Source organism: Pezoporus wallicus, unplaced genomic scaffold (assembly GCF_028554395.1).
Source record: "Pezoporus wallicus isolate ANWC-B61680 ecotype Strahan unplaced genomic scaffold, APGP_CSIRO_Pwel_v1 contig_3486, whole genome shotgun sequence".
NCBI classification, from domain to species: Eukaryota; Metazoa; Chordata; class Aves; order Psittaciformes; family Psittacidae; genus Pezoporus; species Pezoporus wallicus.
In genome coordinates, this window is record NW_026642292.1 from 7,871,940 (window position 1) to 8,448,655 (window position 576,716).

The following is a 576,716-nucleotide window of genomic DNA, read 5'->3' on the forward strand; positions in this document are numbered from 1 at the left end:
ATTTTCTGAAAAATCCCTTTATCCAGGAGGAATATATAAGCTTGCCAATAAGTTCCTTTTCCAGGATAAGGTTATAAAAGGATGCAACAGATGTCTAGCTTTCAGATATATAGCAAGCAATACACAGTAGAGATTTGCTTATATAGAACATGACCATATTCCATTTATATGGGCAGAATTTCAAGTTTAATACAGACATACATGTCTAAAGAGGAACAGAAATGAGTTTTTAAAGTGCATGCTGCTGATATGCATGTCACATGTAGCCCTATCTAATGCTTACTTTTACTTTCACTGTAGATTAGAAATGACATAAAAGCAGATACACTTCAGCCAATAAAAACTGCATACAGGCTAGTCTCACTCCTCCTTCTCCCAGTACTTCAATGACCTAAGGTGACACATTCTTCTGCTTGCTGTTCCAAAGGACAGCTGTGTCTTGCTTGGATGTCTCAGCCCAGACACACGACTTCTCATTTTAGCATGGACTGCTTCACTGGACTGGTCAGTCTTTCCCATGCCTCTAAGCCACACAAAAGCAGAGCTAATCCTCAAGTTTTTGGCAAGTTTTATCTTTCTCACACTCGCTGAATGCAGTTTGGTGCATGTAGTTTTAGTGTGTATCTGAAACAGAGAAAGCTCAGGAAATGAAATTGTGTCTCTGTGTATATATATATATATATATATATATATATATATAACCCTCAAACTTCATTACAGAATCTTTACATAGCACAATATAAGTGACTTTCTATTTCACAGCCTTCTCATAATGCTCTCCTGTAACATCTGAATTTGTCCCTGTAGTTTAGGGAGCTATGTGAACATATTTAATATACTCAGAGGACATCCTGCGTTTCTCATAAATTTGCATATCCCAACTCTCACATATTTGTGACACTGGAAAATACATTGAGCTAAAACCCTATGAGAAGGGAAACCACCCCCCCCCCCCCCCCCCCCCCCCAAAAAAAAAAAACAAACCACAACCCTTTAAAAAAAAAAAATCAAGCCACCAGACTCAGTAATGCAAACAAGACTTGAAAAACCAAGCAAGGACATCACCATCACCTGTACATTACCCAATTAGCTTTGGCAACAGCCTCTATTAAGCAAGGGGTGTGGTACTGTATTTTCAAAGGGGATACAAGGCATTCCCCAATCTCACTGCTTCTTGACTTTCTCAAGCATTAAGCCAAACAGCAAGGCATTTACGTACTCTGCATTTACTTATCCCCATCCTAAAATTCCAGATGGGAAACATACCATCCTATGATAAAATCATAGTCCTCATTTATATCAAACATTTGCTCTTCATGTATAACTATACGTGCTTGTCATGATAGGAAAGCATGAATGCTTTTGTCCCCATACAGATTATCCAATTACCTCTCTGACATCAAAGGGTCTCAAAATAAACCATGTATGTGACCAGCTTGAACCCTAGAACACACACACACAAAGAAGAGCAAAGTACCCCAGCAAAAAATGAGATTCTAACATATGTATGAGCATTAAGGTAGTTATTAAATTTTCTGACAGAAAAATGCTTTTTAAAAAGCTGCTGCATTTCTACAGCCATATTCTTGATCTGTCTGCATGGTCAAAATCCCACTGAAAGTAACCGCAAAACCTGTGTGCTAAATGAGGACCTGCAACAAAGTCATCATTTAGTTAGAACGTAAAATCTACACCACAGTCATCGCAACACATTCAGAGCTTCTTATTTCAAAAACACCTGGGAGCCCACCAGCACATAATGACCTTACCGTAACTTCTTCACAGGTCAATGTTTGTGTTTCACTTATCTATCTTAACAGCACCCATAGCCAGAAAATAATGTCTCTGGCATATTTGTTGCAAGGTATCTACACGTGTAGAAGCAGTATGTATGTATATACATGCATGCACCTTTAAAGCATTATTATAAAGCTTTCTTTCCAGTATGATTAGCAGCTGCTTGCATATGTGCAACTTCTTGTCCAGAGTGACAGCTGTATTTTCGCCTGTTTTGACATTGAGTCTGATCTGGGTGAATAGCTCATATCCATTAAAGTGCTATTACAACACTGAATGACTGCCAAAATACTTCCTGATCAATTTTAAAAGCCAGCTAGCTGTCATCATCTAATCGCAATAGCAGAAAACAAATCTTTGGGGAATAAAACAAGATTTTAAAACATTTTTTTTAAAAGCATGGTGTTAAGTCTAAAACCTCCAAACTATTTAAATAAAATTCACAAGCTACAGAGATATCTAGGTAAAAATCTCTGCTTTTTGAAAACCCATATACTTGGTATTGACAAGCATTCTAACATAGTCTCTAAATCTACCATTTCAAACTCTGGAGTTTGAGCTCCTGCCATTACATAACTTAATAAAGCAGCACTGAAAACAATCACCACAGAGTGTGATTGTGCTCGCCATTAAATTTAGTTCTATTAATTTTAAGACTGAATTCAATCATCTTTGTGTCTTTGGTTGAATGGCTGAAACCCAATGTGCAGTCCAACTCCTTATTTCTGAATAGCTTTAAAATATGCATATTTTTAAGCTGCAGTACAAATACCATTTCAGACTTTCATTTATCAAGCACTCTTGAAAGGCTATATAGTTCACAAAGACAGTTAAGACCACTTGAAGAGAAGACACAGGTGGCACAAGGTTGGCACAGCTTTAAGGGGGCCTACAGCAGTGTTGTATTTATAATATAGCACATTAAAGGAACCAAAAAATGGGCTGTAAGAAATGACATGTGCTGTATGAAAGATGTCAAGCATGCAATGCCCACATAGACACTCAGTGACTAGTCAACATACAGAGGACTTTTTCTCACCCCTGTGCTGTTTTCTCATCAACACTGTGCCGCTCACTGTTTTGTTCAGTGAAACAGAAGACACCAACCACCTGAATGAAATATTGCTACGTCAAAATATATGCATAAAACTAGCTCAAAAAAGTGGACCCACCATCTACTCCACAAACACCCATAATATGGCTCCAAGAAAGTGACATTGTGCTCTCGTCATTGGAAAATACCGTGAATTAAGAGACCTTACACCAGGTAGGACTATCAACATACAGACTTGCATTAAAATAACTGAATACCAACAAAGTCCACTCTTTCAGTTCTAGTTTCTATACAGATGAACTCTATGAAGTTATAAAGCTTAATTAGAAAGACAGTTGCATTACTGCTTGCCAAAAATAATGCCATTTGACAGCTTACAATACAATAATTTAGAAATCTTGAGTGTTACCCTAGCCAGAGCATTCATGATATGATATTTCTCTGTATGAAAAATGATAAAAGAGAGAGGCTTCTGAAAACACAGATACAATATATTTATCGAAGAGTGATAATTCAGATCTGAAAATAAATGTTGAAGAAGCTTGTGTGGAATGCATGCCATAAAACCTTACCAGATTTGCAGCACGTCAAAAAACACAAACTGCAAATGAAGGAACTTTAATGGCGACTACAGGACTTATGAGACAACAAACGCATATTCAGAGAAGCCAGAGTGACAACATGCTTACAATTTAACACAAGGAATTGCCCCACCTCAGGCTTTGGTTTAACCCAGACTAAGTGGACTGAATGTAAGTAAAGAATTTCAATTTCATTAAAATAAAAATATGGATTAAATAAAGAAACCAGCAACTTTATTTTCTACACTGTAAACATTAAATTGTAAAACTAACTTGTGTCTAGGTCTAGAGGGAGGCATTTTGACATGAAAAACTAACTAGCATCATGTCAGCTCCATTAGAATATATAGCTATACTTTCCAGTTATGGTTAGTAAACCAAGTAGGTTTCCTGATTTTGATAATAGCAGTAATATAAACCTGGAGAATAACATTTTTTGATGACAAGTGGCTAGGAATGTCTGTGTTAATGTAAAGAGTATGCTAATATTTTATGTCATTTATAGGTGTATTTTTATTAATACAATGTGCACTTTCAGAGTTCAGCTTAGGAGGATAACATGTTTATTAACTGGTGATAATTCTGGATAATAGCACCAGTGGTAAGTAGTTCCTGCATTAATAACTACAGCGGGAAAGCACTACTGGAAATCTACATGTTTGCAGAAGGATTCTGAACAGCTAATATGTACAGATTGCTACAAAATACTTTGCATGGAAATACACACTGCCTTGTAACTTGGTATCAATAATGTTGCTTATTAAAAAAGAATTTTAACATTTCCATAATTTAAGGGTTCTCAAGATCTTACTCCATTAACCGCAAAAGGTTTCTGCAGTTACCTTCTTACAGTACCAAAATTACCATGGCTTTTCTGTCAGCGTGATTGTACACCAGAAAAAGAAACCAAAAACTGACTAGGAAGCTGACAAAAAAAAAAAAAAAAACAAAACACAAAACAAAAAAAACAACAAACCCACAAAACAACTGATACCCTTGCCTCACTGCAGACCAAGCCACTACCAATTAGGATGGTTCAACTTTATAATAGAAATAAGATCTGGAACTCAGTGTGAACTACCTAAGTCAGCTAGTTAGGAGCTGTCTATTTACTATTTAGGAAGGAAGGCATGGACCACATCACAATGAACATCCTACTCCAAATTGGCAGGTTCTACAAAATGGAGTGGCATATTGCCATTACATTTAATCTCTGCAAGAATACACAATAGGTAGAACAACATTACAAAAGATCAGAACAGGAAGGAGGGACAATAGAACTCTACAAGCCTGCTCTTCTCTGGTACTTGCAGAGGAAGGAGGTCACCAATTAAGAGACACCTAAGTCATACCTGAATGAAAATAAATAAATATAAATAAAAAAACAAACAAAACCAACAAAACAACAATGCACGCAAATGAAAACCACACCAAAATCAAACAAAATAACACATAAACAACAATGAACCTCCACACACATGCACATATCATTCAGCAGATAGGAATGGAGAGTGACATTCAAGTCATGATGCTAAAACCTATTATAATAATATTGGATACAAGCATCAGGTTACTTTTAAACCAATTATAAGAGTCTCATATTGACTACCATCTGCCAGAAGTGATCACAATACTAAAGGTATAAAATAGTTATTGGAAAACTCATCTAAACAACTGGTTTTGCAATTCTATGGTTAGGAAAACTTCACAATGCAACACCCATCTGCTCTCACAGGTATTGATTATGCTCATATTATCTAATACAGCTAGTATACTTTTAATGATGACAGTAGAGAAGACTTTGCTTTACTTGTGTAGTGTTACAGAAGTTGCTCATTACATCAAAACCTGAAGCCAAAAGAAAGGAGCAAAGAAATACACACAATTCTGCAAAAGTCTGACTAATGGTCATTGCAAATACCATGCCAAGTGTCATATCTTCTTTTTTTTTTTTCCCCCTCTCAAAAATAAGCTTGTCACACTGTACCTGAGGGAGATAACTGAGCCTCGGACTGCAAGTAAATCCACCAACACTAAAACCTCTCCCAGATGTGCAGCTGCTTTCTGCAGCACAGAGATATTTCTTAGCCTTTAAGCAATATGAAAATGAACTACCTACTGAAAAGAGTAAGTTGTCATATGATAATTTACTGTGCTGGGGAAAAAAAGTCAGTGGAGATTCAGGGGACTGCACACTCCAGTAGGGATCTTGCAGACTTTGACTTTCCAGCTCACCATGGGGTTACTGTGGAATGGTGACCTACGCATTGCCAAATAGGATCTGTACCAAAATGGGCCAACATCATTCTCCCTGTGAATGCTCTCATTAAAAATGCCTCAGCTGACCTGTCATGCCAAATGCACCTATGTTTATCAGGTCTCACAGAACACTGTTCTAATACATTAGGAAAGAGGATATGATTGTAAACAGCCAGCAACACTAACATCCCCAGCAGCAAAAGGCAGAAAAACATTTTCACTAGCAATCTGAAAAGGTACAGTCAACTAAACCAGACTATAATACTATACATAAGGGGAGGTGGCAGTAGGTGGGGGTGGAGATCAACTAGCACTTTGTACTGAAGGAAACAGATGTGCTCCAAAAGTGATGCCAGAGGCCATCCCTGAATTCAAGTGTAATGCTAACATTGTATCTCAGCTCCACCAAATTGCTTTTTATCTCCTAACATTTCCATCTGAAGTGACTACCGTGGGCAAATCTTTTTCCTGAAACCTCCAGACTGCTTCTTGTCAGTGATGGTATGTCTATAGCTTTGAAGGAGACCAGATCACAGGAGGTTTTGGAGGTTGACAGACCAGCAGCTGAGAGCTCTCCCTGCACTGGCACTCATGCAGACTTCTGGTCAGATCTGACACACAACAGATGGGGAGATATGCAGAAGCAGCAAAATAAAAATTTGGGTTAGGATGTGTATACTTCCATATATGAGCTAATGTCTGTAGCACTAAAGCTGGCATCTTTTAATTGACCTGGTTTTGTTAGAACTGACAACTAACACTCAGATTTGTACCCAAAATTTTCTATACTGGACAGCTATAAGGCATTGCTATATGATCTACCAATCACTCAATATGCTGCCATGTGAATTAACTCATGAATATTGTTAAATACAGTTATATGGATTGTAACATTTCAGTATCACTATAATCATGGAAGCACACTACATGTGGACTTAACATTTAGAGAGATAATCCAATTGCTGGGAATACAAATTTATAGTGATTATGGTACAGTTACCAACTGTTAGCACTGACATCTCATCTATTCCACATATGTTTTTCCTATTAATCTATATATTACATTTAAAATGCTATTTAAGTTTCAAAGACAGTTTATAAAAATCTCAGGTTTGTTAAAATTCTTTGTTCCCTGAAAAATCCTACTATGCAGAATGAAGTACAACTAATAGTATATTAGTTATTTACACATGTATTAAAGTTGCATGTTACCATGGAACAAAACAGGGAACCAGCCTATGCTCTCTCCATACTGAAGGGAAGTTTTGAAACACTTCAGTTGCTGAGAGAGTCTGTAAATGAAACCCAACATTTCTAAATCTGTATAGATGGAGCTAACAACCTCATTTTCTATCTCCAGTCTAACTAGAATTTGTGTGTCTGATCCAACTTCACAACTGTTCACATCCCTCATGCTGGCCATACAGGCTTTCCATCAAACATTTAATTTTCCCTCTGCTCTGAGCATTTAAGGTATTTGTATGGGTACTTCAAGGAGCCTATAAAGTAACATATGTGTTAGTAATTCAGGCCTCAACCCCACTAAAAATCACCTGGTGGAGGAGAAAATTAGTACCAGTTCTACTTTGGCACCAAAAAAAGTCTAAATGTCTCTGTGGACTTCACACAGAGACACAGATATCAAATCAGGTGCAGGTAAACTTGTTCCTTCAATGCCAAAGCTGCCAGCAGAGAGGATTACTCAGAATGTATCAAGAGAGCATGGAGTGGGTGTTGACTCTTAAAAAAGACCTGTAATACTTCAAAAGCACATCATGAAACAATTGGACTATGAAAAGTGCGTGCCCTCACAGCTCCCTTAACGTAACAGCCTAGCAAAGCAAGCACAGAATACAGTCTGCAGCACACTCCAAAGTCCCTGTTCTAAGTAATGAAAACCAGGTTTATGAATTCTATGTGAAGTACCTAAAGTAATCTACTTGACTGTATCCCTTTAGCTACCATGTCCTATATTGCCCAAGTTAGAAATAGTCAAGTTCATTACAAATAAACTGGTTTTATTCAAAAGTAAAAACAAACAGAAAACCCTCATACCAAGCCATGACAAGCATCATGATATGCGATACACAGATCAAGAATATTTGTAGTAATAAGTAAACAAAATTAAGAAAGTGTCACCCCTTTCATAATAAAGGGCATATGTTAACTCTGTGGACTCAGCTTCAGACTGGATTGTCTTCCATGTCTTGTTTGTATCCTCTTAACTAATTCTTAAACCACACCAAAACGTGCACCAGCTTCTTCTAAAGAATCTTCTACAAAACCAAAACTGGAGCTAGACTGATGCTTACCAAGAAATGCAGCTTATTACGTTTGTTGCACTCCAAATAAATATTGATTTCAATCTCAGAAAGCTATGAAAGGGCTTGCATCAATTACACAGTACATCACAGTCGTGATGCAAGTTACCTAATTCCACTGATGCACACAGCAAACCACTCTCATCCACACACCTTGGTGAGCTAGGGCCACCACTACTTACCTTTATCTGAACTTTTAAATACTGCATTCATTTTGGAGTGGCATTATAAAGGAAAAGGTTTACAATGAAAAAAATGTCATCTAATCTGCCAAAAAACTGTAGTAATTATAATTACCTCTATTCATGTAATGTGTTTTAATACATACACAAATGAGTAAAAGAGCCCTTAATGACAACAACATTATGAGGGGAGGTTTCCCTTTTGCATTATCTATTTATTCAACACAAAATTATTAGGCTATTGTGATAAAGCAGCTAGAGTACAATGACTTTCCTTTAATCACTAATTAAAATGCTGATTGCCTGTTGAGTGAGACATGCAGTTATGGTCCAACACCAAGTCCTATTGTGTGATAACAGCTTGGGCTGGCCTTACAACTGGGTGGGGTTGAATCACTGTTAAGTAAACAAATGCTCTATGGCTGGAAAACGCAATCGCTTCAGCTCAATAAAATCCTTAAATAACTTTTAATTTTACAGCCTTAGACAAGCTGATATTGCAGAGCACAAAAGTTCAGAGATAAAGAGACCTACCAGGTGCTGGAATAAACAAGCAATTACACAGATTATAGAAGAGCAGTACCAGGTCTGTATGAATTAATTTATTCTGTGTACAAGCTGAGGTGGAAATTAATTTCATGGGGCCAAATTCAAAGGACCACTGGGACATTATTGGCTTCATCTATTCAACTTCTTAAGTATACTCAAATTACACCTCTGCAATCCCACTGGTAGAAAGCCAGTGCTGTTAGTGGGGTTTCACAGATGCAGTCAGAGGAACCTGCACACTCATATTTCCCTTACATCCTTGATTTATTGCAAAATAAATTACGTAAAATAAGACCTATTTGTCTACAGTCCTGTACTCTGTGGAATCATTTAAGATGGTACCACAAAAAAAAAAAAAAAAAAACTAGAAAACACTACTGTTCACACTGGCCACTATTTAACACGAGATGTTATGTTCCAGGCTTCAACTCTAAAAGAGAAAATAAGCTGCACGTGTACACGCACACACCCACACCCAAAGAGTGGAGGACATGAGAATACCAGCAACACAGTACTTGTCCTTTACAAAAAGGACAGAATCATTTTTCAAAAAGTGGGTAAACTATTTCTAATTACAACCAAAATAATCTAACGACCTATTCTAGTATTACGATTTTAGTTATGTGAACTATTATTGTAGATACCCAAGTAACGCTTCACTTGCCAAAATAAGATGGAGGTAGAGAGGGAAAAGCTCCTTCTAACCACGGCTTGCTGATATTCTAAGAAATCAATTTAACTCTTAACACGGCATCCATGATTAACAGCTCCATCGCTTAAATAAGAGCAAATTTCCTTTCTTACCGTTCAACTGGTTTATTGTCTCAACAGAACAAACAATAATGTGCTGCCTAATAGACTAAACTTTATCACATTCCGAATAATCACATATAAAGTTCTATGTGTTTTGGTTGGGGGGTTTGGGGGGGTTTTCAGGTTTTTCTTCATGCACAGGAGAAGAAATTATCTGGGCATATTATTGTTATAATAATGTGTACACTCACCTATCACTCATAACTAGTAGTCACTATTACAGAGAGTTCAAATTAATGTTTTGAATTTTATTTTTTTTAATTACTTCTACATGCACATGATGCCACAAGGGCAGAAAGAATGATTTTTTTTTTTTTTAGTTTATAGCTGCAAACAATCTGCCTTCCCCCATCTTTTTACTAGTATTACGGGGCAGTTACATTTTTTTTTATATATACAGAGATTCACACCGCAAGAATTACAGTATTTAATTTAAAAAAAAAAAAAAAACCACCACCAAAAACCACACCAAACCAAACCTTGATCACTCCACAACAGCTCTTCACTTGCTGTCTCATTTCTCCAACTTGTAAGAGCACCCATTTCATCTCCCTATAAGTTGTCATCTTCTGCAAGTAAAAACCATCTCTCACCTTTTGAACATCTTCATTGCTTTTCTAGCATTTTTATGTGGAAGACATAATATAAAAAAATAATTCCTGTATGTTTCTGTAGAAACATGCTCAATTCTCTTTTTTTTCCCCTTTCCCTTTTGTTTGAATGCAACTAAATCCAAAATGGTTGTTTGTTTATATGCCACTGCTACTTATATAATAACTCACCTCACAAAAAGAGGAGCCAAAAGTCCATGTTCTGTTTAGTATTTGGGAGTCTCATACAAGGGGCACAGGTGCAGGGAGCTCTCCTTCCCTACTGATGCTGTAGAGGCCAGCAAACATGCTACATCTTGCAGGCTGTCAGCACTAGACAAACACAAGTGAATGTGTCAGACTATCTCCCGTACCCTATGACTATTATTACCAATTGCAACTATCACTGATGGCACTATGCTTCGCATCATTCTTTCCTCTTCAAAAATATACAACTACAGGTTTTCTTTTAAGCTACTGTGCTGCAAGACCAGTGTTACAAAGCTACAATTGATGTAACAGCCAGGATCCAGACCACAGTGGGTAAAATCATCAGTTACTGCAGTCAGTGGCGGACCTAGTGCTCTGCTCTTATTGCTTTACTGCTTCTGCCAAGCCATGTCTTCTCTATCAGTGAATATTCTATGTAACTTAAGATAAAAGGGTAGCACCAGAATGGGCTGTAGGGGAAGTCATCAATATTGTGGTTTCTACCAAAAGTTCACATAAAGTTTTGTTTCTAGATTTGGTGGTCAAGCCACTGAGATAGTTTACAAAAAAAGCACCACTGAAGTAAAGGAATCCTGATAATTTTTAAAGATCCAGCATTTGCTGGATCCCTGCCTATGTTTCTCAGGCTTTGTGGAAGTAGAGAGAGAATTGTAGGGGGCATGTGAGTGCAGGACTAGAATATAGGGGCAGCGGGTGTTTAAGGTTTTTCACTTCATAAGCATTCAGCAGAAATACAAAACCCGTTTTTATTCTACAAATCTCCATTGAGCTACAGCCCAAATTCTTTTAACCCTTCCACTTGACAAATTCAAATAATTTCCAGAGGTATCAGTTTCATAGCCACTAAACAAATACAGACTGGTTGCAGTGATCTATCTTACCAGACAGCACTACTTCAGCTTTCTTTTGATCGCTATTAGCCAGCTGTCCTCAAAAAGCTGTCTCTTACTGCCTATAATACTCAGGTGGCTTGAGAAACAAGTTTTATTTTTAGAGGCACATCGATTATTGGATTATTGAGCACTCCACTAACCAAAAAAAACCACCTTTCTTACATAAAGAAGGAACGGACTTTATTTCCTACACCAACAGCTGTGCCCTGATCAGCCTTCTCAGTGGTTCAAAACTGAATTTGCATCAAAATCTGCCCATATTTTTATAAACTGGCTACATTTGCAGACAGTGACTTCCCTCCAGCTTGGGCATATGCAGGCATACAGTTTTAACCACAAAAATTCTGGCATCCTATCCAATACCATAGAGTGTCCTAAAAAGAGGTATATAAAGACAGGAAGAAAAAACTGTTGCTGAGGTACTCTATCCACCCTATCACCTGTCTGCTCCAGGCACTCACTCTCTAGTGACAAAAAGCTGAAGACCAATTAGCACTCTCACAGCAGTCAGCTTATGAGATGCAATACCACCAGAAGGCTAAGCAAGTATGTATGGATTCCCCACTGATCTACAGGAACACCATCCCACAGTTGCAAAGGACCACTTAAGGTCTAATTACAACTGGAAAACTTGCATCCACTTAACTGGAACTATACAGGACCAATGAGAAATACTAGGATGAGGTTAAAGAATGAATATATGCATCATTGTGAAAATCTTCTTCAAAGCAGAGTATACTAGGCCATAGAACAGTCTCACCATAGATGGCAGAAGCCCACTAGCTTTTGATGTTTTATACTAGAACAAAGCAGAAAGCTAGAAAATGAACTGTAGAGATTCACTGTATATAGGCAGAAAGACTGGATGATTTAACTGATCTTTTCCACATTTGAATTCCATGATTCAGTAGTCCTGAGCTTTATTTAATCTTTTGCAAAAGCCTCAAACAGTAGTAAACCAGAGAACCAATTTATATCTAACTGCAAATATTTGTAATTCACCTCCAAGGATCTTTATAAATATTCAACATTCTCCCAAATCAAAACAGTTCTGTTTGTATCTACTCTAAATAATCTGACTGAGCACAATGTTTCATAAGACAAATATAATACATCCAAACAGAAAACATATTGTAAGACAAATAAGGTATAGCCAAACAGAAGAAGGAGCAGAAGCTCAGATGCACAAGCAGCCTTTAGGATTTCACCATCACAGAAAACAAGGGAAACATGGATAGAAGGATCCTCTAGTCATGTTGTGCCATAATTTGAAGTCTTACAGACTTTTGCTTTGTGAAAAATGAAGTCCAAACTCATGTCAAAACACACCCATCGGATACACTTTCGGTTTACACTTATATGTGACACTGATGCCATAGCATATACATAAAGAGAATGCAATTACTGTATTAGCACTTGTGTTAAACTTCCTTTCTTTGTACTAGTAGTGTTTCAGTCCTTATGAATGTTTCTCTAAAGAACTGTCAACTGCCTTTACATCACCTGGCCAATGCACTTGCTTCCTAGAGAAAGCTACCTACCAATTCTCTGAGTTTAATGAAGTGCACTTTCTTGAAGCCTACTGTCTTTAATCACAGGATATATTACATCTTCTGAAAGCATTGCAAACTCCTATCTGACAGACAAAAAAGCAACAGGAAAACTAATCAGAAACCTGAAAATTAGCCAAATGGTAGCCATGGAAATGCTACATATAGGCAAACAAGGCCAAGCAACTGGAGGAATAACTTGAACAACTATCTATACATTGCATACAGCCTCAAAACCTTGGTCCTAGATTGCAGGAGTGGATTTTTGGACCTGTCAATTACATGGCTTGATGCAAATTAAATTAACTATACCTTAAGAGAGGTCCTATTTCTTTGGCACTAAGCATAAGTAATTACCATTAGTGTCAGTGGAAGTTACATGCACATGTTGAGAGGGGATTAAGCAGTTTATAAACGTTAACTTGTAAGGAAGAAGGACAGAAAAGGGACAAATATGCAGAAGTTCTTGGGAAGGTAACATATCTAGGAAAGTACACAGGATAGATTGTCCTTATCCATAGAGCACTTCACATGCAGCCATTTATTTTTCATACATTTCTGTTCCCAAGCTACAAAAAGTGAAACTGTCCACTTCAGTGGTTTTCCAGCTTCAATTCTGCCATATTCCCATATGTTTGATTTCTACCAGAGCTCTGGCAAACTAACAAAATTGTGCAAAAAACACAGAATTGCTTTGCCTAATGCAGAGTCCATAACCACCAATATTTGGGATAACCAATTTTAAAATCGCATCAATTAAACTGGGGAATAAAAACAATTATGAATTAAATAGAAAAAGCTAAAACTGCACATCCTAACTGTGTCACAAGTAGCACCTCCCAAATCAGCACAAAATAAACTTAAATTTTGATTGAAACGTTAGAATAGCTAATGTGTTTGAGAATATGTTTACAGATAATTCATGACAAGAAAAAGCTGTAATTAATTAGTATTTGTTATTTATTACCAATTAGCAGCAAATAAATTAGCTGGTTCAGAACAACATTGTTTTGTACGTCAGTTGCACACTAGATTAGATGGAGCACCTCACTGTGCAAGCTTCTGAAACGCTTAAAATCCATGTTTGGCAAAAGTTTCCATTTACTGGTGCTCTAAATGTTAACAAATTATATAACCAGTCAATTTTAACAGAATAATATTGATGATGAGACAGGCAGAGAAAGCACAGCAAAGCCTGGTAGGATATATTGCGCATAATAACTGAAACTGAAGCTAAAACCTCTCTACCAGCAGTCCAGGACACAACAGACTTTTGCATCATCTTTATCAGTGGGAAGCCAGCCAGATCGGTTTATCAGTGGATGGAAGGCAGAGCTATTTCATGCCAGTTTTCAGGCCCCTCCACCTCTGTGTTTATTTAGTTTCAACTTAGAGCAAGCTTTGCATCTGGCACACCCCTTCACCATGCCAGAGGGCTCTAAGAGAACCTCACAACTAGGAAAGGTTTAAAGTCAATTTAGACCTTCACCTGCCAGTGCTCCAGGTACTGAATTTTAATAAAAATAATTTTATTAAGATTGAGTATAAGAAATTAAATGTACATTTTGCTTATCTCTTTGTAATATTTCAGTTATAACTAAATATTAATATATCATGATGTTGCATAATTGCTCATTACTAGAAATAAACTTCAAAGTTTAAAAGCATAATACATCCCAATTTACTGAAACATTAGCTTTTCCAACAACTTTGGCTAGTTTCCTCTCCGCAAAACTCACTATGGAAAGAACAAACACTGTCAAGTCTTTTCAGCACAGTGGAAAACCTTTTCTTTAAATCCAGGACACTGTTAACGTGTAAGGCTAGTCAGGCTACTAATTCATATTAGAAATCAAGTATTTGAAGATGCATGCTTCTTTTAGGGAAGAAACACTGAGTTGGAACAACATTCTTATGTGCTAGAAGAAAATACATCTCTAAAACATTTGTTACATTGTAAATGCCACTCTGGGCTACAGAGACAGAAAACATAGCTCTCTGGTAACCAGATTAAAGGCCAAGGCCACAGCTTTATTGAAATACAGTAACTCACACTACAGAATTATCTGACAGTCAATAGTCCTTGCAGCAGTAAATAATGAGAGCCCAAGGCAAAACACCATATACACCGGACCTCAGAGAAATGCAGTCCAGCCCTAATGTCAAACACCTAAGTCTACCAATAGTGATGAGATTTGAACTCTCTTGTTTTGAGGTATTAAAGATGTATATGACAATAAAACTTTGCACTGCAGTAACTCTTCCTTTCCTGTCTTACTGCAGAGAGACCAAAAAATGGTGAAAAAAAGTTGTCACTTTTTTTTGTTGTTCTGAAAATCAGAAAAATCATGAGTATTTGACTATTTTCAAACGAATCTAGCCAGCCAGAACACTGAATTCCCAGCACCTTTTCAAGGGTATTCAAGTAACTATAACATCAGATAAGGGGTAAGTTACCTATTACTTGATTCACTTAATGTGTAAAGTGCATGCATAATTTGCCATTGGAGCCACCTATATGTTTATACATACACTAACATACCTTGCTGAAGAAAATAACCCCACTGCTTGTTCATCTCTAATCTAATGCATCTATTTATTTTCAATACTGCACTCCTGTACTTCAGAGGTTATAGATCCCTTTTGATGAGAATTTAAAAAGGACTCATTCCCCACATCGTTTCCTTCCCAGCTTAATACTTAAAATCAAATCCACCAATACTGCGTTTCCCCCTCGCCCCAAAAGCATCTCTCAGAAAGGAAAGGATTTTCAGCCTTTCTTCAAAAATGTACTTCTTATTCTAATCTTTTTAGTTTTTTCACTGACTCAGAAGCAGAACAAAAACAAACAAACAAAAAAAGGGCAAAAATTAAAGTGTTGCTGGGAAAAGCTGATCTTGGCTGTAATTCATATTAGTTTGAACAAGATATCAACAAAATTTTGCTACCTGTTATGGGTTTTATTTGTCCATAGACAGGTGGACTAAGCAACCCTTCAGTTCAAACATACAAAAAGGGACAGACAAAATTTAAATCCACAAATAGGAGGAACAGTCACTAAACCCTGCTCAAAATCTGCAAGTATAGGGTTTAGTGCAACTGGTACAACCTCCAATTTAACTGGCACCTTCTACAGGCTCATGACTTGCAGGCTTCTACTGCATACCACTGTCTACTAAAATAATAAGGAAATAGAAAGCCGGTCATTCTCAGTCACACATTACATATTAGTAGCAGACCCGCAGTAGCTTTTTTTCCCCCTGTACCTGCAAAATAATGGCTTATGTCAATATACATGTTTTCTCAGTCCCACGGAAAACTTGCATAGCTCTCACTCCTCTTCAGAAAGGTGTACAACCTACTGCAATATTATTAACATTTGAAAAATAAATTACTATAAAGTCCTCCGAAGGTAGTCAGCTGTAATCAGCTGATATAACAAGGTAAGAGGGCTCAGAAGGAAAGCAAGGAGGAAAAAAACAATAAAAAAAAAAAATCACTATTTAGAGTTAAAAAATAAAAAGTCTCTTTCCCATTAACTCTTGCACCAAATCCTGAAGTCTACATGAAAAGCAACAGGTTGCATTAGATTTCAATTTCTTCTCCCTGCTGGGTAAGTGCTACATGTAAATCCATTAAGTCTGAAACCTCTAAATGAATGCTCAGCCAAAAAAGGTGATAGAACAAAGGGCCTACTAATCAACTCAAATCATCCAGGAAGTGAGGCTTCGCTAATGAATTATGGTAATTAGCTCTCGACATTGGTCACTGTGCTAGCAGACTACTGCTTGCTCTGAGCAATAGGAGACAGATTAAATGCACTAACTCACATGCCTAACTCCCTTTTTCTATAGGGTTTGGAGCAGCATCTCGTCTCTCTGGAGCCAGAAATTCTGAGGTAGCATCAAAAGCTAGGTAGGCCCAGGCACTCGAGCCCAGCACTTAGCCAACAGTTTGTCGAGGATAGCATGAGAAGTATACTCATCAATTCCTGTCATCCAACTAAAAAAAGTAGTAATTTGATGTAAACATCTCACTCAGCTGGAGAGGTCAGCAGCATTCTTATATCCCATTATACGTATTTGACTCTAGTTAATTGCTGGAGGCTCTGGAGTAAAAATGAGAAAAGAGCATAGACTCATCCTACAGCCAAGATCACCGTCGATATTTGCAATGCAAAGAGCTAAAAGAATATTATGATCTAAACAGAGTTGAAAAATAGGCAGTGGCACCTCAGCCCCATATCACCTCTAAACAATCCAAGTAGTATACATTAGCTTAATGTTCCCTGCCCAATTTTTACCAGGCATTAAACCAAACTGCCATCTAGCTAGTTTAGATGAACAACAAAAGATTTAAAAAAAAAAAGTAAAAAAAATAATTATCTGATAACAAGTTAAAAACCAAAACACCCAAGAAGTCAGAGAACAGTAAAACAACTGCTCAAGTCCAAATCTCAGGATGCTCCAGGGGGTGGGAAAACACTCCACAGCCAATTAATGCTTGCCTCAGATTATGAAAAGATTATGGTGTTTCCTGTGTCTTACATGCAGGCCACCTTGTAAATATGCTATTTACACTGCAGTGACTCAAGAAGCTGGGTGTTTTGTGGAATGCAAGAAGTCCTAACATCACTTACAGCTGTGTGTGTACACACTAGAGAAGAAATGGTGGTGGAGATCCCAATGAGAGCTGAAGATGAACAGCACACAGTGAAATCTAGGTTTCCAGCCTCTTTTCAAGGAGAAGAGAGGCAACTTAACTCTGAAGCCTCTATTCACTTTGCCACCACCATGGGCTATGACCAAGGCAACTCACATCCTGCCCCTCTACTTGAGGCCCAGCTCTACCAGCTGCAGTTTTGCTCCAAGTTACATGCCAGGCATGGGGCAAGGCTACGCTTGCAGCTGCATCATGTACAGCTGAAGCTGTGCTGCAGATAGTTTATTAAAAACTCCAGCTCTGAGGATGCCAGCACACCTCTGCTCAAAAAAAACAAAATACTCCAAAAGTTCTTAAGCTCATTTGTCTGGCACTTGGGCATCCACACTTTTCCTCTCCCTCCTGGTAGCTTTCCAACTCTTGGAATGTACAAAGCAAGTGGTGGCTTCACCACTGTAAACTGAAGGCACTGCTGTCACTGACAGACCTCATTTAAACTCTGTAGTATGTATTCAGACTCTTTATAAGAGGACGCTGCTGCCTTCTTCAAGCTAGGCATCATAGGGTCATAAAGATCGTTAAAGCCAGACTAGTCACCAGGGTCTATTTCCCCTTCACAGAGATGCAAGCAAGAAGAAAGGAGGTGGTGAGAAACCCAGGGCAAGTGCGTAGTTCCACAGTCTTAGCTTCAGCAACACCTACAGGGTCATAGCACCCCGTTCCCATGCAGGTAGGGATCCTTGGTTTTGGATGCTATGCCTTTAAAACAGGAAGCCCTATGTAACAGAAAATTCCTGCTCCAGTATTTTGCTGTTCCTGGTAAGAGGAATAACCCTTCAATCTTTCTGCAACTGCTATGAAGTTTACACAGAGGAAATCCTACTTGGATTTCTTTTAAACCAGAATAACCTGCCAAAATATTCAAGGGAAAGAGCTCATGATAGTGTTATATTCTTTTCTGAAAGCTTAATTTAGACAACTACCAGCAGATCCCTTCATGGACATAGCAAAATCTTAAACTCTATTTGACTGTGCTTGCCTAAGGCATTAAGTTCAATCCACCATGTCACACCTCAGTAACTTGACACAGACTAGGAAATTCTTACAGTCAGCTTCCCCAAGGGATTTGTTAAGTTTCACATACATTTAGTTGTGCAGTTGGCCTGTTCAAATTGATAAACTTGTTGCTCAGTGCTTTCTGCTGCAGATTTTGTCACTGGGAGAAATAAGTATCAGAGTGGGGAAGGCAGACTACTATCTTTCAGTAATAACCTTTTTTTTTTTTTTTTTTTTTTTGTTGTTGTTGGTTTGGTTTTTTTTTTTAATAATTACACATGCATTACCATTCCTACCTCTTCTTGAGAGGCATTTATTTTACAGAAGAGACAGGCAGATACTCTGGTGATGGGCACATTAAAAACACCATAGACAGACAAGATGAATGTCATTAACATGTGAAAAATGAATAGAGAAGACAGATACAAAAATACTATTCCATCCTATCAAATATAAAGGAATAATTCACCCATGAATATACTGTGCATCCGAGCAACACACGTATACAATATGCAGGTTACTGATGAAGACTTCAGTATGGAAAAGCACTTAAACACTCTATTTTTTAGTAGGTAAGCTGTGCATTGGGGTCAATGGAATTACTCACTAGATTAGAGTTAAAGCATATGTCCAAGTATTTTGTTGGTTGAAGACTAATATGACCCACATGTAACTATTACTTTATAACGCTATATTATAAACATCACTATGACATGTTATTACAGAGTAAAAGCAACTTCCTCCACCTTCAACTGTTGCTTATGGGTGTAAGAATTACTAACCTACGGCACATGGCACAAAGCAAGTCAGCTCAACCCAGTATCTGCAACAGGTTTTGTCAGCATTAGCAGAAGATGAACAGAGCAGAAAGGCAGCAGGAAAGGGAGGCTGAAGAAATAAGAAGCAAGACCAGCCTCCTTTCCATAAGTGTAACTTTAGGGACCTACAGCAAGCAGAAAGCCTACAGTGCTGGCAAAGAAAACCAGCACCAAAGAGAAGCAAGATAGGACTTGGGGGTGTTGGCTGATGAGAAAATGAACATGAGCTGGCTTCAGTGCGCGCTTGCAGCCCAGAAAGCCAACCGTATCCTGGGCTGCATCAAAAGGAGCGTGACAGCAGGTCGAAGGAGGTGATCCTGCCCCTCTACTCTGCTCTTGTGAGACCTCACCTGGAGTACTGTGTGCAGTTCTGGTGTCCTCAACATAAAAAGGACATGGAACTGTTGGAAAAAGTCCAGAGAAGGGCCACGAGGATGATCAAGGGACTGGAGCACCTCCCGTATGAAGACGGGCTGAGGAAGTTGGGGCTGTTCAGCCTGGAGAAGAGAAGGCTGCGTGGAGACCTCATAGCAGCCTTCCAGTATCTGAAGGGGGCCTATAGAGATGCTGGGGAGGGACTCTTCATTAGGGACTGTAGTGACAGGACAAGGGGTAATGGGTTAAAACTTAAACAGGGGAAGTTTAGGTTGGATATAAGAAGGAAATTCTTTCCTGTTAGGGTGGTGAGGCACTGGAATAGGTTGCCCAGGGAGGTCGTGAATGCTCCACCCCTGGCAGTGTTCAAGACCAGGTTGGATGAGGCCTTGGGCGATATGATTTAGCGTGAGGTGTCCCTGCCGATGGCAAGGGGGTTGCAAGTTGATGATCTTAAGGTCCTTTCCAACCCTAACAATTCTATGATTCTATGATGTGTCTTTTCATCAGTCTTTAGCACATAAATTAAAACTTCCTCTGTATCCTGCAGAGCTCCTCTATTACTTGTCATTACTATTGTGCAAGATAGAAAGCATTTAGTCCTCAGTGTGCAGCACAGATAGCACACCAGACTCTTCTTTCAGCTACAGAATCATGTATTTTGATGACAAGCCAAAAAGAAGCAATTACTTTCTCAATCTTTCCTCAGATGCTTTTGTTACAAAACACAAAAAGCCTTATTATCAATCCCTGCACCTAAACTGCACAAGGATTTCCAGTGATGAAATGAATCTACAAAGATGAAGCATTGCAATACCATGGAGAGAACCATACAAACAAGTATCTTAGCTTCCTAGTTGTGCGGCGATCAGTGATCTGCAGTCTGTGCGATACTCTTAAACAGTTACTAGTTACTACAAACACTATGTGGCTGTACTTGTGCCTTATTAGAAGACTGAAGGTTTACAGATTCAGAAATGGGAATCACAGTCTTCTTTAAAGAATTTCAGAATGCCACCATAAGCTTTTTTTTTTAATATAATGTTAAAGTTTGTTTTGCAGTATATAAACTGAATTTCTTTAACAGCTAAAATAATACCTAAATAAATATATACATATATTTTCAGAAAGAAGATATAAATAACACAATTTATAAAGTCTTAATACAGCTAGGAGAAAAATATATACATATATATAACAGATAATTCAGGACATGTATCCTAAAAGGTCAAGTATTTAAAAAATTAAAAAGTAAAAATCAAGATCTAGAAACTATGTACATACAGTCTCATGGCAAGTTCTGAAGAGGAAATTAAAGAGGGGGACATGCAACTTGACACTTGGCTACAGCAGCATGTCTACCTTTAAGACCTGTGCCAATAAACAAAATTAACCTAAGTACAGACTAGAATCAGGCCTATTGCAAAAAAAAAAAAAAAAAAAGCCAAACAAAACCAAAACCCACAAAACCAACCAAAAAAAAAAAAAAAAAAAAAAAAAAAAACCAAAAAAACCCTCAACCCAAAATCACCCCACTACCCATTCTAGGCCAGTGCTCCCCGCTTCTCTTTCTCATAAGGAAGGTGTCTGAGTAAGCAGACCAGGTTATAGATGCTTTCATTCTCATTACCAGCATTGCCCCTGACCTACGAAGAAATAGGACTTCATCTTCAGCTGACTCAGTGATTAGAACTTCACAGGCAATGAATAGCTAAAGTCAGGGCAGCTACACTTTCTTCACACTTGAATATAATGACCTTCTGAAAGAGAATCTATACTAAAGAGAAGGGGAAATTTTCTCTTGCTGAAGTGCAAAAGAGCCAAACAACAGCCCATCTGCAGTAGCCTGCCTGTCTTTTGTAATTACACTACTGTATGTGTTGCAATAAAGCTTTATACCTACTCAATTACATATTTTCCATTGAGGGGGGAAATCACAAAACCACAAGACACAACACCTCCCCCCCTACACACAACTTGCTGTATTTCAAGATGCAAAGCTGTCTTACAGTTATAAATGACTAATAAAAGGAACAAACGTCTAAATACCTTGTTGAAATTACTTAATTGTTCTAATTTCACATTAGAAATAACAGCTTTGCCACGTAACGTGAAACTTCTCTTCAAAACCACGTATAAAATGTTATTTGCACTTTTTTTTTTTTCTTAATGCTTTCTTTTTATGGACACATGGTTCAGTTTCTCTTTCAGATATCTGGATTGACTTACTAAATAATCTGACAGCAACAGCTTAATTAAACATACAGTACACACTTCAGAGATAAAGGGGATCTTCCTCAAAAAAAAGTTTAGTTATTTATGCAATCCATCTCATAAAAAGTTCTCTTAAGGTGGATGCAAGCCACCATTTTTGCAGGTAGAGTGGGCTCTGCAACAAATATACTCGCAGTGATTGTGCAACCATGTAAAATGTACTTCATACATTTGGAAAATCATCTGTGGGAGCTCTCATTTAAGGAATAATACAGCACCTCAATCAACCTATCTATAATTCTCCTTTCAAGCCAACTGTAGTTTATTGCTAAACTAAAGGTTTCTGTACTGCCCTAATAAGAAATAGTTGATTCTCTTGTCTGGAAGTATCACAGGTCTTGGACAACAGTCTATTTGCTATGGTCAGTTCTTCAGTGATTCTTCACCTCTTTCAGAATAAGGCAAGCATTAAACAGAAAAGTAGCATCTATACTACTTCTAAAGAGCTATGATCAAGTACAAGCCTTGACAACCAGGATTTTGAGTAAAGATAAAATTCATTTCATCATAGAAATCCTGAATCACTGGTGGTCAATGAAGGACATGTTAATTGTCAATTCAGGCTGGGCAGGAAAGAGATTCAGAGCAGCAATGCGGAGAAGGACTTGGGGTGCTGACTAATGAGAAACTGCCAGCAGTGCACAGTCAGTCCAAAAAGTCAACCGTATCCTGGACTGCATCAAAAGCAGTGTGACCAGGTCAAAGGAGGTGATCCTACCCCTCTACTCTGCTCTCATGAGGCTGCACTTGGAGTACTGTGTGCAGTTCTGGTGTCCTCAACATAAGAAAGACATGGATCTGTTGGAGCAAGTCCAGAGGACAGCCATGAGGATATGGCAATTTGAGCATCTCCCATACAAAGGCAGGCTAAGAAAGTTGACTCTGTCTGTCCTGGGTTCAGCAGCAGCAGTCTCTGTGTGATACAATGAAGCAAAATTCCACTAAGGAGGAAACTGAGAGAAATAAAGCAAAGTGACTTACCTAAGATCATTTGGAACAAGTTGTAGCAGACTGAAGAATGAACCCAGGAACACCAGTGACCTTAATCCTGAATGCATTTTTTTAGACCAACCATCTCTCTAGAAACATCCTCTAATAGCTCATACTCTAGGAGCCAGCAAACTGGAGGCAAATCTACTTGAAGAATCCAGCTGCTTTGCAACATATGCTCAGTATACAATGGACCTAATAATGACTTAATTGGGTAATCTTGCCTTGACTAGTTAAAGCTGATCCTACTGCACCACATATTCAACTTAGAGCTTGCATGCTGCTGTCTTTGCTGCTTGTTGTACAAGAAAAATAGGGCCAGGCTTAGCCACTTCCTTTGCCACGCTGATATTCGATGTACTTTCTGACTTCTGCAGATGTTTCCAATCTGACTGAAATTAGACCAGACAGCAGATTCTTCAGTGAAGTACAGTGTTACTGATGCAGCAGAGGAGGAAGAGAACAAAAGGAAACTAAAGCCATTTTTATGCATTGGCTCCATCCTCTACCCAATTGAGCTATAACCCATAAATTATGTTTACAGTTAAGCAACGACTTGATGCTGACCTTTTTTTGTACTTAAGTTTTTGTCCACTTGTAAAATGGGGATAATAGTAATGGACTATCTCCACCAGAAAAATAAAAAAGAGGTTTAATTTATTACCATTATTAGCGTTTTACTACAGTTCAGGTAGCATAGTGTTACATGTAAGAATGTATGTATACATATAAATCCACACAGCATGGTCTAAAACCTCAAGATCTCCCTCCCACATATTTTAAGATGAACTAAGAAAACACAGAAATGAAATACCAGAATAAAAGTAAAAGTAGGTGTTATGCAGGAATTACCAATTTTTTTCCCTTTCTTTTCTTTTTTTTAAAGTGTGCAGAGCAGGTGCAGCAAGTATCATTTCCCTCCTGCTGCTTGGCCCACCTGCTGTCTGCCTGATGGTGCTATCCTGACTACTTTAGTATTTATTTCCAAAATGCAAAGTTAAAATTAACAATACAATTTTTTTTTCCTTCCTTTTTTCACCTCAAGTATATTCTAGGTATCTCCCCACATAACCCTATGACTGTATCAAATGTTAACTTCATTATTCAGTACAGTTTACGTTAAGAGAAAAAGATAGCAAAACTCTTCTATCTGAAATATTCTTTTGTGCAGATGTGACTTGCTTCAGAGAGTCCATACAGAGGACAGTATGACCCCTTCCTCTGTTTTGCTTCTCATGCATTGTGATGCTTCTCATGCTGAAAGATGTGAAAATGGGTGGTATCTCCTTTGGTGTAAGGCATTGCACAGATTCATTGAAAAGTCAGGAAATTCATAATCAAAATAATAAAATAGTACCAATAACAATACATTAACACATTTTGAGATAGAAATCTTCTTGGTTCTGAGCCTATAACGTTTTCAGTCTCACTAAAAAAGAGCTAAAAGAAATACACAAGCACAGGATGCTAGAGGATTTCAAGTAAAACATCAAGTCTCATTAACTGATAATTAGATGAGAGTTGGCAATACTGTAGCAACCCTTATCATGCAATTCTTTCTCTCCTGTTTCTCCCTTCTTCTTCCACAAGCTTTATAAAAACACCCATGCTCTTCCCACAAATGTTTACTCTAAGGAACTGGGCACACCTTTATAGAAACTTTCATTTCTGAAAAAAAAATCTGTAATTCCTTGGTTCCCTTCAGTGCTGCAGTTCTGTCATTACTCAGGTTGTTGGACAACTGGGTTCAGCTCTTCCACAGCTCACTAGGGCTCCTACCCAGCAGGTGCTGAGTGAGAAAGGTCCAGAGCAGGGGATGCAAGCACCTTCCTGCAGCCTAGTGCTCTGACAGCCTTGCTTCCTCTCCTTTGAGCTATTTTGGGGATGTGTTCTCACTCTTCTGCTTAGATTACAGAGTGGTTTTAGTTTATTAAATTGAAATCTAAATTTAAGGGGACTCATATAACCAACACTAAAACCTAGATAACGCAGCATATGGCCAGTACCTACTTAACAAAGCTGCACTGCAAGAATGTCCCACTAATGATGGCGACTGGCAGCTTGCCCAGTTTCTACTCTTCCATGCCTCCAGTGAAGGATATGGCTGACATCTGTATGAGTGAAATTCCTCCCAGCACATATTTTCAAGGCCAAGGTTTGGACCTCTATTCTGCCCTACAAATCCATGTAGATTTTCACACCAATGCGCCAATAGTTTGATGTGAAATCATCTACTACCTGATCATGTAAACTTAGATTTTCTTTCTCACCTATGAACTGAACTGCACCTTAAGCCTCCTCTTCTCTGCAACAAGGCAAAAGATCCATTGATCAGTCATGGGTAACTATTCATTAACACTACAAGCAGTAATTAAATAAACATTTTCATGATTCTAAAAAATGAGCCCCCTACATTTATAATTGATATAATTCTTAATTAAAAACCATAACTAGTATCAATACTGTTTATTGTGTATACTTTGTCTAGAAAGTATTTGCTTAAGCTTTACCTGTTTCTTTTCCTACTTTTAAACACTTTCTCCAATTCTTTCTTTGACTACCCCAAATGCCAATGAAAGTTTTAGTATGCCAAGGAATAATGTAAAGGCTAGTGTCCAAGCAATAATGTATTTTGCATGTTTATAATGCACTTTTCTAAATGCATGATGAGAATAATTAGCTTTTCTTATTAATGCTACATGAATAGTTAATTGAAGTCAGACAAAAAAAAAGTAACAACTGACAAAGAAAACACCTGAGACTTTTTACAAAAGCAAATACATTTCCTACAGCTTTTTCCTATGTATAGTAATGTATTACTTTTTCTATGTGCATCTGCTTTTACCTTCTGATTCCAAATATTTCAGTCTACCTGTGGCTACATGCATTCCATCACATGACAAAACAGCAGTTCTCTTTGTTTTATCGTTCTGTTACATACAGCATAATTTTATTATTTTAAAGAAAACATTTCTACAAAATCCAATAAACCAATGTTTCTTAAACATAAAAGTTTGCAAAAACATGATCTGCTCTGTTTTATCTCTTAACTGGCCTTCTGTTCAGCATTAATTTTAAATGTAATGTTATTTCATTCAAGCAATACTTTTAAGCATACTGAATAGTGTGGAACATTTCTTTATTCTGATGTCATGCAGAAAGCATTTTTCTCAGAAGACATCTTTTGTAGTTGTCACCAAAAGGCAAAAGAAACTGGAGACCTCAAAGGGTGGGGGGGGGGGTATGTGGGGGAAATGGCTTAAACTCCTCAATCCTGTCACTTCTAAAATTGTGTCAAAATCACACATATTTTTGGCAGTGACCTCTTAAAATAGTCCCTCATAAGCAAGTACTTCTTAGCAGTTTCCAAGGTATTATACTTTTCTACAGGTTTTGACAAAAAAATTCCTTGCATTATTGTACTGTATCACAGGGAAGTTCACTATAGCTTCATGAAAGACGTTTTCATTTCTGACTGGCATCTTCTCAATAGCAGGGGCCCAGGCATACCGCTCTCTTCCAGGCAAACCTTTCTGCTCTTAAACAGTACAGCATTCATAACTTACTTTCAGCACCGCAGGGCAGCTACACAGAAAAGCTTCTTCAACTTAATAGGTTACATCACAGTGAAGCCCACTATTTGGCCAAGTTGTAAAACATAAATGCACCCCTCATTCATTTCTGCACCTTACAAAAATGAAATCTTATCTACCCCAAAACCCTGCATTTCCACACTACAGCCTGGTTCAGGCTAGAATACTGCACTGTTACCAAATTGTATATATCTTAGTGTGGTTATTATGTATCATCACTCCCAATTAAACACAGAAAAGGGAAAAATCAACTAGAGAAGAAAAGAAACATTAAAAGATCTCAACAGAATAAATTCATGCACTGGCAATAACTTTAATTTCTGCAAATACTCTAAATTCTCAGTGTGTGAAACTACACAGAATATGAATCTATCTTTACTACCCAGGCTATCTCACAGGTGTGGATATAAAGGGAAGGCATAATAAGGTAAAAGCGGTTAAAGTACCATCATCATGATTCAGGAACAAGAACTCCTCTCACAAGAAGCAAAGCTTGGGAGTTATCCCAAGATAATTGAAGAAATTATAATTAATAAAACTTGTATATAATAATATGCTAGACTACTAGAGTATTCCACTAAGCTCTCATATTTTCTACATGAAATTACATTCTGTTAAACAAAAATGATTTTGAAAGCATTAGAAAGTTTAAAAAAAAAACCACAGTGAAAATATATCTTAGGTCATTCCACACATTAAATAAAAAAAAAAGAAGAAACACCTCTAAATTTATCTTTTTATTTTACAATGGTATTAAATATTTTGTGTGTAGCCCTGAAGAGCTTCATGACATTGAACTTTAGAACTGCTCCATCTTTCTTACGTAACACCTATAATTAGCCAAAGGCTTGTTCTTGCCATTTGGATGCCAGAAAATTTTCACTCTAGGAGAGACAAAAAAAGAGGATTGCTATATTTGGGAGAGGAAAAGAAAGTATTTTGCAAGCAAGTAATTTAAAAAATGCTATTTGTTTTAAAGACGGTTATGTACTCAGAATGCTAAATACAGCCTTAACAAAGACATCATTGAACTGGACAAAGCGTTAAATGTTACCAGTATAGAAAGACCCACTATATATGCTCGGTTATATCTACATAGCTTGTCTGAACTACGAGTTCAAGCTGTTGTTGCAATCACATGTAACAACACATAATGTATATAAACATCTGTGTTCTGTACACATAGACATATAGAGACATAGAGACACTTCCAGGTTGGACATGGTATTGGATGTTACTATTGAACTGAATATTGTCATTTGTGTATATATATATATGTATAATCATAGAATCCTAGAATCACAGAATCATAGAATAGTTAGGGTTGGTAAGGACCTTAAGATCACCTAGTTCCAATCCCCCTGCCATCGGCAGGGACACCTCACACTAAACCATCTCACCCAAGGCTCTCTCCAACCTGGCCTCGAACACTGCCAGGGATGGAGCATTCACAACTTCCCTGGGTAACCCATTCCAGTGCCTCACCATCCTCACAGTAAAGAACTTCTCCTTATATCCAATCTAAACTTCCCCTGTTTAAGTTTTAACCCGTCACCCCTTGTCCTATCACTACAGTCCCTAATGAAGATCCCCTCCCCAGCATCCTTACAGGCCCCAAATAATAATAAAATAATACACAGAACATAAGGATGTTACCTTACCACCCATTCTAAACACATGCTGTGGAAAGAAGGTCAACCTGCTCCCAGCAGTATACCAAGGTGTAGCTACTACTTTAATCCACTTCTCCAAATGCACTTACGACAGGAAGAAATGCAACTGTTACCACTACTTAAAAGGGAAAACATTCATATTTTTTTAAAAACATGGTACCACCTTATTACATCTCTGAGAGCAATCATAATTGCTTTAACAGGAAAAAAAAATGATTTTCTACTGTTTACTTTTCTTTTACATAGTCAATACAGCTATGAGAGAATACACTGGATTCTGTTCTGGCTCATGCTTCAGCAGAATTTGTAGCTAAAGTTCCAGCTGTGAGGTCCTCATTGTTGGTGACTCATGAACCAGAAACAACGTAGCTAGACTTTCAAATTCCAGGTTGAGCTTGTGGCCCTGGCAGTCTACAAGTAAAGTACCTTTTCACTTACTTCTCCCCTTTCACTCTACAAAATATATCAAATTATCCCAGGAAAGAAAATCAGCTGCTTTATGATAACACTTTTTTGAAGATAAGTCTTTAAGATAGCAACAGCAGCATACATTGAATGCACAATGTTAGCCAGTTGTCCCTCACAAGTATTGTGTCATATGCTTATTAAAGAGCACTAAAGTATGAAAGAGAAAAAAGTGGGACTGCTTTTGAAGGAAATCATGTTAAAATACTTCAGAGAAGCAGTCCAATGTGAAAATAACCTGATTATCAGAGGTAGGAAGGACTGCTGAACAGATGAAGGCTAGAAAGAGCAGTATTTCTGCATGCTTCTTAACCACTGTTTTCCAATTGCTGTGGAGGGAAAAAAACAACCAACCAAAAAAAACCAGACTGTTCTGTCTTCTAGTTATTCAGCCTTCTTAAAATTATTATTTCTCCTCAAAATTTAAATATATTGTGTAATAGAGACATTGATACTAGATGGGAGTACACAATACCATGAAAGTTAAGCAATAATATTGCGTATTTTTATGCTTTGGTAAGATATACTACATATAATTTTAATAACACACTAGAATGAACTAGCACTATATACAAAAGATAGCAAGTGTGTAAAGGGGGGAAAGACTGTTAGACAAACTTAGACATGCAACTATTAAAAATACTGCCAAACAGCTCTCATACACAGTGGAAAGGCAATGTTGAAAAGGAAGTTCACCTCCCACACACCTTAAAAAAAAGAATGCATAAATTATGAACTATATATTTTTGTTTCATCAAGCCTCTGGCATAAGCTCAGAAACAGCAGTTGTCCCCAGCCTGAATCCTATGTAGTCACTTAAATGAGAACAGCAACACTTGACAGTGCAAGTTTTCTTTTATATTATACAACTAGCCACCCCTAAAGTTTATCATTCTTCATATTTATAACATATCCACCAAAAGCAAAAATTCAATGTCACTCATAATATTTTGAAAGAGATTCAGCTTCACAAATGATATGAACCTTGGGGCATTTCAAATTGAATGCATTTTTTAAAATCACTTTAAATTTCAACTATGGACTGTAGCTAGGCCTGCTAGCCTAAAGGTAATGCTCTGTATTACCATACTATAGATCTGGGTTAAATTTCCAGCCTCACTACAGCTTCCCAAATTGGCACAACCTGGGGTGAGACCAGTACCTCTTGTTATCGTGCAGACACCACTTCAGCCGATTAAGGAGCAGCACTGATAGGCTCTGAAGAGAATCCCATCCTCCTCACCAAGGAGGCTGTGTCTTTGAGCATAGCGAGAGGTTAAAAACAGGGTTGAAAGGAGTATATCCTCAGGGCTCCATCAGGGACATGAAAGACAACCCAAGAAAGTATGTTATATGACAACAAAGACATCAAATACTTTTAGCAGAATAGCTGCCTTCTACCTCTACAAGTTTCCTGAGCACTTCCAGATGCATACCATATCTTTTTCTCCTTCCATCACAATATTTTTGTGCATTGCTCGTACGCACTATGAAACAGCTGCTGTATTTCAATCTAGAATGCCGAATTACAATGGTGGATTAAGTTATTCCCACGTAATGGATCAATTATCAGGACCTTCTGTACCCACTGAAAAACAAAACCTGCTCATAAGATGGCATGTGCAGAAAGCAAGCAGCTGGGTTCAAGTGTTGCTAGTTGGTCCTCACACCTCCAGTCCTAAAACTTCACACAATCTTGTGCACTCATCCATGGAAGAACATTCAAAATTTAATTTACATTTAGGAATGAAGGGTTCTGTTTCACTGTTCCTGGATAAATATTCAAATTATAATTGTTACACTGATAAATAATCTCTGTGGGTAAATGTGTGGTATCTATACAGTGATTCAAAGCCAGTCCAGATGCAGGAAAGAATTCCATATAGTTCTTGCCTGTTTTCTGAAGAGAAGCAAAAAAAAATCCTAAATTTCACCTGCTTGTTGTAAGTCATTTGTGCATCCTTTAGAATGTAAAATAACTTCACATTATATACTACTGTAAAGGCAATATTGTTCCACTCATGGTACAAGCTTTGTATCCGATGACTTTAAATCTTCATAGTGTGACCACTTGGCTTGAAATCAGATTTTCTCCATTAATGCAGTCATATACAAAAGAAAATGAATTTCAGATTAATGCAAGCGGCTGCATAGTGATAGTGGGAGTAAAGCCAGCATCTGTGGTCTTCTGCAAATCAGTGTTAGTTCAAGACTGGACGTTGATAAATAAATGACTGAAAGGCTGCATACTTGCTGGAATATAGAAAAAGGCAAAAAGGCCAATGCTAAAGTGTCTAAAAATTTGAAAGATATATACCGCTAAAAATTAAATTGAAATACATTTTCTAAATACCTTCTGCAGCATAAGTGGCCTGTATCTTCTTTCAAGACAGAGTATCAGTTTATTTCAAATTTAGAGATATTGGCCTTGATTCAAATTCATGGCAGTTATAGAAACCAATGTTCCATGGCTTGATTCAGGTGGCAAGCATTAAATCTTTTTCCTGCTGTCATGCAACAACAACTTTAATACAAATTAGCACTGCCAAACTCAGTTTCCTGAGCTCAGAAGTCCTTGATGCTACTCCCTGAATTTTATTCATACTTTCACACCGATTGTGCTCTGCTGAAATTGTCGTAGCTGACAAGAAACAAAAAACTACAATTTAATGACACTGGATTCAGTGTTGTAATTCATGACGTTGTAGAAAATTTAACATGCAGCTCTTCATTATTTTTTTAACTGAGGTGAAGCTCAATCAAATCCACATGTTTGTTGGGTTGGGTTTTTTTAACCTGTAAATTTGGCTTCTGTTGAGTCAGATCTTCCCTTCAGACCAATTGTTTATGCTGAACCCAATTCCGCCACTCAATAATAACTCACATTTTTCAAGCTACCAATTTAACTTTTACAACAGCCTTCTTGGAGTTCAAGACAAAAACATCCAAGCCTCAGAAAATACAAAACAAACCAAAAGCAAGAGTTTTTTCCAGTTTTCCTACTCACCGGGAATATTCAATGAACTAAATTTGACACTCCAGACAACTCAGAATGAGATCCAGAGGGTAGATCTGAATCAGAGAAAGCATATTTCCATGTAAGAAAGAACCCTCTGTTTCTCCGATCAGCCACTCCAGACTGATGGGCCCTTAATTACAGTGTTCCACAAAAAAGGGTGGGAAATGCCAATGAGTACCTAAGACTCCTGGGTTTCCATGGCCATGCTCAAAAACCCCTGGCAAAAAATTTGCATTTCAAGGAACACCCAGTTCCAATTCCTAGTGACTCCCACAGCAGTAAACCAAAATCCAAACCCACTTCCTAGCAAAATATCTGCCAGTCCAGTCAATTCCCTCTAACTTCAAAATGGAAAACTCATTCTATCTGAATTTAAACCTCAATTTAGAGCCAGTCGTTCATAAGTTTGTTCTCCTTTTTTATTATTATTTTACCAATCATTTATTATCCAGGGTAATCAAGCTCTAGGCTTTAGTGGGTGGGCAATAAGGAGGCATACAATGGTCTGTCCTGGTCAGAGGATTACAATGTGTGAAGAAAAAGGAAGCAAAACAAACTAAAAGAGCATCCCCATTCCTCCCCATAATCCAACAATGATGAGGAGAACCTTGTTAGTTCCATGACTAATGGGATTTTCACTTATCATCTAAATTTAACCTTTTTTTTGAACAACTACAGCCTTTCTAAGTGATTCTTTTCTAAGTGATATTGTCTAAGTGATCCTCTTTCCGAATTAATTTTTTTAACTTCCTCATAAAAAAGGAAACAAACAGTTTCTCAGTTACCTCTTTTTCTGCCTACCTGTAACTAACCCTGGCCAACTGCCTTGCAACTATGCGAAAAGAAACACCACAGTCATGACACATATGCCCCTGTGGTGTTCTGACTGATTCTTCCTACTCGTCCTCTTAGGGAATGCTAGTGCTTTTCTTAAGAAAAGGGGAAACTATATTTATGATCCTCCTGAGACCAAGATAGATAGGACCAGAGTGTTTCTGAAAGTTTTGATGGATCTGTCTTACTCTTCAAAAGCGAAGAGATCAAAAATAGCATTCAGTTAATAGAAAATTAACATATTCCAGCTAATATGAATGATGCTCACCTTATGAAAACACTTGAAGTAAAATATCATTATCTTTACAGTTCAAATGTGCGCATGTGTGTAATACATTGTCTATATATCAAAAGAAGGGTGAGATTACATGGATTTTCTCCAACAGTTTTGGTAAAAAGCAATCCAAAGAGCCCAAAGAAAAACCTCAACACCCCAGAATCTTTTGGAACTACCAAATTTTAAACCACTATCAAATGACATTTTTTAATACCTAATGTCAACAAATAAATATATTTACTCAGGATTTGTAGCTATTTGGCCAACAGTGCTAAGGTAAAGAGAATTTTGTGAAAACTGTGCTCTTAGCTAAAGGCCATGCAGGTAGAAAACAGGCTTTTCAAAGAGCATCACTGGTGTTTACAAAAAATGACCAAGAAAAGTAGGGAAAATAATGGGTAAAAGTTCAAGGCATACTGTGCATTGATACAATAATCTCTGTGTCTTACTACATGCCAAACATTCATTAGATGTGAGGAATAGAAATCCCACGTTTTTTAAGGCTCACGTACCTGTACGTGAATGCATTTAACAGACTTTCAACATCTACAGACAAATGTGCATCACAAAAATGGCAGCATTAACTGGCTTTCACGGAAACCAAAGAACAGTCTCATTGATTTCACCTGTGATAGGTCCCAACTAATGAAAATAACCCTGGATATCCTAAATATAAGTGGCCAGCTTCTAAGACGAGCTGATCATCTTATTGGCACTGATTTATTTTGGTAACTAATACCAAGACATTATATAAAACTTTGCCTCTAGTACCTACACTAAGTGAAGATTTTGCATGTAAGGCATAAAATCTTTTGTACAAATGGAGAGAAAATAATAAAAAAGTAAAAGAGTAAAGCTGGAATTATTTTTGAGCCACAGCACTTAACACTAACTAATAATCTGGCTCAAGACAAAAATAAGCATAAGGTTTCCCACCAAAGACAAAGTGACCCTAATGAATATGATAGTGTTTAGGGAATTCCTGTATCATTTGTGCAAATCAAAAGAAATTATGAAAGAACAGAGAGGGTAATGGCAGAGCAATAATGTCTCATGTAACCTCACTGTTAAGATATTCATAATGAAAATCTTTAGCTGTGTGCATAGTGCCCATGGCAATGTGTGCCCCTGCACTCCACAGAAATAGGTAAAAACTTACTGACAGGGCACTGTAAGCCCAAGACACCAAACTGTAAGAGATACTTATACCTGTGAAGTATGCTGTACAACCTATAAGAAATTCACATGAATTAATGGTGGTATTATGAAACAGGAGAAACATTAGTAAGTAGCGTTCAGCTGGATACTTAAGGATTAGGACAATTCAAATTCCTTTCTTAATGAAAAATAAAAACTTCTTAAAAAAAAAACAACCAAAAATAAAACAACCAAAAAAACACCCTATCAAATCTTTAGCCAGTGAGAGTTAATTTTGCAAAATCTATCCATAATCTTGTGACACTTGAAGAAGATGAGCAAAGTACAACCTGGACAGATTATGCTTTAGAAATTCCTACAAAAATACTTGCTAGCCTATCAGATAATCCACTTTTAATCAGTTTTTCTTATGCCTATGATGTGGAAAGTATCTTGCTGTCCTAACCTGCAGATATTAACTCTCAAGTTCTATGAAGTAATGATTCAATTCATAGGCACTATCTAGTATGTACAGTGATTACCCTGATAATTTATCAGAGAAAAATAAAAGTAAATTCATTGATTTTATTACTCTTCAAGCCTAGTTAATAATATTAAACACATCGAAGCTACCACTGATGGCAAGATTTTTAAGAAAGTTAGATCCAAAATCACTTGAAACCACTGAGAGTCTTTCCATTGATTGACTTCTGTGACCTTAGAAACAGACCCGAATTGGTCAACAATGATGCTCCATAATTTTACAGAGTAAAATTAAATTAAGAATGTATAAATATGCAATTATTTTACCACTATCATAACAGCAGTAAAGCCACCTCTTCAGTAATATTTAGTGTAGCTTCACAAATTGCTGTTAACACTATGTTGTCCATCAGGGATTCTTTATCCCATTTTTTGGTGCACATTAATCTGAAGTACTTAAAGTGATCATGGCATGGCCTGAACCAACAGGGGAATGTCCTCCACTACTAATGCCAGGTGTTCCTGCCAGCAGAGCAATTCCCTGACCCTAGGAACTGGCAGAACAGCACACCTCAATTGGCACAGAGGGTGACCAGATTTTGGGGGAGGTATTCAGTAACTTCCCTAGCCACAAGCAAAAATAAACTTGTGCCATGCACCTAAAGTGATTAAAGAAAAAAAAAAAAAAAAAAGGTGGTGATGTAAAAAATCTGAATGATGAGGATAAAACAGACCACCATTACCAGACAAACAAAATTAAGGAAAATATTTCACACAAAGTTATACTCCAGGCCTGTTTTTTCTACATTTTGTAGCATTGCATTCATTTAATATTTTGTCTAGTTTTGCTTATCTAAATTTTAAAAAAATATTAAATGGGTGCTCTGTTCTTTGGGTAACTTTATGTTCTGGTATACCTTATGTGTGTTGCCACTGAGCCCTCATTCATTAAATATGTAAGTGTTCCTGAAAATCTTTAATTGGGTAAGTTCTGTATATTTAGGTATTAATTTGGAAGCAGAAAGGTAAGTATTTGTAAGACTGGGCCATGTATTCTACAACAGGGACAGAATGTGTATGATCGTATTTGCAGCATCAGCAGACACTTAGCAGAGCACTAGCGCATGTTGAATATTATTTTGTCCAAAAACACAAGTTATACAGAACCAGTTTTAAAATTCAACCTAAAGTATCTCCATATTGCAAATATTTTAAATGTTCACATATGAAATCTTGACACCATTCACTATCTACCACTTGGGATCAGCTTTTCACATCTTCAAATAATTTACCTGTTTCTTTCAAAAGCATCCCCTTCAGGCAAAAATAAAGAACCCAATTCAACTTCTACTAACTAGATGAGGTTCTATGTTACCAACATTTTCTTCTATGAAACACACAACCCAAACAATATTTTATTGCTAGTGGGCAACAATTAAAAAATGTAGTAATGATTACAAAACCAAAGTCACATTCTTCAAAACAGGCCACTAAGCACCTACCCATTTTTGTGCTTTTCAGTGAGATTAAAATTTGTGTAGATAAGTGAAACTTAAGGTCCTGAACCACTTTGTCTGTTTTGAAAATATTACCCTGCAACCTCAAATAATTGCTCAATAGAGAAACTGTTTATTTGCTTGCTTTAAAGTAGCATTTCTCTTAACTTAGCAATTTTAATACTATTTACTAGGACTTACTGAAGATTTTTAACTAAAAACATCTGCAAACCCAAGTTTCAATTTCTTGAGCAACTTTAGCATTTGCTTTGTTTATACTATCAAGTGAAATTGAAAGCAATATATTATCCAGCCTTAAGGGCTTGCTTCTCTTTCTCCTTTCAATTAATCTTGTCTCCAGGGAGTCCAGCATTAAAATAAAATAAAATATCAATACTATTCTTTTTTAATTTCTATGCACTTAATTATAAGCAGCAATTAATCTTTTTTTTTTTTTCATTTCACTACTTCTTCAGGGCATCTCACTGATAAACTGAAAATCAACACCGGTGTATTAATCAAATACTCACAAAACTTTGAGGCAAAAAAGTGTTCCCCCATCAAGACTGTAACCTAAAGCTAAGCAAATCCCATCTTTTTCCTGAATTATTGGTAGAACTAATTTATTTTTCCTAGAAAACACTTTCAGAATATATATTAAAGTTCAATAGGAGAGGGTGGATCCCTCTTTTTCAATTACACTCTGCAACTTCATTAACACCAGTGGAATTGTTTGGATATAACTAATGGCAAAAAATGACCCACAGTTTACACCATTTTTTTTTTTTTTGCCTGAGTACTTTCTATCAGAGAAAAGAGAGCTCAGAATTAATCCACACTTACACTCCCAGTGCGCTCCTAAAACCTGGAAAATACAAATTTCAATAATTTTGACATTTTTGTTACTATTGAATCCACTTTAAAATGAAGAATACCAGACATTGCTGCTCTCTTCAACATTTTAATATCAGTAGATCAAATCAAATCACTCTGGACAGGCTTGGATTTTGATCTATATGCAAGATTAGTTAAGAGTCTTACAGATCTTCCCTCAAACCCTTGGTTTGCAAGAATTCTCAGCATGCCTGACAAGCTGGCCTTCCTATTCCAATTATTTTTGTGAATATATATAAATTCCTTCTATGACACTGTATTTGACCTCATTTATATTAGAATTGTCATTAGACTTTTTTAGGTACTATTACAGATAAGAAATAAAACTATTCCAGGTGTTGATTTTTATTTCCAGTATAGCTGTTATAATAGTAAACCTTTTGTTTGTTTGTTCTATTTATTTAATTATTTCAACCCTTTTAATCAATTTGGATAAATTAACTTACTTAACCACAGCAATCTATTTATTTCTACACAAGAAAACTGCTGCCCATCAACAGACATCCTCAAGTTTCTCTTCTAATCTTTAAAACAGTATTTTCCAGTAAAAATTTTAAAATCTTTAGCATATTTCTGCTGCACAGCTAACTTCTAAAAAACCATATAAGGCTGATTTATATCAATTTACCTATGTAAAACACATCTGCCAAATTATTTTACATCATATAGCAGTAAATTCATCACTACAGCAGTAATATGAATGCCCTTCATAAGAAAAGTGTAAATACTGACAATTCCATTACAGCACATCCTACCACACACCTCTTCCCTACTCCTGGAGTCAAACCCAGTAAGAGAAGTTTTGTGCTTCCTGGGAGAGGAATTATTTGTGATAGACCTACTACTGCTTTTGTTTGCCATTGTTAATAGCTGGGTCTCTTACACAAGTACTGCCTTTATCCATATATGTATCTTTTGTGTGTATAATATATATTTATTTGTCCACCTTATTTAGTCTTAACCAGAAAACCTGAATATATGAAAGCACATATCTGAGTTCCAAATTGTTTGAGAAATTAAAAACATAGCACTAAACACAAAACACTTGACAGGATTTCTTAGAATCATAGAATGGTTTGGGTTGGAAGGGACCTTAGAGAACACCTGGTTCCAACCTCCCTGCCATGGGCAGGGTCAGCTTCCACTAGACCAGGTTGTTCAAAGTCCAGCCAGGTCCTGAACACTTCCAGGAATGGGGCAGCCACAACTTCTCTGAGCAACCTATTCCAATGTCTCACCATCCTCACATGAAGAACTTTTTCCTAGTGCCTAATCCAAACCTACTCTCTGTCAGCTTGAAGCCATTCCCTCTTGTCTTGTCACTACATGCCCTTGTGAAAAGGGCATTTGTTTACATATGTTACAGCCACATTTTCCTAAATGTAGAACTTAAGTCTGCTTCATAAATTTCACCACCTTTACTTTGTAAAGAGGCAGCCAGTGAACTATTTTTTATAGATTCTCTTTTATCAAGAGTGATAATTTTATCTTTTTATCATTACTTTTCTAGCTCAGTTCTACAAAAGTGGTATTATTTTACCAAAAGTTAACTCGCTGTTAGTTTCAGCAGTACATTTTCTTGATTGTTTTGATATCTCTGTGGATGAATAATGATCCATAGCTTAAAAAAAAATCAAATCAATAAAATCAATTCACATCTTACTGTGCCAGTAAAGTAGCTGATCATGCTATCTTAAAAAATCTGATTTGGAGAAATGCACAGTGACAATTACTTTTTTTACTGAATCATACCATAGAGGTAAAAACTCAATTCTAGGCCCCCAAAATTCTGTGGTTTCAAGCTGCTGGCCCTGTGCAAAAATGAGATTTTCTCTTGATTAAATACTCAAATTTCATCTCTTGGAATCCACTACTTTATACTAACAAGGCGTTTCCTAGAAAAAAAAGTTTTAAGAGCTCTCCAGGGGCAACAGATTTCAATTTTGACACAATTTCAAACACTGTTAAAAACCTGTCAACATTTGATCTTAAAACAATCTCATTAAGAGAGGAATATCTCAGGTATTATTACAAGGCATAATTTTTAATATCTTATTAGCACTTTTTTAAGTGGTTTGTGCAGTGTCATTTTAACGATGAATCTATTGTTCCTTTCAGAAAGTTTCCAGCAGCCTGATAGCTTCCACATATTTTAAACACTATAAAGCAGTTTCAGTGTCCTCTAAATGCATACCAAGACTTTTTAAAATACCTATTTTATTGTCAAAGAAGGCCTCAGTTTAACGAGCCCTGTGCCATTGCCTGCAGCTACCATTACATAAGTTTTCCAGAGGAAGTGCAAAGATTAACAACTCCTAGCATATCCCAGTATCAGTAGTAGTACTGGGATTAAGCTGAGCCTACCTCCCCTGTCCAGTATTTAAAATCTGATCCTACTGAGGTCAATGGGAATATTGCCATTGAGTTCACCACCACTAGTATCTGACTAAGAAAATCAATTAAAGATACCTGTTCAGACTAGATATCTACATAGGTGAAGCTGTATTACCATTTTAGTGCACCCTGTTTTGAAATAATTTTACAAATTAAAAAGAAATAGTAGTATACTGCATTCTGTTCTGCACAATACACTTCTGTTTATCAAACAAGGAGATGGGACTGTAATGTCTTCCTGTAAGAGAGTTCAGGTTTCTCACTCCAATTTAGAAGTCATGCAAAGCATAAAAGCATACCAATTTTCTTTTCCTTTTAAAGGTGCTTATTACAGCACCTTTATACTTTTGATTATAGTATATTTTACCTTCCAAAGTGAAAATATCACCTATAAACCACCACGTGCTAGACATCAGTTGGTGTCTGAGTGTTAAAGGTACAGTCTCCTGTTTGTCCTGCCTCCTTGAGTAACTCCTGGTGAGTCACCCCCTTCTTCTATCCAATTGCTTTGATGGAGAAACAGGCAGCACTTCCCAAACCCTGGTTTCCATTATTTTATAAATTAATACTTTTGTGATAAAACATACCAATAGGTCTGATATTGCATCCTGCCTTCACCTTCAGTAATAAAAGAACTTAAGAGTATTTAATATTTGAACAGCAGTCAAGTCCACCAAACCACTGAACTGACCTACAAGCTTATCCCTGTCCGTATCTAGGGTTGCTTAAGAACAGGGAGAGCAATAAGTAGACCCCCACACTGGTCACTTAACATGCCCCATCTTGTCACATAAAAGAGACAGGCACACAGCCTCTGAGCTTCGACCTGAAACACATGTGCACCCTTTGTCATGATACATTTGACATATTTTGCTCATGGGATCAAGAGGAGAAGCAAGAAGTGTCCATACCATATACAGCTGCGAATAATTCTACCCAGAGGCTAAAAAGCTTTCCAGAGAAAATGCTGCCCCCACTGATTAACATTCATTTCTTCCCTTCTGCAGATCAAAACACTTTCCCTTTCTATCCTCAATTCAGCCATCAGGTTACAGGAATAAATTTCAGTACCTCTGATCTGGTCCTTCTAGAAAAAATGGTGCCTGTAATACTTTTACTTGGAAGAAGGTAATTCTTCACCTCAGGGATTCCGTTTGGGATCCTCTGCTCCACAAATGAAATCCAGTCCCTTAGTAAACACTGTCTCTTCTTCATGAAGGCATTTACTTATTCACCAAGGTCAGGCTTCCCTGAGATTTTTTTTTCCTTCCTTTCAGCCCTCTGCCCTCCCGCACACAGGCTCAGTGCTTCAACTGTAAGGACAGAAACAAGCACCAGACATGCAAGCGTTATAACATGTTTTATGCTGAATAGTGAAATCATATGTCTGCAGAGTAAGACTGCCTAATTGTATGAGTAGTGGTCTTTAGTGTTCTGCAGCCAGTGTAATCCTTTATGACTGACTTATGATCGACTTCAAGAACAAAATGCTCCCCTTATAAATGTTTGAGACTCAATGCTGCCCATTTGACCAGTAAGCATTTCTTCAACAGCTTGCTGCTCCCACAGAACAAGGATTTCTTTTCCTGCAATAATACTGTTTCCAGGTTAGTAATGGGCATCAATATGAGCTGCAAGACTGGTTGAAAAAACAAGCTTTGAACTGGATATTTAGAGAAGCTCTTTTTTGATGTCCGGAAGCAGTTGTTAAAAATTATTCATTCACTCCACTTTATTTTGTGCATTTCTATATTGCTAATATGGTACAAAACATTCCTGTACCATGAAGGAAAATTTTAATATTTAATCCTACTTTTTCCATTCTTGACACATCGCATATATCTTAGAGACACATCAGACATAGCCAACCTTACTGTCACTTAACTGTAACTTTCCACAAGTTTTGAAGTTATCTGCATTTTTCTCATGTACCCATTTCTTATGGAAGTAAAACTTCCTACTGTTAACTGTCCATTCCCAGAATCTTCTTTATCAAGATCCACTGTTAGTGGACCTCTGAGAAATTCTCACATGTTAAACTACTTATTGCCTGAAATATAGAATTGACTTCCTTGCTTCCTTCCAGAATACCCCAAAGAATCTGATTCATTCTTTCTGTGCTACATGTTGACTCCCGGTGCTTCACTGCAGGTGAATTTCTGTGCCTTAAACTCAATATACTCAATATCACAATATTCAATATCACACAAAACAAACCGGATCACAGCTGAAGATTGACCATCTGCTGTGGTGTATCATTTAATCAGGGTTTGCTCATCCACCCAAAACCGCAGCTGTTACTGACCCACCCATAACATTTTTCTTGCAAAGTTCATGTTCACATTGACTATATCCACTAACATCCATACAATTGGTGAACTGGTCTACTTTACTGTCCTGGGTTCAGCAGTAGCAGTCATTTTTCTCCTTCTTGGTAGCTGGTGCAGTGCTGTGTTTTGACTTTCGGCCTGGGAACAGAACTGATAGAGATGTTTTGGTTTGGCCAAGGATTTTGTGAGCCTCATGCTCTGCCAGGGAGGAGGGGAAGCCAGGAGAAAGCAGAGACAGGACACCTGACCCAAACTGACCAAAGAGGTATTCCATACCACAGCATGTCATGCCCAGGAGGTAACTGGGAGTTAGCCGGAAGGGCTGGGAAACTGCAGGGTTGGAGGAGGTATCGGTCGGAGCTTGGCCGGGCTTGGGGGGCGAGTTATCGGTCAGCTGGTGCTGAGGTGTTGTATTCTCTTCCCTTGTTATTTCCTTTATCATTATTATCATTGGTGGTAGCAGTAGTGATCTGTGTTATACCTTAGTTACTAAACTGTTCTTATCTCAACCTGTGGGAGTTGCATTATTTTCGATTCTCCTCTCCGTCCCTCCGGGAGTAGGGGGAGGGAAAGAAGGGGGGGGGTGAGTGAACGAGTTACCTGACTGGGTTTAAACCACGACAGTTCTTTTTGGCGCCCAACGTGGGGCACGAAGGGTTGGGATAACGACAGATCTGTCCGGATTGTCACTCGTCACAATGACGATTTATTGGCTCTCAGAGTTGTTTCTCTTGATCTCACAGCTTCAGAATGTTGTAACTTACGTAGAGCCGGTATTTGCTGTGTTAGTGTTTATCAAGTGTGGGGCCTGGGCTAAGGTTCTTGTCTCACTGTGCTTTATGGCAATGGCTTGTAATACGGGCGGGCTCCAGCAGCAGGGCGGGACGGACGTGGCCGTGGACTTGTACCTGGCCGTCCGGCTGCTCTTCACCGTCCTGGCCCTCACCCTACTCTCCATCTTCGTGAGGCTGCGGGGAGCTGAGGTGGAGCGGCCCCGGGAGCCGGCGGCAGCCGAACCGGCCCGGGAGAGCGGCCCCGGGACCAAGCGGCGGCGGCGGGAGCGGGGCCGGAGGCCGCGAGGGGACGGCTGCCGGTGGAGGAGGTCGGGGCGGTCGAGGAGCAGAAGGAAGCGGCTGCCGAGCAGCGGGAGAAGGCGGCGGAGGAGCCGAGCCCCGCGGAGGAGCCGAGCCTCGCGGCCGAGCCCAGCCCCGCGACGGCCGAGCGCATTCCCCGGCAGCCGCCCGCCGAGCCCCAGGAGGATGCAGGAGACCACGCAGCATTTCCCAGCAAGGCAGAGGAGGAAGAGCTGGACTCAGGAAAAGAGAAGCCGGTGGTGGGAGAGCCGGCAAGCACAGCAGCTACACCAGCCCCAGTGACAAGTACAGCAGCATCAACTGAGAGTTCTGAAGGTTTTGAATGGCCTTTGGGTACCCTTGGTACCTGCCTGCTGATTGTGATGGGGATCGGCATGTTGGCACACACACAGACTGTGTTCTACCCACAACCATTTTGTCTGATCTCAAAAGTTAAGCAGAGTCAGGTTTGGGTCTTGTCTGGGGTTAGACGAGGATATAGGGGGACCAAAAGGTTTTCTCCAAGGCTGGACAGTCATGAGTGGCAGGGTGTGTGTGACAATATGGGCAAGTATCTAGTCCACTGGGTCCCTCCAGTGCTTTGGAAGCATCGGAGATGGAAGGCAGCTGTATGGAGTCCCCAGCAACAAGCTGCAGAAACTGCTGAAGGGGACAGTGAATTATTTTGAGCCTGGTGGGCCCATGGCACTTCAGGCCATCAGAGCAGAGATGCAAAAGAGATGGACTCATGATCAAGGGGTGGACTTAGCAATGGACACTATTGCCCAGGTTATTCACAAGTGTGAACACTGCACACAGTCTCTCCTGCTCTGGAAGACTGTTACAAGAGATGGAGCCTGACATGGACCAGATGGACACAGCAGCTTTATAGGGACTGGTCCATGCACTAAGATAAGAGTGCACCGAGATAAGAGTGATGGTATATTGAAAATGTGGGATCTGAGCATGACGTGAATGGTATGGAATAAGGGGTGGATAATGTCCTGGGTTCAGCAGTAGCAGTCATGTTTCTCCTTCTTGGTAGCTGGTGCAGTGCTGTGTTTTGACTTTCGGCCTGGGAACAGAACTGATAGCAATGTTTTGGTTTGGCCAAGGACTTTGTGAGCCTCATGCTCTGCCAGGGAGGAGGGGAAGCCAGGAGGAAGCAGAGACAGGACACCTGACCCAAACTGACCAAAGAGGTATTCCATACCACAGCACGTCATGCCCAGGAGGTAACTGGGAGTTAGCTGGAAGGGCTGGGAGACTGCAGGGTTGGAGGAGGTATCGGTCGGAGCTTGGTTGGGCTTGGGGGGTGAGTTATCGGTCAGCTGGTGCTGAGGTGTTGTATTCTCTTCCCTTGTTATTTCCTTTATCATTATTATCATTGGTGGTAGCAGTAGTGATCTGTGTTATACCTTAGTTACTAAACTGTTCTTATCTCAACCCGTGGGAGTTGCATTCTTTCCGATTCTCCTCTCCGTCCCTCCGGGAGTAGGGGGAGGGAAAGAAGGGGGGGGTGGGGGGGTGAGTGAACGAGTTACCTGACTGGGTTTAAACCACGACATTTACAAGAAATTTCAGATCTCAGGACTCTGGTGGACCTTATTAATGTACAGCCTTGCAGTAAAGAAGGCCAATTTCTTTGTTAATTTAGTCTAGTTACAGCATACTGAGCTATATTAACTGGACTGTATGCAGCACGTACACCCCTCTTTCTGACACCTGTGAGACTGCATCAGGAGTAGTGAGTCCAGTTTGGGGCTCTCCAGTACAAGAAACACAGGAACATACTGGAGCAAGACACTGCAGAAAGCCACCAAAACACAGAGGACTACACTAGATAATGCACCAGGAGAAGCTGAGAGAACTAGGCTAGTTCAGCCATAAGAACAGCAGGTGAAAGAGAGATCTCATTTCTGTCTACAGCTATCGAGTGGAACATTACAAAGAAGATGGAGTCAGACCCTTTGCAGAGGTGTACAGCTGTAGGACAAGAGGCAAAGACACAAGCTGGAATGCAGGAAACTCCAAATAAATATTAGGAAAACTTTTTTTGTCATGAGGTGGTCAAACATTACAAGCTGGTCAGGGACATTATCTCCAACCACAGAGATAATCAAAACCTGGGCACAGTACTGGACAACCTGCTCTAACTGACCCTGCTTCAGAAGAGCAGGTTGGACTAGGTGATCCCCAAAGGTCCCTGCCAACCTCAGCTATTCTGTGATTTGAAGCAAGCCATAGCCTAAGCCTCTCATGACATCACACAGTAAGCCCAGGACCTGCCCAAGACTGATACACATTCAAAACTTAAAATAAATCAGACTGTTTCCTCCTTTTCCATATATACTGTGGAACAAATCAAGCTTCTTTTCACTCTCTTTCCAAAATATTCCTTTAGGCTTCTGAGCTGTATTTAGCTCAATCATGAGTTTACACAGTGAGATTAGGATACAGTGTTTTTCTAGAATACCAACACCATTTTCCCTCTCAAGGTCCTAGGAAATATGGCGATCCAAATTTCAGTTTCCTCTCCTGGAACCCTCCAAATCTCTCCTCCTGATACCAGACCTGATTATCAGATCTCCATTAGGTATAGATACAAACCTTCTGATGAACAGCATTCCACAGTGAATTTCTTTTCCCCCTCCTCTTCCTTAAAAAAATCAACATGATTGACAGAAATTGTTTCAAGCTAGAGGAACTTATGCAGAGAAATCTGTATACCTGCCACTACCTCAATAAATCTGAAGCTTTTCTAATACTGCCAAGTTTACACTGATACAACAGAAAAATGTGACTTCAAATACTTGTGCATCTAATTAATTACATTTACACAAATAAAAGCATTTCTGCTAATATGCAAACTTAGGTATTTATCAAAACCATTATTATGAATTAGTTTTTTTCTCCAAAAATAACATAAATACAGGCATTATAAGAGGACTGACATTACATACCTTTGACTAAAGTTATTAAATCACATTTTGACTATAAAACCTTTATATTAATGTCCATATCACTATTGGTTGGTTTTGTTTACAGTTATAATGTATAAAATAGATTGTATCCCAGTTTAAAAATAGTATAATACACACTGAAGTTTGCACATGTTCACTGCAATGTTCAAGTCATCACTGCAATTAATTTTATGCCACTGGGGTTTCACCAATCAAAATAATATTTTGCTGAATTCAGCCTGTTTAATATCCACTTTGCTTGATGGTAAAAAAAATCACACTTCAAATATGAGTGCAAAATTAACTACTATGTTACAAAAACACTTTCCAACAAATGAATGACAAACAGCAATTAAAATTATGAACTCTTCAAAGCAGGGACTCTTTGTTTTTTTTTCAAGGCATCATATGGTATGATGCCTTGTCCATACAGTCCCAATAAGGTCGTTCTTAGTCATATCAACACGAGAAGAAAATACATTATGAGCAGCGTAATTAAGCTGTGACACATCTCATAACCATTCATGAAATGTGCTGAAAATAACAGTAGCCAAAACTGCTCAGCTGAGGCCATTTTCTCCAACAGTTTTTTAAGAGAGAATCGCCACAGATACTTGCTAAAGCTTCCAGAAATATCCTACACAACAATGCAAGAACAGGCATATTGGATCAAACCAGTGTATCCCACCACCAACAATCCCCAAAAACAGCTACAAGGAACAATGTAACAATACTGACACCATATATGATATGCACCTGCAGCCTCCACTCATTTTCAATACAGCCACTTCCTCAGACAGATATGTGTTTAGCAACATCCAGTGGATTTCTCAGTCATTCATTTGTCCCATCTCCCCTGAATTTTATAACAGCTTTTAACACCTCAAGCCACTTAAAAGACATCTCTTGCTCTTACAGGCACTCAGCATCCCACATCAACCAAGCACACACAAAAGTAAAGACTCGCAATACATAGTATTTTAATTTTTTTTTTATTGACACAAATATTTATATTAGCAAAAGTAAACATAGTACTAAGACATCCACTACGTAACCGAGTGACAAAAGACAAAAACCCTGTGTCCCTAGCCCCCAAAATCACAGAATCACAGAATCATAGAATAGTTAGGGTTGAAAAGGACCTTAAGATAATCAAGTTCCAATCCCCCTGTCATGGGCAGGGACACCTCACACTAAACCATCTCACCCAAGGCTCTCTCCAACCTGGTCTTGAACACTGCCAGGGATGGAGCATTCACAGCTTCACTGGGCAACCCATTCCAGCGTCTCATCACCCTAACATGAAAGAATTTCTTCCTTGTATACAATCTAAACTTCCCCTGTTTAAGTTTTAACTTGTTACCCCTTGTCCTATCACTACAGTCCCTAATGAATAGTCCATCTCCAGCATCTCTATAGCCCCCCTTCAGATACTGGAAGGCTGCTATGAGGTCTCCACGAAGCCTTCTCTTCTCCAGGCTGAACAGCCCCAACTTTCTCAGCCTATCTCCATACGGGAGGTGCTCCAGTCCCCTGATCATCCTCGTGGCCCTTCTCTGGACTTGTTCCAACAGTTCCATGTCATTTTTATGTTGAGGACACCAGAACTGCACACAATACTCCAAGTGAGGTCTCATGAGAGTACAGTAGAGGGGCAGGATCATCTCCTTTGACCTGCTGGTCACGCTCCTTTTGATGCAGTCCAGGATACGGTTGGCTTTCTGGGCTGTGAGCGCACACTGAAGCCTGCTCATGCTGTTTCTCGTTGACCAACACAAGTCCTTCTCTGCAGGGCTGCTCTGAATCTCTTCTCTGCCCAACCTGTAGCTGTGCCTGGGATTGCTCCGACCCACATGTAGGACCTTGTACTTGGCATGGTTAAGCTTCATGAGGTTGGCATCAGCCCACCTCACAAGTGTGTCGAGGTCCCTCTGGATGCCATTCCTTCCCTCCAGGGTATCAACCAAACCACACAGCTTGGTGTCATCGGCAAACTTGCTGAGGGCACACTCAATCCCACTGTCCATGTCACCGACAAAGATGTTAAACAAGACCGGTCCCAACAACAATCCCTGAGGGACACCACTCGTTAGCCATCTCCAGTTGGACATTGAGCCATTGACTACAACTCTTTGTGTGCGGCCATCCAGCCAGTTCTTTATTTACCAAGTGGTCCACCTGTCAAATTGATGTCTCTCCAATTTAGAGACAAGGATGTCATGTGGGACACTGTTGAACGCTTTGCACAAGTTTATGTAGATGACATCAACTGCTCTGCCCCCGTCCATCAGTTCTGTAGCCCCATCATAGAAGGCCACCAAATTGGTCAGGCAGGAATTCCCCTTAGTGAAGCCATGCTGGCTGTCACCAAGCACCTTGTTGATTTTCATGTGCCTTAGCATGCCATCCAGGAGAATTTGCTCCAAGATTTTGCCAGGCACAGAGGTGAGACTGACTGGTCTGTAATTCCCCTGGTCATCCATTTTCCCCTTCTTGAAAATGGGGGTTATATTTCCCTTTTTCCAGTCACCAAGAACTTCACCTGACTGCCATAATTTCTCAAATATGATGGACAGTGGCTTAGCAACTTCATTCACCAGCTCCTTCAGGACCCACGGATGGATTTCATCAGGTCCCATGGACTTGTGCACATTCAGTTTACTAAGATGGTCTCAAATCAGATACTCTCCTACAGTGGGCCCAAGGTCTTCATTCTCACAGTCCCTGTGTCTGCCTTCCAAGACTTGATAGACTGAGAAAGTTGGGGCTGTTCAGCCTGGAGAAGAGAAGGCTGTGTGAAGACCTCATAGCAGCCTTCCAGTATCTGAAGGGGGCCTATAGAGATGCTGGGGAGGGACTCTTCATTAGGGACTATAGTGACAGGACAAGGGGTAATGGGTTCAAACTTAAACAGGGGAAGTTTAGATTGGATATAAGGAGGAAATTCTTTCCTGTTAGAGTGGTGAGGCACTGGAATAGGTTGCCCAGGGAGGTTGTGAATGCTCCATCCCTGGCAGTGTTCAAGACTAGGTTGGACAAGGCCTTGGGTGATATGATTTAGTGTGAGGTGTCCCTGCCGATGGCAGGGGGGTTGGAACTTGATGATCTTAAGGTCCTTTCCAACCCTAACTATTCTATGATTCTATGACTTAGGTGGTACAGTCAGAGCATTTGCCAGTAAAGACCGAGGCAAAGAAGTCATTAAGAACCTCAGCCTTCTTCAAATTCAGGGTAGCCAGTTCTGATAGCTTCCAGAGAGGGCCCACATTGTCCCTAGTCTGTCTTTTATTTGCAATGTACCTATAGAATCCCTTCTTGTTATCTTTAACATCCCTAGCCAAGTTTAATCCTAACTGGGCCTTAGCTTTCCTAACCTGGTCCCTAGCTTCCCAGAAATCTTACAGTGCAAGTATCAGATAAGAGATAGGAAACTATTAAGAAGCTGTAAGGCAACAGCAGATAGCAATATATGAAGTGATATCTTGCTAGAAATAGCTTGATGGTGTCATGCTTTTGTAGGCATTTCAGGTAAGGAACTTCCTCAGAAGAGAGAGATGAACTCAGAAGGTGAGGTTACGAAGGAGTACTATAGTACAGCAAAAGTACCATAAGGTACCAAAGAAATGCATGTTTGTAAATACAGTAAATGGGCAATAGGGCTGGTGTTATAACTTGAAGGAAAACCTTGACAAAGAGAAATTGATAAGATACCATTTGGGTGAAGAAGGGCTTGAAACTTAGGACAAGTTACTGGTATTTCATACAACAGAGAAGGGAGGCCAGTGGGGATATAAAGAGACAGTCTGTCACTCTGAAAATTATTTCTGTAAGAGGATTTCTGACAGATATGACTGGAGAAAGAGTAATCCTCAATGGTAGTGAGGGTAAGCATGTAACTGAAGAGCAGGCAGGAAAACAGGGATGTTAGGCAGAAAAAGCCTGCAAGACTTAATGTAGTCCAAATGCAAAGAACTTAAGAACAAAACAAAACAGTTATACTAGGTCAGTAAAAAAAAAGAAATTAGCAAAGTGTTCCTTTCCATGATATCCCATGTCAGCAACAACCAGTCACCTGTGTAAAATCTTCATGAAGTTGAGTTGCATCATCACCATCACATTTAATAGCTCCTCAGAGACATAACAGAGTAATGCCTTATCCATTTTTGATCCCCTTCATATTTTGACCTCTAAAATATCTATTGTCAAGGAATTCCACTATTCAATCATGTTATACTGAAGACAGGCTGAGAAACTTGGGGCTGTTCATCCTGGAGAACAAAAGGCTGTATGGAGACCTCATAGCAACCCTTCCAGCATCTGAAGGAGGCCTTAAGGTTGCTGGGGAGTGACTCTTCATTAGGGACTGCAGTGATAGGACAAGGGGTAATGGGTTAAAACTTAAACAGAGGAAGTTTAGATTGGATATAAGGAGGAAGTTCTTTACTGTTCTTTACCCTCTGGAATAGGTTGCCCAAGGAAGTTGAGAATGCTCCATCCCTGGCGGTGTTCAAAGCCAGGTTGGACAAAGCCTTGGGTGATATGGTTTAGTGTGATGCCTCCCTGTCCACGGCAGGGAGGTTGGAACTAGATGATCTTAAGGTCCTTTCCAACCCTAACTATTCTATGATTCTGTGATTTTACATTGCACAGAAGAGGGGGAGCACACAAAAAAAAGCCCCAAAACCGACAAAAAAACAACTGCTGCTAAAAGGTTTAAAACTCTTTCCTGAGAATTACACAGGATTTTTCCTTTGTCTCATAACAAAGTTAATGAATAACTGTTCCCTGACTGCCTTCTTGAGGCCTTGCACGATGTTATAGCCAATTCCCCTCAGTCACATCTTTTTCAAGATGAAGTATTTTACTTTATTTAACTTTTCCTCTGACAAAACTCCTTCTGTATATCCCATCAGTCTTCATACCCTTATCTCAAATTACACTATTTTTTTGGAATTGTGATAACAAAAGTACACACAATACATAGACTACACACACTCTGGATTTATGGATTGGCATAATTATATCAATGTTCATGTTTTCTGTTTGTTTTTCTATTTCTTTCCTTCAAATACCAAATACTCTATTTGTCTTTTTAAATACTAAGCTATGAGGGAGAGGTCTGTATCGGTGAGATTGCCAAATTACAGTGCTATCCTGAAAAGTAGATGGAGGGCTTGGAAAGCACTCTACGAGATCTGTTTTGACTAAGGGAGTCTAAGCTAAGCAATAAAGGAGGAGATGACAAAGAAGCAAGACTACAGTTTCATAGAGCTACAAATACTATGAGCCTATGAATCATCTGCAAAAAAATGATACTTAAATTGTGTTTCCACATAAGATTATGCAAAGATGAAGAGCAGAATAAGGGGAAAAAAAAAGGGGGTGGCTGAGAGACAACACGTTGCAGAACTCCCACACAAAGCTGGATAGTGAATGAGAAAGATCCTTCAAAGGATGCACTGAAGAAGTGATCAAAGTATCCAAAGACAGCAAAAAGAGGACATTTGCCAAGAAGTCACAGAGCAAAAGAACAAGAGACATGGCCAACACTTTTCACAGCTGATTGGCAGGTTGAGAGGATGAAACCTTAAGATTTAAATTCACATAATGATACAGAAATCCATATCTTGGCATGGAGAGACTGTCTTAGAAGCAACCCAATGGGATCACCCCACTTAGTCGTATATGCCTTTGCTCTGCCTTTTAACATGCCTTTAGCACTACTGCTCATCACGGCGATGCACTCTGCATTTGTGCTTGCTTCTGTTTTAGAAGCACAGGTCTACAGCATGACACTACAAAGCTCATGTGATTGCAATGCCTAGAGGTTTTTATACAGCAAATTAATTTGCCTTATACAGCCTTCCGAGCAGAAGTTAATGCTGAGCTAGTGTGAATTCCAAGTGGAACTGAGTAATACACCACATAGTGAGACACAGCTCCTGAGTCTACCAGGAACTGGACTACAAGTGGAAGAGTGGCCCCATTGCTATGGATCTGCATCCCCTTTTCCTCAGCCATTCACAGATCAGTTAACCAGGTTAACCACCTTCTGCTAAGCTCCCTCTCACCATGGAAGGAAACTACTGAAAAATTTAATACAGTTTCCTACCATAAATTCCCTTCAAAGTATCTGTCCATGAAGTGGGACAGTCCAGATCAAAATTACTGTTTAAAAATTATTTTGGACCTTCCCGTTCCTCTCTAATTTGCATTCACCTCTCCCATGAAAACCGTTTTGCAGATGGATGTGTTACAGATTGCTTAATAGCCAAAATGAGTAAAACACTCTGTTTTCCAAAGACTACACATGCACACACACATTCTCACACACACTTCTGTATATCAGTGACTTCTGAAAGTACAAATGGAAATGATACAGTAACCTTCCAAACATTCTGGTTTTTTTTTCATTGCACAAAGGGGAAAAAAAAAAAAAAGGTATTCTTAGCTAATATACTTTAGTTATTAAAACTTTCTGCCCCTTAGAAAATAGATTACTTAGAATTAGCTCCCACTTGGACAATTTTGTGTACAGCATTCATAGCAGTGATCTGCTGACAAAAAAAAAAGAAGAAAAAAGAAAGAAAAAAAGAAAAGAAAAGAAAAGAAAAGAAAAGAAAAGAAAAGAAAAGAAAAGAAAAGAAAAGAAAAGAAAAGAAAAGAAAAGAAAAGAAAAGAAAAGAAAAGAAAAGAGGAAAAGATCAACAGATACATATTTTTAAATAAAGGACGTGCATAAAACAAAGTCAGGCACTCAGTTCCTCTTTCATTCCATATGATACACAGCTGCGTCAATCCCATCAGGAAACAGGCAACAGGAAATTCTTAACATTCTGAAGAGAAATCTAAAGATGTGTCTCAGCACCCTTCCTCCTAAAAGTGCTTTTCGATTGTCTAAAAGCCGTTTACACCAGTTCTAAAATTATTAATTACTTTTCTCAGCTTTTAAGCAGCTATAGGCCTCATTAAGTAACTAACAAGAAGTCAAAAGTATATTTATTTGTAAGTTGCCTTCAGTTTTTCATTTCCTCCACCCTGAAATATAAATCATAAGGAAACCTTGACACCTATAGACAAAATCAAAGCCAAGTACCCTAGCTGTTGGAAAATGTTCCTTCATAATGTGCTGCTCCTCTGTTATTTGTGTTTCTAACTACAGCTCTTGCATATATAATTCCATTATACTTTTATAAATCACCATTTTGAAAAATGCTTTTGAACCATTAATATATTTTCCTGGTTAAAATTCTTTGAGATGTTCTTAACAAGAGTCTTAGATAATGAATTTGGGCAAACTCTGGAACAGTCTTTACAGTATTATCATTCTCATTAATTTTCAGAACTACCCACTGTGTTGAGATGATTGTCATGGGCCTAAGACTTCAATTTGGCTAAACATTTTTGCATATATTTCAAAATATAAGTAACTAACAGATGTTTAAAATGTTAAGTTCACATTCTAGAAATAGTTAAATGTTTACTGTAATATCATAATTTGGTTTTGCACTCATTTTTATTTTGCTGCTTCTATCTTTAAACACTCTGTTAGAGTCCTGGTTGGCTGTAGACAAAATGCTTTAAAATGACTTCACAAGGAAACAAAACATTCTCGATTTAGTAAATACAGCTGTGCTTTTAAAGGAAAAAAAAAAAGAACAAAAAAACCCCAACAAACAAAATAAAACACTTAATGGTACCACAAATGAAAAACAAAGAAGAGAAAACATTAATGCTGGAAATGTTACATTTACCTAAGGTCCAGACTTCATGTAAACCATTTAAAATTGTTTGCATAATAAAAGATTTCAAATTCATATTTATATTCTCTTTAGAAACCTAATACATTCTGCTGCCTTACATCATTACTAGAAGACTATATTAGATGGAAAAAAAAAATTACTTTTAAAATGTTAATACACAGCATATACAGTATCTTACTTTAGTCCCGATTATTCTTTTTTTCTTTGCCTTTTTTTTTTTGTTATCTTTGAAGACTGCTTCAGTTTCCATTGTTTCATCCTTAACCATTCACATATCAGAGCAATAAGTATTTCATTACTGGTTTATCTGTCCAGAGGCTTGAGAAGCAGTAACAATTAACCCTCCCTTCACAGTGATTGATACAGGCTTTGCTTTCAATTTGTTCCACTACACAGATCATGAAATTCTGAATGCGATCATCCTTATTGACCTACACTTTCAAACACACGGCTACAATGAGATGAAAGTAATTATTAAAAGGAACACAGGACGACTCAATACTGAAACAGTCTTGAAAAATCTTTTAGATGACTTTCTCATAAAACTAACATCATTTGATGTGAAATAAAATGATGGATTTGTTTCATAATCTGGAAATATTAAACTTAAATCTGATCAAGGTACAATATCATTATTATCATATAAGCCCAGGTCTAGCATCGTATCAGTTCATATCTGACCCAACAGGCAGTGACTTCAACCAGAGTAATCATAGTAGGATCAGGCCCTATATATTTTAAAAGTTCCTCTATCAGTTTTATTTTACACCAGCTCTGTTTGAAATGTTGTGTTAAGAATGACAGGACTGTAATTACTATTCTACTATAGTCTATTTCAAAAAGACACTGTTTCTTTTAAAGATCCTGGACTTCTTAAGGCACCTAATGTAAATAAGTACATAGAAAATTCAGACTGCTAAGGAAAAATGAAACACTCAAGTCAGATTTCCATCATCGGCTGAGATGAACCAAGACCTATATATACACCACTGCTGGAGACCTACTGCAGTGAAAAACATATATTTTTCATAAAACTTACCAAAATATTAATTTCTTGCAATTGATACATTTTTGACAAATGCAAAAGGATTGGTGGGTGAACAGTAATGACAGAAATATTCAAAATACTGGTTGCAGTCAAAGAAAAATCAGGATAGAAAACTGTACAGAAGGATGTTCTTACAGGCCTGAGGCTCTAATCACAAAACAGAGTGATGGAGATGAACCAATACTGCATGGATTAGCAATGAATTATTTTGAACTATAATCATGTGCCAGCACAAAGGGGAGGTAAAAACTAGCCATTACACACAAGCTGATCTGCAGATAAGAAGAAAAAAAGAAAGTAAAAAAGGGGAAAAAATTATATGCTAAACTGAGTCGGGAAAATAATGAAAATCTAAAATGCTGTTACACTTCAAGTAACATTCTACTTAATGTCTTTCATGTACTGTATAATATCAAGTATTTACACAACACAATCTGTAAGATGCTGAGGGTAAAGCAGGGTTAAATCAGACAACTCTTTTGTAAATTAGTACTGCATAATAATTATGTGCTGAAAAATATCATAATAGAAGAGTTAGTTTTAAAATAACACACATGGTTACTAATTTCTCCCACTGTAAAATTGGAGGAAATATATATACACATGCATAGGTAAAGATAGGTACAGATATATGCATATGTGTATATCCACATGCACACTTATGTATACATATGCATATATAATAAGGGATTTAATTTCCATTAGTCCATCTGAAAGCAAAGCACCACCATCTTAAGAGTCAATGTTAGTTTTCCCACTCGGGGAAAAAAAAAAAAAAACCACTACCAAAAACTAATTTTGTGATAAAAGAAAAATCAAAACTGCTATCCACAAAGATTCCTGAGATTCTTATGAACAGACTGTTTAAATGAAGAGCACTTTAATCAGTAGAGGAATCCTCACGTTTCTAATGTCTTGCTGTGCATTCTGCAGGTTATAGTAGCAGCTGGTAGAGGTCATATATCTTTTGTGAGCATCCCAAAAAGGCTCACTGCCAGACTGTTAAATTATGAATAAGCAATGAACAAAAGAATGCAGATACGGTGGTGACAAGATAATCCAAGCAAATTTATCTATGACAAATTTCACAGGATTAACAAATTACATTTACACAGAACAATAAAAATGTGCAAAATAAAAGGATGAGCCTACTTTTCCCTCACAGCATTAGAGGGAAAAAATCACCATTCCAATGCATGCATTTACATTTAACTTTACCTAAAGTAAGACATTTATAGCTTGCTGAAGACAAGCAACTAGCATTTTTTTTCAAGCAAATACATATATTGTGTCTATCTACATATGCCTACATTTGTGGTATACATGTATACAAGTCAGTGGAAAATCTTTTAAAGTTTTCCTCATAATTACAAAAAAACAGAATAAATATAACAGAATTCTAAATTTGGTTTTCAGGTAGAATATTCTGCCATTCTCTCACAGTTAAAACACACTTCCCTCATTTTGGGGTTTGTTCCTATTTGAACTGAACAAATATTATAATATATGATAATTGCCACAAGAAAAAAATAAGTCATGAATAGGACTTAAACTTTTTCTTTTTTTTTTTTTTTTTTTTTTTTTTAGTAGTATCACAAAAACATTAAGAAACAAACAAACAAACAAACAAAATAATGACTCCAAGAAGATTCCTAAATCCAGAATCTAAATACTGGATGTTCCTAAAGATGCACATTCAGAATGTCAAATATTTCTGGGGGGAAGAAGAAGGGATTTACAGTGTTTGCTATATCCTGCAGCCTCCTATTCTGGTCTTGAGAAGCGATACAAAAACAGAAATTGAAAAACAGCCCTCAAAGAGCACAGAATAACAGTTTCCAAATCACAGTTCTTCAGAGAAGCACTTTTCTTCCTATTAACAAAAGAATAAAAGGAAAGACAGCACCACTTAGTTTTCAAATTTGAGTGTAAGCATAGTCATTGATAAAAGGAACAGCAAATATGTTTGAAAGATCTGGAATCTGCTGTATCTTTTCTAACACTTTTCTAACATCTGAAGTCTGTATTTTATGTCACCTCCATTTATTTCTTCTTGTTTGTTAATCTGAAACAACTGTTTAGTAAAAAGAGGTCTTGAATAAAAATAGGCCTTTTGAAATCATATTTATATCATTTATGTATCAAATATATGTTCTTGTTACAGAGCTCTGCCTACAAACAGGAAACCTCACTATTAAAGTGAACATCCAATTAATTAAGATACTTTAGTAAACTACCTGGATCCTTCAAACACTGCTACTTGAGTACCATCTATCTAGCTCATTCAGACGTTGAAAAAAATTACTGTACTTTTCCTTTTCCACAAGAACTGCAAGTTTTGTTGTGAAACTGAACAGCACCTCAGAAAGACTGAATATATAAATCAGCCCAAAGCATTTGTTTCTCTTTTTCTATTCATCTTCATTATTTACCCATAGAAAACAGGTTTGGGTTTTTTTACAAGTTTTTCTTGAGAACCTCCTGTCCATACTGTTAGTAATTTATGCAGAGGTGAAGCAAACATGTCAATCCTACACCTAACTTTAGTCAGACAAACAAAATCAGCTGCTTTATTTCTCTTTTTTTTGCAGCTGTGAAGGTTGAAGGATAAGTACCACTGGCAGCTATCCTCTTTTTTAAGACTTTTTTCCTTTTTTTAATCCTGCTGCCAGCACTGTACAGATTCAGTGACTCAGTTCTTTCTATTGACCTCAACCTTGACCTGTGAAGACTGCCCACTTACTTCTTTTCCCACAAAGGAACAAATTCTGCCTCCCATCATCTCTAAGAAAAAACAGCTTTCTAACAAGCATTCTTCTAAAATTTGGCATGTTATACTTTTGCTAAATTAGTTACAGCTTTGTCAGGAGAGTTTTGAACTACCTAACTCATAGAAGCCTAGGCTGTGGGTAAACTGATCATAAATGTGAGTTTGCACATGACTTTCAAATACGAGACATTAAGCAAGAGGGGAAAAAAATCCTTCCCCATCATAATATATCAATAATGTCCCTAAATTTGAGTAAAACTATAACCCTTCAGGATTTAATCCAAAATGACTGTTTAAAGACTATTCATTACTCAATAAAATTCAGTTTAAAACAATGTAATGTGCAATGAAGCTGGTTCTAAATTCCTGCTGGAGACAAAATTCCCAGGCAAGTATTTTAAAAGGGGCTTATAGGATTTAGGTGCCCACATTTCACTGAAATGCAGTTATGTGTTGGATGCCTAAATCCAATAGGCTCTTTAGAAAATCCAAGCCCCAGAGACATTATTGTAGATTACACACATACATATTATTCAGGCTATATCCTGTAAGTTCATTATATACATATGTAAACCTAACATGCCTGCAGGTAATGGAATAGTACTTCTCCACTTAAATTATTTAACATAAGTGTTGAACTTTTATTATATATGAAGCTAACAGCTAATTTTAAATTGCAATCAAGCCATTTTCTGAAAGCACTTTATTTCAGTGGAGGTGTTGCCTGTAAAAGAAATGTGAATCCCTCTAATGAAGGCAGTGTAATCTTTGAATACACAGTCAAAATGGGGGCTGGAATTTTATTCCTAGTGCTAACATTGACATCTTCTTCCACTTCTGCTAGTTCTCAAGAATCTTTTGTGTGTAACTATCTCATCAGTAAAATGTGTAGAATAGTGTTTACAGAGTTTTTGAAACACACTAAGGTATAAAAAGACACATCTCTACAGAAATACTCAGTATTAATATATAAGTCTTCTCCAGACATTGTACATCAGTGCGAAGTTCCCTAGAACAGACAAATGACAAGATACAACCAAAGACTGAAACTCCAAAATTCAACATATATGAAAGGCTTGGAAAATGGTCTGTTAAGAAATCTTCAATAATCTGCTTTTGGTAACTCATTGCAAATTCTTGCTTACATATCACTTGTTCTTTAACGTGCCCGACTCTTGACGGCATGCAGAGTGCCGGGTAAGGGCTGGCATAACTCTCAGTATCTAGCTGCAGCAGTCTGACAACAAAATTTCCTTAAGGACCGCTCCATTTTCACTCGAGAATCTCAAGACTTTGCTTTCTATAGTAACACGCAGATGCAAAGTTCACTCGTCCTCTCACTAAGTATGTTAAAGTTTGTTATTGCGATCTGAGAACAAATTTGTATCTATTGAATTATACGGTAAAAATACTTTAATCCTCCCTTGAGATTTAATTACATGCATAATTTCATTCGGAACCTTTTAAAAATTAACGTATAACTTGAACTCAGTATTCTCCCAAAGACAGGGTCCAATTCTGCAAGTTACAGATACAAACACTATCCTACCCTTACCATACCTCCTCTGTCCCATGTAATATACCACTATAGCATGCAAAATTAATGAATATTTTTACTACTCAAAGTCCTGTTCAAATCAATGGCACAACGGTCCTATTCATTTGACTAGGACTTTGTGTATAGTGAAACTACTGCTCGAGCTAGTCACAGAACAATGCTCTAGTCATATAAGACATGGCAGCAACCATTATATTCTTACTATAGTACATCTTCTTCTGCAGCAAAATGCAATATTATTACAAATTATCCTTATTATGCAAAGTCCTATTAAACAAAAAGTCACGCACCTCATTCACATTAATGGGACTTTGTATGTTAAAGACAACATGCAGTAGCCTTATAAATACTACATAGAGAGAAATTGCCTCTTCTGAAAAAACTGCAATTATTATGAAATGAATTTTAAAACCATTTCCTCTCATGGCCATAAATCTTTGGCAGCTTCTAAAAAAAAAAAAAAAAAAGAAAAGAGAAAAGATAAAAAAAGAAAGTTAAACATTAAGCATAAGCAAGCAAACAAAACCAACCAAAGAACCAAATGACTGGGATGAAAATGCAAAGCCTTGGCCATGTACCTTAAAAATATCTTCTGTGTAGAATGTAAAAACAAATTTCCAAACTGACATCCTGCAGAACAAGTTTGCTCCATTCATTTTGAAACAATGTGACTAATGCTGAAATCTCACCCCACATGAGGTGCTTTTACACCTGCAAAACCTACTAGTGACAGTAATATAAACTGTATTGGATGGACTGGCTGAATGTAAGGTTTATTCATGTGAGATGACATTTCAAGAAATGGTCTAATATTATTAAATTCTAAAAAAAAACCACCACAATTGCTTAATTGATATCAAATTCTACCATGTCTATAAAACTGCTTCATCTTACTGACCTCAGTGGGAGCAGAATCAATCCCAAAATGTTAATAAAACTAATGTTAATTGTTATTCTTCATGGTCAGGATCAGTTATTCAAAGTACTTCTCTTAAAATAAGTTTTCCAAGAAAGAAGGTATTGTTATAAGGATTGTTTATGAAAATAAACATTTATTTAAACATTGTACTCTTTAGAAAGGATGCTGATGAAACTTATGCCTAGAACATCAATTTGCACCAACTGTTTTACATCACCCTTACGGTAAAATTCCCATCTGGGCTGGCAACTTGTGTGCCAAGTTTCAAACAAATGTGGTTTGAAACTGCCAGTATATTAGACTCCAAAATTCAAGTGAGACACTAATAACGGAGACAGATGTTGACAATATATCCCGATATTCTCTTAAAGATACCTACAGTTCTGGATGCTGTATTAATCTAGTAGTAAAACTCTCTAATTACTTATAACTTATTTATAATATAGCATTAGAATATTAATGCCATTAAACTGGTAGAAAACAAGCTAACTGGATGTAACTTGTAAGAAAAAAAAAACAGTTGTGCTGTGAAGAATGTAGAAACATTGCTGCAGACAAAACCTTGTTATTTGGAATCCCATTAGTTACTGAAAATATGTGATATAACTTTTGTTGATCAATACTCCCGTGTAAGCTCTAAATAATGTATGATTCCAGTGGAGGAAAATGCAGCAAATCAAATATAGTGGGAGAATGTTTCAAATTATGAAGAGTAGTATGACTGCTAATCCATAAATCAGAAATCGGAAAGATTGTTGTAATGTGGGAGGGCTCTATTTAATAAAGGTCATTATAACTCCTGGCTCTAGAGCTATAACATCTAATATCCTCTCTGGTAGCTCTATGATATGCCCATGCATTACTGTTCTTGTTGACAGTCTGTTGCCTTGGAAATATTTCATTATTTCAGTTTTTCCATTTGTAGACCCTTGGCCTTGTGATATGAAGGCCACCCTATTTCATATTTTCGAATATCATTTAAGCAATCTTCTGGAGCTATTTATATAAAAGCAAGTGTTAGACAATGCATATCATCATTTATCACTGCTCTGTTTAAGCTCATGCTCTAGAAAGAAATGCCAAAATAAAGGTGTTTTTTTTTCTCTTTCACTTTAAACCAATAGCACTCCAATATTATTATATGCTTTACAAATCAATGCTGGCATATCACATGCGTGACACTTCTGTCTGTTTCATTTTCTTGGGTATATACAATTGAAAAAAAAAACCTAAACTGCTACTGTAACTGGAAAATTTGCTAAGACTCACAGTTAAAAAGAAAATCAAGCAAATGGATGTAACTTTTCAAATGTTCTTTAGAAAACTTCAACAAGTGAAAAAAAGTTTCAAAACAAATAAAGTACTCGGTTTCATCAGAGACTGCTGCTTTTTACAGTTGTTTTGTAAACACTCACCTTTTGCTGAAAAAATGTAACACCATCTACTCAAATATTGTGAAAGTGAAGATGAAACAAACAACGTACACAAAGTTCACTTCCAGGACTCTTAATCCTGTGAACTAGTTTACCCACGTAGCATTTAAGAAGAGGCTGCAAAACCCCTTAGGTAACTGGACCGCGCCTGTGCTCCAAAAGCTTGGCGCGCACAGCTGGAAGGATGTGTACAGACAGCTTAGATAAACAGTTACATGCAAGACTTCAGGAGCACGTTACATAACTTTCAATAAGATGTACATGAGCGCCTGTTTATTGAAGCACTGATCGATCTTCTCCAAAACTTTTTTTCTTTTTTTTAAGGAATAGATTGCTGTTATTTCTGCTACAAAAAATGTCATCAGCTTCAACATGCAATATTTATACCTGAACTATTCAGAGTGTTGTAAAGAGTGATAACAAAGTGAGCCCTAAGGGCAAAAAAAAAACAACTGTTTGGACACTAGGCCAAGTTTGTGGCTATTAGTGTTCTAGGAATTTAGACTACTTTTTTTCCCTGAAATGATTACTCCTCCCACTCCCTACAGGGAAAAAACTACTCTGATCCAACCTTTAAAATGACAGCATCAGAACTGAACAAGAAGATGCTATTAAAGGGCATTAAATTAAATACAGTATATCCTCCTACAACTTCAATCAGAATTTCAGACCAAGTGTTATTTAGTTCAGCTCTCAAGTGGAGCAGAATAACAAATCGTGCACTTTGATTTACCTTCTCCGAATGCCAAATGGAGACAGGTGATAAAGAAAGCACTCATGCACAGGCTATGAAGTTTCCCCTAGAAATTAATTCTATCTTCAAGATTCCTATCTCAGAGAAATTCCCAAAATGGCACACAAATATGCTTCTGCTGGAGAGATTACTGAAGCTATTCTGGCAAATACACTTAGCACTAATACAGTACCATTCCCAGAAAGAAGACAGCAGAATTGTTTGTTGGGGGGACGACAGGACTTATTGATACAAATTGTTTTTCCAACAAAGAACTCTGCAGGAGAAAAGCCTGCTGCTGTAAGTGTTATTAACACAGTAGAAATGCCTCTGCAGCCACTGAAATGGAGATTAAAAAAAAATAAATATTTATAGTTGAAGATGAAACTCTTTAAGTTAGGTCACTGACTTCTGAGGGTGCACTGTTTTCCCATTATGTACATCTCCAAATTCTGCTACATATCAATATATAGCCTTGTCAAAGTGCAACAGTTAATACTAATGCATCTAACACAGCCGTACTAACACTTCAGTGGCGAATATGAAATGTATGGTTTTCTGATACCGGGCAGCCTGCTTCCTTAGGAAAAATGGCGCAGCTAGATAAAATCTGTTGGGTTTGGAAGTTGTACTAGAAATGCTGATCATACCAAAAACCTGTAAGTTTGAAATGAAGATTAAAATGAGCCTGATTCCCTAGACTTTATTTTTGTTTAAATATTTTTCAGACTTGTGCTGTGAAATATAAACTGAGTAACACATGACCTAGCTACTTTTAAAAGCTGTCTTAATGTTAATTTCCATTTTTACAACGAACCAGGAACCTTCCTCACCCCTTACCTACTTCACGGGTAACGGCTGAAGTGGGAGGGAGGAGGAGGGAAAAAGCCCACTCCAAACCCTCTGGCTGCCCTCCGCCTGGGCATACGTATCCTCCAAGTGTAGCAATGGAGCTATGAGCACTTTGTAAGAATCACAAAGTAACATCACACGAACTTGTACTCTTGTTTCCTACGAGTCACTTCTAGAAAGATTCACTTTACTAGAACAAATCCGCTACGGGCAATTCGTGTCACCAGCAGAGCAGATTAATAGCAAGCACTCTCCCCCAACAAAAGTATATGGGGACAGCCGGCAGGCCGGGAACCAAACGGGGGGTAGCGCGACCCCCCTCCCTCCTCCGGGCCCCCGCCTCCCGCCCGGGCCCCGCGCACCGCCGCACCGCCTCCCGCCCGCCCGCGCATCGGCTCCGCTCTGCCCGCCCCGGGGGGCGCCACCACCCACGGCCCGGCGGCGGGTCGCGGCGGCCGGGCTGGGCAGCCCCGGGGGCGCAACTGGCGGCGCGGCCCCTCCGCTCCGGCCTAGCCGCACTTGAACCGTACTGGTGGGGCCGGCCCCGCCGCCCGGCGAGCCGGGCCTGGCGTCCCAGCGCCTCCGGGGCCGCCGAGCACAGGGGGCCGCCCGGGAGGGCTCCCGCCTCCCCGCACACACACACACATACACACGCCCGCTCGCCAACGCGCTCCGCCAAGCACCGGCTCCGGTAAGCCGCGGCGATGCGGCTGCCGGAGCGGGGCCGCTGCTGCGCGGCTCGCCTTGTGTCTGTGAGCGTCTGCTTGTCTGTGTGTGTGTGCGTGTGTGCGTGTGCGTGTGTGTGTGTGTGTGTGTGTGCGGCTGGCGGTACGCACTAAGACGAACTCCCGGTGCCCGGCTGTGCGAGCAGCGGGTGCCGGCGGCAGGTCCCCCCACCCCGGCATGGCAGCCAGCCCCGGCCCCCGGCGGCGGCGGCCCGGCCCGGCGCTGCTGCGGCTGCTGCTGCTGCTGCAGGTTCAATAAAGAGAAAGTGTTACCGTTCTCGCCTGGAAGGATCCTGCTGAAAGCTTGGCTTGGTGGGCGCCATCTTCCTGGGATTTTTTTTTTTTTTTCTCCTCTCTCCCTTACTTTTCCCCCTCCTGATGTTGGTGTGTGTGGTGTGTCTAGCAGCAGCAGCGGCGGCAGCAATGGCCCTGCTTAGCCAGACAGGCTAAGGAAAAGTACTGAGGCCAAAGCATCGCGGGCTCCCACTCCTCCGCGCAGTCCTGGTGCAGGTTGCTCGCTCTCTCGTTTCCTAGCGCTGCTACTGCCGCCGTCCATAAGCCGAGGAGCGGAGGGAGCCGGGGCCCCGCCGGCCCCAGAGACATGCCCAGCGCAAGCAGCGGCGGCGGCCGGCGGCGGCGGCGGGGAGAGCGAGCGGCGGCACAGCCCCGGCGGGCAGCCCGGCCGCTGGCATCGCCGGCAGGTGCGACACCGTACACAGACACACACACTCACGCGCACACACACGCACACTCACGCGTGCACACACTCTCCCGCACACTCACACGCTCTCACCCCCCGTGCCCGCGGGCCGGGCTCCGAGGGGTGCCAGGCCGTGGGGCCAGCGGGGCGGGGAGGGGAAGGGAGGAGGGGAGGGAGTCAGGGAGCGCCGGGCCTGGCCGCAGTGAAAGTACCGCTGGGCATTTTCCAGCTGCTTCCCCAGCTCCGCTCACCGCTCTGCGTGCAAGGGACGCAGCCTCCGCTGCCGGCGCAACAACGCCACTCAGTTGCAGTTTCGCACACTTTCCTCCTCGGGAGCGCGGGCTCCAGCTGGGAGAGGAGCTGGGGGGTGCCAGGGACCAGGGGCTCCCTCCGCAACTCTGCGGGCGCTGGCGGCTTGTCCCCCGTGGGCCCGGGAGGGGGCCGCCGGCTGGGGAAGGCGAGAACCTCTCGACCCACGGGGCCTTCCCGGGGGGGGGCGGTGTGGGGCCGGGGGATCCCACGCACCCCCCTGGCCCTCTTCGGCAGTGAGTACTCGCTGGTACCGGCGGAATAAAAGGCGTAATGCTGGAAACGTTAACGGAGAGCGGTGACCCGCTTTGTTGGGAAAGGGAGGAGCACTTCACGCTGGTTTACTGGAGATTATGAAGCTATTCATGAAATAAAGGCGCTGGGAAAAGAAACTGCTACCTTAATTGTTCCTTCCAGGACACCGGGAAAACCTGAGCGCTGGAGCTTTTAAAGGAGAAATCACTCCTCCGCGAAAAGCTTTCCATCCCCAAGGTAACTTTTTGGCTGCTCTGCTGCCGCCTTGGAAGTGCAGCTCCTGGGCCTGATCCTGCTCCCAGGGAAAATCCCGCGGGGACACGAGCGGGGGAATTTATTCACGAGAAACGTTTCCACCACATTTCCAAAAGTTTGCGGGGGGGCGGGGAGGGGGGGCGGTGTTTGAGCGCGTATGAGCTGCAGGACAGAGCCGGCGGGGAAGAAGTTACCAAACCACCTGAAGTTTGGCTGCGGGGCATCGTCCGCGCACCAGGAGATTCTCCCCGCAGGAGGCAACCAGGCCAGCGTAACTCTGCTTGGAGCCCCGGGGGAGAGGGCCAGAGCCACCGCCCATCCGCCGGCGTACTGGGGGGCTGCGGGCGGCGGCCGGGTGCAGGCGGAGGTGAAGAGCTATATGGGGGGAGACGCATCTAGGAAGTACCACCTGCCGTTCCCTGCCGGCAAACCTGCCTCCTCCCCCCGGAAAAGGGGAAAACCGGGGGGAAAGTTAACAGGTGTCACCTCGGCTTTGGCAACAGCGTAAGAAGGCTTCGGGATCTGCTGTATTTTATGCATTTCCAGATAGCACGAAGAAAAATCGTTTGATTTTTCACGCTGTCTTGTCGACAATATACAGACAAAATTTGGAAGAAGCGCAAAAATGTTTCCCGGTGTCAGGTCACTGTGCGAGACATCCAGGCTGGTCGGGATTCCTATTAGGCAAAGCGTTTGGCTATCTGCTACTCACTATTTGGATTAGAGGTGTTAGTAGTTTGTCAGAGGAGTACTGCTTTTGTAACTTCGACCTGATTACAGACTGACATAATCAAACCATTAAACACGAAGTACTAAAAAATTGCATGCTGCCTTGTCTATATATTTCTGTTTAACTGAAAGTCTCCAGAGGTCTCTTTCATTTGTCTAAAAGCCAATCTGACATTTCTGACCCCTGACTTCCCCACTTCACAGACTAAACTATTGTGATTGCTGCCTGTACTTCCTCGTTAAAGTGTCCGTCAGTTTCCATTGTAATTTAAATCTCTTATAAGTGACAAAAATCATACAGAAACCATGAAAAGAAATAAACTTTAATCCATTCTTTATAGCTCTCACATTCAAGCTTTTTTTTTAAAAAATTTATATATATATGAAAGATCAGTGTGTTTGCTTGAGCAAAACAAGACTCATGCTTAGTTTCAAATGTTTCTCAGCTACGCAAGTGCTTAGGCATCATCAAGTATTATTTAAGGGGTATCAGCTTCCTATTATTTTTTCATTTATAATTTTATGAAACCTACAAAAGTTATTATCAAACGTTTCCTATCATGGGCACCAAATGGAAAATACATCATGTTTTTTCCAAAATTATAGGAAGCAACTCGAAGTTGCAGAACAACAAAACAGGCAACGGTCGACTAACTAAACCTGGCTCCTAAACCAATTAAGTTTGAAATATTATGCTGAAACTTAAAAAAAAAAAAAAAAAGTTCATAGAGGTATTTAGTTTGGATATTTGCGATTATACCGCATTTTTCTCAGTATTTAATTTAATGCAATAGTGGAAAGCAAAATACTTGGGACAGTGCCCTTTTTGTTGCATTTAGAGAAATGTAAATGTTTTGTTCAGATTTCAGCCTACATCTGTCTGTTGTCATAGACATTTGGGGGGGGGGGGGGTTAGCTTCGGTTCTAAGCTTATGACTGATAGAAGAAACTAACAGATTCAGACTTCGGGTTTGAAACACAAAGAAATAGCAGATAATTAATTAAGCTTCATGTTAGTATCAGCATATATCGATGAATTGTTAGGGGGATAGGAAAGGTCTTTAAACTTCCTTATGACTTACTACCAACTTTCTACGCTTTGCTTCCTAAAGGCGCTCTCTGTGAATTTCCTGCATTTGCATTAGAATGCATTTAAGATGGAAAAGAAAACCCAATCCCACAACCCAGTGCTGAGTATGCTTAGGGGTTCGTACTATATTTCCCTGTAGTAACAGGTGACACGATAATACTGTTAAACTACAATGTGGAATTGCAAGTGTGCAGCCCCAAGTGAAAATTGTTCTCTTTCTTGCTTGAAAGCAAATTATCAATCAGCATACCATGATCAATTATCCCCCTGGCTGCCACACACTGGGATTTGCACAAGGCATTGACATTGAGAAATTCCTCTTAGAAGGAATGAGCGGACGGGATCCCAAACTTTGCAGCAGCCAAGCTAAGCTGCCGGGGTCTCTTATATTTTTCTTTCTTTTTTTTTTTTTTTTTTTTTTTGGGGGGGGGGGGGGGCTATTTTTGTTTTTCTATTGTTTCTTCCCAGCTCATCCGAGACAAAACTAGCAGATTGTGTTTACTTCTCAGTGCATTTTAAAAGATGCTGTATTTAAAAACAAAGAAAACAGAGGAAAAAAAACCCTCCCCTCCAACCAAGCTCCCCCCAACAGCAAGAAGAGATCAAAAAAAAAAATAAAGAAAAGGAAAACAAAGAAGCACAAAAGCACAAAGAAAAAGGAGTGAGGGAGCCTCAGGAAGAGCCGCACACCCCTTTCCCCCTCGGTGCTCACCGTTGTTGGTAGGAGGTGATGCCCTGGACGTTTTGCGGGTTGCCGTTAGCCGCGGCGCCAGTTCGCCCCATGCCCGGCGCCGCCGGCACCCCTCCGGCCGCCCCGCCGGCCGCCGCCGCCGTCACCTGCACGCTGAAATCCGGGAAGATCCTGATCATCCCCGCGGCTCAGCACCCGGCGAGTCTCGGCGAAGCGGTGCAGCAGCAGCAGCGGCTCTCCCTCCGGCGGCTGCAGCAGCGGAGCCAGGCACGCTGCAATCCCATTAGTGAGTGGCGGCCACTGAGAGAGAGTGAGGAAGGGCGCTTTGATGTGCGCTGCTGGTCTGAGATCGAGAGGAGTTGAGGGGGGGCTGGGGGTAAGGGGGGGTGAATTTTACCGAATTGCAAACATGCAACGCGTAAAGATGGGAAGGGGGGGGGGGGGGGAGAGGAGGGAGAGAAGGAATATCAGAGCTACAAAAAAAAAAAAAAAAAAAAAAAAAAAAAAAGGTACGTCTAATACCACTGGAGCTGTAGATGTAAGAGAAAAATCCAAGCTGAGGAGGGACAGGGAGGAGAGAGGGGGGCGCAATTACTTTAGCGGTGCAGTGAAAATGATGAGCAGCAAATGTTGCCTTTTTCCCTCCTCCTTCTCGTCCCTCCACCCCCCACCCTCCACCCAAAATGCAAGTCTTAGAGGATTTCTCTGTCTCAATGAAGTAATAATAAAGGCGGCTGACCACAGTCTGGGCTAGCGCCAACTGTGCGGGGGGGGGGGGGGGGGGGGGGAGGAATATCCCTGCTCCCAGAGTCCTGAGGAGAAGAGTGAAGGATTGTTGCAGCACAAGTTCTTGCTCTTGGTAACTTGCTTTTGCTTTGCTCCCCCCTCACCCCACCCCCCTTTTCTTTCTGTCTGTGAAGGGACGGTTTTCACCAGCGAGGAAATGCGCCGCTTTTCTGCAATGGTAGAGTTTGTTCCCTATTATAGGAGCTGACTCTTCTCCCCTCCTAGTGTGCAGCAATGTTATTGCTAGTCAAACTTGTAAGGTGTGTGGTGCCTGTGCACGCACTGATCCCTGCTGCTGCTTCAACATATCAATTATACCGCCGAAAGCTGTGCAAACCCCCCTTGCAGAGCTTCCCCCGATTGCGGCACGCATCGCTCCGCTCCAGCGGCGGCTCGGAGGGTGGCTCGGCCCCAGTCATCCCCCTGGGATGCGCGGCCGCAGATCCGCTGCTCCTTTGTGCCACCCCGGGGCTGCGCGCAGCCCGCCCCGCCCGCGCTTGTCCTTCTCCCCCTCCGCGGAGCAGTGCGCGGATCTGCCAGCCCGGGGCTGATGCCCCTGAGGCCCCCCAGCTCGCCGGGCTGCGGCGCTGCGCGGGGCGGAGGCAGGGAGGGAAGCGCGGAAAGTTGGGCGGAAAGCGCGGGTGGGCAGCGAGACGCCCCCTTCCCTGCCGGGGCTCCCGGGCCTTGCTGCGGGCGTGGGGCCGCAGCCGCTGCGGGAGGAGGCACTGACAGGCGAGCCCTCCTTGCCGTGGTGCTCGGCGGATGCTCCCGGGGCTGCGCTTCGGTCTCCTGTGCCCGGCAACTGCAGCGAAGGGTGAGGAGCCTGACCCGGAGAGCAGGAGTGGAGAAGAGCGGTGTGTCGAATCCGGGGCAGTAGAGATAAGGAGATAAAGTGTCGTTTCCCCCCCCCCCCCCTTTTTGTAGCAGGGTCCCAACAACTCTTGTAGCAGGGTCCCTGGGGTGACTCGAAACCACAGACCTGGAGCTCCAGGGTGCTGGCTGTGGGAGCTAGAAGTGTCGTGCATGTAGGGGAGAACTAGACTTTGCCAGCCTTTTGAGCTAGAGAAGAAAGTAACACACCATGTTTAGTGCACCTTACGCAAACAGCAGCTGTGAACGCCTTTTGACTCTTCTGAGGAAACCCAGCTCATACCAAGACAAGTTGATGGGACAGAGCACAGGTTGCACTCTAGAGTGTTGGAAAGGCTAAGGCAGAGGGGACAGATGTCCCAGGCTGCCCCATCACTCCAAAGGCATTGTAACCTTTGCTTCCATAAATCAAAGCTGTCACCTGAGCCAGTTTAGTTTCCCCTTTTCCCATGCAACTATGTGCCTCTTGGATTCGTAGCTTGGCTCCTAAACTAACAACATCCTCTTATCTTGACTTCTCTTTCCACTGCTGTTCCAAACCAAATTAAGACACACTAACTTTATGTTAAAACAGAGACTGTGTTCAAATCCTTTGTATTAAATAGCATCTGTGTTTGCATTCTGTTTTAATACAAAATGCTTTGGATTGCAGCTAATACCAGGAGATATGAAACTGGTTAGTCCCCACATGTTGCACATAAAAAGAATTCATAATGAGCATCTGTGGGATGTGGAATGGATCCCATGAGTTAGCTGAAGACCTCATAACGTAAGAGCTGAGAAGCCTAAGTGAATTATGACTCTCTTTTCTCACAAGTAGGATTAATTTTCTATCCCACTTATATTCATTATCTATCCTGTTTATACTATAGGGACATCAATTGTTTGAGTGCTAAATATGAAGACTTTACAGAAACGTGTAGGTTAGATAGCTTGCAGAGAAAAGGGGGGATGTTATTGCCAGGAAAAAACGTTATTCAAACTCCATGTTTAAAGAGCAATGTTAGATAAAGCTACTCACATTTTTAAAGGACTGCAAATTCTGAGCCTTTCTCTTGCAACGTATTTAAAATGTAAGGTTTACAAAGTACCCTCCATCTGCCTGTGGCTCTCCCAGTGATGTCAATAGGAATTTTGCATGCAGATGAAGGCCTGTATATGGCCTTTAGAGAGCAGGTCAATAAATGGCTGGAGGAATAATTAAAGACTTCTGAGCTGCTCCTTTCCTTTTTCTTACAATATAGTACAAGACTGGCATGAATATAGGCTGGGCTACCACTCTAATTGGCTATGGAATAACACTGAAAGGAATTTAAATGTGGGCAGTAGCCATTTTCCAAATGATCACTCCATTACAGTAGTTTTGTCTGTCAATGTATGGCCGGGCAGTAGAGTGGATGTAATCATGTTGAAGTCCCCATCCATTGATTGTCACTCTCCACTACAGTGGCAACTAAGCAGATTTTCATGTTTCAAAGGGACAGCCAGGACAGAGAGCCTGCCTTTAGCCAAGCTTTCTTTGGCTTAGTCCTGAAAGTCACTGCTTTTCATCCACATGGGCAGAACCAGGACCTCTTGATATTTAATAAGACCTTTTATGAGTATTGATTAATATATTAATTTAATTGTTAATGTAACTGAAAAGTCAGTCTTGGTAACTTTGCTTGCTCGAGTAGTCCCACTAAGTCAGTGATACTACTAACAAATGCTTTCGCATGTTATAAGACGAGCAGGATTCAAAGGTAGGTTTGTGAATTTCTATAGAATACAGAAACATTTTCTTTCTCATACCCCTTAAAAGATAGATATAATAAAAAAAACCCAAAACCTCATCTCTGAAGAAAAGTCCATTTTAATTATATTTTTTTCCCCAAAATTAATCATGATGGTAAAATCCAGTAAGAATTTTTGAGACTGATTTTATACACTGATGAAAATATCAGGCTTATACTGTGTGCCATATTAAATAGCATGGACCCAATTTGCCATATATTTCACCAGTGCTACAGCAGACCATGATGGATTTTAATTCAGTGCAACATGTTAGTGTAAATGAGATGAGAATCGAGCCCAATATTTTTAATTTATTTCTCATGTTGCTCAAATTATTGACAGGCTCTGGTATCTACGTGACATAGTTTTTGTCTCAATACCATATACAGTTGTAAGAAAGATATTCTGCAAGTTGCTTTAGTATTGATTAAGCTAAGAAATATTCTAATAGAGTACTGTTGTTTCTAATGATGTACTGTAGACCTTCCTCTCTTAGGCAAAATATAATAAAGATAAAAATTAAAACTACATGACAGTATGCAATATAATAACATGTAATATTTATGCTTTGCATATACTTCTATATCACAATTATATATTATATCTTTATTCGCATTGTCAGTGTACTACTGTTCCTTTCTTTCGCAGGTGAAAAAATATCTCTTCTCTGGAAATTCATTTCCATTTACTTAAAGTTAAATGGTTTGACTTTGAATTTTCATTATCTGCTGTTGGAAGGAGCCTGTGACAGGTATGAGGGAGAATACTACAAAGCTTCATTGTATCATCTAATTTTTGCTTCACTTTAGTCAGATATCATTTAGGTAGAGAGTAAAATACTATACGTAGAAGAGGATAAGATAGAACAAAACAGAACAGAAATAAAATAAAATGAAAATAGCATATATAATGAATTGCCGTAGAAAAATGCCTTTATCTTGAAGAGATTTTTTTTTTTAGTTATACTGATTCCTCACTAGTGAGAAAATTGAACTAATTTTATATAAAAGGAGTATGTCATAACAGGATATGGCATTTATCTTTCTGAGATAGGGGTGACCTCATCATTCACAAGTGGCGTAGCTATGAATGAGTAATCAGCCTCCCCACCCATTAAGTGTAGATAAAGTCTTCTGTCTCGGTATTAAATATTCGATTTATTATTTTACAACCTGCGAGCTCTACAAGTGTCCGCTGACTTGCTTCTATTGGTAGTTGCTGCTACCAACATGTATTGTCAGTGTGAAGCAAAAGAATCTCCTCAAAAGGCGCCTGCATAATTATGAATGGAAGATGAGAAGGGAAATGAAAATAACAGAGGAGAAGAAAATAAGAGAAGATGGGCCTGCAGGAAAAAAATTATGGGCAGAATAGGGAGAAGGAAACTCTTTGACCTATACTTTTGTTGCCTGTAATATTCCAAGAGCTTTATAACATACATGCAGTGAAAATATTTTTCATATTAATATCTCACATATATCAGCTACCTCCTATCTCAAGTTGTATTGCTAAAGTTATTCCCAAATGAATTTATATATGTCTAATGTGAGAGAAATATATAGTTAGGAAAGAACTCCTTTTTACTATTTGCCAGCAGTACACATTCGGGAAGAGCTGCAGTTAAAAAAATACAGTTTCTTTCTAGAACTATATACAATAACATAATTTTCTCCTTCAAGTGATGTCATGTGCTGCATTTTATTTTCATTTCTTTGTAAAAGAAATGAGTGCAGTCTAAAGAAAATATTTGGAGTTTAATTTTAAACCAAAAGAACTGGGTGTTCATCTGTTTGGAACATGAAGTTGGGAAAAAGACCATCAGAACTTAAATGGGAAGTGTTCAAATATCTTCCATCTTCACAATTCCTTGACACATACTCAGGGTTGGAAAAGCAGATGAGGGAAATGTCTTTTCTGAAAGGTTGTGCTGGGAGTGAAGGGCAAGATTAAGGTAGCCCCCTCCCCCCTGTATTCAAAAGAAAAGCAAGCAAAGAGTAAGATAGAAGGAAAGTGCCTGGGGAAAGTAGCATCACTATCGAAATCATAAAAGATGTATAAGGACATCAGTGGAAGAACTAGAAAAACTATTAGAAGAATGCCGTACAAGGCTATCCCAGTGGCTCAGCTGTTAGCTCACTGCACTGCCACCGGGAAAATGCAGCTAAGGTTTGAGGCTAATCTTAGGATCTCACTCATTGGTACTGGCAGCTGAAAGCCTTGCAAGGATGATGAGTCTGCAGTGGAGAAGGACTGATACATTGCTCACAAGCCCACAGGTAAGTACCCAAGCTCTATTTTGACCACTGAAGCTGTCTCAGGAAGGAGAATTGGGTTTTTGCCATCATTCACTAGCCTAATTTTCTCTCTGCATTAAAGTGAAGCAGTGCTTCTGGCCTACTATGTAATGACAAAGGACAGCTAATTCTCCAAGGCTGAAAAATCACTATTAAAGTCAATTTCTCTTGTGTTGCACACTTTGCCCTGGCCCCAAATTTTAGTGAAAGAGTTAGGTGCTGGCGCCAGAGGTTTTCTGCAGTGTTGATCCCCCACAAATCTTCTAGCAGCTCCAGCAGAATATCAAGGGGCAGTCAGTTTTTCCAGAGATTACCTGCTTCTGCAGAGAGTATGTAATCTGTGGTATTCCTCTAGTCAGTTTTAGCACCTGTGTATCTATTTCCCTTGTCTTCAATATCACTGTTACACCTCCAAAGTAGAGTAATCTGCTACTTCGTTGACATCAAATTGGGGTCATGGAGACCACAATTAAGTTGTGATGCTTCTACCCCCACAAAATCCCTATCCATAGCATACAGCCTGATAAGAAGCTTAATTCAGAAAAGTTGAAAAGAAAATCATGCAGGTGCTTTTTATCTGCAGGGCTTCTAAGAGATAACAGATTACCCTGTGTTCTCTCTGCATTCAGATTTTTGGTCCAGTAGTTCTCTTTGGTCCTGCTCATCCATAACATAAGTAAAACTTATAAAGGACATGGGACTAAGTCAACACACTTTTATTTATTTATTTACCTTTATTTATTTATTTACCTTAATTTTTAGCCTCTTCGGTTCCTAAACTAGAATAGTTCACGGAAGCAGCTGTTGGTGTGTCTTGGAAAGACAACATCAATGGGAAGCACAAACTTTTTGAATGTACTTAGTGGAGGATTCCATTTGTTTTCTCAGAAATAGTCATCCCCTTTTAATTTGGAAGAAACAGCAACTAAAAATGCTACCTCCTAATTCTTTTCATATTTTCAAATACCCGTTAATTACAGATGCAGAAAAAAAAAAAAGCGTTGAGCTTTCACTCAGAGCTCTTTCAGGCAAGCCTAGCACAGCCCAAGGTAGCCTTTCTGTTTCGGTAGCTACTGTCAGTGCTCCACTGAGTCATGCAACAGTAAACATGAAACAAGAATATTCACAAGACTACCCATGCCAGTGTTTCCTCCCTTACCATCCAAGCTGGAAGCCCCAGTCAACACCAAAAACAACAGCATGTAAGTAGGAGCTAGGATCTCTCAGCAGCAGAGCATCCAGCTGTAAGCATCCAGCGCAGTTTAAAGCTGTGCTAGGTCTTCAAAGCCATGGTTCTTGGCAGTTGTGGTTTATTTATTTTTTGTTATGTTTTACAACAGCAGCACTATTTTTCCCAGGTCGGCAGCCATGTAAATCTGGGACTCTGTGAACAGTTTCTGAAACTTCAGACATAGATAAGAGTCAGAAATAAATACTTTGAGCTTCAGTCCTAGTGCTTTTACAAAAATAATCAAAACTTACAAGAAAATATGTGTCATAAGACTTAAAGGCAGGCTAGCCTGTCTGAAAATGCATCCTTGTCCTGGCAAAGGAATCTCTAACAGAGTACCCTCCTTATTTACAACTATTTATTATTCTGCAGTTTCAGTTCTCACTGTTGATTGTCCAAATTCTTTCCTTTTTTGCTTAATCAAGAATTTCAAGTGTTCAGTATACTCAGAGGAGGCCTTCAAAGTTTAAATACCTCTCAAATCTTACTCATTCAATTTCAAACTTCTCTTGGGTAAAAAAACCAAACAAACCTTTCTAGTATTTATACATGATCTATCAGAAACCTTAAAGCTTTATTCATTTAAGAGTTAGACCTCCATCCACATTACTTGCATTTCTGTCATTGCTGCCCATATTGTAGTAACAATTGAGAGAACTAACAAATGTGCTGCACTTAAAGGAAGTGTCCTTACATTTCACTCTTCAGAATTCCTTGCTTGGGGAGCTTAATTTTGACAAAACCAGAAGATAAGATGTTTTTAGTCCAGTGCTAGACCTTTATCTTAATTTTCATTTTCACAGATAGGGTAGCTCACAGACTGGCCATAAATTGCACCAAATGCAGAATGTGCTGAACTCCGTGAGTGAATTTCTTTTTTGTCCTTTGGTTGGAAGTCTCACCACTTCAGAGTGTATTTTCATTATCAGAAAGTGGTCTGGACTATAGTTTCTGTCTAAATAAAGTTGAATACTTTGTTCACTGGAAGTTACTCAAAAAGGCTACCTAGCATTCTTCTCTTTTTACTACTGATGGATCACATTATTTAATTTTTATACGCATGAGTGGACAACATAGAAAGTCATTGTGACTTCACCTAAGAAACTTGCTCTGTTAGGTATTGGTCAGATATTGGATCAAGAAATTCTGGACTTTTTAAAGGAAACGCATAATGCAGTTGTTTGGTCATCAGTATATCAGAACTAAATATTATGGAATTTAGCCATTATTCTCTTGATTAAAAATTTGAGGGAACATGTATTTGGCCATAGAGTATGTATAGTTTTCTTAGATGTCTATTGGAAGAAAATTGTAATTTGTCTAGTTCAAAATTCATTAAAGTGGCTTTATCACACCTTTCTTATTTTTGTCCCAAGATGGACACTCATTCATCATTAATAAACTAGTATTGACTGCATTTTACTAGTCCCTTGGTAGGACTGTTTGGTGAAAGTTACTGCTAGCTAAGGGTGTCACCTTTTTCTTCTCCACACATAATGCAGAAGAAAAAGCAAGGGAAATCCTCCAGACAAACTATCATTTCTTTTGACATGGGTCCTTTATTATGGAGAAAACCTCCTACAAAATAGATTTGGCCTTTTCAGTCTGGAACAAGAAGAAATACCAGAGAGCTCATGCAAGTAGATGTTATAACAACAGCAACAACATCTGCACAATGACAGAGGCTATTTTTAGTTGCAACTTGTAATAATCACTATTCGCTGCCTCAGCTTCTAAATTTCTGCAACAGATTTCTGGACAAATGGCTTGCAGACTGTATCATCATTGGAAGTTTCATCATTAAAAAATTAAGAGGAAAAATTATTTCCTTTAACTGGACTAAATCAGTATTTCTCCCTAAAATAATTATACCATATGCAGATAAAAACTATCTTACAGGTACAAGTAATTTTTAATCTTTTGGGGGACATCCAGATCATATAGCAGTAATTATTCCAATATTCAAATGCAGTCACTAAATTCATTACAAAGTTATAATTTTGTCTTGAAGAATGTTATTAACAGTCCATGGTGTTTTTTATGCCATCAGTCAACAACAGCTTTTCTACGTATCCAGTCCTTCACTGTATGCCAACCAAGTACAGCAACTAGATTTAGCTAGACTATACTATAATCTATTAGTATAATAGTATAAAAGTATAATCAGCTTTCTGAAGCTGAACTTGATTCTAATCAGTTTTACTCAGCTGTTGACAGCTTATGGAGCAGTACAAGGGGTGAAGATCTGCATAATAAAGAAGATATATGCAAAAAAAATTGAATTAATAAAATTACTAAATCTAATATATCAAACACCTGAAGTAGAAAAAAACAAGGTTAAGATTTTTCTTGAACTCATTGTACATCTTACACTTTTTATAATATACATTAATAATACTTCAAAGTTTGCATATTTGAAGACAGGAAGAAGAAATTTTCAGTTTAAATAGGAATAATATTCTTAGCTTTCAGAATATTCTTATTATAGGTCCTTGCTACTTCTACTATCATTACTCTTTTGCATTTGCTTTTTAGGTGAAGAGTCCATGAGTGAGAATAATGCAAAATAATTTTACTTTTCGGAGACTGTAAGATCTTCGAACCTATTGTTATAGCAGATGATGTTTGACATTGCAAATCATTCTGTCTTTTTTGCAAGTACTGGTATCTGTAATAGACTGTGTACATATATTCATATGGTGCTGTTTGGTTAGTAGAACACACATGGCTGGACTTAAATTATTTAATTTATCAGGTTTAAAATATCTTCTATCTTCACTGTTAGTTAGCAAGATCTTTAAAAACTGAATGAATATCCGTTAACAATTTTTTTAGGGAAAACAAACATTTGGGAAAAAAAAATGAAATAAAAAAAAGAAACAAACACCATACTCATGCAAAACATGCTAACCCGGATGTATGTTTGTAACTACCAATAGTATTTCTTCAGCTATGGACTGCATTTTGATATTGTTCATTTTATCATACATACATTATTCCGTAATCTTAAAAAATAACATGCAGATGCCTAGAGATTTATTATTAGGCTCAGTTATGATGCTGCAGGAAGATAAAATTACTACTAAATTTTCCAGACAGGTCCAGGGTTGAATCCTCACTATCGTGTAGAGAAACCAGAATTTGACTCTCACATTAACTTTGCTTACAGTTGCAGAACAGTATCTTTGAATGTTAAGCTACTGGTTTTCATACATGAATATTCAGAAATCTAGCTGACCCAAATGGAGACCACTATGTGAGACACAGCCCTTTTTTTGGAAAGCAAAACAGGATTTCCCAAGGTTCATGCCATGGGAAAAGGAGCTGAAGATGAATCAATGTCTTTTTCCAGCCAAAGTATTGAAGTTAATAGGAGGGTGAATCTATATTTCTTTGTTCAGAATTACTGTAAGTGTTCTCTCATGGAGAAATTGCTCGGTCTAAAGATAATTATAGTTACACAGTCATTCAGGTGAATTAGTGAAGGGAAATGAAGGCAGCTCACCTCACCACTAATGGACACAAGCAGTATGCAGTGACTGACTCTAAACACTGGCTGTTCTGAAGTGTCCTAGCCTGGATACTAGCAAAAGGATCTGCTTAGATAGCAGATGTGTATGACCTGCTCAAAGCTAATTATTTCTGCCGAGTGACAGTATGATGGTGATTAAAAATATATATTAATATATATGGTATATTAGACCTATAAATGTATCTTGCCTGATTTATTTGGTCTGAGTTTATCTATAAATTGTCTGGCTTGTGAAGGAAAATGGCAAAATTGTCTTGCATGTAGGGGGATAGATTTCAAGTTAAATCAGTGGTTACAACAAAAAAAATCTACTGCAAACTCTGAAGAGCTCAAACATGGCAAATTGTAATACATAAATATCAGAGGGCTTGTCTTGAACAGAAAACAAACCTGAGATCTGGATGGATAAAAGAAAAAGAAGTTTCAGATTATGCTTTCCCTCTGAGAAACCAAATAGAGTAAAAAGAGCATTTCAAAAAGGTATAGTGGTTAGAACTGCAATACACCTTATTCAACCATGAATCTGAGTACTAAATGAGTTGTAGTCTAATTCAAGCAAGCAAGCATGCTCATCTTCCCCCGTTATCTGCACTGTCATCTTAATTTACAGCAAGAATTCTGTAGCTGTCAAAAAAAACTCAAACCAAACCAAACCAAACCAAAAACCCCCCAACAAACAAACAAACAACAAAAAATCCTAAGGAAACAAAAAATCCACCAAGAGAACCCAACCGAAAACAAACAACCACACACCACACAAAACATCCCCCCCAAAAAAACATATTGAGTATAATAACATACTGGACTTTTCATATGAATTTCAGGAATGATAAGGAGTTCTGGACTATTTGTTTTAGAAAACGGCATCCTGCCTTTTTCATCTTCCCCTCACCCCCTCGATAAAAAAGGCTTAGAAAAGGGTATTAGCAAAAAGTCTGCAAGACGTTTCTTTCTTTCATACGAGGCAATAATATTCAGTCCTGCTTATCAGAAGTCAGCAAACGACAACCACAAGAAACAAGTTTTTTGCTGAAGTATATTGAGCTTTGCTTTTGTCTTTATGAAGGGTTGGAACACTTGGTCTTGAAAGCGTGTTAGCAGAATCAGTGGACTGATGCTATTAAGAATGAGTATTAGAGTGAATTGAGAGTAATTTTTAATAGTGTTTCATTGAAGTCAATGGGCCAACATTATCAGAAGTGAGTCTCATTGAAGTTGTGGAGATTAATTTTTGATTTCAAGCCATTGAAGTTAAAGGGAGCAGGCTACAGAAAGTTATCCCCACACACTGCAATTACATTCAATACACCCTCATCTTGTGGAAAAAAAAAAAAAAAAGACTTTATGAAGGCTGAGATTTGTGTATTATTGCTTTCACACAGTGTATTAAAAAAAACCCAGGAATATCACGGAGGCTGGTGGAGTGACTGTAAACAGATGTTGCAGCTAAGCTTATGGGATAATTGTAAAATACCATTTAACAGCACAGCTCACATAATACTACAGCACGTTTTCAAGAGAGAAATGTTAAGCAAGTTATCACATATCCTATACTCTTTAAACAGTGCGTCAAGCTCTTGCTTTTGCTAAATAGCCCTGAAAATCAGGCCCAAGGAGTCCAATGTCTCATGCAAAGGATAGCAGTGGTCAAAATCACATTCACTGCATTTCTCTCCCAAAATGAAAGAAACAAATCTACTATGAGGGCAAGGGTACCCTCACTTTAGTGAACGCTTACGGGGTTTGCAACATATGACCAATGGAGAATAAATTTATTCAACAGGAAAAGGAACCTTTAACATTAATTACTTCCTAAGACATTTAGAGGAACTCATGTAAAACCAGTAGATGCACAACTAGATTCTACTGTGTTTTATATATGTTGAGTGAGAGACTTTGTTTGCTTTACCATTTCCTTCATGGGGTCATTCCCCAAACACCACTGTGTAATTGCATTACGATAGAAAACAATGTCAGTGGACTAATATTATATGCAAACATGAATTACCTATGTAGAAGTACATAATATAGTGCAAAGTGATTACAGATTGTATAATTGATGTGTCATTTTTGTGCTCACCACCCACTCTAAAATGTTCTCTGTGCTCTGGATCTATTTCTCATTGATTAAAAATGATACTGTAAATATTTTTAACTTGGAAGCATAAATACATTGATTGCAAATTCTATTACTTGATTTTTTTTATAGTCACATGTGTCTTTGCAGTTCAGTATAATTCTGTAACTGTGAAATCTCCAGAGTGAAAGCATTACTTAATGTCCCGTCAACACCAGGACAAAGGAGATAAGCCAACTTAGATGGTGTATATAGGGCAACAAAAGATAAAGTATATGCAACCCAATCAATATAGGACTTAAAAAGTCTAAACCAGCCAATGTAGACTAGTTTAAGTAATCTCAAACCTATCCTCCCAGTAGGCAATGATGAACAAAGCAGTAAAATGCTGAGTGTCTTGTCTCCTTCAAGTATAATAGGAGCAAATCAGGTATCTCAGTACAGAAGACATTTATATAACTTCAAAGGTGCACCAGCACATAATGCGCTTTTCAGGTCAGCTTGGAAATGTTGGCTGCTGACCAGCTACACTAGTACAATGCTCTGTTACATTGCTCACACTGATACTCAGTCTTCAAATGCCAACTTTCAGCAAATGTTGGGCAGGCTATTTTTCTACCCTTGTGTAGCCTTGTGGTGCAGCTTCATAGAAACAGATAGTTGCAAGGAAATGTTACTCTCTCGACTTAGAAATTCACTTAGGTTCTTGTTATTATGAAATCGGTCATTCAAATCTTTCTCCAAGTCTTAAAGAAGAAAAAAAAAAAAAATGTATACCTGGAGATATTCTCAAAAAATTCTCTTCATAGAGTGACATGGAGTCACTGAAAAATACAGTAATTTTAAAAGATTTTGAGACCATCACAGTCAATCCTTGTGCAGGACACTGAAAACTGGCTTACTGGTTTTGGCTGAGATGAGTTTAGCGCGTCAGCAGCTATGCTTGCTTTCTTTCTTGAACAGCCCAAAGGGAGGACAATTCACAGTCCCAATAGTTTCTGAAGGACTAATTTTACTGAAGAATGAAAATTACATTTTGACAGCTTAATAACTTTAAAAAAGAAAATAATTGGAGTAAGTTAGATGCTGGGATTAGTCAAATCAATGTGATTTGAAATGGCAGAGATGATAAACCTTAAAAAGCAAAATTTTTTATGGTTAACTTTACCACAGTGATCATTGTAGAAGGGCATAGATATAATTATGTATGCATGGTAGAACCCCTCTAAAGTAATAACTTTTAATGAACTAACCCTGTTAAAATAATACATTTCTGGGCACCAAACCAAATATGTACAGGAATACAGTGCAAACCTTCTGAATGATAAAGCAGGAAACTAAAAAGAAAATAAAGAAAACTAACAAAAAGAACCTTCTGTAGGAAACTGACCCGATAGGCCTGCTTATAGTAATAGTACATCCTTTCATGAAATCAAAATAAATTTTATAAAAGAGAACCTTTTAAAATTACTATATGACAAAGAAATATTCTTCATTAAAAGTATTTTCCCTAAGAATGTTGCTTTTAATTTCATCTCTTGTACTGATTTCAGGAGAATTATACCAGGAATTAATTTTTTTTTAGAGTATTTTTTTCATGGCAGATGTATGTTTTGCTTTATTAGGGCAACCCTGCACACTGTTTCATAGAGATTCAGTGTCTGATCAGCAAACCTTATTCTACTTGAAAAGCTTGACCTTGTCTCCAGGTCCTCAAATAGTTTCAAGTACCCAACTCTTCTTGAAAATAAAAAGTGATCCTACCCAAGATCCAGATCTTCAGAGATACTTGGTTTTCTGAACTCCAGCAAGTGCTGAGGTCATGAAGTCTCAGGAAGCAGCCAGCATATCAATGCTTCAGACATATGCTGTCATTCTCACATGACATTCAACTTCTTCCCCTGAATTTCAGAGCCAAAACTGGTGATAATATTTAGTGTGAGAGGGATGGGACCAGGGCATATGCATGCTTGCTTAGGTTTACGTAACTAATTGACTCATCAGGGAGGACTATGTCAAACTTCCCTGAGTGTCAGATTACCAATGCAGAGGATCCTCAGGAGCGCAATTAGTTTATTAAGGCTTTCATTAAGATTATTTCTTGCAGCATCCCCTATTCTAACATGAGATCAATTTTTTTCCCGAACTAATTCTAATTTTAAAAGGGGAAAAGACCTTTTAAAAGGGGGAGAGCTGGGGAAGTGACCCACCTGATGAACAAGCTTCCTCTAAGTTGTAAAAAAGCCTCAAAACTGAAGACTGCTCAAAAAAAAACAGGAAATCAATTAACTTAGGAGAATGGAAAGAAATGCAGAGCAGTAACAAATACTATATAATAACATCATAGTGAACTAATTTTCTAAATTATATTTTGAAAAGTTAAGTATTTCTCCCCTGAATAACACTGCTATAAAGGTTTCAGCATCATGTGCCTCATGTATTCATCATTTCACTGTTCACATACTCTCGTATTTCAAAAAATGTGTTTTACCCAGAAACTGTTGAAAACATATTACTGAGAAGTTCTAACAGATTACAAGAGTAAAAATTAGTTTTACAGGGATAATGATGTTCCATATCAAGTTAATTTATTTTAAGTCTCTTTATGGTTCAGTCCAAACCAGGACAACCTCTCTCTTTATGGTGACTTGTTCTGAAGTTACCTGAATTAAAAGGCAGGTGGCAGTGCTTTGTATCCACATTTCTGTGGATGAAATATAGCAGATTAAGTGATTCTAAGCTGCTAACCTCAGCCTCTATCCTTCTAGCTTTTCAGAGCTCTTCTGACTCATTGCCATTCTCCTGAAGTCACAGAGAAAGGACAGACGGTTTTAATTACGGTCACAAAAAAAGTCTATCAGACATATGGAGATAACAGCCCAGAATTTTTACGAGACCTTGGAGAAGTTGGTTTGCCAGAATTTGAAACCCTCGAAGTTGACTTATTTTAGCTTGGGAGAATATTTCCCAAGTCTGACTTTTTGCCAGGAGAATCTGAAAATAAAAATACTAATATGTGACCTTTGCTTAGAAATGGATAAGAAGAGGAAAAGTGCAGATAACAATACCTGAAAAAAAGAACTCATTTCTAAAAAATAATAACAAATTGTTTTGGACTCTATTTTAATGCCTTTCCTCATGAGATTTGCTTGAAATCCTACCATGTTAGTTTAAAGTCAGCGAAATTTCACTGTGCCAGAAAGATTGGATCTGCATTATAATGGCTGTAAAGGATTTGCAGGGTAAACCAGCATTTGCTTACTTGAAGGCTTGTCTTTTTCAAATGAGTATTGGGTGAGATGGGGAGGTGATAGGGCAAATGTTTCCTGATAACTTGTTGAGGGATCAAGAATTTAAAAAAAAATAGATTTAATAAAATTCTTTTGATTTCTTTCTTAATGGAAATATTAATAATGAAAGCATGACTATCCCCAAAAGAAGAGTAAGATTATTCCTATTCTGGTGCTGAATGTCTTAGTTTTTGTGGATTTCCACTAGAACCAGAACTACCTTAATCTGCAAAACATTAAAACAACTCAGATTCTAGCTATGTTTAAGTTCATAAGAATAAACTTTACAAAGAACACCAAATAGGAAAAAATGCAATAACATTTTAATGTCCTGAATTTAGAGCTTCATAATATAGACTTTATTTTCCATTTTATCTGTAAGAGCTATTTTAATGGTATTTGGACAATATATTGGAACAATTTATAATTCTTAAAAACATAGTGAAGGCAAAAGAAACCTGTAATGAAGAGATACCAGGAGCAGAGGATTCAGTTCACAAAATTTATTTCATTCATTAAATTTCATCTAGAGTAAACAATGGGGAGGTGGGCTCACAAAAGGCATCACGCTGAATGAAGTGTATCAGGGAAATAGTTTAAGAAAGTCATTACTCTATCAGACAACAAGTATAGTCCACTTCCTACCTGTTGCTTTTCATGAATAAATGAATGAATGCTGCTGCTTTGGGAGTGTGCTGAGGCTCCATTTGAGTTCAGGGAAAGCTGGGTTAGACTCAAACATAACTAAATTCCCACCAGCACCACAGGTGAACTACCCTTTAAGAACCAAAGATAGATAGATAGTTAGATAGATAGATAGATTTCTCTCCAGAGGGAATTAACCTAGCAATTATTATGCGCAATCATTGACCATTCAGAGTAATAACTGGTTTATTAAGGGAGCTGTTTACAAAGGTACTGCAATTACAGCTTCCTTCTAAGTATATAGATACTGATTTCTTAGGGCCTCCAAAGTCTTTTCTCTTGCAATTTGTATTTCTTTTACTAAGATAGAGGATAAGTCCTGAGGAAAAACAACAGCATGTGGCTTTTACCTGAGTATATTTTCCTTCCCTGTTAAAAAATACAAGAAAGAAAAAATTACCAAAGATTGAAAATAGCTAATACAGTGCTGCTTCCTGGATGTGAATCTAGGAAAAGCAAGGTTAAGAATCCCACCAATTTCAGAAACTATTATTTAGCGCCAAACTCTTGTACTTACAATACCTTTTAACTTAGAATACTGGCTCAGTGAGTGCTTTCTGGAAAAGGGAGTACTGGCTGCCATCTTCAACTCAGCTGAAGTGGCACTGTGAAGATCCAGAGGCAAATTTCAGGTGGAGCAGATGATTACATAGCTCTTTCAACAGCCACGTAGGACTTGGGTAATCAGTGATTCAGCTGGGTTTACAATTTGATTTTGCCTCCCACATGGAAAGTTGCCATTCTGTTCATAAAGCTCAATATGGACTCTGTTCAGAATAGAAAACTCTGTGAAACTTTGTGAACTCACAACTTGTCAATGCATTTTTCTACCTGTGAAGGTTGCCATACAAGGACTCATTTGAGTATTTTCTCACAATTTAAATCAATCCTTACTATATAGTCAAAATTTTACTGAAATCAAACTGTACCAAACAGTGCTCAGCTCATAGGTAGTCCTGCTGAATTAAATTTCAGTTGTATTTCAGTGCAAAACTGATATTACTCTGAAAACCACATTAGTTCACTGTTCTCCCCTAAAGGCATAGAAGTGGCGGTTAAGTACCTCTCAGTGCACATTTTACATCTATTGTACATACTGTCTCTCCAAGCAAGCAGGAGTATAGTGTCTTCTGAGGACAAGAGACCAGTGACCAAATTGCTATTGAATTAGTTGAACTATAAGTACAATGAAGCCTAGAGCTGTAGCCATTTGGCAAAGAGCCTTATGATCTGTTGTACTGTGGCATGGGTTTCCTGCAGAGATTTGGCTTCATCATGAATGCTGGTGGCCATTGCCATCACTGTGTGATTGAGGTGGGGATGGAGTAACAATATGGGAGTAACACTGGGAAATTCAGATTTCCCCACCCCTCTTTTTTCAACTTATTTTTCCACTTCCATGTGTTTTTTATTCTGGTTTTGAGGACAGAAATAATCACGCACTTACCCTGTAATAATGTAGTGATCTGTCATATAAATACCCTGCCATTATATGGTAATTATGGTTTCATTAAATGATCAACAGCTACCATGTTAGCCAAGAATAATTACACATTTGTGCCCTGTATCTTAAAGTGTTCTCTGCTCCTTTTTTTTTTTTTTGATTGAAAAGGGAAAAAATATGTTCCCTTGTGAATAAGACCACAATTTGGCCCAATGTCTGCATTTATTCAGTATGACTTGGAATGCCACAATCTCCTATTTTGACTTTATTCCATGGCATACCAAAGTCTCATTTAAAGGAACTTCACCACAGCTATTATGGCTCCATATTTTCAAAGTTTCCTGAATAAGGGGCCATTCCACATTACGACTTTTTTTCCTTTTCACTTCCAGTGCCAGTTCATTACTTTCCAGAAATTTAATAACACACTAGTGTGTGGATTACAGGTCTCTGTACAACCAGATTTAACATTTGACACTGACCCAAACAATCTGATAACTTGAAAATTTCTGTGATTATCCTTAGTTCTAAGTATCTTCTTATTGTTAGTAAAAAGAGACATTCTCCACTTGCAAAATCTTTAAGTTGAAATTGAAGATATTGGACATAAGGAACACGTATAATATTAATTGAAGCAGCATTAAATTGTACTGAATGGACCAGTGTATGTAGATCTGCTGAATTTTACTATGTAGACATGGTAAAAAAAATTAACATTTTAGCTGTACATTTTCCTACTGGTGACCTTTTAGCACAAATGCATGATTATTCTCTACATAGAGCTTTTGACCATTCATTGAAACTGTAGTTGTCAATAGCTCCAGCATCCTGGATAAACACATGATGAGTGAATTTGGGGTGCAGTTTAGACACTTTATCATGGGCTTGTAGGTCCCTGAATCATCCTGGGGTACCTAAGCCAGTGACATGGAACTGGCAGGTCCTGCAGGAGACCAATGTACTCCTGGAGTGGCAACTATAGCCGAGGTGGGATATGCTTGAGTAGGGAAAGTGACACTAACCAATTACATTTGGGCGCTGAGTTGTCCTAAGTATTTGATCATGGTCAACTCATCTTCCTCTTGTCCAGGCTGGAGTCGAGAAGCTTCAGTTAAAAGTTGTGCCATAGGTCCATTTCACTTAACTGGAGTAAGATTTCTTTCGGAAAGCATATTCACAAACACTGTATAGGGAAGAGGGGAGGACGGACAGAAAGGGAAGGACAGGAGAAAGGGAGTGCAGCTTCTTCAAGTTTCTCCCATTATAGGCATAGCTTTGGCCCATTAATTCCTGCATTTCTCTCCTGCCACCAACCGATTTTTCTTCTACCAAGTGCTTTCTTTTGCCAGAACTTCACACTCTTCGGATACACTCTTCTTCATCAACTTTCCCTTTTCCTGCTCTTAATGAAGAGCCTCTGTTGCAGTTGTTTTGACCAATTTGTCAGCATTTTTCCTTTCCTTTTCGTATGTAATTTAAACTGTCAGTTCCAGAATTTCAGGGAACCTTCTGTTTCCAACATATTCATAGGCTCTGATTCTACATGGTAACTTGAGTCGATGCATAACTTGACACATTCATTAAAAATACACATAAACTGAAATAATTAGACGTGCTTCAGAGAACATTCTCCATAGCATTCCACTTCACTAAAAAGTAAAAAGAGCAGGTTTATAGCGCCACATACTCTGTGCTGTTTCCTTGTGTTTGGAGTAGCTGTAGAAGAATTTCTTTTCCTTTTAGATAAACACATTAAGTTATATGCAAGTAAAATTGTACATGCTGTATGAACAGAGTGGTTGAAGACAGTCTTCCTGAAATGTAGACTTTTACCTAATGGAAAATTATTTCTTTCCCCCATTTCCATATGTTAAACCTTTATTTCTTTCTTTTACAGAAAGGCTCACACTGTGATATAAGTAATTTACCCTACATTAATAAAATAGCTTGGACTTTTTAAAATTCAGGACAGAATCTGGATAGGTTTGACTACTGAAGTCTAATCAGAACATCCTTTAGCCTGTGACAGCACTTGTCCTTTGACTGCATGCCTGAAATCACCACAGCAATCTGTTCTTAGAGCATAACACAAACTGTTGTGTGTGGTTTTGTTGATTTGTACCATGTCACCATTTCAAGTGAGATACAATATACTCAGGCAGAAGCAGGTATCCTAATGTGATCTTTCTGACCATATGGATCCAACAATCTATTATTAGTAGAAACGACAGTGACTAGGTGCTTCTTGTAAATAGTGAATAGAAGTATAAAAAAGGAAAAAGGTGTGCAACACAAGAGAGCAGAGAGTATGCAGATGTAATCCTTAACCTTCGTAAATCATCATAGATGCCATAGGTTATGACGTACAATGAAGTCCAATGCATATTGCTGACTAAATGAAGAAAGATCAAAAACCCCTGAGAATTTCTAGGCCCCATAGAGATATTTTGTCTTCTGCTCTTATATTCCATTCAATCATAAGCCTGATTTGTAGACACTTTCAGGGCATCTAAAAAAGTATTTTCCAAGTAGAATTTATTCTCAATCTCTGTTTCACTCCGCATTGGTAAAGAAAAACCTCTGCAACTATCACAAAAATGCAATCAAGAAATTCAAAGCAAGATTTGTACTCCCCTTCCCCAATTACCACTCAGGAGAGAAAACCTGACTGTTGAGAGGGGAAAAGCAGCTCTATCATGTTTTATTTATATATTTATTTATTTTTAAAAAGCTTTGCTGAGAAAGGGAATAATTTAATACCAGGAAACATACAAAAGATGACCACTGATACTATATGCAAGTACAGAATACTCAGGTAACTTGACCTATATTTTGAAATATATATTTATTCTGTCAGTGGCTGTCAGCACAAAGGGTCTGGTCTTGCAAGTGGAGACTTCTCGCTGAAGTCCCAGGCCTGCTTGGAACCCTTCTGGCAACAGGGTCCACAGATGTTCTCTGGGGTGGGAGGCAAAGTCGCTAAATGAGCAACAATATCTCTATGGGTGGGTTAATTGAACTTTCCAGATCCTTATACACTGACTGTTTAAAAATAGCTGAATAATGCAGCTGCACAAAGCTGGTGTCTTTTATGTATTGGGGGGGGGTATTATTATTTTATTCATGGTTTGCACATTTTAAAAGTGAGCAAATAATTCAGGATTTTATTGATGCAAGAGAAACATCTTTTAGTGATATAACAAAAGTGAGGGCAAAATATAAGAATGAGGTGAACAATGATACAAGCTTTGAACTTAGAAACATTTTGTGTTGTAGCTGAATGCCTTGGCAACGAGCCATATGATATGTGCACACCCACATGGGCAGTTCAAAATGCAAATAGTAAGGATGCAAGGACTCTTTCAGATGCATTTAGTCTGTCATGTAATTTGTTGTGTAAGTATATATTGCAGGGAAAAAAAATGCATTTAAACAGTTCTAAAGTGAAAAATCATATCAGGTAATAAGCCTGTTCAATAAAGGTGAAAAAAACCTCTTCCTACCTAACGTTACCTTTCAGAACTATGCAAAACCATTGTTTTGGGTTTACCTGATTTTTTTGTGGGGTTTTTTTTTTTTTCATTTTTGCTGTGGTTTTGAGAGGTTCTGTCATCTTTTGAAACAGTCTTCTCTTTCAAAGTGGAAAATCCTGTTAGTGAAGAACATCTCATAAGAAAAAAGAATTTGAAGTGCACATGAAAGGCAGTTGAAGTGTGACTACTTTACAGCCTTATAGATCATACCAGGTGACACAAGGCAGTATTTAACAAGGTAAGCAGCAGAACCCTTGTGGGTGGCCTTCCATGGCCCGTGCCAGTCAGGAGAACTGGAAACTTCTTCACAAGTCTATTGCCTTCAGTTTATATAATTGGTGTGTTTTTTCCTTCGAGCGTCCTTGGGTGATTGTTTATTAGAAACAGTGGGAACAGTCATTCCAATTTCCACCTCAGACAAATACCTTATTCTTTCTTTTTTTCCTTATTCTAACTCATGTTAGAATACCAATGACATTTTAGTACTCTCCTTAATCCTTTATGTATACTACTATAACTTTCTTGGGAGAGCCTCAGACTAATGAGTGTTTGATATGCTAACTTCTGCAGTGCTCATTGCAAGACAATGATAAATATACCAGCCCATTAGCAGTCTGAGTAATGGCATCTCGCATAAAAGACTTTTCTTAATACATTAAGTCTGAAAAAATATCAACAAGATAGTATAGAAACTGACTTTAGTTTAAGGAGCATCAATATGCTTGTTTCTCCTGTACAGTAAGCAATCTTGGGTGTCACTACTACTGCTACTATCATTGCTACTACTACCCCCTTTATCATCGAAGATTAAGACTTGCAGTTCTGGTATACAAACCCATGCCGTTGGATACTGCAAAAATGAATGCTGAGGAAACAGTATCAAAGTCAGACGTAGAGTAATACTTTTTCTGGTATACACGATCAGCAGTCAATATTTTTCTCAGTTCTGCTGCCTTACCAAAGTTTATCCAGACTCCCAGAACTTGTTTCCTAGAAGGTGCTGAAGATCCCCATTCTACATATAGGACAGCTAGGGCTTACTGCAGCATGAATATGTTATAAGTCAGTAGCTAGAATCAATAATTTTCATAATGAACTTCTAGATGCCACTGTCACAAGTCTATAAAGAGAATTTGTAAAATATCTGTGAAATCCAGTTTGAAATCAGCTGTTCCTTGCCCTGCATGATGGCTCCTATGGAGCAGAGTTTATCCCTGAAAAAAATATTAACAAGGCCAGCAGGGGAGGGGAAGCAGCAAACCACACAGACCCAAACCCAAGAAAGCTTAATTTTCCTTTCCAAGACCTCTAACCTCTAACATCCTGGGTGTAGCAAAGAAAACAAACCCAGATCTGCTGTTTGTGACCCCGCTAAGATATGCTATAAAATACTTTGTATACTATTGGCCATACTGGTGGGTTCTTTCTGCTGTCACATTTGATAAGGTAAAATGGTGGAAGATGCTGAGAGTAAACTCAGTCAATAGTGGAGACATTGCTGGATTAGATCACAAATTCTGGACTTTTGTTCACATGAATATGACATCTAAACAGGGCCATTATTTGTCCTTTAATGGCTAACAAAAAGTTCATTAGTTTCAAATTGGCTGTTCTTTGTCTTGCTATACATCAAGTTTTTTGAAGGTTACTGGGGACTTTGGCTCTTGAGTCTTGCTTCCCAAAGTGACTTCAGCATTTAAAAGCCACTGGAGGAAAATCAGTGGGATTGAAACACTATTTCTGAGCATAAAACCAACAACTCTACTATTTACAAACATTGTAATGGATTTAGTGTTAAACTCTTACTTTTACATAAGTAAATCTAGATAAAAATGACAACTGCTTTCTTTTTAATTCCATTTCTTTGAATGGTAACAACTAGCTTTTAGATGCAGTGGGCTAGATCTCAGATCGTCTTTGTTCCACAGAATTCTTGAGTAATCATGAAGAAACTGTTTACTTCCTCTTTGACTGTAGTTCTTTGCTGTTTTTGTAAAGGAACTAGTGATGTTAAATTTCACCTTGTGTAAGGTTAAGTCTGTATGGAGTGGTCACACAGCGTGGGGAGTCATACTAGAGAAGTTCATAAACACATTTTCTTGAATTACGTCCCTGAGTGCAAGTGTAGTCTTCCCTGTCTTGTGCACTCAGTATTGTCTTTCCCATAAATGGAAACAGTTGAGTAAAAACTAATTTGCTCAATTGTTAGAAACAGGTAGTTGGATCCCTAGCTGTCTTGAATGGTAAACAGTAAATGACTTAATGCAATGCCACCAAGTAAATTAATTCCTTTCATGTATATTGTCTGCATCTACCCTTTCTTTTCTCATCTTAAAACAGTTCTAATACCCACAGTGTAATACAAACCCATATATCACAATTAATTAATTGCTCTAAATTGCCCTAACTCACAGATGCATGCCTAGGTATGTTCACATTGTGAATCCACAGAAACTGTAAGAAATTATGAAGTTTCAAATGGAAAAGATCACTAGATGAATTACTTTACCCTAAATATTGTAATTGGCCTCTCTTACAAGAACAAATACTTTGGAATTCCAGAGATGATAAATGAAGACCTTCATTTATTTAGGTCTTTACCTTTGAAGGATATGTCTCTCTATACCTGTACAATTTTTCCCCTTCCTCCCCTTCTTTCTGCTCTCTTCTTTTTGGCTCTAGACACACAAAACAGTATCACTGTGATCCAGGATTTATTTGAAGAGATTTCATCTGGAATGGAGTCAAACAGAGCAGTGGCAGGGGAGCTTTTACAGATTATGGCCTGTAATCTGGTTAATACTCTGAAACACAAAGATCCAAATGTTGAGTAATTTTGGACAAGACCACAGCCTATGTGGTTACATGCTCTTCTGATGAGATATCCCAGAGGCCAAGATGAAACCAGCTATCTTAAAAGTTCAATATGAGATAAAATGCTTTTTTATATAACTATTGACACTTAAGTGTAATGTTTTCAACAAGAGCAACACAAACTTTTAATCACAACATCATCTCTTTATCTCTGTCACCTTGCATGATGCTTCTCCTGGCAATAAAATGCTGGACAAGACTTACTGTAATATAATTTCATCCAGTACTACTAAAGACAGTAGGGCCTTAGCCATTAAACCCAAAGCTTTTAATGTCTCTTTTGAAGTTGATCAGACAGCAAACAGGTTCACAGAACCTGGCTCAGGTCCTCAGCTCGTGAGTAAATTTCACACCCTCATGAAAATATAATTATGTAGATAAAAGGTACATTTATCATTTTGTTCTTGAGGATCCAGGACAATGCCTGAAAAAAACCCTGTGACTAGATGAGAAGTTTGCCTTTATTGTCAAATGAAATACCAGCAGTGTTGTTATGGCTTGTAAGTAGCTCCTGAATATGCAGACCACGCTGAAGAAAGCTTTCCTGGGATGGTGTATGTTTTAAATACTGCAGAGGCTCACTTTAAAGACACTTCTGGCATGACTGCTTGAGAGCAGGTGGCAGAGCAACAGTAGTTTTAAGAGATGATCCATCATTACACAGATTCTTCGGTTCTCTCCCTCATCACAGAGAGAAGTAAAAAGGCTATGGAGTACTTCAGCCAATACACTCAAGTTGCTTGATCTTTCTTTTTCAGCACAGAGGTAAGGGATGCCACAGATTTTTCTCTTCCTGACTCATGGTTTACAGTAAGCACTGAAGTAGTAATTTTTGTTTTTTTTTCCTTCAATGTTTGCACTGTAGACTATTCCCTATTTTCATTTTTCTTTAATTTAAAGAAAGGAATGAAATAGCAAAATTTTATTCCATTCAGTGTTTTTCATAATAAAATGACAAGATCAGAACAATCTGTTCTGGCTAACTGGGCTAATGCCTTCATAACAGAGACAATAAATTTTAACTGAGCTAGAAAATAAATTTTAGAAAGACATCCCATCTTGAATCTAGGCTTAATGCACCTTGGTTTAGAGGATAGAAATCTCATGTAAGATGGACATCCCAAAGTCACAGGCACCTAAAGTTGAGTGATGAAGGCCACCTTAAGCAAGCAGTAGACCGCAGAACCAATTGAGTTAAAAGTCTTCACTTTCCCCATTTCTGGGATAACAAGAAAAAGTCCAAGGATTCCACCTTAATTTTAACAAAAATGTAACACTTCCTGATGTAAAGTGTCTTTCTTACTGTCAAAAAAATGCATCTTATTTCCAGTTTGAAGTTTTCTAGTTGTAATTCTCGGTCGATGGCTCATTTTATGCCTTGTCTGTTTGAATAAATAGATCCTTATGATTAGCTACAGACATACTATATAGGTACTCAAATATGATCATTTTGTCAAGTGAAATTAGATAAATATATAAAGAGCAGGAAACAGTTTGTTTTATGAGTCTTTTCAAATATTTCTGATGTCTTTTTTGGTTTCAGGGAAATATGCAGGAATCTTGTCTCTAAAAGTGTCTCCAGAATTAATGATAGCTCTTTTCCTCTTATCTATTTTCTCATTTATATTAGCCCTCTTTGCCATAGCTTTGCTCTCCCAAACAGGTTTACAAAGCAGACTAAAGCTAAAATTTTTTACAGCAACATGATTTTCATAAGTATGTCTATAGAAAAATAATTAAAAATAAAAGCTCTGGACCAGCATGTGCTAATAGTGTTTGCTATTTTTTTTCATGTGCAATTTAAATTTACTTGTGCCAACTTCCCAAAGCTATGAAACATTGTGAATGCATTCGAAGTCAGTGTGAACAGCCTGTGACAAAATCCCGACATCAAACCAGTTGCGTGGTGGCACAGGATAAGTACCTGAAGACTACGACTGTTTTTGAGACTCTTTGGCCTAAATGCATTGAATCATTCAAAACTTTCTGTTATTTTGCTTGGTATAAATGTTTGGTTGAAAGTGTTACTGTGCCTACTTCTTTGAAGGACAGTTGCTCTAGTAGGTCTCCCTTCTTTTCATGATGTGCCATTCAGACCACATCACTGTAGAGATCTGTTCCCAAGTCTATGGTATTCCCGTATGTGTTTTTACACAGCTGTTTAACAATTCCCTTGTCTGCTAGTGGCCTAAACATGCCCACAAGATCAAGATTCAGGAATTTATAATTTTAAAAACACAATATGTATCTGCTGTGGAAGTTCAAAAGACAGAGAGCATTTTGAACTTGCTGTGTCAGTAGCCACATAGCTAAAGCCAGAGTTTATTAGAAGCTAAACCATCTTCTGGTGGCATCCCTGCCCACAGATCAAGAGAAGATGTCTTCTCCATTTCCATTTCTCTAACAGATTTCATTCATAAGCTACATCTTTCAAAACTGGAAAACTGATTGAATTTTTAAAAAACTGGAAAATTTCTTTCCCTCTTCCAGTCTGTGAATAACAACTAGGGGAAAAGAATGAGATTATTCACAAAAACCTTAGACATAGTAGCCAGAAAGAATTAGTTCTACCTTTTGTCTTCAGTAAAAACTGTTTTAAATTAAAATCATACTTATATAGGAAGATATTTAATTGTCAGATAAATTAAAAAAAATAAAAAAGCCTTTAAATTTGAGGGATCACAAAAAATATATATCAACATGTTTTACTGCTCATTTACTGGAAAGAATAAACTTTTCTTTAAAGAAAATAAAGCACAAATGCACAATAAGACAATATTTAATTGTACAAATCCAAGCTTCCTGTGTGCTTATTTAAATCAATCCATCCTGAATTCAGTCTTTCCAGTCCCTATGCTTGTGGTAGTAGAGCTTTCTGGCCTTCTTTCAGTTTCTCAGTGTCTTTGTGGTAATGGTTGTGCCTAAAAAGAGAATGCAATGTTCCAAGTGACTTCACACAGACATGCCTAGGGCCTGATCCAAGCCTATTGACAGGGGCTGGAGTCCTTCCATTTGCTTCAGTGAGCTTTGAATCAGCTATTTTATAAGGACGTTGCCTCCTGGCTTCCTGATGCGGTAGACACGCACAAAGAGGCCATATTTAAAGTGCTTTTTTTTCTGTACTCTATCAAACAGCATCTTCATATTGAGTTTGCTTTCACCGTAACTTACTATCTTATTCAAAGAACTGGTCTAGGTTACTTTCTTAGGTTTAGGGCATTTAGGATTAATGTACTAATTGTGTTACATTTTTATTTTTTTGAATTAAATATGATTTTATTACTTTCTATTCACAAATGCAATTTTTCTAGATTTCCTCTGCTAGTACTTCTGTGTTCCTCACAAGTAATGTCTGATCCTCTTAATTCAATATCATTTATGAAAATTAGGAGCTTTGTTTATTTCCTTTCTGGGTTCATTAATGAAGCTAAAAATGCCCGGTAAAATACAGATTCCTTTGGTAATCTAGGATTCTCTTTCCCATTGACTGTAATGCTGTTTGTCAATACCCTTTCTATACAGTCACCCAGGATCTCCTATTTGTTTCCTTTAACCTTTCATTTCTTTTCCCCTTTTCTTCCCCTTCCCTCTCTCCTCTCCTCTCCTCTCTCTCTCCTCTCCTCTCCTCTCTTTTTCTCAACTCTCCTCTCCTCAACTCACCTCTCCTCTCAACTCTCCTCTCCTCTTCCCTCCTCTCCCCTCCCCTCCTCTCCTCTCCTTTTTCCAGTTCTTGCAGTCCCATATGTCTGTCTTTATCAGGAATTACAACTGATAAATATGCTAGTGGTACAACAAGTTCACAGTTTAACTCATTTGGCACTGTTAGGGTGTCAGGCATCTTAAATAGGCAACTTGCATGTGCTCATGTATTTCAAGTATTCCTTTTTTCAGTATTTCCCAATATAAATTTTACCGAGTCTGCCTGCCTTAATTTTTCATCTTAAGTTTTGACATCTTCTTCTTCTTGCTTATTTTTAAATTGTTTGGTACTATATTTTACACAGGCTTAAGGCATCACTTTAATTTCACTTCTAATTTATGACTAAGCACTTAGGTTGGTCTAGATTCTTCTAGAGCTAATAGGATTGTGAATGGTATATCTGGAAGGCTAAGGTATACTACCAGGCTTACAAGTCTCGCTATGTACTGTGTATGTAGCCCATCTCTGCGCCAGAGTGAGATCAAGCCAGGAATCACTCCACTATTCAACTTGTTTTCCATTTAAAGAGAGCCCAAGAAAGGAGTTGTAACACATCTGAAAATACTTTTGATGAGCACACATGACATAGACCTTACATGTTAGACTGACTTGACTTTTGGTATTACAGAGACAACTTTCTTTTGGTGATCAGTTTGTTAGCATTACATCACTTAGCTGAAATGCATTCTGCCTTCTAACTTTAACTGGGTTTTGGGTTGGGTTTTTTTTGGTTTTGTGCAGTTTCCACAGCAACATGTTGGTTCTTGTTAAAGTCTTATTCCATCATTCATCATGGAGCCACAAGGCTTCCTTCTGAACTTCATGCACTGCTTGTTTTGTTTTCTTTTTTTCTTTCAGTAGCAATTGAGCTAGTATATTTTGATAAAAACATCGTTTTGTCATTGTAGGCTTCTTCTCAACTGGTGAGCTTTAAGTCTTCCCTTGTGTCTTACTCATTAGATCCTACTCATTAGATTCCCCAGCTAAAATTTTCACTGGATTCAAAGAGCACTTTCTCTGAATCAAGACTGTAGTTTCAGCTCTCTTTGGCGGTTTTCCATTACAAAATTTTATCTGAGTGATGAACGTGGGGGCTGTCTTTGCACCATGTTTGCTTTATATCGGAAAAAAGCTGCTTTCAGTTGTGTTTGTTTTGTTTGGTTGGGTTTTTTTTCCTCAGAGTAACTCAATCTTCTCTTATTTTACACACTGAACTCCCACTAATATTAGGAAACCCACCTGCAATTGAGTAGAAATAGACTCTTTTTTTTTTTGTTAAAAAAAAATAAAGAAAAAAGTCACCTAGTATCTTAGCTGAAGGAATAACTGAAATAAACTCAAGAAACTTTGGTGAATAACTTTCAGGGAAAAAAAAAACAAACCAGAAATGGCAAAGACTGATTTTGGATCTGCAAAACAAACAAGAAGGCAAAACCTCAGAGGACTGCAAGCAGTCTGTTTTTACCAGTTTTATTGTAGTGTTAAAAGCTGACTTAAAAACATCAGCCACATCTGCATGGGCAGCCTCAGGAGTGACTGAACTTGAGTTCTGGAATCAGGGATCACAAATAAGTGTCTAAACTTTACCTATGCTGGCAAGCGATCTTGCACCCTGATGTAACTGGTTGGCTAGTCCTCCTACCGTGGCTCTTTCTTTCTTTGTAACATAGGAGACATAAAAAAGTATATATGATGCCTTAAAATAATAAGCCTTTAGGAAAGTAGCGTTAGTCAACAAACTATTGCAGAATGTTAGTTCTCTTCACAAATAATTTAACTTTCAGTCTGTGAGAAAATTGACTGATGTTCTGACAGGCAGTTTGGCTGACTCCCCACCATCAGCACATGCTTTTGCTCAGGACACCATTCCTAGCTGATTTCTTTATGGTCACACACTACTGTGTGGAATAGCAGGACTCTGTTCATGAGTTCTTGTCCCATCAGGAAGCGCTCAAACATTAAACTCATCTCATGAGCCTTATGTATGACTGCCAGGGCAGGTGAATACAACTGTTCCTAGAAATTACAAAGCAGGTTAAGCAGCCTTTGAATACTTTGCCACTGAGACTGATACAGGCTCCTAATTTTTGGCAATGGTCCTGTCAGGAAAAAAGTAAGCATGAAATATGGTAGGGATAATTATCAAATTGAGAAGAGCAAGCTTTTAAACAAGCAGCAGGCATGCTTTTGTGGAAGGAGAGTGTTATTTTTAACTACACCTCATTAGACACAGAGAATCAGCTCTCAAATCAGTGGGGAGACTGGCATTATTTCAGTAAAAGTCAAATCATCCACCAAAGTATCTTACAAATTGGAAGTTTCTTTGCTCTGTTTTGCTCTTTTCTTCTACAAACCTGCTTCTCTTGGCTGCACCACTTTAGCATGTGAACACAGCCTAAGTCAGATCTCAGAGGAGAACAGCTGGTGCCTAGGATCCACCATCCATAACGTACATTTTCCAGTGTATACCCACCTGGAGGGGGGGGAAAAGGTTCTTTCAAACTAGCTTTGTTCTGGCCCTCTACATCAGAAGTGTGCATTAGAACTCCTGTACGTTAGAGCATTGGGCATAATTTTTAAAATGTGTTACCTGAAAACAATCCAGATTGCATGCTTTCACACCACCTGCAATGCGAACCAAAGCCCGGTAAGTGGAAATCATTGTGACCTACTGTTCAAAAGCATGCTTTGAATCCGAATTAAAATGCTAGTATAGGTATAAATAATTTTAAATATAAACGGTCTGCAACAAAGTAGGCTATAAAAGTTGTAGGGGAACCTCTGTAAGAATACGCTCAGCACCTGAGAGAGATACGGCAGCTAATTTTTGACCAGGAAATGTGTAAGTAAAAGCATAGGAAACTGTGTTACTAGTCCCTCACTTGTATCCATAAAGATAAACATAACAAAAGGAAACTCTTTCTTAAGTGATGCAACCATAAAATCATGTCTCTGAAATACTGCTCAGCGTAATAGAAGCACTACTACATGCAGATTTGGTGTCTTTTCAAGTCAATAGAAGTCTGCCATAGGGGAGTGATTATAGAAAATTATTTATGCTATTGCAACCTCCCATTTTACATTCCCTGTATTAGCATTCTTTCCAGTCCCTCCTTTTTGTCTTTGTCATATATTTCTCCTTTTACTTGAAATGTGAAAGTTGATGGTTTTGGTGTAAAATTGGTTAAATTGAGATTCCATTTAGATTCTGTTCTGTAGTACAATGAAATGCCAACTAGTCTAGCACTTTAATTAATTAGAAACCTGTTTAGGACATGGAATGGTAGGTCTCAATTTCTAAATTGCTAATCAAGAGTATTGTATGAAATTTTTGCTGATGTTTTCATGAGGAAGCAGTACTGATTACTGCAATAGAACACCTGTGGATCTGAATTCAGGGAGTAACTCTGAGACCCCAAGGAAATGAAGCCAGAGGAATATGCAAATGTAAAGTCCTAACGTGTATATTACTCCTAACCAGTTGTAACTTTTGTACCTCTTCTTGGTGGTTTTCCCCATGTCTCTCTCTTTCCTCACTTTTCCACCTCTTTTTCTTGAAAGATTTTGCTACCTGTAGAGGACACAAAGATTCCTCTTTGAGCTATGACAGAAACAGGTGAAGAAAGATCTCCATTTACATGATGTTATTTTCAGAATTCCCCTGTTACCCCATATACACCAAAATGGGTTAGATTTTGGAAAGGTGGGAAGTACCAAAAAGGCTGACATAAGCCTACATGTCTATGTAGAGAATTGGTCCAGTAATTTTTGGGACATAATTGCCTTAATACCCATCCATAAAAATTTATTGCAGGAGAGAATGTGCTGCACAGATTCTATTAGTCTCTTGATGTCAAGAGTGCAATATTCTTGCCACAAACAAAAGGGAATCAATAAACATATAATTTTAAATCAGAGTCAGTGTTGTCTTTTTTAACAACAGCTTGCTTTTCCCACAAAACTCTTCAGCAAATAGCATTTGCTAGACTATGCAAAGATAGGCATCTCATGCAAGTTAGTCTAACTCTTGTACAAAGCATCTGAAAACTGACTATTTTTAGTAATTTTAGCATAGGGAAATATTTTCAATAATTGTGGCTGATGTTTACACTGCTACTCTTGAAATTCCAACAGAAATTTAAATTGCCTAGCACCAGAAGAACAATTTTTGAATGATGCAATTTTTTTTAATTTTTCTACATGGAGAAAAGAAAAAGGACTCTAGAATTAATGGTATTACAAAATGAACAAAAGAAACGATGAAACTGAGTAAATCTTATTACACAAAGATGTACATTGCATCTGCTGCAGCAAGATGATGCAAAGTTTGAATATTCTTTTTGGGCCTCCTCTCAGAGAACAGCTTTTCTCCTGTGAAATCAGAGGGCCTCCAACTAAGATTTTCAGAAAGCCTGGAAAGGAAACAAGCAGGGACTTTTTCTAGGCATTTCTGACAGATACTTAAAACCTCTTAAAGAGGGGGGATTTACAGGGAAGTTATTCTTCATCCTGTACACATAATGCGGCATTTTCATTTAGTTTCACTTAATTTTGCTCTAGGAAACATCTTTGATACAGTAAGCTAAGCATAGGAGTTTAATACTTCGGCATTGGAATCTGGTGCGCAGCAACCACTCATTAAAGTTTTCTGTTAAGTTTTAGTTTGACAGTCATGTTTTGAGGGTGCATCGAGACATATGTCATAGTGTAGGAAAGCCAGTGGGTATTCAAGACGTTCAAAAACTTTTGCTTCCTAATTTCTACTGCTTTCCCGCTATCCATGCTTCTCAAAGCAAGGCATGAATCAAATCCTTTGTTCTCATGTTAAAGTAGTAGTTTTGAAAGGTAATTTGGAGGCTGAAATCCTCTCTTGATCTACATAGCAGAATTAGCGGCAATTGTCCGATTTTACCCGTTACTACTTGTCCAATTCACTGATTAGATATTGATTGTTTTAAGAGCAAAACTAGCATTCAGATTGGAGACCTCTGCAACGGTTGTTCTGTCCTTTCTAGTTTTGAATAAAAGCTGTGCAATTAACTCTAAATTCCTCATATATTTATGAAATGAAGATTATTGCTGGAGTTCAAAAATCTTCTTTCCTATGGTATTAGCTCAGTCCACTGATGTTAGTGGCAAGGAGAAGCAAGACACGCCAACCCAATATGGGTGATAAGCAAGCTTCTGCCTTATTCGTGGGGCACATCGCTCATATCCGCGTGGTGTTAGCCACGCCTACTAGTCACAACAGCATTGGTTAGTTCTACACGCCTTCCTTTACATTCTCCTCCCACGTCCGGTTTCCGGTTACCTGTGAGGCCCACACTTTGCTTTCCTTGCGCAAGGCCTCTAAGGATCCATGGCCTTGCTCTTGGAGCCATTCTGCAACACACTGAATGTCTATTGACACAAGACTCAAATACAGTAGCTGTTAACCCGTCTTACCAGATATTTTCTATCGTGACTTTAATTTCCTCAGTCTAAACAAGGGCTCTATTGATTAAGACTACCAGGGAAGATACTAGTTCTTTTCATTTATTTCATTTCGTTTTGTACTATATCAGCTAGGAAGTGGAGCTACACCTATCATTTGTAAATGCACTAGTTTACAGAATCTGTGGAGCCTCCCACCAAATGAGCATAAAGTATTGTTGGCACGCAGTTCTCAGAAGTAACTGTGCCACAAAACTGTTCTGATGTGGGTTATTCTCATTAATGATAAATTAATAGCATGATAAAAAAAATCTGTGAAATAGTGTCAAGATAGTTCAGAAGCAAACATCTTTGTATGACGTAGATTTAAAGGCAGAATGAAGATCCTCAAGTCAATGGACTTCAGGTGTATGTGATAACACAAACAGTTTATATGGATGTGAAAATGACAAATAGGAAGAAACTAATTTGAGCAAATAACGGTAAATTCAGAAGAAATGCATCATGTCTCATTCCACTAATATTTGCTCTGAGGAAATAACTATGCGAGTGGCTAATCCTGTTCTCTACACAGACAAAACTCCCTTCAAGTCAGTGAGAATTTTGCTGGTGGTAGAACTGCCTGATTGGTATCCAAATGTATTTGCATTTACAGTTTGAAATGTCTCATAATCTTTCCAGCAAAAATACAACACTTAGTGGTCCCAGTCTAGAGAAGACATCCACATAGACAGATTCTTATTTACAGCCAGAGTGATTTACAAGAGCAGAGACTAAATCTGCCATTAGGATCATTGACATAGCCTTCCTCAAAAGCAGGCCAAGAAGCATTAACGTAAAACTCTCTTCTTATTACTGAAGGTTGTTTATAGCTGCTCTGTCAGTGCTTACCTCATATAGATTCAGTACAAGTGCTCATGTATTCATTCCCCAATGCCAGTTTTTTTGTGCTTTACTTCCCCTTCATTTAAAGAGTCCTAACTGCAGTGAAGTATATATCATTCTTCTGGTACTGAGAATATGGAATTTATATAGAGATTCCATGAGAAGCTTTCATATCTAGGCAGGCCACCAGCTTAATCAAATTACTAACTTCTGATGGTTTCTTTAAGCTGCAAGATCTTTCCATGCAGAGTGGCTTTTTTGGACACTGTGATACTGTACCATAGCATATGAGCTTGTGCTCTGGATAGGAATTTCAAAACAATCTAAAAATCTTTTATATAGTGTTTCCTCAATATTCCAAACAGATAGATTCCATTCTCTTAGCACTTGCCAGAACAAATAATTAATTTAAAACAGTCACCACCACCACACCAAATCAAACAACCCAAAACAAATCTCACTGCCACTTTACTAGAAAAGGAAACAGTTATTTGTTTTACTTGTCCACCCAAAGTAGTTTATTTCATATGGATACAATATGTAGGTATCAATTTTGGTAAAGTTACAGTGAAAGAATAATCACAGTGACAGGCAACACATTCAGAATTTCGAAGAAAAAGTCAGCAATATATCAACTAATAACCTGGCCACAGAACTGAAGAAATACCTTTCAAATAAAGCCTTCCCAAATTAAGGGAGAGATTTTTATACACTATCCTGCTAATCTGAAGATGCTTTATGATATGCTGGGCAACCACTTTTTTCCCTGAAGACTCAACAACCATTGTGGTGACTGGTCTTTTTTCAAAGAAAATAGCATTCTATCTTCAATATTTTTGTGATAAGAGCATTCCCCAAATATGGGAGACGGTCCAAATTATTCTGCCTTGGGAGATTTCAACCTTAATTTTTAACTGTTTGTCTAGTGCTATAGCCAGAAGTCTGCAAGGCTTTTGGAAAAGAAATCCTTGTTACTCCTGCCTGTTGAATTATTAAATATTCACAAGGACAAAGACTGTGAGCATAGCCTTGCACCAGTTAAGACGCTTACTGAGCTGTATGGGTATGTAGTACAAAAGACCTGGTTTTAAAACCTCAGCCTTTTGCATTAGGAGTGCAATGGAAGTAGACATTTTTGCTGGATTTTAAAGCTGAACTTTCAGCTACTGAATTTGAAACAAAAACACCTTGAGTATTTAAGTTAGCTCTAAGCATGTTTTAACTACAGCATCATCACTCGGTATCAAGTGGTGACTCAGAAATTTGAATGACACCTGTACCTATGAAGACAATGTATATTCTTTCTGTTTTCCTAGCTTTTCCTGTAAGTATAGGCCATATGTAAATGGTTATAATCACAGTTTGATTATGTGTAGTCAGGACATTATATATTGTATCAAAGTCACTTATTATTATTATCTTTCATAATGAGCAGACCTTATTAGTTTCACTCCTAGTACCATATTAAACTTTGATTTCTGTAGAAGTATGTTGTCATAATAGATAGTAACCAGATCATTGATTCTTTGCATGAAGTCTATATTACTTGGGCAAATACTTCAGTTCTAGCCTATTGCATGCCAGTCATTCCATCAGTAGCCCTCCTGGGTGCAGAATGTCCAGTCATATTAAGTTTTGTGGAATGAATTACTTTCTAGAAAGTAATGTAGAATTAAAAGATAATGCAAGTTGTAACCTCTGTATTTGAAAAACTATTGTTGCGCTTCAAAACCCAAACAAAATGGAGTCTATTTCCTTTCTCCAAAGGAAATAATTGAAAGTTAAATCAGACAAGTGTGGTAAGTTATGCAATTAATTATTGGGAGAGCATCTGGATCTTGAAAGATTTAGCAAGCACGAGGAAATAAATGCAGTAGGATCTTCATTAGGTTTGATACATTTCGCATAACTTTTTCTATTACATTAATCATTGTTATTTGTCACTCAACTATTTATGAGGTAATTAGCCTAACACACAGCCTGGCTCTGGTCCATAACATACATTCATAATGCTCAGGTCAATCACTGTGGTATTGTTGTTTCTTTCCGATACATCAAGGCAGAAGCATGTTGTTTCGCACTTGTTCTCCACAGCTCTGCTGAGTTTATGAAAGATGCTAAGCACAATGAGCCAGGTCATGTCTGCTCTATAAAATGTGCTTTGCAGAAGATTAAGAGAGGAGGGACAAAAAAAAAAATAAAAAAAAAGAACTAAGTACAGTATTTTGTGTTCATTGCTGGAAGCACAGTTCGTATCATAACAGTCACTTTATAATACAGTAGTGTTGAGCTACATGTTGAGTTTTGCTTAATATGCCATTGCTAAAATGAAGGATGATATTTGAGTTAAAAAGTGTGGAAAAAGAGAGAGAGCAGGAGAGACAGGGCTACGAACCATTTTTTTCCGTGGAAAGCTATATTTGATATTGCCCTCGATACTAAAAAGTTTTGTGACAGATCTAGAAAGCATTCAGATCATCAGATTTAATGACTTTGGGCACCTAAATTAGGTATTTCAGGCTTACAAGCCCAAATTCAATCTACATGGCCTAATTCGAAAGCTGTGTTTTAAATAGAGACTAATAAGAATTTCCTAAAAACAACTCTCTTGTTTCAGGATTCAGATATGGATTGAGATCCCTAAGTTTTGAGACCTACATTAAATTATTTGCACTAGATCACAATGTTCTTTTTTGCTTTTAGGGCTGCAGTGGGTGGGGAGGGAACCAACAGTGCCTATGGCAGTACTGCAGGGGTATTTTTCTGTGCAGATCTTGGTTTTGTAAGAATGGATTAGTTTGTTATTTTCCTCTTTGTTTCCTCGAAGTGCAATGAAAGAATATATGTAAGGGGCTTTTAAGGCATCTGGGGTGTACTGTGAAAATCTAAAACTTCTGAGAAAATACCTATCTAGGGCAAGGGGGGCAAAAAGTGTGTTCTTTTGTCAGCTTTAGTATCAAATGCCATAGCTTAAGAGCTTTTAATGTGAATTGTAAGTAGTGAAACAAATAGCTGCTGTTGCCAGAAAGAAGTAGGGCATAACTGTTTGAGAGGGCAAGGGTTAATAGAATCAAGGAAATGTGGCACCTACAGGACTGAAGACATTTAACATCCATTTAGTATCTTTGATTAAACTAGACAGAAAAATGTAGTATCTTAGCTATAAAATATTTTATATGTAATAGCTGTCATCAGTGTGTTTTTGATAAAGATTCTTGCTCATAGAAAATAAAATAAATTAGAAGAGAGTTTCCAAAAGCAGCCCAGACATTGGAATAAAGTAGTGACAGTTTTGTCCCATCAAAGATGATGTTTTTTTTTCACTTCAGAAGATCATTACCTGGTATGAAGATGTTCAAGATCAAGATGAAATCTCTTTAAAGGTCTTCACCATTCCTAGGTGTTGTGGTTTAACCCCAACCAACAACTAAGCACCACACACCCACTTGCTCACTTCCCCCCTAGTGGGATGGAGGAGAGAACTGGAAGGGTAAAAGTGAGAAAACTCATAGGTTGAAATAAAGACAGTTTAATAAATAAAGCAAAAGCCACATGCACAAGCAAGTCAAAACAAGAATTAATTCACTACTTCCCATCAGCAGGCATGTGTTCAGCCATCTCCAGGTAGCAGGGCTCCATCACACATAACCTTTACTTGGGAAGATGAACATCATCACTCTGAACATCCCCCCATGCCTCCTTCTCTCCTTCCCCCAGATTTACATGCTGAGCAGGACATCATGTGGTATGGAATATCCCTTTGGTCAGATGGGCTCACCTGTCCTGGCTATATCCCCTCACAACTCTTTGTGCACCCCGAGCCTACTCACTGGCAGGGCTCTGTGAGGAGCAGAAAAGGTCCTGCCCAGCAATAACTAAAATATCCCTGAATTATCAACACTGTTTCCAGCACAAATCCGAAATACAACCTCATAACAGCTACCATGAAGAAGATTAACTCTATCCCAGCCAAAACCAGCACACTGGGTTATCCTTTTAACTAGGGAGTTGCCTGCTTGAGTTTTAGTTACTGAAAAGGTGCTCAATGAGCCCATCCCTCCCACATTAAGGGCTCCTCCCAAACTGAAAAGACAATTTGAATCCATTTACTTTATAAGGCAGGCAAAATTTTCCATTGCTTAAAATTTTGGCTTAAAACTCATTCCAACTGCAAAATTGTGCATTAGCCATGGGAATAAGCATGAGGTATTAATCTGCTTAGATTTCAATAATTTATCCTCTGAGGCACCCAGTGGATAGCAAGTTTAGCCAAGTAGCTTGAAGGAATGTTTAAATAGAACTTTTCCATGTGTTAAACAAACATTGATGACTGACATTAAAACATAAATTAAAGTCATAAGAAAAATAATCACAGAATACATTGCTAGATAGATAGCTTTGCAAAGGTACATGAAGTCCCATTTGAATCTAAACAATGTACCCTGTTACTGCCAGATTTTTCTCTCTTACCCTTATATCCTACTGCCTTACTTTACTTGTAAAAATTTTTGCATAACATTTGAGCTTCCCACTGTGAGGGTGTTTATCAAGTGACATCTGAGTTGTTAATTACTCTGTCAAGGTAGGGATATTCAAAAATGTGATCAATAGCTATTTTTTGGTGGTAACTTAGGGGGTTTTATCCCACAATTTCAGTCACTTGCTTTGAAACATATTTCCAAGCTACCTCTGCATAGAGTTTCTCTTTTCCCCCCTCCTTGATCTTGAAAAATTAGGTCAAACTTGATTTTTAGGTCATAGTAGAGAAGTACAAAAATCAGTAACTACTTCACACTCTGCCTTGTAATAACTCTTTCATTTATCCACCATCCTGATCTCTTATTAAAGAGTTGGGAAGTGATGAGTTTCATATTCACTACTTACAAAAAAAAGGCCCATCATTTTGAGTGACGAATAAATCATCTTATCAATATAGGATAACCTAAAAACTCCAGTGATAGCCAAAAAATTGTTTTTTATTTCAAGTTCAAAACCTCAACATACTAGAGATAGAATAGCTTCTGGAAGTGTTTTGCCTGCTTCTAAGTGAATCAAAGTAGTTTAAAATCAGGTAAGATACTTACATAAATTGCTATACTACCACTGCAGTATCTTCAAAACTTTGAATACCTATTAAGAGTCTCTCTTCGTGCAAGATTTCATATTTGTACCTTGGAGCTGGGCCTGTCAACCAAAGGATGGAATAAGGATTGTTTTGCAATCCACGTGCTCCCTGAAACATTCCAACATCTTGAATGGAATATCAGATAAGTTCATTTCTAGCTATAGCCAGTAAAAAGCAGAGGGATGCTGGAAATGCAAAACAGAAACAGCTCATTCGCTTCCAGTACCTCACAGAGCCATGGCTAAGGGTCTAGGTGCTGCCGCTATACAGATACTAATGACAGAAACAGGGAAGGAGGACAAGAAACAAAAGGTCTAAACAATCACTCAAACTCATTTCTAGGTTCTAGGAAGGGCTATAAAATGTAAAATTATGGGAACTTAAAACTGTCCTTTTAATTTCTTTATTCAATTATCATGCTTTCAGTAGGCTTTTATGAAAGAGAAAGAAAGGCAGAACAGAGTTTAACTGTGGCTGGAAGACTATCAGAGAGAGAGGAGGAAAGCACAGTCCCATTTTCTTTGTAACACCTCTTTCCTATAGAAAACTTACCATTTCTTTTGCAGTCTTGAGAGAGGTCAGAAAAGAAGAACAAATGTGACCCTTAGAAAATAATCTCTTTCATCTCGCTTGCTTTGCTAAGGATACACTTCTTGTCTTGCAAATGGAGCCGTTTGACAATCATTGCTCTCAGTGTCTGGTTAAGCTTCATCTTTGGTGCTAACAGCTAGTGCACTTTTGACCTCCCTGTGCTGCAGTAGACATACAGTGGCAAAAAAGGTCAAGGAACAATTTTTCCACAAAGATTATAGTCTGACAAACCTTTTCCTCTGGGCAATCTCAGAACTTGGATATTGGCCTTATTGGACTTGATTTTAAGAAAAATCAAGGTTGTTTCAGTCTGAGCAAAGACAGTCATTTTTCTGCTGTTGCTGTGGAGCCCCCATACTAGTACCGTTTTTGAGTCACAATTTACGCTTTCTCTGGTGTGTTTATGATCAGCATTCTGTGACTTTAAAAAGGGAGGGGCATAAGAGTTTTCTCTTCTATGCAAAAGTATGGTTTGTCTAGCTATGGTGAGAGCAAAGAGGCCGGTATTGGTTTGGACAGGAAAAGTTAGTGCACTGTTTTTGGAATAACTAAATTATTCTGCTGCCCAGAGATCATATATGAACATTAGAAAGGCAGAGTATTAAACGTATAAAAGCATTAAAGCTTTTGTTTTTACACTAATAAAAACTAAGCCTTATGTAAATACTCTTAACTCATAGATTGTAAAATAAATTAATAGTGCAATACCTATTCCATTTTTGTCTTAAAAATATTAAAAGCTTAGTCTCACAGAAGTGGCCAAGAATTCAAACCCACGCAACATTCCATCATTTAATCTAGGAGACTTACCTGAATGATCCATTTAAAGGTCTTTTCCTGTCATTGCTTACTTTTTTTTCATGTTTATATTCTAGTGCACATGGTATGCTGCAAATAAGCAAGTCTCTGTCATTAGCCAGAGCTAAAGGGCAAGTTGTCATATCCTATGACACTGTGACACTGAGCAGCTTTAATTGTGAAAAGGATATAAGTTCCGCAAGATCTTGTGCTGGCAGCAATAATCACAAACTGCAATGCAATTTTTAAAATATAGCTTGTCAATGTACTGTTAAACTGGTAGAATTTCTTTATAACAGGGGTATTTGTATTTCCATTTAAGTGTGTATTTTGTTATCGAATTCAATACCCAAATTCAAAACAAATATTATTTGCTTTTCCCAAAGATATTTACAACAGTAAAATATAAAGATTTGGTTATGAAATAAATTATGTTTAAAACCTTCTACTTCTGACTGGACCTTGTAACAGATTTCTATACCCAGAATAAGATCATAAAAAAAAAACAGCCCAGTACAGAAGTATTAAGTAATATGCAGTACAATAAGAAATTTGCCATGTTTAAAACGCCAGATTGTTACTTAATCAAAAGTGTGTGTATGTGATGAAATATAGTCTGGATGAAACTGCTATGGCACAAAGAATTCACTATGCCTGTTTGGAGCATACAGTATATAAACATGTTTATGGATTTGGGTTAAGGAAAGGTGTTGTAACTTTTTTCAGTCATTTGTGACACTTCAAACAGGTGCTGAACCTCTGATTCTATAGGCAGATTCATCCCACTTTAATGAGCACTATTAACACTTTAATGAGTTCGTATTAGTTGCTTCTGGTTTCCATCTGTATCACGGAAAATTAACTTGCATAAAGACTGGCTATTTATGGGACCACAGTGGCATTTTTTTACATAACAATATTGCCTTTTTAAGTGACTACTTCCTAGTCTCATCCAGTTTCCCACACTTGTATCACCACTTTTTTATTTAGACACTGCTTTGCCCTAGTGAATACTAGGCAAACTGTCCAACTCCACTACCCAGCACTGCAAAGGAAGAAATACTCAGGGATCTTTTTCTCCTTTTATTCTAATCTCGTCCTCTGTGCTGAGAACAGAATTTCCTGATAAGCAAAATGGACAATGAGAATCTGTAGCCTGTTCTATGGCACAGGCATTACTACTAAATGAAATAGCAAGAGCTCTTTTTTCAAAACCACTATTTATGGATCCTTGTGTAGGAGCAGCTTGGCTTCTGCTCACTAGCATCACAATGAAATTAAGTTTAAGGACTTCAGACCTGGTTTTAAAAGTGGATGGGCATAAATGGAAGAACTATTATATATACTATTACATATATATTATATGTTATTATACAATATACTACTATATATTATGTATACTATGAAATTTTGCTTGTTTTTTAAAATTTGGCTGATGAGATCTGTTTCATGTGTCTATTTGTGAGTAGGAGTAGAGAGGAAGTGGTGGTGGGTTGCTGTTTGTGTTCTTCTTTTAATAACAAACAGATACTCTTCCAAAACCTAATCTAGTGTTACCTTTAGTGCAAGGCAAAAATAACAAAAGAAGCAGCACTGGGGAAAATAACTTAAATGAGATACTCAAACATTTTATTGTGAGGTCCCATTGGTAATGAAACATAAGGGCATTTTTATCCAAACTGATGTTTCTGCAAATAATGTTGTAAAGATGATATATTTACTTGGTACGTTTTAGATTCAAGTCTATAACTGTAGCCATTATGCTAATCCTGTTGGTAGCCCACACCTATGTGGAAAAATGGTTTTCTCAGTTGTGCAAAAGCCTCACCAAATCTTTTTTTCTCCATGTGCTGACTCATATGCATCACTTATCAAATTCTACTTTCCAAGCACCTGATCTGTCTTTTCATTCTTTCTTATTAAAGACTGTCAGCTGCTGTTCACTGGAGTGTCTGCGAAGTTTATCCCACATTCTTAAGCCTTTGTTTTCCAGCTCAACACACATACTCAGTGCTGAAAGTCAAGCTTTTCCCCAGAGGCCCATTTTTCTACAGCACCAGATCTATATGTGTGTGTTGCAGATACTAAATAACCACAGTTCTAATACCTCTAAAAATGTCATATCAAAACTTCTTTTTAGGAGAGCTGGATGAAATCTCAGCCCCAGTTCACAGATGCCAGGGTTCAGCTGCAGACCTTTTTTGATGAAATCTCAGCCCCTGTTCAGAGATACCAGCAGTAGTAGGTGAGACAGGGCAAGCTAAGAACATTGATCTGGTAGTGGCAAGAGTGACTGGAAGGATGTTCCTGAAGCTGCTTTCTTTTATAGCCTTCCACAAACTTCATAAGCATATGATAAAATATTATTTTTAGAATGTACATTTCTAAGATTAACAGGAACTTTCTTCATGTAATCTTTTTAATCTGACTAAGCTTAAGACATACAGTCAGAGATACTTCATTAGTGTGTTTACTGTCATGATAAGGATCAGGAAAGATAAATATTATTCATCACATTGAAAAGTCTAATAAAATAATTTTAATGTATATCATATTCTAAAAGAACCACCTGACTCTTTATATGAGGATATATAAGTTGTCTTGTAATTGAAACTATACAGTTTCTTCTAAGAAAATGCTAAAATTAAGAATTCCAGTTGTATGCAGAATGTGCATATGTCATATGTGCATATGAGGACATATAAATGTCCTCACTTGTTTCAAAGACCCATAAAGTAAAAGTCCTGGTATAAAATTTTCTTGAAGAAAAAAAAAAGCATATGATTGCATAAAACTGTCAAAGTACAATGGAAGTCTAAGAGAAATATAATTATTATTGTTGGTTTATCACCTCAAACATGTTGTTGTAAATGTCATTATATCAGATGAGTTTGAAAACAGGTTTTCCATTTTGCACTTTATTTGACAAGGTGATTCATTGTGTAGAGCAGTTTAAGATGTCAGTCCTTGCGGAAAGAATTGACTTGTGCTGATGTGCTTATCAGCATTCCTCCATCAAAGTATATGATTAAGGAAGGGTTATTCTGAAATATTGTTACCCAACTGGCCTGAAATATGCGTGTTTTCTTTATCAAAATATAATTTATCACAGTTAATTTCTTCTAGGTAACCATGTGTATGTTACATATGGCATATGGAAAGCTGGTTAGTTATCCATAAAATCATATTTAAGATAATTTCTTATGCTGCAGCACAATAGCTTGTCAAGTAGTTGAAATAATTTGTTTCTGACACCACATCTTCATTCTCAACAGGGGAATGAAGAGGAAAGAAAAGAAACAAGGGCATTTTCAATGTTTTCTGTACATGCCTCATGTCTTTCAGTGGCCCATTTTTGATTACCTCAGAGAAAGGCAGAAATCTTCCATTTTGCATTGGCCATTTTTCTTCAGGTTTGGGAAATTTCACCTGTTATTTCAGTGGACAACAGCTTTCACCATGGAGAATGAAGTTTGCTCTCCACTGTCATTAGTTTGAACTAACCTGCTATCTTAGCACAGCTGACTCTTCCATATTTAGACTCCTTTACAATCTCACTAAGCAATTTGATTCAGTAATTTCTTGTAGAAATGAAATTCTACAGATTAATTATATATCATTGAAAGGAGTATGGTATCTCCTTCCACCATGCCTAAATTCACTACAAATCCATTTCCATGAGTGACTTCGTATTATGTGTCTGGGAGAAGAAGACAGATTTGTCTTAACCAAACCATTTGTTATTTTGAGTACTATCATGTCTGTTGTATTACAAAATGCTATCAAATAGTTATAGATATATGCTCTAGGCATAACTCAACTTTCCCTCTCCCCCACCCTGCATTCCTTCCTCCCTTCCCCTTTCCTCTGTTTTCTCCTTTCCCCTTTCCTTTCCTTTCCTTTCCTTTCCTTTCCTTTCCTTTCCTTTCCTTTCCTTTCCTTTTTCCTTTCCTTTTTCCTTTCCTTTCCTTTCCTTTCCTTTCCTTTCCTTTCCTTTCCTTTCCTTTCCTTTCCTTTCCTTTCCTTTCCTTTCCTTTTTCCTTTCCTTTCCTTTCCTTTCCTTTCCTTTCCTTTCCTTTCCTTTTTCCTTTCCTTTCCTTTCCTTTCCTTTCCTTTCCTTTCCTTTCCCCTTTCCTTTCCTTTCCTTTCCTTTCCTTTCCTCTTTCCTTTCTCCTTTCCTTTCCTTTCTCCTTTCCTTTCCTTTCCTTTCCTTTCCTTTCCTTTCCTTTCCTTTCCTTTCCTTTCCTCTTTCCTTTCTCCTTTCCTTTCCTTTTTCCTTTCCTTCTCCCCTCCCCTCCCCTCCCCTCCTCCTCTCCCCTCCTCTCCCCTTTTCCCTTCCTTTTCCCTTACCTTTCCTATTTTATTAATCTTCTTTTTATCCTCTTTTTTTCTTTTTTTCTTCTCCTTTCCTCTTTTTCTCTTCTCTTTTCTCTGTCTCACATATCTTAATTCCACACTTGTCTAATATTGTGATCTTTACATTTCTGGATTTTGTTCTACTTATGAAAGTCCAGTGTGTAGGATATGTGGCTAAGGTGCTGACGCACTTACTGCATTTGTCTTCCCCTTTTACTGTGGCTATAAGAGTGGTGAGTGGCACAGAAATACGTACACACACATTAAAATTTGACTTTACTCACAGTTGATGATAATTATTAAGAACACATCCCTCCCCCTCCAAAGAACTCACACATAGATACCCCTCCCCCTCCAAGAAGAAACCTCCTCTTCAACACCCTATGTTTAATGCAATCAGATGTTAATTAACTGACAATGGTACATCTGATTGATATGCTTGGCATAGTGAAGAGCAGATTCAGAAAAATGAGTATTCATGAATATTATCACTTTACAGTTTGCAATAACAAGTCTAGCAATAGAGATAGATCTGTTTCAATACAGTTTATGTTCCCATCATTCTACAAATATTTTAACCACAGCTAGATCCCATCAACCATCCTTGAAGCTCCACCTCCTCCTCTGCTTCTCTCTTCTTTTTCAGTGATCAGCCAGCATGGCATTTGTAGATCTGAACCTGCTCTCCAGCCGAGCTGGCACAGTGGAGCGTTATGTATCTACCAGCCACCTTTTCTTCACTCCAAGCTCCTACTGTTCCACTTGCCCACCTTTCAAAATGTTACCTGTAGATTGTGTGTTACAAACATAAGTTGCAAGCCCTTCATTTTATTGCTGAACTGCGCAAGAAGAAAAAGTACAAGTGGAGAACTAACTGCAGCTTGGAACACCAGAGGATGAGAGATGAAGGAATATGTAAAATGAAGAGTAACTGGTTTGAGAAACATTTATATTCTCGTGTTTAAAGCAAACTCCCCTTACAGAGGAAGCTTTCTTTAGTAGTCACATTAATAGCACAAAATAGAGGTCTAAATGCATGAAAATATTTTGAAGGGCTTTCCCCCCACAGAATATGGCCAAAAGCATCACTGATGAGCTGGGCTGGCACAGACACCCAGCAACCCAGCAGAGCCATTGGGTTGGGGTGGTTTTCTTTTTCGATTTATGCCACAATTTTTAACCATTGAAAAGGTATTTTCATAAAATTTTCAGCACTTTAAAAAGCCTTATTTAGAGGTAAGGAAAGCAAAAACTATAGAGAGGCATAGTTCTGTCTGGCATCAGTATGTCAGGGTAAATAATGATCAGTCAGTGTAACTCATAATCCCACATAGTTTAGAGTATTCTTGATTAAAATGCTGACAGGTCCCACCAGGGTTTACAGAAAGATTGCTTTTTTGTTTTCTTTTCTTCTTTTTTTTTTTTCCCTACCATTGTATATTATTTAACAATTGCTTGCTACAACTTCATTTTCAAGCTTGTTAGAGGCAAATGTTTCTCATCTCAAACTTGGTCCTGCTCCTTATGAAGAAACAATAAAACCCATGCCCTCTAAAGACAGTTCTGGGACCAGGCTTTGGATTCATGAGCTACAGATCAGAAATTCAGGTATATATGCACATTAGCCCGTATAAGAAACTGCTGTGCCATCTTGCCTGAGGGCATGTAATTTCCTATAGCATTTATCTCCTCCTGAAAAAAAGGGATAGATTTGGGGTAGGGGGTTGATTCTCAGCATCAGTTCTTGCAGAGTCTGAATTTTTCATTCTGTAAATGAAGTGCATCAAGAATGGCTTGTGTTTTTCTACTATTGTTCGAAATCTTGTCAAATATTTTTCCCTTTCCCTGTCACTCTCATAATGTTCCTTTAGAAAATGCTACAACTGGATCCTTGCTGCATTTAAAACATCCTTACAGTAATTACAAGAGAAAAGTCTTTAAAAAATTGCATGTTTTTATAATTATTTTCACTTCCATTTGCAAACCCAGAGAGTCACAGAGACGTGAGCTTAACATAAGGTGAGGTAAAAACATCTACTTGTCCATTCTTTATATACCATATCACTTAATTTTAAGCATTATGTAATTCTGTACTTGTAATTTTTAAGAATTAGTTTGACAAGAACTACAATATCACAGCAATATTTGTACATTACATTACTGAGTTATACAATTCTAACTTCACTTTTAACTTAGTTATTTCCCCGCTTCCCAGAAATAAAGTAATACTACTTGATACTGCTTAGGAAATTCTATTTTTCATAGCACTGAGGCACTTAGAATTCATCCAGTGCACAGAATTATGTGCTGCCAAGTTCATTTATAGTCTAGCCCTTAGAAACATTTCTAAAATCAGTGATGAGCATGTATTTACTGGGAAAGCAATAGTTATATGAAAAATAAAAGTGATTCAGGTTGGTAGAAAAAGTGTAAGAGACAGGTTGAGTCTGAAAAATTAGAAGTACAGCACTGAAGGCGATAGATCAGATGTCATTAGTTGGCCGAAATCCCCCTCAAAGTGATGCTAATATTAGGAATAAGTTTGTAGAAACTTGTCAGTGAAGGAGATTGACTTGGCTAGGAACTTGACAACCCCGTTAATCCTCTTGAGCCACGTATTAGTATGGTCTGTCCTAAACATAAATAACCCTTTTTCTGTGCACTACAGCACAGGAACCTTTACATTGTTCCTGGTCTCTTCAAGTCCCCTCCACCCCTTCCTCAAAGCAGCCGTTTTACCAGGTATGTTTTAGTCAAAACAGGTTGTTTTCCTCAACACAGGGAAAACTGAAATAAAATTCTAAATTATGTGATGTGGGAGGCTATGTCATCTGTGGATCCTGTCACCAAAAGGTTGAGATGCTGTCTAACTGATAGTGATTCTTTCATAGAATCACAGAACAGTATGGATTGGAAGGTATCTTCAAAGGTCATCCAGTACAACCCCCTGCAATGAGCAGGGACATCTTCTAGATCAAGTTGCCCAGAACCATGTCCAGCTTGGCCTTAAATGTCTCCAGGGCTGGTGCATCTACCTCCTCTTTGAGCAACCTGTGGCAGTAATTTACCACCCTCACTGTAAAGATTTTTTGCTCACATCCAGCCTGAATTTCCCCTCTTTTAGTTTAAAACCATATTTATTTGAGTTTATGGTGAAACAAACAGGAGTCTGCATTTCTCTTACTGTAACAAAGGTGCAGAGCCACTGTTCCACTCAGTCTTCAGCTTACCTTGGGAAAAAGACAAACCATTGAGAAATACTGGGGGCATGGTTTACAAGACTATCCATATATAGAATCATAGAATCGTAGAATAGTTAGGGTTGGAAAGGACCTTAAGATCATCTAGTTCCAACCCCCCTGCATGGGCAGGGACACCTCACACTAAACCATATCACCCAAGGCCTCGTCCAACCTGGTCTTGAACACTGCCAGGGATGGAGCATTCACAACCTCCCTGGGCAACCTATTCCAGTGCCTCACCACCCTAACAGGAAAGAATTTCCTCCTTATATCCAATCTAAACTTCCCCTGTTGAAACTTTAACCCGTTACCCCTTGTTCTATCACTACAGTCCCTAAAGAAGAGTCCGTCCCCAGCAACCCTATAGTCCCCCCTTCAGATACTGGAAAGCTGCTATGAGGTCTCCACGCAGCCTTCTCTTCTCTGGGCTGAACAGCCCCAACTTTCTCAGCCTATCTTCACACGGGAGGTGCTCTAGTCCCTTGATCGTCCTCGTGGCCCTCCTCTGGACTTGTTCCAACAGTTCCATGTCCTTTTATGTTGAGGACACCAGAACTGCATACAACTATGCTGATCACAAAACAGCTTTTTAAATCGTAGTCCTAGGCATGTGTTTTACCACCAATATTAGTGTACACTCCCTTCGCTTACAGCTGGAGAGCTCTGGCTTTCTGCGGAAGGAATGTGAAGCAGGCAGGAAAGGGAGATCCACAAGTCAGGGTCATTGCTGTCAAATGGCCACCTCACACATTGCAGATGTTGTTCAAGCATGAGCTAGGGAGTGTGTGGAATAAAATGCAGCCTATGGAACTTTAGGTGTGAATAAATGCTGCAGAAAGTTTGCTGCATGCTTCTATACCACCAGAGAATTTCATCAGCAGGGAACAGGATCTCTGCAGGAATCCATGTATGGGCCAATCTTAGAGTAACATTGGTACATCAATGTTAATTTTATACTTTGCCAATAATTTCCGTTAGGGAGTTAGCACTAGGACTTATTGCAAGTTCTAGGCAAAATTTGGGCATAAGCGTATGACTCACACTAAAACATTAACAAATCCTGTAAGTATATGTCAGAGATTTCCTTTAGAAATCAATTTTTATTGACAATAAACTCCAGTATATTCTAAGAAGAAAAATAGAGGGTAAAGCTACTGACCATGCAAATAAAAAAGGACTAGCTGATAATGATGAGTCTTGCATCACAGTCATGATAACTTTATTTCATGAGACCAAATAATATAGATTTGGGAATACTAGTTAAATTAAAATGTTCAGCATCTCTTAGGAAGGAACCATAGAAATTTGAGTTGTGACCATATATTCCAGATAGTGTATGATGAATATGTGGTTTATTGATTTGACAAGTACTATTATTTTCTCCCAGGAAAAAAAGTGAATTTGTGGCAAATAGCCTAATAGAATGGTACAAGTAATTGATGGACTTCTGCACAGTCTGTTGGGTGAGGTGACAGATCTGCAAAGCCTTTGACTTATTAGTTTTCCTGTCATCATAGTGTAAGGTATGGCTATAGTCAAAGTAAGTTTAAAAAAAAATACAACATAAACCAGAAAAAGCTAGGGGAAAGAAAGAATGATTCTAAATTCAATTCCCACATCAAGACGATTTAAAAAATCATGTTCAAATAATTCATAAATTAGCATAATTTTCACTGTAAATATCTTACTAAAATTAGGATTTATATTCCAAATTATTTTATATATCTTTAAAAATATTTAAGATACATCAAAGTGATCTTTGGCTATATAGTTACACTTTTTATGTAATTACAGGTTACTCTATTAGACATGTACATGATACAAGATATATGAGAGCAGAACTGTATAAATTCAAAAGAGAGAGCAGAACTTTATAGATTCAAAAGACTCTCTTAACAATTTCTGCTTCTTATTTACACTTTTCTTTAAGCTAAGAGTTGTTTCTGCTGCCCTACCCACATCATAGCCTACCCAAGGCTACACAGTGGAAACTTAAATTGAGAGATAATTTGCTTCTTGTAGTAATAAGAGTAGTAAGTAATTAATAACTTGGAAAGCATGAGGCTTTTTTTTTAATACCTGTTCCTTCCATGCTGAATGAATGTATTTTCTGATCAGTATCATTCCTCAAACTGTTGCACATTTTTAAAAGGAAGTAGAATGTTGAGGTTTTTTTTTGTGAAAACATTCATATAATTGTGAAAATAATGATTAAAGGTGGCATGGGAGCGTATTCCTTGCCTTTTAACTTTCCTGACATCCGTTCTTAATAGTATTTTTAGCTGACGAATGCCATGTTTGCAGAGAAAGGTTATAAAGGCATTGGGCTTGTTTGGGCTACCCAATGTAGTTTAAGCAGAAGACAAAAACATTTAAAGTGTACAGTCTCAGTCATTGAAACGACCAACTGTAAAAGTACCTGCATTAATATATATAAAGCTTACTCAATATAATTATGTAAATGTATGAAATTTTAAGAATCAGACAACAAACTCATACTGAAAAAAAACAAGAAAAAATCTGCTATAAAAGTGTGGCACCACTGGAATTGGCAGTGTATTAAACTACTTAATGCTTATGTCTCTTTGGCCCAAAAGACCTGCAGAATCTTTAATGAATAAGTTCTTTACGTATGAGTCAGGTAATACAAATCTTCACCAGCTATGGAATCATATATATCTAGGAAATATTTGCAAACAGAAACATATTCTTCTGTACTTTGATAAAGTATTCTGTTCTTGGTACGCAGGTAAAACAGATCACCAGTTCTTCTTTTTTTTTCCCCAATGAACTATGTTTATTATGCCAATTCTAATTACCATGCAATCTAATGGTTTTAAGGCTTATATTTTCCACATCACTGGACATCACAAACATGAAAGCATTTTATACTGTCATTATACATCAATGTTTGCACTTGGTTATACATATATACAGAAATTATTCACACATCTTAACCTTGCTATTTCCTCCTTTCAAACCAACAAAATTTTACTGTGAAAGCAGCTTTTTAATAAATGGTATAAGAAATACAGCAAGGCACACATTTTTTTAAAAACTTTTTTTCTAATTACCACCTCAAGAAGCATAAAATACCAAAATGTTGTACTTAATTCAGTAGAATGTCAACAGTTCCTAATATACAACACCATGTAGCTGTTTCTTGAAGTGTTGCATAGATTAAATTTTAAAATTAAATAAATAAAATGCCATTTATTTTAATTATCTAATTTTTAGATGCATTGAATCAGGAGGGCTAATGACTTCTTTTTGCTGCAATCCAACAAAATTGTCACTTTAAAAGTAAAATAGTTTCAATAAACTTATGCATTATACACATAAATATTAAATTAGATACATAAAATAGAAGAGTACTGGCAGGTACAACTGTGAAAAGATGAACCAGACTAATCATGAGTTCTGTACATCTTCAGAACTTTAAAGAACAGAATCAGTGATAAGTAGTACAGAGGCAACCAATCTAGGAAGGAGAGGTCATTAGAGGTAGCTTGGGAGAGGAATCCACATGAAAGCAAATGGCCTTGCTACAATACAAAATGATCACTGAAACAGGACTAGCATATGCAGCCTGATCACAAAGCCAACATGGACAAATCACATTTGGAAAGAAAATTTATCTTGGGAGTCAGTGTAATGAAAGGCAGTGATACAATGGAATTGGAGGTCATCCAAGGGTTTACAGGATGAACCTGCACCTGAATTGCAGCCAAGATTCTAAAAGGAAACAAAAAAGTAATAGTAGGTTACAGAAAATGAAGTTTTATTTGCAAAACATAGCTCTTGCAGAACAACCATAGATACTCATTAAATGATCACATGCCAGAGCCTTTAATGCAGAAGCATACAGTAGGCAAACAATGACTTTTAACAGCCTGAGGTACAAGTTACTGTAAAAAACTGTATTGATATAGAAAGCTCATTGACTTTTGTAAAGACTTCATTTCTAAAGAAACAAGAGAATTCATCAAATCTGACCTTTTCCCTGGATGCTGTCCTCATCCTTACCTGCAAACTTACCTTCAGCACACTCAAAAGTGCACTGATCTATGAAAACATAGGAATTTTCAAAAGCCAAGTAACACAAAGATCTACCCATCACTTACTTTAATATTTATGTAAACATACAGAATGAGATTTCAATGGAGAGGAAGGAAGGATTGTCACAGAAGTGTTCCGTGAATAGGATTGTCAGTGTCATGATTGTATTTTAAAACTGTAAATAGCTATTGAAAGACTTGTAGTGCCATCAATGAGTTAAATTTTCATACTGTAGAATTACCCAGCTCAGGGTTTAGGGTTAAACTATTCATCAAAGAGCACAGGCTTATGATGGGGATTAAGAAGAAATAACTGTCAGAATACAGCTCAAAGATTAGTGCAAAGTACATCTCTTAGGCATTTCCTAGGAGGCACTCTAGACATGCAATATCAGCCTTCCAAATTAAGCAGGAATATCTGGATCTATCCAGTTACCTTCTGCTTTGATCTTATTTGCTGAAACTGACCCTGTCCCTCATTTATAGAAGAAATGTACTTACATGAAAATAATGAAAAGCTCAACACTTTGCTTGAAATTAATGAAGAACTGATTAGAGTAAAGGGGAAGATTGTATCAAAAGGTTTCTACAACTCTGGCACGAGTTTCACATATCTATAATAAGAAAAGTCTCACTGATGGATTATGTCAAGTTTTTCAAAAATTATGTAACTCACAGGCAATACAAGATTAGCTGCTTATTCTATTTAATTTTATTTAAAGTCAGCTACTGTAAGGAGCTAAGAAGTCAGACTGTTTTAAACTCTATGAAGGAACATTACAGCACTTATCACCCTATAAAAGCCTCTAGGAAAAGAAAGGGTAAGCAAAGAGATTATTCTTGTAGTTCCAGTTGCTAAAAGTAAACTGTTGTGTAAACCTGTATATTATTTTTTCCTGTAATGAATAATTAACTAACAGTCCTTTGCATTTATGTATCATCTTTTAGCTGTGGATCTCAAAACACTTTTCAGTGAATAAGCCGTGCTTCACAGGTCTCATTGGTCATTATTCTCATTATTCTTTAATAAAGAAACTAAGGAAAGGAAGGAATAAGTCATAAAAAAATCTATTGCTGAGGAGGAAATAACAGTCAGGCTTTCTGAGTACCAGTCCTGTGTTTCTCCTGGTTATAGTAAGTGGCAGGATATTCTGGCTAACATTGCAGCATTGTCAGATGAAACCAATGTAGTTTTCTTATGTCCGATATTTTTTTCCCTAAATTAAGTTATAATTTAAGTTTAAATTATAAATTCTTCACAAAAGGAAGTAGTTTTTGATCTCATTTGTAAGAATTAACATTGCATACAGAATTCTAATGTACCCTCTAGAAAAGTCTTTGGACACATCATATAAAACTTCTTAATGTATTGATATCTATGCACATTGAATATGGGACTAAAAATTCCCATTCCACTGGTGAGTCACAGGTCACAGTGACAGCAGAAAACTGCATGATCTCATCTACAGAGAGACAGTTCTTTCAAGCTGTCCCCTACTTGAGAAATAAAATCAGCATAGAGCTTCTGAGAAGAACTTCTACGAGAACTGTGAGAACTTCTATTGAAGAACTACATGTTGGCTCATATCAGAGACTAGTCAATACTGACAGAGATATTTTTAAGCCTGCTTATAGAATTGTTACTATTTTCCCATGATGGTAATTTTTTGTAGCACACTGCTAAATAAGAGGATTGTAACATTTGCAAAAAATATTTTCTTCCCTATGAAGTTTATTCTTCTGTACAGCCAAGGTAAATATTAAAACTATATAAAAATCAAAGTACATTTGAAACTATGCCTTTTTCAGCTTTGAATTCACAGTATGCTTTTAAGGTACACATATACTATAGATTATTTTTCTCTAAGTATTTCAGCTACACATGGAATTACACATTTAAATGAGCTTACAGCACAGGTGCTACAGGAAAAATAATGGTGTTTGCCATTTATCTTTCAAATTAAATAATGTGTTTTTAAATAGTAACTTTTTTCATAATACACTTATGGGAACAACATTTATCTGTCACATTTTAAAAGATGTATTAGTAATAAATGTAAATTACCTTTGGAAAATCAGTAATTAGCCTCATCAAAAAATAAACAATCTGCCACCAAAAAGATAATCTTTAGCATAGTTAAGTATAATAACTGTTATTTGAATAAGTTAACAAATTAGGATAGATTGCTTCTGTAATTCATTCCCCATAGCATGAGAGATGAAGTTAAAGCACCAAGCTTGTGAATGGGGGAAGGGATCTCAGACTTTAGTAGCAGCTCATATTTTCATTTTTTGATGTGCCAGAGATAAACTATATGTTTCCTAGGGCTTTACTACTTGGGATAATACAGTACATAATTTCCATGGAAGCAATGCTATATGCATCAGTTAAGAACCAGTATATCCTCCTAAATGTGAGAAGTGGGATGTAGTTTGAAGGGCTTTGTTACCTTAAAAATTTTTGTCAGCCCCTGGGCAAAAAAAAAAAACTGGAACACAAACCTACTAAACTGTTACATACAGAGTCTGCATTACATTTTATTGCATTGGGGGGCATTTACTACAATCTTCACCCTCTATGTCCAATCTTAGTCCTTACATCAACTGCATATTGTCATATCCCAGTCTTATGAAAAACCTAGCTGGCTACTTGTAAGAAACTATGAAGTTTTGAAGACTGAGCGAAATTTTATACAGTATTTTGAGATCCTCAGAGCAAAAGTACTAATGAATTGAAAAGATGTTATCTTCATCAATGAAAGAATGAGAACAAGAATAAAATCACAGTCACTATAGTAAGCATTATTCCTCAAATTAATGTTATAAAAATGAGTGGAAAAAATAAGAAAAGTAATAAAACAGTAATTAAAGAAAAACTTATGTTTACATATTGATCACTTATCAACCTCAAACTTTTGTCATCATCTCCATTTCCAAATAGTCTTCCATACACAAATTATCCTTGTAACGTAATTCCAGAATATATAATATCATCTATGAGTTTTGTAATTCCCAATTGATTTCCATGACTACGCCAGTTGTTTGGATGTCTCCAAGTATTAACCTAGTTGGTAATCAACAGGTCATGATAGCCTATTTCAGAGCCATTCAAGAAATATCCTCTTTGCTATGATGGTTCCAAGATAATGAATTATTCAAATAGATACATGTTCAAAGAGATAGTGGCAAGTTGTAGACTATTGCTGTAATAACCTAAAGACTTTGCTAGACATATTTATACAAATGTGAAAGTGTGAATGCTGGGTTAGCCACCAATATGTGCAAAAGAAAAGCATAGTAATATAATATAGTAAATCAGGAAATGCAGAAGAAAGCACTCTATTACATATAAATATGCCCAGATCCTCTGCTACAGCTACATAGTTTGCAATTGGAAAGTACTAGTGGTTTTCACAGGCAGTGATGAATAACAGTCTTTTCTCCTAGCAACATCATGGAATCATAGCAGAAGTTAGGTTAGAAGGAAATTGAACATCATCTGGTCCAACCTTCTACTCAAAGGAAGGCTATTTCAAAGGTACGTCCACTTGAATTTTGAAAAACTCCAAGGATGGAGAATCCAGAACCTCCCAGGGAAACCTGGTTCTGTGCTTAGCCTTGTGTTTTATTGGAAATTTTCTTGCTATAGCTTCTGGCAAGCAGCAGCATTTGGAATTGGAGTGGCATTTGGAGTTGCCATGCTCTCTCTGGTCTACTGGAGGAGTGTTTCCAAAGACTGGCATTCTACACAGCTATGCTGGCTTTTGGGTCACCAAACAACTAGTGAGACTCAAAGCAGCAGTGCTACTTGTTAGGTTCTTATCCAGAAGTTGCTTTGTAGATCTTCTTTTGTTGTTAAATGTGCAGTTATTGTTGGACATTTGTGTGAAGTCAGAAACTCCAGATCTGAACCACTTTCAGACTTTGGAAGAGATTAGATACACTTTTCCACTTTAGGTTGCACCCTCTTACTTATGTTTCAAAATGCTCGTCACAAAATAAAACCAAAGCTTCCAGTACTGCTGTTTGGCTATCAGTTTCTACCTGCTTTAGTATTCAGGTCCTTATTCTACATTACCTTCACATTATAATCTTTAATGTTGTTGCAAGGATTTCTTGTTTTGGTAACCTCCACTTTTGGTCTAACACTGTGTTGTAATAATTTTGTTCTTATTAATGGCTTATTGAGCTTAAGTCATAGTAAACTGATATCAAGTGATTAATTATTATCTCACTACTTATTCTCCAATCTGCTTAGTCATTCCTCATGGCTTGTCTGGAAATATTGTAGAACTCCAACTCACTAGTCACACAAAATTCTTGTAAAACCAGAAGTTCAGTTTCATCAAGTGCTTTTGAGCACCTCATAAGGCCAGCTGACTGTGGAGAAGGGGATCAATGAGTAGGGCTGATTCCACAGCTCAGTTGAGGAGGGAAGACAAGGCTGATACAGAAATACTACTTCTGAAGAATTCCCAAGTTCTGTAAGATAGCAGATTTGTTCCAGAAGAGACCAGTTCCAGTCAGTGCAAAGCCAAAGGGCAAGAAGCAGTTGGTATTTACTGCATTTGTTGACCAGTGGCATGTAAATTTGGATTACAGTACAATCAAAACAAATTATATAGCACTATCATCAAACAGAAGCCCTAGGTGGTGGATGGTGATTCATCTCCTTTCATTTTTACAAAAATGAAAAAAAAAAAAGGAAAATATGTGTAAAAAAAAAAAAAAAGAAGCATGTGCAACTTGTAGAGTACATACCTGGTTTTAGGACAATGTACGTGCCTGGAGAGGGTTACATTCTATCTGTGCATATTTATATGTCTTTCCTTATGAAAATTTAGGAGATTTTCTTCACAAGCAAGAGTTTTACTGTTCTGATGCAAAACATCTTTTTTCTGTGAATGGCCAGGCTTTAACTGAAACTCTATAGCTGAAGCCTTCTCAGAAGCTGCAACACATCCTTTGGAATCTTCAGGTCCATGTGATTTTCCTGTAGTACTCTTTTTAGTGCTAACATCTGGAGGATTCTTTTCCAAACCTTCTGTTTGCCCATCTGAAATCAACAAATCAACATCAGCATTTTTCAAATTATTTGATGTGCTTTGTTTGTAAGGATTAGGGACGTTTATACCATTGTCATCATCACAGAAGAGAGATAAATCCCTACCTTCAGATGAAGTTTTAACTTCTCTTAACGATTCTTGAGTCACTTCACCTACTGACTCTGGAGATGTTTCAGAAATAGTATTAGAAATAGGTTGCTGCTGCTGCTGCTCAGCTCGTGCTTCAGGAGTACCATTAGAAACAGATTGCTGCTGCTCAGCCCGTTCTTCCTCAGGACAGGCTTCAAAAAAGCATTCAATATTTTCTCTCTCATCTGTGAAATCCAATGGCACAGGAGTGCTGCTCTTTTCCTCTATGTATTTGATTACCTCTCCACAGTCACTATCATGAGAAGAAAGTGAAAGATAAGAATAGAAGTCCCCTTTTCTTAGCTGAATGGGTCTGTGAGAGTGTTCTAACACTTTTTCCTTGATCTGTGCTAATGAAGCTGGAGCAGATGACTCGCATTCTGGTTGTGACTTACTTTTCAAAGCTGTTGATGCCATGTCTATGATCTCCCTCACAAAATTGTGTACTGAGCCATCTTCCATGTTTCTTTTATCAAAAGCAGCAGATTCACAATTACAGCATGAAGCAATACCATTGGCAGAGGAGTCACATTCTTTGTCACTGGATTTCAAGGCTGTACAGCAATCAGTAGATTTTTCAGTAAAGCTTATTCTTTGTTGTTGACCATTAGGTAAGGATGTTTGTAAAGTTGTGTCTTCTATGCCTCCACGATTCATTTCTGAGGAAAATTCAAGACAAGGCTTTTTAGCAGGAGAGGAAGCAACAGAATGATGATCAAGCTGAAGATGACTTTGACATTCTTTTAGAGGGTTTCTGGATTCATCTGACAACAATACAGTCTCTTTTCCATCCATATGTGAATCGTCTGAACTGTCTGTAAAAGCTTCACAGACACAACATTCATTTTCAGCTTCTCTGACATCAAGTGATGCATGACTTTTGGGAGTTGCTGATGTTCTAACAAGACTTTCCTTTTGACTGCCAAGAGTATTTTCAATATTGCCATTTTCCATATCATCCACAAGGTGATCCTTCACAACCTGAGAGATATCTTTCATCAGGTGACTCCTTGTCCCTTTTTCATGATCACGTGGCACATTCTTACTGTTACCATTATTTTCTGATATTTTCTGTACTGAACCATTCAATAGTGTTTCAATGCTTAATGTATCTGTGGCTTTTGATGTCTCATTACTAACTTTACTGCGCTGAATTTCATCACTGAGGTTACTTTTTCTCTTCTCCCTTGTCAAAGAAAATTTTGGTCTAATCCAAGTTTGGAGTTCATTTTTTATATAATCAAGTCCTGAAATTAAATTGCATTCTTCATAAATATCCTCATCAGTTGCTATACTAGAGTCATCATCTTCATCTTTGATGCCTAGCTCTTCCTCAGTTAAGGTAAGGGTGGAACTTGAAAGCAAATCACTGTCATCTTCATCATCAGTACAAGCAGAAGTACAGGAGACATTAACAATCATGCTGACATTGACATCGCTCTCATCAGCTACAGATCTATTAAGATGTTTTCTAAATGATGCATTTGAATCTGGGATTTTATTTCTGTGCAGTACAATGTCTTCAGAGCAGAGAGAAAGATCCTCACTGCTGCTGAGTTCAGTCAGAGAAGCTGCCGAGTCTTCATTGATTGAGGATGCAATATCTAGAGACAGCTGTCCAGTAAAAGACATCTTTTGAGAGCCACTTTGGAGTGTTATATCAGATATGCTGCGCTTAATCTTTTGATCTAAAGGACTCTGGATATTCTCTAAGCGATTCAAAAGATCTAGGGTCCTTTTGCTGAGCTCTCCAACAGAGTCACTGCTTGCACTTATGTCACCTGAGCCATGATGACTAAAAAGATCTTCATTGCTTTTATAGGAAGTCAGCCAGCTCTCCAATGAGGTGCTTCGCTGAAGACCGTCTCCACTTTTAAAAATACCTGAGCTGAACAAATCACCTACTACAGACAGAGACTCTAATGAAGAACTACGAGATAAAGTTGAAACTTGTCTTGTATTCTCTGTAACAGTTAATTTTCTTACAGTTTCTCCAGATTTACAGGAATTGGGATCTGATTCTCCAGGGACCCTTGCCAGAGTATGGTCATGAATAAACCCATCTGGTTGAGACTCTCCAGGTTTATGTTCAGATTTACCAGGTATTTTATCAAAACAAAAGCCATGAAACAAACTGTCCTCTGTATTTGTTTTTTCAATTTGTGATTGTTTCATTATCACTGGTAAGTTGAATTTGGAGCCTTGAAGATATGAGTAATCATAAAAAGTAAACACGTCATGCTTTCCTTGCAATTCTTCTAGACAAACATGGTTACACATAGTAATGCTGTCCAAATCTTCATCATTTTCACTTCCACAACATGCAGAAGGTAACAACTGGAAATCATCCGAGAGACTAGCATGGTCTTCACCTTGCTGTATTTTTTGTTTTATCACATCAACTGTATCATCCACTTGAGTTTCTGCATGTCCAATTTCAGGATTACTCTGAGTGCTTTCAATATCATTTAGCAAAAAAATCTCTGAATTATTTGTAGTTTCTGTATCGCATTCACTCACTATCCCACTCTCACTCTCAGAGTGCCTGCTTATGTTTCCACTCTGATACATATAGCTGTATGGTTTTGCCAATATGTTCCCCCCTATTAGCTCAGGCAGGGATTTTGTAGATGAAAATGATGAGTCTTTACTAAGACTTTTATTTAAAATGTTAGACTGTGTTACACTGGAGAGCTTAGATGTTTTTTTCAAAAAGGGCATGTGTTTTTTTTCTGATAATTCAATATTATGAAGACTATAGACCTGATAGATGTTAGGATTTGGAGGGGAAGTAATGCTGGGACAATAAAGAGGACTTCCACAATCACCAATACTTTCATCTTCATTCACATCGTTAAAACCACTTTCTCCTGAAGAAGGTTTTTGTCTTAGCCCATCCTTCTTGAGCTCCTGATCAGGATCACTTAAGTCTTCATGAATACTGATCAGCTTATTGCTTATGTCAGTTTCATCCCATTCTAGTGCATCTTCACTTGAACCATTCAGATCCATCACGCTGGCATCAATAACATTCAGAGGCTCCTGTAAAAAAAAAAATAAAAAAATCAAAGTTAAAATTTAAAAAATATTTACAGCTGCACTTTGAATGTGCTTCCACTGAAATCATATAAGTACATTAATAGGAGTAAAGGGCATTTTTGGAACAATGGTCACTAATAGGCTTTTCATTTTGTTATGTCTTGTATGAAATTGAAATAATAAAACTTATTAAATTTGGCATGATTTCTTAGTCTTCCCAGGTTGTTTGTTTGTTGTTGTTTTTTTAACTTTCTGTCAAAATATGATACAGAAATTTGACTTTTCTTTAATAGACATTAATTATGGTTAGTCACTTCATATGTAACAATTGTTAACCTTTCTGCAGAATCACATGAGTGTGTTAGTAAAAGCCATATAATTAACAGCTTATTATTGAATATATGAGAAACTCTTGTAGCCTGCTTAAGTTTAAAAGAGTTAAGATATAAAGGATTTATTAAAGGATTTTCAAAATGTTTATAATAAACTTTTGTGTTGTGAATCTTAAAACAACAGATGTAACACACTGGAAATCACAAGACTTGATGACTTTTTATTTGAATTTATATTTATTCTTTGCTTGATAATAAAGGCAGTACTAATGACCAGTAAGTAAGACCTAATGAGTGTTAATATCTTCAGCTGTAAGATCAATCAATCTAATAAAATACTAAATGAATTTCAAATACTGTCTGTGCTGACACCTTTATCTGGGGAAGAACTGATAAATAATTGAGCTGAAAGTAGTTTGTTTTTTTTAAGACTTTTTTAACTTTCCAGTAATATTTGCTATTATAATTCATAACATACAGTACCAAGAATTAATCCTTCTAGAAACACGTGGGAGAGGAAGAACACCTTGACAGCTTTACTCACTCAAATGTGATGTGTCAAGTGGCCAAGAGTACTGACTCACCTTAAACTACTCAAAAGCAGTCCCTGATCTTGGGGCTGGTTCTCTGAGCACAAATTAATTTTACTTTATTTTTCTATTTATTGAAAGGCCCCCATTTTAGGGAAGACATTGCTTATACAATAACTCTTGTAATTGAACTGTTAACTAATGTAGAATTGTTTAGTTTAAATAATCTTAACAGCTGAACAATGATCACTGTATCCAGAAAAACAAGAACTTTTTCCAAAAAAACCCATTCAACTATGATCTCTCACTCTCTTGAGCTTTCTTGGAACAAGTTTTGTTTTTCAAATACAGCACTGATCACATGCCAAACAGGAATCTAAATCACAGCAAACTTAAGAAGTTACTGAAATACAAGCAGATAAAATGAGGCTGTAGTCCAAAGAAGGGAAGTTGTACACGGCTTAGCTCCTCACTTAAATTCGTCAAGACCTGGCCAAGGTTAATTGTGCAGGGGCAGGGATATATCTCTGACTCTGAGCTAGGAACTCTCTCTTTGAAGTAGGAACTAAAGCTGATCAGCCCTTTTGTGAGAAATCATGGGATGTTCTCTGTCAGCTCAACAGTTAGAGGACTGATTTTTGGTGTGGGACACTAGGCTCATGACATGAACCAGGTTCTCATTCTCTCAGGAGAAGCCCTACCTACATGCTGTTCTGAAAAGAAGCCTGCATCTCCTGCTTCATTTTGCATAAAACAATTAAATATTAATGGGGTCAGAGATAGACGGGGAGAATTTTATCCTGCAGTGTACTGTTCAGCACATTTGACTGGCAATAGGAACAGATAGGCCCAAATCCCTGCTCCAGTGTCTAATTATGGATATAGGTACCCTGTTTCTGTGCAAAACACAAGGCTATCTCATCCCTTTATGTCCAGCAGAACAATGGCTAAAACACTCATCTGACTTATTTTCTCCAAACTGGGCAGAGTAGCTACCCACCATACAGCGAGGTGATATGATTATTAATATATTTGACAAACCAAGACACTCTCCATGTAAGATAATCTGTGTCCTCATGCTTCATTTGGCTTAGATGTAAGATAGGTCCCTGAGTACTGCAGCTGTGTTCAGATATTTCACATAATCTTGAGCAGATATATGGGTGCCAAAGAATTATTTCTTCCCTTGGGGGTTAGGAGGTTTTTGGGATTTTGAGAATCTGTGAAGTCTAATGTTGAAGGCTAGAGTGTGTTTGTGGATCTACCCACCCCAAAGCTTTATGGAGTAAATTTATTAGCCTTTTGCCTTTTTTTTTTTCACCTGAGGGATATTGACTACTCATAGCTTAAATGTTAATTTCCCATGAAAACACCAGTTTGCTAGACATGTACAGCTACCAGAGCAGTTCTGTTCATTGCAGAGCTCAGAAACCCATACTTAGATTTTCCAGTTTACCATATATTATAATGACTCCCGCTTGGTTCTTAGATAGTACTTAATTCATAGAGCCATAGAATCAACTAGGTTGGAAAAGACCTTCAAGATCAAGTCCAACCATCACCCAGTTACCTACCTGTATCTGACCCTTAACTATCCTACAAGTAAAATGTGAGAGAATGACAATAATTTAATTTAGCTTGAAAACCTGTTAGATGAAACAAGAAATCAGCTACAATTACTTATTTTTTCTGTGGCATGTTTTATGACTCTGTCGCGCTTAGCATTAGGAAGACATAACTGTGAAAAGCTTCCTAAACTGCACGTTTTTATTGTTTTAAGTTGCTGCCAGCTGCAAAAAGAAATTCCTGAAGGCAGGAAATCAGCAGCAGGTTCCAAGGATTTAATGTTCCATAGAATCTGATTTTGTTTCTCAAAACGAAAACATTTGGTCCTTACTGGTCAGGAAGATAACCTTCCCCCTGTAAATCAGCACTTGGCTGCCTTGTTTGTTCTGCAAGTCAGATGGACTAAAACAATAAAACATGTAGAGTTGTGACCTCAGCCCATTCATCTTCACTGAGTGCTCCTCACTTCAAAGCCTGTTTTTTTGTTCTTCAAATGCACATGCTTTTCTGAGGCCTGGAAGATACTCAGAAATTTTGCAGCAAAGCTATGATGGATTTCAGGATTTGATTTTATTATTTTTTTTTTACCCTTGTGATTGTCACAACTATACTTGCAAAGGCTCTTATGTGGATGTGGTCCTTTTACCAGCATAGCTTTCTCTGTCCAAGGAATTGACTGAATTAATATTAGTGAATTGCTATTTTTTATTTTTTTTCTTTATAACCATCATCTCCCTTGAAGTACAACTTCCATGATTATCAGCTACATTGGCAGCTGTTCCTAAGTACAGACCAAGTTTTAACTTTGAAACAAACCACTCAGCTTAAGTCACAAACATTATGTATTTGGCATTTTTAGTACAGGTATATATATTCTCTTATTAGAAAATTCAGCAAGTTGCTCAAACAAGGAAGAGACTTTAGACACTGAGGTAGTTGTCGGAGAGAGCAGCACCATACAGACTCCTGAATAAATCTGTGGAGTCAAAAACGGAAGGCAGCATCACTCCAGCCTGTTTGCACTGACAGCAGTAGCAAGGTAAAAAACAGGAATCTCAGAACTATTTTTACCATGTTAGAGGTCTCCTTACCAGGCTGGCCAACGCATAGGAAGGTTGCTGGAGCATTAGGATTAGCAGGACAGTAATAGATTATTAGGTCTTGACAACATGACATTTCAAAGTCCCCAGAATGATCCTTTACTTGGTGTTATACTGAGGATGAGAGGTATACCATTGTAAGTGTCAGCTGGTGTCAGAACTAAATACTGATTGCTCAGTTTACTGGGGAAAAAAATGCTGTTGTTTCTTCTGTGTGACTTTTTTTTATCCAAAGAACTGTATCGTATTACACAATGAATCATTTACACAAAGCAGACAAATCTTCTATTGCTATTTCCAATTGGGAAAACTTTATTCACATGAAAGCTGCACCACGTTTTTCATCCCCTTTCAGTTAATGATGAATTTGGATTTCTTATAGAGCCTTACACACTGAAAAGGATGTTCTACCTAGCCTGGTTCAAGGTATTGCTTGCTGATCTCCACATTTAAGACGGACTACAACTAAAGAGAAGCTTTGAGTGTGTGTCGTGGTTTAAACCCAGTCAGGTAACTAGTTGTTCTTCAACTTTCAGCAACCCCACAGCAGAGGGATCTTCTGAGAGACCAGGCAAGGTGGACAGCTGCTCAATTTCCTCAGTCTCCAAAGCAGCAATACCAAAAGCAATACCAAAAGCCCACCGGTACCCTTCTCACATGTATATCCGAACCCAGGACAGTGTGCTACAGAGCTTCAGATTTGAATAGAGTGAGCCCTGGATGTTCACTTGTAAGTTCTGGCTTTGCTGAAGTTTGTGACAAAACGTACTGCAAAGGTACCATTCTGTCTGGCAAAAATTCTTTGTATACCAGCTAGTGTAACTGACTGCACTAAATATCCCAGAACTTAAAAACTTCTTTTTTATATGTGCAAAAGTGAGGGTGTATAAACACACACACACATACACACGTGTATGTGTGTGCATACATCATCTTTCTAAAATCGGTATCTTTAAAGTAGGTCAGAGTGACTTTATCATTATAGTCACTAAATGCTGCTACACCTAGAGTAGATCTTGACAGTCACATGGTTCACAGTAAAAGAAGGGAAATACTTTTGACCAAGCAAGTAAAAAAAACAATGAATATGAACAAAAGATGCACAACATTATGTAGAATCCTATTCTTAAAATATTACCACTAGGTAAACAAGACTTAGGAAGCATTTACCATTGCATTAAAACCTTTGAATATAATTAAGCCAAGAAGCAATTAAATTACAGACTCAGAAGAGTGAAAGGTTGAATTAATTCCAAAGTATTTGAAAGTGCTGCTTTAAGGAGTTTGGCTGTTCCTAATTTAAACCTGAACTATTTTGCTCAGGACAGTATTCCTGTTTCATTGGTACAACTAATGTAGCAAAGCTAGGTGTGCACTTAAATGCTTGCAGGCCTGGTGCTAATAGTTAAACAGTCAATCTGCTGAAAATGTTAATGGCAGGAAAGAAGATTGTTAAGCCAAATAAAGACATTTCCTCAAACCCAATGCATCCTCAAAGAAAAGTCTTAAAAATATATTTTTTAATTTGTTTCCTTTACTAAAACAAGGATAGTTTTTCTTTTTCTGCAGCAAATTATATTAAACAATGATTCTCTGTTTCGGCTTCATTTGCATGTGCTACTCCGGTACAGATACTTTGTGTTGGTGAAACAGGCCTGCAATGTAACCCCTACGTACCATTATATTTTTTTAAAGGAATTAACATGAAAAAAAGAGCCATTACAATAATAAATAAAAACTCTGTTCCTCCCTCCTCTGCAACATATCCTTCAGTTGCTGTGGACAAATTATCCAAACTCAAATGCACTTAGGGGCCAGGAGAAAAAGAAAGAAAAAGGAAGAAAACCATCCCCCATCTCCAGGAATGTGTGCACATTCAGGGAAGACAAACATGATTTTGTCTTTTGAAAAATGCAAGCATGCCAAGTACTTCTGCTGAGGGAAATACTCATGTATACTGTACTCATTTCACCCCTGCTTCACTTAAGTTCATCTTCTAAATGGGATTCCCTGTACTGTAGCTAACAAGATGTTCCCATTTCCAAACAGCAGTGTTTTAATATATGTAAGCATATGCATAATATCCCATGTGCATCATATTTGCACATTACAACACAGCCTCAAAATGTATGGAAGCGGTATGCTTTATCACAGATCACTAATGAAACTATCATGAACATACATATTTGAGATAACTGAAGTTAGAAGAAGGCAGCACATGTTTATTTCCTGAGAAAATAAGATCCAAAACTGTGATTCATACTTTCTTTTGCTTTATTTTGCAACTTTTACTGCCTCCCTCAATGAAATAATATTGAAATAGACAAAATATATGACTATATTATAATATATATGAATGACTGCTACTGCTGAACCCAGGACAATGAATATATAGTACATACATATATAATACAAACCATGTATGAATATATTGAAATATATGATATAATATGCTCTATCCTGCTCATGCAGAACTTGTGCTTTTCTGTTAGGCATTACGGATGCCTACATGTATTGCCAGAGTCCTACATAGGTGGTTGTATGTACAGATTTCTGTATTGAAAGAAGGACAGTGACATCATCTCTGCTCTCTGTAGTTACAGACATCACCTGCAAGGGTCTCAATGCAGGCTGGGTCTTACAGGAACAACTGAGGTTTCACGTTGCTCAACCCCCTGTCTTTATGATGATGTTTGAAGTTCTTTCATAATGCTCAGAAATTAAAGTCTAGAGGATAGGAGATTGTCATACCCAGGTTTTAAAACTGATAATTTTCTTTATCATGAGAAACGTCTTGTGGCACATCTAAGCAACAGATGAAATAATTCGAGTGACATTTTAAGAGGAAAACTATTATTCCTTACTACTAGTGAAGTAGAAGTGTTTTAAAAAGTCAGAGAAATTGGCTATTCTCTAACCATTCTTTTGCTATTTAAATACCACTTGATGATGCTAGGTAACACGCTGGGGTCAGTTGTGCCTGCACATGGGTTCTATGAGGGTCTTTAATGTTCTTGGTAAGCTGCCCACAGTATCAAATGACCGAAAGAAAGAGTGAAAGCCTCCAGCCTTTCCACCATTCACCAGCTGGTGCAGACAAGCCAGGCTGGAACAAAAGGTAATCTGTGTTAGAAGAAGGCTTGCAGGAACTAACTTTGGGAACTATCACAGATCATGGCAAAAGCAGGGCTCAAGAAATTTAGCACCTGTGCTGTGCCCACAGAATCACTGCTAACACACTACCCATTATATGTTTTCTAGCCTCTGCTTTCTTGCCACCATATCCTCATATGGCTTTCTAACATCTCTGGTTCTTATTTACTGAGAAGCCCTTTGAACGTTACCAGAGAGCAGAAGAACATCTATAACATTTTTATATCAAATCATATTGTCATCCAAATAGGTTTACAATCCCAGACCTATATTCCAAGTTGTGTGTTTGGTTTGGTTTTGGTGGTTGTTTTTTTCCTTTTTGTGAAGAGAAAACCTGACTACATGGCATATTTTACTGGCCGTTGGTTTTACTGCTTTGCAGTTTTCTTTTATTCTGTCAAGAGGTTACATGACAGGATTTGTTGCCCTTGAATGTCATTTCAATTTTACTTTTACTTCAGAGGAATATACAGTTTTCTTTGTGCAAGAATCCAACACAAGCCCTTTATGAAACTTAGAAAAACATTCCTAGCTTTACCCAAACCCAAATGTTGCCATGAACACCTGGTTCAAAAAAGAGCAAGTCCTGGCACCGTACCTCAGATACATGCCCATGCAAGTTGCTGGGAGTTCATCCATGCTAAATCTCAGAATTTGACTCAAAGATCAGTCTTTATGGTTAAGCCAAAAAAATCCACCAAACCCAGGAAATCTGTGGAACCAAGCATGCTTAAACAGGTTTAACTACTGCTTGTCTACATTGCAGAACTTCAGCACAATTTTTCCCTTGTATGTCCATATTGATGGAAAATCATTTGCATTCTGCATTCAAATGCTGATGAACAAAGTTGCTAGCAAAGCTACAGTGGCAGAATTGTTTTCATATCTTTCCACTATTGTTTTGTCTTTGTACAAGTTAAGAGGTTTGCTTACTGGTTAAGAATACTTTCAATTTAGTATCATTTACATTGGAACTGGTACTCCTTTCATGGTGTATTCTCAGTTAAACCAGAACAACTCAGTGGACACTGTGAATTGACTCAGTAGACACAATAGCCATCTCCAGCCTATAACAGGCACATCAGGACACCTGGAATCACAGAGTTTTTAAGAGTTTTGTTTCAGCAGAAATAAGCGTTTGTGAGAAACAGTAAAGAGTGAGAATCACCACAGAAACAGATAGACATAAGGTACAAAAGAATAGACATCAGGGCTTGGGAGTTTGACCTTAGAAGATACCTAGAAAGTTTTCTCACTGAAATATGGAGGAGAGAGGCTTAAATTTCTAAATAAAAATTCTTCCTGTATACTTGAAAGGGAGACTTTATTATTTATGAAGAACAGGACTGCATGAAAAATATCTGGCTCTATCATCAGTTTCTTCTCATAAAGCAGTTGAGAGACTACCAAATTTAGCTTAATTCATGTTATCAAAAAGAACAGACTCTTTTTTTCTCCCTATTTAAATTTTCAACACAATTTCTTTGTAATCTTAGTTGAGGTGCTTCCTGAAGTCATTGATTCACCATTTGTAAATTAGGGATATTGACTAGGGGGGAGTCAACAAGCAAGTATTGTAAAATCAAAGGCTAGAATAATACTGCATACTTATAGTACTTGCAGAGTCTGCCAATATCTATGGATTTCCAAGTGTGAAGTTAAACACCACAGTTGTCAGTAAGTGGCAGGCAGTTGTCCTAGCAAGGAATCAAAATTACAATGGTAAGCACCTTGATGCTACAACAATACAACTGCTCCTTGCCGTTACACAACCCATATCTAAGAAGAGGTACTTTTCAAATGTGCAAAATAGAAACATCAGCCTTATCTCCAAGTATAAGTCACTAGGCAGAGCTCTTTCACTAGGATCGTCACATCCTTGAACTTCCATATTATTTTCTTGTCCTCATGACTGATAAGTGATGATGTTTGTAGTTTCTCTGTACATAATGCATGCCAACACAGCCCTGGAGCTGTCTTGAAAAAGAGGATTAATCTAGTATATTGAATAGAACCTGCGCAATGTCTCAAGTATTATATGCTCATTTTGGTTTGTTCACTTGGAAAATTACATTCTTTGTAGAAATTCACTTAGAAGTAGATGAAGTAATGGCCAGCTATATCTTTTGGTGAAAGGCTTATATTTGACTACCTTAGTTTGGCTGAGTACAAATGGGGAGTACCTCATTATTAGAAACCCACTAAAGCTATTGTTCAATTTTCTTTTATTACAGGAGAGTTTATTTTAAATGTTGCACAGTTTAAACTTGGCTTAAAACTGGAACATAAACTGAAGAGTTAAGTCTATCCATGACTATTTTCAGTGGTGGTGAGGCACAAACAGTCCAATAAGTATTAAGAGTTTACAAAGTGGCATAATATCTGAGGGGCACAGGGCTACTAGTATTAGCATTATTAGTATAAGTGTAGTTAAGATACAACTTTAAAGTATAAAGCCCAAAGACTTGCATGAAGCAGCACAGGTTAGTACTGAATCTGAATGTTTGACATGCACCTTTTGTGTAACGTGCAGAGATTTTCGAACAGTTTATGGTATTTGGTTTCACAGTGAAGCAATATTCCTCCCCCCTTTTAAAAATAAATAAAAAAAAAAATAAAGCATCATCCTGCATTGTTCAGTAAACCTGCTGGATGAGCTGTACTCCATAAAGTTTAAGAACTCATTTATTACATTGGGAGATCAGACACTGCATTTACTCACACAGTGCATCTGTAAAACCTAGCTTTCATTAGAGCTGTGGGGAGGCCCAGTCTTTCTCCCTTCACTGGAGAAGGTGAAGCTCAAGAAGATAATTAACCATGAAACAATAAGGAAGCTTGCTGGGTAAGCACTTGTGTGAAAACAGTTACTCCTCACAAAAGAGGGGAAATTAGCTGGCTGGATAAAAAAGGAAGTGTCAGACTGGAAGACTGAAAGGACTGCAAGAATAAGTAGATAGCTCTATGAATCATTAATGCAACTTTTTTAACACTTAAACTTCACCGCTTTTCTAAATTTAAATGCATGTAAATGCTATGGGTTAAGGGAGATTAATACGCCATTTTAAAATAATTTCCCTTAAACTTTCCATTTTCACATTTCACCAGTTTTAGTCACCCTTCCCATGTATGAAAAAATCCCTGCCTCTTAATATTGTATTCTTGTTTACAAAGCCAATGTACACAGAGCATTCTAAAAAGATTCAGCTTTCTCCCTGCATTTTACAAGCCCATTATTTTACATTAATACAGATATTTTTATGAACAGAAAGTTTGTTTTGATTTTACTGTTTCACAGAGTAAAGACTTATGATGTGTGTTTCCTTTCAAAACTTCCTTCTACCCAAACAGTGTTCCCTGAAGCAGCCACATTTTTGGCAGAAATTCAGTTATATGCGATGCCAAAAGAAATAGAATAAACAAACACTGCTTAATGCAGCTGGCTAGGTAATTTACATATTACTGCACAGCAAACACGAAGACCTGAATATGGATTAGACCTACAACAATAACATAAATGTCTTACATGTAAAGAGAAATGAAATTCAGATCATCATTGCTAACAATTTATATTTTGTTATTTAATGCATATTATAGTATCTCTGACATAAATGTACGTACATATTTAAAAAAAATAAGTAAATGTATGTATTAAATATTTTTTGGGTATATTTTACAGAAAAAGGTATTAGAAATATCTTGAAAAACTGTTAAGTGGATACATTTTTCAAAGCTTTCTTCTGGTGAGAACAGATTACCTAAATGACCACATCCTGGTCTTTGAAAATGGGAAAAAACCTAACCAAATACAATGAAAACCCTTTAGACATTCCTCAAAACTTCTTGGCTGTACATAAAAATAAAGCATAGGTAGGCCTCCAAATCTGCAAGCTCATGTGCTATCAAAAAGACTCTAACTTTGGGTGATATCAACAGGCCAGTCAGCTGAGTCCATCTCCTGCAGTGGCCAGTAGTGTAGTTAAAAACCCTCAAACACATAGAGTGGCATAGAAGCTGCCATTCCCAATTTGAGAAGTCAGCCTGTGGGGACTTATGAAGTTGGAATTCAATATATATTAACTGATGTCTCCTTTATCAATTTGTCTAATCACTTACTGAACTAATTTGTATTTTTGCTGTCCACAATATCCTGTAGGAACAAGTTTCTTTTTTTTTTTTTATACACTACATGAAAATTATATTCCTTTTTGATTATTTTAAATCTCCTGCCTTATAATTTCATTTGGTACCTTTTACTTCGTGTGTTATGAAAAAGAGTGAATAATTGTACCTTATTTATTTTCATGTATTTTTTAAATAGTTTTTCGCTGTATCCCTGTCTGCTTACAGCGGATGCAGCTCCTTGAACATCCTGTAATATTGAACAATGAAACACTGATTATGCATATACTTACTGAAGATCCTGCAAATACGTTTCCCTAATGGCTGGAGGACTGGGGCCTTATCTTCCAGTATGGAACAGCCATGTAAGATGGAAATAACTGCTGTACAACCTGTCAGAAAATAAGGTTTCTTCCTCTCTTTCTAAAAGCTATTTTGTTTGATAACTCTTGAAACAGAACATCAGAAAATTAGCTTCAATTACACTCACATACCCCTCCTTGCAGAGCTGGGGTCATTAGAGATGCAGTGCAACAGTCATTAAACTAATTAAAAATCACAAGTTTGTGACTTTTGCATTTCCCTTAACTCTAATCTTTTAAACAACACTGACCTTGGTCATGATCTTACGATTAGTGAATATTAGGCACCTAAATTAAACACTGACTTCATCCTGTAATCAGAACACAATGCATGGCAATGAAAGTCAGTATCAGCTAAGCACTTTTAAATATCTGGCCCTATATTTAAGTGCCTAAATAGGAAGTGAGTTCCTTTGAAATAAAACCTCTGTTCTCCAAAATAAAAACCTAGCCATTTTTTTTCTTTTGTATGATTTTTTTTTTCCCCGTATAAATGGCGTTTAACAGTTCTTTCAGCATCAGCATGTATTGGAACTACCAGATTTCCAATTCCTAAATATTAGATATTTTCCTACTATAATCGATTTTTCCTAAGAATCCGCTTGAATATTTTACACACCAGTTTTAATGAATGTTTCAGGCACAGGGAATGTGTTTTTATCAAAGCTTTGGAAAGTGCTTTACCCACACAGTTCCAACCACTATTTATTTTGTAGCATGGAAAAAAAAGATGAATAGATTGAGAGACTGTTGGCAGAAGTTTTGCCACCATCCTATAAAGCCCTAAACCTGTTACTGTGATGTTGACTTTTCCCATTATAAAGTTCTAAAGCTCACATTTACAGATTCCATAGGATTGAATTCTGCTGTCTCAAAACCTGAATTTTTCTAATTACTTTGGGAATACTGTTTTTTTAAAAAAAATTGTTGTAGGTTGATTTACTAACGTTGTAGTTAGCTATAAAGGCAAAGAAATTAACAATGCTAGATACACCACCAGTGAGGGTCAAATGCTATTACCTATGAGAGATATGACGGTGTTTTCATGATTGCATGTTTAATTATAAAGCCATGTGATAAACCGGCACTTTTGAAGGTCTCACTGGCATTTGAAATCTCTTTAGGTTTTGTGAACATCGCCCACTTAAAAAAGGCAGATCGGCAGAGAAGTATTAGCAACTTGCTACCAGCTATGAGATTCTCTTATCCAACTCCAAACCAGCTCCAGTCTGAAACACAGTTGACAGTAGATAGCTGAGGAACAGAAATATCTGTGAGCTGCATGGATAAATGCAGCAGCTTTTTATAACCCTAAATCAAAAGATTTCCAGCTTCTCACTGGGCAGCACCACTGACCAGCCTTGAAAGTTGCTGAGATAGAACAGTTTAAAGTGTTTAAGCAACTTTAGGTAATTTTTCACTCTCTCTGAATTTATACATTTGAACAGATAAAAATCTGAATTAGTCAGAAAAGGAATAGAGAAGAAATCCAAAGAATTTATAATCCTTATAGAATATAAATATATATATGTAGACCTATCTACAAAACCTTGTGGCACTGAGCTAGAAAGTTTATGTAATTCTTCCTCTAATATAGCAGAGCATAATAGAGAAAAAAAATCGAAGTATCTGTGACTTAAAGACTTGCCAGTCACTGAAACAGACTGCTCACAGGATACTACTAAAAACCATTATTACAGATGCGGTATTTTACACCCATTTCAGACACTATGCTTTGAGCTAATTATAACACCAGGAACCCAGGTCTTGTAACATTGTGATCACGATATTTTCTGCCTTGAATATCTGAAGCGGGTTTTTCACTGTAGTAAGACCTGTGGGCATTACTTATACATGATCAAGCAACCATGTTTAGTTTTAAAATAATACTGGGAAACTTCATTTATGCTTAATTTATTTTGCTTTTTTAGCTTTTTTGCTTAAAACCATTATCAGCCATTATGATGCATTCCAAGTCTCATAAAGAAACCTGTCTTCTAAAAAAACATGCGATTTTCAAATGCTGCAAAGAAATGTTGTGTGCTTCATCAACAACAAAAAAAAAATCAAGGGGGGCTTGGAGTAATTAAGTATTGCAGCAATCGATTTTATCATTAAAATGCCTCTTTACTTTTAAAGTAATTTCATTTATCTTCCTGTGTTCATGCCAACAACAAAAAAGTAACTTTTACCCCTCAAGTTACAAAGTTTGCTGGGTACTCTGGAGAAGGCAAAGACACTAAATGTGTCTGCAGAATTAGCAAGGAGTGACAGAAGAGAAATATGCATCTCAAAGAAGTATATGAGTCCAGCTGAGGTTGATGGCGATTGAAACTTGTTATTGTGGGACTGTGGTAGAACAAACTACAAGAAATGTTCTTGTAGGTTTCATTGCCTTCCAAACTAAAATTTTACATGTAATCAGCCCCACCAGCATTATCAGGAAATGTATGTCTAGAAATTTCAATGCAGAGAAAAGGACTGAAAAAGTGAGAAGGCTGAACTACTCTTTCTGCTCTAGGTGGTTCACCCTATGGAGCAAAGCTAAACTGCACTGGAAGAGGCCCTCAGCAAAGCCTGTTCTTAGCATTGTCCACACTGAAACTGTGCTGCACGTGAAGACTTTCTATTCAGTGCTCCTTTCTCATCAACAGAAAATAACAAAGGTCACACAAGCAACAAAGTAGAATTAGTGAGTACATTTGCTCTCCCGACCTAACCAATTCAGCCTACTCCCAAGTCATCTTCTGGGACTCTAGAGTAAAGTCAGGATTAAGTACTTTTACACCCCCTTCATGGGAGGAGTTCAGGCTTCCCATGGTTTAAGAGAGATGATGAAATAATGAAATAGTCTCTGGAGTATGGATTAACCATTAGCCCAATCCAACCAATAACTAAATAGTCCATAACATGATGAAAATCCAACAGTTAAAAGTCTGACTTGGTGGCAGTGAACCCACATGACCACCTCTGAGTGTTTGCTCTCTCAGAGAACTGGAATTCGTTCTGGTTTGGCTGGGGTTATGAGTCCGAATATAAACCTGGGGCTTCCTATCATTTTTTAAAAGTCATGCTAAAACATTACATCTGCCAGAGTGAGTGAAACAGTTGAATAAGTTAGCAGATTGGATACACTGCATGGAGCATTTAACCTTTGGATTGTTATCCTATGCTGTTAGTTAGTTGCAACAGAAAGTTTTGAAGTCTCTCATGATGGAGAAGAGCCCTCTGTATTAAATGTATTATTACCTTTTTCTTTCTATTTACTCTAAAGCCCCACCACTGCAGTGACCACTCAGGAGATATCTTCAGGAATATAACACAACATTTACCTGAATTTTTATTTCATTTTGATGGAACTACAATTGGTCTGCAATTTTTTTTTAAACAAGATATGCACAAGAAGGATTTTATCAGCTTCAGTTTTGCCACATCATTGACACTTCATGCTGACATGGTGGCTGCCATCATAACTATCGCTGGTCCTCCAGAAAATGATGAGAGATACAGAATTTCTTGGAAGAATGTGGGACATGTCTCCTATCTTCAATTAAAGTCCAAAAAATCTAGGCCTATGTTTGCCATTTATGTACCTTCATTTCAAATCCTACAGATAATTATTCCATGTCACAAATCAGGCATGCAGTGAAACTCAGAAGCTCAAAAACATATACACCTCAAAGTAGGAGAATAGTGCATCACATCACAGGCTCGACAATTAAACATCCATTCACTTTAAAATTACGTATTTTAAGGAAGAACCAAAGTGAGCAGTATTCAGTATTGAAATATAAGTAAAACAAGATGACAGGAACAAATGCAAGCAACATTGTACTGTCATATGTTATATGAAGAGGTCTGATACCAAAGCAAAAATTACCTGTGATAGATAATGAAAAAACAGTTTGTAAAGGTTCAAACATGAGTCATATAATAGGTGTTCAGCACTTTACAACATGTAGGGTGCCCTCCTCAGCCAAGTAAGTTAATCATCAGTCAGTACTTTTCTGTGTTATGTACTTCCGATGAACTTCTAAATTTTATGCAAGATTCTTAGCTAGATCTCACCTTACAAAATAATAGTTTATGATAAAATAAAAATACTTTAGAAACTAATGCTTTGCTTAGTGGAGCTATCTAAAAAGTAATGACAACTTCATTTTTTACCTCTAAAGGAAGGGGCTTGTGCTCTTTTTTTTTTATTTAAGCCCAGAACAAGTGTCATTCCATGATGTATTGGGCTTACACTTCAAGGTTTATGTAGCAGGGGAGGCTACCAGGCTGGCTTTTGTGAGAAGCTGCTCAGAAGCCTCTTTTGTATCCGACAGAGGACCTGTAGCCCCATGGAGAAAGGAGCCCACACTGGAGCATGTTTGCTGCAGAAATTGTGACCCCATCAGGACTCACACTGAAGCATGGGAAGGACTCACACTGGAGGACTGTCTCCTGCAGGAGACACGCTGGAGCAGAGGAAGAACATGAAGAGTCCTTTCACTGAGGCGGAAGGAGCAGCAGAGATACAGTATCTGATTAATTGATCACAATCCCCATTCCCCATCCTCCTGTGCCACTGGAGGGGAGAAGGAAGGAAAATTGGGAGGTAACTTTAGCCCGAGAAGAAAGGAGGAGTGGGGAAAAGATGTTTTCAAGAGTTAGTTTTATTTCTCATTACCCTATTCTGATTTGATTGCAATAAATTAAACTGATTTCTCCAAGTCGTGTCTGTTTTGCCTGTGACAGTAATTGCTGATCTTCCTGTCCTTATCTCAAACCATGAGTCTTTCGGTATATTTTTTCTTCCCTGTCCAGCTGAGGAAGGGCAGTGATAGAGCAGCTTTGGTGGGCACTTGGCATCCAGCCAGGGTCAACCCATCACACATGGCTTAAAAAAATATTGCCAGTGAATTAAATATAGAGAAGTGAAGAGGAGACACCATGGCTAGCACTATTAAAAACTGTTTTCTTTTACAGAGAGCATCACAGAAACAGAGAAATTGAGAAAAAGGACAAAGATACCAGATCAGAAGCACAGTATTTTTAAACAACTTGTTTTTCAAAGTGCATTATAAAGAATGAAACACAGAGGAAGCCGGAAAAAATCCTAAACGGAGCTTTAAGCAGGCTCTTCCAGTGCTCAGAAACAAGCTTGTGGAAAAGAGAGAGGTGCCTTTTTTTTTTTTTTTTGAAGTGAGCTGTCTCACCATTGCAGATTTTCCCAAGTCCTTGCAACTCTAATTAAAATGTGGTAATTGGTTATGTTACCTCAATTACCATGATGCATGGACATTGATGCAAAGTGACACCAATTGAATCCCTTGGGTATTATACCCCAAGGCCATCCCATTTATTGTGGCCTTATTATTTTCAATTATGTGACTGGATGTACAGCATACTTTCAAGCTGATACAAACAGGAGTTTTGCTGGACATACAGCACAGTATACACATGGTATGACTCAGGAGAACAAGAGAAATAAAGATACTTCTTTTTCAAAAGCATAGTAATGAAATTACTGATCAGGCAAATGAATATTTCAGATATTTTCAGGACAAAGTGGGAATTACAGCACTTTAGCCCAAATCTCCTTAGCTCAAAATCCCCATTTTAAAAGCATGATTAATACTGTCCCTTCAATAATTAGCCCTCTCTGTTGAATAAGAAAAGAGACTGTCTGCTCCATAAAACAGATATGCTTCTCATTCAATGAATGAGCAGTCTGGAGAAAAAGCAGTTTCACCAGTCACCAAAAAGGCAGGAATATTGAACTGCAACTGAAGACACAAAACCTATTAGAAACCACACTTTTGTCTCTCTCCTAGCCACAGCTGTACAACACTTCTATATACTATGGTATTGGTAAAACGGTCCCAGAATAGTGAATTCCCACAATCACTTCATTGTAGCTTTCTAAAGAGGCATATCTGACTTGGACAGCACATCCCCAAACTGTGAACATCTCTAGCAGCTGGAATAATCCAGTGAGGCTAAACACAGGTTACACTGGTTACACCACTGGCTGAGCAAAAGATTAAAAAAAAAAAAAATTGCATAAAACAATTGAACATATTTGCACTTTAACTGCAGTAAACTTACGGCCATGACCATGACTGAGTCTGACTCAAATCTTTTTTTAACTGTTCAGTTTTCTAAGTAGATTAGACCCTCTAAAGGAAAGTGCACAGTGAGTTAAAACTTCTCCAGCTGTTGAGCAGGAATTTTAGATGGCAATTTTGTATTTAGTTGACTAAGGATTGTTGCTATTGCTTTTGCAATTGCCAGACGGGCTTCTTTTTCTTTTAAAATGATTGCTAGAAGAGTCTTGTTAGGCAAACTATAAGGCATCTGTGTAATTCTGAAGCTAAAATTTAGGTGACATATAACATTACATCAGTAAACTATGGAATGATAAATCTGGGGGGAAAGAATTTACCACAAAAAAAACAGATGGAGGAAATAAAAACCTCTTTTGCTAAAACAGATTAGGACTGCTTCCAGTAAGAAAGTGTCCTACTGTTTTTTTAAAAGTCATTGTTTTTTCCATTGTATGAATATTTAATTCTTTATAGCTAGATTTACCTACTGAATCTAACCACATTTCAGCCTTCTGGAGTGATTCTTATTGATAATTTCACAAGCTAGATATAACTTCTGGTTTATGAGAAGGACATATTTTGCCAGACTTTAGGTGCTTGTACACATTAATATCTTCTTGTTATTCGCAAACTTATGGTGCCCACTATTGCAAAAGTTGAGCAAAATTAAACATTGAAAACCATCAATGAAGACAAACAATTCAAAAGAAACATAAAAGCCTTTTGTGGCTAATTCCAGCATAGCTTTGTAATGTTATAAGTGCCCAGAGAAGTGACTGAATAAAAAAAGGGCAGAAACAGGACAAAGGAAGATCCCAGTACACAAATTAAGAAGACATTAGAAGACGCAAGTGACTCTTGTCTTAATATGAGACAATATAATCATTTGGGCTATCTTATTTGCTGTCAGCAAGTCAGATGCCATGAATGAGTCAGATGCCACCAGGGTATAAAACCATCTCATTTGTTTTCATAAATTACAGTATTCTGTGGACAACTACAAATAAAGACTTGTTACCAAGGGATACTTTTTGTGTGCCAGGACTGGCACACCATCAAATACAAAGAGATAGGGAAGCAGAAGAAACAGTTCTGGTACCTACCCAAGAAATGACTCCACAGGAACTACGTGAAAAGGAGTTTAGGACATGCCAACTCAGGCAAGGGAAGACAAAGAAACCTGAATCCTGCAGTGGCTGGGACATCTTTAAACGTTGAGAATACAGATAGCTTTATCAACATGAAAAACTTGTAGATGCTGATATAGTATAGGATCTTATTATTATAAACAAGCCTAGGCTGAGAGGCTCCAAAACAAAACAGCCCACAGTGAAATTTAGATGAGCATCATGATAGCTCTAAATGGCTGCCATTTCTCAGTAGAATGATACGCCCCTGCCTGTTGAAAGTCAACTAAGCCCGCAAGTAACTCCAGACTACCTTAGGCAAAATGGTAACAAAGCAGCATGCACCTTGTAAAGTTCCAAACATCCACACATCAAGCAAGGTGCCATACCCTGACCATGCCTCAACTCCTGATCAACTGCAGTCCCAAACAGAAACACAAGACTTATTCCTGTTTCAAGAGCAGCATCATGCTCTTTAGTTTATTTAGAGTAACAGCAGGTACAAACAGGAAAGCTTCCACACGGCAGCTGCCCACATGCAAAAGGAGATTACATGCATTCACTACAGTAATTTAGACTTCTGTTCAGCACTGTCTAAGCTATCACAAATACAAGTTGTTTCTGTTCCAAGTTCAGTGGAAGAGATTTATGTACTACAACAAAATGATAAGTTTTGTAAATGAAAAAGGCATTTCATCATCTTTGTGGTACTTTACCTTTCAGAGAAACACAGTAGAAACTCAGTTCAGTCTCTGTTGGGCAGTTATAGATCCAACAGATATTCAGCCTCTAGCAACTAAAATTCAGCATTCTGAGAATTAATTTTTAGTTTGGTTGTTTAATATTGCACACATTTGGTTTTGAAGGTCCAAAACTCAAATGTTTTTATTACTACTGGTCAGCTCATTAAACATTTTGTATATCACCAACCAACAGTTTGCTAGAGCTATTAATGTAATATATTAGTAATGTGAATAAAAATGTTTTTAAGATGGACCTATCACAAAAATATAACCAGCATTTCTCAAAAGAATTAAAAAGCTTTACTGTTATAGTTTCTTTACGATTTTTTTTCTATTGCTCTGTCTCATATTTACTCCATTTCTATGCTTTTCACTAGACATGAACAAGTCTTTTTCCTTACCTGCTTCCATTTCTCCTTTGTAGATGGTTGATAAGATAAATCAGATACCTGCATGCCCAGTGTCTGGACTGAGGCTCAAGTAAACTCCATTGCATCTAATATTGCTCTTCTGCCTGTCTTTTAAACACCTCCTTCTTACAGTCTATTAGCAAGAAATAAATACAGACAAAATGGAACTTTTGCCCTGTCCTCATCATACATCCTCTTTTCTTCATAACTTGTTAGTATGACTATTCTCCTTCTGGTAATCTGCATCAGTTGCGACATCTACAGCTCTCACTACCTCTATGAGAGGAATCACAGAATCATCTGGGTTGGAAAAGACCTTTAAGATCATCAAGTCCAACCTTTACCCCAGCACTGCCATGTCACTAAACCATGTCACTAAGGGCCTCATCTGCATGGTTTTTGAATACTTCCAGGGATGGTGATTCCACCGGCGCCCTGGTCAGCCTGTTCCAATGTCTGATCACCCTCTCAGTGAAGAAATTTTTCCTGACATCCAGTCTAAACCTCCCCTGGCACAGCCTGAGGCCATTACCTCTTGTTCTATCACTTGTTACTTGGGAGAAGAAACCAGCCACCTCCTCTCTCCATCCTCCTTTCGGTAGTTATAGAGAGTGTGCAATGTAATGTCAAGCAGGATTTGGGCTTTCTGCCTTTCTCTACATACTTTGTTGTCTCTTTCATCAAACCCATCCCCAAAGGAGTTTCATTAGCATCATTAAGATTTGACATTTTTCTGCTTGTTGTATAGGAAAAGCTCTTAGCTGGTCTTGGCTGTTTTCAACAGCATTCCTCATTAATCAATATTTCCCTCTCTGCATCTAGATGTATGAGGAAAGGCTGAAAAAAAATCTTTCATCAATAAACCACTCCTATGCTTACAAAACCAACATTGACACTCCATCTGCTTTTGTATGATGTCTTCTTTCTGTGTTACCTCATATGACACCTTGTTTGACCCGTCCTGAAAGCTTGCTCAAACCCATTCTTTCTTCAAGTCCCCTTTCTGTCTCAATACCTGAAGCAAAGCAGCCAATAAAACAAACAGGCAAGGTGCACCCCTACTTTATAACATTTGGTAAAAGTAGGACAGCAACAGATTACTTCTATCTTCAAACAATTCACTCATCCACAGCATTCTTCTCACTAACTCACCATTTCTTGGCCCATTTAGACTAACAGTATTTTCACTTAGGAACTGACAGTATTTCTGAACAATGTCTTGTATATCTTCATACCACACTACTCTAACGGCACTAAAGAAATACAGTTTCTGTTATTTTTGTAAAGAAAGTCTAGCAAAAAGAAGTTAAAAGTAGTGTTTCACTGTTAGAAAATTTTAGGAAGCATATATGTGTCAACCATTATTTTCCTTTTATTTGCTTGATATAAACCTAAAAAGATTATGTTAGCTAAATATGTCACATTCTCAGATTTCATCTAGGTTCTTCAGTATATGAACCACATAGAGTTATAATTGCTGTCAATGTAGCTGCAGTATAGAGGCTTCAGCATTATGATAGTAGCACAACACACGCTGAGCCAATTCATCCATTGCAACCAATGGTTTTACAGGAGGGATTATTTTGTTCTCCCTATGGTTTATTGTTTAAATGTAGATACTGCTTTGTAATGCAGTTTTATGCTGTAGAAAATCTTTCTAATTTATGCCACTTAATGGATGGTTTAAGCAGAGCGCTATTTTGCCTTACAGGAATCATTTCGCTGAGATAAAAGCAAATTAATGCATTTTACTTATATTCAATAACACAGAATTGTATATTAATCACATACCCATGGCATTCTATGTGAAATACACTTCTACTGCTTGGATGCTCATTAAAACCAGTCTTACTTACACAGAAAATGTTTTTTCTGAAATATATTTACAATCGGTGAAATATGTCTCTGGGCCCAGTTCTACTAGGTACTGAGCAACTTGGCAACAGAGAATTATTTTCATTATTTGACAAGATCAGATGTAATAAGATTAAATATCAGGCAAACAGAAAATGCATCGTGAGTTTATCTTAGTAATCAGTCTTGTCCATAGAATACGATGCTTTGTGAAAAACGAAAGCTTCAATTGTTGGCAGTAAAGACTAGGAATAGCACCTTCAGTCAGCAGAAAGCACACTGAAAAAGTTTGTCTTGCGAAGAATGAAACCACATGAGATCTTTTTAAAGCAAGTGTCACTCACCGAGTCTTTTTCCAATCTCTTCTGTAGCCTAGTCTGCCACTGGACAGCTTGCATGACAATGGCTTCCCACCTCCTCTCAAGGTTTACGATTATCAGCTGCATAGACTGGTGATCTGCATTTAGGTTACAGGTCTCCTGCTCATCCAGGAGGTGCTGGCATAATCGCAGCACAGAGGCTACCCCACGACGTCTCTGTTTGATCTCACAGCATAAAGACTGCAGGATAGACAAACAACAGATGTCAGTGTGGAATACTGTGGAGATTAAAACATTTACTATTATCTGATATTTAATGGTGCCCAATCTCTGTTTTACAGTAGCTTTTTTCAGCTCTTCCATAAATTCCCATATTTAGTGGCAAAGCTTAGAGTTTTATCTCCAGACAAACAGTCATAATCTTAATACTACAGGAGTACAGCTACTTTCAGTCTTCTTCAAACAAATGCTATACATATCTAACTGTCTTAATAACATTGAAAGTTTTATGATGTAGACTGGTTTATTCTTCCCTTTTTTTGCATTAAACTTGGACACATCTGAAATGAGTTACACAGACAGTAATCGGATTCAGAAATTCCTTAGGAAAAATCCGGGATGTGTGTATGAAATGTAGTCATGCAATAAGAATATGTGTATTTTTAGAAAAAAACCAATAGAAATTATGGGTCATATGTACCCTTTCAGAGAAGAAGCCTTAAGGAAGGATAAAATTCAGTATAAATTTCTTTACAAAAGTTTTTTATTTTCATAAAGTATTTCCAGGGTAGGTCTATATTCAGTTAAATGTAGAAATACTATGATAACTGTATCTTTCTTAGGGATTATTAATTAACTGCATTTATTTGATCATACTGCTACAAAGAATGCAGTCTGACTTGAACTGCATGATGGGAGACAATCGCTAAGCACTGATACTGCTGGATATTGATGGGAGCCAAGATCTGTTGGTTCTATGCCAGAAACCCAAGTAACTACACTGAGAATCTTATTGAACAGCAGTAAAAATAATGCACCCTACATGAAAAACTAAAGAGAGATCTACCACCTGGAAGCAGTTAATGGCATGGGGTGATTTTGAGCATGGTTTTATCCAGAGTCACACTCTACCACCGTTCAACGTCAAATAGGGATTTTATTAACTCGTAATGTATTTTAATAATAATAATATCTATGAATCAGTGGTACAAACACATGTGAGGATGACTGCTTTGGCCCACCTTCAGAACCCTGTATCTCTGCAGCATTGCATGGTTCAAGATTTTGACTATTATCACAGGCCTGTGCTACTCCTGAATTTAATGCGACTGTGCTCCACACGTGGGAGCTTTCCAGATAATTTAAACTGTAACTTGCCAACATCTGTTTCCCTCTGTGGGATGCTACAGATGAAAGTGCATGACCCCATGAGAAAATCTGAACTATCTTCCGATATTTTTTTTTTTTTAAGACTGTGTATTTGCCTTTAAGCTTCCAGTTAATCATAACAGCAAAAAAAAAAAAAAAAGCCATCGCACCTCTCAAAGCTGCTCACAAGTATTAACTGATAAAAAATCAGGACCTGCCCTCCTGAATGTTATTAGCTAATCAGTAACATTCTATAGAATGTGAATTCAAATTCCAGATTTTAATATCACTTTTTCTTTAGTTTGGTAATTATACTTAGAAATATTGTACCTCAAAGAAGTATTTTGATGTTAGATCTGATTGATCAATAATACTAAGCTGAAAGTCTGAAGCAAAACATCAGTATACACATCTAAACATACATCTTTAATTTTCCTATGGATAGTGTGCAAGCAATTTTTTTTATTCAAAGCCTTCAAGAGAAATGATGATTAAACCCACAAACACAGCTGAATTACTAATTTACTTTCACTGGCACAATTGGGCCATTCTAACAGTTAACAGATTGCTTATTAATCAACAAGGGTAAACAAGACAATGCAATCTCATTTAAAGCAGAAATTTTAATGCCTAAAAGTATTAGTGTTCAAAATGTTAATCCCGACAAGGCTTCATTACAAGATGTCTTAAAATGATTAAGTACATTTCATTGTAAAGTACACTGAGTAGTATATTAGCAGGTGGACATTTCATACAGATGTTCTACTTATTGATATAATGCATTCTATAGCTATTTAAATTACCCTAACTCTGTAATAGCTAGAATTCTATTACTTCTATAATGAGAGAACCCCATACCTTTAATATTTCTGAATTTTAAATAAGGTGAATGACAAATTCCCAAACCAGTATTTATGGCAAAATATGACCAGGAATTTTATTATTCAATTTATACCAGAGCTGCATTTTCACTTATGTTTCCTGAACTTGCCCTTATTTATTTTCCTAGAGTTCATTACTAGCTTCCTTCACAGTTCTTGATGTAACCACCATGTCTGGCACATTTCCTTTCTGATGCTGTTCATTAGACTAATGTCAGAAAAAAACCAAGCCAAACCAAAATATCTACCCAAAGATAAAGCCAGGGTTCTTATTTTACATTTTATAATAGCTAAGCAATTCAGTTTTGTGGAAGTGATGTAAGTCATACACCGATGGCAGTCAAATCTATGTAGATACGCAATAATTCATGGAAGTCAATACAGAATCTGGCCCGCAACATTAACTTACCTTGAACTATCTGATGTTGTCATTTTTTATAAATATTGTTCTTTTTTTTGATGCAATACCATATAATATGATGAGGTAAGGAGTATTTCATTCATAAGCCTTTATAACTGAGGCCTTTACGTTGTGTTACCTTGAAAGCAGAGCTGCAGTATCCAACTCATTTCTAATTTACATCAATATTACACCAGCATAATAACAGTAGCTTTACTGAAGCTATTTCTGATTTACATGGCTGTGACAGTACAGTTAGGCCTATGACACTTCTGTTTCAATTTTATTACATGATATTATGGTTAATATTAAAATGGAGAAGTATGAATTGCTTGTATCTAACTGTGTTGAAAGAGTTGGCTATAGCAACAATACTTTAAAAGCCAGGGAACTTAATCACGTAAAGGTATCTTTAAGCCCTATATAATAGCACTAACAATTATGAATTAAACCAGTATTAGGGTCTGGTATACAGTGTCCTAAAGGAACACCATAACTGCTGTATCCTATGACATGGTATCTCACAGTATTGCATATCCACCCATGTTCTGTTACTGTTAAAATGGCACGCTTGTATAAAAACCTTTCAATATGTCAATTGTACATGCAAACTATGCTTCCAGGACCATGGTTACTTTAATTATTTGCAAGGTGCATTCTACATTGCGAATTAACAGCTATCATTCATGCTAAATTAAAAAAAAAAAAAAAAAGAGAAATGATGAGTATTTATACTGAGGCTTGGGCCTGATGGTCTACATCTGTTATAATAAGCTACTGGATACTTGACAGTTCAGAAAATTAGGATATGATCTAACAGTAGACTGAGGAGCATCACTCAGGCTCGCTTAGTCTCCTGTGCATGAAAAAGATTTGCTGAAGTACAGATTAAGAGATCAGACACTTTCGATTGTGGGTCCTCACAATATCATGTGTCCATTGAGCTGCAGTAACTGTAAATACAATTCAAGCCTTTGCAAACATGAAACACTTTCACTTAAATCATTTACAGTGATACTCAAATTAATACACTTGACATTTTTGCTGCAGGCTAAGAGCATACACAGTAACCGCAGCTGCTGAACTTGACTTTGTGTCAGAGTCCTTTGCTTCACAACAGATACCCTGATAACATTGAGGTGTTATTTGTTATAATGTTATTACAAGTCACTGTTCCCCATGCTGAGAATTCCTGTCCACAGTGCTAGAATCTTGGAAGATTTTTCTTCCCTCTGCCTACTCCTATTTTCAGTGCTTTGAAGCTATCAACTGCATAGCCAAAAAGGGCTAGCTGAAACTACTTTCACAGCTTGTTAATACCATTCCTTAAATCATCTGGAAAAGCTCCTGCTGAGTCGAATGACATCAAACAATCTTTCTGAGCCATGGGCTAATGACACTATCTATAGGCATGGACATAGCTGTGATCTGAACAGAAGGTGCTCTGCATAGCTGTGTGACTCCTAAGTGAATGGCTTATGACCAGAAACACATGTGCAGCTTTAGGCAGACCTAGAGCATATGGGAGGCATAGAAAGATGGGGAGTTGAAGAATTCTAGACCCCTCAAGCCCCAAAACCTCCTCTATCCCTACCTGATACTTCCTGCAGTGTATCAATGCCCGAGCTGTGCTGCACCACCTCCTCTGTAAGACTGAAGAACATGGTTGGGAAGTTGGCTTTCCCAAACAATGCAATGTGTTGGCTACTGAAGCACAGCTCCATTGAGGTTCTTGAACAGGTGCTTAATATTAGCCATTTAAAAGTACTAAGGCTCTCAGCAACTTCAGTAGCACTACTTGTGCTTAAAAATAGTTTAAAAGTCAGTTTAAGATTAGTTTAGTTCATTCAAATCCACATAAACCACACATAATCACTACATGAAATGTTGTGATATGATTTATGCAGCATCATTTATTACGTACTGTTTGGGGAATTAGTTTTTACAGGATCTGAAGGTATTTCAAGCATTTGTCTTTCTTGCTTTCACTTTAGAATTAGGTGTAATAAAGGTACATGGAGAGATGCTTTGAAAATAGATCTTTGAAAATAATTGGAAGATGGAAAATAGTAACTTATACAGATGGATTTTGTTTGTGCTTTCCGGTTCAGAAGAAATGTCAAAGTATACCGAGACAAATGCTATTTCTAGGCTTATTTTGTGTTTCTGTGTATGGGCAATACTGGGTGCTTTTAGAAAAATGAAATAAGATTTTCTTCAGATAACTCTAGAATGAACAGATCTAAAAGGAAGTTTCTGTCTAACCTTGGTCTGTTAAAGGCTTACTTTTTCTCCTTGTTACAGGATGGGGGTATGTGAGGGAGATGTGGGGATGTGAGGGAGGGAATGATACCCTTCCTTCCCTTGCAATAGTTGGTACTTGATGGAAGACAAGTTACTTAGCAGAACAAGCATATGCAGAAATTAAGGCAACAGAAGCTACCCTTATGAGTACAACAATCAAATAGCAACTCTTGAAAAACTGTAATTTGCCTTCTGATTTCTGGCTAGTGAAGCACTTCGGTTTTCTAAAGTGCTAATGAAAAACTTTTAAGTATCATGGCTAACAGCATTAACATATCAATGAAGGGAAAAGAGGAAACAATATTCTCACAAACGTTGGGTAGAATGTAGTTTTCAGTGTTTTGTGTGAAATGGTAATACCTGCTGGAAATTCTCTTGTCTGGGTGATGCATCCCTATATTTCAAATTCCATTCTTACAGGACATTCTTACAGGTGAAAATAAGCATTTCTGCTTCTGAATGACAAAGAAACCCAGTAATTCCTGCAAAAATGTTAGTAAGAAAGTAATTCCTCAAAATAAAAAAGCTAAATGACAAAGATAGGAAATGAATGATGACTTGTCATCTTTTAGAAAAATACTGCCAAACCTGTGTGCTTTTGCTGATTTCAAGGTTAAAAGAAAATGTCACCTAATATGGGAACTCTACTCAGTTGCGTACTGTGGGACTTAATCTATACTGAAACTAAATATTCTATAAGTATGCAGTGAAGTGCAAAAAACAGCAATTGAAAAATGACATGATTAAATGGCACAACATGCAATCATTTGCTCTCAATTATATCAATGTATCTTCTTCATTTCAAGGAGTCAGGCAGAAATATTGTTTTTTAAATGCCTCTATTAAATTGGGCACCAATAATAAAATAGATGAGAGTCCTAATAAGCTCATTTACGTAACATACATCACATACCACAAAACTATTCTCTCCAAACGGGTTTGTTCATAGATTTGTCTCCTGGTTGTCACCAGTTTTGGCTGTATTAAAAAATTTTAAAGGCACAAAGCTTGCAGACCATTCAGTGGAAACCTTTGTACTTAACCCTTGAGACATCTTTAATGTTAATTATGGAAAAAGTATTGATATCATATCTTTGCTGTCACATTTTATTACGATGATGGTCACAACAGAATCTGGGACTGACATTTTAGAAATATCATCTAATTGCAAGGCAGAAATACAGAATGACAGTTTAAAGTAGAATATGACTTCTTTCAAAACAGTGAACTGGTTCTTTTTATTTAAAAGTCCTACTTTCAATAGCATTACAACCACTAAATTGCTAAGTTGATCATCTCTCTGTAACTCATTGCTTAGCAAGGTGTTACAATATCTCTCTTATGCTATATTCCTTGTGAACTGTGTCTGTTTCTACACATACTAAAAATGACAATGAACAAATAGGAAAAAATACTTCATTTTTGCACTGGCTCCAAACATCTATGTAGGCGCTTACATTCTACATATAAACAAGTGCTTACATTAATTCCTTCATTTCACTAGCATTAAAAAAAAGTGGGAATTTGTGTATATTTACAATAAATAATGCAAATATATTTATTAATAAGGTAAATACATTTATTTTAAATTATTTATTTAAAAAAGCATTCTAAAAGTACCCATGTTCTTTTCCATTTTTCTCTAGAAGTACAATGTATGCATTAAAACCAGTAGCAATCCAGAACAGATACTTGTGGGCTCATTCCATAAAAGCTGCTATTATATCTGTACGACATTTTTTAATTCCTTTGTTCTATTTCTTATGCTCGTTTAAGTACTTCAAAATATTTGTTTGGAAGAATATAGTTCAATGGTCTGTTATTTAGCTCATATTCCCATGTAACTAGTAATATGTAATATATTTCTCTTCATAAATTAAAAACACTATTAAAATTCCAGACGTATAAAACAATATGAAGATTAAGTTACTATAAAAGAAAATATAATAGCTTACAGATTGCTTGTATCATTACTAAAGCACTGGTATCTATTACAGTGTCTCCCTGGAATAAAGAATGCGCTTTTGGCAATAATCTGTTAAAAAAGTGCTCATTATTGTTAAGATCCTCCTATCTTAGCTCTAAACTAGTGTGCAATTACAGGAAGGTAACTTTTAAAATAAAAGAAAAACTGTAAATGCATCTTCCTTACTGAAATACAGAATAGCTTTTTCAAGCCTTATTTTTCTTGTGCTTCATACAGAGGATTAATTACATTCATTTTCACACTGAAATATTTTAGAGCTATCTACTACACATTGCAAAGTTGGGGTTAACTTGGTTCCAGGGAATAAGCCAAGTCATTCAGACAGAGGAGCCAGACATGATAGCAGTAGGATTCGTTTTTCTGGTCTGGCACTGTTTGTGTTTAGAAGTGCCTTTGGTTTGTGCCTTCTTCTCATTCAGTTTGAGAAGTTCTCTTTCCACTGAATTAGATCCAGGGGAAAAAAACTGAAAGAAGTGACACAATTTGCTAAGGTTTCTTTTTTGTCCCCAGAAAATGCTAAAATTAAAGTAAGGAATCAGAAAAGTAGGATAAATATTAGTATTGTTGTGCTTTTGTAACAAATCTTGAACCACACTATCCAAAAAACTCATTTGCCTGTAGTGGACATGACACATTTGAACTTTTTGCCAGAACACTGGGCAGAGTTTCGAATGTGTGTGGAAATTCAAGAGATTAAATTAAGGTACAGGTGGAAACTTTATAAAATCAAGTAAGGCGTAAGTTAGGTTCAACTTTACTTCCACATGTTGGGAATTCACTTGGAACTACAGCTTGAAAGAAATAAAAATATTTCTCAACATAACATCACGCACTAGATGGCAAGAAACCCCCTCCAATTGCCTAAGCACTTTAGGTATCAGAATTCCAGCCATCTTAACAAACAGTTAATGTTTAAGAATCTTTAAAGGAAGAACTTCCTTGCATGGAAGTACATCAATACGTGTAACCCTCAGGATGAGGTTCAGATGTTAATACTGTATTTACTCCCTTTCTTAATCTAATTCTCCCACAGATGGTAGACATGCATTTTTGCTGTCCCGGTGCAATGGGCCTGGTATATTCCAAAATGTAGTGAGAGTTTACTCTATTCTGAATTAGAGGAAAAAAGACATCCAGCAGTGCATTAGTATTACCTTTTATGGGAAAGCAGCTAACATAATATAAATTAGACTAATCTTTTAGAGTCTTCAGGAAAGGCAAAGTGATAGGAAAGAGAAAATAAACACATTCCTTTGGCTTTTTTCGTCTGTCACTGAAGCAAATTTAGCCTGGATTCAAAAATGTACAGCTTGAGCTGCTCCAGGCTAAACAGAGGAAAATATATTATGACGCTTTCATGTGTATCTGTATAAGCACAAGGACAAAAAGGAGGCCTTTCTATAAATTGTTTTCCTCATCTTATTTCAAAAACCCAACACATCCTGAGAATGGATATGTCATAAAAACATAAAATCACAATTTTCTTTGTTTTGCCATATCTTAATCATAAATATATACATAGACACACACTTTTTGGTTTCAGCTCAACTAAAAGTCCTCAACAAGGGAAATTACTTGCAGCAGAATCAACCAGAGCCAGGTAGCACTGTGATGAGATAGGTTCACTCATATCTGAAGTAGGCTAGCCTACCTCAGTATCCTACTTGCATAAATAAGTTTTAGGCAAATGTTTGCATAAATGTGTTAAATTTTAAATAAACATTAACTTGCCTCCTGTACAGATTAGGCAGACATGCCTTTGACATGCACAGTTTAGTCCCACGGCTATGAGAAGGCTGGAATTAGAGCGAGGACAGAAGCAGGTGATGTGGTCAAGATGAACTGTGAACAGCAGTCAAAAAGCGAAGGGTTGTCAAAAGCCCAGTGTCTTGCTGAGGTGGCTGTTTGTGTAATGGTCTTAGAGGCTCAGCATTACTCATATTATCACACTTTCAACCATCTTTCTTCCACTGCCTGGATGACAGTATTGGGGTAAGAAGCCTAGGTAGGATGAAACCAAAGACGGTACAAAACAGGCCGTCTTTCCTTCACTAAAGCTTAGACTAACTAATATACTGAGGCTCCTGTAATTGTGCCTAAAACATGAAAATAAGCATCACTGTGATAAAAAGAGAGGTGGTGCATTACAAATGACCTTGCATCATCAGCCACTGGCAAAATGCACAGAAAGCCCACCAGATTAGAGACCAGGCCTTCAGTTTTATTCTGAAGTGAGGAAATTCATCACTCTCCTAACAGACCAGGAAGGGAATCCTCCTGCAAAGGACAGGAATCCACATACGTTGTTTTGGGGGCTTTATTCATTAACTTTCTGCAGTAAGCATAACCTAAGCTGTTCTGCTGTCTCCAGTAATATGTTGCCAGCCTGTAAATCCCATTCCTGACTGACATCTCATACTTGTGATACCTAATATACATGATAAGGATTGCAGTAACACTTCAGAATGTATACTGAAGGCCTGTTACTTTTACACTCATATTCTTCCTCATACTGAATAATACTTTACCCTGCAAATAATTCTACTAAAATCAATGGGTTTCCTGGAAGTATGAAATTACTTTTAGTGTGAGTAAAGGTACTAATACAGTCCATAATATTATTCCCTACTGGGACTATGATCTATTAACTTACTTGCAAAGATGAAACTTGGGAAACCTGTCCAGTACTGAAACCAAAATTAGGCAATGGTCTACTAGGCCATGATCCACCAATTAAAGAAAAACCTTGTCAGTAGGATTTAATGGCTCCAGAGAACACCATTCAATCAATAATCCACTAATACTGGAGAGATTTGAAACTGAAAATGCAATACTATGGCTCCAAAGAGGCAGTTATAGACAATCAAGTAAATCGTACAATCACATGCAGTAGTACAAAGTAGACCTTAATGGAGACAGGACAGTGAATTTTTGTTAAATCTCTTATATTTGCAGTCCACACTGCAGCCTAAAAATAGCTACTAGGCTACTCTCCACCAAAAGATGGTGTACAGTGTACTGCTGCATCTGACCTGTGATGAACAAAAGGCTCATCTGCTTACTACAGTAACCACCATGCCAAACCCCAGCCTTAGCTCAGGAGCCCATTGCCACTGCTGAATCAGGAGTGCATGCAGGTAGTTTATGATACCTCTGTGGAACTCTGCAGCATGTCAGATCTAATCATCCCTGGTGGCTAAATTGTGTGTCTCTTTCTTTCCGTCAGTAAAGGGAGCACTTGGGGGCAAAATGGTTTTAGACAACCAGACAGTGTTTATGATCAATTTTGGAATTTTGATTAATTAAAAACTAAGAATCAAGGTAAAAAAACCCTCAGAGAATTCATAATTCAAGCTTCACAGTCCAAATGGGATGATGGAATGAAAGTTGCAGTCTCAGATGGGATATTTAGTCCTAAATAATAGGGATATTTAATAATAGGGATATTTAGTCTTAAATAATAAAAGTCCAGAGGAGGGCCACAAGGCTGATCCGGGGACTGGATTACCTCCCATATGAAGACAGGCTGAGAAAGTTGGGGCTGTTCAGGGGATGTTTAGATCGAATATAAGGAAGAAATTCTTTACTGTGAGGGTGGTGAGGCACTGGAATGGGTTGCCCAGGGAAGCTGTGAATGCTCCATCCCTGGTGGTGTTCAAGGCCAGGTTGGACAGAGCCTTGGGTGGCATGGTTTAGTGTGAGGTGTCCCTGCCCATGGCAGGGGGGTCGGAACTAGATCATCTTAGGGTCCTTTCCAACCCTAACTATTCTATGATTCTATAAATGAGAACTATAAATTGTATTAGATTAGAACTATAAATTAGAACTATAAATTAGCCCTAAAAAGAGGGAGCTTATTGAAACACAAACTGAACTTTTTTTCAGGAAGCAGTAAGCATATTAAATTAAAATTTGAAATACATTTCAGTATAGTATTTGAGTACTCTTTCTGTGTGTGTAGATGTAGTACTGAGCATTGATATTTGAGTATATTAAAATCAAATTAGAGCTATAAAACCATATATTGTACTAGGGCCAAACCCTCATATTTTTGGGAAAAAAAGTAGGTATCACTGGTAAAGAGATGGCTTCTTATTTAAGCAGTCTACAGAGCTGCTGCTTTAGGTTGGTGGGTCATGTAAATTCAGTCTGTGTTTTCTTCAAACCATTGTAAGTGGCATCAGGCTACATTTGACTTTGCAATCCTAACTCTTTTTTTCATCAGATTTAATACTGTATGCCTTCCTGCTTGTTAAAATTTAATCCAAACAAAAATGAGGGAAACATTTCTTCATCTGTGAAAAAACTTAGGGCTCTCTCTTTTTGAGAAATTTGTTAAAATGATTACTTTTTTTCTGTATAATCCTAGGGGTATAAAAAGGATTAAAACCTGCTTGAGTTCTTTTGGACTTTCTATTGGAAACTGTTTTGGATACTTTTGTTACACGCATATTGACTTTCTGTAATTCTTTGATTGCAGCTCTGCCATGAACATCATTCCAAAAACTGTAAAGGATCCAAAATGCAGTAGTGAAAGCGATTCCTGGCACCTGTAGGAACAGCCAGAACTTTTCTCAAATCTATAAATCTCCAAATCACTACTCAAAATTAACACTTTTCTTTGATTTCAGTTTGGCCATAATCTTATATGCTCCCAAACTGATTTTTTTTTTTTGTTTTATTTGATAGAATTAAATTTAACTGAATTGCTTGCAAGATGTACAGTGCTGACTCTTATGCAAACTTTTCAGTTAAAATAAAGAACATCATAAGAAGCACTGATCAACTGACTGATTATAAATTACCAATGCAACCTATATGGTTTAATCAGAAAATTCAGTTGCTCTGGCTGTTGCAGAAATTAGAGATGAAAAAGACTTTTTTTTTAATGACATTGCATCATCTAGTAGGCTCAGTCACAAATTCAGTGGAAGATGAAAGCACACACTTCTGAGTCTAGTCATTAGAAACAGTTACAAGCATCAGGTAATTTATACTGTTTACAAGGCAAACAAATGGCTACAAATACTACTAGCTATGGAATTCGATAGACCATTGACTTTCAGAAATATTAAATGAGAAAACATTTTCAGCATTTCTTGGTACAAATAAACAGTCTGATTTCTTTAATGAATACACTGACTGAAGTCAATGAGAACCACAGGCTTTTAGTACTGCTGAAATTCAGGTCTCTGTTTTAAAGGCCCATACACAGATTCGGGAAACAGGTATGACAATATATATAACATGTTGCTTATTGCTTCATATAAAAACAGATCAGAAAAAGTATGTGAAATGCCATTTCTTTGTTGCCAAAGAACTCCCTTTACCTCTGCTAAAACCCTACTCTGTACAGGAAAATCCTGTTCACAGTATCACAGAATCACAGTATGCTAGAGATTGGAAGGGACCTCAAAAGATCATCTAGTCCAATCCCCCTGCCGGAGCAGGAACACCTAGATAATGTTACACAGGAATGTGTCCAGGCGAGTTTTGAATGTCTCCAGGGAAGGAGACTCCACAACCTCCCTGGGCAGCCTGTTCCAGTGTTCCGTCACCCTCACTGAGAAGAAGTTTCTTCTCAAGTTTAAGTGGAACCTCTTGTGTTCCAGTTTGTACACATTACCCCTTGTCCTATCATTGTTTGCCACTGAGTAGAGCCTGGCTCCATCCTCATGACACTCTCCCTTTATATATTTATATACACTAATAAGGTCACCCCTCAGTCTCCTCTTCAAACTATAGAGACCCAGCTCCCTCAGTCTTTCCTCATAAGGGAGATGCTCCACTCCCTTAATCATCTTCATTGCCCTGCGCTGGACTCTCTCCATCAGGTCCCTGTCCTTCTTGAACTGAGGGGCCCAGAACTGGACACAATATTCCAGATGCGGTCTCACCAGGGCAGAGTAGAGGGGAAGGAGGACCTCTCTCGACCTACTAACCACCCCCTTCTAATACACCCCAGGATGCCATTGGCCTTCTTAGCCACAAGGGCACAGTGTTGGCTCATGGTCATCCTGTCGTCCACTAGGACCCCCAGGTCCCTCTCCCCTACACTGCTCTCTAACAGGTCGTTCCCCAACCTATACTGGAACCTGGGGTTGTTCCTGCCCAGATGCAGAACTCTACGCTTTCCCTTGTTATATTTCATCAAGTTATTCCCTGACCAACTCTCCAGCCTGTCCAGGTCTCGCTGGATGGCAGCACAGCCTTCTGGCGTGTCAGCCACTCCTCCCAGCTTAGTGTCATCAGCAAACTTGCTGATAGTACACTCAATTCCCTCATCTAAATCGTTGATGAATATATTAAATAATACCGGTCCCAGTACTGACCCTTGAGGCACTCCACTAGTTACAGGCCTCCAACTAGACTCCACCTCACAGACTACACACTCCAAGTTTGAAGGGGAAGGAGAAGAGGATACTTTATAAACCTTGTTACTGAAAGCAACAGAGATGGTCCCACTTCTACACGATTGAGAAGGGATTCTGAGATGAACAGATACTTAAAAGTCTAAACTTATTCTTGAGTAGCTGGTCTGTGAGCCAAAGCCATAACTAACACCTTTTTTGATGCTGTTTGGTCATTTCTCAGTATTGAACACAAAGTCATAAGTTTTATTGCAAGTGATGGAAATATATAACTAATTATTTAGGCTCCCTTGCAGTCTTTTGCAGGGCATTTTCCTGAGAAAAAAGCTTGCTTTTTGAAGTCCCAGGCACATAAAAGCAAATGTGGCAGAACACTTCTACTTACTAGCCAACAGGCGCACAGATTTCTGGCTAAACTTTATTCAACTGAAATTTACTAAAACTTTCATGAAAGAATGTGAATTCTTTTTATTATTGCCCCTTGTTCTTTCCTGCTCCAAATCTCTCCTGACCCACAAAATTGCCATACATCATTAGGTTAGGAAATCAGTTGTGCCTACTATTAGTCCCATGACATCAGGTCCCTCAGCTACTAGAATTACGTGTTTACCTGATAATCTTGTATTTCATTTAAAAAGTATGTTTCTAGTCCTGGTTCTCATTGTTTTTGTGAAAAGCTAGAAAATATGAACTCGAGGGACTCAAAACACAGAACAGAAATAAAAAGGTTGAACACATAAAATAAACTTATGTTTGTAGTTATGAAGATCACATTAAAGTAAGTCTCTTGATTTTCTTAGTCCAGATTCATGTTTTTTTTCTATCTTGCAACAGAAGAAAACAAATCAGGGGTAAGAGACTCACACTGCCCCTTTTACAGCTGAGCAACATGTATTCACACTTTCCCCCTCTAGACAGGCACCCAGGTTAGCCTACACTCGGAAGCTCACTTAATGCTGCTGGGGAATGGCCAGCAAGTGTCACTGCAGACTGGAGCAAACTTTGTGCTTCTCCTTCATAACTAAACATGAAATTTTTTTAGGCAGCCAGGGGTACTAAATACTGATGGAATAAGTAACAAATTGGCTCTGCAGATGAAATGCATGTTGTGTTGCCCAGAGATCACTGGGCTGATCAAAGTATACCACATAGTTTCCACAAAACCAAGAAAAATTGGACCTTACATAAGCTGGGTAATAACCTTAACTAAAAATATTCTAGTAATTCCAATACCTAAGTATGATAATAATAATGGAAAAAACCTCAGCCACACATACTCAGCAGGATTTGAATTTCAAATATAAACAAGAAACAATGGTGAATGCAAGGAAGCAGTCTCTTTTAATCACATATGAAAATAGAATATACAGAGAAGTAGCTTAGATGAAGGAAAGAAGGGCTGCCTTGTGGTTAGTGACAAAGATTAGGGTCACTGTAGCAGGGTTCTATATTAACACATCCATTGACCTTCTGTGAAAACCTAGAAAAGTCACTTAATCTCTGTGCATTTTATTTCCCCCATTTTTAAAAGGATACTAGTACCTACCTTAAAGGTTTAGTGGGGCTTAGTTCCTTAATGTTTGTACAGCATGTACAGCTCATTGACTGGATAGTACTATAGAAATGCTAAGTATTATTATTACACAGCAATATCCCAAAAGAAGGGCAATGCATTAGCATATTCTTTAATAAAAAGAACACTCAAATTAATACAGTATGACTTCTTTTATGAAAGAAAACAAAGAATTCAAAATAATTTCCTACTCGTGAATTTAACAATCCCTCTTCTCACAACATTGTTCTCATCATGGGTCCCAACTGCATGTGAACTATACATTCAATTCATCCTCAAATTGCAAAATGAAAGCAAAGCACCTGAAAAATGGAATAACTGTTTTTCCTAAGGCATAAGTGTAATTTAAAACATAACATTATGGTATGAACATCAATGGCACTATTGAGTTTATTTTATTAAAAAATGTTTCTCTGTGTATGGTGGCTATGTGTATAATTGGGATGGTGCAGCACAATACACTTCCATTAAGAAACAGCAATTCACTTACCACAGTGAAAGCAGTAATAAGATTAAACTCTTAAGTTAAGTGGAAAGTAAGTCAAACTAAACCCCAGCAGGTTTCCTACTAGTGGCATAGCTAATGTTTTTCAAAATGTTCTAAATGTTCTTTCTCAAATATATGTATTATACACTGCAGTATTGTTAATTATATCCATTTTCTCTTTTATACACTTCCCCAGGAGATCAGTGAAGAATGGAAAACTTACTTATAGTGGATTTCAGATTTAATGAGACAAAGATGGTTTAATATATATGACAAAGTGATGTGCTCTCACCATATTTGATAGGTAATTATTTTTTATACTCTAATGGTTACCATTTTGAAAATAATTAATGTATTATTTATGTAATTAATAGATAATCAACCGAGTAATGAAATACTCTGGTTACATCATGGTGGGTGGTACTATGCAGTTTAACATCTCCAGAGCTCTTGGCATGACATCATGTCATATATAATAATAGATTTCATTTGAGATATTTATGCACGTTCCAAATACGTAAGCAACATTTCTATGGTATTTATGTTCATATATACATAAACATATATCTAAAAACAAGTTTGTCCGAAATTAGATTTTTTTAATCTATAGTTATGCACTTAAATAAATGCCATAATTTTCCACTTAAGTAAAAAGCATCCAGCATTTCTTATGGAAAAAGTGGATCTACAGTTGTGAAGTTCTTCAGGTCTATCAACAGTACTTTAATATCATTAGCTTTGAAGTATGTTTATAGGAAAAAATGGAATCATCATGATTGTTTCTCCATTAGCAGAAGACCACAAATCATCAAAAAACAAAAAGCACCAAAACAAAACCCAGATGTCATAATTTAAAATTGCAGTCAAATAGAAATGCTCAGGAACCTGAAAAAAAACACACCAACTTATCTACATTGACACAACTTTCTCTCAAATCCTTATGATTTGAGAAGAAAGAGTTAAGGAATGACAAATTGGGAAGACAGTAATTTTTCTGCCATTGTTTTCTTGAATGCTTGTACAAAAAAAGCATGGTTAGAAGTGCTTGCAATGTGCCCCTTGAGATGAGCATTTAATAAATAGTCCATCCACTTAAGAATGCTGCTGCCCTAGGCACCCTGATATACTAATAGAAGAGAAAAACCTCTTTATACCTCTAAAGCTCAACAATGACTAAGATTCCTGGCTTATTCTTTGGTCAAAGGTCACTTGCAGAGTAAAGCACCTGCAACGACGACTCAGGTGACAGTTTATATAGAAGTGATAGCTATGAACAGAAGAAAATCACATGGTTTTATCAGGTTTGTTTGCTAACTTAATAGCCCTCTCTCCTAAATGGTCCTGCTGCTTTTGGGGAATGGAACAAAACATACAACCTCCATTAATACAGTCACAAATCTGAATGCTGGCCTTCAGTTGAAGGAGCTTATCCATCTGAATATTAGTATTGTGACTACAATTCTTTTCCCTCTTCTCCATAAATCTGTGGCCTAGATTAATGAAAATCTCACAGTGTATATCTCTTTTTCCACATATCTATTCACCACAACTTTGAATGTTTTCTCATGTATGCTGAATTTATGTCTCTAAAAGTGAACCTCAAATAGGCTATTCTTGACTCATATGTGCAAAGAAAGTGGCTATTAAACTATGGTCACACAGCACATTAATTAATTTAACTGATGTAGGGAGTGAAATTCAGACTGAAGGTTTTCATTGCAAAACTCATCTTTATAGTGAACTAGAATGAAAGAATACTGTTGCGTTTCAATTATGGTGTGATTAGCCCTCTAACGCACTTTTCTGCTCAAAGTATTAGGAAAAAATGTTATTTTAAAGATTCAATAAAATCTACACAGATGAACACATAGCACATAAATGAAGGCGAACATATGAATATGATTACATATGTGCATGCATTGCATTATATTATGTATGAGATAAATATTTTATCCTTCCATAAAGAGGAGTCTCTCTATGAAAACTATGGTTTTTTATTACCTTAAAATATTGCAGTTGTTTCTCAGCATTCATTGTTCCTTCATTTTCTTGTCTCAGACAGGAATTGAAGATGAAAAGCTCTGTATCTCTCAGCCACCCTTTCAGCTCTTTGATCCTGACCTCCAGCTGCCTTACCAGGCTGCCGCTTTCAGGCGAGAGCAGGTCACGTGGACCTAACCCACTGTGCCCTACCATTGTGTCTTGGATCTTCTCTCCTAGGGTTTTCTAATGCATCAGATAAAGAAAAGATAGATTAGTCTTATGCACCAAAACATATACAGGCTAATGTGCAACAAGAAGCATCTGTTAGATGACTGGAGATGTGGGGTTTTAAATAATTACTATTAATATCAATCAATTTCATTCTTTGTTTCCTTGTTTCAATCAATTTCATTTCTGTATCCTTGTTTCTGACTCATGCTGTTCTCTCTGGGTCACTGACTTTGATGGGAGCATGATAAATCAATGTTTATTAAGAGCAACTATGGACAGAGGAGACAAAATGGTACATAACTTTGTAAGGCAGTTACTCTCCAGAATTTGTCCGTAACTTTAGATGCTTATGACCATGAGAGTTAGTTGCTTCTAGGAAGCAAAAGAAACTATGGCAAGCACTGAGTTCACCAAACTCTTATCCAAGGTACCATCTAATTTTCTGGGGGAAACACTGAAATACTGATTTTTTTTTTGAGGTATGAACTATCAAGTCATAGCTTCCAAACTTGCAGCCCTGAGGTTGTATACAGGAGCAGTTACATCACAAACCAGCTGGTTTGCTTTTAAAAGTGGATGAACTCATTCAGAAGCCAATAAGCTAGAAACTGCAAAGCCTCAATGTGCCTGAACATCAGGCCAATTATTTAGGCAACTAAATTCAGATTTAAGTTCTCCATGCTAAGCATCCACTTTAAAAATAATGGACCAAAATAAACATTCACCTCTGATCGCTAATGAAACTAATTTACTACAGCTTTTCAAAGTAGTATTTCTAATAAAAGAACCACTGAATAACACTTTGATAGTGGACGCTGAGAGCATAATGAATATTCTGAAGAGGCTAGGAATAGAAAGTTACCTTCCTTTTCAGTATTTTGAAAGGCAATCTTTTAACATCACAAGGGAGATATGCTGTTGCCTGCTTTTTCTATGCCAAGCAGTATTTTATCTGACCTATAAGAGGCTGTCAGACTGACACTTATTATAAGCGCTAGATCTGTGTTACTGATTGCAGAATATTGAATATACACTGACAATCACACCCAATAACCTTTTAAACTGATAATTAGCAGTGGTTAATTGTTGTAACATGAAAATACAGTTTTAGGTGACCTAGTATGGCTGTCTGATGAAAATACATGATTTAGAAAGTTACTGGAATATAATTTATAACAATGAAGTTAGCTTCCAAAAAATAAGCTTTAAAACAGAAAAAAATATAGACCAGCAGACTTTAATCTACTATGTGATATTCTGTAAATAACATCTTTAGGAGATCATAACAGGCATGCTTTCTGGGCAACACCCTTCTATTTTCATGGTGAAAATATTGATAATTTGAAGACCCTCAGTGGAATCCAGAGCTAGCTATTGTTTTTATGCTGTAACGAAAGTAGCAGCAGGAGGTGAAATCAATGCCCTTGGAGGGTAGGGTCACAAAAAAGAATTTATTGCCACTTTTTTGTTCTGGAACAGTTTGCAATCATAAATTCTTCATAAACAGAATACTTCAGAGAATGGTCCGTCTTCATAAATATACGACAGAGGACATCAATTTCATTTAATTCACAATTTGTGTCAGCACAGCAGATGCCAATGCCTGCCTTGATAGGGTTGTTTAATATGCAATTGAGACAGAGTAATATTCAGCACAGGGGACAAAATTTCACAGATTAAACTGTACGCACCACTGACATTTCATTCTAATGTATTTCCATTCCACACTGTTCACCTTAGATGAAAGTAATATTAAAAAGCATATCCCTCTATTTTACCATTGTTAGAAGTTAAAATCCTTGTCTTTAATTTTTTTCATGCCAATTAAAATGTAATCATGCCAATTAAAACAGTATGCCTAGTGCTGTTAGTTTCTGCAGAGGTTTTTATTAAATTAAACAAAACTCTATCAAACTCTGCTTATTATTCATGAAATTGCATTTAGCAGGAAAATGGTTATATTTTATTTTTCTGTAAATGCTGAAATTAATAGCAAAATTTAATCCAGAGGTATGTTTTCATTTTAACATAGCAGTGGAGGGCTTTTTTTTTTTTTGACACAGACGATTTCTAGATTTCTAGACTTATGATCAGTTACTTATCTCATAGTTTTATGTCCTACCAGCTCTAATCAGTGCCACTGACTTAACCTGATTAAATACATTGCAAATCACAAATGTAAGTCCTAAAACTGAAATTACTTTTAAAATACAAGTTGTCATGACCAGATGTAAAAGAATAGGTTAATAAGTTCCATTTTAACAGTAAATTTATTAAAGTTTCAATAGTTTTAAAATGTTTGTGGTGATGCTGAAGATTAAAATTAAAAAGTAAGAAGCTCACTAATAATAAGGCAACTTTGTTACAATTTGCATATTTAGAGAATCTAGTGATTAGAAATAACCATGCTGAACCAAAAAAGCCCCACCTTCTAAAAATGCTAATGCACTACCAAATAAACTGAAGTGACATAAGTCAGTATTTAAAATGTTGTTGGCAGGTTGCAGGTATAGCTTACTTGTAATATATTAGATTTTTTTATTAAAACTAAGATAATAGCATGCAAAATTATGCAATGTAACTCTACTGCTAATATCACACATCTATAATTAATCATTTAAAGTAATTTATAAATTTATCTTACCCTTGATTTGAAGTGAAGGCAATTAAGGAGAGAAGTGGGTGGAAAAATATATAGTTTGACCTCTCTCTCTCTCAGCTGTTTTACAATAGGAGAATAGTGTCTCCTGCACAGTGCCATCACTGATCTCTGGGTAACAGAATCACTATATTGCTTTTTCTGCCAGATTCTTGTATCTCACTCTTTGGCTGAGACCCAGCCTATCATAGCGTGAAATGAATTACATGAAACTTTTTTGGCTTTTGTCAAAAGTGAGCTGAACACAGCAGCATGAAACATAACTTGTATTCTTAGCTTCAGGTATTCAGATTTGTTGTGAATCTGTATATTTGTTTTTGAGCTGCCAGTGTGACCTGAAATATGCAGTGACAACCCCACTTTTCATCTTAAAGGTATAGTAAATAGTTAAACAGTAGATGTCTCTAACATGTAACTTCAGAATAAATTCTATTAACATTCACTCAAGCATGACAGTCAGTGTATATCAGATATACTGCATTATAGTTGACTTGGTTCATACCCATAATACATGGCATATTTTACTTACATTTTTTATGTATTAAAGAACTAAAATTATTAAAGTCAGACAGGAGACAAGCATGGAATAAAAGAAAAATCAACAGAAGAGGAAAATACTGTGGAGTTCTTAGCATGAGTAGCTTGTTTGAAATGTACATGGTGAATTGAAAGAGAGAGATATTTGTGCCTCAAATTAGAAATCAGACAGACAGCGTACTTCAACACACAAAAATGTACACATAACCTACAAACAGTAATAAAAATGCAAATACCCCAAGCAGTTCCCATTTTTCATTAATTGAATCCACTTTTTCAAGGAGATCACTTGGTAGTAAAACACCACTTTTCTTCAGAGCTTCAACCTTACTAAGCAGTTCCATCTTTTTTGGGTGCCTGATTGACATTTCTACATTGTATCTCTAAAATGAAAAGAAACAGATAATATTAGCTACCGTAAAGTGTTTTCTTTACATAAAAATAAACTTTAATTCTATGTGTCCAGTTATGATCATGCTCACTACGTCATTTTTTAACTTTTTTTTTTTTTTTTAAGCATAAACCTTCTCGTGACACATCTTAGGAGATTTAAGTACCAAGCACGTATCCTTCTGGGTGACGTTTCTATGCAGGCAGTTAGCAATTGATTACATGTAGTAATATTCACTCACAATATTCACTTGTGCAGTAGTATTCACTAACACTCTGAAGCTTGATCTGCCTTTGTCTCATTCAAGTCAAAGGTATCTTATTTTTCAAATATGCTACTTCAGCAAGTAACACTGAGTGTCTCCATTAAAAGAAAAAAGAAAGCCCCAAACCGAAACAAAAAAACCCACAAGCACCTTCCCCCCCCCCCCCAAATCAACGAAATAGTTTCATAATTATGTTTCCTGTACAGTTTATTTCTTCTCTCTTTCATTGTGGATTCTTTCTCATATAGCGGCCTAAAATGCTATTACACATGAAAATGTGAGAGTTCCACCTTAGAAAAACAACTAGACATAACTCCTTTACAACACAGTATCAGTAACATGATTTTTATTGCATCAAACAACAGGAACAGTGAACTGGTACACAAACAAGAATAGCTACAATGCTCATATAGTCCAATAGTTTCTTCAAACTGAAATTACCTTTTATTTTCTGCACTGTTATTTATTGTTTAAAAAAAAAGGGGGGGGAGGGGAGGAGGGGGGACAGAGAAAACAGGAATAAAACCAGAAGCTGCTTTCAAAATGACTATTATACAACTTTCTAAATATTTCAGCTGTATATTACTTATATACTTTATAAAAACGTATTCTAATCTACAGACACGTCAACAGATAAATCTCTTTAAAACTTGCATTCTCTGAAAACTGGTATAAGTATTAAATATAATAGTTACTATAAGGATTAATTATATTTTAGTAACTGGTACAGCATATAAAAAAATAAAATTTAACAGAGGCATCCACTCATATACATAATCTACATATCGTTAAGCTAATTCCTTCTCCTTCTTATGTATAAAACACTCATAGTATTACAATTTCTGATATGGCCAAAAATGTACCTTTTACTGAAAGAAGAGAGTTCAACACATATTCTTAAAAAGGTGTTTACAAGACATACATAAATTATGCACAGCTATAAGCAAACTGCATCCTAAACATTAAGCTTTCTTTGCTTTAAATTCAGCCAAGGAAATTGCAATAGCAGCTCATACTGAAAATACTAATAACTGGGATAAGTACAAAAAATGAAACTAGAATAAGGAATGTTTAAAACATGGGTGCCTTTGCCAGATCCAAGAACATGCTCTGCAGGAAAACAAAGCAAAAATACAATTGGAGACAGCTTAAAGAAAATAATAAAGGTGTGAAATCACTGTTTCAGCTAACAGGTCCTCAGCATTTCCATGCATATGTTTGCATATTGTTAGTTTCATATTTTAATCTCTCATTTACACAACACATGCACATCATTTGTATTATGTAAACTTCAGCAAATATTAGTCATTTGTGGATCATAGAGCAAATGTTTTAAATGAGGTGATTTAAACCATTTCCCATTATTAATGAACACTGATCAGGTGTCTGTGTATCCAAAATTGCATGAATATGCATCGTAAAACACAAGGAATTGTTTATAAAGAACTTGCCTTTTGCTACTTGGTGTGCTGCGGCTAACATTTTAGAAACGTACAACAGTAGCTATCAACCAGGCTTGGCACTAGGGAACTGGATCTGCCAAGAGGCAACACCATTTTATTGGACTAAAATGTTCAACAAGTATGCTTCTTGGTGCTGCATTATTGCCTTTTCAGCTAGAATGGTTACTGGAGGAGATTACAATCTTCTTTATGTAATCTGATTTCTATTTAAAGATGATATAGCTGAAAAAGGATTTGCATAATTATTTCCATAAGTACATGTAATATCAAGGCGAATCCAGAGTCCAATTTGCTAGGCAAGGAAATCCAGTTCGTGCGACTCCCTTTCTTTTGTCAAGTGAATTAATAGACTGAGGGAGTCCTCTAGCTGTGTGACACTGGTGCAGGCACAGCTAGTTAACACTCATCACCTATTCTGGGCTGGCAGCTGCTGCTGGCAGGACTGGGGCTGGGAGTATTCCTGGACACTGCAGGACTGCTAAAGAAATGAAGCACAGTGCATGTTTCTAACTACAATGCTCTTGTTAACATAGAAACAGAAGATGTTTCATTTAATTTTGGACAAGATAAAATGATTCAGTGCAGCATAATCCAAATAGTGTGACAGATGTTATAAAAGGTTATTACATTAAAAAATAAATAAACTAGATTTTATGCACTTGCTCTGTCTTTGTCACCATGTAGCCTACTGTACAAAAAAGCATGATGAAAGTGCTGATTGATAGAAAATGCATTATACTGTAACTGTAAAAGATGAAAGAATTCAGTTCATTACTAGATGTATTGGTATGTGACTGAGAGTCAGTATTGTTTCACTCCTGGATATTTAACATGCAGTGTGTATTTTAAGTTAGGGGAAGAGCTTAATGTACAGGAGGCACAGTTTGAGAACTGATAGCACAAGATGCTATTGCTAATGCTATTTTTTAATCCATTAAACACCTACACTCTAAGCAGTTGCAAGGAAAAATTAGCTACCAGCTCTATCAGTACCGCACAACCCTAGTCTGGTAGGACTACTTAATCCTGTGGTGAGAAGATAATTTAATCTTCAGATTCATTCTTTTCTCAGCTTTAACTGAGCAAAGGCTGCTGCATTGTGACAGCCTGTGGATGCTATGACATGGATTGCTGTTTAATAGCCAAAAATGAGATTAAGGAAGTTAGTCACAGGTTTCTCGCAACAGCCACAAAAAGAAATAAACGAGTAATATATAATTTCTCACAACACCTGTCATATTAAAAAAACGGGGAAAAAGCCCAAACAACAACATACTGGAAAATCCTGCAAAATATTTACAGCATGATTAGCTGTGGGCATGCATGGCTGATATTGTGTTCTTGAAGCCACTTAAAAAAAATCCAAAACATTGTTATGTAAGTTAAAGAATTTTGTCTCTTTACTACTTCGCACTCAATACCAGCATAAAATCAATACTTCCCACAGGACAAATAGTGGAATTTAAAAAAAAAAAAAAAAAAGGGAGTAGCATTTAGCTGTGAATGAGTTTGGCAAAAATATCTAAACCATGAGAAGTTGAATTCCAAAACAAAGCAAGTTAAAACCTTACTCCCCCTGATAAAAATATTCTAAGAAATTCATGCATGCTTGGACACTTTTTTTTTTTGCACTTTATACTAAACTGTGCCTTTTTTTTCCAGCTTCTTTTTTTCTTTAAAAAAATTATATAAACCATTTTTTGTGTGAAAAATCACACCCGAAAATTCTGCCCAAATGGAGACTGGAACAATGCCTTGTAACAGTGTTAATTGTCACCATGGAAACCAGAAGAATAAGCCATTTTGAAACTGGTATAGAAGGCACACATTGAGCAACTCAAGCATTTTTCAGCCTCCCTCAGTGTTAAGGAACAAGATGCCTAGTCACTGAGAGGTCAGAGAAAGAAATCATGATGAAAGGTTTGTAGATGTGCACTGTCTGGTAAACAATAAAAAAATCTGTACACAGTTAACAACTCTGTAAGACTGCGCACTGCATCTTTCAGAAAGAGAAACATCACAAAAAGATGATCGGGATTGGGGTGCGGATTCCACCCCTTGAGCAAAACTTTAGGGCAATATTATGCGAACCTTGCCCCTAAAGCTCCCTGGGAATTCTGTTGTTGTAATAAAACTTCAGAAAAGGAAAAAAAAAAAAAAAGCCTGCATGATGGAATTCAAAATAATTCTCTAAAAGCACACAGAGAGATTAAGACATCTATTGTAAGACTTTTGTATGGTGCTTCTGTTGGTTATAGTGAAAAGAGACTAGACATACTGAACACACAGTGGAGCTATGGCTACAAAGTACAGAAGAATTAAGCCAGTGAACTTTCTCCATTATTGGAATAAGGGTGTGCTATTTGTAGATGTTCTGCATTCCATCATTCACACACTAACAAAGTATCTTCAGTCAAATAGCACTGTATAACATACAACTGAGATCCGGACTGAGTGACTGGCAATTTGAGTTTCACCTGGATTGGATTTTTAAATTTTAAAAACTTGCCTCTGAGGGTTTTCCAGTGCTGCAGACATGAATATATGCACACATATGTTCGGTGTCTGTATGTGCATGCATCATCAGCGTTGGCACACATTTGCAAAATATACTAACTGCATGCATAAAATTGAGTAAAGAACACTCTGCAAGCAATTCACCAAATATTCAACATAAATATACGTAAACATATACCAATGCACATATAGCAATATTTGTCCATCATGCCTTCACACACATTCTCACTTTGCTTTCTGGATAATGTTTGCACTCCTCATGCTAGGCTTCATGGTGGCCCCTTAGGAAGCCCATGCCTAATGCCATTCAGTGACGAACAAAGAGTCTTTTTATTCCAAAGTCCAGGGTCCAAAGCTCAGCTGTATACAAGCAAAGTGAAGGAATCTGCTAGAGGCCAGCCTACATTTCACAATAGCTCTTACTGCTTCTACCTTTTTGGTGTTATCAATGTGAAACATTTTAGAAACCATCCAGAAACTTGGTTATATTTCTTACACTATCAATAGCACTAGAACCTCTGGACAACATTCAAGATCTGGGCTGACTGATCTGTCCAGATAAATAGCAGTTGCTGTTTCTTGCAAACTTTATGTATTTCACTATTAGCAATTTATGGCAAATAATTGCACAGGGAAATTATAAAGACTCCTACAATTGCCCTTGTAAATTAATAATAGGCTTTCTTGCTTGGGATAAATTTGCTGCTGAGCCTTTGGAAAAATTAAAAAGTGCAATGTCATTTAAAATTGCCAGAACTCACACAGCAAATTACATCTGAGGTTAAGAATCAGTTTTTCCTCTTCTAGTTTATTCCATTTGCATGATCTGGAAATCATATTACATTGGCTATGTATTGTTAATTGGACATAGATTGCATTATCTTTGATATAAATCAAACTACAAATATTAAAATGAATTGCAAATTCTCTAATAGAAGATCATAAAACAATCTTTTTTAAGTATCTCCCATTAATAATTTAATTCCAATTATATCACTCAGAAAACTCAAGGAGAGTGCTAACTTATTTCCATTTGCTTTCTTCCCCTACAAATAAGCACAATAGCACAATATGTATTTGTGTGAGTGCATGTGTGTATGGGTGCATGCCTGTAAAACAAAACAAATCTTGGCACTTTTGTTTTAAGCCCCTGCAGACACCTTGAGTTTTTGTTTCAGAAAGTAGCGAATGTGGATTACACTTCTGCTATGCATTCCTTTCTGTGGCAGCTAGAGAAATAAACACATTGAAAGAAATATTATATAACTTCATGACTAAATTTTGCCTACATTAAAAAATTATACAGTTGGTACCCATTGTTCTGCATTTTTTTGTGGGATTTTTTTTTTTTTTTTTAGGAGGGTGATCCCAACTCTCTAAATTTCACTATAAATGTAATATCTTTTTGAAGACTTTGTATGCCCTTTAATGAATTTATATTAAATATTTAATACTGTTTAGGGCATATCCACTACTACCAAAAACAGTTATATTCCCAGCAGTCCCACTGTTTCAGGCAGAGGGCTTGATTGATCCTCCTAGCCTGAATTGAGTAGAATGAAAAGAAGCAGTTGGAAAATAGCTGCAATCATTTAATGCAGATGACCTCTGACAGGCTCGCAGCTCTTCTATCTGAACAGAAATTTGCATGGGGTCTCTGTGCAGAGGAACAATGTAACCTAAATGGTAGACAATCTTTATTCTAATGAAGTGGGTGTCAAGGTCAATGTAAAACTGCAATGATAAATGGTGCACCACTAGGCAAGAGAAGTTGCATAGGCATTGTAGTGCTTTCACATTAATTGAAGGCTGAAATTCACTGAGTGAAAGCACAAGACTCTCTTTTCACCATAATGTGTTAATGCACAAATGTTTAAATGTTTTATTCAAGCCCCTAGCCTGTTGGCACAAATCTTATTGCAAACAAAAATACAATAGTTGGCCAATAACCAGAAAAATAGAACTTTTTATTGGCTTGCCTTATTTCTTGAATTCCTAACAACTTCCACAAGCTGCTCAGAGTACCAAAAGAATAACAAGTCTCCAGACACCTAATGTAATTCCCATGATCCTTTTTCTATTTAGGATATCTGTCTTTAATTAGTTCCAAACAAGCAAGCCTTTAGACAACTCTTCATTAGATACCATTCCCAATGAACTAACTGCGAGAAGAAAAGTCATGCTTCAATATTATTATTTCCTAGATTCCAAGTTTTCTTTTAGTATATAGTTAACATCTCCAGGTGCCTTTTGTTCTCGGTAAGAATTAGACCAGTAAAACTGGGTTTTGTAATGCAAAGAGTTGTGTGCCTAGAGTGGGGACTAAACTACAATCTGTTATTGTGGCTTTGTCAAAACTGCAATACAACTATAATTATAGTACTTCATCAGTTGATCAAGCAATTTGTAGAAGGCAGTACACTCTGTCTTATAAAAATGAGGACAGTAAGCTGCTTTTTAAGATCCTGAGCTGCTTAAGCTTGTTAAGGGTATATTGTTTGCTAATACACTCATTAGCAGCCAAGCATTTTAACTTCATCAATTAAAGGGGAAATGGTGTTGCACCATTAGTTTCACCAAATGCTAAAATAACGATAGCAGTCTACAGCTAAGAATTTTAGAAAATGTATTTTCACCTGCAAGCTGCATTATACACTCCCAACGGGGTTTTGTGCAGCCATATATACATGGGGGGGGGGGGGGGGGGGTATATACACGCGAATGTAGGTGGTGAAAGCCCTGCACATAGTTGTGAAGCTAATTAAATATATACACATATACACCTTCTTAAAATTTTCCAAATCCCATAAGGATTGCTGCTGAAGCACAGCATCATTTTTTGACACGGATGAACATTTACTTATCTGAGTAATCCAAAGGATGACAGTTTATTCCTGTGAACAACTAACAGCTCTCCTGGATAACTAACGGGTTCACAACATGGACGATAAATTTTGAATATTTATCAGCTTTTATAGTTTTAGGCTTTTCTGTGCAAATAGATGTTAACAATACGATTACAGTTATTAGACAAGGAGCTATAACTTGTTACTAATTAAGAGGATCTGCAGTACTTTCAATTTCAGGGAGGCTGTGAGTGGCACGTACTGTACAACACCATTTCTATTTTACAACTTGCCTGAGCAGGGGAATTTTCCATATGGAAATCAGTCTTCAGGATATTGCAATTCAGAGAATAAACTCCAGTGGAAAGAAAAAAAAAAGTATAGTGTAAAGGAAGAAAAAAAACCCCACGTTACTGATGAAACTGTTTAAAAAACTGTACAGCTTCATCTGTGTGTGATTTGTCAGGTCTGAAGCTTTGACGTGCCCAAGGGGCAGACCCCAGCGGGGAGTAGGCTGCAGAGCTAAATAGCTGTGAAAGAAGTCTTAATGTAGGATGGAATTCAAACTAACCTTGACATGACCTCAGGAAAAATATGCAAAAAGTAAAATGAATGCACTCTGCAAGATACATCCTAATTTTGTGGCCGAGCTGGTTAGTTTCACAAACATAACTGGGACTTTAAAAGCAAAATAAAACACAAGGAAAAAGGGGAAACTTTGGAATTTGAAGTAAAAACTTAGGCAGGCATAGGGTGTTGCTGTGGAGGCATATGAACCATTTGGAAACAATCCAAATAAAAACCAACACTGAACAATATTGTTGTCAGCCTGTCTATTCAGGAAAATTGTTTTTTTAGGTTGAATATAAATGACACAAAGCCAAGATTACATCATTGCATTACAAAGTCTGTTGTAGCTTTTAGCCGAACAAGCCCCATGGATCTACTGGCTGATGGCAGTAATTCGGTACAAAGTTTTAAGGGCTTCTCTCCCTCTCTCTTTTTTTTTTTTTTTTTAAGCTTTGTTACTCTAAAAATAGAAGAATTTTTTTTTTAAATAATGATTATTTAAATTTTTTAATCCACATCCCTGAGTTTGGTCTGCTGCAAGTTTACTACTTGATACAAACAATAAAAAAATTGAGTGGGTATATTAAGTCTTGATTTGGTTTTATTACGCATTTTGCCTGTCTTGCTCAGTGTTCAGTTAAGCAGCAAGACATCCACCTTAATATAGCAGCCAAGAACTGGCTAAATCACTAGATATATGGAAATTTTAATTGAGTGTCAACTTGTGTTGAAATTCAATCCCATTGCCTTCAGAATGCAATTTTGTAGCAATACCAGTTATTTACTACACTATTAACCAGATTTTAAATATAATGAAATTGCTAAGAACATATAACCAAAATACAGCGGTTTGAATTCCTATAGCAAGGATTGTCCAGTATTAGGTGCATATGATTCCATAGATCTAGAAACTGCCACCCATCTACAAAGACAAATACTGGCAGATGATGGTGGAACACAGTCCCACCATGCAGAATAGCACATTTCAGGTAAGGCCACAGAGTTGGTGCATTTCACATCATAACAATCTATCGATCTTATAAACAATGTGTTTTATTGGGATCTATGGCTGATATATGAAGGAATTGCTGAGATTCATCTTGCACTGCTTGCTACAATGCTGTTACAGCTCTGAGGTATTTTTCCTACCCTTGCACCACCGGTGTGTGTGGTGTGCGACTTTTAGTATAGACCAATATAAATGTAACCAATGGACATGCTTAACATATTAAATGTGGATTTAGCTTAATTTACATTTATTTAGTTGCCTGGAGAATAATTAATATTAAATAACTTTAAAACGGTGCTCTTTCAGAATTAATAACCACTATAGCTTTGGGTTAGTGCTCAGGTATATTTATTGAGGAAAAATTACAGAGTAAGGGAGATTCCAAAAATACTGGTATAGACTGCTGTTAGCCCATTACTGAGCAGAAAATGTATCTGATGGCAAGGAAACTGTCCTGGAAACAAAAAAGTGGAATTGCAGCTCCATCCTTTGCTGGATATTCTGAAATCTCATATAGATACATTTTTACATTCAAATTTTTACAAAATAAAATACAACAATGTAAGATTATGGAGATTTTTTTGAAGAAGATGATCAAAGAAAGTAATTTACAATCTGTTATCCTCCCTTCTGCTAAGCTGTGCCTACTTTTGCAGTATGCATGAAACATAAAATTGAAACTCCTCCACACAAAGATTTAATTCCAAATGCACTGACTATTGTCAGGCTGTGTGTTATAGGCATCATTCTATTTTGAAATGGATGTTCTTGCACATCTATCTTTCACAGACTGGCTCTTCTGAAGTCCTTACTCCATTGTTACTCAGCCAGAATGCTAATGATGGTCAGTAGTAGCCTCCCATAAGTGAAGTTTGACTGAAAATCGACAAATAAATTACCTTCTCTTCTAGCAAAACCTACTGGGATATGTTTAAGGTTAGAATATCTTTGGATCTTCTTACCTATTTGCCATACTGTTTCGTGGGAGAAGAGGCTTGCCACTGCAGAAAGAGCCAAATGGAAATCTAAGTTCCTCAGACCAACAGGGACAGAACTCTAAGTCTCCACCAAAGGACAGGAAAATTCATAAAGAACAGGACACCCACCATTTAAAGCACAGTGGCTTTAGTAATCCAAATTACTAGACTTTTTCCACTGTGAGAAAAAGAAAATCATCCCTGACCTGTGGTGATAGCCCTGTAATCTTTGCAGGCTGGTGAGTGACCTTCAGTCAAGACCACACAGACTGTGTCTAGCTTTTTCAGTCTCAAACCTCAGCACATGTGGATCTGAGCTCTTATTACATGTAGTATCTAGGCTAACAATATGATCTTTAAAGTATTTGAACTTTTTTTCCTCATGACAGAACTTATACCTGTTTGAGGGCCCATCTAGGTACTGGTTAGAAAGGGTGTTGACAGGAGATTTCTCAACTTGACCCAAAGTTATAATAAAAAATGTCATTTTTATTTTAAATGCACATCCTGTACTGTATTAAGTGAAAGCTAATAGTTTTTATAATGTGCTATTTGATTTGTTCCTTATAATTTCCCTTGAGTTATGTCAAAGTTGGCACACACAGCAGGTCCACTAGGAGTTCTAAAATATCTCCACTGACTATCTAAAACACTGGCAATCACTGTAATTCCTTTTACAGCTATACCGCATCAAAACTATTGTTAAAACATGTTAAAAAAAAAAAAGTTAAATAGTTAACTATTTATTATCATCTCTGGATAGACATATCCTGAACCCTTAAAGAGACACAGCAGATAACAGGTAGTCACTTTTCCAGTACACACTGATGTTATTACAACGAAAGGAGAAAGCTGCCATCCCAGTGCCATTATCTGTGTTAACAATGGGCAAGTCCCTTTTTATACTGAATTTTATAAATTCTTAAGAACTCAGTATTTAATTTTTAATATTATTCTAGGAAAAACATATAGTACTATTTTAATAAAGGAAAAAATACTCTCAAGTAGATATTTTTATGATCAACTACAAACCACTTTCAAGAGCAGATTTATAATGGAACTGCTGACAGTTCCTAAACTAAGGCTGTATGAATGCTGCAGAAACAGCTATTTCAGAAAACATTTTTAGCATTAGGAAAAGTCCAACTTTGTTTGAACCTGAACTTATTTTTTTACAATAGCAAGTAATGTTAACAGCATGCTGAAAATGCTAAGGCTAAGTGTACAGTGTCAAAATAGATTGAATCTCTCTGAAAACTGGAAATTCAAGCATTTTAAACATAATCCAGATGTTAGGCTTTTAATCACATTTCAAGAAAGAGGAAACTTATGCAATACAAAATTCATACATGCATATTTCATTAGTGCCTTTCCTATCACTGAATTAAAAATTTCTAACATATGTTTTCCTCAAACAGATACTGTTTTAAATTAGAAGAGTTGGCCAGAAGTTGTGCACCTCACAAATGTCATTGAACCATTTTAACATGGAAGAAAATATTTCCTTTTTTACGGTATTAACAGCTTCGATGGCAAATGTACAGCAGCAGTGATCATTTTTTGCCTTATTGATAGGAAGGTCAAGAGTCTCCAAACAAACTAAGCATTTAAAGATGACTAAACAGCAAGAACTAACAACTAGCCTTCTTCAGAATATCTGAGACTGAGAGCACTCAGACTGACCTATATGTATTTAACAGATGCTTTTTCTTTTCCTCACTGGTTATTGAAACAGGACTATTCTATGCCCAAGCAGCTTCCTCTGGCAAGAGTCAGACTACCTTGAAGGTGGAAGATGTTCTTCCAAGGTGTATTTCAATACTAGGACACTTAACAACACCACCATGTTTGCTGAATGATATTTAAAGACTATATCAGTGTGGCCATTGCTTCTACAAACTAACATACATATGATTTTTGTTATTTTTTTCACCTTTGGACTCTTAGAAAATCTCATTTCTAAATGAGTCATTTCTAAAAATGGACTTTCTGAATGTAATAACATTTTCATTTTTTAAATAATTTAAGACTGACAAAACAACAATAAAAATGAGGGGGAACCATCACAAATATAATGGGAAAAGAAAAAGGGAAAAGACCACCTGCATGTGGCACTGGGCCTATTCTGTAAGACCCTTGTAACTTCTGAGGAGTATGGGAAGCATGACCATGAACCAACAGGAACAGAAATATGTACTCTGTTACACTGCAATGTAGTGGAGTGAGATGTTACTGTAAATTTCAGTTCTGTCCAGAAATGTTGGAAACTAGATAATCCAGGACGTGCTGAAAGCCAGCCTGTATCTCCAACAGCTGCTGTGACTAGAAGAGATACTAAGCCTCTTTCCAAATGGCAGCCAGCGAGGGTTTGCCTAATGCAGCCTTTTACAGGAAGGCTCAAGCTTGTCATTCCTATGCTTCAAATAGTTGCAGACTTCCAACACTCATGTGAGGTGAAGAAATACTGTTCTCAATTTAAAATGGGAAACTGAAATAGAGATGGATGTTGTGCCCAGTCTCAGGGATGATCGCTGATGTAGGAGAGCAAGTCTTTTGAGATTCGCTTCAGCATCCTGTCGAACAGAATATATTCTCTGAGCTCAGAACTATTTAATGTTGTTTGCTTCACAATAGATTGAAAATAATGCACTTATGAAACATTTTAGTCATTTCATAAAATACCTCAGCTCTAAACTCAATAAATCTTTATTTCTACAAACCTGTAGGAACTAACACTAATAGTTACCTTAAAAGAATACATGAACACAGTGACACTGAACTCATTTTGTCTACTGAACAACTACCAAGACAGAAACAAAAGTAACTTTTGTTTTTCTTGACAGAAACTTTTCTACATTTCTTTCTATTTCCCTGATTTCAGGTGTCTGTTTTCAAGGATTTGTGCTGTGCTAAAGGTGAACTGTTATTTGCTGGCATGGTAAAAGCTGAAAGCTTCTCATCTCTAACAGCATTCTGCCAAAATATTCTCTGACAAAACTTGGGCTGATTCATAGATCTGAAGTTCAAGAAATTGTCATAATCTAACCTTACCATTTGTATAAAATGTGCCCTACTCTTACTTTCTCTATATATATTAAGCGCTCACATTTCTGGCCTGGAGAAGATCTTTTGGTATTGCACCCAGACCTGATTCAAAGATGCAAATGATGGAAAATTCACAGCATTCCTTGGTAAGATGAAAAATAAATAGGGTTTCTGTGTGTGTGTGTGTGTGTGTGTGTGTGTGTGTGTGTGTGTGCAGTTCTGGTGTCCTCAAAATAAGAAGGACATGGAGCTGTTGGAGCAAGTTCAGAGGAGGGCCACAAGGATGATAAGTGGCTGGAGCACCTCCTGCATGAAGACAGGCTGAGAAAGTTGGGGCTGTTGAGCCTGGAGAAGAGAAGGCTGCGTGGAGAATTCATAGCAGCCTTCCAGTATCTGAAGGGGGCCTACTATGATGACGCAGAGGGACTCATCATCAGGGACTGTAGCAACAGGACAAAGGGTAATGGGTTTAAACTAAAGCAGGAGAAGTTCAGGTTAGATATAAGGAGGAAGTTCTTTACTGTGAGGGTGTTGAGGCACTGGAATGGGTTGCCCAGGGAAGTGGTGAATGCTCCATCCCTGGCGTTGTTCAAGGCCATGCTGGACGGAGTCCTGCACAACATGATCCAGAGGCATCCCTGTCCATGGCAGGGACGTTGGAACTTCATGACCTTAAGGTTCTTTCCAACACTATCCATTCTATGATTCTACAATTCCTTCACTGTTAGAAATGGTTTGACTTGTTTCGAGTTTGAATTTGTTTAATTTTACCTGTTTTAGCTGTTTTATCTTCTTATACCTTTGCCAATAGCTTGAGTGTCTGTGAAAGCATGACATTACTATAAGAACCAAACACGAAACCAGGTAACTTGCACTGATCTTCGGTTAACTGTTCAGTGTTTCTGGCATTGCACTTTATAGCACCAAAACATAGAGAAGTTGAACAATTTTTGCAGAGGCTGGTGAACTCAAATGCCACACACTGGGCATTCTTGATTCTTCCTAGGGCTGTCAGAAAACAAATTTTCAATAACTCAGCCCTGATATAAATGAAAAAGAATGGGTTTGGATTTAATTTGTGTTTATTGACAATACTGGCTGTATATTTTGGGGTTGACTTGTTAGGTTCTCTGGTTCACTTAAGGATTTTTGTCTGCATCTATTCATGCTGTAAAGGAGGATGGGGAACAGGAGAAAAATGAGATGTTCACCCACAAGGACAGTATTTTCTAGTGCACGCTATCAACTGCTCTAGATTCACTGGAAATTGTAAAGTTGAATGTGAAGTGATCTCAACAGACCAGGGAATCTGCCTCTTTGTGCTTAGCATTTTGTAATGAGCTTCTCTGAAATCAGCACATAGCATAACACCAGTATATTAATAGAACCAGCAATTCAAAAAAAAAGAATAGTTCTGTAAAGATTGTGCAGTAAAACTGATTTCAGGAAAAAACCCTGCAAGTTCATGGTGACTTGTGTTGCCTCATGGAAATGCTAATCTCTGTGCCCTAAGCAAACTGATAAACTGGTGACTATAGCATCGATATCCAAATATATATCTAACACTTGCAATGTCAGTGGATTTAGAGATTGGCAAGTTAGTGTTGTTTTAATGTCTGAATTCTACTTAAAGAAGATGGAAAATGCATATCTTGAAAATTGAAAAAGATAGACATATATCTGAGAAGGAAAGCAATGCTTGAAAGGACTGCAGCAGCAGGAAATATGGACACAAACCCAGTAGTGAAGTAATATTAAGCAAATTCAGGATACTTTGAATTGACTTCAGATACAGCAAACACTAGGGAAGACATGAACTTTTGTCTTTCTGGCATTCTCTCAAGACATTCTGGTCCTGCTTTGTGGAAAGCCTATCCTGGTAATCATGCATGTCATGATAGCTATCTGGCTGTTCAAATACGAATTGGAAAGATCTGTGCCCATTAAGACATATGCTTAGAGCAATCTGCAATGATGTCTTCAAATATAACTATTTGCCTGGTTAATAGATGTTTGCTACACTATGTAGGGAATTTAGTAATTCCAAAGAAAGAAGGAAAAATTCAAGAAAAAAAAAAGAAAAAAAAAGAGGGGTAAGGAAAAGAGCCCATTACTTACTTGGTTTTTCAATTTTTTTTAAGGAATACATTCTATTGAGAATATTGGCAAAAGTGACTGATTTTTATGGTGGCAGAACTTTTGTGAATGGTACCTGCACTTCATTGACATAAATAAAGTGGTTTCACTTCTTAGTTTAAGTGGCTGTACTTCCTATCTTAATAATATTTTTCTAATTAGTGACAGTTCTAGAAATAAAAGAGTATACTTTGTTGAATACTCCATGTTCGTAACACATTTTTCAAATCTACATCTGAGTCAACTTTTAGGTCATTTAGTTAGCTATTATGCTAGAGGTATATGTTGCCATAGAACTGAAGTTTAAAGAAATTAATTAATACATATTTTATAACAGGCCATAGAGCTTTTGTACATTAGACAACTACACTAGCACTACATAAACCCTATTAAAGGTAATTTTTCAAGCTCATTGGTGATTGGCATTTTGTACTGATGCCTGAAGACTTGCCATTGCATTGATTTGATTCTTTTCCTCTTTCATAAAGTGTGGAAGAAATGCCAGAAACAGAAATTAACTGTCCTTTGGTAAAGCCATTAAGCACTTAAGAAAAAGGTTTGAATATTTTAACCATGTAAAAATCTTTAAGGACATTATGTATGTTTTTTAATTTTGCAACCTTTCTTCATCCTGAAAAAGTCCCACTGGCATGACTACACTTACATTTGCTTAGTACGAGAAAAAAGACAAAGTTAAGATTGCAAATGCCCCACTTGCACTCACGAATAACGCCATCTAACAACGGAAGTTTTAATAAATATGATTGTACACTCTTCTGACGGAGTTAGGGCGTATGCTAACACAGTGTAGTAGGCCACCTGGTGGTCAAATCTGCTAATTATCCATTTTAATCTAACAGAAAATGAGATGGCCATTCAAAGATAAATATTAAAGAAATTAATAAACCCCATCAACTAAAGACCATTGGAACTAATTTAAATATATAGAAAAGAGATTATTTTCTTCATCTTATCTTAGGTTTTCTGGGACTAGCTGCTGCTTGAGGCAGGATACCAAGGTTGACTAACATCTTCTCATGTTAAAAATGGTGAGTAGCTAAATTCATAGGCTTTTGCACGCCACCTTATAAAATAAAATCCCATAACACGTCAGTGTGTCAAAACATACCCCTCTGCCCCTTAGGAAAGACCAGAAGAGAATCGGGATTAAAAAAAAAACACAACATAATTGTTTTCCAGGAGCTTTCCTGGGAAGCTTGAATACAGGCTACACAAAATTATGTTGGCCAGCATCACTACTTAAAAGTATGTAGGAACAAAGACTACTATGCCCACAGATCTGGGTCCAAACATCTCACAGCCATACAAAGCAATGACAGCAGGCATCAGTGCAATCCATTGTTAGCATTGTACATTCAGACTCACAAAAGAAGTGGATGTAAAATGTAAGGTCACTGCCGACTACTGACAAGTAGCTGAGATGCCTGAATAGATGAGTTAAGGTCAGAACTTCAAGAAAGATTCTCAACTATTGGATGACCTGACAACTAGGGATCAGAACATGGGAGAGTGCCTGGTTTTGAGATTTAATCAATCAGAATCTACTGGTGTTAGAATCTGTAGTGCTCAGGTAGGAAATTCTGGCTCTGCCAGATTAAGTCAGCAAGCTAAAAGGTACAGAATCATAGAATATAGCTACAAAGAGAATTCAAAGATGCAGCCTGGAAAAGGTACCATATACTTCAGGAGGGTAGAATTTAGAAAGCACCAGAGAGGAAAGAAGTAAGCATGTAACTGGAAATGGTGGGTGTTCAGCGCTATTTTTAGCCTTATAAAATCATAAATATCAATATAAAAGCCTCTTCTCATAAGACCTCTGCATCAAATTCACAAGCAAATCATATGCATGAGCCAGACGGTCTATGCTGACTTCAATGGAACCAACTGCCTAAACCATCAGATCTGCCATCACTTTAGGTCTCCCGGTTTGGAGGTTACCCAGACGCTAAAGAGATGTTAGGAACAGATACAGGCACTCATAAGCATAACAGCTTTCAAATGATATGCAAGTTATTATAGTAGTGCAGTGACTGGATTGAAGGGAAGGAAACAGGGAAATTGGTAGAAGATTCATTTTCTGTCATGAATTCATTTGGGTGAAATGCAGGAAATATATTTCCTCACTGTTTAAACACGCAGGGGCAAACCAGAAAATTTTAGCTATCATTTAAGCATGCATCAGCACCAAGGTCAGAATTTCCTACCTGCTGGTTTACCATGGCAATGAAGAGCACTGTCTGTGGAAATGGTTAGTTCACAGAGAGAGAATACCCTGTTATTCTGTCAGGAAATAACTTGTGAGACACGCGGCTTTGAAAGGAGATACAAAAAGCTCCTCACATACATTCAACCTATCTCCCACAATAACCATTTCTGCTTGCTGTTGCCTGCTGCAGTGGGCCAGCAATATTCTACCTCTCTTTTAATCTGTCTTATAACAGGAAGAGCTGAATTTTACTTAATGTGAGCCAAACAGAAACATTTTCCATGAAATACACATTATATTGCTTAACATTTTAATACTCTGAGTAACTTTGAAATATGCCAGGAATAGCAAAGCTTACTTATTTAGCATTTGTGCTGTTAGACAAAATACATGTATATAGATATGTATCTTACATACAACTGAACTAAATGAAGATATGTGCCTTTATATAACTATATTCTCTTTGATTTGCATCTATACTAGGTTCCTCACTATGTTAATCTGCTTTTTTTGGAGGACTCAGTACTGTTCATTAATTTGTAGGGATACATCCAGCACTTGAAGTAAGGTTTAAAAAAAAAGAAAAAGAGGCGGGCTGTGGGTCTGCTTACAGCTAGAGGCAGCACATGGTGTCTTAAAGGTGAGATATTGCCCATCAGGTAACCCATGGTATATTACCTCTCCTGGAACACAAGTGCATTGTGGATGTGAAGGGATCAAGGTGTGCTGTTGCTTCTGGGCAAGAGAGAAACCCCTAGTTTCACTGATTTCAGAAACCAGGGCTTTCTGTTTGAAGGAATGCTATTTTAACTCTAATTTAGACCTACACTCACTCACTACTTCTAGCACAGTGTGGGGAAAAGGAAAATGACAGAGGAACTACTACAGGAGCTCTATATCACCAAGAGATTCTCCTAAAGCTCAGTCCTTTGAAATACGATTCAAGGACTGGCATCTTGCTTCCTTTCTCCCCCTCCCAACATTTTATTTGCTCTTGGTCCCCTAACTTTAGTTAGTTAGTTAGTTAGTTAGTTAGTTAGTTAGTTAGTTAGTTAGTTAGTTAGTTAGTTTTTAGTCACTCTATATTAACCACTGCAAAAATCCATGGGGTTTTGCCAAATGTGCAAACAATTTGTAAAAGCTATTGTTCATGTCTGTGAAAGATTGGCCTGTCCTTCTATCAAGGGTTCTGCCTGTTTCCTGAGTGGTTCCTGTTTTCTCGTGGCCAGCAGCAAAGTCCTTCAAAAATCAACAGATGCCACCCACAGGTGACTCAAATGTTTTCAAGTTTTCTGCATTCAGATTAATACTCCTGTCCAGGTTTTCATGTAGGAGTTAGTTAGGGATTGCATCTTCGACATTTTTGTTTGCTATGTTTAGATTGCCATCAGCTGCTCACTAGACTAAGAGTGCCTGTCCATATTATACTAGAATAGCTCTAGAAGCTGAGAGTGATGAGCATAAAAGCCTACAGATAGTTAGCAAAATATGTAGCAAAACAGGCTGTGCTGTTCATTCAGATCAATATGCCAAAACAGTTTTGACATCACAGTGAACACTGATGCCCTGAAAAAAAATCTGTGACATGTCCCAGGCTCTCAGCATTTTGTTCAACAGTTTTGTGATCAGATTTTCTGGCCAGTAGTAGATAATTTATCCACCCCGCATCACTTTCTGGGGGTGCATGGTGTCTGCTTTGCCACGTTGCCTTTTTCAGTAGTTTTACTGAAGACTAACAGAATTCTGTCTTTATGGTGATTTGTGGGGTTTTGTGCTAAGCTCAATTTAACCTCTAAGTGCTCTTAGAATCTTCTTCAAATATGTTATATTCAGCTAGAATGCTAGAGAGCAATCACAGTGACCTTCCTGTTCCTTTCAGGTACTGCTCTGAATATTGCTTTCCAGTTGAAACCAGAGCTTGTACAGACCAGCAGCCACGGTGTGTAGAATTCTTGAAAAACAATAGTAAACTTCGATGACATCTCTGATTTCAGGGGCTCCTCACTGACTGACTGCATTTATCCACTGGTCTCATAATGATTTCATTGCACATCTGCAGTGCTTGGTTGCATCTCTCCAGTCTAATTTTGCTCCTTATCAGTGTTGCACTGCAGCTGGCTCCACAATCCAGCTGGTATCAAATTAGTCATTGATCTAATAGCATAGTTGCAAATATAGCAATTGAATGCCTGCAGCCTTCTGCATTGCCAAAATGCTGAGAAACTTCAGATCTGTTTAAGTCATATTACACGTATCTACTTCTTCATTAAAACCTTAAATTCTCATTGGTTTCAGACACTGTACTTTAATTTCAAAGGTAACTGCAATATTCAATGTGTCTGCCTGGCTCTTTTTTTCAAGAACATTTTTCCTTCTACTTTTCCTGTTGCCTGTTACACTACATATGTTACACTAAAAAGCCTACATTTTCAGGCAGTCTGCATCTGCCCTGCTTCATGGGTTCTTTTGACTTACATCTATGTGTGTGTTCTGCTGTTTCTATTTTGGCACTTCTCTGGATAGCTTGGCCACTCTTCGGAGGCATATATTAGATTCACTTTACTCTAATGTCTTCCCTGTGAATAGGAACTGTGTATTTTACAAGTGATCCTGGGGAAGAGATACAATTAAGAAATGTTTTATTTCTCCAGTTACACATGGGTGCTCTAGTTTCTGGCACCATACCATATCCTCTTTTCTGTTTCTGGTATTGGTTAAGAAAATCTTTTTATAGCTTTAAATTTACTTAGAGCTATTTACATCATTTTGATCAATTCTTTTTAGAGACTAAAACATTGTTTCTGTTGCCTCAAAGAAAAGCCTTTTTTTTTTTGTCTGGAGTTCCAGACAAAACTCTGGTGCTCATAGTCACTGCTACCTATGTCCTGCGATTTTCAGTGGTTTTACCTGGGTAATCACAGATATTTACTTCCTTTCTAATGTGACTGTTGTCTCAGATCTCATTTAGAGAAATAAGATGGAAGAATTTAATATTTTCAATCTTAAACTACCTCTTTAATCACTCCCTCGATTGATTCTTGAACTTCGGCATGGTGGGGGAGCCCAGACCAATAGTCTTCATTGGCAGTGAAATCTATTTGCTTCTGCCTAATCCTCTGGGCACTGTGAGTTAGCTGCCAATCTACCATGTGTATTCATGAGTTGAAGAAATATTGTTTGGCCTTATTTACCAGAAAATTATCCTGTATGTTTATTAAAACTGAATCAAATATGTATCTTCATACCCGTTCTAATCTTTAGTAGGCATCTCAGAATTTTTTTTCTCTACTTAGCAAGGAAACTAACTACACAAAAGCACTATAAGGCTCATACAGCACCATGGCCATAGCATTTAATCATAACTGACAGCAAGAGGAATGGACAGAAAGGTCCCTAGCTCAGTACAGAAGCAATGGTGGAAAAGAGAGGTGATTTTCATTACCTGATTTATTCCCTTTCCTTTTTTTTTATTTATTTATTTAGACTATTACATGTTTCAGCCTCTGGCATAAACACCTTACATGTTCTAGTGGAGAGATAACAAAAAAGAGACACCTAAAACCCATAACTGAAGATTAAATCAGGCAGAAGTTCTAAGAGTAGAATTTTCCTTTGACCCAAACTGAAACAATAAAGAAACAAAATATTTTCAAAAAGAAAGATCTGTTTTCTTTTTTTTTTTTCCTGGGACCTGGATAAAAAAAGCAAACATCTTCCATACTGGCACTATAAGGCATTTGACTACAGACTGGCTGGAGAAAAATGAACTCTGACTATAAATTACGTATGCTTACTAGAAAAAAAACCAATAGAGATGAACTTTTTGAGAGAGCAAAGCGGGATCACATGATTAACTATGTCTCACCTCAGATGGTGTTTATCTGATCTCTCCACATAGAACAAACTAAGATATCTTGGGAATTATCCTTCTTCTGCCTACATAGAAGGCACATAGTTCACCTTGATAAAGGACATCAAAACCCCATATATATGTCTCAATACATCATTCAAAAAGGCTAATGTTCACCTTCAGAAAGTTAACACCTGAAAAATGGCATGTATCTATCATCTCCCATTTCTAAGAAAAATCAATGGGTAAAGCAGAGATGATCAAACTCCAGTGTGATTTCTGTCAAAATCTGGATGTACCACAGCAGGGTTTCAAACTGGAATATTGCATAGACATGGCACAATGGTACTAAAAACCCCTCTTTTCATGATAACTGAAAGTCAGTGAGAGGTAACGCTGAGTGAGGCTGATCTTCATAACCTCTTTATACAATCAGTGGTGAGAAAAATAAGAGAGAAAAGGTTTCTTCTGAAATTATTTCAGAGTGCTTAACTTAAGCTCCTGCTCTGAATCACCTGTCAGAGGAACCTCCTCAAGTAGTCTAAATCAGCCTTCACAGATGACCCCTTCTCCCAGTACATTACTAGGGAAACTACATCTTCTCCATCGCTTTCCCTGCAGCATGTGACACTGTGCTGCTGATCTGCTCAGTGCCATAAATGGAGTATGTCCTGCACATCTGTAATAGCACCCATCATTCTGCAATAACAGGATGTGAAAGGTACAACTGCTGTCTTCCCTCAAAAGCATCTCTCCATAGAGCCAACTTCAACATTTACAGCTCATGATTACTGAAATTCTACAGCAACCATGTTTTCAGCAATGCTAAAATATCAGTACCCACAAGAAGTTAAGAACAACCACAGGCATTTCTCACTGGCCACAAGAGTTGACTGGAGCCTACCCTAGGATCCCATTGGACCTGATACAACCACAACTGCAACAACTATGAATGCAATTATAGTGATCACTTATTTTACCTTGTTAGAAGGAGAAGTTCATACAAATGGTGCAGCTATTTTTTGGTACAATGTATTAAAAAATATATGCACAATGTAAAAAAAAAAAAACAATCACCTAACCTTAATTAGTGAAAAGTTTACAAATATCTTTAAAAAATATTTTATATGTTATGTTATGTATTTTAAATATAAAATACAATATGTATTTCTGAAAATAAAAATACAAATAAAATACACATGTAAATACAGATTCAGGAAATTATAAACTGGTATATATCAGTGCAACTTATTTCTTATGATTTAAATAGGTATGCATTGAATGCATCGTCAGTGCATGTTTGAGATTTCGTGAATTTGGGTTTCACATAGAAAACCTCCTAAAAAAGTTCTTCTGTGGTCATTTGGTTTTTGTTTAAAAAAAAAAACAACATTATAGTATTGATTATTTATGAGGTATACTGATGAGTATTTCCTATGTTACATTTATTAAGTAAAATATCATGTATAAAGCACATAATTCCTACATGTTCAGAAAAAAATATATTTTCTCATGGAGTATGAGCTGAAGAAATTGTAAAGTAAATTAGAAATTGGCAACTAACTTTAGGAATTAGGTTGCTATTGCCAAGCACATTTTTGCTAGCAAATTTTTTTTGTCTGCATCCCTCTAAACCAGCCTAATCCACCTAGCTGATAAAAACCAAGAAGAATATGTCCAGACGCAACTTCAAAATTATGTTGCCAGTGTGTTATTAACACTCCTAATTTTATCTTATATCAACATATTATTTGGTGAGACCAGTGGCAGAAAGCTTTAGAGCAGCACATGCACAGACACTGTACAGAGGGTGGTTTGTCACAGCGCTAGGCTAAACCTATGGGATTCCTTGAGGTGGAATGTTATGGCTTCTGTAAGGTTTATGTCTAGACTATATCTAGTCTAGGTCATGCTTGCAAAGAAAAGTTGGACCAGATAATCCTTAAGGTCCCTTCCAACCTGGTATTCTATGGTTCTATGATGTGGGCTCAGAATTATTGAACAACCTCATGGAACTGAAATATCTGGAGAACTGCACAGGACTATTATCTGACCTGATGGAACCATTTACGTGTTACAGTTATTGTATAAGATCTTAAAAGTAGCACATGGTTTCACAACCCAGAACAAAAGCTGTGAAATATTAGACTAAAAATTCTGAGATGCAGTATGATAAAAGGAAACCTGTCCTGGCTTCTTTGAACTTCTTCATTTTTATGACGGGCTGATATCTCTTATTTGCCATTACTGTATATGAGACTTTATGAGTGAATATTGAGTGCAAATTCACAAATCACTTCATGAGAAGCTTTTAGTCAGCTGATTCATATGAACTTTCATAAAATCTGCCATAATACATTAAATACTAGCCTCACAGTGGGCAGCTGCAAGCCTCTGCACTGCTTACATGTGGTCTGCACGTGAGCCAGGGTGCCAGGAAACGAGAAAATACAGATAAATTCAACTCCTTTAGACCAAAGGATAAATTTGAAAGGTTGTGCTAAGAACAATTTAAACCAGAATATGCCCAAGTTCTTGAGCATCATATGGCCTCTTTACTCCATTCAGAGTACTGAAGAACATTGCAGCACCGGTATTGATGTCCCTGGCATTTGACTGCATATATAACAGCACAAGTGTAACACCTTTTCTTAGGGACTTTTAGTCCAATGATTAAGTTAAAGTGCTGTACTTCACAGAATGTGAATAATTTATCATATCTGAAACTAAACTTGGGCTCCTTCTACCTTGTTTGGACACTAAGCAGTCCTAGCATATAGAAAACAATGAAGATTGTAATTTTCATCATCCTTTGGGATGAATTAAGGTGCCGTATCCATTTTTTAAAAGCTAAAAATTCTTGATGAACAGAAAACGGCTTTGGGTAATTTCCTGATGGACTTATGCACTCAAACCACCACAGCTGAGCATGTCAGACTATTAGTGCTTCAGCACTGAATATCTGACAATGCTTTAAGGTCTCACTGCTTGGGACCTCATCCTACCATCTTATACCAGCAAGGGCACAAAGACAGAGCATGTGGAGTTGACTAAGATGTTTGACGTGATAACTGTAAATTGTCCACATTTTGCAGCTGTAGTAAGGAATGGTGATGACAGCTATGTGGTACACATCTACTTTTGTTTGAAGCAGAATGCCTCTTTCATTCTAGACACACTGCTTTAATCTCCAAAAAGCTGTGCTGGCTTTTGCTACAAGCTCAGTAAATGTACTGTTTTGCTAAAATATGAAGTTCATCTTCAATGTCATGCTGGGAAGAAATGGGAGAAACCCACTTTTGTGAAATGCATGAAGCCATTTCTTGTGGAAGTACAGGGAGTCGCTCCATAGAACAGACACTGCTTTTAAAAATGCATGTTTACATTTGAAATATATTATGGAATTAACCCAGAAAATGTAAAAATATTCTTTTTTTATCCACTCTCTAAACTGACTTTATAATTCTGTAGACATGATAATCAGTGTCTTCCTGTTGTAGTTATGCATAGATATCACAACAACATTTCAGTGCTTCAAGTAAAATTTTCATTAGAAATTATTTTCTCTTCTGCTTATTAAAATGCAAAATTTGCCAGAAGTAGGAAGGAAATTAAACATATGGACCAGTGAAAAAATGAGCTGGTTGTTATAGGATGTGTCACAAAGGAGTTTTCACTCTGTCCTCTAATGCAACTGAAGTGAAAATACTCTGCATAGAAAGAGTTAACCAATTTCATCACTCCCTGCAATAACAGACTAGGAAACTTTGCTGTGTCAGATCCTGAACTTATTTAGTTGATGTTCTGATAGCAGTCAGATTCTTACTGCTCGGGGTATCAGACATTTCTGAGACCTCTCAATCAAAACAATGGGTTTTCCTAGTGTGGAAAGTCATGAAGGTTCTTAATGGTATCTTAATGATATCACATCTAGTTGGCAATGTTGTGGTTTAAGCCCAGCTAGTAACTCAGAACCATGCAGCCACTTGCTTACTCCACCCTTCTTCCCTCCTGCTCCTGGTGGGATGGGGAGGAGAATCAAAAGAATGTAAACCCTATGGGTTGAGATAAGAACAGTCCAGTAACTAAGGTGTAACACAAACCTACTACTGCTACCATCAATAATAATAACAGTAAGGGAAATAACAAGGGGAGAGAATATAAAACTAAAAAGGGAAGGAAAAAAGACCCCAACAAACACAAGTGATGCACAATACAATTGTTCACCACCCACCAACCAATACCCAGCCTGACCTGAGCAGCGATCTGCCCTTCAGGGTGACTCCCCCAGTTTATATAGTGGGCATGACGTGCTGTGGTATGGAATACCCCTTTGGCTAGTTTGGGTCAGGTAACCTGTCTCTGCTCCCTCCTGGCTTTTTGTGCCCCTCCTCACTGGCAGAGCATGAGAGACTGAAAAGTCCTTGATCAGGGTAAGCACTGCTGAGCAACTGAAACAGTGGTGTGTTATCAGCATTGTTCTCAGAATGAAGCTGAAATACAGCACTGTACCACCTACTAGGAAGTAGAAAAATAACCATTAAAGCTGAACCCAGGACAGGCAATCAGTCACTAGTGGTGTCCCTCAGGTCTCAGTGTCAGGGCTAGTGTTAATATCTCTGTTGATGATCTGCATGAGGGGATTGAGTGCACTCTCAGTAAATCTGCAGAAGAAACCAAGTTGGGTGGGAGTGTTGATCTGCTGAGGTATCTGGACAGGCTGGATTGATGGGTTGTGGCCAATGGCATGAGGTTCAACAAGTCAAAGTACTGGGTCCTGCATCTGAGCCACAACAACCACATGCAATGTTACAGGCTTGGGGAATAGTAGCTGGAAAGCTGCTTAGTGAAAAAGGACCTGACCGTGCTGATTGACACCACTGAACATGAGCCAGTCTGTGCCCAGGCAGCCAAGGAGGCCAACAGCATCCTGGCCTGTATCAGAAACAGTGCAGCCAGCAGGGCTAGGGCAGTGATCATCCTCCTGTACTTGGCACTGGTGTGGCTGCACCTTGAATGCTGTGTTCAGTTCTGCACCCCTCACTACAAGACAGACATTGAGGTGCTGGAGCAGGTCCAGAGAAGGGCAACGAAACTGGGGAAGGGTCTGGAGCACAAGTCTTATGAGGAATGGCTGAAGGAACCAGAGTTGTTTAGTCTGGAGAAGGGAAGGTTCAGGGGTGACCTTATCGCTCTATACAACCACCTGAAAGGAGGATGGAGAGAGGTGGGGGTCGGTCTCTTCTTCCAAGTAACAAGTGATAGGACATGAGATAACAGACTTAAGTTGCACTAGGGGAGGTTTAGATCAGACATTAGAAAAATTTTCTTCACAGAGATGGTGATCAAACATTGGAACAGGCTACCCAGGGCAGTGGTGGAATCACCATCCCTGGAAGTGTTCAAAAACCATGGAGATGAGGCCCTCAGGGACACAGTTTAGTGGTGGTCTTGGCAGTCCTGGGGTAATGGTTGGACTTGATGATCTTAAAGGTCTCTTCCAACATAGCTGATTCTATGATTTTATGATTCTATGATTAATCTGTTGGGGAAAAAAAACAAGCTGCCTAGTACATAGAAATTACTGAACTTTGTGAAGAACAGTAACTGATGTCAGAGTTTTGTGCAAAACTCAGCTCAATTATTTTACTATCTATGACAGTTAAAAACATACTACAATGTCAAAGGCATAACTTCCATTAAGGCATGTATCAATCCATGTATGCAGAGTGCTGTAATTTACTATTGGTAATTAATACCATCACTGATACTATTTATCAGAATAATTTTTTTTTTTTTTAAATGTTACATGTGTCAGATAAAATAAAAGTTTTGATTTTGGGGCATAATTTGGGACATAATTTGCTAATAGCATTAAAGAAATATTTAAAAAATGTGTTGATTTTTGCAAGGTAGCCCAAACGTTTATTAGCAAACTATGACTATTCTGGTTGCAATTAAAAAGCCTTTCCAAATGGGTTAACACACCTAAGTGCTATCTGCAGTCATTTAGATTTTAACATCATGGTTATTACTTATTATCAGGCTGCACAATGAGATATTGATTACTTTTAACCTTTAGATCTGAGAATTCAGGAAAAGTCAAGGTAGTAGCAAAGCCTACCTTTCCTGTCCAGTAAATTTATGGCCTTTAGTGGAATCCTAATGATTCCTATTAGCAAGGCAAATCTGAAATTAGTTTATTCTCTTGGCTCATACAGAAATGATGACATATCTAAAAATACTGCATGCATAGCATATTTGTAGTTACTACCTACAAGAGGCTCATTCCTGCAGTGTGCTGAGAGCTTCCTCCAAAGTGACAATCACCATTTTCCACCAGCGACTGTTCTAGCAGCTCCATGCAGGCACTGACAGATTACCAGACAGACAGAAGCTATCCTGTGTCACGCAGTATAGGAGCAAAATTCTTCATGTTTTCTAGTTTATAACCAGTCCCCAAAGCATATTGTCCAAATATATCACTCTACAGGCTGTTAATCTTTCAATAAGTTTTCTTTATATGGAAAATCTGCTTGAAATAAAAACTGAACAACAATGTGGCTTCAGTAGGTACGCAGAACTTGTTTTAAATGGAACGAAGTAATCCAATTAAACTAATCTGTTTTACAAGTTAAAATGATACGAAAGACATTAATTGATCCTTATAGGCTGATGCTATTTGAGCCCTCTCTCTGTTTGCACAGCATTTGGAACTGCTTTGCACATTTGTATCCTCTAACAGCAGAGAACTCAGTCCCCCAGTTCAGGAGAATTATGGGCAAGAGAAACATATAACTGTTATGTGTTAGATTAATTTGCAGAACACTTGGCATTTTATTGCCAAGTAGTCAAATTGTTCCAAGTTGTTCCGGAAGGTTGTTATTAATAGTATGTTTTCTGAGGAAAGTTCTGTCTACTTTTGGAACTGCATTTCTGTTGCCAAGGAAACTCCTTGAAGCACAGCATTCTAGGAGCACACTGCTGCTTTTGTTTGCCATTATCCTATTCATATCATCTAAGTAAGCACTTTACATACTTTAGTCTCCAGTTTCAAATGTGTAAATTTTTATGTATTTATATTATCACATTAAATCTAGTTTGGGCTTCTTTTCAAACTCTGTGACTCTTATAAGATTATTTTAAGTTGCATTAAAGGACAATTTTGGTTGTTTTGGTTTTTTTTCTCTTTTTTTTTTTTCCCACAAGTTTTCAATAAATTAGTTTTAATTTGAATAATAGCTCCATAGGTTATAGCACTAAGTCCTTAAGTGTTAATTATCTTTTCACTCTGAAATTAATGCAGTCATTTCCTACTGACTCCTCTACACCATTATTGAAGTGCTGAGGAAAACATGTCATTGAGTTCTGAGCCAGAACTGTTGTGATTAATCCTGGTCACATGGCCAATCTCTGCCAAAAGGAGATCACTGAAGAAAGGTGACAAAGACAGTGATTTCCTGTCAGCAAAGAGTACGACAGGGCTGTCTAGAAGTGATGCAAATGAGGGAAACTTTCACCACGGTTTGTTTGATCCACTCGGGGCCGCAGCACACTGAGCCAGGAGGAAGGCACAATGGAGCAGCAGCACACCCAGAGGAGAAAATTAACTGCACCTTCCGATGAGGGATAGCTTCCAGTAGGGAAACAAAAACTGCTAGGAGGTTTTTTTTCTTTTCCCCTCAACTGTTTTTGAAAGGTATCTGTAGCTTTTGCTGCGCGTTTTCATGTTATTTAATACAGTGAGCCGCTTCCCTTTGATGAAATAGTTCAGCAGTTAACCTGTTTTAAAGCTGTGTCAACTGGTTTGTTTTCAAAATCTCTGCACTACTATGTAAGGGTCTTTTTCCATCTATCATGACCTTTGTTGCTCAAGACTTACTTGGGAAAGACTCACAGCTTATGCAGTTTGTATTAAACCCACTATACATTACTTGTGATCAGACAGAAAAATATTTATTTGATTTGATATTTTAAAATGTTTAGTTAATTTTATTCTGAACATACTAACAATTTTAACAATCATACTGCACTTATTTAAATGGAGTTTTAATCTAACACAATTAAGTTCTGCAATTAATCTTCTGAGGAAAATTGAAAGAATTATCATTAACTTTTCTGCCTAGTATACTCATTTCTAATCTCCACAGTCTAGTAAATACTGATTTGCTTCATTTTTGAACATTCAAAGTACAGAATTACTCAAGTTCCCACTAAAGGGCTAATTAGCAGAGTTTAAGTTCCTTGGGTTTGATCCTCTAGTATGAAGGATCTTGGGTTTGATCCTCCAGTGTATGAATACAACTGAAGTCAATGCAAGTTCTGTTTACTTAGAGCTTATGAGATCAGACTCACATGCAGTAGATTAAAATGAAATAAACATGATACATTTGGTGTTAAACTGAACTATTACAGTGGTACAAAAAAGCCAGAGTCCAAAACCTTGGAAATGCTCTTTTTAATTTTTTTTCTTACTTAGATAAAGCACCAGAGGACAAATAAACCATCAGCAGTTCATTCTGTGACTGCTATTTTATCAAATACTAGTTGATTTTCTAAATCATTAGCTAGTTTAAGACTGTAAAGCTGAAATCATTTACGGCTATGGGGTAGCATAGCAAGAAAGAACATTTTTCTCTTTTTGTAAATCTTTGCATTGAAATCTACAATATCTAGAGAAAGTCATATATACATATTCAGATATACAAAAAAATATGGCTGTGCTCCTCCTATTATATTAAGGGCAAAATAAAACCTAGTTAAAGAGAGGTAATAAGTATCCTCATAAAAAAAAATCTATGAAGCTCCTGGAATATTGCAAAGCAAAATTAAGCTGAGAGTTGACTTAAATCTATATTAAATCTGAACATAGAGCACTGGGAAAATAGTCTGACCATGAAAATATATTTTATTTTCCCATATGCAATTTTAGCATTTATATATTATGTTATGCTGCTTTAATGTATGCTTTTCCCTTCCGATTTACCTGTTTTATCATTGCTCCTTCCCATACATAGACTCCTCAGGGACAATGATTACTGCTGGTAATAGTGATACCACAGCAGGTTCCCTGGCAGAGGTGCCTTGCTGAGCTGGCTCAGAGGTGCAATTTCTTGTCAGCTCAATAACTGAGAAGAGGGATCTATGGGTTTAGGAGAATTCACCAAAATGCAGAGAGTGCAATTAGCAGGTTCACATTTAAAGCTGTAACTAATAAAGAATAACTAAAGCAGGACCTGTGTTTTCATAACACCCCATGTCATTGAGGAATTCTGAGAATAGCTGCCTGAATTTCTCTTTACAGATTTCTCTCCCTACAGACCAGCATGGCTGTGTTCACTGTGAAGCGTAGGCAGTGCTCCTGCCCCTTAGCTGTGAGCACTAGACCATTCATGGCTCTGTGTAAGAACCTCCAAAATAAAAAAAGGTGTCATGATTGATTAGAAGAGAGGTTTACTAGGCTAGTTTTATAAAACTACAAATACTGGTTTTGAGGGCATGATGCATCCTTACACAAATTTCTGAAACTGAGGATGATAAAGACCTTAGCGATTTATCTGATCTCTCCTCACTAATGCAAAACTGTTCCTCCAATTACATTTGCTAATGTTTTCTTTTGGCTACTTTTGAATGTCTGAAATTATGGGGCTTTCAACAACACTTCTTTGGAAGGTTTTTTTTAAAACTTTTTTTTTTTAGTGGGTTTTTTTTTTGTAGTTTTTTGGTTTTGGGGGGGGGGGGGGTGTTTTCTGGTCATTTTTTTTTTTTTTGTGGTTTTGTTGTTGCTTTGTTTTATTTTGAAGGCTAATGGATCTTAATGCTATGCACTCAAGCTTTTTACATTACCTGAAAATACTCCTCCTGCTTTATGGACACTCCTCAGTCATCTCTTAACCAAACTCTACATTCCTAGTTAAGTCTTTCCTCCAAAACTTAACAATTTGCTTGCTGCATTCACTAGAAAGGTATATGGAGAGAATACTCACTGTGGGAGGGCCTGCAGTCTGTTTCTACCCTTCTTCAAGTGGTTTTGCAGTGACCAGATAGGTACTTTTGGTTTAGGGGCTCTATTAATTACCAGATGACCTCTCTGCGGAAGCTGCAGAAGTAAGTTGCCTGTGCTTGGAAGCAGTCCTGATTTGTCTGTGCTGCACAGACTACAGACTCAACTACTCTCCCTGACACAAACTTTCTGTTTTTGGAAGTGTCATGCCTATTATAATAAAGAATTTCATAATATTAAGAAACTAATACCTCCCATTTTGAACATACAATATTCTTCATTTTGCCATCATACTGTACTGCAAGCCAATTCTTAAATTATTTCCCTCTTTTATTCTTCTCACTGTGCATTATTAACCCAGCCTTACCATCTGTAAATATACTTAATGGTTACACTTGGATAGCGGAAACGGAAGTAGCCTAAATAGTACCTAAAATACTTAGAGTACCTAAAATACTGATTAATCTTTGTTCCTTTTCATATTTAGGGATGGATTGTTTCCTTAACATTTCTGTTTATTGATTTTTTTTTTAGTATAGGACTAAATACTGGTTAGATTAGGCATAGTACAAGCTGGTCTTATATGGACAGGCACTACCAAAACACTATTTTAGATTTGCAAGAAACTTTTTACCCATTCTGACATTGTTCATTTCTGAGCCTAGACAATTAATGTGCGATTAAGTCTGATTAAGTATTTAGAATGTTATGAAAAAGACATCATTAGAAAAAAATAAGAAATTACTGTGAAAGCAAGAAATGGAGGTCACTGAATTAAACTTACTTGCAGCCTAAATAACTTTGCATCTGAACTATATTTCAATTTATAGACATATTTTAATTCATGTGAGAACCCTTTCTCACTAGGTATTTTAAACAAAAGGCCTAAAATTAGGAATACTAGAATGAAAGAAGACTATCAAAAAATTAGGATGCCAAAGTAAGAAAAAATAAATTATATTTAAGAAATTATCAACTCATGCAATCATAGACGAAAGAAAACAACTTCTATTTGACCTTGAATGTACTATTTATTTGATAAGAAATAAAAAAAAAAGCTAGAGGGTAGCTGTTTCTTGTCATTATACTGTTGCTGGTTCTGTGGTTAGTTATTAATTTTATTTTTTATGATTCACAATCTGCTCTTTGAAATATGCCATATGCTCAAAGCAATTCAAGGATGACAACTGTCAGAATTACTCCAATAAAAATTGCCTAAATGAGGAAGATTTACTGCAGCCTGATATTTCTGTCAAAAGCCCCTCCTTTCTTTCCCCCACCACCCCTCAGACCCATAGACTACAGCTTCTCAGACACACAGTGAACTCTGAAACAATTTTAGGATCAAATCACACATTTTTGGGAACTTCTTAAAAGTACTATCTAAAAGAAATGATAAAGCTTCTGAGCTAAGACTGCTATGACAAATAAGAGAAATCGTGTGTGTGTGCAGAAAGATATATATATATGTTAGATGAAGACCCTATAATCAATATGCAAGTTCAAAATCATTTTTCTGAAATCATAAGAGTGATGACTTAACATGACAATGTCTGCTTTATGTATAACTAATAAAAATTAAATTGGAAGAGTCCTGTATCCAGGCACCAGCAAACCAAAATCAAGGCAGATTTCTTTCTTTGCAGATGAGGTCTGAAAGGTGGATAAAAATCCAGCTGAAAGCTCCAATCAAAACACATTTTGTTAAATTCTACCATTTATTTTTTTCCTTCATTTTGTTTCAGTCTATTTATTAATGCAGTTTCATTTATTTCTATTCATTTTGAAGACAAATCTTTGTCCTTCTATAGAATTATGCCAAATAGAATGTGATAAAGGGAACTTTCTTGCAATTATGATGTCGGTGCAGCCTGTCAGCGCAAAGGGGATGGAAATGAGGTTGGGGACACGGAAGGGAATTCTAATAGACACCATGATACATACAATGAACGCAGTGATATCCTGTGAGAGAAAGACTTGTCAAGCTAATCAGATCTTCTATAGCTAGGTAAAGGCAGTAACGGTAGCGCTAACCTTGTAAAGATGCTGCTGCTGCTCCTCTGACATCATCAGGTCATGGCTGTCCATCACGATGGATTCCATGTCAATCAGCCAATCCCAGAGCTCCTGGTATTCTGAATCAAAGTCCAAAAGGCTGTAGATAAGGAATGAAATGTATTATGCATAAATACTGTGTAGTTGTTAAAATCTTGTATTAGAATAATATATGCTTGAAAACTCATGATGTTCCTGGGTATATTTCTAAAGAGACATTCTGTATTTATACAGAGTGGATGAAAATGAAAACTGAAATCCAATTTAACCCAGTGCCATGACCTAAATTCAGTGGCTGATGCCAAATCCTGACAACTGTTGGCATATTGCATTTGCTTCAAAAATTTTGAAATAGAAATCCCCCATAGATGCTGTTGCTTAATGTTTTTCTAAGTGCTGGCTTTATATTGAGCAAACTTTGCAACAATCATCTTGATATACTTCATATAAAAATTTTATTTTCTTCAAAAAATGACTCAATCCATTCAGCCATCCCTCTGCTGTCTATCTGCCTATCTCTGTAAATATCCTACATTTATTTTCATGGATGAGTAGCTAGCATTTCAACTTAATGCCTTAAGATAGGCTTGAGCGAATATGGTAAGCCAGTGAGAACTAAGGCCAGATACAGTATTAGACAGGTGTTCCCTACAGACATGTAAGAAACAAAGGTAAGGACAGGAAGTCAAAACAATGAATCCTTGAATAGCCAGCAATCATTAAAATTCAAAGAGGATCACTACGGTTTTCAACAAAATAAATCATTAGAATAAGGAGCTTAAAAGGATTAATGTGATTCTCTATTGAAAGCCTAGTGAATAAGTAAAGCATAGATTCTGCTAAAACACTGTGATACAAGACAGAAGGTACACGCTGAAAAACTGCACATTCCTCAGAAAAATACCCCTTGAAAAAGGATCTTCAAACTTGCAAAATTTAAAGTAATAAAAGCCTTGCAAGTAGTATCAAAAACCTCCCATATTGATCAAACAACAGTGCATGTTTCACTAAAGCTAATTTCTCCAATTATTAACAAGTTTTCTAGCAACCTCATTAAAAAAATTAGCAGTGTTTCAACAGAGAAACAATAAACTAAACATGTTTTAAATGTTATTAATGCTATCACATTTCATTTGTTATTAACTAGAGTACCACATGCATGGTAATTTTGAAACCTTATAGATAAAGTTGTGACAAGTAGAATAGTCTTTCTGCAAGAAAGCAAGAGAGAAGAAAGCATTTGCCTTCTGTGGTATTATTTTCAATGAGTTGACAACAAAGGAAGTCTTGTATAATGCCCAAGTGTTGATTCCTGCTTCTGAAGTAACTCTCTAGTTTAATCCACTGTACTTAGTATACTTTTGCTCAATAATTTATGAGGTGCACTTACTTAAAATTGCCCGCTGCCCTGAGAAAGTAGGCATAATGCTATTACAAAGAAGAGCAAGCATAAAAGTGCAAGTTACTATTGTTGAAATATAATAGTTTCATTTGGCTTTCAGGGCTTTTCTCCTGTTTCAGGAGGTATTTGACTCAGATATAATTTTGAAACTAAACTAAAACTAATTCTTTTGAAAGGTACATTTACAGTGATACTGAATCTTTATCTCATCTTCAGAAAGTGGTATAACCATACCGCATCTTAAGTATCTGTTGCTCTTTTTTTCCCCTTTCATCTTATCCAAACATTATCCAAAGTCATAAAACTGACAGGCAGTTATTAAAACATACGTTTTATCATATGCAAGATGATTAGATTTCATCTCATATAGATCAGTACAGATTCAGTTGGGCTTGGATGATGGTACCTGTGAAAAATCTAAATGAAGATACGAAGATGTCAGGAAACAAAGCCTACAACCAATGTTCATGACCTGCTGCTACCAGAATGGGACGGGATGCCTTTGGAAACAGCACCAGGAGGCAGACTGGGATTTTAATATAACAGAAGATGTGCTGGCTCCAAACATCCGCTTTGTGTCTTAGTTACAGTCCAAATTGGTACATTTATTCCTGTAACAGAATGAACTGGTCCTTTAAAGACTGAACGTTTTGATTTCTGTCTAAAGACAGGATACTCCACCCAAAATGAAGAGTGAGAGACACAGGATTCACTGGGAAAAGCCCAGGAAGGTATGCAAGATGCAATGAGGATTTCCTGCCCTCCCCCACCCCTGCCTCCCCCAAAGTTTATGTACTGTGCCTATTCTCTTTTTCAGGTTTCTGCTGTAAAATAAAGTCATCTGGGAGCATTTTTAAGCAAACTGTCTATGGCAGTTATTTCCTTGAGCCTGAAGATAGTGACGCCAGCCTACAAAGGATTATCATTTTTTTTAAATTTGAATGCAATATTTTAATAGCTCTAAAATAACTCTGATATTAAAAAAAAAGTACCTTTCTTAAAAAAATGAATGCCTCACATCTAAATGGATGGATCTACTCTTAAATTATTATTTGGTAAAGGAGGTAAGTTACTAAACTGCTAAAAAGACATTCAGAAAATCTGGAAACCGTAGAATCAGTGACAAGTTAAGATTAAAATGTACCTGTCAGTATTTCAATTGTATATCGAATTTTTTTTTTTTTTTTTTTAATTCAGAATCTTTACTTCCTGGTTTTAGCAGATTAATTTAGTCTTTTTATACTTCCACAAGCAGAATCAGGGAAAACATAACTTCTGAAATACTGAAATGTTTTACAGATGCAAGAACTATAGATAAAAATCTAATTTTGGTTGATTATCCAAATCCATCAATTGCTAAAAAAAGGAATAAATTAGGTCATTGGTTTATTACAGATAAATATTCCTCCACTATAAGTACCCAAACATTGCCAACAAGAATGCTATTAGTTAAAGGGCAAATAACAAAAACTTCCTTAATATAGGTTTTTTGGTTAATAAGCTAAAACCATTAGCTGCATAATAACTAAAATTACATTAAGAAGTATATTTTATCTTGGTAAACAGGGAATCAGATATGCAGAATTGCACATCTAATCCCTTGACCCCTAAACATATTTCTTAAAATATGGACATCAATTTATTATTTTGAATGAAAATTCATGAGCACCTTTCCCATGAGAGAACCAGTTCGTCTGTGGCATTAATAAATAAAAAGAAATGTGAAGCTATTTCCATCAGTCTTTTTCCCTATGTTTAACATACACTTCCAGTTTGTATTATTTCTTTGCTGGTATAACTCAGATGGTATTTAAGAGTACTGTAAACATTATGGTATGCCTACAAAAATATTCAGCCAGAAAAAGTTCTTCCACGTTCTTTGGTTATCAATTTTTGGAACTCCTTTCACATGTTTTTAGAAAAAGTTCTTCCATGTTCCTTGGTTATCAATTTTTGGAACTCCTTTCACATGTTTTTATTAAAAGGATATAGGAATTCTGACCTTAACAGCTTTAAATTGCATTATATTCTGTGCATACGTGAAGACCCCTCTAGTGCGTTTATCTCAGAGCCTCATCCATGATGGCCCAATACTAGGTGATGATCGAATCTCAGGATCTGGCCTTAATATTGTGCAGTGGTGCTGTAAATATCATACCCATATCTTCAAACAGTACCTGTTTAAATTCCTCCCCAGTTTTGAGAGGAATACAGTATTTCCAGGCAGATTTGCTTCAACATTTTACAGCTGCTCTCAACTACTCTTGGTTACCTCTTGCAGCCTGGCTAGCTGGTGTTCTCCTGCAGTGGGTATTAATCCAGTTCTCTTCATTATCACTTTAACCATTTATCCCATGCAGATACATGTTAAGCCCCTCTATCACTGGTGTAACTAGATTGCTGTTCTACAGGAAATCTCCTGTTTACACACCTGCTTGCATCACCCTATGCTGCAGACACTACGTTACCTATCTTAATTTAGCTCTTTCTTACACAAAACCACTTCTCAAATCTTTTTTCCCCACTAAACAAACAATTCTCCACCTATAATAAATTTTGTTCTCCCTGCAAACTCTTCTTTCTTTCTCCTAGGTCAAATCTCCACTATAGCTAATGGATAGGTACCCTAATTTTCCTAAATGACCCCTTCTTTGTAAAGAGCTCAGTCTCTAGCCAGGTCATCCTACTATGGAACGTCTGTCCACAGTTTTTGTGTCCATGGTTTTTATTCATTAGGGAAATGTTGTATCAACTGTATTTTCAAACAGTTGAAAGGCATTTCCATTGTGTTAAATACAATATCTCAGACTGGTTCAACTGGAAGTTTTCAATCTGAATTCAGCATGCCATAATTTCTGTAAGGGCTGAATACATGATATGGTATGATATCCAGCTGAATACATTATATGTATTTGTCTTCCTCCAGTCTTTTCACCCCTTTAGCCACTGTTGAGCCTCTAAGACTGAACATGGGATGGCTGTAAGGGCCCGGAAAGGTGACCACAGCACTGAAAAGGTAGGGAACATTAGCAGATTACCATTCCCAGTAATAAACATGTGATTACGAGCACAGAAAAGTGCATTTAAGAGCTTATTTGCTAATCACATAGGGTGTGTAGAGTTACAGGCTGGATTTTTCCATGAGGCTTAAGCTTTATATCCCCTATCCTCAATAAAATCAAATGTCTCTTGATGTCTTACTGTCTTATGTCCTACACAAATTCCAATCATAATTCTTGCTTGCATTCAGTTGTGGCTGCAAAATTAGAAGCTGTTTTTTAATATGTAGCCCCAAGTGCACATTTATATACATATACACACCAATTCTGAACAAATTAGTTTTATGGCTGGCACTAGCTGCACTGGCGTGTTTGAGAATCTGACAGATTTCTGCATATGTAATCAAGATCTCAGTAATCCTACATAATTAGCCCACATCAACTTTTCTAAAACAGTCATCTTTTTGTATAATAAGAGGGGATGTTTACAAGGCTCATTTATCTTTACAGTTGGTAATTTAATAAAACTGTGTTTCCAAGACCTCAACATTGAGTTAATGATTGGAAAAAAGAAGTTTTGGAGCTAAAGAACTCATGAACACCTTAGTCAATGACTTTGCTTGCACAGGAAACTGTAGGCACAAGTTGTACTGTATTTACTGGTTACAAGAAAACTTCTGTCAGTAAAAGGGTGTACCCAAACAATGAGCACTATCTGGCTCCTTTGAACTGCTTTAGCCCCACACAATTATGAACTCACAAGTATGTTCTTATATTCAGTTAGGGGAGTTAGCAGTTGGAAAATAGGGTTTTCAAAAGACCTTCAACAAAAAGTCTTAAACCAGAACTACAATTTTTCTCGGTTGTGAAAAATGGGCAGCAAGATTCCATTCTATCATAGTCGAGTGATTAATTTGTCCAAGATTCTTTGCTCAAACTATTATGAAAAGCTGCTTTTATATATGCACATACGTATTTAACATGGGGGGGGGGGGGGGGGGAGGGGTATGTGTGTGTGTGTGTGTGTGTGTGTGTGTGTGTGTGTGTGTGCGTGTGTGTGTTAAGACTTATTAAAAAACAGAGAAGACCAAGTCAAGGGAAAACATTTAACACCAAAGATTTCTAGAAGTAGAAAATTGAGATGTTTGAACTGGTGAACTGTAAGAGAATTTGGCTTCACATTCATATTTCCTCGTCACCAGCAGAATAATGATTATAGAAATTTGTTTTTCCAGAGGTATTAATACATTATAAAGATGCTTCCTTGGAAGATGCTAAGAAATAAAAAGATATGAAATCACATTACATTACATTTTTTTAATTCAAAATAATTGATTGCTATTAAATAATGTTAGGTAATCCTATGAACAAACCATGATTTTGATTAAATATCCAGGACCCATTATTTTTTTGCATTCATATATGGAAAAAAAAATTTATAGAGTTTTCCATGCCTCTTGGCCTAGGAGGAAGCAACCTGGTTAACTAGAAGTAAGAAAAAGTATATCATATAAAAAAAAAATACAGATCAGTGAGAATAAAACAACAAAAAGAATAGTTCCCTACCCATTACTTCCCACTGTGTGAACTTTTGACATATCAGCAAACTCTTCCTTTCGCTTGCTACTGCTGTTGTACTGTTCACTGTACAGCTTTAAGGACATCTGTTCAACAGCATCTCTTTGTGCTTCCAGATAGCATAGCTGAACCTCAGCCTAGAAAAAGAAAACAAAGAGAAAGGAAAAAAAAAAAAAACAACACTTTTTTTTTTTTCCCCCAAAAAATTCAGAAAGAATGCATTTAAAGCAAATACTTTTGGACTGCAACAATTTTAACCTAATGATTCACACCATCATTTTTCTCCTTGAATGATAGTTAAAAAGGCCGAACTATTAAGTCAGAGAAAAGTATTGTGTATTGCCAAATATTAGAACTGAACTATTTAGGTTTCTGTAGGAGAATGTGCTATATATTCCATGAGACAGATATCAAATTAAATGCTTTGTTAAAAAGTCTGGACATGAATCAAAAAGACATTAGATATCATGCATTATGACAGAACAGGCAGCTACATAACTTTACATTTCTTACAGGCTTCAAGACTGATATTGTTAACACATTATCTGTGTTTTGTAATTAATGAAAGCCAAACTGCTATAGGTACTTTTGTTTTAAATAGTAAGTTTAAGGAAAACCAAGCAAATAGGCATTATTCACATTCTGCTTTCCCATATCTGGCATCCACTGATTACTCAGCAATTTTAATTGTGAGGAAAAAGGCAGTAAGTGGGATGTGTTGTTTTCCATCAGACTCTGCCTGGACAGAAGAATGTTGAATAATATTTAGCATCACAACTTATTGAATAGACACTTTATTTATTGCAGCTGTGGTGATCAGTTTGGTTCTGAGGCTAGGAGAACCAGATGATAAAAGGATAAAATGTGCTGTTTGCCATACTTGCTCCTAGGAATAGGACAAATAACAGAGGGTAGAGTAAGTTCAAAAGCACTTCGGGACCAATATGCTATTGTTTTCTTTTAATATGCTTCACTGAAAGAAAAACATATTACAAATTCTGATAATCTTTCAAAACCTGCTACTTCTGTGTAACTACATACTCTTATTTCTATTGGGAGTGGAATGCCTGCTTAACTGTTTGATGCTATGGCAAGTAAATGCAGGAAGCATGGAGGAAATTTTGTATAAGGACTCTCACATTTTCTACTGAAGGAGGAGGGAAGACTTTGCTTGGCTGCTCACAGCACAACAGAGTTACCAATCTATGGAATAACAGCATCTGTAAAGAGAAAGCAGCGAGAAGGCAAGAGAGAAGAAGGGAAATCTGCAAAATCTAGCAAAAATGCATGCAAGTGAAGGGATATAGGTGCTGAAGAATGTCAGTAGGGAAAGTCTGAAGGAAGGCTGGAATATCTTTGTAAGCTTGCAGTAATAGTAGCTGGGTATATTTACTTATACCTTGCCTTGGTGCAATTTTTCCTGAGTAGTAATGTAGCTGATTTGGAAATTATATTTCCTTTTAAAATTTCTCATTCAAACATTTATAGTTTTCTCTCTCAGTTGCTTCTTACAGTGAGATTTGTTATGTTTGGAGAAAATAAATAAAGAAGCTTTTCACAGATCTTTCATTCTCTGTTAACTCACAAAAATAGCTGTAAATAGGCAAATCATTAATGTATATGGAAAATGGGAGAAACAGAATAGTGGGAGAAAAGAAAAATACTGTGGAAAGGGTAAGTAAATATATAGAGAGGGTTGAATAGGAATCCACTATTTGTTACTCACAGCCGTAAGGCCCTCTTGTACTGAGGATTATGAACTCCACCGATACTATACTCTACGAATCCTGAATACAAGCAATTGCATCCCAGTTCTTGTAGCTCAGAAATATGATCCATCTATAAATCAACTATGTTTGGTTTTAAACTGAATTTCTGCTTTCAACAATTGCAAATACCTACATCAACTCAAATTCAGGCAGCACAGTTTCAGATGGATCTCTCTGATTTCTGTATGAATTAATCTATCTCACTGTTGTATTTAACTGTTTTTTGTCTCTGTTCTACTGATATCAACTGCAAGTCCAAAGAGGCTGTGAAGACCTCGACTAGGCATTGATCGGTTTAAGTCTCAAAAAACTACATTCTGCAGAAGCTGAACTAACAGGGTTGAGGCACTATCTAGAAAATAGTACGCAGCACAGTTATGCAATAAATCTATTGCAGTTTATTCTCAGTTTAAAATTTTTAGTGCTAATGAAGGACTAGTTTTGCAGTATTCTGGCAAAATGAAGAAACAAATTTATGAATTGCTAATCAAATACAGAAAAGATGCTTGCTTTACATCCTAACTTATTTTGAGTGTGCATTTTCAGATTGCCCTACATGTGCTTTTTTGTTACTTAACACAACTATAAGAACTTTATCACAAAAACATGTCTATGCACATGGATATCCAGCAAATCCTGTGAAAGTCTACTGAGATATGCATCATTCCAAATATATGTAATAGAAACTGGGTGGGAGGCAGTCAGTTATTCATTTACTTTCAGTGCCCCATCCCAGAAGTGGAATTCAATTTCTCCTTTTTCAGAGGATGTAGAAATTCAGAATTAGTGGAAAACTGAACATGGGGAAAAAAAAAATGCCAAGGAATAATACTTAGCACTTGTTTTCAACTTCATGGTCCTCTTTTAAGTGACTATTTTTGCAGTAAAAAAACAATAAAAATGCTGGTGATGGTCTGGCTACATACTTGCACATATTCTCTACCTACCAGGATGGAATGAGTTTACAATATTCTGTTGTAAATTAAACTGAGTTATTGCCAATAATCAAATGACAAAATGCTCTCATTATTCTCAGCCTAGGGGATCCAATCTCTGAACAAGACTATGAAAAAACAGTAGTCCTGGGGGGAAACAGTGAAAAAAATGTTATACTTGTGCCAAATATTCCGTTCTAGTGATCAATTAATAATGGTAAATATTTTCAAGGCTACTGTCAGAAAGCTCATTTTCTAAAAAGCAAAAACTTATAAATAAACCGTGGGAGCCTGGGGTGCAGAATCTGTTCCTTAAGACTGGCTTTGCATGACAACATGGAATGTCCTTTACTATACAGAACACTATATAACACGAAGGAGTAATCATTGACAATACAAATCAATGAAAATACATTGTATTTCCTATTAGACGTACATGTTAGAATGACTTTATTCGGAAGTGGAGAAAGACAAGACAAGGGATAATGGCTGTTAATGTGTGTGGAAGGAGATTGAAAGGTTATTTTGTATAGAGAGTGTCAAATGATGGACTCAAAATTTACACCAATATAAATTGGAGATGAGAACTCAGAGCTAATTTGTTCTGCTGAAACAAAATTTTATATTGGAATGTACTAGAATAAATATCATGGAATTGGTGTTTAAAGGAAAGTATTTTCAGACACTCTTTCCTAGGGAGCACGTCTTTTGTTATGAACTAGGTTACCATAAGCAAACTATTCTGTGTTTTAAATATACTAATTATGATACATTCAGTTGGATTTGAATTATGAAAGTACCCTATCTATTATCCTTTCTCTACAGTACTGTAGAAAAGCTATACCACTGCCACACTAGACTGTAATTACTATAGAATTACATATGAAATACAGACATAGTTCAATTTCTCTGACATTATGTAAACTTAAGCTGGATAAAAACATTGTTTCTTAAATTGAAGCACAAATTCCAGTTTCCACCAAACAAGGATGTGGTCAGATGGCACTGCACAGTATATAGACTTAAAGGCTCCCCTATATGCATATTGTATAGAAATGCAAACTCACTAGCATGATTATAAAAGGATGCATATCCCAGCTTGGCAGTCTTTATATCTTTGTAATTGGTAAATTTCTTGAGAGACAAAATTGGGATTAATTCCTTACCACAATTAAATTGATCACAGTAGCATTTATGCGGTCATATCTTTGCCCTCAAGCATTTTTTGTTGTTTTCTGCCATAATATTCTGTCTAATTCTCCACATTATATGTATACCTCTCCATATATGTAGCTGTGGAGAAGGCTTCATAATAGCACATGAAAGAGATGCTGGCTCTGTCACAGGTGCAACCACTGAATAAATTTATGTTGAGCACACAACTCAAAATACCTTCCATGGAGATGTAGCTTACAGAGAGTTCTTTGGCAGTCAGGAGGCCACATATACAGACTTGATCATCCACCACTCCATCCCCATAGCCAGCCAACAGGTCTTCTGCTGCTGAAAACATTTAGGGTAGATGCAGTACTTCCAAGAATTCACACTGGCATTTTAAATGGCAGTGTGTAACAGAATCATAGAATCATTTAGGTTGGAAAGACCTTTAAGATCATTTAATCCACCACTTGGCAGTTTTAGGCTTCTTGGAATTCAAGTGGCTTCTTGGAAGCACTGCTTCTACTGCAAGTGTAGGCATTTGCTTTTGTTGTTGAAGCAAGACTGTAACTCTTATCTTTTGTCGTATTCTGTTTGTTTGGGGGGTTCTTTGGGTGTTTCCTCTTCCCCCTTCTTTTCTCTTTTTCCCTACTCACTTTGCACAATTAAAATGGGGACCTGGCTCCAGTTGACTTCTTTTTTAGTCTGTTACCCGTTTTGCTTTTGGCTTCCCTGCCTCTTCCATCCCTCATATTGCATACTGTCTTCAGAATGGAATCGGATTAAAAAATAATCCTATAATATAAAATGTGTTTACTGTGAGTTGCACATTTGATAGTCCTATTACAAAGGACATGCTGGTTTTTGATCATGCAGGAAATTAATTCTGTTAATCACGGTTTGCTTGTTACCCGTTAAAATCTTAGCAAAGTGTTTTTATCATCATAAACCTCAGAAATGCTTTTATGAGTAATAATGTTATCATTTTACTTTTTAGTGCACTAAAAACATCATAACAATGTGAAACCTTCACATAGAATGAGCAAAATTACAAGGCAACAACATTCTTACTTATCAAGGTACTTAAACTCATCATAGAGCTTAAGTAGCAGAAGTAACGGCACAATGAATTTTAAGCCCGTCCATTGGAGCCATAAAATGAAATTTTAGATAGAGTAGTGCTTGTTATAGCAACCAAAACTTCAGGCAGTTCCCAGAGCCATCAAAACACAACACACCAGTGAACAACAGCAGTATCTTTTTGCAGGGTTTCCCTTGGCTTTCAGAAATACATAGGTTTTTTGCTGGGTTTTCATAAAGATTACGAACATGATCTGTGGCTTCAGAACTGTGGAGTGCAAATGCAATCAGTAGTGTGGCCTCAGCAGCATTGTCTGACCAAGTCCATGCAGGTGTCCTGACTATGCTCTTAATTTAAAGTTTGGACTTTTGGTGTCTAATTCCTGACTGTCCCCCTTCCTTTGGTTCTGCCCGGTGTAACATTAAATACGACATAAGAGTGTGGCATGCCCTGTGCATCAAACAGATCTCAGCTATGTACCCACAGAAGTTTCTTATATCACAAATACCAAGAAGCATTGAAGAAAAGTACGAAAGGATTAACCTCTCCAGAGACTTTCAAGACAATAGTTTCTGACAATAGCATCCCAAAATTGTGAGATGAAAAAACTCCTTGTAAGAATAGGAACTGAACAATGGCCAGTATCTTTTGCTACTTCCCTTGTTTTTCAGGTCTGCTTCTCCAGCCTGCAGAGCAAGAGACTGACAGGTGGGATGCAAAAGAAGGGTTTGTAATTATTGGGGGCCAGATGGGGAACAGGCTTGCGCTGACAACAGAAAGGGCTAGATTGACAGATAGTGATTGCTAAAACCAGCAGAACACACAAATTAACAAGGATGCAGATCCAGCCGAACCCATCAACATAACAGAGCGTCTTTCATCAAAACTGCCACATGCCTTCCAGTTCCTTCAAGTGACACCTTTTCACACGCCACAAGAACTGTCGCATGCCCAAACAGTCCCATTCTTACAAATCTAGAAGAATTTGTCCCATGAAAATAGTAATTCATCAATACAACCTTTTGTCTTGGTTTTTTCCCTATCCAGTAGAGAAAACCATTTGTTATAGGAGGTCAGAACACACATTTGTTGTATTGAAACACAAGGTTGAATAACTTTCTGGGCCTGCCTCAAAAGCCCCAAGTAGCCAAGAAGAGGAAAGACTAGTCAGACACAGAAATTCTTTCCTCAGTGTGCTAAAATTTTAAACTTAATCTTACTTAATTAAAAACTCCACTATTTGCACAGTTCTGATTGCTCCTACTATAACTTCTGTTTGCATATTTAGAGCAATGAAGTAGCTTAAAAAGAGATTCTTAAAGAGTCTATCATCCAAAACACTGATATTTCTAACAGTCATGCTCCTCTAAAAGGCTTGTGTACCAAACCACATGGACAGGTAATGCATCTAGGATGATCTGTAGGGCTGGGCACCCAAAATAGCCATGCCCTTAAGGTTAAAGGTACCAGTGTTCAGAATTCATGATAGCACACTTGTGCAAGTAAAATTCCAGATTGATGGCGCATATTCCTCTGGCCCCATCTCTGCAGCAGACTGATACGTGTATTTCTATTTAAAAATAATGAGGGATGGTAGGTTTTGCAAAACCAATGCCTCTTAGGGAAAACTACCCAACACATCCCAGGAAGGCATGACTGTGCTAATGTAAAAATGTTGTGCCGTTGCCTTGGAAATTTTGCTCAGAGAGTTACTTGGTGCGTAATTTGGAGAAAATCTCTTTTCTCATCACTGGGAGCTGTATTGCTTTACAGTGAAGTGAAAACTGATAACTTATTGGTAGAAAGCGTCTTCCAAGTTATCTGAATTTATTATATTGAAAAATCATATTTGGAATCAAATATAAGGTAATTATTTATTTCTTTAAACTTGCAGTGTATGAATCTGACATTACTTTGGTAATTCGCTTTGACTTTTTATTAATTTTACCATATTGTAATAATATTCCTGCTCTACATTTTGATATCTTTTCAAGAACAGAGATTTTTGTATAATTCTGTTATTTATGCTGAAAGGAACCTACATAAAATTGAGAAATTACTAGTAAGGTGATGCCATATTACAGAAAAAAATATTAAATCCTTCTGCAAAATAATACATCATTGTGTACATGCTACAGAGTAATTATTTTTAGTGCATAAACAGTTTCCTTTTTTTCCCCAAGAAGCTCTATTTAAAAATTCTATATGCTTGAGAAATGCTTCATATTTATTATTACAAACATATACGTGTTCAATAACTAGTTCCATGATTTCCTAGACATACTAACTCACAAAGCTGCAGAAGTTTCAAGTTAAAGCCTCCTTTGATTCAATATTTTGAGACAATTATTTTGAGAAGCTCAATAGTGTAAAACATTTTCAATTCCAAACTCTTACAATGAGTGTACCTCAAAAACTCTTATTGAATGCTTATTTTATTTCCTCTGAAATGGATTCTTCCCATGCCTAGATTGTCTATTTGACATTATATTAACACTACAGATGGCAAAGTTTTCTTACTATACAATGTAAGTGGTTTGGGTTTGGTTTTGTTGGTTTTTGTGTGTGTTTTTTTGTTTGTTTTTTTTTAATTAGGATCACTTTTTCTTCTCTTGCAGGGGGAAATTAATTTATTTAATAGCAGAGAAATGCAGGTTAAGTATTTTTTTCCTATACATTATTTTTCCTATCTGTATACATGCGTAAGATATATATCTCTGTGTGTGTGGTTTTTGAGGAAAATTAGAAACAGAAAATACAAAAAAGAGTTTTGAGGAAACAAAAGAAATATATTAATAAAAATATTAGCAATTATTGTAGCAACAGCAGAATACATAGCTTAATATACTGGTGTGTACTACTGCCTCACCATGTATAAAAGGCAGGCACAGACTGCTTCTGTTTTATTTATGATCCTCAGATGAGGACCCTCTTGAAGCACCTAACACCTACTGAGGTAGAGAGAAATGTAAAAAGATAACTGTTTTAAACATAAAATATTTGTATTGCTGAGAGGTCACTGTTGCCGCTGCTGACTTCATTGCAATTTGCATACTATTAAAGCATTACCCAATGTTTGTAAAATTTAATTTTAAAGCTATGCAGTTAAAGATGTTTGCTGAATTGTAAGCACCTAGGACATTTGGGAAATTTGTTAACACTTTGATAGTTACTGTATTTCTGCCTCACTTTGCTTTTTATTTAATCCCCCCACAAACACACACTATTCTCTTCCATTTACGACAATGAATCTCATTTTAATGCAAGCTGAGGTACTTAAAGCCCCCCAAGTATACTGCAACAGTACAGTAATGGAGATAACTTCCCCTTTTAATCTCAATATATTTAAGTTTGTTAAAAATGTCACTAATTTATTTATTTTTTGCTGGGGGCTGAGATCCAATTATACTCCTATGGACTAGAGGTGATGGTTATGATTTTCTACTTCACTCTAATACAGGCTTTCTCATTAAATCTCACAGCTCAGTAATCACAGTCATCACATTTGTGTTTCTGTGCTGCATTCATACTCACATTCTCTTCCCCTGGATTTCCATCCTCCTTCCCCCACTCCCTCCCCTAAGATCTTTATTTACTCCCTGGCAGAAACTGCAAAATTAAAGATGTATAATGTGCAGATACAATCTTTGCTTCCTTTGCTCTGCCAGACTAGCTTTTCATTCTAATATACACTTAACTTTGGGAAGTACTGATATTAACTTGGCTACTATCGTATGTGAACTACCGCTCCCCTCTGAAGTACTATAGAAAAGTTGTCAGATGACAATAAAGAGGATGGAGTAAAGCAGGAACAACAAGAATTACTTTACATACTAATAACAGCAATTTAGTTAAGGAACAACAGGAATTACTTTACATACTAATAACAACAATTTAGTTATCAAAACAGTACAGAACAAGCCTGCCTTTATACTGTTCTTTAAAAAATTCAGCTTCCTAGTTCTAGTTCTAATAGATAAAGTCTAGTTCTAATAGGAAAATACTAGTTCTAATAGTCTTTTCCTATGGTTGAGTAATGCACAGTTGCACTCAGCCCAGTGCCTGTATCCTTATTTCAAAGAGAATCATTCAAACCGACATCAACCCTGTCAAGAATCTTGACTTTGAGCTGCTAATGCAGAATAAAAATCAATATAAATTTTGATCATTTGATGAATATTTACTTCTTTCTTTGGAGCCTAGGGATTTAGAATTGAAAACTGCTGAATCAAGTCATTTTATTTTTTTTGTGTTTGTGCCAACACCAATTTACTACCCTCCTGAAAGTTTCTGAACAAAACGTCTCATGTGGCATACATGTTGGTTTTCTCTGTCAATCATAACTGTGTGCCAGTAGGGAACCATAAACATTTTCTTTTCATAGTCTTAGTTCTCCAAAAAGGAATATTTTGATTACTTCCCTGGAAAAGGTAAACTTGTCTTATTTAGAAATACTGTGGAATGCCTATGTGTATTTTTCTAGGATGGCTGTTATGCATAAATTGACATTATCTATTAAGCATCTAGCATTTTCTTACCAGTATGAGTTGCTTCATACAAAAAACCAGTTTACAATCACTGCAAACAAAGCTTAGTAACACAAGACAGATAAAGATCTGTATTGACATTATCACTTCCCCTATATATTCTGAAAAAAAAAATGCATGAAAATTCTCACCAGTATAATTTACACCAAATGTTTGTGAAAATGAAGATAGCAGGAGATAAATAGATCCCACAAGTGAGCAATTAAGATGTGACTCTAGTTTGCATTTCATCTTACAAAGAAATGTACCTTCAATCTTAAAAAAAATGAGCTTCTAAAAAACATATATGTAAAGCTCCAGTGTTTCCATAGTGATTGGAGGGTGTAGGGTGGGGACAGAGGGAAAAGGAAAGTTGATGCTTCTAAATTTGAAAAAGACCTAGATTAGTTTAACAAGAACTGTAAGTGCAAGCAATTTTCATCTTGCAAAATTTTTTTATGTATGACTCAGTGGCAGACAGGCTTTATGTTAAGGAGCAATTTTGTTGGTCTCTTATAAATTAAATAAAAGTGGCAGCAGCTGTCTTTCAGAAGGCTGATATAGACTTGTACAGTCATATGATATTATGTAGACAGATGTTTTAAATAAAATAAAATATTTAGATTGCTAGATACCTTACTAGATACAAAAGGCAATTATAGGATGTCTTTGTTAAATTAAATTTCTTATTCTTCTGAGAAGAAACAAAGGGAATTGTCCTGGAAACTGTACCAACAGGAAATGACTCTATATCTGAAACAGCTGGAGACTGTAACTAATATAAATTTACTTGAAAATAAAAATGCTCTATGCCTCTAGAGGCATGCAGCAACATGCAGCAAAAACAGATGTGATATAAAATTATTTTTAAAAACCTTTGTTTATATATACATATAAAATATTAAGATATGATCCACTCAAAGAGAGACTGCTCAAGGTCAAGTCAAAGTAATAGAACAATTAAAGTCCTAAAATATAACAAAAATTACATCTCTTTTTTAACAATAAAGCTTTATTTTTTTCACATGTGCTGCCTTTTCAGAAACATGTTAGACACCTTACTTCGACAAGGATTCTAATGTGATAACACCTTATTGCATTACCAAGACAAAATTTAGTGGAATGTTTTTATCACAGCACTTTAAGGTAGATTCTGTTATATGTGTCAAAGCTCTAAGAATAACTTTAAAAGAAAAGCCAACATCCAGCACTTAAATTCTTTAGATATAGTATTTAGGAAAGCTTTCCACAATGTAAAAGGGAATTTTGCCAGAGTAAAGACTGCACAATTGTATTTTATGTGAAACCTTTAAAAATATAACACATATTCTAGCCTATGACTGTCTAATGCTCAATCTATTTGCTCTTTCCATTTTTGTTGAAAACACCACAGTATTACAGAGTAATTCTATGTATATGTAGTTATTTTACTCTTTCTCAAGACTTCCACTAAAAACTTGTCATGACTCCAGGCCCAAACCTGCACAGTGATTTGGCTAAAGCAACTAAGGTCTTCAGTTACTCATAAAGCAAAAATTCTGGAAGGAGTTCATATGCCCAAAAGTGAGATTAAAAAATTTACAGGTATGTCTTTCAAATCACCGTTGACAAAAATCCATCCAAATTTGCATGGCCACCTTCTTTCTTGTTCCCTAACAAAATGATACTGTAAAATTACTTGTTCAGGATGTTTTGTATATAATATTATTTTGCAATTATTTTTGAACAATTAATTAAACCTTTTTCTCTGCCTCATACCTAACAAAAACACCTCACTGAAATAAAAATAAACAAGTATACACAAGATACTGGATGTATACCCAAGATATTATAGTCCCTATACAGCAAGGGAAGTAAATGATGTTAAAGGTTCCTTTCAGAAAGCTTCAGGTTGGATTGCTTTCATTTTTTTCCAGTATCCTTAATTGGCTAAGTGCCTTTGGGCCAACTAATATCCAGAGAGACCTAAACTGAATAATCTTGTAAATACAATGATTGCAACAGATTTTCATCAAAAACATGACCATTACACAAGATACTGCCTGCTTGGTAATACTTCTCATTCAGAAGGTAGTTAAACTTGCCAAATTAATACAAGATTTATTGTTACAGTATTCTGTGCTATCAAGAGTCCAACAAACAGGAGACAGTTGGCTATTTTTACTTGAGTTTAGACATATATTTAAATGGATATGAAAAAGCATTTTAATTTCACAAGGGAAAGGAGCCAGGTCCAAAGCAGACTGAGAATATCAAAATCACCATTCGCAATATGTAGATGTTCAAGATGACATATGTCTGTAACAAATGTTCATATGATTATACAATTGCATAATTTAATCCTTTTCCTTAGAAACAATATTAGGACATATAACTGAGATGACAATAATATATCACAGTATATGCTTATCTGCTGCATCTTTTTATTTTAACCTGACCTATGAAAGTGTGACTTTTCTGCAGCTAAAATAAGATGCATATTTACTCAAAGAATCTGAACTGGAATTACTACAGAAAATGTCTGTCAAGGTAAAACTTTAATTAAGATGCACATTTCCAGTAACCATAAATAAAATTGATACTTTGTGGCCATTAAGTACAGGTAAAAAGGATTATACTGCTAAAGAAGTTGAGTATCACTTCACAGGCATTCTGGGCATGCAGATTATGATAGACCTAAATCTGTTTCTAGGTACAACAAAAAAAAGTGTGAGCTCTAAGCCATCTATTGACCTTACAACATGACATGGAACCCAGGCTCCTAAAATGTGAAAATAGCAACAAAAAAAATTACACACTGATTAATCTAGACTCAAGAGAGGTCAGAAACTGATAACTCATAAGTCAAGGGTCATTACAGTCTTTTAAAACAAATATTTCATATGCAGTTTGGTAAAAGGGTTTTATTCTCATCACACAAATTCCTTAACCAGATTGATTGATACTGTAAAGATACTTTTACTTTCGTCATATCATTAATTAAAATGGAGGCATTAAGTCTGAGTGTTACAACAGAATATTACAGCTTTTATTAATAGACACAGGCAATCTATTATACAGCTAGTCAGCACCCACTGTACTGGGATGGTCTAAGGCCTAAAGATATTTTTACCAGGAAAATATGCACAGCTGAGGGATCCTGATAATACAGCCACCTTTTTCTGCAGGTTCTCTTTGCTGAGCATGGTTGAAAACTGACTCTCTAGAGGTCTGTTTCCATAAAGGATATATAGGAATTATGCTCAAAGATACTTCTGCATTACATGTACAAAGAAAATTTGGATCCTACCACAGAATCCTACATCCATTCTTCAACTGTGTGTACAAACCAACAAAAGTTAGCATGCTTTTTTTTGGATCTTGGTTTCATTATAAATGAACCATCAATGTCTTATTGAAGTACGCTCAGATTAAAAGTTCAAGTCCTGGAGCTATCAAGAATAATTACCATAGAAAGTTGTATGGTAGCAGGACATTATGGTCTTGTTTATGGAGCTTAGGTAGAATTTCCAATCAGCATGATTGCATCTATTTCTAGTGCTTTGTTAATCGCTTCCTGAAGCTGCTCATTAAAGCTCCTATGTCAACACGTTATGCTGTGGTGGCTGAAACAGATTGGGAATACAATCACATCTCTTGGTTTGGCTGAGAAGTACACCGTAACATTGCACACTTTATCACAAATGCTGTTTTCACATTTGATAAAATGCCTCACCATGTCATGGAACAGTGGTCATTTATTTCAGAGGAACAAGCTGAACCTTACACTGGGTGTGAGCAAACATCATTCTATTTTTGTCTCCCTCAACAATGGAATTGCAGTGAGACCAAAATAGAGCAATTTAACATCTCTCTTGCAACGGCCACAGAAGTGATGACAGCACTAGACAATAATCACTTGCCAATACCACAGTACTCACCTACCAACTGTGAAAGCTCTCGTAGATGTAGTCAATAATTGAACCGACCAATTCCACTGTGCTGCATGTGATTGGTGATATTATCCCTTTAAGTGTGTTATTTAAGTTTGCAATGCAGTTAATTGAAACCCTACTAGATGCAAATCAAAAGTTTCAGCCTTAATTGAGATATTTTGAAAATTGAACCCATTGCTTCAGGCAGGTGCTACATGAGATTCCATTAATATAGGTAATTAACATTAGCCTCTGCTTTAATTAACATGCACACTTTAATTAGTAAAGCATTAACCAACATTAAAAAATCTGATCTTCATGCATCACAAAAACTGCAAAGTTATGACTATGTTATTTTTTCCAAGACTCCAAATCATGCAACATATCTATTCTTTTTTTTCTTTAAATACATCATGGTATTTTAAAAGAGAAAAAGAAATTTAAAATATACATCCTTGTTTAACTGAACATTTAAAATAGCGGCAAAGACTCCTTAAGAATATCTAAGATATAAAGAAAGCCCACATAATGCTTCAAAACCTCAGTCTAAAATTTATAAATATGCATATTATGTATATATGTGTGTATATCTAAATAGTTGCTTTATAAAGAAAAATAATTCTGTAATCACATCCACTGCTCACTGTTAATTCTATGGCAGAGGCCAAGTACATATTTTCCAGAGCTGGTATTTAAAAAATAAATGTCCTGTCAACAGTGCTAGTTTTGCTTCCCATCATGGTTATTGTAACACAACATTTTAACATCATGCTGCTCCCCAGAGTAAGTAAGCTTATGACTGCAAACACGTTTGCAAACATGAACTGAATGTCCTCTTGAGTTTGCTCAGAGCCTTAAACAACAACCTCAAGAAAGAACCTGTTGCTCCAAAATTTTTGTTCTACTGTGTCCCAAAGCCCACTGCTGAGGACCATCATCCCTGGAGATCAAATCATTTGAGGAGCTGTAGTGATATAACTGAGCTGGTTCAAGATCAGCCTTTCTGCACAGCAGGTCCCATTTACAGTTCTATAAGCTCTGTAAGCAAGGGAACTTAAATGCAGTTACACTTATACTTTCAAACCAAATACAGGGATATTTCTTTGATACAGACAGGTCTTTATGACTCTGGACTGTTTTATTTTGCATCTGAAATCAAAATTGTTATTTAGAAGCATAGTATGTTCCCAGACATATCTAACATAGGGAACTCCATCCAAGCCTATGAAATTAAATGGGGCAGAGCTCCAGCTTAATTATCCTTCTTTAAATAAAATTTAATATCGATATCTTTCAAAATACATTTCCAAACATTGCAAAGATACCTTCATCTTCCTAACCCTTTCCTTCTATTACGCACCCATATGATTCTGATAGCTTTGTGATAAACATGTTAAGTTCCATTTCGACAACCTCATTATTACTAGACAGATGATTTCAGATACACTAACTTTATTTCCTGGGGTTTCTTTCTCAATATGTACAGGTGGAATGTGTATTAATTATTGTTATCCAATTCATAATAAATTGCTGGATATGTTGGCTTGCATAAAACAGTCAGCTGAAGCCCAGATCTACTTCTACAATTCCTGCACGTTCTGAATCTCTGTTACATTTGGCAGTGAAAGGAATGGACAATGTTAAAGGACTACATACTCTATTCATATTGCATCCAATATCTGTAGATCTCAAAGACAGCATGTACATATGCAGAGGAAAGAGTATGTCCTTTCTGAAGCTCCTAGAAGTACCACATCAATGTCACATCAGTGTTCTGTTTGTTTCATTTTGTTAAAAGGGAAAGAATTTTCATGACAGAAACATGAAGACAAAAAAAAAAACAAAACAAAACAAAAAGAAACCAACCCCCAAAACAACAACTTTAAAACTGGAAAGATTCACTTAATTTTAAGCACTTTTTCTCCACAGGAGTAAATCCTACATTTTCTTTCCTAGTCATAACACACATACATACACACATCTCATATGCAAGACTTTCCAGACACTGAATCTACAATCCTTCCAGCCTAAATAACAATAACAAAAACAACAAAAAAAAAAAAAAGAGAAAAGAAAAAAAAGCTATATCTCTTTGATTCAATTTGCCAAATTTTGAGGGGTTCTGCAGGACATATTGTGGAATTTTGACAGTTCTCCTTGAAATTAAGAGAGCGTTACAGCTAAAAGAATACTTTGCTGAACGCTTCTCATGGCATGCTGCTGAATTCACCATATTTTATACCCTGCAAAACCACAGCTAGACTGAAATCAACATAAATAGTCAAAATCTGTCCTGACTTGCATTCGAGTAACCCATAGAGATCAGTAAGCTACTGTTTTCTGTAAAGCAATATGACAATGCTTTTAAAACAGTCATTTCCACAATACAGAGTTCCTTACAGTCTGTGGATATTCAGATTTACATGTAATACTAAATGAATCCACGCATTTTTCTTTTTTCCTTTGGTCTTATTTATTTGGTTGAATTTCAGTATGCCTTTTCTTTTCATGGGAAATAACAACAAAACAAGAATAAAATATGTAAAGGAAGTGTTTAAAAAATTCTAAGAAGCATTTTGAGAATTAACATAGTCTTGTCCTGAGGTGAAGATCCCACAGTGTATTGACCACACAATGATCACCCCTGTTCCTCTGTAGAACATGCAATAACTCTGCAAAAGGCCAGCTGCACTATAGCGCCATCAGAAAATCATCCTCAGGTCATCACTGCAACATATTAAAAGAGCTGGCTCACTCACTGTTTCAGAGGATTCCTCCCTATTGTTGGGCAACGGGGACAACAGAAGGATACAATGAGACATTTCAGTTTTGATTGCAGTAATCTTCTGCAAATGTTGTTGGGTTTGGGTGACAGAGTTCCTAGTTGCTTTCCCAGCTGGCTGTACTACCTCCATGAGCCTGAGGTTAGGGTGATAGATTTTACAAATGTTGTACTCTTCATTAGACCCAATACCACAGAGTTAAAACATACATGCTTTCCTTTTAATACCAAACTAAAAGTTGTGAATAACTGGCTCAGAAATTCTATTAAAATTGGTTATTCATTCTTCTGTGCCACCATTTCTGAATTTCTTTATGTAAACTTGTCCAGACCCTTATTAAAAATAAGCAGCTTTAGAGAGTCCTAAAATAGTAAAAATATGCACGTCATACAATATTATAAATAAGCAACTTCCAAATCTGCTAAAAGCATCGGTTTTAAAATACGAAAATCAAATTCTCAGACTGATTAGTGCAGTGTTTTTCTTCAGTAAACAATTGGACAAAAGTTTGGGGACTTCCAGTAATACAAGAATTATAAATATACAGGGAATGAAGTACATTGCATTCATGGTATTTTGAACGGTTTGTTTCGTCCAGCCCCCTCTCCCCTCAAGTGAAGTCTTTAAAGGCTAAACCTAGAAAGTGAAGAATGGGTTACATACTGTCAGTCAATGGCAATTCTCTTATTATTTCAGAAAAGCAAAATATGCCCTCAAAAATCACGTGACAAAAATAATATATATAAACTCATAATTTCAAAGACATGATTTTTGACGGCAGTATTCAACATATTTTTAAGAAGGGGAATGCATATTGTAGCACAAGTATCATGATATGGGGTTGCAAGTAAAGAAGAGTTTGAAAGCAAGTGAAGAGGAGTCGATGCTTCTCAGTTATTGGAAAAATTTCATTTCACCTCTAAAAATAATGTAGCTTCCTTTTACCATGAAGGAAACAGGACAATATAGGGTTCAGTTAGTAATTTGGACTGAAACTTCAAGTGTCAGCCTTTTATCTCCTATACCACTGTAGGAAGGAAGGGCTGGGGACACCAAATCTTTTTTGCTCACTGTGGGAAGTAGATTTTGCCTTCCTGTAGTAGCTGCCACTCCTTCTACACCAGCTTCTTCATTTGAAGCTGTAAGTTTCCCATGATTTAGACACAGACAACTGCAGACAGCAAGGTCATAGCAACCATTGACAACCGGCTATCTTGCATTATGCTGAGAGCCATCCCTTCAGCTTTCTGTTCTTTTTCTGACCTTAACACATGGTCTAATAAAAGATATTAAACTTTGCATACCCTTATCTATAGTTCGTAACTTGTGCTTACACACTAAAGTATGTTTTAGGCAGTCTTGCACCACCAAGTCTGACATGTTCTGAAGCACTACTTCAAACACACCTGGAACGCTTGTGTAATTACTAAAAGCAAAATGTGCGTGATACACAACACCCAATGTCCTTTTTTGTAAGAACGACTTTTCTTAGGCTATGAAAAAACATAGCTAACCTCCTTTATGAACTGGGATGATAACTATTATTTTTGCCTTATGGATGCTTACGAGTAATTTGGCAAATGTGACTTTACACTTACAAAAGCCACAATGAACAAGAGAAACCAACTTTGAAGTTAACTCACTAAACCAATTTTGGAAACCTACATTTTATTTTTCTATATTCAAAATGTCATAATATAAAAGACACTGGAACATTAGAAATAATCATTCTGATAAGCACTATATTATACAGCACATCATTTACAGAGCTACTATTTTTAAAGAGCAGTGCACCATAACACCATAACATGTTCCCAAATTGGTAGCATATACTTTTAGCTTAGAATTCAAACTAGCCTCCATTTTAATTTGATACAACCTATTCTAATTACATAAAATCAACCCTGAACTTCAAATCCTACCACAAAGTAGCAGCAGCCCACTTAAATGTTCATTTTTTATTTTTTTTTCCTGTGCTTGCCTGTTTTTTCCAGAATCCTGGTATGACTTTCTTTCTCTGTTGATCTTGCTGCTTGCCAATACTCACATTCACTGTTTGTGTATCTGGCAGAACTTTCGTTCACTGCTTTATTTGCTGTCCTATTAAGACATTACCAGGAGCATGGGAAGTTTGCTGCCATACTCACAGAGAACCCTTTCTGTTTCCATTTTCCTTCTCACACATGTAATGAGAACATCAGCCTTAAAAATCCTCTGTAAGCAATTTATATAATTCTCTTCAGTACATATGAAAAATAGAGCTCAGTATTTCTTGTCAACAAATGTATTTATTAGCTACATTTGCATTTAGTTTGTTTAATTGTTAATAACTTTCTAAATTCAAGCACAATATGCTAACTTCATTCAAGACCTGCAAAAGTGGATATACTCCAGGATTAATTTGCATCTATCTAGACAAAAAATGGAAAAAAAAAAAATATTGAAACTTAGCAGAAACTTTGGAGAAAAATTAAAGGCAGGTAAGTTTTGATCATGTATTTCTTCTTCCCAATTGACATACATGGTAAAAAATGGTAGAGAATAGGTTAAACAGTCTAAAAGGATTTTAACCTTAAATTTGACAGAAGCTAAATGGCTGTGACATTGGGTTCTTCTACTTTATTCCAGCTAGTAATCCACCTTCAAAGTTCCTGTCAGGTAAATGACCTTGTATTTCATTAACTGATAATTAAATGGATTTATTCCACTAACGGTTTTAATTAAAATGCTAGAAATATTGATTACCCCTCTCATCCTTATTCCCCCAGATGAAAAAAAGGTTTTAGGAATGTTTATTTAGAGAAGACAGAGAATTAAATTAGATTGAATCTCTATGAGACCTGAAGACTGGTTCTTTCATTTCTGCTGCTCAAGCAGAAAAAGGTTTCAATTTTTTGATGTTTGATTAATTATTTTGAAATCCATTTATGCTTACCTTGGTGTTTAATTAAAAATGTCATTTTTAGCATAATTTAATTGGCTATCTGTGGGAGACTAGCTTCAAACTTATATTTTAAAAATGTTGTGGGTTTTTTTTTAATTTGGGGTAAAAGAAACTTTTTACTTATTTGCTTTTGCTGTAAAGGTATCATCTCATGAATGAAGAACTAAGAAGGGCTGAAGATTAAATGGATTTTCCACATTTGAATATGAGGATACATATGCTTATGAGTAATGCAGCTTTATTTGACTCTACACTTGAATCCATTACCAGTCATTTAGAATCTCTAATCTAACAAACATGGAGTATGTGCCTCCAAATATGTCGCATTCATTGTTTCTGACATTAACCAAATTTTCTGCAGTGTGTCCAGAAATGCTTTCAGTATGGGCTGGGATCCTTTTACAAATGATTTAATATACAGTATATAGTACTGAAAAGAAGCATTTAGTTCCATTTATAATCAAGAAACAAATATTAAAGAACACCTTTTTTAAATATTAATTGAAAACTTATCTACTTAGTTTTGCTCACACAAACATGTGCAAGTATTTCACTGTTTTCATACCCATCATACCCACTGGAAATAGTCATGACTCTCTGGCTTGTCAAAAACACATTAATAATCTATTTTATGCAGTCAGTATAAGTTACATTTCCCCCCTCTTTCTACATGTGTTTAATGAAGAAAAGTTTCATAGTCTTTCTTCAAGCCAATGGATCAATGAAAACATGAAAACATCCGGAATCAAAATATTTGTCTCCAGAACTCCGCTTCTTTAGTTATTTCAAATTTCATTTGAGCCTGAAAACAGGCAACAGAGCCTTGTGTATACTCGTGGGTCCTTTAAGAATGGGGTGGCTTAAATGTCTTTCCAATGATTTACTATCTAAAACTCATTCTTGCCTTTTAACAAATAATTGCAACAAAATCCAAAACCTGCTTGTGCATTTGTGAGCTACAGAAGATTTAAGTTGAAGAGTTGAAAAAGACGAATTATGTAGCATGATGATGCCCATCTGAAGTCAGTGGATGTTCCATTCCCCTGATGTGCTCATTGTTACATTTTCAAAGCACTTGCACGTGGTTTTACTCATGCAGCTTTCCATGACGTTAGTGTGAGTCCAGTAGCCAGCACAGCAAGTCAGACTCCTTCCCACAAACATACCCATGCAGGCACTTTATTCATACAGAGCTCTTTCTGAGTTCACAGCTGCTACTTCAATGATTACTCGATTCCACATGTACAGGTTTGCAGGGTAAGGTTGTTAATGCTTTTCACTCTGGCTGTGAAACAGAAGGGTAAAGTTGAACTGACCAGCTTTCACAGACTATGTACAGTCAAGGCAGCAAGGCCTGCCAAAACTTTTGGCCAAGCTTCTGTTTCTTTGACATACCCAAATGCCACACTCATGTCACCTTTCAGAGAAGAACTGAAGAACTTGGTCAGCGTATTTTATTTCTGAGTTGCTCTTTTATTGCTGCTTTCCTTTTCCTTATTGTGAATGTGGGTAAACAGAATATTATGTTTTCATTTGATTTTCTGCTATTGATTTGCTCAGTATTTAACAGGATCATTTTGCCTTTTTGGTTAAATTTTCTATTTTATTGTGCAAATTTATTAAATTACTGAGGAACGTTTGACCATGTGGTGTCTATAAATGAAATTGTGACAGCAATGATTTACTGGGTGTTTTCCATGTCTACTTTCAATGATGATTTCCAAGGGAAATGATAAATAAAAAAGTCACTGTACGTAAGTAACTTGGATGTCCATGGACAAAAGAGGATTGAAAACATGTGGAAGCTTTTCAACAAAGAGCAATCACTATTCAAAACTACAGAAATTACACAAGCAAAAGCATGTAAAAATGCTGCATTTCTCTTCCTACCATTGGGAGCTATTGAATTGGTTTGTTTTCAGACACATGTGAAATAATTTTTAAAGATACACATGGCATAGATTTTACTGCCCTTTTTCCTGAACTTCGAGAAAATAGCAAAGATGAATAACTTTATTTTTAACACTGATGTATGACACATTTTAACCTGTCTACACACAAAAGTAGTGCTGTTAACAACTGCAACTTTCTTCAAGTATGCTATGAATCACTGTATTCTTTTTCCCTTTTTTCATGCACCATTGCCACTATCTTACCTTCAGCGGTTTTGCTAGATTTCAATGAAGATGGAACCAGAGGGCACACATTAGAATTTTATATCAGTTCAAGAAGGGGAGAGAAGAAAGACATATGAAACTAGAATGACATTCATTGAAGGCTCCCTAGGGAAGATAACACATGTTTTTGTCTTTCACCTGCTAGGCATGCTAAATCAGTGCAATGATAAGCTAATTTATGAAATATATTTCATTGAAACCTGGACATCTTTACTGTTGCTAGTTTGGATATTGGCTTTTCAGAAATAAAAGACACCTAATTTAAAAAAATGTTAAAAGACTGGTTTTCTTAGGTAATGCTTATATGTGCACTGAAGCTCTGGATTTCAGTGTACAAACATTTCAAAAGCAGACAGGATTAGGAGAAAATTAAAATTTACACTCACTACTCCTCTGAAGAAGGAGTAGCTTCCTTTCAAATCCGAAAGAGGACTGTATCCTGTCTTTTAAAATGCACTGAAATAACTGAAATAATAAATGTACAGAAACCACAGTAGTTGTAAGAATGGCAAAAGGGTGTCTTACCAAAACAGTGGCTTAGCCACCTTCCATAACAGATGTGTAAAAATCCAACACTGAGTAGTCAATTTCTTATCAAGGCAATAAAGGCTACCTTTTGTTCCTCAGAAACCAACACTTAGAGGCTCCCTTCAGGAGGGATCTTTAGGCTACTTGTGTTCAGGGATTGCATGCTAGAAGATTTTAAGACTTTGTTATTTCAACTATGGGAAAATGTATTACACTGCTGTTAATAGAACATGATGTTAACGAAAAGCTTTACAATTTACTTCATCATCCAAAAGAACACTGGAAAATGTTGTGATACTTCTGTTTCTGTTTGGCTTCTTTTACAAACAAGAATACCTCAATACTTCATAGTCCTTGCTGAACCACACACTCACAAGGAATTTACAGATAGTCCATAATGCAGATGTAGAGACATACAATTCAAAAAGCATATACTAATGAGGTTAAATTTTATAAAGTAACCTAGCTGTCTTACAGATAATTGTGTTTAATTTTAACAGTTTCATGATCAGACACAGATGTGAGCATAATATCAAAGAGGATTTAATGCTTACAACAGTTATATCTCATAATTTATTCTATTTATAATTTTGGTGGTACATTAACATTCTTTTTTTTCTTTTTGTCTTTTTTTTTTTTAATATTCCAAGCAAAGGTTTTAAAGAAAAATATTGAAATACTGGCCTTATGTACACTTCCGGCTATCCTACTGGGACTTAAATCTGAGAAAAAAAAAGAAGCTTGGAGAAACTGGAACATCCAGGAGCTTAACCACCATTAATAAATATAGTTATCTTCACTACCCCCAGAACTGAAGACTGCACTTCCCAAAACCTTTATCTTTAATCTGCCCTTCAACTGCAGTGTTTGCTGGCCCCAACAGAGGAAGGAACTTTAGACTTATGAGCAGCTGCAGCAAGGTCAATGAGGCAACATACATGCTTTAAGTTTTAGTGCATGTTTCAGCATTTCACTGAATTCATACCATGGTCTTTTTTTGAGCATTTATGCAAGAGTTAGGAGAAAATGTGTCAGTTAAAGTTACCTGTTCATTGGTGGGGGATGAATAAAATCTCTTTTGCCCAGTCAAGTTTCCCTAGGTGTTTCTATGTCTATTCTGATGAGCTCTCTACACTGAAAAAAATTTCCTTTTACTAATTATACCCACACTAACTTTTATAAACCAGATAAGAACATAATTCCCACCATGTATTTATTATTCCTCCATGTTGATTTAATACCTTTTAAAATGGTTGACCCTATGGATGCCAGTGTAGAAAGCTCCACTGAAATCAGTAGATATCTTCTCAGTTGTAAGATGAAAATTTTACCAAACAAATACAGAGAAGGCTCAAAATGACCAATTTTCAAAGGTATTTGTAGGGCTCAGGGATTCAAGCAGGTAGTTCAATCGAAAGTATATATGCATGCATCTAAATTCCCATTACTTTCTGGGAGACATAAATGCCTAATTTGTATAGATACTTGTAAGAATGCCTCTAGAATTTTGAACACACCTGAGAAGTTTGCGCACCAAAGTGTCTCAACAAATGCCTTGTTAAAGTGACTGTGACACTCTGGTATTTTTTTGAAGTATGAAAATAATATGTTCTTTGACTATCTGAATTCCTCTTTTATGCTTGCTAATTACAATATATACCTGTAAATATGACAGAAGTAACTATTAAGGAAACTACTATGCCTACCAGATTCTTCTGTTACATTACATCTTATTGTTGCAAGACAATTCATCTTCCAAAAAACTACTGTGATGTCAAATACATAGGATTATGCCATTCCATCACAATTTGGGAATCATGAGATCAGAACTACGGAGAAACATAATTGTCCTGGGTTCAGCAGTAGCAGTCATGTTTTTTTTTTTTTCTTTTGTGCTAGCTGGTGCAGTGCTGTGTTTTGACTTCCAGCCTGAGAACAGTGTTGGTGAAGTCGATCTTTTCAGTTGTTGCTAAGTGATGTTTACCCTGACCAAGGACTTTGTGAGGCTCATGCTCTGCCAGGGAGGAGGGGAAGCCGGGAGGAAGCAGAGACGGGGCGCCTGACCCAGGCTAGCCAAGGAGGTATTCCATACCACAGCATGTCATGGCCGGGGAGGGGGGTGACTGGGAGTTACCCAGAAGGACATGGGCTTCCGGGTGGAATCGTTTTCTTGGCCGGTGGTATCGTATTCTCTTCCCTTGTTATTTTCTCTTATCATTGTTGTAGTTGGTGGTAGCGGTGGTGATTTGTGTTGTACATTGGTTGCTGGACTGTTCTTGTCTCAACCCGTGGGAGTTGCATTTTTTTTCGATCCTCCTCCCCGTTCCTCCGGGAGTGGGGAAGGGGAGAGCCCCGAGGCGGGGGGGGGGGGGGGGGACACGGACCTCGATTGTTGTCAGCTCGGCACCACTCACTGGGAGTGAGTGAACAAGTTACCTGACTGGGTTTAAACCACGACAGTTCTTTTTGGTGCCCAACGTGGGGCACGAGGGGTTGAGATAAGAACAGATCTGACTGGATTGGCAGTCACTCATCACAATGCTGATTTATTGGCTCTCAAGGTTGTTCCTCTTGATCTCACAGTTTCAGTATATCTTATCTTACGTCCATCCGGTATTTGCTGTATTAGTGTTTTTTCAAGTGTGGGGCTTGGGCTAAGGTTTTTGTCCCATTGTACTTTATGGTAATGACTTGTAATACAATAGAATCATTGATCATGAAACTGATCTGGCTTATGTTCCCAGTGTGGTCACCACCTTTATACTTTGGGAGGTATATGATGGAGGTGCTTAGCAATTACACATCTTTTTTCTCCTTCTCAGGTGCTCAACCTGTGAAGGAGACATCCTTTTACCCTCAGAGTCGTCCCCTCAGACCATTTACATTTGAGAGTTTTGAATTTTTTGAATGGCCTTTTAATGATGTTGAGACTTGTTTGCTGATCGTGATGGGAATCACCATGCTAACACGCATACAGAGTGTGTTTTGCCCACGACTGATTTCAAGAGTTAAGCAGAGTCAGGTTTGGGTCTTGTCTGGGGTCAAACGACAATGTAGGAGGACCGAGAGATTTTCCCTGAGGCTGGACAGCCATGAGTGGCAGGGTGTGTGGGATAGTATGGGCAAGTATCTAGGTCAGTGGGCCCCTCCAGTACTTTGGTATTTCACCACCGAACAACTGCAAAATCCAGAAGAATTAGTAAAACACTTAAATGAGGTGTGTGGTCATTCTGGCCATACCAGAGATGGACAAATCACGGCAACGTGCTGGGGCTTGGCCTGTGCTTACAGGGCCTTGTTCAACACTATCCAGCACCTTCAAAAGGAAAAGAATGTCGGCGGATCTGAGGGCAAAGCAACAGTCGCTACTCAAACTTTGGCTGCAATGAACTGCGCAGCTACCCCAGCGGCAAGTACAGCAGCTGCTCAAACTTCAACTGCAACAGACAGCGCGGTTACCCCAGCTCCAAGCACAGCAGCTACACCACCCCCAGCAACAAGTACAGTTGCTACTCAAACCACAGTGATAATCACTGCAGCCAAACCAGAGGACCACTTTGTACCAATATCGGTTGCCCCTGTACGCAAGAGAACACGTAAAAAGGAGGCAAAAAGGGTGAAGCGAGATGAAGAACCAATGAATTCACCACCCGGTCCAGAATCTGATCAGGAGTCATCATCACATGACGAAGAAGAAGAAGAAGAGGTAACTTCTCGACCTCGGACCTCAACCGAGCTGCGGAACATGCGAAAAGATTTTACCCGTCAACCAGGGGAGCACATCATCACCTGGTTACTCCGATGCTGGGACAATGGGGCCGATGGTCACGAACTAGAAGGTACAGAAGCCAAGCAGCTGGGATCACTTGCTAGAGAAGGGGGAATTGACAAAGCAATTGCAAGAGAGAAAAAGTCCCTCAGCCTTTGGAGGCAGCTCTTGGCAGCTGTGAAAGAAAGGTTTCCATACAAGGACGATGTTACAAGTCGTTCAGCCAAGTGGACTACTATAGACAAAGGCATCCAGTCTCTGAGGGAATCGGCCATCGTAGAGATGCTCTATCACATCAAGCCGAATAACGGGGATACACCTATAGATCCAGATGAAGTTGAATGTACACGACCCATGTGGCGAAAACTTACACAGAATGCACCGTCATCATATGCCCATTCATTGGCAACAGTGACCTGGAATGACATAGTACCACTAACAGTGGATGAAATGGTTCATAAACTCCGAGAGTTCGAAGACAACCTCACCCCCTCCATCATCTCAGCTGTGAAAAAACTGTCCCAGGACCTCGAACAATTGAGGGACGATCTATCTGATTTATCCAGCTCCTCACGTGTACCAACACACGTCTCAGCTATTAACAAAAGGCGTCCTATTGTTCAAGAGAGGAGATACAGGAGGTATACGCCACGGGGTACCCTATGGTTTTACCTGCTGGATCACGGAGAAGACATGACAAAGTGGGATGGAAAACCTACTTCAGCTTTGGAGGAACGGGTGAGTGAACTGAAGAGGGGAGCAAGGGCCAAGACTGATCATCCCATGAGAGCTACGGCTTCAGTCTCTGGTGAGCAGTTTCCCAGATGGAATGGAAGAGCTGATTTTACTCCAGCTCCTGTGATAACGAAGAATAATCCCTCTCACCACGACTTAAGTGTCCAACGCTGTGACGACCATTAGAGGGGCCCTGCCTCCAGCCAGGTGGAGGTAGGGGACAATCGGATTTACTAGACTGTGTGGATCAGATGGCCTGGCACATCAGTCCCACAGAAGTATAAGGCTCTAGTAGATACTGGTGCACAGTGTACCCTGATGCCATCAAGCTGTCAAGGGGTGGAATCCATCTATATTTCTGGAGTAACAGGAGGATCCCAAGAGTTGACTGTGCTGGAGGCTGAAATCAGCCTGACTGGGAGGGAATGGCAAAAGCACCCTATTGTGACTGGTCCAGAGGCTCCATGCATCCTCGGCATAGACTACCTCAAGAGAGGGTACTTCAAAGACCCAAAAGGGTACCAGTGGGCTTTTGGTATTGCTGCTTTGGAGACTGAGGAAATTGAGCAGCTGTCCACCTTGCCTGGTCTCTCAGAAGATCCCTCTGCTGTGGGGTTGCTGAAAGTTGAAGAGCAACAAGTGCCAATTGCGACCACAACAGTGCACCGGCGGCAATATCACACCAACCGAGACTCCCTGATTCCCATCCATCAGCTGATCCGTAGACTGGAGAGTCAGGGGGTGATCAGCAGGACCCGCTCACCCTTTAATAGCCCCATATGGCCAGTGCGAAAGTCTAATGGAGAATGGAGACTAACAGTAGACTATTGTGGCCTGAATGAAGTCACACCACCATTGAGTGCTGCCGTACCGGACATGCTAGAACTTCAGTATGAACTAGAGTCAAAGGCAGCCAAGTGGTATGCCACGATTGATATTGCCAATGCATTTTTCTCCATTCCTTTGGCAGCAGAGTGCAGGCCACAGTTTGCTTTTCCTTGGAGGGGTGTCCAGTTCACTTGGAACCGACTGCCCCAGGGGTGGAAACACAGCCCTACCATTTGCCATGGACTGATCCAGACTGCACTGGAACAGGGGCAAGCTCCAGAACACCTGCAATACATTGATGACATTATTGTGTGGGGCAATACAGCGGAAGAAGTCTTTGAGAAAGGGAGGAAAATAATCCAAATCCTGCTGAAAGCCGGTTTTGCCATAAAACGGAGTAAGGTCAAGGGACCTGCACAGGAGATTCAATTTTTGGGAATAAAATGGCAAGATGGACGTAGACAGATCCCCACAGATGTGATCAACAAGATAACAGCAATGTCTCCACCAACTAATAAGAAAGAAACGCAAGCTTTCTTGAGTGCTGTGGGGTTCTGGAGAATGCACATCCCAAATTACAGCTCGATTGTAAGCCCTCTCTATCATGTGACCCGGAAGAAGAATTATTTTAAATGGGGCCCTGAGCAGCAACAAGCCTTTGAGCAAATTAAACATGAGATAGTTCATGCAGTAGCCCTTGGACCAGTCCGGACCGGGCCAGATGTACAAAATGTACTGTACACTGCAGCTGGGGAGAACGGTCCTACCTGGAGCCTCTGGCAGAAAGCTCCAGGGGAGACTCGAGGTCGACCCCTCGGCTTTTGGAGTCGGGGATATAAAGGATCTGAGGCCAGCTATACCCCAACTGAGAAAGAGATACTGGCAGCCTATGAAGGGGTTCGAGCTGCTTCGGAAGTGATTGGCACTGAAGCACAGCTCCTCCTGGCACCCCGGTTGCCCGTGCTGGGCTGGATGTTCAAAGGCAGGGTCTCCTCTACACATCATGCAACTGATGCTACATGGAGTAAATGGGCTACAGTAATTACACAACGAACTCGAATAGGAAATCTCAGTCGTCCAGGCATTCTAGAAGTCATCATGGACTGGCCAGAGGGCAAAGATTTTGGAATGTCACCAAAGGAGGAGGTGGTGCGTGCTGAAGAGGCCCCACCATATAATAAACTGTCAGAAAGTGAAAAGCAGTATGCCTTGTTTACTGATGGCTCTTGCCGTATTGTGGGAAAGCATCGGAGATGGAAGGCAGCTGTATGGAGTCCTGGACGACAAGTTGCAGAAACTGCTGAAGGAGAGGGTGAATCGAGTCAGTTTGCCGAGGTGAAAGCCATCCAGCTGGCCCTGGACATTGCTGAACGAGAAAAGTGGCCAGTACTTTATCTCTATACTGACTCATGGATGGTGGCAAATGCCCTGTGGGGGTGGTTGAAGCAATGGAAGCAGAGCAACTGGCAACGCAGAGGTAAACCCATCTGGGCTGCTGCACTGTGGAAAGATATTGATGCCCGGGTGCAGAACCTGGTGGTGAAGGTACGTCATGTAGATGCCCATGTACCCAAGAGTCGGGCCACTGAGGAACACCAGAACAACCAACAAGTGGATAAAGCGGCTAAGATTGAAGTGGCTCAGATGGACTTAGATGGGCAACATAAAGGTGAATTATTTTTGGCCCGGTGGGCCCATGACACTTCAGGCCATCAGGGCAGAGATGCAACATATAGATGGGCTTGTGATCGAGGGGTGGACTTAACAATGGACACTATTGCCCAGGTTATTCATGAGTGTGAAACATGTGCTGCAATTAAACAAGCCAAGCGGTTAAAGCCTCTTTGGTATGGAGGACGATGGTTGAAGTATAAATATGGGGAGGCCTGGCAGATTGACTATATCACACTGCCACCAACCTGCCAAGGCAAGTGCCATGTGCTTACCATGGTGGAAGCAACCACCGGGTGGCTGGAAACACACGCTGTGCCCCATGCCACTGCCCGGAACACCATCCTGGGCCTTGAGAAACAGATTTTGTGGCGACACGGCACCCCAGAGAGAATTGAGTCGGACAATGGGACTCATTTCCGGAATAACCTTATAGATATTTGGGCCAAAGAGCATGGCATTGAGTGGGTATATCACATCCCCTACCACGCACCAGCCTCTGGGAAAATCGAACGGTACAATGGGCTGTTAAAAACTACACTGAGAGCAATGGGTGGGGGAACTTTCAAGCATTGGGATACACACTTACCAAAGGCCACCTGGTTGGTCAACACCAGAGGATCTGCCAACAGGGCTGGCCCAGCCCAGTCAGAACTTTTACATATTGTAGAGGGGGACAAAGTTCCCGTGGTGCATATGAAGAATTTGCTGGGGAAGACAGTCTGGGTAATTCCTGCTTCAGGTAAAGGCAAACCCACTCGTGGGATTGCTTTTGCTCAGGGACCTGGATATACTTGGTGGGTAATGCGGGAAGATGGGGAAGTCCGATGTATACCTCAAGGGGATTTGATTTTAGGGGAAAACAGCCAGTGAACTCAATTGTATGCTGTTGCCTGCTCTGTAATGCTTTTATAGCCCATCAACTAGATGTCTCCAGGTCACCAGCGACTGGCCCTGACTTCCCTCCAGCCATCATCCCAACAGAGAATGAACTTTGAACATCATGGACCGAATGGACTCAGCAGTATTATAGGGATTGGTCCATGCACTAAGAAAATGATCTTTTCCTCTTGGTCTGTATATATATGGGAGAGCGATGGTGTATTGAAAATGTGGGATCTGAGCACGACGTGAAATGGTATGGAATAAGGGGTGGATAACCTCCCTGGCAGAGATTAAAAAATATCTGTGTAAAGAGAAGAGAAAAGAAAAAAAATAATGATAGTTGATGGCTGAGATATCCTGCACTCTTTTATAGAAGTATGGCAAGACTGAACTGCCAAACAGAGCTCATTCCAGAATGTAGGGCTGCCTGGATTCAGACTGGCTGTTTGGCATTTGCACTGTTGCAAAAGGGTAAATAAACAATATTCTTGATTGCTTTCTGTGATTTTTATGAAAGATACTTTTTCAGCATTTACATGACTGTGGCTCTTGCTGCAAATAAGCTTTAGCCCCTAGCACTTTTTAAAATGTGTACAGACTTATGCATAAAACTAATGACAGCTTTTTCTTATCTATCTTTTCAGTACAGAGTGTCAGAATGGTAGTAACTCCTTTTGACCTTTAGAAAGAAGGAAGACCTTTTAGGAAAGCATGTATTCTTCTTTTATAGAGGAACCATGTAAACATAAGTAATGTGCCCATGAACATTTTATGATCAAGATAGCAACAATGGATTTAGCTTCAGTAGTCACCATAAAAAATGAATCTTTAACAGAGATGGTTGTTTTGTAACTTCTTCAGCTGAATACAGTGGTGCTTATGCTAACCATCCCTTCAGTGCTGGCAGCCTTTTAAGAAATCTCAGAAAACCTTTTCTGTCATTAGACATTCTCTGCTGGTCTCCAAGTGAAGCAGTATCCAGTCCCTTGTCAAAGAAAATGTCATCATAAGATTATGAGAAAGAGGAGAGTGAAGGTAAAATTAAGTAAATCAGGGAAAATGGAATTCTGAGGAGGATGTGAAAAGTATATTAAAAAAGAAGTGATCAGCATCTTGCTTAGTACGCATTTGAATATTCCTACAGGAAAAGAGAATATAAAATTGAACTACTGATCTCCTGAGGACCAGACCATTGTAGAAAGGATATTCTCTCTTTCTAAACAGCCAGATGGCATGTAGCTGAAAACAAGTAATTCCTGCTTGTGATCAGGAAAAGGTATGGATATGCAATGAACTTTACCTTGAAAGCAGGTACTGTGGTTTATATGTACTGAATTTTTCAACTTGGTGAGGCAACAGGAGTGAAATTTAAAATTATCAGCTACAAATTAGGATATGAAAGGCTACTTTCAGGAGCATTTTCTTACCATAGCACCCAGGACTACCTACCAAAAAATGAATAAACTTTAAGGGTGAATTACTTTGAATAGCCATGCGTTATTCTCACAGTGGCTGACAGGAAAAGCCCATGCTAATAACAGTTAAGAAGGCTGTAGACAATATGCCCATACATAGCCGATACAGTTGTTCCTGTGTATTGTTTGAATCCTTAAGATTCATGTTCTTTAACTGCTTTTGCTCTTTAATGAGGTGAAAGGAAATTTCTGACCAACAAGTGCTGAAATGGTCTGAAGAACCTCAAAGTGGAAATCTTTCTTTGAGGGGACAATCTGATATCAGTTAATAAGGCAAAAAACATTCATGCATACAATTATATAGCTTCACTATTACCTGAACATTACGATATAGTCTGCTTGTCAGAAATGGTGCCTCACAGCCCCAGCTGTTGCCAAGAAAACCTAAGACACTCAGACATCGAAGTGCTGATTTAAATAGGTAGTCTTAAACACTTGGGTTTGAATATTTTTACTTAAGTGACCTTTCCAAGGTCAGGAAAAATTCTATGCATAATTCTCTGTTGACTTACACCTACTCAATTCAGCTTGTTAATACTGGGCTCCCTGCTGCTTAATCTATCTTTTTTTGCAATATGAAAGTTGTAACTAAAATCCTGAATTTCCCATGACTTTTTCACATGCTGAATGGTATGTACCTAAAAGGTGTATAAAATTAGAGAGATATGTGGGATCCAGATCAAGACATACACATGGGAGGGAATTTAAAAACAGAATTCACAGTCCAGGCAAAGTAGCCAACTTCTTTTTACAAGCATGGAGATAGCTGGGTAGTAAGACTTGGATTTCTGACATTCTGCTCACTGAACTGAGCAGAATGTTGCATAAGGAACCAATAGGAAATGACGAAGAAAGGCCAAATTTCACACTGTCAGCTATAACCATAAAATAGACATCATGGAAACCTGGAATTCAGACCATAAAATGTCTCCTGAAAGTACAAAATGCACATAAGCTATCCCTATAGGTTAGTTCTAAAGGAAAGGTAGATCACAGTTTTCTTAAAAAAATCCAGGCACTTGAGCTGCTATGATTAATCTGTTTCTTGATAGCTTGCTAATTAGAGCATTCTCTTGGGATGTTGAAAATAGAGATTTGATTTCTCATAGTAACTGCTCAGACAGCTAGACTGCATGCAAGGTATTGTCTGCTCTTCTTGCTGAAGCTTGGCGATGAGAGTCAGAAATGTAAGATTCCTCCTGCCAGGGAAGAAGCAAGAGGGATCCTGCCTATCACCCAGTGAGAAGGACAATCTTCTGAGTAAATTAAAAGAGAGGAAAAGAGAGCCTGTGTTCCTGGCCCTATCCTGCCCCTAACCCAGAGACTGATACTAGTTTTTCAGTAAGGAATTACTGGATAAAATATATAAACATATTGTGAACAGAAAGAAAACCTCAGAATTTTTCCTTTCTAAAAGGATGTTATTTCTATCTACTATATCTCCTTGCTTTCTTTACATCTCGCTATGCATGTTATATATATGTAAATATTAACTGTATTGGAAATTTTGTATGTACAGTAATTCTGAACCAGGCTGTGGTTGTTTAAAAAAAAAGCAATAAAGTAATGAAGGCTGCCAACATAAGATGAGATTTCTATAGTGTGAACATTTTGCCAACGTATTGTACTAACATTTACCCGTGGAAATGTACATACAGATACAGTCTATTAGTACACTCTTATGGCTTCGTTTATACAAGTATTGACATTATTCCAAAATATAACATCCTTATATAGGAAAGTAATGAAAATAAATCTTTCTGAATCATGGTAAGAATGTATTGTTATGTGGATAAATTTATTTGGGCTCATTTAAAGTTTTTTTAGCAATTCATTTGTATGTGTAGCCTGGACATAGGTTTTATGTAGTATAACAGTAACCTGCACAAATTTATACCTGCATGTTGTTCCAATTGCTGCTACTTGGACAATCCATTTAAAAAAAAAAGATATTTAATGTCAAGGTTTACTTATTTCTATTTGATTAAATAAAATCTACAAACTATGAGAGAAACAGACTGTTATCAAGGAAGTATCAGTGAAAAAAAAAAAAATTGTATGAAATAGAAAGGCAAGAAATTGCATTAACATTTTAAACAGAAACAGAACTTTTCCACCAATGAAGACAAAAATCTTTTAAAGGTAAAACTTGTTTGACAAAACTGTCCAAACACAACGCTCCTGACTGCAAGCCCATTACTGAATGCAAGTCAGAAATAACTGACATTCCAAAAAGGGCAATGCTAAATTTACAAAATATAGACCCAGCCACTGCTGTATAATTTTTCATGTTAATTATGTACTCTTATCATGAGTATATAGGCAAGTACAACAACAAGAACAAAATAGCAATAAAGTTATTTTGCAAACATGAAAAAAGCAAATAAAAGAATACTGATACCTAGTTAATTAGCTTAACAGCCTTTTATCTTGTGGAATAGTTTCCCTTAAACAAAAAGACTTTATTAATCATCTCTTGCTTTTCTCTACAAATGACAGTACATTTCAAGAAATCTAATGTTAACCACTTTTTTTCTTCATGATAGAGGTGGATTCTCTAATGGTCAGAGAGCTGGAAGCACATTTTTCAGTATAAATACCTTAACACGACTGCCGTGCCTCTTCATATAAGTAGATATAATATCTAAAGTCAATTCAAGATTCCCCAGAATTTCACAGTAGGGTCTTTCCCTTCCTTCTCTAAGATATTTGCATCTGGTCTCCAACTTAACTACATAAAATACAGAATCAATATGGTTTACTGCTTTATTCTTTCACACTCATGATACCAGAGTCACACATATACAGAACTATAGTTTCCAGCAAGATAAATAAGCAGTGCTAAAACCTGCAATGTCATTACTATAGCGATTTCCCAGAATTCCTTAAATTCTTGGGAATTCTTGAAGCATATTTTTAGCCCCTAAAAAGTGAGACATCTTATAGTTACTCAAAATGTGAAAAGATTAAATACAGACGTAACATTTTCTCAAGTCTATCTTATGTTCAAGCACCTCACACCATTCACAAACTTCTGCCCCCACTGCTCCTCTAAAAATCCAGGATCTAAGCAATCCCTGAACACACTACGTTCCTCTGTGGATTCTTCAGTAAAGGCTTCTTACCACTGTTAAGAATCTAAATCTGTTTGGGACTAATTATTTCTAAAAGAACTTGAATTTCTTCTTTGAGCTTATTTTTTTAATATGGCTTGCTCTGGCAAACATCCTTGAAATGATACACATCCTTATTTCTAATATTTGAGACATGTGAATGATACTGACTATTCTGGCACTTCCACACATAGCCCCTTCAAATACATTTCAATACATGCTTTAACCCTTTTATAATAGAATATGCAAGACACTGAATAAAGAAGCATAATACAAAACTATTATAATTGTAAGAATATGTCCCTCTAAAAGAATGCAGACTTCTATGAATAAGTAACCTTCGCTGAGAATTGATTAGAACAGATGTTTATGTTTGTGCTTATGTAGCTGTTTATAGATGGTTACAAATGAAAATGGGTATATTAAGTTTCTTTTCAAGCATACAACAGACTGGAGAAAAATGATGACAAGTATCTGGGGCAAGCCCTTTAGGTCTTAGAAGAAGGAGGGACTATTCTTTCCCAGTGCTCCATAATCATTTAAAATGATGAGGTTTTTTTTAATGATTTAATATAGTGAGTTGAGCTACATTCCATTAGATATAATTAGACCTAGACAGGAAAGGTAGATCTGAAAAGCTAATGAAATATTATTCAGATTGAATCTAAGATTGTTGATTAGGATAAAGCTAACCCTGATTAGTATAAACAAGATAGGTGTTAGAGACCTTATTTTTCTTCTTCTTTTAATTTCATTTTTTATCTTAGTCTGAGAAGAGTCATAACTTGCCATTTACTTAAAGGAGGTACATCTGGAAATATTATTTTCTTTATACCTCCTAATAATTTTTCCTTTCATCCTATTATACTTTCAAAGTCTTCATCATTTGACCTCTTCTATACCTGCACTCTCATTTCCTTTATATATTCCATATGACTCCTAAGACTCACCACAATCCTCCTCCATATGGCAAGTCCTCATTTTGCAATGAGTTGGCACAAGATCAGTGTTCTTCATGAGTCCAACTTAAGCTCCACCATAACTTCTTCAAACAGCTCATAGCTATATAAACCCCTATGTTGAGGGATTAAGTGAGATCTAAGTGATGTATAGATTTTGTGTTGGCCTCTTGCATAGCAGTGAGTTTTATCTTCTATCTAGTCCCACTCCCAGCTTTATACTTTCTTCATATTACTTCTTAACACTTTCATTAGCTTCCCGAATCCTATGTGTCAAGCAATTGCTGAATCCTCATACAAATCTCCCTTTAAACCTATTTCTTTCAAAAAAATCACCCTTTCTTCCAATGTCTAAATACATGATGCTTTGGGGACTTGAAAAGTGCTCAGTGTAAGAAAAAAAAAAAAAAAGCTTTCTACAGAAACAATGAAGCGTTGCTAAACTTTGTATGTGCCCCAAAATAAACTCTGGTGTTGGTGTTCAAATAGTGAATTAATGATGCGAGCTGCTTTTACCTTACTAATTTCACTATGCTTTTTCAAAATAGGCTATGAAAACTTGGAAATGAAATCTGAGAATTCCAAAACGATGCTAATTTGTGACAGGTCTTTCAGAAACTTGACCTGTGAGTTTTGAATATTTTTATTAGTCATGTTTGCGTGTATAGAAATGTACCTTAATTTAGAAGAATTTCTGGAATGTATCAGCTTGAGGTATGTATTAATATTGCCTTAGATTATTATATTCTGACAAAATGTTTATAAAACTATGTCATGCATTAGTTCTCATGTGGCAGCTAATCTGGAAAAATATCCTGTGGATAATAGCCTACACTAGTAACTTTTGAGAGGGACACCTCATCTGCCTCTGGGTGTATCCGAAACCTGAAAAAACAGAACTTTTTAATAAATTACTTGGTACACAAATTTCTGACTAGATGAGTAGTAGTAAATAGTAGTAAAGTGATACCAACCCCTTAGATACTGATAAAAAAAAATTGTGTTATCTATAGAAAATACATGCATACAAGTATAAACTTAAAATAGTATAATTTATGCCTTGGTAGAAATACACAAGCAGAGGGCATTAGGTAAGTAGAATCCAATAACAGGCCCAGCTAAATGATAAACTGGCATTATTTGTGCTTTTGATTATTCTTGGTAATGAATTTTTCTTGAAAATGAAACACCTAGAGCACAGCTACTTTTTGTACTCTGTTGCTGAAACAGCACACAATGACATAATGGCATTCTATTTCCAGTCAAGGATAGAAGTTACCTTGGATTTATCAGACATAATTTCTATCAATGTTATTTCAGATTACATTTTAATTCATTCCTCTAATCCATCTACAAAAGACTATTAGTCACAACTAATTTACTAATACAGCTCTATTATAGGAATTGCTTTCTGAAGTAACTCTGATTTTAATTAATCTCTATTGTACACTCAGTCCAGATTTTGGAGTGACAGATGCACAAATAGAAAAAGACAATGAAATACACAAATACAAATCCTCACTCTTTCATGCTTATATTTTAATATGCCAAAACAGAAAATTTTGTATCTTACACACTAAGACCTCTGTAATTCTTTTTTTTTCATGGTTACAAAGCTTTGCAAGAGATATTCCATTTCTTCTTACCTTCAACTCTCTCACAGAGATTTGTGGCAAGGGCGATGGAATTCAAGTTGTAGGTGTAATATGAAGATGTAATTCAGGTTTGTGCTAAAGCTGTAATTGTGGTGTAGCTGGAAGTCAAGGATATCCTGTGCCTGTGTGCCCATTCAGTGCACTTGGTCACTAATTCCCTGGGTGGCCCAAGAACACTTTGCTAGTCTCTGAACAGAGGTAATGGGCTGATTGAAGACAATGGACCAACATAAGAGGCAACTGCCTGACTACCTTGCACCTTCACACAAAGTGCCTCACTAATTGTTTCAGGAGCTCTCCAGGTGGGTCGTTCAGTCCTGGAGATTCCTGCAGGCAGCTCCTGCTGTGCCTAGACCAACTGACAGACACGAAACTACTCGTATGCTTCAGTGTACTGATTAACATCCTGAGTAGGCAACCTGGCAGGACGAGAGATCTCCCAGGCAGTTCCTGCTGCAGAACTGACCAAACTGGACATGGATAATGCACTTTTAAATAGTACAAACTGTCCCTGCAGATGTAGAAATACTTATGCAGGACATTCCTTTGTATGTAATTAAGATAATAAATTGATGTTTAGTAACTAATTGTTAATCATTGGTAGCAATGGATCCTTCACATGCTGTCCTGGCCACATAAGACTGTGGACCAGCTAATTATAAGAATTCAGAAGAACAGCACTTTGGGGAGATTCATACCGACCAGCTGAAGCCATCATTGTGGAAATGCTGCCCAGTGGTACTTAGAAAAATGACGGGTTCTCTTGTTTGACAAATTTGATTCCTCAACCTATTCCAAAAACCCAAATAAAAGGGGGGTGAGGGGTACCGTTGTTTTCTTTTAACCATGTTTTCAGTGTCTGTACTAACAATTTCTAGGAAAAAATGAAGATTCATTTTAGAAACTGAAAGGGGAAAAAAAAAAAAAAAAGAAAAAAGGACACATATCCAACAGTTCACTTTAAATTTTACTTTCACTTTTTCTGGTGAATGACCTGTGTTCAGAAAAGCTGTGAGTTATACTTAAAAGAAGACAACAAAATGACCCAAAAGAACAAACTTCTCCAGCTATCCCTATTTTGGTTTGAAATAATTTGAGAACAAACTCTGCAATGTGTAATACATGTTTTTTCTTTTCTTTTTGGAAACCAGAAAGACAAGAACAGCTAACACATGAAACAAAAGTAAAGATTACATTCAGATACAAAATCCAAAGTGAATATGAACTTAAAATTAGGTGTCTTTCCTGATTTATCATAATCTGAATATTGATACAAAATACCCAAACAAGATACGGTAAAACTAAGACTTTCTTTCAACACTGTCTTTCCTGCATAATCTGCAGAACCTGGCCTGGCATGAGTCCCTTCCTAACGAGTTTCTCTGACCTCACAGATTCATTAAAAACATTTTTTTAATAAGACTTCAGATGCAGAAGCTTCCTGCAAAAAGACAACAAAATCTGCTACTAGTGATAAATACAAACCTGCCAATAGCAGTTATTGCAAAAGCCAGTAAGACTTACATCTTAAAATTAATTTAATGCAAAATTTTACTGTGCTGAGTAAAGCATGTTGACAATTTCCCAGCACTACCATTTTTTCAAAGTGTTGTTTCACAATATATTTTGAAAGACATTCAGAGAATCAAATATACTGCGTTCATCATTGAGATTCAATCCTAGAGATTAAAAGATTCATTTTTCCATATGTCAGACTATGGTCACTAGCAGTAATTGATTTATTCCTTTGCAGAAAGCAATCAGTTAGGACTGGAAGAAATCAGTTAGGACACAAAAGTATACAGAAGGCAAACCTGCAAAGCATGATATCATACTAAGTACTAATTTTCCTGTTTATATTTCTTAAAAATTTTTTTTTGTTTTACAAAAAAAAACTTTACAATGAATTTTATAACACTCTTTTTTAGTATAAATTACAGCCTGCAACATCTTAGTTTTCATCTTGAAAAACTGTGCTTTATTTTTTTTTTCAGTAAGAGTATTTCGTGGAGAGACAAGAAGATGGGATGTTTTCCAACCAGCAATAGTTATGAGACATTAAGTTCCCTCCAGACTGTTCTTTTTTTCTCTTTTATGATAACAATTTAAAAACCTAAAAACTTAATTAACTTAAGTTTTTAATTATAGGTATACTTTAATGAACTGACAACTCTGCATGCATGATGAATAAAGAATTATCGTTTTCTCTTTCAGACTTTATCTTGGTTTTGTTTTGGGGTTTTGTTCCATTGGTTTTATTTTTTTGCATGATCCACAATCTGAGCAACAAAGTAGACAAGGGAATAAATGAGTATCAGCTAATAACATAAATAGATTTTTTGAAGTACAGTTTTGGATGTGTCTTGGCCTGGGATGGGATAAAACAAGCATATCTGTTCAGGCAGTTTTATCTGAGGGTTACTTTTATCAATTACACAATGTAAGGTTAGGCAATAAGGAAAAGATACAAGAGAATTTGCCATGTTCTCTTGACGCGGGAGTCACGAACAACACAGAGACGATCAATGTGATCAAGTGATTGCCAAATTTATTACAAAGCCTTAACTCCTTATATACTCTTTCTTGCATGCACTTACAGTGATTTGGCATATTATGATTGGATACATGTGTTGAAGACCCTTAGTGACTAACATATAGTTGGTTAAGCACAGGTGTGAGAACTTGACCTCGAAAGCTTGCCAACAGTCCACAGTTCTCATTAACTCAGTGAATTCCTGCTTCTTATCTTGCTTGCTTAAGCTTCCTTGGGCCTCTCACGGCCTTGCTGTATCTTTCAGGATTATTCAGAGTTTATGTACCAATTATGCATTTTCCTGTGAGAACACTGTCTCCACAATGTTCCCTATTTATAGATAGACAGTTTCCTATTCAAATAGCTGCAATCAAGATGAACATTTGATAAAATAGTGGCAATTTAATGAAGTCAGACCAGTAACTTCTGTCATCTTTTCTTCTTGAAGTGCCTCCATTCAAAGTAATGTCCATTTGGCTGTTTTTCAACATCCAACTTCTGAACAGCTTTAGAGGAATTATTTTTACTTTGGGAAATAACAATACTAACTACTAGTACTATTCCTTATTTGTTCTAAATGCAAGATATGTCTTGTGCATTATCTTTTAAAGTCTGTTTCAGAAGTCGATAAAAATGTTCTGGAAAATAAATATTTTAATTGAATTCAACAGCATTGCCAGGAGAAACTAAAAAAATTAAGGGATATTTCCACATACATATTTCCACATGCTCTGCTTTTCATTGATACAGCCTAACTTGGCAAATACAATTTTAATAGCTCTTATTTGAAATCATAATATAGTGTGGAAAATATATACCTAATCCTGTTTATTTTTACATGATATTTCCCCTTTTAAAGATGATTGCAATAGTGACACCATTATGATGTCAACATACATCATCTATTTGAGATGGTGTTTTTGAAGTTTCAATGAGCAAATGAATAGAACTGCACGTTTAGAAATTATTTGCTTGAATACTGAATTTAAAAAATGTAAGAATGTGGTCCTTCAGAAAATTTCATACGAAAAGAGATGCAAAAAACCCTAGCTCACTAGAGCTTTTGGAATCACCTCTGGAAGCTCTCTGTGCACTTGTGAGCATGAGGACAAGACTTCTAAGATTAATTAACTAATGCTTCAAAACTAATGTGCATGAGTTAAAGTGCATTAATACCCCATGCATATACAGTGGTCTTAATTTGCTGCAGCTTAATCCTTCTCAAAGGAGCTAGAGCAAACTATAGTGACTCTACTTCTGAGTAAGAATATCCATATGGGAGTTTAATGCTCTAACTTTTGCATAATAACTTCATTGATTTAGTAAGATTGCCTAGATGCTCACCATGGAGGCAAGCTTTCAGATGCAAAGGAAATAGGACCACTGTCGACCACTCTGTGTGGAATCTCTTCCACTACTCCCTAACTGAAGACATTATTGCATTATGTTCTGCCAAGTTTAAGCAGTAACCTATGGACCAATAAGTGAAGCAGGCTCGACTTACAGAGTCTATATGGAGAGGTACTGAGAGTAGGGACATACGGATTTTGGGTTTGCCATACCTACTACATGAACTTCTTAATAATGCTTCCATCTCTGCCTCTGACTTCTTAGTTATAAAACAAAACCACATCTTACTTCCTACCCACTTGTTTCTGGTTCACATACTACTAATACAGGTTTCCCACACCATAAATTTTCTCATAGCTTAGACATGTGCCCTGAGTAGAGACTAGAAAAGATGAAATCCAGGCACAGGTGCAAGCCTGCAGTGCAGCTGTAATTTTCTACATATGTCTGATCAGCACAGTTTAAAACTTTACTTTACAAATGTAACATGTGATGGCAAGATTAGTTCACAATCCCTACAAATCAAAGTCACAAATTGGAACCAGATACCATGCGACACTAAGCTATTTCAATTACAGTTAAAAATCAATACATGTGGTCATTTGACTTTCCTGACAAAATGTTGCTCACATAGCACACGTGAGCCTAATGGTGCAATTTATCTGAGAGTTGTCAAAAAGATGATTCATGTTTATTCATATAGTCAATGATTTTTAAAGGTTTTTTTCCTATTCTTTTGGAGATAATAATATTAGTACTCCCATAAGGAAGGAACTCCACTTAAGTTATCATGCACAAATTCCCCAAAATAAACTGGACAGCCTGAAAACCAGCCTTATTTCAGTTTGGATTGCACACTTTAAAGAGAATGCACCCCTTGAGAAACAGGGAATGCACCATATGCCTAGGTATTACCACTCTAATACTCATTTCAGACTGCATATGCAACCTCTATGTCTACCTCTCCTTCAGGAAAAGCTTCCTGGGAACAGCCGAGCTTTTCCAGAGGAGCTCTGAACTCATCATTAGCTTGCACCAAAAGCAAAGGAAATAAGTTTTAGGTCTGCCTAGCCTGTTCACCCCGCCCATAGTTTCATAAATGTAACTTCTCCATATGCATCTTCACTTTCATTCATATCATTCAGGATCATCATATGGTGCGTCATTCTTGTTCCCCATTGTTTACCACCTCTAAAACACAAGAATACCCATTCATGACAGGTGGTACACAGCACCTCTGATCTCAGCAGTGCCATCCAGAGGAACCTTGACAAGCTTGTAAGGTGGGCTGATGCCAATCTGATGAAGTTTAGCCATGACAAGTGCAAGGTCCTACACCTGGGTTGCAGCAATCCCAGGCACACCTACAGGTTGGGCAGAGAAGAGATTCAGAGCAGCCCTGCGGAGAAGGATGTGGGGGTGCTGGTCGATGAGAAAATGAACATGAGCAGGCTTCAGTGTGCGCTTGGAGCCCAGAAAGCCAACCGTAACCTGGGCTGCATCAAAAGGAGCGTGACCAGCAGGTCAAAGGAGGTGATCCTGCCCCTCTGCTCTTGTGAGACCTCACCTGGAGTATTGTGTGCAGTTCTGGTGTCCTCAACATAAAAAGGACATGGAACTGTTGGAACAAGTCCAGAGGAGGGCCACGAGGACGATCATGGGGCTGGAGCACCTCCCGTATGAAGACAGGCTGAGAAAGTTGGGGCTGTTCAGCCTGGAGAAGAGAAGACTGCGTGGAGACCTCATAGCAGCCTTCCAGTATCTGAAGGGGGTGCTATAAGAATGCTGGTGATGCACTCTTCATTAAGGACTGTAGTGACAGGACAAGGGGTAATGGGTTCAAACTTAAACAGGGGAAGTTTAGATTGGATATAAGGAAGAAGTTCTTTACTGTAAGTGTCGTGAGGCACTGGAATGGGTTGCCCAGGGAGGTTGTGAATGCTCCATCCTTGACAGTGTTCAAAGCCAGGTTGGACAAAGCCTTGGGTGACACAGTTCACTGGGAGGTGTCCCTGCCCATGGCAGGGGGGTTGGAGCTAGATGATCTTAAGGTCCTTTCCAACCCTAACTATTCTATGATTCTCTGATTAAAGCAGCCTAGATCCTCTAGAAGATCTGAATGGAAGATGCAGAGCATGCACAAGGCCCTGTGTTCCACCTTGGCAGGAGGCAAGTAGTGAGAGAGCTAAATGAGAGAGAGAATTTTTGATGTCAGTTTCAAGATTAGGGGCTTCAATTATGCGCTCTCTACATATCTTAACTATTTCATCTCTCTTGAATATTTGTTATTACATTTTTACTTTAATCTAGTTTAAATGTGTCAGGTAAGTAGTTTAATAACAAAACACTCCTGACATAAAGGGTGGCAGATAACCAAATGCCATCTTCCTTTAGACACTCTTGCAGTGCCTCAGCTTCCAGGCTCATATTCCACTGTATTTAAGGGATTATGGAACTGATCTTACTGTGGGAAACCAGCTATGTACAAAGCTGGCACCAAATGACCAGGGGAGATGGAAGTGTCCTCCTGGGACTTGATACAGTGAAGGCTCTCTGCCACACTGCAGAATATTGGGATAATGTTTGAATCCCAAGGGGCACAGAGAAGAGGATGTCACTTCTTTTGTTTGTTTGTGTTTACTGAGGAAGTCATTTATCTTGACTTTATTTTTAGTTTTACACTTGGTTTACAATTTGACAGAACAAGCCCATGCAAAGTGAAACAGAATAGCAAATTGATGGTGATCTTCAAATATGTTAAAGCTTGCCACAGAGAATAAAGTAATGATTCTCTGTGTCGTCTGGGGATAGAACAAGAGCAACTGTGCATAAACTGCTGTGAGGTAAATTTAGGCAAAACAGTAGGAAAAAGCTTTCAAGCTTGCTAAGAACTGGAATTGTTCTGGATGTCACAGAATACCCACCACTGGATGTTTTTAAGAAAAAAGACAGCAGAAACAGTTCAGATGTGATTTTTAACTTTTTGTGCATTGGGCGTAGCAAAAAAACTAAATGACCTCCTGGAATTTCTTTTAGTACTTTGTTCTAGTATTTTATGAAAAGGTCATGTAGCTATGAAGCAGAAATACAAAGACTTGTATATCACTTATTAGAACCTATCTTCTCCCCATAACAAGGCTAATAAATTAGATCACCACACCAGGCAGCCCTAGGAAAATGCTCAAAAATACTCAAGTAGTTCTTTGCCTGGAAATATGCACACACCACTGTACAATTTTTCAAGTGGAGTCAACATCTCAGCAAATCACATTGTTATGTTGTGTTATGATGCATGATGGTTTCATAATAATATGACATGTCTAAATGATAAAAACTTGGCTTCCTACCAGAAATGTAAAGCAGTTTATATTTTTTGTTGCGGTTTGTTGTTTGTTTGTTTTTTTCCCCATGGGAGAAAATCCTTTATCAGTTCATATAACAAATTTCCCTGAAAAAAAAAAAAAAAGGCAGCACACCAATTTAATAAAAAGTATTCCCCAAGTCTGTAATTCTGAGAAAACAAAAAAATTCCAAGGATTTTAGAAGCAGAAGAACAGTGTATCATTCCATACAATAAAACTATAGAAATAAATAATGAACAACAGAACTGCAAATTGAACGCCATCTTAGAATTTTTGGAAACACCCAGAACAGTTCCAAAACCCAGAATACTTTTTATGCAGTAAGGTCAATTGGCACTAATAGTATTAGTAGCCAGGTTTTCCTCACTGCAAGGCCAGTCAGATAAGTAAATAACTATTTAACCTTATTGTTTTTATTTGACACATTAATATAAAATCGGCAAACATCTTTCAGACACAATGTTCTCCTTAGTTACAAATAACTCACCTCGAGATTCTTTTTCACTTGCAACTTTTGTAACTACTAGATCTCTTTTAATGTTACTGTTTTTCATAAACAGTATAGCTTTTGGCTCTCAAATTGCACCTTGAAAAGTTGCCATGACAGCATGGAGGATTCTGTTCAGCTTGCAATCCTCTGTATGCTGTGCTGTTACTTTCTTACCAAAGTCTCTTAGCACCTGCCCAGACATGCACTGGGCAATGTGATTAACTCCTATCACATAAGAGCCATTCTTTGCTCATCATTTCTCTGTGTGAATGAAATAGTGTTTAGCATTTTGTACCACCAGCATGTTTGGTTTGCTGCTGTTATTTTAAAGCATGTTACTATGTCCTCAGGGTAGAAAGGCAAGGACAAAAAAATTCTGTCTCAAGAAAATTAGAAGGTGGCATGACATGTGATATTCCTCTGGTCCCCTGAGAGCTCACTTTACAGTCTCGTACCTCTTTATCCCTTCAGCACTTTAGACTTACTCAGCAGCCTATTTCTGAAGTGCCCTAGAGAAAAAGACAATGTAGAAAGATGGAGCAGGAGGGCTACTGATGGATTATCACCATCCTTCCACCTAGTAACTCACATGCTAGGCTGCTGGGAGCCCCAGCCACACCCTGGCTATGGCCCATGTAGCAGTTGAAGGAGTGAAAGTAATACTGTCCCTACTTACTTTCAGCATGAAATTCTCTATAAATAAACACTGAACTTGGTATGGAACTAAAAATTCAATTCAGAATAAATTCTGTGCTGCTGCCACCATGCATCAAGTTTGCAAGAAAGATCAATTTAGGCATCAAAGGATTTTTCCTTTAACTTAGCAAGTCAAAGTTTTGAGATCACAACAAGTTCTTGTTGGCTCATAAATATACTGTCTGCATTGCTATGGGTCAAGCTGGGACTTGTTCCTGAATCACTCACCCAACCCTAATTCTAATAGAATACCTCTGAATAGTTTTATACTAATAACTGCTCTGTAGAGACTCTTAAAATTATAATATATTAAAGACCCATCAGCCTATCAGAAGAACATGCAATTTTATGTTCATTACTTCTTGGTTCCCGACTATAGAATTTGGATGGTTGCACCTCAATTAAAAGTTGAATCAAAGTTAATATAATTTAAATAAAAACTTCAATAAAAAGTTAAATTTCTGTTCTTAATAGCATTAATACCCTCTAATGACCGCTACGGTCATTACCACTAGATGACTGACCTTCTTGAACCTCTCCCCACATAGAAACCTTTCTCCCAACACAGTCAATTATTTAGCGGTAATGAGTGCTCTGTAGGAGATTATTGTTTAACCAAGTACCTTGACACACTGCTTTTTCCCTGTTATCTCTATTCTTCAACAAATTGTACATCTTTTTTCTATTGTAGGCTTTTCAGTTCTGAGAATAAAGGTTGTGGTCTTATTCTTTCCAATGCAGAAGTTCACCATGTAATTGGCAAAGCTTCAGATAGAATTAAAATCTTGAAAATTAGGGTGCTATGAAACACTGTGAGCAGCAAATGTGGCCCTGTAAGACACAGCAGTTCTGAGGGCAGCTTTGAGAGGGAAAAAAAAAAAAAAAGGAAATTTTGTTGGGGATGAAAAGACAGAATTCTCTAACAGCATGTGGACAAAAGGAGGAAAAATAAAAATGAATTAAGAAAAGAAAGATTCTGGGGCAAAAAGGAGATGAAAGGAAAAAGTGAATGAAAGAACAAATAAAGAAAAGCAAGGACAGTAAAGGAGACAAATTAAATTTGGGTGGATAGAATTCATTTTCATAAAGAAGGAAATCTTTTGGCAAAGTCCTGGAAACACTAAATGTTGAAAGATCTTTGTTGCTGTAGGAGTGTGAGAATTACTGGTTCAGTGAGTTCAACACGAGCCTGGAAGACAAAACTCCATTTTAATTCCAGCTAGCCTAATGACTGCCTATAACTGTGGGGAAGGCTCTTCACCCATCTGCCTCAGTTTCTTTCTCTGTAAAATTTAAAAAATACTTTTTTTCAAAAAGCTTTCTGAAGTTTTATGTATGCTGTGTTCAAAACCGCCAGGCACTAGTAGCTACTAATAGCATTAACAATGTCCTTTTCCTCATATATTTCTTAAAGGTGTTAGGCAGGTTGTTTTGATTTCAGGTTTTTAATAGAAGATTCATGAAGCAACCTTCCAATTCAAATGCTCATGTTGAAGTATTGCAAGCATTTTACACAAATTTAGTTAGAAATCACTTTTTTTTTTCCTGAAAGAAATCTTGCCTAATCATTTTAATAGAGCAAGCATATTCTAATCAGTTTATTTTTGAATGTTCTGATCACAGTTGTTCCCTCTTGCTCCTCAACATATGATAGGAGTTATACTCAGATTGTGGAACAAAAGTGATGTGATGATTTCTCATAGAAATACATATATGAGTGTTGAAATACAAATATGAGCGATGAATCTCATAGAAATACCACTGTGCTATACTTAGAAATAAGATGATAAAAGTCAGATACTTAAAATCTGCATGACACTGTTATACTTACTTATTCTATGTGAGGGTATTTTGGCACAAAATACATGAAAAGAAATCCATATAATGCCTTAGTCCAGTGGAAAAGAATGTCCTAAATGAGTCCTTTGCTCATTTAAAAGCAGTAAATATCTTTTTAATGTCCTGGATAAATTCCCATCTGCTCTCTTTCCTTAGAAAAAGGCCTTGAATACTGAAGGGGGCAGGGAGAGTAATACATTTTCCTATTGCCAACACTACTGCTATTTAGAAGACAACACAGGAGACATTTCTTCAAATTATTTTTCTACTCTAATATGCTGTCTCCTAAAACCCCAGCTTTTTTCATAGTATATCTGTTATGTTGATTGAGGTTTCTTCTGTAATGGATCTTACTTTACTGAGTGAGGGGACAACAGAGCACAACAGGGAGAAGACCTGCAAAGCAAACTGCCTGTGACATAAGGCCTATCTCAAAGGGGTTAAACTAGATTTTTTTCTTAATGAGAAGACTGTAGGAAAGTGTAATATTCTATTCAGTTATAGAAAATACTACAGATTGGATTGCTGTATATAGAACCTTGTCAAGTACACCGTTTACTACAGTGGAAGAAAACAGAGCAAGAAGTATTATTTTTTTTTTATTATTTGTATAAAATATATTGTTCTTCCAGGCTGTAGTGAAATAGTTGCTATTTAATTGCAGAGAAATCCTAAGAAGGTTACAGCAGTGAAACATTAAAATTCTAAGGGCAACTAATAACATTAAAACTTTATAGCCCCAGATAGAATAATTTAGACAAAAACAACATGAACATATGTTTTGTGTAATAATAACAAACATTTATAGCTGTCAAGAGAGAAAAACACAGGTTTATGCACACCTTAATGGCGTGCATGGGTGAGCATGAGTATATTTAAAACATAATATATTACAAAATTGACAGCAGGCATGACTCTTCTGGGTACTATGTTAAATCAATGAATAAATTACCAAAAGTGTGTTGTGGCTGTTTGGATGTGTAATTGAGCTTAACGTATGTAGTGTTATTTCAAAAGAAACTGTTCAAGGAGTTTCTACACCAATCCACTATGCATCTTTACTAAGCTGTTTACAAATAACAATAAATGAAACTGTCTCACAATAGGAAGGAAGTTTAGTTATATGCATTACATAAATGGGAAAAAAGTTAATTTTAATATGTTTTTTAAGAATTAAAAACAAACTTATTGTAATATTGCTAGGATTTACTGAATTGGAAATCAACATCTTTCCAGGTTCAGTTTTAGATTTATTTTAATTACCTGATACTCTACGAACAAAAGTCTTTGTAGCAATACATGTCAGGAATAAGTCCACTGAAATAAATATGGATGCTTCATAGGGTGTCTGTCCTAAAGAATAAGAATCAAGGCCCAAATGAACAAACTAGCAAAACATGAACATATATTCCATTTATTTCCTTAATACCTTTCCTGTCCAACAGATAAACAACCTATTTTTAAAACTTTTTATTAGATTCAAAATCTATGAAAGTAAATTTTAAACCTTATTGTTGTTTACCAATTAATAACAAAAATAACACGTTTGCAAAATAACCCATTAATTGTCATATCCAGAAATAAGCCGGGCATATACTTCCATCCCTTGTTTCAGGGCTGTTTCATCTTACTACACCCAAAATTTGTAAAATGATCCTATTTTTTTGCATTCCTCTTTATATTTTGCTGTTCTAGTAGTACTTGGTTATCATACAATGCTCTAAACTCTTGCACCTCAAATCTAACATGGGAAAGGCAGCCAGTGAAAGTTAATACTTAACACCCTTGCAGTATCCAGGAAAATTTGCCAAACAAACAGCAAGGACGGAAAAGACAAGCTGACCTCAATTCCTTTCCCCACTTCCTCTGAACTGAAATGATGGTCCTAGAATGTAAGCAATAACAAATGCACCATTCTAGACTTCTGTTGCGTGTCATACCTTTAAATCATGGTATTTCAGAACACATAGTGCCAAACTCTAAAGTCAATCTGAACTTTTTCCCTTGCAATTTTCTCCTTTCTCACCCCTTTTCTCCATTTCATAAGGGATGATGTGACCTGTCAGCATCAACTATACTTGTGGTGTTCTTAAAGCTCATAAACTCAAGGATTAAAGCATTCTGAGGTAAATGTTGGCTCTTTTCTATAACGTGACTGCAAAGAGGAAAAAGAGGATGAAGAAATAAAGTGTACATGCCCAGATGAGCTATTTTTTCTCTCTGGCCTGATGATGGTTCATAAAGCTTGCTATGGGGCAATTATAAAAGAATACGGCTTACCACCTGTCTCCTGGTCAGAAATCCCATTTTACATTTAAAGCCATCTTAGGTTAACTGTCATTAATGTTTAGAGCTGTCCATGGGATGTGACTAAGTGCACTACTGCCACCGATATTTTTCTGCGCTTACTTCCAGGTGCTTAAGGAACAAGTCCAAATTTCTAAATGCAATACAGTCCCTACTGTAACTGCCATATTAGTTACACTACCCTAGGTAAGTATAACTATCAATAAATTAGGATAATCTGAAATATTATAGGAAAGGCTTAATCAAAAGCCCTGGCAAAATACTTAAAACACACACACACAAAAAAAAAAACAAACCCTATCCACGAACTGCTAGGCCTGACATACAAACTTGCATGTGATTTTAGGGTGTTTTCATATCTAAGTCTATGTTTCATCAAATACTCTACTGAAAACATTATTTGGGGCTTTTTTTCATAATGAAAATACATCTAAAGTCAGGTTGTACAACGCTCACCAGTGTATTCTGTTCCCTTCTCATAGATTACCTTAAAAATATAGCAAAATCTGTAACACAATTCTGGACCTGAAGCTTAAATGTAGCGAAGAGTACTATGCAAGAACAAGTAAGATTTAAAATGAAGGATGTCCAAGTAGAATTTTTCTTTCAAACATTGTTTTACCCGACTTCCCTTTTGGGACCACCCCAGTGAAGAATAGCTGTTTTAAGTACACAACTGAGACTAGAGCTGAAAGTTTCTATAGATTAAACTATAGCTAGATGATGTTCCAAGTCTAAAACAGGAACTGAATTAAAAAAAAAAAAAAAAAAAAAGAAAATGTTATCCAATCACACTGAATATAAAAGTAATTAAAATACTTTAAAATGAATTAAAACATGCAGAAGATAAAATTTACCTTTATCTAACAGTATCTTTGTTCATATCTATGTTCCTTTTGTTCCCTATTACATATTTAATCACTCTTGGAGATCAACCATAACAGCAAAAACTCAAACACTGAACTGATAATTAAACACAGTAATATTTATAAGATGTTTATTCTGTAGATATGAACACTTAATTTAATGCACAAATGCAATGAAAGTAAAATTGCTTTTTAAAGATCAGAGGAGTGCTATGCCAGTCATTTTTCAATTGAATAAAGCAGTAATATTTTGTTTTCAGAGCAGTAATATAATTTTAATAAAATGACAAAGAAAATGCTATTTACAGAAGCAATAACCTTCAGTAATGACAATTGCCAATAGCATACATACTAAGCTACCACTTTTAAAGTACAGGATTTTTAGAGGCCTATATCAAAAGGGAAAACCTAGCTTTTAAAATATTTAAAAAAAAAAAACACCAACACACTAAAGCCTGCACTACCAGAGGTAATCAGGATGAAAAGCAGGAGGTGATACTGCATTGCTACTATCAGAGCTAGAAAAAGAAAAATAGTCTAGTGAAGAAACCGGAAAACGACTTTACAAGCCAGACCTCTAGCTCTTATGCCACATTAACTGAACAATCAAAAATATTTACCATTATGATGACTGGTAAAAAACAAATGGGTAGAACACACACTCAAACTTTATTGTTGGAGCTGACCAGCACCAATTTTGTCTGCAAATCAGCTACGATGTCTATACAGCACTAGCTTTCAGCCCTCCTGCACTTTCACCTGGGTCTGACCAGGCAGTGAAGCTTGTGAGAAGTGCCTCCCCCCCCACACCAGTATTTTGTTTTAGTTGTGATCCTGATGAAATCCTGAACTGTTTTAAAGAGTAACAGATGGAATGGAAGGTGAGGAATCAGGAATAAGAAACAAGGAAGGAAAGTTAACTGAAAAGATATGAATTTAAAATAATTTGCTTCGTTAGTGATCACTAACTATAAAGCCAAAAACAAACTTGTTCCACCAAGACATTTTCAGTCAGCTAGGATTCCTTCATTTCACTTGCTTATTTATGGATTTATTTTAGTGTGTTCCACCAACTTCTAAATTGAAACTCAAGAACTAAATAAAGAAAAAAGCTCTGTTTCTCCTGTGGCTGTAAAAACTTGAATGGGCACACAGGATTCTGAGCCCACACAGCAAAGGAGTACCTTTGACCAGCTATCCTAGAGTGAGAGAAGTTCAATTTTCACTAAAATGAATCTGGGTATTTATACGTGCATGTTACTAAAATCTTATTTCTCTGGAAGTCTGAGAATCTTGTGAAACAACAGGCAGACATGAATGAGAAAAGCCTTACGCTAATATTCACTGCTGAAGATACATTCTATCAGAAATAACAGAACAAAACTACATCAGTATGGTTGTATAGAGAAAGCAGAATGAACAGATTGGCAAAATAGAAAATTAAGGTGTTTGAGTGGTTAATATTCAGTTTTAAGTCACTGTCGTGGTTTAAACCCAGTCAGGTAGCTCGTTAACTCACTCCCCCCCCTTCTTTCCCTCCCCCTGCTCCTGGAGGGACGGAGAGGAGGGTCAAAAAGAATGCAACTCCCACGGGTTGAGATAAGAACAGTTTAGTAACTAAGGTATAACACAAATCACTACTGCTACCACCAATGATAATAATGATAAAGGAAATAACAAGGGAAGAGAATATAACACCTCACCACCAACCGACCGATAACTCGCCCCCCCAGCCCGACCAAGCACCGACCGATACCTCCTCCAACCCTGCAGTCTCCCAGCCCTTCCGGCTAACTCCCAGTTACATCCTGGGCATGACGTGCTGTGGTATGGAATACCTCTTTGGTCAGTTTGGGTCAGGTGTCCTGTCTCTGCTTCCTCCTGGCTTCCCCTCCTCCCTGGCAGAGCATGAGGCTCACAAAGTCCTTGGTCAAACCAAAACATCGCTATCAGTTCTGTTCCCAGGCCGAAAGTCAAAACACTGCACTGCACCAGCTACCAAGAAGGAGAAACATGACTGCTACTGCTGAACCCAGGACAGTCACTTAAGATAAACGTGTCCATATGAACACATGCACAAATACACTTGTGTTTCTGTATTTTCAAATACAGGCCAAACTCAGCTGGGAGTTTTTCCTAAATAAAGCTTGTCAGAGTCAGTCCAGTTATGCATGTGAAGTTACAATAGCCTAACATACTTTCAGAGTTTTAGATAATAGTGTTCAAAGATTCAAATAGCACTATGATAAAATTTGCCCCTTGGGCATATGCCAGTTTAAATATCTGTTCTCACCATGTTCTCAGCCTGCGCTTGTGGAGTGATTTAGATTTAAAACATCTTTCAAACTGAACCTGATCTATGTTTTAATAGAAAGTAAATTTCCTTATTCTTAGAGTAAAAAATTCGTAATTTTTTTGCAAACTTTTTAAACATATCTGTTGCTATTAACAGTGATGGTTGTATAAGAGCCAATAGTTGCCAAAAGTAATCAATATACAGTATCTAGAAATAACAAGGTGTAAAAATTACAGAAGCATTTTATAAATACCACAGATACCTTGGAGTCCTCCTTCACACTTTCAATTAGAATAAGACTTCTGATATTGGTTTAAAAATGCAGCTGTATCTTATAACCAGATTGAATATTATGCTTAACAAGAGATGCAATTTAGCTCCAAAAATATGCTTTAGCTCTCTACACTTTATACTTGATAGTGAGCTTAATAAACCAAAGATACTTTAAGATTCAATGGGAAAAAATAGGGGCTCTGCAACCATTTTAGAAATTTGGCTTGTTAAAGATTATTAAAATTATTTTAGCTACCATGAAAACAATACTGTCATACAGAATTTGAAACAAATATGTAAGGAAGTTGATGGATAGATAAGTAAACAATCTCTGGGGGCTAAAATGGGATGCAGGACTGCTCAACAATGACTTCAGGGACATAATTGCATTAAAAATTAGAAAAATATTTAGTTAAATTGGGATATAGAGAAGTTTTAAGAGGGCTCATGTAACATGAAAAAAGAGGTTTAGGATGGAGCTCATATTCACTTGTCTTCTATTGAAGGCCAAATACTGCCTGCTTAGCTTCATTCTTTTCTCTGTGAAGGGAGGTCCTGAATTAAACACAAAATTGTTTCTCCTGCTCACTAAAAGGCACACAAGGCACACAACTAACAAGTCAGCAGAAACAGCTTCCAGCAAATAGCAGTGAAACTACCATGCAGAAGCTGACTGCACATCCAACAGCCCTAAATCTTTTGGGGGCACCTCTGATGTTTTGTTTTCAATCATTCAAAGAAAAAAAAATCTACAACTATTTAAACAAAAGAAATATTTTCAAAATCTGCATCAGAAAGGTACTAAAGGTACCAAAAATCTGTTTTCTTTCCAGCTACACTAAAATTCTCATGTAAAATTTTCCAACTAATTCTCAGTCTACCATACTTTCATGAAAGATTTTTCTGCCCAGTTGCTATAATCACATCTTTGATACCCTTCAGCAGAGCTCATTTATCTGAATTTCTTGTCTTAAGACTCACTATAAGTCAGCCACATTGAATTTTACATATCCAGTCTGTCCTATTACCGAGGCCAGCTTCTGCTACTACACTTACTTTAAAACACTTTTCTGTTTCCTTTCTTTTGTCCATTCTAATACGGTGTGTAAAATGATGTTTTCACCTCTCAAATCCTTCTTGAAGATAACATTGTAACTTTTTGTTACAATGACGGTTAGGTCTGTGCAAATTCTAGGTGATGTCTGTAACACTAAAAATACATCACTTACAAAGCAAGGTATTAAAAACTAGCAAACTGAGGAACCTGAAGTGCCTAGTTGCGCTTAAAGACACAGATATTCCTTCCTCTTGCTTCTTTTTTAGGTTCTTTTCATTGTTGTATCAACATGGCTTGTTTTGATTAGCTTGTAAATTCTCACTAGATATTTCCAATCCTATATTTGGATAACAACTAATATAAAAATAACTCAGTTGTGTTTCACATACTCCAGTAAAAACTCTAAAAGAGAGGCTTATTCCTTGCAAAACCAAACTTGTCTACTGATTTACAGAAGGATTTTGTAAATACCACCACCCTTTCTATCTACTTGATCAACGTATCTTTGGTTCAAACCCTCACCATAGAAGCTGACAGATCAATACTGTAGTGTCACATACTAAAATACCTAAAGCCAAGTAAAATAATAACTGTAGAAGCATTTTTTCCTGGTAGAGCAGCATCAACAGCATTGCTTGTACTTAAAAGTGAGATCACAAGTATCTTTAGTTTAGACTTCCAAGTTCCAAAAGATTCAGAATTGAAATGTCACATGAATGATTTTAAACTGTTCAGCTGTTAGGCACAATTCTACTATTTATGTACAGACAGCATTTTAAATATTCAATGATTTAAGATTATGCCTCAATGGCAACATAGCAGAACCTTCTGTTCCAATTACAGGAAATCACTTCCCCTGTTACCATCTTTTGAAGTAGCGAATGGTGAGCCACAGACTTGCTGTAATACTTTTCAGCACTGAAATACTTTCTGAGGTATTATAAGGTGCTTTATTAATCAGTGAAAAGTAGTAAATATTTAACTGTGCCCAAGACTATCCAGTTGTTCTGAAGAGAAGATACTAATAAGTTCAGCTCAAACTGCAAAGAATTAAGGTGGCAGATGGTAATTACTAATAATGGAAATAAGCCTGGTTAGAGGTGGTTGAAACTGTGTGATCTATAAGGTGTTGCAATCACCGCATAAAACTCTCTTGTGTCTAGATGGGAATGTTCCTCATTATAAACACATCAGACAAAAAAAAAAATACTTCTTCTAAAGCATAAATAGCGACTTTCCTTGTACATTTATTTTCCAAGGAAAGACTTGATATAGCCGTGAGATAACCATAGACCAGAAGAGCATGTGTATCACCAGATGAAGTACCCTTTCCATATATCTATGCAATGTCAGAGATGGAAGTCTGAGTTCCATTTCATCATCTTTCAAATTGTTACTGATGAAGTAATAGCTATTTAGTTAACATTTTGTTCCACAACGTTAAAAACATGAGGCACAAGACTGCATACATCTGATCCTGAGTTTGCGCATGTGAAAGACAGAGAGAGGCTGCAAGTTAAATTGATTCAGTTTAAGGTGTGAAGTTTTAAAAGTCCCCTGTAACTTAACTCCAGCAACACAAATAAAACAATCCTTCTAGCATATGCTATTCCTGCCCTTTCAGTAGAAGCAACTAACTCAATGAGAAGAGAACAAAGGCCAGTAACTCATACTATTTGACAACTTCAAACCACTGACCACTATGACAACATATGTAGCTCCTCAGTTGCATACACTCAAACCTAGAAAGCCAGTTTCCAAAGTGGTTATGTAAGTAAAACTAATAGATTCTGAAATCATGCTCTGTTGAGAATATTTCAGACTGTCCCAATAATAGACTTTCCCTGTTTTTAAATAATGGAAGATATCAGAAAAAATACCAGTGTGCTGGCTTTAATATTACAGTACATGCATCATACTGATGCCTGCAGATTAGAAATCTAGGGCTGATAAAAGACACTGAGAAAAAGCAGAATATCTGCTCACAAATGTTATATTTCTCTGCACTGATCACAAAGATGCCAAACCACTTCATTTGTACATTCTTTTTGTATCAAAGAATTAATCTAAATGTTGTAGTCATAGAAGTGTGATTGAATGGCCAGGACAAGCTACAAGCCTGAAGTAATACAGAAAGGACTTTTACTATTCTCTAACATTTTCCCTGTTGTCTTGTCCATTTCTCAAATTTATCCTCATATTAAAACACAGAGCAGGACATAATTGTTTGGACTGCAGTGTTTAGGCCACCCACTATGTCTGAGATGAGTGCAACCATAAAACTCTCAAGGAGAATTTCCAGAATCCCAAACTGGTAGATACTAAACAACTTAACCAAGTTTTAGGTTTTCTTCCTGAAAATCACCTTTCTGTATATTGAACACTGTTTACTTAGGATGGCTGTAAAAACTCTGAAATTATGTGCAACTGAGTAGATGATGATCCTGGAAATGTGGGATGCTTAATTACATATCAAGAGGAAATCACACTGGTTTTCTTTTTTAATTTATACAAGGTTTAGTGTTTAACCACTTCAAACTCTGTTATCCTACTATTTCTGTGATTTTAGGTTAACTTTATTGAACATATTTTTACCTCTTTTTCTAATATTCTTCAAATACTTACTGCTTTTACCATTAACCCACTGATAGACAAATCCACTAGAGAGCTAAAATAATCTTTCTGAGTGCTTTTTACCTGAGACAACTAAGTCAGATTTCACTGTTATAAACATTAGGCCAAATGCCTTAACCAGTTTCATGCTTATTTCTCTGAAGCTGGGATGAGAAGTAGAAATGTTTCGCAGTAATACACCAATTATTATGGAAAGGAACATGTCCAGAAGCACAGGAATACTTATTTATTTCTGGAGTACACCATTATTCTCTTAACCTACCAGCCTTTATGTTTTGATCATAGAACACCAGGTTGAAATGTACATCAAGGATCGTCTGGTCTGACCTTTCTTGGCAAAACCACAGTCTAGAGAAGATGGCTCAGCACCCTGTACAGCTGAATCTTGAAAGTATTCAGTGTTGGGAAATCCACCACTTCCCTGGGGAGATTATTTCAATGGTTGATTGATCACATTGTCAAAAATTTTCCTGTTGTGTACAACTGGAATCTCCCCAGGAGTAACTTGTACCCATCACCCCTTTGCGCTTTCCACATGACTCCTTGTAATCCTTGTAAAAAGGGAGTTTCCATCTTCTACATAGCCACATTTTAAATACTGATGTTATGCTCTGAAATGTTACCAAAAAAAAAAAAAAAACAAAAAAAAGAAACCCAAACCAACCAAACAAACAAAAAAAAACCAAACCAAAAAATAACCCTAACAAAGCACCCAAAATTTAATTCAAATATTTACCTGCAGAACAGAACTATCCAGATTCAAACTGTAGTCATAAACTAATTGTCCAAATGCATACTGGGAGTAGAACTTACAACTGACCCTAACAATACTATTTAATTCAATTTTCTATGAAGAATATCTGCTATGGGCAAATGCTATTAAAGATGTGTATACTTTCCAAGGACATTAGTTACACTATTGACTTACAATCTCCTCAGACAGAAATGAACTTTTCCACAAAACTGTAACTTAAATAGACCAGGCAGTAACACTAGATAAGAAAGTACATCATGTTATTTTTCAACACCACGCTACTGTTTATTGAAAGCAAGACTGTTCCAGTAGGCCTCCCCTGATGGACAAGAAGTGGCCCAATTAATTAAGAGATCAGTTATAAAAAAAGTGTTCTCATACATCTCCAGAAAGTGAAAAACCACAGGATATACACATATATGCCAGATTTCCTCAAATTTTCCAGATATTTAGAATATTACTTACTAATTCCACCAGGAAAAAAAACCCTACTGTTAGCTAAGCATCTTAAGAGTCTCAGATGTATTTCATGTCATGTTTATTACTCATAATGTTAGATCAGTACTTGTTGGTGTGTGTCATGGCAATTTTGAGATTTTTTTTAAAAGTACTTATCAATGGGATAAGAAGGCAAAACCTTACGTCCTGCAATTTAATCTGAATACAGTCATCATTTGTTTATTTATTAAAAAAACAGAATAGTTCTAGTAAATACTTGAAGAGATCTCAGTGTTTTTGTAAATTTGTACAGAGAATGCAACACATTAGAAGAGTTTATGCATCAGAAATATTTAAAACCCTTTAAGCCTCCGGTAGCAATCACTATAAACCACTAGGAAACTTACACACAAGAAAATGAAAAATTTTGTAAGCATAATCTGGATTCTTGAATACAAATACTGACAATGTATTTCTACAGTGCAGAATGTTCTTCTCTCCCACTCTCCATTGTTTGCATAAAAGATGCCAAAGCAGTATGATAACATGTTTAATAAATCCTAAGGGAAAAGTTTCCTAGGGTCTTTGAAATTCCTCCTCTTCCTATTTCTTTACAGATTTCTGACACCAACATTATTCCTGCAGCTTCTTGAAGGCAAAAAGAAAAATACCCTCTAGATATAATCTTTAGAATTCCTATTATACTTCTCAAGTTCCTTTTGGCTTTTGAAATAAATGCAAAATGAAATCTACAGTTATGCTGTCAACTGTATTTTAATTTTAGTTAATCTTTGATCATGAAGTAGATGGTATTTGAATTATAGAGGTATGTGATTTAATACATGAAATTGAAATAACCTGAAAATACTTCTTGTTTGGTCTTTATTTTTTTGTATATACTTTTGTTTTTAAAGGTAGGCTCAAAAAAAAAAAAAAAGAGACATTGCTTCAGGTTCCCCTCTAAGATAAAAAGCACGGGGGAATGAGTTACCACATATCTATGTGAAAAATTTACTGCAACATAAACCATGCCTCTATTTCTCCCCTTTCAAGCAAATATTTAAATATAACTATTTCAAGGTAGGGATTTCACAATTTCCATAGCAAAATCAAGCTGGATTATACAACTTTTTTTGTGATAATTTTGACTACGAAGTTAGACTTTGGCCATGGATGAATCAAGCTTTTCAGAGATATAAGGTCATATTAACTTTGAGCTAGTCTGTTTTACTTTAATAGACCTAACTATGAAATTAAGTGTTGCTCCCTTGCCTAATTCCTAAACTAAGAGCTATGTGACACAGGACCACTTTCTACCATGCGAGTGAGGAGGAATATAATTTCAATTTGTGTCTTCGTCACAAATGTCTTTTCCCGTATTTCTGTTTTACTGTTATCCTTGGCTCCTCCTCCACCATCCATAAGATCATTCTTGCTATGTAGAATTATGGTGAGAAAACACCAGAGCATTTCATGTCATCCTAAGAGTCACTGTGCAAACTACTCTCTAGGAAGCTCTATCCATGTGAAGAACGGTCTAGCATCAGAATCTGAAAATGTACTTAGCACAGCTATCCCTGTTATTTATAGAAATAGCAACCATGAATTTTTCTATAAATTTCAACCTGCTGCATGCCAAGATATTAGGAGCTATTGGATTGCTCTGCTGCATATTCTTTGCATTGGAAGAATCAACACTTTCCAATGCAATCTCTCCCAACCACCTTCGATTACTAATGATTGTAAGAAAGGTCACGAACCATATGCTAGAAGTTTCTATTGTGTGTAATGCCCATACACTGCTTGGACCAATTTGAAAAAGCATGTTTTGTGTTAAAAATGCTGTTACAAATATAAAGTTTGGCAACTGGCAAGTACAATAATCCTCTTTAAGAATTAAGATTCACAAAATTATGATAGGTGTCAATACCTTATTCTTAAAGTACTTGTTGTATTCAACACATGAAGAACTTAGAGCAAAAAGATTTGTGAAAAGGCATATGACCTTCTTCCCACTGCAATGGCCATCCCCTAATTAAGCAATGCATCTGATAGTCATTAACAGGAATGAGATAATGAATCACTTTCTCTCTTCTTTGTTAATTTGCTGTAACCAAGCGGCTAATGGATGTCAGAGCTGAGTGATTGCACTGATTATAGTGATTTATAGTCACAACAAAACAATTTAAAACCATTCTGATTATTCATGTTAAAGATGCTTTATGTTTTGTTTACTAAATGTTTTATGTTCCCCCTCATGACCCTCTATACAAAACGAGACAGGTCTTCCTGGAAAACTTGAAAGTTCTAAGATTTTTTTCATTGTTTCAGAGTAAAGCATTTCATTTTGTTTATGAAAAAAAAAAAAAAGTTTACCCAGTGGAAATAAAAAGCCTTAGGGTGGAAAGAAAACTTCAGTGGTGCCTAGTTCAAAAGAAGACGGAAATAAGAGGAAATAAGGCAAACTTCAAGCCACTTACCTTAGGGCTCCCAGTCCCTTCCTCATTCTCTGCAGATACATCAGTAGCCAGTATCTCTGCTTTGATGATATCCAGAGCCCTAAGAATCCAGCTGTGTTGCCTTTTGATTTGCCTCTGTAGTTCCTTCCATTGACTTGCAATCATCTGCAGCATGTCCTTCAGTCCTTCTCCAAAATGAAGGAGAAACAATGTAAAGGCTGTAAACTTAACTGCATCTTTAAATGTTTATTCTTTAAAGAACAAAAGCAATAAGAATTCCAATGTATTTTCTCAGCAATAAATCCAAGCATTACTATAGTTCGTACAGCAAAATAATGCTATAAGGTCCAAACATGTCTTTTAGCCATCTTGGTAAATTTTGATTATATTCCAAAAGAGGAAAATACCACACAAACTGTGATTTCGATGCAATAGGGAACGCTAAGTTAATCTTAACCTCTAATATCTAGTCTTTATCTCAAAACATTTCATAATCTTCCAAAAACATTTTTCTTACCTCCAAATCCTGGAAATATTTTCTGTAGTTGACACATTACTATTTCTAAGAATATAATGATATGCACCACCATTCTCTGCTATGGCTTCTACATCTTTTTGGAACTATACACAGAAGTCACTCCCTTTAGCTTTCACATTACACAGATCTATCTGATGCGGTGAAACAATAGAGGCACAATGTATAACATGATCAGAGAACAGTAGACCAAAGAGTAACTTCAACCTCGATGAAAACTATGCTAAATAGGCCAAAATTGAAATGGTATTCCGTAGCAATATAGGCTGATTAAAACTATTATCATACATGTCACACAAACACCTAACAATATAGGTGGTAGTGGGGATAAAGGAAAATAAGTATCTCTCTTCCCCTCGTCTCAATTTAAGGCCTCTGCAGAAAAAGACAAGCCTAACCAAAGGAAAAAGGTATTTGTAATTTTAATCTATTCTTCATAAATATATTAAAATCAATGTCAGAATTAGTTTAAATGGCAAAATAAAGCTTTACCAGTGCAATTACCCATTCAGAGTAAGTAAATATATATATATATCTGAATTCCTAATTCATTATCTTAATGTTATTTCCATAGCACCTACATCATAGAATGTGTCAGTGTGATGTTTTCAATGATGTGATTTCAACTGAAGCTCAGCTGAGCAGCAAGACCAAAATAAAATGAACAGACTATTTGCAGGCAGTATTTCATTTTATAAGTATCACTGCATTGTATGCAGTATATGAAACATTTATAAATCTTGAAGGTCAATCTGATAATGTAAATATTAATAATACATAAGGAAGTGAATATATGCAGTAATTTACAGCAATGCTTCTTCATTCTTTAATAGGCTGGAGACATAAAGACTTGCAATATTTCAGAGGATTTACCTGATTTGTGAGATACAATAAGCTCAAGAAGTTGACGTCCTTCTTCTACGACTGCTTCTTTTAAAGCACAGTGGCTATCTACATTCAACTTAAAACTCTGCGGAAAACAAAAAAAGGAGGGGGGGGAGAAAGAGAAAAAACTCAGTATCAGACATTGGAGAGGCAGTTATCATCAAACACACGTACAAAATTACTTGCTGCTTTTTATCAAGAACCACATCCCCATTTACCCAATAGCCAAACTCATTTGCAATACTAAAAGCTATTGATATTTTGGATCTGGGCTCAAAATGTTTCCATTAGATCAGCAAAGTGCATCTGTGTTGAAACAGCTGACAAATCTAGAAATTCATTAGGTTTTATGAAAAGTCACAACCCGTAGGCTATATCTGGAGTAACAGTGTTCTATAAAATACACTAAATTTATGCCACCACATGAGCTCTGGTTTTTTCAGATTTCTTTGAAATGTTGGTGATAGCACTATTTATGAAACCATAAAAAAATTACAGCATTGAATATATTGGCCTTATGTGCACTCATACAAATCTATTAATATTGTGTTTCTGAGTTAACCCTCATATCTGTTTTCAAAGAACAAATCAGACTGCTTTAGATCTCTGCATTCTTAATTTGCAAAGCAACTGGTTTTCCTCCTTTTTTCACTATTTTTACTAGTCTACAAAGGACCTCTGCTTTAAAACTGATTAAAATATTTTGTTTCTTTTTCAGTTTATTGTTTATATTTACAAAATGCATTAAAATCTAGTAATAAAGATAGGAACTGGAAACATGATCTACTATATGTTATGCCATTGCATACACCACTGATGCCTTGGATAAACTTGTGAAATTTTACACTTGAGCGTAAGGAAGAGAAACAAAATAGAAGAAAGGGGTACTTGCTGTATTTAATCATAAGTCATGTGCAGCCCTGAACACACACGCAACTCTTACCCTCTTTGAAAAATCTACAGAATGAATGAAAACAATATTTGACCACTTCGAATAAGCGTTTTGCCTTCCCTTGGGAATGAGTTAACTGGCAGAGATGAAAGGAGACTTTGCAAGTGCACATTTGGGGCTTCTGGTTTTTATAAAACTTATTTATACTTCCCCAAATACTAGTGACCGTGCTAGTACTGAAGTAGCAGACACCACAAAATATTCAAAACCCCTCATTTCTTAGGGAAGCGAATATTTTCTGTCTTTCCTAACTGCTGTAGTGAGGCTGATTGGCATAGCAGAAAATAATATTGCCAGAACTGTAACAAAATGATGTTCTTTTACTGTATTTGTCATGGTTGAAAGAGGCATGTTGCTCAGACAGACTTAACAGTCTTTCAGGCAGCAATGTACCTGACAGTGACAGAATATTTTTGAGAATTCTCCATTCAAATAAAAGGCATTAAACAGAAACTTTGCTACCTTCAGCATTTTGTCTAGCCAATTTTCCTTGTATGGGCACCTGAAAATATTGGTTTGTACCAGCTAACAAATGGGTCAGCCAAGAGAAGTTAAAAAGGAAAAAGGATGCCTAGTTTATATCTGGCCCTTACTTAAATCTAGAGTTTTATGACCCCAAATCTAGAAGCTCTTTTTCTTTCATAACAGCATGTCTGAACAAGCACTGACAATATTTAATTTACTGTTTACTTAAAACAGGCTTGTACTGAATAGTTTGTAATCATGCACTTCCCAGGAAATGCACTAAGCGTGTGCCTTACACAGCAAAAGAGAACGTAAAGGACCTGAGAGTAGGTTGTGTAATTTCACATAATTGAAGTTGAGTATAGATGCAGCTGGATGTGGCAGTGTCTTGAGATGATATGGATGTGTTTGATAGGAAAATTGGAAAAGATGAGGTATTCTTCTTCATTAGTAAAAAGAAAAGATTCATTTAACATAACGCACCAGATACTACAATACAGCTTGATTTTCAGGTGCACCTATTAACCAGTAATAATGTTAAACTGAAGAAGCAAAATATGATGAATAAAGATGGGGCCAAACTTTTGGATTTTGACTAGCAATATTCTCCTTGTGCAAAATTCTGATTTTATGGATAAATTATGCAAGGTACAAAGACTGTGAACATACATGAAATTTCGCAGAAATAGACTCTTATTAGTACATAGGCACCATGTCATAGTTTAACTCCAGCCAGCAACTAAATACTACACAGCCACTTGCTCACTCCCCTCTGGTGGTTTGCAGAGAGAACTGGAAAAGGGAAAAAAACTCATGGGTTGATATAAAGGCAGTTAAATAAGGAAAGCAAAGCTGCACATGCAAGTAAAGCAAAACAAGCAGTTCCAATTCCCATTTGGCAGGCAGGTGTCAGCCATCTCCAGGAAAGCAGAGCTCCATCATGCCTAACCATTACTTGGGAAGACAAATGGCATCACTCCAAATATCTCTCCCTTCTTCCCCGAGCTTCATATGAGCGTGACACCATATGGTATGGGATACCCCTTTGGTCAGATGGGGTCAGCTGTCGCTGCTGTGTCCCCTCCTAACTTCTTGTGCACCCTCAGCCTACTGCTGGTGGGGTGACAGAAAAGGTCCTGATTCTGTGTAACCACTGCTCAGCAATAACTAAAACATCACTGAACTATCAATACTTCACAAATCCAAACCACAGCCCTATATTAGCTACTATGAAGAAAATTAACTCTATACTGTAGAAGCTCCATGGGGGAAAAAGCAGCACCTCCCGATCTATACTGGGCTATGAACACACTAAAAATGAAACAACGTTTCCAGCCGATAATAATCTCTCCCTCTTAGCTTATTTGTCTGGACAACGGGGGATGATAAAAATATTTGAAAAAAAAAAATTATTTTAAGTTCCCCATAGGATTTTTTTTATGGCTGTAGATACTTGAGTTCAGGAAACTTCTGTTGTGTGGGTATCCTGCGGTATGTGCATATCGAGCTCTGATATGCAATCTTTCACTGTTTTGCAAACTGCTGCTCTTGGCAAATCCTTGTAATTTGGTAAAACACAATGTGGGTCTTGACCTATTCATATCTGCACTAAGGATAGTCAGCTATTAAATATTGTTGTTTCCAGAGGCACACAGACTTGGTATAAGCATGCCCTTTTTTTAAGTCATGATGGGTCCAACTAATTACTTCCAGTGTACTTTGTGTCTCTGACACACAAATAAGCAACTAGGTATCACATACACATAAATATAGGTTAGTTTAAATGACACAGCAGTTTACACCTATTGCCAGATTAAGATACTGTATTAAAAGAAATATTTTCATTTTCTCAGTCAATCATACTATTACTATGTGTAGTGTATGGGTTGCCCCAGGCACCTAATTTTTCTCAGGTTCATTTTTGATGTGTTTAAATACCTTTGAGAAAAATATCACTGTTTCCAGGGCACTTACTTTTTAGAGCAATGGTACAAAATATTGAAATTATTTAAGTGATCTATGATTTCAAGTCTGAAAGAGAATTAAAATTTCCTAATAGTCACTTGAATTTCTATATTTAGTCACACTTGAATTTTGACTAAGAATGTATCACTTATAACACTCACTGTGACAGATACAATTCAGTTTTGAAGTTTAGAGTAATGGGAACAGTTTCTGGTACAAAAGAAAGGGGATTCATTGACTGAGAATCTGGAAAGATAACCAAATTCCCACAAGTATCATCAGCAATGTGTGTTTTGATAGAGGCACAGGTTCAACACACAGTAAAATCCCAAGACAATGATGGAACAAACGTGTGTTATTTATTAATCTATGCAACATACCAATAATCTCCAAGAAAAAAAAAAAAGTTGAAAAATGTCATTTAAAATTTCTTTTCAATTTACTATTTTTTTTTTAGTTTAGTTTTACATTCCATTTGTCTAAAAGGGAATATGATTTAAAGCAGTTCCTGAAAATTTATTCTTACATTCTTAATATACAGTAATTTTTGCAACTGTATTGTTCATGGCACAGTTACCTCCCAATAGCTTGCTATAAAAAAATACCAAGATATTAAGTAACTGAATTCAACTTATGGTTACGGAAAGATAGGGGGTTTTTTTGCTCTTTTTTTTTTTTTTTTTCTGGAGGACTTCTGACCACACAGAAAAATTCTGTTTGGTCACTGCCTAGTATTTACGTGCACGAGTTAATAACCTAATGATCCATGTAATACTGTAGTGGTATTTTCATACTCCTGAACACTACCTACCAATGCCATTTAGTAAATCAAGAAAATAACTACCATGTATGCTGCCTTTATATTAACATGGAAATGGTAATACATATTTAGCATTCTAATGACATAATACTAAATACCTAATTAATTGGTCAATGGTGATATAAAATGGATATTAATATGCAATTTGTACATGAAAGAAGATCTTCTATGAAATAGTGCATTTCACACGTTATGTTTACAAATATAAAATTATTTGACTTTTTAACAATTGGGAAATATCTTATTTATGAAAGCCTCACATTTTTCATTGGGGATATAAAGCCTACTTAATATTAGAAATCACTATGATATTTTTTCCTGGGAATTAAATGTTATATATGAAATGGATCAAGTCAATTTGAAGTTCAAGTTCAGGTCAGAACCTGAATTTGAAGTTCAGGTTCAAGTCAATTCTCTGTTCAGGTTACCATAAAACTTAAATGACTATAAAGAATTTTTTATTTGATTCTTTGCTTTTAATCTGTATTTTTATCTGAATGACACTCCACCTGTTAAACAGAATGTAAGCACTATGTAACTGCTTGTTGCAGTTCCAGAGTTAAGGTTAATTTTTGCCACAATGGCAGGGAATCTACCTTTATTTTTTAGGGACCACATGGTGAATCATCCTCTGAAGCTGCAGCACTCACTAAGGGTCTTTTTCTTCTCTCCTTAAGACTGAGAACATACCCTCCCTATAACAATGATGGCCAAATTATTAACCCTGGTCCCAAATAATTAACCAGGTTCATGTGCAGAATTAAGAAACGGAAAAAAAAAATAACCACAGGAGATGCAAAGAAAAACATTTAGCAATCAAGACTTCCATTCATGCCTTAAATTTTCTATATTTCTGATGAAATCTTGGTTATTTCAAACTCTAAAACACATAGAGCAATTGCATTACTTCTAGTACTTAAAGTGTGAATGATATTATGCCTCTGAGAGACATAGCGCAGAACTCATGGGAGTGCACCATAGCTCTTGGCAGGTAAGTAAAAGAAATATAGTTTAAATGGTGCTGAAAGTGTGCTTGTTTGTCCCTTGACATCCTAGCATTATATTAGTGATTTCTAATCTCAGAATTTTTTTAAAATATATTTAATTTTACTTTCAAAACTAAATTACAGACTAGATCTATATTGATTATACCGGCACACTAAAATTTCAGGCAACATCTTATATTTTAATCAACACAAAAATTAAAATTCGCAGAGTTCTTCCATAAGCATTAATAAAATAAACATTAATTTATAAACATTACTTTCAAATCAAATTTTTAAAGGTGTTTCTAAAGTTGTTGCAATGATAAATTAATGTAAAGGGCATGACTAAGTTATCATTCAAAAAGTAATTATTCTGCAATTGCTATAAAGCTTCTAAGTCAGAACTTATGTGAAATACTTTTTCACTGAAATTTCCTGATCAAGTTAGTTCAAAAGTTGGTTTAAACACAACGGCAGTTTGATTTCATTGTATTATTATAGGCACTGAATCCCCTGCATGTAAACAATTTCTTCTACAGGCCAGGCACAAGATGGACCCAGAGGAATACCTAATTTTCACTGCTCAAACTTACAGTACCTGTGTTTTGGGATACCTCAGCAACCAAGAATTTTACAGTTTTGGGTGGTGAGACTTGAACAGGGGATACATTTTTAATACTGCCAAATCACACACACAGTATGCTAGAGATTGGAAGGGACCTCAAAAGATCATCTAGTCCAATCCCCCTGCCGGAGCAGGAACACCTAGATAATGTTACACAGGAATGTGTCCAGGCGGGTTTTGAATGTCTCCAGGGAAGGAGACTCCACAACCTCCCTGGGCAGCCTGTTCCAGTGTTCTGTCACCCTCACTGAGAAGAAGTTTCTTCTCAAGTTTAAGTGGAACCTCTTGTGTTCCAGTTTGTACACATTACCCCTTGTCCTATCATTGTTTGCCACTGAGTAGAGCCTGGCTCCATCCTCGTGACACTCCCCCTTTATATATTTATATACACTAATAAGGTCACCCCTCAGTCTCCTCTTCTTCAAACTATAGAGACCCAGCTCCCTCAGTCTTTCCTCATAAGGGAGATGCTCCACTCCCTTAATCATCTTCGTTGCCCTGCGCTGGACTCTCTCCATCAGGTCCCTGTCCTTCTTGAACTGAGGGGCCCAGAACTGGACACAATATTCCAGATGCGGTCTCACCAGGGCAGAGTAGAGGGGAAGGAGAACCTCTCTCGACCTACTAACCACCCTCCTTCTAATACACCCCAGGATGCCATTGGCCTTCTTGGCCACAAGGGCACAGTGTTGGCTCATGGTCATCCTGTCGTCCACTAGGAGCCCCAGGTCCCTCTCCCCTACACTGCTCTCTAACAGGTCGTTCCCCAACCTATACTGGAACCTGGGGTTGTTCCTGCCCAGACGCAGAACTCTACACTTTCCCTTGTCATATTTCATCAAGTCATTGCCTGCCCAGCTCTCCAGCCTGTCCAGGTCTCGCTGGATGGCAGCACAGCCTTCTGGCGTGTCAGCCACTCCTCCCAGCTTAGTGTGAATTCAAACAAACAAATTAAAAATACCTTAAAAAAAAGACAAAAAAAAAAAAAAAGCATAACCAAAACCGAACAGAGCAATATAATTGTTCTTGAGACACAGATCAAACTTGTTTATACATTATATTTCCATACACTTAGATCAAAAGACTTCAAAATCCTCATAAGTGATAGCGTTTAGATTTTGGACATTAAATTTCCCCTTCTCTTTCAGCAGAAGAAGCAGAGCTACCTTAGGATGACATCCCAATGTGCTTTGCCACTGGTTTAATGCCTCCACTGTCCAGAAATAGCTGAAGCTCTCAGAAGTAGAAAAGCTGGGACAGCCTTCTGTGGACCTAGTTAACAGCTAATAAGTTACAGGCAGGCCCAGCAGTGTTAACTTTAATTATAAACCTTCCTATACACATCTCTGTAAATTTCAGGTGGTTAGCAAGGAGAAGGAGTCCTGGGAAGGTTTGGTACAAAAAAAAAAAAAAAGGAAAGAAAAAAAATAAAAACCCCAACAAAATAAATGCAATATCCTTATTTTTTTTTTCTTCACAGCTGAACAAAGTACCTACACAAGGTTAGGCATCTAGAAATTTGGAAGACGGGTTTAGAAAAAATTAGGACTCTTAACAGTATTCAAGCCATTCAGTCTCTGGGAAAGTTATTATTACTGGTTATCCTACAGGCTTGCACAGAATAAACCTCCTGAGTGGTAGTAGCTGGTAGCAACAGTATGGGAGGGCAGTAAATGGACTTCACTAAAAACACACTTCCTTCACTAAAGTGGACTTCACTAAAAACACACTTCCTTCACTAAAAACACACATAGTGATAACAGATCTCCATCACCACAGGTCTCCTAATTCTGTGATGCTGGGAGTACAAACATAGTCCATTCCTCCTCTTTGCAAAGAAGAGATGTGTGTCAGCTCTTCATTGCATGACATTATGGGAAAAGACTGCAGATCAAGTGTAGTATTTCTGTATTGGTCAGGACACCAGTATTGTAATTAGTAGTATTTATACTTGAATTTTCTCTTATAGATGTGATTTTTCTCGTATTTAGCCACAAAAAAAAAGAAAACAAAAAAAAAGTCATTGAAATTCAAAAGAACCACCCAAACACCCCATACACAGCGTACGGTTTTTTGGAACCATACACTCTCTGGTTCCAAACTATAACACAGGTACATCCAAATGTATTCAATGACAGCAGCATTTTCCTTTGATTTTTCTCAGGCATTTGCCTCAAGAAACAGAAAAACTTACACAGAGGTTATTGGATTTACAGATTTTTAAAACTGAATAATAGTCTCACCTGACAATATACATGCATTCCCTTTATTTAAGGTTGATATCTTACTACCTATTAAGTCCTTTTACTTGCCTGTGTCATTTGAAATCTACCGAGTTTACTATCATAGAATCTTAGAATACTTAGGGTTGGAAAGGACCTTAAGATCATCAAGTTCCAACCCACCTGCCATGGGCAGGGACACCTCCCAGTGAACCACGTCACCCAAGGCTTTGTCCAAACTGGCCTTGAACACCACCAGCGATGGAATATTCACAACTTCCTTGGGCAACCCATTCCAGTGCCTCACCACCCTCACAGTAAAGAACTTCTTCCTTATATCCAATCTAAACTTCCCCTGTTTAAGTTTGAACCCATTACCCCTTGTCCTGTCACTACAGTCCTTAATGAAGAGTGCATCACCAGCATTCTTATAGCACCCCCTTCAGATACTGGAAGGCTGCTTCTCTTCATGCAGCTTCTCAGGGCTGAGCAGCCCCAACTTTCTCAGCCTATCTTCATACGGGAGGTGCTCCAGTCCCCTCAGCCTATCTTCATACGGGAGGTGCTCCAGTCCCCTGATCATGCTCATGGCCCTCCTCTGGACTTGTTCCAACAGTTTCATGTCCTTTTTATGTTGAGGACACCAGAACTGCACACAACACTTCAAGTGAGGTCTCACGAGAGCAGAGGGGCAGGATCACCTCCTTCAACCTGCTGGTCACACTTCTTTTGATGCAGACCAGAATATGGTTGGTTTCTGGGCTGCGAGCACACACTGAAGCTGGCTCATGTTCATTTTCTCATCAACCAACACCTCCAAGTCCTTCTCCTCAGAGCTGATCTGAATCTCTTCTCTGCCCAACCTGTAGGTGTGCCTGGGATTGCTCCAACCCAGATGTAGAGAACCCATGACCAAAATACCTTCAAGAAAACAGCATAAAATTCAGAAATTCAAACTAACCATAGGCTAAACAGATTCAAACCAGAGTCCTTAGAGCAGGAAGAAATTAGTTCACTTATGGTGCTCAGACTCTTTAGCACAATCATACCGCATATACAGTTGTGTATTTTGAGGAAAAAATCAAAACTGGCTGCCATACACATTGGAAATGCCATATAGCAAATGCACAATACAGAACATGGACATTTCAAAGGCTTTAATACCTTTAATAAAATTAGTGTTACAACCACTACCACAAACGCAGCCAGTATATTAGCCCACGGCACGTGTATTTAACCTTAGTTTCAACAAGAACAGGTATTTAATACTTGTCTAAAATGACATTTTTCAGAAAATTAGATTTTCCAGGGAGATAAGAATGATATTTTTTTCCAGACATAGCAGACTTGCTACAAACAGACAATCAGTTATCATGAGATATCGCAGAAGTATCATTACTTCACCAATTTCTTAAAAGTTAAAATACAATCTATTTTCTGTATGAAAGCATTTGCTGTTTGCAGCTAAGAAAGTGCTGAGCCATGATGTGTCCAGAAATATTTACACTGGACAAAAGAAAATTCTTATTTCATTTCTCTTTAGATAATAAAACTCTCAAAACTCCTATAACTTATGAAGAATTTGATTTTGGAAAAGAGATGACATCTAAACTTTCTCTACAGAAGAGAAGTAAATGCTAGTGTAAATCATTTTGTATAATTTGTTTTGAAATACTAGTGATACTTGCTGTATGATATTTTTAATGCTGTTGCATGTAAAGTAAATATGGTGACTGGGAAGGTTAATGGAATGATTCTGGGCTAAAACGCACCTAAATGTGACATAATACTTGCGACTAAATTGAGGTAAAAATTACAGACAGGGACCACAAAATTTATTAGGAAAGAAAAACCAAGAAATCCTGATTCATGCAAATGATCATTTAGCTTATTCAAACAACACTTTGTACTGAAATGACTAGCAACTTGTACCATCTACAGAACAATCTTTGCTATTCTACTTTCAACTAAACAGAACATACACTTTTACCTAAAAAAAAAAAAAACAGACAAATAACCATGGTGTGAACAATTAATTATTTTCAAGGAAGCCATCCTCCTCCATTCTTTCAAAAAATTACAAACAATTCCTCTTTGCTCTATCTGGAGAAACAGAAAACCAGCAGCTGAAATCTTTTCTAAGGTTATCTTATATATCCACAGTTGCAATAAGACTAAAGTGAAATATTGAAAACAGCCCTGCTGAGAAGGACTTGGAGGTACTGGTGAATGAAAAGCTGGGCATGAGCCAGCAATGTGCATGCAGCCCTGAAAGCCAACTAACTGCACCCTAGGCTGCATGAAAAGAAGCATGGCCATCAGGTCAAGGGATTTGGTTCTCCATCTTTTTTCTGCTCTGGTGAGACCCCACTTAGAGGATGTCCAGCTCTGAAGTCCTCAGTACAGAAAGACATGGACCTGTTGGAGAGGATCCAGAGGGATGGAGCACCTCTGAGGAAAAGCTAAGAGTTGGGATTGTTCAGCCTGGAGAAGAGCAGACTCTGGGGAGGCCCTATTGTGGCCTTTCAGTACCTAAAGGGGACTTATAAGGGAGGTGGGCTCAGACTTTTTTAGAAGGGCCTGATACAGTAAGACAAGGGGTAATGGTTTTAAGCTAAAAGAAGGCAAATTCAGACTAGATATAAGGAAGAAATTTTTTAGGATGAGGATGTGGAACAGGTTGCCCAGAGAGCTGGTAGATGTCCCATCCCTGGAAACATTCAAGGTCAGGGTGGACGGGGCTCTGAGCAACCCGATCTAGTTGAAGATGTTCCTGTTCACTGCAGGAGGTTTAGCCTTTAAAGGTCCCTTCCTATCCAGTTCTATGATTCTATAATTTGCTCTCCTGCAAACTGCAAACTTACATGTAAGGCAGGTTACCCAAAATGGCAAAAGGCAACTGCCACACTGGAAGAAAGTGCATCATCCTTGGAACCTCTGGATCTTTCTGGTTTTGAAGAAAAATTGCAAAATCTATAATTTCTCTATCTTCCAAACATTCCCTGTACTCAAGATTTCAAAATTTTAATCTTATGGAAAATCTGATGAGTGTTTAGGACAAAAATGCCTGACTGCTAGTTCTAAATTTCTAGTAAGAATCTTTATTAATTTTATCTCCACTGAAAAACATTGTTTGCCAACATGTACTAATGAATGCAAGAAGGATTAAAAAAGTTCCATCAAATAAGTTTAAAATATTTTTCATGTGTAGGTTTCCATTTAAAAGTCTTGTATTATATAGTTCTAAGTATGACACCAGACACAAATGGCTTTGGCCAAAAGACCTAAGAGCACACTACAGTAATGTGCACAACTAGGAGCTGTTCAGCAACAAGAAAACAGAGTACTGTGTTAACAAAGGGAAAAGTTAAAACTACAAATTTAAAAGTCTCAGGCCTCAGCAAATAAGAGTGCCTTTCATCTAAACCTTTTCCTCAGTGGTTCTTCACATTTCCTAATTTGCTAGCTTCCTCATTTACTGCACATGTCCATTGCAAAATAATGTGGTTCTGGGTCAGGGATAAAAAGCAGTAAAATGTCTATTTTAGCAAACAAAAATGGTCAAGAGCAACATGGTGAATTCTTATTTGTGGGGCTGCTAAGAAAGTCTGTTTGGTTTCACAAGCACAGCAGTACCATCTAGACAGATGCTTTTAGCTCATAAGCTGCCTTCAGGATACTGTTTTTGATGAGAACTGATTTGCATACCACCAACTCCATCCTTGGAGTCTGCTAGTAGCTGATTTTGATCAGGGTGCCAATGGGCAAGAATCAGCATAACAGAAAAGAAAAAAAGATAAAGTGAATCAGAAACCATTTTCAGAAGTTCAAAACCATTTTTAGAAGTTCCTTTTTGGTAAGGTCAGTGAAGCTATCTTTTCATTAGGAAGTGATTTGAGCCTAATCATTCACAAAATTTACAGTTTACCTCACCTTTTTCTCTAGTAGGGCTGACTTCTGAAAAAAACCCACTTCATGAAAACATATTAGTGCTATCAACATCTGATGGCTTAGGTGGCTGTCTGCAGAGTGCCAGAAGTCCAAGTGATTGCAGCCCTCCCATATGAATGGGAAGCACACAGCTCCCAGATCAGTTTCACCAATGTTACTCAGCTGTGAAGACCCATAAAATTAGAAAGAATAATTTCAGTCATTATTCCAGGTGTCTCCAAGAGCATTTACATTGTGCTTTGGTGTTATCCAAAATGAAGCATATAGCAACTTCTGCAGAAAATCAGGAAACTGGGTTTTAAAGTTTGCAAGAAAACTGTCCTCCAAGCTGAAGACTGTCTATTTTGGTACATTCCAGATGAAGACTACCTTTCAAATTGTAGAAAAAATAAATCATCCTCTTTATCAAACCGTATGGTTACTTACCATGGCAAAATCTATGGAGTTTAAGTTTTAACTGTGATATAAGAATGAAATTCCAATTTGGCCTAAAGTTAATAATTGTAAAATAAAGTCTATTTGCATATCAGGGCTGTGCCTGTGTGACACACAGGGCACTTAATTGGGAACAACAGACCAACTTGAGGGAGGCTGCCTTCCACCTTAACAACAGATTGCTTCACTAATTAGTCCAGGGGCTGTGAGATCTTCAGATGGTCACAGACTTCTGCAGGCAGCTGTTGCTGAGCTAAGAGCAATAGACAGACATTACTGTATACTTCAAAGTGCTGACTAATATCCTGAGTGGACAATATTGCCATACCAGGTATTAGAATTAACTAGAACAAGAGTTTGGGTAGTTCTACCAGTTTAAGATGAAGATGTCATGCAACGATGCTTGTAATAGAAACTTGTATTATTGTACTGTCCAAGATATCCTCATGGAAGCATTACCTTATGCAAATAATCAAGTAAGTTCATGACGTAGGTTTCTTGTGGCATGCTGGGTTTTTTATTATTATTTGTAATAAACTTTTTCGGTGTCTGTGTGACAACATTTCTCAAGATGTCACAAATGTAGAAAAGCAAGGCTGAATGAGGAGACTTTAAAATTCAATCCTTTACCAAAAATTTACATTGGGACCCTAAAATAACAGTCAAGAATTTTACATACTGAAAAATTTGGAGCATGTTCACAACTTTGTCCTTGTCTCCTTTGCATTACTTTTCCCAGCCAATAATGAAGGGTACAAATACATTTTTCTGTTTTCCTGCCTCCATATTTTTTCTTAGATTTTGACAGCAGAGATTTAATTCATGAATGCAAAATATTCTCTCTTTATGGCACTAATTTTGTTATTGGAACAAACATATTTCCAAGAAAAAAATATCACAGGTGGTGAAATTGATAATTTGTGCCAAAGGCTAAGGTCTTGTCTCTACTAATAAAAATACTAATCTACACTGAGTTTTCACTCCTTCTATGACCAGAAAATCTGCACCAGTGAAGAATCATAGTTATCAGGTTTGCTATCACAGATGCAGAATATCAAAAAGAACCAACACATTTTCTTTGTTTTACAGGTTAGTTTGCTACCAGTATCTCTGCTATGAACACATAAGTGTAGAATCTAAACTTGTAAAGTACTAAGACTCCTTTACTTCAACAAATCTTAGGTAAGCCTGACAGCATATATAACCTGACTGGCAAAAGAAGAAAATGAACATTGTAAGTACCCTCACAAAGACTTTGATTGCCACTGTCTTGCAATGCTCAACCAAAAGAAATTTTAACATTGAGCTTAATGTGAATTTGAAGTTCATATACTTCTGTTTAAACACAGATTAGGATTTCTGACAGACAAATGCCACTGAAAAGCTGACAATCTAATTAATACAAATAACTATCTTCCGCACTATAAAAAATGCTTTGTATTTTAATAGTTCAATTCTGCTGAATAGGTGTGAATATGATAGCACAAGTTTTGTGAAATCCAAAAAGAAAAGTCATGGTTACTTTTTTTCAGGTTGTGCAATCATTTTTTCACTGGCAATATATGCCATAAAAATGATTATAATATCATCAAGTAGAAAATGAACTGTTCTTTAGACATTTTACATCTTTACAAAAGTAAAGAAAAAAAAACCCCACCTTGTTTCACAACATAGACATCCTGAAACTCACAAAGATTTTCTTGCCCCAAAGATAGGCAGATATACAGAGCATAGCTGAGAGCCGAAGTACTTACAAGAGAAAGTGAAGTTGTACAGGTGCCTACATACTCATTTATTCCGACTACCCCTAGCAATGAAGCAGTTGCCTCTGGGCTACTACTCCACATTCCAGCCTGACAGACGCTTTTGGCCTCACCTCCCACAGAACCACAAGGCAAAGTTGAAAGTCATTTGCCTGCAAAACAGCTATTCTGCTCCTTCCCAAAGAGGAAGGGAAAAAAGAAACTGACTGTGACAAAGACTCAGCCTCGTGATTGCCCTGTTCCTGCAATACATTTCTTTTCATCCAGTCAAGAGTGAAAAATGCAATCCTACTCATAAAAACTCATCTCTCCAAAAGTTTCATGTTGCAGAGTAAGAGGAAAACAAATTGAAATGACCAGTGCCTTTTCTGGTCTGATCTTACAACGTGCTCTGTATCTTCAGAGCACCTGCAAACATAATGGGATTCAGAGGAAGATATGTGTGCAGTACAAGGCAAAAATCCAAACTCTGTCACAACATCCAAAATCTGCAAAGTAAAATGAAAATGCAGGGTCTTCATCTTTGATAGACTACCACAATGGGCTCTTAATCTAGTGGCTGTGCACAGGCACTACCACAACAGAAAATACTTAAGAACAAAAGACATGGAAGAGTTTTCTGTATAGCTGAAATTCTGAAGACAGTTTTCAGTTTGGCTCTAATTGTATATATTTTAATGTATACTTAATTAATTTAATAACAGACACTCCAGTATTACAGTAGGGATTGGGATGCCATTATTTCCTGTAATGCATCGTGTGACTTCCTGGGATTGTCAAATAATTTCCTACCATCAGATTATCAGAGATTTAGAAATGAGACTGAGCTTTGAGGGTTGATGCTCTATGTAGGTTCAGCTAATGCAGTGTCTTATCTAGCTGGAGTGTCCAGGTCATTAGTTCAGAATAGTGTTATCACTGGGTTTCCTTCTAATTGATACTGGCAAGAACTAAGATTTTGGCAGGGAGAGGGAATTTCCTAGCTCAATTTTTTATTCTTGTTTTTCCTTTTTACCAGATAGTTTACCTATGAAGATACCCACCCATCAAACTGTTTACATTGATCTCTATTGTCTACCTACAGCATAAAATTTTTCTTTTGAGAAGTTAATGCCTAGTTTAATTCAGGTCTTTGTTTCACTTCCTCATAACCAGAAACAGCTCTCTGAAGAACTCAGTGAAAGTCGCATAAGGTTTATCAAACATTTCTCAATCTCAATAGCCTGTAAAATATTCAGGAGTTTTCTACTTCCACCCAATGTTTTCACTTTTTGCACAAAGACAAGGTTAGTAACAGTTGTATTAATTATACAACAGAAATGCATATCAAGGAAAATGATTGAAATATTTATTTGAAATATTTTAAATGACTCTGTACTATGCTAAACCTGTGGGAGACAGATTATGATTTCTTACCAGGAAGAGTTTTGTTAATGTTACAATGTAGTAAAAATCCCAGGATGATCAGCATTAAAAGTATTATCCTTTCTGGTTTTGCTACTGTCATTTTCTTGCAGTTGTGGAGATGATTTCTGAATTGCAATGTAATTCTTGCTTTTAATATTGTTTTTATAAAGCTACCAGTATATATTTCAAATACAGAAAATATTTTGTTGGTATTTTCATTAAAATAAACTGCAATGCTGCAGAACTTACATTAAAATATAGATGCACACTTGTAATTAAAAAATAATAATCAAATAAAAAGCACACCAGAACACTTCAATTACTTATAGTAATCATCAAATAATCTCATCCTACCAAGTGTGTCTCCAGGTACAGTTTAAGGCTGTCTGTCTCTGCTTTAGGAGGAGTCCAATTCTCTGTTGTTTCCATGGCTTCATTTAACCAGCGAATGAATTCATCCAGCTTGCTTACAAACTCCTTACCAGACAAGAAAAAAGAAAGAACAAGAAAAGCATATTTGTTAATAAAATGGAAATCTGAAAAATGTATGCTGCTTTTTTTTTTTAAAAAAAAAGGAGAGTACTGTACAGTAAAAATTTGCCTTTTACAAGCATGCAAATCAAAAAAAAACCAAACAGCAAGTAGCTTTCTAGGCAGCATGGTATTTCTGGGGATAATTTAAGGTGGTATTTTGGGACAGGACAATGAGACATCTATTTGACTGTGATGAAATGTAGAAAACTATAAAGTTTTAGAAGAAATGAGGAAGATATGTAAAAAGCTCCGTATAGATTACAATAAAAATTGAGCTGAAGACCTTGCACTAGGCAGACTGGGTATAGCACAAGCACCATTGGTAGAAGAAGAGCTGAATAATGTTGCATGAACAAGGCATACGTTGGTAAACTGAGGGAAGAAACTACTTGCTAGAACTTGGGTCTTGTGAATCCTGTTTTGGTTCATAGGATGAGACTCAGAGAGAAGAAATCAAACAGTACGTGAGGCAGAATATATAGCATTTAATATAAATATTGCTGATTGCATATGAGCCACACAGATGGTGTTCCTGAGAAGACAGGAGCTCCTGCTTCTCAGGAGCACCATTTATTTCAAGATTAGTACCAATTATATTGTCTGATTAAAAATAGTGCCCCTGAATTTACATGATTGAATGATACTATAGATACATACTGAGTACAGATAATTTTACCAAGGTCTTATCCACTGCAAAGCAAAAGAGTAAATGGAATAAACTGACCATGATGTTTATAAGCACCCTGACAATTATCTCTGAAAAGGAATGTCCATCTATTACAAGTATCACAAGACTAGATTAAGTTAGGTCTAATACTTGTTATATTACTAGTTATTAACTATGAACTTCACAGCATGGCAAGAATTTTAATTTCCAGTTGGACAACAACTTGGTATACCCACTCAGTATCTTACTCTCACTGCTACATTTATGGAATGATTTCTGCTAATTATTAATCCATTCAGATAGCTAAAAGCAAGCTAAGCATAAAACTTTTAAAGATTCCTAAGTGACTCGGGAGCCTAAATCTCCTTCTCCAAAGTGGCACATGAAACTGAAATTCTAAACAAGACAGAAACAGGATTTTGAGCAGTTGGTGTACAGCTGTGTTGCGCAAAGTGCAATGGTGATAATCCAGACCAAGCAGAGCCACCTTTCCTTCAAAATTCATGGTAGCAGAGTCATCATTATGGCCCAACACTGCCATGAAGCAGGGTCGAATAATCAGCTCCTGGCTTCCAGATGAAGTGATGGTGCCTTTGAACCAAAGCTAGCCTCTGGCAGGATACTCCAATGCATACCGCAGGCATGACAGCCCTCACTGAGGCACTCTGAAGACTCTGTTTTAATTATTCTTACGGTTTTTTTACATCATTCCCCGTGAGTCCTCAGGATGAGGAGGCTATTTTCCATCTCTGCTCATGGAATTCACTATATCTCAAAGCATTACAACGAAGAAAACTCTAATTTGCATGTTTTGTTGTAGACTGTTTATCAGAACATTCCAGAAAGAGGGAAGAAAGATAGGAAAAACAACCCAGGCGATATGGTAACTGAGACGACATGCCTCCACCCTGGGCAAGTAGTGAAGTTAGCTACATCCCCTCTCCCCCAGCAGACCGTGCCCCAAGGGCTATGTTTCCCACATCAAATCATGGAACAGAGCAGGGGCAAGATGTTCCCCTGGCTCAGTTGCTTACTTTCTTCAAGCTTACACCAGCACATAAAAGATGCCAGACTGGCAGAGTAGAGGTAGACATGAACTGAGGGGGAGAGGAGCAGGAGGAGTAAAGTCCTTGTAGCCCCTCCAATAAATCTCTGCCTGCATTTTAGCAATGTGCTGTCCTTGAGAGACAAGGTGATATGGTAAGCACAAAAAAAAAATGAAGAAAGGCTCTCTCTTGTATATGCGTCATGTATTTTACGGAGACAGACACGTATAACATCTGCCTGCAGTACTTGCTGTCTGTATGCCTTCAAAAGGCTTGCACCAGTATGAAAAGCAACTACTAGCGAGTGAGTTACTCTGACCCCTCACATAACGTGCCTGTGTTTTAAAGTCTTACTTCACACTGGTGCTTAGAAACTCAGCAGGCTGCAGCAGCCTGGCACTCACACCTAGCCTCACCGATGAGGTGGGCTGTGGGCATAGCAGGCCCCAGCAGGGCACAGGCAACACCTGGGGGCTACTTTGGGGAACTGGGGAAAATATAAATAGATACAGCATCCTACGGAACGGTGATGAGACAAGTTATCTGAGATAAAAGAGGTAATGCTTACAGAACTAGTGCCACAGTACCTCAGGATCAGGGTTGGGGACACGGTGGCCAAGGGGAGCCCTATGGCAGAGGGGAGCACCGGTTGCAGCCAGCCCCGGTGGGTTACATCCCGGCAGGCAGCACAAATCTCAATAACCCTCGTATTTTTCAAATGACGGCAATAAAATTTTATTGAACCCATTCAAAAGCGCAAATCTGTAGAAACCGAAAACAGCAGAGGGAAAAGAAAGGGAATGGATGGGACGGGAAGACGGGGCAGCATTGGGCCGCCGGAGGAGGGAGCGCCGCCCGCCCGCCCGCGCGCCGTGCCTGGGCCCACAGCGCCATCTGCCGGCGCCGTGCCGGCGCGTCAGGCGGCTGTCGGTGGGCGAACAAGGGCAGCAGAGCTCCGGCTGCGCGGAACCGCCGGTGGAACGCTCCGCTGCGTCCGGAGCCGCGCGCAACGGGAAACCGCGGTTACCTCCAATTCTGCGTAAGATTCCGTTATAGTAGTGCGGTTCCTGCTTCATTCTTTACCACCTAGTGATCAGAACAACGTCCCGTGCTTGGTGCGGTTCTGTCTCAACGGTGCCTATGAGCCCATCCTGTTTATTTTAGGATAGACTTACAGGCCTGATGCCAGAGAGCAGGAAGGAGCCACCTTTATTGCCCAGCCACGACCTTCATGACTCATCCCTGCCCTGGAGGCAGCTCCAGGTTAGGAACTGAAACCTGTACAAGCATAACCCCCATAGTGGCTCGGGAGTTACAAACAAGCAATAGTTTTTTGTTCTTGATGCTGAACTCTCCTTACTTGCCTTTGACTTTTTATCAAGGCATAGTTACCTACAGGCTTTTAAATCCTGGCCAGCTCTCGCCACAAGCTGTAATCAAGACCTGGTACAAAAGGTTCTGCTCTGCTGACCTGACTGCCTGTTCTGTTGTGCTCAGAGAAGGAGCATCTGCAGTATCTGTGGTCCATGTAGCCCTGTCACAAATATAAATCCAGGTCCTTAATCTCCTCAAGTCTCATAACAAAGGGCAAGTCCAAAACATAACCCATCTCTGACAGAGGGGCTGCTGCCCTTCTGCAGATTGACCAACACTGAGCCATTTCTGTGTAATCAAGATGGCAGAGTTAGTTGGAACGGAACACAATTAATGATGCTCATGTACTCAGGGACACAAACAGCATTACAACAGTTGCTTTTCTCACCATCTAGCATATTTCCAAGAATACACATTCCAAATAAAAGCTTTAGACAAAATAATTTCTAAAAAATAAGGAAAAAATCTTACAGAAATCTATTGTGAGACTCTGACAGGGCATTAAACTGTGCTTTGCAAAACCAGATTATAACGTAAATTATATCAATACCAAGGAATAGGCTTAATATGCAATCTTAAATCCAAATCCAGAACTTAGTGAAATAAATAAATTTACAGGATGACAAATTTTAAGCAAGAAAGGAATTTTTGTTTTTTTTTCTTAATTTTATAAAATCCCCATGTAACCACTTTACATCCCTTCCTAAACACTTCTTACCTTTCTGCTTTTTTAGTTTGAACTTATATTTTTCATTCTGTAGATAATTATTTTTCTTTATCATTCTTAAAGTCGGAAAGTTTCAACAGGTATAAACTTTAGAGGAAGTATGCTGGTTTACACTAGGTAAGGGTCTGTTCTAGACTGTACTGCAGTTATAATGAAAATACTGTAAGATCTACCCAACTCATGCTTTGGTAATGGGTAATTAAACTATTGTATTTTTTATCAAAATTTCTTGGAAGTTGAAAACCCACAGTCAGCCACATTGAAGCTGAAAGTTACTGTAGAAGAATTCCTCAGAGAGAAAAGAAAGGAACAGAACAGAAGAAAAAAAGGAGCACCAGTACAATCCAGTTTTTTTACCAGCTGGGTTCAGTTTTACAGATGCAATAGCTTTGTATGGTGCTAGCAAGCTAGCTGTTACTACGAAACTCAAGCCCCTAAATGACACAGCATAAAGCTACTCATATCCTATGCTGCTTAGTACAGAAACAAATGTTTCTGGATTTTTGTTGGATGATTTGTAGCAACTTCTGTGGTAAAGTTTGCAAATAATGATAAAGCTGTTCCCATACACCACACAGAACATTTTTAAAGATTCCTTTTTAAAAATTTCAGCTTTCCATTTTGTTTCATGGCAACTCTACAGGTTTTCCTTGGAGGAAGAAGGAAGTTCTAATCACATATCCCTGAACAAAGCTAGAGCAAAACTGGCTTCATTTGAAATTTGGCATGTACAAAGTTATTTTTTGCAGCCTAATCCTATTTGCTCTGAATGGATAAGAATGAAAAAGACAAGTGATGGGGAGGGGGGAAAGTTGTAACTCAACGTGTCTGCTTTGGTGTCTTCTAGAATGAAAATATACTTCATTCAGTTGTTCTAGAGAACTAACGAACAAATGAATTAACTGAAGAATTAAAAGTAAATTTGATGGTATTTAACTAAATAACCTGAGACTTCTTCATTAATGACCAGAACACTAAATTTTTTTTAATCATAAAACATGAGAATTCTTTTATGAGTCATCTAAAAAGGGCAGGGATGAATCAGCTCAGAGGCCAAAGGGTTGCATGGGTATCAGGCTGCAAAAGGATGTACCTGGAAGTTTGCCTCCCACCTTTGTGCTGTTAAATATAAGGGCATACAAAAGATACAGATCCCCAGCTGTTGCACAGGGCTGCAGGGCTCCCTATATCCAGTACATCTGATGAAAGCCTCTTGGGTTAGGCAGCCTGGTTGCTTTTTGGCATGTGGGATAACAGAGCGGGAGAACAGCTGTGGTGGTATGCTGCCAGTACAAGAAACCCTGGAGCATGGCGGCAAGGCCTGCAGAGGTGCTCAGATGAACAAGTCTCACATGCAATTCATTACATTTAACAGGACTGCGTGTGTTCTGCCTGTCCCAAGTGTGTGTCAGAAAAATTAAATACTTAAAATGAACACAGAAATAGGCAATCTTTGGCATCCCAAGCATTTTGTGCCTGAGTCCATTCCTTTTCCTGTTTTGCTGGATTCTATTTGTATATTCCTCCCTAGTAATGACACCTATGCATTACACCTCACTGCTCACTACCTGCACCCCACTACTGCTCTTTGGCACAGCCCAAGATGAGCCTGTGTCAGCCATCACTCCCTGTGTGTCTCCAGCTTCCACAGTCTCTTCCCGTGCTTTCCCTTTGAATTTCAGAGGCTCACCCCATCTCTGGCCGAAGGCCAACCTCCTTTAGAAATAGACATCAATTAACTTCTCACTTCCTAGTTTGGAGCAGCAGACCTGAGGCTGATGCTTACTGACACCAAATGAGTCAGTCAAAGAAATTTTAGTACCCGCTGACCCTAGCTACATGGTCCCCTAGGGTTGGTGGCACAGCCAATGCTCATGGTCAATAAAGGACAAAGTAGAGCTGAGGAGATGCATGGGCTGTCAGCAAAATAACAAGCAGGTGACCAACTTAAAATCTTCTGATAATAGCTACAAAACTCATTAAAACAACATAAGTGCTTGTGATACTGTAGAAAGGCTTCAGTCCTTGATTATATCTGTGCATTATTCTCTTTGACTGTCAGGGGTGTTGCTCAGACATATTCTCATTGGATTGCAATTTTCTGAGCAGCACATGATTAGGACCACCCAGAAAAGCTTTTACTGTCACAGTCATGAAAAAAATGCCTGACTATCAAGTGAGTCACTTAAAATATGCATAAATAACTCTCAGCTAAGCTAACACCACTTCTTGCACTGGAACTTTTAAAATTTCCTAACCTCATTTCAACGGTTTAGGTTTAATTTTACTTTTACATTACAAGCTCTCTTTTTTTTTTTTTTCAGTCACACAGGAAAGTAAACAGTTCTGGTGGTCAATAATTTTAGCACTTCAAATGATCTCATTTAAACTTTGAAGTTCAGCTTTCATTAATTGAATGGAACAGGAAAGGAGGAAGTTTCCCTCTCAGCTGCAGCTATCACTTTGCAAATCCAGCTTTTATTAGACCACGTTTAGAATGGTAACAGACTAAAGCCCAGTTCTGTAATTTAAGTTTTAGCCTAAGAGATAGCACATTTGTGGTTACCAAATTTAAAAAAAAAAAAAAGAAAAACAAACAAAAAACACCAAAAAAAAACAAATCCATGGAATTTTCACTATATTAACAGACACAACCTTTTTTTGGTACACAAAAATAAGCAGTATCTTAGACTGTTTTAGTATATTTTTGGTATAAAATTCCTTTAGATGGGGAATTTGGATATTTGCACAGAAACTTGCATTAACATTGCCAAAATTATACCATAAAACACAAAGAATGCTACTGAACCCAGTTAACACCATTATGGACAGTTTTATGGCACTAGGCCTAGACCAAATTTGGGGTTTACTTTTTCTGAAAAAAATCCCAGGTTTACCGTGCCTACGTCACACAGGTAGCAAAATATTTTAATACCTTTCTGGCTCCTAATTTTAAACTGTGCAGTGTTAACACCACTCAGTTATTAATCTAACATGTCAATTTAACATGTATGCTGGCTTATACTTAAAGGCACTTCTGGGTGTTGCATTTGTAAAAGTACAAAGCCCTTCTGATGACAGGGACTAAGATTAAAACTGGAATAAAAGACATATGCCAAACTATTACATTCAAATATATTAAAAATCATCTGCCATGGTAGCTAAGAGTGACAGTAGAAAGTCTACTGTATTCCACAAACCTTGGTGTGGAAACACAACACAACAGTGCTTGTTAAATCACTACCCCTGACCTTTTTTCTCTCCACCTTCCCTTTTATTACACAAAGGGAGTTCTCTTCTTAAAAGAATTGGTTATGAGGCTGTGTGCTTAAAAATGAATGTCCAATTTTGTTGCAAGCAGACAGTGTTGTAAAGTTTGTTCCCAATTTACAAAAAGACTGAGTTCACAGAGGGGTCTGTGTACACAGATGGGCTGGCTCTAAGGGCACTTCTATCACAGAATGCATTAAGAAAACCCTTTGTCTAACCACAAAAGGACTTGCATATTAGTCTCAGGAGGAACACATTCCTGCCCATGGACTTTATTTTCAAAAGGATAAAAGTGTGCTTTCTTCACAGGCAAAGGTAAGTCAAAGAATACAGGTACTCAAGCGGATGAGGCTGCAACAAACTGCCATGGTCAATTTAATTGGAGTTAGACCCTGAGGCAACAATAAAACCATTAGCAGTACAGATGTTGGGGATCCCAAAGGAACCAAGATGCCACAATAAAAAATATTCTTTATGTGATATTGCCAAGATTCTGTGGCAGACAGTGACCTCACAGAAACATGCAACTGACCAAACACACCAGTAGGATGGCAATACTTCATATGCAGTTCAGGATACATTCATTTACAAAACACTTCAGAAATATAACTTGGCAGCTTTCTGCTAAATAAGTACCACATATACTCAGTAACCGCAGCCTATGAAAATGGGAAACTTCAATGTTCCTTCCAAACAGGGAAATGATAATTAAACACTTTTCTTAGTGGACATGTGTGTAAAGCCACATCTTCATCTTCTGCTATATAATGTTTAGTTAAGCATTTTTAAAACTGCTAAATTAAACAAATCCTTCATGAGTGCCCTTCTAGGCTTTGTACCAAACTACCTACCACACACACAATTAGAAATGACTCCTGAATATATTTTCCCTAATGGACATCTATATAATTGGTCATGATTTATATGGTTACAGAATAGAAAGTGATAGCACAGGATGGTCACTGGCTCATGAATTTTCCTCGTTTTGAAGTCCCCAGGATGCATTCTGATGCTGGAAAACAAGAAGCATTAATATATAGAAATATAAAGTTATCTCAAGCAAAGTCAGTCAGACATATCTCAAATTCTCAGGGACGTTTCACTGGAGAGCTGAGAGTACTTCTAGTCTTGAAACAGTGAGAACAGCAGAGCACGGTCCTTAGAAGCCTTGGAAAACACTACAAATTAACTCCGTTCTAGCTTTATCCCTAAAAGCTGGTGATAGGGTAGTCTTAATTTTTATGGACCTTTTGGTCCACTACTAAATGAACAGATTTGCTAACATTTTTAAGCGCTTTTCCGTACTGTGTTCTGACTAGAGTAGGACTGGCAGAAAAGATTTTTAAGAAGTTCTCAGATTCCTAAAGCCTTCTAGATAAAAAAGCCAGGTAGGACAGGCTTAAATAGCATGATACAGTGAAACATGCAAAGTGCTATTTTTCAATCCATTAATAACAACTATGTTTAAAGACAGTAAACCTGACTGTGCAACAAAAAGTTCATTGCCTCCATGTGACTGTTGACTTTATTTCTGCTTCTAGACAAAGAACAGGTTACACTTATCTGAATATTAAGAAATAATTCCTAAATGTATCTCTGTAGTTGACTTAAGCCTTTCCATGAGGCCACAAACGTAATTCTTTCTTTATGCCTTTTCTCACCTGGTGCTCAAGGTGAAGATCTACATTCTATTTAAAACAATTGTAGCAAGGCCTCCACTGCTATTTGAAATGTATAGGATCTAAAAAGGATATTCTTAGTATCAGCAGATTGTGGGGCAAAGAGGGATACAGGAAAAGTATGCCAAATGCTTCCTAAACCATGTTCCTGAGGCATATATTCTTAGCAGACAAGCTTCCAACACTACTAGTTAACATTTCCCCCAGCCGTTTGAAGAATCACTGAACACCTAGAACCACAGAAGCAAAATCTGTGGGCTGCTGGGGAGAAAAATCCATGTAGCCCTGAGGCCAAGGCAGCTAAGCATATGAATGTCACATAGCAGCATAGGAAAGGCCAGTGACACTCTGATTTTGCATGGGTTCAAGAGCAGAGGGAACTAGTGGAGAGAAGAGAAGGAAAAGGAAAGGCCATCTCATCCATCATTTAAAGAATCATCTGGTATGAACTTAACAGCAATATGGATTGGTTGTAAAGCTCCAGAGATGCCATCTGCTCTAATGACAATAGTGCCAGTCATACAAAATGGCTTCTATCTCTTCTCATACTTAGGAGGCCACGCTCCCTACTGGAGATGTAACGCTGAAACAAGCAAAGCCAGATAAATTTTTAGGCCTCCTGCATTTATTCCTGTGAGGACAGAGTTCAGGTTCAGAAAATACAGGAGGCCAGTGCTGTATCTCAAAAGTGGTGTGATATTCAAAGCACTCCTGGGAACCAAGTAAGAAAATCAGCATATCCTTCCTTCTTTGTATGGAAAACTGTTACATACGCCTTCACATTTTAGATGACAAAACTATTTTGCTTATCTGCCTCCTCAGTTATCATATGTACTAATTTGAATATTAGGGGGGTTGAGGCACTATTTCAAATTGTTCACGTTCCTTGTCAGGCCACAGTGCCAGTCAGCAGTGGCAAAGACAGAGCTGCAGCCTGGCCTTGGAAAGAGCACGCTTGCTGGAGCACAGCCTGGGCAAGCCCTCTTGTGGAGGCAATTTATACTGCCTGAAAAACACCACCGCGCAAGCTAGCTAAAGCATCCTCGCTAACAAGTGAAAGCAATATTGACAAAAACCCCACCACTCCTACACGAGTAAGTTCTGTTGCCACTGGGTTATGCAGACAGAGATACATTGGTTAAAGAAGTATTTTCCGATGTTCTAATCAGAAGTGATGGCTAGAAGTAAGTATTTACTTACTGGCTTTTGCCAGAAAACCACTTCAGTATAAATCTGTATTCACAAGTTTCTAGCACTCCTCCCTAGTCTGTGTAAAATTTTAAGGTTACTGGAAAAAAGTTCCCTAGGAAACAGTATTGAATCTGTGGAGTGATGAGTATAAGCAGCAGAAATGGAAAACCCAGGAGTTTAAGGTTACCAATAGCTCTGAAAATGACACAGAAAGGAAGAACAGACAATAAGGAAATGGGGCATAAGCAGAGAGAAAAATAGAGGAGGAGGAAATATAAGCAAAGGACAAGACAGTTCTTTTTGTTAATTTAAAAAAAAAACAAAACAAAACACAGTTATGTTCTTTGGGTCATTGGGAATAAAACAGGAATGCAAAAGTTCTTAGAGTTAATAGCAGAACAGTCAGCAACTGTTATGTTGTGAGTGAGTTGTGCAATGGACAAACTTCTGAATGATCATTCAAGTCTGGTCTTTGAAGTTCATTGTACTACTAGCATTGAACATGCTGTTTCTGAAAATATATCTATCCTCAAAAAGCAATGCCTGTTATTGGTCATGTCTCACAGAAACTCTCACTATTCTTAAAGTAACTTTTTTTCCAGTCATTTCTTCTCTACATAAAATCCAAGAGGCCTAAGCAGCAGGTGGAGAATAAATACAGGTGCCCAAAACATCAGGATAAGTTTAAAATTTCTCTTATGTAACATGGCATAAAATATCCTAAATTGAGGCCTTTTTAGGTTTTGCCCTCATATGATGCTAAGTCAAAGACTTGCCATATCTAAAGATCAGCTAAAAGACATGAATGTTTTTAGGTCACATAGTCATTTCACTCAGCTAGTAAACCAGGGACTGAGATATGAACGCAATGTCTCCAGAAATTTGTAACCAGGGAAAAACAAGAACAGCAAATAAATCTGGGAAAAATGGTGCCAGTGACTCCCAGACAGTTAACTCTGCAGCAGCAGCTGGAATGAGTGTCTGGATTCTGGAGGAACCCTGAGCACAACACAGGGAAGAGGCCTGTCTTTTGGTAGAAATACCAGGCACCAAAATGAGTTGCTATGTCCTGTGGCATGATGCTGCAGTATATTCACATTTGTTTCACAGTCCCAAATTTCTGTTTTTTTCTCCACTCTGAACAGCTCTAAGCTAGAATAGAAAATGTAGACGTTAGGTCAGGACCTGTTGCTCCTAAGTGCAAATTTATTTTTTATTCTACAAATAAGCCTAAAATCAAATCAGCTGTTCAGAGCTGTCCCCTTTCTTTCCGTACAAAATGTTTGTTATTAATCAACCTTGATCTGCACTCTGTGGATAATGTGAGTCTGTAATCAGTGTCTTAATTTTCAGTGAGGCTGGTTTTCTGATGCCCTTTTTCAAAAAATGCTGCCAATGTAACTACTGATGTTGAAGCAACTTACAGTGATGTAAGGGTACTTGGAAGTACTGTACTGACTCTTCATGTAATTATTTTAAATGTTGAGTTGGCAACACACCTTATTTTCAGATTGTTTTACAGCTAATATATGTATTCATAATTAGCTGAATGGCAACAAAAAGATAAACTAGTCCTCATTCGCATTTTTTCCATATAATGGCCTCTGCAATATATTAGTATACAGCTTTATTCTGCTCTGAAAAAGACAGCTATGGCTGGCCACCATTCCTTGGTTTGCATACCCTGAGTATTTGGGCTTCAGGCAGCAGACAGGAGGTGGAACGCCCTTGTGCAGTTGTTATTTCCAGCCGATGGTCAGCTGCTACCTTGGCCACATGCTGGGCAGCACTGGAGAACACTCAATGGGAGCCATGCTGGCACCTCCCCTAAGTGTTCCCAACATTTGTTTACTCTTTGATCTCATAATTGATCCTTCCCCAGCATTTAATTCCTTGAAAAGCTGCACATGATATACATACACCTTGGTTGCTCCTGTAGCCTGAAAAGAGTGGCCCAGTGCCATGACGTCAACTGAACAGAGATTTTTTGGACTTCTGAAAAATTTACCTTTTCCCAATCAGAGAAAAAATCCTGTTAAAAGAATGAAAACAGCCAAATTGTATACCTTTACCCAATAGCACAAAATTCATTCCACAGGATTTTAGTGCCTTTTAGTTAAAAACTAAATTCATTATTCATTACATGACCTATTCAGTAAGTTAGCCAGTAAAGCTAAGAAAGGAATAAAGCTACTATATTCTTGACCTGATGGTCACAAAGCAGGATTAAACACTGCTTATTTAAATAATACAACTATACTTCTCTAAACAATAATTAAAATCACAGTTATATTTGCAGGGAGATAGCCATTAGAATTTTTTATGGAGGATAGGTTTTGGGTTTTTTTAATATGTCACAAAATCTGTAGAAATGCACGGACAGGTTATACTTTTTAAAAGTTTAATAATTGGGATACACATGCCTTTACTTTTTAAACTTAGAGCAATATTCCAACATTAAATTTGTTGGAATAAAGTAAGTAGCCGCAAAAAGTTGTGGAGACTACACTAAAGCAAAAATATATTCATAGGGAGGAAAGATTATAGCTATGTTTTATTTAATCTCTGACTTTCCAACAACTACATTTATAAAGTTACGTAAGTCTCGTTCATTTGAGAAGGAAATGAGAAACTCTGTAAAAAGGTGCAGTAACAAGCTATGGACTCAAGAGGGAGATACATCACCACATCTAAAAGTTTCCCAAAAGAAAGGAAAAATCACTTTTTACTAAAACAGAACAGATGCTTCCTTATTGTAACTGCTAAATATATTGACCTCTGCTATATCGTTGACTTAAGATATAATGACCACAATTCCCTCTCAAAATCAGAAAGTTTAATTCAGCATTTCCTATTATTCAAGGGTAATTCGCTAGAAGAGGCTAAGCCTGTCACCTCACAAGAGGTATTATAATTCTTTGACCTATGAACTTGTTTTGCAGCTAAGATTTCTGAGTTTAAAAACAGGGAAAATGGTGATTGCCACTATTCACTAAATATGGCGACAGCAAGGAGAGATTAAAATTCATCACCTCTTTACTCCATTATTATTCCTCTGCTTTCCTAATTTAACCTCCTGTTATGCACTCTGTTCTTGTTCACCTGCAGCCTCCAAAGAAACCCTGTCACTATTATTTCCTCCATTAACTGACTTTCTTTTGCTTCCTAATTCATCTCCCTTCCTTTTAGATAGTTTCTTTTTTCAGTGGTCTCTAGTGAACACTCCTTTACACCCTCTTTGGAGCCTAACTGTGACTTAATTTTGCACACCAAAATTTAGATATGCTTCCAGAATAAAATAAAAGCAATCCGTGGTGTTTTGTTTTTTTTTCTTTTGTCTTCTTATTCTTTATTTTTAACCCCTGAAGCTTCACTATTTCTAACATATCTGCTATTTTTGTCTGCTTTTCTGTACCTCAACGGTGCTGTAGAAGATTTGACTGCAATGTATATAGATGAGGTTGACCTAGTTTGGGTCTACCTGAGCCAATTTTACTGTAGCTGCTATAATTCAGTGGCTAATAGTGCAGAAGTATTCACATTTTGAATTACCCTGTGTGTCTTTAATCTTATACAGCACAATGAAGAAATATTAATTAAGTCAAATGCTGGCATCAGCAGGGAAAAATCAATTAATAATGTTAAGTTACTGTGACTTGAACATCTACACTGTCTGCTACCTAAAATCTGCTTGCTGGTTCTCCCTCTGCCATCCTGGAGAGATTCCAATCACTGTCCAAAGCAAACCAGAGGAAATCTAGCTCTTGATCAGGTAACCTTACTTGACCCACATGAGAATCAGTATTCAAAAATAAGTCTTTGTTAATAAAGGAATATTCAGCTAAGATTCCAGTTTGATTTGCTAAGGACAGCTCAGGTGTTTGATCAGTTTATAATTTCTGCTCTAAAACCTAAAGCAAGAGCAAGAAAGCCATTTTTTGCCTTTCCGGTTGCTTTCAAGAGAACTTTCAAATGCCTGCATAAGCATATAGACAGCCTGAAACAACCCTGTGAGAGTTTCTTGTCCATGTTTACCACAAATTGTATTCATTCTGATGCCTAATGATGACAACTATGATTTAAGAGTCAGCACGGTTTAATGTTTCATTCCGGATTATAAGATACTGGAAAGGATGAAGGATCAAAAACCAGTTGCTGTCAAAATATATAAAGATACACAAGAAGAAAAAGATATGAACACATTTTGAGAAGTTATGCAATAATCTTACATAAGTGGACTTCGTCTTTTTTTTCAGGTTAATCCTCTCTAGACTCTTGAACACTTCTCTTGCTCTGACTCATCTCCAGCATGTACACATTTTAAGGCAATGATGCATGAACGACAGTAGATAGACTGGAATTTGATTTAGGTGGAAATTCATAGCAATGTATTATTTAAATAATTAAATATTTAGAATAGTACATAGTGATTTTTGTATACTGTATCTTTCTGTACTTCCTCACAGACAATACATAAAACATGAGTAACCGAGAGCTGAAGTATATTGTGTAACAGAACAGCTAGACCTTAAAACACTGGGAAAGGCATATACTTATGAAAGTATAAGGCAATGAGCATTGTCTCTCACCCCTCCCTATTTACAGGAATATCAGAAACCACATTTTTAAATTCAATAGTTTTCTCTTTAATAACGGTGGCACTTCAAGGAGCCCTAAAATCAATACGGTAACGAGTTAACAGGGTAGCTCAGAAGTTACCTCAAACTCTTCACAAACAACCAACCGTCATCACAGTACCTGCCCCCATAAGGCAGCAGTTATAAAGAATTAAGTCCTGACCGACCCAAGAAGATTCCTATTAAACCACCACACACCCTGAAGTAAATTCCCAATAGCAATTTGACTCTTTCTGTCTGTGTTTTGAAAGCTAGTGCCATCAGTGAAGGCTTCCAAACCTACTTCAGTGGTTTCTGAGTGCCTTTCTGTGAGAGAATTGGAAGCACTGAACTATCCCAGACAATAAAGAATGTCTCTGCATTGGTAGAAAGGAGTAAATCCTAAGATTACTTTAAAGTCAATGCTGATTAGTTCTCCAAGTTATCACCTTGTCGCTTTTAAATCTGGAGCTTCTACTGGCTTTACAGGTAGGTCAGCAGGCACCCACTGCTCACCTCTGAGCCTGTCCTTTGGTACAGTGAGAGCAAGAAGTCCATCTCTTTGCAATCTTATTGCTTCCTTCCTCCACCTTAAGCACTGTTGCACTCTTTTGCCTATTAGAATAGATCCAGAATGTAAGAAACAATCATTGACCATATTCTAGAAAGTTTCCAGTTCACAAATCAATAATCTGGATGGGTCTGGTACAGGCTTGTGGCTAAACTGTGATACTGATGATTAAGACATGACTCTAGGTTCTAAAGCCAATGGTCACTTAAAGCTGATCTGAGTGACAGCATTAGAATAAGAGGGCTCACAGAATCACGTATGCAAAAGCAGCTGTTCCTTGGTTCATCTAAGCTGTTAGTAGGTATCCCTGAGGTGAGGTATGGCATCCAACTATGTACGCAAGAACAAATTGTGAGGCTTTTTGCAGATAAACGTATCACATTAGATGTGAGCCAAACATTGGATGTAGACGTATCCTCTGCAATCAGTCCTAAATACTAGTAAAGACATACCCTCAAATCAATGCTACTAAAACTGTTTGTGAACAGATTTTTTCTTTCTCTTCCCCTCCCCCCCCCCCCCCCCCCCCCGAGTTATTTGGAATGACTTGCCAAATAATGTAAAAAATCCCTGATCTAAAACTGCTCACTGTCAAATCATTCTGAGGTCTTTAACGCTGGAAATTCAAACCATTCTGAACAAGCATATATTCCAGAATAGATGTGTTTCATTAAGGAAACACAATTCAGGCAATGAGTTTTAGATGTAAAGTTACAAATTCAGAATTTGCACAGCTTACATAGAAGTTGCTGGCTTTGCAAAGATTGCTGGTGACAAATTTGCTAAGACAATTTGTGGTAAAGCAAATGCCAAAGAAAAGTGATTGTACTTGGAGGAGCTGTTTAAAATGCAAACAAACTCTCAGGAACTAAGTGTTTTGAAGGACTGGAAGGTTCACTGTATTGCAATATCATCTTCTAATAAAGAAGCATTTTTCTGAGTGAAAGTGAGAGTTCGTATGTATACATTACTGCTATTAAGTTTAACCAACTTGAAAACTGAGGGGTGGCCTTTCAAAGCAGGGGAGTATCCTCAGACTCAGAGCAACAGAGCACAAGCTTGACTCTCAGTACAAAATGTGAAGTGGCATTTCAATTATGCTCTACAAAGCAGCAAGACTGCTGAGAAAACTGTAGTTGCCAAGGAATTTCTGGATCTGATACCTCTTTCACTTATTTTTTTTATAAACTGGTCATCTACCAAGAGCAGTATTTCAATCTAAATTGTATGAAGCAATATAAGTAAGCTTCAGAGATGAACAAATTTTGGCAAGCACTCTATCAGGAAAAATATGCAATCCATTTATCTTAGAAGGGTCAGTTACAAGCACTGTTACTGAGTTACTGAAAACAAAAGGGCTGAGGGGAGCACTACACCACTTTAAAAATCCTTTATCTGGTAATCCAGAATAAACCAGTCCTGTTCCCTGTTAATCATCTTTGCTTTGTCAACCTGTTCTGTCATTACTGATTTCAGTTCTGTGTTTTTAATTTGTTAGCAAGCCCCATCAGCATTATCAGTTCATATTAATTTTTCAGTACCTTAGCCCCATAGCCCAAACTTCATTTGTCTTCTATGCATGCTTTTCCCCCCAGTGATGAAAATCACCTCCAAACAAAATAAACTTTGCTTCCCCTAAAGCAATCCAGCTTCTGCCTTAACTGCACTGGTGTGTTATCAGTCCATTCTCTGCCTAGGAGCGACGGTTTCTCCTTTCAATCTAAACAACACAAATTATTTCCCCTTTGTGTCAGTTCTGCAGACATTTTCTAACCAACTGGCTCTCCACTGCTCAGTGAACTCCCAGTGACATCTCCAATATAAACTTGCTCTAACACGCCCATCAACCATTTGCAAAAACCTACTGGTTACCCACCTTTAGTCAACTTTTGTGAATACCCTCTGAAAATGCAAATCTTTACTACCCAAGCACACAAGTTATTCATCACACTTACAAGTTTAGCTCTAATATTTCACTCTGCTTTGTAGACTGCTTCAATCTATAGTTCCTCCTTGACAGGAAAATTATTTCCGCTACCCCAATAATTTGGAAAAGCTGTCTTTAATCTCTGCTCCACTGAGGGATCTTGGGTTCAGAGCAGACAAATGGTTGCACAAGTGTGAGAGAATCCCTGACTGGGTCCTGGAAGGCAGCAGAATATTTTACCCAGCTCTCTGCTGTAGGATCCCTAGGGCATGCTCTAACCCACAGCAGAAAAACATGGAGAGCAGCATTATTTTATTTCCTTAACATGTCGAGAAGGTGACTATCCAATGCCAAGACTGACTGAGTTCCTCAGACAAAATACAAAGCCATTGGAGTTGAGAGCAAATTCATTAAATGCGAGGAGCTAAAAAGATGGGATCGATAGAAACCAAAATATTTCTTGCAAAACAAATTCAGCTGCCTCTCATAGAAATGAAGCATGCTTTAAAACAAGCTGCAAGTCTGTATAACCAGAAAAAAAATCCAGCAATTTTCTCCATACAACTAAGGCCTGCCAGGCAAACACATCTTCATTTAAATGGCATGTCTGACAAATGGTCACACTTGTACCATTTGTAATAGTGCCCTCAAAAATCAAGTAGACAGGATTATCAGTGACCACGGATTACAACACAAGGAGGCCTTGTCAATCTAGTCAATCTAGTATTGCTTTCTAGAGAAGGAGATAAAACCGCATGAAGAAGATTTATTATTATTATTTTATGATTGAAAATGCATTTTTGTTAGATCAGCCCATGATCAGTTTTTAATTTTAATTTCTCAGTTTGCACATAAAAATGGGGGAGGGGGGGAGTGAGAGATCCATTATTAGTATGAGTTTAAGGAAAACTTAATTTTGTTACAGATAGTAAACCTTAAAGCATTCTGAGACTGATGGAATCCTAGTGTTACATACGAGAAGTGGCAATAGGCCATTTTACAGCAGAGAACTCTATTGACTTTACCAGTGAGAATGATATTGTATCTTTTTCGCCTTCAGTCAGTATAAGAGAAGCTACAGAGTTTAATCTGCATTCTAAAAATTCATTTAGGGTAGCTACTAAAAGCTGAACTCTACTTTAAGAGTAAGTGGAACATTCATACTTTGGTATCACTTGTTCTCAGATTTAACTCCAAAAAGCAACTTCCGAAACACACAAGGAACTGCCACAGAAATTGTTATGCACCCTGGAATGGAGATGCCCAGCATCAAAGGCAGAAGCAGCATGTGCCGAAGAATTAGCTGAAGTGCAAGGCAAAATATGCAAAAATATGCAATATTTATTGCAAAGCAAAAAAGTGATCCTATCCAACAGCAAATGGTCCAGTCAAACAGAATTGTGTTTGCATGTAGACAGATTGACAACATGATAATACCCATGCAAAGACATCCACATACTTTTTAAGTATGAAAAAGTATATTTTATATAAGTGAGAAATGAATAAAGCTTCAAGAAATACTTCAGCATATATTAAAAAATCTCGTAATATCAACATATTACCAGATATACACTAATTCAAAATCATTCCCATCATAACAAAACACTGAATCCCTATTACCTAGCTAAAACATGCCTCTCCATGATTTTGAAGCTGCTCAAAATCAGCTTTTTCTAGGCTGTTATTATCCCAAAATAAAAGGTTGAGCTGTTTTAGGTTTGTTTTACAATCTGAATAAATAAAATATGTTAGGGTAGGCATTTTCAGCAGGATTTCAAATAGGCATAAATATGCCTTTTCTGTCCTTAACTAAGTTCTTATTTCAAACTGACTTCTTTAAAACAAAGCTACGTCTAAACAAAAGTAGTAATATTAAATCATTGCTAAGACATGTATTATTGCAATTAGGAAAGCCCTCTGAGAGGGAGAATTCTTATTAAAAACAGAATTAACATAAATGCAAAACGGCAATAATTAAAGAAGCAATGATACACTTCCAATACTCCACTTGGAACAGAAGATCTAGCAAAAGAAAGAACTTAATTGTGACACAGGGATGGCATTTTTAGTTAGAGTTCACTTACAGTATTCATAACACCACATAAGGGAGGAATTTTCTATTTTTCTATTATGAATGTCCAAATAAAATACCGCAGCAAGACACCACAAAGTTACTCAGGCAGGATTTACCTCAGTAAGAACACCTGTATTGAAAAATTGGTTCTTTACAAATCTTACAAGCAGAAGATATAATTACTAGTGGCAATGGAAAAACTGGTAAACAAGCAGTTTGGGAAAACCTTATATTTCTTTAAAATATTATAACTGCTTTGCAAAACATTGCAAAAATTTTCTCTTGATTATTTTTTATTCACCATTCAAGAAGCACATTTTCAAGCCATTTAGCATAGCTAGCATACATCTTTTGCATGAAATAAATCTGCAGCTTTCTTGTGTGCTGCTTTTAAGGGCATGGATCACTGAGCTATCTATCTTCCTAGCAGCGTGCTTTGCATCTGGTTTTCTTTCTGTTTAAAGCTCATCTTATACTCTGAGTCCCTTGCACAACATACTTCATAAGATTATTTTCAAACTCTATGATCAATGTTTCCCAAACATACTTCACAAGGAGGAACACTGAGAAATTGCAGTCCAAGAGCAGCAGCTGTAATCACTAGCTAGAAGGGTTTACTCTGGCCAAAGAGCAGCAAACTACCTTTAATTGCTGTCACAAGCTCAATCCACTCTTCAGAAGAGAGGAGAGGATGGGTGTGGAGATGAAGCGGGTGTTCACAGCTGCAGCCAGCTGTTGCAGCTAGTTCTTATTCCAGAATCATATAACAGAGATCCCTAATTTTCATTTTTTTTCTTTTTTTCACTTCATCCAAAAAAATAACTTATCATGGACCTGATCTTGGCAAAGAGAAACTCTCCCAATAAAATAATGTTTTGTGAAGTTTAAAAGTATTGGTGTAAGTAAAATAATGCAGGCAAATTCTGTATAGTTAAAGATAACTTCAGTCTGTTATAATTGCAATGATCACTGCTGTTCTCTGCTTCTAGTACCCACTAGATGAGGCTTTTTTCATCATGAAAAGAAAACAAGAAAGCAACTCCACCCCTGCCCACGGCTCCATTTCCATATATAGGCTTATCAAGAGCACATCAGAAGAACACAGGAGTATTGGCTTACCTCAATTTTTTCCCATATGCTTTCATAATTCTCTTGATGCTGTATATCTTGCATCAGTTGATGAATTAAAGCTGATTTATTTGAGGCAGAAGTCTCATTTTCAGTGGGCTCAGTAACAGCAGTCCTTTCTGACTTTTCTTCAATGCATTTTTTAATGCAAGATACAGGCATACAAAGATCTTCATCAGAGAGAATATCACTGAGAGGCCCAGATTCAATGCTGTCACCTAAGGAGGATACTATATCACTTGATGAGCTTGGTGAAATTCTACCCACTTTTTTGTGCTTTTTTGTTTGGTATGTTGGATATATTTCTGAATCTGAATTCATTTCTGACAGCTCCCAGTCATCAATGTTTTGAATGGTTTCTCTTCTAGGCTTTTGGGGAAGCAACTTTGTCAGATTTTCTAGTTTTAAAGCTAATACTTCAGTCTGTTTGAGATGTGAAGGAAGTGCTAAATATTCATCAGACCCATACCAGACCTCACCATCTTTACTGCTTTTTTGGGTATAGATGTGTGTTGAGGAGGAGCTTTTATTATTCTTTTTTCTCAGTAGAGGTGACGAATTGGCAAGCTCAGAACCAGCTGAGGAAGAACTCTTTTGGCTACATGTTGGTGAACTAAAAGGCTCAGTTTTACCTTGTGATTGTCCATTTGGGGCTCTCTGGTTACAAGAATCTGATGATGAAGAAGAATCTGTTTCTGTCACCTCCAAAGACTGCAAGTTATGAGAAGTAATTCCATTCTGTAGAGAAGAACGTCCTCTTTTTTTGACTTGGATTGATGGAGCAGTTTTACACATACCTCCAGGTGCTCCGCCAACTTTCACTTTATCTGGAGCGTCATGAGACTTCTTGTGCTTTGATTTTTCTTTACAGCTGTAGAAAGCAGATTTTCCTAGACTTACAGGACTGTCCTTAAAGTGATTATTTATTGTGTACTCAAGGTTTCTATCACCTATTGTATTTAAGCAGTCATATGAGTGACTAACTGCAGATGGACTGTTAGTGTAGGGTGACTGTAAAGCTAGGCAAAGCTTGGACCTGTCTGGTGGATCTAACAATGAGGGTGTACTTCTACTCATTTCATTTTTAACTATCTGAGAGATTTGCCTTTTTAAATCATTGGCTTCCATATAATCTTTAAACACATCATCTTTCAGAAATAGACCTCTTTTTGGCAATGTAGGCTGTGTAGGGGAGTCTTCGTTATAATTAAAGCAGTCTCTTATGGACCTCTTAGGAGTTGAGTTTTCACAGTGAGAATATTTGACTTTTTCATTGGTATGCTGTGGAAAATTACATTCTGGTTTCTTTAATGTGGAAACTGATTTGCCATCAGCAGGTAAAACACCATCTTCAGAGCAAGGTCCTTCAGAAAGAGAGGAGTTCACAGAAGATACTAGTGAAAGCTCACGTGGTGCTTTTCTGTCTTTATTTTCTTCTCCATCTTCTGCTGAAAGAGGTACATGGGTTTCTTTCTCATTTAATGCTTCATTGCATTGGGCAGCAATGGAATCAGTTGCTACTGCAAGTAAACCCACACTTCTGATAAGTCCTGGAAAGTCCTTATCCATCTCACTGTAGTTCCAGGATTCAAATGATTTTGCTTTCCCTTGGCTGGAGGTCATATCATCCAGAGCACCAAGCAAATCCTCACTAGGACTGTAGTCAGATAGTTCAAATGCAGTAATACCACAATCCAGTGACAAATAATTTTGAGAACATTTGATGGTCAACTGTCCAGAATCATCAACTTCAGTTAAAGAGTCAAGACGGTCCTGAAACACACAAAGAAATGGTGCTTTTTTAGAAGATTAATTTTCATATACAGCGCACACAAAGTAATGAACTATCACCTTTATGTTTCACTGCCTAACACCTAGAAGAGCATTCATCTCTGACCTGTCTGGTTTTGCAGTACCTTGTGGATAAACGTACAATTCTGAAGTATTTGGGAATTAAAATTCTTAGGAAACTGAAAAATGTTTAGTTTCAGTCTGGTACACGAAGTTACATAAAAAATAGCAACTTACTTTTGTGCTGATATTCTCCTCAAATTCTGCTCTCAGTTCTACTTACCCTCCCTCTGAAGGAGGGATTTAGAAATTCCATACTGAAGACTCGTACTATTTCATGTGTTAAATTCCTCAAACAGGAGGGAGGGTAACTTGGAGACTGCTGAGTCCACCTTGTTAATCAACCACCTTGTTAATCTTGTGTTCTCAGAAATCCGTGCTTCTCTACAATCTTTCAGTTGATTGCCAATGTTTTTTTTTCCAGGTATTATCAACTACGGATTTATCTGCTGGATATTTGGAGCACAAATGGAGAACAGCTCAAGGAAAAGAAACTATAGCTGGTGATCCTAAACCTCTGGCCTGCCATGTCTCCTTGTCAGCATCTTCTCAATGGAAGTCCTCCAGTCTCAGAAACACAGACATATCCAGAGGAGACCATCTCAGGTGGCAGATGAGATTTTAAGATCAAAGCTGAATTTGTTTATAAATATTTTGGTGACTTATTTGAAGGACACTAAAAAAATCTGACTACATTAAGATCCAAAAGCAGCCTGTATATATAACAATCACAATTATGTTCAGTCAACAGTTTATAAGCATATTTTTAATAGATGATTTAATGTTCTAACACCTATTTCATGATCCTAGCACATAATTAGAAACTTGAATATAGGATCAAACGATTCTGAAAAAATGTATGTTCTTATTTACACTAGTGTTCAACTTAAGTAACTTCGTGAAGCTATCTAGAATAAGAAAAATAGGCATGGTGTGCCAACTGGACAAAAGAATACGAAAGGCATAATTTAAAATAAAAAAGTCAACATTAGCCCAAATGCTTACAAAAACTACATTAAAAAAGTCATAAAGGACAGGAACTCATGTTTTACAATTCTAACTTTAGATGCTTAAATCACTATACTGGTCTTTCTTCCCAGGTTTGATTTTCATAAAGGAGTTTCTTAAAGCAAACTCTGGAGTATCCACAATAGGTTCTTGCCTGAATTATTCTCTGGAACTACATGTATCACTACACTGCCTAAATCTATAGTTTAAGGACCCTAAGCATCATACCTGAAAAAAGGTCTATAACCTCATAATCTCTTCATCTCACAACAATTGGATTTTGATCTGAACAATAGTCTCAATAAAGATGGCTATTGTTTGACATCTTCTATAACCACATAATGTTTGAGCCCTGTACTATGTCCATGCTACTTGCATTACTCAAAGTAAAAATACCAAAAACCTCCATCTAAAAATATTATTTATAGAAAAGATTGATTAGAATGATATTTATCAAGCATAATCTTGGATATTGAAAATATCTTTTATTTAGCACCAACCTATCCAGATGTAGAACCTATGCCAGAAATCGTACATTTTCAATACTCTAGAATTAGGGGGGGAAGTTTCTATAAATCTGTCAAATTTATATTTTGGGTCTGCATTTATTAAGAAAATACTGACTAAACAATGATCAGTATTACAGCTGTATTTTCCCTCTAATCTCAGGAAAATATTAGAAACAGTAAAACTGTATCTAAATCAAAAGCTTTTCCAAAGCCCTAAGGGCCTTCATTTCTCCTGAGTAATTATCTCCATTCCTTTGTCTCTTAAAAAAGTGTTTAGTAGCATTAATAAACTTTACAATCACATGCATTAAACCATCTTACTTGGTGATTTTTCCAAACAGCCTCTTAAATGTGTGCTTCAGAGAAGCATTATTTAATGCTAGTATTACCATGGTTTTATTGTTATTTTTATTTCAGAAAAATACTACATTTAGTTATTTGCATGGCTTCCAATAGGAATATCTTAGTTCAAAAAATTTGTCCCTTTTCACATAGTAATGTTTCCTGTCTGTAGGTTATTTTTTTAATACCTTCTTGTATTTATATTTAAACTTGCATGATTGTGCATTTTTTTATTCCTTCAAATGAGCTAATTTATAAGATATTTCTTTTTTGACTTTACCAACTGTCTGAGAACATCACGATTCACTGTACTTTAATATAGTCTGTACTGACCCTTTCCCTATATCCTGGCTCTATCAATTGTGAAATAAATTTCACAGGTTAGGTTCAGCTGCACAGAACTCTGGCGACACAGAACTATTTTTTTTCTTTCTCTCTGATCTGTCTCTGGGTAATTCCTGAAGGAGAACTGGTTCTTCAAGTTCTTAACTCTACTAAGTTTTTTATTTTAAAAAGTATTTTCTTAACATCTCCATTGTGGCAGGCAGCTTGCCTTACTGGTTTCTCTATTTCCTCCAAGCCGTAAAATTTTTTGTGGCCTTTCCTGCTGGCATCTTATTCACTATGGCACTGCTGAGATAGCCAAAAGCACAGCTACTGCCTGATCAGTTAATGGGCTGGGTCTCTAACCAAGCCACTACAGCCTGAGCTGTACACTTTCAAGTTTTGGTAGCTACCTTACTAGTGATAATCTTGATCTTTGATTGTGGTGCAGCTAGCTTGCGCATATTGCTGTGTGTTATGGCTACAGTCTAAATATAGCCCAGGTGGGACTGTTGGGCTGTGACTGACTGTGCAGCCTGTGAACTGACAGAGTAGTGAATACTAACAAGATCAGACTGTCTCACTGAGCACAAAAGAAACCTTGGCAGGTCACTTCTTCCACAGAGCTCCTCAGTTAACTCTAGCAGTCAAAGCTGCTCTTCAGAACTACACAGAAGACAGCTGACTTAAGGAAGAATCCAAACATATTTTTCAAATCATAGGTTCATGGACTACAGAATAGTATTTGCTCTACCAGTTCAGATCAAATTTCCATCTAGCCCAGTATCCTGTTTCTACATCAGTTCTAAACTTTTTCTGCTACCTAAGCTGTAAGACATAGGTATACATACATGTCCCTTCCGCACACAGCATTTCTACCCACACTCCCAGCTTCTACCGGTGAGCAGCATAGGGACTTCCTCATCAGGAGGCTATAATTCCTCTGAACTTTGCTTAGTTTTCACATTCATTATTTGAACTTCTTTCCACTTCTAAGTGTCCTACAGCAGTGAATTCCAAAATATAATTCTTTGTTGTCTGTGAAAGTTTCCTTTAATTCATTTCAAACCAGATGACTTCTCAGTCTTAGGATAAAAAAATACGTTGTCATTCCCAGATCATATTCCCCAAGGAGTACTGAAAATCAGGAAAATGATTTTCCAAGGAAGGGTTAAGTGTATGGGCAAAGGTTTCTAGGTTCACTATTCACATATGCGTGAAAATCCCTAACATAATACTTGTATCATGAGACACTTACTAGTCCTACAGTGTAGCCGCTGTCTGGGAAAGGATATGGAGGAAACACAAACCAAAAAAAAAAGGTAGATGTAAGCAGATACAATTGTCTCTATGTTTTAATTTTTTATTTTCATCAAATAAAGCCACTTCCACTATACCCAATGAAAATACCTGAAAGTTAAAAACTGCAGAGCAATTTCTGGGAATCTATTCAAAGCCTTACAGCACAAACTTAGTATTAATATTGTATCCCTGCTATTGCTAGCCATTAATTTTATCAAGTATTATTTATGCTTTAGTTGGGGTGGAGGAAAAAAGAAGAATTGTGTCAGGATATTTTATCTTTTATATTACCATGTAAGCCTATCTGGCAACATGCTTTTTCCCTGCTGAAAAATAATCTATCCTTCCCCAGTCAGTCCTCCCTTGTATTGGAAGGATGTTTTTTATAGCAGTTGTAATCAGATCCAGATGGGACATTTCCTGTTTCTTAGTATCTGAATCTGCTCCTTCCTTATGTCTTGAAATCACCAAGCTCACATCATAAAATAATGTCTTCACCCTACTTCACTACTCTGGATATTCAGACAGGTGTGGATTTCCATCAGACTGTCCAGGGAAGGTTTACACGCAATGGCAAAACAGAAACTGAATCTGAATATCAGGTACATATATACATCAGGAAGAGGGGGTGTGGAAGGTGGGACTGGCCATATCTGAGCACTGATTTCAGGACCACCCACTCTGTTGTGCTAAAGACAAATATAAAACTACAGCAGAGAAATATGCACATTCTTTTTAAACATGAGTGATCTGAAATACAGGATATGTTTAAGGGACTTCTGACTTCCTCTGTAACACAGGTCACAGAATCTCACTGCACTGATCTCCCTCTGCAAATATATCTAATCCTAACAAAAGCATTTTGTCCTAATCTTAGAACTTTCAGTAAATGAAGAATCCTTTACATGCTAAGGTATCTTCTATTAACCATGAGTTACCCTATTGAAAATGTTCATCTTCTTTTAGTTTTAGAAGTTAGGCCAGTAGTGTCATAACTAAGCTAATTTAGTAATTAAGAATTCAATGGAAAAGGCATTTTAGTTAAATGAATCCAGGTTTCCAAAACATTTGTGTGTGAGTTTGACACCCCTTCAGAGTACAAAATGTATGATTCATGCATTATTGTTTCTCAGGCAAAATGTGACTTTTAAGAGGCATATTGCAGAACTGCCGCCTCAGGTTTGCGTATACAAGAAGGGAAATGTCTAAGCTTTTCACTGAAGAATTAATCGCACATAAAAAATTAGTTTTGAATTGGATAGGAACTTTAAATTCATGAACGACCAGACTGAGGACTTTGGACAAGATGTACCTCTAAGTAGCAAGACACTTCTGAAAGTTGACCTTAGTTTGCTTTAATTTGGTTTAATAAGAACAGATATCAGATACAGACATTTAAAACACAAAACTAGCAAAATATTTAGAAGACATGTAAGACATCCCTAAAATTGTCCTCCTAGCAATTTTAAATGTGCTTCAAATACAGATGAAATTCTCAATATTGAATTTAGTTACTATACCTCCTTATTCTCCTCAGAAAATGCTTGCAGAATATCAGTCTGCCTAGTGTAGTTTCCATTGGCGTCTTGTAGTCCCTGGAGAATACGCTCTCTCAGAACCAGAACAGAAACACGTAGCTGGTGCCAGAGTAGTTGTACTGTGTGGATATCGACTATCACACTGACAGAGTAAGACAGAAGCTTCAGGGAAAACTCCGTCTCTAGCAGAGCATGAATTTGTTCAACGTGATCAGATATGTCTTCACAAATATCCTGTAATGGAAAAATAATGTAGATATTTACATATAGGCATGGACCTTTCATGGATCAGTTCCACTCTTCATGTAGTGTTTATTAAATTATATAGATTATTTCAGAGAGGAAAGAGAATCTATTTAACACAGCCGTGCTTTTTTTTTCTCATGGCAAGGCTACAGCAACTGAAGCAGCAGCTGTCCTGTTTGGCAGAGACATCATACAATGAAGAAGGATGGCACAACAAGATCACATGAATCAGTAGGAAACGAGCACTGTACAGTGACATCCTAGAAGACAGCAATAGGAATGAAAGTGATAAGATTGGCACAAGCAGTCGCCTTCTCTGCTTCGCTTCTCCCCTTCCCTCTTCCCCTCCCCCCCATCCCAGTTAAAATGCAAAGAATCTGATCTGTGCCATCATCAACAAAATTCTATCAGATAGAATTTACCTTTTAATCTAGCCTCTATAGCCAAATAGGGCAAAAGTCTGGGACAGACTCAATGTGGATGAGTTATCTATGAGCTCCATTGCTGACTGCAGTGGTAAGAGGGCACTAACTTTTGCAGAGCCTTGTTCAGGATTCAGAATTGAACAGAAGATGGGTGGAGGAGAAAGTGGGAAAGCAGAGAAGCTGTGAACATTTATGTTGAGAAAGGAGAAAAGAAAATATACATTACCAGGTTAAAAAAACTAAGGTTTTGATGGTATGGTATCCTCCAAATTTAGCAATTAATTTTACAGATTTCTAAACTGTGCTGCAAACAGATTGTAAAATCTTTACAGTCTAGCCTTAATTTTCTTTGTGAAGGAATAAATCACAAGACAAAAGACATATACTATTGTGTGAAAAACACTGCTTTATAACAACTCTGTCTGAAATCTGTGTGCACAAAGCATATTATAAACAAGTAAGGAAATGTGATTAAAATACTGAAAAAAGTTATAACTGGATCCTAGAAAGTTTTTCTTCTCTATCTCTGACATATATTTAAAGATGACTTAGTAGAACATTTTAAATAAAAGTCTTATTTCTTTTCAAAAAACGTAACGTATTTTAATTCAAACCTTCAGAAATGTCCTTTTTACATAAAGGGTGGTACATGCATAACAAAAATCAGAAAAAAAAATAGATTCATGTCAGATTTGCCATTGAAACATTTCTATCAGTCAATTACAATGAAAGCATATGCCTTGTGGTTTGTGTACAGCAGCAGAATAACAAGAAAATAAGTAAAGCTGATTCTTTCTAAATTAATAAAACAGTACATTAATTTTTATCAGTTCAGATTTGACATATTCAGTCTGAAAGTAAAGTCAAATTATTGAATATATAACTGTATGTATGTGACAAATTAAACAAAAATAAAATCCCTAGATAATATTAAATAATTTTAGTACATCAGGTAGCCCTTGAGAAACTATTTTGGCTGAGTACTATCAGTAGTTACTCATTTTAATAGAATACTGACTGCTAGATCAAGTCCCCTGCAGCAGTAACTCTCAGAAATGCACAGAACACTGGAGTTTCAGGGAGCAGAGTTTTGGGGCTGCCTTAAGGGAGAGTCAGTATTTCTTCCCCTCTATCCTCAGTCCCCTTGTTGTGACAACCAGCTTCAATATTTGCAATTACAAAACGCACAGACTCACTTGGCAACATATCGGCCTGCAAGTGCTCAGGACTTCAAATATCCACACACTTCCAGGTGAGAAAATGGACATTCTAGTTACCAGATTAGTGTGCTAATCTAATTCTACAGACACACAAAGCTAAAACTGAGCCAAATCTTTTCCAAGCTTTGAAAAAGGTTATTACTATTCATTTATCCAACTACAACTGAAACTTGACCAAAAAGCACAGCTGTATTTCTATGTTGTTTCAAATGTTCTAAAGAACATTTTTAGTTATTTGGTTTGACTAAATTTACATTCACTTCTCCATTATTGTTGAGAAGTCTTATTCCACTGTCTTATTCCTCTTGGCCATAAAGCAGTTTAATTTTAATTTTAGAGATTAAAAGATAGATTATTGCCCAGTAACTATAACTAGACTCAATCTATAGAAAAGTATTTCATATATCTTCACTTAGACTACTTATGCTAATGAGCTTAAATTTGTGCCAATCTATAAAAGAAATTTTCAGTACTTTCCATCTTCACACACACAGTTACGTGCTGAATTCAACTGCCCTAAGAATTCTCAGGGAGGTTAAAAACACAAAGGCATAAGAAGAAAGTATTTACAATGAGCAAGTGTCTCCTGATGATTATTAGATAATGCTCTGAAAATATTGGCTAATGAATCTAGAAAATACTCTAAATCAAGAGTTCAGACTCACACTTCAAACATGTTTTCTCTTGACCTACTGTTACACTAGCTAGCAAAGCATCTAAAATTTCTGAAATAGACAAACTTTCCACAACATGGAGAATTTTGTACCAAAATGCAAAGAATTGAAAGAAGCATATAATCAAGGACAGATGCTGTTACTTTTTACATGGCTAGTTGTAAGTTGTTTATTTTCCTCAAAAATAAAGTCTGAAGTACTTCCAGACTGCTGCGAGTATAGCAGCAGCCAAATGCTTTATGTACTAACAAGATAATCAACCACTCTTGACAGTTTCAGTAACACAGAGAGAACCTAAGGCCAACCTTGTCCATATCCAAGTAAAGGTCACATACTCTGATCTTAACATATAAGACTACCATCTTAGCCAAAGTGCCAGCTCTTAAAGGATTTCAATTTTAGAAAGAGTAGATGGCCAAAATGGGAAGATACTCGATGAGTGGCTGAATAAGCCAGAAAGAAAATCAAGTCCTTACATACCTTCTCATAATATATAAACTCTAAGCTCTTGTTTCCTGACTTCATCATCAGCTTCATCTCCCTTCTGGCCTGGAATTAGTATAGCATTGAACTGCCACTGTTGTCTTGTCTTTACTTTCATGGGAGAATAGAAAAGATTTTTTTCCTTTGCTGATAAGTATTTTGACATGACATGATGTTTTTGGCCAGTGGTTTGTTAATTTTTTTTTTTTCTTCCTTTCCTATTAGATGAAAATCTGGTTGAATCATTCAGGATGTATGATTTAATTTGCAACAGTGCCAGGCATAAATTTAAGATGATTTAACTCCCCTATTAATAACTCCAACTATTCAATGTCCAGAAGTCCTGGACACATGTCTACAGTGCATGCAAAAGTTCAATATGTCCAGTTCAGTATTACATGTATGCTGAGCAGTCCACCTGCACATGTGCTGTAAGTCTGAAGACAGACAAGAGCAGGCTGAATTAACTGTGGGCTTAAAGAGCTGTAGTGTCAATACAACAATCTTACTGAACACATGCTAACCGCTTCTGTGAAAGCTAGTAGTTAATCAGCAGTTCCAAATATGTCAGACTCTGCATGTGTGGCATACAGTCATATATCAGTCTACTGGATATTTCTTGAAATAAATCTTAGGAGCCATAAGGTAACATTCCTGCATTACATGACATTGTTTTGATGGGTGACTTCCATTTTAGATGAGTCTGTTGCCATTATCAAATAAATAGGATTTCATTTCACCATAGGCCAAGTTCCTGGATAAAATGGATTAGATCTGGGTTTTCAGAAAAAAACATTTTACATAAAGTGTGGAAAAGAATTTAGACCCCGACTGATATCCCTTTTCCTTGTTTTTTAACTGTCATATGACAACAGGAAGGTGAAGGCTGCACAAAGGGTAGAAGGATATTTGTGTAAAGACAACAAGAGAACATGACTGCGAATAAATGATCACTTTTGCCACAGAAGTTAATGCCAACCAGTTTTCAGCCAAAGAGCATTAATAAAGCTGCAGCCTATTTACCTGCATCTTTTCTTTACACTTGCCTGGCACACAATTGTTTGAGGGGAAACAATACAATGTCACATCCAGCTGGCATTATCATAGAATCACAAAATGGTTAGGCTTGGATGGGACCTTAAAGATCATCTAGTTGCAACATCCCTGCCTGCCAAGGGCAGAGACACCTTCCACTAGACCAGGTTGCTCAAAGCCCTGTCCAACCTGGCCTTGAGCACTTCCAGGAATGGGACATCCACAACTTCTCTGGGCAACCTGTGCCAGTGCCTCAACACCCTCACAGTAAAGAATTTTTTTCTGATATCTAATTCAAATCTACCCTCTTTCAGCTTATAGCCATTCCCCTTTGTCCTATCACTGTACATGCTTTTAAAATGTCCCTCTCCACCTTTCTTGTAGGCCCCCTTAAGTATTGGAAGGCTGCTAGAAGGTCTCACTGGAGCTTTATCTTCTCCAGGCTGAACAAAGAGTTGTGGTCAATGGCTCAGTGTCCAGCTGGAGACCAGTAACAAGTGGTGTCCCTCAGGGATCAGTGTTGGGACCAGTCTTGTTTAACGTCTTCGTCGCTGACATGGACAGTGGGATTGAGTGCGCCCTCAGCAAGTTTGCCGATGACACCAAGCTGTGTGGTTCGGTTGATAATGCTGGAGGGAAGGAATGCCATCCAGAGGGACCTTGACATGCTTGTGAGGTGGGCTGATGCCAACCTCATGAGGTTTAACCATGCCAAGTGCAAGGTCCTACACCTGGGTCGGAGCAATCCCTGGCGCAGCTACAGGTTGGGCAGAGAAGAGATTCAGAGCAGGCCTGTGGAGAAAGACTTGGGGGTGTTGGTCGATGAGAAAATGAACATGAGCAATCTTCTGTGTGTGCTCACAGCCCAGAAAGCCAACAGTATCCTGGGCTGCATCAAAAGGAGCGTGACCAGCAGGTTGAAGGAGGTGATCCTGCCCCTCTACTCTGCTCTTGTAACACCACACCTGGAGTGTGCAGTTCTGGTGTCCTCAACATAAAAAGGACATGGAACTGTTGGAACAAGTCCAGAGAAGGGCCACGAGGATGATCAGGGGACTGGAGCACCTCCTGTATGAAGACAGGCTGAGGAAGTTGGGGCTGTTCAGCCTGGAGAAGAGAAGGCTGCGTGGAGACCTCATAGCAGCCTTCCAGTATCTCAAGGGGGCCTATAGGGATGCTGGGAAGGGACTCTTCATTAGGGACTGTAGTGACAGGACAAGGGGTAACGAGTTAAAACTTAAACAGGGGAAGTTTGGATATAAGGAGGAAATTCTTTCCTGTTAGGGTGGTGAGGCACTGGAATGGGTTGCCCAGGGAGGTTGTGAATGTTCCATCCCTGGCAGTGTTCAAGACCAGGTTGGACAAAGCCTTGGGTGATATGGTTTAGTGTGAGGTGTCCCTGCCCATGGCAGGGGGGTTGGAACTTGATGATCTTAAGGTCCTTTCCAACCCTAACCATTCTATGATTCTATGATTCTAACAAGACAATCTCTCAGCCTGTCTTCATGCAGGAGGTGCTCAAGCCCCCTGATCATCCTTGTGGCCCTCCTCTGGACTTGCTCCGACAGCTCCATGGCCTTTTTTATATTGAAGACACCAGAACTGCACACAATACTTTGAGAGCAGAGTAGAGGAGCAGAATAACCTCCCTCAGCCTGCTGGTCATGTTCCTTTTGATGCAGCCCAAGACATGGGTGGCTTTCTCGGTTGTGAACACACACTGTCAGCTCATGTTCAATTTCTCACCAACCAACACCCCCAAGTCCTTCTCTGCAGGGCTGCTCTCAATGCAGTCTCCATCCAGCCTGTAGTTGTGCTTGTGATTTCCCCAACCCAGGTGCAGGACCTTGCACTTGGCCTTGAACTTCATGAGGTTCGTACTGGCCCATCTCTTAGGGCTGTCAAGGTCCCTCTGGCATCCCTTCCCTCAGTGTGTCAACTGCATCACACAGCACAACAAATTATCTAGTACATTTTCCTACTCCTGTACCTGATATTTAGATTTACATATAATTCCACAAAATTAAATAATTTTATCTAGTACAGCTGTGGATTTGATAATTTCCTGTAATAATTAATGCAGTTCAAATGCAGCACAAAAATGTCACATAAGGTAAGTTCCTGATTTTATTGAGGCTAAATATCAAGACCTGGTAGAACATGGCCTCATTGTCCTCATTCTTCCTAAGTCCTTGTAGGTGATTTAGCATTAGATAGAGAAAACCCAGAAGAACATTGTCATGTGCCCTTTTTACATTTTGTATTTATAAATAAAGAACAGCAGTATCACAAGACAGTACCCAAGTGCTGTCAGGAGCACTAATTGCTCTTTCCAGAAGTGGTGGGTAGATAAAGATAAAATAAACAATTTCTTGGCATCTGTTTCTAAATATGCATAGTTCTAGGTCAATGGCAATAATATACAGCTTACAGATGCAAGCATGGAAATCCTTCCTCATTGTATCAGTATATAGTGTCACTTCAGAAGTTATTATAGCCTTGTTTTTAGAAATCACCATTTCTAAATCAACATTAATCTCACATATCCACTAGGCATTTTTATTTTTACACAGTTTTGTAGTGCTGTAAAGGTAAAGATTTTGTCATCCTCTCGTGGGCTATCCTGTAGCACTGATTATGGAATTTCTTAGGCTTACAGGGGTTGTACCCGTTCGGCTGCCAACTGTCCACTTCACTCAGCCTTCCAGACAGCTGATCCTGTAATTTGCAGCTGCCGAATCCATCAGCCTGCTCCTAGCCCTCCACGTCAACTAAAATAGCCTGAACTGCAAACGCTACAGTAGACAAAGAAAAAATGCATAAACACAGCCTCAAGAGTCAATGAAAACAAAGCTTTGATCTTGGCCTTAAAAAATACGTATGTTTTTGCTCTTCAAGAAATTCTGTAAGGATGTACATGAAGCTACTGGAAGATGAAAGGTTGCAGCATGTTGCTCTATAGTTAATATCAGTGACAGAAGCTATACTGCAGATTTCTGTTCTTTGATCTCACTGTAAAACCTCAGCAGGGAGAGCAGACTGTCATACAGTCTTACAACTACAGTACATACAAAACAAAATCTGTGATTTAGGAAAAGGTCTCTCTTTGTTTTTTCCTTTTAAGTGCATTTTAATTCCACAAAAGACAAATATTCCAATCAGAATGTACAAATTCTTCTCTTCAGAAAAAAATCAGAATACCTGCCAAAGAATTTTCAGATTCACTTTTTACACTGCACTTGAAAATTATGAACTAAACTCACTCTCCGCACTGCCATTTTATGCTTATAAGAGCACAAAAGAGAAAAGGTTTTATTGCTGAAAAAATAAAGATTTTCAGGTTTTAAAAAGATTTTTTTCCTTTAAAATACCCTATTTTAGTACATCCAAGCAGTGTTCTCTTCTATTTTGGATTATTGGTGAAACCTTAAGAGCAAACGCTATTCACTTCTTTTCTTGCAGCTGCTTTTATGTACACAAGTCAAATTAAAAAAAACATACATGAAAAATCCATGTTTGAATAAACAAAATCAGGTGCCAGGGAAAGCTCTACACTTACTGTTAAGTCACGATTTTGTCAGAAAGTGAGTTGGAGTCCTGAAGTACTGTAGCTGGTATGGCTGTGGCAGTCAGAGTCTTGGGGAAATGAATATATTTAATCAGGTGAAGAATGCAAAGTGCAGCAGGAAAACAGTGACCAGAAGGGCTCTAAGGTCACTGACCGTGCCTTCTGCTGACACCAGCAGCTTGGAAAACAGTGCTCAGAGCAAGCTTCTTTGCTCTTCCCTCATGATAATACACATACTACTGATAGTAACTTTTCTGGGGCACCATCCTTTTCTGCACATCATTCTCTTTTCCCAGCTTGACTTTGATTAATTTGCTCTCATTATTATAAATGTGCAATATTTTCATCACTGCAAAATTCCAGTAAGTAATCTTGATTTTACATTTTGCTAAAATTCTCAGAAACTACTTGTAACATGGGAAAGCTGTTAACGTGACAGAGCATTTTCCCTATAGAAAAAAATATTTTGCTTTTGCTTTTTTTTTTTTTTTTTTCCCCTCCTTTAGGAGATCCCTGTTTTTAAACAGATTTCTTCACTGGAATATTTCAGGTGTCATAGGGGCCTAGCTGTCCCAATACAATTGCAAGAAAAGATGATCCACTTCCTATAGAGCAAATGTTGCTATTACAAAATGCTCAAAAAAGTTTTAACAATTAATATCCAGCCTGGTGAACTCTAACTAGGCACGTTTCTACTGTATTCTGTTATCTCAGGAATCAATGCCATTGCTGTGGTCAAAGGTTCAAACATACACTGGGAAGAAGCAAAAAGATCCTTTTGTCCAGAAGCAGGGCAGTTGCTGTTGGAAGCTATTCCAGCTCACTTCCCAGACCAGCTGCAGTGCTTTACAAACCTAGACCAGCCTGTACCTTTCCTGCAGGAGGAGATGGCTGCAGAGAAGTCAAACATTTATTTCCACTATTAATTTTAATCAGTATTTTAATGTAAACAGACTTTCTGGTCACAGCACTCACTACAGGCCAGAATCTTAAATGCAAAGATGTACTCCGTGTGCATCAGCTTCAGACAGCTCATGCACAAAAACACTCAATCGTAAGGCCTGGGATTGGGTGGAACTGCAGAATGACAGGAGGAGTTAGGGCAGTAAAGTTAGGCACCTCAGAACGCTACTGAAACAGTGTTGTGTAAACAAATCTGGGCTAGCCATTTCTGGGATATTCTTGACATCAGTAAAATTGACGCATGAATTTTGTTTGTGTAAGACAACCCATATATGAATTGAATTTGGGAACTAATGTGATATCTGCAGTTCAGTGTTGCTTTCGTATTCCTGAACTTCCACTGGTAACACTGCTGAAAGTTACAAGCTGAAAACCCTTTGAAACCTTCAGAATAAGAAATATGTTCTTGTATACCCTATCATCAGCCAAGCCCACAACATGCACGGACTTTGCCCTTTAAAGTTACCACTGTACAACATTTCTTCAATAAGTAATCATTCAACTCTTCATTTACCTTGCTTTAAGCATGTTGAAGCATACTGATTTTTATTAAGGCCTAACTTTCTAAATTTTTTTAAAAATGTAAAAACAAATAAAACTTGATAGAAAAAGTCATATTTGTGCTCACTGAAAATTGGTTTGGTACTGCAGCCCGGAAGACTGAGCAGTTTATCATTCAAGAAGAAAGATGGTGCTGAACTGTACAATAGTGTAGCAAGTTTTGATTCCAGCTACTTCACAAAGAAAAAAAAAAAAAAGAGAAATACCAAACCCCAAATCCATATGAAAACCAAGCAACTGGTAGTAGAGGTAAGTTTGGAAAAACAATAAACTATTTCAAATGCCTGATCATTGGACAATTAATATATATATATATATATTTATCTTGCACTGGTCATTTAAGATCACAAAGAAATGAGAAAAAATGATGAGGTAGCTTTATGCTAAGCATGCTCGTCATGTACTATATATTCATCTACTCAAATAGAAGAGTGAAGACTTCTTAAAACATCCTTCAAATACAGATTTCTTCACAAAACTATACCTTTCCTGCAGTAATGGAAGTATATAGGACATACTTTGCAACTGTCTAGATAACTACTTTATTTATTTATTTATTTTCTCTCTTTACTCAGCACTTTCTTGTATTCTGAAGCCACATATACTGGATGGAATTTAAAGGCATTTCTAATAAGTTCAAATTACCACATGCAAATGAAAATTGAGGACGCAAATGGAAGGATGTTTTACTCATGGTGAACATATCCACTCTGCTGTAGCTAACACAACCAGTTCTTTGTAGCCTGGCTAGGATTAGGCATTTTTTTTATCTCAGTGTAGAGAGGAGTTAACTGACCATGAGGAAACCCCTACTATCATTTCATACAAGACATAAAAAAATTGAATGCAATAAAAAAATGTCAGCTACATGAAGAAGCAGAAAGAAGACCACTGCTATCATTTGATAAGAACTTTCATTATTTGGTCTACAATATAAATAGCAGAATCCAATGCTAATACATTAATAGTTCAGTAATTTTCCAGCAAAATGGTTATCCTTTTGAAAGCAGTGAGTTTTCAAAGCTTTATGCAGCCAAATTATTACTCTGACAGCTCAGCTTGAATATGTCCCACTCTTGTGCTACCTTCATTTTTAGTCTGAAAAAGATTTGGAATTACTCTTGACAATGGAACAAGGAAATTTCAAGAATTCGTTAAGCCTGCTGCAGGGCCATAAGATCTTCATCTGAGCTCCATTTTCTGAGCCAATCTCTTCTTATTGATTATACAAGAAAGTAGGTGCATTTCTTTGAAAAGATTTTCAGCTTTTGGAATTCTTCAGAAAGATTCTTACTCTTATTAAACTCCAAAGACTTAATTAGAGCCTTTGGTGGAGAGCTCCTGAAGTGTTTAGATGAACGAAAAGTTTTTTGGAGAAAAAATAGTCTCATTCTTGAAATAATAAAGCTTTTAATAACAAATAAAGTGTAACCCCACATAATTACTGAAATGTAAGATGTGAAAATAAATAAATAAAAGAAATGCAAGTTCACACAGGAATAAAATTTAGTCCTGCATAGACCTGCAGAACAGAAGACAAAAATTTTAATCAAAACATTATGGCTTCCTCAAGCCAAAGAATGCTAAGCTCATTCATTCTCTTTGACTACAGCGTAGTGGTTATAGCAGCATTTGATGAAGGATGGTGAGACTCTTTACTTTCATGTCAATGCTCAATATGATGACTGTGCTCTCCTTTCCTTTCTGAAACAGCTCAGAAGGGAAGAACTACCATCTGTGCCAATTTTCTATGATGAAAATCGCTAGCACAATAGGAAGCTTTCAAGATAAATGGCTGTTTTACATCAGTGGAGCTAAGCCTCCAAGAGCTTTGACAACATGCTTTTGAAGATACTTTCCATCAGTCATTTTTGAGGGCAGCTAAAAGGCATTATTACCAGGCTTTGCTTTATTAGGAGTGTTGTTCCCTTTTCTATTGTTCAATGAATCTTATATTCATAGAATTGTTTCTGCTGAAAAAGACCAAAAGCTAATATTTAATGCACAAACCCTCATGGGAATCACTGAGATTTTATTTTCTTTGTTTGGTTCAGAAACATGGAACAGAAGCCTTTTAATCTATCTTGCATGGTTCTTACTGTTCATGACCTTCCTGCCCTTTTTCCACAACAACAAGTGTTCAAGTCAGCTGGAAAGCTCTTGCAGATCCTCCAATGAGCTAGTAACAATTACAAAGCACGCCAAGCATGTGGAGGCACTTCCAGTAGTCTGAAACAGCTACCACCCACCCAGTGTACCAGGAGGCCTGTTCCACACTGGGTATCACTCACTGTCTTACAACAGTCAGGGTTAGAATATATATCAGTGCTAGTGAAGAAACGAACCAAACCAAACCATACCCAGCAACAAACACACACACGCATCTAATTTTGTTATACCCAGGAAGAACGGAATTTGAAAGACTGGTAGGAAGCTATTTTACACCCTTAAAGTCTTAAGCGAATGAAAGAAATAAAAGAAGAAAAAATTTTGAAAATTTAGAATATTGAATCTTAAAGACATCTAAAATTTACAAGATCTTTATTCTAGTTTCACTACTGAAAGTGCACATGGAATATTTTTATTTATGGGAAGAGCTCTTCTAGCAGGTAAATCAAACACCTTATTGCGATTCCTAATACCCAATATGTTAGAAATCATTCCTAATTTCTTTGTAATAGGTACAACGTAGGTCACAGAATCTTCCTGTGGGTTTTTTACCACAAATGTAATAAAGACAAAATTTTAAAAAACTTTAATTTACACCCACAGAAGGAAGAAAATTATAGGGTTTTTGCAGGCTTTTTTGAGAAGGAATAGAATGGAGACTAATTTGGAAACCTGGAATTATCGGACTCTCATGACATCCAAATCTAACTGAATCATTCAAAGTACTTTAATTGGCTTTTGGCAAGTATCAAAATGCTTAATGAGACTCCATGCATAAAAACAATTAACATATATTATGTAGTATCTTGTACTGTCTGATTATTTCCAACTCTCACTGTCATCCTACAGGTGCCTCTCAGTTAATACAGGTTTGCGTATGATATCTGCTTTTCAAACAAAATCATGCCCATATCATTCATTTTTCTGATTTAGATGTAAAGAGGATACTGTATAAATAGAAAATTATCAAAACTCAGCTTTTATGTCATTTCTGCAGTGCTTTAATCAAAACTAAATTTAAGAACTTAGTCAACATTCTCATATCCCATACACACAATGAAGCACTTCTTCCTAATTAAATTGGCTTTAAGGAACCTAAAATTCAGTGTCATTAAGAATAGATGCTTGTTCTGCCTGCTTACAAGATTATGAATGCCAGACATTAGCATTTTAATACTGCATTTAAAACTAAATATTTAATTTTAAAATTAGACATAATATTATAGCTAGAACTACTCAAATGCACTGTAATTGTAACCTAGAAACATGTTATGGGACTTTAGAGCATATTCCAACAGCATATTCATTTATAGCATATTCCAATACAACAGTTCTGAGAAGCCAGCTTGTGCTCTGGCAGGATAATTCTCCTAACAGCACTGGTTTGGCTTTAAAAGAGAAATTTTCTAGTGTAAAGCATTGACAGACTAAATGGCTGTTAAGATATTGATACTGCTTAAGAAAGCACTCAGGAACTACACAGTAAGACTGAAGTGCCTTGAAAAAAGTAGGAAATGAGCAGTGCTTATTTAAATATTTATTCATTTATATGTACACATATGTATATATAGGTAAATATACTTATTGCATGTTGCTAACTGGAATAAGATCCTTGATTTATAAAGCACTTCACAGTCAGTGTCTCTCAGCTCTTTAAGAAAGCAAGACAGCATGACCTTTGGTTTTGGTTGACATAAATTGTTTCTTATGCTGACAGAATAAAGATCAGGTTTTTCTATGAACAGCTTTGCATTTCTTTATATGCCATTTTATTTTCTAGCTATATGGAGATAACTTATCAATTATCCTTGTCTAGACTGTAGCTCTCAGTGATGAGTGTAACTCTTACCACTCTGCAGGCACAATGAGAAAAAGAAATGTTGCTGCCATGCCTGGGCTTGTAAAGTAGCTCTTTGAAATCCAACAGCTGAACTTGTCTGTATGGATGTTAATGAACCTAAGTAGCTTCAAGCTTCAAATGCATATTTGGGTATTTTATTCACCTACAAATATTTTTATTTCCTGAAAAAAACAATCATCAATTTAGCCTCCAATTGAATCCTGAATTGACACAAAGCCAAATCATTTATGTTCCTCAGATAACAAGACTAAAGAAATGGCATAGGATCCCTGGACTGTGGCATTCTAAAGTATAGACAGGGAAGAAGGAAAGGTAAGCATCACATCAAATTGCAAGTGTTCATATAACCATATTCTTCTTGGAACAACTGAACTATGGTCTGCAGAGACCTAGCTTTGCTCACAAGCTTTCCTCTGTGATAAAAGTGGCTGTACTGGATGTGACCCTGGAAATACAGTAACTGTACTCTCATGGTGTCACACTTGAACTAATTTCCCTGCCAAAGCCTGACTCACTGTGCCTAGCAGACATAGCTGAACTGTCTTCACCTCTTGCATAGGTGATGTGAGGTGTCAGTGGACAATGAGAGACTAACTCAGGTAGGCTAAACACAGCGTTACCGTATGACAACATTGGAAAGAAACACACTTGCAGCAACCCTGTCCACAAAAATGTGATTTCTAGTCTGGAACTAGTAACAAGAAACAACCCCTCCCACCCATATACCCCAAAAACCTACAGTCTTAGGGGATTCTGCAGCTTTATTTTCAACACATTTTAATTATACAATATATTTCGATGCAGATCATCTTCTACCAAAACAGGAGAACCACTAAGCTGTAGAAAACAGAAAAACTGCATCTGTTTTCTCTTTCTTTACAAGCCGCAGTAGGATATGAGCTGATCCTGGTAATAACTGGCAAGCTTGAATAAAATGGGAGGATTATTGGGGTTTTTAAATTATCTTTTTATTTCTCTTACACTCTTGAATATTGGGGTGTTACCACAGAGACCTTGTCAGCGTTTCATTGAGAGTTTTCTGAGAAACCGACTCACACTGAGCCAATAAGAAACCTGGTCAGCTGAGAAATTCTTGAAATAGTATTGATAACAGCATGTTTGTCAAACCCAATATATACATCCCCTCTACATCCATTCTCTTAAAATTCTGGCACTGTCTATAATGCAATATCATGCCCTCCAAAAATATACTAACCAAACATTAATATGTTAAATAGAACATTATGACTACTCTTACCCATTACTATAAATTAGCATCCATCAGGAAGACATCCTAAAACCGACACAGAGTGTTTAGGTCTCTTAATAGAGGCCATAGTTCATAACGAATAGAGCAGTCTCTCACTTTGAGATGAGCACAAAGGATGACAACATTGCTCATTGTAATGATCCTTTCCAAAACATTCACCATACCTTCTTTTGAAGCTCACAGTGTGAAGTTTCTAAAATCTACCATTATTGCTTATATTTCATTGGCTTTTACAATTTCAAATGGGATTAGAAACATCAAAATAATTAAAAAATCTATCCTGATGATATTTTCAACTTGAATTTATAGAATATACAGTATGAAAACTGTTTTGCAGCCTTAAAAGAAAATGTAGATTACAATCACACCTGAGCTTGACTCTACACATACCGATTTTGTCTGTGATGTTGGTATACTGCAAAACCAAAATAAACCAGCAAAAATGGTAATTTCTGAGAAAGTTTCTTCACTTATCAATACAGGCAATAGATATGAGAAAGGCAAATACTATACCAGCTCATAGTTTATCTCTTAACTCATTCAAGGCAATCGTGTACGTTACATGCAAAACCTACTTGCACACAAAATTATCAACTTAGATGAAATGCAAAAGAAAATATCACTACACATGTGACAACAAATGAAACATAAATAGAGACAAAGGGGGAAAGAGGCTGAGAAAAAAAAATAATATTAAAAAAGAAAGAGAAGAAACCCCTAGTTGGCAAAGACTCTGAATAACAGCAAGCAGTTTGCACACAGAGAGACTGCTCTCCAGCATGAACCCAAGAGTGCTGAACAAGGATAAACAGCAGAAGCATTTCAAAATCACACTCTCAACCCAAACTAAAATGGTAATACAGACATATCCATGAAAGAGCAACAAGATCTTTTTAGTTCTTATATGGAGGAGAAAGAATTCAGACTCATACTTTACTGATACATTTCTGTATCTGAAACAGCATTCAGAAAAGGATATGAAACAGAGCAATAATATTTATGTAATAAGCATTACTACACTTAGTCTAGTGCTCAGCAGATATAGCTGTAGCAAAATTTTCCACTCCTTGATGCATTTAAGCTTTAAATGAAACTTTCCTGAATACTGCAATGACTGCCGCTACAGAGATTACATTCCTAACTTGTTTAGCTATTCGGGTCTAGACAAGAGCAATTGGCCACTGATGCTTGAGCAGCTGAAGAGCAAAGTAAAAAGTTTTTAAAAGTCAGAGAAGTTCCTACCCAAATAGCAGATGTAACTCTGCCATAATCTGAGGTTGATTTCCCATTCTTCTGGCACCTTGTACAAACTATACATGAGTCAACAATTTTCTATCCAACTTTTGCTTCAGGGAATTCAAAAGGCTTTTTCATCTTAATCCAATAAAATCTTTGAAGAAAACATTCTTGGCTAACCAAAAATTCCTGAACTTTTCCTGTGGATATAATTTCAAAAGAATGGATTATTTTGCAGAGAGAACAGATGCTTTTGAGCAGTCTGAGCATATTCCTCAGGACATGGCACACACACAACTTTATGAGCTGAGAACAAAAATAAAACAAGGGGCCATTGGAAAGGGTACAGATCTTAATATTTTTAAATGGTCTCCTAAACTAATGCAACAGCAATAAGCATCAGAACGCTCTTGTCACATTCAGTCTCCCTATGAAGGCCTACAGAATTTAAGTTCCTAATAAAAATAGTAAAATCTAGGTATAATGATGAAGTTCCATGTTTTCTATTACTAATATTATTTTCAATCTCTTGGTTTCCTGAGCCTTTACTAAACACATCCCTTCACAACACAGGTCAAAGTTTTAGCCAAAGTAATATAATTATAACCTTACAGTGTCTATTTCTAATTATACTGTGACCTATAAAAAGCTATCTGAGTAATGTCTCAGGGAATAGAGAAGACTGAACATTAAATTTCACCCTGATTCACACAAAAAAAGCTATAATGTCCCCATCAAAATATGGGAATAAGAGCTTGACACATGATAAACATCTTTTTAACCTTCATAAGTGAAAGATTTAAATTGTTAAAGTCTAAGATACTGACTGCAGAAATTTTATATTAGTGAGAGAGACTGAACAAGCTTTTCTTAATCAGAAATCTACATCCACAGCAAAAAAGATCTGGCAATTTCGCAAGTTAGATTTATAGTGCACAGGAAATGTATTATTTCAAACCAAACACATTTAGGTCATGCAATATCTCTAAAGTTGAAAACCAGTTGTATAAAACTATTTTGCTTTTATTGATTAAAAAAATGCAAACACTGATAATTTCTTGCTTTAGACATTTCTAGCACTTTGTAAAATATTTCAGTTTAATGGTGTCTTACCTCATTTATACTGGAAGAAGAGTTTTCAGGTTATCAGCTTTTCATAAAGAAAGACTGTCCCATTTCCTTTCCTCAGCTAAAGGAGTTACATGCAACCAGCAGTTCAGAAAATAAGTGTCTGTTTAAAAGACAGACAAGTAAGCCACAGACAATCTGTAACCCAATCCATCTTCAGTGCAGAGTCAACAGCTTTTGTTTTGCATGAAATATAGCAAATAACCTGCTGCCTCTACCTGTGTTACCATGTAGATCAAGTTCAGGCCTGTCTGCTCTCTCCTTGCACGTTCTGAGCTACAGTAGAGATTTCTCAGCATCCAGATCTGCTGTGGTGGCTAACTGAAATTTCAGCCAACACTTGTAGACTTGCAATTAGCAAGGTTATTTTAAGTGCTGACCTAAGTTCCAGCAGAATGTTTCTGGCATTATGACAGGAAGGAATCTAGGATAACATTGGTCACTCGGTAGCCCTATAAATCTGATCTCAGAGAGACCCTCTAATTCACAGCATAGGAGTGAATATCTGATCTCCAATTCACTTTGATTTTTTTTATATTTTTTTTAAGCTTTGAATGGAATGGAAATATTTACTGGGTTAATATTAGGAAGCTTAGATTTTATTTTGGGATCTGTAGATCATGTGCCTGGAAAATGTATTAATAGGAAGTTATGACTTCCCCGATGGAGTGATTCATCACTTACAAAACAGAGACTGTTACTTTTGTAATATTCACATTTATAATAATTACCTATTTCATTCAGAATGGGAGGAGAAAATAACTTGTGAGGTCGAACTTATAACAGCTGGACTCTGTAACAATGCCTTTTCATTTCTCCTTGGTTATCTTGAAAAGGGCTCCCTCTTCCGTACAGGCCTTCAGTAACCCTCGTTTTTCCTGCATTCCTTCTGCATTCTCTGGCTGCCTAACTATTCCAAAGACATGTCAAATGGCTCAGTCATACCTCCACACCCTCACTCGTTGGTCATTCTCATTCCTCCCCCCTCCTTTCTTCTTTTTTGTTAGTGGATCAGCTTTCTTGTTCCCACCCATCCTCATACTTCCAATAGTAGCAGCTCCTCTGAGAACCCCAGATTAGAGCTATAATGGTCCTTCAGCTCATCTGTGTGTACACACACAAGACAAGCTTTTCTGAAAGCACCACAATCGGAAACACTAATCAAAAAAAAAAAAACCAGACATTTGTTTTAAAGGAGAGAATAAATGATGGGGGAAGGGAAGGGAAATCATACCAAGAAAAGTTGGTTTTGTAAATTATCTAGTATCTACACATCGCTAATGACAATGAAACTGCTCCCTTGGTCTTGCAGGAAAATTCACCTGAGGCAAACCGTACTCCGGAGAACTGAGAACATCGAGAAAACAATGGTGAAAACAACATAAATTCACTTTGTCCCCATTTTAAAGTGTCAAGTATTTCCTGAGGCACATTCAAACTTGAGATGGCATTCAAAACAATTAGCAACAATTAGAGGTATCCCAAATAACAAAATTTAAAATGCAATATCTGCACCAGACAGAGTTGTCAAATACGAAATTGAGAGATGGAGTTTTTGAGTGAACTGACCATTCATATGCCTTGAGATGGTCAACACTCAAAAGGATACTACAATTACCACAGATAGTACAGTACCTGAATGCACGCACACTTCTGAACTCTAAGTGTAAGGACAGAAATGTTACTGTCATGGGTACACAATTAATTTTTTAGTATTTTTTTTAATATTTTCAGAAGACTGCCTTTAAGAGAAGATTTCTTATGAAATATCATAACCTGACTATTTGAAGACATCATGAAAGCATTGGCTCGCTAATTCAGGATAGCTTCAACCATCAAAAACTCTTCAGAAAGCTAATAAAAAAATACTTTTCCTCTCTCAGACATCATCTTTTTTAAAACCTGAGAATTACAACATCTGTGTTTAAATAGATGTGTTTTCCATTTTAGATGAATTCCTGAGCATGAAAATAGGTTGACTTCTGTAGGAATAAGCGGTAATTAAAAATAAAATAGTAAAAAAAAATATTGAGAAAGGTAACAGTATTTGATTCAAAAAAAGTCAGGAAGAATCCTAGCAAGGCAAATGTTTTGTTTCAGTGCTTAGTAAAAAAGCAGATTAGGACTGCTGACTTCAGAGTAGAGGAGATTAAAATTCGACTGAGGAAGCATTTTGAGGTTTGGCCACAGTTGCTTGCCCTGCTTTCAAAGATTATACCCTACACTGCATTGTCTGGTTTTACTCAAGTCATTTAGAACGTCATATGAAGTTCTCTGGGCAATTTTTTTTTAAATCAGAGATCAGAATTATTTCAATTTATTTCCGTTGCAAATTATTTAAATTCAAGTTTCAAATAATTATGGTTCAGAAATATTATATCTTTCATAGAAAAAATATCAGTTTTCATCAAGTGCTTGTACTTAAACAGGTAGATGCATAGTCTGCACTGGGTTTATATCCTTTTTACAGAACGAAATGGATTTTCCAAGGTAAATTAAAATCTGAATTTCATTTATATGCAACAGTGGCGTAATGCCTGGAGATGCTATGAATCTGCAATGGCTTCCTCAGTTTTGAGGTTTAACTTACAATATGCTGAGAAAGTATAACTGAGGATCTGTGGCTCAGTTCTCTCTTTGAAACTTGATTCATGCCTGCCTAATAGCAGGAAATCCATCTCCTGCTGAATGTTGGGTAACTCTAAGAAACACATCTCAGCATGTCATTTGCATTAATAGCTAGGATTTTACTTGCTCTTTTGCACTCTGTTTTCCAGGAAGGAGCTATAGGAGAGTCAAGTTGGGTGAGAAAGACATGTAGTCTACTCATCAGTTGGGAATGGACTACCATCTTAATCAGAAAAACTACAAAAATCATTAATAAGTCTATAATGAAAGAAATGTAAGCAGAATAACATACATGAGCTGACTTTTTAATAATCAAACACTACACAGAGGATAATTCAACAGAGCTGGATCATAAATATTTTGAAAGATGTTTACTGCTAGTAGCTCTGCACAATGGGGCACATTTTCAGCTAATTATTCTAGAGATGTGAAAGAATGAAGGCAGTAAGGGAAAACAGATCAGGGGTAGATTTAATGAGTGAGTCATATTTTCCCTGAAATACAAATACTTTTAGAAGGGTTAGGTAAAATGCAAACATTTAATGAAGTGATACCCATGACCAGTTTCATCACTCGTGAGTTGACTTACGCACTCTAAATAGAATCATTGTGTGGGGGTTTTTTTTATTTGTCAGTGAGGTTTTGGGTTGGTTTGTTTGTTTTTTTTTCACAAAAAAAAAATCAGAAATAAGATATGAAAGGCTTCTCATTTCAAACTTGCAATGTCACTGTAACTCTTTTCAATTACACTTTTGTTTGACATTTAATTCGTATGATTTTTCTCTTGTGCTATCATTACCAACCAGACAACCTACATAATTTATATTACAAACTTAAATTTTTCACATAACAGACCAAGAACGCAGTTTTTACCTACAATCAACCTTATCTTATGATTTTGGAAACAGAGATGGATAACATGTTAAACTATTTTCAAGTCTTCCAGGTAAATAAACCTTTAGTGAAAAATATAACTATTAACATAAGTCAAAATCTGCAAAAAAATTTGTGCACAATTTGACTGGAAGTTTCTCAAATGCAGAATAGGCTTTCGCTCCATGATACCAGTTGGTTTAAGTGACTCAATGTGCATGAGTGAAAAAAACTGTTTCACAGTCTATTATATGTTTCTAAGGTTCTCAAGTGGAATGCAAGAGATCAAAATTCAGATCCCTTTTCTACGTGGTACTTACTAATTCACAAAAGTGTAGCTATGCATGGAGTGCATCAGACTTGCACACAATAATTCGAGAAGTGTATCAAGACAAGCGTCAGATGCATGATATGTTTTTCTACAACTTTTGAGATAAAATTCAATTTGGGGGCTTGAAGGTATCAGAATAGGATGGTTTCATGCTCTTACAAGTAATATAACCAAGTCTGAATACAAGAGTGAGAATGTTCAAAATTCAAGAAGTTTCAAGTAACTAATATTTTCATAATTCCCCCTAAAGTTTTCCCTATACACCCCATTAGGTCATCCTAGTAAGAAAAGGAAAACATATCCATTAGAAACAACAAATAGAGAATAAAACAGATTAATTTTAACATGACAGTTTTTGCAGTCTGTGTATCACCATCATTTAATTAAAATAGGAAGTTTAACAAGAAATCTGCCCCCAGTGCTGGTCCCACTGCATATATTTGCATTTGTTAAATGTCTTCAGAAAAACTGTGTGAGGAAATGCACCTATGAGGCACAGAGAAGTAGTATTGACATTAACTCCTCCTTTTGATAAGGAAAACATCAGTAAATAGTGCCTTTGGCGTTTTCATTACTGGCATTTAAACTGAGAATCATTGAGAATCCTTTTTTTCCACTGCATACCTATTATGTATCCCTTTGTTACAGCATATCTTCCGTTTGCACACAGCAGAGACTTGAAGGTTTAATCTGTTCCTCCCTACATTTTCAAATTCTTTCTTTCAGAAAATAAGGAATTAAACAAGGCTGCTTGAAGTGTTGGCTTTCTACTTATTCTAGCAAACAAGTGCACTGAAAAGATGAAGCTGCAAAATTCGCTCACACTGTTCAAAATTAGCATACTATTAAAAAAAAAATCCTCAATGCATTATGATTACAAAGTATAAGTTGACATATTCAGAGATATATATTGTAATTGAAAGACTCTAAGTGGAACCAGACTTCTCTGTTATAATATTTCATCCTTCTGAAAAAAAAAAACCAAAAGCTGAGTAAGGTTATTGCAGCGGGATTCTTTTTCTAAATTGCATTTCTAATATTTCATAGAGAATAAACAGCAAGACAAATGAAGCTGTAGCTTTTGCCCTGGAGGATTTAATCATGCAAAACTCTAAACATGGCCTTTCCTAGGATATAAAGGCTGGTTAAAACTGGTTTTCCTTCTCCTATTCCAAGTGACTGTCACATTCCAGACATTTCTAGGCAATGGGATTACATCATTCAATTTATTTTTTTTTTTTAATGGAAACAGCTGTTACATCCAATATTCATGACCTTTAAGCTTTCCCTATCAAGTTATTCAGCTGTTCTTTAAGTCCATATGAGTTGCAGGAAAATGAAACTGTGCAAGACCAGTTTTATTCCGTAGTTACATGAACACACACATTGTTCCAAGACAACAGGAAAAAAACAGCGTTTAGGGGAAACGCAACATACAAAAAACTTGCTCTTATCACTGCTTCAATGGACTGTCAGCCCCTTATTCATCCCACACACAAAATCAGTCCAGCATTTTGTTGTGTATTTCACACTGCTTCTTACAGTTGTCTTACTGCTTTGATGCGCACAGCTGTATGTGTTATGTGTGAATAATTCTTACAGGACTTCATAGAAGGAAGAAAAAAAGAGAGAAAACACACACAGATTTTTGAGGACAGAGCACAGATACTTTTGAGGACACATCCAGCTAGTACAATCAGCCTCTTCCTGGGTTTCAAGTTCAGACTATCTCACTGGCTTTGTTTGGTTTTTTTTTGTTGGTTTTTCATTGTTTTTTTCAGTGAAGGAAAGCATGAGTACATTTGGATAAAAGGAGTCTATCATGCTTCTAATTAGAAACATAACTAGATGTTAGATATATAGATAGTTCTTAATTTATCAAAGGAAGTTAAACAAAATCCATTAGTCTACTTATTACATAAGGTAATTTCTCATGTAAAATTTTATCATGCTGGATACATTACATTTCCACAATGTTGTTTTATTGATGTCTGTTCCTCTTCCAGAAAACTTATTTTGAATTAATGCTTACTGCAGAATATAAAAGCTTGTTTTCATTAAGATAAACTGTGAAGTGTAAACAAAACAGTAAAAGAACCATGCTGTTACGGAGAGATTGCTTGCCTTAGGAAGTGCCTGAGAAGGTGTGGGAATGATAACAGCAGTGGTCTCATAGATTGGTGAAACTGAAATAACTTGTTCTTACTCCTGATTTTGCTACCAGTTTATTTTGGACTTCATCACAAGTCACACGGTGTTTGGTCTGCATGTACAGGGGATGTGATCATGCTAACTTGCACTGTGTGAACAACTGTAAAACAGTGGGTAAAAATATTAATTTATCCAGTGACCCATGCAGACCTGGAGACGCTGTAATTTTGAACCCAAGGATAAATTTCTGGTGTTACAGGTATCTCTTTCTTCAGGGACACCCTCCAGTTAAACACTGTCTCCCATTAGCAGCACTGCAAGCTGATATTTTTCTCCTACAAAGGACTATAGAAATTGAGTGTTTGAAGAGAGCACCCATATAAATATTTATAAATAGAAGTATATACATAAGCATACAAATGTTTCCCGATGGGTTTTAAATCGGCTTTACCATTGCAAGATCAAGCATTTTATTTTGTAAATTTTGTTATGCTAAATTTGACACAGTAGTAGCCTCTTTTTTCAGATAAACATTTAAAAAGCCTTGTAAATTACTATCAATGCTCCAAACCTCTTTGCAGGTGATGATAATCTTTTTATTATTATTTTTCTCCCTCTTTTTTTTTTTTTGTCCCCCAGCAGCTACGGCAGCTGCAAGGAAACTCCTCCAGCTCCCTGGATCACTAGGTGGTGCTGCAGCACAGGCGCAACCAAAACCCGCCCGCTGTAAAATGCTCCAAAATGCTCATTGCTTTTTCAATATTGAAGTTGCTAAATATTATCACTAAAGACAATCGCACAGTCTCTGGATTTTCATGATGGGCGCCTTTGTCGTCGTGTCGTCATCCTCCCCCCTTTTTTAAAAAGATAGTCTAGCTTTCTGGGAGGCTACACATTCCTCTCACAAATGCTTTATCAATAGAAACAGCAAAAAGGAAATTAACGTACATAGTAAGTGCAATTAATTACACACAAAGCCAATTTTTTTGAAACTTACAATTTATCATCTTTATCTTCTCATACAGTGAGCCAAGAAGATAAATTGCAAAGATTTTCCTACAATACTGCATGATACAAATTTTGTGCCTTGTAGAAGTAATTTCTCTAACAGGGATACAGCACAATAAAGATACCTTAAATCCTTTCTAAAAATAACTCAACAAAGTACAACATTGTAAACACGTTGTTTTCATGCTAAAAGGGAACTCAGATGTGTTATTAAACTCCAACTTTGAGTGGTTCTGTACAGTTCAAGGGCTTCCCAGGAGCATAAAGTTACCATTGTGCAGGCTTGCAAAACTATGTCTTAAATGTACATTAGTTACCTCACCTTCTATGTATTACTGAATGCAGAGATTTTGACTTTGTTTAGCATTTTTAATTTTTGTTGATTTTGGCCCTGGTCAAGTACACTTCTGTGCACTTGGTAATTTTCCAGTTGCAGCTAGTTCTGCAAGAAAGCAAAGTCTGCTTTCCTGGAACAGTTTGACGAAGTGAGGCTTTCAAAGTAGACTTGAAGCATTTAATAGTTGTAGTTTAATGGACAATTCTTAGAAATTCTTGTAGATGTCTAATCTGCAGTTTCTTCCCAATTATGATTTTTCACTACCAAAATGTAAGTTGCCTCCTTTCCATAAATGCTAATAGCTGTATGTCTTATTCATGGCCATATTATTCAAACAGCAAGGCAACAAAACCAGTATCAATTCAATCATAGCAACTGAAGTTTGATCTTTCATAAGGGAAGATGCAAGACTAAGTATAAAACCTCCTTGTAATGTCAGGGAGGTCAGAGGACAGTAATGCAGGATGCAAGTGTCAACACTGAGAGCCAGGTGTTGAATAGTTAATTTCTGCATGAACCTACCGTGACCATACTAGAAACTCTTTGAAACAGAAGCAAATCCTGCACCCTAAGAGCCTATGTATTCATTGTTTTGAATATACGAGAAAAGGTAGTAAAGATTCTGAACTTTCTCTTTAGACTTCTATGGTTATAGAAATTACACAAAGCCAGACTTTAAAGGCACAAGAATGAAATAAGGCTCATGTCCAGCACTGTCTTCTACTTCCCTCCATTTCTAATGCAGTAAGTACTTAAAGATGTGCTTTGACAGGCTCCTGCTCTCTCCACAGAGCATGGCATTGGTCCAGGATAAGAAAGAATAAACTGCATTTTGAAGTAGCAATTCAGCATGGTAGCAGATGACTCAGCAATGCGCTTTGGTGAAGGACAAACAGGAAGACAGGAGTTTTGACAAAAATTTTGAGAGAACCTGGGAATTGCAGAGAGGAAAATAAAATAGGGAAGAGAGGCTGGACAATAAAACTAGGAACTGATAGCTAGAAACCAATTTGCAGCCTAACAAAATAAAACTCCGGACAGGTTCCACTCCAATACGTGAATTCTTTTGAATAGGGAAATTGCCTTTTTCAGCAGTGAGATACCTATACAAAGCAGGTTTTTTCCTTTTTCAAGCATCCTCTATAATAATTTACAGGTGTGGCCCTGTCATTCTGACTTACTATCTTTTACAGATCCTCTACGTTAGACAACACCATAGCAAAGAAAATCCAGCTAACAGTTGAGAACTGGTGCAAAATTCACAAATTGATCCCAAATACTGTAACTATAAAACTGAGAACAGTGATTTAAATTGCAGTGGAGATCACCATAAAGTCTTTGCCACTCAAACACTTAGCTTGATGTTGTATTTATTTACTCCTTAGGGTTAAAAAGAGAGAGAACAAAAACGGGGATAGATGCTGACAGATATTATAAGTATTTCATTCGCAATTAAGATCAAGAAAGAATCTGGAACAGATTTGAGTCAAGGAAGCTATTCTTGCAGAGTTCAGCTGAAGATCAAAAGCATATAATTTAAATTGTAATGTGGTAAAAAAGCATCTTTTCAGCATTCCTTACTTATTAAACCTTAAGTTTGGGAAAAAAAAATGCAGCATTGCCAGTATTTTGTGTTTCTTTGAAAGAAAACAATGCTGTTTGTAACTAGAGATACAATGTTCTTACAGAAAAAAAAATACTGACTCCTTTCCCATGTATACTTTTCCTACGTAGCTCTGCCTTAATACCTCACGCTGAACTACTGTCCTAGATTAATACAACCACAGAATGGGTTGAGTTGGAAGGGACTTTAAAGATCACCTAGTTCCAACCCCCCTGCTATGGGCAAGGACACCTTCCACTAGACCAATCCAACCTGGCCTTGAACACTGCAGGATGGGGCAGCCACAGCTTCCCTGGGCAATCTGTACCAGCACCTCAAAACCCTCACAGGAAAGAATTTCTGTCTAGTATCTAATATCAATCTACCCTCTTTCTGTTTAAAGCCCTTGTTCTCTCACTACATATGCTTGTAAAAGGTCCCTCTCCAGATTTTTTTTAGGCCCATTTAGGTACTGGAAGGATGCTGTAAGATCTTCCAGAACCTTCTCTTCTCCAGGTTAAACAAGCCAAGCTCTCTCAGCCTGTCTTCATAGGAGAGGTGGTCCAGCCCCCTGATCATCTTCGTGGCTCTTCTCTGGACTTGGTTACATGTTCCAGATTCATAAGTAATGTGGACACTTAAACCACTCTTTGAACAGAAGACTATATTTGTGTGCATCATATGCAAGAATCCATATGAAGCTACACATGCTTACAGGTAATACACCAAATAACATTTTGAATCCAATGTATCAAAATCATCAATTTCAAGTAAAAATGCCATATGAAAGAAGTCCAAATTACCTCAGCATAGAAAACATAGGATAGCTTAAAAGGGACCACGATGATATAAATCCTACTGTACTGCCCTTGGAAATATCCCTGTTCCCTGTATTTTATTATGAGTTTCATGATACTGATAATATTCTAAGTGTACACATTGTGAAATTCATTTATTACCTCAAAATACTGGATTTAACTAAAAGGTTTCTAGCCTTGCTTGCATCTTAAAAATAACAGCCTTAAAAATAACTGCTGAAGAGCAAGTGAGAATATTCAGTTCAGTATTTCAGCTCTTTGATTTTTAGAGCATAGCTGGCTAATGATTTTGCAGGCTTCCTTTTGATGATTTTGTCTTCTAGCTGCTGGAGAGTGCTGGGATGTAGTGACAAATTCCATCCATAACTGTCATACCAGTCATACAGGCTAGCTGAATCATTTATAAGTCATTTGCTCATCCCAGATAACCTACTAGCTTTTAAAATTCAATTCCATTATTTGGGGGTTGTTTGTATATTGTATCTAAAAGTACGGATACTTTGCACCATTTACAATAGAACTTCCCTCTTTAAGTATGATTGCTACTTTGTTTCCTATGAAGAACAAGGTGAACTGCAAACTCTGAGATCTTACACATATGCGCAAAGTGATGTACTGAAGTGAAATGTAGTGTAGTAGCTCAAGTATTTTAGGGCAGATAATTCGGAAGCATTGTGAGGAAAAAAGAGGGAAAAGAAAAACAACAAACCAACCAAGCAAACAAACAAAAAAAAAAGGCATGAGGAATAAGTGGATATACAAATACCAAGGTAGGAGTGGCACTGAATTTCATTCACAATATTATAAATATGATATAAACACACACACACATATTTACACGCATATATACCCCTATACGTATGCCAGTAATTAAAAAGAGCATATTTCAGAATGTCAGATCACAATTGCATTGGAAATGTACATATAAAATCATTTATTCCCTTTACATTAGCAGATAAATTATGAACCTATTCTGTAGAAATGTTACTTGCTTTTTCACCTTTTGAATGCCTGCATAATTTGTGATCACAAGCAAATGTACTCACCAGAACACAAGAAGATGAATGTTCACATCAAAAGATAAGACTGTATATTGTAAATTGTTTCAAGTCCCTTTTGAAGCATGTAACCACAGCTAAGGGCAGGTATGGTTGCATGGCAAACTGAGGAGAATAAAAGCAATATAGTTCACTGAAATCTATGAGATGCATTTTCTCAGCTAATATAGATTATGAAAAGTATGCTGCTAGATGGGCAAGGGAAATTGTAATGTGTTATTACATTCAGTAGATTTTATATTTTGTGAAAACTAAAGAAATGTCAGAATTTGAGAATGCTATGCTTTCTAACACAGTGCTGCTTTCTGCTTTCTAAATTACCTGGGGTTTTTTTTCCAAAAAGAAATGGAAACATTTAAAAAAAAAAAAAAGTGCACCATCTTTTGAAAAGCAGGCATAGAATTATAGCTGACTCCACAAAAGCTATTATCTTCCCTCAGGGAATCATTTACAACAGGGAGAAAGAGGAGACAGCGTTCATAAGGCTTTAACAGATGGAACTGGTCGGCATTAATTCTCCTTTTCCTCCCTGTTTCTGCACAGTCCACTGTAAATGGTTCAGCTCCTGTTCAAAGAGGATGCTTGTTCATCTATTTCTGCTTCTGCACATCACTAGAGACAGATACATGGAACACATTAAAATCTTCAAATCAAATCTTTTGGATGGATGAATGGATGGATGGGTGGATGTAACACTGCTAATACTTCCTTACACAACTCAAGGAAGCATAAGACTATCCATGAAAAATACCTAGTCTGTGTTATAACCTTTTCTGAAGATGACATTTCTACAACTACAATGTCAGTCAGACATTTGCCTGCACCTAGGCGCTTGCCCAGGCTTGCCACCCAGCTTTATTTATTAGCTGCAAACAATGAAGTCAAGCTCCAGAGCAAGACTTGAGAAAAGCTGAAGGTCCAGTACAGTTCCCAGACCACCCCACTGTGACAGCTCAGGCTTTGGCAAGGCCACATGAACATCATCTCAAACCCCCAGAACACATCTCATACAGCCCACTCACAGGATGGGTACTATGCATAGGGCAACATCTCAAAAGTATAAACATAGCTATACAGACATGTCATTACATTCTCCACAGGAAAATACACAAAACCCTTTTGCTTGCTTACTTGTTTGTTAGTTCTGAGATTTCAATTGCAGTTCACAGAAGGCTTTTTAATGGTTAACTGTACAGAAAAGGATTTGATTCTGAGGAAGAACTCATATAATTTGAGAGGCAAATTACAAAGGGTATTTACAAAAATCAGAAATTGTGGAACTTGTTCTTACTGAAATGCAAGTATGTGATGGTACTGAAATATTCATGCTGCATCTCTGGTATTCAGAGAGCAATCATCCTATAACACTGAAATTTCTTCTGTCAACTCTCTCATAATAAAAGCCCATCAGGCAATAAGGAAGCAAACTAAAGAATTCCTTACATTTTGTGCAATTTTCTGTGCTTGTTCTTTGACTACTCCCTTATGTCATATTACAGTTTTTATATATTGTAAGGGACACGTAGTTATAAATTGAAAACACAACAAACCCTACCAGTGTAATGCCTAATAAGAAACAGGTCCACAAAGCCTACTGAAATAGGCAAAGCAAGAAAGCATCTGTAAAATTAATAGTTCATGAAGATGACCATTCATAGATGGCTGTTATAAAACATCACTATATCCTACCTTCTAAAACACATATAGACTTAAACAAGTCCTCAAGAAAAAAAAGTACCAGGAAGATTTTTATGTGGCACTTCTTTTTGCATGTATGCTTTTGTTTATATACACATATGGATAATTACAAATATACATATATTTTTATAACATTAATTATTTCAACCAAGTCACAGATACCATAACAAAAAATTCCCATTGGTATCCTTACTTTCAAATATAAATAATTATGTAGCATCAATGACCTCTAATTTAAAAAGCTGACATTACTAAATTTTACTTACACTATTGAAATAGCATTTAGTTTTTTCCAGTAAATACGGACAACAGTAGGTGTTATTATGTTCACATGTTTTGAGTAATTAATTTGCACAACGACTTAACATTTTCTCATCATTCTGAAAAGGATTTATATCATTATATCATTATATCTAGTAAATTTTTGTGTTCCAGTCAGATTAGGATACAGACTAAAAAAAGACGGTAATAGGTACCATCTGTGCTGGAATTTGATATTTACCTTAATATTTCTCCAGAGACCATTGGTAGGTTATTAGCTCATTTTGTAAAGCCTGTATTGGCGTATTTTAATGTAGGAGCAATGTGAAGTGAGAGGAGGGAGAAATAATCAATATAAGTTGTCAAAGTGCACTTACATGCATTCATGTATATATTGTATAACTGTGTATATTTCTAAAGTGTAGATATCCAAATGAGAGCAATTTCGCAGTTTTTATTTTTAGAACTAAATGAAGAAACTGAGTGGTGCAACACCCACTTTTCTACTCATCTTAGAGCTCCAATTCCCTTTTCACAAACAAACGTTCACCTTTTTTCTCCAAAGTCTCCTGACTGATGAATAATCCCAATGTCTATTTTAGGACAACCTTAAGACATTCATAGCATTGCAGATGCTAGTCTGCTCTTATATCTGCAACTCCCCGAATTACACATCACCCTTGTATGACCAAATGCAGTGCTCAAATTAATGAATGCATCTCTACCCTTGCAAGAGGAGCACTCCCTTGCAGGGAATGCCACAGGTTACAGTTATTTTGCTCGGTGTATCCTTACCAGTTTGCTTTTGAAATAACTTATGTTGTTTTAAGGAGATGTTCAGATTGCACCCTTGCATTAAGTGGAAGCTTAGATGCTCCACAAATTTTTCACGGTTTGTTTCCAAAGACCATGCATACAGACCCCAACTGAGTCAATTAGGTAACCCATGCCTTTATTTATTCATTCCTTTTTTTTTTTTCTTTTGTAAAACTCTTTTTGCCCGAGGGATATCCAATGCTGGTGTCTTCTACCACTCTAAGGAATAATCAAGTCACTTCACCACGAAAGCAATAATTCCAGTAATTTTTTTATTGGTATCCTTTCTCTGTTTTTCTAGACAGAAAGTCCAATCTTAAAGAGGGTCCAGAGCACTGTCTGCAACATATATTATTTATTAATTTAACCTGATAAATTATGCAAACCAGATCCTCCATTATCACTGGGGTTACCAGTTAAGCCTTTTCCAGATCTTAGCTACTTTTGTTCCCTTGATACTTACATAACAGCAGACTAACCAAGCAGTTCTCACTTTTCTAGCAAGACCAGCTTTCTTTAGCAGGCAACTGAATCTCCAGTAAAGTATGTAAACTCTTTCTGCATTCATACTGTCTCCTATGGCACCCCAGCAGATGATCAGAGGGCACCGAGTTTGCCAAATATGGGTTATATTAAAAGAATTAGTTATTAAATTCTAAGAGGAGAATGAAAATCAGTTTAACTTCACTGTATCTGCGCAGACTGAACAATACTGACAGAAGAAGGGGGAAACTGTTTTCCTATTAGGTTGCATGACACAGTTTAAATCCACCTATCTTAAAAAAAAAAATTATTGTGTTAACCTACCATTATTTGCTTAAAAAATAGTTATTAATGTGCATTAGCTGAATATTAAAGGCATAAAATTTCATTTTGAAATGTCAGCATTATCTACAACTACACTAGAGGATAACTTAAAATTAGCTTACAAATGTTTATTGGGTTTTTTTAAACTTACTGTTGAAAAACAGTCTGATTATTAATAAACCCATATTGTCATTTGCACTACTCAGGCATCTGAAGTTAAAACCATATTAAAAGCCTACATAGGCTTAACAGGTACTTATTTAGTATAAAATATTTGGAACACCAAAAATGGTTTCAGCATTAACAGTAATTCATAACTAGCACTAATCCAATAAATTCATACATTTGTTGAGAAATGTTATAAGCAATTAGAAAGATTTTTTTTTTTTCATTAGGAACTTCAGACTGGGCCTTCAGGAATGCATTCTTAACAGACTTTAATGACCAGAGCAGAATGAACATTAGGACAGAATGTAGGCGACAATGCAGTCCTGAATCATGTTGCTCATTGAGTTTGTGAATGTCTAAATGCCACAGGTACACCTCTGTTGCTCATTCCATGACAAGTAACCAGCTGCCTAAAATTCTGCATTTCTGAACTTAGACTACCACCAAACCTGGCAAGTCTGAGCAGCTTTGCACAGAATTTCCAAACCTAATTAGTACCTAGAAAATTGACATTTACTTGGTCATCAGTTTTATCCTTTAAGGCACTGACCTGGTAGGTGAGCAAACAGCATGTGCGATGTCTCCAGGATTGCACTCTATATAGAATACAGTTCAAGGCTCTCCAACTTCTCTTATGATGCAGTGTTGTCAATATAATTTAGAGATTCAGACTCTGAGAAAACTTTACCTGTGCACTTAAAGATAGTTTAGGTAGCACAGATGAAAAGCTGTACAACTGCAGAAGCAAAGTATGTTGTCACAAGCCTTAAAATAATAGAACCATTGAGAGTCATCAAACCAAAGGTGAGAAGAAAGAAAAGCCCTGTTTCTAGTGTGACAAAAAGACATGTGGTAGATAAGGTACTTAAGCAGTGCTGCTAGCATTGAGTAAGTCCACTTACAGGTTATGATAAAGACAGTTCTGAGTTTCAAACTACAAGAAATTGAACTTACGAACTTATCTTCCAGACTCAGCCTTGAGTTATTTTAACATCTGAAGGAAATATTGATTTTTGCTCTTGAAAAGGAATTGATACAGGGAAAAAAAAAAGGTTGAAAAGTACTCAGAAAAATCATTTGGCCTGGCCTTCACTATTTATTCATTAACTCAGCAATATTTAATATTAGCTAATTATTAAAAGCGGCCTGAATTCAAGAGGAGAGGATGAGAAAGACACCTACAGTCCTACCATACCCTGGTTTTGCACTGGTGGTGTAGTGATTCTCTCCACAATAACTTAGAAGTTAACAGACATCTTAAATACAAAAGATTATGCTAGATCATCCAAATGACGGGGGGGGGGGGGGGGTGTGTGTTGTCCCCAGAAAGATAAAAAAGAACAAACAATGAGTTGAAGAGCAAGATCCTTCCAAGGGTTAAGGGATATAAAGTAAAGCAGAAGATTTGGAATTGAATCCAAGTTGGACATCAGGAGGATTCCAAGAAAGAACTCACTGTGAAAGCAAGCATATTTTATTCAGCATAAAAAAAAGCTAAATGGATCACGAAAGCATCTCAGCATGTTCACACAATACAAGGACAGAGAGAGCACTCTAAATTTGCTTGTAGTCAAAGCATTTTTGTTTTCATGTCTTTTACAAATATTTGCAATTGGTAACAGCTATACTGAATGCATTAGAGATGTAAATGTATCTTAGCACAGCTTGTGTTAAGAGTGATGACCAGATAAATGACTAATATAGCGCATTCCGAAACCCTGAGAGTTATGGTTCATGCATCTAGCTTACTGAAGCACTCATGTGAAGCTGAGCTTTCCAGGAAATTTCCCAAGGGACAACATAAGACAAGCCTCCCACTCATGCTGCATGGCTAGTTCTAAGAAAGGGCATTTCAAAAGCGAGAGAAACAAGTATTTTTCAAAGGATCAGTGGTGGCTAGTAAAACCCTAAGTCATGTAGCACAAAAAGAGACTGGCAGCAAACACCAAAATCCTCAGGGAACAAGCCACAACACAGAAACAACGTTCTTCATTACAGAAAGAGCAGAAGCACAGACCAATCTGCAGCTGGGATACAGACTAAATATTCACCAGAGAAAGAGATGATCTGTTTGTTGAGCAATTTTCCAAGGAATAACATAAAAGGCCTGCTATGGCCTACATCCTCATACCAGCCCTATCACGATGAGCCAACTCAGCCAAAGGAAAAAAATAAACTTTAAACATCCAAAATGAATAGCTGCATAAAAAGGGAATTGGACCTCTCCTCACTGAGGAAAACAAACTATGACAAAATAAAAACTTGTTTGCCTTACTCCTGCATTTGCAGTCTAATAATTATATTCAAAAACTATTATGTTACAGATTTTCATCCTGAGTCTGTAACATTCATTTTTATCTTTATGATTGTGACAAAAGAGCAGAGAAAAGGCTTCTTAAATTTGCAGTGTGTACTTGGGGGAGGTACTTCAAACATACCAGAAGAAACTGAAAAAATTCATGGACACACTTGAGAAATGCAAGACCAAAAAAAAGAAAAAAAAAAAAACCAAAACCCACTAACAAACTGATAAAATAAATTCAGTAACAGACAAAGGCAAAATCTTACGTGTAAAATTTCACAGATAAGAGAAATGAAAAATCTGCAGCAAAGAAGTTTGGGCATTACAGTGAACATGAATCAAACATCTCCTGCTGCTGTGGGAAAAACAAATAATATGAAAGATAGCCTAAGCTGGCATGTCTTATTTGGTAGACACATAAAATACTTTCTCTAGCCTACTCAGCAATGGTGAAGCTTCACATTGAGCACTGTGTCCAGCACGGGCACAGCAATTCCAGAAGGACCCAGATCAGTTGGAAGGAGCCTCTCCAGGGGAATTATCGGAGCACAGAAGGAATAAAAAAAGAGGCTCTGAGGTCTTATTTATTGTTTTTTGCTTAGCTGATTTTCATCAAGATATATATAATGCAGAAGGATATAAAGGTAAATAATTTAAAATATAGCTGAAGTCTGAATAAAAGCATTTCCATAACACTTGCTTTTACAGTCTTGTTTTTGTCTGTATACAGGTTTAAAGGTTACAGAAATTCTGTACATATCCCTAATGTGTTTATTAAGACTTTGCTGCGTTTTGTACTATTATAGATCCTGCTGAAAGCTTTTTTATGCTCTTGTGAAAAATTTAGAAATATATCAAATATTTTAAAAATACTTCAAATACTATTCATAATTGTACACACACACGGATATACAAGTGTATAAACACACAAGAAAAGAGCAATTCCCTGTGAGTCCAGTCTGTACATAGAATATTTGACAGCGCCAATGACAGCCCCCCCAGGCTGGCAGACCAGATAATTGAGATTTATTCTGTTATTCTTTCGTCCTTTTTTACAGTTACATCAAAAAGATTTCTTCTTAGATCCAAACAATCCCTAGGTGCTACAGCAATCACTTAGGTAGAAGAAAACATTAGGAAAGTATTTTATGAGCTACCATTGACACTTGCAACTTCACAAATAAATACTAAAAAGGAGAATGTTGTTCATTCACTGACCTCCATTTGGACGTAAAACATTTTAGTGGATGTATGAGGGTGAGTTATGTGTACAGAATATTCTTACTCCGTAAGTTGGCACAAATCAGTTGTCTGTGCTCTAAGGCAGCCCAAAGCTGTGTGCAAATACCATGCACAAGCCCCTCAGTCTTTTAGTTTCAGCTCAGCAGTGCACTAAGATGGCCACAAGCAATTCCAGATCAGAGCTGGCAATGAGTCCAGCAAGTTTTGATATGAAATACATTTCAGGCATATTTGCTAAAACCCTACTGCATGCTGTGGACATGGTCCTTTCATCTAAGGCTAGCAATGCCTACCCCAATTTTTTCAGAAAAGTGGTGGAACCATACAAAAACCTCAGGATTGGCTTTCTCCTTGGTTAGAACTGATTACAGTACAATTGCTCTGTGGTCAGCGCTAGTACACAGAGTTGTATTTTAAGACAGACTACAGCTCCGGTCCTAAAATAAACACAGATAAAATGCTATTCCACTGAGTATGAAGGAAGACTATGTTCACATAAACAGGCCTCAGAATGCAATGCTGAAGACAGCTCAGTCTGAAGAGATAATATTTGCCTGCTATTTTTGGAGACTGCTGTCTTCAAAAGCATGCTTCATCTGCTGCAGCAAACCAAGCAATGCAGACAAACATACAAATAAAGTCCTAGACACTATTTGTTTGAATTTCACCTGGAATTTCTTGAATATCTTTAAAGATTCATCATCAGAATTTAAATCTGGGACCAAGACAGAGATAATTGTTTAAAGGTACTTGTGTTCAGTTGTCAGGGTATGGGGAGATTGGGGGGACAAAGTCCAGTTTTGCTAGTACATTTTCTTGCTGGTGTGAGGGGAAGGTTGATTTACTGTTTGTTACTGTTCAATTCCTCTCACTTCACATTTCTTACCATGACTCAGATCTGAAAAAATATTCTACATGTTTACTATTTTGTATGTAGTCCCACCTGAGTTCAATCTTGAGCATAGCCTTTATGAGACTAAAAGGCCAAACATTAGACCACCTTTCCACCATACTGCCTCTGAAATCTGGTTAGTTTTCAGATGAGTAGCCATGCATACTGGGACATAAATTTAGGAGGTTTAGGTACTAAACCCTGTTAAAATAAATACGACTATTTCTGGGCATTTCTGATCTGTCTGGTCAGGTTGTATTAGCTGCTTTTGGAGTGTGGACATGTTTGTTAATGTGCTTGTGACTGTTGAATTAAGTGATGAGTAAGTAATGTTGCAAAAAGATCTGAGAATGACAGTTTGTATTATCTCCCTGAAAAGGACTTATTCACTTAACATAGGCTGTCATACTGCAGCAGTTATGAAAAGCTGCTTTTGTTTAATTTGCAAGTAGAAGATTTGAGTGAACCATCTTCACTGAAAAGTCTGCAATATAAAATTCATCCTACCTTCAGCTGTACCAGGTGCACATCCACATGCTTGCTGTCTGAATCCTGCTGGACAGAATATGTCAGATCCCTGACTCTTTCCGATGTCATCCGAAGCCAGGTCTCAATTTCTGGCAGGTGGAGAACAATCTTCCAATCAGCCCCAGTGTGTAGAGGAGGAGGCTTTTCATACTGCTGGCCAGAATCAAGCTCCTTCATGACATCCTCTTCCCCATCTCGTTCTACTGTTGGAGTCATGTTTATAAGCATAGGAGATGCATCAGATGGCATGGGATCCAGTTCTTGTGTTGTCATGGGAGAAAGCGCTACATCCATGGCTAACATGGGAAAGCCTAAACCATAATTCATTCCAAAATACCTGCAAAGAGAAAAAGAAAAGAGGCTGCATGTTACAAATTTTGCAACAAAAATGCTCACAAGACAAGGAGTAAACGGTAATGTCTGTGAGGTACGGTAATCTCATGCAAATTGTTCTACCTAGGCTAGCTTTTCTACACCAGATCAAGAATCAATAGATATTTCAAATTAACTGTGTTGATTTGAACAAACAAGTTTGTTTTGTTGGGTTTATTTTTGCCAAAACCAACAAATATTGCACTTCTCTCATTGTAGAAAATCACTTTCAAAATGACAGTTTTCACTGATGAGAAATTCATGTTGATTTTCTACAACTGCAACAGAAAGAAACTAAGCATTGATAAAGCTAGCTGAAATTTACTCAACTCCACAAGTTAATATAGGGCTAGTATTTTAAACTAGCATGCATTAGAACATATTCTATGGCCTGAAATTTATGATGAAAGACAAATTATCACAAGTTTTATTCACACTTCCTAACTGTCCACTTGACTACTGATCACGCCCAACAAAAGTTCTGAATGCAAATCTAAAGCAAATATTGACAACGCTTGGTTGATTTATTGTAGGCAGCTTTTAAATTGACATTTAAATTCTTGTAGTTTTGTTAGATAAGAACTGTTATGATAAGCAATATCTGTCAAAATTTAGAAATAAGAAATCCAAATGTCAAAATATGTACCGAAGGAGTGGCTTACTAAAGCCCAAAAGCTGTGTCATCAGAATACACTTATAAGGTTCACTGAAAAAGGTAAATAAGTAAAACATTTTACTTTGTATCCCTTTCCCTGTACACTCGGGGTGTATGCAATATAGAAGGCTGCTATGCAGAAGAGAACAGCATGCACCTGGTTTGGAGCTAAATTGTACCTAAAACATTATGTAAACTTTAATTCAGTAGGAGATCTAGGTTTTACCTAATTTTGCAGTATGCCTGCCTTTGACATACAACTTTACCACCTTCAATGTTTTGCAAACCTAAGCTATATTCAGTAAGTCTACGTTAGGAGAATTGGAAAGATTGGGTCCTTTTCACTGCTTTAACCAGTGCATATTGGAAATACTTCAACTACATTTTTAACAACTTTTTCTTGCATTCCTTTTCCATAGTAGAAAGACTGCAAGTAACTCAGTTATACAGCTATTAATTTGGGCAGTATTCCATGTTCTTACATGTTTACCCTCTTTTCTATAAAGACTGCATTTTAGCTTTTAGTATAATAGTTGTAGAGATTGCAGAAGAGAAACCAGTGCCTTTCGCTATTAAATCGACTACACTGTGTCAACTGAGTTCTATCCCTAAATATTTCAATTGGAGTCTTAGAACCCAGAGATGACTACGACAAGCAGTGAGAGTACCAAGGAAGTAGCCAAACACCAGTCTACTTATCCTAGCCAGGAAGGACAAAATATTACATTTAATATTAATTTGATTTTGTTTCCTGTCCTGTAGTAAACTACTTTTTGCACATTGCCCCCAAAAGAGAATATTAATGATGGATATTAAGCCAGTAAATATTAATTTGGCACTTCAGAACAAAATTTTCTATTCATGCAATCAAGGAAAGGGAATGAAAAAAGATTCCAAGTTGTTCTCAGTGCTTGCTGTACAATTTCCAACTCTATGTTTTTTGAAGACTTCAGAATTAAATGCTGTCAAATAAAAAGCTCTGCAACAAGGCTGAAATCAGCATTTCAGGATGATGAGTATATTTTTCAAGTCCATCGCTTTTCACTGCCCATTTTTCAACTTAAACTCTGTTGCCATACATATTCAAAACACAGGGTTAAACAAATCACTCACTTTGAAAACATTTTTGTTAGACACTGCTGATCATAGCCCCATCTTTAAAGTGTATAAATCAACTGTCCTAACAGCCAAAACTATCATATTACTTTAAGCATATTCTTCACATTATTAACTCCTGAAAATAAAATTTTGCTGAAGCCCACGTGGTCCTTATTTCTGCATGTTTACTGTTAACAAATTAAACATGCCTGAATCACTAAATGATACCGAAACGTTGGAAGTGCAGCACTTGTTTAGGAGTTTTTCCACTAAAAAAAAAACACCTTGGCACTCTACCAGAGTTTTTCAACATGACTCAGCTCAAGTAAGGACATTAAAGCAATTAGTGAACAAAAATTAAAACATGCTGCTGCAGAAGCAAACAAAAGCTAGTCCGTGCTGCATGCAGAGCGTAGCTCTAGCTTTGATACACCGAGTTTGCAATTAGCAACCATTAGGAACCTGCTGACCTGTTTTTTGTTACGATGTGCTTGACTCTATATACTGGCTCCCCCGCGTTACAGCTAATGCCTCCTTAATCCTAGTTGCTCTTAAAAGTCAAGTCCTTTGCGTCCTTTTCTTTCTGCCAGATCACAAGTTGCCACACTTCAAGTATGTGGGGAAACTTTAAAAGAGATCATTCTCCTCACATTCTTTAAAAAAAAAAAAAAAAAAAAAAAAAAAGAAAAGAAAAAGAAAATCCTACAAAGGTAATAAAACACACTGTGGATACCAGTTAACGAGGTCTGGGAAAGCCTTAAAAAGTTCACAGTGCTTGAAAGGAGCTACTTGTAGAAATGACCAAATCTGAACACTAGGGCAGAGTTTCATCAAATCGTTTCCTGGCAGAATAAAAAGGCACCAACCACCAACTACACTGTGAGAAAGGAAAACTGAAAGGCTCCCCCGCGCTCTCCGAGAAAGCTGACACGGGAGCCTTGCATTCACAGGAGTGCTCCTAAAAATCACTGGAGAAACAGTAAGCTCCACCCTCCGATCCCTCCCCCAGCTCATCCACAACTGCGGCAACGGCAACGGCAACATCATTCCCCTGTGACGCCTGCACAGACCCATGAGCTGCACTGGCAAGGCGTTCCGCCTGCAGGATACTGTCACCCCCATGCATTGGGTAGGAAAGGAAAAGAGGAAGGTCCCTGGCACAGAGGTTTTTTTACGTAAAATTCTAATGTTGAAATACTAAATAGCAAACAACATAGCCCAGCAGAAACAGCAAACTCACAGACATAATCTTCTTTAAGCAATTTAGGAGTTACAAACCTTGCCAAAATACTTTTGATCAGATGTTCTGCTTTGTGGCTGACCACGTGCAAGTCAGACTTCTGTATATTTAACTAGGTCAGCAGCCTTGTGAGCACTGTATTCATAAAGTTGTGCTAAGACACCAGCTACTGAGATGACTAAATCAGCTGCTCTCCACTCCATTCTCAGACAGACACTTGCATCTATTGTCCTATACACTTTCTCCCTCCAATGTTCAGAATATTACTTCTATACTGAAACAGGGTAGGTGGAAACAGCAAGATGGGGCACAGAAGGCCTTCTTCAGCAGTTCCAGTATTTGCATAATGTACCATCAGTGACATGTGATAAATTTCAGTCTGAAATTTGAAAAAGCGTGTTGAAGAGTAATATTCTGTATTCCAAGTTGTCATCTAGTGGATTAAAACATTTGTTAAAAAAAAAATATGCAAACAGATGTGAAATGGAAGTTAAACAATACTTTGGGGTTATATATTGTGGTGTTTGATATTTCAAGTGACAGATTTTAAAATTTGTTCTATTTCCGGAGTATTTTGTTTTTCCAGATTTTGTGGGATGTACAGATAGTGGATTTTAAACCATTATCACAAGAGTTAGAACACATATTAAAATTGAATACATTTTTTAGAGTTGCCCTTTATACACTGCTATGCAAAATTTTTTTTTAAAAGAGGTAAAGGAGTGGTTAATTTCCTTGTAAGCAGGATTTGTACCACCACTAAAGGTCTTTGAAACATGAAAAGCTAAGCTCAGTCTTGCTGTCTGCATCACAAAATCCTGGTAGCATCATTGACAGTTTTAGATGGGCAAGCAGTGTTATATCAGACTCTAGCTTTCTTCTGAACTAAATCCTTTCTGTACCTCAAATACCTGTATAAACCAGATTATTTCAAATCTGCAGGTGAACAGCTGAAAATACATATGTCCTGATCAATAAAAAGTTCATCTCTCAATATTTTGCAGGCATGGCCTTATTTTCATCGTCACAATCAAAGTGAGAGTTATGATGCCATTGTTTTTAAAAATGCACCTCAAATTATTTGTTTCTGTTACTTCTGAAGCTACTGTTTCAGTCTGCTGGAAGGACACATTTATGAATTACAAACATAGCTACAAGCTTTCTTTACTTTTTCTACTCTTTTTGGTGGGAGAATAAAAATAGAAGAACTGATAGTATTTATTTGCTTTATGTTAGGTCTTTATATACAGTTTTATATTTTCATATATACTTTTATAAAAGGTGATAGTTGCTGTGTAAGCACATGCACACATATGCTTTCAATCTTCATCTTTAGTAAGTACATTATGCCTAACAGATGGCTGATTACCTTCCACTGATCACATAGCAATCTCTCTTTCCCCTGGTTTTCCACTCAATCAGATGCTAACACTTTTATGCAAAACATAGAATGTGTGTGTCAACCATAATATAGTTCATCAATCACCACAAGACTCCTCCCCCTCATTTTGCTCCCCAGTTATTCACATTTGCCTTGTCTATTAAGTGCAGGCCATATACACTCTGCCAGCTATCAGATCATCCACGTTTCCTCCAGCAGCAGTTGGCTCCTGTCAAACAAAGCTTCATTAAGCATTTTAAGCCATACAGTAGTCCAACCATTGATCAGTGGTGCAGACACTGGACCGAGTGAATGTTAATGAGGTCTAATTTTTCTTACTGTCACACATTGTTAAAATCAGCCATAAGCATTATACAGCCACCTGCCTGTCAATTCATTCCATTCTGCAAAATGGCCCCCAAGCCCCAGAGAAACTCCATCATTAAATAATTATGTCTGCTTGCTGACTTTGAAATCTAATGATGTAAATTTTAACATCAGATTTAATGAGTTCATTGATGCTCATCTTCTAAACAGATGCAGTGGAAATGAATATCTCACACAGCCAAGTTATATTTCTCCCCCCCTTTTCTTTTTTTTTTTTTTGGGGGGGGGGGGTGTTTCGTTTTCTGCATTTCAATAGTGCCAGGAATTCTCTGCCAAGTTATAAGGCTCATTACATCTTTCCTTGACTATGTAATCTACTGTATCTACTGCAAAGATAAACTGTATCAGTACCCCAACAACCTGAAATACATCACATCAGTAACTACATATATGGAAACTTAAATTTTATGGCATTAACCCTATTCACATAAACGGATTTAAGAAATACAGCAATTTCACAAAGCTCTTAACTGAATTCTAAGAGAGTAAATTTAGGTTTTTCTCTTCATACCATTCTCTGTGAACACATTTCAAAAATACTTCCTTTACAATTATCACGCTATTACACCTAAAAATCTGAACAAGGTGGACAATAAGGGGAAAATTTTTCATGTAGCACTGTTGGGCTTCCTATCTGATGTATGTAGATTCTTATAAGGTATACCTCATAGGGAATACAATGCTGCCTGAACTCACGCAGGATATGGACCAAAAAGCCTTGCCTAGCAATGCCAGTATTAAGCCTGAACATTAATGTGATTCACGATTAAAATTTTTATTGTGACTGATTTAAAGTCCATTAAAAAGCCCCAAGGCTTTAATGGTAGCAAAGACAGACCACCAATGATTAACTACAGAAATCCCACCATATATGTTTGAGCTCCTAATTATGTCTATAAATCGGGATATAAGACACTGCAGTGACTAAAAATGCTCTTTGGTATCTGATGTTTCTCTTTATAATCCATGGTGAAGGAAAACGTAGAACTCACAAGGCAAATGTTTATCTAGAAACTGGGAATTCTTGTGGCAAATCAGGACAAGTGGAAATTCGACTGCAGAATTTTGCAAAGGATCTGTCTGAAAGCATAGTAGAAGAGACTAAAAAACAGAGCACAAAATCTAGGCATTCTGCAACCTCCAGGAGCCAGCAATCTGCAAGGAGCCAAGGGTGAAATAGCCAAATTGTGATTGTGGTGTACATGTTCTTTCATTTGAAAATTCTTTGGTTCTTAGGATACCAGTTTTTAAAGAAAAGTTCTGGGGGGCCTTTCCACCTGATGTTTGTATCAGGTGAATTAATAGAAACTGTAGCAGAATGAAGCAACACATGAAAAAAATACCATTTTTTAGAGGAAGAGCCTTCTCTGTTTTTGAAAAGTCACAGTACTGGAGTTTTCTAAACAGACCACAAAATGTTTTTGACAAAAACCAATACCAAGAGCTAAAGGAATCTAAATAGCCATGGGATAAGGAGGAAGATTCTTGAATGGACAAATAATTGAGAAAAAGGCTGGAAACTGTACATATAAATGGAAAATGGAGAACAAATGGAGACAAACAGAAATCACAATCAGAGTCTCACAGAAACCTCTGCTACACAGAAAACTATCAAAGTTCGGTTAAATAAAAAATCATTGGCTTAATACTCAGTAGCAGTCAAAAAGAAAATCAGATTTTAGGAACATTTAGCAAAGGAATAGGAAATAATGCAGAAAAAAAAAAATATTACATCACTGTAGAAATCCATGGTATACATCCAGCATGTTATGTGCAATTCTGGCCCCCTCACCACAAAAAGAATACAGTGAGGCTGGAAAAGAGTTCAAAAAAAGGCAATCTGAAGGACAAACAGAAATATGCAATCACCCCTGTTCAAATAAAAACTAAGCAGGCTAAGAGTCTCACCTTTGAAAAGAGGTAACAGGAGGATGGAAGGGAGACCATTAAATAGTGTAAGGTGTCCCTGCCCATGGCAGGTGGGGTGGAACTAGATGATCTTAAGGTCCTTTCCAACACTGACTATTCTATGATTCTATACCAGCTTAAAGACCATGCTATCCAGAAACTTTAAATACTGCTGGTTTTCACAACCTGGGCCTCTTTATTCTTCAAAAGAGCTCTAACCTCTTCCTCAGTGGAAGCAGTCATTATACTTCCTATGGGCTCTTTGTCCAAAGGTCTTTAAAGTGGTAGGCCTCAATTCCTCTCAAGGTTTCAGTCCTTTGCCCAACCACCTTATATACCTAAGAGGGCGCTTCAGCCATTCTACTTGCCATGTTTTTTGCGTGCAATTCTCCAAAGGAGAACTTGGAAAATCAAAAAAGGGCCCCTTTCAGGTATCTCTCTAATGAACAACTCAACAAAAGACCTTAACTTGCAAACAACTTCCTATTAAAGAAAGCATAACTGAAAATTTCAGCTTAGCTTCTTCAGCATCTTCAGCTGCTTCAGTAAACTCCAAGACCCTGATCTAAATTTATTTAAGTGTATATATATATAAAGCCACTAGTATGATAATTATGTGAATAAAAGCTTTGGGTATAAATCCAGTATACTCATCAAATCAACAATTTGTACCTGCACTGTCAATTCCAGGAATTTCATAAACTGTGGAAACTGTACAATATTATGGCCCTACAATTAATCAGTAGATTAATACTGGAAGCAAAGCCAAGTTCTATTTCAGAGAAAGAGTTCACATCTCAAGAAGTACCAACTGTGCATCTTTACACATGCACCAAGCATATCTAAAAATATATCCAATAGTTCTTGTCCATCATTAAGTGCAATCAGAACAGCTTGGGGGGGGAAGCAGAATTAAAAAAAATGGCTCTCTAAAATTAATTGAGTATTGGAATTGTCACACTGAGCCTAGAAAGCCGCTCTGGAGAGAAAGGAATACTTCTCTACTAAAGAAAATATGCCATACATGCTTATGTGAAAACCAAAACACTGTGATGTAGAGTGACGTATTGCCTGAAACACTAAACAAAATCTGTACACTCCCGGCTCATAGTATTTTACATGCTCACAAAAAAAAAACAACAAAAAACCAGGAGAGAGGCCAGCTGAAAATGATCCCATAGGACAACTGTTACATGGTACAGGAGAAAAAATTCTACACTACAGTATGTACAGAAATTGAAAACAATTGTGTAGTGCCAGACTCACACAGAGGAATATATTCAGAGCATCAAGCATATTGGGAGGAGTACTTGTGTTTCCTGGCCGTTTCTGACTCAGCAGAGATTTGCCCTGCAGTAATAAACAGTGTCTGGGAGATGATGTGGTACGAAAAGATTAGCATTAAAATAGACAAAGACAAATTAGCTGTTTCATATTAATTCATAAATGCTCCAGCATCTTTTATTAGCTAACTGCCCTACACCACCTTAGGCTTTTGTTATCCTAATTTTCACTCCAGAATGTCAGCAGTACATAGCAAACATACATAGTGCAACTTTTATATACTGATTTTTCAACATACACATGAACAGTTGGTGGTTGGTTTTTGGTTTGTGGATTAGGGTGGGATTTTTAAATATCCCTGCATAAAGCCATTTTTGTTATTCTAGTGGCCAGTAGTAAGCAAAGCATTTGCAATCATAACATCATTTTTCCCCTTCACTAGCTACAAAAGTTAGATCATGAAGGATGCAAAAAATAATTTAATTAATTAAATTAATAATTAATAAAAATTATTCTAGAAAGAAGGTAGCCCCTTGTTCCAATTCTTTTTTCTTAAAAGAGATGATATGAAATATCTTTCAGGAGGCTAAACAGGCAGAAGCTAAACAGGCTTATTAATTTCTATAATGTCAGTTGATTATGAGAAATTAGTTACTTTTATTACACAATGTGGCCTCATAATAGAACAGACAAGAAGAACCAGACAAGGCTATTTTAGCCCATTTTCAAGTTCTATTATCTCTCATCCTCTCATACGTACCATACAAAGTATGTCTGTTGTAGTCAACCTCTAGCTACAATTCAAGCCTTGCATCTTTCTCTAGCAGTCACTCAAGATAATCATTTGGGCTCCTTCCTTAAATTAAGGCAGTATGAGACAGGCAGTGCAATACTGGATTCTAGGTCTCAGGCCAAAAGTTACAATTTAAAAAAAAAAAGTTATTTTTTAAAAGGAAAAATAATCTACCTGAAGAATGCTGTTGGACACAGTATTGGTATGCCAGACCCAAAAGTGCAACTTCAGACATTCAAGCTGCCCCAGCTCTGATCCTGGTGATAAAATCAATCAAAATAACCAGAAGACATGCTGCAATTTCTGAAACTAGATTTGTTACACTGAATTGTAATAATGTTATTATAATAAAGATTTTTGAAGAAATCTCTACTTTTTGGAACAAAGAACCATGCAGCTCTAAGGCCGGAGAGCCTGACCCGTTTTGGAAATCAGTATTCTGTGTTATATAAGACACAATACAATGTGGTTAGCTGATCCTGGAAAATTCTGTCATGTAAGTTAAATTAGAAATAATTTAGCTGTCAAATATAAAATTTTGAGGCCTTATCTAGAAGAAGCCCATAGCCATTACTTTTTGTCTCAAGTTGAGAATTGACAGAAACAGACTAAGCTCTCCTGGGCACAAATTGAGTTTCTTGTACTGAGTCATACTGAAGAGTTCTGCTCTATTGTTTTGGTTCCTATCTAATATCAATAATACATTATCAAATGTGTATATTCAGCTGTTTCAGACTTTCAGACATTCAGTTATCATAGTAATAGTGCACTGTAAAATGTTTGATTTGGGGATTATTAATATCCATGAAAATAAGAGACTTCCTGTGCTACAGGGATGAACCATGGCTTCAGGAGCTATTCTGCAAACTCTCGTATCATTACTTGGATAAAATCCTGACCCTTGATGGTGACATATTGGTCACCTAAAGACAGACAGCCGGTCATGCTGTGTTATCAGTTGATTGACACCATCCCTCAAGATAATGAGTACAATTGCTTTACCCCATTCCTTTCTACTGCACAATATTTGAAAAAGGAAGCAGCTTTGTCCACCTAGGAGAATGTAACAGTGGAAAGATACAACTTGGACAACAACGAATGAAAACCAACAGCAAAATAATCAAACAAGAAATGAATACACAAGAGTTTTCACTTATATAGCTCAAGTGGTTTATTGATATATTTTCTATCATGGAAAATTCATCCTTACTGTATCAAAGGAAAATTCTCAGCCATTTCCTACTGTTCATGAAAAGCAATGTTCTAGATTTTTGCCAATCAGAACTTCTTTAGGAAAAAAATATTCCTCTTGTAAACTTGCAAGACATACTTCTCAAGGTCCCACACAATTAAGTAGTAAGATAATATGCAATCCCCCAAATTGCAGATACGTATGGGTACAAATTTTGGTTTAAAGCTTAACAGTTTTTATTGCGGGTACGTTAAGAGGGACAGAACTCTCTGTTTCTTAATGGCAACCAGGGAGGTGGGAGCAGGGTGGAGATCAGTACTATTCAGCATCACCTATAAAATTATAAGCATGCTTTCATTGTTTACACAAAGTGGTTTGTTATCACAGGAGGCACCTGCCTACATTCTAGAGCTATATAAGGTGGACTAGATGTTATTGCAACTGTTTCTTAATGTAAGCCATTAAAAAATAGCACAGGAATTCTGGAAGATACGGCTTGAAGCATCAGTGCTGTCTGCACAGGAGTTGGACTCTGGTTCAGCAAGGAAAGGAAAGTATATAGATTTAAAGCTTAGAGGGAACAAGGACCTCTGAAAAGAAGTTCTGCTTACTCTGGGTACCTTTTTTCTTTCTTCCTGTCTTCCCCATTGATTTTGGCTCTTGTGTGAATGACCATCACAGCCAGAAGAACATCCACTTTCTATTGTGGATATGAGGGAAGGTAGAGGACTGCCAGGTGGTGATGGAAAGCCTGGTGGTGGCACTGTTATATATCCAACTGCCAAGTTGGAGGGGCTGGGAGGAAGGGTTGTTTAAGTGGGTAGGTGGAGCTCCTGGAGGGAAAAAAGTACGTGGCTTGGTAAAATTGTCTACTTCAGGATTAAATCGTTCTGAAAGAAACTGTATGTTGCTGTTTTCACTAGCATGCTGCCATCCTCCCACCCTGCTGCTGCTGGTGATCTGTCCAGTTACATCTGTTGTGCCAGGTAATTGCCTGTTTGTTGGAATTCCTGATTTGAATAAGACAGGATGAGATGTGAAATCAGATTTGGTCAACTGTACTACCAACTCTTTCTCCAAATTTCCAGTTCTCTAGCATAATTTTATTTCTGAAAGAGGTAACTCATAGAACTTCAAGGGCCATTGACATTCTCTTGTTTTTCAAGTAAATTTTAATACTATATTCGCTGAACCCACAGGTGATATAATCAGAGAGATCAGCTACTGGCTTTCTCCAAGGTTTATCTTCAAAAGAATCTGTATCTACTTCCAGAAGTAGCACACCATTTATACACCCTGGTGCACCTAGATCCACCCCTTTAACTTTTGCACCAGAAGATCCACATTATTATTATTATTACTGAGCCTAGTAATAGAAAATAATAGACAGGGATATTGCAACTGCCAGAAAGTCACCAGCAGAAACAGTCCATATGCTGGAAATGACTGTGTTCTCAGCAGCTGGACTATTTATAGAGCCTGCACAAATGATAACATTTTTTCCAGAAAAATCTTGAAATCAGTGAAAAGCTAAGAGGGAGGGGAAGAGAGATGAAAAGTCTCCTGGGAAGGTAATTTTCTTTGCAGTCACCAAAATCTGATACAATTACGGTGACATGGATGTTTTCTGCATCACTCTCCTAATTGGTAACTACACCTCTTGATGATATTTTAAACCGGAACAGATGCTTCTGTATTATACAAATTTACTTTGCTAAACAAAAGGAAAACTGCATCATGGATGACTGGATGTTTCTCCTTTATGTCGAGACAAATTGATTTTACAAGAATTACAGATACTTATTTGTGGAATGAGAACTATGAAAGCTTAAAAATTCCTCTAAGCTTAGAATAGTAATTTATAACGGACAGTGTAATAACATAATTATCTTTTCCAAGCTTGTTCTTTCTCTCACTGATAAACAGTGAAAACTACACGAAACACAGCTACAGGCTTACCAAAAATTGAAGAATGAAATCGGAGTTAAAAAAAAAAAGGATTTGTGTCTCTTCCATTCTTTTACCATCACATGGGCTCACACTTAGATCCAGCCCTGAAAAGTAGTAGTGCACAGCCCCCACACAAACAGCATATCTGCATCTAACCTGAATACAAAGTGTTTTCCCATTAGTTTAATTACATGTGTTCCATTAGTATTTTCCAAGTCCTTAGCATTTTAAGAGCTCTAGACTCAAGTTTTCTTCATATTCTTTTCTCTTCAATGTTTTAATCCTTTTCTAAACCTGGCTTACTGAGAATTTTGGCCTACATCAAAGCAATTCCAGAGAAAGACCAAATCATGTGTTTAATCGAATTATGTAAATTGTCCAGCTAAAATCACATATGATGTCTGTTTATGTGCTTAAGATCTCGGCTGTGTCAAAATAGCTAAAGGCAGCATTTTATAGCTGTAGGCAGTGCTAGCTTCATCCCTGCCTTTTAAGCTCAGAAGATTTTGTTGTCAGGTGAACAGAAATAGACCCATATTGGGTGTTTCTGAGGATGTCATATTACATTTTCTGTAGCCACAGGTACACCCACAATGACCTAACACCCACAAATGAATTAAAAATGAGAATAACTAGGATTTGCTATACAAATCATTCAGTGTTTGTGCTTGACATTCTAGCCAATTTCTGAACAAAATTCCACCCACTTATAATGGAACTGACTGGGGGGACTGAACTAAATAAGCATATTATATATTGCTTTATGCAAAGACTAACAACAATCCACACTAGTAAAACTCACACAGGCATTTTATAAGTTTGTTACAAGGCAATTTAGGCGCTTCCTTCTTTGTGATGCCAAGAAACTACCAGAACTGAAAAAGCATTTCTAGGTTTGCTTCATACTGTAATTTACTCGCTTTCAATGCTCTGTCATTTTCAGCCACTCCATGATCCTGCATTTTTATCTCTCCCTGTCCTTCTCAAGAGCATATAATGTAACATTGTTATGAACCTTGTGAGGGGATCAAACTTCATACCATAATGCAGATAAATAATGATATCCCATGCTAGTTTAACATCTCTTTATACAGGTCATAGCAATGGCAACCATGACATCAACAATTTTTTAGACTGTTTGCAGTCTCATTAAATATCTATGACTAAACAGCTTTCTATCCCTTCTCTTGTTGTGATGCTCTTTTCTATTTGAATTAACTTCTCATTCCTAAAATTAGTTTATCACAGGTTCTTCTTAAACTCACCTACAGAACAACCTCATATCCAATAATTCTTCAGTTGCAACCATTTTCCCTACCTGTATCAACCCATCAGATAACAGAGCAATCTATTTGTTCAAACATCAGCACTTCGGACCATAGCCTTTCAGTATCTAAAATATTTGCACGGGACTAGTGGCTATGACACAGAAGCTAAGGGAAAACTGTGATCTTCCAGCCAGAGGCCAGGCAGAATGTTCTAGGATGAGGCAGCTCTAACTTTGGAGCCAATCCCACTCCACCAGACCTTTACAATTCATGTTACAATTACATTTCCCTTGGCACACTAAGTATGAATTGCACATATGCCAGAATCAAGTCTTGCACAACTTGCTAGAAGCAGTAATATGTGTCAGGAGAGGAACTACAGTGCCCTTGCCTGCTGAGATCATCAGCTAAAGGCTTAGAGCTGCCACTGCTCTGTAGCATCTCAAAAACCTGTTACTAAATGAATCAAGACCAAACAGTCCATGCTAGAGTTGACCCACCTCATATTCCTAACACCCCCCATTAGAGCATGGTTTTGTTTGCTCATTCACCTTTGGCCTCTAATTTTCTCCTAAGCATATGCTCTAATTGAATCACACTCTGAAATTCTACTGCATTATGTTCTGAGTCTTAGCCTGACTCTCTTAATGTTCAGGACAAACAGGAGTCTTCCTTGCAAATTTTAAGTCCAGCTGGAAATCTTTGTCAAAACTTTAGACTATTTTTTTCAGCAATCTACATATTCCTTTAGATTCCTTAAACTCACTTTAGAAAAAAATTGGTCATATTTCAGCTGTCAGACTTAAATTTCTTACTCTTTATCATTGCTTTCACTTTTTATTAAGGAATTTGCTGCCTCTTCAAAACAGATATGCTATTCCGTTCTTAGTACTGCATTATCTGATTGCACACACAGTGTTAAAGGTCAAAATGAACACAGAAACAATTTTCAACTAAATTCAGTCTGAAATATTGTTCAAAAATATAAAGTGTACAGTATAGTGTATTACAAATTGAGCAATACATTTTAAAATAAACTTGAGAAGTTTTACTTTGTATTACAAAGCTGTCAAGACCATTTCTGTGATGACTTCTATATATTTTCCTTGAGTAGCAAAAGCTTCCATGTGAGTTACAAACTGATCCTGGGGAAAAAGTGAGTCTTCAGTGGAAAGGAAGAATGTTATAGAGAAATGAGAGAACTAATTCTGCTACTGATAAAAACACAAAAACAGACAAAAAATGGTAGAAAGCAGCATCTGACAATGAAAATTTCCTATTGGTAAATTAAAGTATTTTTAAAAAGTATTTTAATTAGAAATATTATGTTGACATCAAGCTGTTTGGATTCTCTGCATCCTGTTTTTTCATTAATTAAGTAATATTAACTGAATGCAGTTGAATAGTTGCCCTACAGAAATACTCCAGTTTCAACTTACTACTTTGTAATTAAGACTGTCATACAGTGCTATGGAGTCTCATCCCATATATCAAAAAGTAATTCTAAATGTCAAGACATGCAGGACATGCAATTCTTTTTGAGTGCATTTTCTCACTGAATATTCTGAAACCTGGAATAATTCACTCAGACAGTTTATGTAACAGAAACACATAAGTGAAACACAAAGATGCAATGAAGTAGTTTTTCAGTGTGTCAGAGTATCTGCATGAACAGCTCTATATGAGCATCACTTAATTTTCATTATTTAAATATAGACATTAAACAATCAGAAGAATGTAGCAGTGCCAAAGGAAGAGGTGAACTTCAGCATTTGCTACTGTTCCCTGTAGGAGTTTTAATGCATATCTGGTTTAAAGCATCTTTCTTTGTGTAAGCATCCTTTTGCATTAGCAGAGCACGATAGCAATGGGCATTCTCTTCTGCAACACTAATAGCCTCATTTTATCTTGATGTTACCAAATAGCTTTAGTCAGAATAGAAGCTTTTTGCCTACCAGAGAAAAGGACTGTACTGAATATTAACTTAGAAAGTTAACTTGAAACAGTAGCGCTTCAGAGTAATACGCAGTGACAGTCTTTACCATCCCTCTACTTCCCCAAGTTTCTTTCTGAGTGAACAGATCTAGTCATCTTTAAAAGACACGAGTAAAACAGGACTGGAGATAACAAATGCATTTCTCTAGTGAGGAAAGAAAAAAGAAGCTGAAATAATGCAGGTTTTCCCATAACAGCCCATCCAATTTCTGAGCTAATTACCTATTCATGCATGCAGGCAGGGTTTCCCATGGCAAGAGCGTGGGGTCTGTTAACCCCAACATCATGCTTACAATGAGGAGAAGTAAACATTGATAAAACACAGTGTTTTTTTTTCAATACAAAAAAAGAATATATTCTAAAAAGAATTCAGAAGCAGCTGGCTAGTTCAGGGATCTTGGAAAGAAGCATTTGGTGGGGAATCAAACAAGGTTGTTTTGAGTTAGATTCCACAGGGATTAACAAGGCCCAATGCTATTTGACATTTTCACCAGTAATCTAGACTCAAATATAAAAACATTGCTTATAATGTTCGCAGACAGACAAACTAGTGGAAAGCTAAAGAATTAACAGTCCAGGTCTGTTATGACAAGAAGCCCCCTGCCCCGCCACTTTTCCAGAGGAGCCCCAGTGGTGGCTAAGGTCATGCTTTTCGAAAACTAGCCCAGTAAATAACATGCATTTTAATCTACACAAACATAGAGTTGTACACCAAAAGATCATGGAATGAAGTCAGTAACTAACATATGAGGGAATCCTGACTCAGAAACGAAATTAAGGATTGTTAACAGCAAACTGAAAGTAAGCAGTATTAGTTAACACTGTGATCACCTGAGTTAATATGACTTTTGGAACAAACCAGGAGCTGGTTAGGAAAAATGATATACACAACTAATCGATTTTTCCTACTGCTGTAGGAAAAAAATAGTACTACCTCTGAGTAAAAGTAATACTGAGAATGGAATGCTATGTGGAGGTGTGGTATACACATTTCCAGAAAAATGTTGAAAAACTGGAAAATGTGTGTCAAAAGTCACTGAAATAATAACAGACGCTTAAAATTAGAAGGCATAAAGAGCTTTATCTCTTTAACATATCAACAGGGAAACTGAAGGACATTTTCCATGGAGAACATGGAAAGAGAACATGGAGAACACATGAACTTCCAAAGAATATGTTTTCTATTAAAAAACAGAGACAAGCTCAGGCATGCAATTTGAAGCCAGAAAAGATCAAATTATGAAAGAAGTCTCCAGCAATAAGGGCAATTAAAAATGATAATCAAATTACTGAGAAATTACAGCAACTGTTGCTTAACAAGACAGGAAAATAACAGTTGGCCAAATGAAAGTTACTAGGCACAAACATGTGCAAAAATCTAACAACTTTAAAACCTAAAAACTGTTCAGGAAAGAAAACTGCCAGAAAAAACTGCTGGAAGAGAAGTGAGGATTTCTGTAGTTGGTCTTAGACCCCTAGGCCACACTGTGTTTCACAACACCACAGTAAGAATGCTGAACTACCAGGAAATTAAGCATCTGACTCCTTCTGATCATGCTCGTTTTATTTCATTACTGTTCTGAATATCTAACACAAATTCACTGCTGCAATCCCTCTTCCTCCACCAAGAGAATAATTAGTAAACACATGTTGCTCTGTAAGCAACGGATTTACCATTTGCTGCCATTTCTGAAATATTTTCTTTTGTGGCAAAATAAAATATTATTTCAAAACATTTCGGAAGGGGAAAGAGATATAAATGAAAGAAGCTTACATTGAAAACATTTTTAGTAGTTATGATTTTTTTCTTTCCTTTCACTGTGTCTTTCTGTGTTTCTACAGTTAGAAAATTCAGCAGTGTTAAATCTAACTAAAAAAAGAAGTTCAGAAAATAAGCAATTAACGTGTCACCCTTCAGGATAGTCTTGAAATGCTCCTTCCTGATGTAGAGCTGCAGTAACATGATTGATAATGCAATGAGCCTATTCTGCCTGCCCTCGTTTATATTACTCAGTGTATCATACTGGCTTGATTCAGCCTATTGGTAATATAATATTCTGATACCAAAAATAAGTTTCAAAAAGAGGTGTTTATTCTAAATTGGAGAGAATAGCTCTGTTTCCAAAAGTGCAGAGTCAGAGGGTCAGGGATAGCTAGGCTGTATAATTATATCCCCTGCAAACACAGCCTGAAAGGAGGGACATAGACCTCCTCTTCCATTCCTTTTCACTCCTTTCCTTAAGAGTGAAGAAATAAATCTATAGAAGGAGAGGGAAATAATTTAGAGAATGTAACCTCAACGATTCCATAAATAAGGAACTACAATTTACCAATTTACTTAATGTATATACTTTTGTTCTTTTTCCTTTATTTTATGTCATATAGGACATACTCATGAAATGCTTCTGTTTGATTCATAAGATTCTTGAACAGACACTGAAAGTTCTGTATTTACATTCATAGTCATTTCAAAGGCATTGCGATACATTCTGTAATTACAACAATCCTGTATAAAGCTGCTGTCTGTATTATTCAAGGTTTCATTCTAGACGTTTTTTCTTTTGAAAGCAATTGAAAATTCACTGACTCACAGAACTTTGAAGAGCTGCAGATTTGTTTATATAAATAAGATTTTAGGAACAGCAAGTCTGCCTGCAGTTCCTGCAAAACCACTATGACAGACCGTGCGATTGTTTTCAAACCACAACCATCGTATGTACTACCGACTTGGTTTACTCCATTTCAGAATGAGGGATTTATAACTTCACTTCTGCATTTCATGATCTGCATATTGGACCTTTTCTGTTGAGCTTCGGAGTAAAAGAATAGCAAAGCATGACTCATAGCCTTGAAAAAATCATGACCCTGCCTTGGGGAAAAAGTACACACAAGCTCTACAAGATCTGAGCTGACACCAAGCAAGAAAACGTTAGCATGGCTAAACAGTAAGAGTTATATCAATTGCCATTACCACAGCTTTTTATTTATATTATATGTGGTATGGAGCTGTAAGTGGATAACTGTTTTCAGTTAACCGTCCTGATGCATTTTGCAATCCAAGCTCAAAAGTTTTGCATCTCATATGGTCAGCAGTCATTCATAGCAGAGCTGCTCACCCTCAGACACTGGCTTCTCCAGGCATTCTCATCACGTACCTATGCATGCATACATGTGCACACATACATGTGCTCTATCGTGCAACTGAATTTTGGCCAGTGACAGTGTTGGCTGCACACACACAGACCTTACCACCTTGTGAACTTGTGACCATGCTGTCAGTTGCTTGAATGAGTCACAAAATCTGCAGCCCCAAGTCCAAGGTCATTTTAGGAGGACAGGTCACAGAGGGTAGCTCATTGAGCCATGTAACAGATCACGGGGTACTTACTAGAAACTCAGCTCCAGCATTTTCTCTAGGATGCATCAACAGTAAGGGGCGAAATTTCTCCCCTACCTCCAGACAGAACAATCAAGGATTGTTACACTGCATGTCACAAAACTCTCCTCTGGTCCAAATTACGAAAAATCAATTATTTGTGTATATCATGTGCCATACAAACATGGGATAAACCATGGGCTGAGCAGCAGGTGGGCTGATAAGAGCCAGGTGGGCGTTTTGCAGTCTGACAGTACTGTGTACAAAGTTGAAACCCCAAACTACAATACTGTCAGTGAAGACACGTATGCGGCAAGGGCTATGTAATCCTACTACTACCCTATACCTGCCTTCCCTAGCTCCAGAGGTGCACTCTTTATGCTGCCAGCTGTGCAAGCCCTGGTAGTTGACACTGCAATGCCTGCTTCAGACTGTGCTTTCAAAAGCTTAAATTTGTCACCAACCCACAGTATTTTGAAAAACCATAACAGATTTGCTGGGTTTTCTTCCAGCATTAATATCATTTTCTTTGAAAGTCCTTTATAACCACAGTTGTCAGCTTTTCAGCTATCACTTTTATTACATTGTTGCATTACAGGCCATTAACACAAGTTCTCTTTATCACCTCATTTGCATATTATAAGCTTCATGATGTATTATACCTCTAGCACAATGCAACCATTTTTACTAAGTTCAACAAAAAACTGCCCTTAAGGCCACAAACTTATTAATCATTGCTTTCCCTCTCCAATGTTTTGCTAAAAGTCCTTTACTAAAAATCTATGCAATGGCTCCTGTCTGCATATGTGGCTTGTTAGTAAAGCAAAGATTAATAAAAATGCATCTCCCTTGAGAAACAGATGTCACAAACTGCTTTGAAAATTATCATTTACATTCATTTTTTTTAAAAGTGTCATAAAAATTGTAAAACCTGGACAGGTAACTCTTGATCATCTGCGTACATCTTACATCTATGAATTCTCTATTCTATGAGTGTTATTCCTACAAAGTTTATCTAGAGATGAAACTGGGGAAGCACTAATTCTGAAGTTGGTACTTCACATAATTAGCATAAATTTCACTATAGATTGTTATTGCATCTAATTTAAAAAGCTGTTTTCTGCACTGGTCTGAACGAGCTCCATTCTTTAGGATATACGGTAGGTCCATTATCTACCTTATATAGATTGATTTGTAATGCAATGTATATATCAAGGCAATTTTGCAAAATCAGTATATATTAAAACAGAGGTATCCAAAATAGTAATCTGTAAACTAGCAAGCTATAGTTCTACATAGCATGTATCTGAAGATGAAATTGATGTAAAAGCCACGTTTACACTTATAGGGTGTATAGGGTTTACACTCCTATAATGTGCATATGTGTGTGTGTTCTTGTGTCTTAGTCTCTGTTGTCTTTGTTTGCATTTACTCTTTCTACACTGGACATGTGTAGACTCTTTCTACACTGGACATTCCAATATTTCCACAGTCTAATACCTCAACCTACAGCAAGAGTTTGTGTTTCAGCCTTCCTCTAGACAGCTAATATTTTTCTTTGCCATTATAAGCACTTAAACATGTTTTGCCCTTTTGCTGTATAACAATAGCTGTACGTAATGATAAACACAATCAGGAAAAACACATAATACAGTATATATTTCATGTGTACAAACCAAGTCACAAGTCTGGGGCAAGTCCCTTCTCAAATGTATTTTAATTTTATGTAGCACTTGTTCCAAAGAAGGTTCTAATACTATGGAACACAAGAGAACCCAAGGCGCTCTATTTTTCTTACCTCCATTTTTTTACATTTTAAAACTTAATATTAACAAATATTTAAACTAATATATGGTGAAGCAAAGAAAAATACAGATGCATCCATAAGTTTAGAGAAGTTAATATGCTCTAAGCTGTCATACTGTGTAGTGCTAGGTGGAATATCAACACAATCTTACTTTAATGATGACAACACATTATAAATACTGTCCTTAAAGCAGTTAGTGTCCCCGGGTAGAGATAACAAGAGATTAGCTATTACCCACATAGACAAAAAAAGGGTAAGTCCAAAGACCAATAAAATGAGATTAACATACCTACTTTTGGCAGTAACAGCATTTTGATAACTGCCTTGTAGGTTGCCTGAGACTGTAAAATTATAGGAAGACTATAGTCATTAACGTTATCCAAAAATATCTCAAATCCCTTGGAAGTTTATCAGATTCAGAGCAAAGTGGTTTGCATGCATTAGTTTAGAGGTGGACATTTATTCAGATGCCAAATTCTAAAACCTAGCTGCTAATTTGCATCATCAAACTAACCCAGCTCTAGATGAGTATGAACTCCTTAGCATCCAGTAAAATCTCTGAGGCACCAGAGAGTTCCTGTTCCTGAGCATGTATATAGACACCTAAATCTGTAATAATCATCTCATACCAAGACACCAACAGGATGCATAAATTCCCCAATGTCTGCCACACAGAATCTGCTCAAGCTGACGTGGTCAAAATACGTCACTTTCGGAGACTGAACTGAGGGTTTGGAAAACTTGAGTTTGGAAAAGCTGATTAAAGCTGCTTTCTTTGGAAATGAGACAAATTTAAATGCCTGTAGTGGAGAAGGGATTTGAAAACAGATCTCCAGCTTCCCAAGAGATAGCTTATCCTCTAAGTTACTAGGCTTGCAATCTGAAGTCATTTTCAGCTGTTTCACCTGGCTGCAATAATTAAACACACACTAAACTGTTCTCCAGCCAAAGGTTTAAACAGCTCATGTAGGAGTTCAAAGATCTCTATCTCATTCACAAGGTGCAATTGATACCTCAAACAAAAGGAGCAGACGGCATCATGAAATCTTTTAGCCCATTCTAAACTTCTTCTCAGTGAGGGTGACGGAACACTGGAACAGGCTGCCCAGGGAGGTTGTGGAGTCTCCTTCCCTGGAGACATTCAAAACCCGCCTGGACACATTCCTGTGTAACATTATCTAGGTGTTCCTGCTCCTGCAGGGGGATTGGACTAGATGATCTTTCGAGGTCCCTTCCAATCTCTAGCATACTGTGATACTGTGATTCCTTACACCCTCATGCCTAGGATATTTTCCAACTATTTCTCTACTCTACCTGCACATGATGTGAAGTCTTTACCTCTTATCCCAAGACAGAAAAATAATTGGTTAAATGCAAAGCCACAGGTCTGAGTGGACAGACATCGGAGCTGGGAGAAAGAATTTGAAGTCACTTTTAAATTAAAGCTTTCTTTATGTCATGCTGGTTTTGTTTTGGAGAGATTTTTTTTTAGTTTAAGAAGCTGCTTGTTCAATATGCTGGACTCTATAAAACACATTTCATTCCTCCATGTGACTGGAATTTAATTTGGCATTGTTAATTCCAGAAGTAAGGAAGTCCTTTGAAGCTATGTACTGAATTTGAGCAATACTGTCCTGATCCTGATAACACTGTAAAATGCTGCACTGTTTTACCATTACCCTTTTCAAAAAAGTAGGGACAATTTGCATTTTCCAAAACCCACCTAATATTACACTCAAGGATGCTCAAATCTGCCATAACTTCTACAGAAGTATTAGCAAGCTTTGCAAAACATGAGAAGATTTCAAGGTGAAAAAAACATATTTAAAGAGTCTTTTTAAGGCCAGAGCTGGCCGTTATTATTATTTCATTGAATGCTCCAAAGCTAGAATCTGACTGTAAGAAACTTTTTTATAATTTCAGGTTATAAGTGCAGAATAACACAGTAAGTTCTTTGTCTGCACAACTTACCCTGCTTTGTGTGGAGATAAACAAAACAAAATCTCAGGATTTCCTATGAAACAGGAAAAATAAAAGAGTACATTTTAAACATGGGCAGACAAGGACACAAGTGAGAAGAATCTCTTAACTCATGAAAAGTGTGACTATGACTGAGAAAGTTCTTATGATCAGATGTCACCCTAATTAGAGCATGCTGCTAGGGCAACAGTTGTACACTTCACAAGATCTTAAAACTATTTATTGTTCCACATCAAGGAAAAGTGAAAATCCTAAACCAAACACTTTGTATATAGCCTGTCTCTCCAATATATGTCTTCCAAATAATCTCTCGCTCCTTTAAAAGATTTCACTTACTCTTGTCAGCAGGTTTCAAGCAGGTAGGTCTAGACTTTTTCCCCAAGTAATTCACAGAAAAAAGCCCAGCATAACAGAGGTCTGGTGAGAAAACAGCTTTGGGTTCATGATCTTTTATTTTCACTCATCATAATTAGCATATATCTACATCTACAGAAGTTACCTGTGTAGGATTTATGCAAATAAGGGGAAAAGGGCGGTTGCTTTTTTAAAAGTAAAGATTGAAAAGTAATATAAATACAATGTGAGATAAACTAGCTCTCCAAGGATGACACTTTAGGGGATAAACACAGTAATACTGCCCAGAATAGTCTTCTGCCTGCCTTCACATGGTTATATTGTGAAGCTATCTGCCGCCTGTCCTCAAGACAAACACATGAACTCATAGCTCGGGAGGAACAAGAAGTAAAAGTAACTCTAAGCTACCTTTGCAATTGCTGAGTCCTTACACTGGAAGGCATCTCCAGTCCCCAGAACAAGTAATACAGACAGCATCTGGAGACCTACTGAAGTCACAACAGCCTTCCTGAACTAAAGCACTGCCTTCTTTGGTCTGTTCTCTGCCCCCATAAAAGTGCCTGTTTTGTAATCTTTACTCAACCTGGGTTTCTTGCTTAACTTCTCATTAATCCTGTAGAAGCACCGTAACTATACATATCTGCCTGGGGACTGGTTTGTTTTAAAATCACTGTCTTTTTGTTTACAAGAGGAATATCCGCCAGTATAGACTGTTATTTTCTGATTTTTTTTTAATGTATGCTCTTTTATTCTCTCATAAACACCATTAAACATGCAACAGCTGAAGGGCTAAACAGAGGTGAGTAGTGCACCATACAGATGCTTTTCAGTGGAAGAAAAAGATCTTTCTTTCTGAATAGAATCATAATGATCACATCAGTACAAATAAGGGGGGGGAACCCCATGCAATTTTAAAGCTTGGATCAGTTACTCATGGACAGTGAAGTTGCTAAGAGGCTCAAGGCAAAGTAATAGAACTTCTTTAAATCAGAAAATAAAAAACTGTGACAACTGCTTGGCTTGCTGCCCCAGGGCTGCTCTGCAGCTTCAACTGTAAACTGCAGCAGGTAACACCCTGATGTAAACTGCTGTTCTTTGATAATAAATATATGTGAGATACACTACATGGGCTAGAGCACAATGGAAGTGAAGGTGACACTCATTTGCTGCATAAAATCTGTAAAAGAAATGGTAAAATTAGGCAACCTGGAAACAGGGCCAGACCTTGTACAGAAAGCTCCCTTCTGATCAGGGTAAAACCCCAGCTGTCAGCCATCTCAGGCTGCAGATAAAGAGCTATAGGAGCCGCCGTTTGGGAGAGATCAGGATTTCACAGAGAGAAGCAAAAGAGATCACAATCGCGCAGAGGAATAGCTTTAACTGCTCTGCCATGACCCTCACTAACTCAGGGACAGACTGCCTGTAGGCAGAAGTCTGTGGGGACCAGGGAGGAAACGACTGAAAGTTGTTTCTTGCAAGTGCAAGTCTCAGAAGTAATAAAACGTGCTGTTGGTCCTCAATCACCTAACCCAGCTGGGAAAGCCAGGTAAGAATTTTTGTGTTCTACATATTTCTGCATTTAGGAATACTCTCTTAAAGATACATATATACACACACACATACGGGTTTTTTCCTAAATTAATGGAAGAACCTGAAATACAGGCTAAGCAGGAGGCCAGAGTATGTCAGAATGGAGCATTCTCTGCAGTACATCTTGCTGCTGCATAACAGGATTACACAAACTGTCAGAGCAAGGGGGTGTATTGCAAAGAAAGGAAAAGGAGAAAAGAGCCATCTATGAAAATATTCTGCATACATTAACTTTGTATTCATATAAAACATTAAAAATGCTACATTTTTTCTTTCCAAGTAAAATACAAAGACAAATGAGTTTAGAATAACAGAAGATTGATTTAGGCAAAACTTTTCTTAAGTGCATTCAAATGCACACAAAACCAGCATCACGTTGTTCTCTGTTTGCAATAAATTTTTAAGGAGAAATCATATGAGAATTTGCATAGGTGGTAAATTTTCTGCACACCATGCTTGCAAAAACACATGATCTCTTAAAAGTCCCAGCTGTCTTCCTTTGAAATGCACTCCTATCAAATAAAAGATGATGATATGCCACCATAACACATGGTAAACAGACAAAAGAAGACAAAAGGAAAACAAACCCTCAAAAGGGCAACGTTTGGCTTCACTCAGGCATGAATAAAGCATGCTTTGATGCAAATGCACCTATCTTTATAATTTATGTTCAAATAGTTCACAGCAATCAATCAGAGTCAAATGAAGCCATGGACAAGAAACCTGCATACATGCAAATTCAAACTGATAATAAGGATGGCTCTTTTTATGAGCATCCTAATGAACAGTAGCCAAACAATCAAGGCTGACTAATGAACTGTTTTGGAGTCTTTGGTGAAAGACTTCTATAATGCATAGTGGAACTAGAACACTACATTGTAATGCTAATTAGGTAAATAACAGTTGGTAGGCAGAGTTTTCTGATACATTTCGATATTACAAAGGAGAGAACAGATCCCCGTGGCTTCCCCTAGGCACAGCATAATTCTAAATAATAAAATAAAATAAAAAATTAAAAAACAAATAAAAAGGGGACCGCTTCTGTAAGTCTGATTAACCAAATGAACTACCGTTCGTTTTGGTCAAGATCATGAACAAGGAGACTAAATTGTTGCAGGCTTTTTAATGTTCTAAATATATTCATATTCCAGTTATTAGCTCTGTATAAACTAAAAATCTAGGTCAGTACAGTTTTGAAGTCTCCTCCCTCTCTCCTCTCTTCCATGCCTTGTCTTACAGTTTTCTTTCGAAATGCACACAACTTTAAGCCTTATCAACTCTGATGGCATGATGTGCCATGACTTATTTTTTTTTAATAACTAAGTACCATTAGGAAAAAACAAAACGAAGTGGAACATCATTTACCCTGGGGTTATAGATCTACCAAAAACTGGTACTAGAAATTATTTCTTGTTTCTGTGGCTCAGTTATTTTAGCATCAGATTCAGAGAAGGTAAAACATTTCAAGTATAGCAAGTCAACTCTTCAAAAATTGTTATTTTCAGAGTTTTCTTAAATTTCTAGAACAAAAGTGTGTTTGTAATTATGTACTGATTCGGAGAAAACTCCAGGAACAAACTTGCCAGCAGAGTTTCAGGTTGACAAGCATGTATTCTTTATTGCGGCGCCGGGAGACGCGGGGGATAGCTCCTCCTAACGTGTGTCCCCGAATTGCTATACAGGTCATCCTTGTATGGTTACTGAGCATATTACATCATTTTCCAAAAGGTTTCTGGCATGCATACAAAAATGTGGTGGTCTTTAAGGGTCGTTTACTTTTCCCAACAAGCTTAATTAACTTTACAGACGTAGCAATCATCCTGGCCTTCTACTTATCAGTTAGTTTAACTGCTCTCATCCTGGACATCTGCTAGTCCGGGATACTCCCGAGTAGATGCTTACACCAGCTTAATGGGTTTATTAACACCTCAAGCATAGCAATCATCCTGTCCTTTTACTTATCAGTTAGTTTATCTGTGCCCACCCTGGACATCTGCTAGTCCCAGATACTCCCCATCCCCAGGTCCTGTCCTTCTATTCTGCTTTTCTCACACCTTTTGTACTGAGGTCCTGAAACCATGTCAATTACCTTCAAGCACCGCAGTTATTTTCCATTACAAAGTCATCAAACTTAACATTACTTAGAACTGATTACATTTTGTACTTTTGTGCCTCCTTGTTTCAGTACCATCTAAAAGTTATTGTAAGCCCATGAAAGAAATACAAACAGGTTATTGTGTTCATAATAGGATGTAAGGAAAAAGGGAAACAATTGAAGTCCAACAAATAAAATTAGCTCAAACTCCTGGGGCTTACTCAAGTAAGAGCTGCTGCTCTTCTCAGAGCAACTCCAGCAACATCCATTACATGCTCAGTTTTCCTGCAACGTTGATGTTGCTACACGGGGGTATATGGAATATGTGCATATGTCATGTTTAGCTAATATTTGATGGATCCAAATTTTGGAAATTTATTGGAGGTAGAGAATGAAATACAGTATGTAGAACTCATTTCAGTTGTATTTTATATTTAATGTGCTTTTGGGGAAATTAAGCCACATATAGTCATAAAGCACTTTTAGTCTAAATAGACAAATCATTTTGAACCTGTTAAGCACATGAAAAGGAAAGAGAAATTTGCACACAGTCGAGATCCATGCAGTCTGAAGCTAGAACACTGTTTTGTAATATGGAAATCTTGGACTTTTTGTGAACCTGTAGACTACTTTTAGCTCTTCAGTAATTGCAAAACTTCAAAGAGGTCATCAAAATGAGTAAAATTATATTTCTGCTCTCATTTTCATGGTGAGTACAAGAATTACCCTTGGAAATTTCAAGGAGCAACTCATGGTAAACTGCAACCAACTGTAAATTTCACCCACGTGAAGAATATGGTCTTTTTTCAAGACCAGATTGTCTGATTGACCATGGAAGCAAAAGAGAATGAAGACGGGAGGATAAGCCTCCTGCCAATAGTAAGTTCATATTTTACAGTATGCTTTTTAGGTATTTTAAAGATACTAAAGCACTTTAAAGAAATTCTCACTGTTTGTTTCCTTATTCTTTTATTAATGCTAGCAAGTCTCTATTTTCTCTCATCTTTCTCAAAAATGCTGTCTCCCTTTCTCAAAAGAAATCTGAAGAAAATTCAGCCTGAGGCATTTATCCATCTGGAAAACTTCATGTCAAATGACAAACATTCATAAAGGTTTTACATACTGCTTTACACAGACATATAAAGGAAAAAAAGGTTGCCTGTATATAAATATAAATGCTTTCATATCTTTATGTAACTATCAGGCACAAATAAATAGGTCTCATACAGGACTATCTTGTCTAGGAGATAGATTGTATTTTTGCTTGAATGAGCACAATTTACATAACTGCAATAATTTCTGCATCTTAAGTTTTTGTCTATGACCTGCTTATTCCCACTCTTCACAATCACAAAATAGCCACTGAATGAAGGAAAGGTAAATAGTCTTTGTATAAAATTTCACAAACCTGCAAGCTAAATGTAAAGGTGGGGTGAGGGGGAAGATTTAGGAGTGAGAGAAAGGAATAATCTCAAAACAAACAGCATAAGCCCCTTGAGGTTGACCCTCAGTTACACTGATCTGCTCTACTTGCAGAACCGGTTCACATCTGTTGGCTCAAAGATGCAGGAAAAACGCATTGGACCTTGTTCCTAGCTGAGCTTTGGTTCTAATTGTACCTTATCACTAACTAAATACAAATTGAAGAACACTATCATCTTCCTGTCACTAAGATGCTTCTGGATACTTCTCCCAGTACAGTGGAGAAATACCCTGATCTGGTTTCTTAGTCTTAGTGGTGGTCATTTTATAATCTTCTAATCCCATCATAATATTCACATATACTAGCTTTTCAATTCTATCTCTCAGCTCTAGCTGCAGATCCAAGCCTGCACACATATAATCATCTTCAACTTCTCAGCACTTGATTCTTTTGATGAGTCAGAGATCATTCCTCTGTTGGTATCCAGCCTGCAGTTTGAACAATATAGATTTACAGCATACTCTAAGCATAGAAAAAGCATCCTGGGGTTGCCATCATGGCACATGTATCTATCAAACAGGACTAGAAATATATGTGTGTTGTCAGTATTTCCACTACTTTGGTTTCTAGACTAGTACAAGTCATATCACAGTGATTTAAAGTGGTAGTGGCTGGTCTGCACCAATACTCCCATAAATGTTGTTATGAGCAGAGCTGTGTTAGTGAGGGAAATAGGAAGAGTGAAATTAAGCAAGCTTGGGATAAAAAATGTGGTACCCCTAAAATAAATTTTCACTACAAGTTCATTATGGGTTTAACAAGTTTTCTCTCTAACTTCTCTGCCAGCCAGCAAAACTCTCAAATCCAAACCCTAGTTCCCCAGGCTTCAACCAGCAGGTAAGTCAGAGAGGTTTGACCTCGGTTTAGTTCAGTACAGGTTAATGACTCATCTCTGAGCATGTAAGTGTGGGAGCTGACAGCACTTCAGTGCATTTACTGAGGCTTCCCTCCAACTCAGCTACATTCTCATGTTTCCTCTTTTTGCCCTTCTTTATTAGAAATGTGGTACCCTGCCTTGATTTTTACATCCTTGGCTATCCACCTGTATTTCTACATAAACATACACAGCATTTCAACAGAAAGGGTTGACCTAACAAGTCCTCCTGACATGCTGCCATGAAAAACAAATAAAAAACAAAACAAAACAAAAACAAAACAAAATTATGAAGATTCTGGATTATCTGGTAAAGGGAATATCAATAGGACTCCTTACATTGGAGAGGCATTGGGATGCAGCAGTTCTCCCCCCCCCCCCCGAAAAAAAATTTAAGCAAAAGCCCCTTTGAGCCCAAAGGGGCTCAAAACCAAAGTTTTTGAGAGTATATGTGAAAAAGCTAGGACTCAGATTCAACAGAGTATGACACAAATTTACTAAGAGGAGTTTGACCCTTTCCTTTTCTCAGTGGCTACATTTAGGTGAGAAAAGAGGGGTAGTCAAGAAATAACAGCTCCAAGAACAAGTGAAGACAAAGATGTGGGGCTGGTGCCCACACCCACTCCGCTGACAGATTCATGGCTCAGTTTTTGAAGAATTCAGTGACAGGGAGAAGAATCAGAAGGCATTAGTTACTGCGTCAAGGGAAGAAACAGGGAAGTACATTAGGACTTAAAGCAAATCCTTCTTCTGTTATAGTATCATTTTGCTGTTGAAATTAAAGCCTGAAGAATTATGGTTTTCCACTCTTGCCTCCGAGTCAGGAGAGCATTGAAGCTGGGGAAGAAAGTAGGCACAGAAACAGCAGACGATTCTGTTTAGCAGCACTGTATGCAACTCGCACAAGCAGAGCAGAATGTACAAAACCAGGTATCCATGTTCATATATGCTTTCCCTATGTGCACTTGCTGATGTCAACATCAACACCAACACAGGAATTTTAAGGAAAAGGCAATGTATTAAGGCTGCTATCATTTAGGCCTCTAATCAAATCAGGAATTTTTGAAATCTCGGTATTGCAGGTCTGAAAAAGTACTGAATGTTTACAAGATACAACAGAACAATTCAACTATAGTTCTTTTATGCTTTTGCTACTCACAAGACTTCTTAAAGCTTAATCTTCATATAGATCATCATAAAATACAGAACATTTCAAAAGAAATGCCTGAAAAGCATCTTTCCTCTTATAGTCTGGACTTTGCAGAATGTGACACTTTGGTCACATTCTAATGCAACTGATGCCTCAATTATTGCTAAAATCATTTGTAGCTACTGCAAGGTCCCTGCCCTGCTGCCAGATTAGCTGCTCCTAATTTCTGTTTATCATTTCTTAACCTATTCTGTGGTTAAACTGGTTACAGCAGTTTCCAAGCAAAGATTCTAAGCCTATACCTCAACAAAGAGCTAGCATTTCCTCTTTGCTGGGACTCTGTAACATCAAGGGAAAAAAATACTCCTCCACCTCCAGACAGAATAATTAAGTACTGTTAAACCACTGTTCACAAAACTCTGCTCCAGTCCAAACAAGGCATGTCCACAGGAGTAAGCGTGTGTCAGCAAAAGGAACAAGAACCCTTTAAGTTAAGAGAAATGGCTAGAGGCAAGCTGCTGCAGGAGCTACAAAGAAAGCTGCCAACAAGTTTAACCAGCTTCTAGGAGTAACACAATAGCCAGGGCTGGCCTGCAGCTGAGCGGGTGCTGCAGGAGGTTATAGCAAACTACATTGCTCATTATCTCAATGAAAGGCAGTGCTGATAACAGCTGAGGAAACACCAAGCCAGGGAAATGGTGAAGCAACTGCTTGGCAGCAAACAGGCAGCAGCAGGAAGTACCCATCAAGACAAAATACAAATGCATGTACACAAGAGTTGTTCTGTTGTATTTCACTTCCCCAATTCGCTTTCTACCTTAATTAGAATTACTTTTTAAGGTCCTAAGAGAAATCCACCTTCCACGTGGCTGCTCTTGAGGTAATAAGGATCAAATCAATCCTTTATTCCTTCAGCTCCCCACTGGGAGCAAACATATGGCTTTTGAGAGGGTTTGTCACATTTCCCATCTGCCAGTGACCAAACTGGAGATGGTGAAGTGAAGCATTGTCCCCCTTCTATCAGAAGATGGTAACAGACTTCTTTGAATTAGGATGAACCAAGTCATCAAGAAAAGATTTTCAAATACACGAAAGCTTGTAGTATACCAGAACTCATTATGTAACATGATGTGTATACATATGTACTTTTTCATGCATAGATTGGGGTTTTATATAAATATTCTATCAGTTATACTATGATAAAGCAAAATCTTTCATAGCGAATATTAAACTGAAGTTATAAGTCAGTTTTCCAGATTCCCTTTCATCATTAGTTTAGTTGCTTGTAGACACCAGGTGAGGCTATGTGCAAGGTTGACGCTGTTAATCATCCCTACCACAGAGCAGGATGCAGTGAGAGTCTTCTCAATCTTATGAATTTGGTTATTCAAAAAGTAGCCGTATTCCATTAGTAGTAAGTCTAATTGACTGATAAATTTATTGCCTCAGGTAGAGTACTCCACTACTGTGGCCTGAGCTCTCTCTATCAATGTGCAAAGCTATCAAGCTCATGGACTTACTTAAGTTAGGATGATAGTGAATCTCACAGAGGCAATAGAGAGCAGCAGACACCAAAAGTGTAACTGTTTTCTAGTACTTAACTTTTCATTTGGGTCAGGTCAGAAATGCCACAAGAATGTGTTCCCATGGTACCTGAGAATTTCCAAATGCAGAAAGAAATAAACAGAGAACAAAGTAGGAGGAAACTTCCCCAAAATTCACATTGCAAATTATTTTGAGGCCCAAAGAAGTATTTGGACTAATTCACATATTAGCCACAGGAATGATTCTTTTTCCTTTTGAGAAGACTGGGTAGCCAGTATTTTTAGCTATACTATTAAAACTGCAGACTTTGAAGCTAGCTGGTTTTAGCTGCACTTCAATTTCTCACATAGCTTTTAATTCTGTTATTACATACAATACATTATTTTTTAGGAAGCTGTCAGTGAAAGAGACTGGAATGGGTACCAACACTGCTACTACCTTTATTTTTACAATTACTACATCATTTATTTTTATGTCTGAAAGCATTTGGGTTTTTTTTCTGAAAACCTTATACTCCTTATACTCCAGAACCACAGACAATTCTGAATTAATGTGATTAAGAAGACTTCTTTTTTCTGAAAGATTAGAAAATACTAATGTGTGAAATGAGTTGTAAACACTTGGCCAGTATTACACAGGTTTTGCTACTTTTAGGTTGTTAATATCTCATCATCCATTAACCTCTAACATGCCATAATTTTTTAGTCTTTTTGGCTCTGATCGGGCATTTCTGTCATGGAAGTCAGAAAATACCACTTGAATCATAAATTCTTCTCCCTCATTCTTGAAAACCTATTTGCAAATTTTTAAGTCAGCGAACTGGGGAATAAGACTTAAAACAACTCCAAAATGTTATTTAGCTTTGTATGTACATTTCTCAGAATAAAGCAAATAAAGTTTTAGAACCTTTCAAAATGTCTTTTAGCATCAATTTCTAAAAAGTTTTAAAATTTTGAAACAAGGAAAAGCTCTACAACAAATCATCCATTATTTTTTTCTCCCATTAATTTGACCAATTTTTATGATCCTTTACAATGCAATCATTCTTAGTGATTTCATGTATATATATGAAAAAGTAAATAACTAAAGTCTGAAGAATAAACTCACCAAGGTAGAAAATCGAACAGAAATATTTGTTTCCATTAACTTCATGAAAAACAAAGAAAGAATCATTAATCCCTTCCCTGCCTTACTTCCAAAAGGAAAAATTTAAATTCTATAAAATGCGGAAAGATAATGTAGTTATGGAACGTATCTCTTAATGAACAAGCTGCAATAATCTCATCATAGAAAAAAACTTAAAAGATGGGAATCAAACCGGCTTTTTTACTCTTGCTCCAAGCAATTTTTTTTTTACCTTGGGAGGTGTACGAAACTTTAAATTCTGGCCCACATAAATGCATTGAGAAAAATTTCCTGAGTCTCACACCAGTCTTTGTATATTTCTCCCAGTGACCTGTGGTACTTAGGTCCTCCTAGATACTTTTAAAATCACGAACAGTCTTCAAACTGTTGAATAAATTCCATTATTTCCCAGAGAAAATCACTTGCTTATTAAGATTGGCTACAAAATATGCTGGAAAATGTATGCATAATCTATATGCTCCATAAGAGCAACATAAGACATTGTGGCTCTCATTTTGTTTCACACATAGCAAAGGTGATATATGCCAGAATTTTAATTTAAGTCCTCAGCTGCTGTTTTAAAGATGTAGTTTTACAATACATAGATTTATTAAGCAGATCATAATTCAGTACTGTGATCTAATAGTCCAAGGAAACAAATTCTTAATAAAGGATGCAGAGTCAGCTGATTAAATTGAACTCCATGCCAGAAATATACAGCTGTTATTTTCAGAAAGTAATACAACACTTTGTATTAATAATTTGTTGTTTTGCAGATGCAAGTAACCTATTCTTTACATTAAATATTTCAGATATTGCCAAGTCAGTAAAAATACTCCAACCACACACACAGACACTGTTCCTCCTTTTAAAATCACATCAAATACCTTAAAAAAAAAAGTTTTCTGTGTGGACTGATCCTAAAGTAAATACATGATAGATCTATTGTTTCATGATACAGACAGATACAATGATAATTACTTTTAAGTAAAAATATAAAGGCTCTACAGAAACATGGATTTTAATTGCATTCTTATATGTTTATATAAATTTTGTTTTAATCATCTGTGACAAAGCATTGACATATAGACAAAATTAATGGTGAAGACATACACAATGGAGGCTTCATTAGTTAATTGACTGAGGACCTCCATAGCATTTAGTGGAATATCCATCATTGACAAAGGGTTCATGTAATATTTCTGATGCAAAACACTTATTAAAACAGCAAAGAGGACATCTAGAAATGAATTAAGAATAGAGAACTAGGCACCAAACACAACCAAACTTTCAACACTACTTAAGCTTGTGAGCCAAATAATTTTAACCAGTTCACGCCTACCTGTATATTATATTAAAAAAAAAAATAAATCTGGGTAATGCTGGTTTTGGCTGGGATAGAGTTAATTTTCTTCAAAGTACCAAGTATGAGGCTATGTTTTGGATTTGTGCTGGAAACAGCACCCTGGGGTGCATCAAACACAGCCCATCAAGAGAGGTGAATATCCCACTGTATTTAACATTGATGTATTGTGTGCAGCCTGGGCCCCGCAGCTTAAAAAGAATGTTTAGGTACTTGAATGTGTCCAGAGGAGAGTTACAAACCTGGCAAAAAGGCTAGAAGGCATGCCCTATGAGGAGTGACGAAGGACATCGGGTTTGTCTAGTTTGAAGAAAAGGAGGCCAAGGGGCAACTTCCTTGTTCTCTACAGCTTCCTGAGAAGGGGAGGCAGAGAGGGAGGTGCTGATCTCTTTCCCCAGGGACCCAGTGACAGGACACGTGGGAATGGTTCAAAGATGTGCAAGGAGAGGTTTATACTGGACGTCAGGAAGCATTTCTTTACCAAGAGGCGGGTCAAACACTGGAGCAAGCTTCCTAGAAAGGTGTTTGATGCCCCAAGCCTGTCAGTGCTTAAGAAGCATTTAGACAATGCCCTTAATAACATGCTCTAACTTTTGGTTAGCCCCTGAAGTGGTCAGGCAGTTGGAGTAGATGATCATTACTGGTCCCTTCCAACTGAAATACTCTGTTCTATTCTGTGTTAAATATCAACATGAAGAAAGGCTGGTAAATTATGTTTTGTTATTTGTTATAATTCAGAGAATAGAAAGTTAACTTTTTTGGATATCTGGAAGTCAATAATGTCTTCTTTTTAGATCAGAACTGTTCATATCTTAAAGACTACACCTAGTATTTCAGAAAGTTCATTCCTTATTTAGCAGCTCTCTACATCACACCATTTCCTTCTTTTCACCCCAAAAATAGGTTTGATTATGGTTCTCTGCTAACCTCTATAACACAGAGAGAAACAATGTCTTTCTGGGTGGCAATGATACACAATTTAAGTTATTCCTAATTAAAGATGGCTCCATCAGTTTATTTTGTCAATGACTGGTTGACTTCAGATGTTCCCCAAAGTCACTGAGAACTTCGGTGGAACTATTATTGCCTTTTTTGACATATAACTAGGTATTAAGCACTTACTCATTAATTGCAAGCTTATTGCCAAGAGGATAAGTATGTAGGCCTAAAAAGCTTTGTAACGGGATATGCAGCATTTCACTGTTAAGCCATTCATCCACATCTGGTCTAGCTTAGCAGTGACCCAAAATCATTACCGTATGAAAGCTCCTTCCCAAATTGTGCAAAATGAACCTATTTAGTTCAGTTTTTAAACTGAGGAAATATCCACATCACAAAAGGCCCATTAAAACATCCTGCAGAGTCTCAAAGGATTTAAAAAATGAGCTTGCCTAGCCAAAGTTAAATTTATTATTATGTTCTTAAATTGCTGCTGATTCATTTTCTGCATGCTGTAACGGTACTAGATGATGCCATTAGATATATTTTGTTGCATGTTGCACTTTAAACTTCTTAGACATATTCCCAACACAGCTAGAAATAGTGCATCATACCCATTAGATGCCCACAGAGGATTTTGCAACATTGATGTGATTTTGACAGGAGCTGAATAGGAGAAGGGGCCTTTTGGGGTCTTTAAGCAGCAGTTAACTTCCGGCCTGCTTGTAACAGCTGTTACCTCATTCTCCCTCGGCTTGATACAGCTCACAGCAAGCCCATTCAACCATTAACATCCCAATTTCTCCCCTCTTTTGCTTGAGGTAGCTCTTACCAAACTCTGTATTCCTGCTCTGTGTTCCTTCTCTACCCCTTTCTCCAGACTCTATCTCACCAGCTGGGGCTGTACCCAACTGCCTCTCTGTATCAGCCTCTGGCAGGGTGACCTGGTACCAAAGCACACTCTGCTCTTGCTCTCAAGTCACTTCTGTGTCTACCCAAACATCCTAAAGGGATACTATTAACTCCCTCTTTTAGCACTACCCACATATTTCTAGCAACGGGAATCACTTCTTAAAAAAAAAAATCTGACCTGTTAATAAGGGATGGAGAGAATACCTAATATGTTATAGGTCATGAAGGACTTCATGTCACAGATCTTTACTATCCTCTCACACACCTGCCACATTCCTGGTACATTCCTCTGCTCTCAGACTCACACAGTAGCACAGTATATGTTTTGGGACAGGGAGGAGATACTCAGGACTTTTATGTGCATCTGTGCATGACTTCACATGCTAAGTCTCTCTTTTTGACAATATTAACAATAATCATAGAAATATAACACGAATAGCAAGACAGATCATAGTACTATGTTCAGCTTACTTGTTTTCAGGACCTACAAAAATAACTGGCATCTACTGTACCTACTGTTCATTTCTCCAAAATTGGGGTATTATATCAGCAGATGGAGTTGTGGTTCTTCACCGTAATGTTTGTACTGCCATGTACTTTGTCACTATTATCCCTGCTTTGTCATTAAATAGGACTTCATTCCCTGGGGCTATCGTTAATAATTCCTGTAAGTTCAGGTTTTAAGTCTGCCATCATGCTGTAGTTCAAAAAAATCACTATGTGAAACTTTGTTTCCTCAACAACAAGAACCTTTAAGATTCAATATTAGGAATTTTTCATATTTTAAAAAAGAGCAAAACAAACCAAACTAAACTGCAAGACAACATCAAGCAGTTCAGTCCTCTCCATGTACAGATCAATTAATTTTTTAATCTTACTTTCAGGCCATGGAGGCCTTGGCTTTTTGAAAATAAAGCCACACATCATTAAAGTTTTTGATATATTCCTGATTTTCTTGTCTTCTTTACACTTTTAAATCTAAAACTGCAGCCAGGATAAAGCACTTCAAATATGGTAAGATTTTTTATCACCTCTCAAGTAAATAAAAATAATAATTTTAGCTTCTTGAAAAATGAATTTAAAACCCACCTGCATGATATTACTGGTGTTCAGATCTTAACCAGCTTTTCAGCACACAAAAAATACATTCACACTCCATAATACCATAACAACAGCCTGAACTGCACAGACAATATCAAAACATTTTCATTATTTGGCAGAAAACTGAGAAGCAAGATTATTCCCAAATCTTTGCAGTCATACAGCTCTTTTTCGAACTTTCAAATGAGACACATTTCAAATGGCTTTATTGCTTCCAGGAATCTTGCTTGGCTTCATTCAGTTTAGCACATGACACTTTCCTTGTGGAAATCACAGAATCAGAGAGGAAAAAAACAAAAAATAATAATAATTAAAAATAATTTAAAAAATCCAAAACAGTCAACATGGGAAGATACTGAGCCTGAAGCTTATTAATGACCCCAGTAAGCCTTGCATAAGACCCACAGATTTATGCTTCCGTTAGAAGTGAAACATAAGAAGTCAGCAGGAGCAGAGTTAGACCTGAATCAAGAACTAAATACCTCCCAAGGCAAGTTTCACTGTCGTGCCTGTAATAGGTGCAGCAGAGAAATGATTGTAAAAAAAAGTGCAATGGTAGCTTCAAGACTAACCTTGTGCTGACATTTCTGGGCAGCTCCAAGACATAATTTATAAGCATGCAATAACATCATAACCCCACTCACTGCTGCTGTGCAGCAGACCCTGCTCCTCCCAGCCTCTGCACTGCTCTCAGGAGAACTCTGATAGTTGTCTTCCTTGTCGCTGCAGCAGGAATTATCTCACTGCAAAGCCTGGCAGCCATTAAAGTGCCATTATGCATTTTTAGCCCCCTCACTGTCATTTAAAAACCAAAACCTCACAGTCAGAGCTTTAATTGTGTGGGTTTTTTTGTTCAAGCTTTCCCTGCTGTATTTCAATATGTTCTAGATTTCTTTCTTGGAGTCAAAGTAAATGTCCCTGGCACACATACTTGATGTATTAGTCCAGCTAATAGATATCTGTCCCTGTCCCCATCCCCATACACCTACTCCTCTAATCTCTCTAATCAAAAAGAATAATTCTCTCATAACAGGATTAAATCTACCAAAATTATGCTTTTTTTCTTTTTCTCCTCCCCTTCAGGGATAAGTGAAACACTGGTCTTCCTTCAACTACGCTGTCAGGATACGTTATTTCACTGCTCAAGGGTCTTCAAGTACCCAACACTAATCAGCCCAAGACAGGCTAATTATAATCCCAGAGGCTTTCTCCAGTCTAGGAAAATACTGCTTAATAAAAATAATAATTCTGAGCCCTGCCAAACGGGTATTTTTCCTGGCTCCAAATGCTATCAGATTTCACTTTCAGAACATATAATTTGCAGGTCATATGTAGACGGGGGAAACACCATTTTGCAGGCTGAAGGTTTCTTGGGGTTGTCTACAACCTCTATCTTCCCTGTGGTTCTCCCATGACAGACAAATCAAAGAATGTTTCTCAGAAACTTATTTCATCTTTACACATTTGATTAAATCATTGTTGTGTTAACTTGCTAAGGATTAGTTAAAACCATGAGGTACTAGTCAGTTTGTAAGAATAACACACCACCACCTCCCCTCCGCCAGTACTTCATCAACAAGTAACACCCAGAGAGAACACAGAAACACACAATTCCATTTATAAACCATTCAAGAAAGTTCATGAAAATATGCTGTTGGAATTCTAATATGTCAAACACTAATTTTAAGTTCGGAGTTTTTCTGTATATAATATTTACATATTATGTACATCCTTAGATTATTAAAAAATAAGAATGAATGTAGGAATCAAAGCTACATGCCAGTATAGAGGTCTAAAGATGACTAAACTGAAATGGATTGGGAATCAGAAGACAATACAGGTTAATTGTGGTGACTACTTTTGATCACTCGTAAGGTGCCTTTCTTGCCATGAATTTCTTCCCTAAGATGTTGGCAGATGAATTGGAAACACACCTCCTTAGCTCACTTGACATTTACAGTTATTCTGGTTTCTATAAACAAGTAAGTATCTATTAGACTGGAAAGAGTGCTATCTCCGCAACTCAGGAATGTGCCTAATTAAGAACAGATGTTAGTCCTGTGCACTTATTTTAATGCGTATCCATCAGTCATTAGCTGTTTCGGTTGTTTGCTCTCTGAATAAAACCTAGTGATAAAAGTTTCATGAGGATCAACAATAGCTATTTTAATGAATCTGCAGTGACTGAGAAAACAGAATTTTGTAGAATAATTCTTATCAAGCTCTAATTGTGGAAAGGAGCCCTTGAAGATCATGCAAAAGCATGATAGGTCCCCTTCTTTCTCTAAAATGAATATTTTCTTTTACAGCAGAATGGCATGCACATATTGCCTCAAGCTTTACAGACCAGGTGTTGCTGCCCCTCTGCCTATCACTTAGACTCATTCAGTAAAAATATCTGAGGTCTTTTCAAACTTAGTTGTGGAATTAAGCTTTTATTTACATTAAAGGCTCAACAGTTTGGCATACACTACTTAAAATGTAATTTTTATGTTGCCAAAACCATTATTTTTTCCTACATTTGATAAGTCTTCTGCTGTGGAATCCTTTACCCAGGCCAAAAGTCACAAAAGGTAGTTCTCTTCCTTTAGATTTTTTTCATTTTATTTTATTTTCAGCACCCACATCTGTCTCTAATTCAGCAATGTTGCCTTGCACCATTTTGTCTGGAACAAAGAAAAGGAATCACACAGGTGGGAGACCAGCAAACGAAACTGAAGCCCCAGTCCAATTCAAAATGACATAATGAAGCTGAGCAAAAGGAGTAAGTAAGAAGTTTTCTGCATAATTTACAGAAATCCAAAATCAAATCTTTCACTGTAAGGGTATTGCATTACAAACAGGTGACAAGCACTTGGAAGGTTAAAATTATTTTTGTCTGAAAGAGCAATCATCATTGCTGCTGATAGACTGCATCATGCACAGGCATATTTGGAATCCACCTTCTCCAGATACAAGTAAACCAAAAATCCCCTAATTATTTTCCAAAATCTCTGTGCATAAGTCATCGAAAACTAAATGAGGCATTATTGTTAATAAACTATTAAAATACTAGGATGAAGGTTTGGAAAAGAACAACATTAGCTGACATGTGAAAGATCTATAAAATATGCCCTGCATATCTTAATGGCTGACCCTTAAAATGGCAACTCACATATCTGCTGTGTCACTGCCTTAGCAACGCAGACTAGATGTGCTGAAATCTGACAGAAAGCTGCTTTTTTTAGCTCAGGCTGTGGGTTTTGGGTGGGGTTTTTTGTGGCAATCAAGATCAGATTTATTATTCTAACAAAATGTGGTATGTTTTAGGACACTAGCAGTGCAGCTTGAAGTACATGAAGAATACATACTTGTTAGTACAGAAGTGCCGTGGCCTGGGAATTAGCCTCCTCAGCAGGAAAAGCTGCTTCTAAACATGATCTAACACACTTGAAAACTGTAAGCAGCCTGGAGTAGCTACATGAAACATCTTTGAAAGATGTCCTTACTTGAAAACATTTTCAGTAGACCCTAGTTATTCTGTCAATGGCACTCAGCTCTGAAGTGTAGTTTTTCATTACAAATACTGAGTGTTGAGAAAAGTCTTTCACTGGTTTTGTCATCTCTAGCTAGTATTTTATTTGAGTTTCTTTAAGGCTTATCTTGCAGTATCAGCTTGAAAACAATCTTACACAGTCCTCCAACTTGACAATACCTGACTCCTTTCTTTTGGGTCTGTATGAGTTCTGTCAGGCTCTATCAAATAAATGCCAGTCAAAAATCTTATGTTTATTGAAAAGGCAAAAATAAAATACAAGTCAGTAGAGCTTCTTTTCTCGGTGGGTCCAGTTACAAGCATCTAGGTTATACACTGTAATGCAAACCAAGCATTTATCCTTACTTTCCCATTTCCTACCTAATGAGCCCAATACTTCAGCGGGCAGGTATGTTGGGTTTTTTGTTTGTTGTTTTGTGGTTTTTTTAATATATTTTGCAAAAATATTTTTATATCAGTTCCCTTGGCCGTGCATATTCTATCACAGGAACCTATCACACCAAGGACAAGCACTTATCTCACCAATGAAGGAAATACTATTTTAAAACTTAAAAAAAAAAAAAGCTAGCTTTAAAAGAAAACAATAAATAAAACCACCAAAAAACCTCCCAAAGAACCAAAACAACTAAGAAGCACATGGAACTTTTTCTTTTCTGTTGCCAGCAAAGCATAAAAAGGTCTAGCTTCCAGCAACCAAGGTATGGATTTTTATTATTTGTTTCATTTTAAATAGTACAGTCAAAGCTTGTCTAAAAAAACATTAGCAAGCAGATCCTCCTCTTTTGAAAGACTAGAACATTCCCAAGCTCATGTTAAGTTAGCATAGGCAACAACCATTTTTTCCTTAAATCCCTTGAAATTTCATGGATCTCCACTATGAGCTCAGCTTTATCCAAAACAACCACCAGCAGAACCTAACCACTCGGAAAATACACACAGAAGCACAAACGGGAAAATACAAAGACAGATAAAAGATTGTACTTCTTTTCAAAGTACTACACAAGCAATAAGAAAAGTAGCTTCTTACGTCCTTCTCTCAGGTCTGCCAAAGGTTTTCCAAATAAAAAATGTGTTGCTTATCCCTTATGAGCGGTATTAGGGGCAAAAATAGTTTCTTACCTCCATTTACACTACAAATTAATGCAATCTGGTCAGGAAAGACGTCACCATTTCTCAGGTATGTTTGTCACTGTAAAGGTCCTATACGAACTTCATTACAGATATCTGAATTGTTTTATTTTAAAACACAGTAATAACCCTGAAGTCCCATAAATTTTCTGTATACAACTTTTTATAAACCACTTTTCAGAGACTGTCCAGAGGAAAGACAATTTTTTATGTTTTTTTCCAATGGATTTAAACAAGGAAAGAATGACAACTTAGTAGAAGACAGTAATTACAGAAGACAGTAATAACATTCAGGAACAGAAAGCTGAAAGAAGCAAGTAAGACTCAGGGAAAGTCAGCTCATGATAGAATATGAGCTGAAAACAAGAAATACAAGTCTAACAGTGTGCAAGAAGGAGTTATGGAGGTTAGGCAGGATGCATTTCAAGACTGACACATGGACTCACCTGCAGGCTTTTAGTCCAGAGAATAAATGCTGCAAAAATGACACAGCAAAAGAAAAAAAAACAAAACACAAAAAGGCACCCAAACAAAACCAAACGAAACCCAAAACTCCCACACACAACTTGTTTCATATTCAGCTGCATGCCTCCTTTAATTTATCCACACAACAAGCTGCTAAAAAATAATAGTATTTTTCTTTGACAGTTTATGAAGCTATTTCACATCTGCGCCCTAATCCTGAAACTATGACATCAAGCTTACAAGACTATCAGTAGAGGGCAACTCTTGAAAACAAAAATAACATATGCAAAAAGTAATAGATATGCAGTTAGACTGAAAACAGAAATAATTACTGCAGTTGGGTGCTTCCTTACCTAAAAAGCTAGGACTTCTCTTAGTAGAGCCTAATGCTAGCAAAGGCCATCTTTTTAAGTGTGCCAGCTCCCAGAAGACACTAGAACACAGGGGCTGGGAAATCTGTTTCGTAGAGCTATTTCCTCATAGAAATCACTATCACTTGAAAGATCTCTTTACCAAAGAGAGAGCACACATTTCAGCTATATGTTTAGTGTACTTGGAGTCTATGAGAAAGTAATTGGACTTGGCATAGCAGTAGTTAGGGTCAGACCTTTCTGTACCTGCACTCTGGCTCACAGAGGCCTGACCTGCCACAGAGGGTCCTGTGGTTGCCCTTGAACAGTGCTTTTTTACTGCTGAATCCTGCAAAACGGTCCTCTGGAGAGCTCACTACTAGTCCTGGATGCTGTTAACAGTTTCAGAAGCAACTTAGCTGGCAAAGGTAAGCAAGCGTCATTAGAATTCACAGTGGTCATCCTCCACCCTCGAGGCCAGTACTCTCCACAGGACACAAACATTATCCCCTGGGCTGGAAGACACGACTTATTTACAAGCTACCTCCACTTTCAGGTGCCCTAGAAGACATTCATTCAGCAGCTGAGAGAAAGCCCCTTCTTTCGTGGCACAGGAATTGAGTACTAGTCAAGAAGCAGGAGGTGACAGTATTTTGGCCATGGCTGCCAGGGCAACCCTGCATCCAACACATGCCATGAGAAATGATTCATGCAGAGCAGAGAGCATTCCTGGCTTTAAACATCTTTTATAAAAGCACCAGACATTGCAAATTGCGTAGAACTAAATTTTTTTGTCCTTGAAGGGATAAAAAGCTGAGTCAGCCTTGCTGGGATTCAAAGGACACATGGGTTTAGATATTTGAAACCTGTAATTCAACCACAAAACAAGGGAAGAGCTTTTTTCTTTATTCCCCAACCCTTTTCCTCACGAAGGAAAGCTTTTATACAGGCATTTTAAAAATAAGAAACCTTTTTCTTCATGAAAGTACATTTTGATACTCTTAGAATTAGATACTCTTCTGACATGAATATTCATTAAAATTATCTTGATCATACCAAACCAGTAAAGGGACTTATATGATGCATTTTGGGGTTGATTTGATGGATGTGAAGAAGGGATAGGTATTTTTATTTTTAAATCAGTAGAAAATACTAAATACCATTATGAATATGAGAAATAAGATACACCATGGGCCTTAGAACTGATAAGGGAACTAATAAGAGAACTGATTAGACAATATAGTGCCTACTCAGCAAACAAGGGACAGGGAGCTTTTAAGCAATAGCAAAATAGAAAATGTCTACAGCAAAAACTTGTTAGGGCTAGGAATGTAGCTGAGGTCTCTTCCCCTATGCCAAAGCCTGCAGAAGCTGAGGCACCCTGGGTGGAAGCTACATTTTCAAAGGAGTTCTGGATCATGACAGTGATGTCAGATATGGTTGCCCATCATTGCCACTTCCATCCACACTACACCCTACTCCCTCAGTGCACAGAGCAGCAATCTAGATTCATCCTGACTCCACACAGCTCCACACAGCTCAGCTTTTCCTTTTGCACCTTCCCTTCCTCTGGCCCAGCCCAGGTGACTCATGACAGTGGTAACATATACAACTTTTCTTTTCTGCAGCTAGAATTTGCTTTAATGACAGCTGTTCTCATCAAATGGCAAAGTGAAAGGCACTTTCCCCGTGCAGTCCACAGGAATGTCAGTATTCAGACATAAATGAGTTGCAAGATGATTCCTTGGAGTCATCTTTGCATTATGTATCATGAATTGTATTCCATTACTAGCAGTGCAATGTCTCATTACAGAACATACAGACACTTCAATATAGCATAGGCTGTACTTACAATACAAAATATAAATACACTATTTCAACAGACAAACATGCTATCTTTTAATACTTACAAATCTTTTTTTGTTTAAATATGTCTACAGAACTTCAGACATTCTGTACCTCTCCTTGAAGCTAGCAGCACTCAGCACAGACAGGAGAGATAAAAAACCAGTCCAGCCCAGAATTTTGTCAGTATTTCTTTCATGACACAGCAGTAATTTTTACAGAAAGCTGCAAGTAAATTAAGGCACTGCATGGAAGTTCTTTATAATTATTTTTAATTCCTCCGTTATTTTGAAAGAAATATTTCACCAGCATTTTGGAAATGCCACCAGTTATAATCAATGCCTGAGCACTTCTGGTACAGAGGACTCTTTTGTCTTGACTTTCCAGTGATGAGTTCCTGGACACAGATCCATTCCAGGTTTGCCACCGGGGAGGGCAGGATGGGACATTCACCCACCACTGCTCTACAGCAATATAACCTTAAGACCTATAGAAGATAAAAGACTAGAGTCCAGAAGGCTTCCTTCCACTGAGGACATTCTCTAATCCCCCTCTAAGTAGGCTTTGCATTGTCATAATGCTAAGACCAAAAAACCACAAAATGTTAGAACTGTACCAACTTCCATTGCTGGAGTCAGGCTTAGTTAACAACTTCTACAGCTGTTCTGGGAGGAACCAACCTTGTTTCTTTCTGCGTTCAGTGCTAAGCTACAAGGGAACTATTTATTGATGATATAAGAAAACCTTTAGAGCAAAGTAAAGATTAAACAGTTCTTCATTCTTTAATCTAAAGATTAAACATTTCTTCAGCTCACTAATATATACCCATCTCCAACTACATATCAGTATGAAACTAGATACACAGACAACTTTAGCCTCCAGATTAAGTCTCCGAATTCAGCTATTTGTGGTAAGAACTCATGTACTTACTAAATATCTTGCCTTTGCTAATGATGAGTAAATCCAGCTATGGAACAAAACTGAAAGCAGCACAGTTTTCCATCTGCTATATGCTGTCTCACTCATAATTGTACCAGTTATGAATTTGCCCCAACAGCAAGCAAAACTGTATTAAATCTGTAGCGTTTCAACATTCAGTTATGCTCTGACTCAGGCAATCAGGCTTGCTCTTCGTAAGACCCTCTTAATCACTCCATACTCTTCCACATCCGCCTATACAGACCTCAGTAAGACCCTTGGGCCCATACAAAAAATGAAAAGGAAGTATTCCACAGTCAAGGCATTCAGCTGGAGTCAGAATTAGCAGAAATGTTCATGAGGAAACTAGTGTCATCACAGCTCCATTATTAACAAGGCAAACAATACCGTGAGAAGTGTGTGGAATGGAGAGCAACACTAACTTTTAAAAACTAATGTTTAAAAAAACAACACTATTTGTATTCTCATTATGAGAAAAAAACAACCAACCAAACAAAAAACCCCACAAACCTGCACTGGGGGCTTCATACCATGTCATCTCTCCATTGATACTGTCAAAAGTTGCTCTTTCCCCCCCCCCCCCCCCCGGTATGTTTTCCATATGTTTTTCTCTTTTAACTGTAGTCTGAGAAATTCTAGTATTCTTGAAAAATCTAACAAAATACATTAATAAAGGCATGTCTTACGTCCACTCCTTATTAACTGTTCTTTGATGGTCCCCCAGATTGCAAGTTGAAGGCAGTGCTCACCAGTTCTCTTCACATCTCTAATTCTGACATTGGCCAGACATCAGCTGTCCCGCCCTCTTGCTAACTCATACCTTCCGAGTTTGCCTGATGAGAGCATAGCAAGCATAAGAGACCACTACTTTCATACTGTAAAATGTATCACAGATAAATAAAGCAACATTACTCTAATGTTCATTTAGACTCATCTGCTTTGCATTTTGCAGTAGGAAAAATCCCAACAAATGTACCCAGACCTTGCTGAAAAAAAGCATGTATGATGCAGTAAGCCTGCCTAATTAAGATATAGGAACTCAATTCCAGCTTGTGCTAGACAAGACCATCACACCCATCCCTATGAACAGCATCATTATATCCCTATGAACGTCTCATTATATTTACTACGCCATACTTTAACAAATATAAGGGACTAAAAACCACAGTAAATATAGATATTGCTACAAGATTAGTGGCTGCTATTTTTTCTTGCTGCACTTTTGAAATATAAACTACACAGGGATAACAGAGCCAGAGACCACTCCCTAGTTCCTAGTGGACATACTGATCAATTAAAATGACATGTGTCTGGTCTTTTCTTTCCTTCTAATAGCAAGCAGCAGAAAGACTGAATATTTTAAACATGCAAAATCAAACAATTAGTGTTGTTGTATACCATCCAGCCAGATTAACTTGAAGTAAAGCAAAATTAGCCTGGAAAGACCTTAATATAAAATAAACAACTATTGGGCACTCTAAAGAACTGCTAAATATCATAGATATGACTTTAACCAGCTTGCTGAATATAAAAGATATGTGCTTTCTTCCCATGATAGAGGTGGAACCTTTGTAATTATTCATATAAGTATTTTATTCATAGCAGAACCCCTCAGAATGCCTGAATCTTTGGCTGCACCTTTTACTGCAGTTGCAGCAGGGGGAAGAAAAGAAAAAAAAACAACAAAAAAGCTTGTTTTCTTTCCAGTAAAGACAGATCTAAAAATCACTAAATTCATATTACTACTTAAAAAACCCACCAGATTGAAAGTTAAGCAGTAGATAAGCTAAAAGCTGCTATACTTTCAAAATACCTGGTTATTGTTTGACAATTACACTGATGTTTTGCTTTTTTACGAATACCAACAGAAATAGGACAGTACTGAACCATGTTTAAAATCAATACTGTTCCAGTTGCTTGCTCAGCACCAGTTTATAGAGTATTTTCTGTACTACCATGTCATACAAGGCCAATGAAAATAAATGGGTGATATTCATGCTAAATAGGTTAAAACAGAGCTACACAAAATAGGAATGCTTAAAGACACAGGAAAAGGAACAAAATGTGCTTATTGCATTAAAATACAGGTATTCTTTAAGCAAATTAGGCTGTAGCAGCCTTAATTGGATTGCAAAATTTAAATATATTCTCTTCAAATCTTCAGGATATTACCACAGATGCTAAGACAAGTCTAAACATTCAGACTGAATGCATTTTCTGTAGGCCTTTGTCTTAGCCTGGCTGCCTGAAAAATAATATTTAGGCATGCAGCATCTTCTTCAAAATGAATTTCACAAGGCAAAACACACACATTCTTATATTAGGAAAACCTCATAAACCAGGAAAAAATAATGGTGCAATTAAGAATAGCACAACATTTTGCACTTACCACGTCCTGTTCAAATCATCCTCTTTTGATGTTTACGGCACATCTGTAAGATGCAATACTAGGAGGTGCCTTGTATGACCTGCTGCATGATGCTGTGACATCAGTTCAGATGATGCAGCTCATTATGGGAAAGACTGCTGTTGCCATGGCAACGGAGATGTGATACGAATCCTTACTGCATTTCCAGGGGAGCCCAAGACAATACGGAAGCCCTTTAAAGAGACAGACAAAATGCAAACAGGCTTTTAAAGTACTGTGCCACAGATTTTAAAGCCCATGTTCAACTACACGTCTTTTATTAAGGAACGTTTTAGCCACATTATTCCTTCTTGGTGATACAGAATTGAGATATGAGCTGTTTTTATAATTTTTATATTTAAAACTTAATATCATGTGTGGCAATTTAAGAACAAATTTTATAAAGTCAAATTTGGTTATCATGTAAAGGAACCTTACTTAAAATAAACAGTCAGTAATACAATTTTAACACTAAGGCTGTAAAGGCAATAGTTATTGAACAGTATTTTAAGAAATATGTATTTTCACCCTGCCCCACCCTGATCCTACATCCAATCTGTCACTTACAAGAAAAATCTCGTTGCTAGGGAAAAACACTGGATACTTCAAAACAAGCAGATTTCACACTGTTGAATGAATGACAATGAGTTTTTAAAAAAAGAAAAGGGGGGGGAGGGCAGACTTTATTCACAAGAGGGTAAAGAAGTTTCTAGCCAACCAAGTAAAAACCTCCTTATCATTTTTCAGCTGTAGGGCAACCTGCACTATCATCTGCATGCTGAGTAGCCTTGCTTTCATCTACCCACCCAGCAGTTGGATGAGTGAGGACTTTGAAAGCTGTGGGCAAGCTGTGTGCCTAGTGGCCACATTGCTGCTAACCCCCACCTCCCAGGTAGAGTGGAAAGGCCAACAAAACTGAGATTCACCTCCTCATAACCTACCTGAGGGGCTGGGATTAGGGGCTGAGCCTGTAGATGTTACATTTGGCACCAGAAACAGGCTTGCACCCTCTGTTCACAGTAGTGATGAGAGAAGCAATGTCTGTGTGAACAAGTACTAAAAGGAGCTGTCTGGAAATTAAAATTCACAACTGAAGAACCACCAGCACATTTTTGGCCACTTGCCAGTCCTATTTGGATGAAAAAAGTTTCTGGCAAAAACTGCTTTCCCTATCCATGAAAATCCTTTCTACATGGTAGGGAAAAAAAGTACACAAAAGGCTGGACCCAATACACTTGATACACTCAAGCCCAGAATAAAACAGAAGCACTCAACCAAGAAGCCCCAGTGCTCTGAAGATGCCCAGTAAATATAGATGCCACTGTCTTAAGCCCTTCATTCCATTAAACTGTGATTAAAAATTTAGTCTCTGATTTCAGAGGAAACCATAGGAAATAATTACACCCTCTCACCATCACCCACTTTCGACATAAAAAAGTTACATTCATACCTTTTCATTAAAGTCTCTCCATAAAATCTATGAAATGTCATAGCCTTTCTAATTAGTGCTGTCTTGATGCTGTATGTTCTCATTTTTGAAGGTTTATCTCTTCTGACATCTTTCAACATTCTTCCTATGCCGATCCAAACAATATAATAAAGGTATTGTATTTATACAAAATAAACTCACAAGCTGACTCAATGTAAGTAACCCATAATAAAGCATTACAAAGAGATATAGCTCTGGATTTCTGAACATTTAAAACTTTCTTATACCTCTGACAATATAATTCACAATTTAGGACATGAGGACATGATTTGGCTTGGACTGACATGAAAACTAAGAAATGTCATTGCAACTTAGCAAGGTTTACAGTGTGCAGAATACCACACTGTTCAAGTGACATGAGTTTCTGAAAGATGTCATTAAAGGAGCTGTTTCTTTTTTGCTAAATAGTATTTGATATAATTTTTACTACCTTTACTGCTATGGGAACAGAGTTGAACAGAAGTTTTTGGGTATCTAAGGAAAATTATGAGATTCAGGATCATCATTACGGCAAGCAGGAACAATAACTTAGTTGATACAGGGGCTTTTGTCATGCCCGTCAGCTTAGCCTTTGTCCTGGACACCGGGGAAGTGTAACTGGTGGGGCAGGCATTCCAGGTAAGCACACCTTAAATTAATCCCAACTCAGATGGGTAGCCATCCCCTGCTACAGGCTCTCCAGAATACATCTGGCTGTGCATGACCTCTATGGGAGCTCCTCTCTTAGTGTGAAGTAGAAACATGCTTACATGGGCATAGAGGAGTATGGAGAGGGAAGGGAGGCCAGCCTGGAGCAGGGAAAATATCAGGCTATTTTTCAAAGACTTCTGCCTGTTTACTGTCAACTAGAGACTGTATGAGTCTGTCTACACATACATGCAAATGATAAGTAAATGAAGACAAAATTATAGTGACTTTCCTGACTTCGACCGTGTGGTATTTTTAACTATCAGTCTGTTTATTTTTTAAAAAAAACATTTATCATGAGCCAGGGCACACATCAGATTGTGTGCAAGACAGCTACACCAGGAAAATCCCAGGCAGAGTGTAAACTAAGGATCTGTTGCATAGGTGTTGTAAATGGTACTATAGTGACATTGCATGGAGGACTGCAACCTCTAGATGCTGAAAGGAATTTCTACCTTATGAATACAAAAGGTAGCACTCACAGGCTTTGCAACCTCCGAATTTAAAAAGCTTTAAAATTGCTTTCCATTTGCATTCTCTCAAGTTCACTGGAATGGGAAATGGAGATTGAGAGAGAGAGCCCAAACCACATGAACACCTTGATAATTTTGAAGTATCACCAGTAGGTTTCCACGCCAAAAGCACAGAGCTTTGACTATACCATTTTCCTATCAAATTAGAAATATTTTATCCTATTTTCAATCATAACACAGATCAATACTGGGCATAAATTTCTTATTCTATATTCTTATTTGAATCAGCCATCTAACACAAGCTGTAGTGTCTTTCCCTTTCCCCACAATGAGATCCCCCCATTTGATTTAAAGGGAACAAGTTTTATTGATGTTCAACTGAAAGTGTTTCACCTACCTACTGCCATTGTTTTTCCTTATGGTCAGTATATGTGGATAACTAACATTTGCACAATCCACAAAGGCTTTTAATAAGACAGCCTTAGCCATAGAAATAGGCACTGCCTTTTAAAAAATTCTAATTTCCCTCAGTGAAACCAGTAATAAACCAGAGACTAACCTTGACATGATTTACTTTCTGTTTAACAATGTTCAAGGAAATGAGCTAGGAGCAAATTCACAAACACAGCTAAACAAAGTAAAATGCTATTGCAGACCTTTTCTCTGCAAAATCCAGATGTTTCCTTTTGTGTTGTTTCACCCTCCAAATGCAGGAAAGCAGTTGATTACCAGATGCCAGCTACCCTACCCAAATAGCCAAGAAAGAAAGCGGGAAGAACATTGAAGTTCCAAATGAAATGCGAACTGCATACCCGATTACCTGATAAGCCAGCAACAGGCTTTAAATTAGAAATAAAATGCATAAAAACCAAAATCGTATGTGCTGAATGCTGATGCGCAGCAGATCAGCAATGTATATTGGCAGTCAACAAAGGAAGCCATGATGCTCATTTAGGGTTTTGCAATCCAGTTCAGGAACTCATCTCCCAGATTTTGCATGGAGTGCCTTAACTAAACAGCTATGTATCAGGATTTCCATTCCACTATTCACTCTGTCAGAAGGAGGGGCTAGGTCATATAAATGGATAATAACTCTATCCCTTCTTTCTAAAAGGAATGGGATATAAATCAAGGTCTTACTGAATCTATTGTATTGAATGCATCAACTCAATACTGCATTGCAAAGGTTGGAGATATACACAGTCTGCCTCAACTAAACAAACACATTAAACACTTTGTCTACTTATGTTACAAATAGGAGATATTTTCCACGCTGTCATCAAGGTCATCTGAGCCTCTGTTCCTACATTAAGGAAGACTAGGTGGGGGAACTGCTGTTCTGGTGCAAAGCTGCACCCTTTTATGAAGTAGAAAAAGCAGCAGTGCTCCCGCAGCTGCACAACTTAAACAAGCTGGACAGAACCATACACCACCTGAAGGCTAGATGGGTCACCAGTTTCCTGCCTGCAAATCTTGAAAGAGCCCAAGAGATTAAAAGGCTGAAAACTCAGTTTCCCTAAGTGGGACTGGCTTGCTTCATCTTTGTGAAGATTAGTAAGCTTGTAGTTGATAGTGCATTTGTTTCTTCTTTCCCTATAACAGGAACGCATCTAGTGCAGACATCCAATACTCTGTCTTTTCAGAAACAGCTTCAAAAATTAGTAAAAAAAGAAAAAAAAAAGCCAAGATCATAATAATCAAAAAAAGCTGTAACTCTACAACCTGAAAAGCTTCAGTCACCCCTTTTCTACATCTATATGGTAGAATAAAACCTTTCTATTCCAGCATAAACCTTGTTCAGACACAACTCCATGTATTGTGTCACAAAGTAAAGGGAAGGAAAGCAGCACCCTCATTCCCAACACACTGAAACGTTACAACAGGGACACAAACTGCAGGCGTTTGGGTCTAGCTCTGGACCAAATACTACACTGTTACAACACTCCAGGGCATATAAGATTGTGATATATTTTTTTCCTTTAGTCTCATGGCTTCAGCCACCCAAGTAGTATATTATTAACGCAATAAAAAAAAATGCCCTAGAAGGTGTTCAGATTATTAAAATAACATTTCTATAAAAAAAGTAAACTTAACTCAAGATTTTTGTCCTTATGTTATTAAATACAACCTATCTGCAGTATAAAGACTAGTCACTTCTGTTAAAACTTAAGCTTTCCCAAACCAAATTGTAAATCTTACATCTGAACTTCTCTGCCTACTCCATCATTTACCACAATAGACAGCACCAGAGGTCACAGTCTTCATTTCGCATCTGTTACAGCCATATCTGTTGACTAATATACCTCATTGCATGCACCTTCCCATATTTTCTAAACTTGCTTTTCCTGTTTCCTCTCCACTTATACCTGCATGTTTCGAGGCTGAAACCTGAGCACTTCATGTCTTGAAAACTGCAAAATCCTCTTCCTCAACAACCAAAGATCAGGTTTTCCCCTTTCCATTCAGGGTATTACCCATAAGTTCATTTTTCTGGCTCATCCTGCAGTGAGCTTTAAACCCCTGAGCACTAAATCCTATCTAATTAGTTCTTTTCCATTTTCACTTCAAGCATTCTGGAAAACTGCAGAGTTTCATTTTCCTGCTCCTCAGAAGAACAGCTCCTGAAGAACAGATTACAGTAACTCTCCAACCTATTCCTCTCCTACAAGCACTTCCTTTTCCACTCCCTAATGCCAACAATAAAAAAACCCACCCTATTTAAATAAATAAATAAATCAAGAATCACAGAATCCCAAGGGTTGGAAGGGACCTCAAAAGATCATCTAGTCCAACCCTCCTGCAAGAGCAGGGTAACCTAGAGTACATCACACAGGAACTTGTCCAGGCGGCCTTGAATATCTCCAACATAGGAGACTCCACAACCCCCCTGGGCAACCTGTTCCAGTGATCTGTCACTCTCACAGTAAAGAAATTTTTCCTGATGTTCACATGGAACCTCCTATGCTCCAGTTTACACCCATCGCCCCTTGTCCTATCACTGGACATCACTGAAAAAAACCTAGCTCCATCATCCCGACACTCACCCTTTACATATCTGTAAACATTGATGAGGTCACCCCTCAGTCTCCTCCAAGCTAAAGAGTCCCAGCTCCCTCAGCCTCTCCTCATAAGGGAGATGTTCCATTCCCTTAATCATCTTTGTAGCTCTGCGCTGGACTCTTTCAAGCAATTCCCTGTCCTTCTTGAACTGAGGGGCCCAGAACTGGACACAATATTCCAGATGCAGCCTCACCAAGGCAGAGTAGAGGGGGAGGAGAACCTCTCTTGACCTACTAACCACACCCTTTTTAATGCACCCTAGGATGCCATTGGCCTTCTTGGCCACAAGGGCACATTGCTGGCTCATGGTCATCCTCCTATCCACCAGGACCCCCAGGTCCCTTTCCCCTTCACTACTGTCCAGCAGGTCAGCCCCCAACCTGTTCTGGTACATGGGGTTGTTCTTCCCCAGATGCAAGACTCTACACTTGCCCTTGTTGAATTTCATCAAGTTCCTCTCTGCCCAACTCTCCAGCCTGTCCAGGTCTCGCTGAATGGCAACACAGCCCCCTGGTGTGTCAGCCACCCCTCCCAGTTTAGTATCATCAGCAAACTTGCTGAGGGTACATTCAGTTCCCTCATCCAGGTCGTTGATGAAAATATTAAACAGCACTGGTCCCAGCACTGACCCCTGAGGGACTCCACTAGTCACAGACCTCCAGCTAGATTCTGCCCCATTGACCACAACTCTCTGCCTTCTTCCTTCCAACCACTTCTTGATCCACCTCACTACCTGATCATCGAGCCCACACTTCCTTAGCTTATATATGAGGATGCTGTGGGAGACAGTATCAAATGCCTTACTGAAATCAAGAAAAACCACATCTACCGCTCTACCATCATCCATCCACCTAGTTACTTGCTCATAGAAGGCTATAAGGTTGGTCAAACATGACTTCCCCTTGGTAAAGCCATGTTGGCTGCTCTTAATGACTCCCTCATCCTTGATATGTCTAGAGATGGTGTCAAGAATAAGTTGTTCCATCGCCTTTCCAGGGAAGGAGGTAAGGCTGACCGGTCTATAATTACCCGGGTCCTCCTTCTTGACCTTCTTATAGACCAGCGTGACATTTGCCATCCTCCAATCCTTAGGCACCTCACCTGTTTCCCACGACTCAGCAAAGATGATGGAGAGTGGCTCAGCAATGACCTCCGCCAGCTCCCTCAGCACCCGTGGGTGTATTCCATCCGGACCCATGGATTTATAGATGTCCAGATTACTTAACTGATCCCTAACCCAATCCTCATCTACCAAAGCACACTCCTCCTTTATCCTGACTCCTTCAGGGGCTATAGGAATCTGGGTCCCCCGGGGAGAGTCTGCAGGAGTAAAGACAGAGGCAAAGAAGGCATTCAACACCTCTGCCTTCTTTATATCCTCTGTCTCCAGGGCACCCACCTCATTGAGCAGTGGGCCTATACTGCTTCTTGTGTTAGTTTTATTCGCTATGTATTTGAAGAAGCCCTTTCTATTGTCCTTGACCTGTCTTGCCAGATTAAGTTCCAAGGAGGCCTTAGCTGTCCTAATTGCTTCCCTACATCCTCTAACAGCTGTCCTATATTACTCCCAAGTGGCCAGCCCCTCCTTCCATAATCCATAGACTAAACTTCATTAAGATTCCATTAACATTGTTTGATACAGCTCTAACACTAATTGTAAGTAAACAGAAAAAGAACAAGCTAACTATAATCAGTGATTGATTTCTACACTGTACTGGGCCAAGGTATTCTAAAACATCCTATTTTCTTTCCTCCACCTCAGCCCTGTCTAACACAACGCACCCCCCGTTTTGTTTCACACATTCACTGCATATTGCATTTTAGGAACAACAGGCTAATGGCATAAGCATAGTACACAAGAGACTGACAAATCCATGGGAAAAGCTGAATAATCATTTTGGATCCGTGCTGCTGGATTTATAGCTTTTTGCTCTGAAACTGACTAAAGTCAGTTCAGGCATTCCAATATTAGGCTTAACTTTTAGTTTAGTTTAAAGGTAAGTCACATTCCAGTCATTGACCCGTTTGCTGAAATGACCCAGATGCTGGGAGACAGTAAATCTGTTTATTTGTATGTGAGGAGGAAAACCATTACATTAAGGTAGGTAAAACCAGAAAAATAAAACCAAAACCCAAACCAAAATAATGCTAATAATGCCATGGGTGCTTACTGTTTCTTACCTTGGCTGTTGATAGCAAACTGTAACCAATGCAATTCACTAACAAGTGAAGAGGATGCAAGCCAGTTGCTTATGTCTGGAGTAAAGAGGTACACACCACCTGCAAGACACGCAGGTACAGCTTTTTAGGAGGTCTGTGCAAGGTCTTACAAGCAGTGTACACACACAGCACAGCAGTGACCTCATCAAACTTTGCAAGTTTACCCACTCTGAGCTATAAACAGCGACTGCTTACATTTATTATCCAAAGATGAACACACCTAGTTATGGCTAGAATACCTTGTTATTGATCTGCTCATTCAGAACCCCTACCATGTGGGTATATCTTAAATACTTTATTTCATATATTAAAAATATAATTGTTAATTATTATTTGTATGACTTTTAATTAAATTTCATATTACAAACATCCTCACATTCAGAATGGAGATTACCTAAGGTTCTTTTGGGTCTTGGACCATAAGAGTTGAGGTACTATTTGTATCGCAAACTAGTTTTCTACATCCCAGGGGTGGCTCTAGCTATAGTTACAGCCTATACAAATGTTTGGGGTTACAGAGACAATAAAAACAGTTGAGCAAGAATAACACTACCACCCAGACTGAAGCACAGCATAAATTTAACATCCCATCAAAGTACATGACACTGCAACTCTGAAGAAGAGTTCTTTAAATAGAAGCAGCACACTCCAGTCCCAGGCCTGCCCCTCCTTTTCTGGCCTGCCCCCCTGCATGAACTCAGTGGCCATATCCAACTGAAACAACAAGACAGAAACACTTTTTCCCACCAGCAGGAAAACTATTGACTGCGATCCACCTCACCTACCTTCTGCACAAAATACAAACATTCTTCATTGACCTGTTGCCACAAGCACACTATCTACTATCTACCACAGGCTGAAATGGCCAAAACCCAGCCTTGTTAGGGGCTTTTGATCCCACTTGTGGGACCCTCCCTTCCTTTTCCTTCCCCTCAGCTTCCACCCCTTGCGCAGGTAAGCCCAGCCTAGCAAGTGCTAAATCTGATCATCAAGGCAGTACTGGGGGTGAGAAAAGCTTTTTGCAGCTGTGGCAGTTTCATCTAAAAGAATCGAAAAGTTTGACCCTAGAGTACAGGCTGAGTAGATTTCCTGCTAGAGAGCAGCCACAGTTGCTTGCACAGGATGGGTTTGGTGACAAACAGGCAATCCTCTGGCTGGGCTTTACCCACCTTTTACCAGAATTTCCTTCAGAGGGTTGAAGTTGTGAGTTTGAAAAGACCAAAGCCAGGGCACAGGGACTGAACAGCCCTCTGATTTTTAAACATGCTTTCTTTAAACCCTTAGGATGACGCAAAACAACTTATGTCAAACCTGATCTGCAGAGCAGATTTATCTGTCCTTTTGTACGGACTGTTGGCTGATGAACATGTATGTAAAACAGAGGGGTTTAAATCTGAGTCAGACAGGGTTGAAATCTGAAAATCTGGGTGCAACATGCCTGCTGCCCCTCAGGGAAGGCCCCTCTCCCCAGGGCCAAGCGTGCCGGTGGTGTCCAGCAGCAGCACTCCGTCAGCAGCAGCACTCAGTCAGCTGCAGCACTGTGGTCCCCTGAGACAACCCAGGGCCTAAACACCTAGAGGCAGCGCTGTGCCTGTGACAGATAGAGCACAATGGTCTCCCCATACCCAGAAAAGCAGCCAAGGCTCTGTCAAACCACACAGGTGCTTTTCAAAAGACAAACTAGATCCAGATTGGTCCTCATGCATGTGCTTAAATTAGTTTTCTGGTTCAAAGCAGGAGCATGTTTTCAAAGCAACTCTCCCAATTATCCACATTTATTGCATTTGTATTCAAATCACGGAGCTGTCTCTGAGGACATGAACTGCATTCCTTTCTCACAAAGCTAAAACAGAAGATGAACTCCATGAGTGCACACAGTGCACTCCAACTGCTAGGTAGTATTTAGGTCTGGGAACTAGACATGATCTAGTCTGCTGTCAAACCTCCTGTAATGCTTCTAGTGTAGGTGTTAGGCCCCCAGCAGCCACTCTTCTACTACACAGCTCTGCTCTCACCAAGGCAGGGCTTGCTTGGGTGGGGCAAGGGCTACAAGACCAGGCTAACCCGGGGAGGGGGGGCTGCAATGCACCTTCACTGTTCACAGCTCCAGGAACAGCTGGCTCTGAACCAGCATTATTAGCTCTGTGCTGCACTGAAGAGACTGCAGAGCCTCAAAAACTGGTTTCTCCCTGAAGACAGTACAGCTGCATTCACACAGCACAGCATCTGATCTAGTAAGTCCTGGTAGATTGACCTGGCTTTGCATCATTGCCTGTTCCCCTTCCAGTCTTACAACAAAGCCACTTTTTCTCCCCACCTTCCACCTTCTCCAGGCTCTCCCTATGCTACAGCCCATCTCACCACCCCTCTCCTTTGCTTACATCCTCCCCTAACAAATTACCTGTATCACACAACATCCATGTGTTCTCAGCCTGTGAAACCTCTAAAACCACAATATGTTGGTAGAAATTTTCAGATGTTGCTGGCCACAGTCTCTGAAGATTGTATTTTCACTTGGTGTGGTTGAGCATTCACAGTCTTTGGTATAGGTGTGGCTGATGATGCCCCATCCCTTCATAGCCTGTGTAGGTGTCTAGTCTCCCCTTACCTGCCACTGGGAAGGAGCAAGCATTTGTGCTTTGGGTGGTAAATGGAAAAACAATCTTACTACTGCAAGACTGGATTCTACGGTTTCCCATATAAAATTCACCAGATGCAGCTGAGCTGATCCAGTTGTTTACTTTCCACCAAAAAAAAAGATAAATCTTAATGCTTCTTTCCTAATCCCTTCTTAACTTTCCAGCAGTGCAGCTCCACCCCTTCCTTGACACTAATGAAACCTGTCAGATAATTTCATCAGCCTTTTTAACTCACTAGTTCAGTGAAAAAATATCCCTTTTTTTGCTGGGTTTATTTCCTGATAAATTAGTGAACTAAAAATCAGTAAAATAAATTGACTGACTGATGGCAAACAGTTGAGTCTGTTCTTCTTCCACTTTTTGGAGAAGATGGTTTCACCTCTCTCTCCAAAGTGCATATGTCTCTAACATTTTTTCTGGGCTTGGTGGAGCTGCACGGAGAGTGCTTGATGCTGTATCCGGACTGGTGACAACAGGAGACAACCTGACACTTCAGTGCAGTATGTAATGCTTGTGTGTATTGGTCCCCTTATGTGCTTGTCCTCCCCATCACCTGTGCCAGTTATACCTCCAACAGCTCAAACTCCATCAGAGCGTATTATTTCCTGGTCTTCTGTGTCCTTCTTTTCATACTATGCTTATATTGGGTTTACCTTTTTTAGTGTTTTTTATGAAATACTTGTCCATCCCCCACTACAGCGTACAAAAAGAGATGTATTTGTTCAACTCAGACCATGTGTTTGGCAATCTAGAGGATGCCGTCTCATTCTCTATATAAGGTAGGTCAACTTTTCGTAGCATGCTGCTCCTCTATCCCGTTCTGTTCTCATTCAGTGGACAGCCATAGGCTGTCATTCACTGTATGAATTCAAGAGGCAGAATGATTAAATTTCCTTGTGAACTTGTCAATGTTACTCCTCACTGAGGTACCTGAAAGCTTTACAAACCCAGGCTTCTTCATGCCCATAAAATCCCTATAATGGGAGAGGTTTTAATCCTGCTTTAAGGAAAATAAACAAAGGTAGCCAAAGATTAAAAATAAAGGTATGACTTTGTGTGTCTGATCTGAGACTTCACTTTTCAAGAGCACATGGCTTCCTATAGCATGTTTTCTATTCAAAGCACAGCTGCTGTTGATTTCAGTTTCAGCTGCGAGCACTTGGCAAGCCAGTTCCCAGGGTTTCAAATCAGGACCAACCCAAGAAAAACAAGGAAACAAGTATCCATGTAACAAAAGTTTAGCTTACAAAAGTTGGCCAACAACATACAGAAGCTCTATAGCAGGCAGAAACACAGACAAGAACCATTCTGAATTCAGTGGCCTAAATTATGGGCTTTTTAAAACCTTCCTGTACTCATTTACTGCACACTTTCAACTTCTGCTACAGAGGAGTGATGAATACTATAGAAATCGTCTTCTGCTCTTTTCAGCTTTCACTCATTTATCACAGATCTTTCCCATGCAGGCATTTTGAGGGGAGGAAATAATAGCTGAGCATTATAATTACAGACTATATTAGAAACACTCATGCAAGAGGGTCAGTTAAATATTTATTCTAGCGTTGTCTACCTTAGCCAAGTCAAGCAGCCAAAACCTAACAGTAACCTATAGAAAAGGTTTTCTGAACAATACACGTAATTTTGTGTGTTTGATCCTACATCAGGTAGATCCATATTTCTAATTTACCCAAAAATAAATGCTCTGTTATGTATGATGTAGATAACAAAATGTCAGTATAATGCAGTACATGCATAGGAGGTACAAGCCAAGGCCCAAGAGCAGAACTAGATATTGTCTGGCTATGAAGTAAACCTAAACTCTAATGCTGTGAAATATGCAGATGACTGACTGATGGTATAAGTGACTTTTCTTCAGTAATCTTTGGACTATCAATACATAATAAATCAAAAGACATTTTCATATTAATAAGATTAGGTGATAAATGTATAGAACTACTGGCTGCAAGCAAAGAGAATAATTTATCTTTTTTCTAATGTGAGGTAAGTTAATACATAGCTGTTTATCTCAGTACCTTGAAAATTATAAAGCTATGTAGTTTGTGCTTCTGAGTGTGCATTTCCCAGACAAGAAGATAATTATCAGCTTTTGATTAAAATAAAATCCAGATCTTACATGCCTCCTGGAAATTTCTACCAAATAAATTGGTTTATTGTGTAGCTTAATCAAATTACTTAATATTCGCTCTACAAATCAGTCTTCTAGTTTATAAGAATATACGCTTTATTATGTCTAGATATAAAAGAATATAAATCAGTTATGCACATGGATTTTTACAAAACATGAATACTTGAAAAGTCACAAAAAAAACAAAAAGTGTTCAAAAAGGAAGGAACAAAGCATGTAAATGCTTAGCTTTGAAAACATTATGAGAAGATAATAGCCCAGACATAATGTCTGCACAGCTATCTCTTCAAGATAGTGATCTAAAAGTTGAAAGTGACGTTAATGATCTAAAAAAACAAAAAGCGGCATTTATTTTTACTCTGTGCAAAATGTTCTGATTTTTAAATATCTCCCTCTGTTCTGAGCAGTGCTGGTGCTTGAGTCCCTCTCCGACAACAGGACGAGCAGAGAAGGCTGCAGTGCAGTGTGATCCTTTGCTTGGGATTTTCACTGGGAGCTGAGGGCACTTGCAGTGAAAAGTTGGCTCCCCAGAACACTGTGGGTGTCCCAGTGGTGTCTGCAACAAGGCATCATACAAGCACAGTCACTTTATTCCTCCAAGGGCCAGAGTTCACTTTATCAAAGGAAAACAAATGCCTGCATCCCTCTTCAACAGTCAGCAAAATGACCATGAGCTTTAAACTTATCGAGTCTTTTTCCCTTACGACTTTAGGACACAGTTCTTCTTGTCTGTCCATAGGCACATAGAGATTCATTCCACTCAGTCATCATTTTGTGACCAAGTTACTGCCACCTTTTGGCACCTGACCTTGATAGGCTTGGACTGAAAGTAAAACCATAGTTTTGTTGACTGTCACTTTGCCTGTATTGCTTTTGCATTCCCCTGCTTTCTCTCAAGTGAAAATTGTTTTAGTTTCAATTCCTTTTCTAAGCTATCACCACCACACCGATCTCTTCTCATTTCCATCTCCAATCCAGTTTAAGGCACAAAACTCCATCACTGTTAAAAAACCTCCAGAACTGCTTGCTTACTAGCTTTTTTTTTTTGTTTGTTTGTTTGGCAATGCTCCTCATAAAGTCTGATGAACTTTCTTCTCAATTTCAACTAAATGTCTTCTTAAAACCCCCTTACTTATTCTAGTCATTGTGCAGGTCATAAGGCAGAGAGGTATCAAGGTATCGGCAGCACATCAAACCAGTCAGTACTAGAGTGAAGTTAGAAAAGGACATATTCTCCTTAGACTAACTCACAAAGCTGGAAAATTAAACATTAGTCCTTCTTTGTAAACGTAAGCAAAAAATTTCAAAGTTATGCACAAGCTGAGAATAAATGTGTTAAAAAGAATCTTAGTTCAATATATGAGAGAAAATGAAGCTGGTACTTAAGAGTGGAAAAGGGTGCTGAAGATTAGCAATACAGTGATTCTTTCCAATAGGAAAGGGAAATATGGATAAAATATCATATATGGGACAAGAGGGAACAGCTGCTGGCATGGAATAAAAATATAAGATCAAACTAATATAACTTGGGCGTAGCACATGGGACCTGTTTCAAACAGTCATTAGCAAAATCCATTCTGTAATGTACAAAACCTGTGCCATTATAGGAGAAATAACCCACCATAAATGGATCAGCTTCAGAAAGATAGCGCATAGACAAACCATGGCAGTTTGAATGTGATAAGTCAGACCCCAAAAAAAAAGAGCCTAAGGAGAAAAGCTTGCACAAGAGCAATAACAAAGCAGGCTATAACTTCTGTCTTGAGTATAGCAAGAGCAGAAAACTTGTCAATAATCTGTCAAGATAGATAACCTGGATGCAATGGGTACTAATAGACTAAGACTATAACAAAAAATCTAAATATGTTTTTCATTTCTATGATTACTATGGAAGAGATTTAGAAAGTTCATTACCTCTCGCTTTAAAACTGCTTTGGTAACTCAAGAGAGGTGTGTAGGAAACATGGCACCAATTTTCAAGAGGATTTAACAGAATATCTTGGAAGCAATGAACCAGTTAATTTGGTGTCTACACTGAGAGATAAGTAGAATATAAGAAAGAATTTGTGACAGTATAGTGCAGAAGAGTCGGCACACATTTTAATAAAGGAACATGCACCTCACAGACCTATTGAGACTCTTCAGAGTGTCAGCAAATATATGACAAAAAAAGGCCCAGATGATACTATACACCTGGATTCCCAGAAGGTACTCAACGAAGTTTCTTACCATAGTCTCTCAAGGATATTAAGCAGCCTGGAAACAAAAACAAATTCTCAGATGAAATGTTGGAAAGAGAGGGTAGGATAAAACAGTAGACGCATCTCCAGGGGATTTCTGCCAGTAGATGAAGTGGCATGGTGTGTTGGTAACTCGGAGTTATTCACTCCAGTAAAGATGAGGGCTGTCTCTGAAGAAGTGCAGGAAGAGTTTACAAGAGTAAGCAACTATGTATTAAAATGGCAGATAAAATTCAGTAGGCATTATTGTGAAGTAATATACCTAAGAAAAATCATGCTAATTTTGCATATACAGTAGTAGGTGTTGAGGTGTCCATTATAAGTCAGGAATGAGACCTTGTGGACTTATGAATAAATCAATGTAAACCTGAGCTCAGTGCTGTAAAAATCAAAAAAGAAAATCAAACCACTTATTTCTGACTGACTAGTGCAAGCAAGCACTCATCCTTCTGCAATAAAGGCATTTAAGTTGAAGTCAGTGTTTCCCCTGCTAGAAACGAGCCCACAACCAATCTGACTCTCCTCCTTGGCATGGGAATCCTGGTCACTTTTCACTTTTGTTCCACAAGCAGAAAGAATACATGAAACTCATAATTTCCTTATACAAGTCTAATCTTTGGCAGTGGTTCTCCCTGAAAGTGCCCAAAGTTGCTGCCCACCAGGCGCAGGGAGGAACAAGCAGGTCGTGTTGCTGACCCTGTTGCTGGTGTCTGACTGCAGACCAATATGGTCGCCTCCAGAAAGAGAGCTTGCAGTAAGAAGACTGCAGCAACTCAGACAGAGACCCCGTCCCAAACCATGGCTGTTCAGGTCTCTGGATGCAGGGAGTGACAGAGCCTGCTGCTGCCGGGGGAGGGAGGACGGCATTCCACCTGCGTGAGGTGAGAGCAGGTAGAAGATCTGCTTAGCCTGCTGGCAAAACTTAAGGAGGAGGTTGAGACGCTGAGGACCATCAGGGAGTGTGAAAGGGAGATCGACTGGTGGAGTAACTCCCTGGCGTGCCAGTCGGAACTGTTCCAGGGAGATACCCCCCAAAAGGGGAAGGACCCCCTGCCTTCTCAGACAGAGGAGGATGGCCTGAGACAGCTCCTGCCCTGTAGCTGTTGTGCAGAGGTAGGGGACCAAAAAGACGACGAGGGTTGGAAGCAAGTTCCAGTTCTACGTCGTGGGAAACCCTCCCCCCTTCCTGCCCTGCTTCCCCAGGTGTCCCTCCGTAATAGGTTCGAGGCCCTGGATCTTGAAGGAGAGGTAGGTGAGGATGTGGTGCAAGGCCAGCCTACAAGGCCACATAGGAAAAGGCAGTCAACTTTGCACCTCAAGACTGCCTCTGATAAGAAAGAAAGAAGGGTCATTGTAGTAGGCGATTCCCTTCTGAGATTAACAGAGGGCCAGATATGCATAGTTGACCCTCATCATAGGGAAGTGTGTAGTCTGCCTGGAGCCCGGATCAGGGATATCACCAGGGCGCTCCCCAACCTGGTGCACCCAACAGACTACTACCCACTGCTGGTCTTCCAGACAGGTGAGGGGGAAGCTGCTTCCCGCAGTCTGAGGGGGATGAAGAAAGACTACAGGGCCTTGGGGTGGATGGTGAAAGAGTCTGGGGCTCAAGTGATCTTCTCCTCACTCCTTCCATCTTCCACTGATGATGTGGGAAGGAATGGGAAGATTCAGTCCATAAACGATTGGCTTCGAGACTGGTGCTACAGGCAGAGCTTTGGATTCTTTGATAACGGCTGGTTTTATAGGGCGCCAGTCTGGACAGTGGCATGTGGGAAAGGTTTATCTCACAGAGGCAAAAGGATGCTGGGGCACGAATTAGCAGGGCTCATTTGGAGAGCTTTAAACTAGACTCGAAGGGGGATGGGGTTGTAGCTGGGCTTGCCCCAGTGGGGCAGCACTCCAGAACTGATGAAGACTGGGAGGCCTCCTATAATCCTAGGGTGAAATTGGTGTGCTCAGCTCGCTCCCTGGAATGTCTGTACACCAATGCGCGCAGCATGGGAAATAAGCAGGAGGAGTTGGAAACCTGTGTTAAGTCAGGAGACTATGATCTGGTGGCAATTACAGAGACGTGGTGGGACAGCTCACATGACTGGAATGTGGTCATGGAGGGCTATGTCCTTTTCAGGAAAGACAGGCCAGCCAGGAGAGGTGGTGGGGTTGCTCTTTATGTGCGGGAGCAACTACAATGCACCGAGTTCTGTCCAGGGACAGATGACGAGCAAGTTGAGAGTCTGTGGGTGAGAATTAAGGGGCAGGCTGGCAGGGGCGATACTGCTGTGGGTGTCTGTTACAGACCACCAGATCAGGGTGAGGAAGTAGACGAGGCCTTCTACAGGCAGCTGAGAGCGGCCTCACAGTCACAGGCCGTGGTCGTCGTGGGGGATTTTAACTTCCCTGATGTTTGCTGGAAGGACCACTCAGCAACCCAGCCACAGTCCAGGAGGCTCCTCCAGTGTATGGAGGATAACTTCCTCCTGCAAATGGTGGATGAGCCAACCAGGAGAGGAGCGCTGCTGGATCTCATCCTCACTAACAAGGAGGGTCTGGTTGAAGCAGTAAGGGTTGAGGGCTGCCTTGGTTGCAGCGACCATGAGATGGTGGAATTCAGGATCTTGTGTAGAATACCAAGTAGAATTGCAACCCTGGACTTTAGCAGGGCAAACTTTGGCCTTTTCAAACTAGGGGAAATCCCATGGGCAAGGCTGTTTGAAGGTAAAGGGGCCCAAGATAGTTGGTTGGCATTCAAGGATTGCTTTTTCCGAGCTCAAGATCGGAGCATCCCGACATGTAGGAAGTCAAGGAAGAGGGCCAGGAGACCTGCGTGACTAAATAGGGAATTGCTGGGTATGCTCAAGTGGAAGAGGAGAGTTTACAGGTCATGGAAGGAGGGGCTGGCCACTTGGGAGGAATATAAGGCTGCTGCTAGAGGATGTAGGAAGGCAGCTAGGATGACTAAGGCCTCCTTAGAATTAAACCTGGCGAGAAGGGTCAAGGACAGCAAAAAGAGCTTTTTCAAATACATGGAAGATAAAACTAACACCAGAGGCAATGTAGGCGCACTGATGAACGGGATGGGTGCCCTGGTGACAGAAGATACAGAGATGGAAGAGTTGCTGAATGCCTTCTTTGTCTCTGTCTACTCTGCTGCAGGCAGTCCTGAAGAGCCCTGTACCCCTGAGACCTTAGATGAAGTCAGGCCAATGGAGCAGTTTGCCTTAGTCAATGAGGAATGGGTTAGAGACCAGTTGAGCAATCTGGACATCCATAAATCCATGGGTCCAGATGGGGTGCACCCGTGGGTGCTGAGGGAACTGGCGGAAGTCATTGCTAGACCACTCTCCATCATCTTTACCAAGTCTTGGGAAACGGGAGAGGTGCCTGAGGACTAGAGGAAAGCAAATGTCACTCCGGTCTTCAAAAAGGGCAAGAATGAGGACCCGGGTAACTATAGACCGGTCAGCCTCACCTCCATCCCTGGGAAAGTGATGGAACACCTTATCCTTGGTGCCATCTTAAGGCATATCAAGGATAAGAGGGTTATGAGGGGCAGTCAACATGGCTTCACCAAGGGGAAATCATGTTTGACTAATCTCTTAGCCTTTTATGAGGAAATAACACGGTGGATGGATGATGGTAGAGCGGTGGATGTGGTCTACCTTGACTTCAGCAAAGCATTTGACACAGTCTCCCACAGCATCCTCACAGCTAAATTGAGGAAGCGTGGACTAGATGATCAGGTAGTGAGGTGGACTGTGAACTGGCTGAAGGAGAGAAGCCAGAGAGTTGTAGTCTATGGGGCTGAGTCTAGTTGGAGGCCTGTATCTAGTGGAGTGCCTCAAGGGTCAGTGCTGGGACCAGTATTATTTAATATATTCATCAACGATTTAGATGAGGGAATTGAGTGTACTATCAGCAAGTTTGCTGATGACACTAAGCTGGGAGGAGTGGCTGACACACCAGAAGGCAGTGCTGCCATCCAGCGAGACCTGGACAGGCTGGAGGGTTGGGCAGGGAATAACTTGATGAAATATAACAAGGGAAAGTGTAGAGTCCTGCATCTGGGCAGGAACACCCCCAGGTTCCAGTATAGGTTGGGGAACGACCTGTTAGAGAGCAGTGTAGGGGAGAGGGACCTGGGGGTCCTAGTGGATGACAGGATGACCATGAGCCAACACTGTGCCCTTGTGGCTAAGAAGGCCAATGTCATCCTGGGATATATTAGAAGGAGGGTGGTTAGTAGGTCGAGAGAGGTCCTCCTTCCCCTCTACTCTGCCCTGGTGAGACCGCATCTGGAATACTGTGTCCAGTTCTGGGCCCCTCAGTTCAAGAAGGACAGGGACCTGATGGAGAGAGTCCAGCGCAGGGCAACGAAGATGATTAAGGGAGTGGAGCATCTCCCTTATGAGGAAAGACTGAGGCAGCTGGGTCTCTATAGTTTGAAGAAGAGGAGACTGAGGGGTGACCTTATTAGTGTATATAAATACATAAAGGGAGAGTGTCACGAGGATGGAGCCAAGCTCTACTCAGTGGCAAACAATGATAGGACAAGGGGTAATGGGTACAAACTGGAACACAAGAGGTTCCACTTAAACTTGAGAAGAAACTTCTTCTCAGTGAGGGTGACGGAACACTGGAACAGGCTGCCCAGGGAGGTTGTGGAGTCTCCTTCCCTGGAGACATTCAAAACCCGCCTGGACACATTCCTGTGTAACATTATCTAGGTGTTCCTGCTCCGGCAGGGGGATTGGACTAGATGGTCTTTTGAGGTCCCTTCCAATCTCTAGCATACTGTGTACTGTGTACTGTGTAACTAGTCTACCAGCCATTCTGTTTGTAACCTGCTGAGGGAATAACTTTGTTGACAAAGCATGGAAGCTCCTTTGCTGGCTCCTAGCAGCTGGAAATGAGTGGCCTGCCATGTTCTTCAGTGAAGTTAAACCTTGAACGTATTTTATAATGTCTGTTCAGAAATACTCCTTATTAGACAGGTTATTTAAAAATATGTATATCATATCAGTGCAATAAAACTAAAGTTTACTTAAATGGCTGACACCTACCTTTTCCTAAATACAAATTGCTTACTGGTTTTAGTAAGATTACAAGCCTATTTGACTTCTCAGGTATTTGGTGAAATTTTTGTACAAAAGCCTTCATTTTACAAGGCACTTCAAATCTCTAGCAGAATCAGTAGCATAAGATGAGACCACAAAATTTTTGCCTATTCAGCTCTTGTAAATTCTGTATTCTAAAGCTGTATACAGCCAGAGAGAAGATAGTGAAGGGAACAAAGATAACGTGTTTCCCAACCTGAAGGCAGTTATTTGTTTGCTTGGTGCAGTAAACTTTAAATATGTTCAACAATAATACAAAAAGATAACTTCACCATCAATAAAGCAGCATAATTTAATGAAAAATCCTCTAATACAATAAACCTCCCTATAAAACTTTATAGTTGCTCTGGAACATAGATAGAGAGTTTTATATTTATTGTATAGTGCATGAGACTAGAATTTCTGTAAAATGAAAATATAGAAATTGATAGGCCCCATATCTCAGTGCAATTCCTGAAAATACCAAACTTTCTACCTTTCAAAAAATTCACTTTCCAAGTATGTATTTTTGTAAGATATATAAACAACTGAACATTATCCATGGGGCATTTTTTTAAACTTGAGAGAAGAGAGAATTATCCCAGGAATCCTCTCATAAATTTTTCAGAATTTTGAGAGAGAGATATCTCAGAAATGTCCTTGGGCACATCACTGATGTTATTTCCAGGCTAACTGAGGATGTACGCTCTTTCCCAATGGGATGAGTGATGTGATATGTTTAACCACATCTTGCCAGGAAAATGAAAATACGTTCCTGCTTCAGTACATCATCTCTTCTTGGCAATATGCTTAGTCAACATCTGAATTTGCACAACAGCAACAGACACTCATAGGAGCGTGTATGCTTTGAACCTGCAAAATGTTCTATCTATCTGATGTAGTGTGGGTTTCCACTCCATACATCTTTTCCCTAGCTACTCAGTCTCTAAAAATAGTAACACTAATATTCTCTCTTTTTAACCTTCCTTTTCCCTCTTTTATGAAGTGACTAAAATATAAAACAAAAAAAAAAAAAGGTAAAGCATAAAAGCGGGTGTACCTGAGTAATCTTACAGCAAGACAAGAACAGACATGCATGTTACGTTAGCAGCAGACACAGCTCTGCTGTGAAAGGTGGGAACTGAGTCCATCCCTTACACTGGCTCATGTCCCTCCAAGGCTTTATAGCTCACGGCTGCTAAGGAGGAATGAATCATAGAAATGTTGGTTGGAAGGAACCTCTGGAATAACGTTGGGAGTATTGCCAGCATTAAATCAGATCAGCTATAGCTTTGTCTGTCCAAGTCCTGAAAATATCCAAGAGTGGAGCTTCCACAGCCTCTCTGCTTAACCTTCTGACTCTGCCCTTCTGGTGAAGAAGCTGTTAGTATTGGGAGTTTTTTGTCTTGATGGGGTGGAAAGTAGGAAAATTATAGGACACCATAAAAAACTCCACACTGTATATACTGCATATCCTAATAGCGGTGTCATAGTCTAACTTTAGGCAAACTAGAAGACAGCAGTGGCAACTTACAACAGCAAAGAGCATATGAAGTACCAGTGCCATGATGTAACAGTGAGAAGCAATGTGATAGCTGAGAGGGAGAAAGGAGTGTAATTTCCCTCCTTCCAAAGCTGCCCCTATAAAAACAAAGCAGAATTTTCCCCTTTGTTACACACCCCATCACCATTCTTGAAAACAGACTCAAAGAAATAGGGTTACAAATAGCAGCTGACATAGGAAACATCCCAGTTCTGGACCCCCTGTGCTACACCAGGGCACGTAGGGCTTTAACTGAAATGCCTCAAGACAGATTTAGGCTACAGTGGTTGAACATTGGTGCTTTAAGGTGGAATTCAAAGTTTGCGTAGGCAGAGAACTCAGAGGGACAGTTTAACAGCTTTAACCTTTGGCAGAATTAGAATGCAATGGGGAAATGTGTTTGTCTAAATTCACTATTCTTTCAAATATTTATTCACTGCTCTTTCCTAGATTTGAAACCAGTCTGACAATCAAGTCTCCCCAGATGCTGTTCCCTGAGCCTAGGATACAGGCACGTCAGCCTGAATCACGCTGCCTCCAGCCCTCTGAGTGTTTCCTGGTTCAGAGAGAGCAAGCATCTACATTCTGACAGTTTCAATGGGAAGTGTCAGCCTGCCTTCAGAGCTTTCAAAAGACATTCCGTCATTTCATGAATCATATCATTGTGTGGAACTTCTGAGATAATGAGACTACGAAGATCATCTCACAATGCTGTTTGGTTCTAAGACAGGGAAACATATGAGTGTTCTCCTCTACACAGATTTTGCAAGGGAACTAGAAGAAATGCTGCTGTCTGTTTAAGATTTTTCTTAGCTTCATTTGCAAGAGGTTGGATGATACTAACAGTGGACAAGATGGAACTGGTCAGCCACAGATTGCACATCTCAACATAGCTTTGCTTTGTTTTAAGCTTCTGCATAAAAACATGAAAAAGGCGAACAGTCATTATGGGATATGAAATTTGCTAAAGCTTACTAAGGGTATTAGACTGAAATAGTTGGAATAAAACCATCTTATTTCAATTTAAAGACTAGTTTTTCCTCTTACTACCAAATAGAATGAGTCTATGACACTACCTGAGTCTAGATTTTAGCCTACACAGATAGGGTGATTCACCCATAGCTTACCACCATGCAATGGAACATAAAAGTCATTGGGATGAAAACAATCTGAAAAACTAAAAAAATTAAAAAAAGAAAAAAGAAAATTAGGCTCTCAAGTCCTACACTGCAGAGTAACTTGAACAGAATCCTAAATGTCATTGAAATTTCTCTGTACTTGAACTTTTATTTTGGAAAACAGCACCTAGCAGAGACTGTGCCAGAATTGTCACATGGGAGTTCAACTACCACTTTATATCGTTCTTCAAAATAGCACTTCTGAGTTGCAAATCTAAGTGTGTAAATACAAAACAGGTTTTATATTTACACACTAATCAGAAGCTTTTATTCAGTAGCTACTACTTCATTTGGTACAGCCACTGCCCTTCAGGTCCAATCACACTCTGGTATTTTACCTCTGCATAAAAACTACATAGGGAAAACAATACACACACACACACACACACACACACACACCCCAATACATTCCCTCAAGGGAAGTTGTGTAGCCCTCTGAAAAAAAAATAATTAAATAATTAAATAATTAAGGTGATATAAGAGACTAAAACATTTTTCTGCCTTGCCAGATTGTTCTATTTACGGTGCATATAAAAATCCTCAGGGTTTTCATATCATATGAGAAATAAATTGTTCAACTCACCTGCGAATTTTTAGTGAATGGATTTTTATTATTTTGTACGTGTTTAAATGTAACATAGTATTTATTTTTCACTTTAAGAGGCCACATGTTCCAAGGCAAATCCCTTAAATTAAAAGATAATAATGTAAAAAATAATGTAAAAACTTTTGAGCATGCAACGTTTCTAGTCTGAGCAGGGGTAGTTAAGCTGGTTCTTACATAAAGTATTTCAAATCCTATATGTAAAAATATCTGGAGAAATCATTCCCCTACCACGTGAATTGCTCTTTCAAGAGGCAAATATTTTCAATTAATACTGTCATGGTTTAACCTCAGCTGGCAACTGAGCACCTCGCAGCCATTCACTCTGTGCCTCCCAGCAGGATGGGGCAGAGGATCAGAGGGGTAAAAGTGAGAAAACTCACGGGTTGAGATAAAGACAGATTAATAAGTGAAGCAAAAGCTGCATGCAAGAAAAGCAAAGCAAAACAAGGAATTCATTCCCTGCTTTCCATCAGCAAGCAAGTGTTCAGCCATCTCCAGGAATGAAGGGCTCCATCACACATAACCATTGCTTGGGAAGACAAACATCATCACTCTGAACATTACCCCATTTCCTTCTACTTCCCTCAAATTTGTATGCTGAGCATGACTTTTCCAACTTAAATGATCCTATGATTCTATGACACCATACAGATGTCCCTGCTGTGTGCCCTCCCAACTCCTTGTGCACCCCCAACCTAACTGCTGGTGGGGTGATGCGAGGGGCTGAAAAGGCTGTGGCTTCCTGTAAGCACTGCTCAGCAATAACTAAAGCATCACTGAATTATCAACACTACTAGCTTCTATAAAGAAAACTAGGTCTACCACAGCCAAAACCAGCACACATACAAAACAAAGGCCATAACCCACCTAGCTGCCTACACCAGCACAAAGCAGAGCCAGCAAATGTAACCTCCATGGTACTGCATTGCGGCACTTTCCATGAATTTGACTTCTCTAATCAAAATATTCTGCCCAGAGTTTTAGATGAGCTTGGCTCTCTCACTGATCTGGACATTTTCCAGTGTTAACTTGTTTGTTGTTTTTTTTTTTTTTAATAACAACATAGCAGGAAGGAGGAGTAAACAGACAAAATACAGAATAATTGTTGTGAATTTTCTAAGTATTTCCTAAGTATTAGGCCCAGTTCAGCACAGTACTGAATTAAGGCTCAAATTTGTTGGCTCAGAGCATGTTTAGAGCCTGTTCTCTTCAGTGATATTCTGTATTTATTTGCATAGACAAGACAGATCTTCTCTCCTGGTGATGCAGGCATGGAGGAAGAGGCTGCTATGTCTATTGAGGCAGCCTTCCTTCTCTGTAAAATTATCTCAGGCTCAAACATCTGGGCAGAGACTCCACAGAATTTTAAATATAGATTCAAGGAGTGAAAATCTGATTTCCTTTTTCTTTTTTTAATTTTATTTATTTTGTCTTTCTTCCTTAAGCACAGCCACAATATCACTGTCTATGCAGAGCTAATCTGAGTCTCGGTATCAGTATACATAGAATCACAGAATGATAGAATCATAGAATAGTTAGGGTTGGAAAGGACCTTAAGATCATCTAGTTCCAACCCCCCTGCTGTGGGCAGGGACACCTTATGCTCAATCATATCACCCAAGGCTTCGTCCAACCTGGTCTTGAACACTGCCAGGGATGGAGCATTCACAACCTCCCTGGGCAACCTATTCCAGTGCCTCACCACCCTAACAGGGAAGAATTTCCTCCTTATATCCAATCTAAACTTCCCCTGTTTAAGTTTTAACCCATTACCCCTTGTCCTATCACTACAGTCTCTAATGAAGAGTCCCTCTCCAGCATCCCTATAGGCCCCCTTCAGATACTGGAAGGCTGCTATGAGGTCTCCACGCAGCCTTCTCTTCTCCAGGCTGAACAGCCCCAACTTCCTCAGCCTGTCTTCATACTCCAGCACTGGAGGTGCTCCAGTCCCCTGATCATCCTTGTGGCCCTTCTCTGGACTTGTTCCAACAGTTTCATGTCCTTTTTATGCTGAGGACACCAGAACTGCACACAATACTCCAGGTGAGGTCTCACGAGAGCAGAGGGGCAGGATCACCTCCTTCGACCTGCTGGTCACGCTCCTTTTGATGCAGCCCAGGATACAGTTGGCTTTCTGGGCTGCAAGCACACACTGAAGCCAGCTCATGTGCATTTTCTCATTAACCAACACCCCCAAGCCCTTCTCCACAGGGCTGCTCTGAATCTCTTCTCTGCCCAACCTGTAGCTGTGCCTGGGATTGCTCTGACCCAGGTGTAGGACCTTGCACCTGGCATGGTTAAACTTCATGAGGTTGGTATCAGCCCACCTCACAAGCGTGTCGAGGTCCCTCTGGATGGCATTACTTCCCTCCACCTTATCAACTGAACCACACAGCTTGGTGTCATCGGCAAACTTGCTGAGGGCGCACTCAATCCCACTGTCCATGTCAGCAACAAAGATGTTAAACAAGACCGGTCCCAACACTGATCCCTGAGGGACGCCATTCATTACTGGTCTCCAGCCGGACATTGAGCCATTGACCACAACTCTTTGTGTGCGGCCATCCAGCCAGTTCTTTATCCACAAAGTGGTCCATCCATCACATTGATGTCTCTCCAATTTAGAGACAAGGATGTCATGTGGGACAGTGTCAAAATCTTTGCACAAGTCCAGGTAGATGACATCAACTGCTCTACCCCTGTCCATCAGTTCTGTAGCCCCATCATAGAAGGCCACCAAATTGGTCAGGCAGGATTTCCCCTTAGTGAAGCCATGCTGACTGTCACCAAGCACCTTGTTGATTTTCATGTGCCTTAGCATGCCATCCAGGAGAATCTGCTCCAAGATTTTGCCAGGCACAGAGGTGAGACTGACTGGTCTGTAATTCCCCCAGTCATCCATTTTCCCCTTCTTGAAAATGGGGGTTATATTTCCCTTTTTCCAGTCATCGGGAACTTCACCTGACTGCCATGATTTCTCAAATATGATGGCCAGTGGCTTCGCAACTTCATTCGCCAGCTCCTTCAGGACCCACGGATGGATTTCATCAGGACCCACGGACTTGTGCACGTTCAGATTTTGAAGATGGTCTCGAACCAGTTCCTCTCCTACAGTGGGCCCAAGGTCTTCGTCCTCACAATCCCTGCGTCTGCCTTTCAAGACTTGGGTGGTTTGGTCAGAGCCATTGCCAGTGAAGACCGAGGCAAAGAAGTCATTCAGAACCTCAGCCTTCTCCAAATCCTGTGTAGCCAGTTCTCCTGAGAGCTTCCTGAGGGGGCCTACTTTCTGCCTAGTCTGTTTTTCATTTGCTATGTACCTGTATAATCCCTTTCTGTTATCTTTAATACCTCTAGCTAAGTTTAATTCTAACTGGGCCTTAGCTTTCCTAACCTGGTCCCTAGTTTCTCGGACAACAGCCCTGTACTCTTCCCATGCCACCTGTCCTTGCTTCCACTTATTATAAGCCTCTTTTTTCATTTGAATTTTCCTCAGCAGCTCCTTATCCATCCAAGGAGGTCTCCTGGCCCTCCTGCTGCACTTCCTTCTGGTTGGGATGCAACACTCCTGAGCTTGTAGCAGGTGATCCTTGAATATCAACCAACAGTCTTGGGCCCCCCTGCCCTCTAGGGCTGTATCCCATGGAACCTTCCGAAGCGGGTTCCTGAAGAGGCCAAAGTCTGCTCTTTTGAAGTCCAGGGCAGTGAGCTTGCTGCACGCTCTTCTCACTGTCCTGAGGATCTCAAATTCGACCGCCTCATGATCGCTGCATCCAAGGCTGCCCTGGAGCGTCACATTTCCAACGAGCCCTTCCCTGTTGGTGAGCACGAGGTCAAGCATGGCACCTCTCCTTGTCGGTTCCTCTATTACTTGCAGAAGGAAGTTGTCTTCCACACAATCAAGGAACCTCCTGGATTGCTTGTGCTGGGCCGTACTGTCCTTCCAACAGATGTCAGGGTGGTTGAAGTCCCCCATGAGAACAAGGGCCTGTGAGCGTGAGGCTTTTCCTATCTGTCTATGGAGTGCTTCATCCGCAGGTTCTCCTTGATCAGGCGGTCTGTAACAGATCCCCACAGTAATGTCTCCCATAGCTATATTCCCTTTAACCCTGACCCACAAACTCTCTGTGGACTGCTCACCTGTCCCCAGACAGAGTTCCGTACTCTCCAGCCTATCCCTAACATAAAGGGCAACTCCCCCTCCCCGCCTGCCAGGCCTGTCCTTCCTAAAGAGCCTGTAACCTTCCATTCCAACACTCCAGTCATAGGAGCCATCCCACCATGTTTCTGTGATGCCTATTATATCATACCCCCATAGACGTGCACACATCTCTAATTCCTCTTGTTTGTTCCCCATGCTACGGGCATTTGTATAGAGGCATCTGAGCCAAGCTCCAGCTGAAGCCTGCTCATTGGCTGGAGTGGCTGGGATATCTCTACATTGCTCCAAGCATTTATTATAGGTTCTGGCAACTGACTGGGTGTGTTGGAATGGAATGATGCCCCCGTCCCCCAACACATCTAGTTTAAACCCTCAAGGCAAGGACAGATTTCAGAGATGATTATAAAAGTTGTTACAGGCAAGAGAGCTGTAACACAAAGCCAGCCCTTCTGGGGGAGTGGGAATTCCCTTTTTCTCCATCTTTTGTGTCTGCTTCCCCCATACAACCCCATCCAAATCTCTTTGCAATTAAACTTGCCAGGGCGCAGCTAACAATGAAACAGCATCCAGGTACTTACCTCTAAATTATTCCTCAACAGCGCACTGGAATAGGTAAGTATGATAATTAACAGTCACGGCAATTAACGCAATTTCATGCTGTGATTTTCATTCTCAGCAGAAAGGAAAACTAGTTGATTTCTCCTGACAAAGTGCCAAGATAGCCAACATGACATTGAAATCTTTAACACAGCAACTTGCAACACATAAAATCTACTTTCTCTCTTTTGTAAAAGAGACAACAGGCAGAGTTCTTACTCCAATCAATATTGTGCTTTCCTCTGCTGTACTGCTTTGGCCTACATTGAGTCAAAAGTACTGTAAGAAACAGCATGCTAACCAACTTTATTCCTATTCTCTGATATGCTTATGTTTGCAACCTGTACTTAACTACATGCTAAAATACGAGCAAACGCTAGGGACTGAGTTCTTTGCTACATCTGGCAGTAAAATGCATGAAGAAAGCCAGGAACTACCCAACTGAAAATGCATTTCCCAAAAACTTTCCATAAAACATTGGTCATTTTTTACAGATCTTAGAGGAAATACCAGTAGATTTCTGTCACCCAGAGCAACGAGGAGTCAGGGCACTGGCACAGTGTAACTGGGAAAGATATCTTTACAGGGACTGAAGTTATACAGCTAATCAAAACCAACATACAGATACTCCTACCACCAACATCTGTGTTGTATCATTTGTTCTTACCAGTGAAAAAAGCAACAAATAAAATAAAGTAATGCACAAACTCTTTCTCTGCAGAGTTATAGAGGCAAGGGAAACCAAGCTAACAAAAGAGCAATTTCTATTGTCAATGCTGTTATTTAAAAATAAAAATGGTATGTCTAAAGTTGAAATAATTCAGGAACTGTATTAACAGAAAATATAGATATAGAAACATATAAAATCTATGAAATTGATATGTTCTGTGTTTTAATCCACAGAAGTGTTCATACTGGAGAGTCTAAAAGTTCATAGGATTTGACCTGAACAAAAGCAACCTGAGTTTATTTGGGGACTTTGATGCACGCTATCCTCATGATCTTGGGATGCTTCAGAGGCAGCCATATATGTTCTGATGCAGATGAAGAGCCTTACTCATGCCAATAGCCCCCTCTTTTCACATAGGTTAAATTATTCAGAAACCTATCTATCTACAGCATCAGTGATTCATTCCACATGACTCACTCAGATCACTAAGTCTAAAATTGGCTAACGACACTTTTCTTCTTATGCACCTCTATTGCCACACCCTTTGTCTTGGTCAGATCAGAATAGGTTTGAGTGATCTCAGTACATACCTCTAGAGTACCTAGCACAAAAGGAACTCAGATTTGGTTGGCATATATCATTCTAACATTCTAACATAATTCAGCACAAGTACACTGAGAAAAACCTTCTGTTTGAATAGTCCATCTTCACAAGCACAGACTATTCTTCTCTAAAATCAGAGGAGGTTTTCCTTTCCACATCTAGGTTAATGCATTCACATAACCAGTGATTATGTCAAATGAAGTAGGATTAAAGAAACTGGATCTTTTCCATTTCCTTGAAGTCCTAACACACGGAAGAAGAGAAGCTGCATTCTCCATCCTTTGCACAGCAGAGAAGAAGGAAAATGCAGGACACTTCTCAACTGATTGTCCAATGCTGGAAATCTTTAAGGTTTTTACCTCCTGGTTCATTGAGGATCTGTAATGCACAGAGATGCAATAGTCTCACCTGTCTACGTACAGAATATAGCAGAGAACTTTTGCATATGCACAATACAGAGCTGAACATAACCACTTAACGATTTCTGACACATTTGCATGACACAAATCATGCTTACAGATGAAAAATTCATCTTTGAATAACCTGGTTACCCTTGGCAGAAATTTCCCTGTTTGGCAGCAGCATAATTTCAGTGTCTGCATACAGACTGGATGCTGGGGGCTCAGCCAGGAATTATAAGACAGAAATGAATAATGTCTGGTGCTCACTAACACTCATCATAGCCAATGAACAGATGCTGGCGCATCACTTACTTAGGCTAATTACATGTGCTATGCCTGAATTAGAGAACAAGCATGGTAACCCCTTGAAAAATAGGCTATGGAGTTGCTGGTCCAAATGAGGACAATCGTATCAACCCATACTCCTCAAAATATATGAGCCAGGGAGGCCAGGGTGACTGGTGTTAAGAACATATGGATAGGCCATGAAGAAAACAAAAAATTAAGGAATACATGTGGTAATAGTTTAGCACAGTTGCAAGTGGTTTAGGATGTAGTGATCTGGGGTGATCTCAGCACTTTTTATTCAATAAATCTAAAACACTTTCGAGAGAGTAATTATTTTTGTTCTGCTACAACAGCGCCTAGCCCCGTTTATGGAAAGGGTATGGATTTTAATAACCATGTCTTCTTTTCAATTTCATCTCAACAGTTTAGTGATTCTTCCCCACAAGGTGGCAGAAAGACCACACAATTGACCAATAATGGTTCTAACCAACCTCTGTCTTGTCACAGAATTGCCACTTTATAAAGTCCTACCACCCAAGCAAAAGAAATCCTTAAACAACTAATCCTATGCTAATTGGAATGCTGCAATGTATCCATATGATATAACAAAAGTTTGAGGAAGGAGATCACACACAGAAGAGATTAAACTGCTTAGTCATCATGACCTACTCAATCATTATTATGCAAATGGAGACTTCCCACAAATGCTGTCCAGTGATACCTTGGTTATCTGAATGGAAATGGTTATGAAAGCAAATTGGATAAGAAAGGAGATCATATTTGAATATAAATTAAACCAGCCCAGAGGGCAGTAACTTCACATTGGATGAGTGTTCAGATAATAAAGCTTCAGAAAAAGAAGCTCAAGGTAAAGTGGCTTTTAAAACCAAAGGTTCAAGATGGGTAACAAGAGCACAGGGCATGTGTGAGGAAGGCCTTCCCAGCCCCTATTACCAAGGGCTGTGCCTCTGGCCATGAAATGGGGCAATGCTCATCTGCCTGTTGGCCAGGAGCATGGCGCTGCCAATCAGCTCTCAGGAGCAGGGCTAGTATGAGTGGTGCAGGGAGGAGCAGCAGGCAGCGCAAAGGCTGCCTGGCTGGCTGGCAGCAGGAGCCTTCCGGCAAGGCTCAGGATGCAGGGCTCAGGGCAGGGGCAAGACATAACTTCAGCATGAAGCATGAGACTTGGGATCATGGTAACTGATCTTCAGCCTGGAGCAACTTGTGAGCACCCTCCTGTCCATGCCTGGCTGACTGGGTGCCCTCCTGCGCCAGAGGCGCAGAGCCTGGGCCCCACTGCTTGTGTGGTGCATCACAGACTGTTTCCTCTTACAAAAAGGTTGTAAGTCACTTATCTAAACTAGAGATTACATTTCTGTTCCTCTTCTAGATGTGCCTAAACTGGACACAGCAATTCAGAAGGGAAGCAATCCTTTGCCAACACTGTATTTTTTGATCCCTCTCCCCAGAGTGTTTCTCTCAGTGTCCATTTGACCCTTTTTTCACAGCAGGTAAAAAGCCACGCTGCATGTACATAAGAATCCCTTTGCTCTTCTATACCAGGTCCTCTCAGATTTGTCTATACCTCCAACCAATAAATTGCAATTTCTTCCATGAAGATCAGCAGTAGGAATAATCCTCACACTCTCCAGCCCTGGCATACTGTACGAGTACGCGCCCTTTTAAGGGACTAATTAAAATAACAACTTATGGAACATCTTTTAATTGAACTGACTGTTGTAGTTATTTCAAAATAAAATAAGGAGCAAAAGATATCCAGAAGTTAGGGTAAAAGCCAGTTCAAACAGACAGAAGCATTAAATTCAAGTACACAGCAGTGACGGCAGTAAACATAGTCATGTGCTGAGAAGACCTGACATGACCTTGTCTCTGTGAAAAGCACCCTCTTCAACTCGTGCAAATGCCTGTGTTTTTGTTGAAAAATTATTCCAAAGTTTGCTGGAGCCAGAAAATCAAATTAAGAAAGCATTTAAAAATCAGCTTAAAGGGATTAACATTTTTGTGAAGTGTATAAAAAGGGATTTTTAAATCACTTTTGCTTGTCAGGAAGAAAGTACATCATCTGGCTGAATATGTTGCCCACACGCAAACTGAACAGCTAAGAGAAGCTGGGCCTTGTTATGCAATAGCTTTGATGTCCACCATAGTGCCCCAGTGACTGCAGCCTCAGAAGTGTCATACCTCCCTGCTGCTCCAGCCTTAGAGCTCAGGGAAATGAGTTTGTAAGAAGCTGGCTTGTTTTATGCCTTTCCCCCTTTTCTACAGTCAGGTGAGCCAGACCTATGTTAAGAAAATTAATTCACTGAAATACATTAACGTGTTTGGGATGCCACAAGCAAACATTGTAGTATCCTATATTGGATTTTGGATTTTCAGTTTAAAGCAGGCAGAGTCTCCAAGGTAATTTAGTGGGGTTCAAGAATAGCTTCTGTTTATACCAGTGGGACTGTGTATCTACAGAGATGCTATATACCAGGTGGACATTTGCTCTGACTGACATCATGCTATAATGAGAGAAGCCAGGGCATTTAACAAGATTCCCCTGCAGAAAGAGAAAACACATTTCAAGTGCTTCTATTTCACATATGAAAAAGGTGAATCTTATTCATGACCTAGCCTGGAAAAAGGTGGGTTTGCAGCTGAAATTGAGGTGACAGGGATTTGTTACCCTGATTGTTTACAGGTTTTCTGCATGGCCTGAGGTGAGTTCCGTCTCTGCTCTCACCTGGGAAATGATGGAGGCAACGTGTCACATCTGCTTCATCTGTGCCTTTCTGAACTACTTATACAGTCTTCTTTTCAGAACAAGTACTGAGGGCTCTCTTTTTCTTAGCAGATGATGACTGATAAGGTAAACATCAGTAAAATGCCCTTCCGTGCTTACACTAAACTATTCACTGCACCACAGAGGAAAGAAGAAATTAGAACACAGCAGGCCCTGCACAGGCTGTTGAGTAGTGGAGCTTCTGCTGTTCTGCTTTTGCTCTGATCCCCAGGAAAGTTTGTATCAGAGCAGACCAAGTGTACTCTCTCTTCATGAAGATGCCATCTCCAGAGGATGCTGGATCTGTATTTTCAAGTCTAGCCAAACAAGGGCAGCACAGATTTCCCCATTCTATACTACAAACTCTCCCCTTGATAAGCACCCACATGCTATATACCAGGTGGACACTTGTTCTGACTGACAACTTTTAGGCTTTCACACTACCAGAACTGGGGGCACACAGGAATGAAAGCAATGAAACAACATGCTGGCTTTTATGTCCTTCTGCTGAGATCTTGCAATCTTCTAAAGCTGCCTGGTTTCCATGCTAAAGACTTGAGTTACTAAGAACAGCCAGCTCCTTCCCCCAGAAGAACAAGCCAGAGGACACCCTGCAAATCATTCCCAGCTTTCAACATTGGTGAAGGGGTGTGGTGTCACGATATAAGGGATAATCTTCCACTTACAGTTAATGGATATTGGGGTGGTACAGAGAAAATTATGACCAAATGGGCTTAGGTAAGATGATGATAAGTTACTGGAGCACCTTACAGAAGGAAGGCACTTAGCTGCCAAGCTAAAACTCCACAAATCTTATATAGCCATTACTGATCACATGCACACACCCGTAACTGCCTTGCCCACTCTGCAAAACTGAGGATAGCTTTATTCATATCTCTTACCTAGCAGTATGATTTAGCATCATAGAATGATAGAATCATAGAATAGTTAGGGTTGGAAAGGACCGTAAGATCATCTAGTTCCAAACCCCCTGCCATGGGCAGGGACACCTTACGCTAAATCATATCACCCAAGGCCTTGTCCAACCTGGCCTTGAACACTGCCAGGGATGGAGCATTCACAACCTCCCTGGGCAACCTATTCCAGTGCCTCACCACCCTAACAGGGAAGAATTTCCTCCTTATATCCAACCTAAATTTCTCCTGTTTAAGTTTGAACCTGTTACCCCTTGTCCTATCACTACAGTCCCTAATGAAGAGTCCCTCTCCAGCATCCCTACAGCCCCCCCTTCAGATACTGGAAGGCTGCTATGAGGTCTCCACGCAGCCTTCTCTTCTCCAGGCTGAACAGCCCCAACTTTCTCAGCCTATCTCCATACGGGAGGTGCTCCAGTTCCCTGATCATCCTCGTGGCCCTTCTCTGGACTTGTTCCAACAGTTCCATGTCCTTTTTACGTTGAGGATACCAGAACTGCACACAATAATCCAGGTGAGGTCTCACGAGAGCAGAGTAGAGGGGCAGGATCACCTCCTTCAACCTGCTGGTCACGCTCCTTTTGATGCAACATATCGAGATAAACAGTAAAAAGTCCTAAAAGCAGTTCAGTCAGGAACCTCCCTTGCACATGTTGGGGTTTGGGTTTGGGTTTGTTTGCCTTTTTCTCCCTGTGGCGTCTTCACAGATGATTTATCCCAAATTATCCTGTTTAACTAGGTGTGGCAGAGACAGCATGGCTACATCTTTCTTATTCTCATAAACATTATTTGAAGTGCAATCAAGTTTCCAATTCTTCAAAAGAAAGTCCCAATCCTGTCATAAAACGTGACAAAACTGATCAACTGTCTAAAAATATGAAAGCACTTATAAACACTCCATATTCATTTGATGGTAATGCTAGAAGAAAAAAGGAAGAAATTACTGCAAACAGGAATTTAGCAAATTCTATAAAAATCACACAGGAAGAAAATTTGCTCAGTGTCAAATCCTTAGTCAGTTAAACTCTAATTGCACTGTAGTTTAAGATGGAAATGACTTAGAGAGATCATCAAATTTATGTCACTGCAAGGGCCATCATAGAAGATTTATCAGATAGTAAGCTGAGGATACATTTGTTCTTAGCAAAAAGGCCAAGAAACAAAATGTATCTTCTTCCTACATCCATCAGCTGAGGCGAGAACACATAACTGGTTTAGAAGATAAGGCAGTAACTAATTCTGTCATGTGGAAAGAGCTGCCATGAAATCCCTCCCACCACCCACAACATTTTTCCACCCACATTGTTTGTGCTGCTGCACAATCCCCACCTAAATTTTAAGAAACTGAAATTCATCTCTTGGCAATTCTAATGCTTTGTTATTTCAACCCACGATTCTTTGCTTTGTTGGCGGCATAATACGTTAACGACAGTGAAATCACTACAAGCCTAATTCAAGACCTTCAGACACCCACAGCAGCAGACACTTGAAAGGGAATCTATCCTTATTAAAGAAGAGAGGATTTTCAATCAATAACTGTCAGCTGTATGTTTTCTTAAAACATGCTGTCAATGGGATTTCTCTCCTTATACCAGTCAAATGCTCTTCATACAAATGTGAGAGCCATTTAGTCACTCCATGCATCTGTTTGGATTTTGGTTTCTCCAGTGAGAATGCCAACAAGGAGGCCAACGCTGACTGTGATTTTCCTGTTATCTGTACATACATGTAGTAGAAACTGCATTGAATACCACAAACTCATTTCACATTCTGTACATCACTGAACAGCTGTTCGTAATGATTTTTGTCACTAATGACCTAGCTTATATTTGAATCAGTGCCCTAGAGGTGAAAAACTCCGTATTCCATTACTGATCCCCTGAGTCATAAAATCCCTTGATATTTTTTTTCTATGTGGATTTTGCAGTATTTATATTTATTATCTAATAAAAATTGTATGCTCATCAAGCTTCAGAAAAAATAAAAAGCTGGATGTATAAGACATGGAAGCATTTGCATTAAATGACCCTCAAAATGCGGCAATACAATGGAATAAACACTATAGAATAGTCAAAAGGGTTGGAACTAAGAGGTTTGCTACCCATTGAAAGAAAATACTGTCAGGAGAATAGAATTATATGAACAAGACATTATTTCTGTCACAGTCAAAAAGCTGTAATAAAGGAATTATAATCTTGGCTTTTAGTCCCATCCTTAGGTAATAACTCCAGCATGCATCACTCACATATTTAAGTTAACGTGGCCATTTCTACTGGGGAAGCATTCTTACTCTGATAAGGTATTACACATATCATATGCCGCATTATGACCTCCCATGCGTCACATACACAACCCTCCCACTCCTGGTGAGGGATCAATTAAGAGAAACACCTGGCTTTTAGGAGGAAAAAAAAAATAAAATACCGCGACTCTTAAAACCACAGACTTGTGTGAGAGGTGTAGCAAGGGGTTAAAAGACAGAGAGAAGTGCTTTGGTGTCTTGATGAACCGGTGCTTTTCAAATATTAGACTCTTTCTACCTGCTGTGCTTAGCTTCAAATTCAGCACTGCCACAGGAAAGAAAATCTGTTTGCATTTTCACCCATGTACCACATGGCTTTCACTTTCATCAAAACGAAGCAAAAGCGTCACAGGGGAATCATTCCCTTGGCTGCTCCAGCACTTCTGATCTTTGACCTCTGCCGGAAATGGATTCCAGGCACACTTCTGCCTGACAAGTGAGCCGTGTAAAATCTTGATGAGGTGTGTGTTTTGTTTCATTAGCAAGCCCTAAAATCGAGGGAAAGCTTTGTCTAACAACAAAAAGAGCCCACTTGCTTTATCCGTGCTTTCCCTTTGCAAATTTACTGACCTAGAACAGCAAAGGCTGTCTTCTACATAGGTAAAAAGCACATTAGTACATCAAAGTGGCTTTTTACCAAGACACAAAGGGCAACAGCTACGCGTGCAGATCTTGTGGCAAGAGAGGAAGGCTTAGAGCCATGACGTCATAAATCTCAGCAACTCCTGCAATGCACTGAACGTGTACGCACAGCATAATGAATCTGCTCCCTGGAGGAAAAAGCTTAGGAGCAGGAGGAAAGAAAAGATTATTTTTAGCTAAGGGAACCCTTTGTCTTTCAGCATAAAAAAAAATCCTTGAGTTGGCTTCTCACAATAGCAGCTTTGTGCAGCGCTCTACTTTTAACTCATGGAGTGCTGTAACATGTAACAATCACAGAAGAAAGTGTCACCTTCTGAACTCGCCTGTTTGCTTTTTACTTGACTTCGTTTTGGCTTCAATTAGAATTTTACACAGATTTTAGCCATAAATTTTCAGATTTTAGTAGACTTCAAAGCTCTTGTTCTTATCCCTTACCAAGTTATGCATCTTCCTAAGTAACAGAGACCTAAGCAATAGGAGCAGTAAGCATCATTTATTAGCCTGACAGGTTTAAAATGTAATACCTAAAATTAAACTGAAGGTCCATTCCCATTTGAACATTTTATCTAGTGAGACACAGATCATCCCTTTCCTCTAATGCCAAAGAAATTTGATTGCACATCCATTAATAATCCCAGATGTCAGCCATAGGCAACTTTTTCATCAATCAATGCATTAAAGCACTGACCAAAAGATATACCTATAAGAGAAGAAAACACACTTCCCACTACCTTAATGTCTTTAATGTGTTTTCAAGATTTTAAGCCATTTTACTGAAGGCTACTTTTAGTGAAGTGAAGAGACAACTGTACATACATCTCAGCTGCAAAAAAAATTGTTCAGCAAAGAAGAAGTCATCTTAGAACCTATTTTAGCAGCATCCTAGATACTCCCAAGTAATACACTACATTTTGTCATGGCAGCCTTCCAGATCTGAAGGGGGCCTATAGGGATGCTGAGGAGGGACTCTTCATTAGGGAGTGTAGTGACAGGACAAGGGGTAACGGGTTAAAACTTAAACAGGAAGTTTAGATTGGATATAAGGAAAAAATTCTTTCCTATTAGGGTGGTGAGGCACTGGAATGGGTTGCCCAGGGAGGCTGTGAATGCTCCATCCCTGGCAGTGTTCAGGGCCAGGTTGGACAAAGCTTTGGGTGACACGGTTTAGTGTGAGTTGTCCCTGCCCATGGCAGGGGGTTTGGAACTAGATGATCTTAAGGTCCTTTCCAACTCTAACTATTCTATGATTCTCTGTTCTAATGAATTTCAGTGAAAATGTGTTAATTACACAACCGTTTTTCTGGTTAAGAGCACATGCACAAGGTATTACTATGTATTTGGTGGTCCACAGTAACTGGCCACACATCTAACCTTTCAGTCCAGTTCATCTCAGTTTCATTTCCCAGCCTGTCGTGGTTTAAACCCAGTCAGGCAACTCATTCACTCACTCCGCCCACCTTCTTTCCCTCCCCCTACTCCCAGAGGGAGGGAGAGGAGAATCGAAAAGAATGCAACTCCACGGGTTGAGATAAGAACAGTTCAGTAACTAAGGTATAACACAGATCACTACTGCTACCACCAATAATAACAATGATAAAGGAAATAACAAGGGAAGAGAATACAACACCTCATCACCAGCCAACCGATAACTCCCCCCCCCCCCCCCAACCCAACCAAACACCGACCGGATACCTCCTCCAACCCTGCAGTCCACCAGCCCTTCCGGCTAACTCTCCGTTACATCCTGGGCATGACATGCTGTGGTATGGAATACCTCTTTGGTCAGTTTGGGTCAGGTGTCCTGTCTCTGCTTCCTCCCAGCTTCCCCTCCTCCCTGGCAGAGCATGAGGCTCACAAAATCCTTGGCCAAACCAAAACATCATTGTTATCAGCTCTGTTCCCAGGCCGAAAGTCAAAACACTGCACTGCACCAGCTACCAAGAAGGAGAAACATGACTGCTACTGCTGAACCCAGGACACAGCCACAGCCCTAGAACAGGCCGCCTGGCCAGCTGTTTGAGAAGTTATGCCAAAGACAAAAGAAGGAAGATGTGGAACTACCACAGATGATCCTTCACGTTAGAACACATCTGGTAAACAAAAACCAACCACATGTGCTACTAACATCACATTGTAGTTGCTCTGCACATTACTGATTTCTGCTTAGGGCAACCTTTTAAAAATAAGAGTACAAGATAATGGAGGTGGCAATCAGAGTAACTCTGGTGGGGAAAGAGGAGAGAAGCATTTACAATCCTTCCTCTCTCAAAAATCCCCCCCTGTGCTGGCCCACATCGTTGGGCATCTCTTGGAAATCAGAGGTCCTCAGTGAATCAGCTAGAGGCACGGGTTATGATAGATTCATCACGTACCTGCCACACATAAATGGTGTCACTCCAGGACTTGCCACAGATGGAGCCTCTTTGACAGCAACAAGTCTGCCACATGGAAATCGAGCCTCTGCCCCCATTCCTCTAGGTACTGTTGCTCCAGATACACAAACCAAACTATTCAACACTGAAAGCCTAGTGATGTTTTTTTAAGACTGCCCCAACATAGTTTGCTACTTGCTTCAAATGCAGAAAAATTTAAATGATGCATAGCCTTTCAACGACTTTCCTTTCAGAAAAGTGCTTCAGAACATGCAAAGCTGCCATTTTCATAAGAAAATTTCATCATGGTTATTCCAGGAAACAAGCAGATCCTTATATATATAGTATGCCCATTCCCTCTTTCATTAAACAAAGTTTATATAAGGACTCCTAACATTATTAACAATTGCTAGTTATCATAGTAATTAAGAGTTTGAAATGCTAATAAGTCATTGCCAAATGTGTTCTAATTTGCTAGCACACGCAGCAGATAATATATATTGCTTAGTGACATCTGATATTATACATGTGCTAATTTACTGGCATCTACAGAAACCGTAAGAAACTAAATATATTACACAAAAAAATGTCCTAACTCAAATCTTAATGCCTCATCTTTCACAGAAAAAGCATCTGAAATTTGCTAATAACTTAAACTTTAGCCGTATCTTAATATGATACAGTCTTGATCCTCTTAGTAAACAAGGCAGCAAATTCAAATGGTTCTAAAAATACAGATATTACAATTCATTGCAACCAAACACTTTCTTGGCATTCAGTTCAAACAATATTAAATGAAGCATGATGATACTTGATGGTACAGGATATTTAAGCATCTAATGAATATTAACAGGCAAAGACTAATCAAGGGTTATAAAAAAGTGCTATAAGCTGGTCTAAGAAAGATGTATCATGCAGCACTTGCTTGAAAACAAATCCTACCATGATTGCCAATAACTGGACTTTAATAGGTAGGCTGTAGTGCATGTAGACAGATTTTAGACGGGAAGTAGTTACAGTGGGAGAAGAAGTGGCAAGCAACCTTTTTCCAAAAACCAATATTTCCTCATTGAAGTTCAGTTATTTAACAATCTTAGTTTTTGAGAAGAAATAATGCAGATCAACAAAAGGCTGAAGGATGACTGCATCCAGGATTTACTTTATATACATATATACAGGTACATATATATATATATATAAAATTCCTAGAGGAAAAAAATTACATAAAACCACTTATTTTAAAGAGCAGAAGCTACAGGAGAATCTGGAGAAAGTGTCTTTGGCAGTGAGACTGGTACAGCTGATGGGAAGGACTTTGGGAAAAGATGTCTTCTTATGAAAAGTAATGTGCTCAGATAGATGGTATGTTCAGTGAAAGGACCGTCTTTGACTGAACTAAAGAACTAAGTGTGGTCAGTGAAAAACAAAGCATCCTTACATTAACAAAAAGATTCTGAGAAGCAAGTTAGAAGAAATTGATGTATTATTGAGGATCACAAAATAAGATACCCTCTGTAAAGCAGAAACATGGCAGTGCAGTACTCCTGAATGGTGGACAGCTATTGAAATGCTGTCCAGGGTAGTAGTAAAAGATGAAGGTATTTGATAGCATTCTTCATTAATGGCATGCTAGATATAAGAGAGAGAAGAAAAAGAGGCTGCAGTATAGGTCCAGAGGTGAATAGACATCACTGAAATTCTTTCATAGAAATAATCACTAGAGGCGGTGTCATCACTGACAGAATTAAAAACTGCAATAGCACTACTGAATACTTGTTTATTTCTGGATGAGACTGTGGTTTTTATAGACTTTATAACCAAATACTCACTTTCTCTAAGTAAGAGCAAAGAAAAGAGGAACTGGTCTTGAACTGAACAAGTTTATTCAATACACTGAATATAAGTATATAAACATATGCTTATATTATATATATGCATATAAGGATATAATTCAAGAAATACTAGTGTTTGAAATTTTCTGTTTCTGTAGGCACACACAGGACACAAACCTAGCAGACAAAGACTTTTATGGACCTAAATAAAGGTGACACTTGGATTTTCTTTACATCAGATGGGCATGTTTCCCATTAAGTTGCATACGAGTTAAGGAAAGAAAAATCTCTTATGGGATTAACATACCAAACCCAGCTACATAAACAGTAACTATTGCTAGGCTGGAAAGGAAAGAGAGGCCTGGGAAAAAAAGAAGGCCAAGCTGTCAATCTCTCCAATATCTTGTCTGCATAGCTCAGAGAGCAACCTTGATGGGATCCTTGCCAGTAAGTAATCCGGAGGCAAACATTCATTTTTAAGGAGCTTCAAATTGAGTTTTTGCCTGGAAAATTCCTCCCAGTGAGATTTTCCATGGGATGGATTTTCCTTCTCTGACCAGCTCCACTTCTGCTTTAGGTCCTGGATGCAGTTTGTCATTTAGATCCTCTGCTGCATTGTCCCTCTATCTGTGTTCATTTTGTGAAGACCTATCAATTAAACAACATTTTTCATTCAGTTAACATTATTACCAGCTAAACCAGATGCCCTTTCCTTTGGTTGAGACCACTGTGTTTCTCTATGGCTTTTTTATTTTTAAGACAAAAAGGAAATGCTTAATCATTTCTTCCTGATTTTCCCTTTCAGTCAGCTGAGAGCAATTTAACTCATGTGTGCTGTGGATAGTCTGCTTTAAAGGATTTTGGAAGGTGGAGTTCCAAAGAAGACCTCCAGTCTAAAGTGAGTAATCCTGCGTTGAATTTTGGAGAATTCTGGTATGAATATTTCATTACACACTGGGTATAGGAAAGCAGACAAATAAACAAGGATCTGTTAAATTCTGTTTACTGAAATTATCTCTCTGGGTATTTGGCACTAAGAATGAAGGATGTCTACCTGGCAACCAATATGAATTTGCAGTGATTGGAGTTGATTGTCAGACTACTTTCCCATCTTCCCCAATTGCAGATATGCGGAAGAACAACAATCTCTTGTCATGCAAGGGAAAATGCATTTCTTAGGATTTCACAAACATAATCCAAGGCCAGTAGCAAATGGGTAAGGAGAGTGAATAATCTATACCATACTAATGTTAAATGACTTTAACACACACACACACAAAACTCCCAAAACGACAACAAAAAAAGCAAACACCCCCACACACCCCCCATTATCCTTTCCATTATAACACACCATTTCCTCTCTGACATTTCCCTATCCTAACTGACCTCTGTCTAAATAAATGCTGAACTTGACCAGCTGGAATTAATGAGCACTTTAACAAATCATGTGAGACTAGTACAAGTTTTAAAATATAAACTGATATTATATTCCATATTGAAAATATAAAGAATTCAGTTAAGGCATCTCTTTGAAAAAAAAAGTAGTAAAGGATGGTAATTTAATATGAAGAGAAATTTAGAAGAGTGTTGTATTTCTGAAAACCCTGTAAAGGAGAGGATACAGTTGTACACATACAGAAAAGAAGTTAAGAGAATATTCTTTTTTACCAGAGATAAATGGCAGCATTCCCTTAACTTCTACTCTTTTTTCAGTTGTTGATGCTCTGAACTATTATCTGTACTCACAGCTGCTAGATAATACCAGTATTTCAGATGTCTGTTGAGATCTTGATATAACAAGTTGTAACACACACTATGAGAATACAGGAAATATTAATGCTCATGTTTCAGGATAACCACTTCCAGGGCTCAAGAAGGTCAAGACGACATTTCCTGCATAGTACGTGATTGCTCCCCTCATTAGTACTAAGATTTTCACCTTAAAAAACCCTTGTAAGGTCAGAAAATAAACAAAGAAATAACAAAATACTTTCTCGCAGTATGGCAACTTTAGATTCTCCTTTTGAAAATTAGAAGCATCAGGCTTCTCAGAAACTTTAGGTTGTGGGTTTTGGTTTTTTTAAGTGAAAAGCAAAACTTTTTTTTAATTTCTTTTTACTATTAGTGATTGATTTTGGTAAGACTCTGAAACAGCCCTGTCTGGTTCAGAACAAATTAATCCAGAGATTTAAAACATTTTCAAAACAAAAAGGTAAAAAAGGCTGGAAAATATTGTAGCTGAAGCAGGATGAAGTTGACAAGAATTTCATGTGAAATATATGTCTGCCAGAAAAGAGAAATTGAATAAAAGAGAATGTTTGAGTAGTCCTGAAAGAATGAGAATCTACAAAATGCTGCATATTTTCAGCAAGGGAAAATTTGTGAGATAAGAGAAAGAAGAAATAAGTGAGCACCTGGCTATTCAAGAGAGAAGGATGGGATATTTGAGTTCTTTCTCTGTTTCCTTGAAATATTGTATGTGTGTCCTTCATTTAAACGCTGTGGGCCTTTGTGAAAACCTGTGCAGAACAGTAACTGTCAAACAAGGTGAGCCTAGGAGGCTCATTAGCATTTCCGACTGACTTAAGAAGCTCAGCTGCAGCATCCTGTTCAGAAATGCAAAAATCTTATCTGCATTCTGATGTAATGAACAGACATGGTTCAGATGGTGTTTAGAATAAAAATTCAGAGTAGGGTGAGTCTGCCTTACAGCTTGTGTTTTCTGGAGAACAGGGACTGGTTACAAAAGGCTGGCAGACTATGCAAGGTATGTGAGCTTTCAAGAAGAAAGGTTCTCTTATGGATTGATCACAGCAGTTTTTTTGGCTGAATCAGATGCAGTCATTAAGCTTCGTGTGCACTCTTCTATTTTTCAGCGTTTAACTTTTTCGTATCTTTCAATGACAACGTCAGATGCAGTTGAATGCGATTACGACAAATCAGATTGTGATCAGGAAAGTCAGTCATCCATACTAGCTAGTCGCTCTACCAGATTTTTCAGTATCATCACAGTGGATGCTGTGAGCCATATTCTCCCAGCGTTACTCTCCCTGAGCAATTTTTCTGCAAAATATCTTGTTGACTTCAATGGATAAGTGGATTTTATTCTCACTGGCAGGAGACCTGATTGCAATTTTTATTACATGCACAAATAGTTCCTCAGCTTCTCTCCCTACCACTGAACATCAACCAAAGATCTTTTTCTGGGAGAACTTTCTATTGCTGGAAATATTACTCAATGCTTATGTGCAACCAATCTCGCAAAGTGGCAATAGGAAGCAGGATTGATTGTTTTGAGGTCATTGTCTAAATCTTTTCCAGGAAGGAGAGAAATGTTGGAACATATAGCCTACTGCATGTTCTTTCTAAAACACAGTGCCAAGTTTCCTGCCTTTTTTTTTTTTTAATATATTAAGAAAAGTAGAATTCACCACCTTCCTCCGAAACGTAATTCATCTCCCTTTACTGAATAGGTTTTTTTACGTGACGTTTTAAGCTTCATGAATTTGCATTTCAATTGTAAATAGGCAAAAAGATGTGTTAGCAAGAAAGCAGGAGTGGTACTACCAGATTTGGATAGAATTAGAATAAGTTTTACAGCTGAAGGAAAAGATACGAGACAAAGGGAACAAGTTTCCTACTGAATTAAATGCTCCCACATCAGCCCATACAGGAGCAGGGAAGCAGATAACTGATATGTAAGGCTACAGGTCAGTCACATGAAGGTTTCCTTTCCCTCTCAAAAAAAAAGGCAAATGGAAGAAAAATTACAGTTAGATGGCAAAGCGAGTTATGAAGGACAAAATGAAAATAAAGAACTCGCAACCAAGACTCTTCTTTTTCTTCCAAACACTTAAGGCATTAGAAACACATAATCATATTTCTTTCCCTAAATTTCAATTGTCTACTGAAGAGCATTTGCATACTGCAAGTCAAAAAAGAACAGCAGTAAGCGGGCTCTGGCTCAAGATTCATTCTCTGACAAAGAGGAGTGGAAGTAAAAGGCACAGCCTGATTTATACAACCCACTCAGGAACCTAAGCCTAACTGCAGGCCATAATTTTGCAGACAAAAATCGTTTTTTATGGGCAAGGATTGCTTGTTCATGAGATATATGGGGTGAAAACTACATCTTCCTTCTCAGTTTTTGAACTCCCTCCTGTTACCATCTATAGTCCAAAAACACCGCATGCTCCAAGTGCCAAAGGCTTTACCCAGTTGGATGATGAGAGTTCATGGGTGGCTAGTCTGCAGCAAAGGAGTTTGCCTGTGCATGCCTTCCAAGATTCAAGTCTTTGTGAACTGTTTGCTCTTCTACGCCCCCTCCAGCCACACAACTGAAAAGTAGGGGAGAGAGAAAAGCAAAACTCCAGGAAGGAGCCTGAGAGAAGCTGCAATTAAAATAGGCCTGGCCTAATGCCAGCCCCGAATACCTCTAGATACAATGGGTCCTAAACTAAATTAGGCCAACTGCCAGGCTTGGGGACGCATGCACAACCATAATCTCCCAAGAACAGACAGAGACAGCGAAGTGCAATTAAGCACTCTCAGTTCACCAGTCAGAGCAATACTCAAGCATAGCAACACTTGCAAACGTTCTCTGCATATAACACAAATAACTGCTATTTTTTGATTTGCAGTATGCAAAAAATAGAAGATTTGATTCAATTCTTATGACTGGAGAAAAGGAAAGAGAAAATCTGAGATCTGGGAAGAGAAATATTAAAATGCACGTAGGGACGGCGGTAGGAAAGATTTCAAAGCTATTTTTTGACAAGGACACATGCCTACATGTGAATGGCACTGATTTACCTTTCAGTGACAAGGACAGTTGCAAAAATGTTGGCAAAGAGGCAAAAAGTCAAAGAAGAAAACTGCTCAGGAATATACTTGGCTACAATTTCCTCTTGTTGCATTCTCATCTCGTACAAGACAGACCTTCCAGTAATCCCCTCTTTGACACTACTACCATGATCCAACTTATTCCCCTCATTAGGCTCAGTTATTCACCATCTGTTTGCGCAAAAAACCCAAATATTCTGAATATTATTTCTTCCTTATAAAGTGGAAGCAATAATGAAGCATGTTACAGGAAAAGCAAACTGGAATTAGGATACCTCTCAGTCCAAATGAGAAAGAACTGGAATCTGTACTAAAGTTGCTGGAGCCCAAGTTCTGCCAGAGCCTTGTACTGGGAGCCAACTGCCAGGACTGCCAGTGAGGGAGAAAGCATTAAATCACAGCCAGCACTACTTAGGGTCAAGAGTCAGAAGAAAAGAGAGTTTTAGTTATGAATAACACCCCTGAAAAGAAAGCAAAACCTGCTAACATGTACACATGCAACAACCAAAAGCAGTCCAGGTAAAAAGGGCCATGAGGGTGAGGGCATCCTATGCAGGTTACTGCAGCGTGCAGCTCTCACTCTTTCATGTTAGGCAGAGCCAAGATGCAGTCTCAAGTTTTGAGTATCTGGACTTAGCATCCTCCCCCCATCTCATTCCCCTTTCCACAGCATAAAAAAGGTCGGAATGATGTGAGAGCAATGGCTGTGCCTTACCTGGACAACCACGGGATCCTGCTGCCTGGGAAAGCACCCTGTGAAAGGTCTGCAGCTGACTGTAGGGACACACAAAGACAGGGCTGCATGTGCTGGGGCAGGGGACAGTCCCACGGGGCATGTGTGAGATGGCTGCTGCAGCCCAAGAGGGACAAGCATCTCAGCAGGTCAGTAGGCTGCAGTATCCTTGCTCTGGGCTCAAAGGACACAGACACTGTGAACAGACACCCACCTATGTCTGTGGCTGCCCAGCTACCTGCCAGTGTGGATGCACGAGAGTGGTCGGGACTGAGGATACGCTTCAGAGTGTAAGCCCTGGCCCTGGGAGGTGCAGGTCACTCGTCCTGTAGGTAAAAACTAGAGATGGTTTTAGTAATTTTCATTCCCCTACAAACCCTAAAGATAGAGATACAAACACTTCAAATGATCCACAGCTCCAGACTGTTAAGCTGAAAACTCTGGTCTTGCTAGCCAAGATTTGCAATAGTGAAATCAGCTTTGCCCTGATACTTATTTGTTTCAGTTCTCAGAACTAATTGTCTATATTTTCTTCTGTACTCAATATTTATATGGAGACCCTCATACATAAACCTGAGTATATTGAATCTCACCACCTAGTATCTGAAAAACTAATTCATATGCAAAATTGCTCAGTTACTGATGACTAACATTTCTAGGAAGTCAGAGATAGCAAGAGAAAGAAATACCCAAAGATTTACGTATACCTTTTCTCCCATCCTGCCAAAGAGAGAATCACAAAGTATTAATTGTCTGGTTTTTTCTTTTATGATTGACAGAAGAAAATCTCCCAAAGGAGCATATAAATAATTTAAATAACACACAGTGGTTGCGGATACCCAGCCAAATTCACCCTGGCTGTAATTCTGCTTGGCTCCATAGCATTCCACCTCCAAGGCAGATAAACAAAATGTATAACATAGAATAAAGAAAGAATTTAAAATATACCAGTAACTCTCTCTAGTAACAGTTATAATATGTTCTGACGTAGATTTAAAATCTAAGCTTTGTTTTCAGAAAAGTTTTAAGGAAATTACATGCTGAACTGCTCTGGGATCTTTGGATGGAAAACACTACAAAGCTTCTAAGTCATTGTTAACTACCACAACTTGCATATATTTACTTTGAACGCAGCCAATACAAAGTATGTGTAAAAGATGTTATAGGAGTATTTTAAATCAGGGCACGAAGCCAGAGATTATTAAAGTATATAAGCTGCCTTCCTGTCTCTAGAGGCTTTAGTATGACGAATGCCTGAACTCCTGTTACCCTTGTTACAAGAGTTATGATGTAGTAACTGTTCATCTAAGCACAAGCAGCCCATTGTAAACTTAAATAATATGGATATTACTCTCCAGTGAAATCTAAGCATTGGGGTTTTCTGCCTTTTTTAATTTTGTTTGGTTTTTGCAAAAAAAAACCCCACATCTGAGTAAAAATTTTCAAGTCTACAAAGAAAAGATCTTGGTTTACCTTCTGATTTAGAAGACCACATAAAACCAGTGGTTTTTTATTTGTTTATTATATCATTAGGCAGTTAAGGGGTTCTTTTTCTTGTAAATATTATAGAGAAATATCTGCACCAGTTAATTTGGAAGCTGAACTAAATTTCATTACTTTAAGGAAAACACGGTTTGCTACAGCAGCCCAAGGAAACCTATGTTGTTTATTTTTTCCTTTCAACGACAAACCAGCTATAATCTGAAATAAAATCATGTTGGGGGAGAGAGGAATGTATACAGTTTTGTCTATCAAAGTCAAAGCACAAAGCACAAACATCATTAAACTTATCAAAACCTTTGTCAGAGGTAGAAATATTCTCTCTGAGGGGAAAACCAAAACAAGAAATGAAAAATTAGTCTTGTTTAAATTCCTTCTATGGGATTTTACCTTTTAAGTCTAAAAGCTCTTGCCTAACCCATAGCCAGAGAAACATTTCAAACAGCGGAACTCAAGGACTAAATGATTTGTGGTTTATTCTACATATGGAATCATTTACTTAACAACTAAATTGTTTGTGATATTAAGGAATTATTGTATGGTTTCTTTGCACTATCTTAGGTGTCAAGAAGCATTCATTTCCCATGGAAAAAGTCTGCAACCCATAATATAGTCCACTGCTGTGGGTCTTAGGAAGTTAGCCAGATTTAAGAGTCATTCCTGAACTTGAATTAACTGTGCAGTACAAATGAACATGGCAGTCCTTAGCCATGTTATCTATGGGATGAGCTGGCTTTCAGAAAGTTACAAAGAACACATCTGCCTCTGAACTAGCCACTTCTAATGGTGATCTTTCCTAAGGTTATCTGGGGAGAGCAGCGTTCTTCCCACTCCAATACACACACAGCACTCTCTGAACTCCTTTAGAAATCATCTTTGCTAATTCTGCACCACGGTAAGATCTTACCTAGGTGTCAGCTGCTGCATTATTACTTCTGTCATGTGTACTGCCTCACTACGTGTTCATCTGCTCTGTCATTGCTCAACCTCTTGTGCGTGTTTAATATTCGAAAAAGGATCATGAGTGACATTCGTTTTCTGGAAGTGCAGTGACACAGCTAAACATGGATCCGATATGCGCATATGGTAAAAGCTTACAATTATGTACAGAACACTAAAAAGTTAAATCTAGCACAGATAAAAATCACTAAGGACTTTCGTGTGAATTCAAACCCAGCAAAATGTACAGAATTTGCTCCTGTGGAAAATGTTATAAAGCAAATACTAGATGAAACAAAAGTGATCTTAATGAATTCATAGAACCTGCTTTGCAAGTATACAGAACATGTAATATTTATCTGCATGTGAAAGCAATTAAAATTCAAAGCATTAACATGAATAGTAAGAATAATAAGAACTTTAATGGTCCCTATGGAGCATAGGCTAAGCTGGTTTATTTGGCTAAACTCTCTTTCATAAATATAACTGCGGTGCATTTATACACACAAGAACAATAAGCAGAGTAACTGCCTGAAAGAGAACCAAAGAAAGATGAACAAAGCAAAAAAGTTTGAATAAATGTAAATCCAGCATACCAAATATGAATGAGAATTAAAGACAACTGTATCAGCATGCAGTAAGGAAAGCAGCTAAACAAGCATTGCTGTCTCTCAGCCACTACCCTGAGCTCCTGTTTCCTGTCTGTTTTATGTCACAAAACCAAGACAAAAGCAATAAAGTAACTTCTGAAAAGATATCAGATGCATACCGCAATACCCTATTGAAATTCCAGCATATACAAACTGTTTTGTCCAGATGACAACAGACTAGACAATCAAAAGAAGTTTCTCTGCAGTCCACCTCTCCTGATGCTGTAAACGGACCCGATTTGGTGGCTTGTTGGACAACTAGTTTGCATCAAAGCAAGCAGCCCTCCCTCAGAGGAGCATCTTTTAACAAACTCTTAAGTCTTTTAAGTGCCAGTTTTCCAAATATGCTTCAAGAACACAAAGGAAGTCAGTTAACCCAATCCCTGCTTTAACTGAAGGATTTGATTAACCAGCCAGAACGTATTACCTTGGGACACATGACAAGCTTATATCTCTCTATCTCCACTGCATGGATTTTCAAACTGTTTGTGAAACAGCTCCCAAAGGGCTGTACTACAGTACAGCTTTAAAGCACATGGAAATGAGTGATAGTTCTCTGTAAAATGTTACATTTTAACCTAAAACATAAGCCCCTGAATCATAAAAAAATTGGACGTGGGCAGAGTAGGGCAGGAAGCTTGAAGAAGCCATTGAGAAAGTTGTCCCAGCATAAGCCTTCCCTGCTTATTTTCAGAGGCCTGAGGATACTCTTGGTTAATCATGTTAGATCCATAGCTGGCTTTCAGAGCTCCTATTTTTCAGTACTTCACAGTCTAGTGCAATGTGCAGCCTTTAATTGGGACTTAGACTTCCATTATGATGTATGGAAAGCTTTGGTAACTGAAAGTGAATCGACAAAAGCCTGAAGACATACAGACCAAACTGAGGGATCATGTCTGTGAGGAAATCAGCGTCCTGAGCCTGCTCCTGGAATTTGTTGCCTCCGACAGCCATTGTTCATAAAACATAACCAGGAAACCAAGAGAGAGTTTTGCAGTTTTACCCTATAGCTGAATGGCTGCAACGTTCATTTAAGGCAGATCTACTCTCATCTTGAGACAGTTTGAAATGATTTTGTCCTACCTCCAGTGATGGTGCAGGCTGCTTTAATTGCTTTTTTTTAAAAACTGGCTTTGAATCTTTGCTTCAATTAACATCCACATACACAACATTCAGCAGAGCACAGACAGAAAAGAGCAGTGTGTATTTAAATGTTAATTATTTTAACCTGTTGAAAGTCAAAATATTCAAATCATTTCAACGCATAATGTGTATGTGTAGACACAAAGCTTCAGTAACAGCGTCTGCACCAACAAAATAAAACCAAATCATATTAATTTCAGTTATCTGTGGTGAATTTCACTGAATCAACACTGGAAATCTTCTAAATGGAAATAACGTGCTCAGACACATCAGTTCATGCTTCTCTCAATACACAGGTTTTTGCAGTATTTACTTTCATTAGCATCAGCCTGTCTACTCACACTTTGGAATCGCAGCAGGTTCCTGTAGTATAAGAGCCTTAAGAATAATAAAACAAATGGCTTTCTGATTCAAGAGATTAGCCTCTAGCACACATAACCATTATTCTAGCTATAATACAATTCACATCTGGTTAAAAGAGATGTAATGTGCAGAAAGGGTCTGTCCATCATGCAGGCCTGATGCATTAAGTCTGTATTTTTTCTGTTCCTATATATTTGCTGTGCTCTAAGGTTCAAGAGTGAACATGAATGGAGGTTTCACAGCCCTTTTTTCTTTAGATTAGAGGTCAAACCGACTGTATAAAACAATGAAAACAAAAGAATTTCTAGAACTAAACATTGGTAAAGATTATTATTTCTTATGTATTCTTTTAGAAAAGGGTAGTCAGTGTTTACAGCAGGGCCATTACCTAAGACAAGAGATATTTTTGTGAAGTATTTGCCTCAGTAGCATTGCTGACAAAATAAAGTAACTGTAGCAATGGCAAGTTGACGTTTGTTTTCATGAAGATAATTATTTAGAGTGGCAGTAGTGAGTCTCTTGCAGTGGCAGACAAAACCTGTTTTTTTTTACAGTAGACTTGAAGAACTAAAGGCACAGTATGGACACCCCAAGATAATAGCCAACACAAAAGTATGCATGAATGCCATGAGATCAGTTTTATGTCCTCACACTACATAACGCTCATTTTCTGACTATGAACAGGCTCAAGCAAAGACTCTAGTTTAGATGACAAAGAGGAAGAATTGATTTAGAAAGATTCTAATTCTCTGGTTTTGCTTGCATTCAAAAATGCAACAAATCATAGAATCACAGAATAGTTAGGGTTGGAAAGGACCTTAAAATCATCTAGTTCCAACCTCCCTGCCATGGGCAGGGACACCTCACACTGAACCATCTCACCCAAGGCTTCGTCCAACCTGGCCTTGAACACCGTCAGGGATGGAGCATTTACAACTTCCCTGGGCAGCCCATTCCACTGCCTCACCACCCTAACAGGAAAGAATTTCCTCCTTATATCCAATCTAAACTTCTCCTGTTTAAGTTTTAACCCATTACCCCTTGTCCTGTCGCTACAGTCCCTAATGAAGAGTCCCTCTCCAGCATCCCTATAGGCCCCCTTCAGATACTGGAAGGCTGCTATGAGGTCTCCACGCAGCCTTCTCTTCTCCAGGCTGAACAGCCCCAACTTCCTCAGCCTGTCTTCATACAGGAGGTGCTCCAGTCCCTTGATCATCCTCGTGGCCCTTCTCTGGACTTGTTCCAACAGTTCCATGTCCTCTTTATGTTGAGAACACCAGAACTGCACACAATACTCCAGGTGAGGTCTCACGAGAGCAGAGTAGAGGGGCAGGATCACCTCCTTTGACCTGCTGGTCACGCTCCTTTTGATGCAGCCCAGGATACGGTTGGCTTTCTGGGCTGCAAGCACACACTGAAGCCAGCTCATGTTCATTTTCTCATCAACCAACACCCTCAAGTCCTTCTCCGCAGGCCTGCTCTGAATCTATTCTCTGCCCAACCTGTAGCTGTGCCTGGGATTGCTCCAACCCAGGTGTAGGACCTTGCACTTGGCATGGTTAAACTTCATGAGGCCGGCATCAAAATCTCAGGTTGAGCCATATAGGTGCTTTAAAGGCAAACAAGGCAAAACTTGTGAGAGGATAAATCTGGGTGAAATCCCATTCACAGTTTCAGGAAGAGGGAAAGGATAGCACACTGAGAAGAGAGTGAACAGCACTATCCATTTGGCCTGAGGGAATTATACTTTGCCTAGTTATGGGAAGAAAAAGTTATTTTAAAGTGAATAAGGCCATTACTCTAACTTCCATAAAACCGAACGAGTTAGCTCTATATTCTAGATAGTCCAGAATAGCTAGAAGGGACCTCCCAAGAACATGAAAACCTCATTAAAAATAAAACTATACTGGAAACCAATTGAATGTGAGAATCAAAGAAATGAACCCTCACCAAAATAATGCATAAATTTCCATATAATAATGACATATTATCCAGGGGTTTATTGGGTTTGCTCCTGGGGAAAGGGGAAATGACACAGCTCTGCCCACTAGGCCACACAGAAAGTGGCCACGCTGTGAGACAGAGTTGATCAATAGCAAATCTGATATGATGCCATTTGTAGCTTTTTTTGTGTGTGTTGTTTTACAAATGAACATCACAGATGAGAATACCTCGGAGGAAATATTAACAAAACCTTCAATACAGTCATTCCAGAGTCTTTAATGGAGGGCTAGTCCAGCTGTGCAAGTCACACAAATGAAAATTGGCTGTACAGTTAAACACAAAGGGTAACAGCAAATGACATAACATCAAGCTGAAGCTTTTATCACATCACATCCCAGAGACTCATACTAGCCCCATTCTGTTTAACAGCTATATTGATTAATTGAAGGGAGTATGCCAAGAAGAGAGCAGCATGTTGGCCACATACTTAGTCAATAATACATCTCAAGAACATTGCCGTAACTGAGCAAAGAGATTCAGGAGGGTTTCAGGAAGTATTAGCAGAACAGAGAGTTTGAGCCAGGAAAAATACAAGCTGATCCACCTGTGAGAAAAGAAACCAAAACGCAGTGATAAAATACGAGTGAACATTCAGTGGAGCACTGTGGCCACGGGAGATCTGGGAGAACATGAAGAAAGGCACAGAGGTGCATGAGCTCTGCAAGGGTCAGTTCTCCAGAAGCGCACTTGCTGCACTCAGCCAGTCTGCTCACAGGGGCTGGCAGTGCAGCAGCTCCCAGGTGCTCACCTGGAGATCTGAGTGATGATACAGAACCTCTGAGGGAAGTCACCCTGTCCTCCCTCCTACGCAACATGTGTGCTTGGGGCCATGAGACCTCCTGGCCCTAAGCTATCTACAATGAACTTGTCTGCTGTCATACTGCACGTCTCTGCTAGAGCACTGACTCAGGTGTATCCTGTCCCCTAGTAAATATTCTGTGGTTAGAGGCCTGCAGCCAATACAAACCATCACTTCAAAAGAGTGACAGTTAAGTGCTGGAGAGAGAAGGAACTCGCATGATGTTGCTCAATAACTCCCTCGTGCAAAATGTCTGCAAGAGTTCCGCTTGATTTGCTGTCCTACACATTGATCAGCACTGCTGAGCAGAAGAACCATTCAGCACTGATCCCTTCCTGAAAAAAAAGGAAGGAGAGAAAGCAGAAAGGCATTCAGACTGAAAAGGTAACATACGGATCACTCCTCTGTCTAATTCAGCCTTAGGAGCCCTGAAGCTGTTGACAGTGAATACTTTCAATGATGAACATCAAGATGTACAAAACTGGCTAAGAGAAAGAACATGAAAACTGGCCAAAGTACTTTAAGCAAAAAGGAAAATGAGTTATTCTTCTGAATTGTTAAAGCGGGCATATATTTCAAAGTGAATCTCAGCTGAAGGTATCTTGCTTGCATTCTGCAGACTGTACTGGACTACAGTGGGAAGTGCCAGCCCACAGGGCACCTTACCCTGCCTTCATGGAGAGCACATCAACACATGTCAACCCAGAACAACCTCACTGCTGGGGCCCAGCAGTGGGCTGCTGCTGAGAATAGAATAACCACGTGCAGTCCAAATGAATTATACTATATGCAGCTAGCTAGTCATCAGATGCCCCAAACTGCTGAGATGAAAATGGGGGAAGCTTACCTAAAGCCTAAGCCTGCCATTCACAGCAAAACTTTGCTAGCCACACGAGTTCCCGTGTCACTGTTTTATATATTGTTTTGGTACCTATTCAAAAGCAGCACAATATAAGTAAATAGCCTAACTGCTTTGATGATCTTTCTTTTCCCCTCCGAACTCAAAGACACATGATCTTTTGTAACATGATGAATACTCCAGTAAACCCCCTCTCTGTTCTCAGACATCCCTTGATAAATTTCAAGTTGAATACTGATGACACAATTGTGGTAGAAAGAAAACAAATTCATCTTGTGTTAGTGTCTCAACAACACACAAATGTGCCGAGACTGTGAAAAATAAATCCATTTCTATATTCCTTGTTGTACACATACTAGTGCTTTCTGCAGTGGCTTTGCAATCAAATGGTCCTATGGTTATCTCACACTCAAGTCAATAAAACCTTTCCATTCACACCACAATGGACTGTATTTCTAGAACAATATACACTGCATTCTACATCCCATCATGTATTCATAGCTGTATCTAGAAATATATCAACAACAAAATGTTAGAGAAATATGCTTCCTAATAGGATATTTTTCTTAAAGCAATCTTTTCCTTTTATCACCTTTTACAGGTGTACTGTAAGTTGTTCGTTTTGCCATTTAAGAAAATTAAGAAATTTCGGTATTTTGGAAAGCACTGTCAACACTAAAGGCTGAAGGGAGTGATATTGATATCACACTCCAAAACCAGCATAACTTGATTAATGGCCTCTATTGCAATGAGGAACCACAGTGCAGTGCTATGGATTTACCTTCTTATGAATGTAAAGAAAGTGGGGAGAAGGAAAGGAGGACAGCTGCGCGTTTAAAAGGGCAAACCACTGACTTTTGACAGTGGTATTTATTTCACAAGTTAAAGGATTTGTTGGGGTTTTTTTGTTGCTTTTATCTAGCCCTGGAACTGATGAAGGGAGCCATAAATTTAACAGTCAACAAACCCTATGGAAACATGACATTAAATCTTAAATTTAGCATGTACTAAACGAGATCTTTATTATGGGATTCAGTGCCAAAGATATATGCATTATTTATACAACATCACATATATCTTTGCAGACAAAGCTAAAATCTTCATTTTTTTCAATTTTAGAATAAGGACTTATAAAAAATTAATTAGGTACTCTGAGAAATGGAAGGTATTTTAACATTTTGGACACATGGAAGTAATTCAGAATTGAAGGCGTCTGCCTTACACCACCTAACAATATTTCTCTCTTGAATGTTGGAAGCATCCACTAAAGAACAAACATTAATTCTAGAATCCTCACTGAACAAAGCAATTTCAATACTTCTTCAAAGCAAGCCAGCCATGATCATTGAGGAAAGCAGCAAATCTGCATTAAGTACACATGCTTTAACAAGAGACACATCCTCTGTCCCTCACAGCTCAATTCAGTAACCATTTTGAAAGTCCGCCTTTGCTTTTATCTAAGGCTCACTATGTCTTTTGCTTTTTTTCTATCATCCTTCTCAGTAACAGTGTTGGATCACAGAGTTGTATCATGATTTCATAGCTAGTATCTCAGGAGAAACTAATATAAAACTGCCTGCTTCTCGACTTCTTTGAAAGGTAGAATTGCAGAATGCTTCATTCCCCATCTTTCCCCCCATGATTGACACACCTACTGAGGAGTCACCTATGATCCAGCAGCTCACACCGTTTCAGCTACCTAAGCAGACAGAAACACACATTGAACAGCGCAGTAGAAAGACTTGGGTCTCATGATCTTCACTTAAACCCATTCCCCCTGTCTGAATGGTACAATTTTAAAAGTACACACTGGTAAAATTCAGGGTTTATAGTATATCGACTTAGGGACTAATCAGCCTTACATGTAATTTACATGATACAAGAGATATGACACTGTCATAATTTGTACTAGTAGAGTGGACAAGGCTGTGCCCAGTTTGAACCACCAATATGCTTACAAGAAAGGCAACAAGAATACTACAGGGTTCACAAACACAAACTGTAAAAAAAAAACCTTAAAGGAATGTGTTACTTGGAGAAAGAAAAGACATCTGTGGAAAGCACTGAGAGAGGAACGGGATATAGCAGTCTTCCAGCACCTAAAGATCACCATAAATGTGGCAGTGATGAATATTCACCATGTGCACTTGCAATAGAACTAGAAGAAGACAGTTTATCTTGCAGTAAAGTAGATTTAGCTTGGCTACCAGGAGAATCTTTCTTCCCACAAGGATACTGAATCACTGAAATAAGACATGGAGAAAGGTGTGGAAACTGTTTCACAGGTTTAGAAGAAAAGTGTAGATTAATTTCCACCAGATACAAGAATGATTAAGACCTACATTTGTATATTCAAATATCTTTATTTTCATAAACTCTTGTGGGTCAAGAACTGTATCTCAACATTTGTGTAAATTTTCAAATCTAGTAAGCATTTGTATTGATTAAATCAGCACAACAATTTGAACGGAGAAGTAGTCAAATAAACCCACTTGTGTATCTTGAGCTTTTACATTAACACGTGCAGGCATTCCCCTATTTGAAGTAGCTTACTTTCACATCTTCAGTTGGATCTTCATCTTCTTTAAAAACTAAGTTTTTCCCACTTTGTGAAGACCTTTGCTTTAACTCTAGTTCTTATCCATTTTCCTATCTGAAATTTCACCAGTATGATTTACAAAAATCTACATAATCCCAGCTATTGCACCTGCATTACCCAGTTTACTCTTCTTATTGTACAGGTGGGCCCCTAAATATACCACCAAGAAAGTGCCAAATACCCCAAAGCATGAAACGTTTCTTGTTCAAATAACATGTGATCTAACTATAAGGCAGGAGACATCAGGTAGCTATAACAAATGGGCAAGGCGACATACAGCGTATCAATGTGCAATGAGTCAGCCAAGGTCATTCTGTGCTTTTCACTACTTGTTTCATTTAGGGAGGTAGGGAGGGCCAAAGGATTTTTAGCAGTAAGCTTGCTAAGAATATCATTTGCAGCTCTTGTAACAAACCACAGGGTGAGATCAGATGCCTAGATTCGAGAAGACCACCGTACTCGTGCCTGTGAATTTTTATGCGCATCTCTAAACCAGAATATAACTGTTTTTCAGAATCAAAAGGGAAAAGGACTTCATTATTTTCTGCTCAGTGAGTATGTGCACATGAAGATCTCACGCATATATCTTCTCTTTCATTTTGCCATTCAATTAGTCTGAAAACTTGTTTACACAATTCTCTATCTCCACATCAATTAATATCAGAAGGATCAGGGAAAGTGTGCAGTTCCTGAACAGAAGCAGGTTCCTTCAAGCTTCTTGAGGGAAAGGGCAAATACTCACATTGCTGATGTGAGACAAGAGGATAATTTTTCTAAACTTGTTTTCAAAATCAGAGGGAGACACGTTTCCAGAACACTGCAGTATTTAAGGAGGGTGGGACACAGCCATGTATCACAGGTTTACAAGGATACAACTGCACATGAAACGCCAACCCTTGAGCCTCTGCCCTGCCTAGAAACAAGACTCAAGGAACCAGCTACCCACAGTGCACCTGCAGGAGTGGTGTGTATGGACTTCTGCCACAGAAACAGAACAGACCAATTCCCAGTGCAAAAACTCCCAGATTTGTCTGAAATTCAGAGAGGTAAAAATTGTTCATTTTTAATTTCTCCTCAGCTTCTTGAATACCAAATGTATGGATAATGCATAGATGCTCTTCAGGAAGCAGAGACTGAAAACTCATGCATTTGAGAATTTAGTTTTCAACACAAGGTGGAAAACTCAGCAAGTTGTGCTGTACACATACCTGAATCTGAGACATTTGGGGACAGAAAAATAATAGGTGAAGATGTAGACAAAACAAGTGTTACAAAGCTGTTTTCATCACCCTCCAGTGTGTACATGCACATATGTGAGACTTCCACTGATCAAGTAGAAGCTGCCTATCAGGGACTCCACAAGTAAATGAAAACTGTAATTCCTTCCTTGCTAACTGAACCTCTACCAAAGCAGGCAGTGCAACATTTCTATCCCTACTTAGCTTCACTTCCAAGCTGAAGGAGAGAGGCATTTTACCAGCAACACAGGAACTGGTCTAACTTTATCAGACAAACTCTAACCGAAGACTGTTTTCTGACAACATTCACTAAGCCTTCTAAATATAGCTAGGACTGCCATTGAGTCACCATGATTCCGTACATGTGTAGACAACTTTCAAAAGAAGAAAATTGGGTACAGGTCAGAAATGAGACTATAACAAGTCTATAACAAGAACACAGGTCTGCTCAGTATTTTTGAGAGATGGGTAGAGAATATAAATCTGGCATTTGCACTCAGCCAGATTATGGTATAAGACAATAAAACAGGCTATGACAGACATTCTTGTAGTCACATTAACAGTAAGGAAGAATTAAGACATGCTTTTATCTGCTTTAACTATTGCTTCTCTCTTTGGAAAGCTACATATACAGAACACTCTTTTTCCTTTGTACTTGGGTGCTCCAGATGTTTCAGCTGCAGTAGTGCCAGTTGCAGTTGAAAACAAACTCCACCACTTCAGGCAAAAAAAGTCACCTTAGGTGTTCTTTAATGAGAAAGAATATGTCAGCTGTCTCCTTTTTATAGTCTTAGCAAGAAATCTGGATCCCTTTTATTCACCATCAGAACAAAGAATCATTTAGGGCCTCCCACATAAGCAGATACCTCCACACAAGATATTTTTTTAACTACTGAATTGTCCTGGGTTCAGCAGTAGCAGTCATGTTTTTCCTTTGTGTTAGCTGGTGCAGTGCTGTGTTTTGACTTCCAGCCTGAGAACAGTGTTGGTGAAGCCGATGTTTTCGGTTGTTCCTAAGTGATGTTTACCCTCACCAAGGACTTTGTGAGGCTCATGCTCTGCCAGGGAGGAGGGGAACCCGTGAGGAAGCAGATGGGAAGCCTGACCCAGGCTAGCCAAAGAGGTATTCCATACCACAGCACGTCATGCCTGGGGTGGGGGGTAACTGGGAGTTACCCAGAAGGACACGGGCTTCCGAGTGGGACTCGTTTTCTTGGCCAGTGGTATCGTATTCTCTTCCCTTGTTATTTTCCCTTATCATTGTTGTAGTTGATAGTAGCGGTGGTGATTTGTGTTGTACATTGGTTGCTGGACTGTTCTTGTCTCAACCCATAGGAGTTGCACTCTTTCGATCCTCCTCCCCGTTCCTCTGGGAGTGGGGAAGGGGAGAGCCCCGGTGGGGGGGGACGGACGGACCTCGATTGTTGTCAGCTTGGCACCACTCACTGGGAGTGATGGGTGGGGGAACTTTCAAGCATTGGGATACACACTTACCAAAGGCCACCTGGTTGGTCAACACCAGAGGATCTGCCAACTGGGCCGGCCCAGCCCAGTCAGAACTTTTACATATTGTAGAGGGGGACAAAGTTCCCGTGGTGCATATGAAGAATTTGCTGGGGAAGACAGTCTGGGTAATTCCTGCTTCAGGTAAAGGCAAACCCACTCGTGGGATTGCTTTTGCTCAGTGACCTGGATATACTTGGTGGGTAATGCGGGAAGATGGGGAAGTCCGATGTATACCTCAAGGGGATTTGATTTTAGGGGAAAACAGCCAGTGAACTCAATTGTATGCTGTTGCCTGCTCTGTAATGCTTTTATAGCCCATCAACTAGATGTCTCCAGGTCACCAGTGACTGGCCCTGACTTCCCTCCAGCCATCATCCCAACAGAGAACGAACTTTGAACATCATGGACCGAATGGACTCGGCAGCATTATAGGGATTGGTCCATGCACTAAGAAAATGATCTTTTCCTCTTGGTCTGTATGTATATGGATGTATATATGTGGGAGAGCGATGGTGTATTGAAAATGTGGGATCTGAGCACGACCTGAATGGTATGGAAATTAGGAATTGAGAAAAATGCATTGGCAATATCAATCGTGGCACACCACTTGGCTGCCTTTGACTCTAGTTCATACTGAAGTTCTAGCATGTCCGGTACGGCAGCACTCAATGGTGGTGTGACTTCATTCAGGCCACAATAGTCTACTGTTAGTCTCCATTCTCCATTAGACTTTCGCACTGGCCATATGGGGCTATTAAAGGGCGAGCGGGTCCTGCTGATCACCCCCTGACTCTCCAGTCTACGGATCAGCTGATGGATGGGAATCAGGGAGTCTCGGTTGGTGCGATATTGCCGCCGGTGCACTGTTGTGATCGCAAATGGCACTTGTTGTTCTTCGACTTTCAGCAGCCCCACAGCAGAGAGATCTTCTGAGAGACCAGGCAAGGTGGACAGCTGCTCAATTTCCTCAGTCTCCAAAGCAGCAATACCAAAAGCCCACCGGTACCCTTTCGGGTCTTTGAAGTACCCTCTCTTGAGGTAGTCTATGCCGAGGATGCATGGAGCCTATGGACCAGTCACAATAGGGTGCTTTTGCCATTCCCTCCCAGTCAGGCTGATTTCAGCCTCCAGCACAGTCAACTCTTGGGATCCTCCTGTCACTCCAGAAATATAGATGGGTTCCACCCCTTGACGGCTTGATGGCATCAGGGTACACTGTGCACCGGTATCTACTAGAGCCTTATACTTCTGTGGGACTGATGTGCCAGGCCATCTGATCCACACAGTCCAGGAAATCCGATTGTCCCCTACCTCCACCTGGCTGGAGGCAGGGCCCCTCTAATGGTCGTCACAGCGTTGGACACTTAAGTCGTGGTGAAAGGGATTATTCTTCGTTATCACAGGAGCTGGACTAAAATCAGCTCTTCCACTCCATCTGGGAAGCTGCTCACCAGAGACTGAAGCCGTAGCTCTCATGGGACGAGCAGTCTTGGCCCTTGCTCCCCTCTTCAGTTCACTCACCCGTTCCTCCAAAGCTGAAGTAGGTTTTCCATCCCACTTTGTCATGCCTTCTCCGTGATCCAGCAGGTAAAACCATAGGGTACCCCGTGGCGTATACCTCCTATATCTCCTCTCTTGAACAATAGGACGCCTTTTGTTAATAGCTGAGACGTGTGTTGGTACACGTGAGGAGCTGGATAAATCAGATAGATCGTCCCTCAATTGTTCGAGGTCCTGGGACAGTTTTTTCACAGCTGAGATGATGGAAGGGGTGAGGTTGTCTTCGAACTCTCGGAGTTTATGAACCATTTCATCCACTGTTAGTGGTACTATGTCATTCCAGGTTACTGTTGCCAGTGAATGGGCATATGATGACGGTGCATTCCGTGTAAGTTTTCGCCACATGGGTCATGTACATTCAACTTCATCTGGATCTATGGGTGTATCCCCGTTATTCGGCTTGATGTGATAGATCATCTCTACAATGGCCGATTCCCTCAGAGACTGGATGCCTTTGTCTATAGTAGTCCACTTGGCCGAACGACTCGTAACATCGTCCTTGTATGGAAACCTTTCTTTCACAGCTGCCAAGAGCCACCTCCAAAGACTGAAGGACTTTTTCTCTCTTGCAATTGCTTTGTCAATTCCCCCTTCTCTAGCAAGTGATCCCAGCTGCTTGGCTTCTGTACCTTCTAGTTCGTGACCATCGGCCCCATTGTCCCAGCATCGGAGTAACCAGGTGATGATGTGCTCCCCTGGTTGACGGGTAAAATCTTTTCGCATATTCCGCAGCTCGGTTGAGGTCCGAGGTCGAGAAGTTTCCTCTTCTTCTTCGTCATGTGATGATGACTCCTGATCAGATACTGGACCGGGTGGTGAATTCATTGTTTCTTCATCTCGCTTCACCCTTTTTGCCTCCTATTTGCTTGTTCTCTTGCGTACAGGGGCAACTGATATTGGTACGAATTGGTCCTCTGGTTTGGCTGCAGTGATTATCACTGTGGTTTGAGTAGCAACTGTACTTGTTGCTGGGGGTGGTGTAGCTGCTGTGCTTGGAGCTGGGGTAACCGCGCTGTCTGTTGCAGTTGAAGTTTGAGCAGCTGCTGTACTTGCCGCTGGGGTAGCTGCGCAGTTCATTGCAGCCAAAGTTTGAGTAGCGACTGTTGCTTTGCCCTCAGATCCGCCGACATTCTTTTCCTTTTGAAGGTGCTGGATAGTGTTGAAGAAGGCCCTGTAAGCATAGGCCAAGCCCCAGCACGTTGCCATGATTTGTCCATCTCTGGTATGGCCAGAATGACCACACATCTCATTTAAGTGTTTTACTAATTCTTCTGGATTTTGCAGTTGTTCGGTGGTGAAATTCCAAAGTACTGGAGGGGCCCACTGACCTAGATACTTGCCCATACTATCCCACACACCCTGCCACTCATGGCTGTCCAGCCTCAGGGAAAATCTCTCGGTCCTCCTACATCGTCGTTTGACCCCAGACAAGACCCAAACCTGACTCTGCTTAACTCTTGAAATCAGTCGTGGGCAAAACACACTCTGTATGCGTGCCAACATGGTGATTCCCATCACGATCAGCAAACAAGTCTCAACATCATTAAAAGGCCATTCAAAAAATTCAAAACTCTCAAATGTAAATGGTCTGGGGGGATGACTGGGAGGGTAAAAGGGTGTCTCCTTCACAGGTTGAGCACCTGAGAAGGAGAAAAAAGATGTGTAATTGCTAAGCACCTCCATCATATACCTCCCAAAGTATAAAGGTGGTGACCACACTGGGAACATAAGCCAGATCAGTTTCATGATCAATGATTCTATTGTATTACAAGTCATTACCATAAAGTACAATGGGTCAAAAACCTTAGCCCAAGCCCCACACTTGAAAAAACACTAATACAGCAAATACCGGATGGACGTAAGATACGATATACTGAAACTGTGAGATCAAGAGGAACAACCTTGAGAGCCAATAAATCAGCATTGTGACGAGTGACTACCAATCCATTCAGATCTGTTCTTATCTCAACCCCTCGTGCCCCACGTTGGGCGCCAAAAAGAACTGTCGTGGTTTAAACCCAGTCAGGTAACTTGTTCACTCACTCCCAGTGAGTGGTGCCGAGCTGACAACAATCAAGGTCCGTGTCCGTCCACCCCCCCCCCCCCCCCCCCCCCCCCCCCCCCCCCCCCCCGGGGCTCTCCCCTTCCCCGCTCCCGGAGGATCGAAAGAGTGCAACTCCCATGGGTTGAGACAAGAACAGTCCAGCAACCAATGTACAACAGAATCACCACCGCTACCACCAACTACAACAATGATAAGAGAAAATAACAAGGGAAGAGAATACGATACCACCGGCCAAGAAAACGAGTCCGACCCAGAAGCCCATGTCCTTCCGAGTAACTCCCAGTTACCCCCCACCCCGGGCATAACGTGCTGTGGTATGGAATACTTCTTTGGCTAGCCCGGGTCAGGCGCCCCATCTCTGCTTCCTCACAGCTTCCCCTCCTCCCTGGCAGAGCATGAGCCTCACAAAGTCCTTGGTGAGGGTAAACATCACTTAGCAACAACCGAAAACATCGGCTTCACCAACACTGTTCTCAGGCTGGAAGTCAAAACACAGCACTGCACCAGCTAACACAAAGGAAAAACATGACTGCTACTGCTGAACCCAGGACACTGAATGAAATTATAATAAGCTAAAAATGGCATTCATATACCTGCAAATCAAATGTACAAAGCCATAAGAAAGGATCTGTTTGCTAGTCAGGTAACTGTGATGCCACTAGGAAAACTAACAATAAACGAATAAAAGGTTATCCTCTGTAATGTGAACACTTCACTGGTACCCCCAGAGGGGTACTTTGCCAGTTCTTTCTTTGAATAGCAAATTCCACCCCGCAAATAAAAACCTTGTTTATAATTCCACAGTAAAAACATGTATTAGCCAGGGATTTTTCCCTTCCTTCTTATAAAAACAATGTTTAAAAACCAGCCAGCCCCAAAAGCCCACAGAAACTTTAAAGACTGTGATTCGTGCCAGCCATGTACATTCTAGAGAACTTTCTCAAGGTGGGAAACTTTCTCACCCTACATGAAAAGCAGAAAAGATACCCTATAAGCAGGCATTTCTTTTAAAGTTCTTGGTTCTTAGCGCTGAAAGTGAAAAAGCTGTGCAAACTGTCTTCTGCATATAACTCAATGGCTGTTAAGAGCATTGCAGCACTGGGAATGGATTGTGTTGGAACATGTCCCCATATTATAAAAATTCAGAGAAGCCACTGAAAGCACTAGAAAAAAAAAAAAAATCCGCCATAAATATTTCCTTTGATTCAGTTTAAAATTTCTAAGCTCCTAAAATACCCATTCTTTCTTAGTTTCCTACTGATGAGTAAACTAGTTACACATCCTATCTGCTCATATTTACCATGCTTTCTACTACTCCTTCACTTCAGCTGTACATCCAACACCTGCAAGAAGGCAATTGCTTACTTTTTTTTTGGCAAGACAATTCAGAATATACACTTCCCATCTAAATGAGTTCCGAACAAACTTCTAAACATACATTCATTCAGTGCAAGAATAGCTGTAGGCTTCCCTAACTAGTACATCAGAAGGCAAGAGACTCTAGAAGTTGTAAGCTTCTTTCTTTCTTTCCATTTCTGAACAAATCTTGCCATGGTAGGGCTCTGGGCACCTGTCCCATAAATTAATGCACAAAAATAAATAACTGCCTGTAGATATTTGCTTCAGCCCACTCATCCTCAGCAACTTTAGGGAGGGGAAAAGAAAGGATTTGTAGCAAGCCCAGAAGTTAACAAACACATTCTTGTAGAGCAAAGGAGGAGAAGTGAGATCTAAAGCCAAGTACTCCCAAATGAGAATGCCCTGCAGCAGAATCTCTTCTTCACACTGAGGGAACTCTAGCTGAGCAGCACTGGTGTTTCCAGGGGGAATGGGAAGGTGGGAGCAAAGGGGGAGAGAAAAAAAGGAAAGAAATAGTAAAGGTAAAAAAAAAGAAGGAGCGTAACATTCCAGCAATCAGGCTCAGCCTATTTACAGATCAGGCTTAAAAACACACATTTGTTATGGCCAGTGTTTTAAGCAGAATACAGGATGCAGGGCAGTAGTCAAAATCCAAAGGGAGCCATGAGTCCCTGCCTCTCAGCTTACGTGAAGTACATAGTCTTGGACAAAAGCAGAAGCACCCAGTTCCTCCTGACACTTTGAATGCTAGGATTGGACATAGATGTCTGCAGTCTTTTAGGGTGGTTGTGGTGTCAATTGTTTGCTTATTTCCCCATTAAGCTCAGCTTTGACAATCACATTACATACAACTAGTTCAACTCCCTTCTGGAGAATAACGGGGGGAGCTATTAATTTTACTTCAAAGAGTAACTATAGCCATGACTGAAAGGGTATTTTGTTCCACAGTTCACTTTCTCTGCCATGGACAGTCTTCCAAATGATTCTAGCTGGATTAATGTCTTCATAGACTACTTCCATGTTTTCACTGAATGAGCTGGGTATTTAGTTCACTATCATGCTACAAAAACACACCTCTGACAGGTAACAGTTCAGGCCCCTAATTTTCTTAGAAACTGCCTTCTTTGAAATGAAGAGAGAAAACAAAATAATACTTCATAGCCCAAGGAGAAGAGAGCTTGATTTCTACTTCCCCAGAAGTACTTCATGTCAGAGAATCTTTGTACCCTCGTAAATAAATCTGGTCAGGTGTGAGGAAATATAAAGATGACTTAGAACTGCGGCTAGTGGTTGTAATTCCACTCAAGACTTTTATACTAAAAAATAACAATGAAACACTCAGGGCAGCATGTTTCAGGTACAGGGATGCTGAAGAACAATTTAAGTTTGGTATGTATGTCTGTTTAGCTGCATCAGTTTTGGTTGAAGGACACTACTAATTCATGACCCTTTTTCTGTGGGGCTGTGCTCCATGATGGACATAGAGGACTTAGCGAGCCCCAAATTCTGCAAGAACAATGCTGGCCCTTGAGGTTAGAGAGGAAGGTACAGCTAAGAGCTTTCTCATCTCTTCCCTTTACACTGTAAGTGAAAAAAAGGCTCCCTACTCACAAACCTCTAGCACAGAGATGAAGCCCAACTGAGGCAGGTGTCTTCACCTCACTGATATACTGAGAGCTAGTAATATTTACCCTTCACCGTTTTAAACGGTCTCCCAGCTGCTCCTTCCAGCACTCCTTTATTAAAAGCAGGTTAAGATAAGGACCACTCCAATATCTATCTCCTAGCAATCAGGATGTCTGGATGTGGACAAGTGCTGCATCACCCCAAGTCCTGCATCCCCAAAAAAGCAAATGAGTGCACACAGACAAGTGCAGACAAAAGGGGACAAAAGAGTATTGACAGGCTTTTATAAACTTTATGTGGGACTCAGCATATTTTACAGGAGACAAGTACATGTCCATGTTATAAATTGTAAGTTTTGACTTTAAGTCAAAAATAAATACTAAGAGAAAAATAAATACTAAGAGAAAAAAGAATAAAGAAAGCAGTCATCTGTAATGAGATAATGAAACTTTTCAACTCTAATACAGTTAAATAAAGGACATAAAACCAGGCTGATTTGTGTAACCACACAGGGTAACAAAATCAAAGCGACTTTAGAGCTAGACAACTCACAGATAAGATATCAAAATTACACACATCTGTTTACATTCAGTTTTCAAATCTTAACATCTGAATTGTAAGCAGTATCTGTCTGTAGCAGGCTGGCCACCCATTACTCTGTTAGAACCACAGTATCAACATCTGCTTCTTTACCAAGTTAAAAAAAGCATATGTGCATATACATACATATTTTAACAATGAACCACGGACATTTCATTCTCCATATTGTTTTTTTGCTACATTCTATATATAGTAATATCATCTAAATGCTTTAAGAGGCAGCTGTTCAAAGTACCCGATTTATTTTTTTTTGAGGTAGGTTTCTTGATCTCTTCTTCACTCCCAACCTGCACAGGGTCAATATGATCAAGTAAAGGCAGTCACTGCAGAAACTCAGGTTGCACAGCCAAGACGAATTGTGGAACCTTTGGGGAGAACACAATGCCTGTAATTCAATGGCGCAACTTGCTTATTTCCAGATGCTTCACCAATTTATCCCACTCAGTGCCAGTTAACCAGAGAACTTCAGCTCTTATCTTACCAGTTGACATAGTTCTTACTTTTAATTGAGTAAAACCCTGCAAGAGCAACTTAGAAGCCCCTGACAATTCTCATCAGTGGCAAAGCTGAGAGAACTGCAGTAAGGGATGAGAACGGCTGCTTTGCCTTTACTTCTCCAGCAGCAAAGCAGAAAAATCTGTAGGACCAGATAGGTTGTGGTACTGCAGTTCTGGGGAAAATACAAGCTACAGCTACACTACATAAATCAGTCAGTCACAGAAGCAGTCAGAGATACTCTTCAAGTCAGGGTATCCACCCCAGAAGCACTGACATGCAGCCATGGCTAGAAGCAACATCACAAAATTCCCTTCCCATCTTTTCTTAAACAGCTTGCCTTTTGTTATAATCACACTCTAAAAAAAAAACAACCCCACAGTTACTGCACTGTAGGCATTCAGTGAAAATATTTAATTCTCCATATTGTCTAAATCACACCAAATAAAAAAGTAACAGACAAATTATTATTAATGTAATCAGGTATATTAAACCCTATTCTGCAATATAAAAGCACCAGAATGTTGGCTGGGCATCAACAACACTCAATTCAGCAACAAAAATACCAGGTCTGAACACACGTGTTGTATTTTCTAAGAAGGATGAGAAACATATGGGCAACAGCCATAAGATGCACCATCTACACACTTGGGAAAGAAACTGTCAATAAGAAAAGGAAGGAAGTGTTCGCTTTCACTAGCCATGATGACAGATTAAATTTATCCCTTCTGATTCCATTGAAACTATGAATTAGTTGAAGGACCAAATCTGACACAAGTGAACAGTAAAGTTACACTTCGGTTCTCTAGCACTGCTGTTCATCAGAATTTCCTGGCCTGCTGCAGAGCCTCAAAATAGCATTATGCTTTAGATTCAGTCAAGATGGGTTTTGCTACAGCAATCTAAAAACCTGAGATTTTTGCAGTTAGTTCTGTATTGGCCATGATTCCAGATGCTCTGAAGAAACCATCTATGCATATTTGCTGCATGCACACAAACTAAAAGCAGTACTATTATCAAGTTGATTTCATCCCACATAGTTAGCAGAGTTACAACCAATAACATACAACTCTGAAAATATAAAGCTGACCTCAAAACCCCCAGTTCTTTCTTCAGGTTTCAAAATTCCACAGGAAAAAGTAATCTCATGAGATCTGTAAGAGACACCCTCCCCCCAAGAACGCCTTAAACACTTGATGCATGCAGTTTAGCAAGATTTAATGCTAACTTTCATCCCTGGGTATGTGAAAACTAGGGTGCTTTTGCCTTTAAAAATTTAGTAGGCAACTAAACTGAACATTATACACAGTAAGCTTCTTAGTATTTTATTCGTTGCATCTTTTATACAGAATAAGCTTCACTGATATTTAATTCACTGCAGCATTTTGCTGATGTAGCAACAAAAGATTACATTATAAACAAAGAACAAAAAATTTTACTTTAATTTTTTATATAAGTGTAACTTTTTCAGTTGACAAACAGCATCACAATTACTGGAAAAACCTGAAATAAGCATGTAAGCTAAGGCAATTTTTTTTAATCTCCAATTGATACTTTTCCTGTATTTATCATAAATATCAGAAGCTAAACTCCAGCAACTAAACATTTCTATAATTTCCTAGCAACCAGGATTCAAATAATGGAGAAAACACAGAACAACAACGTTTCTTTTCACTTAAGTTGACATCTGCCATCTATTTACACTAAGTATGTTAAATTCCAAAAATGATCATGGAGGGTAAGGAATTTTGAAATAACCTGTTAAACATTACTTAAAATGGCATTTTTGTAACTCAGGTCTGGGATTTAAAAATTACTAAAAACAATAAAAGACAATGCACTACAGTATGTCTATACCAATATTACATAAAAAAAGACAAACTACTCCATAAAGTGTCACTGAGATGCTCAACCAAAAATAATATACATTTGTATCTATAGCAAGATAAATATTACTGTAAAAATGCTCACATTAAAAAATATAGTTATTATTGTTTGGATTTTCATTAAAACTAGAAGGGACTACATGAGCCAAGGTATGAGGAATTCGTATATAATGACATGCTTCCTCATTTTATAGCACTAATAAAAAAAAATAGAGAAAGCTCTAGTATAAATCTTTAACAACGATGGTATAATTTCCTAGTTTCTTTTAAAAACTTTACTACATGGGTGTATGTGCATGCAAGTCTGTGCACATATGCCTGTGTACATCAACACACAAGCACACAAAAAATAAAGTGTACACATTACACATATACACGTTCCTGCATGTAACATTTCTGTAATGCAAACAGTATGCAGGGATTCCTCCATGCAACCATCAAGCGCCACACGCCATGCTTTCTTATTTCTCTTTTTATGTTTTATCCAGTAAATGCAATAACACTTTCATATCTGGCCAAATCTAAGTGTTAAGACCTTTAAAAATCATGATGTAATTTAGCCATAACAACACACACAAGAAATAAATGATACTGCAAATACTGCAGATCACAAGTTCAACGTGAAAGTTTGTCATGAAATGGAATGTAAATGATTCTAAAAATTAGTATTCAAAGATTAGTTAAATAGAATGGCAAACAGCTTGAATTTGTAGAAAGTTTAAAATGTATTTCACATTACAAAGACTGGAGATACTTTATAGGTAAAACTTTCAAATATGGATATGACTGGCTTTTATTTTTAATCTTACTTCTATTAGAAATAGACTTGTTTCCTGTACAGGTGATGCTCTGTCTATACCATATACAGTAGAAAAATAAATTCTTTAGCAACCTAGAAATAGTTTATAAAACTCTTGAAGTTTCATTTTCTTTGCTAAACATGCCAAGATTAGACTGAAAACTATAAATAAAAGCTATACAGACAACAGGTAAAGTAGAACAAGTTAAGAATACTACAATTTACACGACAGACTTTATTGTACTATTAACTCCTGTGTGCTTTGCAATAGGAATAGGGTTGACTTTTCTTTTTTGTTTATGTTTTCTTAGAAAAGATAATTACTTGCAAGAATATAACACAATATCAAGATAATTTATAATATACATGTACTTCAAACAGCAGCCCGGTTTATGGTATCGTAGTAATCTAGAATGATACTCCAAGTCATAATTAGAAGTACAATACCTAGGACATAAGTGGCAAAGGCAATTTTTATTTTGGTAAAATGGAGCAAATCAAACTCTTAAAAGCCTTAATTCTCAAAATCATCTATTTACTATAATACATACAAGACGATCTTAAATCTTGTTATAAGTGAAGATTACAACAGTGACCATCATAAAGCTTCTTTTTTTTTTTTTTTAACTACACAAAACATTCTAGCAGCTGAATGAGCCGGAACTGTTTTCTTCTTTGCAGACCTAAAAAGATGAATTTTGAGCATGAAAGAAAAAAAGCTGCTATGAAAAGTCTCACAGGTAGTGTTTATCTATGGTCTCTCCTTTGCTACAATTTGTAACCTTCTAAGTTTTTTTACCACTAACAAAATAATTAACCCAAAGATTTGTTTAAATTAAGCAGCATTCTTTTACAGCAAAACTGGTACCAAAGTAAAAGTAAAATAAAAAGAGATAATTTAAAAACATGGTGGAAAAAAAAAAACCAACAGTCATTTGAATTTTTAGTACAACATATCACAGGAAAAAAAAAATAATACAAGTTTATGTGATTTTATATATACACACTCCAAAGAGGTTAATTGTCAGTACCCAAAGTATTTATTGCTATGTATTAGCAATGCATTTTTGTATATCTTTAAAGGGTCACATAAAAATAGATTTAAAGAATAGATTAATTGAAGTCCTAGATTAAAACATTGTTTGGTTTAGAGAATTTTACTACAACAAAATTCATGTTTATGTATGAAAAGTTATATAACCTTATATGAAAATGTCATGAACTATTTTCTAAACACTACATGTATTCCCAAGTGGGAAAAATTAAAATATCTAAAATATATTAGATTAAGTTTACAAGACCATCAATGATCTTTTAAACATGCAGCTGTTTACAGAATTAACAGTTTTACAAAATGTTTAGTTCAGTAATGGAACAGAAAGAAATAAGTAGGCAACATCAAAATTTTTGTACAATATCTGAAACTCACTTTTACAACAAGCATGTCCTTGGTATTGTGCTGTAAGAAATAATAAGCAAGTTCACCCACCCTTAACAAACTGTCCACAGGTTTACTTACAAGGAAAGATGGATGGTGAGGGACTGTAAAATTCTCAACAGTGCATTTTGCATTCTTTCATAAACCATCCTAAGCATACCATCACGTAAGTAGCCAGGAGATTACAAAATAAACTATAGCTGGGCTTTAGTTGTTTACACAGAATGCTCGTATGTGAATAAAATTGCCAAAAATAGCATGTTAAATAACAAAAACAGCCATAAAGCAGGCTGTAAGCACTGAATGTTTCATAAATGTAGTTTTTTAAATCATTAAATTTCTATAGAAAAATTTTATTCACAATATATTGTGACAAACTGTCACAGGAATGATATAGTGATTGCAATAAGGTATCATGCAGCAGCAGCTTTGTACTTTATAGCTATTTTTGCTTTTAAAAATTAAACCTCTCCAGTCATGCTTATCACACAGTTTTTATCTGCAGTGTGTACAAATGAGGAACACAGTACAGAATATAACAAAAAGATGTCCAATTAGCTGGATGGGAATTATTTGTCATAAATATGAAGTATATTACTGTATCCTGAAACATGCATGTCTATAGCTTGTCCTTACTGTCCAGTGCCAGGCTGCCTGCAATCATCTTCCGTTTATATAATGCCAAGAGGGTCTGCTGGTAATTGTGACTGTATCAGCTGAGGCTGCAGCGGTGGTGGTAACTGAAGAGGTACCATTGGCTCTACCATCTGCACTGTGTTGGAAGGAGGTGGCTGACATGCCACTGGGTTAGGTGCTTCTACAATCTCTCCGTTGTAAAAGAAAAACTGACACTGTTGAATGAAGGTCTCTATAACCGACTGGTGGATTTTGGTGGTAGAAAGAAACTCTCTGTTTTCAAAATCAGGTCTCATCAAAGTAGGCCAGAAACAAATTGATAAGTTATCAGCAGTCATAAAGTTGGTTTTATATTGCTGACTAACCCTGAAATGAGAACATGTACAGTATGAGATATAACCAGCATGCATTCAACTACAAATATTTTCATAGCTCTCTCACTGTAAGCATTCTTATCAAACAATCTCAAAGTTTTTGTTACTTTTCTCCAGCTATCCATTTAAACAACCATTCTTGGTTTTGTTTAAACTACTATGCAGAAGAAAATCTAGAAGCCATGACTTTTAAGATTTGAATAGGTAACAAATATAGATCTGATTCAGCTATTAATCAAGAAATAAGTTCAACACTCCACCAACATTTTGAAGTGAGAATAATAAATTTAAATTTCTCAACCAGCTACAGGATTTCATAAAAATAACACTTCATACACCAAAATGTCTACAAGACATCCATTAGAAAGTCTTATGGAAATGGTTTCTTACTGTAGGACAGTCAATATTAACTAACATCTGTGACAATCATGATCTAAATTAATTATTAGAATACTATTATGAGACAGGAAAAAACAAAACAAAACACAAACAAAACCAACCACAAACCATCCTGTTACAAAACTTATCTACAATTAAATGCCACCTCAGAAAAAAATGCACTGCTTCTCTTAAGTTAGAGTCAGGATATTCTGTTTTCTAAAAAGTACTCTGCATTCTAAAGCAATATCACCATTTTTTTCTAAAAGCAATTGATGAGAGATGAATGAAAAGTTATGTGTTAATAAATCCAACAAACACCTAAGATACTCATTCAGCTGGGAACATGCAATTCCTAAATTACAGTAGACAGTACAAAGGTAACAGCTTCAGTTGTCCTGCAGAAATAGAGAGAAAATAAAACTTCAACAACTTGTCAGCTACAATTTTGATGATCAACAAGAACAGACTGGAAGAATTTCTGACAGCTGGCTGCAGTCCATAGATTCAAAAGCTGTGAAAACCATAGTAAACACTAGAATTAATGCTATAAAAAAATATTTTCACTCCTTTACACTGCATGTACAGTGGTAACTATAAAGGGTAGACTTCCATTTTAGCATATGCATTACTTATTCCAAATAGTGTGAGGGTACACAAATACTGCCTTTCAATCTGGTTTGAATAAGCTTGGTCCAAGGGATATTTGGATACTAATTCTGAGAGACAGAATATTCATAACCTTTTTCTTAAAAAAAATTGTATTTTACCTTTATTTAAGGATTAAAGAACCTGAAAATGTAAATGTAAGCTTACACTTTGTTTAGCATTTTTAAAGAGTTTTCTTCATATACCAACCAGATTCATTTCTGTATAAATTCCTCCTGACTCCAGTCAGCACAGGTTTATGAAGGGCAAGTCCTGCTTGACCAACCTGCCCTTCTATGACAAGGTGACCCACCTGGTTAATGAGGGAAAGGCTGTAGATACTGTCTGTTTGGACTCTAGTAAAGCATCTGACACTGTCTCACACAGCATTCTTCTGGAGAAACTGGCTGCTCATGGCCTGGATAGGTGGATTCTTCACTGGGTAAAATATGGCTGGATGGCCAAGCCCAAAGAGCAGTGGTAAATAGTGTCACATCTAGTTGGCAACCAATCACTAGTGGTGTCCCTCAGTGCTTGGTATTGGGGCCACTGATGTTCAATATCTCCACTGATGATCTGGATGAGGGGATTGAGTGCACTTTCAGTGCCGCACTTTTTCAGACAATGGCTGAACATTAGCCAGCTTGTGCCCAAGAAGCCAAGGAGGCCAACAGTATCCTGACCTGTATCAGCAATAGCACAGCCAGCAGGGTCAGGGAAGTGACTGTCTCCCTGTACTTGGCACTGGTGAGGCCACACCTCAAATACTATGCTCGGTTCTGGGCCTCTCACTATACTGAGGTACTGGAGTGGGTTCAAAGAGCAATGAAGATGGTGAAGCACATCTGGAGCACAAGTCTGATGAGGAACAGCTGAGGGAACCAGGGTTTTTTAGTCTGGAGAAGAGAAGGCTTATAGGGAACCTTACCGCTCTCTACAACTACCTGAAAGGAGGAATGAGGAGGTGGCTGGCCTATTCTCCCAAGTAACAAGCAACAGGACAAGAGGTAATGGCCTCAAGTTGCACCAAGGCAGATTTAGACTGGATATTAAGAAATTTCTTCACTGAGAGGGTGATCAGGCATTGGGACAGGCTTCCCAGGGGAGTGGTGGAATCACCATCCCTGGAAGTGCTCAAAAGCCATGTAGATGAGTGACATGGCTCTTCTACTTGCAGTAATCCAGCTACCTGACACTGAGCAGTCAGCTGTACTACGCAAATAAGTGACCAGCTGAAGACATATGACAATTCAGGTTGCCACTCTTTCACAGAAATTTCTACCAGGTCCATTAAGAACTACTGCAGGTAACTAATAACTGTGTCAAATTTGAGATGTTTGAGATGATTTTTAGGGAAAAAAAAAAAGCTCTGTAAGTTCTTTCAAGGTTTTTCACTACGTACACCATTCGTGTAACTATAGTAGTAATGATGCCAGATATTTATACGTCAGTAAAATCTGAACAGGATATACAAACCTTTTATCAACCTCTCCTAGTTTCATTTTCTACATTTATATTAACATGACCAATGCAGCATGAAATTTGCAATTCTAGTAGTCAATTGTTACAAACAGTATTTTTTGCAATGCTACAACTTGAAATTTTAGTAGAAAAATACTAAACCTGTTTAGATGCGTTATTATGTATTTGAAGACATCATAGTTCACTGGGTGGAATTTCTTCACAATTTCTTTTAACTCATGTAGTCGTTCTGTCTTATCGATGATTTCTACAGGAATAAGTGACATTTACTGACACATCTAGAAAGACATACTGAAGAAAGCATTTCCAAGTCTTTTTCCTAGTATAATGGTACAGATAAGATACCCACAGAAAAATGCTGAGTGAGAATTTTATAAAATTCCCATCTGCATATACTATTGCATTAATTTTTTTTTAATTACAGAAGTATCTAAAAACAAAGTTATTTTTCTATATTTAAGCAGAATTATTTATCTGTGTTAACAGTAAAGAAAGACTTTATTAGCTCACTGTTGGCTTGTAGAATGATAATGAACAATGTTACAGGGTTACTTCTTGTTAGGTTTTCCTCTGCTTTCAAAATGTTATGACTTCAATATAGCTAAGATTTATTTATACTGAAGCTTCATAAAGATTTGGGGGAAGGAAGATATTCACACAAACTTAGAATATTTTAAGCTTAGCAGTTATTCAAATAAAAAAATTATGAATTGAGCCTGGTGCAGCTATTTTAAATATACTGTTTAAAGGAGAACAGGGATTTTCACAGGCCCAAGGGACATTATCTATGCTTCAAAGAGGAAATAACCAACACATAAGGAAGAACTAGAGAATTAAAAAAAAAAAACAAAAAAAGTAGCAACAACAACAAAAATTTTTAAAGAAAAAGCAACCAGAAAACAAAACAAAACAAACAAAAAAAATGCTGCTAAAAACACCTAGTACTATAGAACCATACATTCTGTAGAATTATGATTCATATCATAAAAAGGAATACAAGCTCACCTCTACTACTTGACTGCATTGGTAAAAGAAAAATATTTATGTAAGTCCACTTATATTCTATGCTATTGCATGTTTTCACTGAAATTCAACTGATACACTTTTAAGAAAAAAAAACAAACCCTAACTAAATGCACTAAATAAGTGATTTGTCAGAAGACTACAGATGAAATACCACAAATAGGTATCTACAGAAGAAGAGAATTACCTAATATTCCACAGATGTGTCTGATTTCTAAAGCCCATTGTGAATGTAAGACTTTATGAATGCAAGGGGGTTTTCCCCTGTTAAGAACTGTAAGACATTTGCAAGAACTCTCATCATAAGCAGCACTAATAAAGAATGAACAAAACAAAACAAAAAACCCAAACAAAACTAAATAGAAAATATATATTTCAGCAACTGAATTTCCTAGGAAAAAGAGACATAATAAATCTCAACTTATTTATAAAAAATACCATGTTTATTCCATTATACAGTTCTGTTAATTTTAAAGACTAAAAAGAATGCACATGTCTAAGCAATTTAACAATATTTCACTGCAGCTAGTGCTTTCAACTGACAATGAAGTAAAAACTGCAATAAGGGCAATTAATATAACATAATTAGATCAAGACAAGATTGTTTATTACTTACTTGATGTTTCTAACAACTCTTGATGCAAAGAGTAAGGAATTAATGGATCTGGCAGATCAGCAAAAAAAGCTTTAAGAGCCCCAGCTACTGCATTTACTGTTACTCCCATAGACTCTAGGCTGATATTATGATCTGTGAAACAAAATGAAACAGCAGTGTAAGTAAAATCTACAGCTATCATTCCTTACAGCATTTTATGAAAACAAGAATTCATCCAAAAATTTAAATGTTGCTAAATGTTACAAAATGCACAAATAAATTAAACCTACAGATAAGCTGCCATCACTGTGACCCACAGGCAATCAAATGTCAGAAAATCCCATAGTGTAAGAAAACAGTAGAAGATCAGAAAAAAGTCTAAGTCTCCATGCAGACTTAAATGCTTTTGTAGCCACTGACTGGCTTTTGATTTATCAATTATGACCAATCATAAGTTTTTAAAAAAAATTTTGGGAAACAGAATTTAAACTTTATGATTGTGTTCATGTGACTACATGAAGCCTTTTAAAGGTTAACAAAACATACCAGTGACCACATGTGGCCACCTGCTAGATTCCCAAATAACAGGAGCTTTATTTATAACTAGAGAGGCTTTTTTTAATTGAATGTTATAACAATAAAGCCACATCAGGTAATTTTAAAGCCAAGGCCAAAAGTGGAAGCACTGAAGCTGGAGAACTTGAGTATTTAAAAACTGCAATTTTCAAAACGCTTTTCTACTTTTCAAAAGTCCGCTTCACCTGAAACTCTGGAACTTCCTTTAATAAGGGCTGAAGAAAATCTAGCATTATACTCAGACTATGTGAAACAGCACAGCACAGGCTAAATAACTACTGCATTTATCTTCCTTATCTTCTAAGAGGTATTTTACTATTTTTCACAGGCAAAAGCTCATGATAATATCCAAGAACTTTTAAGCAGTGTTTTCATTCTGAAATATCAACTGAGATCATAAATTAAATGAGAAAACAGAAGGAAAAAAACATTGACCTCTCTTTAACACATCAAAGTAAACAGCATGATCTACCAATCATATTCCAGTACATTCTAGCATTAAGAAGGTTGTGTTAGAAATTTATTATCAAGTTTTAATTGTTAATCCATATTATTCAAGGGAGCTTTCAACAAAATAAGAAGTACTACATATGCAGGGGGGGACATAAGGGAGAAGTGAATGTCTTAATGCCTAGGACTGATGAACTACTAACATAAGTGCCTTGTAGGACTGCATTTGAAAGTCTTTAAAACATTGGAATACCACCCAGAAAATATTTTAACAGCACTTAAAGTCAACTGCAATGAGATCCTATTCCATCTTCAGTTTATACAAAGCTTCATTCGTAATATCCTGGACTATACCAATACAACCTACAACAGCATTATGTACTCGGTGCTATGGAAGTCAATTTGAAGGTGCAACCCTTTTATATTGCACTATGATAACTCCACGGAGAATTCAAGTTCTATTTTGGCTTTGAATAATAAAATCTGCTCTTACCTTGATCAAACTGTTTCTGAATGTTATCTTGATCTGTTTTATTCCCACTAACACGGTATAGGCCTTCAGTACATAATCCTTGTCAGGGAAGAAAAAAAATATTAAATATTCAAAAAAAAGTTTATCTACCCCAGAGCAAAACAGAGGTAGTCATAATTACTAGTTCAGAAACCAAAAGCAGAAAAAGCAAATCTTAAGCGTTTAAAAAGTAACATGTTAACCATTATAGTGATATAGAAGTAACAATACACAAAATACCAGTTGTTTATTTAGCCCACTATTCCATCTAACATGAATCAGAGGAAACCACATTGTAGGATAACAAGAATCTGACTGCAGGCATTTGTGGAATAATTTTACCCCAAATTATTCCCTTCCTGATCTCTACACCACACTGTTTTATTTGCTGTCTTTATTTATTTTTGTAATAAAAAAAAAATTTAATTCTGGGGTTTGACAGCCACAGAATTTATGTTCTTAAATACTGTCTTCACAGTTTGGGTGTAATAACTTACAATGGCAAGCAATAAATTAATAAATACTCTGTAGAAAAATCAAGCATTTGTAATTGATTCCTAATTTTTTAATTTCATGGTGTAACACACTCCTGTATGAGACAAGGACTTAATCTAACACACTTTCCTTTTTATCATTTACATTTCATAAACTTCTCATCTCCTCATTTTTCTATGGTAAATTATCGCATCTTTTACAAGTTTTTCTTTTTTTTGGAGAGGAGAAGAGGGGAAAAGGAGACAGCTATTAGGAAGCAGAGGTTCTTCAGGCTTCTCATTACTACTTCATTTCACTATGTGTTACAGAGTCATTATGATTACAGTAGCCATTCCAGATAAACAACGTTACAAATACACCTTTATTATGCACACACAAACTTGCTCACTCCACTCCAGTGTTTAGGGTTCCTTTCACATTGCTATCTTTTTGGCCACAGCTACTCACTGAATGAAAGCATCATCCTGCTCATCACACCATTACCAAAGATCTTTTTCTTTTGTTAATTTAGAACCCATTGAGGAATACAAGCAGTTTATAGTTTTTACAGTTCCATAATTCTCCAAGTTATCTTTATGGGTGTAAAATTATCTATATGCTAGATCTTCATAACAGCACAGGGTTCTAGTTAAAAATCCACAAGTTCGAGCTTTATGAAATCTCTTGGCTTTCTACCATCACTGCCCAGTGACTGAATGCATTTCAGATTATCAGATCAATACATAAGTCCTCCATCACACCACAGTCACCAAGGGTGCCTTTCATGTTACCAAGAAACACTAGGAATCCTGTTACAATGCTCAAAGTACAGAAGGGACATAACTGTTTCATGCTGCTCAAGAATGTTTACCAATTAATTTGATGTCAACTCTTTTAATGCAATTCTTCCTTCTTAACGCATTAACAATTCACATGTCTTCTTTACTGGCTGCATCAAAGCTATTTAAGCAAGCTTTTTTCCAATAAAATTTTATGCCTACCATTTAGCTTTCCAAATCCATAGCCAAAATTTTTTCTTGAAACATACACCTAAACAGTCCTTTCAAGAAAACTAAGCCTGATTCACTAATGACCTCAAAAAGCACCAGAAGGTATAATTTGGTGGCACAGGGCGAAAAGTGGATTCAATGGTTTCCACAGCTGAAAGGGTTTTGAAACTTGTTTTCAAAAGAATGCCCCAAATGCACTACCTGCTATCACAGACAGAAACACTTTGCATTCCTCTTCCAGAAGTTGCAAACAAACAAACAAACAAATAAATAAATAAACAGAAAATCACTGGCAGATAAGAACAAGCTAGGATCAAGATTCCCTTTGTCTAGTATAAGAGAATTCTCAGTTGGAGGCCCTACAGCCCCAGGGTATTCAGTGTTTTATCCAACTACTATTCAGTTTCTTTCTGCACAAAAGGAATTGAATGTGCTGCAATAGCATTTGCTGAGAAGTCTGATCCAGTCACTGTTTAACAGGAGTGTTTAAGCCTTGGGCTGCTCTGAAGACAGATATGCTCTACTGCAGTATCTGGGATTTTATGTTTTTAATTCCCTATTTCATCATGTAGTAGACACCTCTGTTCTCAGACCAGTACAGCTCTGAGAAGCATAGAAAGACAATTTACAGTACTGCAGGAAGTTTTCAGATTAAACAAGGGCATGTCTACTGAATTTAAGCATCTTCCAAAAAAAAGCCAAGTGCTGCAGTTCTGGATTAAGCTAACTAAATTTGTCTTTTAAAATTCCTCAAGCAAAAATAGTTTTTCCGGCTTGTATATTCTAGAAAGTTACACTTCATGAAACGGTTGGTCAACTGTCATCATGTTGTTTCTCTGCTTACACACAGTATGCAGAGAAGTCTGAAAGTGTAATTTTAAATAATGCTTCAATTCTCCCTGTTGTTTTTTTATTATCAACCAGGTCTATACAATGCTTTTTACACCAAGATCTTCATCAAGTATAAAACGTTAGTTCACTAGTTAGCTTTTGAACTTCTTGAATATCTATGATGTACATCACTATTGAGAGAGAGGGAGAGTACACAACATGCATTTTTTCTTGATGCTGTTTTTAAAATTCAGTCCTTCATCTGCAAGTCTGTTGATTTTTTTCAGAATTCTTACCTTTGTTCTTATCCTGCTTCCCTTCTGGTCCAGTGGTAAATTTCAAGCTATCCTTACTGGACACAATGACTGCTGCGATACTATACATCTGAATCATCTGACTTATTTGCTTCCCTGTTGTTTACTATACCTTTAGGCTTAAAGAATCACGTTATTTCACATCACAAAAACCTGTATTTACTTCAAGATCAAGCTCATCTGCTTTGACTAGACTATTTCTTTCTCAAAGTGCCTCCTAGCACCTAAAAAATTATCTTCTTGACCCATCTTTTGTGCTGCCAGTTGTGATCAGGGTTCCATCACATCTAACTGGAACTTCACATAGGGCTCAAAATGCTTCAAAGGCTGACTGCACCTACATGCATACTTAGTTTGTAGAACACTTCTACCCTTAAACACCGAGATATTTCACAAGTCTTCCTCCATAGAACATACTAACTTCTGCACAAAGGCAGACCAAAGTCTACCTGTTACAATATCCAGTTTCCACATCTGTAAAGTGGTATATGCTTGAGGAAGAGCAGAGCAAAAAAAAAAAAAAAAAAACCAACCAAAAAAATCCCACATCAAAAACCCACAAGCCAACCTCCCCCTCCTCCAAACAGCAATCTTTCTGTGGTATAGCCTCCCAGTTTTCATGAATTCTTTTCTTTTCCTTAAGAAGCAGGAATTTCTCTACTCTTTCCCAGCACCAGCTTTTTCAATTTATATCACTTTTCTTCTAAGCTAATTAATTCAGTCCCTCTTTATCCAAGAGTTACTGTTAATGTCATATGCAGTATCTTTTCTACTCCAAAACAGACCAATGCAAATTGTAACCAGTATTCAAACTGTATGTATAGCACAGAAATTTGTAACATTTTTCCCCATATCACTCTCATAATTTTTTTTTATTCTTTTTGCTTGGTTCCTAGCAAGTACTGAGAGTTGAAGTTTTCAGACAGCTGTCTATGATTATTTTAAAGCCTCTTCCTGAGTGACAACAGCTATGCCAATATTTTGCCTGCTGAAAAGTCTGCCAACTTGTCATCTGTAACCAGGTTCTACTATCATTAGCCCATATTTCTTAATACATGCCACCCAATTACAGCATGTCTGCCTCTCCTCAGTTTAATTCCTTCACCTGCAGTGACCAATCAAACTTTTGAAGCATCTCCACTACTATATCTATCATTCCACAGTTACCTTCGTAAATTTTGTAATATATATAATTCTATAATTTTATTCCACAGATTGACCTCATGTACCTCTTTTCAACCCCTATGCTACCCAGACTACACAAGACCAAAGCAACCGCCACCTTGCTGATCCAGAATGGTAATTTCTATGTATACCTAGAATACATGCAATTACAGAGCAAAGAACCCAAAGCCTTTTCAATTAAGAGTCTAGCACTAAATTTACTTACATAAAAAACATTTAAAATTCTACATTTAATGTGTTCTTATCTGTGCCTACCAACACTGGCAATTAAAGAACCATGACATTTAATTCACACATTGAAAATCAGAACCAAAAAAGTGTCTTACTGCTTCTTGTAATAAAATACAGAATATTGAAATGTTCAATAAAAAGTAGTGTAAGAAAATAAGCAGAGCTTTTAGAAAGACTCATTAGAAAGCTCTCATTCAGTGCTCACTTAACATTTCTATAATTTACGTTAACCGATTATTAAACAAGCTCTCAATCATTTTATGAAGTGTCACTCAATCACATATTTCATGGCCTGTTCATTTTGAAAAAAGAATAAAAGACTTCAATTAATATGACATGACAAACATGCCTAGGGAAAGGAAGGTGAATTCATTACTTTGTTAAAAACTGGTGACATCTGAAGATAATATGCTAGGAAAATTAGAGTAACTGCTTGGTCACTTTTTGCCTAGAGAAAGAAGGGGAATAAGAGGAGCAGCATAGGTACCCCAAGTACTCTGCGAAAGATATGGACATCTTGGTCCAATCTGCATTGTTCAGAAATTCTTTACACAATTGCCATGAAGTTCCCTTTGGAGATACCTCAATTAGCAATACAGATCAATTGCACAACATTTGTTTATGAGTATTTCAAAACATATTTGTTTACAGTTTTCAGTGATTCTCGCACACTAATAAATTAATGCATGTGCTCCTCCTCCATCCGTCTGGTAGTCAGTCTTCCATTAAGAGAAACAACTGATGCCTGCTTTCCCTTCCTCTCAAGTTTGGACAGGGTTTCCTCCCTGTTGATTGACTCTAAAGTTGCAAAACACAAATCTATTCCATGCCAATTTTGAAGTGATCACAGAAGGGATCCTCAGGAGGTCATCTAGTTCAACATTCTGCTCAAACCAGGCCAATCCTGAATTCAGACTGAGTTGCTTGTCTAAATTTCATCTTGAATATCAACTACAAAAAAGAGTAGCTGCCCATAATCTCTTTAGGCAACCTGAATCAGTGCTTAAATAATCCTCAGAACAAGACCTTTTCATTTCTTTCTAGTTGGAACTTCATATTTTAATTATCATTATCTCTAATCCTTCTGCCACGTACTTCAGTACTTTAGCCTGGCTGCACCCTCTCAGTAACCTCTTCATAGCAATGGGAAGCCACTTTTGGGTGTTTCTTCAGCCTTTCCCACTCCAAGCTGAACAAACCTACAGGTCAGGAGCTCCAGCCCCTGATCCTCTTCTGCTAGACTCAATCTAGTTTGTCCACACCTTTCTTGCAGTATTTCAGATGAGGTCTAATAAGTGCATAGTAAAAACAAATAATCACTTCTGTTGCTGTAGCGCCTACCCTTCTGTTGGGACAGCATGATACAGAAGGCATCCACTGATAACAGTACTGACTCATGCTTAGCTTATTCACCGTGACCCCCAGATCCTTTTCAGCAGCATTGCTATGCAGCCAGTCAAGACCCCAGAGTGTACCACTGCAGGTGTTTAATTCCTGCAATTTGTGCTGCAGGACTTGGCATTTGTCCTTGCTGAATTCCATCAGGTTCCTCTTGTCCCATTCTTCCAGCTGGTCTATGTTCCCCTGAACAAGAACAAGGCTCTGGCCTTGAATATATTAATGACACAGGCGCTCGAGGATCACTCACAAACTTGATGACAGTACAAAATGTACTGTAGGGCTATTTAACGCTATTGTTACTGTATCTATCCAGAATCAAAAGTAACAGTCATGGCCTATGAATTTTTTTTTTTTCCTTTTACTAAATGTAACAGCTTTATGGGAAGTTGAGTCAACTTAACTGAGCATTATGATTGAAAAAGTTGGTCTAACTCTCTGCCTCAGTCAGTTTCCATCCTTCCCTTGCTCACAGCTGCATAGTTCTGAAGCCTGCCTCGACCTGGTTTTGACACATACTTGACCCTTAACTTACCAGCTGTAATACTTAACAGCAGGACCTTGTCCATTTTTGCTGATGTAGCTTTCCAAGACAGTGAAGTCCACTGATTCAGAGACATTTGACAAGTGTCCAAAGAGAAAAGTGGCAGAAGTATACAGCAGGAGAGGATATTACTGGCTGTTTCATTGTTTCTCATGAAACTACCCTCAGAACGCCAGGCCTCATACATCAGGACCAAGGGGGTGGCCACTCTTATCCTGTTTTGTTCTCTCTCTCTCTCTCTAACAGAACAGATTCCCAGAAGCCTCTAGCTCCCTCAAGCCCTTTGAATAAAAGGGGAGATAATCCATCTTGAATTTCTGGATTTTGCAGCCGTTACGAACGTATTTCAGTGATTTACCAGCCTTTTTACTACAACAGGCACTGCAGGCTCATTTTCTTTGCCTACTAATCTTAATTCTACTCAATCTTCATTCTTCGGAGACAAACTTTGCACTAACCATACTTCCAGTGTAAAAATCTTGCCTCACAGCAGATTCAGTGCAAAAGACCTGGATATAACTTAGGTGAAAAGGAAATTCAGAAAAGGCAATATTCTTTTACTTGAATTACCTCCAAAATAATACATTTATCAGCATTACAAAAAGGTATAAATACCAAAAGCGGTAGTTATTATACATACACCAAATATGCAATTTTTAATTTCACCTATAGCTCTCCACACAGACCATGTGAAGCATTAAATGAGATGTGGCTCTGTCAAATTCATTCTTCCTTCTTTATTCCATTCCTTGTCTTATATAACCTGAGTAACTGAATTATTAGAACACATACTATTCTAGTAAGTCTCTCTTCGCTCAATTATTTCATGCAGAATTAACACTATATCAATGCTACCAGTTTTCTACAAAGTACAGAATCTAAAATTTCTAATCTTGTCAATGAAGCACATGGACATCAATATCCTAGAAAGTTAAAAAAAATATTTGAAAACAGAAAAAACATACTAAAATATTTCTATTATTATTAGAGTTTAATATAGTCAAGAGCCAAATTTATTAAACGGCAAAACTGAGATAATATTCCTAATATTAATTTGATGCCTCCTTACTTGATAAATAGAACGAAATGCAATTTTTGACAAACTTTTTGCTGATGCAAAAGGATGCATACAAAAAGTAAATTCAAAACACCAATTAAAATACTGAAATATGAAAACCCCCTTCATATGCTAATACTATCAGTTAGCATGAATCAGTTGTGCCCAAATTATTCTAAGTTTGGGAAAGCTAAAAATAATCAACAACGGTATGTGTTAAACAGCATACGAACAGTACTTGAAATTAAACTGGTAGCATGTTAAAACAGCATAAAAATATTACTAACAAAACACGCAAGCTACAAACTTGTCATAAACCTGTAAACCTTTATACTTAAAAAAAAATTAGACCTTCAATAGATACTTTTACATGGAAGTGCAATATAAAAGTCAAACCATATAAACATTCTGTTGAAACATTAAATTAGCCTTCAGAAATCTGCATTCCCTTCTCTCAGAGTATCCTCCTTACTCTCTACCTGGTATCTCTTGATATACAGAAACACAGAAGTCACGCTATTAATACAATTAACAAACATTTAGCTTCAAAAATTATCTCAATTCTGCTGCCTACATTTAGAAAAAAGTTTTACTAAAAAAGTAATTTTCTACGTATTTTTTTTTTAAATTAGCACTTGTTTTTTCCCTAACTGGCCTGGTCAGAACCACTACAATTTTCTTAAAAATCAAAACTGAACTCTAGTTTCTTTACTAAATACATCTCCATAAATCTAATTTATAGAAAACCAATACACTTAAGAAGTTCATTTCAAGCGATGTTCACAAAACGACCTTCTATTCAGTCCATCAGAAGAAAGCAACAAAATATACCATAACAACTATCGCCAAAATCTTTTGGAAGCCCATAACTGAAAATAACTACCACTGTCAAAAGGTCAACTTAAGTAGCTGCCCTCAAGTGCAAGTTAGATACTGATGTGTAAAGAATGTGACAGACATAAAAGCATAAAATCTCTATGGCTCCTTCAAAAGAAGGATCTGCTGATTTATAAAAGGGTTTGGTTTTGTTTCTTTGTTTTTGTGGGGATGCTTCAGAACAGTATGGTAAAACAAAGATCTGATGGCATTTTCTACATGCACTCAATTCTTTAAGGCTTATGGAGGAGTCAGAATCTTCAAGGACACTTTCTTCTCAACTAAGCATTCAAAAGAGAGAAAACTGACAACGATAAACACTCATATTGAGTTCACTTGGCACTGATTCTAGGCTGACTTGATAAGAGATGGTTGTATTGGACGACTCCCCAGAGTCAAGCAACATCAGCTGGGACTGGTAGCATTCTGGTGTCCAGCCTGAAGCCAATAGATCCTGACATGCCTTCTGCAGGCCAGTCATCTCCAAAACTGTATTTGTGGAATTTTCTCTCAGACAGTCCATAAGTCACTGGATGTGAGTCTATCCCAGTACAGGATCTGAAGGTAATGCAAGTGAACATCCTCCTTCCCAAAGGCAACAAATTCAGAACACTGCTTGAAATTCAAATACCTACAAAATATTAACCTAATATAAAGATCATACACACTAAATAGAAAATTCCCTCAGCCACAACCAAAGTTACTTACACAGAAACCATAGTAGGAGAAAGAAAATTGTAGTACAGATCAAAAGCAGAGGTATTATTCTGTACTGATTAGCAGAAACAGCAGGACAACTACTGCCTTCACAGCCACAAAGCAAGCATGTAGATGGCACAATGTTCGTCCAGCTTAAACATATAATCAGAATTAAAACTGTCCAGCTTTTCAGTAGCTGCAGCATCCTGGGATGAACTAACATATATTCAACCAGCTAAAGGAAAAGCAGCACCTCCCGAATCCCCACTTTCAACGAGCCCCTCACATTTTGAACACATAAGTTTCTTTAGATCTGGATTTATAATTTTGTTGTTTGGAAGTATTCTCACAAAGTTAAACATGCTCAGATTTAAGATACTACTTCTGGATTCTACAAACTTCAAGAGGTCACTTGGTCTTCATTACTGCTGGATGTCTAGTTTATACAGCCACACGTAGTAGCTGTATATAGCTGTTTCTAAAGGACACATTCAGACATTGACTCACCAACATAAAATTATGTTGGTTTGGTTTTGGATTTTTTTTTTATATATACCAAACAAAATATATATTAAGCTGTCTATACCACTCGATTACTCCTTGCCTGTCTTCCTCCTTCCCCATTTTTCCTGGGCAAGGGGGTAGGGAGGTAAGAGGTGAGGAAGAAGGAGGGGAAGCAAAGAGCAAAGGCAAGAGGGAATCAAAAACTGCTGTTACCTTTAGGCAAAGAATCAACAAGAGGTAAAGGTTAACAACAGATTTATACTAACACCTCTGATGCCCAAAAGATTAATGCCTGAGGTTTCATCTGATTTTTTTTCATTGCAGTAATGCAGGATATAAGTCTTCAAAAACAGCTATCAGGCCTACCACTTACAGGAGATCTTCTGGAAACACTGCTCCCTCAGATGGCAGATTTTACTGTTACTGTCATCTTGCAGCCAAAACTGTACTACAAAACCAACAAAATGTTGGAAAAAGGTGCTGTTTTACTTCATGCTAACCAACATCAAACTGCAGACACCCATCGAAAGATGTCCTGAACTGCATTTCAGCTCCAGTCAGTTTCATACCCTCATTTGCTGCAAATATAGCAATGTACCATTTATGCAATTTCAGAGCAACCAAGATCTACACACTAAGCAAAAACTGGTGCTCACCATCTTAAAAAACAAACACAAACAAACAAACAAACAAAAAAAACAAACAAAAAAACCACCCAAAAAACCCCAAACAAACAGAACTGAACAACAGAAACCTAACCACAGGTCACTCCCAAACCAAACAACACCCCACTCTTAAATGTAGTCTTCTTTGGACCAGCAAGATAGTCCCACATCGCCATGACATCCATGGTCATGGAGTAAACAAGCTGAAAACAGCGGAAAACACAAACCGGGGAGCCAGGGAGAAAGGAAAGAGGAAACTGTACTGAGAAATTTCACCCTAGTACAAACACATCTATGTTAATATTTTATGTTAAACTGGAAATCTGCAAGTTAAACAAACTGCTTAACATGTTTCAGTATTTAGAAATGTTTTCATCTCTGTAACAAGTAAAAATGCAAAACCAGGTTTAGCAACAAAATAAAGAAAGCAAAATGATTAATTAAGCCATACCATGCACCTGCTTTCTGTAACTGCAAAAAATAGATTTCAGAGCTCTTTGATATATGAAGTAAAATAGTGGCAACAGGGAGACGTGTAAAACTGGAGTGCCATTGGGTTAAAAGTCATCTGGCATTAGAGTGTCACACAAGCTTTTTAAATTACAGGAAAAACTGCTAAACTTCAAATGTTAGTTAAAATGAAATTAAGTACTTGTGTAAATATAGACAGACATCACATATTAAGCATACAATTTGGAGAATATATTCTACTTCTAAAATGTGCTTTTTTCCATAATTATTTACTTCTAGGATAAAATTCTAAAAGTACTTTAAAACAGAAAATGAGAGGCTTTACTCATTAATGCAAAGTGGGGAAGTCTTTCCTCCAATAGTTCTCCTATCTTACCTGTATCTTCAATGAATTGCACACATTTTTCAACAAACAGAGGTATCGGTTTCTCAGGTGTAACCAGATCCTGTAGGGGCATCCCAAAGTAATTACTTTCCCAGTTTCTACGAATTGGAGGATTGAATGTCTTAGTTTTCTTTTTCGGCTACAATAAAACAGAGTTATTTAAGCAATATTCAAGTAATATTTTAACTAACACATATTGTAACTATTTAGAAAAAACAAGCAGATCACACATCAAACATTAAAATTCCTCTATGACAACCTGAGTAGAAAGAAAAGTACTTTAAAATAGCATACATTAGACACAAAGCACTCAAATAACTTCTAATAGATTTAGTCTTTTTTGCATCACATTAGGAACAGGATGACACAATGCAACAGAAATACTACAAGAACAAAAATAAACACACTACTTACTTAAAGTGCTACAATAAGTCCTCACATACTATAGTTTCACATGGATTTTTCTTGCTTGTTTTGATCCATCCACAATCACATCCCTCCCTACACCAAGAAGGACTGCTAGCAGTTCAACTGCTGGACCACATGTGGACAATTACAAGAATTACATGTTTTATGTCTGAATGTTCATGAAAATATTCAGAGATGGCCATATAAAGCGGTCAATCAATTGGCTGTACAATGGCAACTGAACATTGAAATGGAATGAACATCACCATTAAAAGCCAGCATTTTATCTTTATATACAGCAAGAAGTTAGTTAAAAGTAGCTACATTTTCATATAAAAGCTCTTCAGTCAACATCTAATAGTACAAAAGAAAAATAAAAAGCACAACAGCCAGATTATAATTTAATAACAGAGTTCCTAGAACATTATAATTCATAATATGAATTATATATATGAGAATAAAACTCAATTGGCAATTAAAACAAGATATGTTTCCATGTTTTACATCTAGAAAAGTCTGGAATTTCAATCTATGTGTATAAATAAATAAGTCAGTTAGCTTCTAGACTTTTGTACAATTTACTTAATCAGCTCTTAAAGACTACCTAGCAAGGTACACATTCATGATTGCCTTGCCCACCAAAAATTATGAGACAAAGTTGAATTCTAGAGAAGAAAGTGAAAACTCCAGCCTGAAGAACATTTCTCCAACCCTTACCCTACAGCACCTCTGGAATTCCTCCAGTACTTGATAAAAATACCCGTTAACCAAAGCCTCTCAGTAACCTAATTATGCAACAGTAAAAGTAAATCTTTTTATTTATGCATAATGCCTCTTCGTTATATAGCTTGTGGTTCTTAAAATTAGAAGCAGAGTTCGTGTGACTGACCATGGTAACAGAAAGCTAACAAAAAATAGGCTTATCTTTCAAATTCTGGATTTCTATAGAAGAGTTCTTCAAAATATTAGAAAGTAATTGCTCTCCAGCAATACATTTCTCCCAAAGTTTTACATTAACTGAAAATCTAATAAGAAATTCACAAAAAAAAAGAAGTTAGGATAAAATTTTAAGATAAACTTTCATGACAAAGCAGACAATATCTGAAACCATTCTTTTCAACTGTCAACTCTTTGAGTAACTTTTATTCATCCTGGATAACTAGTTCTGCCAGTATGCGACTTCAGTTTAGAAACAGCTTTTCCTTCCTTCTTTCTCACTGCGGCAGTCCACAGCTTTGAAGTCCCCAGCACTCAGTTTATTGGCCATTTTCTCTTTAGTGGCAAAACCTTATTTATGCAACATTCAGTTCAGAGGAGCAGCAGCTGAAAGTGCCAACTGAAGCTAAAGGTGTAAAACCCAAACAAAGTGAGTGAAAAGTGTCTGCAAAGCCACAATAAAGAATGTTGGGTTTTTTTTTTCTGGTAATTGTCCTGCATTTAGAAGAATGGTTGTAAGGGAGTGGGATATCAAGCATGACAATACACACTCAAAAGAACAGGAAGTTTTCTTACATAGAATTGTCTACCTGAAAAAGTTTAACAGCCAATGTGGCTAGTTTGTCTAAAGAATCTAAAGAAGAGAAAATAAAATAAGAAAAAAAAACCCAAAATAATAAAAAAACAAAACAAAACAAACAAAAAAAATAAAACAAACCACAACCAAAATCCTGAAGTCCTCTCAAACTGATCTAAAAGTAGAGCAGGATACAAGATGATCATTGCAGGGTTATTCCATAAACACGAAACTGGGATTTCACAAGGCAGACAAAGTCACAATAATAACTTTTTTCAGCTATTTATCATTATGCACCATTATGTATTTTGTTTCCTTCCTGTTAAATATTTATTAAAATACCTTTCAAGATTTCCCTTTCTCTTGGGGCATGCTGAGCAGGTAAACTGTCCAATGACAGTGCATATCAAATCTTCATGCAAATAACACAATCTACACAATCTTCACAAAAACTTCTAATAACTTCTAATACTTTTGCAAATTAACAAAACTTCAAGGTATTAAAAATCCACCATGTATTTCCTAATTTGAGACTTCCATACATGTCTAGACTTCTTAAGCAAAGATCCTGTTCTGAACAAAAAGGCATATTACTGTGCAAAAGACCCGATCTTTGTGAAAAAAATCAACCATCTTCAGGAAAAAAATGCAGGTCTTATTTCTAACCAAAATATGCTTTAGTTAAAGCTCTTTTTTCAAACCCCATTCCCCACTATGAGAAAATAGCAGCTCTGGATAGAACTTTTAGATCTGCTAGTCAGGATAATGACTATCATAAATTTTTGCTTGTAAAATTAACTGTTAAAAGTTCTCTAATGATACAATATTTAAACATAAACACTGTTAAACATTATTGATTTAGTTAAACATCACCTGAAAAAGGTGAATCATTTTAAATTCCCAGGTTTTGGCAGAATGATTACTCTTTTTGCCACAGGTATTTTTTCAAGATAGTGACTTTTACTATTAAAAAAAAAAAAAAAAAAAAAAAAAAAATCAATAGTTTTGCCCAGTACACCTTCTCCCCACAATATGGCAGCTGCCTGACACTGCATCCAGAGTGTACTAATCTAGGCACAATTCTGTATGCTTCTACATCGTAATAAAAAAGGACTAGTAGGCACCAAGTTAGAGAAAAAAATAAGCAGCACAAAAGTTTTCTTACTTAATCCCAGCCAAAAGCTTATGCTTTGACATAGCATTGTTTAATTTTGTTTAATTAAAACACAATCCCAACACTGTAACACTGAAATCCTTAGACGTCATATAAATCTGGTTTTTATAATTGATTGCTGCACTAACGTTAAGCATTACAGCATGGGTTTCACTACTTGCTTCTCGCCAAAGACAACTTCTCTTCTTACCCTAACAGAGGTTAATAACAAACCTCCAGCTGATCCTTACATATTTTGGCAGGAAAACATTTTAACTCTGAGAATCCCAAACTTGCCTTGCATTGCTGATACCAAAAGCATTTACCTGAAATACTGCTTTAATTACAGTAGTTTAATCACTGAAACGTATTGCAAAAGATTAGCTAAAGTCCTCTTAATAAAAGGCAAAGTAAATATAAAACATATATTCTAGTACAGTATCTAATTCTTGATTTCAACACTTAAAATTTCATTATAAAAACCATAAAACCACAAAAATGGAGATTTAAAGTATACTCCAGATTAACCCTCCTGACTGTAGGTACCAGGGTATCAGCTAAACAGCACTCATCTTCTAGAGAGAAACAAGGCTGAGACTTCAGAGTACAATGCACATAGATGCAACTCATTAAAATTAACTTCAAAACCTAAACAAGTCTGCCCAAACCTACCTATCAAACACCTTTATGGATGAGCTGCTTACTCTAGCAAGTCCTGTCTGCTTAAGCCGGAGTCCCCTTCCTTTTTACCTCTCACCTCCATCACACCAGAATGGTAGGATCATCATAATTTATCAAAGGAGAAATTTAAATACTTCTCTACCTCCAACACACTTCAGTACTACTTTTAATACAAAGAAAATTTTTTGCCTATTTCACTTGTAGTCAGCCCAAGGGTCACAGAGGGCAAAGTCCATATTTTCAGGTGTATTAAAGTACTTCATAAAACCCTGCACCCTGAACAGCATTCATTTTATAGGCTTAATAAAGCATTTGTAATCTCTACTTCATGGCTAGCTCTTCAGAAATTATACAACATATGAATACTGCAGACGATGGCCCCTAATATGCTCTTTCTTCCCCTCATGCCTTCTGCCATTTTTAGTGTTCCAGCATGCTACACTAAGTTTTAAACTACAGAGGCTCAAGAAGGCATATGGCTCCAAATACACATTTTAAGAGTGTTAAATTTGAATAGATGAAACCTGAAAGGACAGCTTTTGGTATTTCCTATACTCCTCAGGAGAGGGGAAACAAACAAAAAAAAGAAACAACACACAAAAAATCATTCTAGTCTGAAGCAGACAGTACTTTGCTAAATCAACCATTGAATTTACACAAGAAGAGCTGAATCCAAATGTAAGGTGATCTTCTATTTCTCACATGTTTACCTTAGTTATACTAAAACTGAGATCAACAAACATGGGCTGTACAGTTCCTGACACTATTTCAGTAATAGCGTCAACATAAAATTCCATGCAATTTTGAAATATTAAGATCAAACAAGTTCCAGCATAGAAAAACAGATGTCAAACCTGTACTACTTACTCAGACTTGTTTTAGAACACACTATACGTGATAGTTCACCTAGGTGCTTGTGAATGTTTCCATTGAGAAGTTTACAGATTAAAGACATCTTACAATCACTCTGGCATAAAGGAAAATGGAAAGAACATAATTCACTATCTTCTTTGGAAATAACAAATGTTGTTTGCAAACAAGATTGCAAGGCATAATGCTTTATAGCACTGTTTTTCAGATTTAATTTAACAACACAGCTGGAAGCTCCAATCACAAAAAAAAAAATAAAAAAAATCAGACCTTGAGTAATGAAACTACTGACTATAGGTCAGACAACAAAAAAAGTGAAACTTTCACAGATTTAGTAACTTAACAGTGGTATGTCAAAGAATTATCACTGATCTGTTAATTTACTATATTGTTTACAAGACCTCTGGAGTTAGGATTTGTTTTCAGAAGTACTTTGTGTAATTTCTTCCATGAAGAAAATACACTTCTAATCTGACTCCTACTTTTACAAATGTATTAACAAAATAGTTCTTCTATAACAAGACAAGAACACTCATCATATCTCAAAGTATTTATGAAGAGCTCTAAATTAGATGGGTAAATTTTCAATACTCCCATAGTATTGAAATTATTCCATAGTAAAGACAAATAATAAGGCTAATTGTAATTATGTGGAATAGCTACACATTTTCAGATCAGGCAGCCTTCCTGCTGTATAGGGAATTATTAAATTAAGACAACGGTCAAAAATAACTTGCAGTCATTTAATGTAGTAAAAATAACAGATAAATCAATAATAATTAATAAATAATTTAAAACATATTTTTATCAAGCTTGTTTACATGAGAAGAACATTCCAAGCCAAGAAGCACTAAGGTTTAGGTCATATACCAACGCATAAACTGCGCGACAGTTGCAGCTTTAGAGTTATTACAGACATATGAAAAGGTTGCTCCTGTTTGAGATTTAAAGCTTCCTCTAGCAAGATCCCTATCCTCTAGGAATGATCACTGCCCTTTCACGTCCTGAAATTTTCTGCATTTTCTTTGTGTTGCTTCGTATCTCCAAATTCACCAAGTTAAAGACAAAATCAATTTATTATATGGCCTGCAAGGCTGCTGCTTTTAAAAAGAGTGGTGTGTACCAACTCACAATAATGTTCTATAGTAGACCTTCGTATTACAATACTGAAGATTCTAATCAAGCCAAGCATCTACTTGTAGTTCCCACATGCAATTTTTAAAAAAGGTGCAGATGAACAAGCACACATCTCAGCTGGAGAGGTCTGACTTGGCAAAGCAGAAACAGCTGAGCAAGCTGCAGATCAACATGGTCCTCTGTGCTCAGTTCCTCCAAGTTTATGAAGAAAACAAATAATCAAACATAGAAAGCATGCTGATAAAGGGGAGAATTCTCTCTGGAAAATGATTTTGAGAGGTACGTTGTGCAATAACTGCAAAAAAGACTAAGTGCTTTTTCATAAGAGAAACTTTTACAGGAAAAGTTCTGTAGGGGAAAAAAAAAGGACATTAACAAATACTGGCACACAACATGCACTTGTAAGTGTTCAAGTACAGTGTGCACACAACTCCACATCAACTTGGGTAAGAAGCTGCATGACTAAAGCCAGACCACTTTTTTTTCTCCTTCTCTGCACTTTTTTCATATACTGCCCTGCCAGAAAATGTTTAACAGTCCATTTGTTAACACCACATGCAAGGCCATACAATAAATTTTTTCAGAACTTTTAGAAACATGGTCATAACATAAGCTAATGGTGGGTGTATCACAAGATTGACTATGCTAGACTGATTCAACCTTCTCCATTGAAAACATACTCTTTTCAAGAGGCAAAGAAACCTCAACAATCAGCTGGTTTTACCACTCAACTTTAGTAAGGCAGTTGATGGTGGCATATAGAAAACTTCTGAGACAACCAGAGTGACAGAAATAGGATGATAGTCAACAACAAAAAGGGCAAAGTCATAGACTAACAGAAAAATCATACACTGGAACGTGCATGTAGCATGTACTACAATGTAGCATGTACCATAATGTACGTGTACTACATGTACGTACTATATGTGCGTGCATGTACTATAATGTGCATGTACTATACAGTAGTAAGTCATTAGCTGGAAATTACGAAGGACAAGAAAAGGCCAAAGGTTCCTAAAGTGACAATAACTGAACTGCATCTAAGGCACTTAACTGCAATCAGGCAATTGTGTTAGGCTGTAATACCTAGTACACATCAGCAAACATTAAGATGATATTATCCACTTCTATGTCATTCTTTGCAATACTGTACACAATTTCAGTCATCCTCTTTCAAAAACGTAAGTTCAGAGGGAATTACAAAACCTTTTTTAGTCTTCTAAAACAACTGTCACGAAGCAGCCATATTCTCTTCATCTCTTTGGGGGTGACCGATGACAAAGGGAAAAAAACATTTCAGGAGAAATGTTAACACAAGGAAAGGTGAAAACTGAATATTGCAAGAAGATTCCTCACTGATATAGAGGAAACAAATTCTGAATGAGTTTTAACAAACAGTGAGAATGAAGGGATGAAACTTTTCAGAGGAATCATTTCCATGACAATTGAAAACAGAGCTCAAGCATGGTTCTCCTGACTACCAGCATACAGAAACAAGAACTGAAAATGCAAATATGGTCTTATGGACAAAAACTATGGGCAAATAAATCAGACCAAAGAACACTTAACTGACCTCAGTTTCAAATTGTTTTATTTCCTTGGGTAGTACGCAGCATTAGAGGACCTTGCAAGTAACATTAACTGCTTGCCACAGATTTGTCACTGCTATACTTTCCATTGTAAAACAATTCATTCTTACACATAGCAACAAGTAGCAGAATTTCGAGTATTTACTTCTGCCTTTAACAATATGTGTTCACAACAGGGTTTTTTTTTAAAGTTTGGTATATGTGTTAGCAGATGAATCAAACTATGTCTGACAGATTTGGGTCTGTAAAAAGAAACTGTTGGTTTTCCTATTATAATATTTTCTGAAACTCCCTTCCTCCTCCCTACCCATGGAGCTCTTGCTGCCTTCAATTTTTTACATGACTCCTATGATCACTGTACACCCATTACCTCCCTGTATCTGTCCTAGTGCCCATACTTTTATATGATTTCATCTGTTAAATTGGGAGACTGGGCTCTGAAAGCATCAGGACGGAAAGAGCATCCTTCAGCAAGATCATGTCTCTTTCTTGAAACACATTATTTTTAAATGTTTCCTTATTCTGATCCTGCCTTTAGGACAGTTTCCAGAACAGCCTCCAAGAGGAAAGTAAATTTCCTTCAAGAAACTTTCACTGTTAACTTTAAAGTAATTGTCATAAATGGGGAGGCATATGGGGGTGGGAAGCCAACACACACACACCCCAAAGAAAAAAAAACCAAAACAATACCCAACATAGTTTTACGAAAAATTTGAAAAGTAAATGTCTCCATAGGCAAATTCTGTTTCTATATGAAGTCTGCTTTGCGTAACTGAAAAGTCTAATACAAAACCCACAGATGACTGTGCATAGGAGCTGTCTGCAATACCATACAAGAAACCCACCCAGAAGCACCATACCTCAAACCCCTCAAACCAACAAAGATGAAAGGAGTATCAAGAATGTTACATCCCATTTGGGCTTTAAAAAGCAACAGCATACTTCAAAGCAAAAGCACAAGATCAAGTTGTAATCTTTGACAGAGACAGTAAGAATCTCAGACTTCAAACGCTGTTTTTCCAAACAAATTCATTTTGTTCATAAGAATTCTGTATTTCAGAATCACTATAATTATAGCAAGAGTAGTTACATGTGTATCTTATATTCCTTTTACATATAACAATTTAGTAAAAGTATCAGTAAGAGCATTAAGCAACATTCAGAAAAGAGTACAAAAGTTTTATTTATCCCTGTCACATTCAAAGGGTCAAAATTCTCAGAAAAAGCCCAGCAAGTAATCTGTAAGTAGTGGTGCTCTAACATCCCTCACATGGACTAAATAACAGCCAACAAGGAAAATATCATTTGAATTAATTTTTCAGTTCTGGTAATTAAAGACTGCTTTATGCTCATCTAAAACAACAACCTGGTGAACACATTGGAATAAGTTCCAAATATGGTAAAACTGCATGGCTCTTGCAAAAGAATCAACCAAAGGAGTACATTAGAAACTGGAATGATTCTCAGATGCACTGGAACTACTCTGACATAATGCAAGTCATCACATACAGAAGTCACTACTTATCAAAAGCAATAAGCATTCAACATCCTTAGATATTTTGAATGCTTGCAAATGTTTCAGTTATCAAGTTAAATTTGCTTTCACCATCATTGCAATAACTTGTACTTCTACTATTAAGTTTTTTCTGACTAAGTTGAAAGTAGCAGCCCTGGACCGCAACTTGCAAGTTGTAACAAAACCAAAACCATTATACTCTTCAAGAGTCTTAACCTACTAGAAAAAATTAGAACAGCCTGAAACTTTTGACTCAGGCTGCCTCTCAACAGGCCAAAGCAAAAAGTGGAGGCTTTGGTAAAGATATCAGGGGCGCTTCTGACACAACACCAGAGGGAGAAGATACCAGTACATTAGGTCTCCACATTTCAAACATAAACACTCAAGTCAGAGGAACTCTCTGTCAAGTCAACACAGCTCAGACAGACAATAGGATTATGAATATTACATTTCAATTTCTATGTAGCAAGACTATTTCAATCAAAACTGTACAAATTATTGTTTTTAAAAAATAAGTTTCCCAAAAATGACAACTTCAAAGTATTTTTAACCTTATGATTTTATGCCCACAAGACATCATTATCTATGCTTATGAGTAAGCTTTAAGAAAATTTAGCGCCCTTTAAATCACTCATGCAATTCAAATCACAGCTGCATGCTAGGAAGTGCAATTCAGAATTTAATCCATTAGTAAAATTTAACTATGCTCCGCTTGAACAAAACTTATTTCTAAATGCTATTCAAGTACTGTCAGATTTAAGCTAAAAGGGGCATTTTTAAAATACTAACAAAAGACAACATTAAAAAGGTTAATTCATCTAGAAAGAAAATATCGAAGTGACCAGGCACACTCCTGATTTAATTTTAAACAAACTGTATGAAGACAATGACTGCTAGCCTAAAATTAAGATCCAAACTATAAAGTGTATACATTGAGAATCTACACCACAACACTACACCAATGTAAAATTTTTTACAGCAGCAGGTCAAAAGACAAGTAACTATCAAACATGAAGATCAAACAAAAAACGCAGACATTTTTTGAGTAGAACGTCGTATCATTATTTAGAAACCCATACCAGGCAGGCATTTTGTTCCTTTTATTTTGTTTGAATTAAGAATTGTACAGGTAGCACAGTTTTCAACGTGATTACCTGCTTGCCCATACTAGGAAAATGCAGCAGTCAGTAAAACCACTGAACAAAGTTTCCCTTTCCTGTTCCTGTTTCAGAATTTCAGGTAGACAATTAAGAATTAAAAAGAAACCACCCCTTTCATTCACCAGCCCCAAACTTTGCTCTAGCAGCCAGAACTGCAAGAACCAGTTCTACCCAAGAACTCACAGAGCAACTTTTTTTTTTTTTTTAAGATGTTATGATTCTGTCTTCACTTAGTCACATGGAAGAAAGACTACACATGTACAGAGGTGAAAAGAACAGAAACTTACTGAACAGCTGATTAGATAGACAAACCATCTCATTCCCCCAGGTTCGCTAGTTCTGAGGAAGTTAAGTAAGAACTTGGACAACAATCAAACAATGTTACATCAAAATTTGAAAACACCTGTTTCAAGCTAGGGTGTAACTCTCGCATATTTTGACTCTTCCCTTCTTAGAACATACCAGAAGTTGTAAATAAAATTTAAATCAACTTACCTTCTTATCTTCTTTTACTTTGTGGGTTTTCTTTTTCATTTTTTTCTCATCCAGTTCTTGATCCGATGTAATAGCAGGGTTATCTATGCCACCCTTCCATGTTTCAACAGGTGAAAGAAGTGGGTCTTCTTCACTTCCACGATGTCTTCCTTTTCTTTTAGTTTTTGAGGTGGTGAAAGCCTCATCGTCACTTGCATCCGAATGTGTTCTCCTATAGTAAGACTTAGCTTTGCTGAACAGAGTTTTAGACTTATATTTGTATTTTGAAGGCCTTCTTTCCCCATGACTTTTAGATATTCTATCAGAAAACCCATTTTCTTCCTCACCTTGGGTATTTATAACAATTGAGTTTCGAACCTTAATAATACGATTCTGACTATCATCTGGAACCGCATAGATATCATCTGCAAAGCCTTTATGCTTGAAAATAGTGTCAATAGGTTCAGCATAGTTGTCAGATTGGTCTATATCTTCTGGTGGTGCTGCAGGCACTCGAGAAGGTTGTTTCCTAGGGTTTTTGCCAATACCTGCCTCAATTGTTTTCAGGAGATTAGGATCCAGTTTTTTCACATTTGTTCTTGGAACAAGTGGTTTCGGCTTTATTGGAGGAGGCACTTTATGGTTGCGTTCATGGTCATGACAATTGAGCGGCGTACTGTGAACAGGATATTCGTTTCCTTCCAAATCCAATCGGTACTTTGAACGGTCAGTAGGTGCTGGGAGTAACCTCACATCATCACCAATTGGACTGTAAGGTGGTGGTCCTTCAGCATCATCCTCTGAATCTGGATAATTATAGTCAAGGGAACTTCCTCTGGGAGATCTGGGAAAAACATCTTCACTTGTATGGGTTGTTTCCCTTGTGCTGTCTGACATATAAGAACTTTCAATCATGTTTTTCTTCTCTAACACGTCACTGAAGAATAATGTGAAAACCTCAGTCTGACGATGATACTGAGATAATGAATATAAAGCTGTAAACTTCGCAGTAATCTCTGTTGCTATATGTTCCCCTTCTGTCATGAGTTCTTTGATTGCTTCATTTTCAAAGAAGTCTGCCTGGCTATCAGTAACAGCCACTAACTGGACAGGAATCGTATCCTGAACTTCAGAAAGAAATGCCCGAAGCATTCCCATGGATGCCTTCCGCTTCGCAGAATAGACCAATATATATCCGTGAACAAGTTCATCTTTCCTTACACCAATTGAAGAATGATATGATAATATAGTTATCTGTATTCGACGCCTCTTTTCACCTATTATTTTATCAAGCATCAAAGAATTATTCTGGCCAGCTTGAGCAGCACTACAGGAGTGAGAGTCAAGGAAGGGTGACAGAATAAGATCCACACTAAAGGGATCACCACACATGGCACACATGACTATTCTTAAGTCCGCTTCCGACAGATCTTTAATGGTGGGAACTGGACTTACAACATCAAAATTGTGTTTAACTGCTTCCAGTACTCCCCTCAGAGCTTGTTTTATTTGGGCCTCATTGAATTTGCGAGGATATGTACCAGCAGGTACATCTACAAAAGGACATTGTAATTTGTTGGCCAACTGCTGCCCTTGATGTCTCAGAATAGGTAGATTCTTGCTAACACTGTCCCTCTGGTTAGCCAGTATTAATGTAAATGGAAGATTAGCCATATACTTGTCTCTCCTTATTTGAGATGCTTCAGCCCTTATTTTTGCAATGCATTCCCCAATAAAATTCAGTGATTCAATAGAGTTAAACACGCAGAAACAACCATGTGGTTTGAAGGCTGAGGTCCACAACTGAGTCAACAGGTATGGAGATTTTGCATCAACTGGCCGAAGATCTAGTTCATATATTTTTCCATCTAATGCATATTCATCATCAGTGGATTGTGTGCGAATTTCATTTGCCAATTCTTGTGCAAGGCCATCCTTGCCCAAAATGAAGAGATTGACTTTATCAATGTTGGCACTATCATGATATAAATTTGAGCGACCATGGTCTAGTTGCACAAGACTGTTGGCAAGTAACTGCTCTACTTTAATGTCTGTGCAATTTTGGCCACTGAGACAAGTTTCTTTAGTTGGGTGATAAACAAATCCTATGTGTTTAAGCAGAAGAGATTCTCTGTCAGGTGCAAGTTTCTGTAAAGCTTTGTATCTAGGTTCTTCACTCAGAACTGCATGAATTTCACTCATTTTATCTGAACTTGGTGTTGCATTAAGATCCAGGTCATAAAACAGCTCTGAATGTTCAAAAAGCATTTCCTGAAACTCTTCTTTGGCTTTTTCAACAATCTCCCTCTGGTGCCTACCATACACTTCTTTACTGTCTGCATCAGTGATGTATTTGAATGCTTCATCCTCTACCACAAAACATATAACTTCTTCCCATGGCTGTCCGGGTGAAATGAACTGGATTTTCTCAAGAGTTTTTTTGAATTTCTCCTTCATTTCAACCCTCCTTTTTTCAGATATAAGATGCTGCACATGGTTTTTGTAAACTTTCTCTGCCTCTGGCGTAGTGAGAAGGTCAAACGGAATCCTTCTGTCATTCACTTTATCTATGTGGTCAGTTTCATCCCAGGGTGTTTTTTCAAGCACTACAAAACAGGACTGGAAGTCAGGCCTTTTCTCCATTACCTTCAAGGCTTCTGACCAGCTCAAGCGTTCAATCTCATCAAGGTTTGACAGAAGAGTATTAAGAGCTCTTGGCAATGCATTAATGTATTCTTCTTTTCTTTTTCGAATATGTTCCTGTTTAAGCTGCTCTATGTGTTTTGAAAATGTGTTTTTGGCCTTTTTTGTTCCTTCCAAATTTATGTACTCTTCATAATCAGGGTGGTTTTTCAGTTTATTACTAACTGTTTTCCAAGTTGCATGATAGTCTCTCACAGTTTGGACAAGTTTTTCAAACTTGTCTGTTGCTGTAAAAACTAGCTGCCTTTGAGTTTTATAGGCATCCAGATAGGGGATTATTTTAGGTTTACCACGAGTTTTATCCATCATTTGTACCAGTGCAGTAAAACATGTTTCAACATTGACATTGAATCTTGCCGATGTTTCCACTACCACAAGGTTCTTCTTATTTGAAGCAAAGGCCTGAACCTCTCGCAGATAATGATCCACACATTCATCGCATTTCGTTGCTGCTATTATTATGGGTTTTTTGGATTTTGAGAGCTGGATATAGAGATTATTCACAAATTTAAGTTGATCATCAAACTTCCTATTGCAGCCTTGGCTTACGTCAATGCACAATAAAAACCCATCTATGCTTAATTTCCCCTCAGGCATTTGTTTTTGCTCAAAGTCTTGCTCCAAGCCTAGCTGATCTGTGCAAATGTACATTAGTTTTTCTGCTGACTGCAGTTTGGAGGCAGCTGCACGTTTTATATATGGTTGTAAATTTGTACTCCGATGAGGCAAGAAAGTCTGATCATCAATGAACTCGGTCTGTTCAATTACATGAATTCTGCATTCAATTCCATCCTCACCGCTTTGTGTTACGTCACCCCAGTACAAAAAGTGATCATTGTTGACAACTCTTCCTCCAAAGTCAATTGTGCTAAGCACAGAGGTATGCTCAAGGTAATATTCATCTGCTTTTGAACGAACGAATCTATTGCACAAACATGACTTTCCAACTCCACAATTACCTTTATCCTTTTCAGTTCCAGACAGTCCAACAACACTAACAGCATAAGATGGGGGGCGTGGTTCTTTGTTTTTTGCCATCATAACTTTCCTCTCATTCTTTTGTAATTATCAAGGTAACTGTATGTGGTTTGCATTCTGGAAAGGCTCCTATAAATTTAAGTTGTATATCCAGGGTTCCAGAAATAGCTTCCCGTTGTTCCTGCTTCAGCTTGTCATTGAGAGAACCTCAGATAGCCAGGCTGATGAGCATCATCTTCCTAAAGAAAACAAAGACGGAAAAAATTTTAAAGATTGCAGGTATTTCCTTCTAATATTCAAGAGAGAAAAGAGGTTTTAAAAAGCACTTTTGATTGCTCACTCTGAAAGTGTTTTCTAGGTGTATGAAATTTTACAAATACTTTAAATGAAATCTTAAAGTCACAATTAATTCATGTCAATACTATTTATATTATAAATTTAAAACCAAATAGGCTTTAGGTACCTTTTAATAATAGTTCATACCTATTTTGATAGATCAGTATACTTCCAAAAAAGAAAAACAACCCATAACCAAAACCCCAGATTACTGGTTTTCTTCATAACTTAGGATGATAGGCACTAGAAGCATTTTCCACTACAATAAATGCAACACAAAAACTCTAAATCCAACTCAATATTTGCATACACACTTCTAGTCACACTCGTACATCCAGTAGACAGCATGCTTACCCGTGTGACTAACTACTTTTGTGCGCATTTGTAGGTTTGGGTTTAGATTTCAATAACAAAACTTTCACATAAGAAGCTGTAAAACCAGGAAGTTGCCAATGTGGCTTAGCCACTACCTATCTGCAGCATTACTTTATTTGTATACTAACAGAAAACTGCTTTTAAGGAGAAGTTTCTAACCTGAATTGTACAGAAAAGTACAAATATTGTCACAGAGATACTACATATAGAAAATTGAGACATCTGAGATTTTAAGATTACAACATACTATTTCTGATGTTTCTAGGAAAAAAGTCAAAAACTTTTAATAACTGCAAACAAAAACTACTATATCTACACTCAAGCTTCCACAGAATTACGTACAAGGTTCCAGTGGCTTTACTGAAGCTGTCTTCGGATATAACGATTCCCACAAACTGTTATTAATCAGAAGACTCTGCTTAAATACATGCTGCAAATGGAAAAATATTTACTGTTTTAAAAACAATTACGTTATAAGGGAAACAAAAAACTGAATGGCTAGGCACAATAGGTTGTGTTTAGTGACATGAAAAGTAGTGGAGTACTTCAGGGACCAGTCCTGAGGCCAATACTTTTCAACATCTTCATTAATGACTTCGATGATGGGGCAGAGCACACCCACTTGCTGGGGCAAGTTTCCTGGTGACAAAAATGGGAGGAGCAGCTGATACACCAGAGGGTTATGCTGCCATCCAGGGAGATGCCAACAAGCTTAAGACATGGGCTGAAAGAAGCCTTGTGTGACACAAAGTCCTGCATCCAGGGATGAAGGACTACATATATCAGCATATGCTGGGAGCCAACTGGCTGAAAAGCAGCTTTACAGAAAAGGACCTGGGGGTGCCACCAGACAGCAAGCTGAACACAAGCCAGCAACACACACTTAAGCAAACAGGGTTAATGGTACCCTGGGCAGCATTAGACAAATCACTGCCAACAGGCCAAGGTAGGTGAACCTTCCCCTCTGTGCAGCATCAGTGAGGCCACACCTGATGCACTGTGTCCAGCTGTACACTGTAAGAAAGATACAGAGCTACCTGAGAGTCCAGCAAAGGGCCACTAAGCCAATTAGGGACTACAGCATCTCTCATTTAATGGAAGGCTGGGAGAGCTGGGACTATTTGGCCTGAAGAAGAAAAGGCTCAGGGGAGATCTCATAAATGTGTACAAATATTTGGAGGAAAGATGCAAAGAAGGCAGAAACAGACTCTTTCAGTGATGCCCAGTGACAGGACAAAAGGCAATGGGCACAGACTGAATATAGTGCCATACCAGGAAACACTTTTATTGTAAGAGTGACTGAGTACTGGAAGAGGTCGTCCAGAAAGGTTGTAAAGGCTCCCTCATTGGAGATACTCAAGAGTCACCTGGACATGGTCCTGGGCAATCTGCTGTAGGTGACCCTGCTTGAGCAGGGAGGCTGGACAAAATGACCTCAAGAGGTGCCTTCCACAACCTACATTGTTCTATAATTTTGTGAAAATATTTTGATATGAATACTTCTCTCATTTTCTTGGTAAAAAGGCACCTATCACATAGCACTATAAATGAAAGATACAGACTACTGTACTTATATTTGGTTTTACATTTGTGGAGTACAAAATAACAACATAAAAATATGTAAACAAACCTGTAAAAAGCCCTTATATGAAGGAAAAATTATAACAAACATCAATACTGAAATTTTAGTCTCAGTATCTCAACTTTAGTCATTGTGTATCCTGCATTCTTAGTAACAATTTGTTGAGAATGATACTGTAGTACTGTCCTTTAAAAAACAAGCGAAACAAAAAACCAACACGTGTAGGATCTGTCACCCAAAAAGCTCTCGAAATCTGCTTTCTGCTTTAATACTTGTAAAACTCATTCAAGACATGAAGACATGCAGCAGTGAAAGAAGTAGGCTGTATTTTTTGAATGATTTTTTGTTTAAATTAGTTTTCTCAAAGGGCACATTCAGAAAAACAACTTGTACTTTAAATTTTGTTTTTACTGTTTCCACTGTGGTTTTCATATTCTTGAAAGACAGAATTTAGAGCTAACAGAAAATGGCTCTGGGAATAAAAATACTTACCAAAACTAAATCCTTCATAAGCAGTGTTTATATTACTATAAATAAGCCCAGTTGTTTTTTTCCTACAGCAAAGCTTATCATAGTAGCATCACTCAGACTATTAGAATGAGAAGCTTAGTCAGCACTTCCACTATAAAATGTTTTCTGTTTGCCACAGCACAATACAGATTTGACATGGACTAAACTAGAACACAAAAGCCTTCATCCACAGGATTATTTCGTTCAATCCGGAAGACGCTGTCAATTTGCAACTACTTTATACAAAACAATCAATACTTTCAGATACTCTTCATCCTCAAGCAGCAAAGGTTCTTCCTTCTACAGCAATAAATGTTTTGACAAATCAATACATCTTTAAGTGAGGAAGTACAAAGAGTAAGGCGAAATGGGACACCAACAAAGGGAAAATAAACACATTAGTCTCTCACAAATTTCTGACATGGAAGATTTTCACCATAGTGGAATTTGAATCACTACAGATATTTAAAACCAGTGTGGTTTTCTTTTCATTTTTTATACAGTTTCTACTTTGCACTGATTGTACAAAGCAAAGTCACAAATTTAAATCTATGTTAATTAAGTAATAAATCTGGTAAAAAATCTGACATTATAATGACTTCACATTTAATATGTAATCACTATTAAATTGCTCACCAAATGGAAGATTTCTCTTTTCAGTGTATCAGTAATTTAAAGGTACTTTATAGTATTGTACAGGTTTGAAACATACACACTGAAAATTCATGGTAAGTTAGTTCAATTATCTGGCTTTAATCTGCCTAATTCTATTACAACAAATTGAAAACACTCCAAGTCATCACTCCCCTCCCCCTTCATCTTTGTTACAGATTCAGAGGAGGGGCTGTTTGATTTCCCTAACTAATTTAAATCTTCAAATTTAAAAAAATAGAGCATTTCTATGTTTAAATACAAAAATGCTGGAGAACTACAGAAGACACAAAGTGTATGATATCACTGCAGGAAGAATCTCTGACCTTCTACAGTCAAACCATAGGACCTTGTCTCTACAGGCTGTCAGATTTCCAAAGGCAGCTATAAAGAAAATAAGGTGCAACATCTTGTACTTATTCACCCTCCTCCCCCCTTAAAGACAAGATTATGAAGACCTAAAGCCCAAACTCACCCTTCAGAAACCAAGGTGCAAAGCAAGATGATTATCCTGCTGTGATCTTCCTGCAGTAATGTCACACATTTAAACAGTGTCCTTCAGCAAGTCCTTCCCTGAGGGATCTGAAACCAAAAAGTCAGATTCGTTACTAATTTCAAAATCATAAATGCAGAGGCAGCAATCAGAGAAGGTACAATACTGCACCTATGCATGAAGATTGTTTTCCTCATTTTAAACCCATAAACAGAATCAAGAGCTCAGGCTGGTCTTGCTCTAAACACAGGGGATTTAAATTCTGTAAGCACAGCTATTAATACTTGGACAGAGAAGGCACAATTTTTAAGTAATTAACTACAATTTCATAAGTTCAACTTGGTATTTTAACAATAGCTAGGTTGCAGAAGCCTATTCTGAAAAATAAATGAATATAGCAAATTAATTCTATGATTCTACAGTGTCTCAAGTAACACAAATTGTGAATATAAACATCTCTGATCACTTGTAGAAGAACTTGGAATTTTAAGATAACTAGAACGTAGTTTCATAACATGAGGTTTGTATCGTCAGTATTTACAAAATACATAAAATGAATGTATGTCTAAATACATGCACATATATTTTATTACTAAGAAAAAAAGTACAGTCTACCTCAAACCCGTTTTATCTTTAGTACAGCATTTCTAAATTAAAAAAAGCCTCACAGGCTGTGACAAATCAGAAACTGAAAGCATAATTATACCTGAAGATTGTGAATTCACAACTAAGATACAAATTCTTAGTATAACCTTGATAAGTGTGATTTTAACTGAGGAATGCTGCTACAAAGTAACAAAAAATGGAACTCTCTTCAGTGAACTTCTTCAGTTTGCATCCACACAAAACCCAGACTTTGCATGTCAGGGCAGTGATGAGTATTTTAAGAGGTGGAAAAGGAAAAGAACTGGAGGCACACCAGATCGTGATGTAAGCCACTTTTAACTAAGGAAAGGTGTCATTTTTAAAGCAAGATGCACCACTACGTTGTGTATGTGCTAAACATAACATAGAGTATGGCAGAGTTTTTTCTTGATTTGTCAGTTACAATTTTATTCACTAGTAATTCCACTTTGCTTTGGGAATAACAGAGGTAATCGAAAAAGTCTAAGCTTTACTACCTTCTTAGTAACTTTTACTTTTCATAACTTCTTTTGGACAAAAAAAAAAAGTGTAATCATAGTGATGAGCAATATACCAGTACGACAATACTGTAGTTCTCATCTTGTGGCACCAAACACCACCAAAATCATTAGACAGAATCATAGAATAGTTAGGGTTGGAAAGGACCTTAAGATCATCTAGTTCCAACCCCCCTGCATGGGCAGGGACACCTTATGCTCAATCATATCACCCAAGGCTTCGTCCAACCTGGTCTTGAACACTGCCAGGGATGAAGCATTCACAACCTCCCTGGGCAACCTATTCCAGTGCCTCACCACCCTAACAGGGAAGAATTTCCTCCTTATATCCAATCTAAATTTCCCCTGTTTAAGTTTTAACTCATTACCCCTTGTCCTATCACTACAGTCTCTAATGAAGAGTCCCTCTCCAGCATCCCTATAGGCCCCCCTTCAGATACTGGAAGGCTGCTATGAGGTCTCCACGCAGCCTTCTCTTCTCCAGGCTGAACAGCCCCAACTTCCTCAGCCTGTCTTCATACTCCAGCACTGGAGGTGCTCCAGTCCCCTGATCATCCTTGTGGCCCTTCTCTGGACTTGTTCCAACAGTTCCATGTCCTTTTTATGTTGAGGACACCAGAACTGCACACAATACTCCAGGTGAGATCTCACAAGAGCAGAGTAGAGGGGCAGGATCACCTCCTTCGACCTGCTGGTCACGCTCCTTTCGATGCAGCCCAGGATACAGTTGGCTTTCTGGGCTGCAAGCACACACTGAAGCCGGCCCATGTTCATTTTCTCATCAACCAACACCCCCAAGTCCTTCTCCGCAGGCCTGCTCTGAATCTCTTCTCTGCCCAACCTGTAGCTGTGCCTGGGATTGCTCTGACCCAGGTGTAGGACCTTGCACCTGGCATGGTTAAACTTCATGAGGTTGGCATCAGCCCACCTCACAAGCATGTCGAGGTCCCTCTGGATGGCATTCCTTCCCTCCAGCGTATCAACTGAACCACACAGCTTGGTGTCATCGGCAAACTTGCTGAGGGCACACTCAATCCCACAAGATAGCAGCCAATCAGCCCTGCACTAAGCCTGGCCTAGCTGCAAAGCTAAACTCAACCACTCGAAAGAGAAGATGGGAGGTAAGTCACACTCCCTGCCCTTACCTCCTAGCTGTGGCACTCCACTTTGTCCACAGCTTACATGAGCAGAGCAGATAGTTGCGCATGAGAAAACAGATTATGGGACTCTGAAGAAAAGTACATGGAAGAGCAGACAGACTAAAAGAAAAGCCTCTGCTTGCAAGAATGCATCTGGGGCTTGGGGAAAGGTAACATCAGTCACTTTGTAAGGCACACTGCCACAAGAGAAAGCTCAAAGATCGGTCCCCACAAGATCAGCTAAAAGCATTAAGAAGCCGCAGAAAGCCCTATTTCCAGACATGTCTCCCAGAGTTTTCCATGCAGAATTCTAAACATTAGCATAGAATACCATATTATTAGCAACTAATAAATACTAAAATAATCACCTATCATTATTTACAAATTGTGACTACACAATTCTTGTAGAACTTGTAGATGTATCCATACCTAAGAAAAATCACTTACAAATAAATCTCAGTATTTCTGAATACCTTCAGAAATTGCTTTCTGAATCTAAAAATGTTTACCATCTTCAGACCTAACAAGGCTGAAGCAGAAATGTTGTCTAGAAGACTCTACAGAATTACTCATGACCAACAAATATTTAAGCAGCTGCAAATAATGCCAACAGTCAAATAAGAGTGGTTTCCTTTACTCACTCTGTAACGTTGTCTAGATGCAACCGTTTCCAACCAGTATTTTTCAGGGTTAGTTTCAATTACCATAGCTATGTGACAATGTTTGCAAAAGGGCCCTCATAGTCTGCAAGGTATACAAATACACTAACAGAAAGTTACTGTGACCAATATAGCAGATCACAAAGTAAAACAGTCCTGGGTTCAACCATAGTAGTCATTTTTCTCCTCCTTAGCTGGTACAGTGCTGCGAGTTGCCTTCACATTCTAGGAAGGGGGGCGGGAAGTGAGCAAGTGGCTGCGTGGTTCTGGCTTGCTGGGTTCTGAGCTACTGGCTGGGCTTAAACCAGGACAAAAATCAAACTCACTGAAATGTTTTGTAGGATGACTTTCGAATGCACAATACTTTCAAGTACCAAAGACCATGATTCCAAGGAACTTTTAGTTCTGGATTCATGTTATTGCTGACACTAAGGTTTTATACCAAGTCATCCCTCTCTTCACACTTTTGAAGAACCAAAACTTGGCACTGGAAAATATTGAGTATGGTATCCAAATTCTAAGACCCATCAGCACATCAGTAATTACAGCTCCACCCAAAACATATCCAAATAACAACCATTTGTACTTCAAGAACAGTTACAAAAAAATAAAAAATAAAAATCTGTTGATGTAGCTTTATGTAATGTTGTTACTTCTCATTCCGTATTTACCAAGAGGTATCTTTTTCTCTCAAACAAGCATAAGAAATCTCTTCAGATCTAAATCGTTTTTTTGAAACTAAAACAGGTATGGAGAATACCAATGTGATCAACAATTTCAATTCAACAAAGTCTGTTGACATTCTAGCCACTTAATGTGCCCTGTCCTCTTTGCTAACATGGCCTTCTTGTCTTCACAAATGCTGGCAATCTTACTTAAGTAACCATATTTGTAATCTTATTTTCAAGTAAGGGTAAATACAATGCCCCCTGGTAAAATTCTGAAAGTACAGCAAGTACCACCCAACACTAGGGAACAAAGATTCAGATTGGGTATCAGGAAATAAGCTCAATCAAGCAATAACAAGATTGTAAAGGACAATGCCTTGAAATGACTTCAACAGTGATACTCTGACTGAAAAGGAATTCAGTTTAAGCGGTACAGTGATTAGTCATGCTAGGTAAATGAAGGATGAGAATGGATTACCCCAACCACTGTTCATTTCAGATTCAGTTAGTATGATGGCCAAACACCATCCCTAAAGGATGGCCATCATACTAACTGAATGTAATTCTTCGCACACAAAAGCAAAGTAATAAATTCATAAAAAGAGGGAAAAAAAAAAACAAACTGCCCAACATCATATTACATATTAATGCAATAGTGTGCTTAAAAACAGAAGTTCAAAGTTCTTAGCTCTTATTATGCTCACTAAAGTTCTCCTATTAATAACAATACTCTGAGGACCACCAGCGTATTACCCAAAATTAAATCAAGGCCTAAACTTTGTTCCTAAATTCAAAACAAAACACAACTCTTTAGTTGGAATCTAGCATTCCAGGGGCATCTATTATCATTACTGCTGTTCACAAAAAATAAGGGAAAAAAAAAAGGAAAAAAAAAAAGGAAAAAAAAACCCGACACAAACCAACCTACACAAATTAGATCAAGGCGCAAGAAACGGGTAAACTGCAAAAGTTCAAATTATCGGCATTGATAATAATTGATAAGTGCAAACTTAGGCCTCTCAAGTTACTTATCTACAAATTTCCAAATATCTGAGAGTATTCAATATAGCTTCGAAGCCTGTATTTTAACAGGAAATGAAAAAGTACAAGTTTATAAGAAAAATAAAATCTTAAATTCTTTTTGCCCAGAAGATCCTACTAAAGACATGCACAGTACTCACAGAAGTTTCTTAGTGCAAGACTACCTACCAGGCTTACTTACAAAGTTATTCAGGAAGAGCACAAATGAACTAATGGAGAAATTTTACATAATGGATCCAAAAAAGGATTGATAAAAGCATAAGAAAAAGAAGCAGATGAGGAAAGACGGGTCAAGGTAAGGACAGAAAAAGGGGTAAACTGCATTTCCTGCAAAAAGAAAATCACCACCTGGTTTCAGCAACTTGAACAAATTTCACTGATGCACTTATCTGGATCATTTCATGTTATTTTGCTTCATGAGGAACTGTGATACAGAATCCAGGACCTGACACCATTAAGTTTTGAGACTTAATTCAAACAGTAGTTTGTTATTTGACCTTGTACAAGGCATATGTGTAATTTCTACCTGTGTAAAATGAGAACTCTGGATAGCACTTCTTTTTTTAAATTATGACTTAGGCAAGTAAAAAGGTGTATGTAAGCAGCAAATACTATTCTGTATAATAATTAGCCAACTTAACTAAAGTAATGCCAAGATGCAACAAAATGCACATTTCCAAAACTGTGCATAGAATGATAGAATAGTTAGGGTTGGAAAAGACCTTAAGATGATTTCGTTCCAACCCCCCTGCCATGGGCAGGGACACCTCACACTAAACCATGTCACCCAAGGCTCTGTCCAACCTGGCCTTGAACACCACTAGGCTTGGAGCATTCACAACTTCCTTGGGCAACCCATTCCAGTGCCTCACCACCCTTACAGTAAAGAACTTCTTCCTTATATTCAATCTAAACTTCCCCTGTTTAAGTTTTAACCCGTTACCCCTTGTCCTATCACTGCAGTCCCTAATGAAGATTCCCTCCCCCGCATCCTTATAGGCCCCCTTCAGATACTGGAAGGCTGCTATGAGTTCTCCACGCAGGTACTGGTTTCACTGTTTTAAATGCAAGCATTCTTTTACTATGGTTGTATGTGAACTGACACAGAATGTGTGGGAATCGCAACTCAAAGAAAAGAAACAGCTCTAATTGACCACACAATGCAAAGTGCAGAACTAACCACAGATTAACTTTCTGGCTTCTGATAGGTGTTAGTAACTAGAAAAATATGGTTACTACTCAAATCAAAACAACTTTACTACAATGGCTTCAGATTTTCCTATGAGGAATTCTGAACTTACGTTTCTTTAATTAAACATAAATATAAGAAAGTGATGAGAGGGCTCAACCAATAATCTGTAAAATGTAATGCCCTTAAAAGTACTTTTTAAAACTCATGAAAAAAAACCCAAGAATAATCCAGTTCACTTGCACTGACTTTTAGGCTACAAACTCACAGGGGTTAGGGAAGAAGAAAAAAAAAGGAAAAAACAAAAAAGAACTAAGAGTTAACACGGTTAGATTTTGTGTGCCCATTAAGATCGAGTAACACAGATATGGGGGAAAAAAAACCAAACCCTGGCAGTCCTAATACGGAATTCCCACCGTTACTGAGACAACTTAAAACCTAACCACTAAACTTTTTCTTACAGTCCGGAGCACGGTGCAACGCTTCAAACCGGTCAGCTCCTGCGCTGACTTCAAGCACCTGGTTGCAAGGGTTAGAGCAGCCGCGCCACTGGCGGGAGGCGGGACGGGCCACCCGGGACCCGCACGCGCGCGCTCAGCCCCCTAGCGGCGGCGCCGCCGTCACCGGCAGTAGGAGCTCCCGCCGGTGCGGTGAGCCCTGCCGAGCCACGCAGGATCCCTCCACAGAATTCCTTTCTTATCATGCTGCAAGAACGCACCGCGGGCTTTACTCCCGTAGGTACGTCGTACCCGTAAAGGTGCCCGCTTCCAGCTCCTCACCCACACAGCCATGCCAGCAGAACTTCATGCCGAGCATTTGGCTTTGCAAACTTCCATTCCTCCAGCAAAGGTCAGAGTTTCACCTCTGAAGGATGCCTTGTACATGCAATTCGAAGAACACACCACATACTAGTTACTCCAGTAAAAGAAGTGATGTGGAGTGTTTTGAAGTTTTACACAAAATATTCCTGAAGGATGCTGGTACGTGGGATTTACCTTCTCCTACAAAAGTACTTTTGGAAGTCTTCGGATACCGTCAGCATCCTTTTAATACCTTTACTAAACAGAATGGAATTATTTTTGCACCATCTACTCAAATAATAAATCCCAAAGGGGAAGCTTACACAGAACAACCTATTATTATGATCAGTGCTCTTCTTTCCTACAAAGTCTGCACATGGAAAAACACCTACAGCTTTAGGAAAGCGTATTTTACCTTTAACCTCAGAAACACGTGCAACATTTCATTCTGTTAGTGCTAAATACAGCATTTTAAAACAATTCAGTCTGAGCCTAAAGTATTTAATTGGATTATGTTCCACATGCAACCTTGACTAAAACAAAGTCCAATACCGGGGAGTCGTAGGCACTTGGTTGCCATTATTTACATTTACAATTCTACTAGCTGCTTTAGGTAGGGATACTTTAAAAAAAGCATGCCATTTAAGCTCAGTATGTTCCGAGCTTAAAAGCTACTTGTTATACTGAAACACGCTAGTGATAATGTAACAAAGCTTAAACAATTTCTGATACTTTAAGTACTGAAGACTCTTTTAAAAACTACTGCTCTTTACATTATACTTCTAACCTCTAGTAGCACTGAGATTCAGTAGTGTACTATAAATAGAATTTTAAGGATTTTAACACTTCCTAAAAATAACTTCCAAAGCAGCACAAAGGAAAACAAACCCTTATAAAAATGCATCTGGTTTAATATCTGTAACATGCTCATTTTACTTATGTACTAATAATTTTAAGTATGTCTGGGTTTTTTGAGAAACCACTTAACTCTGGCCACTGATGTCACTGCTGAAAACAGCCATCATACCAGAGAACCTTAGGAAGGTAAGACAGTACAACAGAAGATAAGCTACCTATTAATTCTTCATTCATTTGTGAAATAAGCATACAAGAATCAGTGCTGCAACTGGCTTCAGTACACAGGTTTAAAATGGACGTCCAACTGACCAGCAAACGCTGTTCCCTCTACTGTTTTTACTCTGCAGCGTGGAGTTTTTAAATTTCTGTCAAGGATCTCTATTAAGAAAAAGAAAGAAAATCCTCCAGTTATCTGCATGACACTAAACTAAAGAATACACGCATACCCCCACAGGCCTATTTTGGTCTAGATTAGAAACGTTTCCCTCCTACTTATTAAGGAAATATTCCATGCTGGTATCAAAACCGACACAGAAGAGGGGAAAAAGGGGGTACAGAGGAAGGGTGGGGTGTATTCTGAGGGGAAGGTGACAAGTACGTCTTCCTTTTATAAGCAAATGCTCTGTCTTCTATTTTTAATTAAATCACTGTTTTATACTCCTTATGTCCTATATTTGCAACACCACAGCATTATATCTGTATGTCTCTGGTGCTTCCCTTAGGTGGAGAGAGTCTAAAGGTTATGCTGGCTGGAGAGATTCAAAATGCTTGAAAGCTGCAACACTGCAACTGGCTACCCTATTTCAAAGCTTTAAAATCCACCTGGTGGAAAAACAGAAATGCACACACATCATTAGGAGCGTGAAGTTTTCTGAAATTTAATATCGAGCAATATTTGAAGGTGAAAGGAAGGAGGAGAGAAATTGACAACTGTTCAAATTTAGTAGAGAACGAAAAGCGTAGAGATGATAAGAATGAGTACAAGAAAGCAATGAGGAGGAAAAGAAGTACAGAGAAAGGAGAACAGAAGGAGGGAGGAAAAGGTGGTGGGAATGTAAGAAGGGAGGAAGCTAAAGGAGTCGGGGGAAGAAGGGAATGAGGAAGGAAGAAGAGAGGAGCAGGGAAGCTCCCCTTCCTGCTTGCCTTCCTCCCTCCCTGGAGAGCCGTGACCAGCTGGCAGCCTCGTACCGCAGGCTCAGACCCTCCCATTGCTCAGGCCTTCATCACCTGTCTGGGACCAGGCACCCGGCTCTCTGCCCTCCCTGCCTTCCCTCCCTCGCGCGGAGGGGGCCGACCGAGGGGAGGAGGGGGGCCGGCTCCCCTCTCCCCACGCCAGCCCCGGCCCTTTGAACTGGTTACAGCCAGCGGCCGCTGCACCAGCTCGCCGGGCTACAGCCGCTTCCTCCCCCCCGCTCCCCTTCCGCCTGCCGAGCCCGCCGGGCCGGGCCAGCTCCCACGGGACCGGATTCCTCCCCTCACCTCGCGCCGTCGGGATCCGGCTCCTCGGCGGCGGCTGGAGCGGCAGCATTCCCGGGACGCTCTCTCCACGCCGGCACCCCCAGCGGCTTTTCCTCCCCGCGGGGCTCTCTCCACACTCCGGCCCGCAGCTCCCGAGCGCTCCCGGCCGCCGCAGCCCCAGTCCCACCTCTCCGCTCGCTCCCCGGCGCTCTCGTCTCAGTAATGGCGGCCGCCGAGCCTCCCCGGCTCTCGCTTCGCTGACGGAGTCTCTCTCTCCCCCTAACTTTACCTCAGCAGCTTCTCTCCCCTCCCCCCTCCCTCCCTCCCTCCCGCCGCCGCGGCTCAGCGCGCGCCCGCCGGGCCAGCTGCGCGTGCGCGGGGGAAGCGCCTCTTCCTGCTGCCGCTGGATTCCCCGGGAAGCCTGGGAGAGCACGCGCGCCGCCCCTCCCCTCCTCTCTCCTCCTCGGCCCGTGCGGGCGGGCGCGCGCGCGCGCGCCTTGCGTGTGCCCCGGTGGCCGCGTGGGCACAAGCGCGGAGTCGCCAGGCGGCGGGTCGCGGGTTCTAGTCCCGCTTACGGACGGTGGAGCGGGCCCGAGGCGTCGCGTTCGGTCCTCCCACCTTGAGCGGGAGCGGCTCTGAGGTGTGGCCGCCCGCAGCGCGGAGGCTCTGCGAGGGGACAGTGAGGACTAGAGCCTGGCAGCCCAGCCCGTGCTTTGAGCCACCGGCCGTGCCCCAAGGGAAGGGAATGGTGCTTGGCTGGGGTGGGATTAAGAGGTGCCCAAAATGCCGCGTTGGTGGGCCCCGCTCCCACCTCTTCACTCTTGCCAGGCTGCCGGTAACTTTTCACAATGTTTCCCAGGTTTAGCCAGTGTAACACAACACTTGTTTCGGTTTTTAATCATTAAAAAGCAAGGACGGGCAGCAGCCCCTGCCCTGCGGCCTACAGGTATAAAGTTCACCTGCACAGGGGATGTGGGACATGCCTCCGCAAACACCAACCACCTTGACAATTTAGGAGTGGGATTAAGCAGCCCACTGTAATGCACGCTTATCTTCCATGTTATCCCCACATGCCGCCATGTTTCAGGTGGTGAGTGGGAGGTGGAATCCCTCTCCTGCTCCCAGAGGCCTCCAAACCCTCTCAGAGGGTTGTAGTTAAGGCCTGTTAAACACTCATGCAGTGATGGTGGCCAATTCAGGTACTTGTGCTTCTGCCTTTGGAGCTGGGATTGTTTCCACCGGCAATGATAGGTGAGGCATGGGATGCAGCGAAAAACTAGCAAATTGGTGCTAAACTGTTCTATCCAATGCAGGGGACAGAGCATCTCTGGGCATCATGCACGTACTCCTTATTTCTGCATGCACAGAAATGCATATTCAATGCATCATTTATTACTAAAGATCATTTTCATGTGTGAACACAAAGGAACAAACTAATATTTTACTCGCAACCTTATTCCTTGCACAGTCCAAGTTTTGAGTATTTTACGTGTAACCATAATATTTGGTAATAGTATGGTTCATTCTATGCAACTTTACGTCTTGCAGGCACCTCTGAAGGTTTTACATCTGAAAATTAATTGAAAGGTTTTAAAAGAAAAAAAAACACACAAAAAAAAAACAAACAACAAAGCAAAGCAAAGAAACACTGGCTAAGCAAGCCTAAAATCAGAACTTAATTTTAGTTGCCTCATTTTGAGTTTCTTGGGGCATTTGTGGGGTTGGTTGTTTGGTGTTTTTTGTTTAAAATACATATCTTGGGGTATTAAAGCCTCATTTCACATGGCCAGAATTAAAACCTTATACTCAGATTAAAAAAAAAAAAAACAACAAAGTTTTGAGGTTTCTTGGCTTAGTAAAATAGAATTTTAAAGGAGTGAGATCTGTACCCTTCTGAAACTTTTCAGACATATTAATTACCTTAAGCAGTTAACATTACATAGCATAAAGTCACATCATGTAGAAGAGCTTCCATGTAGAAAACCTCTAAGGTAGTAATTTATTGTCTCACTTACTTTGATCCTGATCTGAGTCAGTCAAAAACATCCCAAAACCTCAGCAAAGCGTGTAAGCTCACATAGGTGTAGATAAAAAAAAAAACAAAAATAATAATTAATGAAGCAGGCCACGAGCTTGTGAATAGCACGACACCTTTCCCAGCAAGCTCAAAACTGAAGCATGCAAGGACAGCCAGGAGTACTTCAGTTAGAAGCAGATAGCAAGGCCATTAGTTACAGGGAGGGTAGAGGTACTCTCTTCAGAAGGGTGCACAGTGACCGGATGAAAGGCAACAGGCACGAGTAGCTTCCTATGTTATTAGTCTCCGGTTGACACACCATCAGCTCCAAAAGCAGTCCTTGGTGAAAGAAAAGAACAAGTTTCCAGGCAGAATTAGATCAGCTAATTCTTCTTCCTCTGACCCTACACAATCCCCCCAAAAATTAACATAATAAAGGAAAACTGTAAAGTCAGAAATTGATTTTCATATAGATTTCCTCACTTCAGATCACCACAATTAGAGGAAGCTGATGTGCAGAAAATCCATTTGCTTGTTGCCTTCCAGGAAGCATGCAAAGTTCTGGCAGGTTACAGTAGGCAGCTTGCTATGATTTTCCAGAGCTTATTAAACCCTTTGATTTTGGATAAATCTACAAAAAGTCAAGAATTACGGCCAGCAAACCAGCAAGCAAGGTTATAAGCAGATTTATGACACTGTTTTTCCTAGATTCAATGAAATTTGTAAGTTTTTCAATTTAATATTAACTATTGGGTAGAGATATACAAGTAGCCCATTTCAGATGCATATTAAGAAGACATCCAAGGTTTACAAAGTTTCAAAGGGAAAGTGCTGAGAAAATTGCAAATCCATAAGAAAACAGTAGACATACAGGTAATTTTGTGCCCTTACAAAAGCATAATCATTAGAGCTATAGGGCTACTTAAAGATTTCATGTCACTAATGAAGCTATAAGATAAATAAAAACAACTTGATCAAAGTATTTTTAATATAAAATTTTATTTAAATACTTGTCAGAAAAAGTCTTTTGAAAGATCTTCTCCATGACTGAGAAGAATACAGGGAGCATAATAACTTAGAGACAGCATAAAAATAAAGTATAATCTGGTTAATAATTTAGCTAGGTTAGTTAAATATACAGAAAGACATTTCTTTTAGTAAATTTTGAGAAACTCAGAAGAAATGTATTAATGATGTGCAACATTTGTTATTTATGACTACTGCTATTTGAGCCTTTTCCTGTAGTAGATTTCTCCTTAGAAAGACCCTCATACTTCATAGGCTGGTTATAAACAAATAAAGTAAGCACTTTCTAGATACCTGGAAGCCTGTGCAAGGTGAGCTAAGAATGGATACTTTGCTTGTCTTTCTTTTTGGAAAGCAGGGCCTTAGGAATAGAAAACAACAGCAGTATCAGCAATCCAACATTTTCCAGCCTCTTTCTGTCTCTCTGTCTCCAAACAAGAGAAAACTTCAGATCTCACTTTCCCCATGCTTCTGGAATCGGGGGATTTCAAACCACAAATCAGATCAGCAATGCACACACTCCTCATGGGTACAGCATTTTCTTAATTGCCTTCACTCTTCCATCATTGCTTTCTCTACCCCACCTGGAACTGCAAAGCAAGCAATATTACCAGTGTACTGAACCAAAAATCAATGTGCTGTTTCTGGTTGTAGAACATGAGATCTGCATGTATTATTTCACCATGAACTGCCCTTCAGACCTCCCCCCCAGCATCTGTCATTTCTGATGAACTGCCAGGTCTGTCTCACTTCAAGAAGGTACAGTTTGGCATCAAGTTTAAGAATCAATGTTACAGCACCTTCTCTGTGAGAAAATTTTCACACACTTTGAAATTGCACTACTATTTACACTTACGTTAATTCATTTAGATAAATGCATCCACTTACTAAGAGATCCACATCACTGAATAACTCCACGGTGTTAAGGGGAAAGTTCACCAGCATTACTGGTTTCCTGATTATCAGTACACCTGACAAAGCAAATAGCATGTAGAATATTCCCCTTTCTTTACCTTTCTTCAAATCTCCAACCTTATTCTTGTTGGGGGTTCAGGTCTTGGGGTTGTGTTTTTTTAAACAAGCATTTTATTAATTTTTATGGATAAAATTGATCACCATTTTTTATACATTTGGGTGATCTACCATTTCAAAAGGAACATTAGGAGCATGATCAGTGATTGCACTGAACCTGGTTTATGTAACCAGGGCCACGAGGATGATCAGGGGACTGGAGCACCTCCCATATGAAGACAGGCTGAGAAAGTTGGGGCTGTTCAGCCTGGAGAAGAGAAGGCTGCGTGGAGACCTCATAGCAGCCTTCCAGTATCTGAAGGGGGCCTATAGGGATGCTGGAGAGGGACTCGTTATTAGAGACTGTAGTGACAGGACAAGGGGTAATGGGTTAAAACTTAAACAGGGGAAGTTTAGGTTGGATATAAGAAGGGATGGTGAGGTTTAGGTTGGATATAAGTTAGGGTGGTGAGGCACTGGAATGGGTTGCCCAGGGAGGCTGTGAATGCTCCATCCCCGGCAGTGTTCAAGGCCAGGTTGGACGAGGCCTTGGGTGATATGATTGAGCGTAAGGTGTCCCTGCCTATGGCAGGGGGGTTGGAACTAGATGATCTTAAGGTCCTTTCCAACCCTAACTATTCTATGATTCTATGATTCCTGTGTCATGAATATTAATAAGTACTTTCTTCTCATTCCATGGCTACACTATGGTTTGGTTAAGTGCAAGTGACAGAACCATCATTCTTTCCACACATATAAGAAAATCAGGTAGCATCCAAAGGTTTTTTGTTTGGGTTTGTTGGTGGGGAATTGGTTTATTTATTTTTTTTCCCCAAAAAAAATCCATTATTTTAGATGATGTTGCATAATGGTGTGCAGCATGTAAGCAAACCATAGGATAGGGAACTGAGCCTGGTCAGTATCTCAACTACTACTTCACACGTTTCTTTGTCTTCTTATAGATGCCAGCACACCAAATTCTTGTCATCCTAATCACTCTCTATGGTCCAGCACAGACCATATTTCTATGTACTATTGGAAAAATATTCACTTCATAGGAGTGAAAGAAAAGAAGCTGTTTTGAAGGGGACTTTGAGCAGAGCATGTTGTACAAGAAAGCTCTTTCTTCTGTCCCCCTGTATTCCTGAGCAGGGCTCAAAAAATTCTGCTCATGAATGAACAATAGACTGAATTCTGCCATACAAAAGAAGTTGTCCCATTGTTTAAGTTGGATCAAAACATTCCTATCACACACCAATACAGAAATGACAGCTACCAAATCTGCATAATCAGTTCTTCGTGCCATAATTCCCTACCTTTTTCTAAGCCATGCTACATTCCACTCTGCCAGTATGGAGCCCATGACTTCTCAGGACTGGAAAATCCCTGAGGAGTGCAGAAAGATCCAACAGAACATGGGAAAGAGACAGTGTGCAAAGGCAGGGAATCCATTTCTACTTCTAAGAATTAACTGGAAAATTAGCCATACTCATTACATATTTTAGTTTAGAAAAAGAAAAAAAAAAAGCCTTTCAGGACAGGATAAGTTTAACACTTCTTTTTATGCTAATAAAACCTAAATACTAACACTAAACCTCAAGGAGAGAGCTATTGCCTAGCTCAACAAAGAGAGAAATAGCTGGTTGTTTCAGTTTGGTATTTTACTTATAATGAGACAGTTTTAATTCCTGCTCCAAACCCCTGACTGCTGTAGCCCAGCTTCACAGAAGCCTTGGCTTCAGCAGAGCAGTGGGCCACCCACAGGACCCTGCACCCTTTGCTGGAGGCTTGCAGCAGGAACACCCTCAGCATCCTCTTCAGCTGACAGAGGTTACTGCTGTAACCCACGCAGGTTTGGGTACCAGTTCCTATGGATTTGCTGATGATACTTCATTTCAGTACAGACATCAGTCTGATGAAGGGAGAGGAGGATAGATTTTTATAAACAACACACCTTCTATTGCGTACTTGCTTGTTGAAATCAGTGAGTGAAGCATTGAGGGCTGCTGCGAAGAGATTAGACTTATCACAGGTGAACAAGAAGAGGGCTGCGAGGAGGAGATACCAGAAAAGACTTCTGGGGTCAAGGTCATAAAGGAGGCTTGCTTTTGCAATCATCATGTCTCCCTGTGTGCTTTCAGACAACTCAGGCTTTTCTGTATAGGGGCAGATTGGTTGTAGGATTAAGGGGAGGAGAGTTGGGAGTAAGAAGGTTTTCTTTCTTAGCTTTCTGCTAAGTAATTAGTATTGATATGTTTTTGTTTCTGATACCTCAGGGATAACAGAGCTTTAGGAAATGGGTGGATTTCAGTTGCCTGTTTGCTTTACAGCTATAATTGAGAATTTCTTTTTCTAAAAGCGGGAAAAAAAAAGGTGACAAATGTGCCTCGGGAGAGGTGATGGAAAATATTATGATGCTAGTCAAGATGATTGCAAACATGGTAATGCTGAAATGTGTTCAGCTGACCTAACTAAGCATGAATAATACATCGCTTCATTTGACTACAATATTACTGGTCAAATTCCAAACATATCAAGGTGATTTCAGTAACCAAGTTGTTGTAGTATCAGATACTAACAGTTTAGATGTTACAAGGAAAATATGCAAAATATTATGTTTCTAAAGAAACAATACTAAGCATTGTGTTTCAAAGCAGTCTTACTTATAGGGCAAGCACCTTTCCTTCTCTAATAAAAAGTTATCAAAGACTGGCTTTTTTTTTTTAATATCACAAGATAATAAAATAAGAACTGTTTCCTCCAAATTGCAAATATTTGAGGAGATTTAAAGTCAACAAACTCTATGGAAAGGAGCAAGGCAGGTATTCATTTTACCAACAGATTACAATTAGAAAGTGACGACACCATTGATCATATTGACTTTTACTACTGAAACTATCCTTGTGAAAATATTTTTCTTAATTCAAAATTATCTTGAAGAGCAAATCTAATAGAATTAAAGACTCTTCACCAGCTACCAAGAAGTTGATTGTAGGCTGCAATACTTTCACCTAATTTACAATTATAGGGCTGTACCTCCCTGTGTCCTCACTCCCTAGATGTAAAGGGAGACCTAGGAAAGAAGTATACTGGAGATGACTGTCAGATTGGAGAGGCTGAATAAGCTTCTGTTTAGTATATATGTCAGAATCCTGGGCAAAGGCAAACAAATATCAGCTCTGGAAATCTACAGTTTGTGGACATGTGTTCTGTTTTTTCATCAAAAGTGTATGTGTCTCTTTTTTTTCAGCCTGTGGAACAAAGAACAGCCAATATTTTCATCATAGGTGCTAATTGCCTTCAATAGATACACAGTTCTGTTCTTTTGCCCAGTAGTATGAATCCAGTATATAGTCAGATGAGACTGCATTAGGAGAATTCAGCCCAAGCCCTGAGTAAGTTACCAAAACATTAGGAATATTTACTCCCAAAACTTGGATTCTGAACTATGATCTGAAATGGGTTCTATATGACTATGCTGAATACTTTACATCTAAATCACATGTTAAAACACATATTCATTAAAATAGTCAGTTGAGCAAACATGTCTTAAAAGGTGTTTTCAAATAAAAGCCCAAGTTATTATGCACCTACAATAAACAGGAGAAAGGTCTTTTGTTGTCATTGTATAATGAGTTAACAGATTCTTATGAACACATTTAAATACAAATCTAAATTTATTAATGTAGTGGAATTTTTGACATTATGTTGTATACCTCTCTTCTTTAAGGTAATTACTGCCATTAAGTATAAGAGCCCAAATTTGGAAGAAAGATAAAAAAAAACCCACCTTGGGATCTCTAAATCTGTGGTGTGAAAAATGTGATTTGGTGCCCTGGACAACAGCAAACAAATACAAGTATGGAATATATCTTCTAGAAACCTATTGTTCTTGTGTTCTATTTCTTCACCAGAAGTGTATGTGGCTCTTTAATCTGTGTGAATAGCACAGAACAGTCATGTTTTCATAATAGATGCTAATTGCCTTGAATAGATATGCAATTCTGTCCTTTCACTCAGCGGTATGAATTCAGGATACCAAGCCTATTCTTCCCATTCTCTACATATAGACTTTGCAGTCAAGAGAACTACTCTACTGAGCAGGAAAAACTTATGTGCATTTACATTTATGGGAACTGTCCCAGTAAAGAACAACATAGGCATTTTTCTCATTTGGTGTCTGAAAGCCGTTCTTCACTGTTTTTCAGGCGCACTTTTTCTTGGTGATTTTCTCAGTTCTTATTGTTTCTTCCTCAGTAATTTGTACACTGTCCAATTGCATGATTTTCCATTTGTTTGTTTGTTTGTTTATTGGTAGCACTGAGAAAAGTCATGGGATAAATTTTTTATATGCTTGGTATTAATGGCACAATTTTATTGACCGGCCAAAAACCATAATTTACCTGACTGGATACTGCAGAAACAAACAGTACCAGAGTGCCTGTGTAGATGCGCCGTACTGACAAAATAAGAGTCAGAGGAGAGGTTGCTTTCAGGTATTTCTTTCATATCTAAAATCTTAAAATACTCTTCTAAAAATGACATGTTTACCTAGTTAATATGACAATCAGTGCTTCCACAGTGATATTTTTTCTACATTTCTGCCTTTCCAGTTATACACGTGTGTGCACACTCTCATGAGTGCTACGTCAAATGGTACAGCAACTGGCTGAAAGGCTCTGCTAGGAAGGTTTTGTTACTTAACAGCTGCTCTCCTCCTTTAGTGTTATTCATGAGCCTGCCAACTTCTTCCTCTTCTGACAGTGAATCTGTTGTGCACATGAAAGAGGTATGGCACTCCTCTCTATCTTTGAACACATGAATAAGAGAAAATATGGTGTTTATTAAACAGTAGATAGCATTATTATAATTTTTTACTCTTATAATCCTTCTTTAAATTTCATCTTAGTAAGACTGAAAGGAAAACAGAAAATCTTGCTAAGTGATAGATGCATTTATGAACTGTACACCTTATTACATCAAACAACTAATATGGCACCAAATTACTTTTGCCATTAGGGGAATTTTTCATTTTAGAAAAAAAGAATTGAAAAAAATTAATTAAACACATTCCAGTCATTCTGGATATTTTGAGGTAAATCAAGCATTTGAGCTGTATTCGTAACTTTCATATAGATTTTCTATGTAAGTCATTTAAATTAGAAAAGTGGCAATGATACTATCTTGTTAAAAAAGCAAAATATTCTTTTTTTAAAAAAAATAAATCAGCCACTCTTCAACATTCACATGTCTGAAATTTTGGGCACTATAGCTGTAAGGAAAAATATGCACATTCCTCAGATTCTTGCTCACAAAAGTCATCTCTGCTCCTAGGAAAGCTCCTTGGACTTCTGTTGTACCTGGCAACCAAGATAGACTTTTTAACAAAAAGAGAAAATTATACACAGGAAGTGGTTTCTATTATCAAAAGATTTAATAAACATTATTTACTAAAATATATGGATTTTAAAAAACCCTGCTAAATGTAATTCAATACAGTCCAGAAGTGAAGTAATTAATATTTTATAGAAATGTCTGTATTTCGAGACACATTAATCACGCAGATTGCATTTGGAAAGCTGACAAGTTGATTTTGCTTTTTGCCTTACAAAAAGAACATTTATTTTCACTTTTCTGAAAGCGTCATTTCAGCTTTGTTTGAAAAAGAAAAGTAACAGTAAATTTCTAGTTTCAGTTAGATACATTACCTGGAGTACTTAGAGTTGATGGGATAGCTAATGGTTGCCTTTTTTCAGAGGCTTGCCAGCTGCAGGGCAGGTAATTTTTTTGCTGAGAAACACCCCACAAGAATCCATCTATGTCCTTTTAGTCTTCACTGGGTTCAACTAAGTTTCCTGTTTAGTCAGTGGTATGTTTGCTGTTAACTCCACCAGGATCTAAATTTCTCCCATCGCGCATGTATATGGTCCATTAACACAATAAAATGCAAGAAATGAGTGGCAAGTAATCCCCAGCAGGGCTGAGGCAAATCTACATCTAGAATACAGCTATAGGAAGGACTCTTGACCAGACACTTACATGGTTTCCCCATCTTACATTGCAATATGCAACCCACTGTGGACAAACAATTAAAAAAATCAACTCTTCTGTCAGCTGCCACAAAACCCTTTCTCAGGGGAGGTAACCACATTCTCTGGCATTTGCTACACCTTTGCATGTCACATGAATTGCTGATATCTGCCTCAGGCTTTTAAAATTTCTTTCAAGAGCACTCTGCGGGAGTTACAATCACCGGTCACAGTACAGAAGCGTGTTATTAGTCTTGCCATTAAATTGCTACGTAGAATCAACAAATTGCTTAGGGCCAGATTTAAAAAATATCAATACATGCATAAAACAGGGCACAAGCCTATCCAGAAAAAAAACATCAACCTACTGTCAGATCACTCTGTGTTCTATTGTGCAGTGCATTCCCTTAGGAGTAAGGAGTCCTAAGGGAAGTACGCATTCTTTCTGGTTTGATTTTTTTTTTTTCACTGAGTGGTTACTATGTTCTCTTTCATTTACTCTTATAGTTAAAGTGAGAATACTCTGAAAACAAGATTCTCTACTTCAGCTTTCATAAATCTCAGAAAAATCAAGACCTTAATATAGCTTTCATATTTCTGAGTAAATCAATAAGAAAATCACTACTGATTTTTTTCACTTCCAAAGTTACAAGATGCAACAGAAACTTGAAAGGTTAAGTCAGTAATACTCTAGTTTATCATTTAAATAAATGTAATCCGTCAAATGACTGCTATACATTCTCCTGTGCCAGGTGAGATTTTGCCTTGGTTCTTGATAGTTTTCAAAAATACCACAGTCATCTTCTTCAATCTTGTTTTATAAGTGCATTTTTAATAAATTTTCCAGAAGTATATAAATTTTGGGGGGAGGGGTTGAGGGGATTTAAGCATGATCATCTTAGGGCATTTCATTAATGTATATACTATTTTTAAAGCCCTTTACATTTTCAGATAAATGTCAGTAGTTTAATTCAGTTCAGAGTGTCTGTTTATTTTTATGCTGTAATCTAATTGAGCATTATCACTCCATTTCATTCAGATTCCTTGACTGTTAGTACTACAGATAGAGTGCTACCTTGATATGGATACACAATTTTCAATTTATTTCTTTGAAACATAAGCCCTTTAAATCTCTTTCTTGTTTTCTAATTCAAGTTCTCCAATACGTACTTCCTGAGGCTGAAGAAATAGGTCCAGGCCTGGCATTAAAAGGGATAAACCCAAATCTAAATGCAGCCTGGCTGGGAAGTGCTGCAAAACTCAGTAGTGCTTCCTCAGCATTTTAAATGGTGCATAATTCTGATGAGTAAGCCTTTCTGATATGTGACACAAGCAACATTGAAAATTACTCAGAGATAGGACAAAGCATTCATTTACAGGAATATTTCTTATTGCTGAAAATGTAATTATGGGGATTTTGAAGTAAGGTGGTTCAGCTGCTCAAAATCTCTTGCTTCTCCCCACAATTAATATTTTTAAGTGAGATGATGTCACTTTCAATACACTTTTAAAACAGTAAATTTTTCTTAGATGGTACATTTTGAAAATAAATTGATGGTCCAGCTAGCAGAAATACAATCCTGAAGAGCTACTCAACTGTAAAGATTTCCTCGGTCCCTCCATGTACACTGAGGGCTCTGTGAGTGCTTGCTGCTATTGCCCTTTAATATGTTGGCAGAGTCAGCAGATAGCGCAGAAGTTAGTACTAGGGAAAGTCAGCACAAAGTAATGTAATGTGAGAGGACCTACTATTGCTGTAAATAAAATCCCATTTTGCTGAAAATGAAAATGGTAGTTTCACTTGTCATAACAGAGACCAAAAGACTCTGACTGTCAAATCCAGGGTTTAAGACCAGGACTATTAACAAATTCCTAGATAGGTCTACATATTACAGAGGAGTAATGACTTAATGCTGCATGTTAAGTATTTTAACAGTACCAATAGCCATCAGCTTGCAGCTGACCACATGAGACCATTGCTATCATAAAATTCAGCCAATTTTGGCAAAATTCTCCTTTTAAAAGGTGAGATGATACTGTGGATGAGTAAAGTAAAGCAAGGTTCCAAAGTTCCTCAAACAAATTTTTAATAATCTTTTCCACAACTATTTCTTTTAAAATGCTAATAAAACCAGGTTTCTGGTGGGATTGCTTAAGACCTTCAAGGATCTATGCTGAACAAAGGAAACCTACTTTTTTAAAGTATTAACTTATCACGTAAGGAATTTCTATTCTTGCTTTTTAATCACTTTCAAAAATTATACAAGCCTGTAAAACCACATTCTGATCCTGTCACCTCTAGCAGTTTTTACCCAGTATTTGACATTGACATAGTTTTCACAACTTTATTTTCAAAAATAGAAACAGTGAAAGCCTTAAAAAAGAAAAAATGGAAAAAAATCTGGCTCAAGCATAACCTGCTGAAGACGGTAGCACAGAAGTACACTAACAGAAATGAGAAAAGCACTTAACTAAAACCTTATTTGAACTCTAAATAGGACAATGTTCTTCTATATGTCAAAAAAGTGGTTAGCCCAGGAATTTATGTCTCCCCCCTCATAACTGGCAAGGTAAATAGTAAGAAATGTTTCCTACTGTCTCTGGATCCCTAGAAGAATGTGTAGATTCCTTTCATAAGAGGACTTTTCAAACACAAGTAGAAATGTGACCTTTTCGCTCCTACTTATGGTTTCTATCCAAGAAGTCTTACATCCTCCCAGCAGTACAAAATGCTCAGTAGCTGGTTTTGAGAACACTTCACCTGAGATGCAGGCAACTGTGTATTTTTAAGTTCAAACAATTTTTCCTTGCAGCCCCCGTAGCCTGACAGCAGGGCTCTCTCCATGACCTACTGTCACAGCAGTATTTGTCAGGTTGAATTCTTCAGTCTACTAAGCCTGGATTAAAGGGGATCTAAAGGTGTACAAATGACTCGGTTAAGGAGACTTCCTGGCATTGTTCCAGGCACCCCCTGGGAGGCAGCAACCAGTGGCTTCCCCTTCTTCCAGAAGCTACCTGAGGTCAAAGCAAGCCCCAGAACAAGCTAGAAGTCTTCAATAAAAGCAGCAAAATTACAGATCTTGCAAACCACCACTGATCATGGAGTGAATGACACTCCTAGTTTCATTCCCAAAAATAATCTTGACAAGTCCCTGTGGCAGGGACAGCAAGGAGAGAAACAAAGTTGCCTTTGGCACACCGCAGGATTCCTTCATGTCAGAGGAATTCCTAATAGTACATTTAGTAATGCATTGGAGTTCGTGCCATTTTATGTACTGGGGATCTGTTGGGAAGACTGGAAAATGCACATGAAATGTCAACAAAGCTAAACCATTGGTTTTTTTAGTGCCACTTGCTTACCTGGCAAGAGGTGACTCAGAAAAGGGATCAAGGTTCATGGCAGATAACACCTGAATACAAGTTCCAGTGTGATGGTTTAAGGTAATCTTTGCACAGGTAGGGAATTACCTGTAGTTATCCGCTCTAGCAGGCCCTGCTTTGAGCAGGATGCTGTTTCAGACAAGGTCTAGAGATCCCTTCCAAACTAAATGATTTTCCAATTTTACAAATATCATTCACTGTAATGCCACTGCTAATACTTTGAAACTCATGTTTGCTAATGAAAGTACTAGAAAATCTGTATACCCTTTCAGAATTTGCATTTTAAATCATAATGACTTTGGAAAGAGTTGCAAGCTTGGGCAGAAGTCTGGAAATCCTGTTTAACCCTTTCCTTTTTACTTCTCCAGTGTACATCAGAAACATAGCAACAGCTGACCTGTTTATGCTCTCGATGATTTGGATTTAACTATCTAAATACTGGACTCTTTAGTCTAGTAGTCAAGAAAATAACGATTATAGGTTACTGACTTTTTTATTTCAGTAATCAATTCATTTGATGTGAAGTAGTATTTCAGAAGAACCAAGAAAATCACAAATATTAGTACAACGTGGCAAATGTATCTGAAAACAAAGAAGATCAGTAGGAATGCGGAGAATTTTGAAGTTATAAGAATATTTCATTTCAACATTTGCTAAATGACTTTCAGAATTGCTTCAATTATTTCATTAAGGCATTTTCAAAATGAAGGTTTAAGCCTTTTCTGTAGCACTTCTAATGAGTAATTGAAAACTGGTTTAAATGAAAAAAACTTAGAAGAGTTTATTTAACTGGTTGAAGAAATAAATTCATTTTCTTTATATAAAAGATACTAGGAATTAACCCAAAAACAGTCTTACTTTTTTTTATCTCTTTGAAAATAAAAGCCAACCTATATTTTCCCAACATGAGCTTCCACCCATATTTTATGCAGACTTACTGACACATTCATGGGGTTCTGGATGGATTGTTATCCTGTATATATTGAAGGGAAAACTCCACCACTTCCTCATCTTAAGAGACACAGTGGATAAAAATGATCAAACTAGGTAACTGGGAAGGGAAACAAGGTGCAGATATTTAAATATAACAATATTTGATCTTTAGAATAGCTTACCAAAGCATGTGAAATTTTCTACGCAAACAAAATTTTATTGTTCTTTAAAATATGCTCTAATTCAGTTGCAGTTATGCTCTGTGCTATGAAGGAGCTGAGACCAAACGATACTTTTCTCTGGTCTTAAAAAGTCAGTGAATCCGGCCCATAAATTTCAGCAGAGGCTTCTCAGCCAGCAGCCACAAGCGCTGAATCAGTTGTTGCAAGAGATTAGAAAAAGTGCTTCTATGTTGATTTTTACATCTAAAACTGACCCCATCAGAATCAAATCTCAAACTTTCATTTCCAGAAAAAAAAAAAGTAAATGGAACACAGTGGAGATAAAGAATCACCCAGAAGAATAAAAGGTTTTATTCTGTGACTAAGCATTAAATTACTAGCAATAGATATTTACAACAGACTAGTTCCACAAAGACTTGAAGCTCCATGCCCGCTGGAGACTGGTTCATAGCAGTTACAGAATTTCACACTCTACCTTAATTTATTCATGCAAAAATGACTAACATTACCATTGCACTGCAGGACTTCATTGTATTTTACTGCAGATATTTATACTCATTTAGTTCTGTTCATTATTGTGGCAGTGTAATGTATACTTTTGAATATATTAATCACAGCTATAATGGACATAAAGGAAACAGAATATGTTCCTGTAATAATATATTAGAAGCTTAATTTCAATTTAATATGCTCTAAAATCAGACAAATTATAGATACAAAGCATTTAATTAAACTGATTACTCTGGCTGTACCCACTCTATCTCTGTTAACAGCACACAGATGCAAATATCATTTGCCCGACCCAGTCCAGTGCCCTGGTCTTGGAAAAGTTTTGGAAGGAGCACTGTGAACTATCCCACAGGTGACCTACAACCAGAAGCTTTTATACTGTGCAAAGTTCAGTAAATTCCCCTGCCTTGGGTAACTCCTGTGATCATCGCAGTGTGCTCTAAATAATCTAGTTATCTTTTTTTTTTGTTGTCCTTCAGACTCCATTCTGAAACTGAAGGACAGCCAGACCGCTTTAGGGCCACCCTCCATCTACATCAGATGGGTAAGCAAAGGGGGGTGGATCTAGCATGCCTCACCTGACCCATACCTATGCACAAGAGTAAGCCTGCTTCTCTCTGTAGACCAACCTTCAGGTATAGTCCAAACCAGTCTCACTTTACTGTAGAGTGCCTGGCATGGATAAGCAAGGCTAGCACCAACCACACAGCACTTCAGACCTGACATGGCCAGAAGTCTTTGCTAGTTATTGCAGTGCCTGGACATGGATGAAGCATATGTGTGCACAATGCAAATCTAGTGTTAAACATTACTCTTTGCAGAAAAATTGAGGAACCTGCTGTCACATTTTACCAGTCACCTACAGCCAAGTTAACAAGCCAATATAGGGTGCCTGCAAAGGGTGCTTCTGTGTTCTCTCAAGCAGCTCAGGTGCCATGGCCAGTTATACTAACCACGTTCACCTTCTTCTGTCCAGGTATTCTGCCCTCTTTGCCACACATAGTGTGGCACTCTCTTCCTGACAGCCCAGAGAAACATTTATAACATCAAGTTACCTACCTGTCCTGCAGATAATCCTGTCCTTGGGCTACAGATCATACAATCCTAGCAAGTGTGTCAGTGTCCACACAGGGAGTTACCAACACCACTCCCTTCCTAAACTTCCTTATTCTCAGAGGATACACATTTGTGATCCATACTAATGGAGTGCTTTGCCAAGGACCTGGTGGCATGAGGAGCTAGGACAAAACTGGGTCAGACATGGCCCTTACTCAAACCTGGCATATGATCCTGCTATTGTCCCTTTACCTGAGATCGCTTACACATCAAAGAAAGCAGCAGTTGCTAACTTGTCCTACTGTCCCTGTGGGTAGCCAGGAAACCCACCTCCCCTTCTTAGAGTTACCTGCTGCTCTGCAGAGCCATACCCTGTTTTACTGGTGAGGTAGCAATGAGGAGGTGAAGCAACCAGAATGTGACCAGAACCACATGTAGAAAATTCCCAGGGGGAAGGATGCTAACTTGTGCCCCAACAAGCCCATGACTCAAGCCAAGGCCAGAAGGGGGAGGTGCCTGGCAGGATGTGTAGCTAGGGTGGGGAGGGCCTGATCACGACCAGATCATGCCATGTAATCATAACAGGGACCTGCCAGGTGATTGTTTACCAATCTGAATAGTGTGTTTGCATTCAGCCGTTGCATAGAACCACTTGAACATGCTGCCATGGCAGCTAATCCAGGCTGGGGGGGGTGGGGTGTGTGTGTGTGCACAAGTCACCTGCAGATGCCTGGGAAAGTCTATGATTCTTGGGAAAGAAATGCCTTCTAGCACCGTAGTCAGTCACAGCAGGAACCTGGCCGTGGCACAGCTTGCTACCAGGTAGGCTTGCCGGCCAACCTGCTGTACCTACCACTGCTTCTCCCCAGCATGGAGAATGGCTCCTCCCATGGGCAGTTCAAAAGTCCCCTTTGTCCAGGAGAAATGGGGAGCAGATGGATAGGGAAGGGGTGAGTTTTTCTGAAAGGCTCCCTTTCTCCTCAAGAGTGTTATGTCCTACCTTTGCCTTTGGCTAGAACTTGCCCATCATTATCAGATTTCCCAAATCTAAGCAGAGTCACAAACCCTCGCTCCCCACTCCCAAAACACTAAACGTACTCACCATAACTCAGCTCCTTTTCAGATGTTTAGCTGGTCTAAATGCCATGGTTTCAGCTCCACTGTTACGGTGTCCTGTTTGTAGGCAGCACTGGGATGCAACTGTGTGTGATGTGGAGCACCTCTGCCTGCACAGGTTCTTAGAAAGGGGGCCCGAGGTGCACTCCAGCACACTTTGGTGCCTAAGCAATGAAGTCTATCGGTGTCTAGGACTCCGACCGAAAATCGGCAATGCTCTGGTTTGACAGAACAGATGAACTCTGAAAAACTGTTCCTGCTAAAAATGTAGCACACCGTCATTGTAAAAAATAAGTCTGACCACAGACTTCAGGTCAGACTTGTCTGTCTCTTGCCATATGGCTCCTGACACCTGTTCAAACCATGGTTTAGGTTCTGGATGTGTACTGGGAAGGAGGAAGCAAGCAGGCCTGACACTGAGAAAGGACAGCTTACTTTGCTTTTCCCCTCTCATTCCGCACCATGCAAATCATGACAAAGGAAATGAAATGTTAGGATGAAGTGAAGTAACACAGGAAGTTATAGAAGAATGCTGTTCAATCACAGTCGGAGCTAGAAAGACCTTCAGAGTAAGCATATTTTGTTTGAAGAGAGCCATGCGAATTCCTTGTTTATATGATAGACAGAGCTGTAGCAGAGCTCCAGATGAAAAAAAACTTCTAGGCTATAGTGATGTTGCATACCCAAGCTATCAAAAAGTGTAATGCCAAGAAAAGCATGATACTATGTGAAACCGTCCATATAAATCTTTCATATTGCATATGTCCTCCCTGGAAAGATTACAAAGGATATGTGGTAATGCCGAATTGAATATTCTTTTATATTTATTTACTAGTGGACAAGTACAGCATACTGAATTTATAAACTGAAATGGGCTTTTCAGGCTTGGGAGCTCATAATATGTATGTAAGAAATAATCACTGTAAAGATACTGAAAACAAGCTTGTAACTTGTCTTGCAAAGCCGGCTTTGAAATGAAGAAAAATATGGGACAGAATTGTATCTATTTCAAGTTCATAGCTGTTATTTTTCACCAAAACTGCAGTTTAAAAAAAGGGCATGAATAATTTTCTAAAAAGGGTATGAATAATTTTCTGGACATTCAAATAAACTGATATGGTTCATCTGTATCACATTCCAGTTAGTAACAATTACAGGGCTTTTTTGCTGCAGATATTGCTATAATCGGATAAACTTTTTATAACAAAGGCTAAGTAGTACTTTTTGTAGGATAGCTCTAAATAGCTGGCAATTGACACAGGACATTCCTGAAGATGATCTTGAAATTTCCTTGAAGTTGTCTCCACTGGAAAGAAAGAAATTTGACAGAGAGAGAGAGGGGAGACAGAAGGGGTAAGAGATCAGAAACTGAATGAAAAATGGGCAATGGTTGGTGCAGGAATCCTCTGGAAATCTAAAATGCTGGATACACCAACCTGCTCTTCTGCTTGTTCCCTGTTCCTTCCCTGAAAGGCTCATGTATTTTCCCATGGTTTGTACTGCAAAGACAAAACTCCCTCAGTTTCTGCTTGAGGGCTCTTCTTTAGTGACATTGCTTTGATTGCATTTGCAGTACTTTTCTTGTAATAGAAGGTGACATGAAAATGAAATGCAGAGCAGAGACCAATCCTTTGGACAGGGCATTGTAAAGAAGACATTCATTTTCTTTTTTCAGAATTATCATTTTGTTCACCATATACAGTATTTGATTCTTTTCCTACTAAAATAAACTCTCAGAAATTTAAGTAGTCGAGCAGCTTTGAACTCAGAGCCACAATATCAGTACAGGAATTTTTTTTCTCTCACACATGCTAAATTTTATGATTTTCTTCACTGTCACTGATTCATTTTGAATCCATGGTCAGATTAGGAAGTTTGATACAGAGTATTTTCAATTTGAATGCATTTCTCTGTCATTACAAAAAAAAGAATCTCTCTAAGTATTGTCAGTAAAAGTCATAGAGCTCTAGATCATTTCCCCTGGGAAATTTTTAGTATCCTTCCAATTAGTCAGTCAATAGGATGTTCTTATAAACATGATAGTTTATTCTTCTCTAGGGATTTCCTTTTATGCTCTCCATCCAAGATGTTTCCAGAAGAGGAAGAAAGCTTTTGAAGCATCTACTCCCCCAGCACAGCATTTATGATGACTAATATGCATCCCATGCTATGAATGATAAAGAAGCAACTGCACAGTGATTTGCTCTTTTCTTTTAAAATATTTGCTGTCTTTTAGTTCTAGTGAACTATCTCTTTTGGCAAGCTCAGACAAATGACAACCACAACCAACTACCCTCACTGACTTCCATCAAGTATTTTTCTAGTGATAGTAAAAGTTGCGCATATTTCCAGTTACCTAATTAAATTCTTATTCTCTGCATAAACACAAAGTTTCTATTAATCATATCAACAGTTTTTGTTATTGCACTTTTTATTAGATTCTAATGCCCCCCATATAAATTAGGCTGTCACTATCTTTATATTCCAATATACCTGTAAATTTACCTGCAGAAGGTACATAGGGTACATATCCAGAGACTTCACATGATTATACTGACATCAACTTCATTTCAATTTAGGGAAAAAGACTAACAATAAAATCATTAAAAGGGCCTTCAGGCAGTTAATTGTCTTCAAATAATATTAAATTTATACTTTTGCATTATTTTACTTAAATGCAAAAATCTCTTATCACCCTTACACTGGCTTTTCAAGAGGAACAGGTGGGGAAGATTCAGAGATCAAAACCAGTGCAGCTCAAAGCTTGCTGCTTCAGGCAGTGTAGACACAGCTGGCTCAAGCAGCATGGAACAGTGGACTTTGGCCCAGACATAGCTAATATCAAGAGTAAAAAACAGTCATTTGGATTGCTGTTTTGTGTCATAAGTAATCTGCCCCTCGTTTTGCCTACATTCAGCCTACTAACTTGTTGGCTGTAGGGTGAGTTGGACCAGCTTACCACTTTAGCAGAAATATGGCTCATCCAAAGCAAGACAAAAAAAAAAAAATAGTGCAAAATAACAACTAAAATACTGTCAGACCAGTGAATTGAATTGTCACCTCTTAGCCTAGATTTTATGTAAGGGATGGAGTGGAAATATATGTGACAGAGACAAGGAAAACAGGACTGTCATTTTTAGCATCTGACTGGTATATAATATGAAGCTGCGCTCTGCACTGAAGGGGCAATTAGGTGAACTGCACGGCAGATTTACAGCACGATTTCAAAGCACAGTTCTACAAAATCTCATCCCCCCAGGTGAAATCATGGAAGTTCAAAATGACCAGGGATGAAACAGTTTTAGAAAAGCTATTAAGTTGAAAAATAACAGAAACGTATTCACACAGCCATAAAATCAGAGTCAGAATTATTCAACAGAGGTCTTTATCAAACAAATGAAGTACATTTAAAGCCAAATTCGCACCCTTAGACAAAGCTCAAGTAGACCTGCCTTTCACAAGCAAGCCCTAATAATTAAGCTGGTAAACAGCATTTTCCTACTATGCTGATTTTTTCATAGTCCACTGAAACCTAGAGGGTGAACCAGTGAATTTGCATAGTGACATACAGTTACACAAAACATATTTTTGCCTCATTCTAAGCCCTGTGAATCATCCTGAAGAAGGAATGACAACAAGTAGCAATGAATGGCATGTACATCTTCTTTCAACATGGCATCACCTACACATAGTGCACACAGTGCAAGATGCTATTGTCTGCGGGGCCCTGACTACATAGGCAAGCATTCAATCACCAATACACCCTTCTGAGTCTAATGGATGCTACCATATTATTCAAATCTTAGATGAAACACCTCAGTTTAGCAATAAAAGTCTGGTCACAGATCTAGAGAAGAAAATAAAGTTTAATTTTAAAAACAGACCTGGCAGAAGACAGTTTTTAGCTGTTATTTTGCATAATCTTTTTTTTCTTTCAGGGAGTTTTGTTCTATAACTGGCTGTTTTCTGATTTTTGGTTATTCAGGATAGTTCTTGGAATAGCAAAGAGCTGATACAGAAAGGAATGCATAATAGTTCAGAAACTTTCAATAAGAAGGAAATGCTTTTCTTTTAGAACTAACAAATTTAAATTATGCAGTGTTTTAGCATTTGATGTTCTCCTTCAGAACAGTCTTTGCTCTGGAAAAAATACTCCATGAACACTAAATGTTTTAAGATACTTCTAAAACAAAAGAAAAATAAGAAACAGTAGAGATTTGTTAGGGGCTCCAGAGTCATGGAAAAACAAACAAACAAAATATTTAAATTCATGTTTACATCCCTTCAGTGGCAGGAAAAAGGAACTCTCTTAAACATATGCTTTGCCTTTTATTTCTAAACCAAAAAAAAACACTTTAGATCAAAAAATTACACCCCTTCAAAGAGGTGCCTATAATTTTTCATCATAGCAGCTGCCCACAATGACTGTCAACAATACCAGAGTCTCAGTCACTAGAGCAAGGAAAGCACTCCTCGCAGAAGGTCCTTGACCCTTCTCCCATACAAAGTCAGCAGTGACCTTAACCCATGAGGTCCCCTGTAGATGACTGCTCTTTGGGACCATTCCATCAGCTTTTCCCTGGACAAAACACCCACAGACTTCCAACAGACAGTGGTTTATCTACATAAGCCCTTCAGGGCCAGGACTTGATTACCAACATAATGCTTCACAGGGAACAGTGACTACTCATCCATTCACTGGTTTCCAGTGTGTCTTTCACTATAATGTCGAGGCAGCAAGTCCAATGTCAGTGAAGGTGTTTGCCATTCAGTTTTGCTACTATTGTCCTGTGAAATATTTTCCCTAGTTCCATTAACCAAATGCACATCTTGAGGAAAAGTATGCATAGTAAAAGCTTTGCTGATGTAAATGATCAACTTACAGGCATAGGTAAAATTTTTAATTAGTGATCAGAGCATACAGCACTTTGCAGAAGATTTGGTCCCAATAGAAGTCCATGAGATCACTGTGTTAATGGTGGTTTTGGGAATTACAGTCCCAAACTGCTCAGCCTTATTCTGCAAGGCCAGGTGATATAAGTGGAAATGATGCTGTGATTCAGAGCAGTGAAATGAGACTTGGAGACTGTAAAAATGCAGACTTTCTGTAATGGCCTTCTGTTGTGCTTGTTTGGAGTGAGGCTACACAACAGTTCAGTGTAGCTGTTCTGTGAAGCCCCCATAACTGAGAAACTGCATACACTTTGTAGTGTCAGGCATGCAGTAACATCAGAAACAAAAATCACTATGATTTTTCAAAATGCCCGTGTGCCTGCTTCCTGGTAAAATAACAGTGCCAGACATGCAGAAAACTGTAATAGCGGAGACCACACTAAACTGTTTAAGGCATAAGTACCTGTAAAATCTGTCCCTTACTGCCCAATAATTTTTACAAAACCTTTTAAGCTAAAGATACAGGTTTCATTCTAATGAGTTTCCTGTCAAACAGGGGCTCACAGTCTAGCCATATTACATCACATTTGCCCTTATGCTGACACTTTGGTAAGCTAGAACTCCAGTTCTGATGAGAAATTGTGTGATAATAATCTCTGGCAAACATTCACAAATAAAAAAGAGAAGTAGGAACAGAGGTGTAGTGTATTGCTTCCAGCATTAGAGACAGCTCCTACTAGAGATGTCTGAGCAGCACATCACGCTCTTGCTTCCCCTCCCTTGCTCTCTCTCTCTCGCCCCCTCTCTGCTTCACAAACACAGTTTTAATTTTAGGAATCAGAAATGTAATGAAATCCAACCCATAATTTAAGGTTAATTTAGCATTGAGTTAAAACAGAAAGTCTGAAACCGACAGTATACCTCATTCTTTAGCATAAATCAGGAGTAAAGAGCTGGGAAATCAGACCCTATAATCATAATGAACCAGAAACACTGAGCATGATCAAATCAAACCATAGTTTAAATATGTGTAAATTAATTTTATCATTCACTTGCTTTATTTATCTCTTATAATGACACTTCTTGTCAAATCACCTTCATTACTTACTTTGTTAACCTAGGATTTTTATCAGACAAAGAGAACCCAGGACTGTATCTAAAGTTATTTCTTTGGTTGGCCATATTGGTTTTTTTCTTTTAAAAAGATGCACAAATTCTTGAACTGTCCTTTCCTTGATGCATGATGCAATCAAGCTTCTCAGGTTGCTTACAGCTCTTAGCATGCTGTTAATTAGAGCAGGTGACAGTACTGACAGACACACTCCCAAGCATCTTCCTCTCCAGTGAAGCACACAGTTGATATATGCTCTTACTGGCTGCTTCAAGCACCCAAAGGAAAAAAGGAAAAACAAACCCCAACCACAAAAGGCTAAAAATCCAAGCAGAAGGTATCATGCACATAACTTTTGGACCCTCATGGTTATTTAGTATTGTGAGAACAATTCAAACGTTCTGGTCACAATTAGATGCTGGCTGAATAACTATACATATTGCTTGCTTGTTCCTTCTACAGATACACCTGGTAAAAGATGAGAACAAAAACCATGTACAGTTGAGATAAGAACCAGTGTTTGTGGAACAATATCATAGGGTTTATATTTTGAGTTTAAAAGAAATTTTATAGCTATATGTTCATTAAATTAATTAGTAACTGACAGATGCAATACACCAAACCCATGAAAAATGGCTACAGAGTAAAACTTACGAAGACATACAAATTACTTTAGTAGCCTAATTTTCATTTTGAAAATTCCTGAAAATTGACTCAGTTGAATTTCCAGCTCTCAGGTGTTTAAGAAACATTTTGATAACTAAAGATGCACATAGGCACTCACTTAAATGCTGAGCATTTAAGTAACTACTAGTGTTGAGTTTTTTTAAGTATCCCACTAGGATCCAGATTTCCAAAAGGACCTCAGTCATATTGCTTCTAACAGAGGCAAAGTCCTATAAACTGAGGACCATCTCTCCAAAGCAGGTATGTTAGTCTGTACACGTAGGCATTCTTAGATTAATGAATACTGGAATTGATGTCGTTGTTTCAAACTGTGTAACGAAAATCATTCACCATTAGAACAGTAAGAGACATAAGAAAATACTTAAATGGTAAGAAACATTTCATATTTTCCACCTTGTTCAAGAGAAAATAATGCTAAAATAACTCAGATCTCTTCTGTAATTCTTAAATAACCTTGCTGAAGATCTTAATTGGCAGGAAAAAAATGGGTGCCTTTATGAATACAATTAAGAACAAAGCATCTAGTTCTAAGTGCTCATCTCTTATATTTGTTCAATAGGGCTTTATTTCTGTTGAAACTCAGTTTGGAGTAAATATCAGATTCTCACATCCAGTGGCTCTACCTTCCAGGAAGAACTGTGGAAGTGCCAAAGGAGGAAAATAGGCAGAAAAGGGCAGTGTGTTAGGACTTTCCTGCATGCCTTATCTTGCTTAGCTATTCCATCTCCTGTCAGAGGTGTAGAGCTGGATTCTGATTTTAGTGGTGATTCAATTAGTTCAAAGGAAGCTCATGATAACTTCACTGATGGGCATAGAGAATTCCTCTGGACTGAGAATCAGTCCCACAGTGTGTCTCCTTGCAGGCTGAAGGAAAGGGAAAAAATGTTTACGTGGAGCTAAGAAGGAGAAATGGGAATGCATGTGTTGGAAGTGCCTTTTTATTAGAGCAGAAACTCCTCGACTTCCTGCCTCCCTCTGAAACTGAGAGGGAGAGACACAGGATAGAAATAGAATTGAAAGGAAAACCTTTAAAGTGTCTTCTGGTTTATCTTTAATTGAACTGTGAAGTCTATATTCTACTTTTCATTATCAATGTATTTCACTAATAAAAGGCTAGTGACGAATCCGAAGGATAAATGTACAAAACTATTAAATTTCTCATCAGCTTTCATTAACATTTTAAATGCATAATTTTTATTATTTCTGAATAAATGCAAGGACTACATTTTTTCTTTTTTTAATGTTCTGTGTGAAAAAATCTAAGTGGAATACTTTTATTCTTTAAAAAAGCTAACATGCAGACTGTACCAAAATAACAAAATATGTGAATTAAAAGAAGTAGAATAAATATATTAGTTATCATTTGCCTGTGTGCTGGTATATTGCCCAGTCTTCACATTATGAAACAGTACTGAAAATGCTGCAGATCGTGAAAGGAGCTATGATGAGTACTATTACCACTCAACATAGGTAGTACAAAGCTTCATATCTTTTAGTCTATTGTCCAACAAATCTCTTATTCACATTACTCTCCAAATCTGAAAATATGCTTTTATCTCACCTTTCAATTTTCAGGTAGCACTATCTGCTCTGAAGATAAACAAATAAACAATTTATGTCCCTGTCTGTGAGAGCATCTTTAATTGTTAAAGTAGGAACAAAATCTTCCCAGCCTCATTCAGAAGCACAATTAAATTGGCCTTGGGTTTCTAACACTGCAGATATATAAAAATTATCAGCTTTGGGGTTACAAGAACAAACTAACAAAAACGCTTATATTGGTTTTACGGTTGGGAAAGTCCTCTTCACATTTACTTAAGTTTAATAACTTCAAATTTAATCCTGAACTATTTCTCCGTTTGTCTTTACATTCCACTGGGTAGATCTGAGGACAGGAGACTAAATTTTTCATATTCTGAGTCCACTACAGGGAGCAACTCTGCCTCACGCTGCAGCACCTTAAGGAAAGCTGCATGCTTGAGCAACATCTTGCTGCAGTGTATTGCAGCTGATCAGAAGTGCACAGCTTACAGTCCTGCTAATATGTTAGCTGGGAGAGACTTTAAAAAACATGAGGAACACAGCAAGTTTTCAGTAGTGTGTCCTAAGCCTTCACTGAGTAATGTATCACCTCTGAAAAGACCATGCCTCTTAACTCCCTGACCTAACTGATGCATAGAGCTGCACTATATTGTTCAAAGGTTGTCACAGGCAGTTGCCATTTTAATACAATGTACATAATGGGCCCTTCACTTCTATTGGAATCATATTTACTAAATCCACAAGTTATTTTCTCAAATTTTGTTTAATAGGTTACATTTTTTCTCCCAGTTTCAGAGTCCTATTTGTACATTTACTGAACATTGATGTAAAATGGGAAAATTACAACTGACAGGCACTGTAGGATTGCAGTAATTATTTTAAAATAAGGCTGATTTGTTCTACTGCTTCTTTCCCTGAGGCCAATAACTGGAGGCTAGTTATACTGCAATTCAACAAGCCAGAGGAAAAACACCTGTTGCATATGATTTTTCTCTATTAAAATGCAATGAATAATTCAACATGAATATTTTAAAAAGCAGCACTGTTATCATGCCTCTCAGTTCTTAAGAAAGCGTTTGTAGCTGAAGAGAGAGGGCCAGGTCAACCCAAAATATTGTCCTATAAGGTGTATTAGTCCACCCACTTTCTTTTTTACCAAAACCACAACTGTGCTTTTCCCTGTTGTCGTGGTTTAAGCCCAGCCAGTACCTCAGAACCGCGCAGCCACTTTCTCACTCCCCCCTGGCCCTCCAGGCCATGATCCTGATGGGAAGGAGAATTGAAAGAATGTAACTCCCATGGGTTGAGATAAGAACAGTCCAGTAACTAAGGTATAACACAAACCTACTACTGCTACCACCGATGCTAATAATGATAAGGGAAATAACAAGGGAAGAGAAAACAACTGCTCACCACCCACTGACCAATACCCAGCCCAACCCAAGCAGTGATGTAACCCTTCCAGGTAACTGTCCCCACTTTATATAGTGGGCATGACATGCTGTGGTATGGAATACCTCTTTGGCTAGTTTGGGTCAGGTGTCCTGTCTCTGCTTCTTTCCTGCTCCCCCTCCTCCCTGGCAGAGCATGAGACTCAGAAAGTCCTTGGTCAGACTAAACATTACTGAGCAGCAACTAAAAACATTGGTGTTATCAGCGTTGCTCCCAGGCTGAATTCAAAAACACAGCACTGCACCAGCTACTAAGAAGGAGAAAAAATGACTGCTACTGCTGAACCCAGGACACCTGTCATTAACAGAGCAATGATACAGCTTCACTAGAATCATAGAATCATAAAATAGTTTGGGTTGGAAAGGACCTTTAAAGATCATCTAATTCCAACCCCTGCAGTGAACAGGGACATCTTCAACTAGATGAGGTTGCTCAGAGCCCTGTCCACCCTGGCCTTGAATGTGTCCAGAGGTAATGTTCCACTGATTTTCTACATTATATTATTACATACATAGATGTAAGTGAGCTGAAAAACCCCAACTGAAAAAGATGGTGCATTTGTGCAATGGTTATTCCAAATAAGCAATTCCAAACTTAAGACAGAGTAATTAAGGTGAATTTTATAGTGTTTCATATGAAGTAATTTCCCATTTCACTGAAGTCAACAGGTAAGTTCCTACTGGATGGAGTGGAACCTAGATAGAAGTTACAATCCAGGTCAGTGATTCAGCTTGTTTCACAAAAATTCCTTTATTACTAAAATTCCATGAAAGACAGATAAGTTTCGTGCATTGAGACCATTAAGTGTAATTAACCTTGGGTTTACCAAAAGCTCAGAAGACCATAAAGGGCTCAAATATACCAACTGACTAATAGAAAATTATAAGCATCCTCCTTAAACACATATCAAGACTGCTCAGGAGCTTGAAGCACTGAGCTCACATAAAAGAAGAGAAAGTTCCTTACCAGTACAAATAGATACAAAGTAAATAAATATTCTTCTCAGACAGCTCTAATAATCTGAACTCTCACTTGTTTCAAGGTAGGGAAGTTGCATGCTTTCAGCCTCAAGGAAGGATCTACAGAAATAGAGGTGGAGGAATTCTATTCATTATTACTAGTAACCATAACAATAGTTTTACATCCTATGACTCCTTGAGCACTGGCTAAGCCATCCAGGCTCTGTCATGTCTAAGTTTTAAGAAGGATCCTCCTGAAATTCAAACTGAGGTGCTGTGAATATAAATTGCTAGAACTTCCACTTCCGAAAGTTCATTCACTCAGTATATGACTTACAGGGACAAATTATATAATTCTCTCTGTAGGTTTACAAATTTACTGGAAAGACAATCTATAGTAACCATGATTCAAAAGGGAAATAATGCATTTGTTCAGATGCTACGTACTGGCAGATGAGGCAATGAATTCAGTACTATTTTCAGTGATTTTTAATATCCTTTCACAAACCAATGATTAAATCCATAGCCTGAGAGAGTGGCTTAATCCTGATTAGACATGTATGAAAATGCTTGCATTTAGGGGAAACAGAAACTTTCCAGAAGTGGGAGTGATATTTCTAATTGTCCTTATGCTTTGCAGTATTAAAAAATACTGCTGTCTCACAGCACTCCTACAGCACTGTACCAATCATAAGTATGTATATTTGCAATCATAAGTAACTTTAAACCAGCTATAGACAGCATGTCTGGAAGTGAGCAGTTCTGCATTTTTTCAATTTTAGGACTTAGAAAGTTTTCACAAATTTTGGTTGGATGGGGGAGAAAAATTGTAGAGGTTCTGTTTTAATTTTCAGTTTTCTCTAAGCCATTTTGTTCAGTATTTTATGTTCATGAGCATCATTAGCATGGTTCTTTAAGGAACTACAATTTTCAGCCTTCTCTCTACCTGAGGAATCCATACTGGGTCAGAACAAAAACAAGTCAAATGAACCTTCTGTAGGTCAGGAACTGAAGAACTTGCAAAGCTAGATGTTGGATCTACATGATCTCATTATCTTCATAGACTGCTCTAACCCTTTTTTGGATCAGATAACATCTTCAGTTCTACAACTGAACTCACACAATTGCACAGTTAGGTTTGTTTTAAAACTTAATTTCATAAGGTTCCCCTTTATACTGCAAGACAGATTTACTAATTATTTTTTATTTTCCATATCATTCATGATATCATGGGCATCTATCCTGTTCCTGAAGTCATCCTACTCTAGCTTCATGCAGAAGTTATGCAAAACATTTGTTTCTATTTTCCTATTCTGTTCTTTTTTTATAATTCTTCCATATTCATTTAGAGATGAAATCATCAAACTTAAAGTAATGGTGAATACTACAGGTCCACAAAGTGTTATAATAATCTTTTTGTTTTGCTCTCAACCCCTTTTCTAAATTTAGTTAAATTCCCTCTGCATTTTTTTTTGCGGTTTTCACAGAGAACCCTACAAATGATTCATGTGGCAGCAATTCTGTCTTACAGATGTCTCTCCATGACTCTGTGGAGACTTTATGGACTCCGTGAGTCCATTTTGGCATCCAGCAGCCAAGTCCTCATCATCACTACACTGCCTGCATTTGTAACGAAGAAAAGCTACACAACCTCATCTTGCTTCCCAGATGTAATGCCATCCCCTGTAGTGACCTCCTCTGTGTCTGACGAGTTGTTTTCACTATATAAATACCTCCATAATTACATATGGAACTGTTAGTAACTACAATGTCATTTTTCCACAATGTCATGCTATGGGTGTCTGAGTGTCAAAGCTTCTAACCACATAGACTGCCAAGCTGTTGAAGCCATCCCTTAGGATGACTGCTCTCATGTAAGGGAAATTATTACTGGCTAAGAAATTATAATGTTTATGTTTTAAACAATAAGAAACCTTACTCTAAGTTTATTCATAAAAATGATATCCCTAGAATTTTAATATGTTTGTAACACTTATTTCTGAAAAAGACAGTGGGTTTCACCTGTCACCTGAATCACAAAATATTTCCATGACATCTAGATGAGATCATCATATTTCTGGTACTATTACTTTTCCTATAGAGTTTAACTGCCAAACTACTGCTGCAAGCCACAAGAACACGAGAAAGACACTAACATTGTTCTGTGCTTCTTTTACACTTCCTGTATTTGTTTTTAATTTTATTGCTCCTTTTGCCATTAAGGCAATTAACCCCCCCCCCACCCTAAAGCCAACCAATAAATCAACCAAATTAACTAAACAAACTAAAAACCCCCATTCTATAGGAACACACCATCATAATACAATAATACCATAATATGAAAATCCTATTCACCTTGAATTAATTTCTTTAGCAAAAAAAGAAATTTAAAATTACTAGATAATATAAAATAGTGGTTTACATTCAACATTGAAAAAGGCATTTGGAAGCAGAAGTTCTACCATGTTCCTATGTTATTCCTCCTTAACTCAGTGAAATCTTCAATTACTTTCCTGCTCCTCTTCAGTTCTCCCCTTCCCCCATCCAGAATATTACCATGCACTGAGAACACTATTTGATTTCCACAAGTGGTGCAAGGGAAGGGACCAAACCTGAATCTCCTAGGGTACTGTAGAAGAATTGACACATGCTTCTTCTTATGCCTTAAAAGAAGGTGGTGGCTATCACAGATCTATTTTTAGAGGGGTCAGGAACATTAAATGCATTCCAGAAATACCTACAGCCTCAAGCCCCTGAGAAGAACAGCATCCACTCTCCAGTCTGTGATTTTGATTAGATATGAGCACAGAACTGCAGTTTGGAGCTTGTGCAAAAAAAAAAAAGAATAAATAGTGCCTGGAAAGCTTTAGATCAAAACATAAGAATTCTGGTGTCTTCAAGATCAGCTGGCAACTGAAGCAGAGGTTTTCAGCACCAAAACACTTGATATAGGCATCTAAATTCTACCTAAGCTCCACCTAAGGTGCCTAAAACTCCTTTGCTGGGTCTGGCTCCAAATTCCTTTAGTTATATGAACAGGAAGGAAGAAAATCAATACTTCAGGTCCAAATGTGCTGAAAATAGAGTTAATCTATTACATACACATCGTGTCATACTGAAACAATATGAGAATTCTTCTCTTACTTTGGAGAACTCACAGCTGCAATATTTCAGCTCTACTTTGCAGGCTTTTATCACAGTTTTAATGAAGTGTAGTTGGTTTTGAAGTCAAAGTCTGTCGGTTTTCATGAAAAGAATTAGATTTTCTTGCACCGCCTGATCAGCTTTAAAATGGGGCTTAGTTCTCATTATCCTCTGAACATTTTAAAGAAATTAATTGTAGTGATACATTTTAACCTGATGTGACGACAGGCTCATTATCAAGAGTAGTATGCGAGCTGGCAAAGATGGATTATCTAAAAAACGGGCTCAGGGGAAGGAAGTTTAAAAGATTAGACTGTCTCCTGGGTAATGGGTCTTTTTACCAAAGTCAAGAACCTTTGGGAGTGCTCTACATTCACTTGCATTTTTAATAGAAAAGACACCTTTCAGAAGCAGCTGCAAATACCACAAGGCTATCTTCTTAGACCATTATTTATTGATAGGAAGTAAGCAAAGATCCACATAGAAGGCAACCCATTAGGTAACTGCCTGCCTTCTGTGGCCCCAGCACTGTAGCAAGCACCATGCTCTCAAAGTGAGAAGCGGTAACTATTTCCCTTGAAATTTTCAAATTTTCATTATATATACAGAAGGCATTAGAAGAAGAGGAAGACAAAATAATCAGACTTTTACTGCCTCTGATTAGAGCTCTACCAGCTCTAGATTTTCAGCAGTCACTGTGAGTTTTCCTCTTTCAGACTTATGCCTATCGAATTTCTAACCCTTCAATTTGCACCAAAGCCTGTCCTGCTGTATTTAGTGATTGTGGTGGCTCTGGCATTAACATCTTGCTTCCTGTCTTCAGTACCTTACGGCAAAGTTCTTATGTGGGATTCCTGCAGTGGAGATGGTCCCCGATGTGCTCTGACACTGTTCCTCAAGCAGAGGCGTGCCTGTTGACCCTACGCCCATCAGTCCTGGGCATCTTCCAAAGCAGCAAGAGCACTAACAAAAGACTTAAAATGGTTGTTCCTTAGAGAGAAAGACTGTACTACCCACTATCATCAGTGTCTGTGAGCAGAAATAGCCATGCTTTATACACTTCCTCCACCTTCAACCAACCTTCAAATTGAAGGCTGTGATCAGGCTTATTCATGGCTGGTGAGGGAAAAATTGATACTTCATAATGCTGTGCAGGCAGCCCTGCAATCCCTAGTAGCAATGCTTCTCTAGGGGAAAACAGGGAGATACTTTAATAGGAAAACACAGTTTTTGCTTTAAACAATCTTAACTGAGGAAGAATTACTGATGCAGCCTAGTGACTTGACTAAATTGGAAATGGAGTAGGCTTGAGACAAATCTGTCTCAGGCCGTTTTTCAGAGGGAGAAAAGCGCATGTCAATATTCTTGCAATCTCTCCAGCACTGTGAAACACTAGTTACCAGAAGACTGCTCTAATAAAGGTGAAAGGGCAGGGACAGCTAAGAACTAAACCTTAATAACACACAGATTGTTAAATTCTTGAAAATTAAAACCTTGAAGGAAACAAAACCCAAGAGAGAATAACTTAAACTTTAAAAAATATTGAATACGTATAGTTTTCAAACATGAAGAAAAGCAACAAGAAAAAGAAGCACATCACAGAAGAAATAAAGACTTTTCAGAAAGAATCTAGAGCATCCAAAACGTCTTACAAGAGAGAGGCATGGTATGTCTTCTCTAAAGATTTATATAAAGGGGGAAGCTCCCAGCAGGAGACCACCTCTGTGATTAAAACAAGGAAAGCTAGTGTCAACAAATTCCACTAGTTATCAAATGTTTTTCACTACCTCCTCTGTGAAGGCTTCTGCCTTGAACTATGAAGATGCTTTGACAAATAGCTTCCAAAAACCCAGCTTGAGGAAGCTACAAAGTTGTTTCATTCATAAGCAGAGACTACAAATTACTGGCAAAAAGTCTGGCTTCCCAGCTGCAAGACAAAACACCCCAAAATAGTGCACTCAATTAGGTGGGGTTTTTGAAGGAGTGGTTGCTGCCTAGCAAAAATAAGGGAACTGATTAACGTAATATATCAGGCGAAGCACACTGAAGAGCCAGCTGCAGATTTTGTAATAGGAAGAGGCAACAGATTTGAAAGGGACTTTCTCTCTGAGATTATAAACCATTGAAATATTTTATTGATGGTGGTGGTTAAACTTCTCTGCTGCCTCCTGGAACACCAGTGACTGCTGCAGAAAACATTTTATCAGCAACCAAAGCAGAAGTGTCTCAACTTTCCATGCCTCCTTTCATTCTCTCTCCTTTTTTGCCTTTCCCTACATATACAAGGAAAGGAAAAAGGAATCAAAAACATGGATACATAAGTAATGGCCAACCTACACGTAAATAGCTTGTATTAGCATCAAAGAAGACTGCTCAAAAAAACCCACATTTATTTAAACAGAGTGGCTGGTGATCCACCACCTTTTTTAAAACTTACCCACAGACTATCTGTGAATTGAGGCAGAAAATATCCTCAACACAGTGACAAAACATGGAATATCATATTCTATATGAATATGCAAGGAAAACTTCTAAATTTGTGCTTTGAATTTTCTCCAGTTTTGCTTCCAGGCACCAATTTACCACCTTTCAGCAAAATTTTTGAGAATACTAAATAAATAAAACAACAGCAAACCAAATTCCATAAATAAAGCACAACTTCCTCAAGAAACCCATTTTTCACCTGATTTTCACTGAAGCGATGTCAGAGGGCAAACACTGCATAGGAACAAGGATGAGGTTTATTCTGTGACCTTGAGAGAACTCTCCCTGACTTTCTTTGTTACTCTTCAACTTGGCAATAATTATAAGCACATCCCTGAAGTGCCTCTCAACCACAAATCAGTAACAATCTCTCCTCAAGCTACCCACAGACACTGCGACAGCCACCATCTCTGCCAGATATATAGAGAAGTCTTGCAAAAACTTGTTCGAAAGACACAAAAGGAAATTAGCTCATTAGGGTCAGGGTTGGTGCTATACAAAGAGATAATCCTAGGGTACCAAGCCAGAGCATAAAGTCCACCAAAGAAATAGTCATCTATTGTTTTCTTTTGGATCAGGAACAAGTGATGCAACTTTTCCATCACAGGAGAAATGAAGATATTTAAGAGAAAACACAGACAACTATTCAGATGATAGAAAAAGCAGCAGCCAAAACAGAGACCATTGCCTAGGAACAAGTGACAAAATGATGTCTAGTCAAAAACACTCTCCCTCTGACCGAGAACTATTTAGAGGAGATTCTGAGTATATAAAGAGAAACTTGTGACTTTCAAAGGAGACAAATTGTAAGTGACATTAGCTTTCCAAGCAAAAGGATTGAGAGAAATGCCACTAATAATTCAGAGGCTAGCTATTCCCCGGTACAATAACCAACAGATATTTTCATCAAATAGCAGTTAAAACAACTAGACAGAATTCTATTTTAAGCTTGGTTTTGTTAGTAGCGAGGACATTTATAAAAGAACTTGGTCATAGGAAATAACCTTGAATTGAATGATCTGAAGCTGATGCCATTTAAATGGAAGGAAAGAACAAACAAAAAGCATAGGCTGTAACTAACTTGGGCACTAACAGCCTGGAGCTCAGGGCAGGCTGCAAAACCTACCTAAGAAACAGTAAGTTCGCCTGAGCAAACCTAACTGCTACAGTTAAATCAGTGCATGAGTAACCTAATTCAAAGCTGCCATGGATGTTTACATGTTTAGGATGTTTATGCTATTACTACTGTGAGAGTTACAGTACATATAATAGTGAAAGCTTCAGACTTAAAAGGACAAACTTTAAGGAAGTGAGGGGACTAGTGAAGTCAGTTAGTCAAAAGTGATCAAAAACCTCTTTCTTAGAAAGGCGGGAATATCATTAAGTCAAAGGTGCCAAACCTATCTGGAATTGATACCACCAAGGCAGAAGATTGTAGGAAAAGTCTCAAATACATTACTGAAGGTAAGAAAATGACAAAAAGCACCAGTCAGCCAAGAAAGAGGTATCTTACTGGTCAGGAGGTGTAAGAATAAAGTCAATATATTCAATAGTCAAAGGAAATTAAAAAAATGGCCTTTAGTCATAAAACTGAAAAGCAGGGAAAGATAAAATGAGGTTCATTACACAAGAAGGAGAAGGTAGTTATTAAAGAACATATAGGTATGTTCATAAAAGTAGTCAGGGAAATATTTGGAAAAGGATATAGAACTTGTCTGGACGTGGAAACAAATCCCCATGTGTGAAGGGCTAGGTCAGCTTCTTGACTGAATTTCAAAAGGAGGGCCACAGAAATTTCCACATCTGATACCAAGTATTAGCAATAAAGTTATCAAATTGAAGGGTACCAGAAAAATCACATATGTAGTAGCCACATGTCACATAGCAAGGAAGGGAAAAGAAGAGAGGTCAAGGCCACTACAGGCCCATTAGATTGATTCAAACAAGATGCAAAGCTTTAGAAAGAGTTTTGAAGGGGAAAACAATCAGACCTGAAGGCACAAGGAAAATGGAATGGAATACAGTAACATCGACTCACTTAATATATTTAAGTACTAACAAAATCTTATCTTCCTTTTCCAAGATATCCAGCTCCCTAGCCAAATGTAATGCAGTACATCTACACTAATTAAGAGTTCAGTAAGACATTTGATTCAAAAGTCAAATCAGAAATGGTTAATGGTGCTAGAGAAAAAGTTTCTTTTAATGAAAATAATAATGTTGGTAATCACGTGCAGCAATATCATGTATGCTGTAGATATGGCCTAGACTTTGCCAGGCACTAAGGAAAAGCTGCCCTATTTTCTCTGCCTGACTGCAATACTTTCATTGATATTGCTCCACGTTTTCAATAGGCTTACCAGTCCTGGAGCTTTTTTTCAGTTCGATGAGTCAGACACTGGGGAAATGGAGATCAGCTGATGTTTCATGGCAAAGCAGAGAATGTTTTTGAAAACAGTGTTCAGCCTGAATATTCACTGTCTTGTCACCTGAATACCCAAATGGAGAGCAGTTGCCTTTAGTAATGGTAGTATTTATCACTGTTTGCATACTCTTATATGACCACATAAAGTCATGAGATGACAAATGAGACTACTGTGTCAATTATAACAGATGTACTGTTTCTTTGGCTTTTCCTTCCTCTTCCCATTGTTACCAGAATGCTATTGAGGAAATAAGAATTTACTGACAGTTGCTCCAGCTGTTTATTTTCTATCAAGCACTTCAGGGGAAATACTTAGCCTTTTGTCAGCACTTGTTTGATGCTATGCCCAGACGTACATGATGGCACAGCCTGGAAAAGGTGGCTAACACTGACCAAGATTTCTCTGGCACCAAGAAATTTGGCTTTTTTGCCATGCCTTTTAGCCCACCTGCTGCAACCAGTCAGTGAGAGGAACCAAGGGTGACTCTAGCTGCCATACCTATTTAGCAGAACACAGACCTGTCTCTCATTGAGCTCTCCTACTTAATGCTATTTATTTATGCAGCATTTTAGAGGAGTAATGAAGTGAATCGGGAGAAATCCCTTCTAGGGACAGACAGAATGTCTCTTTCACCCTTGTGAATTTCTTTGTTTGACATAACTTTTATGTGAGGGCCACAAATAATGTCCAATCCACCAGTCTGGACACCTTGACAGATTACCAGACAGAGGATTCAACGTGCATCCAGCTCACATGGTGCACCATATCACTTTCATAAAGCTTTATCTTATCATGTGAATCACTGACAGATTTGATACAGGAAATCAGCGGGGAATTTTTTCATAGAAGAGAAAAGAGAATAGCCATTCAGCAAAGAAAAAAAAAATTATAAATACTTTCCTATGTCTTATTTATAGCGCTTAGCCATCGTAGTACTGTGGGTCTTACCGAGTGAATACTTTTACACATTAGTTAGGGCAGCATTCACAAGGGGGGCATGCATAGTGGCATTGAGGTAATGCAGCCATTGCTGGCATGCATAAACCAAATAAGCAAAAGAAATTGCAGATACTAAGAAAAATGTTTGGGTTTTTGTTGTTGTTGTTGTTTTTTTTCACAAGGAAAACCAGAACAGAAAATACTAGCATGAAAGCTGAACATCTCTAAGCTAAGAAAATTCTCCTGAAAGTCAGCTTTCTGTGTAAGCTAACCCTAAATTCAGAAATAAGCCCCCAAAAGCAGGGAAATTTAAATAAAACCAATATAAGATAGAAAGCCTCTGCGATATATTGTCAAAGTGACTCATGGGGTTTAAAGTCAATAGAAATTGATGAGTGAGACCAGAATTCTATGTAGTGCTTTAAAAATATACCCTAAGGTACCAAGTGAAGAAACCAAGAGCTAATCCCTGCATACAAATATCATACTGCAAACTTTACTTACACTTTTTTTTTTAAAAAAAAAAGGTCACAAGGAGTAGAAATTTCTGCCTGCCCTAAAGGGCACAAAACATTTGGAAAGAAGCCTGTCTTGCACAGAGATGCAGCCCAAATTTGATGGTTTAAGTGAAGTGTCAGTGGTGTCCACCTCTCTTTTTATTCCCCTTCACTTCAGACTATGACAACCATTACTATTGGTATGTTTATCTCTAAAGCACATACACACCTGCTGTGAATGCACTTTCAACCTCTAGATCCATGAACAACTCTGTGATGGTTTTTCCTATTACTTCTCCATTCCCTTTCTTGTCTTCAATTTCTACAGTTCCACCGAACCAGCGACATGTAATAAAATGGTCTGTGGCTGAAATCTTTTAGAAATCAGGACACTTGGTTGTTAAACGTATGCAACAAAACTTACTGATTTTACAATTGCATTTTTTAAGAATTTATTTTGTTGTCTGTGGTACAAACAAGGAACTGAATGAAATTGGAAGTAATAAAAAAAACCGAGACAAATCTGCATACTGGCATCTAACAAAATCTATTCAATTTTTTATTCTTCTGAGTCATGCTGCAGTTGGAAGTGAGGGAGAGACAGAAAGATGATTTTTCTGCTTACTGAACTCAGTGCTGTTCATGCTTAATGGAATTTGCATCCTTTTAACAACAATTTTGCTATAGTATCATTTTCTCTGCTTAATTTCTCATCCTTTTAATTTAGCATGGATACAAGCACGAACATAGGACACTTCCTTGTTGACAACTTCACCTACTTCAATTTGTCATCTGATCTTAGAGGATGATGACCTTTGACACGGGAATGTGGTTTTCTGGGCTGTGTTTAGAACGGGTTGAGATCCCCCGAGTGATAACAGAGAGTGCAGCCTCAAACAATGGCTGGCCGCATTCACTGGGTGGGACACGCAAGTGGGCTCCCTCTTCCCTGCTAAGAGTTACTGGCTTGTTTCTCTCCAAGAATGTACTGCGTGTTTACAAAGCAATTGTTGCAGTGGATAAACAAATAACCATATGCTCTAGACTTTTGGGCAGCATCAGCATAAATGGTCACTTCCTCAGTTACTTCCTATGAGCATGTTCATGTTAACTTAATCATATGGACTACAGGCAGCAATAAACTATTCTGCTATTCCAAAGAGTAGAAGAACTTCAGTACTCTTCCTAGAATGCAGGCATATAACTTTAAACTTTGCTTGGTTATTTTAGCTGCAAATTATTGCTTAAGAAATGATTCCAGCATGAGGTCTCTCTAGTAGGCTGCTGCAGTGCTAGTTTGGCTTTGAAAGGCAACATTTGAAGAGCTAAGCCAACTAAATTCCATCAGAACAGCACTCCTCCTATGGCAGCCTTTCCATCTCTCTACCTGCAAAGGCACTTCTTGAGACTGTGCAGGTACTGAGAAGTTTTCCAAAGGAATATTTTTCTATACAGTGCTTTAACATAATGTTCTCTTATAAAGCAAAGGGATTAAATTCTTCTCTTTGTCCAAATTCCACCCAGCTGAGCAGCAGATAAAGCTATTAGATAACGTCTGTGATTTAGGCTGATAAAACCATGGCATTAAATTGTCAAAGGACTTGCTCTGACACACAGCACTGGCATAAAAGCTCTTAGGAGTTGTAAAGTAGTGAAGCATAATAGAGTGTGCAGTTCTGCCCAAGTTCCCGTCAGACGTACTAGTGTATGAATATCCATCCTCTGTTCCATCATACCCCAATGGTCCCTGGTACAAGCGCTGCCTTCATTGAGGGAATGGTTCCTGCCAATCACTTTGAACATTGTCCATCCACGTAGTCCCTCTGGAGTGAGAGCTGTTTTGGGCAACCTTTCCAGCACTGAGCACTGTCATGGGAGTCTTCGGGTCCAACCATGGGAATAAGCCTGCCTCAGCTGGGGCAGAGCTGTGCTGCTCAGATCCCAGAGGATGGTCTAATTGAGGACTACCAGATGGCAAGTGACATGAAGCAGAAGTTGTTAATGTTAATTGAGTCCAAGCGGTCATTAAGAAACAAGTACTGTTAAGACCCATGACTCTCGGGCATGACTTTTGTTTTCCTCATGAGCAATGTGAAGTGCTGCATGGGAAATTCTTGATAACGTCCCATTCCTCCCCCCCCCCCCCCCAGATCTATTAGGTAACCTAGAACATTTTTATATTAATAATCCAATGCACAAAATATCATTTTCTCAAAAAATAAAAGGTATTTTTAAATTGATCTCACCATTTACATTGAGTCTACTTCACCCTCAATGTAATTAAACTGCTGAGTCTAGTCTCACCAGAAAAGATCATAGCAAACACAATTAAGGGAATTGGGGGTTGTCACTTGGACAGTTCTGCCCAGCTCTGCCCAGATTGACAGGCCAACGCCATGGAGTTCAGGCCTGGGTGTGAACTCCACTTCGGTTCACAGAGCCTGGGTCCCGGCCACACCATCAAACTGGAGTGCAGAGGTTGTTCTCAGCCTAATCAGAGCCTAGCCTTTAACATCTAGAAAATCTTTTCAGTGTGCCACTGATTGGATGGTGATTGCCACAGACATGAACTTACAGGAAACCTGGAACTGACACAGTGAATATTGCTGCCTGAATTTAATGGTTAGAATCCTGATGGAAAAAAAAATCACTAGCTAATGTGATACATTATTTGATTTCAAGTAATTTATCTTTCTATATTACCTATTATTAGTGACCCTTTTTCTTTCTCTTCCATGAAAGATGGAAATGAAAATGAAAAATGTTTACACTGATTAAATTCTACCAGCAAAAAGTTTGCATGTAGGGAATACTTCAGGCTAGCTTTCATTTGTCACATCAGTGGAGTCTTTTTGCAGCATTCAAAAAGACATTCAGCCTTACCCTACCACCATTATGAATACTGTAATCATAAATATGCATGGGTGCATACACAGACACATACATAACTTTTGTTTTACATGTAAAATAACTGAATGAAATTTTATTTTTAAATGACAAGTCTGGATTTAAGGTTGCAAATTTTAGCTTTCTTTTTCAGTGAGGTCAGTTTCTACCACACCTGGTACATATGAAGGGGAAAGAGAAAGAGACTTCTAGTTACAGAACAACCTGCAGCAGATGCAAACCTACAATAGTTGACTCTCTATTAATGGATGTAACACTTCCATGGTGTGTATATAGAGCTATATATGTAGATATATTTATATGCACACATAATATATATGTATTATATTAGAATATATAAATATATTAGAATAAAGAAGTTTATGAATGCTAAATAGTCTCCAGGTATGTACTTAGATACGCATGATTATGATTAGAATCTTCAAATAACATTTATTACAATTAACTGCCAAATTATACTAATTAATATATCTCCTTTCTCCTCCATAGGAATAGCAACTGCCTCTTAAGCTATTTTACACTTAAATCGCACATTTTAAATACAGTTTTGTATACATTTGTTTTTATTTATTTAAAGCATTTAAGAGGAAACTATAGTCCTTCCTCTACATTTGAAATGCAAAAACTTTAGTGGGAGTCAAATATTATTGTGATGTTGTAATTAAAACTTGTCATTAATTTCCCCATAGACTGTTCACCTCTAGAAAATAAGTTCATACAGTTGATTTGTTCTTTCCTGTACAATGATGCTCTTATTTTATCTGACATTCACTAAAAATAAATGTGTGTGAATGAAGGAATTAGGTCACCTACTGACATTACCGGTGGTAGAAGAATATTCAAGGAAAAAAAGTTTGTATCCGTGCACACCGAGTAGTATAGTTTCATGCACTAAAATGACAGGATGGCCACAGTAATTGGTTCCAGTCCTGGAGCAGAGCAAGGGATGCCATGGTTACTGGAGGCAGTGGTCCCTTCTGCTAGCAGGCAGTACGCTGCACCCAGGTGTATGGCAGCCTTGCACATTTGCTGCCCTGAGGCTGTGATGGCTTTCAGCATAATCAGGGTAAGGTGCCTCATTTACAGCCAGGTTTCTACTGCCAGCTGCAGTGGGACTCTGCTGCTTGGTACACAGCAGCCCTGCTTATGGCTGGGCAGGGGTCCCTCACCCCACTACCACCACAGGGAATTTACCCCCCCCGCCAGAGCCTGAAGACCCCTTTGTACCTCTCCAAGCACTTGAGCTGGTGTGAAGAATGAGACAAACCTCAAGTGTACATTGAAGATAACGGTAGCAACTTACTTCCTTCTGTCACATCACTTCACTCCCCAGATTTTCAGCCATCTCTGCATTTGTTTAGTGCTGTAAAAGACCTACAGGTTCTCATGGGTTTTTTTTCTTTTGGTGCATGATAGTACATGCCAGTATACATGCAGTTAATTGGCTTCATCGACTTGCCCATTTGAGGCTGCCCTGCTGCAGTGCCTGCTCTGGAATAAGGTTAGACAAAAAAAACAGCTCCAGTCCAACAAGAAAGGAGTTAATACAAAGTAACAGTCGTGGAAGACAAGATGAGGCTTGCCCAGTTTTTAGGATTGCCATTACATTGTGGTCTTTCTAGGAGAAGTACTTAGCAATAGGAAGCACACCTATAGTTTCATAGTAATACTAATGGAATTGATTCCTTAAATTATGAAACCCAGCATTATCCTGTTATTACTTTTTTTTACTTAATGGAGTCAGAAGCTGTAAAAATCTGCTCACACTCTTTTTGGTAGACAAACCTAATACAGTTTTATATATTTGAGGAAGCAAGGAATTCATCATTTAAAACAAGCTGCTAGCTACAGTGTTGACTCCAGACAGGAGAATACTGAAGCCTTGAACTTCATACCTATGATGACTGAGCAGTACATAAAGAGGAAGAGGGGATGTGCTCCCTGAGTGCAATGTATTCTTTTTAATAATCTTTCCCTCCCTAGTCTTTTATCATGACAGACTTTACTATGTCTGAGAAGCATCATTAGATCTGGTTTTCATTGCCCTACACCTCTGCCTCCAGGACTGCATCATCTTTCCTAAAAGATAAACATGTTCTCTGTGTAAAACTCACAAAAGCTCTTCTGGCTTAAGGAACAAGTTCAGTGCTCTGAGTTTGTAGGTATGGTGGTAAAACAGCACACACTAATATCTCATGTTGCTAGAGCTGCAGTGCTGGCCACAATCGGCTCAGCTCATCTGAAGCATTATACTGACAGCAATCAGAGTGACCCAGAAAAAAACACATGTACAGTAATCTCTATATATCCATTTACACTGGATCTGAACCGGGTCCTGTGCCTGTTTGATAAATGATGAGCTTTAGCAATATTACAGTGTTTGATTCACTATGATGAGAGTCATGTGCTGAAAAGCTCTGCGAGTCAAATCTTTCAGCACAGTGAGGAAATGCATCAATAATGAAAGAGCAAGGACAGGTCACTTCTAACTGCAACATGGGACTTCACAAACTGCCATCAGTATGCAGCACTTTTGCTATGCATTAGAAGGTATAGGGATCATGTGTGTGTACTGTTTTGTACTGATTTTGTAGTGTAAGACCACCTTTTCTTTAGGTGTGGTGCAAAAATTATTTGTGAAGAACAGGAAAGGGCAGATATTCAGCAAGGAATTTTCTATTTTCTACCTTCTATGTGTACAGTGTAGAAATTCAGGAAGGAATTAATTCCACTCACCACGGGAATTGTTGGTAGCTCTATATCAGCCAAATTACTGTGAGCAGGGCAAATCAAAGCAATACATGCGGATCTGCTTACCTAGATCTACCTAGGGGGCAAAGGTGAAGAAGCCTCCTCATATCAAGGCTTTCCAAGTCCCTTCCTCTCGAAAGCAACAGATTTCACTGAGTCTACACCCAAAATGTTTGGTCCTCCAACTCCCTCTCTCTCCCCGTTAGGAATTTTGCCACTGGGATGCAAAAGCAGCTCCAGAGATTACCTCCATGGCAAATTTATTTCCAGCCTTTCCCCCTTGTTGCTGGCTGTGTGTTCCTAGCCTTGCTCATGCAGGAAGCTGATCTAACCAAGAAGTAAAGACTTTTCTTGTAAGATGAGTTTTTATCACTTTTCTGAAACAACTCATGGCGGAGCCACATGAGCACCAGGGGCAATACAGACTGAGAGGAGAGGACAGAGTCTCGGCAGCCTGAGATGTCCTGGATGCGCATATTCAGTTTTGCCAGGTAAAGTCATAATCCATCTCGAAAAAAATTTTCTCTGTTATTGCAATGCACAATTCACCAAATAACTGATCAGTACCCATATACATTAATTATTCTGAGACTGCTCTCAAAAGCAAGTGTATTTATGGGCTAGCTGTCTAATGAAGCTTGCATGAAATCAGTACAAATGCAAAATGCATATTCAACCAAAGTTGACTTACTTTTGCAGAAGAACCAAATTTCTTTGGCCATAGCAAACTTAATGTGGTTCCAGGCCAGCTTTATTTGTGCCTCAGCGCTATGCACAGTGATCTTTTCATAGCACAGCAGCTGCCATGCTGACACGTGCAATACCCTTACACCAAATGACTATCTGTCCTAGTAAAATGCTCTGATTGGCTCTGATTTGATGTGAACTGTACATTGAATTCTGATGACACAAGATTTTATTGTGATGCTGATGGACTGTGTTGATTGTTTGGGGGTTTTTTTACAGAGTTGAAATCACAAACTGAGATACTGTTCTGAACCTCACATAGATAACAGCAAAAGATGTATAGTGAGATGTTGTATTTGACACAACTGCAGGCTGTAAAAATATGGTTTTACAGTGTTCAGCTCTTTCCACTGCATATCCTCTAACTCAAATGAATTCTGTTATTGCTAACATAATGCATTTTTTAACAACAAATCCTTCTCTCAGGCATATAAATTACTGCCTGCAGAGTTTTGTTTTTATTTTAGTGATCCAAACAGTTTCCAAAATAAGGAGAAAGCTGAAAACAGAGTGCTTCTGTTTAATACTGTAGGACATTTTTTTGTGCAGCTGCTAAAACAATGGCAAATATCATCCCTGTCCATGAAGATAAACCTTCTGGAACTAACAGTGCTTTAACTATCAATGCTTTAACCATGAGTAGTTTTGGTATGAGTGGAGAAAGAACACCAGAGCAACAGAGGCACAGAGAGAGGGCAAAAGGCCTTTCAGGGTGCAGGCATTATGCATTATAATGTAACCCGGCTAAGGAGAGGGAAATATTCACTGAGTGGCAAAAATGTTCATAAAGTTCAACCTTTTGGAAATACATTACTACCATGCTTCATTTTAAGTGTCTGTATAAAGTTTAAAAGGACATTTTAAGGTATCTTGCTCTTTATTTCCTGTGGCTGTAAATGCCACTTCAAGAACCAGAAAGTAAAAGAAATTATCTGTATTTTTGCCTAAGGAAACACTGCTTTTTATCCAGCATGCCACTAAAGATGAGTTAAGTCTTTACCACTATATTTTAATAGTATATAGGAAGGGGTACAGCCAGGAGGGGTTTTTTTTTTACAGTTAATAGGTATAAAACCAGATTTTCTAAAAATTACCAAATGTTGATGTCTAAATGAAAGCATCTAATGCCACATGGAGTCACTCCTCCAAGACTGCATATCCTTGATGGGTCCAGTTAAAATGATGCAGCATTTTCACTGTTCAGCAGTGTTTTGTCAAACAAAAAAACCCAGAGCCTAATGAAGCATCTACTTTGTGGCTAAGAAACCATGGCACCACAGCCCCTCAGCCAGCATGCAAGCACTGAGCACAAGCCTGCTCCTTGCTTTAGAGCCCTAAGGCCAACTTCTGAAGTCCTCATTCAATACATTTCTGAAACTCTCCTGCTGAAATAAGCCACCCATTTCTCTTTCCAGGGTAAGAATTTCTGTTGCATGTAACCCATTTTATTCTCTTTTCCCGCATATGTGTCTGAAGCAAGGCCAGGTGAGTGGAAAGAAAAAGTATGCTTATCCTCACTAGATCCATTTACAGCACTAGAAGAAGTAGACCAGCATTTTAAAATCTAAGCTATATTCCAAGCCCTGAAGAAGGATTTCTATGTTGGAGGCCCTGTTTGCTTTCTTTATGTCCTTAGGCGGTCAAGTTACAACAGCAGTATTACTACAGCAGAGTAGATACAACATATATATATAACAACTAATTTTCACCCCATGAAATTAAATCCCTGAGTTTGGGGTATTTTTTTTAGGTTTCTCTTTCATTTGACTAGGGAGAGAGGCTGTTCCTACTTTCTGTCATGCTCTAACGTTTGCATTCATGTGGCTTTGAAGGGAGGCAGTTTGGGAAGTATCCATTAGGTCTAGGTAGACCGTTCTTTCATACAGTTCTTCAACGCCTGTGTGTAAGAAAAGCATTTATAGAAATTCAACAGCCAACACCTTAAACCTGGACACCCAAAATCAGATATCTGTGGTCATATTTACCTACCTATTTGGGAGATTTCTTGCAAGTCTGGAGGGCCTACAAGGACAAAGCTTCAAAGTCCTGCCCCAGAGCTAAGTGTCTTCCCTCCTCATCAGAGCAAGAACTCTGCCCCTATTCACAAGGAAGAAACAGCTTTGCAGGAGCAAATAGTTGGCAGCACTGTCAGCTCCTGACATAAGGGACCAGAGGAGTTTGTGTCACCACTCAGCTGCAGTGTTGGGTCTGAGTTGCTGCCTCCAACTCTCAGATACACTTGCACAGGTTTCACATCTTTTATCTGATTTGCCTTTTATCCAATGGGATAAATCTAGGCTGAAAAATGTGTTGTTTGGGTTTTGCATCGGGGTTAATACATATTTCAGTTTCTGAGAAGTCAGGACAAGGACAAAGAGACTTTATCTGTATCCACATGATTCACACACATGCACAGATCTGATACAGCATGCTGACATCAAATGTCAACATTTAGCTATTCCATTCGTAAGGAAAAATAAACCTCTTTCAAATACACACCCAAAAAATCTTCTTTACAAGCTTTTCCCTTCTTTTTATGATTCAATTAAGGAAGTGATCAAATATGGTTTTTTCCTTTTTTTCTTTTCAAGTAATGTTCTTATCAGCAGTGTTTCTAATCATCAGAGCAGACACGAAGGAAACACTGAATAAACAGAAGGGAATTTGGACTTCAGGACACACTTTACCCTAAGCTTTTATATACTTTATATACTTTGCTAGAAAGCAGCTTTGATGCCACTCGTCTTTCCCCAAAGACATGCCTCATTACTGAATGCTACATGTTGCCCTGTTGGTCTGGAAGAAACATTTCATTAACTACAATATCACTATAGATTGCATCTAGTTGCCATAGAAACTTTAGCGAAGCAGCTTGGGTTTAACCCTTGGAATGGACTGAATTTTTCATCCTTATAGCAGAACTTAAAAAGATACCATGTATTTTATTGGGCTTTATCTTTCAGTATAAAAACTGACAGCTGCTGATAATTCATACAGAGCTGATGGCTGTGAAATATTTTTATTACAATATCTGCTACTTAACTGGGACACTGCACTGAGGGACAAAATTGCTCTTGACTTCATTGCAACTGTGATTGTCACCTCAGCCACTCAAAGTTGAAGGCTGATGTAAAACTGACGTAGAAAACTCCTTTCACTGGTATGTTCTGGCGGCAGAGATAATGAGCCAGCAAATGTAGGTGCTGGTCATGTGGCATTGCCCCACCTTTCAGTACTGCTGCTGAAATGGCATTTTCTTTTAACAGGCTCCTTCTTAGAGTGCATGGAAAGAGCAAACTTCACAGTGTGTTCACACTGAAGTAATGCACTCCTGTGCTCCAGATCACACCACTTTATCTGATAGCTAAATAGCTCACTCAGTCCAGAAGCATCATCTTTCTCTGAAACTGGAGCCACAATCCCAGATCTGTCTGTACGTTGGACTTGACCAACAAAGCATTTTTTCTTTACTGGTTTCACTTCTGTAAACTGAAAAGCCTACAGATTATGGCACTTCCATCTACATAAGCATAAATTGTGCAGTGCATACTATTATCACTCAATAAAGAGCTCCTTCTGCCTTGCCAGGCTACATAAAAACGTAGAAAGCATAGTCTCCAAAAGGCCTCAAGTTCTCCATCTCCCTTTTTCTTGTGTTCTCATTTCCTCACTTATTAGAAATATATCAACATCAACAAATGATAGTTTAAGGTTACAGCAGTGGAAGGGTCTGGCTTCCTCTCCTGCCAACATTCTTTGCAGGGTGGCTTCTGCACACTAGCACTTTTGTTCTTTTTGCTACAAGCTCTTTTCAGTTTGTAAAACTCAGTGTCTAGTTACAGCTGGTTTTGTTCCGAAAGAAAAACTGGAGGGGGATATGTGTGTGTGTGTGCACATGGGGATGGAAGAGCTTGTACTCATGCAGTTCTGTGACTATTCCATGGCAGGGTTGTGGTGGAGGTTATATTTAACTTGGTAACAGAGGTTTTGTTATTAAGATCCTCTTAACCACATTGCACAGCCCTTACTCATGTTGGAGTACTAAATTGTGTCACTGACGTCTATGAGGCTGTGGTGCTTTATTATTTCAAATCACATAATGATCACTGTAATAGGAATGATCATAATGAAACACTTTCATTGGGAAGTCAATGGGTCTATTTGTGCAAATGTTCACAAACATGAAAGAGAATGCACAGTTTAGCCCAATACATACTATTTTCTGGCAAGTTTGATATTTTTTCTTCATAAAAACTCTATGAGTAATACTGTCTCACATGTGCAAACTACACAATGGGCCTGGTTCTGCTTGGAATATCTAATTTGTCTCAGTGGCATTGCTCCAGAGGAATGTATTTAACTCTTTGGAGCCCCTATTAGATTAGGACAAATTTGATGCTTTTAGCTGATTAACTAGGGGTGATTCAGAAAAAGGATTTTATGTCCTTGAGAAGCAATGGCTTTATATAGCACTATTTCATTTGAAATGTCCCCTGGCTGACATACTGGCTTAAAATGGCACACCTATAGAAATTCACATGAACTAAATCAGATTCAGTATGAAAATTCGTAGTAGAGGACAATTATATGACTTGAAATAATGAGGTACCACAGTGAAAACTGACCAGTAAATATAGTATTCATTAGAGAGTAGTTTCATGTTTAATTAGTGTTCAGTGTTTTGAAGTAGGAAGACAGCCTGCTACCCAGTTATACATTCAACTTTAGAATTACAAACACCGGTAAAACTGGTAAGCACAGGAACTCTGCAGGGAGCTAATCCCACTGAAGGTAGTCCTAGCAGCACACATAGGTAAAAGGTTTAATTTGGCTGGGACAGCAAAACTGTAAACAGAGAGCTGCTTATCAAACATCCTGTTGTTGCAACAGACCTAGGCAGACTCTTAGGTTATGACAGACATGCACCTTGTTTTTCTGACAGTGTTTGCCGTTACACATTGATAACTCAAAGCTGTATTTCCTTTCTCTTTTTCTACTGGCAGCTAAGTTTCATTCCCATCTCTTTCATTTGCTCCTAAAATAACACAGCTTGAACAGAAACTCATAGCTGCCAAAGGGAAGGATGAATGATTGCAACAGACTTCATGTTTTACATAAATAACCATGTGAAGGGGACTGAGGCAGCTTCACACCTGACCTGGCTGGAACAGGGATGCAGGACCCAGGGGGCTGACATCACAGAGGAGCAAGCTCTTCCACACAGTAGCCCTATTTCCTGTGGAAGGGTAGCAACATCAGTCTGTATAGGAACGCGTGGCATTATTTCTCATCTCTGACTGCAGGCAGTCCTTGTAAAGGGCTTCAAAAAGCATGAGGAAACCACATTATTTCTTCCACAGAATGAGCCACAACCTAATTCTTCAGCTGCTGTGTGTCTGAGTTACTCTGGACATGTCTGGATGGAAGAGAAGGACTTTGGCTATTCTTCTGGATGTCTGGTATCCTGGTTGGAGTGCATGAGCACTAAGCATAATCAGGTTGACTCTAAATGTAGGCACAGAGAGCCTGACATACCCAGAAGTTGGATTTATGGCACCTAAATGGCATAGTGCATGCATCAGAAAGTTTTCCTTGTGGAAATCCTAGACAGAAGTATGAGAGCTCCGCATTTTGGAAAGAGGCAAGTTCAAGTGCTGTAAAATTCTGAATACCTGAAAACTGAAAACAGTTCAATGGCCAGTAGACACCAGAGATAACCAGCTCAGTATCTGTTGATACTGCCTGATTTGAATACAAGAGTGTTCTGTGAACTGATGAAAGTCTATCCCATTATCCCCCTGCGGCATCCTAGTGGGACAGGGCAGTGAGGACAAGTACTGTTGTGACCTCTCCCAAGCTCATCCATTCCTACAAACTGACTGACAAACCGTGGAGTGAGCAGTCTCACAGCCAGGCAATTCTCAGTCTCAGTATCTCTAATACTGCTCCCTCTGGCTCAGGAGTTCTCCAATTTGTCTGTGTCTTGAGTCTCATATCGCTGCATAATGTTTCATATTCTCAAGAACGAAGTGTCATTTAATGATCAGATTAATCTGTCCTTGTACTTTCAAGATGCTGCAGGAACATCTAAGAGAAATATCTGATCTGAAAAGTCCCTGAATTGTCACACTTGGTAGGATGCACATTTAATACCATTAGGATTAGTGAGCTTATGAATTTGCTGTCTGCCACAACTCTAAAACTTTGTGTACTTCAATTATCTAACAGATGTATTTCCAGAGCAATTCTACCTGCAGACATCCTGCCACAGAGAGACCAGATGTCAGTTCAACATCAGAAAGAATATCCCTGAGCCTCAGAAGAGCAAATAGTTCTTATACAAAAAAGGAAGAACATCTGTCCAAACAATCTTATGAAAACACTACAGCGTTCTAGAAAAAATAACCCAAAAGCATGTAGCAACACTTACTGCATTTACAGAGTCTCACTACAAAATATTATAGGCTATTATTTTCAAGTTGCTACTGTCTGGGTTCTTTTAAAACCTGCATCTTTTGAAACATGTGGAGGCATCTTTCCACAGGGTCAATGCCCGGGTTGGTTGGTACCCCTAATCAACCCGGTATCAACCAAAATCAAGCCACTTGTGAAAATCAATGCCTTCTAGCAATATTTTCCTTCAGGATATTTTTTATGTACATGTGTATTTAGCCTAATTTTAATAATAAATTGATAGTTCCCTCTATGATATGACAGACAAGCTCAAATGTGGATGATGGTTTAACAGAATTCAATTTAAATATTAAAACTACATATATGCTACTGACATTGAACAGTGTAGTTCAACATCTGTGTTAGATAGCGAGGGTCCTGACTTTGTATAGATTTTCAGGTGTGTGCTGTACAAGTACTCAAATCTGTGCTTCAACTTCCCTTGCAAAATGGGGTTAGGTTTAACTAGGCATGCTCACTGAGGTGCATGAATGAGAGTGGTCAAACGAAAACCATCCATACAAATTGATTGCTTTAGAATCAATATCATATTAGTGATTTTAAATTAACTTTGTGAGGTTTTCCACTCAAGATATCCCCAAGTACGCATGCAACAGATATTTTTCTCTCACCCCACCTCTCTGACTTGGACTGTGACAGCTACCCAGAGCAAGTCTTCAAAAGAGGATGCTAAGGTATTGGTTACAAATACTAAGGAACATAAATTCCTGAAAAAAATGGGAACTTCTGTTTATTTTCTTAGAAATTGAAAAATAAAGAGTTGAAATTGAATCCTCTCTCATTTGCCTTCTGTTAAATTCTCCTCATATTGACTAATTTGTGAAGAACAGACACCCAACTGTTGTTTGTAAACAAATGGTTAAAGGACTAGAAACATACACCAGTCACCCTGGCAGCCTTATTGATGAGTTCTCAAACAGGCAAGCCCATGTAGAGGGATTTAAGCAAACGAAAAGCACTACTTGTCTACAGAGACTGAGACATGAGTTAATTGCACTTGCTGGACTGCAAACAGTACTGCATAGTGGAACAAATAGGGGGTTAATTCCTAAATATGAATTAGGTTCAACATTTTAAGCATTCTGCTGCCTAGGGAGTCCTGGTCGGTAGCCCACAGTTTCATGTTTTATAGAGACAGATGCTTAAAAATCACGGATGCTGAGAGACAGACCAGGCAACAACCTAAGATTTCTAGCAAGAAACACTAGCACAAAGGCTGGATCTTGAATGCTTGTGGACTTTCTAGACTGCCATAAAGACGCACAGTTACATCCTTTTCTAGACATCCATGTCCATGGCACATCTCGCAAAACAGAGCATAAAACCACTCAGAGTGTGGCAGGCCCTCTGGCTCTCCACAGCCCAGCTGAGCTCAGGTAAGCAGTCAGCAGCTCAGGAGGAGCAGCCAAGGCAAGGGCAGGGGCTCTCCCTTGATTTTCCCTCTTCCCTCCACCACACACTCTTCATACCAAGCTCTGCCCAAACAGTAGACAGGAGGGAACAAAAAGCAGAGGGTAAAAAAAAATCTACTCTGAGAATATATGAGTAGCTTTCAGCTACATTTTGACATTGCTACTACCCGCACTAGTACGAAAACTAGTATTTATACATAGCAAAACAATGTTCAAAGCAAAGTTCAAAAGGTCTCTCTTGGACTACAGACATATAGACACTTTACAATCACTTCATGCTTTCTCACAAGCCAAAAGCAACTGATGGGCTGAGTCACTCACATCCTGAATTTTACCGATGTACTGAAACATTGCATTGAAACCGTGTTACAGGTGAACAATAGCCACTGGCAGTTGCCTTGGAGCTTTTCACTTCAGCTAGCACAGCCCACCTCTACTGCACCTGCAGGCTGACATGTCACGACAGAGATTCTTTTCCAAGTACACCCTTGCTCTTTCACTGTCCTTGCTTTAAGCAGCACACCTCCCTGGTTGGATAAGTAGCAGGGAACAGGCATACTTCAACTGCTGGCCAGCAGCATCCTGCAGGAGAGCTCAGTGAGGCCTCACAAGCACTAATCAGATGAGCAAGCCCTTCTGTGGGAAAGCAGGAAAGAGCTACCTTTGTTCCTTTTTCTTTAACACTATGCTGAAATTACCTAGTAAAACATCTCTAAAGGTGAATTTTGATTCAGTAGCGGGGCAGAGATTTGTTCACAACGTTATATTTTGTCCTACGCTTCTCCCTTCATTGTAGGGCAAACAAACATTACCAATCTTGCTAAATGATGGAATTTCCTGTTCTGGTTAATACTACAGTTAAGGTTTTAAATTATCCCCCAACTGAATGTTTTCCTGATTTAATTGCCAGGCTTTGGAATGCAGCCTAGCACCCAGGCCCTGACAGGAGCGCAGCTATGCAGCATCCAGCTGGCTGCTGTCCCAAAGCAGTTAGAGCAGCCACTGACTAGAGAGAGATTTACACCCCTGTGGGCTCAAATACTTGTAGCTTCTCTTGCAGAGCCCTGCCATCCCCTGCTACTGTAACCCACACTTCCCAAGTGACTGTGCAGAGCTACTTGCTGGGTGTTTTTGCGCTGCATTGACCCCGGCAATCTTGCCAAGCCTTGGGAGAGCTGAATGGGCAGCTGGCTGCTGTGTCGGTCTGCAAATGCTGCTGGAGGGCTGGATGACGCTGGGATCTGCCCTACATGCAGCCTTGCTCCATGCGGGCTGAAAAATCTTTGCAGCCAAGTTTCTTCATGAGGAAGGGTGGCAGAGAGCTACAGTTTCTGATTTTCTTTGGTTTAAACAAAGTATTTCAACTCTTCCTAATGCATAGGATACACTTGTTAGTTAATCTACACCAGAAAAAAATATTTCACTTCCTATTAAGATCAATGTGATGCCTAATATGCGCTCACTCAACTTGATTATGATGATGGTATAAAGTCCATTATTCTATTCATATTGTCCCTTTATAGTTGAAGGACCCAATTCTATCCCCAGCTCATTTGATTACTGCTATTTTATTCCTAAACTGAGCTTGAGGTAATTATTAGCCTCCCTCTTTTATTTCCCACAAATGCTCAGTAATTCAGTCTCCTCTGCATTGTTCTGCCTCTCCTGGGATAGAAGGGGTGACAGAGACAATCAATCATTCACATGAAAAGGCTGCAGCGGCATAGTGCATACAGGGCCACTATGCCAGTATTACCAATGTCCTGTCTGGCTGTCATCTCGCTGCCCCATTTCCCACTCACCCCCTAGAATCTCCTATGGAGTTCTCAGGAGCTATTGGGGTGCCAGTGAAGCAAAAATCTCCTGTGCAAACTATGCTGAGTACAGACCTTAGGTACGAAACTCAGATCCTACTGATGTAAACCCAGTCATGGCCACTGCATTAGTTTTGAGCAGACCTCTGCAAGGTTATGACAGCAATCAATCAGGTACAGTGATAGCTGTTGTTCTGGGGGGCAGCTCCACGGTTTTCCTGGTTTTCCTCAACAGCCTGTGCCCATTTCCCAGAACTGATTTTACAAAAAAGCTGCTTGATCTTTGTCACAGTGATAGGGCAAGAAGAGTTAATGTCAAGTGACTTAGGTCAGAAGCAACTCTTGGTATTTAAAGCCTGGGACTGAGACCAGACCCTCACGCTACACCTGATGTTCAGCCACACAGCAAACCCATCCTCCTAGGCCAGGATACCTTTTCTCCAATGGGCAAGGAAGTCTTACAACCCTCAGATAGCTACAGGCTTATTAAGAGAGTATGACCTTCCTCTTCAAAAGCTGTATGAATGGAAAAGTACAGGGGTGTCAGTGCCAAGCTCCTCAGTTTGCCTGGGAAACAGCTGTAGCAGTTTAAGAAGTAAATATGTCACAGCTGCTACAGACAGTAAATTCCTAGTGTTTGCATGTGATGAGAAGCAGAAGATAAATACATGAAAACTCATTTATATATTTCACTACAAAGTTAAACCATTACCAATAAGGCTTAACCTAATCTGTGTCACTTGGCACTGAAAAGGACCAGAAGGACTTACCCAGTCAACCCGAACTGCTCCTCAGCTGAAGGCCTGGAACCAGTAGCTGAGAGTTCAAGGACACAACCAGGATGTATCTGCAGTGGTTACAGTATGTGCTGAAGATTTTTAAGCAGAAGCACAGCTCTGGGCTTGGATTGTTCCTTTAACCATGCTCTGCTCAGGCAGTGTGTTTCAAAGTACGATGAGGATGGATGGGGGGATTAAAAGTCTCAATATGCCACTGCCCCAATCCCAGACCTGTGGACACAGTAATGTCTTTTGGTTTGCCACACTAATGTCTTTTAAAGACCCTTGCACAGATGATTAATTCATCTAAAAGGTAAAAAAAAAATACTGCAAATGAAGGTTAGGTTCTTAAAAGAAACCGAATGGATTTAGGCATTCAAATTGCATTGAACTTAATACCTCAGGCTTTACTGAGGTAATTTTCTGACCTCCAGGCAAAACATGCACGACTGAAGTAGACTCACAGCTACTTGCTGTCTGCTGCATACAATTGTCCTTATGAAAATTAACAGCCAGAGCTTTCCTCAAAAACATGGAGTGTGAATAAAATAGAGGTGATCTTGTTCACCTCATGTTGCTTTAATGACCGAAGAGACTTCTGATGAGCATTGGCAAAGAAAATGTCAGAGAAGATTACACTGAGACAGAAGATGTCCCAGAGAAAATACTGACAGATGGGAACTCAAAGTTCTAGAGACAGAGCCGAAGCGAGGCAGAGGAGCATGACTTGCTATTTGTGCATTGCTGATTTTGAAAAGCAACTTACTGGCTCTTCTTTGCAGGCCACATTGTTGCAGGCTGTTCCCCTGACCCCTGGGAATCCACTTACATCAATTAAATGCCACTGCAAATGACAGGTTCTGTCAGCTCCCAAGGACATTAAGTTCTTAAAACAGGAACTGGCAGTTTGACATGCATTTGGGGGGACAGGGGGAGGGTAGAAGCAGTGTCCAGAAAGGAAAGGTCTTGAGGCACTAGTTCCAAGAAAGATCCTTGATAGAGTGCAAGAATAGAAAGCAAGACAAAGTGCACCAGAAGAGTTAAGCTCTAGGCAATGCATGCCAAGAGATGGACCCCTATTGCTGAAATACAGGCTTTTTGCACCCGTGAAGGAAGATGCTCTTCATTTTATCCCCTGGCTGATCTCTCCAAGAAATATCAGTATATAAATAACATGCATGCACAGAAAGGAGAAACTTGGATTCTGCCCTGGAATATTTCTCTTTCAGCTTTGGTGCTGAAAAGTATTACATTTGGGGTCAACGTAACTGTGGTGCAGTATTTAAATCCATTGGGAAAAGGAAAACCTCAGGACAAAGTCTCAGGAACATTTCCAGAGATATTTTATCCCTGTTGGCCCAGCTCACTGTTTCTCATCAACATACAAGAGGAACAAGCAGTGTTCGACCTTTTGCCTACCTGGATTTAAAACATGCACAAAGCGAATATATCCTGTATGTTTGTATTTCAGTATCATCACAGGTTGCAGCTGTGGGTAGTATAAACTGTTGGTTGAATTACTTCAGAGTGTATCAGAAAAACAAGGGAAGGACAGAAGGTGAAGCTGAGAGACAACAGTGCCTGAGGAAGCAGAATGACCAAAGCTCAAATGCACGTGGAAAATACACTCAGGAAAATTTAAGGATGTACAGAGCTGGGAAGGGACAGGACAGAAGAAATGGGATACTATCGATGAGGAAGAAAAGTGAGGACCCTTTTCTGACAGTGTTTAGCTTTCATGGAGAACAGTGATCAAAGATGTATGGTATGGGGATATTGTGTTTCTCCCAGCTAAACAGGGTGATTAAGTATAATTAATAAACTCATTAAGAACAAATACAGCTGACTGTACTGAGAAGTTATGAAAAGCAGGAGTGAATCAGGCAGCAGCTAGAAGACCGTTAACCTCATCCTTGCACAAGCCGAAACACATGATGAATGAGCCTCCATGAAAGGAAAGCAGCTGAGCAATATATAGTGCAATATGGACTGTAATGTTCAATGATAAGAAAGCACAAGCACGCAGGATATACACAACTCATGGGGAATGTCTGTGATGTGATAATAAGTTTGGCAGCTGTGCACACCACTAAAAAAAGAAGTTTCTCTTGATTCTATTACAGCTTGTGCAGTTAACACATTCCAGGACTGACAGTGGGATCGAAACAATTCATTAAAGAAATGGATATTATCTGCACGTCTGCTCATTGCTTTTGCTATTTATTTAACTCTGATCACTTCTGAAGTAGATCACCGAAATTTCCCAGAAAGGCAGACTTTCCAGTGACCCTACTGAGTTGTATGGTGACGTAGTCCTTTGTAGGGAAAAATGTTTCTTATCATGACTTTTTGCTCTCTCCATTACGTCTAATGCAAATGAGGTAGAAAAGCTTGGACTATTAATGGAGCTCATCTGTTCAGATCAATCAAGTTAACATAACCTTGCTCTGCTGTTTACATTCAACACTTTGGCATCAAAGCTGCTGTATCCCTGTTATAACTGGAACACAACTGGACACAGATCATGTGCACATATTTATGAGTCAAAGGCTGTAATATTTCACATTGTTCTTTCCCTTGCCTGCTATAAACAGAGAGAGAAAAGAAAAAGAAAAATGGGCATGTAGAGATTGTTCTGAGAGGAAATCTGGATTAGATGCTTGGCTTTACCTTTCTTATCTTTGCCCTTACTGAAAGACAAGCTTTTACCTAGGAGATGGTATTGAAGAAGATTAAGGAAAGTCTCTGTTGTCTCTGTGACTAGTATATTATCACATACTGTTCTTTCATTTAATATATGTTCATTGTTATTTTTAAATATGAGTTTAAACCAGAATGTACATATTTGTATGAACAGAATGACACTTAAAAAATAAAACGCATGCAACTCTTACCTATTCAGTGGCATCTACAATCATTGTAGGAATACACTCTCGTTCTAATTTCATAAATCATTTTGCATTTACACAAGTTACGCCTGATTTAAGTCAGTAAAACAATCATAATAATTTATGTTGGCTAAATGTATGAACCTTTAGAACTGTTTATACTACATATTTCTGATCTTTAGCCAAAGTATATTTGTGAGAGTTTCTCCTGAATTAAAAGTTTTTAACTGATTTTTTATTTTATTAATAATCTAAGAAAAAGATTGGTTTATTTTATTGCTTTTTATTATTTGTAACAACAGAGAACACAGTGTTTCTCTGTTCAGCTTTCTCAAATGTTAAATTGTTGACAATTATGCTCTTGTGATGAACATAGAGTCTGCCAGTTTTGATGCTGACTTCACTGTGGGCAGGGTAACATGTTTGAGCCTGTTTCCATGAAAGACAGTGGAGAAAACTCCCCTAAATTTTCATGGCACATGAATAGACATGATCTATATTGAGTGGGTGTAAGCAGATCTTTGTTCAAAAATCTTCCAGAAATGGACTGATTTGGTTGGCTTGAATCAATTCCTTAGCACGGTTTCCAATCAGAAGCATAAACCCATCTAAGTTAATGTGATCTCTTCAAGGATGCCAACCTTTTCCTATGACTTACTAATGGTTAACACTAAAAAATCACATGGTGTAGACAGCTCATACAGAATTTAGTGTGTGTGGCAGCTTTCTGGTTCAGACCTTCTAAGAGCTACACATGATGGGGTTTTGTTTGCTTCGGGTTTTGGGTTTGTTTTCTAAATACCAATGGAGGTACAACGTCCTGATAGTGGGTCAGTGTTTGAAGAACTGGTATGTCCGAGTGGGGAAAAATTTCAGTTGAGACAATAACAGTTGCAGGGGTTGCAGGGTGCTTGGATCTGTTTTGTATTATTTTAGTGAATTCCAGCCTTACAACACAGGTGACCTCCGCTAATAATTGAAGGCAGAAAGCAGATAGGGAACTTAAGTGCAATTACTACAGCCAGCATCTGTAAAAGTACAAACATAAAAGTCACTTGTGGAATTTAACCCATCCTCTACTTACCTGTTATCAACACTTATTCCTGTTGATATGACAACCAAAGGTCTTATTAATATAATGAAAGCAAAAGTAGAAGCTTGGCACAGCCCACACCCAGTAACATGATCTGTGGCTCAGAAGGGGATTTTTCTGCTAATCTGGCAAAGGAGTAATGAAAAGGATTTTTACTGATAAAATTGAAGATGGTAGTACAATGGAAGTAAGCAGCTGTGCTAGAGAAACACACCCAGTCACAAGCTGGTTTCTGGGTTATGCAAAAACCAAGAAAAAGTGAAATCTGCTTATAGGTATTTTATGACATCAGCTCATAGACAGCTAATTGAAAGCAGATAGTTTAAGTAATCACAGCAAACAACCTAAAGAAATAACAGATACGAAAGAAACAATAAGAAGAACATGCATTTACAGTAAGACAGATGTGAGCTTGAGCAAATTTGGAAAAAATCAGCTATTTACAGTAATTTGTGATACGGTAAAGAAAGCATCAATTCAAGTGAGGAAGAAAATCTCAGTATTCGCTGCTGGCTCTCAGCCTACTGGTTACTGGTTGACTGATCCATACAGACAGGCCAGTAGAAGCAAGTACAGAAGACAACTTTGAAGTGGAGTAGTTGGTTAGTTTATTGTATGTCCCTCTAAATGCAATCCAGTGTTTGTGTTCACAGAATGAACTCCTCACTATGTTCTCTAAGTGTTTGTAGCTTGTCTAGTACATAAAGAATGCTACCGTAAATAAGCACAGAAAAGCAATTTTCATCCACATTCTTATTCATTCCTAAAATCTCAGTTTATGCAAAATTTCACTAAATTTAATAGGACTTTCCCCTAGGTAAAGGCTGAAGGCACAAAGAGATCATAAATCTGCTTAATATCAAGCCATTATTCCTCTGGTTTTAAAAGAATGTCTACTCACCTGCAGATGCTGGATAGAAAAATGTGCTTGACATGCCAAAGACATGGAACTCCTGCACTGTTACCTGGGGTCAGGTGTCTGCAGCTGAAAGCTGTCAACACACACCTTGCAACACCCGAGGTAGGCCTGGGAGCAGAAGCTGCAGTACGGTTGTGAAACTGTGCTCATCTGCTGTACTGTGGTACCTTCTCAGGTGCTTTGGCTGCAGCTGCAGCTGCACAGATTCCCAGAAGTGACCTGAGGGACTCTCACTAGAGTCAGCATCCCCTGACTCCAGTGAAAAGCCTTCCCCTCTTTGCAGTTGCTTTCTATGCCCTCTCTAGAGAGGAAACCAAGGAGACTTCCTTGACAGAACTGCCACTTTCTCCAGGTGAAAAGATGTGGGAATGTGTTATTTCAATGTGACTGTCAGCCAGGGTGTTCGCAGTCCTATTCTATTCCCTACTCAGGAAGAAAAAAAGGAAAAAGCTTTAGTCTGGCTCCCCCCAGAAATTGTTTCTCAAACAGAAATGGTCTGCATCCTACATCCTACTTTCCTGTGTTGCCTCTCACTGACTTCAAGGGTGGCCCTGTTTTTCCCCCCATATTTCTTGGCATTACTGAGGTTTCGTGGTATTGACATGAGGGTTTTTTCCCTCTATGCATGCAATAGTTTCCTATTTGGAAATTATGCCCATATTTTCACAAGTCCTAGAGGTTCTCCTGAGTTGCCTCATGTGTGACGGCTGCTCTGTATTGTACCACGGCCTCTTCTGGTGGAACAAAGTAAGATAAGGAGCCCTTAGGAGACTCAGAGCTGAGCACCAGTCACTGAGAACAGCCACTCCTGAGCAAATGAGAGTTCCATAGAAGAGAAACGTAGTGCTTTCATAGTTCTTGCAAACCTCCCAGGTTGGTGATGTCGCATAATGTTATGCAGAACACTTCCATTTGCTGATGGCCAGGTGCAAGTTTGGGTGAATCAATGGGTGTGCCATTCTGCCTCCACTCGGAAATAGTCTCTGCTGGATAGGCTGGAAACAGCCTCTTGCTCTCAGCCTGAATCCTTTATGTTTTCACTGGTGTTTATACAAGAACGTGAGAATAAAGTCTCCGGGCATGACAGATGGGAACAGTAACTAAGGAAAACAATTGTAATGAAGAGAAACTTACTCAAACCGGGGGGGGTGCACGCATTAGCTTTATTGCAGAAGCCTAGAGACATAAGAACACACACTGCATTGCCTCCTTCCTCTCTCGGTTTGTTCTTGGTTTGTTATTTTTCCTGACTGCTGCTGCTGCATCAAAGCGCTCACAGAGAAAAGGGCCTGGCATGACATGCCAGAAACAAGATTGTGCTCAGGCATGAGGCTTTGATCTTGAAGATTCTTCAGCTGTGTACAGCGCACAAAGGTGCAGCCTTGGTACCAACTAGAAGAGGGGAAAAATTCCAGTGGTGAGTTTTGCCTGGTTACTGAAGAGTTAGTGCAGGTCAGTAATAAACGCTGTGTGCACAGTTTTCCATTGCTGATGCAGTTTTAAAACACTGAGCATATGCAGAGGAAGTCCCCACATGGTGGTAATTGCTGCATACAGATCTTATTTCTTTTTTTTTTTCATAACTTTCTATGTATTTTTGGAGATGCACAAGAAATGAAATCTTCTGCCAGCAGGAAGTGTGAAAAGAACTTTCTCTGCAATTTGAAGCCATTGGTGTTTGTAAACCAGATATATAGAGAGAAATAAATGGACAGGTAGAGCAAAAATAGTCATATTTTTTCAGGTTCTTTCACACATATTAATACCCAAACCATACCCAGAAAACTCTCTCTACTCACCATTTTAATATGACGCGTTTTCAATACTTCTTTGATTTCTTGATTTATAGCCATGAGGATGAAAA

The 576,716-nt window shown here is 38.0% G+C and overlaps 3 protein-coding genes and 1 long non-coding RNA gene across 13 annotated transcripts in view; all 4 read right to left on the bottom strand.

The window, feature by feature from the left end:
• The window catches only part of NPAS3 (neuronal PAS domain protein 3), a 607,513-nt gene extending 539,335 nt beyond the window's left edge, over positions 1 to 68,178 (bottom strand). The window contains exons 1-2 of one of the 4 annotated variants that reach the window (XM_057428644.1): positions 67,979 to 68,178; positions 67,478 to 67,756 (exon numbers count right to left, since the gene is read on the bottom strand). In XM_057428644.1, coding sequence (XP_057284627.1) covers positions 67,478 to 67,635 — 158 coding nt within the window. In that variant the 5' untranslated portion in view covers positions 67,636 to 67,756; positions 67,979 to 68,178. Of the gene's footprint in view, positions 1 to 63,700; positions 64,554 to 67,477; positions 67,847 to 67,978 lie in introns of those variants that run through there. The other 3 variants (XM_057428645.1, XM_057428647.1, XM_057428646.1) reach the window with 3 other exon arrangements.
• Positions 68,179 to 118,826: 50,648 nt separating this feature from the next.
• On the bottom strand, positions 118,827 to 399,497 carry AKAP6 (A-kinase anchoring protein 6). Of its 6 annotated transcripts, none has more exons than XM_057428431.1 (15): positions 399,289 to 399,497; positions 351,400 to 351,757; positions 315,043 to 315,294; positions 308,178 to 309,959; positions 287,737 to 287,859; positions 271,779 to 271,876; positions 270,393 to 270,561; positions 210,101 to 210,249; positions 204,113 to 204,233; positions 171,016 to 171,162; positions 167,371 to 167,595; positions 150,023 to 150,238; positions 125,224 to 128,290; positions 124,815 to 125,109; positions 118,827 to 119,730 (listed from the first exon to the last, which is right to left on the bottom strand). In XM_057428431.1, the coding sequence occupies exons 2-14, from the start codon at positions 351,745 to 351,747 to the stop codon at positions 124,856 to 124,858; spliced, it is 6,951 nt and encodes a 2,316-aa protein (XP_057284414.1). In that variant the 5' UTR covers positions 351,748 to 351,757; positions 399,289 to 399,497; the 3' UTR covers positions 118,827 to 119,730; positions 124,815 to 124,855. The 6 variants fall into 6 exon arrangements, with proteins under 6 accessions (XP_057284414.1, XP_057284410.1, XP_057284409.1 ...); XM_057428427.1 differs by adding an exon at positions 396,026 to 396,086 and having other exon boundaries at positions 124,815 to 128,290; XM_057428426.1 differs by adding an exon at positions 396,026 to 396,095 and having other exon boundaries at positions 124,815 to 128,290.
• Positions 258,016 to 260,321, bottom strand: LOC130609451 (uncharacterized). Its single transcript, XR_008974783.1, has 4 exons — positions 260,217 to 260,321; positions 260,051 to 260,081; positions 259,314 to 259,442; positions 258,016 to 258,640 (listed from the first exon to the last, which is right to left on the bottom strand). It is a non-coding gene; the product is annotated as an uncharacterized LOC130609451 (long non-coding RNA).
• Positions 399,498 to 468,459: 68,962 nt separating the features above from the next.
• Positions 468,460 to 515,994, bottom strand: ARHGAP5 (Rho GTPase activating protein 5). Of its 2 annotated transcripts, XM_057428409.1 has the most exons (8): positions 515,695 to 515,991; positions 506,702 to 506,808; positions 499,113 to 503,011; positions 488,582 to 488,729; positions 477,929 to 478,006; positions 476,431 to 476,562; positions 474,933 to 475,038; positions 468,460 to 472,275 (listed from the first exon to the last, which is right to left on the bottom strand). In XM_057428409.1, exons 3-8 carry the CDS (start codon positions 502,833 to 502,835, stop codon positions 471,945 to 471,947), a joined length of 4,518 nt encoding a protein of 1,505 aa, XP_057284392.1. In that variant the 5' UTR covers positions 502,836 to 503,011; positions 506,702 to 506,808; positions 515,695 to 515,991; the 3' UTR covers positions 468,460 to 471,944. The 2 variants fall into 2 exon arrangements, with proteins under 2 accessions (XP_057284392.1, XP_057284393.1); XM_057428410.1 differs by lacking the exon at positions 474,933 to 475,038 and having other exon boundaries at positions 472,109 to 472,275; positions 515,695 to 515,994.
• Positions 515,995 to 576,716: the final 60,722 nt, after the last annotated feature.

What these genes read in the sequence shown, in the direction of transcription:
- AKAP6 (XM_057428427.1), bottom strand. Translation starts at nt 351,747, where the DNA reads ATGAATTATGGTTTAGGCTTTCCCATGTTAGCCATGGATGTAGCGCTT. An exon ending in TGTACCTGGAGACACACTTG is followed by an intron (nt 271,877 to 287,736) that starts GTAGGATGAGAT and finishes TGTTTTCCGCAG; the next exon opens with AGTTTTAAGTTGAATGTAGA. An exon ending in CACACAGTGGGAAGTAATGG is followed by an intron (nt 204,234 to 210,100) that starts GTAGGGAACTAT and finishes CCTTATCTACAG; the next exon opens with CCTTTTGGACTTTGATTCAG.
- ARHGAP5 (XM_057428409.1), bottom strand. Translation starts at nt 502,835, where the DNA reads ATGATGGCAAAAAACAAAGAACCACGCCCCCCATCTTATGCTGTTAGT. An exon ending in GCAATTCATTGAAGATACAG is followed by an intron (nt 478,007 to 488,581) that starts GTAAGATAGGAG and finishes TTCCCTGACAAG; the next exon opens with GATTATGTACTGAAGGCCTA. An exon ending in ATAATAACGCATCTAAACAG is followed by an intron (nt 472,276 to 474,932) that starts GTTTAGTATTTT and finishes TTCTCATTTCAG; the next exon opens with GGTTAGTCAGCAATATAAAA.